The 576,716-nt window shown below is 39.5% G+C and overlaps 1 protein-coding gene across 5 annotated transcripts; it reads left to right on the top strand.

The window, feature by feature from the left end:
* The first annotated feature begins 166,581 nt into the window (after nt 1-166,581).
* Nucleotides 166,582-406,745, top strand: MCTP2 (multiple C2 and transmembrane domain containing 2). Of its 5 annotated transcripts, none has more exons than XM_058542373.1 (24): nt 166,590-166,686; nt 215,611-215,659; nt 222,211-222,747; nt 236,107-236,169; nt 237,378-237,486; nt 258,183-258,325; nt 259,113-259,189; nt 259,729-259,840; nt 263,652-263,687; nt 275,565-275,729; nt 277,892-278,022; nt 287,807-287,993; nt 290,299-290,392; nt 303,740-303,842; nt 305,220-305,322; nt 321,243-321,344; nt 323,721-323,795; nt 325,672-325,791; nt 367,347-367,469; nt 370,191-370,232; nt 382,770-382,879; nt 395,741-395,850; nt 401,563-401,660; nt 403,839-406,745. In XM_058542373.1, exons 3-24 carry the CDS (start codon nt 222,280-222,282, stop codon nt 403,905-403,907), a joined length of 2,640 nt encoding a protein of 879 aa, XP_058398356.1. In that variant the 5' UTR covers nt 166,590-166,686; nt 215,611-215,659; nt 222,211-222,279; the 3' UTR covers nt 403,908-406,745. The 5 variants fall into 5 exon arrangements, with proteins under 5 accessions (XP_058398353.1, XP_058398357.1, XP_058398356.1 ...); XM_058542371.1 differs by lacking the exon at nt 166,590-166,686 and adding an exon at nt 212,784-212,955; XM_058542370.1 differs by lacking the exon at nt 215,611-215,659 and having other exon boundaries at nt 166,582-166,686.
* Nucleotides 406,746-576,716: the final 169,971 nt, after the last annotated feature.

Raw genomic sequence — 576,716 nt, 5'->3', positions numbered from 1 at the left:
TATAGTGCAAAGCAGCCATAGACAATACAAAAATAAATAGGCATTATTGTGTTCCAATAAAGTTTTATTTACAAAAATAAATGGTGGGCCAGGCTTGGTTCATGAGCTGCAGTTTGCCAACTCCTGATGTACTGGCTGCAAAGCTTAATGTTTAACAGCAAAAAATGTTCTGTCTTCCATTTATTGAAATCCTCTGAGAGTTACCATGTCAACATACAGATTTATCTCTGACCCCATTGACTGACTAGTTTGAGCAGAGAGAAAACCTGACACATACTGACCCCTGTCACTTGGTCACTGACTCCAAATGAATTATAATATGGTAATTCTTGGTCTCCAAGAATAACTCATTGGATATTTGGAATAAATCACTTTACATAATCATAGAACATATAGGTGGAAGAGTAATGTTTCAAATAGTCCCAGTCTTGCAACCTCTGTTACTCAATTACTTACCCATTAAACTGGGGGATTGGACATATTCAGTTATCAATAAAGTCTCTTCCAGTTCTAGACTTCTAGAATTCATTGTAAAATTTAGTACTGGCAATTCCTAGAGAAGATGAGTTCATTCATTCACTCAACAAATATTTATTACACAATTATAATGGCTCGGCATTGTTCTTGTCTATGAACATAACAGTCACAGAATAAAACTAAATATATTTTTGATCTCATGAAGCTTACATTCCAGTAGAGAAGAGAAAGAAAGGAAGGAAGGAAGGGGGAAAGGAAGGAAGGAAGGAAGGAAGGAAGGAAGGAAGGAAGGAAGGAAGGAAGGAAGGAAGGAGGGAAGGAAGGAAGGAAGGGGGAAGGAAGGAAGGAAGGGGGAAGGAAGGAAGGAAGGGGGGAAGGAAGGAAGGAAGGGGGGAAGGAAGGAAAGGGAAAGAGAAGAAGAAAATTAGATAGCAATAAGTGCTATGCAGAAAATTAAAATAGGATGAGTAAAGCCTGAAAAAGCCTGTTTAAGGAGGTTACGTTTAAACCTCCATATATAAATAACAAAGAGGATTTATTTAAGGTTCAAGTGATGATAAGGAAGAAGGCCATTACAGGCAAGGGGATCAGCTAACACAGACAGGAGCTGGACATGTTCAAGAAACAGAAAATGGGACATCAGCAACATGGTGGAATGAGCTGTTCCATTTGTCTCTCCTGCTTTGAACTACAACTAAATGGACATTCATTGATCAGCAGAGGATACCCACACAGCACATCAAGATGCCTGAGAGACCCCTGCAGCTATACATCTGCAGGTGGATGGACTACCCCCTGAGGAGGTGGTGGAGATAGGTGAGCACCCTCTGGCCCCCAGGCAGCCCAGCACATGCCTGCAACTGCTTTCCTGGCTGGAGCACACATGGCACCACTGCAGCCCCGAGGGTGGGAGCTTGCCTCAGCACAACTGTGGAAACAGGTGACAGTAGCCCTGAGCCCCCGTGAGATTACTTCCTCATCTGGCGGGAGGGTCCTCAGGGCCATGCAGCCCACAGAGAGTGTCTCAGGCTTGGATCCAGAGGGGAAGCGCTGTCCATCAAGCACGAAGGCTGATGCAACCTAGGAGAGGAGGGCAGCTGAGCTGTGGCCCAGGGCGAACAAGCTCCTGGCTGCGGTGAACACTCATAGCACTCCTGCAGCCCCAAAGGCGGGATGTGCAACTTGGCGGGACTGTGGGAGCAGGCAGCAGCAGCCCTGAACACCCATGTGAGCACTCTCTCACCCGGTGGGAGAGTCCACAATCCCATCGCAGTCCCAGGGAGTGGCTCTGGCTTGGTCTCAGAGTGGAGGTTCCACCCACAAAGTACAACGGCTGGTGTGACCTAGGAGCAGATGGATTTGCAGCTCCAAATCCAGGCAAATGGAAAGAGCTCCCAGCTGCTGTGAACACCCATAAATACTGCTGTGGCCCCAAAGAGGGGAGCACAACTCAGCAGGACTGTGGGAGCTGGTGGCAGCAGCCATGAGTCCCCACATGACTGCTTTCCCATTCAGTGGGAGACCCCACAGAGCTGCTGCAATCCCAAGGAGTAGCCCAAGCTCGGGCAGGCACAGCTGACAGGTATCATGGTGGCAGGTTCAGATTACACAACTCATGCCCTCCCCCCCAGCGGCAGCAGGTGGAACCTGCAACCAGTTATTATCACTATGCGCCAGCACAAATCTACTCCATCAAATGGTATAAAGAAATATATTAATACTCCAGACCAGAAGGAAAAAGACAAACATGCAGAAATCAGTCCTGAAGGCACAGAAATATACAATCTAAATGACAGAGAATTCAAAACAGCTGTCATAAAAAAAACTCAATGAGTTACAAGAGAATTCTGAAAGACAGTTCAATGAAATCATGAACCAAATTACTGAACAGAGGGAATGCTTCACAAAAGAGATCAAAACTATAAAGAAAACCCAATAAGAATTGTTGGAGATGAAAAACACAATAGATGAGATAAAGAAAAATCTGGGGTCCTTAAATAACAGAGCTGACAATATGGAGGATAGAATCAGCGATCTAGAGGATAGGAACACAGAAATACTTCAGGGGGAGGAGGAGAGAGAATTTAGACTAAAAAGAACTGAAGAAATTCTCCAAGAAATATACAACTCAATTAGGAAATGCAACATAAGGATTATAGGTATTCCAGAGGGAGAAGAGAGGGAAAAGGGAGCAGAAAGCTTGTTCAGAGAAATAATAGCTGAGAACTTCCCAAGTCTGGAGAAGGAGCTGGAATTACATGTAAAAGAAGCCAACAGAACTCCTAATTACATCAATGCAAAAAGACCTTTTCCAAGGCATCTATTAAGAAAGCTGGCGAAAGTCAATGACAAAGAAAAAATATTGAGGGCAGCAAGGCAGAAGAAAATAACCTACAAAGGAACTCCTATCAGGCTTTTAGTGGATTTCTCAGCTGAAACCTTACAGGCTAGGAGAGAATGATATATTCAAAATTCTGAAAGACAAAAACTTTCAGTCAAGAATACTCTATCCAGCAAAAATATCCTTCAGGTATGGTGGAGAAATAAAAACTTTCTCAGATAAACAAGAGCTGAGGGAGTTCATTACCACAAGACCACCCTACAAGATTTGATCAAGAAGGTCCTCATACCTGAAAAAAAAAAAAGAAGAAGAAAGAGTTTACAAAGTCTTGGGCAAGGAGATAAATAGGCAGACAAAATCAGAAAATTGCAACTTTCTTTCAGAACAGATTAGCAAACACTTAATTATAACTCTAAAGATAAAGGGAAGGAAAACATCAAAATTAAATATAATCACTTCATTTTAACCACAAATTCACAACACATAATGGATTAAGTTGTGGCAACAACAACTTAGAAGGGGAAGAGGAAAGGAATGAAATCTGCTTAGGCTATCAGGGAATGGACTATCTCATCTATGAGACCTTTTATACAAATCACATGATAATCACTAGATAAAAAATTAGAACAAAGACACAAATGATAAATAAAGAGAAAACCATCATAGAGAGCCACCAAACTGAATTTGCAGTCCCAAAAACATGGGACGAGAAACAAGGGAAATACATAACAACTGAAAAACAAGTGATAAAACAGCAGCATTAAGCCCTCAAATATTAATAATCACTCTAAATGTAAATGGATTGAATTCCCCAATCAAAAGACACAGAGTGGCCGGATGCACTAAAAAACAAGAGCTAACAATTTGCTGCCTCCAGGAAACATATCTCAGCTCTAAAGACAAACACAGGTTTAGAATGAAGGGATGGAAGATGATACTCCAAGCTAATGGCAAACAAAAGAAAGTAGGTGTTGCCATACTTATATCAGACAAAGTAGACTTCAAGATTAAATAAACAATGATAGACAAAGACAGGCAGTATACAATGATAAAAGGGACACCCCACCAAGAGGATATACCCCTTATAAATATATATGCACCTAACACAAGAACACCAAAGTACATAAAGCAACTATTAATTGACCTAAAAGGAGATGTTAACAGCAACACAGTAATAGTAGGGGGTCTTAACACCCCAATGTCATCAATGGATAGATCAACCAGACAGAAAGTCAAGAAGGAAATAGCGGAACAGACACTTTTCCAAGGAAGATATATGGATGGCCAACAGGCACTTGAAAAGATGTTCAACATCACTAATTATCAGGGAAGTGCAAATCAAAACTACAATGAGATATCACCTTACCCCTATTAGAATGGCTATAATTACCAGGACAAAAAACAAGTGTTGGAGAGGATCTGGAGAAAAGGGAACCCTCATGCATTGCTGGTGGGAATGCAAATGGTACAGCCACTACGGAAACAGTATGGAGATTTCTCAATAAACTAAAAATTGAAGTACCATATGACCCCGCTATCCCACTACCAGGCATTTATCCAAAGAACTTGAAGTCAACAATTCAAAGAGACTTATGCATCCATATGCTCATTGCAGCATTATTCACAATAGCTAAGACTTGGAAGCAACACAAGTGCCCATCAACTGATGAATGGATAAAGAAGAGGTGGTATATATATACAAATGGAATACTACTCAGCCATATAAAAAGACAAAGTCATCCCATTCACAACAACATGCATAGAATTTCAGGGTATTATGTTGAGATAAGCCAGACAGAGAGAGACAAACACCATATGATTTCACTCATATGTGGAAGATAAACAAATACATGGACAAAGAAAATAGATTAGTGGTTACCAGAGGGGAAGGGGGTAGGGGGTGGACATAAGGGGTAAAGGGGCACATATATATGGTTACTGGCAAATAATGATGTACAACTGAAATTTCACAATGTTATAAACTATTATGACACAAATAAAAAAGAAAAGAAACAGAAAATGGTCCTAAGTAAATGTGAAATGTGGCGTAGGGGGTAGGACAAGAGTGGTGGCTGGAAATGTAGGTGAAAACCAGATGATACAGAGTCTTGTAATCCATGGTAGAGAGTTTAGACTCTATTTTAAATCCAACAAGAATTCACTGGAGAGTTTGAAGCAGGGAGAGTATTGGGTGGATAGAGGGACAAATTATTGAGATATGAAAAAAAATATTTTCAAAATGTTTTACATTTTTTAATGTGTTTGCTACAGTACAGATATTATTTTAGAAGGGAGTGTTGCCTTAAGAAAAAAAAAATAGTAAATGGCATTGGCCTAATGAGCAGGCATTGAGGAATCTGATAACAGAGAGATAATAGGTAGAGATTCATGCTATGCATTGTGAAACATTTGGTAAAAAGGCCTAATGACCCTTTAGCTCTCGGCAGTTGGTTGTAAAAAATTAGAATGTTAGTATGTATTGGTTACTATTGGTTGCATTTAGTAAAGTATTACAAGGAAGAGATGAGCTCAGGCAAGAATTGGCTATTTGCAAGCAGAGGCCAACATATTTAGAGAGAACTGAGAGATCATGGACCTTTCAGGGCTGGATGATCCATGTGACCTGAAATGTGGTTGACAGGTGCCCTCCAGACCTGATCAAGATGTTTGCACAACAGCTAGAGATCCTAGATTTTGAACTGTGCTTTGTGTGTGAGGACAAGAAGGAAATGGATATTTTCTGGCCAAGAAGATGGAATGTGCCAGAAACTAGGTAGTTTTCTCTTCATTCCTAGACTCTCTTGCAGTTTGGTGTGAAATTTCGTCATGAAATATCATGATAAGTGATGTGTGTCACCTCTAGAACTGTCCAAAGAAATCTTCCATACATGACCCCCCATGCTCTTTTTTCTTCTGCCTCCTTAATATGGATAGGCATGGTGATCTCAAAAACAATATGTTCAAGAGGGTAGTACGATAAGACTTGGGACTCGGGTCCCTGAAACACCACCTGGAGAAGAGCCACTGCTGATCAGGAACACCTGTTTTTAACTCTAAATAAATGAGAAATACATTTCTATTGTGTTTGAGCCATTATGGGGTTTTTACAGCATTACCTTAGCTAAAATTTCTTTAACTAACATATGGGATGAAGAGCAGGTTTGGGAAAGGGGAAGGCAAAATCGAGACGTCTTTTTGCCTTATCATGTTACATTCGAGATGCCTATGGACAGCAGGATGCCTTGTAAGCACTTGGAATGTATAAGTCTGGGATTCCAGGGAGAGGTCGGGGTGGAAATTTGGAAGTCATTGGAACCTAGATGATATTTAAAGCCGTGGGGCCCAGCTTATAGTTAAGAGAAGGAGGCCTAAGGCTGATCCAGAAGCAGTCAGCATTCAGGAGTCAGAAAAAAAGAAAGAAGCCAGAGGAAAATTCCAGGAAACACCAACCAGTGAGGGAAGAGGAGAGCTGGGAGTGAGTGATGTTGCCAAAGGTGAATCTCGCTTAAATACAAATTCATGTCCAGGATTCTAAAATACACATCACCCCAGGGGTCTTTTTGAGAGGCAAAACTTTGTAACCCCTGTGGTAGAATGTCAAAGTTTAAAATAAACTGCAAAGGAAACCACCAGCTCAGTAGACCGCACACCTGTGTTTTCTGAAGTCCTTCTCTCAAGGGAATAGTGAGTCAGAACATTTGAATCCAAAGCTTCATGTTGCAATCCCCTGAGTACCAGTGGGGCTACATAAACAACCATTTCCTGCAACCTCAGACCATGCATTCAGTTCTCACCTCATTCTTGTCACCCACACACGCTGACAGGTTTCCTCCCACTACATGGTTTAAAATGAGCCATACAAAAAAAAAGTAGGTGAGCAGGAGAAATTAGCAAAAGTCTTCACCATGCGAATTTCACAGGCAAAATACCCAATCACATATTTGCAAATATGTGATTTGCAACAGGAGTAAAATAATCATTCTTATATTCTCCTCACATTCAAAGGATGCTGCTGAAGAAAGGTTACTTCTGAAAATAAGGACCCCGAAGCTCAGACCAGAGCAAGGAAACACAGAGGAAATTCCTCGGTTATTCCAACTTGGGTTTTGGGTCATTCTCCCATGAAGTGTCTAGGCAAAGATTTATTCTTTGTTGGAGAAAAAAATGTTTCCTTGAAGGGAGATGAGTCTTTAACTTTTTATTTTACTTTTTGAAGGATTAGTCTAAGGAGCTGTAGCAAAGAGACTTCAAATTTCACGTACTAAATAAAACAGAAGGTCATTTTTTTCTCTCACTCTCACAAAAGGGTCTAGAGGGGAGTGATTTAGAGCTGATGAGGTGATTCTTTTATCCTCAACATGTGGCGTACATATCAAAATCCAAGATGACTCTCTCCATTTCTTCACCGAAGAGAAGGGAGAAAGAGAGGAAGTGGAGAACTAGCAGTATCCTTAAAGGAAATAACACGAAATTATACCCATCACTTCTGCTCATATTCCATTGGCAAGAACTTAGTCACATACCTAGCTGCAAGAGAGGCTGTGAAATGAGCCCAGAAAACCCAGTGCCCTGATTAGTGGTGCATAATTTGTAGCAGAAGGGTTCTATTCTAAAAGCAAGATCAGGAGAATGGATTCTGGAGGGAAATTAGCAGCATGTTCCATAATGTTCAAAACAAGAACTGATATTCACAGTCACAAATTGGACCACAAGATGGGACTGCCCTTTTGGACTTCCATTCACCCAACCTCAGGCTCTAGGCCACCATCTTCTGACTTCTGTTCCCCTTTCAGTCTGCCCATGGTATTCTTTTAAAATTGACTTCAATGGTATAAATAAATCTAGGAAACCTCATGATTGGTATTAACCTTGAACTTCCCTGCATCTTAGGGTTATAGTGGAAACAAAAATAGAATTTTCTATATGTGAGAAACTCTGTTCAAGGCGTGGGAATATTTGTGGGAGTTGATCTGAATAGCAGAACAAAGTCCAATTTTTAGAAAAGAAACTTATGCTTCAGTTTTCTTTCATTTCCCCCTTCCAAAGCTCTGGGAGAAACCATAACAATGTGTTTACATGGTTATATAATTGTTTGACTATACCAACATGAGAAAATTTAATTTTAGTTGTTTAAGACTATCATGTCTCTTCGGTTGGCAAGCTTCCAAGATGGTTCCCAACTATCTTAGTCAGCTCTGGCTGCTATAACAAAATACAATAGACTGGGTGGCTTAAACAACAGACATTTATTTCTCACAGTTCTGGAGGCTGGGAAGCCAGGGTCAGGATGCCAGCCAGATTTGGTTCCTGGTGAAGGCCCTCTTCCTGGCTTGTACATGGCTACTTTCTCACATGAGAGAGAGAAAGACAACTGGTCTCTCTTCCTCTTCCTATAAGGACACTTATAAGTTATCATGGGCCACACACAAGTTATCATGGGCCAGACACTCATGACTTCATCTAAACCTATTCACTTCTTAATGGCCCCACCTCCTAATACCATCCCAGTGGAGGTTAGAACTTCAACATAGGAATGCCCAAACATTTAGTCCATAATATCAAAGATCCTTATCTCTTGGTATTTATGTCCCATGTGTTCTTTTTCATAATAATGAGTCTACCTTTGTGTCCATAAGTGAATGTGTGTGACTTCTGAGAGTAAGTCATTCAAAACATTGCCACTTCTATCTTGTCCTCTTGGATTGCTCACTCAGGGGAAAACCAGCTGCCATGTTATAAGAACACTCAAGCAGCACTATTTAGAGACACATGTGTAGAGAAACCAACCAGTTGGCACCAAATTGCCCCCCATGTAAATGAGCCAACATGGAAGTCAATCCTCCAGCCCTAGTCAAACCATCAGATAATTCTAGCTCTTCAGCTCTTAAGTCTTCCAGCTGAGGCACTGACATCATGGAGCAGAGATAAGCCATCCCTGCTCTGCCTTGTCCGAATTTCTGACCCACAGAGACCAGGACATAATAAATGATTACTTTTGTTTCAAGCCACTAAGTTTTGGGGGTGATTCATTTTGCAGCAACAGATAACATCTTTCCAGTCGGTTTCTTCTCCATTACATTTCTATTTGTGTTGGGTGGCATTGGATTGGACATGGACATTTGGGAGATCTGGCTAAGGGATATTTAAGTTGAAAATACTTGTAATTTTGAATTATTGGGGAACATTTATGGGGTTTTCAGTCAATATTGTGTATAGATGTGTTATTTCTAGCTATCTCAGCCTAAGAATGGTTCCCAAGATTTCCCCATCACCCATTATAACAACTCTTATAGTATCAAGACATAAAGGTGAAGTGCCAGCAGCTACGTCACAATGGTAACATGTACTCTGGGACCTGATAGAATATGGGCCATGCAGGAGAAGCAAATGTGAAATACACAGAGCCAGAAGCTGCTTTGTGGAAAACTTTCTCACTCAAACAACACGCAAAATTCTAAGTGGAAGATTTTTTTCTCACTAATGCCCAATCAAAATTGGCAGATTTTCTACTGTCAGAAATACATGTAATAATGGAACATATATGATTATAGACACACATCATATTTCTCTTTTTAATTGGAGTTACACAAAATAGAATTTAACAAAATTCTTTTATTTAGACTGTACTATCCTGTAGTAGTACAAACAAAGAATATATCTACATGGGAAATCACGTTTTTTACAACCCATTCTAAGGAATAAAAAAAGAAATTACTCATGTAGAGGAAAAAATGAATTTTCTTTCAAATATATTTATTAAAGTAATATAGCAAAATCATTGACATACGAAGAAGTGATGAAAGAATATACAGCCAAAAAATAAAGGGAAAAGGCTTTAGAGAGGTTTGTTAGGTTTTGTTTTGTTTTGTTTTGTTTTTTGCTGAGGAAGATTCACCCTGAGCTAACATCTGTTGCCAATCTTCCTCCATTTTGTATGTGGGTCACTGCCACAGCATGGGCACCAACAAGTGGTGTAGGTCCACACCCAGGAACTGAACCTGGGCCGCCAAAGCAGAGCATGCTGAACTTAACCATTAGGCCACGGGGCCAGCCCTGTTTTTTTTTTTTAAGGGGTATATTTATTATGATGACACAGAAAAAAATCATATTCAAAGTACAATCCTCTAACACCCTGACATATATACATGTGCACATTGTACATAAATTTATATTATCAATATAAAATACATCATTAACATTTTTGAGGACGACAAATACAAACCAATAAATATTGCAATTACAAAATATCTACTTACTTTAAGTGCTGGTGAATAAGATGACAGTAAAATAAAGAGGCCAAAGCAGACCAGAAAACCAACCACATAGCTTCAGGTTACAGACTTGAGTTTGTTTGGGGGACGTATCCTTCAGACTAACTAAAATGGAAATACAACATACCAAAATTTATGGGATGCAGCAAAAGCAGTTCTAAGAGGGAAGTTCATAGTAATAAATACCTACCTCAAGAAATAAGAAAAATCTTAAACAATCTCACTTTACACCTCAAAGAAATAGAAAAATAAGAATAAATAAAACCTAGAGTAAAAGGAAGAAATAAAAGAGATCAGAGAAGAATTAAATGAAATAGGTACTAAAAAGACAATAGAAAAGATTATTGAAACTAAGAGCTGGTTCTTTGAAAAGATAAACATTATTGACAAACATATAGCTAGACTCACCAAGAAAAAAAGAGAGAGGACTCAAAAATAAATTCAGAAATGAAAAAGGAGGTGTTACAACTGATACCACAGAAATATGAAAGATAATAAGAGACTATCATGAAAAATTATACAACAAATTTGACAACCTAAGAAGTGGATAAAATCCTAGAAACATGTAACCTACCAAGACTGAATCTTGAAGAAATAGAAAATCTGATGGACCATTTACTAGTAAGGAAATGGATTCAGTAATCAAAATCCTCCCAACAAACAAAAGTTCAGGACTAGAAGCCTTCACTGGTGAATTCTATGAAACATTCAAAGAAGAATTAATACTAGGGGCTGGCCCAGTGGTGTAGTGGTTAAGTTCATGTGTTCTGCTTTTGTGGCCTGGGGTTTGCTGGTTCAGATCCTTGGTACATACCTACTCACCACTCATCAAGCCATGCTGAGGTGGTGTCCCACATAGAAGAACTAGAAGGACCTACAACTAGGATCTACAACTATGTACTGGGGCTTTGGGGAAACACACACAAAAAAAAGGAAGATTAGCAATAGATGTTAGCTCAGGGCCAAGCTTCCTCAAAAAAATAAATAAATAAAAATAAAAGAATCAAATTTCAATTAAAAAAAAACCCACAAGCATGTATTGTGAGAAATAATCAAATGTTAGGTTTGTAAGATATAATGGTGGGTCTATATTAAAAAAAAAAAAGAATTCATACCAATCCTTCTTAAACTCTTCCAAAAGATAGAAGAACGAATGCTTTCAAACTCATTTTACAAGGCCAGCATTACCCTGATACCAAAACCAGACAAAGATGCCACAAGAAAAGAAAATTACAGGCCAATATCCCTGATGAACATATGTGCAAAAATCCTCAACAAAATATTAGCAAACTGAATTCAACAATACATGAAAAGGATTATACACCATGATCAAGTGGGATTTTTTTCCAGGGATGCAAGGATGGTTCAACATATGCAAATCAATCAATGTGATACACTACTTTAACAAAATGAAGGATAAAAATCATATGATTATCTAATAAATGCAGATAAAGCATTTGAAAAAATTCAACATCCACTTATGATAAAAATTCTCAACAAAGTAGGTATACAGGGAATGTACCTCAATGTAATAAAGGCCATATATGACAAGCCCACAGCTAACTTATACTCAATGGTGAAAAGCTGAAAGCTTTTCCTTTAACAACAGAAACAAGTCAAGGATCCCTACTCTCACTACTTTTATTCAACATAGTATTGGAAGTCCTAGCCAGAGCAATTAATCAAGAAAATAAATAAAAGACATTCTAATTGGAAAGGAATAAGTTAAAACTGCCACTATTTGCAGATGACATGATAGTCTATATAGAAAACTCTAAAGACTCCATCAAAAAATCATTTGAGGGGCCGGCCCGGTGGCGCAAGTGGTTAAGTGCGTGCGCTCTGCTGCGGCGGCCCGGGGTTCGCTGGTTCGGATCCCGGGTGCGCACCAACGCACTGCTTGGCAAGCCATGCTGTGGCGGCGTCCCATACAAAGTGGAGGAAGATAGGCACAGATGTTAGCCCAGGGCCGTCTTCCTCAGCAAAAAAAGAGGAGGATTGGCGGATGTTAGCACAGGGCTGATCTCCTCACAAAAAAAAAAAATCATTTGAACTAATACACAAATTCAGTAAGGTTGCAGGATACAAAATCAGTATACAAAAATCCCTTGCATTTTTATGCACTAATAATGAGCTGTCAGAATGAGAAATTTTTAAAATGTCCCATTTACAATTGCATCAAAAAGAATAAAATATCTAGGAATAAATTTAACCAAGGAGATGAAAGACCTTACACTAAAAACTACAAGATTTTAATGAAAGAAATTGAAGAAGACAAATAAATGGAAATATACTCCATGCTCATGGATTGGAAGAATTAATACTGTTAAAATGCCCTTACTACCCAAGGCAATCTACAGATTCAATGCAGTCGCTATCAAAATTCCAATGGCATTTTCCACAGACATAGAACAAACAATTCTAAAATTTGTATAAAACCATGGAAGACCCCAAATAGCCAAACCAATATTGAAAAAGAGGAACAAAGCTGGAAGCATCGTGCTCCCTGATTTCAAACTATATGACAAAGCTATAGTAGATCAAAACAGAATGGTTTTTGCATAAAAACGGACACATAGACCAATGCAACAGATTAGAAAGCCCAGAAATAAACCCACAAATATATAGTCAATTAATTTATGACACAAGAGCCAAGAATATACAATTAGGAAAGGACAGTATCTTCAATAAATGGTGTTGAGAAAACTTGACAGCCACACGCAAAAGAATGAAACTTGACCACTATCTTATACCATACACAAAAATTAACTCGAAATGGATTAAAGACTTGAACATAAGAACTGAAACCATAACACTCCTAGAAGAAAACATAGTAAGCTTCTTGACATAGGTCTTGGCAATAATTTTTTGAATCTGACACCAAGAGCAAAGGCAACAAAAGCAAAAATAAGCAAGTGGGCTGACATCAAACTAAAAAGCTTCTGCACAGCAAAGGAAACCATCAACAAAATCAAAAAGCAACCTACGGAATGAGAAAAAATATTTGCAAATCATACATCTGATAAGGGGTTAATATCCAAAATCGATAAAGAACTCATACAACTCAATAGCAAAAAATAAAAAATCTGATTAAAAAATGGGTAGAAGATCTGAAGACATATTTTTCTACGGAAGACATGCAGACAGCCTACAGGTACATGAAAAGATGCTCAACATCATTAATCATCAAGAAAATGCAAATCAAAACCACAATGAGATATCACCTCACATATGTTAGACTGGCTATTATCAAAAAGACAAGAAATAACAAGTGTTGGTGAGGATATGGAGAAAAGGGAACACTTGTGCATTGTTGGTGGGAATTTAAACTGGTGTAGGGAGTATGGAAAACATTATGGAGGTTCTTTAAAAAATTAAAAATAGAACTACCATATGATCCAGCAATTCCACTTCTGAGTATTTATCCAAAGAAAACAAAAACACCAATTCAAAGAGACATACACACTCCTATGTTTATAGCAGCATTACTTACAATAGCCAAGATATGGAAACAACCTAAGTGTCCAAATGAACAAAGGAATTGTGGTATATATATACAATGGAATATTATTCAGCCATAAAAAAGAATGAAATCTTGCTATTTGTGACAACATGGATAGACCTCAGGGCATTATGCTAAGCGAAATAAGTCAGGCAGAGAAAGACAAATACCGTGTGATCTCGCTTATATGTGGAGTTAAAAAAAAACGAAAACAAAAAACAAGCTCATAGATACAGAGAACAGATTGGCGGTGCCAGAGGAGGAGTAGAGTGGAGGAAGAAATGAGTGAAGGGAGTCAAAAGGTTCAAACTTTCAGTTATAAAATAAATAAGTCATGAGGATGTAATATACAGCACGGCAACTATAGTTAATAATACTGTATTGCATATTTGAAAGCTGGCAAGAAAGTAAATCTTAAAAGTTCTCATCACAAGAAAAAAAATTTTATAATTATGTATGGTGACGGATGTTAACTAGACTTATCAAGGTGATCTTTGGCAATGTATGTATACAACTGGAACTAATATAATGTTATATGTCAATTATACCTCAATAAAAAAAGTAATATAATAAAATCATTGTCATTTGAAGAAGTGATGAAAGAATATGTAGCCAAAAATAAAGGGAAAAGGTTTTAGGTTTGTTAGTCAGCTAATTAACACTGTATTGTGTTATAGTCTCAGATTTTATGATGCTATGGTATTTGCCAATTCTTTGTAACATTTTCTCTTCCTAAATAAATATTTACTCACTGGCCTAATTTTGCATTCATGATTTTATACTCTTCTTAAGAAGTGTCCCCAAGATTGCATAAGTTTCAGACCCCGCAAAACCGGAATCCTTCCCTGCCTAATAATCTTTGCTCTTAGACTTCCACCAACATGAATGCCTGTCCATACATTTCATCATTCGTCGTTGAGCCCCATGCATACCATCATGGTGAGGAGCCTTCCAGACTTCATCACCAGGATGAAGCAGTCCTTGCTCCGGACCACAGCAGTCGGCATCTTCCACCCTTCATCTGTTGTTGACATGCTTGTCTCTCCCTCCCAGTGGCACGCTTCCAGAGGGCAGTCAGGGACTTTCTTATTTATTTTTAAATTACACACAGCTTCAACGGTCTGGTACCAAGTAGGTGCTTATTTATATATGTTCAATATCACGGCTCCCACACTAGAACCTGAGACTTCACAGAGCACTCGAAACACTTATTTTATTCTGTGTTTTAATCTACTTTAAACCCAAATCCTCAATCTTTGCTAAATTGCATTTATGGATTGACTTTTCTTCCCAACTGGTTGACTTAAAACCTCAAGTGCCTATGTATGGTAGGTAGAATATCGGCCCCTGAAAGTTGTCCATGTCCCAGTGCTTGCAGCCTGTGAATATGATCCCTTACATGACAAAGAGGATTTAATGTTACAAATGGAATTAAGATTGCTAATTAGCTGACCTTAATATAGAGAGATTATCCTGGATTATCCAAGTAGGCCCAAGGTAATCAAAGTGTCCTTTTAAGTGGAAGAGAGAATCAGCAGAAAGAACCAGGGAGATGGCAGCATGAAAAAGGATGTGGCCCAGCATTGCTGGCCTGGAAGATGGAGGAATGAGGCCATGAGTCAAGGAATGAAGGCAGTTTCTTAAAGCTGGAAAGGCAAGGAAACAGATTCTCCCCTGGAGCCTCCAGAGGCAACACAGCCCTGCTGACACCTTAAATTGAGCCTAGGGAGACCCATTTTGAACTTCTACATCCAGAACTATAAGGTAATAAATTCATATTTTCTTAAGCCACTAAAATTGTGGTAATTTGTTACATCAGCAATAGGAAATTTATACAATATGGAAAGCCCATGTAGGTGGTATAAGCCCTTATTCAACTATAAATCGTACCTAGACAGTACCTCAGAGTATGGCATTTATTGGAATCAATTTTGAAAGTATGTTTAGAAACTTGTATGAGGTAAATAACTCTAGTTTGCAGCCAATGTTCCCTTTGGGAGAAGCCTGGCCTTGCTAATATTAATCCAGGAGGCTTGGAATCCAGCCAGATCTCCTCAGGAGTTTAGCTGAGATCAATTAGAGGAAATAGCTCCAAGGGTTATAATATTTAGCTAAATAACCTAAATAACCCAGGGCTCATGTGTCACCTTGCATTTTGTAAGCTTTCAGTTGTTGATAGTGCCTTGGATTTGGTTATTGAATATTTACACTCCAAGGAAGGCAAAACACCAAGAAAAATAAATAAATTCTTCTAAGTTTGACATATTTGCTATTAATGAATGAAAATAGATGGTAGAAGGTATGCACACTGACAAATTCTCTTCCAAAAGTCAAAAATCTTATTTATTTAAGAATGAGTCATTATATCAATATGTTCTTGAACGATTTCTACTCTTGGGACATTTTTGTCTGTCCATGCCATTCAAAGAAATGGTAGATAAGTTAACATAGCTGTAAAAAAAAGGAATTTTTAGCTATTGACAGGATGAATTCAGGAAGATTTTCCTTACACTTGAGTGGGTTGCCCTTGTTCTTTCTTCAATCTCCTTTAAGGATTTTAACAAAAATAACAAGAAAAAGACCTAATATGACTTGCATTTAAGGGAGATCACTTGCAAATGAAAGATGTATCAGAAGAGATGAGACTAAAAGCAAGGAGAAAGTTCAAAGGTTATTGTAAAAACAGCTCCCATATCTTTCAAGTTGGGATATCCATGCATGGGCATACTTGGCCACTTGGGAGAAAGACAGAACTATTCCTAGTCACATTGACACCATGTGTATCATGGATATTGTTTTTCATTTTATTAGACTTCAAGCTTTTTAGGGATAATAAGCCACATTTGTCCACATTTCTATTTCATATGGCAAAATCATGCTAATGTGAGCAATAATAATAATAATCTTGGTTTTCTCTTAAAATGGTTAGTGTTTCCAGATTTGTGTCAACTTACATGTTAATGGGGACCGTCATTTCAACGCTTCGATTGCTGATCCGGAAATCCAAATTAAATTGGCATCTAGAAAGGGAAAGAATATGGGGGAAGAAAAGGAAAAGAAAAAAAGTTTTTTAAAGATTTTATTCAATTCTTCAGTCTTCCCAAACCCTTTGGTTTTCCCACCTCTCACTTGGACAGTTAATAATATTTGACATTTATAGAGCTGCTTTCCAAACAAAGACCCAGAAGGCTTAATGCACCATGGTAAGAGGCAGAAGGGAAATCAGCTCACACGCCAGGTGCATGACGCCACCTTTGATGTAGAATGTAGCAGCTGGGCCACAGCTGGTGGGTAATTAGCACCGGACAATGGCCCAGAACAGGAAGTGAAAAGGAATCCTGGGTCCAGTTGAAACTTCAAGGGCAGCAGGAGGCAGCAGCGTGAGATGACACACTGGAATGTTGCTGGGATATTAATCATACAAAACATTCAGACTTCTTTCTCAAGGGCAGAGGGAGATATTTTCTGGCTTGGCTTAAGTGATCCTCCGTGGTCAGGAACTGGGTCTTCAGAATCAGCCCTGACCAGTCAGAAGAGTGGCTTGAAGACATGGGAGCACCATGCCCAGGAACGGCACAAATAAGAAGCAGAGACGCCTCGGCCATGGGGGCTACTGTTGTGGGTGGCGGAGACAAAAAAGACGAACTTTCTTCCCACTGTACCTCAGGGGGCAGTTTTGTATCTAAGAACGAGGACAAGAACCGTTGCTTTTCACTTGAGGGATTAAAACAACGTGGTCGATTCCAAATATTTTAAAGATTACTTTCCTGGAGAGTTTGTTTCATGCCTGGAGGATTGAAACACTGATTCCAATCTGTTCGCTTTTGACATTTTTAGTGCATCTCCTCAAATTACATCCAGGCAGTAAAATAAATGGGGATGAAGTCTCCACGGCTCCCTGGGTTTTTCTTTGGCTGTTGCTGTTCTTAGAAAAAGGTTTGGAGAAGATAAAAGGGGAAAATACACCTCTGGTTCATTTGGACCTGCCGAGCCCTTTTGGCTGGTTTGAAGTTAATAGTAATGTGGTAAAATCGCTACAGATGTGACTGACACACGTGAAGCCAACAAAAATGCTGTGAGTCATCGACTCTGAAACGAACGATTGCCGGAAGCTCAAGCTCAGCTCGGGGATCTCTTCTTGCAGAGAGCAAAAGGGTTTCAGCGTGCCTGCAAACACCAATTAATCAATAATGTGTCATGAAGTGCCATGTTAAGAAGGATTCTGAGACCACAGTCAATAGACTCCGATGGAAAGAACAGTCTGGGGTGGGAGTGACACATACAGCATGCATTTGCAAGCTTGGTAGGAGTATAAGGGGGAGACAAGCACAGCTAAGGGTCATTTTCCTGAGAGATGTTATAGGCAGTTTTCTGATTTTAAAAGAAAAGACTTCCTATAATGTGACTCCAGTGTGTGCCAAGTTTTCCTGGGACCTCTGTAGTCAGTCCCTTAGATGAAGGCTCTACAGGGCCTCCTTGTGCCCAATCACATTCTGTGTAGCAGTCAGTACCTCAGGCATCAGGGATTCTATGAGGCAACACAACCTGGATTTGTCAGCAACGCAGGTTCCTTGAATAATTTTTTTTTTATAATTTTATTTATTTATTTTTCCCCCCAAAGCCCCAGTAGATAGTTGTATGTCATAGCTGAACATCCTTCTAGTTGCTGTATGTGGGACGCGGCCTCAGCACGGCCAGAGAAGCGGTGCATCGGTGCGCGCCCGGGATCCGAACCCAGGCTGCCAGCAGCGGAGCGCGCGCACTTAACCGCCAAGCCACGGGGCCGGCCCTAAATAATTTTTATTACACATTTTCTTTGTGCCAGGAAATGTTCTGGGAATTTTCTAAACATCAGCATTTGTACTCTCTCCACATCATGCCCCAGGAGGTAGACGATTTTACATTCATTTTATAGATGAGGAATCTGAGACTTCCTGAGGTTAACATCAAGCACGCGGCAGAGGGGGAATTCCAATCCAAGTCTCTCTGGTTTCAAATATAATTATAACAGCTAACATTTACATATGTTGTCATTTAATGCTTGTAACAGTCCTACCATTATCTTCATTTTACGGATGACAGAATCGAGATCCCCAAAAGACTAACTAACTTATCTAACTTGCTATGGCTACTGCATGGCAAAGCTAGGATTCTCACTTAGGCAGGCCTACTCCACAGCTCTGTTCTTAACAGCCATCGTATGCTTGGAAAGCCCGAGACCTTCCACTACCGCATACTGTCTCTCACTTAAGGGATGATGATCACTTGATGCATGGAAAGGTCTTTTTAATAAATTGACTGAAAACTCTTGAGATATATTGCAATACACACATAAAGAAGACCAGTGTAGCCATATTAGCAAACAAGGGGGCGGGTACTAGAAGAGGACATTGAGAGGGATACAGGGAGCAGATCATGTAGGATCATGTAGACCGTGGGAAGGACAAGTGTGAACAGAAACCTTCTCTCTGGGAAACAGATTTGAGGGTTGAAACTGGCTGGGAGAGAATTCCATTTACCAGAAGACAAAGAGAACTGGAGGTTTCTTTTGTGTGTTCACCGTGTCCTGTCTACTTGGCTACATCCAGTGGGTCGGACTAGATGTGCAGATTGGAGAAGGGATGTGGGAAGGAGGAGCAAGGAGATTCGATTTAGTATGGAGCTGAGAAGTTCATGAAAAAGGCTTAAATCCTAGGATTCTAGACTCTAGAATTAACAGACCTATAATTTGGTTATCTGCCCACAAAAAAATCATCATCCACAAGGACAGGAAAAATTGAGAAAGAAAAAAATGGGAACTTATGATATGTTAATAGAAATGGCCTGTTTGGCTAGATAAGCTGAGAGAAAGGGCATTGCCTTCTTTCTTTAAATTAGAGGAAGCAGACCAGTTTTCTCAGGCTACAGTCCTCAGATCCCTTGCATCAGAATCACCTGGGGTGGGGGAGGGCTTCTTAAAATGTAGAATCCTGGGCCTTTGCTTAGTCCCACTGAATCAAAATAACCCAGGCAGGGGCCCTCCCTGTCCCGCGGGATGCCTCTGTACTCTTGGGGCTGCTTATGTTGAAGGTAGGGCTTATGTTTTCAAGCTCTGAGATCAGGATGCATTGAGTTCCAGTGTGTGGTTTTACCACTTCCTAAGTGACCTTGGAAAATGACTTCTACTACTCTAGTCATCACTGGTAGTTATCTCCCTTGGAGTTTCTTGATTTTTGCTATGCTTCTACGCATTAGAATCACCGAGATTTTTTTTTAAATACAGATGCCTGGATTTCTGCACTTCATTCTGAGATGTGGGCTGTGGCCTGGAATATCTGTATTTTATAAAAAACTCCTTTACTGCCTCTGGTCTATGGCCATTAGCACATAAGAATCATTAGCAGTAGTGAGATGACAAATGTAAAACAATGAGCATGATGCTCAAATACGTTAACCAGTACTGGTATTGCTATTATTCCATTGTCGTTGTGATTTGGCCATTTCTTATAGGCAGAGCCCAGGGGCTTCCAGCCAATCAAGAAGCTCGAATGAGAACAATTTTAAACAAAGCTCCCATGGTAAACCTAAGATATGAATTGGAAAAAAACAAGTTTTTCTTCAAAAAAGTTTTTTCTTGTAGGGTGAAACCTGGTTTAGTATCGAGCATAGAGGGAACCAATGTGAAACACAATCTCTGAGGATGCAGGCTTGAAAGGGAACTTGCTACTTGGAGCAACAGAAGAAGAATGTTTATGCTTGTGATTATGCAATTACTACACAGAAGGTGACTTCAGTAGTGGGAACTGAGTGCTTGTGATTTATCTCAATTGTGTATTGGACCGGAGTGGAGACTAACGGCACTCTTAAATCCTCCGCCGTTGGCAGGGTGTGGGAAGTTACCAAGACAGAAGCAGGGAAAGTATAGAAAGAGCCTTCCCACGATCACAGACGTTGGAGGACAAATTTATCCTCTTTAGATCCCTGGGTTATGGCTCAGAAATGCTCCCCAGTAGAGGTTTGGGAATATAATTTGTGGAAACGTGTATCAGAGCTGATGCGGAAGGTTTGATACAGACATGAGCGGCAGACCCATTTGCTAGTATATCATTTACCTTGTTTATTTCCCTAAGAATGGCATAACTGTCCAAAGCCTTAACCCCAAAGAAGACTCTCAAAGTGGGAATGGCAACCTGTTCCCCTAATCCAATACAATGCTGATGGGAAGACAGTGGCTAATGTTCAGTGAGTACCAGATTGTCTGGCAGGAACTGTATTAATGGCTCTGCTTTCTATCATTTTTTAATCTATCTACAAATTCTGCAAGGTGTTGTATATTATAACCTTTTAGTGAATGAGAAATTTATGCTTAGAGTTAAGTAATTTGGTGAATATTACATAGAATAGTAAACAGAGCCAGAATTTGAACCAAAATTATTCAGACTCCAAAACTCATGCTCATTTAATAACAACACATTGGTTCCAGTCTAAAATTAAGACCGGCTAATGCAGCTACGGAAGGAATAGAAGAGGCAAATTGATTAAGACTGGGTGGCTTATTCTCTGCGTCAACTCTGGCAGCTGCATATGAAAAAATATTAAAAGTAGAAAAGCACACGATCACACATCTTCTTCGCAAGCCTGCACAAAAGAGTAATGTTAGGCCACCCTGAGTCACAGGAGGGATTAAATGTAATTCCCCTTTCCATGGATTTGAGAGAAGGAAAATGAGAGGGAAATGTTGTTTGAGTAAAAACAGGAAAACAAATTAAGTATTTGTATATAAACAAAGATAATTAAATTAATAGTTTATCATTTTGAATGTCTATAATATCTCAGGTATATACTCTAAATACGTTACCTCCTTTAATCATTACAACAACCTTATGAGGTTGTTAAAATCTGTTTTATAGGTAGGAAAATGTGGCTCAGAGAGTTTAAATGACCTGCTCAAGAGCAGCACTGGTAAATGACTGAGTCGGAATTTGATCCCAAGTCTAACTCCAAAATCAAAGATTTCTCCTATTGATTACACCAGATGCCTTCTCTGCCATTGTAAGTATTCAATAAATATTCAACGAACAGAAATAAATTCAGTAGTGCAGTTTTATCAATAAGACTTCAATTCAGGCAAATAAATGCCTAAGTGGATCCCATTTCATAATGGCCAATGCAATTTGAAAAGTATTTATTTAGACTCACTGTGTGCCCCCATAAATACTTTCACAGCACAAGGAACTCAAAGATGAGCAGGCATAGCCCTTGCGTTAATAAGTTTATTATGTTGTGTAGGGCGTGAAACCAGTATACAGATTACTATACGATGAAAGAGAGGTTCCACTGAGTGCTGCAGAGATTCAAAGCACGGAGTGAGCAAAGCCAGTAGAGTCAGGAAGGTTTTCATGAGGGTGGTGGGCTGGGTTTGAAGAGGAACTACCTGTGGTAGACTGCATTATTGCTCGAAAATACCATTCGCCCTCTCTGAGGGTGGATATACTTCCCGGCCCCAGTGACCTCAGGCTTGGTTGTGTGACTTGCTTAGCCAATGAGACGTGAGTGGAAGTCTTGAGTGTCACTTTGAAGTAATGGCTTTAAGGGCCAGCACATGGTTCGCCATCTTTCCTTTTCCATCTGTTGGCGATCTTCCAGATAGATGCTGTTGTGTTAGCCTGGGCCTGGGAGTGAAAGCAATATGGACTGGAGCTTCAGCTGATCTACAATGAGTGAGTAATACAACTTAGGATAAATTTCAGGGTCATTTGTTATTGCCGCACAACCTAGGCTGTCCTGCCTAATGCCCTTCAAGTAGAAGGATACACATTGACGTGAACAGAAAAGACATTGACGTGGGAGAAGCAAACCTCTCAAAGTGGTGATTATGAAATATCCAGTTTTCTCAACTCTGGCTACGCCTTAAAATCTCCTGGGGAACTAGAGAAAGACATTAATGCCGGAGCCCATCCACAGATCAATGAAGTCAATATTTAGTGTAAATCCTAGATAGGTATATTTTTTAAAACTCTCCAGGTTCTTCTATTGTGCATCCAAGATATAGTGAAATCCCTTTATATTTATAATGAGGAAACTAAATTTCAGAGAGAAAGGACATTAGTGACGGACAGTGGTGAGGTCATAGCCCCTGTCCTCTGGGGGTCAAACTTAGTGTTCTTGCCAGAATAAATGCTAATTAAAATTAGAATAATTCTATCTTGGCTTTAGAAAAACTGACATAGCCTAGATTCAAATACTGACTAGAAATTTACTGACTGTATATCTGGCAAATCGCTTAACTTTTCTGAGCCTTGCATTTTTTTACCCTTAAAATGGGGATGCTGGTAAGTGCCTCATTGCATTGTTGTGAGTATTTAACGAGATAATGTATATTTGGAGGGATGGTGGAGTAGAGGTCAGGCATGAGGGTTCTGAATCCAAGCCATCAGGTTTCAATGCCCACACTGAAACTTTCCCTATAACGGACCTATCTTTTAATATCAATGTGGCTTAGTTGCTACAACTATAAAATGGGTTTAATATAGCCACTTCTCTTTTAAGGTTGTTTTGAAGATTATACGTAGAGCTGATGTGTTGCAGAATCCAAAGGCACAACCATATTGTCATCTATGCATGTGGTGCTCCCTGAAGTTGTACATGCAGATGCCCTGTATATTAATTCTTTCATATAGGGAATTTAGAAGTGTACCTCGCACACAGTAGGTGCTCGTTAAGAGTACGTTATTATTATGGTGTCTAGCATACTGACTGGAACATGGCAAGTCCTCAATATGTACTTGTTGAATGAAAGAGCGAAGAAATAAATAGAGTGCATCATTAATGCAATTAGTAAACCAGTTTTGATAAAGGGAAATGTTCTTAGGAAATAAGCTAGAAATTAGACTAATGGATCTTGGATGCAAACTAAATATCTTGGATTTTATTTTCTAGGTAATGGGGAGGCGCTGAATATCTCTCCACAGGGGAGTAACATACTCGAGGTGATTTTAAGGTTGATTAAGGGGCAGTGATTTATAGAATGAGGTGAAAAAGGAAGACAGTCAGAACACTACATAAATAATCCAGCTAGACGGCATGTGAAGAGATGGCAAGGAAGGGATTAGCATGAAGACAGGACAAGACATGAGATGGCAGGCGTCTCCGAGGAAACTGGGATAAATCACCTTCTAAATGTACACCAAGAACTCTGGATCTTGGCCCCAGCTCTGCCCTTGACTCATTCTGTGCCCTCAGAATATGAGGGAAACAAGACCCCTCTCAGGTACTCTACTCTTTAACAGCAAAAATGACGTCATTGAGGTTGTTGCTCCCTAGGATCACTCCAGCTCAGAATTCCATCTGAGAAATTCAGTACAAGCGGAGGCGGTCAAGAACTCGTTGGGAACCTGGCTGTGGGCTATTCCACGTGCCATTCTAGTCATGAAGCCTGTGCGGGAAACTGAATGGGAAGATTATTCTATTATCTTATTTTCTAGGGAATTATGTCTGCCTTCCCATATTAATTTAAAGATAGGTGTGTGAGGGGGATGGGGAGGCATTTTCATTGAGCTCAATTGTTTTTGCTCCTTGCTCTCATTACTTGACGTCTTCAGGGCAAGGTCAAGCAAGCTAACCATTCTGGATTCATTCTCCTCCCCCCCGTGTCTCCTACTAATGCAACTGAGGAAACAGACTCCAGCAAACACACACGCACACACACACACTCACATACACACTCAAATACACTCACTCATACATACTCACACACATTCACACTCACTCACTCATGCAATTCACACTCACATACTCTTAGGCACACATACACAAACACACCTGCCCCACATACATGCTCACACATACACACAATCACATGCTCACTCATGCACACACAAGTTGATTCACTCCAATACACACACATTTCCTCATGGATGCACACTCAGTCACCCACCTTCACGCACTCACACACACACAATCACACATATATGTGCTCACTCACACACATTCTCACTCACATATGAAAACACACTCTCGAACATACCCACACACAGACTTCTATTCTTGAAGGTGGACCTGAGGAGTATGGAATTTTCCAGCAGAAGATTGTTGAACACGCCTGTTGCTCTGGCCCAGGGCGGGCACAGACCACATCATCAGCTGTGCTGCTGCTCCTCGGCTCCAGGAGCCTTGAAGCAACATCACACTGCTGGAAGTAAGATTCGGAGATCTGAAAGCAGCTAGGTAAGCCTCAAATTTTGGATTTAACGTGGTCACCAGTACCACTGGGAGGGCTGTCCAAAGCCAAAGCTCCCTTCCTGATTCCCTGCTTCAGTCTTCATAGGCACAAGGGCTGGCCTCCTGAGGGGATATGCTGCCAGGAAGGTGATTAAAACCAGCTTCTCTAATTGAAAAATAACTGCCCTACCTTTCTTTCCAAATATGTTTGTAAATTTCTTGTAATTAAATTTCCCCCTTAAAGAAAGGCTGCTGGCTTGCTCCTAAGAAAGAAAATCAGTGGCGTGAGGCCAGCCACTTCCAGACCGTTCAGCTCTGATAAGGCCTGAGCTCCCTGCTGTCCAGTCAGGTGAGGGCACAGTGTTGAGGCGATGGTGGCCCAAGTCCTCTGCCACTTCATCTCTTAGGAACCCAACACACCTAGTCTGGGGGAACCGTCTGGCAGAATCACACCAGAACTGCCGGAATGGGCAGTGTGGTGAAGCGGAAAACGTGCTGCTTCTGGAATCAGGGGCTCTGCCTTGGAGGCCAGGCTCTGCCACTTACATTTGTTTATTATTATTATTATATTCATGTATTTATTCACAGCTGAACTCCAGTCCCAAAGAATCTGAGGTCTCTATATATAAACAGGTTAAATAGAAGAAAAAAAAAAGACAACTCAAAGAAAGGAGAAAGCAAATATGCTAAGCATCAGGGCTAATAAAGTTGCAGTAACTGCCCACTAATTGTTGCACTGGTCTTCCTGGCAGCCTGAGGGAAAAGGGAAACATGATGAGCTGCATGACCACTTAATCAGAGACAGGGACTCTGAATCCCAAGGAAAGATGCTTTTTGTAGGTTTTTTTCCAAGCATAAATTCTTTTTTTTGTTTTTTTGGGTTTTTTTTGTGTGTGTGTGTGAGGAAGATTAGCCCTGAGCTAACATCTGTGCCCAACTTCCTCCACTTTTTATGGGACGCTGCCACAGCATGGCTTGACAAGCAGTGCATTGGTTCGTGCCCGGGATCTGAACAGAGCACACGCGCTTAACCGCTATGCCACTGGGCTGGCCCCGCGAGCATAAATTCTTAAAAGATCAGACCTGAAATGTTTTCTACAGGATATTGATAAACATATTGGACAAATCCCTCAATACTGATTTTTATGCCATCCATTACTGTGCTGCGCAAATGCTGGAATGCTTTTGTTTGCTCTCTTGTCAAAAGAGGCTGACAACACCACACCCAGGTCAGCTGTAAATATTAAATGAGATAGTACTTAAGATAGCACTTTATCTACAGTAAATACACAATTACAAGTATGAAGTGAGCATTAATTCATACTTGGTGAGTGACTTAAAGATGAGGAAGGATTCAGAGCTCTATTGAGCCTCAGACTTCCTTCCTCCCTCTCCCAGGTGGGGCAGCCTGCCTGTCCGGTCAGGACTGAGTCCGTTTGGGAGACATATGGCTTCCGGGCACGGAGCGGCGGATGCTTAAAAGGCAGAGCTGACTCTTCAATGGCTAAGCCCCTGTATAAATTTGACTTCGGGCCTTTACCCCAACCAAGAAGCTGTTGAGGCTATTTTGCAAGCCAGTCAGCCTGTGCATCTCATAGTTTTATTGGAATTAACAGTAATGTATTTTTAGAGGCTGAAAAAGGAGCTAGAGTGGCCCCGAGCACAGCATCTTGCAGCTGGAAGCCTTTCTGGTACATTCTCCGGCCCCTTCAGTTTTCACCTGCCTGCTCCTCAGCCCGGTAATTGCCTATAAGGTTTCACCCGCAGCAAATTGCCGGGCTCTCGCACCACACCCTACAGAGAGGGCTCTGGCTAGGATCTAAACCAAGTTCAGCTGGTAATTGCACTACAAATTGCTGCAAGTGTTGAGCCTCCTGGGGACTGACTTAATAGCGCCACCACCCCGCCCCTCTCGGGCTAGTCAGAATCCGCTTGATAGGCAGCTGGAAGGCACAGGGCTACGTGGTGGGTGTTAAAAAAGTAGTTCATACTTGTTATTTGGAAATCTGTGATTCATGCTCATAAACGGGTGTGTGTGTGAGGGAGAGACAGAGGCGGTGAATGGCTCTGCTTTTACTTGCAGGTCTGGAGGATGCAGGAAAGCATAGCTCCCCACCCCCAAAGAGATCCACCGTTGCAGCCATTGTGAGTGCAGTCCCTGACTCATTGGCCTTGCATGATTTACTAAGCCGCGTCCTAGGCATTGTCTAGAGCTTTGCCTGAGCAGCAAAAGTTAGCACTCGGACGTCATCTTGGCCTTGAATTTTAAGTAGCAAAACAGGGCCACGTAAATTCCAGCTCAGCAAAGTGGCCTTCTGGTTCTGAAAGACAGCCTCCCTATTCCGGACCTGCAATCTGGAACGCTCAGGGATTCCATCCCAGAGGGAAAGGAGTAATATCCTCGATTTAAGGATTAACGTACTATTAAAATAGCTACCTTGAAAAGCTGTGGTTACAACGTGACTTCAGTGTCAGACAGCCACGCGTCGGGTCCCTGGCTCCTCAGCTGTGCTAACTCACTGTGTGGCTTTTGGCCACTTAGCTAACCCCCCAAGCCTCATTTTCTTTCTCTGTAACGGGAATTATAATAACCTCCTCACAAGGTTATCATAAAAATTTAGTGGCGTCATTTTTTTTTTTTTTTAGTCTGGCTTGTATAGACACTCAATAAGTGGCAGCTACTTAATGAGCATCCATGAAGTTTATGTATCGTCCAAACAGCATCTCAAACACCCTCATTTATTTTTTCCAGCAATTGCCTTCAACTCTGCTCTTCTGCATCTCTGTTTTCAAAGCCTCAGTGCCTTATGGGTTCGACCATAGAACTTCCATTTACCTCGAGTTATTGGTACAGTGTCATCACAGTATGTAACGTTCCATCCTGTCCTGTTTAAAGCTGCAGTCTCCTACCCTCCTTGCCTATCTGGCTTGCCTCTCTTGCAGTGAGGAAGACATATGGTCTGCTATTTCCATCAGCTTCCCCTCCCTCTTCAGGGCCTAGCAGCTCTCAGAGGGGAGAGCTGTTCTCCTGAGAACTTCCTCACACAGTGCTGACATCACGGTGGCTCTGCAATTTTCCGCAGCTAAATAAGCACCCAGCCAGGGGATACCTAGTTCCCTATTCTTTCAGACACCTCCAGTCTTTAATCCTCACTTGACTTGGGATGGAGAGATCCCACTTCCCCCACGAAAACTATACTAGATTCCCGGGATCCCCAAAACTTTGGATTCCAGAGGTTTCCTGCCCATAGTCTGCTTATACAGACTGTTGTGGGAGAGGGTGGTAGTTGGGGGCAGCAGGCCCAATGGGCCCTCTGCCAGGAGTCTGTGGTCCACCTACAGCATGCGTTCTCAAATCATAGTGTTACCGAACCAAGTGGGCTTGCCTCCCAGTGAGTTAAATAAGACTCTACAGCAGTGGAAGTTGTCTCACAAAGTAAAGTGTATTTGCAGCAAATAGGACACCATGAGGAATCGTTTCCAAAGTCATGGCGTCGCTGAACAAAGGAAGGCAGGAACTTTTATTTCGGTTGAGGAGTGAATATTCAAAAGGGAGAGGCAGGTATTCGCTTGCACAGGCTCAGTTGGAGAATATGCTTCCACTAACGAGGCCTATGCTCCTCCTGGAGAGATCTTTTCATTAAAAATAAGGCAAAGGTCATGGGTGTAGCTTTTATGGTGAGGCTTGGTCAGTTTCACAATGGTTGGTGGTTACATCTTCCTTGAGTTTCTCACTTGGTCAGTTTCAGGATGGTTGGTGGTTACATCTCCTTAACATACAAAGGAAAAGAAATAACTTGGAAAAAACAGTTATTTGCTTCCAAACCCACCTTTGAGTTTCTCGAGTTGCCTAGTTGGTGACAATAGCATGTATCCTCTGGAGGGCTCATGAAAACACAGGTCACTGGGCCCCACCCCCAGAGTTTCTGATGCAGTTAATCTGGGGTAGAGTCTGAGAATTTGCGTTTCCAACAAGTTCTCAGGTGAGGCTGATGCTGATGGTACCAGGACTCACTTTGAGAACCACTGTTCCAGAGAACGTGAATTGCTTGTTGTGATGATGAAAATATTGAATTTTGAAGACGTTGAATTATTTGTCCAGAGTTAAACAACTAATAAGCAGGATGGCAAAGTCTATGTTCAGATTTGCTTGACTCAAAATCCCTGACCTTTCTACTCTAATGCGTGTTTTCATGGATGAAGGGAGATTCCAGCAGGAGGCAAAATGTAACTCATTTTTTCAGGCTGCAGAGACTTAAGCCGAATGAATAAGAATCCTTCCTCAGGCCGTGTGACCTTGCCACAATTGACTGATCAGGGGTGGCACCTGACCAAGTTGGGAAACTCCTGTTTCTTCTTTGGGAATTTTGTAGACTAGAATGGAGAGAGAGAGACCTCTTTTGTGCCTGGACTGAAACATGGAAAATTCAGGAACTCATGGCCACCCTTTTCTGTCCTGTGGATCTATGCGCAGAGGACTCGTGTGCAGCTAGAGAAGCATGACCTGGTAATGTGGGCATAAGGCACAAAACAATGCAAGGCCCCCTGAGCTCCAGTCCTGGCTCGAGTCCATGGGCCTGGCAGCCTCTCTGCTCTTTGTTTCTATGAAATGGCCTAATGACCTTCCAGTAACCTCTTTCTCCCACAAAGCCCTCATTGTGCCTTCACTCTTTCTCCTAACCTGCCTTGAAGTAGGTTTCCTGCTACTTGCAACCAATAGCTTCTATATGATATATACTGTGCACATATTCGACACCTCTTTGTAGATTGGCATTCTGTTTGAAGGATCCATAACCTCATAGCAAGATTATAATGACCATTTTTGGCAGGAAGGATCATGGTAGCCATGATGTTATATGCTAACACCTCCGTTTTTATTTATTTTTGGCCTCCCATCCTTGGAAGAAGTGATGAGCATATGTAAGTATGTATATGGGGGAGGCAGGGAGGACTCACCAGTATTGTGACACAGACACAGTCCACACTTAGGTCTGTGCTCTTGGCAGAGCCTGGCCCTGCTTGCTGCCAGGCCCCCTGAATCTCAGTCTGCCAGATGGTGCTTCCCCTCCATGTACCCTAGATGGCTGGGCACATAACACTCTGCCCTTGGGAATCCTCCCTGGGTTTGCAAGCATAGCAGCATGAGGAGAGTCTGTTTCCCTATACTCCCAAAGTGAGTTTCTCCCCAAGAAAGGCCAAAATAACACCATCAATCAACCAGGCTTGTTGTTCTTTTTTAAAAGCTCACGATGGCGGAGTTAGGATTAGCGCTGGGTTACTGCCCCATGCAGAGCCACCCACATAGTGTTCATTAGGCCCCCTGGCTGCTCAGGAAGCCATGACTCAGCTGGGGAAGCCAACTGAGTGGTGAGGTCTTTTAAGGGTAATTTAGCTCCATTTAGAAGCCCTGATTTATTCTTTTTCCTCCCCCAGATAATGGACACTGTACCTAAGTGTTCCTGGGCTGGTGACAGGCCTGTGGGCACCCTGAGATTCCTCCACCCCCCCTCTCAGGCTGTGTCCCGAAACATCTTTGCACATAGCTTCTGAACTCAGCTGTCAGAATGCCCGTTACCCTTCCTTGATTACCCTCCAGTCCTGCTCACACAGCCCATGAGGAGAACCAGGAATATTGGAGTCTAAACAGAAGCAGGTCAAGTTCAGCTTGGAGGAGGGGAATGGGCTGGAATAACTGCCTCGCACAGAGCAGTAGATATGATGCAATGCATCGTGAGTTTCTGAGTGTGTTGTGGGGGGAGTGAAGTTAATCAGATGGAGCTGAGCCCGGCCGCCATGTATGACTGTGCAGGCTCTGTCTTGCACAACTCCAGGGGGCACCCTTCACATAGACAGTGGTATGAATGACACCCTCCAGGTTATACAATGTGCCACTTCTGATCTATCTACTTCAACCAAATTTATTCCTATGTCCCTGCTGAAAAGAAAGTAAAAGTTTTAAAAGAAATGATTAATCACAAGAGTTTCCATTTTATAATAACCCAACAAGCCAATAAGGCACAGGTGGGCCAGCATTACTGAAAGAGTCAACAGTGCGCTGGAGCCCACTTAAACTGCTTGCAAGAGCCAGTTCTTAGTGTTTCTACCCACCTATGTGTTCAGTGATTTCACATTGGTAGGTTGAAATTAGCCATGGTGGATTATTTACAGAAACTGGCAGAGACTGTAAGTCACCTTACTGCCCCATTTGAGAGCCAGTTGTTTCGCATTTAACAGCACACCACTGGGCATTAGCCACCTCTCGCCCTAGGTTCTCAATTTCTATCAGGAAAATGTCATTATTTTCCTATTATCCCCCTTAAAAGGAATCTTTGCTTGGTACACCCCATAAAAGCTGCCCTGGTCATACCCTAGCCTCACCTGATACCCAGCCTATGGCATCTTTGATCCTTAGTTGACAAGTGGCTAAACCAGCCACTTAAATTCTCTGTCCACATTAAACACATTATCACCAAGTAACATTTGACAGATAGGCTATATTCTAGAAATGTTTTCAGGGGAGTGGTTATTGCATAATCGTTTAAGCTTTTATAATTGGCTGAAACTTTGTAAACCTGAAAAAGTTTATCCATAAAGATTTCAACTTAGCCTTTATAAAATTTGCTAATTCTATAAAAAGGAAAGTATGTCACTTGTGTTTTGGAAAAACTAGAGTCACTGATTCTGGTAATATTTGATCCACATTAGCTCTAAAAGTGTACTTTGAGTTTTTTCTTCTTAAAGTAAGATCTCTTTTTATTTGATATATAAGAATTCCCCCAGAGGCATCCATAGAAGGAGGCTCTTATTCCTGCTGCTGGATTTAGATGTTACGTTTGTCTCAGTTTAGTGTCAATGTGGTAAGCCATAATTACATTAGTAATAAGCATTTACAAAGCACTTTGCAAGTATTAATGAGTTAATTTAAATTCACTACTTGCCTTTAAGATGCTTTAAAAAAGAAGGAGGCAGTTTAAAATTTTTCTTCACATCAAGGATGGGGGAAAAAAGGCATTTCCAATGACCTGTACCAAGTTCACTCATCAGTTAGTCATAAATGTGTATAGTTCCCAGAATAAAGAGGAAAATTTCCAGGGCAATATATTTTGTCAAACTTTTATCCCCCACTTACAAACATTTTTAAGTTAGGTTATAAAATATTATTTAAAATGGTTAATATGATTCAGACAATATAGTCAACTGGATGTTTCCCCATGCCAAAATAATCATTTAATTTGTTGAACGTACCATTTGCCAGGCACTGTGCTACAGAATTCACATGCATTCCTTCATTTCGTTCCTATGGGGGTGTTGGAGGGCAGTAAGGGCTGAGTTCACAGATGAGGGTGTTGAGTCTCAGAGAGGTGAGTAACCACTCCACATCCCAAAGGTAGCAAGTGGCCATCTTCAGTACTTGTGCTATTTCCATAATACATGATTATGCCGTTTATATAAATCATATCATGACCCCATGCAACTAGAAAATTATATATGGTACTACGTCAATATAATCACTATGTCGAAGAGGAACAGAAAAATATTCTTCTTGATATCAAAAGCAAGATGAACTTTGGTCTTTGGGGAGTACCTAATATTTTGCTTGAGAAACTAGAAAATTCCGGTTCTTTCTTAGTTTGTAGACATCTATTGGCTGCCTTTTCTAGTAGTTGTCTTCAAGAATGAGCAACAAAAGAACAGTCGAGCACACAACATGGCTCCAATTCTATAGGAGCTCCCTGGGGAAGAACGGCTTTGGCCTAGGAGGGCTTACTGAAGAAAAAAGAAACACGTTCTTTGCGAAACAGTAATCATTGGAACTCTTCAAGTATCTGGAAATATAACAAACACTGCAATCAATGAAAATGTGTTTGGATTCAGCTGTCAAACTCGCTGAAGATGAAAAAAATTGTATGTCTTCAGCAATAACAATATCTGAATCATACAGTGCACATCTGTCAGACATTCTTTCCCAAATGACCCGGCTAATCCAAGTACATCTCTGCTTACAAGTACAAAGCAAAGCCAAGTAAAAAGGCCATTAGGAAAAGAGAATAATTTTGCTGTCAAAAAATTCATACTGATGCAAATCTCTTGGATTCAAGGCACAGAGTAATGAAAGTGAGATTCTACTTCTACTACCTTTAAAGGGCTTATGAAACGTGCAGGACCTCTCAGGATTTGATGCTGCGAAAGTTGCTTTCAAAGGTTAGTGAGTGTTAGACACTCCTAAGGGGTCTCGCCGGGATTGCAGGTGGCCCATGGTGGCAGGGATTTAGTATCAGATAGTCTCAGATTCCTTTTCTGGTTTACTTCAAATACCTCCGGTTTCTGTTTTATGTAAAATTTTTATCTGTTTGTAAATGTACAAAATTAAGAAATAACATGCATGGGGAAGAGTAGAGAATTATAAAATGTTAGAGCAAGAGAGACTTTTTCAGCCAATCTAGTTTTGTCCCCTCCATCCAAGCACAAGGAGATTGAGATTGAGGTTCAGGGATGGGCCCAGGTTACAGGTGGCAATAGAACTAGCTGTCCCCCATTGGGGGAATCAGCCTCTGTGCCTTGCCTCTAACAAATAAAACACTGTACATCAGAAATTGACCAAAATTATAAAAATGCATTAAAAAAGAACCTTTGATAGTGGTTGCTAAAGAATCATGCTGAATAGGCAAAGGTGGCAAAAGTAGAGTTTATTTTTTCTTCTTTTTAAACTTTCTTGTGATACTCATAAGGTGTGTGTTACCCATTTACCTAACACTGAGGAGAAAAGGTTAAAATTCAGAGTAATTTACTAACAGTTGAGCTACGATGTCCAGGGTGCATCTACAATTCAGTTTGATTCTCAGAATAGGACTGAAGCTCAAGTTGTAACAGACATGAAATCTAACAAAGAGTAAGTTCAACTGGAAAAATCTATACTATAATAAACAACATCTTTAAATGTAGTTATACTTCTAAATTTAATATACCGAATATAATAAGAAAAGCAAATTTCACAACCTCATGTTTCTAACTAGAAAACAACATTTTCTAACATTTTCGTCATGTTTTTCACACTTCCCGAGATTGAAAATACAGATTTTCTTGGTCCCGATGACTTGAACATTTCCGCATGTTTTAGGTCCTTAATGGAAAGCGTGGAGGTGAATCTTTATAGTGGAAAACACAGCAGCATGGGTGTGGCACATCTTTATAGATAATTTGCCCTGCTGCACGTTTAAACTGAGAGTTCTATAAAAATTGGTCACATAAGGGGCTCCTGGCTAAAAATAAAGTGCAAATATGTGTCTTACAGATATAGTGAAGCTGAGAGAGTTATGTAGCTAAAAGAGAACGTGTCCATCCTAAGACCTCAAAACAATGACTATGACAGTGCATTTTTCTCTCGTACACCTTTCACCAAATGCCCGTTGACATTGATGGTGAATGAGAGAGCCATAAATCTGTTCTGTTCTCGCTCTACAACTAATAATGTATCTGTTTATTTTTCAACAAACTTTCTCATAAAGATCCGATACAGAGAGATGAAATTACTGAGGGTGAATTCTGACAATTCTACATTCTTATCTTCTGTTGCATAAACTCAGATCATTGAAACATTTGAAGTAAGTGTGTTTTTTCCTTAAGGTAAGAATCTGGAGCTGGCAGCCCAGAGCAAAACCCTGAACTCCACGTACCTCAAAGACCTTGTGTTCCTTCCATATATTCTGAATTTTATTGCTGTCGCATTAACCCTTAGGTGTGAAGTTTGTAACGACAGACTGGGCATGAATCATTCAGCTTATGAGGACAAAAGGTCTGTGTCCACACGAGGGGCTAACCGTGGGGTTGTGCCCCACCCCCAGTCCCCTCCAGAATACGCCACATGCATGTCCCAGTTCTGGCGCGAGATGCTCATTACAGGGCCGTGAGCAATCTTACCAGCTGTTGGAGCACCCTCTAAAAGCTCTGAGGATTGGAAGTGGGCCTAACCTGTGCCTTGCACCTCTGGCAGCTTTTGCCCATGAGATTTGGGGAAGCAGATTCAAACTTTCTAGGACTGCTTTTTAATATTATATCAACTTTGCCAATAGAGGGAAGACTGCAAACAGTGCCCAACCCCCAAAAAACCTTGTTAGGAAGGTACCTTGATGCTCCAGGGTATAAAACAGTGCATTGCTGTGCCAATGAAAATTGCTTACATTTAGATAGTGCTTTGGGTTTGCAGAGCACTTTTTCATTAGTTGGGTGATTTGATGCTCCCTGTGAGGACCACACTGGGGAACCCCTCTGAGGCTTTCTTCCTCTGCATCCCCTACCCCTCATCCACAGCTCTAGGTGGTCCTTGGTGCTGAGCCACCCCACTTCAGTCTAGCTTGACCCTCCTCACCTGATCTGGTTCTCAGCAACACGCTGAATCCTGATGATTGTTTTGGATTCTCTTGAGTTTTTGCCCTTGGTTCCTGTCTCAGATGGGGCTCTCCAGGCCCAGACATGTAGACAGAGCCAGGTGTGAGAAGGGTTGACTGGAGAATGACAGCTGTGAAAGGAAAAAGGCAGAAGCAGGCCTGGGCAGTGGGCACTGTCATTGCACGTTGCAGATCTGCCAGCCCCCTCTTGGGGCATCTCCAAGCAAGGAGTACCCACTCTAGGGGGTCTGTGTGAGGTGAAAATGGCCAGCCCCGCACACTACTGCTTGCTCACTCATTGGCTTGGAGCCACCAAAGAAGGGTCTGCCCTTGGCTACACCCCTGCCTTGCTCTGTAACTGGCCGGGGGCCACCCTGAGAATAGCAAGATGTCAGCTGTCAGGTAACCACACTCCTCACAGCTGGGCAGCCTGAGTAGGATTTGGGCCTCACACCTGCATGTCTGCCTCAGCTCCCAGCCTCTTGATAAGTGCTCTCTTTCTACAAGGTCACGTTTCACCAAGATTTGACAGAATCGTGCAGTTAAACGCAAATACTGAGGTAGGCAGGTCAGGTTTTAGGTAACTGCATCTTTCCAAAAAAAAAATTAAAGATCAATAAGATGAAGTGACATGCCCCCAAACCATATAACTGGTAGGGGACAGAAGCAGGGTAAAACAAGATAGAGCAGCAGAATGAGGACACCCTTGCCTTTATAAAGCAGTATTTGCTAATTTTGATTAAAGCTGTTGACAATGTGCCTGCATGATATACAGCATGTCATTTACTCCTCACAGTCACAGCCAGACAATATTGTACTCTCCATTTTACTGATGAGAAAATTGAGTCATAGAGAGGTTAAGAGATTTGTCCTAAAGCACACAGGCCCTGGTGGCAGAAGTGGGATTCGAACCCAGGTGTGACTCCAACACTTGCATTCTCTACTGTCGTGCTCTCCTATCTCACCATGGCCATCTTGGCAGCAGAATCATGCATTTCAAATGGATGTGCTCAGTGGTTCTGATATTATTTCCAAAGTACATTCTTTTGGCTTCTGTCAAGTGTAATATTTTGAGGGATAACAATTCAGGAAACTGTTTACATACAATGAACACTAAATGAAGGAAAATGGCCATTTGCTGTCTTTAGAAAGATAGTTCAGTTAAACACACCTCGAGATTCCGGAGAAGGCACACTTTCACATTTTCCTAGAAATCAAAGGAAAATGATGAAAATAAGAAAAACGTCAGAGATTTTTTAAGCACAAAACACTGCTTGTCATGTGATTATGCCAGTTTCCTAGAACATATTATACTGAAACAATAACAAAATACTGTTAGCTCTAAATAAATTGGATTTTCCTCAACTTTTGCAACCAAGATTGATTTCTTAAACTGAAAGCTTGATATAACTGAGACTTTAATCAATACGTATTGATTGAACATTAACAATTCCTCAACAGTGTTATTTTTCACATCAACCAGAAAACACATCAACAACCATCAAATTTATTAATATCTTTTAAAAATAATCTACATAAGGTATTAAGGCAAAATGATTGAGTGATAGTACAAAGGTGCTGAGCCCATGTCAGCCACTTTCACAACAGGGTCTATATTTTCTTCAAGGTTTTCACAGAAAAACCAGCAACAAAAAAAAGGAGGCTTTGCCAAGCATTTCTAAGAAGTCAACTCAAACTGTGGAAAATAGTGTGGACGTATTAGGGATTCATTGTATTAGCCTGATCAGAAAATTAAAAACCAGAAAGGAGTAACTATTGTGGGGAAATGTAAATTATAGCATTATCAAAAAGGAATATCACTGTATATTTTTAATTAAGTCTAAAACACAGACTATATTACATCTCATAAGATTTTAAAGTATTAAGTTTGTGTTTTAGAGTACAAGAAATAATTTTGACTGTTTAAAATTAAAAGAATTCACTTTTTTTTGTTTTTTCTAACTTTATAATAAAAAGTATTTATTTCTAAAAGTAAGAATTCACAAATTCCCTTCAGGGATCATTTCTATCCACACATTTAATTCCCTTTAATTTGGTGGGGCTAGACGATAATGAAAACAGCCCTTCCTCCCAAAAAAGGCAAAAATTGGCAGGAAGACCACACAACAAAACTATAGTAATGCCCAACAATATCAAGATGCTAATAACGCAAAAAATTTAACCATGCCAAAGTTACTAGAAAATTGTCTCTCGGGTGGATACATAGGTACCCCATTGTCTCTAAGACGACCCCAGCATGTATTCCTTTTTATTTTAGGCACCATTCTAATAAACTGAGTCATCTGATTCCTACTTCATAACACACATCCTGCCCACTCCCCTGCTGTCAAAGCCTTTGGTCCCTCCCTGAGCACTTGACAATGTAGAGCTGGGTTTAACTATCACTCTGTGCTGTGCAGTGGTTTGTGGACCCATTAAGGCTTGGGTTTATGTCTGATTTATCTCTACATCACCCTCACATAACTCCATCTCTTGCATGCATGGATTAGCTGGTGTTCGATGAGTATTTGCTAAGTGAGTGAGCGATGAGAGAGTAAATGAAGCTCCTACCGACTGAGGGAAGGAGAACATGAGGTCATCAGTGTGGTGAAAAGGTAAGAGAGGGGGAAACCACTGAGAGCACACACAGAAACTCCCAACAGGGGCGTGAGGGAGACAGTGTGGGGTTGGCAGCTCCAGCACTCGCCATCCACATGTTCTGAGACAAGTCACAAACTTCATAACTCACTCATAGTCCCAACACATCAAGATAATTTAGCATTTTGGTCTTTCTCCTTCTAGTCCCTTGTTCCTTCTTTGTCTCTTATCTTTTTATAATCACCCAAACCAGGGTATGATGTACCCAAACGCTTTTTTTACCCAGCAGTGTATATTTTGAACATCTTTTTCCATTATTACATAATCTTCTATATCACTATTTTTGTGTGTGTGTGTGTGTGAGGAAGATCAGCCCTGAGCTAACATCTGATGCCAATCCTCCTCTTTTTTCCTGAGGAAGACTGGCCCAGAGCTAACATCCATGCCCATCTTCCTCTACTTTATATGGGACGCTGCCACAGCATGGCTTGACAAGCAGTGCATCAGGGTGCGCCTGGGGTCCGAACCAGCGAACCCCATGCAGCCACAGCAGAGCGCACACACTTAACCGCTTGCGCCACCAGGCCGGCCCCTATATCACTATTTTTTTAAGGACGCATTCCATCACATTGTTGTGATACAATTTAGTTAACTAAATAACTTCCTGTTTGGGGACACTGTTTTAGGCCATTTTTAATTTTCAACTATTATAAATAAAGCTGAGAGAACTACTTTTTAGGTGTTATTGTTATTTTCCACCATCATTGGTTGAGTCCATTTAGTGTAAGGTGGATAAACAAAGCCACTGAAGGCATCCCTGTTATATGGTTAGTATAAAGCTCCCTCACATAATAACAACCTGAAGCCAACAACAAAAAGTTATTACATTTATTTGAGTTACTCGTTCTTTCCTCCTTTGCTGGGCACTGGAGATCCAAAGATGAATTGTTTGGTTGATCCTCACATTGCACTCCATTGTCAATAGAAGGAAAGTATACACTTCAAAGACTTTTCTACTTAAAAATATTAAAATGAAGAAAATCACATGTTCTACAATCCTGGGAGGACAAAAGGAGACATCATGGCGTCCACGAGCATTCAACATGGACGGTAAGAGGCGGTACTGGAGTTAGCAGAAATAACCATGACCTAACGCTATGGAGAGTTAAAATACTGAGCAGTCTATCTTGAATGAATTGTACCTCTCACTGCAGTTTGGTTTGCCTTTTCGTTACATCTAGTTAAAAAAGATTATTCAGTCTTTTCACACTGGACTTCCCAGAATCAGATTATCTTAACTCCCTGCACGGTAAAACCTGAGTTTTATTCCCCCCACCCCATGACTGTTAACCCTCTTCACTTTCATCTTTTAGAAATAATTATAGATATTTATTTGCATATAAATAATGGTTGAAAGGAATCTTTCAGGCACTCTGCATGTTTTCTGTAAAAAGAGCCTTTTTTTAAAGTTCAACAGAACGAAGAGCCAATCTGTGTTCATCAGACATACATTGTTGTATTCAGGAATTCATCTCTAAATGAAATCAAGGTTTGTGGTACCTAATATAGACGGTGAGGATAAAAACAATAGCAGGTATCACATGACTCATTCACTTGGAGACATCTTTCTCCTTGCTTTTAATGCTGCAAGGGGCTAGGATTGCATTCTTTTCCAGATCCCATCTAGGAGTTATAGGAGAGGCCATATCCTTGAAAGGAGACTGTGAGAACTTGGAAATCTGCTTCATGTACATTTCTAGAATACTAATGTTTGATATGGACAATAGATGTTCCCTCAAATTCAGATAAAGGGCTATGCAAACAGAGCTTCAATACAAGTCTGGGACTATCTCCTACCATAACCCCATCAGATTACCATTTTGGAGGATCTTTTATGTAGACTTGCTGGACCTCTGAAAACCAAAGATACTAAGACAACCAAAAAATATGAAACTTTATTTAAAAATCTTAATGAAGTACTATGAATATTTAAAGTATCATGGGAAGCCTTGGAGGACATCAAACAGGCAGTGGTATGCTGGTAAATGTTTAAAAATTGGCTTTTAAGGAAAAAAAATATTTGTATCATTTGTCAATTTCCATGGTGTAAATGCTGCCACCATGGTGGATTTCAGACTACCAATGTGAAGTCACTGGAGGTGGAGTTACTAAGAGATATGCACATTAGCTCTCATGAGTCAGTGCCAGTAAGTGTAGCACACCATGGCAACAAGAAAGGAAAAGGCCTTAGGTATATTCTTAAAGGATCACTATCACCGCAGGATGGAGACTAGACTTTAAGGAAGCAAGCGTGGACACAGGGAGGCCAGGTAGACAGTGAGCTCTCATCATAGTACAGGAAATAAATAAATGTGGCTCACACTAGGGTGGTAACACTAGAGAGTAATAAATGAAACCCTTACATAGTGTTTCTAAGGACCTGGCCCTATTCTCAATCCTTTACATATTAACTCATTTAATCCTCACAGCATCCTTATAAATACTTTTATGCCCATTATATAAATGAGGACACTGAAACGCAGAGAAGTTCAGGAACTTGCTCAATGCTAGAAACAATAAAGGGGATTCAATTTCAAGTAATTTGGTTGACTATGCCATACCGCCTTTCAGGTGAGAAGTGGTCAGATTCAAGATGGATTCTAAAGATTTTTCTAACAGATTGGGTAAATATTTGGTACTTAAGTTTAGTTTTTATTGCAATTGTATATTTACATAGCCATGGTTTCCATTTTCAGAATAATGCACTAGACTATGGGTGGATGTACTTTAATAAGTGAATAAGTTTGGGATAGGGGTAATATGCATAGTATATTTCCTAATATATGAACAAAATAGTTATTCTTTCCTACTTAATATTCTAGAAACAAGTAGCTATGTTTTCAATTTTTCTTAATCCCACATAGGTAGCACTAAACCACCCAAATTCAGAATATCAAATAACAGTACATATTTGAATCCTTCTCATTTAGAATTTCTGAAAATGACCTCGATCACTTTTCTCAAACTTTATTGTGGTACAAATCATATGGAACTATTGTTAAAATGCAGTTTCTGACTCTGTAGGTTGGGGAGACAGGACTTCTGGAACGGCTGAGTGAGGACCTCAAAAAATTCTCTCTTCCAAAAAGCAATGATAAAACTGGACAAAGTTGTCAAACATTACATTAAAGACTCCAGAAATTGACCAAAGGGCATACAACAAATTGAGAAGCACTTATTTATGAAAATTTACTGTGTATTGGTAAGAATAGTGGAAATATGTGGCATTTTAGCTAAGGTTCGTCCCTTCCCTGTCCGCTACCCACCAGCTTTATGGAACAGAAATTCCGTCCAGGCAGGCAGGACAGATCGTTGATAGATCACAGTAGACCGGATGTTTACTCCCTGCCAAAAAGGACCGGCGTATTTGGAGCAGAGAATGAAAAACGCTATAGTTTAAAACAGTAAAGATACCAACAGTAAACAATCAGGGAAGGATAACATGAAGCTGAAGTCCGTACTAGTTAATCAATAAAACAGCACAACAGCCAGAATTGTAACAGAGAGATTCAGGGAGATGAGAAAGCCAAAGACAGCCTTGCTAAGATTCCGTTTATATCCGGTATCTGGAAGGAGAAACCAGAGAAGGCCCTAGTGAGCTATTCATCCCTTATCCTGAACATGAGGTCTTGCAACTGCAGAAAGTATAAACCAAGGCACACTTGTAAACTCCCTGAACTTTGAAAACATTCCGGAAGATGACCTCAATTAGCCCCACCTCCTATTACCCACACCCGGGAGCAGTCCCCTCCCTGGAGTGTGGGCAGGCTCTGTGAATTGCTTCTAAGAAATAGAATATGACAAAAGCAACAGAATGTCACTTCCTTGATTATGTTACATCACATTGTAATGTCTATCTTGCTACTAAACTCTTTCATGATGGCTTTGATGAGGCAAGCTGCTATGTTGTGCATTGCCCCATGTGACAAAGGACTCAGGGCAGCCTCCAGCTTACAGTCAGTGAGAAACTGACACCCACAGTACAATAATCCACAAATCACTGAATTTTGCCTATAACCACATCAAATTCAATGTGCATCTTTCCCCAGTAGAGCCTTGAGATGAGACCACAGCCCTAGCCAACATCTTGATGGCATCCTTATGAGTCTCGAAGCAGAAATGCCTAAACTCCTGACCCACAGAATCTGAGATAATAAATGTGTGTTGTTGGGGTTTTTTGGTGAGGAAGATTGTCCCTGAGCTGACACCTGTGCCAATCTGCCTCTATTTTGCATGTGGGACACCACCACAGCACGGTTTGATGAGCGGTGTATAGGTCCACGCCCAGGGTCTGAACCCACAAACCCCAGGCCCCTGAAGCGGAACACGTGAACTTAGCCACTACGTCACCAGGATGGCCCCTAAATGTGTGTTTTTTTAAGCTGCTTAAGTTTGTGGTGATGTTGTTACACAGCAATAGATAACTAATGTACCAAGCCACAAACAAATCCAACAGCAAAACGTGGAAGACTTAGTGGCTGCAGGCGTTAGGGCACAGCCTCTGTCCAATCACTGGCTGACCACTAAGCTATGCTGATGCAGGGGCCACTCCTAAACAGCCAGTCTTGAAAATAAAAGCTAGAATAAAAAATTGATTAGAGACATCAGAGGCCACATACTGCAGGCAAACAGACTCCACAGCGTTAGTGCAGGCAAGTCTTAAAAGAAAGAAACAAACAACAATGAGCCCCAGCAAGTTGGGAGGGGGGATCAAAATCCAGGGTTGCTGCAATTAATTATATTAAATGTCCAGTTTTCAACAACAAAAAATTTACATGATAGTCAGAGAAACAGGAAATTGTGACCCATCTGAGAACATCCAAATGTTCAACTTGTCAGACAAATATTTCAAAGCAGCTATTATGTTTAAAGAACTAAAAGGAAATCATCCTTAAAGAATTAAAGAAAAGTAAGATGACAATGACTCATCAAATAGAGAATATCAATAAAGAGATAGAACATCATTAAGAAAAAAAAAACAAATGAAAATTCTGGAGTCAAAAAGTAAAATAATTGAAAGAAAAATTCACCAAAGGGTCTCAACAGCAGTTTTGAGACCCCAGGAGAAATAACTGGCAAACTTGAAAATAGATCAATAGAAATTATCCAACCTGAAGAGCAGAAAGTAAAAAGAAGAGAAAGAAAAAAGAATGATTCAGTAATCTAGTGTGAGGCTCAAGAGTCAACATTTCTAACAAGCTCCCAGATGAGACCAATGCTACTGGCCCATGGACTACTCTTTGTGTAGGCAGGCTCTAAATTCAATTTACCCTTAAACTATCTCTTTAAAAAAAAAAAATGAGCAAATTAATAATGCAAAAATGTGAAAGGAAAGATATATAAATTCTTAAGGAGTTCAAACTATTTTCAAATATTTTAAGAGCATCCATGTATATTCTAACAATAGTATGGACGTTAAATTTTTCAACAGTTTCTTAAAACGTATTTAGTGGTTAAAGGGACAAACAGAGTCCATTCTCCCAAAAGAGTAAATTTCTCTTTCAATACATTTATAATTGACATCTTGACTAATTCAGCCTGACATCCCCATCTTTTCTGAACAACTGGTGTCTTATTGAGCTTCTAATTTGATTCATTTTGGCTTCTTCCTCTTGTAAGGTAAATTAATCAGTCTCATTGAGATAACAGTGATCAAAATTCAATGACACATGCAAATAAGCATGCAGCACCAGCCAGAGTCATAAATATAATGGATCATTACTCATAAACAAGAGCTCATTTAGTCACTTTGACCAATGCCATGTGCCGACTTGGACTTGTCTAACGCAGAGAGGCAGAAGGCAAGCGTGAAGGAGGTCACCTTCAAAAATTACTATCTGCAGTTTGCCTGCCAAGAAATAAACTCACTGAAAATTTACTAACTCCATCCTTCTGAATTATTACCTATTCTTCTACTAATGCCCAAAGCATCAGCCCCAAGACTCTCAGATCAATAGTTCAATTGTATAGATTATAAAGTATTTTGTGTATTCTTTTTATGGTCAACATTTTATTTCTAAGATTGAAGGTAGAGTAACTTCAACTTAGAAGAGATTTGGCCTTTGAATCAGAAACATTTGTTCAAAATTGTTGTGCATAAGATTTGACATATCGAATATCTCTTAGAATGGCTTGCCTTTTGCTGTAGGAGATTATGAAGAATATATTAACATGGTTTCTTCCTGCCTTCAAAAGGCCTTGGTGACGAATCTATGCACAACCAAGGAGGGCCTTGGCCTCTCCTCCTTTAATAACTCATTATGTTAAAAAATTTCCAGCTAAAATTGTATGGGACCAAAAGGAATATAGAATAACATGAAAATAGAGAGTGATTTCTGCCCCTTGTCATTAAGTCTGTTTGAAAGTTTGTGGAATGGAAAGGAATAAAATTTCATGTCTATGGCCGGCCCGGTGGCATAGCGGTTAAGTGCACGCACTCTGCTTCAGTCGCCCGGGGTTCACAGGTTCGGATCCGGGCACACACCAACACACCGCTTGTCAAGCCATGCTGTGGCAGTGTCCCATATAAAGTAGAGGAAGACGGGCACGGATGTTAGCCCAGGGCCAATCTTCCTCAGCAAAAAGAGGAGGATTGGCATCGGATGCTAGCTCAGGGCTGATCTTCCTCACAAAAAAAAAAAAATTTCATGTCTATAATTGTGAAAATAAAAGAAAACTAACATTCCCTAATACTCTAGGTAGGCATTTTAACATTATATTTCTTCTGTGTCATCAAGATAATGAACTATCCTACCTATTTCAGAACTTGATGAAGATCAAAGGCAATAATAGATAGAAAGGTGCTTTGTAAATTCTAACCGTGCACGTCAAGAATATTATTGTTAGGGCATGGTACAATATAAACAGGGAAATCCAAAGAGAAAAACTTAAGTCATTCTTGATAATTCAAGGTGAGTGTGTGCAAACCAATCTTAGAATGGAAAGCAGAGGATTTCTGCCCTCTCTTCAAAGTTGCTATTTTTTCAATATTCTAATTGATTAAAATAAATTACTTACATTTAGTTTGGTTTAAGGCATATTTTAAATATATATGCAACACACCAGCTAAAGATAAAAATTGGTTATATTTTAATGCAATGAATGTTATAAAGACGCTCAGAAAATAGATAGGCGTAGGTGAAGTGAGCCAAAATTTAGTTCTAAGAATTTTCACTAAATAACATAAAATTATAAGTAATCATTACTATGATTCACAGGATCTCTATGACAAAAATAAACTAGAGGTTCAAGAAAAATAACTATTCCTGAAATTGAGATAGAGAGGCATCTCTTATATGAGTCATCTACAGAAGATACTATGAGCAATGTCTTCAAAAATATCCTTACAGTAAATCCAACAAAAGTTTTTCATAGGGATATTTTCTACAATGTCCGTCAAATACAAAAACACAATACTTTAAAAGCAATTCTTTTTTTTTTAAGGGGAAGAGTGATGGGCAGGAAATGAGGAGGAAGGGGAGATGACCAAAACACTGTATCCATAAACAGATTTCTGTTCAGACAGATTTAATCCAGGTATGTATGTTAGAAGGTCAAAGTCAATGATTCTTAATTGAGATGTATATCAAAACTGCCCTAAGAGATCCAAACTCTATATGTTTAGGACCCAAAGCAGAGGTTCTGTTTGAATAAGTCTACAGTGGAGGTTTGACAAGGCACACCACAGGATTCCAATTCACATACACAGATAAGGACCACTGACCGGGAGGATTGAATGAACTGTCTATTCTTCAATCTCAAACAATGTTTAGATAAGTATTTAGCAGCAAAAAGTTCAAAATCACATAATAGAAGAATATTTACATGATGTTCTAGATAGCTCTGTTTTTATGCTTCTAGATAACCCCAGCCGGTGACATGACCTGGGAGGCTGACCTCTATGGACTGACTCAACTTTGATTTACCATTGAATTTGCCAATGGGGAGCACTAGCTGGTGACTGGAGGGGGCAAGGAGAATGAAGACTAGGCATTTATTCACTTTGCTTTCTGAATTGCATGGACTTGCTGCAACTCGTGACCATGCAGCTCTCCCTAGGCATTTATTCACTTTGCTTTCTGAACTGCATGGGCTTGCTGCAACTCGTGACCATGCAGCTCTCCCTTGGGCACACTTTCTCTCTCCCCACATCCCATGACTGCATGCCCCACTTGCACTTTACATCCAGAGGGGTAATGGCTTTCAGGTGGTACCTGCTCTAGGTTGCTGCTCTATCTTTTGATGTTTCCCTACACCTTGCTGGTATCTTCACAAGGAGTCTCTTTATTAAGCTCTCTGAAAATTATCCAATATGAATGTGCCATCTGTTTTCTGTGGGACCTGAGTAAAATCCCAGAGAAGTCTCATACCCTAACCTTTGTCAGATTAATGATATTTCTAGAGTTTAGATATATAAGCCACAAAAGATCAGGGTGAAAAAAAATGGAGTTTTTTAGGCATGTATAGTCTAGAATACGGTGTATAAAATATTATAAAATCTATATGAGATTTAAAGTATATGTATCTCAAAAATGTTTATTGAACATAAATAAATCATATAAATTAACCAAAGAACGTATTAAAGAGCTGTCACCATTTTCATTAATTGATATTTCTGAAAATATAAAGATAACATATTGCATAAATCTTAAATATTTAGCTATATAAACAATTTAATATAAAAATAGCAATTTTCAGTCAGAAGATCTGAATTTATAAAATGAACACATTGTCTTAATATGACCAATGGATCACTCTGCAATTAAAAAAAAAATCCTCATTGATGTACAGCTAATGTGGCCATTTCTTCTACAGAAACCCAGGAAATAAATGATCTCTTTTGAAAAGTTTTCCCAGAAACATCTGTTGTTTTTGCTATATTTTTGTTTTGTAACACAAAATTTATGAAATGTTCAGAACATAAAGTAGCCCTAAATCTCCCAGTTCATATCACAATGATTAAGAGATTTGGGCGTCACAGACTAGGCTGTTGGATTCCACCACCGTCATTCTTCCTCTGTATAAATGGTTGTAATATTTAGATTCCCAGCTAAGTAATCTTCTGTTCCTACAGGGTAGCTCTTTTGTTGTGAGTTAAATTTATGAGCTTGAAGAGTCAACCGAGTAATATTTATATTCCAGTCATTTCTATTAAACATTCAACAAAGACATTAGCCAGAACTAACCAGAACCAGTACTGGTACATAGCATCAAATGTCAAGTCTACCATTTCTCGTAAGTACAACTAAGAAGTTCATTGGGCTGAATCCAGTAAGGACTGCACCCAAAGACTCTCACTCTAGAATCTGTGGGAGACATTTTCAGCTCAGTTTAATGAGGCCTATTTAGAAGGGCCCGGTCTTGATCACTGGTCTCTTTTCCCTCCAGCGTCTTATTTATCGCTTACTTGTGGTACCCTAAAAAAGCAAAAATGAAGACTGAAAATTTTCATCCCAGAGCTGTTTCGTTACCACTGAATTAACTGAATAAAATTCTTGTTTCCCATTATTTTTATGCTGGGAAAGCATCTAGGCCCCTTTTGACGAGCCAGGCTTTCTTCCTTGAGTTTGTTTCTTCTGAATCTTCTGAGTTTGTTTTTATTGAGTCTTGTGGGCTTCATGATAGCATCCACTGAGTGTGTTTCACCATATGCATGGCTTTATGTAATCTATTCATATGGAATTTGAGGGCTCTCAACCTGATTGCTGACACTCAGAGTACAGAGAGCACACTCCCCATTTGGTGTAGAACAGCCAGCACCATAGGAACAGGAACGGCAATATATACTCCAGTAGCCATCCCCAGAAGGAGACAAGGTTTTTTCTCAATTACCCACAACACCTTAAAGAGCTCCTTTCCCAGTGTGATCAGAGAATCAGGCCATCATGCCCCTGAAAACATGACACTTTGACCAAGACAGAAACCAGCAATTACAGCTTTCCAAGAATGCACATCTACATATTGATCACACACACACTTCAAACAGGAAAAATATATATTATGTATACACACACATTCAACACTTTTGCTACTTGCAATATCAACTTGGAACTGTGTGATAGGATCCTTGCAAATGATATAAGTCAATTCGCGAAAGGAGTTTTGTCGGGGGCAAATCAAAGGGAGCAGAGGGATAGAAAATTGGGGAGCAGAGGGAACTTTCAACCTTGGCGGAATGAACATGGAGTGTCATTTTTACACCTTGGCTAAGGCCGTGAAGTGTACCTCTCTGGGAGCTGTTACCCCTAGAGGTGGAGGAAAGAAAAGAGTAGAGAGGCCACATAAGGGTATGAGAGGTGAGAACTGTGGAGGAGGGGGCTTCTCCAAGACAGAGTCCCCAGGTCCAGAAGCAGCCCCTATGGAGGATTCACCTCCCATGGGTGGGGAAGTAGAAGCATGTGCCATAGATGGAGGAGCTGCCTCCTAATTTGAACCTGGAATTCTAAGAGTTCCTCAAGTCCCGTCATGATTCAGGATCCCAGTGCGGGGTGAGCCACACTGCCTTTAGCTACAGCAGTGTTTAGCCAGGAAGAGTCACCATGACCATACTGGACCAGGGAAAGACTGCAGTTTGATATTCTACATGCCATGTGTGTGTCTGTCTGTCTGTGTGTCTGTGTGTGTTTGTGTATGTGGGGGTTTGTGTGTGTCTCTGTGTTTATTTGTGTGTTTGTGTGTGTTTGTGTGTATGTCTGTGTGTGGGGGGTATGTTTGTGTGTGTGTGTCTGTGTGTGTATCTCTGTGTGTTCGTGTGTGCCCGTGTGTGTCTGTGTGTGTGTTTGTGCATATACACACACACACAACACAGACTGTGAATGGAAAGGTTGTCGCAGAATAACTGTGGATATCGTTTGCTCCCTGATGCTAGTAGTCAAGGATAACGTCTCTCCCTTTTATTTTGAATTCACTTGTTCAGGGAATGTTTGAGTACCTAACACTGCAGCAGGCACATCGTGGTGTGGTTTCCTCTCCCTGGCGGGCCTGCACCAGAGCCCGCAGTTCAGAGCCGGGGTCAGAGGCGCAAGGGATGAGGGAGGCGCCTACGGTGCATACTTGAAGGAGGCGCTCACTTGCTCTCAGGGGTGCAAGTGCTGCTGCCTCACTTGCCTCCCCCTAGTCCCACCCTGATTAGTTAGCATTTCCCAAGTGAACAGTAGCCCTTCAAGGGGCTCCAAGAAAAAAACAGTGGGTTATCTCAGCAAATAAATTTAAGAAATCTTGCATAATTTATATACTGTTAAGAAACTTACTTGGTAAAGCTGCCTATTAAAAACTTTAAGAAGTCCAGCAATAAAATAAATCTGCTTAACTTTGTCTAAGCCAGCATTTTCCAAACTTTTTGCATACTTTTTTTTTTTTGCAAGGAATTTGTGTTGACATCCTGTAAGTACACTCTGGAAAGTGTTAGGTTTGGGTTAGGTTAATGTGGCCAAGGAACCTTCAAACAGATGCCTCCTAGAACCTAATTGTTCTGCTGTTAACCATGAATAATTTCCCACTTCAACCTCTTAAGAAATAATAGAAAGGAAAACTTTTCCTCACACAGTCTGAGGTCAGAAGCCACAACCTCCTAGATGCCTCCACACCACCATGATTAGCAGCTTTCTTCAACTCTCGTTGTAGGCATCTGCATGTAATTAACATTCACTCCCACCGGGTCCCAGCAATGCTGAACAACTCCAAGTCTAACCTAAACTCGGTCCTCAAACTTGTTATGATCAGCATTTTTATCCACTACAAAATAAAGAAGCTGACTTCATGTTTAGAAAACTTGAAAATGACATGGAGTGGGGAGAAATGAAAAAGCTAATTCATCTGATGGTTGGTTATACCATTAGATGCAAGAATAGCTGAATCTAATGGATGAAATGTAACCATAATAAACACAAAGTTGTGCAACTGGTTCCAAAACAAACAAACCAACTAACCTGCAAAACAAACAGGACAAGATTAGAAGCAGCGTGTTAAAGATTCAGGGAGACCTCAGTGTGGCTCAAAATAAGGGAGCGTGTCTAAAATTATACGGAAAAGACACAGTAAGGAGATTGAGAATCCCCCACCAGTAGAGTGACGTAAACAAAATATTGTGATCTGAGGCAAACAGCATAATGCAAGTGGTGCTAATTGAAGTAGATCTTAAAGGGTAAACTATAACAAGAAAGAAAGGTGGTTCAACATTACACATGGCCAAGGAATTGGGGGGCAGTGCCCGGCAGAAGATCAGCCTTGGCAGAGCTCCTGTGATCATCACTGTACACGAACAGATTTTGGAAAAGGGAGAATCAAGAAGAAAAACTAGCTAATCAAAAAAGTGCTATGATTGCAGAGAGTGTTCGAGGGGCAGTGCCCTTACTCAGCTTACCTGCATATCTGATTTCCCTTAGCAGGCATACATGCAAGGGGCTGGAAGCAAAGGGAGAACTCTTCATGGGATGCCCTGTGTGTAAACTGCAGAGGACTCATTGTGAATCATGTACCGAAAGAGCCTTTTTCTGGAACTGTCCTGGAACTTCCTGCTGAAATCCCATGTCCCATGGCTATGAATCAAACCTAAAGGCCCCAGCAGAGAGCATTGTTTTGTGGCGAATTCTCCTCCCTGACACTAGAAGCATTGTCAGTCCTGGGCGCATGCACCCAGATGCTGAATACCAGGTGCGGAGCTCAGCCAAGGTGGTAAAAAGAGGTGGAATTGCACAAAGAGAGAGAAAAGGTTGCACTGCACAAGCTCAATGACTTCTAAGAAGAAAAGGCAGGCTCTTGTTCTCTGTTGCCGGCAAGTCTAGAACAGGAGAAAATGGAGTTCAGTGACAGCAGAAGAGATTGAGTGAAGCCAAGGAAAGATTTCTTCACTTTAAAACGTGTTTGATGCTGTCCCAGTCTCCTTAGACAATAACCATGAGGTTATCTGGATGACATGGCAGACTCTGGCTAGGGATTAAATTTCTTGGAGGTCGCACATTCCTTCTGCATTGTTTTTGACACGCTAGTACTCTAGCTCCAGTGCTCTCGTAAAGTAGGTAACTCTAACATAATCCACTCTCTTTCAAGAGACTTCTAGAGATGACAGTGTGTTCCCTTAAATCATAGGAGACATGCTTAAACCATTCCTTGTCTGGAAGGAGAGGGATAAATTCAATCATAACTGTTTCTATTCCTTTCCAAATGATTCCATAAAATCACGCATAGGAGATTTTAACCAGGAGGTGCGAGGGAGAGAAGCCATAAATCAGAAGCCCAATGTATCCACAAGGGTCGTGAATAACCTCAGCTTCATCCTCAGAAATGCCTGGAATTCAACAGCACTCTGTGTATGTGTGTGTGTGTGAATGGTGGAGGGGAGTAAGAGAGATAGTGGGAGCTTTTACAACCACATCCCTCAAAATTCTAATCCACCCCCCTTGTAGAGGGGTAGGCATAGGGTGGAGAAGAAAGGACTGGACCTCCTTGGTAAGCATCGATGCACATATTGAGAGGTGATCCTGATAGAACAGTGTTATAACTGGAAGCAGAAAAGATGTACTTGTAGAACGGTGGCCCTGTGGAGCATTGTCAGCTGCCTAGGAGTTAAGGGCAGCTGAGGCAATTGAGACCTAGTGAGAATCTCAGAGGATCTAGTCTCAACAGGAGAGTCTGAAGTTCCAGGAGACCTATGTGGCTAATGTGTGCAACCCTTAAAGAATCCTATTGCCGTCCTTTTTCCAGGAACACTCCATCTCTCAGATACAAAAGAAGGTGGAGGTGCCATGGAGAAGCAAGCAAAATGTTCCTCAGTGGACTTTGTCAGGGCTAGTTTGGTGACCTAAACTGTACCCTGCGGTGTTTCCCAGGCTAACAACATCTATTGAGCTTCCGTTTTGCAGAAGGAGATTGCAGGGAGGTTTTACAAAACATACAACTGTAACGCTCTTCTTGCCAAAAAGAATGGACAATTCTTTGGGGGAGAAAATTCACATATACACTGAATAGAATTAGTACCATATATAAAAAGTAAATACCTTTTCTTTCTATGGAACATCCTGGCTTATGCAAAAGATGTAGTTTGAGGCATCTGTGGCCATGTCCTAATATTACCTGCAATCTTACATTTTCTTTCCGTTTTTTAATTGTTCATGGCTCCCAAGAGAGCCCCAGGGAGACAGAAAAAATGATAATGTGCTCTTGCTCAAAAATGGATTTGAAAGGTTAGAAGAGATTCCCAAACTAATGATCATCTGTATGATTTTGCTGTTGGGTTCAAGAGCCTGAATTATTGCCTGTTCTCGAAACTGTGGCTGAAGTGTTTATTAGTCTGGGCCGGTGCGGGTGCCCTGACTAAGATGTTTCTTGAATGCCAAGGAGCACAGTCGCCTGTGCACAATCCAATCTTCGCTCATTATTCCTAGAAGATCCTCGCAATCACCTCAAGAGCCTTTGTTTTTCTCAGCCTGGCAGCTCTGATTTCCTTGTGCTCTCAAGAGCCAGATCTCCTGAGATAAACCTCCTGCCCATGGGTGAAAAGATGGGGTCTGCGCAAGCCGTGAGTCATGTTGATAAAAGTGCATGTCCCAGTTTGAGCAGACCAGACGAAGGCAGTGAAATAGAAAGGCATCCAGGCTCCTCCTCTGAATACCAAACAGCCCATCAGAGAGGATAAAAGGCAAATGAAGTCCACAGGATTTATGGCGGAGGTGCTCAGGAGAATAGGCAAACAGAAGAGCCTTCTCATTCAGGGCAGCAATAGTGGCAGCGACATTGGGGTCCGCCACGAAAGGCTGAAGACCCAGAACACACACTGCTAAGATGGGAAAACATGGGAGAGACACGTCTTTATGAGCAAAAAGGGCTTTAAAAGAATTAAATCTGAAGACACGAGAATACGAGAATGAGGGTTTAGTGGAGTGGTGGGGAAAGGAGAGAGAAACCATAGACACATTCCGTAGAAATGAAGTTAAGGACATCAATGTGGGTATGAAGGGAGAGGAATAGACTCCTAATTTTCAATTCCAAACAGAAAATTCTGGAAATATTACCAGGCACTTGACATAGATCAATTTCTAGCATGGTTTGAAACCTAAGGCATTAGAAAAAGTTTGAAAATGTAATTTCTCCACAGAATCATGTCATCTGTGACCTATTTGAGGCTTGAACTTTGCTCTGTGTGTGTGTGTGTGTGTGTGTGTGTGACTCATTTAGAAAACATTCTTTAGGAAAAGCATCATTTTGCAAAGCATTTATCACACAGCTAACCCCACAACACCTGATTATGAATCAGAATTCCTGCTTTAGACCCTCACTCTCATCAACAATAGTGAAAGGTCTGGGATTTTATTCTACTTGCCAGTGAACGAGTTAGGCTGGCACAGTTTCGCGGATGCTGATGGAAAACACAAGACTCCTGAGTCGGAGAGAAAAGACTTGATTGCTCAGAGCGCAGCAAGCGCATGAGCATCGGCATGTTTGTGTCAGTTTCCCTTGGCCCCCCCGAGTCCCCCAGGGCAACGCAGATGAGGCTGAATGGCTGCATGCACACGAGGTGTGTTGTGTTACAGGAAAGGAGCCCTGAGCTGAGTAAGGATGTGTGTCCTCTTCTCCAGAGGGAGATACTATCTCTCTTCCAAGGCTATTTGCTGAACAAACATCCTTGAAATGACAGTACCAAATGAAGACAGTCAACGTTTCTTCTCACAAGATGTGCAGAACTTCAGGAGACCCGTGGAGACTCGTCTCCCAACACCTCTAATCCTCTGACTTTACAGAAGTCTCTTCCCCTCTCTGGATCTCATATTTTCATATTTTTAAATAAAAGGGTTAAACTAGATCAAGTCTAAGGTCACTTCATGACAATGAAATTAAGATGATTATTTCTTTCTTATATTTTTTTAGAACAGTTTTATAAAGATTCTGCTCTTCAAGGTCTTATAATCTCAGAAGGTCATGCCTACTTCCAAATGATCATGGCTAGTTGATATTTTAAACACACACAGACACACACAGAGTATCCACACCTCAGCAAGAATGATGTTTCATTTCTAATTTTTTTGAGAAAGCCTGGTGGAAAGGAAGCTTATATTAGAATGAAAAACTATCTGTGATGACAGCATGTATCTTGTTCCTTTTCCTACCATCTCAGATTAATTGGCAATGTATTTTCCTTCATCCAAAAATGTGTAACATAGTATGTGAGTTTATCTTGGCTGATTTCCTTTTTGTCTTTTCTCCTCACCCTCGTGAACTTGTTCTGGGAGTGAAATAATTTGTTAAAATAAGATCTTTGCAAAAAGAGTCCTGCTGACCTCCACAAAAGAAGCCAGGTCATTAGGCAAAGACCTATTGCATCTCTACAAGTTCCCTTGGTAACTTGCCAGTGTCAACCACAAAGTGCTCATGAGGGTAGCAGCTCTCTGATACTTCCAAGCTAGGGGACCACGCTATCCTGCTGACAGTGGGCTCACAAAGGTCACATTCTATGTCTGGATTCTCACCACAAAGTCAAAAGTGCCACTGTCCCAGCTTCCCGATACCATAGAACTCTTATCAGGGTTTGAAAGTTCCATAGAAATCATCAATATCTGCCAGAACTTTCCTCAAGTAGAGATTAGCAGAAGATTGTCTAGAGGCAGGCCCTGGAGCATCTCAATATTGGGGACCACCAGCACAACTTTGTCCACCCAATTCTTGAGCTGGGCTCAGATGCAGCAGCCAGTGAGGCCTGGATTTCATCATACTGCTCTAGCTTAATATTGGCACGGCTGGGTTGTGCCTTGGACATATTTATGCTCCCCACCCCCCACCCCAAACAATTTCCACCTCCCCTCTTTTCCACTGTGTTTATTCTACTTTTATAACAAGGTTGCCGCCTCCTCATCAACACAATGGTTATCATCATCTGTCTCTTAGTATGTCTCTGCCAGAGCTGACACATATGGTCATGCAGATTTTGAACTTTATAACTCAGCAGGGCACCATCAGATAAACCTCTGCCCAAAGTTGTGCAGTGTCCAATTTACACAACCATACATGGAGGCCTCACTGGCATTTGCTAATCACTTTACATGCTGTTGCTCATGTAACCTCACAACAGCCCTATAAACCAGGTGCTATTATCTAGATTCTCACAGGAGAACACTAAGCGCAGAGAGGTTCAATTGCCCAAGGATTCATAGCTACTAGATGACCAAATTAGGATGTATATTTTGACAACTAGATGTGAGGTTATCAAATTTTTTAAAAGCTAAATGAACCTTTGTTCGAGTGAAGCATGAGCAGAAACACAACTGAAACAGATCAAAGTCGAGCAGCTTCTCCTAGATCAGTCCCTTCTTCTCTCCCAGCCCCAGGCCATCCCATGGAAGCCCTTCAAAGATTCCCGAGGGTTCTTAAAGGATCTTTAGTGGCTGGCTTTTTCCTGGGCTAGACTGAGGAATCCACCGGAACCCCAGTAAGGTTACCTATTACAGTGGCCGCCTGCATGGCTCCTGATAGCCTCCTCTCTATGCAGTCTAGAACTTTCCTCCTTTTCCCTACAATCAGGCTTTCCCATCTCCCAGGTACTGGCTGCACTGTACTCAACAGGCTCTCACCACTTGTTGAGTTCACTGAAGCCAAGATAAATCCACTTCCCTGTCCTCCCCAGCATCAGATCAGCCTGAATGAGACTGAATTCCCCAAACCCCTTTGAACATGGACACCTGGATTGCAGCCTACTTTCCAGCCCTGGATAGGAGCTTGGGAGGATACAGGTCCCCCTAACCGCAGGCATTTTGGAACCTGTGCCATCTCCTCTTGCTGAGGCCTAAACATGTCTCTAGACCTAAAGCAGGGCCATCGTGTATGGTACCAAGCTCCTCACTAAGAGGAGGCCTCTTTACTAATTCATGGAAGTTAACGGTGAAGTTGGTGTCAGCCCCTCTGGAGAAGGAAATAAAGCATGGAAACTCTTTCCCCTTCACTTGGCCACCTCCTAACAACCCGTACTCCGAATAATCCTCTAGTATAGCGCTTCCCTGACCCTCCAGGGTGGGCCGCGTGCCCCGTCATGGACCCTTGCCTCCTCTCATCATAGCACTTAACTCTGTCTTGTGGTTCTCTGCTTATTTATGCCTCCCCAGCTAGACTCTCAGGTCCATAAGGAAAGGGACTTTATCTGACTGTTCAGTACTCTACCCAAACCCCTTGCACTGCACCTAACATCTAGTAAGTGTTGAATAAATGAATTACTGTGAATTTTTGATTTACAACATACTAGTTTATGGCTTATGTCTCCAGTGTCAGTATTAATAACTACATATTTAGGCGAGGTTTATTTTTAATTTTTAAACCTGTGTTAAATTTGGAAAGATCACTTTAATTCTTAAAGATGTGACTAATATTTGGTTCTTCACTATCAGGAATCATGATAAAAATGGGTGTGAGTTCATTTAACCCTTTAAAGCAAAGAATCGACCACCTGGTTGATAGAGACCACCTGGTCTCTATCTGGTTGTAATCTTGAATTTGTTAACCCCTTAAACAGACTGTCATAATCCTTTAATAAGTCTTTTTAATTTGCTTCAAAGATTGTGTTCTATTGGACTTTTTTTATCCTTTTTCTTTTTTTCCAGTTTTATTGAGAAATAATTGACATACGTCACTGTATGAGTTTAAGGCATACAGTATGGTGGTTTGCTTTGCATATATTGCGAAATCATCCATTTTTTTAAATTATTTAAAATTTGATGTAAACATAAAGTTTATGCTTCATTTAACCCAAACCATCAACAATCAACATTTCCTTTATTAAAAAACAAATCTGATAGCAAGGATTCGTTTTTATTATCATCTAAGAGGTTATTTTTACTTTAAAAATACTGAATTTGAAACTGCAAAATGGAAAATAGCTTTAAATTTGGCAACGTGTGCCCTTGGCTTAATAGCCCATAATTCTATTTATCCCAAATAAGTTTTGAAATTCCCTGAACCAAAGCCCTAGCTGTCTTCCCTCTGAATGAGACCAGGGTGTCGAGTTTGAGTCTCGGATTTCAGGCTTTGTTGTTGCAGAATAACCACAGGTGACGGAGGTCCAGCCTTTGATCTGTCCCAGTCTCAGACACCAAGAGAGGGAAACATTTGAGTAGAGCGTTCTGTCCACTTTGACTTCCCCCTGACAAACTCGTTCTCACATTATTTCCAGAGACAAATATTTTGAAAGTGAAGAACACAAGAGGTTGCTAAATATTAGCTTTCAAAGGCCTGGAGTCACGTGATATTTGCTTGGGTGACCTCTTCTTCAAGCCTATATAAAGAATCGTGTTTACTCTTGAACACTCTTCAGGGCCAAGGAGCTGCTGGGTAAAGAAATATGCAGAAAAGAATGTAAACATGGTTGAGACTTGCTGGGTTCTGTGGATGCAGGAATCTCTGCTTGGTTTAGGCAAAATAGAAAAACTGAGAAGGAGAAAATGAGAAACACATACGATTTTAAAGGCAAAAATGAAGTCTTACACGAAATTCAAGAGTGAAAAGAACGAATAGCTTTCTTGGCCCAGATTTTCTGCAAGGACTGAGATGATTGCTCACTACAGTGTAAGAGCATAACATTTTCTAGTGGTCTAAAACAACCAGGAATTATCAAATTTACCTTAGTCTACAAGCACGAAATGATAGGCCTAGTGAATCAGAGTTTTAGTCTCATTTAAGTCAACTCAAGCATAATTTGTAAACTGTCAGCATTTTAAGTTGACCATTCAGCCCCTTTCCCTGAAATATTTCTGGGTAAAGTTAAACTTCAAGAGCTTTCAGTAAGTGAATTTTCTCAGATTACTTCAATTAACACTACTAATGTTAAATGCTTATGAACTTTTACCTTAATCTTTCCAAGATGGTGTGTACATTTTGCTGCCTTCCTTATACATAGCATTTGGAACGTAAATTTAACTTTCTATGACAATTTAAGTCCAAATTGGCATTGTTCTCTCGAAGGCAATATATTAAGATATTAAACAGAGTCCAGGCTCAATGGCTTATCTGCTGTGACAGTCTACAAATTATTTAATTTCTCTGATCATCTACTTCCTTCTTAGTAAAATGAGAAATACGCTTACTTGCCTGACTCTGTAAAGGTTTGTGAGGACAGTGAGGTATAGATTGTGAAAGGAATTTACCAACAAGAAAGTACTGTACAAATATGAAAGTAAGGGTATGGGGAGGAGTGATCAGATTGAAAACCTTATTCAAGATAAAATTTTCACAAAATTTTCAACTATTTTTCAACTTTTATTACTCTGTTTAGGTTTTATTTTCTTGATCAAGTTATGTTAATTTTGTTTATATTTTCAGAAACAATCACGCACTTAAAATTTTTTTTAAATATTAGAGTTGACCAGTATGTTATCACAATGTTTAAAAACTAATCTGCATGCCATTACACTTTTTCTCGTTTGTCAGTACATATATTTGAGTTTTCTTGCTTTTATCATAATTTTTTCAAAGAACCACTAACCTAATAAGAATAATTCATTTAATCTGCAAAAGATTTCTGTGAGGTAGGAACTATTTTTATCCCCATATTATTATACAGAAGTACTTGTGATGAATACATAGTTCATTTAGTTTCATTCTATCAAAATAACAATGAAAACATTCAACAATGGGCTTTATCCTCTTAGTGTATCTCATTCCTGTTATTTTCTAAGTAACATTGATACAAATTTATTTCAAGTACATGTGTTGTTGACGTCCAGCATACCTACGAGGAAGTGCAGAAGGTGAACACCTCCGTGTTGGTTAGCCTCCAAGGAGGCCTCAACGTTCTTTGCCTCCTGATATTCACACCCTCCATATTGAATTATGCCTGACCTGGGTCACCAATACAATACTTCGGAAGGGGCATTGTGTGACTTGCAAGGCTGGATTGTAAAAGATTTGCATTTCTACCATGGCCTCTTGAATCTCTTGCTCTGGGGGATGTCAGCAGAAATCTATGAGGACACTCAAGCAGCCTTACGTAGAGGACAAAATGCACCAGCACCAACTCGCCAGCCCTGTGAGTGCCCCACCTTGGGAATGAATCCCTTCGCCATGACCAAGCCTTCAGGTGATTCTAGATGTCAATCTTTAAGCCTTCAAGCTAAGACCCCAGATATCATGGAGCTGAAACACATTACCCCTCTGTGCCCTCTCTGAATTCCTGATCCACAGAAACTATGAGTTAAAAAATTATTATTGTTGTCTTAAGCCACTAAGTTTTGTGGAGAATTATTATACACAATAACCAATACATATCCACGTAGTTGTAACCCAAACCAAGATATAGACCATTAATTTCCCCACCAAGCCTCTCTCGTGCTCCCCTTACTCCTACCCCACCCACTATCTTGATTTCTGACATTAATTAGTTTTGCCAGCTTTTGAACTTCATTTTAAAGAATTCTACAGTACATATGTTTTGGGCCTGGATTTTTTTATTGAACATTATGTTTGTGAGGTCATCCAAGTTTTTGCAGGTGGATGTAGTTAATTTGTTTTCACTAATGTGTAGTATGCATGGTATATACCAATATTTAATTATTCTACTGTTGATAGATATTTGAATTATTTCCAGTTTGGGGCTATTATGAATATTGATGTTGTAAATTTCTTAGACATGTCATTTGGTGCATATATGATGCATTTCTATAGGGAATATACATGGGAGTAGAAGTGCTGGGTCACAGGATATGCATATGTTCAATTTTAGAAGGTGCTGATTTCCACTCCCAACAGAAGGGAACAAGAGTTTTCATTGCTCCACATTTTTGCAAATATGTGGCACTAATGGTCTTTCAATTTTAACTCTTCTAGTGTATTCGTAGTGCTGTTTTCCCTGTGGTTTTATTTCATTTTGGGATTGAATTTTCTTATACATCTTTATTAGCCATACGGATATTCTCTTTTGAGAAGTGCCTATTCAAGTTTCTTGTACTTTTTTTCTGTTGGTTCCTCTGTCTTTTTCTTATTACTTAGTAATAATCCCTTAAACAATCTGGCCATGAATCCCACTTATTTCATGACCCCTGTTTCCTCCTCTCTTGCTTTCTTTTGGATTAATTATTATTTATTTTGTCACTCTCCCCTCTGTTGGCTTTTCTTCCTATTATTTTAGTGTTAAAACTAGTAGATACAATGTACATTCTTGACTTATTATTATAGTCTAATATAAAATGAGTACTTTCTCTACTCATTAGACAACTTAAGTGAACTATAATTATGGAACAAAAGAACAAAATTTTAAGTGTTGAGAATGTAAAATAATATACTTCATAGACACAGGGAGGTGGCATAGGTGAAAACAGATGGGAAAAAATAATCATGTGTTAATTTCTTCATATTTCATAACAGAATCAATAAGTTCAGTCTACAGGCAATAAAGTAAGAAACTGAGATTTAGATGTTATTTTTTAATTATAAAGGTAACCATTAAAAGAACAGCAATGCACCTTTGTCTTTCATTTTTTGCTTTCCAGATCTGAACTGCTTTGTACGTGTAAAGAATGCTCCACCTTATTCATCCTATTGGAGAGAAGAGACTTTCCAGCTGTAAAGGATGCAAGTCAATATTTACTTTTCCCCTTGCAATTTGGGTACAGGCCCATGGTTTAGGCTATGCCAACAGATGCTTCCTTGCTATACTTCAATACAAGAGCTAATGACCCAGGAGAAAGAAGTAGGGAAGCTCTCTCTTTCTCTCTTTCTGGGGACAGGATGGGGTGGGGTGAACAGCAATGCTGGCAATGATTTCCTCAGCAGAATTAATTCTTCAGGTGTAGTTTGGCGCATTTTTATTAGTTGTTTAACCTTGAACCTCATTTCCCAGCTTTATTAATGAATATATAGCTACTCAATATTCTTTGCAATTTAGATTAAAAATATTTGTTAAATTACTAAATAAAAGTGTACTGAACACTTTTTAAAATCCTTCAGATCTTATCTACAATTAAAACTAGAATATTTAAATTATACGAGACATAGGTGAATTGAAATGAATGAGAAATGTTAAAAACATAACAATAAGCAGACATTCTAGGTAAAGGCTTAAAAAAAATAAAAAGAAAAGAAAGGATCCCAATTTATTATCAGATGAAGAAAAGTAAACAATAAAAGTATACTTTACAATGATAAATTACATAATACATAATGCAAATATATTGAGCATAAATCTTTATGTACCGAGTTACAAAACATCACAACACCTAACGCAGAGTCTACAGGACAGAAATAAAAGGAGAAATAAACAGGAAAAGCAATGGCTATAGAGGATGTAAACAACAAAACAATTAAGTAGTACAGAACAAACAGAAAATATATCTTTTTTCTACATATCAATGAAAAATTTATAAAAATTGACTATATTAGGCAATAAAAATTCTAAAAAGGTAGAACCACAGAACAAAGTATCTAAGTAATAGATAACTGTAACAAAAGTTTTAAAAACCTAACATTATTTTGAACCAGTAACTTTAAAACTTAGGCTTTATCTTAGGTAATTAAAAAATAAGAATATTAAACCTCAAATTCCAAAATATTATGAAAATAAAAATGACAACACCTAAATATGGCTAAAGCTGTGTAGAGAGGCGAATTTATATTAAACATTTACAGTACTAAATAAGAAAATAAAAAAGTAAATGAACTCAAGAACTAAATATCCAACTCAATAAGAAAAAGATAAAAATTAATATAAGGAAAGCAGAAGGAAAAAGTTAATAAGGATAAAGAGTAAGTAATGAGTTAGAAATTAAAAAAAAAAACTGATGAATCAATCCCACAGCTGGTTCTATCTTTGGAACTAGATCAACCACTGACAAATCTAATTTGGAAAAGAATATCTACATACACATATATTCAGTGTTATGCAAAAAGAAAGAAGTAACCCAAATAAACATAGACATGTATACAGATATAACACACAAATATAAACATAGATACACAAGTTTTAAATATCTATATACATTTATTAAAATTGACTCAAGAAGAGGCAGAGATCCAAGCTGCATCTCTCGACCCTGGCCACATATTAGAATTATGCGAGTGGAAGGAGGGTTGGGTTTAAAACAAAACTAAATGAGAAATTTGTCAAAGAGCTTCATCCTAAAAAGCACCGGGCCCAATGACATACATTCCTTTCATGTTATCACATAAAAGACTATGTTGATACTATTTTAAATGTTCCACAGAAAAATGAAAAAACACTCAAAATCATTTTCTGTAAGAGCAGCATAATAATAAAACCAAATCTTAGAAAGTCTGCATAAAAAGTGAAGAAAACAAAACCACAGGCCAATGCCACATCTTACAAAAGAGAATTGCATAGAACATTATAAGAAAAATATGCTACAATGAAGTCAAGTTTGTACCAAGGTGCAAGGATAGATCCTTAAAAGGAAATCTATTAAAGTAATTAACCATATTGTAAGATCAAAAACAGTCAAAATATCTCAATAGACGTCAAGATTTTATTTTCCTAAGAGCTGATGTCCAGCCATGATTTAAAATAAAATCATTTTTTAAATAGAAATAGGTGAATATTTCGTCAACATGTTAAAAATATTACACATACTAACCAAAGCCAGCTGTTGGAGCAATTGTGAAAAACCAGAAAAATTTCCATTAAAGACAGAAACGAGATGAGGATATCATCTGTCATTACCCGAAAATGATAGGGCTACAATAGGAACACAGGTTTGCTCTAACATGGATGGCGACTTCCAAGAAGAAGAATCCAGTCAATATATCAATCAATTCATCAAATAATATTATTGTGTGAAAAAGTGGATTACAAACCAGTATTGTCCGTTTTTGGTAAAACACACTATGAATACTCAGATTTGCATATTTATCTCCTATTCATATGTTTTGATATGCATAGGAAAAGTCTGTAACAGCACACAACGCTGTTCCTATGATGCAGGGGGAGGGGAGCACCGTGAGGGGACATTAATTTGCTACTTTTTATGGCTTATAAAGCATTTACATAATGTTTAAGGCCCCCCCCCACTTCCTGCTCCCAAAGGGCATGTATTACTTTCATAATCAGGAACAATAACAAATCAATTTCCAATATGGACAATTAAATGCGTCACCTAGAAATATTATGGCAATTATCATTTATGAAAATATTTCTATGGCCCAAGTAGAAGCATGATTTCCCGGCCAATAAAGCCAAAGAAATAATCTAAGGGAGCCGTTTTAACATTATTTAAAAATTCAAATAGTGAATACTTCTTTGGGGGATGCTCTTGGAAGAAAATAACACTTTCATAGAAATCTGCATTCTCTTTCAGTGACAAGTGTCTATTAAATGTGCTTTTTCACGGGAGAAAGCCCAAGTGAAATGTTGTGGCGGCCGTGGCCCCCGTCCCTGTCTGACCCCTCCCGCCTGGCTTCTGCTCTTCGGGACTCTTCCAGGGGCGCGGGAGCTGCTGGCTGGCTGGTGAACATTGAATTTGCCTCATGATTGTGTTTGGTTTGTCCTGCTGTAAATTATTTGAATTAGTTGCCGATATTGGAAAATTGGGAAAATCCACATTAAAAAAATCCAGATCGTCTTGAAAACCTGGAGGCTCTGGTGGGGCTGAGCCCCCAGTCCTGCCTGGGAGCAGCCGGACCCGGCTGAGAGCTCCGGCCTGCTTTACCTCCAGTTCCTCGGTCCCCCGCATGTGGCTTCACCCTGGGGAATGGATTTTGCCGCACGCCGTGCCTTACAAATCCTTCAAAACCTTACAAAACCTTTCAAAGCCTGCTTCTAGCCTTCACCTTCATGCGCTAATGATTGATGAAGATGTATCCTACCCATGGAGATTTTCCATTTTATGAAAAAGCCAAGCTATAAAGAAATTCTGCCCACATTCCAGGTACTAATCCGTCAAGAGATGTACTGTTTTACCTGAAACAGCGCAAATCACAGAGTCGATGCAGCCTCTTAAACAATCATCTTTGGCATCCTGAGAAGGTAACGCTTGCTTTTAAATCGACTACAAGGCTTTCCAACTGTGAAAACAATCTAAGCCTGATTTCCAGCCTTTGGTTATCTCAGAACACCGTGCAATCGGAACACCGTGCAATGCTGCCACCTTGTGGCCGTGTCCGTGAAGCATCCCCAACATCATTTCGCGAGGTCATGTTGCCATCTGCTGGGCCACCCTGAGACTGCATGACGTGTATAAAAGCTCAGAGGCCCGGAATGGAAATAAACTGCTGAAATACCCATCAAATTGTGCATGTGTGACTGCTAACGGTGGCTAATAATCTGTGGAAAGTTCCAACATTGCCAGTTCAATGTCAGTGATGTCATTTGTTTCTTGGTGCTAGAAACAAATGCAGATTTTTACCCCAGGAATTTGAGAACTAGGTATCTTCAAGAATAAGAGAAAACATTCATGCATCTGAGATGGTTTGGATTAGTGATTTCCAAATGTTTTCTGCTGGCTGCTTTAGAATCGACTGCAGAGCTTGTTAGAAATCTGTGTCTTGGATTCTACCTCAGAAATACCTGGAGTCTGTATTTTTACGAGTTCCCCCAGTGATTTGGTGAGCACCCTGGGTGCCATGAAACTCTTGGTGACATGCCAGCCAGTGGCCCCAGATTGCATTAATTCACTCATTCAGAATTTATTGAGTGTGTAGGTGCAGTGTACTGAGCTAGGTTTAATTTCAAAATAAGGAGCCCTCCCTGCTTCAGGATGAGCACTGTTAAATGGGGAACTGCACACATGCAGTTAAAATCAGTAAGGCAATTTAGTTCCTGGAAGAAGGTCCAAATTATAGCAGAAAGGAAAACAAGGGATCCCCATAGGTTTTCTCCAGTTAGAACAAAGTGGCTTTCCAGGTTCTTGCCAGCAGACCTGTGGGAATGGAGGGCAGATACCATCCTAGGTAAAGAAAATGAATGCACAAGGTGCAGAGGCTTAACGAGCACATTATCTCTGAGAATCTATAAGGACTACATGATGCCTGAACTGTAGCATTTTCAGCAAGGGGGCAAGAACTGAAACTGCCTGAGGGAGCAAGACTCACGTCAACAGACCTGTAGACCCTGCAAACGAATGGACATTTCACAGGAGTAGACTCCAGGGAGCCACAGGACATTTGCACAGGGAGAGACAGGATCCAACTTGTGTTTGGAAAGAGTGCTTGGGAAGAGTGTGACGGTGGATTAGAGAAGGCTGCTGCGGAGGAAAGAGCATAGGCAAAAACACCACTATGAGAGCTCAGCCGACAGATGATGAGGACCTGACAGTGGGATTGGAGGAGGGGCGGAGATGAAGACATTCCGGAGCTGGACAAGCGGGAGCAGGAGTGACTAGATGTGGAAGGTTAGGCAGAGGGAAGAAACTAAGATAATTCTCTGGATTATTTATCCCTCCTCTGAGTAAATGGAGGTATAATTCCTCAAAGAAGAAAATAAAGGGAGGTGAGCTGAGTCTGGATAGGAATAGGGTTTTGAGATGCTCACATGGCAGTGTTGCAGCACCAGTGTAGGACTATCTAGTAGTTAGTCTGGAATTTAAAAAGAGGGCCAAGCTAGAAGTTACCCTGGTGTGGGCGGTAGATCCAGCCATGGGTATTACGTAGAGTGCAAAGAGAAGGGAGGTGAGGAAGGGGCGGGGAAGATGGGCATTGAATGAGTCGGCCAAAGGAGCAGGCAAAGGGGCTGGAGAATGACAAGCCAGAGCAGTAAAAAGTGAAACAGAAGTGACAGGGAGGGAAGAGGGCTTCAGAGAAGCGGAGTGGTCGACAGTGTGAAATGCTTCGAGTGGTCCACTGGGATGAGGAGGTGTTTGTCAGACTGCAGTGGGAATCGCACCAGCTTAGCAAGAGTGAGAGTGGCAGAATGAATAAGATGAAGGGAGATGGGCACCGAACTGAGACTTCCATGTGACTAAACTGACAGCTGATATTTAGAGTTCAGCCCTCACCCCTGCCTTTGGCTCTGTTGTCTACTCCAGCCTTCCTGGAGAAGAGGAGACAAGCTCAGAAGGGCAAGGGAGGCGAACAGAGAAGAGGTAAAGTGGGCAGCCAAAGCAGAATGGCTTACGGAAAGGGCAAAAAGTGCAAGAGTCCATGACTTGAACTACTTTTTTCTGTGAAATAGATGCCAGGAGCGCAACTGTCTACTCAGCGTGGATGGGGGTGAGAGGTGAAAGTTTGAAGGTAGTTGCTCAAGGGATCTGAAAAGGAACAAGCCAATGGTCATGAGTTTTTAGCCTATCAATCTGCACAGTTGTGATTTGCACAGTGGTGCTCAGGAACCTAAGAATTTTTCTAGGAGATGGGGACTCAACAAAATGGAAAGAGCCCTACTCGGCACTGTAATCTTGGTCCTCACCCAGCTACTAAGAATCTTCAAGACCTTGGCCTTCGTTTCATCACCTGCAAAGTGAAGGTCTGGAACCAAATGCTTTCTTGGCTTCCGGTCAGCTCTAGCAGAATCTATACCTGTAATTGCTCAAAGTCTCACGGGCAGTCAGTATCACCCCAGTTGTCTTCCTTCTCCCCAAGAAAATAGCAGTTCTATACAAGACATAGATCACCCTAATTAATGATCACAACTTTTGAGATAGTTACTAATGTGATCCCATTTTATAGATGAGGAAACCAAGGCTGAGAGAGGTTAAGAAAATCTCCCAAGTATACATGGCTAATAAATGGTAGAGCAAGGTTTTGAACACAGATAATCTGATTTCAGAGGACGGATTCTCAGCCTTTGGTCTACATTATTTCCCTCTAAAGATGAATGAAGAAGCTGAAGGAAACATCCAGAAGATCCTTTAAGAATTTCAGAATTTCAGCCAGTTTGAAAGTTATTCTTCCACTCAATCCTATACCTCAAGTCTTGGTCTCAAAGCAGGTCTGAGCTGAGGTCCCCACATCTCTTAAGAATTAAGCCAGAGGAATTCAGTGAATGATTTGGTTCTTTCACTAAATTAACACAAACTCCGCACATCTGTCATCATATTTGGATTCTTATAGTTGGAAATATAATAAGGGGCTCATATCTGCTCTGTCACTAATTATAATATTTCTTGTTATATTTACTTTCTGGGCTGTGACTATGGTTTCCTTAATAGACAAATTGAGCTGTATAATTCTTAGTTTCTTGGTATATTTTCCTTCTCTGCTTTGCCCCACTTGGAGGAGTGACCAAGGAAAGACATAGGCATTCAGAAAGACTTCTTGGCATCATTTATGATAAAACCTGCGGCTCTCAAGCAAAAGGCTTCCCAACTCCTCCAGATCATAGCGCATCATTGACCGAACAACCGTTTTACCTAACCAAGTAATATTTCTTTCTGCAAATGGAATTATCAGAGACCAACTGTTCCTTCTGTCTGAAACTTTGCCCACTCCATCTTTGCCTATAGAAAATTGTTGCATCCTTTTAGGTTCATCTCAAATGCCAACTTCTAGATTAAGTCTTTGCTGACACTCAGAACCAATTGAGTCTTCTCCTCTGTTGAGCACCTGTCTCACTTACTTGTAAACATCCATTATGATGTTTATCACTCTTTCTGTCTGTGTCTTCTTTCTATTTATGAACAGGGTTTCGTTTTCACAGAAGCATGAGGCCCAGTTGGGACATTATCAGTCTGCAGGCTGGCTGCCAAGCTGTCTTCCAAGTCCATCTCCCATTCCTGCACACTCAGCTAGATCAGTACATTCTAGAATCTGGTCCTCAGCCTCAGAGGCCTGGGAATTCAATTTTCTAAGTACTCCAGAGCATATAGACCTTAGGGAGGCTTTCTCATACTAATTAATTTCACCAGGTTTTAAAAAGTGCACAGAATGGCAAGTTATTAATTTATAATATGTAGTATACTGGCATGCTCAGATATCGGTATGGTGAGAAGTTTGTATGAATTGAGGAGAGGGATGAGAAGTGTTAGTTATATGAACAAAAATAATTACTAGCATCAGCCTCTGCTGCTCAAATGGATCCATCTCCACTATGGGGCTTTATCTGTCAGAGGCAGAGAAGACCTTTCTGTGGGCAGTGCCATTGAACTTCATATCTGTGCTGGTCATCTTTCTTCTGTCCGTGCATTCTTTTCCCAAACAAAAGATGATACAATTGATTAGGGATTCACTTTCTGTATTATTATCTGTCCCTTTACCACCATATAATACTGAGACAGTGTCAAATGTTCTCAAACTCTTCAGCCCCATGATAATTAACCATCTCTTGGTTTCCTCCCAAAGCTTGTGTGAATCCAGTCCACTGTGTGAGGATTTTACTAGCATGACTCTCAGAAGGAGCCAAAAGGTGTGGTCTGCAAATTATAAATTTCCCTGGAGGACACAGTGTCTTTTTCCTTTTTAGGTTCCTACCACAGTGCCTGGTTCAGAGTAAGCTCTCAGTAAATATTTGAATTGACTTGAATTTGTCCATTCAGCTGTTTATTTCACTCGTGAGGTAAACTTGGCAGAAACTGCAAGAATTTGAAGAATGTTGGTGCTGCTACTAATTGTCACTATGCTAAAAATAAGTTTAATTTGTCATTTAGTTTGCTATCTCCAAAAATAATGATAACTGTCAAAATTTTCAAATGAGGAAAGAAATTACAGTGATTTCATTAGGTAAGTTACACCATTATTGAATCAGTAATTTTAAGACAGTGGTTCTCAAAGTGTGGTCCCCAGAACAGAGCAGCAGTATCACCTGGGAACTTGTTAGAAATGTAAAGCCTTAGGCCCCTCCTCAGACCTATTGAATTAGAAATTCTGGGGGCAGAGCTCAGCAATCTGTATTTTACTAGCCCTCTGGGTGATTTAGATGCATTCACATTGGAGAACCACTGTCCCAGTGTATTCATAGCCTCATACATGATTTCAATGGCTCTCAACTGCGGATAAGCAGACACCTTATATCTCATGCAGACTGAGCCTGATAGCATACCAGATGATAAGCAACCTTCAATAAGGTAGCCCCTATGATATGCCAGCTAGTTGGCCTGTATTTAGCATAATGCTGGATGCAAGGGTCACATTAAATCAAAACAACATTTGGTTGATATTGTAAATAAAGAAAGCCCTGATAGTCACATACTAGAAGTATCTCCAGCCAAAACAACATTTGAGTGATTAAGTCATTAAGAGCAAACCTGTTTGCCAGTTATAAATAATAGTTATTACAACATTAGAAAAGAGGAGAAAAGGCAAAAAATTACCAAAGTGTCATAATGAGGTTAGTTATCCCAGGGATGGAGAATGGAATCCATTTGTGGTTGGGCCTGGGCAGGACAATTAAGAAAGCATACTCTGGGCATCAGACTTTGCGTAGCCTTGCCAGATTGCCACCGTGCAGTGCAGACAGGGGTAGAATTGAGTAGCCTAGCCACATCCCTGTAACGCTTTTCAGATGCCCTCTGCTGCCTCTTTGGGTGACATTTTATAGCCCTCTGTGGTTAGAAGTAGCAAAAAGAATATCTTCTGGGTCAAATGAAGCCCAGGGAACATTGCCTTAATCCTGGAGTGAACATACAATTACTGTTTGTGCAGGGTAGCCCTGTTTCGAATGTTGTCCTTGTGTAGTTATAAATGCTCCTTTTCCTTTCAAAATATTCCAGTTTTGACAATAAACTATGCAGTCACTGTAACAATTACTCAAGTGTTCTTCTTCTTCCTCCTCCTCCTCCTCCTTCTTTGCTCTCTCTCTCTCTCTCACTTTCTTCCTCCTTCTCTCTCTCCATATTTCCTGCCATCACTAAGGAGATTTACCAAACTTTCTTCTCGTGTCCTTGAAATCCAGCTACTAAGAAGCCTGGAGTATTGCACAATGATCGCAGCACTCCAGGGTGTCATTCATATAGACGTGGTGCGAATGGTGCCATTGGAATTGTGCAGTTCACAATCTGCACAGATATATGTGGTACCGTGCTAAGAAGAGTCCCTAGGATGAGATCTTAAACTCCAGGCTGGGTCATCTGTCCAATCCCTGAATCTCTAAATGATTTTCTTTCCCCAGGCTGATAAAGGCTGGGGCTATGTAAAGACTTAAAATTCTTGAAATTGGAATTTTATGTGTAAAATTAATCAGAACCTTGCCCCATATTCATTTCCCCACCTCATGCTTGCTTGTTCCATTCCTCAATCTAATTTTTTGACTTCTAGCCCTTTGATTGAAGATCAAGTTCACCTTTGGCATCTCCATCCTCTGCAAGATACAATCTGTTTTTCACCTTTTTGTTCCATTGCAGTCTGCGTGTTCACTGCCCTGTGCAAATCCAGGTGGTCTCCTAGAAAATGAATGGAGACTAGAACATGATGAACCTAGGAAATCCACTAATCCAGAGACCATTCTCTGCCCCCAGGAGATCAGATATGCCCACACTTCATGATCTTGGAAAAGATTAACTCAGCTCAATTTCTCTGGAATAATCTATTGTAGTTTAGGATTCTTTAGAAAGTCCCTGGAACTGACATGGCTACTGTCCAGAGAGCAGAACAGAGGAGCTCCAAGAACAGCTAAGCCTCTGCAAGACTTAGAACACAGGCCATCCAAATACCCCAAATAGCTCAGTGGGAAGAGCCCTGAAATAGGAGTTACGGGATCTGGGGAGATCTAAGGAAGCACCTCTGAAGAGTACAGCTCAATAGCCCCCAACCCAGTAGCCCTGTTTTACAGTCCCCCACTGGGGCCACACACAGACCCCTGGGAGTGGCTAGCATACACATTGCACTATAGGCACAGGACAAACTCTTCTGGATGACATTGCCGTGGAGAATGTCCCCATTGACTTGCCCAGGTCTCGCACTGGGCCTGTCTCCTCCTTAGCAAGAGGGCGTTTACCTGCTCCATTCTGTGTTCAGCCTTATTAGGAGTGCTGGCTTATGTCTCTCCCTATCCTCTATGGCCTCCCTGTAAAGCAAGAGTCTAGGATAGTCCCATGCGCTCCTAACAGGGCAGGCCCTTCTACCTCCACTCTCCTGAGCTTGAACCCAGTAGACATCCTACAGAACTGACTCATCCTTGCAGCTCTCACCAACCCCGCTGAAAACACTTCTGCCAAGATCACCTCCTGATTGGGGAGTCAAAGGATTCTTTTCCATTTATACCACACTTACTTTTGTTTTGTTCACTTTTATTTCCTCAATTTTAAAAATTACATACTATATTTACATACAAAGAATTGTAAGTATTTTTACACATGCATAGATGAGTATGTATCAGTCCATACCCACTACAGAGGGGTTACAAAACAATTCCAATACCCCAGAGAATTCCCTTGTTCTACCTCCTTGTATTCAATTCTCTGTTCTTATATTTCTTCCCTTTTCCAGATTGTCATATAAATGGAATCAAACCATGTGTTAGTTTCTGAAACTATCTTCTTTCACTCCGCACAGTGGTTCTCAATCAGGGACATTTAGCAATGTCTTGAGACATTTTTAGTTGTTATAACTGGGGAGGGGAGGCTGTTACCGCCATCTAGTGAGTAGAAGGCCGAGATGCGATTAAAGAGCCAATGCACAGGACAGCCCCCAAACAAATTATCCAGCCCCAAAGGTCAACAGCCCCACTGCTGAGAAGCCTGGACTCAGCACAATGCATTTGAGATTCATTCATATGTTGCGCGTATTAATGCTTCATTCTTTTTTATTGCTGAGTGGTATTTCATTATGTGGATATAACGCACATTGTTCATCCTCTTACCCCCTGAAAGACATTTGAGTTGTTTCCAGGTATGGGCAGTTATGAATAATGCTGCTACAAGCATTATGTTTTGAATGAATATAAGTTTCATTTCTCTGGGATACGTACCAAGAAGTGGGACATCTGGGTCACATGGTAAGAGTATGTTAACTTTTTAGAAGCTGCCAATGGTTTTCTAGAGTGGCTGTACCATTTTGCATTTCCATCAGCAATGTTTGTGAGTTCCTGTTGCTCTGCATTCTCAGCAGCACTTTTACTGTACTTCGTTTTATGCCAGCATTTGACAGTGCAGATTAAGAAATAGAACATTACCACACCCCGGGTCTCTCCTTGGGGCCCCTTTCTATTACCACCCACTACCCAAAGGTAAACACCATCCTAACATCTAATAGCAGAGATTCAATTTAAATATTTAAACTTTATATAATTCAAATCATAAAATACAAACTCTTCTGTGTCTGGCTTCTATCTCTCAATATTTTGTTGGTGAGACTCATCCATATTGTGCATAGTTGTAATCATTAATACTATTGTTACATAGTACCTTTTATGTGACTATACCATATATTAATTTTAAATTCTATTCTTAATGAACATTTGCTTTTCTTTTCATTGAGGCTTAATTTTTGTTCAACAAAATGCACTCACTCTAACTGCATAGTTCAGTGAGTTATGAGAAATATATATACTTGTGTGAACACCAACACTCTCAAAATGTAGGACGTTTCATCACACCAAAAGTATTCCCTTGTTCACCTTGCCTTTCTTCCTCTCAGACACTCCAAGGCCCAGATGCACAGTGATCTGATTTCCATCACAATGACTTAGCTTGGTCTTTTCTAGAATTTCATGTAAATGGAAACATACAGTGTGTGCCCTTTTTTGTCTGACTTTTCTAGTTCAGCATACTAGAAGTTCATCTATGTTGTTTAATGTATCAGTACTCTGTGCTATTTTATTATTGAATCACATTCCAGCATATGACTTTACCATAATTTTTTTATCTATTCACTTGTTGTTGGACATCTTTCATATTCCAGCTTTGGGTTATTTTGAATAAAGCTGCTATGAAAATTCACATATAAGTCTGTATGTGGACATGCACTTTCATTTCCTTGGGTAAATAAATAGGTATAATATGGCTGGGTCATATGTTATGTCTCTATTTAACTTTATGTGCCAAAGTGATTTCCAAATTGGTTGCACAATTGTGCATTCCTAGTAGTGATAAATAAGAGTTCTAGTTGCTTCAATGTCCTCACCAACAATTTCTGTCAAGGTTTTCTTTTGTTTTGTTTTTAATTTTAGCCATTCTAGTTGGTGCATAGTAGTATCTAATTGTGATTTTAGTTTGCTGGATGGAGTGTTTCATATGTGTCAAATTAGTCAAGTCTTCTTTATGGTCATTGAGTTCTGTCTGCTTGTTCTATTAATTACTGAGAAAGGATTGTTAAAATCTCCAACATGGTTGTAGACATGTCTGTTTCTCCTTTCTGTTATATAAGGTTTACTGCACATATTTTGAAGCTCTGGTATTAGGCACTTACACATTTAGGATTATTATGTTCTCTTGATATCTTGACTCCTTTATCATCACATAACGTCTCTCTTTATTCCTGGTCGTAATCTTTTTTCTGAAGTCTTCATCTGATATTAATATAGCCACTTCAACTTTCTTTTTACACCATTCTTGCTCATTTTATATTAATTCAGCATGCATGCAACAAATATTAGTTGAGTCCTTGACTCTGCATCAGAATCCTCTGCACCTCTTCTAGGCATGGGGATAATATTACTGAACAAAACAAAGACTTTTACCCTATAGAACTTACATCATACGAGGAAAGATAAGCAATAAACAATCCTCACAATAAGTAAGTAAATATTATGTTAGAAGGTGATTAGGACTATGGAAAATAAAGTCAAAGAGGGTAAACGGATTGAGAACACAGCTATGGGGAGTGGGGGAGGTAGTTGTTATGTTTCAACTTTTTAAAAAAGAAATGGCAGGGTAGTCCTTCCTAAGAAGATGATATTTGAGAAAAGATTCCAAGGAAATGAGAAGATTAGCCATGGGGATTTTGGTGATGAGCCTTCTAGGCAGAGGAAACTGCCAGTGCAAAGGCCCTCTGGCAGGAATGCTCAACTTTCTTCTGATTAGTGTTTGCATCATATACATATTATTGCATTCCTCCACTTTTAACTATGTCTGTATTTACATAAAAGTGCATTTATTTTAGAAAGCATATATTTAAGTCTTGCTTTTTAATTCAGTCTGGCAATCTGTATCTTTTATTTGGAATATTTAAACTATTTTCATTTAATGTAATTATTTAGTGGTTGGGTTGAAGCTGCCATCTTGCTACTTGCTTCATATTTGTTATACTTCTTCTTTGTATCTTTTCTATTCTTTTTTCTCATATATCCCTTTGAATTAATGTACCAGAGGAGAAATGATCTCATCAGGGCAAAACAGTAAGAATTCCACTAATTCAGAGCCACCACTGCTGCCTGGTCATATTGGGCTTCTCATGCTAGTAGACTAGGCAAAGGAAGGAGTTAGTATACTGGTGGGGTACTTGCTCTTGAGCATCATGTGGAATGTGGTTGCTTCTACATATTACAGGAAGGGAGGAATGCATTTAAAACTCAAGACATCAACTGGACCATCTGTTGGGACTTCTGTACCAGGTTTGACTATGAAAAAGCAATTACCACAACTGCAGCCTGGTAAGAGCATGGTACCAGGGCCTAAGACCTCTCAAGTATAAGGGTCTGGGTCATCCCACCAGACAAGCCACCTAGATCAGCAGAATTAGTAATAGTGAGTAGCATCTAGAACAGTTAGTAGAAGATGGAGTTCAGTGATGATTGTAAGTTATGGTCTCCTGATCAACTAGAGCAATGGGAGCTATAGCTAATCCCACAAACTCTCCTATTGTAAGGTGGTGTCTTTTTCCAAACATCTTTAAGAAGCCATAACAGGATGGAGTGTAATTAATGTGAGATGTAAGTGCCTCAGACTGGAGTAGGGAGTGGACTGCATGGACACTGTCCATACTCCATCTAGATCCTTGAGATTCCCTTTTATCATTATGTGCACCCTTCCCCTGACTTTGGAACTCTTTTGTTTCCAACAGTCCATTCTTGCAATTCTCTTGAGAAAACTACCTTCAGGCTACTGGAGTCCCTTTGCCCAATAATCAGAGAGCTAAAGCCAGGGAGTTTATATCCCCAAAGCAACTCTAAGATAATAACTGATTAGTGTGGGAGTTTGGGAGCCCAGTTCTTTCCTCAACTTGGAGTAAACACCATGGCATAATTTCCACACCTGAGTATCCCTGCATGATCAAGTTGAGGCTAGAGTTTTGTCTGAAAGATACACTTGCTTGATTTCTATCCCTTCCTGCTTTCTTTACTTTCCTGCTCCTAGGAGCACTAAATCAGTGGTGTCCTTAAGCCAGCTCATACCAGCAACTCAGATGAGCCAATTGTTAAATTTTCAGGAATTTTGTAAGCTGGTTGTAAAACACAAACATAATTAAAAATCTTGAAGACTATGCACATGTCCAGGGCTGGACACATGCTCAGAAAAGACCTGAGGAGACTCTAAGCTTTCAACTTTGGCTGACATTTAGGCTTCATTAAAGCAGAAAGTAAAGGGTAAGGTAGAGTTGTAAATGGCCTGGCTAAGCATTATTCAGTGTCCCAAAACAGAGCCAATCTGTGAAGACCAGGAAAGTATAATTTTTTGCTTGTTTTTTTTTCCTTTCCGGTGGTTGGGGGCGGGGGGGAGGCACTCCATGTTTTTAAGGAAATCTCTGTCAAATCACTACTAGCTCACCACTAAGAGACTTCAGTGACAACACATTACAAAGAATCCAGTCCACAAAAATAGTTTAGAAAAGTCATTAAACAAACAACTACAATCCACAACATGCAGCAACAATAAAACCTGGGGAAGGGGGAGAATCTGGTTTCCAGAATTACCATATTATGATATTTAAAATGTCTAGACTTCAACAAAAATGTACAAGGTGTGCAAAGAAATAACAAAGTATGACCCATTTACAAGGAAACAATATTAATAGAAACTATCCCCAAGGAAGGCCAGATATTGGACTTACTAGGTAGAGGCTTTAAATCAGCTGTCTTAAATATGCTCAAAGAGCTAAAGGAAATCATGAACAAAGAATTAAAGGAAACCAGGAGAAATATGTCTCACCAAGTATAGAGTATCAATAAAGAGATAGAAAGTACTAAAAGAAATCAAACAGAAATTGTGGCGCTGAAAAATACATTAACTAAAACAAAAAACTCACTAGAGGAGCTCACCAGTATATTTAAGAAGGCAAAAGAAAGAATCAGCAAGGGCCAGCCCCGTGGCTTAGCAGTTAAGTGCGCACACTCCGCTACCGGCGGCCAGGGTTCGGATCCCAGGCGCGCACCGACGCACTGCTTCTCTGACCATGCTGAGGCCACGTCCCACACACAGCAACTAGAAGGATGTGCAACTATGACATACAAGTATCTACTGGGGCTTTAGGGAAAAAAAAAAAAGGAGGAGGATTGGCAATAGATGTTAGCTCAGAGCCGGTCTTCCTCAGCAAAAAGAGGAGGATTAGCATGGATGTTAGCTCAGGGCTGATCTTCCTCACAAAAAAAAAAAAGAATCAGCAAACTTGAAGATAGAACAATTGAAATTATCAAGTCTGAGGAGCAGAAAAGAAAAAGAATGAAGAGAAGTGACCAGGCCTAAGAGACCTGTGGGACACCATCAAGTGTACCAACATATACACAAAGGGAGTCTATGTCTATACAAAGTAGAGTTTTTGTATACATTGAAATTAAGTTGGTATTAATTCAAACTAAATTGTTATAAATTTAAAATGTTAATTGTAACACTCAGGGAAAGCACTAGGAAAATAACTAAAATATATACAGAAAAGGAAATGAGAAAGGAATCAAAAAGGAACAATAGAAAAAATCAGTTAAACACAAAAGAAAAGAGTAATGGAGAAAATGAGGAACAAGAAAGATATAAGACATAAAGAAAGCAAATAACAAAATGGCAGAAGTAAGTTCTTTCTTATCACTAACTACTTTAAATGTAAGTAGATTAAATTTACCAATTAAAAGGCAGAGATTGGCAGAAAGGATTCAACAAAAACATAATCTAACTGTATGTTGTTTACAAGAGACTCCCTTCAGATCCAAAGACACAAATAGATTGAAAGTGAAAAAATTTAAAAAGATATTCTATGCAAAAATTAATCAAAAGAGAGCTGGAGTAGCTATATTAATATCAGAAAAATTAGACTTTGTCAACAGTAGTTACAAGAAACTACAAAGAACATTATGTATTGACAAAAGGGTTGATCCATCAAGAATATATAATAATTATAAACATACATACACTTTTCAACAGAGCCTCCAGATATATGAAACAATTTTGGATCTTCCAATCCATGAACATGGAATGTCTCTCATTTGTTTAGATCTTGATTTCTTTCATCAGAGTATTTTAGTTTTCCACATGTAGAGCCTGTATATATTTAGTTAGGTTCATATGTAAGAATTTCAATTTTTGGTGTTACTGTAAATGATATTTCTTAAAATTTCAAATTCTAATTGTTCTCTGCTGCCCTATAGGAAAACAACTGACTTGTATATTAACCTTGTATCTTATGACTTTACTATACTTACTTATTACTTCCAAAAGTTCTTTTTGTAGATACTTTGAGATTTTATACATAAACTGTCATGTCACCTATGAATAAAGAGTTTATTTGTTCCTTCTCAATTATATATATTTTTTTCTTGTCTTATCACACTAGATGGGACTTCTAGTACAATGCGTAATAAGAGTGGTGAGAGAGGGCCATCTTTGCATTGGTCCCAAATTTAGGGGGGAAGCATCCAGTTTCTCAACATTTAGTGTAATATTGGCTGCAGGGTTTTTATAGATGGTCTTCTTAAGGTTGAGGGTGTTCCCCTCTATTTCTAGTTTGCTTAGAATTTTTACCAAGAATAGGTATTGGATTTTTGTCAAATGCTTTTTCTACATCAATTGACATGACCATAGGATTTTTCTTCTTTAGGCTGTTAATATGATGGATTACATTCATTGGTTTTTGATTGTGGAACTAGTCTTTCATACTTGAAATAAATCCCACTTGGTTGTGTGATACAATTATTTTTATACATTGTTGGATTGGATTTGATTTTCTAATGATTAGTTTAGGGTTTTGCATCCATGCTCATGAGACTTATCAGTCTGTAGTTTTCATTTCTTGTAATGTTTATCCAGGTTTATTAGTAAGGTTCCTCCCCCCCATTTCTGTTCGGGAAATTTCTTTTGACCTATCTTCAAACTCATTGATTATTTCCTCACCTGCATCCAGTCTACTAGTGAGCCCTTCAAAGGCATTTGTCATTTCTGTAGCAATGTTTTTGATCTTTAGCATTTCCTTTTGATTCTTTTTTAGAGTTTTAATCTCTCTGTTCACATTACACATCTGTTCTTGCATGTTGTTTACTTTTTCCACTGGAGCCCTTAACATATTAATCATCATTATTTTAAACTCTGTATCTTTGAATTCCAACATCTATGGCAAATATGAGTGCAGTTCTGATGCTTGCTTTGTCTTTTTTTTTTTTTTTTGTGAGGAAGATCAGCCCAGAGCTAACATCCTTGCTAATCCTCCTCATTTTGCTGAGGAAGACTAGCTCTGAGCTAACATCTATTGCCAATCCTCCTCCTTTTTTTTTTCCCCAAAGCCCCAGTAGATAGTTGTACGTCATAGCTGCATATGCTTCTAGTTGCTGTATGTGGGACGCGGCCTCAGCATGGCCGGAGAAGCGATGCGTCGGTGCGCGCCCGGGATCCGAACCCCGGGCCATCAGTAGCGGAGCACGCGCACTTAACCACTACGCCACAGGGCAGGCCCTTGTTTTGTCTTTAAAGTCTATGTTTTTACTTGTCTCATAATTTTTTGTTGAAAGCAGGACATTTTGTATCAGGAATATAAACTGAGATAAATAGGCTTTTAGTGAGAGGATTTATTTTAATCTGGCTAGGAGTTGAGCTGTGTTTTATATTTGCTGTGAGTGTAGGTATCAGAGATTGTACATACCTCTATTACAATTGTTTTTTTCTCCTCTGTTGACTTTGGGCTCCCCTAAGGACCCCTGTTCAGAGAGAGTCTGCATCTTGTAGCTATTTCAGCTGTAAGCCACCGTTATTATACTGAAGTCCTGTTGATGTGCTGGCAAGGTGTGGGTGAGGAGAAGCATTTTATAACCTTATGATTATTTTTCAGTCTTTTAGTGGACCTGTTTCTTCAGGCTGTGGTGTTCACAAGTGTTTCTTCAGAGGTATAGTTTCCCCCCTTCCCCTTCCACACACCCTTGGCGAGACAGAAAGATAAGAGGGAGTTCCAATGGGAGAAATTCTTTTCTCTGTCCGAGGTAAGGCGAGGCTCTGATAAAGTTTTTCCCCTGGAAAATAGGGCCTTGTTACGGAGTACTCTCTGCACATATTTCACAATGATTACTCTTCCTCTTTTCCTGCCAGAGCCACATAGGGGACTTTCATGGCTTCTCACTGTGACAATCTGGTGGGGTTCCTGAAGGTAAACTTTAGGGTTTCCTCCAAGACTGTAGCCTCCAGGAGTTCTTCCCTCTCACACTAGTCCACACTCAGCCTCCAGAAGTTCATCAAAATTATCATTTAAGTGTTCCTACCAGTTTATGGCTTCAGCAGCTTCTGTTCCAGGTAAGGATATCTCAGCTATGACTCTCTGAATTTACCTTTCTCCCTGGTTTTTGGGGTGGCATTTTGTCCTTTGGCCTTCGTTTTCTGATGAGTCCAAGAAAGGTCATTGATTTTGGGTTTGTTTGGCTATTTCTGTGGTAGGAATAGGAGTGACATCTTCCAAGCTCTTTACGTTCAGAGCCGAAACCAGAATTAGTGATTTTACTTTCATTCAGTTCAAAACACTTTCTAGGAGTGACAACAGCAACATGGTGGAACGAGCTGTTCCCTTTGTCTCTCCCCCCTTCGAACTACAACTAAATAGACATTAACTGATCAGCAGAGGATAGCCACACAGCACATCAGGATGCCTGAGAGACCCACACAGCTATATATCTGAAGGTGGATGGACTACTCCTGGTGAGGTGGTGGAGACAGGTGAGCACTCTCTGGCCCCCAGGCAGCACAGTACATGCATACAACTGCTTTCCCAGCTGGAGAGCTCATAGCACTGCTGTGGGCCCAAGGGTGGGATCACACCTTGGCACAACTGTGGAAACTGGTAATGGCAGCCGTGAGCCCTTGACTGATAGCTTCTCCCTCTGGTGGGAGAGCCTGCAGGGCCTTGCAGTCCACAAGAAGTGGCTCAGGCTTGGACCCAGTGGGGAGGCCCTGTCCACCACGCAAAATGGCTGGTGTGACACAGGAGCAGATGGCAGTGGAGCTGCACACCAGGGGGAACAAGCTCCTGGCTGCCTTGATCACCCATCATACTGCTGTGGCCCAGAAGAAGGGATCGCATCTCAGTGGGACTGTGGGAGGAGGCAGCAGCAGCCCTGAACCCCTGCATGACGGCTCTCTGGACCAGTGGGAGAGCCCACAGTCCCACTGTGGTCCCAGGGAGTGGTTCTGCCTTGGACCCAGTAGGGAGGCCCTGCCCACCAAGCACAACAGCTGGTGAGACCTAGGAGCAGAGGGTGGCAGATCTGCACGCCCGGGCGAACACGCCACTGGCTGCCATGAACACTTGTAGTACTGCTGAAGCCCTGAAGGGGGGAGCACATATTGGTGGGACTGTGGGAGCATGTGGCAGCAGCCCTGAGACCCTGTCTGATTGCTTTCCCACTTAGTGAGAGAGCCCACAGGGCCACTGCAGTCCCAAGGAGTGGCCCAGGCTCAGACAGGCACAGCTGACAGGGATGATGGTGGGCTCAGATTACACAGTTCCTGCCCCCCTCAATGGTGGCATGTGGAACCTGCGACCAGATACTATCACTATGTGATGGCAGAAATCCACCCCATCAAATAGTATGAAGAGATATATTAATACTCCAGACCAGAAGGAAAAATACATCACCCAGAAATCAACCTGAAGTCATGGAAATCTACAATCTAAATGACAAAGAATTCAAAATAGCTATCATTTAAAAAATCAACGAATTATAAGAGAACTCAGAAAGACAGTTCAATGAAATTAGGAACAAAATTAATGAACAGAGGGAATTCTTCACAAAAGAGATTGAAATTATTAAGAAAAACCAACCAGAAATGCTGAGGATGAAAAACACGATGGATGAGATAAAGAAAAATCTGTAGTCCTTAAATTAGTCCAATGATATTATGGAGGATTGAACTAGTGATCTAGAGGATAGGAATACAGAAATGCTTCAGATGGAGGAAGAGAGAGAATTAAGACTAAAAAGAGGGGCCGGCCCAGTGGCGCAAGTGGTTAAGTGTGCGCGCTCCACTGCGGCGGCCTGGGGTTTGCCGGTTTGGATCCTGGGTGCGCTCCAATGCACCACTTGGCAAGCCATGCTGTGGCAGCATCCCATATAGAGTAAAGGAAGATGGGCACAGATGTTAGCCCAGGGCCAGTCTTCCTCAGCAAAAGAAAAAAGAAGAAGAGGGTTGGCAGATGTCAGCTCAGGGCTGATCTTCCTCACAAAAAAAAAAAAGACTAAAAAGAAATTCTCCAAGAAATATCTTACTCAATTAGGAAATGCAACATAAAGATTATAGGAATTCCAGAGGAAGAAGTCAGGGAGAAAGGAGCAGAGAGCTCGTTCAAAGAAATAATAGCTGAGAACTTCCCAAACTTGGAGAAGGAGATGTAAATGAAGCCAATAGAACTCCTGATTACATCAATGTAAAAAGACCTTCTCCAAGGCCTATATTAGTAAAGCTGGCAAACATCAATGATAAAGAAAAAATATTAAGGGCAGCAAGGCAGAAGAAAATAACCTACAAAGGAACCCCTATCAGGCTTTCAGCAGATTTCTCAGCAGAAACCTTACAGGCTAGGAGAGAGTGGAATGATACTTTCAAAAATATGAAAGACAAAAACCTTCAGCCAAGCACACTCTATCCAGTGAAAATATCCTTTAGATATGATGGATAAATAAAAACTTTCCCAGATAAACAAAAGCAGAGAGAGTTCATCACCACAAGACCCCCCCCCAAGATACGATCAAGAAAGCCCTCATTCCTGACAAAAAGAAGAAAAAAGAGTTTAAAAAGCCTTGAGCAAGGAGATAAATAGGCAGACAAAATCAGAAAATTGCAATTCTCCAACAGAACAGATTAGCAAACACTTAATTATAACTCTAAAGATAAAGGGAAGAAAAACATAAAAAATAAATATAATCACTTCATTTTAACCACAAGTTCACAACACAAAATGGAATAAATTGTGACAACAACAACTTAGAAGGGAAAGAGGAACGGGATGGAAACTGATTAGACTAAGAGAATACGGGGCTATAAGAAAATGGACTATCTCATCTACAAGATCTTTTATACAAACGTCACAGTAACCATTAAGCAAAAAATCAGAACAGAGACACAAATGATGAATAAAGAGAAAACTGAGAAAATCATCATAGAGAGCCACCAAACTGAACTGGCAGTCTGAAATACACGGGATGAGAAATAAGGGAAATACAGAACAACTGGAAAACAAGTGATAAAAAAGCAGAATTAAGCCCTCAGATATCAATAATCACTCTAAATGTAAATGGATTGAATTCTCCAATCAAAAGACCCAGAGTAGGGGCCAGCCTGGTTGCATAGCAGTTAAGTTCATGTGCTCCGCTTCGGTGGCCTGGGGTTGGCAGGTTCAGATCCTGGGTGAGGACCGAAGCACCACTTGTCAAGCCATGCTGTCATGGCATCCCATATAAAGTAGAGGAAGATGGGCATGGATGTTATCCCAGGTCCAATCTTCTTTAGCAAAAAGAGGAGGATTGGCAATGGATGTTAGCTCAGGGCTAATCTGCCTCACAGAAAGAAAAAAAAGGACATAGAATGGCTGGATAGATTGAAAAACAAGACCCAACAATATGCTGCCTTCAGGACACACATCTCAGCTCTAAAGACAAAAGCAGGCTTAGAGTGAAAGGATGGAAGATGATACTTCAAGCTAATGGCAAATAAAAGAAAGCAGATTTAGCCATACTTATAACAAGGCAGACTTCAAGATAAAAAAAGAAACAATGAGAGACAAAGAGGAGCAGTATATAATGATAAAAGGGACACTCCACCAAGAGGACATAACACATATAAATATATATGCACCTAACACAGGAGCACCAAAGTACATAAAGCAACTATTAATTGACCTAAAAGGAGACATTAACTGCAGCACAATAACAGTAGGGGACCTTAACACCCTACTTCCATCAATGGATAGATCAACCAGACAGAAAGTCAACAAGGAAATAGTGTAACTAAATGAAAAACTAGACCAGATGGACTTAATAGATATATGTAGAACACTCCATCCAAAGTCAGCAGAATACATATTCTTCTCAAGTGCACATGGAACAGTCTCAAGGATAGACCATATTTTGGGAAACAAGGAAAGCCTCAATAAATTTAAGAAGATTGAAATCATATCAAGCATCTTTTCTGACCATAAAGCTATGAAACTAGAAATCAACTACAAGAAAAAAGTTGGGAAAGTGACAAAGATGTGGAGACTAAACAACATGCTACCGAACATCAAATGGATCATTGAAAAAATTAAAGGAGAAATGAAAGAATATCTGGAGACAAGTGAAAATGAAAACACATCATACCAACTCATATGGGATGCAGCAAAAGTGGTACTAAGAGGGAAATTGATAGCAATACAGCCCCACCTTAACAAACAAGAAAAATCTCAAATAAGCAATCTTAAACTACACCTAACAGAACTAGAAAAAGAAGAAAAAACAAAGCCCAAAGTCAGCAGAAGGAGGGAAATAATAAAAATTAAAGCAGAAATAAATGAAATTGAAACAATAAAAAAAAAAACAGTAGAAAGGATCAATGAAACTAAGAGCTGGTTCTTTGAGAAGACCAACAAAATTGACAAACCCTCAGGCAGACTCACTAAGGAAAAAAGAGAGAAGGTCAAATTAATAAAATTAGAAATGAAAGAGGAAAATTACAACAAATACTACAGAAATGCAAAGGATTATAAGAGAATATTATGAAAAACTATATGCCAACAAATTGGACAATCTAGGAGAAATGGATAAATTCTTAGACTCAAACAACCTCCCAAAAAATGAAAGTCCAGGACCAGATGACTTCTCCGGAGAATTCTACCAAACATTCAAAGAAGATTTGGTACCTGTCCTCCTCAAACTATTCCAAAATATTGAAGAAGACAGAACACTTCCTAACACATTTTACGAGGCCAACATCACCCTGATCCCAAAGCGAGACAAGGACAATACAAAGAAGGAAAACTACAGGCCAATATCGCTGATGAACATAGATGTAAAAATTCTCAATAAAATATTGGTAAACTGAATATAGCAATACATCAAAAGGATCATACACCCTGATCAAGTAGGATTTTTACCAGGGACACAGGGATGGTTCAGCATCCACAAATCAATCAATGTGATACACCACATTAACAAAATATGGAATAAAAACCACATGGTCATCTCAATAGGTGCTGAGAAAGCATTTGACAAGATCCAACATCCATTTATGATAAAAACTCTCAACAAAATGGGTATAGAAGGAAAGTACCTCAACATAATAAGGCCATGTATGACAAACCCACAGCCAACATCATACTCAATGGGGAAAAACTGAAAGCCATCCCTCTGAGAACAGGAACAAGACAAAGGTGCCCACTCTTGGCATTCTTATTCAACATAGTACTGGGGGTTTTGGCCAGAGCAATTAAGCAAGAAAAAGAAATAAAAGGTATCCAAATTGGCAAGGAAAAAGTAAAACTCTCGTTGTTTGCAGACGACATGATTTTATACAGAGAAAACTCTAAAGAATCCATTGGAAAACTATTAGAAATAATCAACAACTACAGCTAAGGTGCAGGGTACAAAACCAACTTACAAAAATCAGTTGCATTTCTATACTCTGATAATGAACTAACAGAAAGAGAACTCAAGAATACAATCCCATTTACAATCGCAATGAAAAGAATAAAATATCTAGGAATAAATTTAACCAAGGAGGTGAAATACCTATACAATGAAAACTCTCAGACACTATTGAAAGAAATCAATGATGACATAAAGAAATGGAAAGATATCCCATGCACATGGATTGGAAGAATAAACATAGTTAAAATTTCCATACTGCCTAAAGCAATCTACAGTTTCAATGCAATCCCAATCAGACTCCCAATGACATTCTTCATAGAAATAGAACAAAGAATTCTAAAATTCATATAGGGCAGCAAAAGACCCTGAATAGCTAAAGCAATCCTGAGAAAAAAGAACAAAGCTGGAGACATCACAATCCCTGACTTCAAAATATACTACAAAGCTGTAGTAATCAAAACAGCATGGTACTAGTACGAAAACAGACACACAGATCAATGGAACAGAATTGAAAGCCCAGAAATAAAACCACGCATATACAGACAGCTCATGTCGGACAAACGAGCTAAGAACATACAATGGAGAAAGGAAACTCTCTTCAATAAATGATGTTGGGAAAACTGGACAGCCACATGCAAAAGAATGAAGGTAGACCATTATCTTTCACCATACACGAAAAGTAACTCAAAATGAATTAAAAACTTGAAGGTAAGATGTGAAACCATAAAACTCCTAGAAGAAAATATAGGCAGTACACTCTTTGACATTGGTTTTAGAAGGATCTTTTCAAATACCATGTCTCCTCAGACAAGGGATACGAAAGAAAAAATAAACAAATGGGACTTCATCAGACTAAAGAGCTTTTGCACAGCAAAGGACACCAGGAACAAAAAGAAAAGACAACACGCCAACTGGGAGAAAATATTTGCAAATCATATATCTGACAAGGGGTTAATCTCCAAAATATATATAGAACTCATACATCTCAAAAACAACAACAACAACAAAAAACCTGATCAAAAAATGGGCAGAGAATATGAACGTTTTTCCAAAGAAGATATGTGGATGGCCTGTATCCATATGAAAAGATGTTCAACATCATTAACTATGAGGGAAATGCACATCAAAACTACAATGAGATAACACTTCACTCCCATCAGAATGGCTATAATTAACAAGACAGGAAACAACATGTGTTGGAGAGGATGTGGAGAGAGGGGAACTCTCATACACTGCTGTTGGGAGTGCAAACTAGTGAAGCCACTATGGAAAAAAGTATGGACATTCCTAAAAAACTAAAAATCAAAATACCATACCAGCCAGCTATTCCACTACTGGGTATTTATCTAAAGCACTTGAAATCAACAATTCAGAGAGACTTATGCACCCCTATGTGCATTGCAGCATTATTCAGTATAGCCGAGAAGTGGAAGCAATCCAAGTGCCCATTGACTGATGAATGGATAAAGATGTGGTAAATATATACAAATGGAATACTACTCACCCATAAAAAAGACAAAATCGTCCCATTTGCAACTACATGGATGGAACTTGAGGGTATTAGGTTAAGAGAGATAAGCCAGATAGAGAACGACAAGCACTGTATGATTTCACTCATATGTGGAAGATAAACAAATACATGGACAAAAAAAAATAAAATAGTGTTTACCAGAGGGGGAAGGGGTTGGAGGTGGGCATAAAGGGTAAAGGGGCACATACATATGGTGACTGAAAAATAATAATGTACAACTGAAATTCCACAATGTTATAAACTATTATGACCTCAATAAAAAATATATATATATATCTTTTCACATATGTAAAATATTTCACAATAGAAAATAAGAAAGTAAAAAAAATACTTTCTAAATTCTCTTTAATTTTTCCTTTGTTCCATAGTTTATGTAAAAGTATGTCATTTAGTTTCTAAATACGTGAGGCTCTTTTAGACATTTTTCTGTAAGTAATTTCTGATTAAATTCCAGTCAAATAATGTACTTTGTACATCTTGACCCCTTTTAAATACATTGAGATTTTTTTTATTGCATAGAATGTGATATGTCTTGGTGAGCGGCTCACGCACACTTGGAAAGAATGTGAATTCTGCTGTTCTTTGGAATGTTTTATAAATCAGGCCACTTAGGTCAGGTTGGTTGACAGTATTAATCTTCTACAGCCTTACTGATTTTCTGTCTACTTGTCCTATCAAATAGAGAGAGAGAGAGAGACAAACAGTTAACTAATTGTGGAATTACCTATTTCTCCTTTCAGTTCTATCAGTTTTTACTTCATGCATTTCAAACCTCCATTATTAAGTGCGTGAATATTTAGTATTGTTATACCTTCTTGATGAATTGACCTGTTCATCAGTATGAAATGACTTTCTTTATCCCTGGTAATATCTTTGCTCTGAAATCTAGTTCGTGTTGTGTTAACACAGCCATTTCAGCAGTTCCTGATTAGGCTTAGCAGGGACTATTTTTTTCCATAATTTTAACCTATTTGTGTCTTTATAAAAGTGTGTTTCTTATAGGTAACATACTGTTATTGCTCTTTTTTGCAATCTGACAATTTCTGGCCTGTATTTGAGGTATTTAGGCATTTTGCATGGAATGTGATTATTGATATGGTAGGCAGAAATCTACCACCATGCTTTTTTTTTTCTTTTTGAGGAAGATTGGCCCTGAGCAAACATCTGTTGCCAATCCTCCTCCTTTTTTCCTTTTTTCTCTCCAAAGCCCCAGTACATAGTTGTATATCCTAGTTGTAGATCCTTCTAGTTCCTTTGTGTGGGCTGCCGCCTCAGCATGGTTTGATGAGTGCTGTGTAGGTCCGCGCCTAGGATCCGAACTGGCAAACCCCGGGCCGCCAAAGCGGAACGGAACGCGTGAACTTAACCGCTACACCACCGAGCTGGCCCCTCTACCATCTTGCTTTTTGTTTTCTAATTATTTGTTTTCTAATTATTTGTTTCCTTTTCCCTCTTTTTCTGCTTTCTTTTGAACTAGTTGAATATTTTTTATGATTCAATTTTATTTCCTTTTTTGTATTGTTACCTATAACTTTTTGCTTTGTTATTTTAGTGGTTGTTTTAGGATTTATAGTACACAATTTTATTTAGTCACGGTCTTACTTCAAGTGATATTACACCCCTTCATGTATAGTGTAAGAAACTTACAACAGTATATTTCCATTTTCCCCCTCTTAGCCCTTTTGTTATTATTCTTATACATTATACTTCTATATATGTTATAAACTTCCACACTATGTTGGTATTATTTTGTTTAAGCAGTCCGTTACCTTTTAAAAGATTGAAATATTTTTTAAGTCCTAAATATTTATGCTTATTATCTTATCTGATTCAAGCTAAAATATAACAAAGCATCATAGACAGGGTAGCTTATAAACAATAGAAATTTATTTCTCACAGTTCTGAAGGCTGTAAGTTTGAGATCAGGGTACCAGCATGGTTGGGTTCTGGTGAAGGCCCTCTTCTGGGTTGCAGATGGTTGACTTCTCTTGTACCCTCACATGGCAGAAAAAGAGCAAGCTAGCTCTGGGGCCTCTTCTTATAAGCGCATTAATACCATTCATAAGAGTTCCATCCTCATGACCTAATCATGTCCCAAAGGTCCCACCTCCAAATACCATCATATTGGGGATTAGATCTCAACTTGTGAATTTTGGGGAGAGAACACCAACATTAAGTCCATAATATTCAGGCCAAATTTCTGATGTTCTTTATTTATTTTTGTAGGTTGATATTTCTCTCTCATATATTTTTTCCTTCTGCCTGAAGAACGTCCTTTAACATTTCTCATAGTGCAGGTCTTCTGGTGATGAAATTTTTCAGTTTTGTTGATGCCCCATTATGTTTCTATTAGATAGTGCCTTGTCCCATGTCTTTTATGTTTTTTCTTTGCATTTCATCTTTTTTGCTTTCTGTATCTCAATCTTTATATTTTGCATTGACTTGTCTTCCAGTTCACTGATAATCTGTTCTGCTCTAACCTTCTGCTAAACCCATAAATCAATTTCTTACTGTCAGATATAGTATTTTTCAGTTCTAGAACTTCAATTTACAGATTCCTATTCTTGAGAAATTCCCTATCTTTATATCCATTTTTAAAAACATTTTATTCATGGTTATTTTAACTCAATTATCTGGATTTCCTGTGGGTCTGCTTCTCCAGTCTTTAAAAAAATATTTTTTTGGTCTGTTAGTCCTGTGTTTTAATTCTGCTAGTGATTTTTAACAGACGCCTGACATTGTGGATGACACGGTGCAGAGGCTATGGATGATGTCATCTTCCTCCAACTAGGGGTAGGTTTTCTTCCAAGGAACAGACAGAGATGGCAGATCCCTGTAATTTATTGATGTTTGATTTTAGAATTTGGGGTTGGTGTATTTCAGTTTTGAGATTAGTCCTAAACCATGGCTCTGTCTTCTAAGGTGTGGTCTTTATTCCTAGTTTGTGGCCTTTATTCCTAGTTCATGGCCCCTTTGGAATCTCAGCTGAAAGCCTGGGCTATAGCCTAAAGCCCCTCTCTTTTGTCAGGATTTGAACTCCAGCCACAGTCCCCACAGCAACACCGCTGCTGGAATCTCTGCTGTTCTATTTGGCCTCCCAGATGCTGTAGTCTGCTGGACTCTTGGACTCTTGGACTCTTGTCCTGTCATATTTAGGTTAGGTATCAACCAATGACTTGATGTGAATTAGAAAGAAATTCTGGGAGCTTCTCTGTACTTCCTTATTCTCCAGGATCTTGCCCCTGAAACCCCACCTAGTGCGTCAGCTAGGAATTCTGACTTCTATATCTTTATTCCAGTAAGACAACCACTTTCTACTTGGCCTCTGTTTTCCTCCACAGAAAACTGGAAAATGTCTTCATGGAAAAAGCCAAGGTAAATGTGAATTTTCTCGTGTGCTTCTCTCTTCTCAGGGATCACAGTCCTACAAGTCTCGCCTTTGTTAGTTTCTCTTCCATGAGTTCCAAGGGCTGTTTCATATGTCGTTGTCAGTGGGAGGTTTGGTCCTCTTCAGATTCATCCATCTGTCCAGAACCAGACATCTGCAATGCTCATTATGTTTTATCTGGCAATTTGAAGTATCCTGTATTGGAAACTGCTTCTTTGAAATTCTAGTTTGCCGTATTTCCCCCCAAAGACCTCAATTTGTAATAAACCATGGTACTTTAAGAGACCCATTTATAAAAAATGAACATAAAAATCATCCTTTCTTCTTAAATTTCAAAGCTATGTTTAATGTCCACTGCCCAGTACTTGATCTATTAGGTGACTTAGAGTCACACATGTTTTCATTTAATAACTTACACTTTTTAAGAAGTCAGAATAAAAACACAATAGTGTCATGTGGTATAGTGAAACATATGAGATGAGAGTCAAACAGGATCGAGCGGAGCTATAGTTTCCTCATTTGTAAAACTTTTAGTTAACTTCTTTAGCAATAGTTTCTTCATTTGTAAAATGGAAATAATAATTACTCTCTTTCTGAGTTGTTCTTATGGTACATGCACTAGGATGTCTATAGTAGCGTTGTCCAGAGGGACAAAAATTTTAAAACAGAGTAGATGTCTTTCAATAGGACAATGGCTGAATAAATCATGGAATAACCACACCATAAACTAGTACATAGCCATTAAGAAGAGTAGCTATGCCACTTAATGTTTTTGAGGTATTAAATGAGATAAGCAAGATGCAGATATGTGAATACAATTTTTACAATCTGTAAATGTGTGTCCACATATGTATATATTCCATTGAGGAAAATCGTGGAGGGGCATATATTATGTTAACAGGGTTCTCTGGACAAGGGAAGGTGGGAGGGGTAGGTGAAGGAAGGCTGACATGGAAGAAAGAGAAGAAGGGGGGGAAACAAGAAAAAAACAGGGCAAAAAAGGATTTATTTCAAGAAACGCACTATGCAATGAAAACTTTTATACATTTTTATCGTTTTATTTATATTGGCTTACAGAAGTAGATTAATTTTTTAAGTGCTGACTTTTCAATCTTAGATTTATAGTATAAATTTAGTGCAAATGTATATAAGTTCTTTAATGAAACACCTGAGTTGTGAAAGGCAGTTAGAGATGAATGGAGTAGATCCTTAACTTGAAGACTGATAACTTGTGAGGGCTAAGTATCACATTAAGTTACAAAACCAGTCTTGATGCATGCGCCAACATGTACTAGCAGGCCCAGTAGACTTACTGGCTTTTAGTTCTAATATTCTTAATATTCATTTTAGTTCTAATGTTGTCTATATAAATTTTGATAATAGAAAGGCTGATAATTAAGGCCAGCTATCTCTTTATAATGTATCCCTCTTTGTAATTTATTCCTTGGTTCCAAATAATACGGTTGGCAAGAGATTTTCAAAGAGTGCAGCTTAGTGTGTGGACAGAGGTATAAATTTAGCTTAATCTCTAAATTGTACTTCCCTGAAATCATACTAACACGCTCTTACTTGCCTAAATCTTTCCAGTTCTTCCACCCCCACAATTTTTTATAAGTCTCAAGTAGTTGTTTGGATAAATCATATTCACAAAAGAACATATCTACCATTGAACTTTTGGAATTTCTAAATTGCCAGTCAGTCAACAATTTTGTGTAAAAGATCAGCTGTGACTAGAAAGTGATGCTCACCCCTGGAGGCCAGGCCAGCAGCACTATCCTGCCAGTCTTGCAGGCCAATAGAACAGCACACACCTTACACACCTAATCCATACTACATCTATTTATACTACTTACAAATGTTGGTGGGGACCTAAGTCCATGCTGAGATTTCCTAAATGCATTTGGCGTTTGACTCTAAAGATTTTGTCTGATGTGCTAAAAAGGTAAAGATGTGTGGCATAAATGATATGTGAACTGTTAATGAAACTGATTAATCACAATTGCTAACAATTATTGAACACTTATTATGCATCAGTTGCTCTTGGTTAAAAGCCTTGTTCAAGCCCTGTTAAAAAACTTAACTCTCAAAAGCATCCAAGGAAGTAGGAACCATTATCATTCGTATTTTACAGATGGGGAAACTGAGGCATGGGCAAATTAGATAAGTTACTAAAATGGTCCCTATCTGTTTAATCTGTATGCAGAAAATATCATATGAAAAAACTGGACTAGAATCAGATGAAAGAGGAGTGAAAATTGGTGGAAGAAACATCAACAATCTAAGATATGCAGATGACACCATCTTGCTGGCAGAAAGCAGCAATAACTTGAAACTACTTCTGACGAAAATGAAACAAGGAAGTGCCAAAGCAGGACTGCATTTGAACATTGAAAAGACAAAAATCATAACTACAGAACTACACAACTTTAACGTAGACAAGGAAGACACTGAAATTGCTAAAGATTTTGTTTACCTTGGTTCGGTCATCAATTTAAATGGAGACTGCAGCCAAGAAATCAAGAGAAGACTGAAACTTGGACTGGCAGCAATGGAAGGATTAGGAAAGATCACCAAGTGTAAAGGAGTGTTATTAGAGACCAAGGCCAAGATTATGTACACCCTGTGTATTCCCAATTACTACGTACGAGTGTGAAAGCTGGGCAGTGATGAAGGCTGACAGGAAAAAAAATTGATTCATTTGAAATATGGTGTTGGAGGAGAGCTCCATGGATACCCTGGACTGCCAGAAAGACGGGCAAGTGGGTCCTAGAGCAACTTAAGCCTGAGTTATCGCTGGAGGCAAAAATGATAAAACAGAGGCTGTCCGACTTTAAACACATCATGAGAAGTCAGGATTCTTTGGAAAAGACAATAATGCTGGAAAAAATAGAAGACAGCAGGAAAAGAGGAAGACTAAATATGAGAAGGATTGACTCCATAAAGGAAGCCATAGGCATGAGTCTACAGGAGCTGAGTAGGGCTGTTGAGGACAGGACATGTGGACATCATTCACTCTTGGGTTGCCAGGAGTCGGAGTTGACTTGACAGCGTGTAACAATAAACCATTAGTAGATGGCAGAGCTAAGAGTCAAACTGAGTTACTTGACATCCACATGTCTTCCTCTCAACTATCTTATGTCTGCTTAAACATGGAGCAACATACAGTGTGCACTATTTTCGTCTTCTGCCCCAGAATTAGGCCCTCATTTTCTTATGCAGTGGCCAGCAAATGGAGAGTCTCAGCTTCTGTGGTAACAAGTCAACAATTTAGGGATGAGATAGAGATTTGAAGGTCCGTGTGTCATGGGAGTACTGGTTGTATAATTGCCTCGCTCCCATCACTCCCTTCTGTAAAGAGAGCTTTGGGCTAAAGGGTGGAAGGTTCAGTGAAGGCAGACAAAGGAGACAGAGGAAGAAAGACTCTCAGGAGAGTAGGGAGCTCTGCAGGTTGCTCTCACTCCCTGGCAGAGCAGGGACAGGACAGAAGTAAGGATGAGCACCTGGGAACTTAGCTGTGTTGACAATGAGAGAGATCAATGTGCTGTGTTCCAGACAAAGTATGAGAGCAGAAGTCTCTGAGACGCTAAGAGTGCCCCCAGGAATGTGGGAACACTTAAAGTGGCAGGTTGAGGCATAACATACAGGTGCTAGCATGGACCCTAGAAGGCTTACCCCAACACCCCGTAGATCTTGTTGAGATCTCTTGGCCCAGAGAGTTCCAAGAATATCTTTCCCTGGAACCTAAAGAGCTGGCAGCAAGGGGCTGGCCTGCTTATGAGAGATGCCCGTGACAAGAACTAAGTGATTCTCTTTTCCCTGCCCTGCTTCTGGGAGTCAGGAGGGGAAGAGAGGAAATGCCTGAGATGGAATTTTGAGCCAGACTGTGATGGATTTAATAACCCTGAATTAACCCAAATCACTACCTGTAATAGAGAAAATTTGGAATGTCACAAAGGAAGCAATCTGAATCACCACTGTAAGCCTAAGTGGAGAACATCCCTGCTATAGTGTTAATATCTCTCGTTTCTCCCCCACCTTTCCTATCGTAAGACTCCTTAATTATAGCACCTGTATTCTTCCAACCCTTTAATACCAATTGCTGAACTCAAATAATTTTAGGTATATTTACTACAAAATTAGGAAAGAATTCAGTAAGGTCCCTTCCCGGTACTACATTCTTGGAGCCTGGGAGATTTTTTAAAAATGCATGTATGTGTGTTTGTTTGTGTATGTGAGGGTGAAGGGAGAATCATATAATCTATTGCTTCTAGAAATTTCCTCTGACTATATGACCTGTATGAAATATTTTTCAATCTCAGATCCAGGAAAAACATATTATTTAAGAAACTGATACACTTCTTCTTAATAAGCAAGAGCTTAAATCATGTGAAATATTTGAAAAAGGGACCCTCAATCAAGAAAAATTGGGGGAACCAGCGTCCTAGACCCTGCTAGACACTAACACTCCTGGGGAATGTCTGTAATGTATATTATATTCTACAAGATGCTGATAGTGTTTTGATTTGAGTAGTTGAGTGCTCCGGAAGGAGTCGACCAAACAATGCCACAAGCTATAAACCATAGTTCCTATGGACATCAATGTACAAAAAGGTTCTAATGAACTACTCTGCTCAATGAGCCAACCTATTTCATGCCAATTCATTGATCTTTGTGACATGATACAATTTAGGCCAGTCTGATTTTGGCTGTAAGCTTAAGAGTAAATAAATGGTAACAGACTGAGTTGTTAAAAGTGAAAGACTTGCTTAGATAGACCTCAACTAACAACTATTTTTTAAGCAGGACTTCCAACTTCCAAAGAGCTTAGTTTGGACAGCAATGATGAAATATATAGCATCTTCCCCCTAAGGAAGGTATTGTGGTAAATCTGGAAACAATGTTAAGAACGAAATGGTAAGGAATGAAGATGAAACCATTGGAACTTGGCAGGGAAAAGATATAACCACTAACAATTTAAAGGCTGGTCCTTAAAGGATGCAAGAGACTCTGTTATAGATATTGTACAGGGAAGATTTGTAAAAATAAACAATAGATCAGAAAGACTTATGCAAATGAAAAGCACTAATATGTAAGAAACTACGGTAAAAAAAAAAATGTCTTTATGAGGATAACAAATTTCAAGTCTTTTCCACTATGGACATTGGGCTCAAGACGGTCAAGCAGATCATAGTTTTTATTTTATTCCTGTTTTATACCTAAATAGAGTCTTCTTCTGTTCCCCCTAAAGAAAAAAAAAGATAGAGCAGGCTCTCATATCATCTATAATGTCATATATCTGCTCTATTGGTGCTACTGATCCAACATAAACTGGCACATTTCAGGTGGATGGGAAATATTACCAATAATATATACATAACACCCAGGACGGCACAAAACCGTGAATGCATATGTCCCTTTGTACGAGTTTCCTCTTCTCTCGTAACTTCCTTGTTAGAAGTTCACTGAGAGGGAGTGTACGTCGTTAAACGTGCACTTGAGTGCATTTTGCCTGAGGTAGGCAGTCATTAAAATGTGCAAAGTAAAGAGATAAGCACTAGGCACCTCGAGTAACAGCAAGAGGGGGAGCATCCTGGGGACAATTAGGAAGGAGTTTGAAAAGAGAAGAATGTCACTGTGGCTGCCATCTTGTCCCAAATTATACCTCCTGATTCAGCCCAGTGTTTGACAGAATAGTGGACAATTTTTGAGATGCTGTATTGAAGCCTCCATCTTTAAAAAATGTGTGTGGTGTCAGTATCAATCGCCTTTCTTTAACTGGTGTAGGGACAAGGAGAAATAGCCTACTAGTCTAATTGCACAATTACATTTTAGTACAAGTCACCAAATTTGACAAAGATCAATGCTTTACAGTATTATAGGTTTTGTTAACAGATGAGAAAAATGCCTTTATCTGTAAATCTTAGGCAGGAAGCAGTGATATATTCTTATTTTGTAACTTTTATTTCCTCATAGAATTGGTTACCGACTGTACTCAGTTTGTGTATCAAATTCAGTCAGTAAAAATTCATTGATCGCCCCTTACTATTTGACAGACTCTAGTGTAAGGACTTCAGCTAAATCCTCACCAACCCCTGCCTGCTTGATACTTTTCTCCTATCCATCTTTTCAACTTCATCTGAAGTGACGCATTATAAGCAGACATATTTATCTTCCAGCTAATCCCAAATGGATGGCATAAAGACCTTGACACCAATTTTAAGCTTTTCTTTTTTTCCTCATCTAATCATTTATTGCAGAAGAAAAATAGCACTACAAAAATGGGTTTTTTACTGAATGCTCAATAAATCCTAGATGCATTTCTCTTATTCTCTGTCCCACTGCTAACATGCCTCTATCAAGATTAATATTAAATTCAACCCAAGGCTGAGCACCAGATCCGAGCAATGACAAATTCCTCTCCATTTCTCCACAGATATTTTACTTTTTCTGCCACGTTGTGAATTTCAAGCTTGCCCTCGAAATAGACACAGTGGGAAAACACTGCTACCACTGGCTATAAGTCAACCTATTTGAACTCGGATTGACACGCTGCTACAACTGGACTTTTTGGTGTGTTGTTTGATCTTTCATCCCGCTGAATTTTTTTTGACTTTTTGCAAAATTTAGGTCATTCATAGTTGAAGTCTTGTCTAGTGTCTTGAGAGAAGAACAAAGAATGATATGAATTGTTTTAGCAAGGTTGTCCCCAAATTTTGGATTTTATCGGTAAAATATATATATATATTTTTTTTTAAATAGAGGATTAAAATAAGATGCATATTCAAATTGTCTTAAGTACAGACATACACTTACATAAAAACTCTCTATCATCAGGGCCAGCCCGCTGGCGTAGCGGTTAAGTTCGCGAGCTCTGCTTAGGCAGCCTGGGGTTCGCAGGTTTGGATCCTGGCTGCGGACTGATGCACCACTTGTCAAGCCATGCTGTGGTAGCGTCCCAAATAAAGTAGAGGAAGATGGGCATGGATGTTAGCTCAGGGCCAATCTTCCTCAGCAAAAAGAGGAGGATTGGCATCAGATGTTAGCTCAGGGCTTATCTTCCTCACAAAACAAAACAAAACAAAGAAAACCCCCTCTACCATCTACTAATTTCAGGATAAAAGTCTCAGAAAAAAAGACAATTTTAAAAAATGAGTAGTTAGCTTTACGTAAACATTTCTTTCCTGTCATTTTGTTGTGGATTCATTCTGAACATACAACAGTCTGCAGCTCCACTCTTCAGAACAATGGCATCAGGCGAAGAAATAGAGCCCTCCTCTGTCCACACAGTTCTGAGGCAGGACTGGACTCTGGACTCCGATCCCAGCACCTTCTTTGTTAAATAAATGACAATTCTATGAACTTGACTTTTGGGCAAGAGGAATCATTTTCTCTTCAGAAACTCACCAGTTCATTTACATTGAAAGATCATCGTAGAGATGAAAGGAGATTGTGAGGGACCCCAACTGGGCAGACTTGGTGGGTCATTTACCTTAGTTATTATTAGTTATTTAGACCAACTTTGATATAGTTCCCACTTAACTGATATGTAGAAATTGGAGATGAAGACAGTGTTCAATTAAATTCTGATCCTTGCCATCTGAGCTGCATAGAATTATTGTGGACATTTTTTTTAAATAATTTTATTTATTTATGTTTCCCCCAAAGCCCCAGTAGATAGTTGTATGTCATAGTTGCACATCCTTCTAGTTGCTGTATGTGGGACGCGGCCTCAGCATGGCCAGAGAAGCGGTGCATCAGTGCGTCAGTGCGCGCCCGGGATCCGAACCCGGGCCGCCAGCAGCAGAGCACGCGCACTTAACCGCTAAGCCACGGGGCCGGCCCTATTGTGGACATTTTAATTTATATGTGTTTTAATAAATGAACCACGAAATTAAAACACTGAATCACAGAGAAGCCCATTACAAAAAGCAATCTGCCTATTCCTGGTACAAACATCCCATCCATCTATCTGTATTTGCACTTTGCTTTTGCAAAAATTATTTTCCTGCATTTTAACGTTTGTTCTTGGAATCCTCACCATGACCTTGGTTTAGAAGACAAAGTTCAGATGATGAAAGGAGGCTTCCTGTATGATTTTATACTTGGAATATTTGGCTAGGCAAAAGGCCGCCTCAAGAAAATCATTGTAACAAGGTGAAAACATTTTATTCAAACTGAATGAATTCTGTGAACACCTGCTGAATGTGAGGCACTGCGGGGACAACTTCCTTCTTTTTGGAGAAAAGAAGTTTGGAGAAAACAGTTCTGCTCTGTTTGGAGAAAACAGTTTCCCTCGTTCTTTGTCTTTTTATTTGAGATACTGTCTCAAATTCTCCCTCACTCAAGAGCTCTGAGTTTTGGATTTGGGTTGCTTTACCTTTTGTTTCAGTTCTTCTCCATTGGATTTCCCTGAGGTTCTCTGGGTGAGGCCTGAAGCCACATGTGGTCTCCTGAGCCGTCAGGTGATAGCCCTGAGAGACTTTCCCTGACTGTGTGGAGTCTAGAAAGACTACAACCGGCAGGTGTGCATTTGGGTATCTGGGAAGTAGGGATTTAATCACTGAGTTTTTGTAGATTCTTTAATTGATTAGAATATGCAGCCCACATTAGACCTTCTAAAAAATGGCCAGATGTTGCATATGTTAATTTATGTTGGAGATAGAGAGGGAAACTTCCAGTGACTTCAGATGCCTGAGAGGCCATGAAAATGCACTATGTGGTGGGGATGTCATGTAAGACAATAAAGGATGGGAGGTCTCGGTGTATGCCCATTCCATATCTAAATGGAGTCTTTTGACCCCTAGTTTTTGATCCTGGTTAACTCCAATCTCCCCTCCCATACACACACACACAAACACACACAGACTTATAAATTTTATTCCATTGCCCTTAACATCTTCTAATACACTATATAGTGTATTTAGTTTTGTTGTTTGTTTCTTGAGTCTCTCCCTATCCCTCACCCTCAAAATTAAACTACACAAGAAAGGAGATTTTAGCTTATTTTATTCACTTCTGAATTCTCAGTACCTTCATAAGTGCCTCCCACGTAGCATGCATTCAAATATTTATGAATGGATAGCTCTTAATTCTCTCACCTGTTACTATACGGACAATCAGTTTTTAAAATGAGATCTTGCATTGGTATTTTCAGCTATCAGGGCATTTAGTATCTCATAAGAAAATGCTCAAGTGACGTCAGCATCATGGCGGAGTGAGCTTTCCCGTGAATTCTTCCCCCACAAGATACAACAAAAGTAACAGCCACAGACCAACAACGGAATCCCAGACAGTGAAAAGCTAGAGCGGAGGGATCCACACTGCCGCACATCTGAGAGCGGAACGTGCTGGGCCCCCGGAGGAAGTGGGGAGAGGTAAGGAGAACTCCGCTCCCTCCCCATCAGATCAGCGATCCGGTCCGCGCGGCTCCCAGAGAGGGGGGAGGGGCGGCCCTCGGCGGGAAACTGTAGCTCTTCGGGCTCTCTCAGCCAGTGGGAAACTCCCGCACAGAGGGCTCAGAGGAGCCACAGGGCTACCATCAACATGTGAGCAACCCAGAGAGCGGATAAAGAGGGGCAAACGAGAAGCCTCCCACGTCAGGGACCCAGAGGGCAAAAGAGAGAGCTCCCCCCTCCCCGCAACCCGGAGTCTGCAGCTCGACCAGATCTAGCGGTCCGAGGCAGACCTGAATAAACTGGACTGGACCCGTGGATCGCAGTGGGGAAAACAAAACAAAACAAAACAAAACAAAACTGCAGATCGCAGCAGAAAAACTGGGGCAGAGCGCAGGGGGCTTAGACTACACAGCCCTTTACCACCAGACAGTGGCGGCAGGTGGAAATTGCAACCAGAGACTTCCAGGATGAGGAAAATCAAAACCAACACAGGAACCACAATGCAAAAATATATGAAATCACCAGACCAGAAACAAAATGACAAGCACCCAGAAATCAACCCCGAAGACACAGAAATCCATAAACTAAATGACAGAGATTTCAAAATAGCTATCATAAAAACACTCAACGAAATACGAGACAACACAGACAAACAATTAAATGAGATTAGGAGTTTCTTCACAAAAGAGATTGAAATCATAAAGAAAAACCTATCAGTGCTGATGGAGATGAAGAACACAATGGAGGAGATAAAGGAGAATCTGGAATCTTTAAAGAACAGAGCTGACAATATGGAGGAAAGAATTAGTACTTTAGAGGATAGGAATACAGATATACTCCAGATGGAAGAAGAGAGAGAACTAAGACTAAAAAGAAATGAAGAAAGACTCCGAGAAATATCGGACTCTATTAGAAAATGTAACATAAGAATTATAGGTATTCCTGAGGGAGAGGAGAGGGAAAGAGGAACAGAGAGCCTATTCAAGGAAATAATAGCTGAAAATTTCCCAAATCTGGGGAAGGAGCAGGAAATACCAGTAAGCGAAGCCAACAGGACGCCTATATATATTAACAGACAAAGGCCTTCACCACGACACCTAGTGGTAAGGCTAGCCAGGGTCAACGACAAAGAAACAATATTAAGGGCAGCTAGACAAAAACAAAAAATAACGTACAAAGGAACTCCCATCAGGCTCTCAGCGGATTTCTCAACAGAAACTTTTCAGGCTAGAAGAGACTGGAATGATATATTCAAAATACTAAAAGACAAAAACTTTCAGCCAAGAATACTCTATCCAGCAAAAATATCCTTCAAATATGATGGAGAAATAGTAACTCTCCCAGATAAACAAAAGCTAAGGGAGTTCATGGCCACGAGACCGCCACTACAAGAAATACTCAAGAAGGCCCTCAGGCCTGAAAACAAGAAGAGAAAGGGAACACAAAGCTTGGAGTAAGGAGAAAAGTAGGTAGACAAAATCAGAGAAATAGTAGATCTTTACCGGAATAGGTTAGCAACCACTTAAATACTAAACTCAAAGATCAAAGGAAGAAATTCACCAAAAATAAATTTAACCTCATCACTGTAAACACACAGCCACAACACAAGATAGAATAAGGTATAACAAGAGCAACTTAGAAGGGGAAGAGGAAAGTGACTGAATTGACTTAGTATAAGGAAATAGGAGGCTATCAGATAATGGACTATCTCATACAGAAGATTTTTCGCCCAAACCTCAAGGTAACCACTAACCAAATAATCAAATTAAAACCACATATGATAAACAAAGAGAAAACTAGAAGAATCATAAGACAGAACAACCAAACTGAATTGGCAGTCCAAAACAAATGGGACAAGAAACAAAGGAAATGCAAAAGAACCAGAAAATAAGTGACAAAACAGCAACATTCAACCCTCATATTTCAATAATTACCCTAAATGTAAATGGATTGAACTCTCCAATCAAAAGATACGGAGTGGCAGGATGGATTAAAAAGCAAGACCCAACAATATGCTGCCTTCAGGAAACACATCTTAGCACTAAAGACAAGCACAGGCTCAGAGTGAAAGGATGGAAGACAATACTCCAAGCTAATGGCAAACAAAAGAAAGCAGGTGTTGCCATACTCATATCAGACAAAGTAGACTTCAAGATAAAACAGGTTAAGAAAGACAAAGAAGGGAAATATATAATGATAAAAGGGACACTCCATCAAGAAGACATATCACTTATAAATATATATGCACCCAACATAGGAGCACCAATGTACATAAAACAACTATTAACAAACCTAAAAGGAGAAATCAACAACAGCACAATAATAGTAGGGGATCTTAACACCCCACTTACAGCAATGGATAGATCATCCAGACAAAAAGTTAATAAAGAAATATTAGACTTAAATGAAAAACTGGACGAGATGGACCTAGTAGACATATACAGAGCACTCCACCCAAAAACAGCTGACTACACATTCTTCTCAAGCGCGCATGGAACATTCTCTAGGATAGACCATATGTTGGGAAACAAAGCAAGCCTCAATAAATTTAAGAAGATTGAAATCATAACAAGCATCTTTTCAGACCATAAGGTTATGAAACTGGAAATGAACCAGGAAAAAAAAACTGGGAAAGTGACAAAAATGTGGAGATTAAACAACATGCTACTGAACAACCAATGGATCATTGATGAAATTAAAGGAGAAATCAAAAACTATCTGGAAACAAACGAAAATGATAACATGCCATATCAAACCATATGGGACGCAGCAAAAGCGGTCCTGAGAGGGAAACTCATAGCGATACAAGCCCACCTTAACAAACAAGAAAAAGCCCTAATAGGCAACCTTAAATTACACCTAACAGAACTAGAAAAAGAAGAACAAACAAAGCCCAAAGCCAGCAGAAGGAGAGAAATAATAAAAATCAGAGCAGAAATAAATGATATTGAGACCAAAAAAACAGTAGAAAGGATTAATGAAACAAAGAGTTGGTTCTTCGAGAAGATAAACAAAATAGACAAACCCTTAGCCAGGCTAACTAAGAAAAAAAGAGAAAAGGCTCAAGTAAATAAAATTAGAAATGAAAGAGGAGAAATTACAACGGATACCATGGAAATACAGAGGATTATAAGAGAATACTATGAGAAATTATATGCCAACAAATTGGACAATCTAGAAGAAATGGATAAATTCTTAGACTTATACAACCTCCCAAAATTGAACCAAGAAGAAATGGAGAATCTGAATAGACCAATCACAAGTAAAGAGATTGAAATAGTAATCAAAAACCTCCCAAAAAATAAAAGTCCAGGACCAGATGGCTTCTCCAGTGAATTTTACCAAACATTCAAAGAAGATTTAATACCCATCCTCCTCAAACTATTCCAAAAAATAGAGGAAGATGGAACACTTCCTGAATCATTCTATGAGGCCAACATCACCCTGATACCAAAACCAGACAAAGACAATACAAAGAAAGAAAATTACAGGCCAATATCGCTGATGAACATTGATGCAAAAATCCTCAACAAAATATTGGCAAACCAAATACAACAATATATTAAAAAGATCATACACCATGATCAAGTGGGATTTATACCAGAGACGCAGGGATGGTTCAACATCCGCAAATCAATCAACGTGATACATCACATCAACAAAACAAAGAATAAAAACCACATGATCGTCTCAATAGACTCAGAGAAGGCATTTGACAAGATACAACATCCATTTATGATAAAAACTCTCAATAAAATGGGAATAGAAGGAAAGTACCTCAACATAATAAAGGCCATATATGACAAACCCACAGCTAACATCATACTCAACGGGGAAAGACTGAAAGCCATTCCTCTGAGAACAGGAACGAGGCAGGGCTGCCCACTCTCACCACTCCTGTTCAACATAGTACTGGAGGTTTTGGCCAGAGCAATTAGGCAAGAAAAAGGAATAAAAGGAATCCAAATAGGTAACGAAGAAGTGAAACTCTCACTATTTGCAGATGACATGATTGTATATATAGAAAACCCTAAAGAATCTGTTGGAAAACTATTAGAAACAATCAACAACTACAGCAAAGTTGCAGGGTAAAAAATCAATCTACAAAAATCAGTTGCATTTCTATATGCTAATAATGAACTAACAGAAAGAGAGCTCAAAAAGATAATACCATTTACAATTGCATCAAAAAGAATAAAATACCTAGGAATAAATCTTACCAAGGAGGTGAAGGACCTATACAATGAGAACTACAAGACATTATTGAGGAAAATCTACGATGACATAAAGAAATGGAAAGATATCCCATGCACGTGGATTGGAAGAATAAACATAGTTAAAATGTCTATATTACCTAAAGCAATCTACAGATTCAATGCAATCCCAATCAGAATCCCAATGACATTCTTCACAGAAATAGAAAAAAGAATACTAAAATTTATATGGGGCAACAAAAGACCCCGAATAGCTAAAGAAATCCTAAAGAAAAAGAACAAAGCAGGAGGCATCACAATTCCTGACTTCAAAACATACTACAAAGCAATAGTAATCAAAACAGCATGGTACTGGTACAAAAACAGACACACAGATCAATGGAACAGAATTGAAAGCCCAGAAATAAAACCACACATATACGGACAGCTAATTTTCGACAAAGGTGCTAAGGACATGCAATGGAGAAAGGAAAGTCTCTTCAATAAATGGTGTTGGGAAAACTGGACAGCCACATGCAAAAGAATGAAAGTGGACCATGTGCTATCGCCATTCACAAAAATTAACTCAAAATGGATCAAAGACCTGAAGGTGAGACCTGAAACTATAAAACTCATAGAAGAAAATATAGGCAACACACTATTTGGCATTGGGTTTAAAGGAATCTTTTCGGATGACATGCCTACCCAGACTAGGGAAACTAAAGAAAAAATAAACAAGTGGGACTTTATCAGACTAAAGAGCTTTTATAAGACAAATGAAACCAGAATCAAGATGAACAAACAACCAACCAGCTGGGAGAGAATATTTGCAAAACATACATCTGACAAGGGGTTGATCTCCATAATATATAAAGAACTCACACAATTGAACAACAAAAAAACAAACAACCCGATCAAAAAATGGGCAGAGGAAATGAACAGACACTTCTCCAAGGAAGATATACAGATGGCCAATAGGCACATGAAAAGATGCTCAACATCACTAATCATCAGGGAAATGCAAATCAAAACAACACTAAGATACCACCTCACGCCCGTTAGAATGGCTATAATCACCAAGACAAAAAACAACAAATGTTGGAGAGGATGTGGAGAAACAGGAACCCTCATACACAGCTGGTGGGAATGCAAATTGGTGCAGCCTCTATGGAAAACGGTATGGAGATTCCTCAAAGAATTAAAAATAGAGATGCCCTATGATCCAGCCATCCCACTACTGGGAATCTATCCAACGCACCTGAAATCAACAATCCAAAGAGGCTTATGCACCCCTATGTTCATTGCAGCATTATTCACCATAGCCAAGAAGTGGAAGCAACCTAAGTGTCCCTCGACTGACGATTGGATTAAGAAAATGTGGTATATATATACAATGGAATACTACTCAGCCATAAAAAAAGACAAAATCGTCCCATTTGCAACAACATGGATGGGCCTGGAGCGTATTATGTTAAGTGAAATAAGCCAGAAAGAGAAAGACAAACACTGTATGATCTCACTCATATGTGGAATATAAACCAACACATGGACAGAGAAAACTGGACTGTGGTTACCCGGGAAGTGGGGGTGGGGGGTGGGCACAAGGGGTGAAGGGAGTCATATATGGGGTGATGGACAAACAAAAATGTACAACCCAAAATTTCACAATGTTAGAAACCATTAAAATATCAATAAAAAAAAAAAAAGAAAATGCTCAGGTGAGAAATCAAGACAAATATGGCACACATCTGGAGGAGAGCTCCCACCTAGCACCGCGGTGATGCAAACATCAGTAATTGTGTTCTTCCCACTGAGATCTGTTCTCATCTCTCCACACCAGGCAGCTCATATAAACGACCAGATTTGGCAACAGGAAGAAACATTTTTGCCATTCCTAAATTGAGGTACCTTTAGTATTGCATATAAGCTGAATACTCTATTGGTGTACAGTGTATTTTTAATTAAGATATTTTGTATTCTAGACATGGCTTGACACTACCGTATGGGCCAATTCCTTAAAATACTTGAGACCCACAAGTATCCAATCGACAAAAGACTGTGAAAACAGATGCAAAACAGACTTGCAGAAATAGTAACGTAATTCTCAGGAATAGCCTCAGTAAGCAGCCCATGAGAAAGGAGTGCTGCTCACCTGGTCTGCTCCCTTGGGTACCAGCATCTAGGTTATAATGATGAGTCACCTCTCTCTGACCCAGCTCCACCTGCAGCAGATATCCAACTGTGGGCCTTTGGATCCTCCCAGACAATAAATGTGTTAATTTGGCCAACAAAGCGTTGGCCTCATAACAGTCATGTTAACTTTTAAAAATCTACAGAATTCACACCAAAATCTGGGTTACTGACAGCTCTCGAAAAATTAGGAGATCTGGCAGATGTGGGCAGGCATTCCCACAATTTCTTCAGTGATAAATGTTGTCAAATTCATCCTGCCTGGGCCACTAACAAATCCTTTTTTTTTCTTTGACCATTTTGCTTCATTCATTGATATCACCTGCCTGGTCTATATTTTCGAGTATAATGGTGGATCTATTAGTAATTCCTGCTGAGGTTCCAATAATATACTTATTAAATTACTTATACATAAAGCAGTTTATTAATTACTTATAAAGACTAAGTCGTGATGTGCTGAGGACAGAATGGTTGAACAAACTATTAACTTGCAGCATGAATTATCTAGACACCAACCTCTACACAGCAGACAGTAGGGTCCAAGGGTAAGGATCTATGCATTTTCTTCATTGAGGAATTGCTGCCACATCCCTGTGGGGAGGTGGTATCTCAGCTCAGAATCTGTGACTCCTCTTTTACTTTTTTTTCAGATGATTCTCATCTGGGCCCCGCACTTGCCACAACCCATGCTGCCTGCTTTGAAACGCTCGTTTACTTTCATCAGGGCAATTGATACTAAATTGTGACAGCAGGATAGGAGTCTACAAACACAGCAAAAGGTTCATACCTCAGCACAGAGATCACTGCAGCTGCATCTCCATGGATCTCACTCTCTGTGTTGAATTGCACTTAATGTAGGAGGTCCTGCCTTCCGCAGTAAAATTTTCGAAGATGTGTGATGCAGGTCCTTGTCATTCTGGAAAAGGGTCTTTTTGCTTGCATTCTCTTGGCCTTGGATCTCATTCTGTGTCACTCTAGCTATACCAAGGCCATGGACAAAATCAGTTTCCAGGCTGAGAGTACCCCAAAACATACAGAAATAAAAGATTTTATGATAATTTATAACTCACAAGTAAATTTTTATACCCTTTTCCAGCTCCCATAAGATGTTGCTGTCCACCCATATCAGGCATACACCCGTATGTGTAGGCTGCACTTAGTTATCTGAAAGAACGTGCTGCAAAGAACTCACCTCCTACGCGTGTCCCAGCTGGATGCTAGAACACTGGTATCCCCAGTGTGGTGGTGCGGCCCACACATGCCTCGTCTCTCAGAGCCCTTCTGAATTCACGAGGCAGATGCTTCTGGGTGGGAAGGAGCCAGAGGGAGCAAGAGGAGAAGTAGGCAGTCTGCGATTTGATTCTTATGCCTAGGAAACCAGAATTTTGTAATCACCAGAAAGGGAGGACCATGCAGGCAGAAAACAGAACTCCAAATGAGTTTTAAAAGGGTGAAAGTCACCACTTAACCCAGGCAGATTTTTGACCCAGAGCCGTGCAAGGTAAATGGAATTCTATTTCCCAGGGACCTTTCAAGCCAGGACTGCTAAGAACGTTGACTTGCTTTTGCAATTTGAACATTAGAAGTTTACATCAAGATGACAATTTACTATTTGGTAACTTTCTCTAAATTTCTAAGACTGAGGGGATTCGTAGACAACTTGAGAATTTAACCACTGAGACTTTTCTTTCTCCTTCATCTTAATACTTGTGAACCCAAACAATTCAGATTTCAAAAATATAGATAAAAGACATTGTCTTTAAAATACATCCAGAGTATAGGCTGAGGCCTTGGGAAATACAAAAATGAGTAAGCTATAATTCTACATTTAAAAAACATATCGTCTTAATATCAAAAAAGTATTTGCGTGTAAAGATTTTATTGTTGGTTTGGGAGGAGTGGGAAGATATGGCAGAAATAAAACAGAATTGTCCGGTGAGTGTCAAAGTCACTAACAATTTCGGGGGGGTGGTAGGGAGCGGGGCAGTTCTTATAACTGATTTAATTTTTGCCCTGGCCATCAAAGCATAACGAACTCACTCTTTTTAAAAAGAACCACGGTTTTCCTTACCTCTGTGTCTTTGTACTGTGGTGGATTCTCATAAACAAACATCTATTTATGTTTCAGGCCTCGCTACACACCCACCCCCTGGGGCTCCTCCCGACTTCTGCCGCCCCGTTCACACACACATCTCCCCCAGAGCCTGACTCCTTCTCTGCTCGTCGCAGACCACACATGGGAGGACAGTGACCCATGTGGGAGGGCACATGTGGCAGAACAATGGCTAATTCCACTCTCCATTGGCCGACCAGGACAGTCCCTGACACACATGCTCAGTAGAGGTTGGACCCATGAATGCACAACACCACGGCCTTTAGTCAGATGGCACTTACAAGTACGTGACAGGGAAATTGTCCTCAACTTAGTAAGCCTCTGCTTCCTCTCATGCGAAAAGAAAATACAAGAGCACTGCACTCCACTGAGTCCTTGCTAAGCACCCAATCCGGTTCCTTGACATTTGTCAGGCATTCTTAAAAGTAGAAAGAAAATATAACAAACTAGCCAGCTTAGTTGAATTCAGATATTTTACAAGATCTGCTTTAAATCTGCAGTTCCCAAATGGTGTGCCACAAGGAATCACAGGGGCACCATGGGATACTGTAAATTTTCAAGGGACACACAGCGTCATCAGTCAGATACCTCATAACTAGTACTATTAAACTATCTGGATTCTAAATGCTTAATAAAGAGACCTTTAGACATTTCTTTCAGCCTCGGGTGCCTGACAAAATACCTGAGACAAGAAAACTGAGAAAATTGGGAACCTCTGCATTAGATTTTTTTAAATAAAACTTGACAATTACAGCTGTAGCCTCTGTGAATCTGTACCCCTCTCTTGCTGTTACAAGGAACTACAATTCTGAAATTCGATATTTGGCTTTTTCATTAATACTTTTATACTCCCATTAAATATTTTCTTCTATATGTATATATATTGTTTTTGTATGTTTTATGCTTTATATAAATAGTATCAGGTACATTATCTTTCCTGAATTTGTGTTTTGTCCACCATGCACTGATACACACTCTCTTAATTGCTATCACTTTATAATAAATATCAATATCGGTAGGGTGAGTCCCCCTACCTTGTACTAACTCAAAATTATGTTGGCTCTTTTTTGCCTTATGTTTTCCACGTAAATTTTATAAAGAGCATTTCAAGTTCTATCAAATACTCTGATAGGATTTTGGTTAGAATTGTGTGGAATTTACATATTACTCTGAAAATAATTGACATCTTTATAAAAGCATGTCTTCCAGCCAAGAACTTGCTTCATTCTTTCTCTGCATCATTCAATAAAACTTTTTTTTCCCTCCATAGAAGTCTAGTATGACATTTGTTAGAGTAATTTATGTTTTTTTGCTATTGTACTGAACTCAGCGAGAGTTTCTTTGTCTTATTCCTGACTTGAAAATGAATGGCTGTACATTTCACTATTAGGTATAAGGTTTTTCTGTAGGGTTGAATTAGATAATCTTTATAAGTTAAGGTTGGTGCCTTCTACACTTAGTGTGTGTGTGTGTGTGTGTGTGTGTGTGTAAATCTCGAAAGGATATTGGATTTTAACAAATGCTAGTTTTGTGTACCTTTGGGTATATATGGATAACGTCTTTTCCTTTAACTAATGTGTGGATTGCATTCACAGTTGTTTTTTCTCATGTTAAATTATCCATGAATTCTCATGATAAATCCACCTTGATTATAATGGCTTTAAAAGTAATAATGTGATAGCTTCTGTTTTTTAACGTTTATTTAGGATTTCTGAGTTTATATTAATGAGACAGACTGCATAATAAATTGTTTTGTGTTGTTCTTTTTTAGTTTGGTGTCCAAGTTATTACTAGCTTCAGAAAATGAGTTAAGAAGCCTTCCTTCTTTTCTTATACTAGCTGAAATATTATGTATAAGGTGAGAATAATTTATTTCTTGATTTTTTTGCAAGAATGAGCTGCTAAAACATCTGGCCCAGCTGTCAATTTGGAGGATAGGCTTTTATTTACTGACTTAAAAATTTTTTAATGGTTAAAGGTCAATTCTGAATCTATTTCTTCTTGCATCACATTTTTGCTAAGTTATGTATATAACCATAAAATTGGATAAATATAACCAGAAATAGATCTTTTCTAGAAAATGATGCATTTACCTCAATTTTTAATTAATTGGTATAAAAATCATTCATAGTTTTCTCTTACTTTTATCTGCAATGTGTCTCTAATTGTGTCCTCTCTTTAGTTCCTAATATTGTTTACTCATGCCTTTTCTTTCTTTTATTGCTTAATTGCATTAGAAGTTTCCATTTTATTAATTAATGCAAATAAGAAGCAGCTTTGATTTTTGAATGATTATCTTTGTGTTCTGTTTTATTAATTTGTGCTCATATTTGTTTTCTTCTTTCTGACTTCTTTGGGTACAGTATCCTGATTAACTATTTTTCTTGAGGTGGACACAGCTCATTCATTCTTTCTTTTCCACTGTGAACACTTAAGACTCTAGCTTTAGGTGCATTCTCACAACTTTTGATATGAGATATTTCCATTATTGTCCAATTCTAAATAATTGCTTAATTTCCATGATGAATTCTTTGATTCATGAGTTATTTAGATGTGTGTTTCATGTTTCCATGTGAATGGATTCTTTTGGTTATTCTGTTATCATTTTCTAATTTATTGTTATCAGACTTTGGGGTCTGTATGATATTAATGCTGTATTAACTGCTGAAATTTGCTTTCTGGCCCAATACATATGCTTAAAAGAAACATCCACTCTTCATATCCTCTGTCATGTTTTTTCTAATGGTTTGTGCATTCTCTTCTTATCAATTTTAAGATCTCTTTGTATAGTTTAAATATTAACACTCTCTCTGCTATCTGGGTTGCAGACATATTTTTCCAAATTTATTATTCTTTATCGACTTTATTGAAGTCATCTTTTACCATACAAATGTTTTTATTTAATATTTATGAAGTGAAATTTGCTTATCTTTTCTTTCAATGCTTATAGGATTCCATATTGCTTAAGAAGGACTCCACCACCAGAAATGTACACATAGACTCCTATACATTCTAATAGAAATATTATACATTTTCTCCAGAATAAGATCCAGATTTGAGGAAGAAATTTCACATACTTTCATATAATTTTATATATTTAAAGATTTCTTGACAAAAAATGCAAAATTAGATACAAAATTAGATACACAAAATTAGATACAAAAGTGAATATTTATTTAGAATGTGAAAAGAAATCACAACAGAATAAAAATTTTAGTATGTTGACAAATACCTCAAACAACCCCCAAATCCAGAAAGATGGCGTAATATTTTTTACTAAATGACTGCTTGACCCATTTCTATAGTGCTTTTATTTTCCTACATATTTTGGTTTTATATTCTTTGATCATGTCTCTATATAATTGCAATTTTATGTTTCCCATAGAGAGAATTTTTAAAAAGTTTGTCTTTCCTTTAGCAGAGTTGATCAAAAATTGTTTTATTATTGATAGTTGGGATATGTAAACCACATGAATTCAGACATAGAGACACTCACTGTATGAGCACTCTGTGATTGTGCCTTTCAAACAGGAAATCTAAAAAATCGCATTTCGCTCAATTCCTAGCAACAAGGGTGCATTTATAATCGTATACACTGTATTCTCAAGTCAATTCTTATGAGGGGAGAACTTCCCTCTTGACTAGATATCAATGAGAATTTCATCTTCTACCATCAATTATATATGTTTGATGATTCGAAGAAGTTTCCACACATTGACTTCTGGTGCCGTACATTCCAAACCTTGTTTCTCCTCCACGACCCTTGTACTTCTGGTACCAGGCCCAGAAGGACATGATCAGACTGTGATACAAGCCATGGTCCTGTACCTTGGGCAGAGAATGTTGAGTGGGTCAGCGTGGTGGGCAGTGCTAGCTTCCGGGTTTGACACTGGGATAGGTATCAATAACTTAACACGAAATGTTAAAAAAACCACAGACAAATACCCGACAAAACATAAACTAAATGTGTCTCTTATTCAAGCTCCCCAATGCTGGATCCCATAAGCATCTGTGTTTTTTCCACTGCCACCTGATAAGAGAGATATAGGACGAAAAGGAGAGTAGAAAGGAGGGTGACCAACTTGTCCCCGGTTGTCAGGGACTTTGCTGATTTCAACACTGAAATTCTCACGTCCTGGGAGCTCTCAGTCCTGGGAGAACGGAAAAGGCTGATTGCTCTAGGAGAGAAGAGATAGTGGTTTTAGCTGTTGGTGGTTGAACTAATTTTGCTCAGCAAATTTTTGAAAACTTATGACCCTATGGACACAACTGCTGGGGCCTTCCTAGGGCGTTAGAAGTGGCCCATGCAAATGAGGGGCTTACGTTTAAGCAAGAGGCTGAAGAGTTAAGTTCCAATAGCTTCCCAGTAAATCTGCTGGGTTTTTAATTTGAGCCTTCAAGTCTTTAATTTATCTGAAATTTATTTTCGACTTGCATTCTTTATGTTTCTCCTGGTCTTCCTCCCTCTGCTGTTGCCCTCCCCAGATGGTGTGTTATGACTTTATGTCAGCGTTCTGTGACTCAGGTGCCACCTTTGGAGTCCCCGCGTGGCAAGGGCTCTGCGAGTGATGGGAGATGGTGCGGTCTCTCCCCCTGGGGCTAGTAGAGTAGAAGCAGAAAAGTTGTCCCCCTCCCGCGGAGGCTCCTGGAGTAAGCCTCTCTGCTCCTGAGAAGTCCCAGCTCAGGGAACCACAGGGCCCACTGCTCCCTCAGCAGCTGCTTAGCGTCTGGGTGTCAGGGAGCACGGACTCCTTGTCTATGCTGCTCAGGGGTCCCCAGGTGGTCCTCAGCAGTCCACTTATTCCCAGAATCTGCTGCTTTCCTCATCTTTGCTGCAGAAATCTCTGAGGTTCATTTCCAGAAAGTCACACGGTCCTTGAAAAAGGAAGGCCTCGAGCAATTTTGTTTTGGTTTGTTTTTCTGCTACATGTCAAACAGATAACAAGGCTCACCTGCGCCTAACTGTTGCCTTTTGCCCTGGGCGCATATATGCGTGTATGTGTGTGTATGTATATATATATACACACACATATATTTGTGTGTATATAAAATACATATACATAAATACATATGTATGTGTATGTACATATGTATTTAATACATAAATATAAAATATTGTGATACCAGACAAACATATAAAATATATGTGTGAACAAAATTGGATCAATAAATGACATGATACTGGACAATAGAAATCATTACCTAAACATTACATTATTTACATATAATTACACTGCCTTCTTCAACAAAGGATTTGTGTAGCTTGCCTTAACATTAGCTCATATTTAAGAATATTTATCTAATCAAATACAAACAAAAGATGGATGTTTCTCAAACAAAAAAAACACCTGTCTCACCATTGTCTCTAGCACATTTCTGTTTGTTAAATGCCAGCGGGATAGCTGTGGATGCCTGAGGAGCCCTCATCAGTTCTGAGATCTGAAACGTACAGGGGAGAGGTCGGTGTGGGTCCCCTCGGACTTGCCTTCAGGTTTTGCTTCAAATATTGGATATTATAAACTTTACTAGAGATGTTGAGAGTGGCGGTGTCATTCACACTTGCCATACTCAGGAGAGGCTGAAACAAACTCAAATGCCAGTGTATTCACTTGAACTGGATGCTGTATCCGGCAATATGACCAGCATTGGTCACCTGCCGCGTGTTGATGGACAGGTCTGCTCAGGACACCTCATTACAACTTAGAATGTTCCAGGGGAGCAAAGATCATAGAATGATTGATGGGGCATTTCAAACAAGCATGGAGCAGGGGAGAGGGCACAGGCATTAAGGCAGCATGAAGCCAGTCACATCCAGGTTCCAATTTGGGCTCCAATACTTAGGAGTTGTGCCCTCCTACAGGGACCTCACTCACCTCTATTTCCTCTTCTGTACAGTGGGGATGATAAATGGGGTTGTTCTGAAGAATAAACGCTCTAGCTTGTCCCAAATATTATCTCACTTCACCTTCACAACCGTCCTGCAAGGTCAGGACCATTAGCCTGGTTTTACGGATGAGCGGGGAGAGGCGCAGAGGGTGATGTGCTCTTGTCATGATCCCAGTGAGAGGCTGCACTGGAATTCAGTGCCAGGTCTCTGACGGCCCAGCCTTCCTCTAGGTCTTCCCACGACACAGCGGACCTCTCCACTGAAGCACGTGGAGTAGGAGGCCATCTAGGGTAATTTCATTTTTACTGCACGTGCCTGCATTTCAGACAGTAAAAGAACATCATAATTTGCCCCTGTCATAAACACCTACGGAAAACGTGCTGTGACACCACATTTCCCCCTCCTGATATCATAGCAGATTTGGTCAGGGCAGTATATTAAATACATTTTCCCGCTATTTCTAGAATTTCATTATCATAGCAAGTGAAACAACAGAGCCACACAAGATCTGAGAGACCTGCTAGATACCCCTCAAAAGCTCATGAGGTGCTTAGTTAAAATTTGTGTAACTTTTTATACACGTGAAGAAAACATTCAGAGAGATATAAATAAATCACTAAATCTGAACCTAAATGAGGTGAAAAGGAACCCCAGAGTTCGTTAAATAATTATCACCATCTCTCCCCACTCACCAGTCCACCCTTGCGTATTATGGAACCTAAGGAAGCCTCAAAACGTTAGCCATTTTGGCCACCAAAATCTGATATTGCTAGAAAGTATATGTCTGTACATTCTTTTTAAGTATAAAAATTAGGATGTTGTGCCCTATTGGCAGCACATGGGACTTGTCATTTAAAACCTGGGCTAGGATATGACCTTCACTATGTACAGACTGTCTAACCTTGGACCAGTTACTTCTCTTCTTTGGGGTCTAGATTCTCATTTATAAATGGACCAAATGGTTCTGTCTAACCAGGCTGTTCTGGAGCATAAATAAATTAGCAAGTGTTAACATATTTAATACACAAGTAGTGTAAACATTTGTCCTCTGTACAAAAATACCTGTGGGGGAGGGTGGATATGGATGCAGGTGTGGTTTCTGCTTGGGGTGGGGAAAAGCAGTGAGGCAGGACTGTCTCATGGGAAAAAACACAGGCATTGATGTCACGTCAATCTGGATTCGAACCATGACTTTATCACATACTGGCAAGATTCTTAATCTATCTGGGACCAAGGTAAAAAATGAGCTTAATAGCTACATAAGAGAGTTGTGAATATAAAATTGAATAACGGCCAAGAAGAGGGGCAGATTGACAGAAAGAGGCAGGGCCTGGGCAGGGGGAGCAGTTGAAGATCCCCGTCTTCCCTGCCTCAGCTCCCCATCCCAACAGAATCCCCAGAAATGCAATGATGCTCCTGGGAAGAGCAAGCAAGCAGCAGCCACCATGAAAAGCTTTGATTTGTTCCCCTCCCAGTGGCTGCTTCTCTCTCCTTGCGACTTGTGCTAAGAACTTGAACTCTACAATTTCCCGTCATTTCAGAAAGAAGGGATATTAGGGAGTTCAAGGGGCAGCCACTTGGCAAACATGAAAGCCTGCTCCGAGACGTCTTTATAAGCTCTGTCCCCATCGGGGTGCTCCTCAGAGCTGCCCCCCTGCAGAGCTAACTGAGGCTTCAAAACCAGGCTGCTTATGTCCCGTGGCAGCAATTAGAGAAGCTGCCCTTCACCACAGGCCTTTATTTGATCCTGTGATTGCGAGGGAGAGCTACAAACAGCATCCAGCGGGTAGCGATCGCATTACCTGTTATCATTGTCATTTTCGATTTCATTTATGTTCAGCTGCCTTAAATACTGGAAAGCAGTTTTACTTAAAAGGCTGAGCTCTGCACTTCCGTGTTTATCAGAATAAAGTAGAAATCAGGCTGGGTAGTTTTAAGGGCACAAGGAAAAACACAGTTCGGTGACAGGAGGTTTGGAATTATAGTGGGCAAAGATAACTGGGTTCTCTTAAGACTTGAAACATCCAAATAGATGCGTTTAAAATAAATGCCCTCGTAGACTCCAGCTGAACTCTCGGGCCTTTTGTTATCAACATAAGGCAGGCCGCTCAGCGGTAGTTCTCATAAATTCCAAGGATTAAACTGCACAGATTGCATTTGGGTTTCAATAGCACATTCTGAGGATGAAGAGTGTTTTTGTCTGAATGCTTTTCACTTGGGTAGTAGCAGGAGCAGCTATCAGTTTTTGAGACTTCAATTTGAAAATGATAATCCTTATTTATTGAATACTTTAATGTGCTAGATAGGAATTGTTCAAGGATTTTATATGTAATTTCAGGTCACTCTCACAAAACCATATGATACATTATATTAAGGATGAAGAAATCAAGACTTACAGAGTTAATTAACGTGCCAAAAATCAAATAACTAGTAAATAACGGAGATCCAGAATTTAAGAAAAAAAGAATATTAGAGATTCGAGGTGACAACAGATCTTTCACACTCAAAAAACCATGTCTTTTCCATCGGGCCACCCCCCTGATATATGCAAAATAACTATTGCCGTATTTCTCCAAGTCTAAGGTGACATCAGTTATAAGATTCTCCCTCGTGTATCACAAAAGAAAAAGAAATCTGCCAATTAAAGTGACAGACCGTCAATTCCAAGACACATTCTGATTTCAGAGATGTAAAAATGTAGGGGGAAAAAGTACCTTTTAAGAGTCATGAAAAATAGCCATTTAAAAGCTAGTCTGAAGTGTAAAGAACAAAGAAGTGCTGTGATGGCCCAGCTCGAGAGCAAACTGATGATCTGCAAGGCACATTCTGGTTACTTCTTGCTTTCTCGAAAGCTGAGGATACAATTCAGGCGGAGACCATGCGACATGGTCGCTGTTTCAGGACGTCCACCTGCAGGTGGCAGTGCCAGCACTGCATATGGCCTCTGGCCTTCACGGGGACCTGGTTTCAGACCAGAGGCAGACGGAGAAAGCTGTTTTCACGGCTTTAGTTTTCATTCGCAGCTTCTGTGCTGGTTCAAACCTCAGTGTCGGTTTGTCTCATTTTCCTCCTCCCTTTTTCTCCTGTCTGGTGTCGTCTCTCTTCACATTAACTCTTTTTCTCCCCACATTCCCCAAGTCCAAAACAGATTGACTTGGAATGGAAACAAATGCGTTCATCTTTTCCCTAGAAAATCAAATCAGAAGCTCAGGAGTTAGTTAAAGATAAGGAAGCTGGTATTTTCATTATTCTGTTATTCTATGATGTTCTAGTGTCTTGATTATGTCTCTCTGGAGAATATTCTAGATGTAATCTCAAGATAAAGATGATTCTATCTAGAAAATATTTCTCAGGTAGGTCTTCCTACCGCTTGATGTAGCTGGTGATCAAATCTATTCATATCACTTTGCTCCTAGAACCTTCAAATACCTCCCCAGGGCCCATAGGATGAAGTCTGAGCAGGAGAACCTGATTCCAGAGTACTTCTCCCACCTCCTTACATACCACCTATGCCAGGCCCCAGCTACCTGAGAACACCTGTGAACACATACTGTGTCCATTCCCAGCTCCAGGCCTCTCCCTGACATGTTCTTCCCCCTATTCTCTGCCCATGAAACACGCTCATTCTGGAAAAATAAGTTCAGGTTCCATAATGAAGCCTTTTCTCATTTAAACCTCATTGCGCTCCACATACAGTCCTTAGCAGCTCTGTGCGCATGTGTCCGTTGATATGCTAGTCACGTCATTAGCTATCAATGTGGCAATCCTTCTCCTTCTGTCTTATTTATATCTATATCCCCAGCATTTAGCACAGGGCTGGGGTTATAGTAGATTCTCAGTTGATATTCATTGAATGAATAATTGAATGCCTCTTTTCTAAAATGGACTAGAACTGATATTCCCTAGAGAGGTTACTTTTAACTTTTGCACATTAAAATCACCTGGAAAGCTTTTAAAGCTTCTGATGTTGAGACTCCACCCCAGAACAGTGAAATCAGAATTCTGGGGTGGGGCCCAGCCATCAGTATCTTTAAAGCTCCCCGGGGGATCTCAAGGTGCAACCGAAGTTGAGACTCACCACCATGGCAGTGGTTCTCAAAGTGCAGTCCTACGACCAGCAGTATCAACATTGCCATCATTTTATTTGAAAGGAAAATTCCTGAGACCCACCTCAAGCTACAGAATCAGAAATGGGGGAGGAGGGTTACAACAATCTGTATTTTAACAAGCCCTTCTGGTGGTGCAAACTGAAGTTTGAGAAGCCCTCTCTTGGAGGTTTACTTTAAATAGATCTGTATAGCTGTGTGTGGACGAATCCCTCCCTCCCTTTTTTCTGATTTGATTTCTGGCCCCTATTTCTTCCATGTGGCCGTGCTTACAGACAAACAACAAACTCATTTTAGTTGAATATTTTTTTTCTAATCCAATTTGGTCTTATGATCAACATCACTTTATAGTAAAATAGCTTGAGAAGATATTTTATGTTTTTTCAATCCTTAAAACAACCAGTATTATTCTCCAGGCTATTTTTGAAATTATGGAATAAAAACGGACAAAAACTAGCACGCATGGATCTTTTCCCATGTACCAGACATTATGCTAAGTGCTTAATTATCTCACCACAACTCTAAGAGGTGAGTGCGCTGTGACATTCATTCTGCAGATGAGGAAAGGAAGCCTGGAGAAAGATACGATGAGTCTGAGGGGGAACAGCAGAGATTTGAGCCCAGATCTGTCCTAACATCAGATTGTTCTCTGGGTTTTCATGGTCCCCCATTTTGTATTTTGCTCATAATCATGCAGCTCTAGAATGAAGGAAATCTGATGTGCTCAAGAATTCCTGGCTAGTTCCCGAACATAGGTTGTCACTCTGAGCACATTAAGTACGAGTGCTGTTTCCTGCCCATTTGGAGTGGTGTACACTTAGTGGCTTTCCTTTCTTCTCGGACTTTGAAAGGGGGCACAGTTTCAATGCACACAGGGTTGGAGAGGCAGTTTTCTTCCAAAATGCTTATATCCTCTTAAACTCTCACCCTTTGTTCTAACCCTGTGCTCTGAACTCTTGGAGTCATTACTAACATGGCTCCCTTTTGAATCCATGAATATTAATAAAGTGGTACCAGACACTGCGCTAGGCTCTCAAGGGAACAGCAGTGAAAAAGACATACAAGTCCCCTGCTTGCAGACCTTTAAAAAGGACCACATATATAATAAACAAATCAATGAAGAAGGTAAGTTTAGGTGTTATGATTGTGTCGTCCAGGGCAACATGATAGCAGGTGCTGGGGAAGGCCTCTTTGAGCTAAACTGTATATTTCGTGTGTCTGTGCATTTCTCTTAAGGGAACTCTTGAACGGTAAGATCTTTGTACCTATGTTTTTCTATTAAGAGTTAGTTCTTGGGGCCGGCCTGGTGGCACAGTGGTTAAGTGCGCACGCTCCGCTTCGACAGCCCGGGTTCACAGGTTTGGACCCCGGGCGCGCACAGACGCACCACTTGTCAAGCCATGCTGTGGCAGCGTCCCATATAAACTAGAGGAAGATGGGCACGGATGTTAGCCCAGGGCCAGTCTTCCTTAGCAAAAAAGAGGAGGATTGGCATCAGATGTTAGCTCAGGGTTGATCTTCCTCACAAAAAAACAAACAAAAAAAGAGTTAGTTCTTAGCTGTATTGGGGAATTAGTGTGGATGCTATTGATTTGGAAATACACAAAACATTAGTAGGTTTGGAAGAGTTGGCCTATCATAAGAAAGGTTCTATTTCTTTTTTTTTAGTTTTATAATTTTTTTAAAATTATTTTATTGAGGTCGTATGGGCTTACAACATTGTATAAATTTCAGGTGAACATCGCTATATTTCAGTTTCTGTACCTCTGTTCCCCACCAGCAGTCAAGTTTTTATCTGTCACCATACATATGGGCCCCTTTACCTCTTTCACCCTCCCCCCACCCTCTTCTCCTCTGGTTACCACTAATCTGTTTTCCTTATCCATGTCTTTGTTTGTTTATCTTCCACAAATAAGTGAGATCATACAGTATTTGTCTTTCTCTGTCTGACTCACTTCACTCAGCATAATACTCTCAAGGTCCATCCATGTTGTCACAAATGGAACAATTTTGCCTTTTTTATGGCTGAGTAATATTCCATTGTGTGTGTGTGGGGGTGTGTGTATACTACATCTTTTTTTTTAATTTTTTGTTTATTGCAGTAACATTGGTTTATAACATTGTATAAATTTCAGGTGTACATTATTATACTTCTATTTCTGCATAGATTACATCATGTTCTCATGTTCACCACCCAAATACTAATTACAACCCATCACCACACACATGTATACCACATCTTCTTTATCCATTCATCCATCGATGAGCATTTGGGTTGCTTCCACATCTTGGCTATCATAAACAATGTTGCAATGAACATAGGGGTGCATATATCTTTTTGAATTATTGATTTCATGTTCTTCAGGTAAATACCCAGGAGTAGAATCATAGCTGGATCATATGGTATTTCTATTTTTAATTTTTTGGGGGGCAATTTCCATAGTGTTTTCTACAGTGGCTGCACCAGTTTGCATTCCAATAGCAGTGTATGAGGGTTCCCTTTTCTCCACATCCTTCTCCAACACTTGTTATTTCTCATCTTGTTAATTATAGCTGTTCTGATGGGTGTGAGGTGATATCTCATTGTAGTTTTGATTTGCATTTCCCTAATAATTAGTGATATTGAACATCTTTTCTTGTGCCTATTGGCCATCTGTAGATCTTCTTTGGAAAAATGTCTGTTCATATCCTCTGTCCATTTTTTGATCAGATTGGTTGTTTTTTTTATTGTTGAGTTATATGAGTTTTTCACATATTTTGGAAATTAACCCTTTGTCAGATATATGATTTGCAAATATTTTCCCCCAGTTGGTGGGTTGTCTTTTCATTTTGTTCCTGGTTTCCTTTGCCTTGCAGAAGCTTTTTAGTCTGATGTAATCCCCATTGTTAACTTTTTCTTTTGTTTCCCTTGCCTGAGTAGACATGGTATTCAAAAAGTACTGCTAAGACTGACATCAAAGAGTGTACTTCCTATATTTTCTTCTGGGAGTTTTATAGTTTCAGGTCTTACCTTCAAGTCTTTAATCCATTTTGAGTTAATTTTTACATATGGTATAAGATAATGGTCTACTTCCATTCTTTTGCATGTGGCTGTCCAGTTTTCCAAACACTATTTATCGAAGAGAATCTCCTTTCTCCATTGTATGTTCTTAGCTCCTTTGTCAAAAATTAGCTGTCTGTATATGTGTGGTTTTATTTCTGGGCTTTCAATTCTGTTCCATTGATCTGTGTGTCTGTTTTTGTGCCACTACCATGCTGTTTTGATTACTATAGCTTTGTAGTATATTTTGAAGTCAGGGATTTTGATGTCTCCAGCTTAATTCTTTTTTCTCAGGATTGCTTTAGCTATTTGGGGTCTTTTGTTGTTCCATATAGATTTTAGGATTCTTTGTTCTATTTCCATGGAGAATGTCATTGGGATTCTGATTGGGATTGCATTGCATCTGTAGATTGCTTTAGGTAATATGGACGTTTGAACTATATGTGTTCTTCCAATCCATGAACATGGACTATCTTTCCATTTCTTTATGTCTTCTTCAATTTCTTCAATAATGTCTTAATGGTTTTCAGTGTATAGGTCTTTCACCTCTTTGGTTAAATTTATTCCTAGGAATTTTATTCTTTTTGTTGCAGTTGTAAATGGGATTGTATTCTTGACTTCTCTTGCAGATGTGCAGGCCAGTATGAGCATCCATGCCCTGGATTGCTGCTGCTGGGGGAGGGGGAGGGGGCTGCTCCCCTGCTGCACTGCCTCCTGGGAGTCCAGTCTCCATCCACTTTCAGCTGTATAGATGCCTGGATCTCTTATGCAACCTGTTGTACAGTGTGGGGAATCCTCTTTTGGTCAATGGATGCCTGATTTGTTGTAACTTAGAGGGGAGAGCCAAAGGGAACAACTCACTCTGCCATGATGCAGACGTCCAGGTTCTATTTCTAAAACAATACACCTCAATCATAAAACCTCTTTCTTTGAGTAACAGCCAGCAAACATGTCTTCAGCAATTACATCAGTCAGAGGAGAAATTTCCATGAGGCTTCTGTGGGCCATAAAAAGTCTGGTACAGCCTGCTAAATGTAAGTCGTTTCCAGTGAAAGGCACGCGCGTGAAGAAGCAGCGGACTGAGAGACACAGGTGCACAGCAAACCATCAGGCACACTCTGGGCCCCAGCCTGCTCAGGGATGCTTTACATGTGAGGGCAATCTTAAACCTTAAATCCAAGCTGTGAAGTAAAGTAAGACACTGGAGAGAGACTTTCTGTTTCTGACTATGTGACCTAGGTTATTCAAACACACACTCTAGTTGCAAACAGATGAAAAAAAGCCAAAGAAAGTATTTTTTTAAGTCTTTAAAACATGAGAGAGCTTACCAAGACAGTGAGGAATTATTAAGCCAATAGGACCCAGAAACTACCTATGCAGATATATACATAAACTTGGAAGATATTTTTGCCCTAACGGTATTTTTTAACCCAGGAAACTTTGAGCTTTCCTTTTGATAGTCTAATAGGGTAAGGGGATAGACAGGAAAGGGCTGGAAAGGTCTCTTTTTAGGGTAATGGAATTGTTCTAAAACGAGATCATAGTGATGGTTGTGTAATTCTTTATATATGTTAAAATTCATTGAATTGTACACTTAAAGTGGATGAATTTTATGGTATGCAAACTATATCTCAATAAAGGTATTGGGGGAAAAAAAACAAAACCTCAGTAGCTAGGTCTAACACCAATAGGACACAAGTAAGTTTCAGAAAAATTTTAGCAAATAGAGGATTTAAAAGAACACAGAGAGATAAAAATAAGGAAATACAAAAGGATGGATAAAAGACATAGAACATAGTATAAAAAGATCAGTATATTCGTGATATGAGTCTCATATAGAACAGAAAGTGAAAAGGGGTAGAGACAATATGTGAAGAGAAAATGGCTGAGAATGTTCCAGAACCGATGACAGATTCCAATATACAGATGCAAGAAGACCCATGAATCCCAAACAGGATAAATAAAAAAGAAATCCACATTTAGACACATTATAATAATACTGGAGAAAACCAAAGATGAAGAGAAAATCTTAAAAGCAGCTAGAGAAAAAATAAAGATTACCTTCAAAAGAACAAGTAGACTGAGAACTCATTAACAGCAGCAGTAGAAACCAGAAGACAATAGAATAATATTTTCAGTACATTTTAAGAAAATGTCTAACAAAGTAAAATTATATACCCAGAAAAATATCTTTCATGAATACTTACTTGGGGAGATGTATTGGATCTTCTGCATGTTCAGTTTTTGCTTGGAAAATTCAAAGTATCAAAATCTGAGGCCAGGAAATAAATTGTTATTATTTAGAAAAAATCACGAGGAAAATAATCATGATATTTCATTATGCACTGATAGATCTGACATCCAATTTTTCCAAGAACAGTCCAGTCTAAAGAATTAAATAGCCAATAAGTTGTAATATTTTAATTGCAAAAACAAACACACATAGCAAACTATTCTGCTACGTATATCTTCCATTTCCCAGATGCAACACTTTGATGCAATCCCTGACACAGGAAATTTCGCCTTTATTCCCTGACATAAGAGATTTGGCATGTGGGAGCCTAACAAAGTTTTATCCATGTAAATGTTTAATAAGGGCACATTACATTCCAGGCAAAAGATTACTTGTAGTCTTTACAGATCATTGATTCAAGGTAGTTCATGTTTATCTCCGTTAGTGGTGCTGACTCTAAGTGAGTACATAGATTTGAAAAAGTAAGAGACAATGAAGAATAAATTAAAAAGGTAGTGTAAAAGAGGTAGAGACTAGGGTAGAAAGAAAACTACGTGGATTTAAAAGGCTGAAATAAAGGAGGTAATCAAGGGAGAACCATAGAAGAGAAGAGCTTGAGCTGAACCTTGAAGTTAGGTAGGACTTAGATCATTGGTAAGGACTATGAATCACATGCCAGAGAGGGGAATGTTGGAATAAAGGCATGGAGGTAGGGATGGATGCATGGTGATGGCTAAGGAATAATGAAATATCTCTTCTACCTGCCTGTCCAACAGATATATTTTTTAAGGATAATTAGTACAATGCTTCAGTAAATGAAAAACCATTTTAAAATAGAATTACAAATTAACACACAGAGAAGCTCAGAAGACAATGAGATGAGACTATAAAAAGATGGGGTTTTAAGTGTTGGTGGACAAAGACATTGAGTCACTCTAATGGTCACAGTTGAGAATATGCTTTCAAAAGTGTTCCCTATAGTACTAATTGTCCAAATGCATTTTTATAGTCCCCCTCGAAAGTTCTTCACAACTCTTATTCTGTTTCTTTCCTATTTTTCTGTCTTTTATGCTCCCATTCAGGAAGGTCAATTACAAAATATCCTAAGAAGGAGAGGCTCTTAGGGATGTACTTCTGGGAAGATCAATCTCTATAAACTTTCCTTCAAACAATCATTAACTCTAATTTTCAATTGTCAAATCATTCTTAGTCAAATCCAATTTCGTACCTCAAAAAGAGTAAACGAGATCAAAGAATAAATCGAAACCTGAGGAGGGAGAGCAGGAAGTTCATTGAAGAAGGTGAGGTTTGGTCCACAAAAAAATCTTTAGAACTAATAAACAAATTCAGCAAAGTTTCAGGATACGAAATCAGCACACAAAAATCAGTTGCATTTCTATGCATTTAGAACAATTTAAACATTGTCACATATAAGAATGTTATATGAACAATATAACATTTTGAACAATTCAAAAAGGAAATTAAGAAAACAGTCCCATTTATACTAGCACCAAAAAGAATAAAATATTTAGGAATACACTTAACCAAGCAGGCAAAAGCCTTATACACTGATGTGATATTGTGATTTATAATAAGAAATATATATTTGGTCTTTGTCCCATTTCTGGAACAGAGTTCCTAAAACCCTTAGAATTTCCTAAGTGATGAGAGCAAGGAAGGCGTCTTTCGTTATGTTAATGAGGTGACTTTTGGACCATGCCTAAGGATGGAGGCTGGTTGCCAGGAGAACCAACCATGTGATTAAAGAGTTGGAACTTTGAGTCCTATCACTGGCCTCCAGAGAGTGGAGAGGGACTGGAAATTGCATTCAATCACTAATGGTCAGTGGTTTAATCCATCATGCCTAAGTAATGAATCCTCCATAAAAACCGAAGAGGATGGGGTTGAGAGAGCTTCTAGGTTGATGAATACATGGAGGTGCTGGGAGAATGATGTGCCTGGAGGTGGCATGGAAGCTCTGTGCCCTTGCCCCATTCCTTGCCCTATGCATCTCTTCCATGTGGCTGTTCCTGAGTTATATTCTTTTATAATATACCAGTAATCTAGTAAGTAAAATGTTTCTCTGAGTTCTGTGAGTCACTCTAGCACATTAATTGAACCCAAGGAGTGAGTCATTGTAATCTCTGATCTATAGCTGGTAGGTCAGAAGCATGGGTGATAACCTCATCTTGTGACTGATATCTGCAGTGGTGGAGTTGGGGGAGAGCACCCTTGTGGGACGGATCCCTTAATCTGTGGAATCTGATGCTATCTCCAGGTAGCTAGTGTCAGAACTGAGTTGAATTGTAGGACACCCAGCTGGTATCCAGACAATTGCTTGTTGCTGTGGGGACTCCCCCCTCATTGGTACTAGAAATTGGTTCTAGAAAATGGAACTGAAAATTATAAAACATAGCTGAAAGAAGAAACTAAAGAAGACACAAATAAATGGTCTTCTTTATCTGAAGATATGTCTTCAGATATATCTTGCTCAGACATAGCAAGACATATCTTGCTATGTCTGAGCAAGACATCCCATGCTCATGGATTGGAAGACTTACTACCGTTAAGATGTCCATACTACTCAAAGTGATCTACAGTTCAATGCAATCCCTGTGACACTTTTTGCAGAAATAGAAAAACACCATTCATACGGAATTGGGGTCACGGGACCCCAAATAGCCAAAACAATCTTGAAAAAGAAGACCAAATTTGAAGGCCTCACACTTCCTGATTGAAATATATTACAAAGATATAGTAATCAAAATAGTGTGGTACTGGCATAAAGACAGACACGTAGACCAATGGAACAGAATAGAGAGCCTAGAAATAAACCTTTGCATATATGGTCTTTGCATATCAGATTTTCAACGAGGGTGCCAAGATCACACAATAGGGAAAGGACAGTTTCTTCAACAAATGGTTCTGGGAAAACTGGATATCCACATGCAAAAGAATGAGGTTGGACCCTTACTTTATACTATATACAAAAATTAACTCAAAATGGATCAAAGATCTAAACCTATAAAACTCCTAGAAGAAAATATAGGGGGAAAGCTTCATGAAATTAGATTTGGTAATGATTTAATGGATATGACACCCAAAGCACAGGCAAAAACAGCAAAAATAGACAAATGGGACTACAACAAACTTAAGAACTTTTATGCATCAAAGGAAATAATCAACAGAGTGAAAAGGCAACCTACAGAATGGAAGAAAATATTTGCGTATGATTGATAAGGACTTAATATCCAGACTATATAAAGAACTCCTACAACTTAACAACAGAAATAACCCAATTTAACAATGGGCAAAGGACTTGAATAAACATTTCTCCAAAGGAGATACACAAATGGCTAAAAAGCATATGAAAAGATGCCCAATATTACTAATCGTTAGAGAAGTGGAAATCAAAACCATAGTGAGATATCACCTTATACCCATTTGTATGGCCACTATCAAAAAAACAGAAAATAATAAGTGTTGACGAGGATGTGGAGAAATTGGGTCCCTTGTGCACTATTGGTAGGAATGTAAAATAATGCAGCTGCTGTGGAAAACAGTATGGAGATTCATCAAAAAAATTAAAAATAGAATTCCCATATGATTCAGGAATCCCACTTCTGAGTATATATCCAAAAGAATTGAAATCAGGATCTCAAAGGGGTATCTGCACTTCTATGTTCATAGCAGCGCTATTCACAAGATCCAGCAGGAGAAAGCAACCCAAATGTCTATCAATGGATGAATGGATAAATAAAATGTGGTGTATATATATAATTTAATATTATTCAGCCTGAAAAAAAGAAAAAATCCTGTCACATGCTACAGTATGGATGAACCTTGAGGACATTATGCTAAGCGAAATAAGCCAATCACAAAAAGAAAAATATTGTATGATTCCACTTATGTGAAATATCTAAAATAGTCAAACGCATAGAAACAAAAACTAGAATTGTGGTTGCCTGGGGCTGAGAGGTACGGGAAATGGGGAGTTGTCCAGTGGGTATAGATCTCAGATTTTCAATATTAAAATTCCTAGAGATCTATTGTTCAACTGTGTGAATTTAATTAACGACATTGAACTGTAAACTTAAAAATAGTAAAGATGTAAATTTTGTATTATTTTTTTTACCATAATTTAAAAAATAAAAATAAAGAAAAGAAATGTGAGGCTTGGGATTTGAGTGGTAGGGAGTTAAAACTTAGCTCTGTCTTTGACAAATGACTTCACCTTTCTGTGTTTCGGTTTTCTTACTTATTGAGGGAATTGATCTAAATAATCTTTACGGGTTCTTTCCAGTTCTAAAATCCAATTGCATTGTAGTCATAAAGAGAATATCCTAGCCATTCACTCTGAATAAGACAAAGTCCTTTATAATAAAAACTTTTGAACTCCTTATCTTCCAAAAAATCCCTCTACTATACCTATTCAATACTATCAGAGAGAAAATCAATTCACACTTGATGCTTAGTGATCAGCATTTCAATAAGTAACTCATGCAACTAACATGATGATAATTTTAAAAAGGACAGTGTTTACCTTAAGCTAGAGGAGTACCTAATTATTAAATATTCATTATGTGTTTGATTATTAATCCTTATTGTGTGTGTGCAAGAAAAATTAGAACAAAGTCATTAAAAGCAAAAGATAATTATTTTGGAAATGGTCCTAATGTCAGGTGAAGATGGTCTGAATGAAGGAAGTGATAGAGGGATGGAAAGGAAGGGATAGAGACGAGAAAGGCTGAAGATGAAACTTAATGGGCGTTCAAAATATAAAAGTATCAAAGGTGTTCCTGAAGCTTCAGTACAGAGGGGTTGCGGTAACAATGTTATAGTCAATATTTGTAGAGAAGATGGTGCCTACGTTGAAATCCACAGGACAGAGATCAGGTCCAGAAATAAAGAGACATCTCAATGAGACTGAATGGCTTCTTTCAAATAGAGTGTTTTAAGAGGGAGAAGAGCAAGCAGCCTTGGGCTGAGCCTTGGGGCATGGCTGTGGTTCGCCGAAGTCGTTAAAATTGGAACAGGCGCCTTAGATGTTATACAGTTTAATGAATGAGGAAGTTTATAAATAAGGAAGAGGCCCAGAGACAAGTGTAAACAGAAAGGAAGAGGAAGTGATGAAGACAGAAGAAAGAGGCCAAAGAGGAAGAGGGTTGGCCAAAAAAGTGCCCTGTACCAGAAGGCAGAGGAAAATGCTGGCCGGGAGGTATTGGTTAGTGGTGTCCTTGCTGTAGACATGTATGGGAAGGAGGACACTCAGTGTGGGAAAATTCCAGAAAAGGCAGGAAGGGAAAGATTTCTAGGCCCAGATGGGAGAATTAGCCTTGGAACTGTAGGAGGAAAAGACGAGAGAACGAGTATAGAAAGAAAGTTTATTAGTTGGAATTGATTGCTACAAGCAACGACAACAGAATTTAGCTAACTCAAGCAAAAAGGAATTTATTTGGCAGTCTTTGGGGCAACTATCAAAATTCACAGGAAGACCAGATAACCAGACTTAGAAAAAGGGCTGAACCAAGGGAGATGGGGCCCAAAAAAGACAGGCAAGTTCAAACCATGGGATGAACTTAGGTTAGGCCACAACTGGCACTGCTGCCAGTGGACACTCAAACTGAGAACACAGCTGTCATCTTGCTATAGCTATTGTCAGCTCAAAGCTGTGAAACCCCCAACTGTTCTCCCAAGACTTGAAAGCCTGGTGGCAATTGGCTAGACCCTATTTGTTAAACTTCTGTCACCTGCCCAATGCCCCACTGCCATGACTTCCAAGAGTACCCAACTCTTCCGCTTTGGCAGTCAGAGCCTAGGCATACTTGGTTTCCTACCAGGACCAGTGCAGAAATTCCCTCAAAGAGTAAGGCTCCCACAGTCATGAGTAGGCAAAATAAGAGACACATGTCCGCCACATCCCACCTTGCCATTTCCCAGAACTGCACTTCAAAAACAAAGCAAAACAAAACACACAATGCAAAAGGCTTCTACCTTACATAAAACCAACTCACTCTGTACAACTGAAAATATTCTACTCTGCAAACCAAGCAAGTAAAATCTTTCCGCTTCATTCAAGCTCCAGCCCCAAGACCTCTGACTGACATCTATTTTTTTCTTATTTCTGTAGCTATCTTATTCTGATATATTACAAACCACAAAATAATTACAAAGTAAGACTCCAATGCACACGCAGTTTCGGTGGAAAGAGACAAAAAATAAGGAAGTTGGTTAAAACATTTGCACAATATGATAAGGACGGAAATTCTGGGTAATAGCTCTACTCATCTTCTCTGCATCAGGTCTCATGGTTTTGGGTAATATTGATGGCTTATCTACACCACAGTCCACTCCACACCTACTTTGCCTTCTGCCCACACTTTGACAGTTGGTGGTGCTGAATCAGTGGGGTGACCCAAAATGTCATACATGAGTATTTCAGCCCTCAGTGGTCCTACATGTATAGGGTTATAATAGTCTTCCAACTGTTTTTCATTTTCTGTTTCTTTTTAAAAAATCCTACAGTTATATATTGGACAAGAACAGAGATGAGACTACCTGATAGTATATCAACCCTACAAACATTACAAAATGATGCCCTTCACCACATTGTAAGATTTTAATTCTCTTCAGCCAGCCTATTCCTGATTTCTTCATGGGGGCTTATGTAATATGAAATTATGAAAAAGATAGCTATATCCCTACAAGGTAATGCAAGTCCCTACTCAAATCCTCTACAAATGTTCCCAACTGTTTTATTATCAAAATAAATATTTTTAAACAAAAGATGGCTTAAGAACAAATCAAAATACCTCCATAACCTGAAACCAAATTCCAGCTTTAACTATGTAAATAATGAGTAATATTTTCTTCTCTTTGATTAAACCATTTTCCATTCAAAGTAGAACAAGAAATAAATCACACTTGAAATTCTTATTCCACATACAACTGTTACAGGCTGAATTCATATGTTGAAGTCCTAACTCTCAGTAACTCAGGATGTGACTATACGTGGAATAGGGCCTTTAAAGAGGTGATGAAGTTAAAATGAGGCAATTGGGATGGGCCTAATCCAACAGAACTGCTGTCCTTTTAAGAAGAGGAGATTACAACACAGCCACACACAGAGGGAAGACCACGTGGGGACTCAGGGAGAAGACAGCTATTTGCAAACCAAGGAGAGATGCCTGGGAATAAACCAAACCTGCAGCCACCTTGGTTTTGGACTTCCAGCCTCCAGAACTGTGAGAAAATAAAATTTTGTTGTTTAAGCCACCCAGTCTGTGGTGCTTTGTTATGGCAGCCCTACTAAACTAATACAGTAAACAATTCAAAGGAACCAACAAAGCTACTAGTAAAGAAAAAAATGTGTGATTTACCATCTGCTTCTCATATATGTTTTAAATATCTTTCATGTATCATAAGTGTATAAATTTTATAATTCCTGGTAGAAAAGCATACTTGACAATTCTTATGGCAAATCAATTGTAAAATGTTTCTGCTGTGTTGGGGCAGGCAGTAAAGATCATCTTGAACGTCCCCCAACTTACTTGTTGAGAAGACCCGATGTTTGCTGGTTGTATTATTGTGAGTTTCACTGAGTCATCTGGGTTGTTTTTCTTTCAGAAAAGGCTTTATTAGTTTAAAAGGCATTAGGCTAGACTTCCAAATTTAAATGACCATTTACTGATGAGATTCATAAGTGTCTTAGGTCAACTGCCCCCAAATCAGACTCTCAGACAAGGAGCATTGTACAGAGATTTATGATTAATGTAATCTCGGGGGAAAACGTGCGAGTGGGGAAAGCAGGAAAAGGAAGGGGAAGAAGCCAAACTGGAGCGTGATTTCAGACAAAGTTTTACAGAGAATTGCTTCAGGGGATCTCTGGAGTGTAATTTGCGCCTCAGCGCTGTCCTGACCCAAGGCAAGAGGCATAGAACTTTCAAACTCCCAAATCCATCAGTCACTGGCTTAGAGGAAAGGAAATTCCCAGATCCTGCCAAGGACGGTCCTTTGAAAAAAGAGTTGTAGGTGCTGGCTTTTAGGAGCAAAATCTCCTGAAGTTTAGAGGCACCCAAAATACAATAACAGGGACCCAAGGAGACCTGGTGGGAGTAGCAACATTATACCCGTTGGATTATTCTTTTACTCCTACTTATCTGTAAGCTTCTGGACCATAACCTGGAAGGTCACCATAACTCCTGCAGCCTGCATTGCTTCAGGAACTTCAGCATCACTAAGATTTTTATTGAGCCCAGATACTCCTATCATTTACCATGCATGCCCCCTCCTATTCCAGGAATTCCTTCAGGAAAATTACCACGCTTTCACTCTCCAGCAAAACCAACTGGAGGGAGCTCACTGAGCTATAGAAAGTCATTTTTATTCTTTCTCCCTGGGCCCTCTCACCTTCTCCTCAAGCCTTCTTCACTCTTTCCATCCTTCCTTTGATCTCTTTCTCTCATCACATTTTCCATTCGTACTCTTTGATGTTCTACAGTTTTCTGGGCTCTTGGTTGAATTTCTTTCAGCCTTGGGCTGGCACCCTTACTATAATCCAGCTTAACAAGAACAATAATCCTCACAATCCAAACAGGAACAATATCATGGACTGCTTTTTTCCAGTGTCTCAAGAGAATGTATGCTTTCTCCTGCTGCTGTCAGCTGGGCTGAATTAAGATTTATTTTCATGTCTCTGTCACAGTCTGGGATAGGAGTATCTAGCTTTTGCAACTTGAAGAAGTCCTTTGCTCTCTTGACCTGTACATTGACTAATCGAGAATTCGGCTTAATATGGTGTGGTGGAAGCAGGCATACAAGAAGTGTGAGTCATGTGCTGATACAACTTGTCTGTGCCTTCGGGGCCTGCTCAGGCCTGATCTTTATATATTACTTTCATGTGATAATATTTTGCTAAATGGAATAGACACACAGATCATATTGAGTAACTCAGGGCATTTGGTCACCTGGTTTCCCATAACCAGGAGTTCAGTTTTTATCAAGGCCCAATAGCAAATGAAAAGCTCTATAAGGAATAATTTCTTGCTGAAGAATAGCTTTACTAAACCCCAGTGGTGTGAGATTCTCCTACTGGGGTTTGTCACAGTCTTATACAGTATCTTGATCTCCCTCCAAAACCTTAAGTACCGTTCACTGGATCTGCTTAAACTTCAATCTGGACTGTCTAGGGAAACTTTTTTTGTTCTGGGCCCCGTTCACATTGGGAAGTTGTACTAGTTTCCTAGGGCTGTTGTAACAAGTTACCACAAACTTGGTGGCTTACAACAACAGGAATTTGTTCTCTCACAGTTCTGGAGGCCAAAAGTCATAAATGAAAGTGTCAGCAGGTTTGAGTCCTACTGGAGGCTCTGAGGAAGAATCCATGCCATGCCTCTCTCTTGGTTTCTGGTGGCTGTGACAGTCCTTGGCATTTCTTGGTGTGTAGATGTATTACTCCAAACTCTGCTTCTGTCTTCACATTGCCTTCCCCTCTGTGTCTGCTTAGATCCTTCCCTTTTCTCATAAGAACATTTGCCATTGGATTTAGGGCACATGTCCTTATAAGGATGGTCTAAATCCGGGATGATCTCATCTCAAGATCCTTGACTTAATTACATCTGCAAAGACCCTTTTTTCAAATAAGTCACATTGAAAGTCTCATCGGAGGGTGGGGGGAGGACACTTAGACTCACAGTCTTCTGAAGGGTCCATGTGTCTCCATTCCAGTCTGGCAGTCCCACATGGAAAAAAAGGAACAATTTTATTTCAGTTGAAATATTTAGCAATTTTCAGGAGTACTTTTGCTGGTTGTTTTTTTTTGTTGTATGATCCTTAAACTGCAGGAGATAAAATATTCTTTTAATATGGTTAAGTTCCTGGGTTGTAGTATATACTGTGCACCAAAACTTCAGAAATGTAAACTTATCATTCCTTCTCTTTCTTCAAGCTGTCCAGTAGTATTAGAGGAAGCAGCCTCAGTCTATCTTTCTTGAAAATTCCATACCCAACAAACTTTGTAATGGTAGAGACACCGTGACCCCAAAACTGGCCCTCAGTGGACACTTTTTTCCATGTGATCACATGCAATAATTTAATTCATTATTTCGTTAGTAGCTAAGTAATTGTTTAAATGTGGCTTCCAGAATCCTATTAATACAACAGGGAATTTCATTATCTTCAGCCCCAACTAAGCCAAATAGACAATCCCAAACCGCCAGTGCTATCCCATCCCCTACCATGTCCCTTGGTTTTTCTCTACTTCTCAGAATCCATTCCCATACATATTCCTCAAATTCAGTCTCTTACTCCAAGTGGTGATGAGGAGGCTGCTGCTGCTCTGAGACCCTCATCCTCTCAGCTTCAAGCCAAGTAGTAAGAGAAAGGTTATCTTTCATAAGAATCCAGCAAAATTCTCAATGTTTCTCGTTGTTTCCCTGGGGCACATGCCCAAACCCTAACCTGTCACCATGGCCAGTGCAATATTCTGCAATGATTGACCGGGCTGGACCCATTCCTAACTTTTGGGAGGGTCCAGGGCAAGATTATAAATAGAGGCCCATATAACATATGTTGAAATATTCTAAAATTAAAAATCAAATTATCTACTAAATAAAATATGTTCTACCCTCTCACCTTAATAATAATTCTTAATAATAACCTAGGAGGAAGCTTTGCATTTAGAATTCTCAGAATCCTTGGAGTCCTACTCTGGAGTATAGCATCATAGAGAGGGAGCTCAAAGCCTCACCAATTCTCTTTCCTTTCCTGGCTCTGGCTTGCAGCATGAGGGGCCATGCATGCATATGTATGTCCACTCTGGCCTGCACTTCCATGCTAAGTCTTCATTCCCACCAACAGCCACCTCTTACCCTCCCCTTGAGCCTCAGTATGAGCACACCAGCTGCGTGGTCTACCTTCAGAAGGGGGAAGAGATTTCCACGTGTCTTGGAAGCAGGTGGGGATGTTTAGGTGTGTAATTTGGGGATCCTGGATACCTAGATCTGGAACATGGACTAAAACGGGACGTGTGACGTCTAGTTGGGCACATCTGCTTAGCCTTGTGGATTCTCCACACTGTGGAGATAGTTATGATGCAGGAAGACCAAAGCAGGCCCCTGTAAGCACAGGGTCCAGGGTAGGGCCCTACTTGCCCAGATCTAGGGGTTGTGCTGAGCAAAGTGTAAGTGACTTGTTCCCCCCATAGCCAGGGATGGAATCAATACCATTGATAGACAGGGCCTGAGAGTGTATGAATGCAGGTCTAGGAGTGGTCTCCCAGAAAGAAATTAGAGACCGTCTTTTGATGTGGTGTAAATGGATCTTGGTGGCCAAGAAACAGCAAATGCCAACTGCACACTTAACATCCAAAATTCTTCGAAGGTAGACATTTTTTTCCATCTCCCACTTTGTTGCTTTTCTATGTCTATGGCAGGTTTGTTTGGCTCCCTTCCACCTTAGCTTTCTCTCTGCTTTCTTCATTAGCTTACGGCCTTTCCTCTGCCCTAGTGATTGCGGGCTCTGACCCAGGTAGAGATTCCATTGAGCTTTCTCATGGTGCATAATACCAGTCACACCATAGCCTCTTATGTGGATAATTGCAGCTGCCTCCTAACAGGTCTAGTTCCATGAATCCAGTTTTGTTCCCTTACCCCTACACCCTACACCCTGCCCTTCATCGTTGCTGCCATTCTGTAGTTGGACATTTTCCATTCTGTAGTCAGAGCAATACTTCAAAAAAAAAAAAAAGAAAACCTTTAAAACCCAAATGATGCACCTACTAGTAACACCCCCAGCCCTCAGGAAAACACTGCCCTCAATCTGGTTTATAAAGCCCGCATGGTGTGGGCCAGGGTGGCCTCTCCTCATTCACATCTCTCCACTCCACCCCCTGGTCCCTTCTTCTCCAGATGCAAGGGATTTCTTTTAGTGCTTTAAACACTTTGTCTCTCTCTCCTTCTTCTTTTCTTGTGTCTCTCTCATCTCCATATCTTCACGAAGGCTTTTCCCTCTCTCAAGCCCCTTACGCCTCTCTTTTCTCTCTCTTTACTTAAATTAATATTAATTATCCTTTAGCTTTTAACATAACAGTTACTATCTCTGTGATGCCTTCCCTGACTAACCAAGACAGGGTCAATTTCCCTGGTTGTAGAGTCCCACAAGAGGATGCAGCATCATCACGGGTCAAACCAATTGTATAATGATATATTTCCTAAATTAGGTAAATTCACAAAGAATGTCACCTTTGATCCTCACCACACCTCTGTGAGGTTCTTGGTTTTATCACTGTTTGGAAGATGAGGACACTGAGGCCCCAGGCTTGAGGGACTTGTCCAAGGCCACATGGGTAGGGATAGGAAGTGTCAGCAGACTCCTGGGGCTCACTCCAACATGGAGCAATAATAATTAGATCAAGAATGACAATTGTATTAGAACTTCACTTGCATCTCGTAAGATGTCCAGGTACCTCGCCAACACTCAGTTTGTAGCTTTGTCTAAAGATGGGACCAACTGTGGGAGGAAGTGGGCAATCCCTGTAAGGAAACAGATGTAGGAAAGGAAAATTGGATCTGGTTCCTGTCCCTTGTATGTGCAAAATATGGGGGGATTTACAGAATACGCTTATAAATTATAACTTTATGCTGAAAGATATAAGCTTAGCCAAAGCAATTTTAAGGGGAGAGTGGTGATTCTTATCAGATTTGGTGTGTTCTATGTCTCAGAACTTGATTGTAAACTACAAATTGAACCCACCCAATAGTCTACGGTAACCAGCCTTCCTGGTTTGTCTTGGAATGAGGGGTTTCATGGGACACAGGGTTTTCAGTGCTAAACCTGGGGCAGTCCTCAGCAAAATGGGATGAGTAGGTCACCCTACCTAATACAGACACCCATGTATATACCAAGGTTTAGCAAATGACCTGCTCCCTCTTTTTGTAAATAAAGTTTTATTGGAACACAGCCATGCCCATTCATTTATGTATTGTCTATGGCTAACTTCACACTACACTGGCAGAATTCACTAGTTGTGAGAGAGACTATAAGGCTTGCAAAGCTGCATATATTTACTATCTGGCCCTCTACAGAAAAGTTTGCTGATCTATATATCACCTGGAGGAGATTTTGAAGAAGAGTTGTGCAAAGATGGCTAAAAGATTCATCGAGGATGACCAAACTCATGTTCTGAATTAAAAACCATGCATCTTTCACTATATGATTGACAACCATCAAATGGCTTTATATGGTGAAGTTATGACACAAATATCCATTTACTGCTTAATAAGAAGGTAATGATAACCCTTAACCAGAAGAACCAAGAGAATATTTGCTGTTTTATTCTATCTAAAATTCTCTTTTTTGTCTAAGTTCTCTTTGCCCTGGGATTTAGCTTCCTCATATCAGGATAATTTGTAGAACTGTAAAAACTCTCAGTGCTCAAAACTGTAAGTATTGAGGGTTTAACCTACGTATTTCTAAGGATAACTGCATCTCATAGCTGTTTTTTTGTGATGCTGGCTCCCTGCTTTGTATATCAAAATGGCCTCTAGACTTGGACCTTGGTTCAAAACGTAGCTCTACCACTGACTGTCATGTGGTCTTGGGTAGGGTTCAAACCCTTTGGACTTCCATTTTTCTCATCTCTTCAATGCAGATACTAGTAGTACTTATCTGATATGTTACTATGATACATTAAAAGAATTAATGTTTTCAAAGTACTAATCACTGGGATGTACACGGTAAACATTCAGAACATTTAACCTGATGTTATTAACCTCAGCATTATTAATAACTCCTCACATTGTTACTTGGCTGATTATTCTGGACTTTCACTTCCTGCTTAGTGTCTGAATTAGTCATGGTTTCCAGAGAAGTAGAACTCATAGGATATATAGCCAGATAAATGGATTTGTCATTTGCAAGCTGGAGACCCAGGAAAGCCAGTGGTGTAGTTCAAAGGCCTAAGAGTCAGCGGTGCAGATTTCACTCTGGGTCTCAAGATCTGAGAACCAGGAGCTCTAAGGGCCTGAGAAGATAGATGTCCCAGCTCAGCAGTCAGGCAGACAGCAAATTCCAACTTCCTCCATCTTTTTGTTCTATTCAGGCCCTCAATGGATTGGATGGTGCTTACTCACATTGGGGAGGACCATCTGCTTTCCTCAGTTCACCAACTCAAATGCTAATCTCTTCTGGAAACACCTCATAGACACACTCAGAAATAATGTTTAATCAGATTCTGGGCATCCTGTGGCCAGTCAAGTGCACACATAAAATTAACCATCACAGTGTCCAAACTAAAACACATAACCTACTGGAGAGAAAAGTGATCATCCCTGGCCTTACTGGTCTTTCTAAGGAGCACTTGCTCAGAGATAATAGCATTTAACGTCTTGGGAGCCACTCTGTGGGCTGCACATACACAGGGGTCCCGTGCAGTATCCCGCCTCATTCATCTCAGCAACTCATTGAGAAAGGTGGAACGGGCCCTTCTTCTCTGATGTTACCCAACCACAGAGTTGCTCAGAGAGGTAAGTGCCCACCCTGTGTTACAAAGTTACTAAGCAGTGTTGCTAGCATCCAAGTCTTCCTCTTTTTCTCCAAGTCTAGTGTTTTTTAGCTCTACTGTATTGCTTCCTGTGTCTTTTGGGATAATCCCTAGTGCAGCCATTAAACAAAAAGAATTATGCAGTTTTAAATACTGAAATATTGCCCAAAACATCCTTACTAAGGACAAAATAATTCACTCTCGGAAAAAGAAAGATGAAATCAGATTTATTTAGAGAGAACTTGCTGGCTCCTAGAACACTGTCTCTGGCATTATTCTCTCAGACACTCTGAAATCTCATAGAGATTAGAGGACACTTTAAGATAAGCACAAGCCTCAGAGCATGGGGATAGGGAAACCCTAAGAACGCTGCCACAGATACTGACTTTGGTAATAGTCCTTTACGGAGAATATTTAACTGACAAAATAGCGCCCCCCCCCCCGCCTCCCTTTCTTCAGATGCCTTTTAGGAAACATATTTTGACCCACAAAGTTTGTTTGGGGTAATTTCAAACAACCCCATTTTGTTGTCAGTGGGAACTGAGGCTCCGTGAAGCTAAGTGACATGCCCAATGTCACACCACAAGGAAGTGAAGTTCATTGATGGGACCTAGATCTCTTGATTCTTAGTTCAGTGGTCCTCCTTCTGTGAGCCTTTCCCATATAGCCCTTGTTATCTTTTTCTACCAGCTACAAATGACCTTGCAAGTGTACTTCCTCAGAGAGCTATGAGCTTGGGACATTCAGTACATGCCACGTGGAAGTCAATCGAATCTGCAGCCCACCTCTCTGCAGCCTAGTCTTGGCCTTGTTTGAGACCTGAGTTGTACCTTCCATTCTGACTTCCTTATTTTCCTTCTCTCCTCTGTGACTTCGTTTCTTTTACTATAAGTGGGATTGATAAAGTTTGCCTTTGTGTGCACTCAGGAAATTATTTAGTACAATACAAGGTCACTTGTGTGAAAGGGAGTCAACATATGGTAGTGAGTACATGGTAAAGGAACAAAAGCCCAGGGAGGGAACACAAAAGCACATTTTCTGCTGCCAACTAGCAGCACTCACTGAGGGAAGCAAATAGTTTGTGTGTAATTCTGTCAATAAGCCTGAGGCACACACTGGTGAAAATCCTAGAAGTGAATATGCGAGCTATGGAGACAGAACTAAGGAAAGAAAATCGAGAAATGAGCTCTGTGCAGAGCAGTCACTTCCTGTGGTGTTGTGATTAGGGCTCAGGCATCCAGCCAGATGAACTTGGGGTGAGATCCAGTCTCCAACCCTTGTGAAATATTTGACCTTGGTCACATTGCATAACCTCTTTAAACCTCAGTTTATTTTCAACAAAATAAGGAATAATAAAAATATGCACTTTGCTGAGTTATTGTGGAGGTTGCACACAGCATCTAATGCTGGGCATGAGAACCTAAGAAATGTTAGTTGTTGTTATTATGATGATTATTATTACTAGCACCTTCATCTTCATCATCCTGGCTTAAGGTATCACCATTTATCCCCCTGGAAAGGATCAATAGTTAATGAAAACATCCCAACTAGTTATATACACAAACTATTTATATTTTATTATATGTATGTTTGTGGACACAGTTACAGAATCGTCTATCCAAAATCGCAGGTCACATGTGTTTTAGAATTCAGAACTTTTGAGACTTTAGACAAGTTATGCAGTGCATATAGCATATGCTCATAACCATCCCAGCAAGTTCTGGAGTAGCACCCTATAATCAATCACATTCACTTTTGTGTCGGAGGTTCCCAAGACCTCTTCCAGGTCTGGTGATTTGCTAGGAGGACTCACAGGACTCAGCATATAGTCGTGCTGATGGCTATGATTTATTACAACAAAAGGATACAAAGCAAAATCAGCAAAGATAAAAGGCTCAAGGGGCAGAGTCCAGAGGAAACAGGCATAAGCTTCCTAGCGTCCTCTCCCAATGGAGTCACACAGGATGCACGTAATTTCTTCAGCTACAAATTGTGACAACACACGTGAAATGTTGTCTGCCACAGAAGCTCATTAGAGACTCAGTGCCCAGGGTTTTTATTGGTGACTCGACACATAAATACCCACTGCCTAGCACATACCAAACTTCAAGACTCCCAGAAGGAAAAACAGGTTTCAGCATAAACCACATTGTTTCTATGAACAGTTTAGGCACAGTGAGCCGCTCCTAAGGGTTAGGGAACGGTAGCAATGCTCCCGAGATCCAAGTTCACAGATGTCAGCCTGGGGCCAACCGCACAAGCAGGCCTTTCCTAGGATAGCAGTCTCAGGCCTGCTATGTTAACCCTTCCCACACAGCTTTCCGCAGCAAAATATATGAATAATTACACTAAGAGGGATAAAGATGAGTAATTACACAAAAAGGGACAAAGAATGTAACTAGCCTCATGCCACTTCAGCTCAGGCTTTGCCACTAAATCAACTCAGATCAGGCTGGGTATTACTATAAAGTATGTCATGAAAATCTTCTGATTTTCAGAGCTTCTTGGGTTTTGGAATTACAGGTAAAGGGTTACAGCTCTATCACGTTCTCTCTCTCTCTCTCTCTCCTCTTTCTTTCTTCCTTCTTTCCTTAGCTTTGCTCAGTTTTATTATTAGGTAAAATTAATAACAATAGCACAAAAGTCAGGAGATAAGAAATGGAAGTGTGTTATTATAGGTTTTATACCACATATAAAGCAGTATGACATCACTTGATGGTAGTGTGATCAGTTCAAGACAAACCCTAAAGCAATGACTAAAATAACAACACAAGTAGTAAAGCTGATGAGCAAAAGGAGACAAAAGGATTCGCAAAAAATATATTTAATTAATTCCCAAGAAGTTAGAAAAAGAGAGAAAGGGAACAAAGAACAGATGAGACTGATAAAAACAAATAGCAAGATAATAGATCTAAACCTAATCCTATCAATAATCACATGAAATGTAAATAGCTCAAATATCCCAATTAAAAAGCAAAATGTCAGACTGGATAAAAAAGCAAGACCTACCTATATGCTGCCTAGGAGAAATAAACTTTATAAAGATGTAAATAGATTAACAATAAAAGGATGGAAAAGATATACTATGTTAGCACAAAAAAAAAGGAGTGGTTGTATTAATATTCCACAAAGTAAATTTCAAAGAATATTAGTGGTGATAAATAAGATAATTTCATGATGACAAAAATGTCACTCAAGAGGACAAAGCACTCCAAAATGTTTATGCACCTAACAGAGCTTTAAAATTCACCAATCAAAACCTGCTGAAACTGTAAGAAGAAAGATAGATTCAGGAATATATTCAGAGATTTTTATACCCCTCCCTCAATAATTGATAGAATAAGCAGACATCGAATCAACAAGAATATAGGAAAGTTGAACAAATTACCAACAAACTTCACTTATTTTACATGTATAGAACAATCCACTCCAAAACATCAGAAAACACATTCTTTTCAACCACACATGAAACATTGATAAAGATAGAATTTGGGTCATAAAACAAGTCTCAATAAATTTTAAAAGATTCAAATCATGCTAAGTATGTTCTATGATAAATTTTGTATTAAATTAGAATTCCAGATTTGGAAAGGAAGGGATGACATGAAATTTTTATTTTCCTCTCTTGACCAAGCACTGCAGAATGGGTGTTGACCTTTCTAATTCTTTTCTATCTTTGGTAGGATCTTCTGAAAGTGTAGGTAAAAAGCCTTTAATATTAAAAAGGCTTATAATTCAAAAGATTTCTTGTTGTCCAGGAACATGAATTCCTTGGGTAGGCATCCAGGATGTATCTGCAAAAGACATTGCATGGGAAGGCCTGAAGCTGGCAGAGCCTGATTATAGAGTCCAGCAAAGTGAGCCCTACTGCCTGTCCCAGCTGCTTCTGCTAAATTCATTTTCTGGCCGTCAGCGTTTATGTGAGTAACCTGTATACTCTTAGAGATTAGACTGGAATGCTCTCTGTAAATTTTGTAGGAAAAGGGAAATTAAAACAGGCAGATGGGACCAGATTTTAAGAAGGGAATTTTCTGTTGGATTTTTATTTTAAGTCTAAATTTTTGTTCTTTTATCTTGTTAGGGAGTCCCTAAATCTATCTCTTATATATTTTCTTTCCTTTTCTTCTTAAGTGTTGGACAATTGTACTTCCAATATCCTGATTTTTACAAAATCTGCAAATGTCCGAAGGCAAATAGGAAGGAGTCTGAGTGGACTTTGATTTTTATTCTAATTTCTGTCTTTTCATCTTTAAGAGAGTCTTAATGGCTAGCTGTTACACCAATAAGAGAGCTCTCTAAAAAAGTTTTTCCAATTTTGAAGTTTTTCCAATTCAAAGGACTCACCATCTGGCCGTTGATAAGTAGGATAGCGACTCAAACCAATAAGCCTTTTTATGGCTTAACCATGGACACAAGAGGTGTCCCCAAAGGAGAGTGTAAAGGAAACAGCTCTCCTAAAATCCAAAAAGTTCACTCTCAAAATAGTGTAAGAAAGCAAAGGCTTTCATTGCGCAGGCGGTAATAGTGGTGTAGTGAAAATGGTCTCTGGTCTCCCAGAATGTGGGACACCTCCAGTCACAAACCGGCTAATCTGTGACACCAGGCAAGCACTAGTGGAATGAGGTTTTTCCAACACTAACAAGCAACGAAGGTTGAGATAACAAAGGCCCCTTACGGACTGGGACCCTTATGACAAACTTCCCTGAGAGCTGGCACAGTCAGACAAAGAGTGTCTCAGAACACCAGTCTATTTGACAGGCCACCAGATGCACCCCGGTAAACACAACCTCTGGATTGGTGGAGGTGAGAGAGGATTTTCTCAGTGGACAAAATGCCAAGCTCTCAAAACAGATAACAAGATGGAAGCGAAAACCTCATACTGTGAGTTGGCTCAAACGGGGAAACCATTGTCAAATAAGAAAATATGAAGACTTTTTTATGTTGTTTCTGTGTAAGTATATGTTATAAGAGTTCCAGAAATTATGTGAAATTCCTGGAAGTCTAATATGTTCTGATATGAAATGTTGTCTGTCAACAAAATTGAGCCTCATGCTAAATATCAGGAAAGCGCTTTAGCTGACTTTCATGCAAAGGCAGCAACAACAGAATCTGTAAAAGTTATGACACATGCGGATGAAGTCCGTTCTGCTTCTGGAAAAAAAAAAAAATTTAATCCTCGTTGTCAGACTTTTGCCATCCTGATGTCCTTGTAACATGGCAACAGTCTGCTCCTGAATCAGAGAAATTGAGATGGGTAAACAATGGTTGCAAATTAAACAGTCGGGGCTATGGGAAACCCAAGATGGCCGCTTGGTTCTTCCAAGCTCCCTGGCAAAGCCCATTGTTCAGTTGTTACATTCCTTCACCTGCTATAGGGAAAACTATTTCTTTCTCAACAGGGCCCAGAACTCCCTCCTTTGGGTCCTTTGAACACCTGCAGCTGGACTTCATTCAACTGCCACTTAGTGTGGGTTATCAATATGTTCTTGTTATTGTGTGTATGTTTTCTGAAAGTTTGAAGCCCTCCCTTGCCACAAAGCTGATGCCCTCACAATGGCAAAAAAACTGTTCGAAAATGTGTTTCTCACTTGGGGTATACATTCTACAATCTCCAGTGATCAAGGCACCCACTTCACTGGACAAATCATATTAGCCTTAACGAAAACTTTGCAAACTTTTTGGAATTATCACTGTTCCTCTCACCCTCAATCATCAGACAAAGTTGAGAGACCTAATGGAAAAACTGTATTCAAGCAGAACGAGAATAAATTACATAGGACTGAATGAACTGATAAATATGATTAAAATTTTTATGAATTTTTGTCTGAAATATTACTTTTTTTTAATCATTTGTTTTCCAGATAAAAGGAAATTTTTCCCCCTAAGTCAACTATGACTACAGCAAATGGTAAGCAGAATTGAAACATTTATATTTTTCTGCCACCTGATCCCTCCAGAATTCAGAAATTTAGTGATCATTCTTATTTTCAGGGTAACATATTTATTTGCCTAAGTTCAATAAGAATCTGTTCTCCTTGTAGCAGGACACAATTGGAAACTGGTTATATTACCAAGGCTTTGACTGGAATGTCATATTTGAGAGAGAATGTGCATACACTCAGATATGATCAGCCAGCTTTAAGGAACCAAGATTGACTGTATGGTGCCAATTAAGCCCCTTGGAAATATTGGTCTGGTACCTTGCTTATGGGGTTCCCAGCAGCCTTACGAGGTGAGTAAGGAAGGTCCCTTCCTGTTAGGTACAGGAACCTCAGGATATCTTTGGAACCTCAAGAAGAGAGGAATTCATCCAACTCTATAGGTATTGGAGGCAAGTCTGATGGCAAGTCCTTGTTTTAGTTTCCTGGCCTCAAGATGCCTTTAAAATTTCAATCTGGAGATTCCTTATGAAAGTTTCCAGCAAAGGAGATTTAAGAGTCTTTATGATCAATTGCTATTCTTGCTGTACTTATGAAAATAACAGGCTAAGTTTCTGGAAACTATATTTATTTTACAAACAAATTAGTTTTGCTCTGATTATCTTTGATAGAAATGGAGATGATTTTAGAGACAAAAAAATGTGTTTCAATAGAAACTATAATACACCTTTGTTGATATTAGATTCTAGTGCTGTACATTGTCTGTAAACTGGACTAGATCCTGATTTCCTCTAGTTTCCTCCAACACCTGGCTACAACCTTCTAAACTAACATATCCAATTTTATGCCAATTTTTGATTTGGAATCATTGAGAACTAAAACTGCTCTTTTTCCTGAAGTCCTGCAAACTGAAGCTGAACAACTTGATATAAATTTCAGAGAAATCACCAAAACAGCTTATGTATGGACAATATTTATACCTGTATGGGCCACTCAGAAAGATCATCAGAGACATGCAAACTGCAGACTAGGAAAATCTGTCGGATCGCCACTGCCTGCCCTCACTCCATCTGAAAATACTTCCACTTGGACGTCTAGAAATCTCCTCAACTGACTGCTTTTGGAACTCAGAAACTGGAATAATACTCTACTCCAATCATTAACCATTGTTTTTCTTTTGCTTCCATAGAAATGCCTTTTATTGAATACCTGATTGCTTGCACCACAGGCCTAATGTTGGAAGCCTACCTGGATCACTGCCTCCTGAAATTGGACACAACTGTTTAATTGGACTGATCTATTCTCTAACTAGAGAGACTGGTTCAATGAGATGGAACAATCTACCAACCCAACTTCTGGAATGTGGAACTTCTCATGAAGTTTCAAATGCAGGACCAAAGCAGTTCAGAACAGGCCTGCCCAAATGTGTCACTTTGGCATGTGGAGTATTCTGAGCTAAAGGCACTCAAGACCCTGTGGGCTCAAGAAACTTCTACCTCTCCCTTGAAGAATTTAAATTGAGGGCCTTGCCCATGATAAGAATTATTGCCAGAAAAAAAAATTTTATGACCTATTGGTATGGCAGGGTAAACCTCTAATTAGTGAACATCTGCTCTTCTTATCATCCTATAAATTACCCTCCTCCCCTCTGAAGCCCCAGGTTCCTATCCCATTCCTTGGCTCAAGATGGCATAAATACCTCACTTTACCTTTCTGTCTCTGAACCTCTCATGTATGTGGAGTCTCTGATTCTTTCATGTATGTGGGATTCCCATACATATGAAATTAATTAAAGTTTATTTTCTCCTATTAATCTGCCTCATGTCAATTTAATCTTAGACCAGCCAGAGAAACCTAGAAAGTAGAGGAAAATTTCTTCCTCCCCTACATGGGTCACAGAGGAAGAAATAAGAGAGACTCAATGAAGCACAAATAGGACTTCATGCACTGTTGCTGGCTTGAATTTGGACGGGGGTATGCGGCAAGGAATGTGGGGAGATTCTAGGAGATGAGAGTGGCCCCTGTCAACTAGCAAGGGAACAGAGACCTCTGTCCTACAACTGCAAGGAACTGAATCCTATCAACAAGAATAAACTTGGAAGTAGAGTTTTCCCTGAGCCTCTAAATGAGATCCCAGTCCAGCCAGTACCTTGTTTTCAGCCTTGTGATATGCTGAGCAGAGTATCAAGCCATGTCACGATGGAATTCTGAGCTAATAAATTGGTGTTGTTTGAGCCACTAAGAATGCTGTTATTTGTTAGGTAGCAATAGAAAACTAATATACTTCCCAACTCATTCTATGAGGACAGCATTACCCTAATAGTAAAACCAGACAAAGGCATTACAAAAGAAGGTAACAGACTAATATCTCTCACAATCAGTGATGCAAAAATTCTAAACAAAACCTTAGCAAAGTGAATCTGACAATGCATAAAAAGGATAATATACCATGACCAAGAGGGTTTATTCAGCTACGCAGGATTGCTCTAACGTATGAAAACCAATGAACATACTTAGCCATGTTAAATTAAAAAGGAAAAAACAGAATAATTTCAATAGATGCAGAAAAAGCATTTGACAAAATTCAAAATCCATTCTTGACTTAAGAAACTTTCAGCAAACTAGAAATAGAAGGAAACTTTTTCAACCTGATTCTCTATAGCTAACATATGTAACAGTGAAAGACTAAACGCTGCTCCCTTGAGATTAGGAATAGTAAAGGTGTCTGCTCTAACAACCTATATTCAACATTGAACTGGAGGTTCTTTTCAGTGCAATAAGACCAGAAGAAAAATAAAATGTACCCAATTTGAAGAAAAATTGTCTTTATTCCTGGATGACATGATCGTCTATGTAAAAAATGTAATTGACTCTACCAAAAAAGCTACTAGAACTAATAAGTGAGATTAGCATGGGTGTGGAATGCAAGATAAAAGCACAAAAATCAAATATATTTATATATACTGGCAAAAAAAATCAGAAATTAAAATTTAAAAAACAATAACATCCACAATAGTATTCAAAAATGAAATATTTAGGGATAAATCCGACCAAAGACGTATAAGATCTGTATTATGAAAACTATAAAATATTGCTGAGAGAAATTAAAGAAGACCTAAAAATTGGAGATATACTTCCTTGTTCATGTATTGGAAGACTCAATACTTTTAAACTATTGCTCTCCCCAAATTGATAAATAGATTGAAGACAATCCCAATCAAAATTTCAGCATACTTCTTTGTAAGAAATGACAAGCTGATTCTAAAGTTCATATGCAAATGTAAAGAACCTAGAAGATCTAAAACAACTTTGGAAAAGAAGAACAAATTTGGAGCACTAATGCCACCTGATTTTAAGACTTATTGTAAGTTACAGAAATCAAGAGACTGTGGTATTAGTGTCAAGCAAACAAATAGATTAATGGAACAGAATAAAGAGTGCAGAAATAGATACATGGACACATACATGCACGATTAATTTTTGACAAAACTGTAAAAGCAATTCAGGGGAGAAAGGATAATCTGAAAAAACTGGATATACATATGCAAAATAAAAACAAAAAAGAACTCTGATCCTTAACACATACAAAAAATTAAGACAAAATTGATCATGGATCTAAATCTAAAACCTAAAACTATAAAGCTTTGAGAAGGAAACATACAAGAAAATCTTTGTGACCTTGGATTAGGCAAAGAGTTTTATTAGATACAATATCAAAGCATGATTAGGAGCAAATAAAATTTTTAAAAATTTGACTTAAAATTTAAAAATGTCTGCTCTTCAAACAACACTGTTGAGTGACTAAAAATACAAGCCATAGACCAGGAGAATATTTGCAAAACCTAGATCTGATGAAGGACTTGAATCCAGAATATGTAAAGAATTCCAAAAACTCAGCAATAAGAAACATCACAATTTAAAAAATGGGCAAAAAATTTGATCCAACACTTTAGTATAGTAGATATATGGATGCCAAATTAGTACATGCAAGCATCACAAGTCATTAAGGAAATGCAAATTAAAGCCACAAGGAGATACCACTACATACCTATTAGAAAGGCTAAAATTAGAAACCATAACAAGTGCTAGCAAGTAGGTGGGGATGTTGGAACTCTCATATACTGCTATTGGGAATGTAAAATGGTTCATCCACTTTGGAAAATAGTTAGCAGTTACTTTAAAAATTAAATATATATGTACCATATGATCCATCTATTCTACTCCTAGTTGTTTACTCAAGAGAAAAGAAAGCATATGTTCTTTCAAATACTTGTACACAAATGTTCACAGCAGCTTTATTTGTAACTCCCATAAGTTAGAAAGAACCCAAATGTCCATCACCAGGTGAATGGATAAACAAATTATGGTATATCCGTACAATGCAAACAATGACCTATTGATATACACTACCACATGGATAAATCTTGAAATAATTATCCTGAGAGCAAGAAGTCAGATAAAAATAGAGTGCATTCTGTATGACTCTGTTATATAAAGTCTAAAAAATGCAAATTAATCTATAGTCATAGATGCAAAGGGGCACATGAAACTTAAGGGGGAGATGTATATATTTACTGCCTTCATTGTGGTGATGGTTCCATGGTTGTATAAATAAGTCAAAACTTATTACTTATTAAACTTAATTGTACACCTTACTATGTATACTTTATTATAGGTAAACTATACCTCAATTTATTTATTTATTTATTTAGTTAGTTAGTTAGTTAGTTAGTTATTTTGGTGAGGAAGATTAGCCCTGAGCTAACATCTGTTGCCAATCTTCCTCTTTTTGCTGAGGAAGATTGGCCCTGGGTTAACATCTGTGCTCATCTTCCTCCACTTTATACGTGGGATGCCTGCCACAGCATGGCTTGATAAGCAGCGCATAGGTCCGTGCCCAGGATCCGAACGCATGAACCCTGGGCCACAGAAGTGGAGAGTGCAAATCCAACCACTATGCCACCAAGCCACTCCCTCAATATGTTTTTTCATATGTTTGTGAGGAAGATCAGCCCTGAGCTAACATCCGTGCCAATGCTCCTCTTTTTTTTTTTGCTGAGGAAGACCAGCGCTTGGCTAACATCCGCGCCTATCTTCCTCTACTTTATATGGGACGCCGCCACAGCATGGCCTGACAAGCAGTGCATCGGTGCGCACCCAGGATCCGAACCCAGGCCGCCAGCAGCGCAGCTCGCACACTTAACCACTACGCCATGGGGCCGGCCCCACCCTCAATATTTTTTTAAAGTAACAGTTACAACAAATTCTAGTGTAGGATCCATTTCTAACAATAACATATTTAATAAACTTAAACTCACTGAAATTGATTTTAAATGTTGCAACATTCTATGAAAGAGTGTTTTGTGAAAGAATGTTTTACAACACTCTGTGAAAAACTAATTCTTTCTGAATTAGTCTCTCTAATTGAAACAGAATTCAACCAGTCAATAGGCTTGCTAAAATTTTTTGATTTTTAAGATTTGGTTAAATGGTTCTATCTGTGCAAGTCTTCCTACTCTCCAATTAAGATGGCAAACACAAAAAATCAAAAGCCCTTCTGTAGATACCACTGGGAAATGTGTCCTTTAGTGAAACTGTCATTCCTGGCAGCAAATCCTTGTCATTAGTATATCCATGGGTCCCACATTCCCCCGAGCTTTCACCTGTGAGAAGCTGGAGTAGGAGACAGCAGCCTCATGTCAAACTTACTTTATTTATTCACGCATATTCCTTTAATATGGGCATTCAGTCTCTTTTAGTATTTCTCCTAAAAGGAGGTAGGCATAACCTATTTTAAACCACCCACAAAATAAGCAAATAAAAAAATATTTTCACTTTCCTTTGTTCCTTGTCTTCTCCCAAACTCACCTAAAAACAAGAATTCTGTTTGAAACTGTTTTAATTTTGAAACTTACATAGTCCCTTTATGTCATTGCAATGGAGCTGTGCATTTGCCCAGGAAATGCTCTCACACTTTACAAGGCTTGCTTTAGGAGGGGCAAGGCACGACTTAGCAGAGCCTCTTTGCAGATTACTGGAAGTCCAAGTGTTCCTCCCATTCTGGTTTGTGTGGTGATAAATGAGGCACCATTTAATTGGGCTGGTGGTTTTTCTTGTGCTTTCCTGTTTGGAGAAGGATATTGACAGCAGAGGATGCCAGGTCACTGACTCATGGACAGTGGAAACTGCCAGAGTGCAGAGCAGGGGACCACACCCACCTTCTAACCTTCATGCTCTTCATTTTTTTTCCAAAAAAACTAGACCCCGGTCTAGTCAATAAAACAACAGACCAACCCAGATTGGAGAGCATTCTGCAGTACTCCTGGCCAGGTCATGAATGACAAGAAAACTCACAGACCAGAGGAGACTGGGGAGACATGACAGCCAAATGTAATGTGGCACCCTGGACTGGATCCTGGGATAGAAAGAGCCCATTGATGGAAAAACTGATGAAATGTAGGGGCCAGTTCTGTGGCGTAGTGGTTAAGTTCAGCTTGCTCCGCTTCGGCTCCCCAAGTTCACAGGTTCAGATCCTGGGCGCAGACCTACACCACTTATCAAGCCATGCTGTGCTGGCGACCCACATACAAAATAAAGGAAGATTGGCACAGATGTTAGCTCAGGGCTAATCTTCCTCAAGCAAAAAAAAAAGAGGAAGATTGACAACAGATGTTAGCTCAAGGCAAAACTTCCTCAGCAAAAAAAAAAAAAAAAAAAAAGGATGAAATCTAAATAAAGTCTGGAGTTTAGTTGATAGTAAATACCAAAGTCAGTTTTTCAATTGTGACAAATGTACCATAGTGTTTAAGTCATTACCAATAGGGGAACCTGGATGAAGGGTGTACAGGAACTCCGTGTACCATCTTTACAACTTTTCTGTAAATCTAAAATTACTCTAAAACAGAAAGGTAATTAAAAAATAATTCTGAGAAAGATGTTTGTACCTTGTTGAAACTTAAGTGCCTACAAAGAAAATTTATAGCTGACAAGGATGATGAGTGAATAAATGAAATAAAGTTATCTAAGCAGATGATGTGTTTAAATCTTTGCCTCTTTGCTCTGAATTCCATTGTTTCCTTCAAAAAAAAAAAATTGGAAAGTCTGGTGAAACTAACAAGTAATTTAAGTTAAAAAAAAAAAGTCTTCAGAAAAATGTAAGCCCCCATATCTACGGGACAAAAAGGACTGCACAAGGGAAGAGGTAACATTGTATATATTTTTTTGTACTCCCCTTGTGCAAACACACATCCAATGTAACACACGGCATGCAATCGCTGTTTACACATCTGTCCCCTCCATTATACCCTGGTTTCCTTGTGAAGCATTATCCTATAGGTTGAAAAGTAGTTTTTAGAATCATTAGATATAAATATAAATAAATCCCACCTTTCCAATTTACTAGTAGAGACTCTGAACATTTCTCTAAGCCATGTTTTAGTTATAAAATTAGGTACTACTAATTAATCTTCCGAAGTGGCTAGAAGGATTTCATAGTGTTTAGCACTGCGCCAACACATAAGTACTCAATAAATGTTAATGTCTTTTTTCATTAAGGTGTAGAGAAAAATATGTGCTTCCATGAAAAACTATGCATTATCTATAGAAAATCCTTCCAGATTATCCAATTTTAGCCTTTCATTGCCCTTGAACTATTTTATAACTCAGTAAATTTTAGATAATTAATAGCAATGCAAAATAATTCTTGTGCATAGTTATGCAAATTAACTCTGTCCAGTAGAGGAACAACTACTCCCACCACTGGAAAAGGTGGTTTTACATCTATTTACAAGTTCATTTCAATATTCTTTTATTCCATTGTTGGAGGAGGTCATTGAGAGGATGTGACCCCTGGTTGACCCTCAAGCTGAACCCTGGGCAATCAGAGGCTCCTCACTCCCTCCCCTGCCCTTGGAATGTAAGCTCTGCCCACCATTCCCATAGCGGGAGCCAGTTTTCAAGGATGTAGCCTTGAGATAGCAGGTATTGTTGAGACCATCTGGGCTGAATATGTGACTGAGACCAGTTAAGGCCTCTATATAAACTTTTAAGATCACAGTGTACAGGTGCCGAGATCTACTTATCTTGCAGCCACCCAAGACAAGCCTCATATGTAAGTTCCCTCATTTATTAAATTCGCCACCTACGAATCTGGAGTGGTCTGCCTCTTTCTTGGGTCTCTCCTTGCCCTCCCTGTACGGGGTCCAGTTTGCGAACCAACATCCATACAAGTTTGTGTTTTTTGGGCTTCCCCTTTTGAACTGGTTGTAACATTTTAGCAGAGTGTCCTCATTAATAATGAGTTAAATAAAATCTCTGACACATTCATTTTACATCAGTATGGTAGCCACGATTTCTCCATTATTGGAAAGTTATCCTCTAATAAGGACATGCATATTATTTTATTCATCTTTGCATTCCCAGTGCCTACTCTGATATAAGATGTGCACTTAATGGTCATCAAATAGAATTGACACTGGATTTCAAATATATGGGCAGTTAGAAGGAAGATCTGAGATGAAATTCAACAAAGACATTGGGCTACCTATTGAAGATCTTTTTTTTTTTTTTTTTGTGAGGAAGATCAGCCCTGAGCTAACAATTGTGCTAACCCTCCTCTTTTTGCTGAGGAAGACCGGCTCTGAGCTAACATCTATTGCCAATCCTCCTCCTTTTTTTTCCCCAAAGCCCCAGTAGATAGTTGTAGGTCATAGTTGCACATCCTTCTAGTTGCTGTATGTGGGATGCGGCCTCAGCGTGGCTGGAGAAGCGGTGCGTAGGTGCGTGCCTGGGATCCGAACCCGGGTCGCCAGTAGCGGAGCGCGCTCACTTAACCGCTAAGCCACGGAGCGACCCTGAAGATCTTAATAGAGCTGCAGAGAAGGACAAAATTTCCAGTGTGAGGCAACTGTGGCCTTATCAATTAAGGCCCAGAACTGAGCCAGTCTTTGCTCAGGAGGAAATGCGGCTACTTCACGGCCACACAGCCAGAAGCAATCTTTACCATTTAAAGGATGCTGAGGGGGCTGTAGTGGAGGTGGATTATCACAAGCAGTAGTAATCCTTAATGCACACCTGCTAGCCCCCCCAAATAGTCAAAGAGCTCATGCTATCCCCAAAGGCTTATGTGAAATGCTTAAGACCACAGATTTTAGATTTGGACCAATCTAGGTTCAAATTCCAGCATGTACTGGCTACATGACTGTGGAACTGGGGAGGGTGACTCGCGTGGAAACTTGCATGGTCTAGCACACAATATCTATCAATGAAAGTAACCCTTACATTATAGTTACTGGAGAACTGAGGTAAAATTGTAACAGGTCAAAAAGCCCAAGGAAATTCAAAAGAGAAGACAAGATAGAGTATAGTTATTTCATTTGAATTAATATTGTAAAATTGTCTTTATTAATCACCATTACAGTTTAACGATCATTCAGCCCCCTGCCCTCCTTTTACTACTGGAAAGCTAAAGCCATTAGGGGTGGTTGAGGGGCTGTCCCGAAGTGGCATGGTGAGTGCATGTCAGAGGTGGTGTCAGAACTTAGTCTTCCAATCTCCAGATATAGAGCTCTTTCTGAAACTGCACCAGCTCCTTGTCCCAGATGCATGGCAGCGGAGCTGCTTTCTGCTTCAGACAGCCCATCAGAGCGCTTTAAAGAAAAGGATAAAAAATGTGATGCAACGCAGAGTGCAGGAGGCTCTGGGTGCCATTATCAGTGCACTTGAGAGCAGCGTTCTCGACAGGAGGTCCCTAAAATTTTGTACAAGGCCACCGACTTTAAGGGCTTTAGGTAGGTGACCTCTTGGCTCTTTGTCTATTAGGCCAACTAGTTTTATAAAATGTATTAACTAAGCAATGATACTAGATCATCATGTTCAACAAAATGGGTGAAAAATGCTCACCCAGTTCATTCTAGGATTAAGACTGCAATTTTTTCATAAAATTATGGGGAAAAAGAATCTGACATCTGAATACTTGTTAGCTCACAAAAGGCCTTCCCTGGAGAGGGAGCAGAATAACTATTCACTTTTCTTTTGTTCTTTTTGTGACCTTGCTCTTAAGTGTGTGTGTGTGTGTGTGTGTGTAAGTGTGTGTATCAAGCTTCTCTGTTCAACAGTATGGTAGGTATTTGGAGAATAAAATAGAAGGGAAAGACATCTAATTTCTATGACCTAAAAATCTAATAAATAAACAAATATGTCCAAAAAAAGTCTTGTTCAAAAATGTTGATAGCACCTTTATTTGTAATAGCCCCAAACTGGAAATAGCCAGGAGTCCATCAATAGGATGGATAAACAGACTGTGACATATTCTTATAACAGAAAATTACTCAGCAACAGAAGGACAAACCACTGATACACGTGGGAGAATGGATGAATCTCAAAAACTATGAGAAGAGAAAAAAACCTTTACGCAAGAGTACAGATATATTATCCCATTTATTTGAAGTTCTAGAATAGGCAAAATTAATCTGCAATGAAGACAATGTCAGAACTGAGTTACCGTGTATGTGTTTGTGTGAGTGTGTGTGCATGTGTGTGCATATGGATTTGTGTACATATGTGTGCATAGAGGGGTAGATATTGACTAAGGAGGGACATGGAAGTAATTTTGGAAGGTGAAGATAATGTCCTATATCTTGGTTACACAGATGTACCTATTAATCAAAACTCAGTGAATTGAAACTTAAGATTTATACTATTGAATTTATATAGGGTTTGTATCAAAGGAAAAAAATTCTAGTTAAAGTAAAGAGAACTCTAGTTAAGGGGGCCAGCCTGGTGGTGCAGCAGTTAAGTGCGTGCGCTCTGCCTGGGCAGCCCAGGGTTCACAGGTTCAGATCCTGAGTGCTCACTGATGCACCGCTTGTCAAGCCATGCTGTTGCAGCATCCCATATAAAGTAGAGGAAGACGGGCACACGTGTTAGCCCAGGGCCAATCTTCCTCAGCAAAAAGAGGAGGATGGGCAATAGATGTTAGCTCAGGGCTAGTCTTTCTCACACACACACACAAAAAAGAACTCTAGTTAAAAGTACAGATGGGGGGCCGGCCCGGTGGTGCAAGCGGTTAAGTGCGCGCGCTCCGCTGCGGTGGCCCAGGGTTCGCTGGTTCGGATCTCAGGCGCGCACCGACGCACTGCTTGGTAAGCCATGCTGTGGCGGCGTCCCATATAAAGTGGAGGAAGATGGGCACGGATGTTAGCCCAGGGCCATCTTCCTCAGCAAAAAAAAAAAAAAAAAAAAAAGAGGAGGATTGGCGGATGTTAGCTCAGGGCTGATCTCCTCACCAAAAAAAAAAAAAAAAAAGTACAGATGGGAGGATGTGTAAGAAAGTTTCCAGTTTATTTTGAAATGTGTCCAAAATTAAACAGATTGGTTGATGGGCAGAGGCATAGATGTATAGATATATAACAAAATGTGTAGTGGAATCTAGGTGGTGGATATACAGGTTTTCGTGGTAAGTCTCACAAGTTTGTTGTATGTTTGAAATTTTTCCTAATAAAATGTTGAAAAAGTACCCAATGAATTTGAGGAAAAAAGAATTACATGGAATGAGCTTTATCGTCATCATCATTATCGTCACTATTACATCCATCATTCATTGAGAATCTGCTTTCGTTCAGATATATTCAAAATATTCATTACCATTACACTAATCTTCTGATGTAGATAGTATTTTCAACTCACATATAAGGGAAATGAATTTGCTCAAAGTCACTAGCTGATAAGTGGCCAAGCTGAGCTTATATTCTACACCAGGTTTGTTCTACTTGTTTATTTGCTTTTATTCTCATTATGACCATCCTACTTCCCCAATGTGGGTCAAAAACAACTAAAATATAGTACAACGTTCTACAGACTCAAGTTTAAAATTTTGTTGTTCAGATTATAGGATACATTGGGTAAGCAGAAAAAGGAATGATCGACTTGAGCAATAATTCCATGGAACTGTATGGATAAATTAGGAAGGAGAGCTAATTTGAAATGGGAATTTGCATGACTGGCATTGTTTGTGCTGCAAATGGCTCTAGAAGTGGCAAAGTCTAATTGTATACCAGGAACTACTGGACTGGGTTTGGGATGGACGAACCACTGTCGGTCAAAGACAGCTTGCATGTACTGGAGTTACTCATCTGAGTACAGTAACAGAGAGGCTGCCACCTTTACAAGAACCTTTTAATGATGTATTTGTACCTTTGTTCAGCTTACAAACAACAGATGCATAAGGGTGCTTTAGATCATGAGTCATATCTTTGATTGTTTGCCAATTACCTTGGAAGGCAAAGTTGCTAAGTGACTTCATGCTTGGTGGCTTCATTTCCAAATTACTTTAGGTTATATTACTCTAGAATGCAATGAGATCTTGTCCAAGTGCCTTGAGGAAAAATCAGCTTATTCTCAGTATATTTCAAAGAGAATGAGAAGCAGTGTCCTGACCTAAAAACTATGCTTGGTATCATTGAGACCCGGAAATTTGTCTGGTTGGTGTTAAAAAGACTGCCAATATTCAGAGTGGTGAGTCCTGTGTGAATCTTAGATATCATTGTTACTTGTGCAAAGATACTATTTAATACTGAGGCAAAGACTGATAAAATATGAATGCTAAATCCACAAAGGCTTACACTTAAAGAAAGTAGACTATTTAGACTATTTCTCATAAGATGGCATAGGCTGTTTAAGATACTGCTTCCTTGCTTTTGGCTGGAATTGGATCAACTCAGTGAATCAACACTGATGATGTCATAGCCATCAGCTCTCTGACTGGGTATTGATGATATTATCAGAGGGCTGGACATGTTTATCAGAGCTACTGGTCAGATATTTATTGTAAACAAATTGAAAATAATAATATTAATATAGTGAACCTCTGCAGTGAAAATACTAAGAACCTTTGATCTGGGTCCAATCTCTTGAGGAAATTGCCTGAAAAATGACACTATAATTTGACGAAGAGTTAAGTTATGAACTCAGATATCCTAACTCCTAGTGTATTTCTCTATGATTTTTAAAATTTTAGTCAAGTCTCTTCTCTCATATAGAATAAATGTCATACAGGTCACTAAGAGGCTAAGATAGAGTCAAGTATCCATAGGATTAGACTTCAGCTTCTGGCCATGATAAAATAAAAGAGATTAGATTTACCCTCCCACAACTAAAAAAAAAAAAACACAACCAAAATATACAAAACAATGGTTATCAGGCATTAGACAGCAGATAGTACTTTGATCCCTGAGACAAAGGACATAAATGAGGCAAGCCCTATGAGTGACCCAGCTTACTGTCTGGAGAGTTTTCAGGCCTCAGACTAGGGATGGGGACACCAGGCAGAGCCCGATGGCTTCTCTAATTTGAGGAGCGATTAGGGAGGCCAAGGTGGCCATAATTTGTGGAGGGGAGTACACAGAGGAATGATCTAGAGAGAAAGAGAAAGAGAGGAGAGACATAGAAATCTACAAAGGATTCCCCTCAAGTGTTAGTTGAACACTGGTTAGCCCATGTATATTAGGAAACAAGGGAACTGCCAAAATTGGGGAAAAACCATCAGTAGGAGCAGGTGGAACAATCCCCGAGGTTCATACAGGGCCAGGAATAGTTCAAGTTCCCATAAGACTTTGGAAAGATCTCCTAATACATAGGGTAGAATCCTCAGAAGGTGGAACCCCAGACCAGAGACTGTTCTGGATCTACTCAACAAAGCTTAAAAACAAGCCTTGAGAGAATCAAACTATTTCCAAGTAACTTATCTGCCTTCCAGAAAAAAGCCCCCAGATACTTAAAGGAATAATAATTTAAAAGAATCAGCTGTCAACAACATATAATTCACATTGCATTACATTTAATCAAGATTTACTTAGGCATGCAGAGAAGCAGGAAAAAAGGCCCATAACAAGCAGAAAAAATTATCAACAGGAAAAAATCCAGAAATGAAACAAATGCTGAGAATTAGTAGACAAGGATGATAAAATAGTATTATCAATATACTCTCTACATTCACTGAAGTAGTGGAAAGCATGGGCATGATAAGAAAAATAAAAAATATACAAAAGACCAAAGTCAAAATTCTGAGAATGAAAAATAAAATGCCTGTGATGAAAAATATATTGGATAGGATTAATAGCAGATAAGACATTGCAGAAGGAAAAAAGTAATTAACCTGACCACATAGAAATAGAAACTAGGGGCTGGCCCAGTGGCATAGTGGTTAAGTTCGCACACTCTGCTTTGGTGGCCTGGGATTTGGCGGTCGGATCCTGGGCGTGGACCTAGGCACCGCTCATCAAGCCATGCTGTGGTGGCATCCCACATACAAAACAGAGGAAGATGGGCACAGATTTAGCTCAGGGACAGTTTTCCTCAGGCAAAAAGAGAAGGATTGGCAACAGATGTTGTTAGCTCAGGGTCAATCCTTCTCACGAAAAAAAGAAAAAAAACAAAGAATAGAAATTATCCAAAATGAAACACACAGAGAAAAGCAGCCCAAGGAGGGAACAAAATGAGCAGAGCATTTGTGAGCTGTGGAACTACATTAAGTGGCCTAACATGTATGTAACTGGCATCCAGAAAAGAAAAAAGGGAGGGTCATAAATAATATTTGAAGAAGTGATGGCTGCAAAATTTTTCATTAAATCCAAATTTGATGAAAACTATAAACTCACAAGTTCAAGAAGCTCAACAAACCCTAAGTAGATCCTGCATCAGACATTTATTGCATGCTTGGAGTGCTAATTAGGTGTGATAGGCAGCCTGTAAACTCTTAATCTGGGGCCTCTGGTTTTCCTGCCCTTGTGTAAACCCCTCCCCCTGCACATGTGATGCATTTACTGATTTGTGTCTAACAAATAGAATACAGCAGAAATGATGAGATATCATTTCCAAGATTAGGTTATAAAAAAACGGTGGCTTCTATCTTGGACTCTCTCTTTCTCCCTGTCTCTGATTACCAGTTGACATAACTTGGAGACACACAAGCAGCCCATGTGGTGAGGAATTATGGTTCGCCAGCAACCGTGTGAGTGAGTTTGAAGCAGATTCTCCAGCCCCAGTCGAGCCTTGAGATGACTATGGCCCTGGCAGATGGCTTGACTACAACCTCATGAGAGATTCTAAGCCAGAAGCTCCCATCTAAGCCACACCAGGATTCCTGTCCCACAGAAACACTGAGATAATAAATATTTGTTGCTTTAAGCCATGACTTTTTGGGTAATTTGTACACATCAATAGATAACTAATACGTTGGGTATATGTATGAATCTGAAACCAAAAAGCTTATATTCTACAGACTGTCCTTGCACAGAGTAGGTATTCCAGAAATATTTGGGAAACGAATGTTTGAAAGATACGACAGGTACCAAAAATAACTATTTTATAAAGATAAAAGCAATTGCTCTTGATTGAAGCATTTTAAGATTGGTAAGAGTATCGCTAGCCAGCCCTTGTGGTCTAGTGGTTAAGGTTCAGCACTCTCACGGCTGCAGCCTGGGTTCGTTTCCCACTCAGGGAACCACATCACCTGTCTGTCAGTTGTTACACTGTGGTGGCTACGTGTTGCTGTGATGCTGAAAGCTATGCCACCGGTATTTCAAACACCAGCAAGGTCACCCATGGTGGACAGGTTTAAGTGGAGCTTCCAGACTAAGAAAGACTAGGAAGAAGGACCTGGTCACCCACTTCTGAAAAAATTGGCCATGAAGACCCTGTGAATAACATTGATTAGCACCAGAAGATGAGAGGATGGCACAAAAAGACCAGGCAGGGTTCCACCCTGCTGTACACAGAGTTGCTAGGAGTCAGAATTGATTGGATGGCACTAACAGCAAAAGGGTATTGCTATGGGGGTTCTTGGAAGAGAAGGATTGCTTCTGGGTGAGAAATGAGGGAATTCTTTGGGGTGGAGGCAGTATTTTATGCAGGCTTTGAGGGGGACAGAATTTGGCTACATTTTGCTGACAATGAGTCTAGGCACTCCCAGTGAAAGAAGCAGTAGGGCGGTGGGAGAGATGGGAGATCAAGTTGTGTGTATAGGAAACCGTGAGCAACATGTAGTGTGAGAAAACATGAAAGAAGACATTGATGGAAGAAAAGATACTTTTCACGCACAGATAATTGCAACTTCTGTCTTCAGCTCATATTATATAGATACTGCATATTAACACAAAACATTAATTCTTGCAAATAACTCTTTTATTTAACATTATACTCTTCTTAGTAACAATGAGCATTTGCATCTACCAGAGTTGAATTTACAGGGATGAGCTAATGAGTTTTCTTATTCTCGGAGAATAATAGTCAGATAAAGCCCAATGGTAGCCTGCTAATCTCTTCACTAAGCAGAGCATTGCTGTATTTCAAAAAGCTGCGATGACAGCTACACCTTGAAAGAGCTGTGATCACAAAGAAGAAAAATCCATTTTCTTGTCTGACTTACATCACAGCTACACGCAGTATGAACTTTGATTATACTGGGCCCATTTGACTTACTATCTTATTTATCTTGGCACTGTCTGATCTTCTTGTGCTGATGGTTTATAGTTTTTCCTTGCCAATTTAAATTCCAGCTTGCTTACCCACACTGCTCATTGATCACTTGCTTTTTCATTTTTAATTTCCGCCCTTTAGATGTGCAGTCACACTTTTCATGGGGCTGCTAATTCTGTCCTTTATTCTCCTGCCACCTTTCATCATTAAGTGACCATGGAAGTTTCCAGCTTGTTGGGGACACAGCCTCCTCGAGCACACTTTGCTAAAATGTGCACTTTGGAACTAGACAAAACATGAGCAGGCCACAGGACAATGTCTTCACAAGCATTTTAAAAGCTGGCCCTCTGAGCCTACTCCTTCTGACTCTACTTCCAGCTCCCAGAGAAATATTCTTTCATTTAACAAAATTGGAATTCACGTAATATACTAAAATACAGTTTGTTCAGTGAAATAACATTATATTGGGACTTTGTTTTCAAGAGAAGTGATTAATTTTCATTGCTGGAGAAGAAAGATAGAGTCTGTCAGAAATGAGGCATTAGAGACACAAAACTTAACAAAGGTACAGAATGTTTTAATCTCTGCACGAGCATGTAACTTTTTATGGAATTCCTGAGCACATTTTACCAGTGAATGTGTATAGTGAAGCATACTCAGTTTGAAATATAAGGCTGGGATTTTCAAATGAGAGTTACCGAAGCAGAACCACATTTTGCAAATTCATGAAGTAGGGCTCTATTTCACCAAACACCATCAGAAGTAAGGAGACAGGTCATAACTCACACTCAGGGTGGGTGCAAAGGTCGTTGTAAAAAGTTCAAAACTACAACCAAATATGTCTGACATTGAGAGAAGAGACTAAGAAACTCTCTTCCCTTTAAATGGTCTAAAACATATTTTGTGTTTGAGTGAATAGGGTTTTATTCTTCCCATTCTTTTTTTTTTTTTTTTATTCTTCCCATTCTTCATTTTAAAATCGTCCTACTAGGAAGCTCAAACTAAGCAAAATTATTTTTCTAAAGAATAATCCCTTTAAAGGCTGTGTAATTTTTCAATATAGTTAGGTGTTTCCCAATAGGGAAAAAAGAAAAGATTTAGCACCAGTATACTGGAAATTAAGAAATTCATTTAGTTTTTGTTTTTTTTGTGTGTGAGGAAGATTAGTCCTGAGCTAACATCCCATGCCAATCCTCCTCTTTTTGCTGAGGAAGATTAGCCCTGGGCTAACATCTGTGCCCATCTTCCTCTACTTTAGAAAGGACGCTGCCACAGCATGGCTTGATAAGCGGTGCACCTGTCCGCACCTGGATCCGAACCTGCGAACCCCAGGCCACCGAAGCGGAGCACGAAAACTTAACCGTTACATCACTGGGCCAGCCCCTAAATTCATTTATTTTTTTTTTTTTAAGATTTTTTATTTATTTATTTTTTCCCCTCAAAGCCCCAGTAGATAGTTGTATGTCATAGCTGCACATCCTTCTAGTTGCTGTATGGAGGATGCCGCCTCAGCATGGCCGGAGAAGCGGTGCGTCTGTGCCCGCCCGGGTTCCTAACTGGGGCCGCCAGCAGTGGAGCGTGCGCACCTAACCGCTAAGCCACGAGGCCGGCCCTCATTTAGTTTTAAAGTCAAATTTCTTACTATTTTCTTCCCTGTTTTGGGTCCAGATTTTCTCAGGAAGTGGCAACAATAGTCATTATAAAGATGTACCTAAAAAATTAGTAAAGCAGGTAATTGTATACCAAGCCAGCTTGAAAATATTGTTATTATGTGCTTAATAAGACCCCATGTATTTCTTGACTACTTTTCAATCCATTAATTAGCGATTCTTTACTTTCTTTCTAGGTTATCATTACAGCCAGTAATTGGAGGCTGGATGAATTAAAACTTATTCAAATTATATGTCCCAGACAGTCACTAAGATAGACTGGAGACTTCAATTCCAAAATTTGTTAATATCCTCAGCCAAAAGTGTAGTTATTATTTCTCCCTATGTATCTGTATTTTAATTTTCTGATTAAATTAGTAAGCGATTAGGGGAGTGTTGCTAGATGGGTCTGGCTTCATTCCTCAAACTGATCTTCTGCTGGTTGAGTGTGTGCTCATCCTTGGGTGTGAGCCAGGTGTCAGCCATGAGCATCTCCTTGCTCAGCACCTGGGGCTGCATGGCGTCCCTTCTCCTGCTAATTCTCTTGTATATTTTCTACCGGGTCTCCTGTACATGACTCTCCACTTTTCTCACTGGGCCCTGCAGGTGCTGCTGTCAGAGACTCTTCCCTCTGACATTCTGTGGTGCTTATTTGTTTACATGTCTTTTTCCTCACCAAAATGGGAGTCCTTGCAGGGCAGAAGCTATCATATCTTATTTATCTTATGTCCACAGTGTTTACCATAGAGTTTGACACATTGTTGATCAGGGGACACAACTGACTACCTGGCTTCTGGCCACCTGCATTATGTGGCCAGCACAGAGTTAACAACAATTGAGTTTGAGTGCCTTTAGGTGGGAGTGCCCTCTCCAGTTTGCGACAGTCTCTATTTTCCTGTATGTGGCCATAGTCACACGTTTATTTCACCAGCCTGGCCCCTGTAGGCATCCTAGTTGATGGCCCTAGTTGTAGCTGCTCGGTGTGTGTTATATGGATGAATGTGTCAAAGAATGTACATCTTATTGCATGGAAAATTGATCATTATCCTAATATTCTGGTTTTAAAAATTCCTTTAGTTTCATCTCAGACTTAGGACAGTAAAGATAGAAAAAGATAACTCTACTGTATGATGTACAAAAAAGCCGTCTGAATATCTGACAGAGATAGGCCACTCTGAGCATTCTAGTAGTCAAATTAGAGAGGAAAACAAATTCAGTTGTGTCATTTATAGAACTCAGAGGATGCAAACAAACCAGTTGCTGTGGGAAAGCCTAGGTTTGCATTCCTGAGATGATTGACAACTTCTACCTTGGATCATCTAAAAACAGGCACTGGAATTTTAAAAACAATGACCTTGACCAACATTCCAAGTGCGAATTCAACAACCCATTTCTCAAGGCTGCTCCTAAGATGCCCTCAATACAGCCAGTGGCAACACACTGGAGCACAATCCAGCAAAAGCTATTCTACATGGGGCCACAGCAATGCTGTGCAGTATGACATGCTCTCCTTGTCTGGTTTAATCTGGGGGAAGGTTTAAGCAATAGCTAAATGGATGGAATACAGATCACAGACATAAAAATGTTAGTGCTGAGGGAATACCCTTGAGCAAGGTTAAGCTTCACCTGAAAAAGCAAATTTGGGTCTGCTGTACCCATCTGATGAATGAGTGGACTAAGGCTCTTAAGATTTACCCACCATGTGTCTATTTTAACTTTTTAAAAGCAGCTATTACTAGATGCTTAACTTGGCCGTAGAAATTCTCACCCATAAAGCTATAATATCCATAAAACTATAAGTTTGAGCAACTCACTATCTATAAACATTTCCAGCTAACTAGCTTATGTTAAATATATGTGTAGGTATTTGAAATAACTTGCTACATAGGATTATTCTTAATAAGACAAGTAAATTCTAGTGCTGGTTTCCAAAGAAATGTTTTATAACAAGTTTTCTTTCTGAGTAATTGGAAAGTAAGATTCCTTTTCTGTTAGAGAGCGCTCTTTTGTTCAAGAAACTGACACCCTACCGACCACCTGCAGAAAAACACATAGTAAGTTAAGTGGCCCAGCCAGCACTGGAGTGAGTCACTAAATTTGGTCTCTCCACACCTGCCACTATAAAAAGGGGATATGCTTTCCATAATCTGTCATGGCAATTACAGGATAGAAAACACCTAACTGAGCAAATATAATAACAAAGACTAATTGTGCTAACAATAAAAGGAACACCATTTTCTCAATGCCATGTAACAAAGGGCATACGCTTCCTTATAGCACACACTAAACATATGCCACCTGGACAGATGTCTAAATGTTGCCTTAACCACGACATTAGTTTCACCTCGTGGTAGGTCTAGATCTATGTGTTTAGTATCTCAATTGTTTTTCTACTTCAGCTTTTATTGGCCCAGAAATGACAAGAAGCACCAATGAAGGAAAATGTGAGGGATGCTAGGTGCCAAGCCCTTATATCACTGTTAGCAGATCTCAGAAACCTTTCTCTTGGGCATTCAAGGGACTTGTACTCCCAAGACTAGCCTTGAGTCCTCCAACTAGAGCCAGACTGGACTGACCGCATGGCCAGCTCTGGCGGGATGACATAAGGAGGCCTGTTGAGATTCCCTGGGAGCAGAGAAGAGCCGAACTTTCGCTCCTGTGCATTTATAAACAGTCTTCTCTCTTTTAAAGAAAACTCCTTTAACCTCATGGCCAGAGATTCTAGGTGACTACAGCCATTGTAACTCATCCTGTTTAAATCACTCTGGCTCATTCAAACAGGCAGAGTGCCATTGCTAAGATACTTCCACTGCAGTGCTTTTGACTGTTATGACATGCAGCATCAGCTGTGACAGCAAAGGAGCACATGGGACCCGCAGAAGACACATCTGCCACTGAATACTTAAAAGAACAGGTGAAATTATCAGATTGCCATGCAACCAAGCATATGTTGTCTAAGACGTAAAAGCAATTGACAGTATTCCAATAAAAGAGTGGAGAGTGAGAAATCTCCACCTCAATTATCATATTGACAATAGAGTTGTGTCTTCAGAGGCCAAATACCCTGTTGCTCATATGAATTAAGAAGGCAAGACAGAGAAGGTAGCCCATTATAACTGCAGATTTTATTTTTAAAAAAGTAACAATTATGATATCATTGACAGTGCCTAATGGCTTGGTTCAAAACCTCTTTAAATCAAGAAATTCAATGTAACCATAGTGTACTGAAAATTTATCAGCCACCTAGATGAGTCCAACTGCTGTCCTACGTACTGCGTTTGGTTATGCAGTGAAGCTGAACTGGTTAAAGCAAACACTCCTTCCCCGGGTGGAATATATTAGAAAGAGGCAGGTAACATGTTTGAACAATTAAAAAAAAAAACACGACTCAAGGAAACCGGACAGAGGAGCATGTTGTGGTGAAAGAGAGGAGGTATGACCTTAGATTTCTGTATCTTTAGATGTTTCACTTTCTATAGTTTAATGATTGAAAAATGCTGTTAGTCATTTGCAACTTGCGGTTGGACTGCCGGAACCACAGAACAGGAACTCCATTGTGGCAGGAGTTAGAAGCAAAAAGCTTTTCGTGTGGGTTCACTTACTATTTTAATTCACTTGTATTGTCAGTCGGCTTTAAAGGTAAGGCTGCTACTTCTCTTCCCTACTGCTCTTTCTCTTTTATACTTTTCCTGAATTCCCTCTGCTCTCAAGGGCATCGGATGTAGCCTGCAGGGAGAGCACAGTGCAAAGAGCCCAGACTTGCCATGGGCCTCAGGTTCTCTGACTCTGCTACTAACTTGACTCATACCTTCAGGCTGGTCCTTTCACAGTTCTGAAGCTAATCTTTCTCATCTTAAACTAGGGATATTATGAACTGTCTCACAGGTTTCTGAAAATTAAATGTGATCATGTGTTACATGCCTAGCGCAGAAACTGGTGACCAGTTACGTTCATCACTGGCAGCTATTATTATACTTTTCACGATGACGGTAGTACTGCTTTCTATCATGTCCTCAAGTTCTCACATGTTCTACATTTTCTTCTTCCGGGCCCGCTCCATTTCCTACTGTACTGTTATTATCATTAGCTGACCTTTACTAAGTGCTTCTCAAGGTCCAGGACACTGTGGGAAGTACTGTATGAAAATCATCTAATTATTTCTCAAAATCTATGCAATAGCTATGATTTTAATCTCAGTTTATTGAAGGGAAAGTTGAAATTCAGAGGCATTAGGCGAACGCGCCGGTTTACACAATTAGTCGCCGAGCCAAGATTTGATTCGAGGTCTTTCTGACTCCAGAGCTGACCTCTTAACCCCCAATTACCCCCATTAATCTCCTCTCCACCTCACAGACCGCCCACTCGCATAAAAACCTATACAATACCGGGCCTGTCCCACACCCAATTTAGCGTGTTTCTATAACTCTCTTGTATCTAATTTCAAAACTGCTGTTTCATGGGGGTGGTGGGGTGTGCGTGTGAGTCCCTGACCTCCTGGAAGGCAGGGATGGTGTCCTGTGTATCTCCTCCTGAGCCACCCGACGCTTGGCAGGGCACAGACTAGGCGCCCAGAGGACGCGGGCTCGGTAACAGACAGGAAAAGAAACTGACCAGGCAGAGATAAAGAGTCAATAAAGTGCAAGAGGATTATAGAGGGAGGAGGAAGCCAAAGAGCGCAAGGGAAAGGAACAAAAGGCAAATATTTACTGAACACTTAGCACCCGTCATCGCACCTAGGATGGATCTTGAAGGGTCTGTTGTACTGGGGCAGCTCGCTGGGCTCGTAGGTCGGCTAATCTATATAGATGAGGAACTAAGGCTCAGGAAACAGAGCTCTGTGCATCTGAGTGGCCGACTTCCAGCCACATTTGCGCACAGGTGGCCCGGGTTTGAGGGGTTGCCTGGCTCTGGTACCTCTTGCCAGGGTCAGGGTGGTAAAAACAGAGGCTGCGCTCTTCCCACTGATCCTTTAGGAACCTACGGGAGCAAGGGTGCACTCCTCGGAGTAGCAGCGACGACAAGTGACTAAGCAATTTTAAGTTTGCAAGCCACACTTGTCCTCTTTCCTTACTCTGAACTAAAATGCGAGTAGACTCAACTCTCCTAGTCACTGCCAAGCTTTTTAAACTCATCTTCTTTTTCCTGTGAGACAACCCAGACGAATGAGTTACAAGTAACCTCTTCCTCTTCCCCCAGCCGGTGCCCAGAACCGGGCGGCGGCGCTTTCTCGCAACAGCCGGCAAAGCCACCGGCGGCCGCGCCCGCGCTTCGGTCGGGGGCGGCTCAAAGGTGACGCGCGGCCGCCTCCTCCCCTTGAAGGCGGGGCTCGCGTGCCGGGCTGGGGAAGTCGGGCGGCCCTCGGCGAGGCCCCCTCCCCTGCCGCCTCCCGGCTGCTCCCTGCGCGTGCGAGCGGCGGCCACGGCGACAGCAGGTCCTGCGCAGGTGAGGGGCGCGCGCCGGCCCCCTCTGCAGCCCCCGGGACGCAGCCTCGGACAGGTGAGGGCGGTGCCAGGCTCACCTGGCAGCGCACGCGGGCGGGGCATCGGGGTCGCCGCGTGCTCTTTCCTGCGGGTGTGTCTGATCTCAACAGAAGTGGGGAGATGGGGAACCCGAGGCACCGGGATGGGAATTCAGGGGAGCTCCTACCCCGGAGCTGCTGGTTCAGGGGTCAGAAAGGTGTTCTGAGGCCAGGAGGCAGAAATACGAGGCGTTGACCGGTGGAGAGCGCCTTGGGGGAGGGCAGCCTGCCCCAGGATTTCTACGCATTTTAAAGGACAGGCATTCGTCTCCCCTGGGCGCCCTGGAGTTAGTCAGTCACCGCCACCGCCGGGACTCTTTCTGCAGGTCAGTCCCTGACTTCTGTGGGATTTGATGCGCTCCCTTCGTGGAGACCTGGAGATTCAACTTTGGTTCCTTGCGCAGACATTTGTTCAGCCGCACGAGAGCAGGAAGCCTTAGGATAATTGTGTACAGAGTGTCTTGTCACATGAAAAAAAAAAAAAATACGGTGATGGTGGTGGTGAACCTGAGAGGCGATTGCTTCCGCAATTAGTTCCTCAGCCCACTGTCCATTTGTTAAGCAAATTGTGCGCTGAGGGCTTGTAAATGTGGTTGGGTTTCTGTAAGCTAGATAAGGACGTGTTGAACGAAGTTCTTTGCGATGTCTGAGGGTTTCAGCCGCGTCCAGGTGCTTACGTGAGTGTGCTCTGGAAGTTACATCTTCAGAGGCCACTTATAGTTACCAGTTTCTCCGTGAACCTTGGGACTTGAGAAAACCTGTTTCACCGACACACTGAATCGCAAACAGGTCTATGAATTATGATTGCCCTTAGCATTCCTTTTTCACTTGGGTCAGCAGCATTTCAATTTCACAGATATTTGTAGTACGCCTGTTCGAGGGGAACCTCTGGAGGGCCAGGCTGGCGTGCTGTTGGGTAGCACAGGTGTTGATAGAAAGGGGAACTTCAGAGCACTCGTTGCTCACAGATGGATGTACAGAAAGAGACCAAGGGCACATTGTGCCTTTGTCTCCGCGGCTCCTCTTTGATCTCTGGTAATAAACATTTAAATACAGGGAGAATGTAAATCTTTGAAGAGTGTCTTGTCATTAGCCTGTGCTGACATCCAAAGTGACAAGGGTTATCAAAACCACCCTTAAAATAAAGTTATTAAGAATCGCCTCTGTGCCAAGCACCAGGCTGGGCAGTTAGTCGCATAAAATATGCAAAGTAGATAGTACTTTCCCCGTACTGATGAGAAACCGAGGCAGGAGGAATCCAGCAATTGGTTTAAGGGGACTGGTGGACCTGGGAATTGAATGTGGACATTTCTAAGTGCAGAAGCCATGCTTTTTCACTATTCCATGCTGCTGTGAGACAGATAGTGTAAATTGGCAGATTTAATGGAATAAGAATTCAAATTTATATTCATGAAACAATCCATGTCCTGGCAGTCAAAGTAACTGTCATGAATAAAATGAACGCTGTTTTCATTCTACTCGTGTGGTTAAACTATGACCAATCTAGGACAAGAGGATGAGCAGGTATTTTTAAAATGTAAAATTTGTGTCTTCCTTAGTGTATTTTTCAGGACCTAATATATCCAAGTCGGGCAAATTACTAAAACTTTATATGTATTCCTTGTATATTACACATTGAAGTAACAGCTGATTTTCATACTATTCATGTATTTTAACATATTTCAACTTCATTTCTTTGCATAGCTTCCAGGTGAATAGAGCCCGCTGTTGTCACCCAGAAAGGACTTTGTGTGTATAAATCTAAAATCATACAGGAATATATCTAATATTTATTTTAAAAGATATATCTATTTTTCCTTAAATCTATCTCTAGAAGTGTAGAATCCTACAATACACTTATTTGGGAAGGAATCCTAAAATTCCTAATTTAGCCTTTGCGTAAATGATCCATAACAACTCAACTGACAGTTTCCTTAAGTGCATGTAAACCACAAAAGTGATTTTCAAATTAAAATTATTATACCGTATAAGATGAGAATGAAAATAGTAGTTAGAATTTTAAATAATATTTCCTGACATGGAGAGCATTTGCTTTCTTAAAAGTTTCCTTATGATTGTTGGTAATTACACAGAAAAATGGAGAGGTTTCATATTTAAATTACCTTAAGGTGTTGAAGAAAGGCTTTTTGCCTGTGTTGGGAGGATCAGGTAGGATATTCTGCCTGGATAGTGCTTGGCATAATTTCTTTTTTCTCTGTCTTCACTTAACAGTGAAATTGACAGCCACCTTGAACTCCTCTCTAGGAGCATTTGAGATCCTACCTAGAACATGTTTATAAAAGTGTGCTTGGCTTGGTTAAGATGCTGTAATGCAGGGGCAGAGTGGGTGATGAATTAGAGAAATTCCCAGAAAAGCGTAAGGGCCGAGGAGAAGAGTATGCACCAGGTGTGAAATGGGCAGATCCAGATTTTGTGAGACCTGAAAGGTAAACTATTTGGGGATCCTCTTTAAGAAAAATAATACAAAATTAGTGATGAAAGTGAATGTTTATTTAGAATGGAAAAAGAAATTACAACCATATGTTGGAGATTTCTGTCTCTTTCTGCTGAGCTCTTTTTGGGCAGTTTACCAGAAATGCTTACATAAAAATGCTTCCTGATTACAACCCTCTCCCTGAGAACACTCAGCATCTCCCAGCGATGTGTAGCACTCGTAGGGGCCTATGCCAGCGAGAGGCCGGAAGCTGAAGCTCCATTGCCTTCACAGAGAGAGAGGGCGAGTTGTGGTTGGAGGCAAAGGACTCTTGGTCCACTGAGCGGAGAAGAGGCTGTTGGCTGGGGTGGGAGGAATCATGGGCTCATCGGGCACTCGGGGCACTTCATGTCCCATGAACATTCTGAGAAAAAGGTCCTTGGTCTCTAAGACCTTCTAGTTTGGTTGGTTCTCCAGGGATGCCTTTGGCCATGGGCCCTCCCAGTTTTCATTCTATCATCACCATTTATTGAGAGTTTTCTATGTCCCAGGCACTGAGTAAGGCAAGGTCCTGATTGCCAAGGAGCTCCTAGTCTCCTGGAGCTGATTTCATTGATGACAGTATGGTGTTGCAGATTCTGGCGTGGAGGCCTGGAGGGCTCCTGATGCTTGAGATGAGTTTGGAATTTTTGGTGGAGTTATGAAGATGAAGGAGTCCAGGAAGAGCATACTATGTGTGTAGAAGGCCATAGAAAGCCCTGGGTGTTTGGGTCCATACACTCTCCTCCACTGATGAAGTGAGGCCCCCTTAGTCAGTGTTTCTCAGCATGTCTTTCCAGAGCAGCAGAACCCACATATCTGAGATTAACTTGTTAGAAATGCACATTCTCAGGTTCTACTCCAGCCCCCTGAATCAGAAGCTCTGTGTGTGGAGCATAGCCATCTGTGTTTTAAGAAGCCTTCCCGATGATTCTGGTGCATGCTAAACTTGGAGAACCACTGCTGTTAGTATTTCAGAGGACTGGTAAGGGATAGAATCCTCTGTGGAGATGGAAGGAGGGGAATGAGATTAATACTAATGCTAATATATTAATATTGTAATATAATTATAGTTTATATTTCTGTCACCAACACAGAGCCCTCAGATTGTGCCAGGCATTCTGCTAAGAAATATTAACTCTTATAATCATTAATACAACCCCACGAGGCAGGGCTATTATCACCTCCATTTAAATGTGAGAAAACTGAGGCGCAGAGAGGTAAGTGTATTGTCCCAGGTCACACAACTGGAAAGCCATTCAGCCAGGATTCGAGCGCAGGCAGTCTGCTTCCAGCACCTTCCCTCTCATCCTGCCTGGGAGAGTTTTCATGGATGTGATTGTTGTGTGTTGGCATTGTGGGAGAGGTCTGGAAGGCAGGCCTGAGACTGCTTGGAATGGCCCTGTTTAACAACTATAGTCATTTGCTGACCACTTGGGGTTAACAAATTTTTCTTTAGGGACTAATTACTGGATTAGAGAGTAAGGATGTTCTTGTCATTTTCTGCTCGTGCAAATTGTTAAAGTTTCATAAGCGAATGGACATGATTGCATATACATGATTGCATAACACGGAAATGCCTCTTTCCTCAGCTTGATTATGGGCTCACATGGATTTCCCCAGTGGGTGACTGTGGAAGGTGGCCTTGTTTCAGAATGCTGGGATTTATCTGGATATTAGCACGGGGCTTCTCTTCTAAAGGCCAACGCCTTCTCCAGGCCATAGAGGACTTGAAGATGATGGTGTGTTTGTCCATTATGTCCTGGAAGGTATCTAGAAGAGCTGTGCTCTGCATTTTTACAGTTTTTTTTTTTTCCCAGGAAACAATTGTTCTCCACAGTTCTATACACTTTATCACAGAATAGCTCCGTCGGGTCAGGCAGCCTGAGTAAGAATAAAAAGCCATAGATATGAGTACATGTGTGAGTGTGTAGAATGGTGGTTTGCCTTTGGGTGTGAACCTTAGGTTACTGAGTCTTCATTTCTTCAGAGACAAATGTTTAGACAAACATTAATTTGAGCTTCTGGCAGGCAGCAGAATTTAATTCTGGGAGTATTAGCTGTCTCATCCATGCATTCATTCATTCATATGGCGATTTGTTGTCTGCCTAGTTGTGCTAAGTGTTAAAATACAGTGGTGATCAGACAGACATGATCCCCACAGACGACTAGGGAGAACTTGCTCTGCAATGTTATGGGTGAATGGAGTTAGATGCCCTAATTCTGTCAGTGAGTCAGTGGGCGAGGGGGTAAGAAGTTATGCTAGTTCAGGAGTGAGGTTATAGGGCTTGGCTTGAGGCAATAGGGAAGCAGGGGTGTGGGGGGATTTGACTGATATCTAGGTAATTACAGAGACGACCAGGTGAGTGTGGGTGAGGGGCGAGAGGGAGTGTTGGGGCTGATGTTTGTGCGTTGGGCTCCTGAGTTGGTGCCAGTAACAGAAGTGAGGACTAGAGAGAAGACTGTTTTCAGAGGATAATAATGAATTCCGTGGACATTGTGAGTTTGAAATGTCTGGATGGCTCCAAGGCAGAGGTTTTGGGTGGACAGTTGGATAGGATAAGGGTCTGCAGTCCGGGAAAGAGGTCTGCAATACAGAGGTTTGAAAGAACTGGTCTTTAGGTGGCCATTGAATAATCGTCTAATTGTCAACTGATTGAATAATGCAGCTGATATAACAACTGAATCATTCAATGGATTGCTTAATATCAATAATTTTGTCGTGCTGTCTCCTAAGGAGATTGGGTCAGTGAGAAGCATGTCAGGAAAGAAATGTGCACTTTTCTCCTGGCTAGGCAGGAGAGGATCGGATTCCAGTTCCTTTGATGTGAAAGGTGAAAAGGGTTTACTTCCGCTCATTCTTTTGAGGGTGGAGAGGAATTCTCCACTCCCTTGGCCTTTAACATGTTTGGTAGCCTGAGCTCTGGCCCCAGCAAGGAGGTGCTCAAGGCGGAGGAGCAAACAAGAGCAGGCTGGAGCAGGGGTGTGACAAGGGGAATATTGAAAGCTGGTTTTCAGAATTGGAGCCCATGTAATTGTCACAAGGTAAAATGCTTACTGTCTTACTGTCGATTCTCTTAATTTGTTATTTTCCGTTATTAAAAACACTCACATCGTTTATGTACTGTATCATGTTTATGGTAAATGAATCGTAAATATCATGCAGCAAGACCAGTGTTATTTTGTAGCTACTGCTATACAAATGTTACAAGATCATTTTTTTTCTAGAAAATGTAGGTTTTCTTAGGTGCTCAGAGTTAAGCTGAAAGCTTGCTTAAGATGTGTTGAAAAGTAGCTGAGGGGCCCGCCCTATGGTGTAGTGGTTAAGTTCAGTGCACTCTGCTTTGGTGGCCAGGGTTTATGGGTTCAGATGTGCAAACCCATACCACTCATCAGTCATGCTGTGGCAGCGACCCACATGCAAAATAGAGGAAGATGGGCACAGATGTTAGCTCAGGGCCAATCTTCCTCAAGCCAAAAAAGAGGAAGATTGGCAACAGATGTTAGCTCAGGGCCAATCTTCCTTAGCAAAAAATAAATTTTTTAAAAAGTAGCTGAAATAGATATGTGTTCTTTTATCCAAAAGCTGTTAATTGAGCATGTATTATGCGTGCTATGTGCTAGAGTTTCCCTTGTGAATAAAACAGGTAGCTCCCTGTCCCTTTAGAGCTTAAGCTTAGAGCAGAAGTCAGACAGCTTAACAAGCGAGCACAGTCAAGTGTGCTGTTTGCTAAGGCTGAGGCATTGGGGGCTGTGGGAGCAAGTGGTGAAGGGAAGCCTCCAGAGGCAGGGCTGCCTGTGCTTAGCAGGAAGGAGCAGAAGGAGTTAGCCAGTAGTGGGCAGAGCGTCCTGTGGGCAGGGGCATCAGCATGGAGCAAGGTTTGGAAAGAACAGAGAGATTTTTTTGAGAAATTGATGGATGCTTTTGAGGAACTGAAAGTTTAGGATAATCTGCTTCAACTTTGAAGTTAAAAGTCACCTAATAAACTAGAATATTCATGAGAGATCTGTGAACTGATCAGGAAAACTGAAAAAGAAAGTATTAAACGTATCTGTGTGACTGTGACCCATGTTCAGTTCTAAGAGGCAACCAAGGTGACAATGCAAAAAAACCAAAGCAAAACAAAAATAATGATTGTGTTATATTTTTTGGTGGTGGGGGGGGACTATTTTTAGCGTTATGAAAGATGTTGGGGTTTAGTCTGAGACCTTAGGTAGCATATCAGAAAAGAATATTGTATTACCTGAACCACAATAACCACTGTTATTGCTGTAATAGTCTTGCCTAATGTAAAAGATTTCATATATATATAATTAGCTTAGTTTTCTAGGTTTGTGGTCTGGAAATGACCTTTGGGGTCAGCTCTCCCACCTCCTGATGTCCCCTCATGAACAAGCCGGGGCCGGGAGGTGCTGCAGGCTTGCCTAGCCTTGTGTGGTCAGTCAATAAGAAAGTCTGTCGGGTAAAATGTCTGTCGCTCTTTGTCCTCAGTGACACGCTTCACTTGCACGTTTCTTGTCTGTTGCTGGAACAGGCCCTGTAATGAACTATCTCCATCTTCTCTTGAGTCTTTATCTCTACAGAGCTCCGTCCCCCTTCTTCCTTATTTCCTCCTTGGTGTGTGGCGTGCACTTTCTTCCTACAGAGTTTAGTGTTTTGAACTTTGTAGGAACCCTTGGCAGAAGTTACCTTCAGCATTTTAGGCCTGTCTAAAGAGGTAGAATTTCTCTGACTTTCCTGTCATTCTCTTAAATCTCACGTGAGCTGGCGCAGAGACACTTATCCTTAGCCAGGAATGAGAAGGAAGGTTCTCAGGAAGTTTCCTGTGTTAACATTGAACCAGAAGACACGGCAGAACTGAGAAGGTACATGATGAATTGTTTTTAAATAGCGTGAACCATTATGTGACCAAAACAAAGTTTGAACATGTAGGCGTGGCCCTGGTTGTTAATCACAGATGGATATTCAGTTCTTTATTAACTCCTTCTTGTCCAACTTTCAATCTTGTGTCAATTTCTAGCTTTATCACCATGAGCTCAAGATCCTAAATCACTAATTTATTGCTTAGTTTTGGGTTCAGTTGGCAATAGGTGCCTTTTTGTTTAGTGTTTGTTTCCTTTAGCGGAAGAAGTTTTTTGCCTTTCCTAGTTTATAGGACATACAGACTCAGCTGCTCTAGATTTCGGTTCGTGTGCCAGCTACCTGACACTGCTGAGCTTCTACTAGGTGGCAGCATCTTCTTATACTCACTCTGATCCTCTCAGGAGCCCTGCTAGGTAGGGGTCATCCCCATTTTGTAGAAGACAACGCTAAGACTCAGGGAAGCCATGTGAATTGTGCGGGGTTACCCCGTTGGATGGAATTTTACTTTTTTCCCCTACTATTCGATTCCAAGGCAGTGCTATTTCAGTCATTCCACTCTGCCTGGCTTCCCTGGAAAGGTGTTTAACCACAAGACTAGAGAATCTCCAAGACCCATTCCAATTAAGATTCCAGGAATTTCTCTGCATCCTGGGGTTGGAAGCAGCTGCTCACCGCATTCCCAGGGTGAAGGCAGAGTTGAAACCCTTCACCGCAGAGGCTGCTTTAAAAAGCTACAGCGATGAAGCCTGGAATCCTGCTAACCCTGTTCTTAAGATGGATTCAACATGGTCTTGATAAATATATCACTTTAGAGCAATTTCCTGCCAGAAGATTGTGAATACACGAACCTAGATGTTCTGGAAAGGTCTCTCTCCTTCATCTGACCCAAGTGATACCTTAAACACATGATTGTTATAACAGATTTGTGGAGCAAAGCAAGCAGTCTCTTATAGCGAAACATCATGCTTAATGCCTGGATTTTCACAGGAGAACTACCTCACAGGGTTTATATTTTTAAATTGATGTCAGCTTTTAAATACATGCAGATGTTGACATTTCAAAACCCAGATAAAATTCCTGTGGTGCTATTGATAGGATCTAGATACTTTTTTGTTATTTATTTATTTTTTCATTTATTTATAAGCATTAGGTCCATTTATCACATGAGGTCTTTTAAGGGTCCACAGTATACAACTGAGGTTAATATTCTAGTTGATGTGGTCTTGGAGAAGCTGGAGTTACTTCTGCTGAATGTTCTGCTTATCCCCATGGGGGCTTCTGAGACACCACCCAGGAGCCCTCTTTTAGTCTGGACATAGAGCCTGTGGCCTCTTAGGACATGATAGCAGATAGGGAAGTGGGAGGATGTAACTAAAGCTCCCTAGCACCCTGCAATCTGATGGCCCGTGCACAGCCTCCTGTGCCTTTGAGTAGAACGCTCATCAGTGTTGTCGGCATTCTTTCTAGTAGGAAGTCAGTCATTTTACTATATGCAGTGAATGATTAGTTGGGTTTTTTTGGTTAAACTATTTTTTACAGTAAATTTTGCTGATCAATTCTGACTGTCTTGTCAGTGTGGTTTTGATAGTTTCTCTGGTTTGTAGTGATATCCTGAATCTGGCTGGTTCAAACACCAGCACCTGCCAAGGAAATGTTTTTTCCTGCTAGTGGCTGTGGGTCAGAGCTAACTGACTTAGTACTTATAGAGAATTGATTTTATTGTTGCTTTTGACATTATGTGATAAATCATAGTATGAAATAGTATAGAGCAAACCCCTCTTACATACACACACATATTTACACTGTGTTGATACCTGAATATATTTTTTTTTCTGGAAATGAGCACTAGAAACTTACTAGTGGTTCCTTCCTGGAGTTGGGTTAGTCTGGGCTGAGTCACTTTTCATCACGTGCCTCTCTGCACAATTACAATTTCCTGAAGGCACACCTTGAAAAAATATTGCCAGGGTTAATTGGATGGTGAGATAGCAGGCCTTTTTTTGAAGTCTCTAAAATGTCATTTAAAAAAAGTCATCCTTGGATATGAGAATGTTAAAAATATTTTGAATTAGTTTAACATTTTAAAAAGTCTTTGGTATTTATTATCAGATTTTGTCAGCCAGGCATCATCTCTGTTTGAAATTAGAAGAACTAGCACTGCAGAGCATGATGGCTGAAATGATTAAGGAGAGGAAAGTTACAAGTTATTCTGTCCACCCAACAAGCCTTCTTGGAGGCCACCTCTGATGAGGTAGGCATAGGATGGGACCGCTTAAGAAACTTCCACCCAGTAAGCCAGCTGTGGAGGCCCACGCCATGACTCCCTTAACCCACCAGGACCCACTTACTGGGAAGAGCCAGGGTTTTGGATTCAGACAAACCTGGGCTCAAACATCCACTCTACCATTTGTAGGACTTCAATGTCTCCAAAGCTTGGGTTTCTCAGTTATAAAATGGAGGTGAAAATACTTACCTTGGGATGCTGTGAAGATGAGTAATAATCCCTGTAGAGTGCCTTGCTTATAATAGGTACTTCATAAATTCCTATTATTCAAGGAAAAGAGGGAGTCCCGCTACTTGGTAATAAGTAAGCCTGCAGAGGTTTGCATAAGTGAGTGCCCACAAGGTTATGGCAACTTTTCCCCCGAGATCAGATACCTCTGCACTGCTGATGTTTTGTTCTACATTTTCTCCTAACCAGAAAAAAAGTAAGAAAGGGTAGGAAAGAAAGCATGAGTAGGAGCTAGTACTAAATTACACTATTTCAAAAAGCAACTGGAGATACATTGTAGGGAGCAATAAAAATGATCTAATGCAGACTGTTTTCCCCAACTTGAGGCTATTCTTTTTAGAGATGAGACACTACCGTCCTTTTTTTTTAACTTTACATTTTTACTTTCACTTTTAAGGTGTTTTCCCCTTTTGCATGTTTAAGTCTTGAGGTCAGAAAGCAGATATTGGACATGCACACATCCTATTGATTGTGCTGGATTTAGCATTTTCTTGATGATTACAGTATAATTTTCTGAAAGCCCAGCCACTCCTGGGGGAAGCCTGACAATGTTTCCTAAATATATATGGATGAAAGAATACCGAGGAAGGCTGTCTTTGAAAGGTGACACCTAATCAGTGGTGGTGTTGGGTTCACATGCCTACATTTCTGATTGCCAAAAAGGAAAAAAAAAAGAAAAAAAGGATTGATTAGCTATGATTTCCTGTTTAAATCAGGCAGTATAGAAAATGGAAGTGGTTCCTAGTTTCAAAAGCTTGTCTCCTTGGAGAGTCAAGATCCATCTTCATGAAAAGATGATTAGTGGTACCCTCTTGGGAGCAGAGAGGCTGTTAAAGGCCGGTAAGATCTGTTTAGGCTGAGGGGGGAGGGAAAATGTGAATTGAGTCTGGAATGATGAGGAGGAAGTGACCCTCAAAGTCTTGTAGAGGTTGCCAAGGAGAGATTGGCACTGTTTGTCCCTGTTCCTCTCACTGTGTGTGGCCTCCTGGAACTTTGCTGAAGGCCTGTTTGCAATGCTGCACATTTTAGGACTGGATACTGTGAAGCAGGAAATTAGGTGACAGAGACTGAGGGGCAAGGTTGCATGAAGATCAAGAACATGGAGTTGGGGTGCTGGGCCTGAATCTTGGCTCTGCTAGATATTATCCGTGTGACACTGAGCAAGTTACTAAAGCTTTCTGTGCCTTACTTTACCCATCAGTGAAATAAGGCTTTAATGGTACCTACCTTATAGGTTTATGAGGATTAAATGACAATATACCTACAGCTCTTGGTACACCATGCCTGACGCATCTCACGCCACATGTAAGGAGTAGCTGCTGCTACTGTTGTTTTAACGTTGATGGTAGGGAGGCTCATTTTAGCGTTAATGAATTGTAATGCATCACGTTTGCCTATCTTGATAGAACCTAATGATTGCTTCCTATTTAAAAACTCATTTGCAGTATTTTAGCTCAGTGGGAAGATTTGTTCAGATATTTCTGATCACTCCAAGCCTTTTCCTAGCTGACGTTCTATAAAATGAATCGCAAAGTGCATGGGATGAGAGACTGTAGAAAATTGAGAAAGTTCATTTGTGAATTATCAAGTTAAGCTGTTATATGATAGTGTCCACTTCATCGGGCTGACACTGGCATTGATGGAATCAGAGTGTGGGGAAAAATCGATATAACCTTTTTAAAAGATGGATTGTTTTAATATTGATAATAGTGTTCTTTACCTTTTCATTTGACAGATGCTGCTGTAATGGAATGCCTGATTAATGCTAATATGTGCTGACTACATTCTGATAGTAACTCCTTTGGGTATTTTGAGACAAAAAGTTCTATGATCTGGGCAAATGTCACTTTAATGCATCACTAACAGGTTTAGAAGTACATTCTTCAAATAAACCATATTTCACATGAGTGTAGGAAATATTCGTTAATCTATATTTTAAAAATCTTTCTTAACTCACAGGCAAAGGAAGTCTTGGTGTGTATGTGTGATTCATTTTAATTCATTAACCGCAGTGTTCCTCATTTGATTCAGACATTTGGATCAGTTCAGAGGTAATCAAATGCACATAAATCAGTTCCTCATGAATGTGTCTTGGAGGCCTCACCTGTTGCCTTTTCTTGGTCCTGATGTGCTGGGGGACACCAGCTATCTCCAGGATCCTCAGGATTAAAAAGCATCTCAGTTTACTGAAATCCAAATGCTGATGGGAAGAGAGAAAAGGGGGCTGGGTTTGTAGACTTCTGCCGTCATGTCCTCTCCTAGGATCCTTCAGTTCTTGGTTGATAGTTTCAGAGATCAGTTATGTGAGCTTCATCCTGTGGTGAAGTTCAAGGGCTTCATTGTCAACTTGTTGACTGTGATTTTGTAAAGGTGATAAGAGGAGTAGCCTGTTCCATTATGAAATGATTGAGGAAAACCAGAGGAGAGGCACAGCGTGATAAAACATGCTTCATCCTTACCATGGTTACGCCCAGGCCTCTAGTGAGGCTGTGTCAGGACTGGTGGCCAGTACTGATTTAATGCTCTGTATCTGGTGCATGAAGCTGCTCACACGCCTTACCACAGAGCAATAAATATATTACCCAACATTATTTAACAATTAAACATTTATTGAAAAGCTTAATAATTGTGAGGCTTTTGAGGTTGATGGGATATGCAGGCTGGTCTCTAGGCAGGCTTGGAGCTCTGGTAATCAGCCATGGTAGTAGTAGAAGGAATTGCCCTCTGAATTCATTCATTCATGCGTGTATTCATTCATTCCATCAAAACTTATTTGCTATGTTCCAGCTCTTGTTTTAAGTGCTGAAGATGCAGATGGGGACTGGGCAAATACAGTCTCATCTCCTTAGAGGACTTAATTATTGTAGGGGCTGGGAGGTGGATTGGGGAGACCAAGTAAACAAGCTAATGAGATAATTTTGATTATGAAGGCATGATGAATGTCAGGTGTGACAAGAGATTGTGGTGCAGAAGTGCAACTTCATACTAGAGGGTCGGGGTCAGGTCAGGCTTGCTAAAGAGGTGATGCTGGGTCTGAGACCTGAAAAGAGCCTGGGGAGAATAGATTGTAACCAACTGCCTCAAACCAAAAAAACGAAATCCCTAAACTTCACCCCAGATGTTGGCTGCACCCACTTTCTCCTTGTTCTGGGGGTGCTGATTCTCCTTCATCCAGTCATTACTGTTAGACCTGGTAAGCCTGAACATCCTGGAAGTGATGGCCTCTCCCAGGCGAGGTCTTCATTGTGGGGCTGTGAGCCTTCCTCCTTGGGCACAACCCAAGTCGACTGAACCTTTGCACCTAACATGAGCTCCTTCTGTGTTTACTTTCCGGTTACACTGACTGGTTAGGTGAGCCTAGAGCCTGCTTTAATTTTCCTTTCATGCATAAAACACATGTAATTTCACCTGATGCTTTTAGCTTTCTGTAAATGACACACCGGCCTTTCATAGTCTCACACTATCAAGATGCTGCCCACTTGTGTCGAGACACCTGCTGGAAATTAGGGCTTCCTCTTCTTTCAGTCTGAATCTTTTCAACTATGGATTATTTTTACCCTCTTTCTATCACTTATGGAGTTTGAATTATTTTGTGTGTTAATGGAAAATGAATAAAAGCAGCCAGTGAGGCTTTGCGAAGGTGCAAGCATCTGAATCAAGTACCTTCATGCTCCATCAGTGGAAACGCGCCCTGCAGTGTAGACCCTGCCACGGTGGCTGGAGCAGGTTCTTTGTATTTCATGTTGATTCACTCGAAGTACAGAACAGTACAGTTTGGCTCCCTCAGAATAGAAACAAGTGATAATATAGAATTATAACTTTATAGGAAAACAGAAATTATCAAATAAAATATTAAACCCAAATGTAGATGCTTTTTAAGCCCTTGTGTAGCTAGATACTTATACAGGATGTTCTCCCTCTGGAAGCTTCTGTTCTGCACAGAGACAATTAACATGAAAATATTTTTTTGTAAATACATAGGAATTATAGTAACCTAACAATAAAACAGGTTAAATAGATGTCTTTTGTGATTCCCTGACACGTCTGTACCACGTGAATGAAGGGACTACATTTATTTTTAAGAATTTATTTTTAGAATATTAAATTCTAAAACTGTATACATGGACTTTTCTATCTTGGCTGTTGGACAAGAACTCATTAGCTATGTCATGTTTTGAGTTGCTAAGGTCCCTCGAGTTGATGGTTTTAAGGAACGCCATAGGATACACTTGGTCCCTTGGCAGGATCTATATTTCTGATGTTATTTGCCACAGAGGTGGCAAATAACTGGCATAGAGCCACTGCTCCCCTTCCAACCCAGGGCAGACATGCTGATGATATCATGTTTCCCGCTGAGCCTCAGAATCCTTTGCAATAATAGCTCTTCAGGCAGCTGCCATCAATTGAGCTGAGCTGGCCATCAGAAATCTAGTTGTCATCCAAGATTATTTTGAATTAAACTTTCCTTTCTGCTGGGGAAAGCACACACAAACGCACACATACACAAAATATCACTTCACACAGTACTTTTATTTTTACGTGTGTTTATTACACAAACAGCATTATGTCAATACCAGAGGAAATAAAAATAAAAAATTTGGAAAAAAAGCAAATATTTCTGCCTTGAGAAAACTAGCCATTAAACGTTTTTCCATGTTTCCTTCCAGTCTAGTCCATACTTAAACATCATTTTACAGAGCTGTAAACATAATTTAGTTATAATTTTGTAGTTTTTGTGTTTTCCATTTAAGATTATATCAGAAATCATTTTCCAGGTGGCTACATAGCATCAGAGAATTAAGTTTAAATGGCTGCATTAATGAAAATTAGTGGTTCATATTTCTGTTCATGATGTATATGTATTTCTACAAATTCATCACTGAAATAGTGTGTTTTATGCTAAATTTCCTAGGCTTGTAGTGTATTTATATTTTACATTAACCTCATTGTCACCTTGTGCAAACTGTGCAAGGCATTCTATTCCTCACCTGCAATCATGGAGTTATTTAAAATTTCAGGTGGTGTGTATGTATTGGGAGTTAGTATAGAAGCCTATGAACCATGTATTTTTGTGTGCATTTTCTTTAAAAAACCCTAAATCGAAAAACACATTAAGGCAGATCGCTGGGGTCTCCAGAGAACTAACACCATGGAATAACCTTGAAAACAAAATTATCTAAGTGAGCTTATACCTTACTGTGGGGACTGAGAGTTGTGTCAGGGTCTTTGTATGTCAATTTTATATAATGATGTGAGCTCTGCAGGGAGAAATCACTCAGAGAACCATAATAACATTAAGAAAAAAGTGGCCTGAAAAATATATTAATATTTTGATTTTTATGCTTATTTATAGAATTCAATATGAAGGGACTAAGAGAGCAAAATCGACAGCATAGCCCAACAATTTTAGTACAAAAATGATCTGTTCTGGGAAAAAAAACTATCTCTGTTATGTTATTAAATGTGAGTATTTATAGAGTGAGAGGCAGCAGAAAATGTGCTCATAGTCAAGTTTTAGCAAATATCTTATTCAAATGGGAAGCAATATGTTGATATTTATAAATTGACATAAGCAGCATGACTGTGGAAAATGATTTGAAAAGAGTGGCCTTTGGGTGGCTTTTGTTTGATAGACAGTATATAAAAATGTGCAAATTTTACATAAATGTTTGGGCTGGGAGCATCTCTTGAAAAATCAGGGCAGCCCTTGGCCACAGTGAGGAGGACCTTTGCTCCAGGGAGCCCTGTGCTCTCTCTGGCTTGCCTCAGCCTCCACTGCAACTCATCTGACTTCAGCCTGCACATGCTTTGCTTCTTCTCTGGTGCCCATGGTCACCTGAGGTTTTGACTCGACTATAGTAACATATGTCTTATTTTACCTAATACATCCTCTTAAAAGGTATCACTTTGTAGATCCATATACTCACTCCAACTTGGCTTAAAAGTCAATTTTACAACTTATTTTTTAAATTAAAAAAATGGAGTAAAATACACATCTCATAAAATTTACCATCTGAACCATTTCTAAGTGTCCAATTCAGTGGTATTTAAGTACAAGCACATTTTAGTGTACCACCATCCATCTCCAGAACTTTTTCATTTTGAAAACTGAAACTCTGTGCCCATTAGACACTAACTCGTCATCCCCCTCCCCCAGCCCCTGGCAACCACCATTCTACTTTCTGTCTCTATGAATTTGAAGACTCGAGGTACCTCACGTAAGTGGAATCATACAGTATTTGTCCTTTTGTGACTGCCTTATTTCACTTAATATAATGTCCTCAAAGTTTATCTATGTTGTAGTCTGTGTCAGACTGTCCTTCCTTATATGGTGGAATAATGTTCCATTATATGTATATACCACATTTTGCTTATCCGTTTATTTGTTAGTGGACACTTGGGTTGCTTTCGTCTGTTGGCTATTATGAAAAATGCTGCTATGCACCTCGGTGTACAAATACCTCTTCGAGCACCTGCTTTCCCTTCTTTTGGGTATATATCTAGAAGTAGAATTGCTGGAACAAATGGTAATTCTACGTTAAATTTTTTTTTTTTTTTTTTTTTTTTTTTTTGTGAGGAGATCAGCCCTGAGCTAACATCCGCCAATCCTCCTCTTTTTTTGCTGAAGAAGACGGCCCTGGGCTAACATCTGTGCCTATCTTCCTCCACTTTATATGGGACGCCGCCACAGCATGGCTTACCAAGCAGTGCGTCGGTGCGCGCCCGGGATCCGAACCAGCGAACCCCGGGCTGCCGCAGCAGAGTGCGCGCACTTAACCGCTTGCGCCACCGGGCCGGCCCCCCTACGTTAAATTTTTTGAGGAAGGAGTATCCTGTTTTCTATAGAGGCTGTACCATTTTAGATTCCCACCAGCAGTGTACAAGGATTCCAATTTCTGTAGATTCTCACCAACACTTATTATTTTCTGTTTTTTTTTGGTTTTTATTTTTTAATAATAATAGCCATCCTAAAGGGTGTGAAGAGGTATTTTATTGTGGTTTTGATTTGCATTTTCCTAATGATTAATGATGTTGAGTATAAGTTCTTTTTAAAAAGTTTACTGCAGGTATAAGACACAACCTTTAAATTGTCATTGAAAGAAAATTACCTGGAGAGTCAAAAGATCTGGATTCTAGCCATGTCTTTATACTAATTAGTCATTTGACCTTTAGTTCCATTTAACAAACATTAATTAGGCCTCTGCCAAGTGCTGATCACTGCACTGCAATGCCACAGAGAGGAGAAAAATAAACCACAGTGTTTCCATTCATGCCTCTGGTTTATAGTTTTCTTGTCTCTGAAAGGAAACAGCTTAAATCTTTTCTAATTCTAAAGTTTTTAACCTGTAATCTAAGGTTGTAAGTGTAAACCAGTGTCTCTTCAGATGAGGCAGGATTCTGTGCCATCAAAATAAGACATGAAAACTATAATGTAGAGGGGAAAAGGCAATTGTGAGATTTTTTGAGGGGTCTGTGATTAAAATCTGAATCTTATAATATTCACAACTTCCACTTAGTTTGATTTTATATGTTTTTATTCATGAGTTTGATTTTTTTAATTTAACCTATCTTAATCAAATGATACTATTTATTGTATCTTCACTGTCATAGGATTATGGAGTATCTCTTTTCTCTTTACAGCAAAGCTTCTTGAAAGGGTGTCTCTTGTCATATCTTACTTTCCTAGCTTGCTGCATTCTGGCTTCTGTGTCCCCGAAATCTCTATTTGCCCTCCCAATAGCCAAAAAAAATGGATGCACCTCAACCTTCATCAGCTGACTTCTCTGGAGTATTTGAAATGGTTGTTCACTCCCTCTTTGAAACTTCTTCCTCTTTCAAGCTTCCTTGATCCTACTCTCTTTTCTTCCCTGGCTGCCCTGTGTCTCCCTGGCCAGTCCTCTTTAGTTTTCATTATGAGTTCTCTTTTCTCTGTGCTGCCAGTAAACGTCCATGATCCCTATGGTTCTGTCCCCAATTCTATTGTCTTTTCACTTTGCACACTTGCGTGGGAAGGGGAGAGGTTCCTATCTTCCTGATTTCTTTCTTTTTTTTTTTTTTGAGGAAGATCAGCCCTGAGCTAACATCCATGCCAATCCTCCTCTTTTTGCTGAGGAAGACCGGCCCTAGGCTAACATCTATTGCCAATCCTCCTCCTTTTTTTCCCCTTTTTCTCCCCAAAGCCCCAGTAGATAGTTGTATGTCATAGTTGCACATCCTTCTGGTTGCTGTATGTGGGACACCGCCTCAGCATGGCCAGACAAGCAGTGCGTCAGTGCGTGCCAGGGATCCGAACCCGGGCCGCCAGTAGCGGAGTGCGTGCACTTAACCGATAAGCCACGGGCCGGCCCCTATCTTCCTCATTTCTATCCCAGACCTTGTTCCTAAACTCTAATCCTGAATATGCAATTGGGCTATAGTCTGTCTCAACTTTGACAATTTATCAGTCCTTCCAACTGAACACATTCAACATGGAATTCATCTTGCCTTCTATAAATAGCTCTTGCTCTTTTTCCTTGTGTTCATGGTAGTTCCACTGGATTCCCTGCTGCCGGTCTAGAACCCTTAGATATCTACCTTTGCCTCACCCTTACCCTACCAACACATATAATCAATAGATTACATAATTCAGCTTCTCAATCAATCGCCTCATCACCATTCTAATTACTATTTCCTTAGTCTAGGCCCTTGTCATGATGGGTTGATGCATCTCCTACGTGCTCTGTTAGCATCCCATTCCTAACACCTCATAGGTTACACTGCATTGTATTGGGATTGCTTTGTTATCATTCTCTCCGACTGAATTCTGAGCACCTCAGGAGAATGAATGGTGTATATTTCATTACCTTTATTACCATTGCATTCCAGTTTTTTTTTTTAACTCATATAAAACATGAGCAGTAGGATAGTTCCTTGTTTTACCATGTCACAGATCTAATTCCACTGCAGTATTCATACAATTGTAACCAGTAAAGTCCAAAGACGGAAAGATAAAGTTTTCTCATCAGCTTAAAAAGAAAACGAAAAACAGGTGTTGTTATATAGCTCACTGGTGGCTTGAAACCAACATCTGTTTTTAACATGGCTCTTTATGCTCTGGAGGACACTGTTTACTTTCACCTTCAATGACTCAAATTTCAAACTGTGTAAATCAAGGTTGCACATGCGTGGACAAAGAGCATGGGGCAGCAGTGGGTGACATGATAGAAAGCTTTGAATACCTTGATGGTGGAGTGGTGGAGTGGACAGCAAATATTTTCTTTGTAGCATTTAGATGTTCCTTTCTAATTGCCTCTGTTTATTATTGCTACTTATTCATAGGATATATAAATCCCATCACTTTTTAATTAGCCTTTATAATTTTCTGTACTGTTTCCCACTCTAATGCACTAATAGTTATAATGTTGTCTACAGTGTCTTTTTGGGTTTTTTAATTCTTATTTTAGAATGATGACTGATTTACCCTGAAGAGAGATTTGGCAATCTCCGGTTAGGGATGGTAAGGTAGCCTAAAGTATAAGAACAGATTTTGTGACAGATTTTTAGAGAGAAACTGGTTGAAATCCTGACACTGCCATATATTAACTGACAAGTTGCTTAATATTTCTAACCCTTGATTTCTTCTCGTGTTTAATTAGAGTAATTTTACCCATCTCTGTTATGGTTGTGAGGATTCAGAAAACTCTTAGACAAAACATGTTCAGTACACTGCTTGCCCATAGTCACCACACAATAAAAGGTCACTAATTATTATCCTTAAACTGATTACTTAGATTAAACTAGATTTGGAAATTTGGTAAATGGACCCAATGAATGTTTTCTTGAAGTAATTATTTCATATGTGGATGAAATTGAGATCAACATGATGCAGCTAAATGTTAAGAAAACATAGATTTTACATTCTGATAAATACTAAGTTATAGACATATTTGTTAGTGAATGAATTAAATTGTCATACTTGTCCTTAAGAGAGTAAACATTAATTTGTCATTGACCACAACCTTAGATGACCAATAACTCTTTATAGTCGTGTGTTGCTTAATGACGGGGTTATGTTCTGAGAAATGCGTTGTTAGGCGATTTTGTTGTGCCGACATCATAGAGTATACTTACGCAAACCTCAATGGTATAGCCTACTTCACACCTAGGCTATATGATTCTGATCTTATGGGACCACTGCCATATACGTGGCCCATTGTTGACCGAGATGTCCTTATGCGGTGCATGACTGTATTTAGAAACTAAAGACTTTACCAGAGAGAATTTTCAAACTCTGTTGCATTGCTTATAATTTAAACAATGTTACTGTATTATTTCTCTAAAGCTTGAAGTTTTCAGAGGAGTTTAATCTGGAATTTTTATAAAAGATGAGTTATACTTGGGAAAGGTCAATGAATGTGATGCTAGGTTTGGCAAAGCTGGGATTTATGGAAACACAGCTTTTTAGAAGTCTCCTTGGGAGATTAGACATGTTCTGCCTCCTTTTTCTAAAGACAGTGTTCAGTAGATAACATTGAATAATATTTAAAAAATAGTCCCTAACGTTTTGATCTTAAAGCTATACACTAATTTTCCTGGTGAGATGATCAGTCTAGTCAGGACTGTTACAGAAATGATTTCAAATATATCTTTAGGGAAGACTGCTAAGTTTCAGCTGTGGTCAGCCAGGTACTTTGGAGAACTAAGAGAGAAATAGGACTAGATCTTTTTAGATTTGTTACTGTTTCTAGTAGAGAGAAGATTTTCTTCTGTATAACTGAAATCTTCAGTATTAGCAACCATTTAGATATAGATGGCTAGAAAGTTAACTTAATTTTTTTTTAGCAGTTCTACTTTTGTCCATAGCACTTATCACCATCTGACATAATGAATATTTTCATAACTATTTCTTTTATTTGTACCTATTTTCCCTGAATAGTGATAAATCCCAGTTAGATAAAGACCTCTAAGAAGGAAGAGTGTACCCTATGGGGAATCCTGGGGTATTGGGAGGAGGGAGTAGAGGAGGGCTCTGGGCTTATGTTGGGTGGTGTTAAGGAAGAACCAGGGGAAGCCAGGACCACCTCTGTACTGAGGGCTATCCTGAAGCCAGGGTGGCTTAACGATTGAGTATCCCAATAATCTTTGCTCAGGAGTCAGGAGGAATAAAGCAGGGTTGGGAGAACCGGTATGAAATAAATAATCACTCAACAGTAGGGGGTTATTATTTCATTTAGCAGCTATGGCATGATCGTAATCTTACAGGAAATGTTTTCTATTGACCTTACCCTCTCTGTTAGTACATCACAGTGTGATTTTTAGCAAGGATGACTTTTATTTTCTCAAATGTCCCATGAAGACTTTTTCTTTACAGCCACATTCCAGTGTCCAGAACACTTCTTGATGTACAGTAGGAATAAAATACACATACCCATCCTGTTGGATGAATAACAACTTTTATTGATGATAACCTTGTCCTTCAACTGTACCCCTACACAATAGGGGGCTCTTTTTAGAAAGGAATGAAAGTCCTAATAAACACTTTCAAAATTTGCATGGCATTGTTTAGATTGAGAGGCTATGATAATGTCACTAGTGAATATCAGGAAGGCAGACTTTCTCAGGGATTAGTGTCTTTTCTGTGAGTGTGGTTCTCAGCAAAGTAAAGGATTTTTTTGAAGGGAAGTGTAACTTTCTTATGTTCTTATTTCCTGCATGGATGGACCAGCCAGTGCATAATGACAGATGTGGTGTAGGGCTTGGTATTTCCAGCAGTGCTGTAGATCCACTTTATTGAAATCTGAATAACCAGAAAGCTAAAAACAAAAAAGCAAATAGCAAATCAAAGAACCTTTGATCCTTTACTCTTAGCTAGTGTTACTCTTCTGACTCTTGCTTTGTGTAGGGTAGATTCTCCCAGCAGCCAGGGTGATCCTTCAAATGGACAATAGATCAGAGCCATCCTCTGACCAATCTTCACCTCCCCTAGCCCTCCCTACTGCCAGGACTTCCCTGCTCACTTAAAATAAAATCTAAAGTCTTTGTTGGCTCTAGCTCCTTCTCTGATGTCATCTCTTCCTACTGTCCACTAATCATCCAGGTCTGGCTATATTGACCTCTTTGCTATTCCTAGGATACAGGGTGCATGCTTCTGGCTTTGAGGCTTTGCATGGACTCTTCCCTCTGTCTGGAATCCTCTTCCCCAAATAGCCAGTGGGCACTTAAAGGTATCTGCTCATACGTTACCTCCTCCTCTGTGAAATGGCTCCATCTCCCCCCTCCATGCGTATATATCCCCCCTGGAACACAAGCTTCGAGAGAACAAGTCCCTTGTCTGATTTGGCCACTGAATTGATACATGTATAAGAGGTCAAGGCAGACTTGTAAAGCTGATCCTGGGAGTCCATTCAAAAGAGGAACTTTCACCATATATTATAGATCAGACAAATTCAACCTTATCTCCCATACATTTTGCGTCTGTCACAGTGGTACATATTCACTACAATGACCTGGGAGCATTACAAAGAAAAGTCATTTTGTTTTTGGAAACATCATCATTTAAAGAATATTTATAGTCATTTCTGCATATTGACCTTTCATTGTGCTCCAGTCTCATGAGGGTTTCTAATCCCTGTGTGTTATTAATGATATCCCAGCTAAATCAAGCCTTTACTTAACCAGATTTCTCTAACCCTGCTTTATGGTAAATAGATTTATTTTAATGTTTGAGTTTGAATTTCGCCTCTACTTATGAGTGACTCCTCTCTCAAAGGAGATGCAAATCTTTTTTTTCCTACCTGTGGCTCATCACATGGGTCCACAGAAAGGCATCTGTGTGTACTTTTGAAAATGCAAATTATATGAATGGGCCGGAGGAAGCAAAGGGAAGCAGTGCACAATGTAGTTTGTAAATGTTAGAGTCAACCTAAGACAAATGAGATCATTTGTGAAATTAATGCTTAATGAATTCCCCAAAACCCGCTTTAGCAGAGCTGACAGCAGTATTTACCAAAAACACTAAGTCACACTTGCAATTTTTAAAAACAAGCATCTTGCCTATTTAAGCATCTTGTCTGGTTTGTATTATGTTCATTACCTGATACTTCTTTCTGAAAGAACAGACACAGTTCTAAAAATAGTCATTGCCTAAAGGGGAAGAACAAATTCTTTTCTTAGTATTGCAGTTTTTTTTTTTCCCCAGCAGATTAGAGGGTTTAATTGTTCAGTTGCTCTAGAAACGTTCTCCCCATGAAACGTTCATCATGCATCCTATCAGCAGATACTTTTTGAGCGGGCACACCCAATGTAAGTTTATGTATTTACTTATAAATTATGTACATGTACTGTGATACTGATATTACATATATTATTAAACATACACAAAAAGATTAAAAGGACACATTAGATCAGTCTGAATGGAAGCTCCAGTCTTTTCTTTGCACACCCCATGGCTATCCTGGAGCCTCCCTAGGGCGTGCTCAGTCCACTCTGGGGACTCCCTCCTGCAGCCTAGAGCACGTCATGGATTTGCAGGATCTCAATAAAAATGCACCATGAAAAGGTGCCCAAACCCTGCACAGGGAGGCTGGCAGGAGAATAATTTGCTAAAGGTCCTGAAAGAAACTCACTGAAGTCTTAATTCTTCATCTTCAGCGATAACGTGTTAAGGTGCATAGCCCGGTGCCCGGTGCGGGCGCTGGTCAGGAAGCGGAAGTTGATGCTCCACGTCTATTTCTGGGGCTGTTCTTCTACTGCAGCTGTTACCGCTGCTTCATAAATCTCTTCTCTGAAATTTCGAATTTCAAAAACTTCTGAAAATGGAAAGTTGTTTTTTTTTTTAACTTCTTTGGTAGGAAACTCTGACCTGAACTCTTTTTTTTTTTTTTTTTTTGTGAGGAAGATCAGCCCTGAGCTAACATCCATGCTAATCCTCCTCTTTTTGCTGAGGAAGACTGGCTCTGAGCTAACATCCATGCCCATCCTCCTCCTTTTTTTTTTTTCCCCCAAAGTCCCAGTAGATAGTTGTATGTCATAGTTGCACATCCTTCTGGTTGCTGTATGTGGGACATGGCCTCAGCATGGCCGGAGAAGCAGTGCGTTGGTGGGCGCCTGGGATCCGAACCCGGGCCGCCAGTAGCAGAGCGCACACTTAACCGCTAAGCCACCGGGCGGCCCTGACCTGAACTCTTATGAAGCTGTTTGGTCTATTTATCCTATGTAGTGTGAATCTTTATTTTTTTATTTATTTTTTAAATTTTTTAACATTTTTTTAACTTTATTTATTTATTTTGCCCCTCAAAGCCCCAGTAGATAGTTGTATGTCATAGTTGCACATCCTTCTAGTTGCTGTATGTGGGACTCGGCCTCAGCATGGCCTGAGAAGCGGTGCGTGGGTGCATGCCCGGGATCCGAACCCCGGGCCGCCAGCAGCCGAGCGTGTGCACTTTACCGCTAAGCCACGGGGCCGGCTCTAGTGTGAATCTTGATGTGTTTGGTTATGGGGTGCTGACTCAAACACCAGTTAGGTTGTTATGTGATATATAACACTTCCTTTCTGAAATCTTAAATTCTGAATTCCAAAACAAACCTGGCCCAAGATTTTCATATAAGGAAAAGTAGAGCTCTGCTGTTACTACTTCTGCTCTGAAGCCTGAATTGCCCTGTTGTTTAAATTCTTGTGTCAGACTAATTTTGTAAAGGACACTGCCTTTTGGGGGTCATGATTACTTGTGAAGACTTTCTTGAATCTCTGCTGTAGAAAAGAGTGTTCCTGCCCTGATTTGGTCACTTGTACCACTGTTGTCATTTATACCTTGACTATGATAGGATGGAACAACAGATGACTCTAGTCTAACTCTTGTGCGCTTTGATGCCCTCCTCACTGCCAGATAATGGCCCTTTCCAGATTCCATACATTTGGTGAGAGGCCTTCTGACCTCTCTGTTGTTTATCTTTCTTTTTTTTTTTATTGTGGTAGCATTGGTTTATAATGTTGTATGAATTTCAGGTGTACATCATTATACTTCTATTTCTGCATAGATTCCATCATGTTCACCACCCGAATACTAATTACTGTTTATCTTTCTTAACCTCTCTCTTGCCCTTTCGCTAGTCACCAGCTAGGTCATTTGCTTTATCTCAGGAATATACGAAAAGACTCTACTCCCACCTCTAACACTGTTCTCCTTCTGTGAGTCCAGCTTCCGCCCTCATCATCTCTGTTTTCTTACTCACAGAACCTTGACGTCCTCTTCCTGCGGATTCTGGTCACTGGGCATCTCAGTGGAGATAGTAAGTCTGTGCAAGATTCCTTCGCAACTCAGAATCCAATGGGACTTCCTCTAGTGTGGTGTATTTAATTCCAGAATGCTCCACCATCTCTTCGTCATCTCTTCACCAGGCTGTCTACCCCCTGGGACCAGGCCCACTCAGCGTCCTTGCTGTTCAGGTGTTGGCGTCCTCTCTTGATCATAGGATGCATCCCTCGCTGACAGGCTGCCATGCTTCCCAGAGTGACAGTTTTAAGCCTTCTTTTGCTTCTGACCTCTCATCTGCCCTCATCTCCCACCACAGGTGAAATGGCTGGGCATACAGGGTGTGGCCAGATAGTAAATGGGGTTTCAAATTCCACGTTAAGGATTTTGAATTTTTTCCTGTAGGTAGTGCAGGGTCCTTCGAGGGGATTCCATCTCTACTTTGGCAAGACCATTGCTCTGGCGGTGTGGAAGAGAGATTATAAAGGAGAGAGGGTTGAGAAAAGAGTCAGAGGCTTAGAGTAAGCGCTCAGCTACCCTTAATACCCTTTATTTCATGCTCATTTCATTCTCCTTTCAAAATATTAATGTAATTGACTACTTTACCACTTGATTAGTGAAGCGGCCTGGCAGAGTGGAAAGCACATGGACTCTGAGCTGGGCAGCTGCGGGTTTTAATGACAACTGTGCCATCAAAAATCAGCTGGTGACCCAGGGCAAATTACTTAATTTTTTTTCTGTAAAGTAGAAATTTTTATGATTACTCATAATCCTTGCAGGATTTTTGTATTATATAAATTAAATTTGTAACATGTAACTGAGTACCAGGAACATAGTACGTGTTCCATAAAGGTTGCTGTTTATTCTCCCCACGCCCACAATGAGATATTTGCAGTGAGGTCTGACTTTGTGAAATCATACATATGAAGGTGATTCTTTTGATATTCCAAATAGTGTCTCTATTAATGGGTAGAGATAATAGTGGTTTGATCATGTTAATAAAAGAAATAGTTTTTTAACCATATACCAGGCTATCAAATAAAATCCCTTCTTGGCTGGTATTTATGTCTTTTTGGAATGAATTCATGCCACAGTTTAATGATAAACTTAAGTGTTTCCCATTATACATAACTTTGGAACATCCCTTTTAAACCAGTGTGGTCTCTGTGAGATTGCATTACTTTGTTGATTAGGAAATGATATTTATTTCAGGACTTTTGAAAAACATTATAATTTCTTATATATGTCAATTAATCTAATTAGACAAATATTTAATTACTTTTGGGAAACTAATAAGTCAATATTTTATTTCCTTCCCCTCTAACTATTGTCATTATACATTTTATTCCAGCAATATAATCTACTGTATTTTTTTATTCAGGATAATTTAGCTTATTTTAAAAGATAAAAAATAAATTATACTTAAAGGGTTTTTAGTTGAAGTCGCATAAAATATTACAGTGTTATGAAGTACCAGTAAATGAAACTTTATAATTTCTTGTTGTGTGATTATCATTAAATTCATTATTTCATGATGTCCTTTAATATGTGTAATATTTGCTAACTGAGCTTCATTTGAAAAGAATTGTTTGAAATTTGCACTTTCCATTTGTCCATCTCGTGTGTATATATATGTCTTTCCTAGGCTGTCTTTTAGCAAGTTATTACATGAACTGTTTCTTTTGAGAGATGACTAGAAATTGCTGGAAACATATTGGCCTAGCATCATTTATCAATATCAATGGTCTATAAACTTGCTGTTTTAACTTTAATTGTGAAAGAAAATTCAACAATGACTGCAAGATTTATAGAAGTCGTAGCTACAGTGTTTATATGTTCCATTTAGTATGCATTTAAAATATATATTGCTTCTCAAAGCATATTTTAAAAGGTTTGTACTGTATTACTTTAGTTGCAGAATGAATTGGGCATATAACTCCTCTATGGAAAAAAAATCTAGATTATTATTTCTTCTTTATAGTGAGAAATAGACTTATGTCTTTGTGACCATAAACCTGTTTATTATGCAGGATGGGATTCTGGATTTTTGGCTGAATACTGACTGGACAAAATGCCTATCAAAAGAGATATAGAGTTCATTTTCCTTATTCATGGTGGTTATGTTCTATAATGTCACCAACAACACTGAATTAGCGAATACTGCCCCATTGCGTCTATGGGAAATACAGAGTTAGGTTCCTGTGAGCGTCTGGTCGACTTTTTGTCAACCTATTAATTCATAACTTTTTTTTATGTGTGTTTCTGTGTAAAGACACCTTATCTTATATATATCATTGATTCATTAACATCGAACTCTCAACCAGCAGCTCTATAACTCACGCCTCAACGAAGCTTATCTAACACACGCATTTTCTCCATAAGGCACATCACAGCCTTCTTGTGCTTAGGAGCATTAGACAGCACTTCAGCACTACACTCGGGGGCCATTTAAATAGTAAAATCACCAAGAAGAAGCAAAACAATGTGAAAGAGTGGCACTACATAGACCTGAAAAATGATGCTTGTTTAGAGCATAAGAGCTGAAACAAGAAGGCAGAGCATCGACTTGTTCAACCTCAGCTTGGACTATGCACATCGGGCCGCTCAAATTTTTTGCTATTCTGTGACTGTCTGTGAGTGTACACGAATATGCTGCCAGGGTTGCAAATAAATTTTCGTGAGCAGGCAAATTCATAAATACAGGATTTGTGAATAATGAGGATCGACTATAGTTAGAATCAAGTAATTTTGAGGCCATGTACGCCTTGAGTTGCTAGTTGAGCAGTTAAACCATTCCTTCCCAAGAGCTGGATCTGATAGAAGTGAGAGTAGATCTAAGCTCTCCTCCTGGAAGGACTGGATCTCTACCTGGTGCTAATGCTTGAGACCTCCTAGATGTTTCTCACCTCTTCTGGGTCACAGTCCTTGCATCCACTTGCACAAGTGAATCACCTTTACCTCCTCTCTCTCATCCTGCGGTTAGCTTACCCATCCTGTCATAGTTCCTATATTGGGAGATATTATAGTGTAGTGATTAAGAAAGCAGGTTGTGGATTCAGGTGGCCTCGGTTCAAATCCTGGCTTTACTACTTACTATCTGCCTGCCCTTGGGCAGGCTATTCAGCTTCTTTGCACATTGTTTTCATTTATTTATTTTTTTTAAATTTTTTGTTTATTGCAGTAACATTGGTTTATAACGTAAACATTTCAGGTGTACATCATTGTACTTCTATTTCTGCATGGACTATATCATGTTCACCGCCAAAATACTAATTACAACCCATCACCACACACATGTACCAAATTATCCCTTTCACCCTCCTCCCTCCCCCCTTTCCCTCTGCTAACCACCAATCCAATCTCTGTCTCTATGTGTTTGTTTATTGTTGTTATTATCTACAACTTAATGAAGGAAACCATACGGTATTTGACCTTCTCCCTCTGACTTATTTCACTTTGCATTATACCCTCAATGTCCATCCACGTTGTCACAAATGCCTGGATTTCATCGTTTCTTATGGCTGAGTAGTATTCCATTGTGTGTATATACCACATCTTCTTTATCCATTCGTCCCTTGATGGGCACTTAGGTTGCTTTCAAGTCTTGGCTATCGTGAATAAGGCTGCAATGAACACAGGGGTGCATGTACCTTTGCAAATTGGTGTTTTCAAGTTTTTTGGATAAATACCCAACAGTGGAATAGCTGGATCATATGGTAGTTCTATCGTTGATTTTTTGAGGAATCTCCATACTGTTTTCCATAGTGGCTGCACCAGTTTGCACTCCCATCAGCAGTGTATGAGAGTTCCCTTCTCTCCACATCCTCTCCAACACATGTTGTTTCCTGTCTTGTTAACTATAGCCATTCTGACGGGCGTGAGGTGATATCTCATTGTAGTTTTGATTTGCATTTCCCTGATAGTTAGTGATTTTGAACATCTTTTCATGTGTCTGTTGGCCATCTGTATATCTTCTTTGGAGAAATGTCTGTTCAGGTCTTTTGCCCATTTTTGAATTGGGTTGGTAGTTTTTTTGTTGTTGAGATGCATGAGTTCTTTATATATTTTGGAGATTAAGCCCTTATCAGAAGTATGGTTTGCAAATATCTTCTCCCAATTGTTAGGTTGTCTTTTCGTTTGGTTGATGGTTTCCTTTGCTGTGCAGAAGCTTTTTAGTTTGATGTAGTCCCATTTGTTTATTTTTTCTATTGTTTCTCTTGCCCGGTCAGATGTGGTGTTTGAAAAGATGTTGCTAAGACCGATGTCGAAGAGCGTACTGCCTATGTTTTCTTCTAGAACTTTCACAGTTTCAGGTCTTACATTCAAGTCTTTAATCCATTTGGAGTTAATTTTTGTGTATGGTGTAAGGTAAGGATCTACATTCATTTTTTTGCATGTGGCTATCCAGTTTTCCCAACACCATTTGTTGAAGAGACTTTCTTTTCCCCATTGTATGTTCTTGGCTCCTTTGTCAAAGATTAGCTGTCCATAGATGTGTGGGTTTATTTCTGGGCTTTCGATTCTATTCCATTGATCTGTGTGTCTGTTTTTGTGCCAGTACCATGCTGTTTTGGTTACTATAGCTTTGTAGTATATTTTGAAATCAGGGAGTGTGATACCTCCAGCTTTGTTCTTTTTTATCAGGATTCCTTTAGCTATTCGGGGTCTTTTGTTGTTCCATATAAATTTTAGGATTCTTTGTTCTATTTCTGTGAAAAATGTTGTTGGAACTTTGATAGGGATTGCATTGAATCTATAGATGGCTTTAGGAAGTATGGACATCTTAACTATGTTAATTCTTCCAATCCAAGAGCACGGAATATCTTTCCATTTCTTTGTGTCTTCTTCAATTTCTTTCAGAAATGTTTTATAGTTTTCGGTGTACAGATCTTTCACCTCTTTGGTTAAGTTTATTCCTAGGTATTTTATTCTTTTTGTTGCAATTGTAAATGGGATGGTATTCTTAATTTCTCTTTCTGCTACTTCGTTGTTAGTGTACAGAAATGCAACTGATTTTTGTATGTTGATTTTGTATCCTGCAACTTTACCATATTCGTTTATTACTTCTAAAAGTTTTCTGGTGGATTCTTTAGGGTTTTCTATATATAAAATCATGTCATCTGCAAATAGTGACAGTTTCACTTCTTCCTTTCCAATTTGGATCCCTTTTATTTCTTTCTCTTGCCTGATTGCTCTGGCTAGGACTTCCAATACTATGTTAAATAGGAGTGGTGCCAGTGGGCATCCTTGTCTGGTTCCTGTTCTTAGAGGGATAGCTTTCAGTTTTTCACCATTGAGGATGATATTAGCTGTGGGTTTCTCATATATGGTCTTTATTATGTTGAGGTACTTTCCTTCTATACCCATTTTATTCAGAGTTTTTATCATAAATGGATGCTGGATCTTGTCAAATGCTTTCTCTGCATCTATTGAGATGATCATGTGATTTTTGTTCTTCATTTTATTAATGTGGTGTATTACGTTGATTGATTTGCGAATGTTAAACCATCCCTGCATCCCTGGAATAAATCCCACTTGATCATGGTGTATAATCTTTTTAACGTATTGTTGTATGCGATTTGCTAGTATTTTGTTGAGGATTTTCACATCGATGTTCATCAGTGATATTGGCCTGTAATTTTCTTTTTTTTGTGTTGTCCTTGTCTGGTTTTGGTATCAGGGTAATGTCAGCTTCGTAGAATGAGTTAGGCAGCTTCCCCCCCTCCTCAATTTTTTGGAAGAGTTTGAGAAGGATAGGTATTAAGTCTTCTTTGAATGTTTGGTAGAATTCACCAGGGAAGCCATCTGGTCCTGGACTTTTATTTTTGGGGAGGTTTTTGATTGCTGTTTCGATCTCCATACTGGTGATTGGTCTATTCAAATTCTCTACTTCTTCTTGATCCAGTTTTGGAAGGTTGTATGATTCTAAGAATTTATCCATTTCTTCCAGATTGTCGAATTGGTTGGCATATAGCTTTTCATAGTATTCTCTTATAATCTTTTGTATTTCTGAGGTGTCTGTTGTAACCTCTCCTCTTTCATTTCTGATTTTACTTATTTGTGCCTTCTCTCTTTTTTTCTTGGTGAGTCTAGCTAAAGGTTTGTCTATTTTGTTGATCTTTTCAAAGAACCAGCTCTTGGTTTTATTAATTTTTTCTATTGTTTTTTTGGTCTCTATTTCATTAATTTCTGCTCTGATTTTTATTATTTCCCTTCTTCTACTGATTTTGGGCTTTGTTTGTTCTTCTTTTTCCAGTTCCTTTAGGTGCATTGTTAGATTGTTTATTTGAGATTTTTCTTGTTTGTTGAGATAGGCCTGTATCGCTATAAACTTCCCTCTTAGAACCGCTTTTGCTGTATCCCATAAATTCTGGCATGTCGTATTTTCATTTTCATTTATCTCCAGGTATTTTTTGATTTCTTCTTTGATTTCTTCGTTAACCCAGTCGTTGTTCAGTAGCATTTTGTTTAATCTCCATGTATTTGTGGCTTTTCTGATTTTCTTCCTATAGTTGATTTCTAGTTTCATACCGTTGCGGTCAGAAAAGATGCTTGGTATTATTTCAATCTTCTTAAATTTATGGAGACTTGTTTTGTGGCCTAATATGTGATCAATCCTGGAGAATGTTCCACGTGCATTTGAAAAGAACGTGTATTCTTCGGTTTTTGGATGGAATGCTCTGTATATATCTACTAGGTCCATCTGTTCTAGTGTGTCGTTTAAGGCCAATGTTTCCTTATTGATCTTCTGTTTGGATGATCTATCCGTTGGTGTAAGTGGAGTGTTAAAGTCCCCCACTATTATTGTGTTACTGTCTATTTCTGTTTTTATGTCTGTTAATAATTGCTTTATATATTTAGGTGCACCTACATTGGGTGCATAGATATTTACAAGTGTTATATCCTCTTGTTGGATTGTTCCCTTGATCATTATGTAATGCCCTTCTTTGTCTCTTTTTACAGTTTTTGTTTTAAAGTCTATTTTGTCTGATATGAGTATTGCTACCCCCGCTTTCTTTTCATTGCCATTTGCGTGTAGTATCTTTTTCCATCCCTTCACTTTCAGTTTGTGAGTGTCTTTAGGTCTGAAGTGTGTCTCTTGTATGCAGCATATATATGGGTCTTGTTTTTTTATCCAGTCAGCCACCCTATGCCTTTTAATTGGAGCATTTAGTCCATTGACGTTTAAAGTAGCTATTGATAAGTATGTACTTACTGCCATTTTTTAACTTTTTTTTTTTCTCAGTGTTTTAGTAGTCCTCTGTTCCTTACTTCTTCTATACAGAATTGATGGTCACTTTAGTTTGACCTCTGTCTGAAAGCTGTACTCTTTAACTCCCCTCCTCCCTCCTTTTATGTTTTTGATATCATATCTAACCTCTTTCTTGAGCATTTGTATCCATTACGTTCTAATCGTGGAAATAGATAATTTTTCCTATTTGTGGTCTTCTCTTTTCCCCTTAAATCAGTCCCTTTAACATTTCTTGTAACACTGGTTTCTTGGTGACAAACTCCTTTAATTTTTGCTTATCTGGGAAAATTTTGATCTCTCCTTCCATTTTGAACGATAACCTTGCTGGGTAGAGTATTCTTGGCTGTAAGTTTTTTCCTTTTAGCACTTTAAATATATCGTGCCATTCTCTTCTAGCCTGTAAGGTTTCTGCTGAGAAGTCAGCTGATAGCCTTATGGGGTTTCCTTTATACGTAACTTGACATTCTCTTGCGGCTTTTAGGATTCTCTCTTTATCTTTAATTCTGGACATTTTGATTATGATGTGTCTTGGTGTGGGCCTCTTTGGGTTTATCTTGTTTGGGGCTCTCTGTGCCTCCTGTACCCGGATGTCTGTTTCCTTCCTTAGGTTAGGGAAGTTTTCATCTATTATTTCTTGAAATAGATTCTCTGCCCCCTTGTCTCGCTCTTCTCCTTCCGGGACACCTATAACACGGATGTTAGTGCGCTTGATGTTGTCCCAGAGGTCCCTTAGACTGTTTTTCACTCTTTTTAATTCTTTTCTCTTTTACCTGTTCACCTTGGGTAATTTCTTCTAGTCTTTCTTCCAGCTCACAGATCCGTTCTTCTGTATCCTCTACTCTGCTTTTGAGTCCCTCTAATGAATTTTTCATTTCCAGTATTGTATTCTTCATTTCTGATTGGTTCTTTTTTATATCTTCCATTTCTTTGTTGACATTCTCACTGAGTTCATCTATTCTTCTCCCCAGATCAGTGAGCATCCTTAACACTCTTAGTTTGAACTCTCTGTCGGGTAGGTTGCTCATTTCTGTTTCACTTAGTTCCTTTTCTGGGGTTTTGTCCTGTTCCCTTACTTGGAATGTATTCTTTTGTCTCCTCATTTTGCCTCTTTCCCTGTGCTTGTGTCTATGTATTAGGTAGGTCAGCTACATCTCCTGCTCTTGGATAGGTGACCTTATGTAAGTGATGCCTTAGGAGGCTTCCAGTGTGCTTCCCTCAGTTCTCAATGTTCCAGGGGTGGCCCCTATGTGGGCTACGTGTGTCCTTCTATTGTGGCCTGTTAGCTCTCCCTATAGGCGCCCAGGGAGGCTGAGTTATGCTCCTGGCCAGCTGTTGTAATGCTCAGCTGCTTGTAGTTGTTGTGGGCCCTTCAGTCTCTTTATCAGGTGTGGGGAGCCCCAGCACAGTTGGCTGTAAGTTCTAATACCACATTTGTGTTGCAGTATTTCTTTTAAGTGAGTAGGCCCCCAGTGTGGCAGGTTGTTAGGCTCAGGGCTTACAATTGCTGTAAACCTCTAGCCTATTAGGTCTCTTGTCAGCTCTCTGAGGATTGCAGCTGGGTGGGGCTGCCCTCAGGCACAGGAGCACCCAATTGTTTCAGGCTTTGGAAGGTGGGGCAAACCTCCTATGTGGGTCTTTGAGAAGCACAAGTCTTCTGCAGCTGACAAGCCCTGTTGCCCACAGGTCCACACACACAGTCAATACAGTCCTGCCCCGTGTGAGCGCCCCGACCTCCCCAAGCGGACCCAGTCTCTCCACGGTGGGAGCCCCACACACTCCACCACCACCCCACACTCTCCACCCGCTCCTTGTGCACACCCTGCCCCGCTCAAGTCAGCTCATTTGCCAGGCTGCAGAGAATCCAGTCGCCAATCTATGCAGGCCCACACGTTGCCTGAGGGCTTGTTGTTGGGTGGGGCCAGTCTCTAGGGTGGGCTGCCTGCCCTGGCTGAGCTGGATTAAATCGGTGCTCTAGCGGGTGGAGCAGACCCTGGGCTAGCAGGTCTCAGGGAGAACTCCAATGGCGTCTGTGTCAGCACGCCCACACCAGGCCACAACAATGGCCGCCGCCAATGTCCCAGTCCCTGGAGAGGTCTCACCCCCTCACCGAGATGCACTCAGGGCCTATTAGGTGAGTCTCTTGTCACCGAAGCACTGTGCACCTTTTTTTCTGGTGATTTTAGGATGCTTTCTGGAACGGGTGAGTTTGTGCGCGGGCCCTTTAAGAGCCAGTTTTAGTTTCTTTGTGGACCGGGTTTTCTGGGGGTGCTACCCAATGCTTTAGTAGCAGGCACAGTCAGATATTATGCCACTGGTGTCGATTGTGCTGGGTCCACAGTATGCCCACAGCGGGGGCGCTCCCCGGCTCAGGGCCCCGCGCCTCCAGGGAGGCTGCGTACCTGTGAGCTGCTCCCGGCGGCCGTGAAGCTGGCGGCTTGTGAAGGCGGCGTTTTTCCTCTCCAGAAGGGAGTCTCTGCCTCTTCTACCCCAGTTAGGATTGTCCGCTGTTGCAGGAGTTCCTCTTATCCAGTTTTCAGTTCTGTCTCAGGGGTAATTTTTCCACGAGTCGTTGTAAATTGGCTGTGTCCACGGGAGGAGGTGAGTTCAGAGTCTGCTTACGCCGCCATCTTGACTCCGCCTCCCTGCACATTGTTTTCTGATCTATACAATGGATGTAATAACATTGCCTACCTTGTCCTGTTAGCAATTGATGAGAGCATATGTATTTAAGATGTGTCAGGCATTTAAGACAGCTGTTGGCTCATTAGCCCTCAAATGTAAGCTATTAACCCACTCAGTTATCCACACCCAACTTTCCTTCTTATTTTTCTTAAGGATTTCATTATACACCACCTTCAAAAAAACCTTCAAAAAAAGTTAAGGAAAAGAATTAAGGTGAAAGGTACTCAAGTATAAAAAGGTAAAGCTGAGGTGATGTGAGGACAAACTATGAGGTTTGGGAGAGAGAAACTCTCAGTTTGGCCCTGAGTTCTGACCAGTTCCAAAAAAGAAAGGCCTGATTCTCATTATCTTTTAGATAAAAACAGTTGTTCCAAAAGTGCACAGCTATTTCTGGAACTGAATAATTTCTTTCTTGATTCTTCATAGGCACCTTGATATTCAGATACCTGTTAGGCTGATTTGTAGTATGTTTGTGTGCACGTGTGCCTCTCATTCACCTTGGAATCTTGGAGGTTGAGTGTTACCTCATTGAACTTCTGATCTCCAGGTCTAGCCTCCAGATAGTAACTCTGCGGAGAAACCCCTGCTTCTGATGATTGATTGCCAAGACACTTGTCTCTACAAAAGCCATGTGTTTGCTTTTCCTTCAGTTTTATCATACACATAACTCTAGTGCAGAAAAAAGGCATTGAGCGTTCCATAAATATGGTGAAGGCGTAAGAGGCACGTGAAGGAACTGAGTCCAGTGTGACGTGTATAAGAGGCCACATGGACTTGGGAGGCATTGTGGCTGGGCCCTAAAGGCGTGGTCTCCATGCTTTTGATTCACGCTCTTCTATTATTAAATATTTTAAAATACACACTCCTGTGTATGCATTTATTTACCTGTAGATTGCATATACATAGTTCAAAACTAATATAGTATGTACATTATGATTTGCATTAAAAAAGACGTTGAAAAGGAGGGATAACTGTTCTAAAAGTAGATTGTGGTGATGGTTGCAAAACCCCCCAAATTTACTAAATATTATTCAATTACATACTTAAAATGGGTAAATTTTATGTTATATAAATTATGCCTTAATAAAGAAATTTTAAAAAGAATGAGATGAAATTAGCAGTATATAAACATTTTAAAACCTAAGTTTAAAAAACCCTTTACTCTCATGCAATTTATTAATAATTAAATACTCATTTTTACTAAGAGCAATGTGATTAAATGTGTCATCAACATTTTTTTTTTTTTTTTTGTGAGGAGATCAGCCCTGTGCTAACATCCGCCAATCCTCCTCTTTTTTTTGCTGAGGAAGACGGCCCTGGGCTAACATCTGTGCCCATCTTCCTCCACTTTATATGGGACGCCGCCACAGCATGGCTTGCCAAGCAGTGCGTGGGTGCGCGCCCAGGATCCGAACCAGCGAACCGGGGCCGCCACAGCGGAGCGCGCCCACCTAACTGCCTGCACCACCGGGCCGGCCCCGTCATCAACATTTTTTATTACCTAATTGTTTGATTAAAAAAAGGCTCATTCTAAGAGTATGATTACCACTCTTTAATACTTTTGCCTGTGTTTCATTATTAGCATTATCTTTAGTCCATAGCTTCTTTGCAAGAATCTTTTTCAGTAAATTAGATACCCTGTTTAAATCTCTTTAGCCAGGCATGCAGGGGCATATGCCCACGTGCACACCCACACACCCACACTCGCTCAATATGCAGTGCCTGGAGGCTCCTGAGAGCATGTGGCCTGTGATGTCTGTACTGCGAAACTTCCGTTCTTCCCGCAAAGCAGCTCAAAATAGCTTGTGATTGGCTGATATGTGGATTAGGTGAGGGGACCACATGCTCTTCCCCTTCCTGGCTTTATCAGCACCTTTCGCTATGGGCATTATGTGTGTATATGTTTTGGTTTGTTTGTGTTTTCATTGTTATAATTTCTTCTCTGACTCCTCCTCCAGGAAGTACGCTCCCTGAGTCCAGGGACTATGTTTTGTTCATTGTGGCATTTCCGGCGCTTTGACCAATTCTTGGCACAGATTCTTGGCTCAATAAATATTGTCAAATGAGCAAGTCAATCTGTGTATTAAGTTTTAGCGACAATGAATTTTTCTCAATTTTAAAATAAAGAAAAATATACGTAGAAGTTTTCTTATTCCTGCCCACACTGAGGGACTCACACCCAACTTTGGAGACCACTGCCTGGAGATGGGTGGGTCATGAAAAGCAGAGAATGAGGTACTTTACTGCCATAAAGGTGTGGAGGCGAGCAGCAAAGGCACAGAGCCAGGAGAGAATGTGCTTCATTGAGAGACCAGACTCCCCCTTCTGGCATCTGACATTTGAGTCAGACCCACCTTACCAGTCTCTCCTTATAAAGGGAAGGAATGAAAAAGTTTAATCAGAAATTGAAATAGGTAAATGTAATACCTTATTCAGAACACTGTAAGGCAGTTTTGAAATATTGTGTAAAAGGGGCTGCTGGTGATGTTTGAAGGATTTGTAAGATGTGACGAGACGCGTTGCGACATAGGACTCCTCCACATTGGCAGGACTAGCAACGACCGGGAAGTACTCAGATGAATTGCATCATGTCAATTTGTTTTGAAGAACTGCTTTGTAACTTGACTGAAACCAGTCGGTTCAGTTTTCTTTTTCTTTTATTTTTTTAAGATCAGGTTTATTGAGGTATAATTTACATAAAATAAAATATACCCTTTTTAGGTATAGTTATCTGAGTTGTGAGACATAGACATTCATGTAACCACCACCACAATCATGATATCGGAGGTTTCTGTCACCCTTCCTGAAGTTGCCTTGTCCCCTTTTGTAGTTAATTCTCTCCCCTTCCCCTGGCGACCACTGATCTTGTTTATGTCCACATAGTTTTCACTTTTCCAGAATGCCATAAAAATGGTATTATACAGTATGTTGTCTTTTTGGTTTGGCTCCTTTCACATAGCATAGTGCTTTTATGTTCATCCATGTTGTTTTATGTATTAGAACTTCATTTCCTTTTATTGCTAACTAGTATTCCATTGCACAGATGTACCATATTTTTAAAGTCCAATCATTAGTTAGTGGAAAGTTGGGTTGTTTTTAAATTTTTGACAATTTGAATAAAGTTTCCGTAAACATTCATCTACAGGTTTTTGCGTGGACATCTGTTTTAATTTCTCTTGAATAAACACCTATAAGTGGGTCATATGGTAAGTGTATGTTTAATTGTGTTAGAAACTGTCAAACTGTTTTCCTAAGTGTCTGTACCAGTTTGCATTCTTACCAGCAATATGTGAGAGTTCCACTTGCTCTGCATTCTTGTCTGCACTTTGTGTTGTCAGTTTCTTGTTTTTGCTTGTTTGTTTTTAGCCATTCTAGAAGATAGTTGGTTTAGTTTTGAGTGAAATGGTATGGATATAGTCTTACTTTCATTTTCCTCTTTTTTTTTTTTGCTGGGAAAGATTCGCTCTAACGTCTGTTGCCAATCTTCCTCTCTTTTTCTTTTTCTCCCCAAAGCCCCAGTACATAGTTGTAGATTCTAGTTGTAAGTCCTTCTAGTTCTTCTATGTGAGCTGTGGCCACAGCATTGCTACTGATAGACGAGTAGCGTGGTTCGGTGCCCAGGAACCAAACCGGGCTGCCAAAGTGGAGCATGCCGAACTTTAACCGCTAGGCCATCAGGGCTGGCTCTTATTTTCCTCTTTTTAATTCTTTAACTTGGTGTTATCACTTCTCTTTTCCTTGAGGAAGTCTCCCCACCTTGATTTTCCACTTCACTGGCTCCTTTTGTATATACTATAGGATTAACACCTCATTAAAGACCGTCAACAGTTCTATTTCTGCGTATTTGTAGTATATGTTACACACTGCCTTGTTCTCCACTGAATTCTTAACATTAGATTATAAACTTCTGGTGGGCAGGTTTTGTGCCATTCTGATAAGAACCAGAAGGCACTCAGGTGATACTTCTATATTGATTGATTTTTAGGGGATGAGAAAGAGTAGAGTCAGCCCTGAGAAAATTATTTGTTTTTAAAGACTCTTTTTTTAAATTGTTTTGTATATGAAATGTTGTTGGCAGTTTTTTAGGACTTAAGAGAAACATTTTTGCCAGATTTCGAGTTCTGAATCGGGGATCAATTGGCAGAACACTGTTATTAATGTTATTGCTTAAGATATTAGTATGAGGACTTTTTAATTACTCCAACTACGTTACTGTGTCTTCTTCCCTTAGGATCAAATGCTGTTTCTAAAGTGCCCATTGAAATGTTTCCTGTTGAAGCAATTAGGCTTGCTTGGGCTTGGTTTCAATTTCTGCCAATTTTCAAGCTTTCTTCAAATTCAACTGTAAGCATAATTAATGTTTTGACAGATGATAATATAGATTTATCCCTACAACTTTGGTTATCTTGAGTCATATCTTTTTAATGATTACATTATAAAAATTTGGGCTTGGTTTCAAATTCTGCTAATTTTCAAGCTCTGATCAAATTCAATTGTAAGCATAATTAATATCTTTAGATAATAATATAGATTTATCACTCCAACTTTGAGTTTCTTGAGTCCTGTCTTCTCAGTGACTGCCTTATAAAGACTTATTGAAATCTGATGTCTCAGGATTAATTTTCAGTGTTTCCTATGTAAGCACTCCTCTGTGGATAGAGCAGCTTTTATAAGGATGAAATTTATCAGGCTCACATGTAGATGATTATGCATTGCTATAGGCTGTTTTATAGTATTTCATGTTAGTTTTTCCTCCAAGCATATATATATATTTTTTGCAGGGAAAGTTTTGCCCTGAGCTAACATCTGTTGCCAATCTTCCTCTTTTTTTTTTTCCCTCACCAAAGCCCCAGTACATAGTTGTATATTCTAGTTGTAAGTCCTTCTAGTTCTTCCGTGTGAGCTGCTGCCACAGCATGGCTACTGATAGACCAGTGGTGTGGTTCTGCACCCAGGAGCCAAACCTGGGACTGCCAAAGCAGAGCGCGCCAAACTTTAACCACTAGGCCATCAGGGCTGGCTCTCTTCCGTCACTTTTAATGGAGGAAAGTGTGATACTTTTATTTTTAGTATCTGTCTTAGAGACTGCCTTAAGGGTATAATTGTGTGATTGTCTTTGAGTATATATTTTCAAATTGGTTGCAAATCTCTAGAGGTCATCAATAAAATTATCCATAGCACGTTAGAATTATTGAGTTTTCTTGTCTGCTCAGAGGCGGTATAATTGCTAGACAATAGGTATTTGCTGCTTCTGTTGGTATAGGCATGGGCTGGGGTAATGCTTTGAAAGATTATGTTATAAGAGAAACTACTGGCTTAATGTTTTGGAAGTAGGGGAATGGTAAACTGTGTGAGATGCTTATTTAAAAGATGGGTATTTGCATGTAAAATTTCCTTCTTGCTTTTGACAGGTACAACCGTTTCTCTGAAAGATTTTGCTTTCTATTCTGAAAATTTGTATTGATTTGGTGGCTTCCAGATATACACAATTTGTTAAATATGCTGTTTCATGCCAGAGTAGGAAGCCATGTATAAGGTTTCCTTTGCTCTAAATTAATGTTTGTCTTTAAGCTAGAAATTAATATCTGCTCTTCATACTATCCTTCTGCCAGTAAAGTCCTAAAGATACTTCAGGTGTTCTGTTTCTGCAGGTAATTCCTAGAAAAAGAAACCTTTAAATGTGATCAAATGTTAGGCAGGACATTTGCGGTTTATCAGTTGTTTTCTAATGTAGGATCCGGTTAAGAGAACTGTGTGTGGTTTAATATGGGACCATTAAGCTCAATTATGAGAAGAAGTGAATTACCTTCTCTTACATTGGGTGTATATTGTTAAGAATATGAAATTGTTTATTGGACAATGCTTGATTTTCAAAACTTGTGTCTGTAGCCACATGGCAAATAATATTCTGATAAGGGAATCAGGAATGTGTGTGTGTGTGTGAGTGAGTGTGTTGGCAAGTGGTGGGAGCAGTTCAGTCAACAAGTAATTATTGATCACTGTAGCCAGAGAAGCATGTGCCTTTAGCATGAGTATTACATCTATTTACCTCTAACCATAATCAAGTGTTCTCAACTTGACCTACAGCCCCCTTCTCCTTCAGCCTAATTTTTTGAAAGTCATCTAATCTGTTGCCTCCATTTCTTCCTTTCCCACTCCCTTCTACATCTACTCTAGTCGGATTTTCTTCCCCCTCACACCACCAAAACAAGTCATGCCAAGATTACCAGTAATCTCTATTGGACCACATGGATGCTTTCAGGACAGATGTTAACTAATCTGCATGCAGCACTTGATGCCCTTGACCACTTCTTCTATAAAACACCTTCCTTTGTCTTCTCTGTTTTGGGTTCTGTTTATCGTAAGGTGACAACACACTTTTTCCCCATCTCTTGCTATATCTTTTTAGTCTCCTTTGCAAGTTTATCTTGCTCTAACAGACTGTTAAGTGCTGGAGTTCCTTAAGGCTCCTCTCATCTTTCCATTTTCTACTCTTCTTGGCAATCTCATGCATTGCTATGCCCCCAGTTATCATCTGAATGCCAGTCTCTCCAAAGTCTATCTCTAGACCTGACCTCTCTCTTGGCTCCACAGTCATGTGCTCAGATGCCAACTTGGCTTCTCCAGCTGAACTTCTTAAACACAAAGAAGCCACGATTGAGTTCAGAATATTCCTTCAAAATCTGGACTACTGAGTGAACGGCCCTGGTACTCTTTAATTGGGCTGGACTCAATCCCCTCTCTCTCATCCCCTTTACTGCGTCCCATCAACTCAACATCATTACTATTTCTCAATACCTGTGCTCTTTGCTTTATTGATAGAACAAGAAGACAAAAGAATCAGAAGAATGTATATCTAAACAACACAGTCAGCCAGCTCCAACTAATTGGCATGTATAGAACCCAAGAACTGCAGAATTGACCATAAGCTGGGCCATAAAGAAAGCCCCCAGTTGCAGAGGAAAGAAAACATATGGATTTTATTTCTGACTTAATCCTTAGGAATTAAGCTAGAAGTTTAACATAAAGATAACTAGACAATCCCTTTTTTTTTTAGCAATTAAGCACTATACCACTAAAAATACCTATGTGTCATAGAAGAACTTAGGGTGGAAATTAGGAAGTATTTTGAATTGAATGGTAATTAAAATATGACATATCAAAACTTGTGGATGCAACTAACTCAGTGCTTAGAGGGAAATTTATAGGATTAAATGAATATATAAGAAAAGAATAGTCTGAAAATCAATATCTAATTTTTCAAGTTAAGAATTTACAAAAAGAATAACAAATCATAGAGGGTATAGAAAGAAGGAAAGAGTGAAAATAAGGACAGAAATCAATAAAGTCAACAAAGGAAAAGTTAGCTTTAGAAAAGATTAGTAAATAATCTATATTTACTGTAAATATAGATTGTATATAATATAAATATAATATATAAATACAAATAATAAATAAATATTTATTTATTATCAGAAAAACAAGAGATAAAGTATATTGTCAATATACTGTTACATATTGAATGGGAAGTCATGGTCAGTGCAGAAAGGAAAAAGAAATAGTTATTTTAGAAAAGATGAAACAAAATTGTCATCATTTGGAAATAATTTAGTGGTCTACATTGAAAGCCAGAATTAATTATAATTTACAGATAAGTTATTAGAGTCAATAAATGACCTCAACAGTGTGGTTGGAATTAGAATCCATGTATAAAAGTCAATTGTTGTCGTATATACTAGCAACTCGCAATGAAAATATAATAAAAATATCAATAACTACAAAACTATGAGGTAGCTAGGAATTAATTTAGCAAAATAGGGGGAAGACGCCTGTTATGAACATTTTAAAAATGTAATTGATGGTTATTAAAGACTCTTTAAAGTTACCATATGATTCAGTGATCTTGCTCCTTGATATTTACCCAAATGAGTTAAAAACTAATGTCTGCACAAAAAACCTGCACATGGATGTTTACAGAAGCTTTATTCATAACTGTCAAAAATCAGAAGTAACCAAGATGTTCTTCAACAGGTGAATGGATAAACAAACCATGGTATATCCATACAATAGAATATTATTCAGCGATAAAAATAAATGAGCTATCTATCAAGCCACGAAAAGGCATGGAGGAAACTTAAATGCATATTACTAAGTGAAAGAAGCCAGTCTGAAAAAGCTCTGTAATGGGTTTCCAATTACATGACATTCTGGAAAAGGCAAAACTATAGAGACAGTTAAAGGGTCAGTAGTTGGTAGGAGTTCAGGGGGAGGGGAAGGAGGAATGAATAGGTGGAGCACAGGGGATTTTTAGGACAGTGAAACTAGTCTGTACGCTACTGTAATAATGGATGCATGATATCTACTTTTGTCCAAACTCGAGGATTATGTAACACAAAGAGTGAACCCTAAGATAAATTATGGTCTTTAGTTAATAATAATATATCAGTAACAGTTCATCAGTTATAACAAATATACCACATTAACGCGAGATGTTAATAATTGGGGAAATTGTGGGATATACGGGAACTTTTTGTATTTTTGCACAATTACTCTGTATATCTAAAACTGCTCTAAGAATAAAGCCTATTACAAAAAAAAAGGTATACAGAAAGTAACCATATTTGTGGCTAGGAAGATAACAGTATCATGAAGCTGTCCTCAGATTAATTTGGAAAGCAATTGCCAATCAAAATGTCCATGCTTTTTTTATTTATTTTTTTGTGAAGAAGATCAGCCCTGAGCTAACATCTGATGCCAATCCTCCTCTTTTTTTTTTTTTCCTGAGGAAGACTGGCCCTGGGCTGACATCCATGCCTATCTTCCTCTACTTTATATGGGACGCCGCCACAGCATGGCTCGACAAGCAGTGCATTGGTGTGCGCCCGGGATCTGATACGGCGAACCCCGGGCCACGGCAGCGGAGCGCGCGCACTTAACCCCTTGTACCACTGGGCTGGCCCCTCTATGCTTTTATTTGGGGGTGAGAGTATTAGACAAGTAAATGGATTCTAAAATTTACATGGAAGGGCAAAGAAAAAAAGAAACCAATCTGCAGGACCACAGTAAGGTGGGGGCCTTACCCAACTACATATCAAGACTTACTACAAACCTGTAGGAATTAACAGTTATGTGGTATTGGCACAGGTATAGATAACCAGGTACAGACCTTATATATGGAAATTATATACCTGATAGAGATGGCCTTGTAGGTCATTGGGAGGGTAGGGTGGGTCTTATCAATAATAGATGTTTTGACGTTTGATTATCCATGTGAATAAAAAATAACACTTCCTTTCCACCTCAACCCATGAGCAAACAATTCAGGATAGAATGAAGATTGTGAAACGCAAAACTTGAGAGCTTTTCCAAGAAAAACATATGAAAATATATTTGTGACCTCTAGGATTTTTAAACCATACCCACTGCATATATGACACACACAAAAATTACAGCATGTAAAAAACATATATTGATAAATTCAGCTCACCAAAATTTTTTGTAAATGTGAATCTTGGCATCATATAAAGTAAAAAAAAAAAAGATATTAGGTGAAGAGACTTGCAACAGAAATTAGTGAGAAAGCATTATTACTAGAATTTTTAAAGTGCTGTTTCAAATAAAAAAGAAAAAAACCCCAAAGCTATCATCCCAATAGAATAATGGGTGTCCTTTCACAATTTCAGATTTGCAAATATTAAAAAATCTTGCAATACATGTTGCACAATAGGAACTCGTTGGCTGATATTGGGTGTATTAATTAATATACCTACTTTGGATAACAATTTGGGAAATACCTAGCTAGTCAAGTTTAGGATACGTAAAACTTTGAGATATGGTGTTTCTCGATGGGACCTCACTTGTAATTTGGGCAGGATAAGTCTCTCTTCTGGGGTTTCATAGCCCTGATTCACACCCACTACACGTGAGTTATGGCCCCCCTACCATGTCATTAAAATTACCAAACCTTCTTCAAACATTTCGAATCACTTCTAGGGGGCCACTCCATGGCTGATTGAAAGACTCCGGGAGAAACTAACATATGTATCAGAAGACAAGTCTAAGAATCTTCTTTAAAGCTCTGTTTATCTCTGTTTGTAGTAGTAAAATAAGGTAAGCATCTTAAATATCTATCTGCAGGGAAATTAGTAAATTATAGCATCTTCTGACAGTGGAATATTATACAGCTGTTCAAATGACTTTAATAAAGCTACATTTATCAATTTGTGGATAAAGTTCTTGAAGGAAATGTTGATTGAAAAGCATGGGGTAATATAGCACTTATATAAAACTTATAGTAAATAAAGTTTGTAATTATGAAAAATAGTGCTATGTTTTTATATCCCTGCATAACATCTAATAAAATACCTGAATACAGTTTTAGAATATTGGTTACTTCTGGCAGGGCATGATGGGGAAGTCATCAGAAAGACGCACACAGGAAGTATAATTGTAGTTAGGTTTTTATTTCATAAGATATGTCACAGGCCGGCCCCATGGCTTAGCGGTTAAGTGTGCGCGCTCCGCTGCTGGCGGCCCAGGTTCAGATCCCGGGCGTGCACCGACGCACCACTTCTCCGGCCATGCTGAGTCCACGTCCCACATACAGCAACTGGAAGGATGTGCAGCTATGACATACAACTATCTACTGGGGCTTTGGGGGAAAAAATAAATAAATAAATAAAATTATTAAAAAAAAAAAATATGTAAAGGAAGAAAGGCAGCAAGTGGAAACATCAGCAGCTGAAGTAGAAGGAATGCCAAAAAAAAAAAAAAAAGATATGTCGCCAGTATCTCTGTTACATAATTTTCTATACATATTCGTATGGCTAAAAATTATTTTTTTAAGTAAGAAAATTAAGTGTGAAACAGCAACAAGAGTAGATGTAGGAATACATAACCAAGGCTGGTAATGTTTGAATGGAGCTAATAAGTTCAGAGATTGGAAAAGGATTATGAACTGACATATATGAAGAATGTTGGAGTGAAATAAAAAAATCAATCAGTAAAAAAAAAGATCAATAGAGTAAACAGTTTAGATCAAGAAAAATCAGAAAAGATTAGAGAAGACCTCAGGGTAGGAGAAATAATATTTAAACCTACTTATTTAGTATTTATTTAATACTTGCAAAGCCGTTTGATGGATGGATATGATCTCAATGGATCCTAACAAAGAATATGGCAATAAAACAAGAGACATAAAATGAGAAGCGAAGTCTATGGTACATGACATGGTGGTGAGCTACTTCTTATCTTTTTAAATTGACTTAATTTCTTTAGGTACAATTAAAGTAAAAAGCGGGATGCTGAAGAAGTTTGCATTTATGATCTCTGAGAGTCAGTGTTCATACTCTTGTACTGGCTATAGAGAATTAGAAAGCTGCCAGAAATTACGAGTACCTGGAAATCATTGTATCCACCTCCCTTTCCTGCCCCCAGTTTTCATGGGATAAATTCCAAAATTATAGAATGGTTATTTAGGCCATCCATCCCTGCCAGACCTCTAGACGGAGATAGTTCGATTAAAGAGAAATGGTAGACAGCATTGGGAAGGATAGAGGCCCGCATGGTTTGTATTCCCTGGTAAGACTGAGATGTCCTGCAGGGACAGGCTGGCTCAGCTTTTGCTGCAAGAGCCCCACCTTCCCCCAGAAAGTTGGGTTATTCCTTCTTAGCTGTTGGGTTTCTGGTTCCTCTGACATGTTTCTGGATGGGCAGATGCTGCTTACAGTTAAGCATGGCCCAAAGAAGATTTGATTGACTGTTTCTCATCTCATTTTCTTTGATTAACTGTTTCTCACCTCGTTTTCTTTCCACTGGCCTTGCAGACCCATCAATTAATCATTTCTTTAAGTTAATTTAATATAATTAATTTAATATATAATATAATATATATATATTATATATATAATATATATATAATATATATATATAATATATAATATAATATAATTAATTTAAATAAGTTAAGTTAAGAATTAATCAATTCTTTAAGTTGAGCTGCCTTTCTTTTCTTGCTTGTATGTTTAAAATTTTAGTGCTGTAGTGAGATTTCACTTTTCCTTTTCTTCTTTTTTTAAAAAAAATCTGGTTTGTTTTCTTTCAGTTGCTCTTGGTAAGGAATGAATCAGAATAATTTAGATTACTTTTTCCACATCTGTCCATTTTGACAACTTAGGCTAAAGCATTGAAGTGCCAATTAACATTTCCGTGTCGAGGTCCCTAAGACCACCCCAAGGTTCGGTGACTCTCTAGGAGGAATCACAGGGCTCAGTACTGTGTCATATTCACAGCTATGATTACTACAAGAAAGAATACAAAACAAATCAGCAAAGGGAAAAGTGCATAGGGGCAGTCTGGAGGAAACCAGGCGTGAGCTTCCAGAGTCCTCTCCTGGTAGAGCCGCACAGGACATGCTTGATTCCTCCAGCAACCAGATGTGACAACACTTGGAAAATGTCCACCAGGGAAGCTCATTAGAGAGATTTTTGTATTGGGTTTTGATTGTGAGCTGATCACGTAGGCACCCTCTGCCTAGCGTGTATTAAAATTCCAGACTCTTAGAAGGAAAGTGAGTATTGAACATAAACCAAATTGTTTGAATATACAGTGTAGGCCCAATAAGCTGCTCTTGTCAGTTAGGGTGGTGGGAAACCTTCCAAAATTCAAGTTCCCGGATACGAGCCAAGGAATAACCTTGCAAGCTGGCCTTTTAAAAGATAGCAAGGTCAAACCTACAGATTATGCTTTTCTGCACAATTTCTTTATTTTTTTGTAGAATGCAATGTTAACTCAGTCAGGGCTCATTTAAAAATCATGTATACCTTTTGTAAAACTGATTCTGGTCATTTTGGGGCAAGATAGTTACTGTGGATATCTTGTCAGAGATGGAATTAAAGAGAAAGTACAAGTATCTGAATGCTTTAGCAACCCTAGCCCTCTCTCTCCATTCTTCCAATCCTCTCCAAGCACAGAGTATGAATTAGGAGTGATGATAAAGAGGTAAGCAGTTCTTGGACGTCTTTCTGTGGATGGGATTCTTGAGAGACTAGTAGTGGGGCAGAGTATGGTATTAGCCAGAAGAGACAGGAACCACTTCTCTATTAATACATTTTGTTTCTTTCCAAGAACATATGTAGTGGGATTGAAAAATGTATTCAGTCCTTTTGGTTGATCTTAATTTTGGAGGGGTTTCTGTCCCCATGATATATTTTTTGATAGTAAGTCTAGCATATGGAATGATCTCTCCTCTCTCAATTGGATTGTAAATTTAGTAGCAAGTTGAATGATAGATTGAGAAGCTGTATTTTAGAAGAAAAAAGCCAAATTTAGTTTACAAGCGGAGACATTGTCTGTGCCTTACATGGAACTGATATGGGGAGACCTTTCCACTAAGGATAGTCTCCTTTCGATAGGAAGGAGGGTTGTTTCTGCTACAAGCACAATTAAATATACTCAGGTGTACAGATTCTTATCCCAGTTCTATCAGAATGCTGAATAATCCTTCTGTAGAATTTCATTTGCCTTCATCTTTTCCCATAAGCTGAGCATATACCATGAGATTTTCACTTTTATTGAATTTAGTTTTGATTTTTCTTTTTTTCCCTCCATTTTAACAGGATGTGAAATTTTCTTTCTACTGATGAGAAATAACGGTTAACTAAAAAGATATCTCAGTAATGACACATTCTGACTAGTTTTAACTACTTGCTGCTGTATCATTTGAATTCTGTTTAGAATGTGAAAACAAACACTTTTCATCACATTTACGCTAAAGGAGAATTTTGAGAAGCACAATTTGAGTCAGTGTGACTGAAGAACTCTAATATGCAGGGTAATAACTTATGCTGTTGTCATTCTCACCTCCTTCCTTCCTTGTGTTTCCTGTTCAGAGTTTGTGGTCCAGCTTCAATCAGAAACTTTTGGGCTGGCATTTAAAAGGTTTGTTGTTCTTTTTCCATTTGGCCAATTGCTAGTAGCCATCTGGGGAGGATGTCTGGGTTAAAACCATAATAAATGAAACTTCCATTAAGCTCCTTGGCTTGGGGCCATTTCCTGTAAAGACCTTGTCCTGCCTTTGGTGGTTTGAAGAAGCAGAATGCTTATTTTTGTTCAATAAATGAAAGCTCAAGTTTAGTAGGTAGAGTAGCATAGGTATGTTGTTTTGTGAAGAGATTCTGCTTCTAGTGCTGATGGTGTGTAGAGCATGGGCTACATTTTAACTTGTAGCCTTTTGGATGTTTATGATAATGACCTATGAACTTATGGTAGAAGATGGAACAAATATGTTTGTTTGTTTTTAAATATCCTTTGAGATAAGGAAAACTGAATATATTTTAATAGAGAGTTGGATTTAGCTCACCAGCCTTTTCTTCAAACCTAACTGATCCTTGGAATTATTCTTTCTTTAAGTTTCCTTTATTCTAGAGATTGCATTGTTGATTGGAAGGATGATATTTTCAAGCATCAAAGAGACCACAGTCCAACAGTGTATTAGCTTTACACACACCTTTAAGAACTCTTTTTTTTTTTATGAGCACATATTTTTATGTTTAGATGTTTGTAGTTCTGTATGCCTGGTTCTGTACTACTTGCACATTTGGGGAAATTATGGTCAGAATGCTTTTGCAAAGCTTGTTAAAAGAGCTCTGGTTCCAGGTAAAATGGAATAAAACCACTCTAACCTTTTTTTCTCACTAAACACAATATGAAACCTGGATAATATGCCTAGTGAAGCTAATCGAGGTCTCTGAAAAGTTAATATCAGTGTATAGTTTATAGAAGAACACCAGAATTGAAATACCGCTAAACCAGAGACAAGTTTCCCACTTTTTTCCCCTCTGCTAATCCTCCAGCCTGAATTCAATACAGTCCAAAATCCAGAAGTCAGTATTGGACACAGACAGAGATCCAAGAGACACCATCTTGTTCTGGCTCAAGGAATGGAAATGTGAAGCCCTAAAGCTCAGAGAAGGGAGAAATCCCCCATCATTTTGGCTCCTTTTTCTCTGTTTTGTTATGCCCCCAGCTCCCTGGCAATCTGGTGGCAAAGGCAGTAGCAGCAAACGCAGCTGGCAACGAGAAACAGCAGGAGCCAAAACAGTGAATTAGGGGAACCTTTTTTCTATTTGGTGAAGCTGCAGTTCTTAGTGGCAGGGTTAAACCATTTCTTTCTTTCTTTCTTTTTTTTGTAAACTCGCTCAATCCTCCCATTACTCTGGTATGCTCATAGCAGTGGATTGTTTCTGATTGGAGGATTGAAAAGGGGAGTTCTAGGGTACAAGAAAGTATCAGGGGAGACAGCTGAGAAGGAGGGGCTTGGGAAATGATTACATAAAGGCGTGAATTCCTGAACTCATCACAACCTGCACATGTGTGGATCTGATCCTTGTTAGCATACCAACAACTCTGGAATGGAGTTAATGAATAGAATTCCACCCAAGTCCCAGACTGACCTCTACATGGTGTGCACCCAGGGCAAATCTGAATGGCCCTTTATAGCTTTTGAAAACGGAACTGACATTGGAACCCCAGCCCACAGGCGGTGGGTTGGAATTTATGGCCGGAAGCTTACCAATTCAAGTGCCTGATAAAACAATAATATCAACATTCTCCCTAGATTTACATAAGGCACAAAATTTTATAAGAACAAGATGTTTAGGATACCATTTATATTGGCATATGAAGAACTACAAAAATCTCAAATCATGTGGAAAAAGACAATCAATGGGTGACAATGGAAATATGACTTCAAAGCAGCTATTATAAAAATGCTAAAATGAATTATCATGAATCCTGAAATAAAAGTTATGATAGGAAGTATCAGGAAAGAAATAGGAGATATGAAGTAGAACCAAATGGAAATTTTAGAAATGAAAAATACAATAGGCTTTCTACCTCGCCCCCCCAAAAAAAACAAAAAACCTCACTCTATTGATTTAATAATAGAGTGGAGATGACAGAGGAATCAGTAAACCTGAAAAGACATCAATAGAAATTATCCAATGTGAACAAAGGGGAGGAAAAAGATTGAAAAATATTGCACAGAGACCTTGGGACTGTTGGACAATAGCAAAAGGCATAATGTTTGTATCTCTGGAGTCCAAGAAGGAAAGGAGAGAAAGAGTGTGGCTAAAAAAGTATTCCAAGAAATAATGGCTGCAAACTTGCCAAGTTTGGCAAAAGACATAAACCTATAGATTCAAGAAGCTAAGCTAACTCTAAACAAGATAAACCCAAAGAAATATACACCCAGACATATCATAATGGCTGAAAACTAACGACAAAGACAAAATCTTGAAAGCAGTCAGAGAAAAGTGACACCTTGTCTATAGGAGAATAGTGATTCAAATGACTAAGATTTCTTATCAGAAACCATGGAGGCGGGAAGGAAATGGTATGCTATTTTTAAAGTGCTGTAAGAAAAGTGTAGAATTTATTATCCAGAACAAATATCCTTGAAGGTGAAATGAAGACATTTTGAGATGAGGGAAAACCAAGAGAATTTGGAGTTAACAGACCTACTATAAAATAACTAGTTAAGGAAATTCCATAGACAGATGAGAAATGATACCAGAAGGAAATTTGGAATATCAATAATGGAGGAAATGGTAAATATAATAGACTATTCTTCTTTTCTTGAATTATTTAAAATATGGTTCATGATTGAAATCAAAGTAAAACATTGTCCGATGGGAATTTTCAGTGTGTTTAGATGTAGTATATAAGACAACTTATAAAGGGAGAGAATGAGGGGACCTATATGATGTTATGGTAGGCAGAATAATCTCCTCCCTGTTTCCCACAGATATCTACATCCTAATCCTGAGACCCTGTGAATATGTTACATTAAATGGCAAAAAGGACTTTGCAGATGGGATTAAGACTGTAGACCTTGGGATAGAGAGAGATCCTTTATTGTCCTGGCAGGCCAAGTCAAATCACATGAGTCCTTAAAAGTGGAAGAGGGAGGCAGAAGAAAGGATCAGAGGGATGCAGTGTTGAGAAGGACTTTCCTGGCTGTTGTTGGCTTTCAAGATGAAGAAGAGGGCCAAGAAATGTGGGCAGCCTCTAGAAGTTGCAAAAGGTCCTCAGATGGCAGCTAGCAAAAAAATGGGAACCTCTTTGTCTGGAATGACCAAGAAACATATTGTCTTCTAGATCTTCCAGGAAAGGATGCAGCCTTGTCAATACCTTGATTTCATCCTGATGAGATGTGTCTTGGACTTCTGACCTCCAGAATTGGAAGATAATAAATTTATCATATTAAGCCACTAAGTTTGTGGTTTTTTGTTATGGCAGCAGTAGAAAACAAATGCATGTGGTATGGTTTCTCTATTCCAGTTGAAGTGCTAAATTATTGATTCTAAGTAGAGTGTGAAAGGTTAACTATGCCTGTTGTAACCCCTAGAGCAACCACTAAAAATATATACAAAGAGATATAGTCAAAATTACAATTGATAAATTAAAATGAAACACTAAAAAAAAAAGTTCACATAACCCTTAAGAATGCAGGAAAGGGGAAACAAATAAAATGGCAGACCTAGATACAAACATATCAATTATTACATTAAATGTCAACTAAAAGATAGAGATTGTCAGATTGGGTTTAAACAGTAAGAAGATGTAACAGTTGTAAACATGTATAGAAATGACAACAGACCTTCAAAATAAAGAAACAAAAACTGAAATAACTGAAAGGAGAACTAGGCAAATTCACAATTATAGTTAAAAAATCTAACACTACTCTCTAAGTAATACAAGCAGTAGACATCGAAAATCAGCAAGAATGTAGAAGAATTGAACCATCGACTAGCTAGATCTAATAGATATTTACGTAACACTCCATTAAGTGCTAATTGAAAATATTTCTAAATGAATATAAAAACAATCCTTTTTAGTGTATTTGCAAGTTAAGCTATGAGATGTGAATTAAATAATGTATTTGTGTCTTGCTAATGTGAAATACAAGTTCATATTTAGAATAACATTTTTAAAAGCAGCAAAAGTTGTAAAATATTTTAAAATTTAAAGCCAGAATGACCCAATATAAAATAATTGAAATAATAATAATTTAAAAGCTAGCTAACATTATATTAAAAATTTACTCTGTGCCAAACGCTATTCTAAGCACTTTATATGGACTAATTCATTCAGTCCTCACAGGATCCCTATGAGGTAGTTGTGGTTAAACTCATCTGTAAAATGGAAAGAATAATGAAATATAGAGCTCTTAAGTAAATTGACTAAGATATCCAAATTGGGGATTATGACAACAATATCAATAATAAAAAATAGCTTTTCTTGACTGAACACTTCCTCTGCGTTGGACACTGTGCCTTACACTTTTTCTCATTTTGTTTGTAAACTAGGTATTATAATCCCCATTGGATAGTTGAGAAAATTGAGGCTTAGTGTGATGACTTGCCCCTGTTGGTACATCTAAGTAGAGTGTAGCAAAGCAGAAATCCAACCCATGGAGACTGTCTGTAGAACCTAAGGTCTTCATCTCTGTACTGCCTACTGAAGATACTGAGTTCATCCTGGGAACTGAGAATGGTTCATCCTTGGATGCTTGTGGTCATCAGGCAAGGGGCATAGAGTCACATAGTCCTGACCTTCAAAAGGCATTGACTTCCCAATGACTATCCTGTCCTGGAGTGAGATAGGGCTGGGTAAAAATGCTTAGATCCTTGATTTTAGAAAATGTGTTTTGTTGTGGCTTGTGACCTCTTCTATCCTCAGCCAAATGTGACAACCTAAGTACAGGCCATGTTGCAGTGACCTGACCACACAGTTCTTTTTCGTATTGCAAGGGTTGATTATGAGGCACTTGACACTTAGAATGAGAGTTATTGCTCCAAATTTGATTTTGATTTGTTCCCTAATGAGTCCAACCTGTTGTATCTCAAATTACCTTTTTTCCTGCACTGCATTTACCATACTCTGTTATTACGTATTTATTTGTGAAGTATTCCTTTTAGTCACATCAGCTGTTTGTGGGTGATACATTCTTGCAATCTTACATTCTCAAGCTGAAGCTCTGAAGCTTGCTTTTCCTAATATTTCCATTTTAGAAGTTTTGTGAGTTCTTCTGACCTGGTACATTGCGATATGGACAGACTTCTCACTTTTATAAATGTTTTTCTCTCTAGGCACCTTTATTTTAATATAAATTTTAAGGATATTCGTTGGGATCCTAGTTGATATAAGCCTGTGTTTGTCCTTCAAAATGCACCCTTAACTCTGGAAAGGAAGATGCTAAGTTTAAAGCAAGGACTGGCAAACTGCAGTCTGCTGCCCGGTTTTGTAAATAAGGTTTTATTGGAACATGGTCAGACTCTTTTATTTGGGTGTTGTCTATGTCTCCTTTGGTGCCACAACAGCAGGATTGAGGAGTTGTGACACACCATCCAGCCCACAAAGTCTAAAATATTTAGTAATTGGCCTCATCTGGAAACTGCCTGCCCCTGGTTTAGAGACATAGAAAAGCACCCACTTGATGATACAGGTTAAACATGCTATTATTTTTCTAGTAAATGTCTCTAGCTCTGCTTTCCCTGGAGAAGAAATAAGAAAGTAGTTTTCTTTTTCTTTTTAAAATTTTTTCCACCACACTTTATTGAGGTATAGTCGAAAAATAAAAATTATATATATTTAAGGTATACAACATGATGATTTAATATATGTATACATTGTGAAATGATTAGCACAATCAAGTTAATTAACACATCTATTACCTCACATAGTTACTATATTTTTGTGTGTGCGGTGAGAACGTGTAAGAGCTGCTCTCTTAGCAAATTTCAAGTATGCATGGCTATTATAAAAAAGACAAGATATAACAAGTGTTAGTGAGGATGTGGAGAAAAGGGAACCCTTGTACACTGTTGGTGGGAATGTAAATTGGTACAGCCATTGTGGAAAACAGTATGGAGGTTCCTCAAAAAATTAAAACAAGAACCACCATGTGAGAACTAGCGATCTTGCTTCTGGGTATATCCAAAGGAAATGAAATCAGTATTTTGAAGGGATATCTTCACTCCCTTGTTCACTCCAGCATCATTCACAGTAGCCAAGATATGGAGACAACCTAAGTGACCGTTGAGGGATGAATGGATAAAGAAAATGTTATATATATATATATACATATATGTAATGGAATATTATTTAGCCATAAAAAGAAGGACATCCTGCCATTTGCAACAACATGGATGAACCCGTGGGACATTATGCTGAGTGAAATAAGCCAGACACAGAAAGCAGTCTTCTTCTGAAGCATTTTTTTGTGTGTGTCAACCTCATAGTTTCATTCATTGCTTTAACTTTTCTATAACTACTCTGATAAAAATCTTAAAAATTCAGTTCCTTAAAAATGCTTTTCCTGATATTTGTAGACATTACCAATCAAATGTTTCAATCTCATTCACTTTGAAGTCCCCTAACACCACTGAGAAGTTTCATGTTCTCTCTCCCTTTATTCTGTTTTCTAGGGGTCACTGAAGTTGTTTTAGTAGAGACACACTCTTTTGCGGAGTGACTTCTTGTGTCTTCATGCGGCCATGGATCTGGATAAACCATCTGTCTGGGGCTCCTTAAAACAGCGGACCAGGCCTTTGCTAATCAACTTGAGCAAGAAGAAGGTGAAAAAGAACGCAAACAAACCCCTAGACTTAAGGGCGAGGCATCACCTGGATCGCCGCCTCAGCCTCTCGGTCCCTGACCTCCTGGAGGCTGAGGCCTTGGCCCCCGAGGGTCGGCCTTACTCTGGGCCCCAGTCCTCCTATACCTCAGTGCCCAGCAGCCTGTCAACTGCAGGGATCTCTCCCAAGACCAGCGGTAGCTCCTTGAAACAGTCTGAAGAAGAATTGGATTGGAGCCAGGAAGAAGCTAGCCACCTCCACGTGGTGGAAACGGACTCCGAGGAGACCTACGCCTCTCTCACCAAGGACAGGAGGGCTTCCAGCAATGGCATCTTTGATCTGCTCCAGAACACTCCCCTCGGAGAGGATGCACCGGAAGAGCCGGAGGTGAGACCAGGGCTGGACACTTTCCTGAGTTTTTCTTTTCTTTTTTTCTTCTTTTTAAGTGCATTCAGTGCCCTTGGAAAATTTGGTTAGGAGTTATTTTTGTGGTTAGCTTGAATGGAGAGAATGTCATTTACAAGAATTTAAATTAAGGTAATATTGATTGCACCCAGTGTTCCCATTAGATTTAGAGTTGACCTCTATGTATTTTAAAACTATACAAAACTATACAAACTAGGACACTTAAAGGCATTAAAAGCCCTATTGGATGAGTTCTCCTTTTTCCATCTCTGGACAAAGAAATTAACAGCATAACTTTTCCTCTAACTTTTTGCTTAAATGTGTATCTATCTCTCTGTCTCTGTATCTTTCTCTCTACACCATTGCCCAGTCCTACCATAGAGAAAAATGCACATTAATATTCCTAAGAAATGTGTGAATGTATTTCTCCCTTTGACTGCCAGAGAGGTTGAGCTTCCTTATACATGTGCGTGAACACTTACTTGTGGGCAACTTCACTTGAATTCTCTAAAAAAAAACCAAAAAGCCAAAAAGTAAAGGAAACAAATGCCTGTCAATTCAGTGATTTACACAAAGCTTTCGTATTTCAGTAAGATCAAACAGCCAAACATAATTATGAGGCAAATCTTATATTTCTAGGAAGAGTTTAATTTAAATTCAATCACTAGATTATTAAATCATGATTTGGATGATCAATTTAATCAGATTTTTTTCAATTCCTCCATTAATGACACTGAAGTAGGTCACAATATTGAGGTAAGGGGTTAATTTTTCTATATTCCAGGTTAGTGTTATAATTGCATAGAAAACTGGTTATTCAATTGGGATTTTTGGTTTTAATTTTAGAATCAAAGCCTATTAATTATGCCGTACATTTGAGTTTCGTTGGGGAATGGGATTGTGCATGTTCGGAGGATGTTGTGGTCATATTCTTTAAATTACTTTACTATTTTTTTCATTCCCGTTAACATTCATGAAATCCTTTTCATAATAATTGTATGATTTTTACTGTTTATAAAGTTGAAATGTGTTTTCACTCATCAAAATATAAATTAAGTGAATTATTGAACTAGTTCAGTATGAAGGAGGTGACGTTGAATTATATACTGAGGTTGTCTTTATCTGCTTGTTACTTATTAACTGACTGGAAACAAATGGGTGGGCTTCTTTGGCTTTGATATGCCAATAATTTCAAATCAGAAGAATTTTTTTTTAAAGTTAGTGCTGTGAAACTATTTTAGCATTTCAGTAGACTTTGCTGAATATAAAAATTTGAATGCCTTCTCTAACTCAGGCACCATAAGGGTTACTCCTGGAATTAGAGATGGATAAGAAAGTGACCCTGCCCTGAGTTAGGATCTACGGGGAGGCAGCTTTGTGGAGCACTAATTGTAGCATAAGAGGCAAACAGATATCAGGACTGTCCGTGCAAACCTTCAGGCCGTGTCTCCTGGGAGCTCAGTGGATGGAGGAGATCAGTGTGTGGGGACCAGGGGCATGTCATGTGTGAGGCAATGTCCAAGCTAGCACAGAGGATAAGCAGGATTTGACAGGTGAGGAAATGTGGTGAACACGGGCCTGAAGTGTGGATGGGGGCAGTGAGGGGTGGTGAGTGCTTTGCTCTGCCTGGAGCAGAGGCTTGGGGGGCTTCCTGGTGTGAGGTATGTCTGGAAGGGTGGGCTGTGCTGAGAGGCTGGTCAGCGATAGCACATGGATGGTTGGCAGATGGAGGGTTGGTAGTGGTTATTTTCTCTTCTCTGGGCTAAATGCAGAAAAGCCTGGAATACACGGTCCTTTCAGAATAGGTTATTCTGGGTAATTTGGTTTTCTCTTTTAGCTCAACTATTTTTAAAAAAAACTTTCTTTCTCGAAAGACAATCTTTTGCTTCTCTTTTCCTGCCCTGGGAAGTACAAGATAGGACTGAGACTGATTCTTTCTTCCATGGCCACTTGAGTGCCATTTATCTGCTTGGTGGCCTGTTTGCAGGGGATGGAGGGACTGGGCTATAGCTAATCAGACCTGTAGATCACTTGTGGTCAAGTGCATTGTTCTGCCTACCCCCTCCTTCCTCTCCTCCTCCTCCTCCCTCTACTCCCCCTGTATTTGGTGGGCCCCTCCCATCCTTCCTCTACTCCCCCTGTATTGGGTGGGCCCCTCCCATCCTCCCTCTACTCTCCCTGTATTGGGTGGGCTCCTCCTACTCCCTGAGGATCTAATTTTTCACATGGTACAGAAGTTAGCACTCCCTTACTATCTTTTCCACTAGGCTGTGTTAATTTGGGGACTGGGTGTGGCTGGGGGAGTCATGTCTAATTTGTCTTTGTTTTCTCAGCGCCTAGCTTGGTGCGTGGTACAAAGCATATGCTCAGTCAATATTTATTTAGTACAGAAATCAATGATAGAAATGTGTGTATTCAGGTTAAAAGATTTTTGCTAGTGATTTTATTGTGAGTTCTCTTTAGTCTATCATTTAACTGAGGTCAGCATTTTTTTTTGAAAGAAACACATCATACTATAAATTAATTCTCTTTTTATATCGTATTAACTGAAAATAGAGATTTACGCAGGTGCAGACTTTTCAGCCCAAGTCTGATACTGATTTTAAATCTGAATGTGTTATCTCTGCCTTTTTTTCAATGAAGATGGAAGTCCTGGCTGAATTCATGTTATCTGTGAGTTTTGGAGTTGGTTAATGCAGATTTCCAGCATAGTTCATCTCCTTTCTTCCTAATGAATAGTGAGCAGCTTTCTATCACTTTCATGGAATAGGGGGAGAAACGAGGAGGAAGGAAGGAGTTGGCATGTGACAAGCCTGGTGTATAACAAGGACAATTAGATGATTGCCAGATATCCTTGGTGTGACTTATTTTGTTTGTAGCTTTCCAGAGAGGGTAAAGCAAGGAACATCCGTGGTCTGAGGCACCCGTTGGGGTTTGCCTCACCTGTTTTATGTCCAGTGCTGACTTGGCTCCCGGGTGAGCTGCAGCAGTGGGATAGGACCCCAAATCTTGTTATTGTCTAAATGTTCTACAGTCACTTTCCAGTCCTGCCAGTGTCAGCAAAGGAAGTGAAGTGTTGGCTTACAGTTATGAGGAAATGGAATGATGAAGCAAAGAAGAAAATTAAGGATGAGGGAAGAAGAAAAAGGAACGTGAGAATGTAGAGGCCAGGTAGAGCCTGGAATAGTCTCAATGCACGTGCTCAAATGAGCCGTAACACCAAAATGGGAGAAAGTGGGTTCAGAATAAAGGATACATTGGTGGAAGAGGATTCTCCAGACTCTTGAGCCCTGGATTCATATCACACTGGATCTCCCATAGGAACCCGATCTCAACTTGACTTGACAGAATTCACTGTCTCCCTGAACTGCCCTCACACATACAGACCATCATTTCTTGGCAACATTGCCATTATTCACCTAGTTGCTCAAGGAAAAACCTGTGAATAATGTTAGACTGTTTTACTTTCCTTGCTTTTCACAGCCTGTGCAATCTTCATTTATCCATCTCATATCTCTCTCCTCCTCCCTTATCTACTTCATTCTTCTCTTACTGAAATCCCCTCATCCTTCAAGGCCCGCCTGAAATCTTCCTTTTCCGTGGTGCTTTTCCTGACTCTACAATTAGTATACGCACCCTGGCTTCGTTTGCACAGTATGCCACTTTTACTATTATTGAGCACTAACCTCATTCTGCTTTCTGTAGAAATCTGTAGAGAGAAAGGGATTAGAACAGGTAGAGGAGGGAGAGAGGGGAGGGCAAATGGGTACTGGGCAAGGGTGTGACTGGGTAAGACCCTGAGAAGGTAACCAGACTCCAAGACCTATATACACTGTCCAGTGGCCATCTGCCCTGTGGGTTGCTCATGATAACCAAATGATAATGAGACTAGCAACAAATGGCAATCACAACTAATTTTCAATGAGAATAAAATACTGTGTAGACTCTAAGGTTCATTTTGATATAAACAGCTCATTCTTCCATTGTTGTTAAGTTACTTTGGAAGTCGACTCATAATCAACACCTGCTTCATTAACTTCTTAGGAGAAAGGACTATTTTGTAACTTATTACACTTGAAATACTTGCAGAATGTATGTTAGGTACATTTCCTCCCCGAAGTCAGCCTATGTGAGAAGTCACACAGAATCAAGAGATTGCTTGGTGAATATGAATCATGGTGAGAACAGATAGGTTCCACACTGAATGGCATCTGGCATGCCATCCATCTCAGAATAGGGATTGAGCTGCAAATGAGAACGGGCCATACTCATACTTTATTTGCTAGGGCCTCCTACATCCATCTCCACATGCCAGCCTGCCTAGCTCATGAAGCCAGGATTCTTAAAGTCCTGTGGCATAGGTTCTTTCTTCCATCTATAGCATTCAACTCCAAACTTTTACCTAGGCTTCCTTGTATGACCTCTTCCTTTTTGTGGTTGACACATTATTTTATTAGTTGTATTACCGCTTTCAATCAGGCTAATATATTATCATGGTTGCCCGGCCACCAGGTTATCTCCTTTAGGTGACTTTGGTTACCTGGCCTCTGATGGATGAAAGGAGGTCTTAAAGTTTCATTTTCATTGCTCTCATCACTAAGACTTGGGACTTAGGAGGTGGTAAGTGCACGTTACGTTACTGCCAAACACCACCGTCACCTTGTACGGTCATCTGTTGCTTAACGATGGGGATACTTTCTGAGAAATGCATTGTTAGATGATTTCGTCGTTGTGAGGACATCATTGAGTGTACTTACACAAACCTAGATGGTTTAGCCTACTACGCACGTAGGCTATATGGTACTAATCATATGGGACCACCATCACGTATGTGGTCTGTAGTTGACTGAAACATTGTTATGTGGCGCGTGACGGTATTTAGTTAGTTGTTTAGAAGTCAGCCTCTCTTGTTAGATTGGGAGCTCCTGAAGAGTAGAGATGGTGTCTTCTTTTTCTTCTGCCAGCCTTTCTGCAAACCTTGCTTATGTGAAATATATTGATTCATTTGTCTCTGTAGTTGACTTGCAAGCCACAGACCACTGCTAGGTGCTGTGGGGGCCCTAAGAAATTCAGTTGGGTTGGGAAAGGTGATGATACGTGGAGGCCCTGTGTGGGTAGGGTGAGCTCTAAAGGAGTTCCCAAGTGTCAAGTTAAATGTGCAGAAGGTAAGTTAAGGAAACTCAGAAGGAGAGTAGCTTATTTTTTTTTCTTTCCTTCTTACCTTGCCTTTTCTTCTTACTCTCTCCCCAGTCAGCATCCCTCCAGTAGTTATTTTACAAGGTACTCTCTCATACCTTGTAAAATCAGTTAAGTATTTAGTCAATACAGACAGCTGCCTCTGGTTCCTGTCCCCAGCATTGATGACGGAATTGAGATTAGACCCAGATACTGGAAAAAATGACCAATAATACTAGGCAGTGTCTAGTCAGTGCTAGACAACTGGTTGAGGTGAGAGGAGAGCGGTCGCTCTGAGTAGGTGGTCAGGAAAAGCTTGAGAGGGTGTATTTTGACGATAAGGCTCAGATAGGTGGAGAGTAAAGCTGAGCAGTTAGGTTTCATGTCCATGAGGGTAGAAAAACAGAAAAACAGAAAAACAGCTCAGTACCTGGCAGTCCCAAATACCTCACAAGGACTCACTGCCATGATTATGGTTGTATCTATTGGTGTTATTATAATTATTTTTATCATTACGTTTTTCAGAGTGAAATAGCGGACTGAGAAGGTTTAATGATTTACCTAATGTCATCCAGCTAGTAAGAGTCAGAGCCAAGATCTAAATCCAGGACTGGCTAAATCCAAAACCTGTGCACAAAACTGTGTGTACAATAAGAGTTTGGAAATGCAATCCTGCATCTTGAGAGAACTCAGAGCTGGTGGTTTAAAAAGTTGGTCATCAAAGGAAGACTTATTTTTCTGTGTCCACTGTGCCCTTTTTTTTTTTAATTTAATTAATTTATTTTTTTTCCCCAAAGCCCCAGTAGATAGTTGTATGTCATAGTTGCACATCCTTCAAGTTGCTGTATGTGGGACGCGGCCTCAGCATGGCTGGAGAAGTGGTGAGTTGGTGCGCGCCCGGGATCCAAACTTGGGCCACCAGCGGCGGAGTGCGTGCACTTAACCACTAAGCCACGGGGCCGGCACTGTGTCCTTTTAATTGCAGGGATAATTACAGTGATCGAATGGGCTTATTGTCATGGTCAGTAACTAATAATCCTGAATGGAAGGATTATTACTCCCCCATCACCCATGAAATCTCAGAATGGGGTACGTGCTTCCCTGACATTTCATTTGGCAGTTGGAGTTTTAAACAACTAGCTTTGGTGCTTGCTTGTGTGGATGAGTTAAGTAGTTTCGAGAAGTACCCTACTGGGATGTTTCCAGAAACTCTGCTTGGCAACCACAGAGCTTCAGTTTAGTGACCACAGAGAAGCCAAATGACAACCACAGAGGAGAGAAAACAACCTACAGTTTGCAAAATGAGACAAGTGCATCAGTTTCTTTTCACTTCAGTTATTTGTTCTTTACTATTTTTGTTTTATCTTAAAAATCATTACTCAATATCCCGGTGTTAGCAAGACAGGCATGTCAGCCATGTCCGAGAGCCCTTCATGGACTTAGCCTCTTTTTTATTCTTCCCTCCCTCCTTCCCCATCTGTTTCCCACCGACTGTGTGCTGGTCCTGTTCTAGGCGCTAGGAACCCAGCAGTCAGGAAAACAGACAACAATCTATTTCCTCAGGGAGATCCTATTCTGAACCGTGGCAGGCTACAGATGTCTTCAGAAAGCAATCAAGTTAATGGAGGAAAATAAAGCAGACAAGGCACTCGGGATTGCTGGGGTGGGGGCGTTACAGTTTTGAACAGAGTGGTCGGGAAAGACCTCTTCTGAGATGATGACATTTACGCAAAGACCTAGAGGAGGCAAGGAAGCAAGTCGTGTGCGTGTCTGGAGAAAAAGCACTTTTGAAGGAGAAAACAGTAAGCATAAAGGCTCTCGGGTGGCAGGAGTGTGCCTGGTGTGTTTCAAGAAGGGAAGAAGCAGTGTGGCCGGAGAGGAGGGGATGATGGTAGAAGATGTCAGAGTGACTTCTGAGGTGGCATCATGCGGGCTTTCCCATCCTGCCAGGCAACTCTGCTAGACAACAACTCCCCGGGCACTGAATGAGCAGGATACAAAGGAACCCTGTGGGCTCAATGCTGTGTCTCTGACAGGCGGGGCAGGATGGACAGTAGCTTACAGGTGGTGCTACTGTAGACACTGCACATAACAGTAAGTAGAAGCTTTGCCTTGGAAGAGAGCTGTGGAGGAAGTGTGCCCAGGCTGATGAGCTGTGTATGGAAGGGCAGGTGGCACTGTCCTGAGGCTTCATCAGCCAGACGTCTAACTGTGTCACGATAACAGTGTCACCAGGGAAAGGATGGTCGGGATGGAGGGAGGGACTTGGGTTACTGACCACTTTCATTGAATTTTTTTCTCCAGTCTTCCCAAACACATCTGCTATCTTAATAATAATAATAATAACAATACTAATAATAGAATAGCAACACCAATCTAATACCACTTACCGAGAGGTTATATGTAAGGAAGTCTGCTGAGTGCAATATACATGATATCTCATTGGACCGCATCTATTTGGTTCACTCTGTGTATAGATAGCCTAGGACAGTGTCTGGCCCAGAGAAGGTGCTCAGTAGATATCCTTTGAATGAATAAATTTTTCTTCTAACAACCCACAAGGTAAGTATCTTTTTTTGCCCCTTTTAGTGATGTTCCTGTGTCCTGAATTTTAAGTAAATTTTTCAAGGACCCAAAGTTAGGAAGTAGCAGAGGTGGGATTCAAATCCAGGTCTTTCTGACTGCAGAGCTTCATCTGTCACTGTGCAGAGCTGCCTCTCAGTATGTCAGGCGAGGTGTTCTGTTTTTCGATTCTTCTGGTTCTGGGTACAGTGAGAAGAGTGGAGTATTCAGGATACGCAGGTGAAGGCCTGACTCTCTTGCTTCCCTTTGGCAACCATTTAGCCTCTTAGCTCTGGCTTCTTTATGTGTAAATTGATGATATTAATGACTAATGACTTTGATGCAATGTAAGAAGTTAGTAGGAGTGTGTATTGTAAATTATATAGGCTAAGCCAGTTAAGTGCGCGCGTTCCGCTACTGGTGGCCCGGGTTTGGATCCCGGGCACGCACCGATGCACCGCTTGTCTGGCCGTGCTGAGGCGGCATCCCACATACTGCAACTAGCAGGATGTGCAACTACGACATACAACTATCTACTGGGGCTTTGGGGCAAAAAAGGAGGAGGATTGGGAATAGCTGTTAGCTCAGGGCCGGTCTTCCTCAGCAAAAAAAGAGGAGGATTGGCGTGGATGTTAGCTCAGGGCTGATCTTCCTCACAAAAACAAAACAAAACAAAAAAAATTATAAAGGCTAAGCAAACGTAAAGGGGACCATTATTCTTTTAAACTATCTACTGGTAATAAGCATGAAAAAACATTTATGGAAGATCAGTGGACAAATATCACTGAATATGGAAAGAAAGGTTTTAGAGAATTATATCAGGGGTTGACAAACTTTTTCTGTAAAGGACCAGGTAATAAATATGTTCAGCTTTGTGGACCATAAGGTCTCTGTTCCAACTACTCAACCCTGGTATTGTAGCATGAGATCAGCCATAGACAGTATATAAATGAGTAGGTGGGGCTGTATTTCAAAGTTTAAACTTTATAAAAATAAGTGGTGGGCTGTAATTTGCTGACCACTGCTTTACACCATCATGTGATTGAGTAGGGTATATGTACACATGCACATGAACATACATACACATGACTTATATTTTGTATATTAGATAGTATTCCAGGGTAATCACTTTTAGAGAACATTCTTAGGGGTGGGGGAAAACTAAATATGTATATCTTGATTGTATGATCAATAACCTTCCAAAAAGTTGTGTAAAGACTGAATATGAGTAGACTCAGCCATCTGGTCGACCTGAGTTTTTCTGAACAGACATTCCAATTTTGACCTCTAATTGCCATGTGGGTTTTGATTCTATCACTGCATCCAGGCATGGCTTCATGGTCTGTCTAGCCATGTGATCCCCTTTGCTCATTTTGCTACTTCCTTGCCCTGTAGGTATTTGTGTTTGTGACTACTGTTGTCCAAAGTCTTCATATTCTCAATAACCTAGATGTGGGCTAAGTAATGAAGCACATATGTATTATGTGTATCATTTGCTATATACATATATATATATATATATATTTTTTTTTTTTTGTGAGGAAGATTGTCGCTGAGCTAACATCCTTGCCACTTTTCCTCTGTTTTATACGTGGGATGCTGCCGCAGCATGGCTTGATGAGTGATACGTATGTCTGTGCCTGGCATCTGAACCCGCGAACCCTGGGCCGCCGAAGCAGAGCACCAAACTTAAGCTCTATGCCACTGGGCCGGCCCCTATACTCATATATTTTAATAGAGTATTTTTCAAAGACTATGTTAGTGATCTTCTCAGCCAACTTTTTACTCTTATTTAGCTCTCCTTGGTGTGGGTTTATGTATCCTTCCACTGAAGTTTAAACAGCCAGTGATTGCTTAGATTGTTTATAATTTGGCTTCCTGTGTGTACTTCATGGTGAGATCCTTCAGACAACCATGGAGGTGGTATTTGTATAAGATCACATTTAGTGTACACAAAAGGAAAATGTTGTTTATTCACGTCAGTATCTGGCTCTTAAGATCCTTGGTAACTAGAGATTTTCTTTTTTAAATAATCATCTCATCTATCCTAATATCTTCCCATATCCTATTGAAATTTAATAAATTTGCATTCTTGCAGATGGAGATTCTCATCTAAAGTGAATGCAAAGTATATATTACCTTCCTATAAACTTTGGTTTACCAAGGTAGTATGGAAATATCAGTGCAAATTTGCTGTCATTAAAAGACACACACACACACACACACAAACCACTTATCTGAAAGGTAGCAGTGAGAATTGTGTGAGAGATGACTAACCTCATACTAATTTTCATGCCCAGATGTTAATGCTGTATTTCTGAATGTTTGTATGTAATTAGATGGCTTTCTTATATTAAGACTTTTAATCATTGTTAATATTCAAATTATTTGCCCTTTCCTGAGTATGTTCTTGGAGATAATTGGTTTGAAATAGTTAAAACCAATGCTTAGTGGGTAAACAGACTGGACATCTACACAATGGAATACTATTCAGCGATAAAAAGGAATGAACTCTTGATACAGACAACAACTTGGATAAATTTCAAAGGCATTGGGCTGAGTGAAAGATGCCAGTGTCAAAAGATTTCATACCGTATGATTCCATTTATATGATATTCTGGAAAAGATGAAACTGTATGATGAAAACAGATCAGTGGTTGCCAAGGGTGGGGGATGATTTGACCACAGTGGGACAGCATAAAGGAGTTTTTGGGGTGAGGTGATAGAACTGTTCTGTGTCCTGATTGTGGTGGTGGTTACACAAATATATACATGTGTTAAAAATCATAGCACTGAAAGCACATGCAGAAAGTCAGTTTGACCGTGTGTTATTTTTTTTAAGTAAAATTAAAAAACTCAGAGCGCTTGATTATGCTTGTAGAGAACATCAAAAAAATTTTTCTAATGGTTGCGGGATACCAGCACTTCCTGATGATGAAAACATTAATTGTGCTCTTTTTAATGAAAAACTCATTGATGTAGTTACTAGGTTTACGAAGAAGGTGAAAATAACGCAAGTTTTATCAGTGACTAGTACCTTCAGCTCTATGCAGAGTGTAGGGAAATACTCAAAGTTATGTGTCCCCCAGCGGCTGTAACTCGGTCCTCCTGTGCCCGTGTAGCGTTTCTCCTCTTCTTTATGGTGATCACTTTCCTGCCTTGGTGTGTATATATGGTGTGTGACAGTTACGGTGGCTGTGGGAACCGTAACTTTAAGTTCTGTGACTTTGCTTTGAGTAAAACCAGCCATAATATTGAATAATGTCATCCTTCACATTTAATTTCCATGTTGTTGTAAGTGGAAGACATTGCATATTTGAATAAAAGCTCTGTGTTCATTTTTGATAGCGTGTAATTGATGGTGGTTATGTGGACTAATTTTGTCACTTAATTAACGTTATCCTTAAGTCCAGTGAGGCCAACTCGGGAGGATGTGTATGGTGTGCCAGTCTGAGGGGTGGTGCTTTCTAAGCACCCATCTGTCCACTCTTTTATTTGACAGAGGAAGATACTTGACCACCATGATCCTTGGCTAGTAACTGTGCACTTTACAGAGAAATTCTGATCCCAGCACAGGTAGTTTTGTGGAATTGCCTTCAAACAGAATTGGTTAAGTGGAGCATTGATTCATTTCATGAAACTGGAGGCACTACGGTGGGATGTTCAGGCTGCAGAGGATCAGACAGCAGATGTTACCTGCTGGCTCTGCATGTGAAGGCATGGTTGGACTTTTTTGGTTTTATAAATCAGGCAGAAGAGGAATTGGTAAGCTTCTAGGAAATAATAGTGTGCAGTGTAAAAGGCATGAAGAGAAATCTTTTGAAATTGGGAGAGTTGAATAAGGTTCTGATTGTTGTCATAAAGTACTCTTTAGACGGTCCCGTCCAACTCACCTGGATGTCTTTCTATTTTTAACAAAAGAGGAGGCACCAAGAACCAGAGTGGGCGTGTTTAGGAAAGGCCCTGCTGCTGCCTCTTGCCTTGTCTGCTAACAGGTAAAGCATGGAGAGGACTCTTGTCCTGGCTGGGCAGTGGTGGCACTTCCAGGGCCAATGGGCTCTAGTGACTGAGGTCCTGGGACTCTTACAGAAAGGTTCAAGTATCTGAAATCACCCTTGATCCTGTGTGAATCAATCTCAAGTGAAGGAATATTCACAGTCAGGGGACCTTAGACCTGGTGTGGTGGAGAAAGAGGCAGATGTGAGAACCACAGATGCGAAGAACAGGAGGGCCTCCATTCCTGCTGGTGAGGGCTTGTGTGGCTCCAAGCTGTCTTGTGATCAGGGCTCACTTCTGCCCAGTTGCAGCATTTCTTGATGTCACTGCAGGCAGAGGAGGTGGACCAGAGCGCCCCTGTTTGTTTGCCGCCGTCACCATCCATCTTGAGGTCTGAAGAATTGCCTTCCTGCTCTGGAACCTGGGTTCTGTTACTGCCTGAAGTTCCACTTGAGAGAAAGAGAGAGAGAGAGAGAAAGAGAGAGAGAGAGAGAGAGAGAGAGAGAGAGAGAGTGAGTGTCTTGGAAGGCAGGCCACCATCCAGGCAGGATCTCTGAAGTGTGCCAGGACTTCCCTGATGGTTGCTGTGGATGAGAAGGACCAATGACCACAGTGCCTCTGCTTCCCACCTCCACCCCCAATGGTTCATGGTCATCTAAGCAATCTCTGCAGGCTGTTGCCTACCTCTAAATTTGCCCATAACTTTGGAGTTAGCCAGCCTTCTTTGGAGGGAGAAATCCATTGTTTTTTACACAAGAAATCAGCCATGGCTAATATGTCAAGCAGATAGGAACATATCCAAAATGCTGGAGGCCGTTTGCTCATTTCCCTTCCATCTCTGCCTTTCCATGCAGGCAGCCATCCTCACATCTAGCCCAGAGACCTTCATAAAGTCCCAGAGCTCCTCCAGATTCCTCATTTTTGCAAATAAAACCTGCCACAATGGAGATGTCTACTGTCTCCCACACTGACTGCTGTATGATGCATACTCCATTGCCCTGTGGAATCACTTCCTGGGTATCTGAGGCATATGTAAATGAGGAAACATAGACGCTTCCCATTCTGAGGTCATTTGTTCAGAATTTGCATTTCCTGGTTTTTGGTTGGTACGTGTACAGTTGCTAGACTCGTGGAGGGCTGGCTTGAGGAACGTCTTTCAGCACACATTTTGACATGTTTCCTCCCTGCCTGACAAGCTCGCCTGCCTCTCTGGTTCCTGAGCTGCCGTTTGCCCTTGAAGGCTGGGGGCCAGGCAGACCCACCCTGGGAGGGACCTCACGGGAAGGCCCTGATGCTCCCACTTCCTTCACCAGGAACAAAGCTGCTCTCATGTTAAACCCTGGATGAACTAGGGATGCAGGAGCGGCCCAACAGGAGAGCCAAATGGGCCTTTTCCATGCTCTGATCAATGACTGAGAAGACAGAGGCCGCAGCCAGATAGAATCCTTGTATTGCCAAGACTTGCCACGCACACAGAAAGGCAGCCCGCACGTTTGAAACTAAGTATGCAGATGACAGATTCAAAGGGAAAGACCTGATAAAGGATATCCTTGCAAGTTGGTTTTCTTTTGATTTTTTAAAGCAGAGTTTTTTTCTTTTTATTTACAGAAGCTCTGTGGAAGTGTGGATCTAAATGCTTCTCTGACATCCCAACAGTTTGAAGAGCAATCTGTGAGTGACAGTTCTTAAAAACAAACACTAAAGTAAATATTGTAATATTTCTTATCAGATGTTTGGATCTGTGTTTCTTTGCCTCTTTCATTTCTAAAGAATGCTGAACCGTATCCACCAACAAAGACAGGCCTTGTGAATTATAGCTGGACAAGAGGAATTCAGTGTCTGTTGATTTGTCAGAGTGGGATAGATTCTTCTAAAAATACAGAGCAGCTATGAAATTGAGTGAGATAATACAGGAGACAAAGTCATTTTGAAGTGCTTTGAAACGTGGACAGGGAAACTTTCAAAAGAAGGCTGTGGAGGGTGACTTAGCTACGGGATCGATTAAGTGAATGTCAAATAAGTGAACGATAAATTATTTTATCTGTCCTTTCTCTTTGGAAAGACAAAAATTTGAACTGGTGCAAAACTGTAGTTCAAAACTTCACTTGGATTCATTTAATAAATATTCAAAAATAGACAAGTTTGGCGGCATGCCCATAGGAGTTGATGCATTCCTAGAGAGGGAAGTGAACTGCATTAGGGGGAGGTGAGACTGTGAGGGTGAGAGTAGGGGACACCAATAGGGGGAGCCAGAAAATGAAAGAAAAATATGCAGAAGGTGGGAGAACGCTGCATAGAGACAAAGTGAGGCACCTATGGACACAGGGGAGGGGCATGTGTGGGATGGACATGCAGGCTCAGTGGCTGAGCAGCTGAGTGGTTGTGAGCTGAAATTTTTTTCTTCCAGGCAGAGGAGGTGTACCCGAGTTGATAGAGGTTGGTGGGAAGGTGAGAAGAGATAAGGGAGACATTATATCTGAGTTTGGAAATGTAGACACGTGTCGTGGGAGCTAACCCCACAGCTGCACTTCTGCACGCTATTTCCTCTCTCGGTGCTCCACCGTGAGTTACAGCATAAAGAATCCTGCAGGAAATGAAAGAGTTATATTTATACCACTTATCTAATTCTTCTTGAAAAGTTAATATTGCGAAGATATCATCATGATGGCCACTGAATGCTGATAGAATCCCACTGGGGAGAACTAGAGAGAACATGTTAACAGAGCAGTGTAACCAAGTCATCAGAGGGAGTGGGAGTGGGAGATGACACTGAAGATTTGCCATTGTAGTGAGCATTTGTTTTTCCTTAAATTAAGAAGTGTTTCTGAAGCTCAGTTCCTTGGGCCCAAGACAACTGACTTACTTCTCCATCTGTGCAGACCCTCGGGGAAGCTGGCGATGGCTTGAGTAACCTGCCTAGCCCTTTTGCCTACCTCCTCACCATACACCTGAAGGAAGGCCGGAACCTGGTCATCCGAGATCGCTGTGGTAAGGCCTGGCTCTGATAAGCTGTTTGTAGTCTGCAAACCTTTCTCTCTCCCCTTGTATCCACGTTGTTAGTCTTTTCTATCTCAGCATGGTTTATGGAGCTCAAATCTAAGCCTCTCCAGGTATCAAGGCATTTGCGGCAGATTATTTAGACATGCTGAATCTTACTGTCTTTTTCTATTATTAAATTAATAATAATCATCAGCATCCTCATCACGTAATACACATAGATGGAAATGCCCTTTGAACCACGCTCCTTCCTGCCCTGAAATCCCACTGGGCTCCCCTCCCTCGGGATAACATCTGTTCCCTGTATGTGATTGATTTGTTCACCTTTTCCACCTGTTTCTGTGTATTTACACACACACACATACACACACACACACACGTATACACATACTTATATATATTTAAACTAAAATGATATTGTAATGTCCATATTATTCAGCAATAAGCTTTTTTAACTTCACAATATGTGTTCAAGATTGACCATGCTTTTCCATGTAAATATATCTTTCTTTTAAATACCATACAATATTCCATAGTATGAAGTGTTATTTATCTGTTTCTCTCCTGATGATAGCTGTTTTCCTCCTCCTTTCTCAGCAATATAAATGATGCCACAATGAACATCCTGTGTATGCCTTTGTATATAGATAAGGATGTATCTTAGAAAAAAATAGCGTGTCTTTAAGAGCAGACAGTGGAGCCAGACTGCCTGAGCTCAAATCGCGGCTTCTCCATTTATTGGTGTTTGATTTAAGAAATGCTCCTTGACCCTCTGTGCCTTAGATTCCTTATCTGTAAAACGAGGATAGTAATATTAACCTACCTTATAGGCTCTTGGAAGGATATATAGTAACTTATATAAAGGGCTTAAAAAGTACATCTGGTTTCTAGCACTTAATAAAAGTTAATTGTTTTTAGCAGCTGGGACAGAACTCAGAAATGCAAGTATAGGCTCCAGGAGATGCACGGTTTTAAATTTGAAAAATGCTGGCAAATTGCTCTCCAAAATGGACAAAGTCTGCTCTCTCCTACACTGTGTTTATGTGTTCCCCATCTTGTCACTGTTGAATATTTACTTCCATCACTCTTCTGAGTTTTCAACAGTCTCGTGGGTCAGGTGTCGACTGTGCTCCCTGGATTACGATCACGATGAACGTGGTCATTTGTATGTCCTCTTCTGTGAATTTCTCTCTGTATCCTTTGCCCAGTTTTCAATTGAGTTTTTTCTTCTAAATTTTTGTAATTCTTTATAATTTTCAGCATTAACATTTGTTCATTATATGTTGCAAATACTTTTCTCCTAGTCGGTTGCTTATCCCTCATTTTTATGGCCTCTTTTGTCCTTCAGAGGTTTTACTTTTCATTATAGGCAAACATATCTGTTTTTCCTTTGTGGTCTTTTTTCATTTATTTTGTTTAGTAGGCAGGACCATTTTATTCTAAAGAATTTTGTGTCTTTCTTCAGGTCTTGGCCAATTTCTCCTGCTGCTGCCTCTCTACTCTGTTTTGAAACACCTGTGAAACGAAGGGTGGGCCTCCTAGACGCTTTTGTCTGTGTTCTGTGTCTCTTAGCTTTTCTTTCTCATTCTTCCCATGACTTTTTCCTTTTGGGAAGAATTCTCAGCTTGGTCTTCCAGCTTAGTCATTTTCTTTCAGCTTACCATTGGGCCATTGCGTTCACCTATTGACTTGTCATTGCTTTCATTTTTATAACTGCCTATTATTGTTTCATGAATGAGATGATGCCGTCCTGTTTTTGAGAGTATTAGGTATACATTTAAAATCCGTTGCATGCTTGATCCTTTGGATATCAGTTTGTTGTGTTTGCTGCTCATCTTTTTATTTGTGTGACCCTGTTCCACCGTATCTGGATGCTATTTTTGCTTATTGCATCTTGCCTTCTCTGAGAGTGAGGAGGGTTGGGATGAGCAGCTGGACCGGGTGAGCCTGTAGTTCAGGCTGGCTCCTTCCCATTCCTCCTAGTCATCACCAGCTCCTGGTTATCACCTGCCACCTAAAGCCTTCCTCTCTGGATTACTGCTCATGCTCACTGTTCCTGCTTGCAGTCAAGTGCCCTTGCTGGTCATTGCTTGACACAAGGGGGAGAGGACAGTTCTGGCCCACCCAGCTGCTCTGCATATGCTGTGCCAACCAGCCACAGCCACAGCTCAGGCCATTTTCTGCTTCCCGTATCTGCTGCCTCCAAGCTTGTAGCATTCCTGATTCACCTGCCACACACCCTCCCATCCTCCCATCCCACCTCTGCCCCTGAAACCTTTTTTGCTGTGACTCTCTACTGTTCATGTTTTGGGCTATGGATCCTTCCATCAATCTGATCTCACCTGACTTCCATCTTTCAGGGCTATATAAAATATGCCCACTTTTTTAAAGAAAACAAAATTAGTATCTCTCTCTGTCTCTCTGTGTATCTTTTTGTATTTTCTCAGTTGTAGGATTTCAAAGTAGTGAAAAAAATCTCCTTTTCTACCTATTGGTAAATAGTGTTTTCTTTCAAAATCATAATTTCTTATCTATCAATTGTGAAACTTCTTTTGTTCTGTCTTTGTGTGCTATTGTTATAAATGTATGCATTTTAATAGATGTATTTCTTATGGCTTTTAATGATTCGGGGCAGATAGCATTTCACACCTGAAATAACATCTAAGGGACATGATCATAAACTAGTGTAAAGTTTCCTCCTACGAATATCCTGACTCTTTCTCTGAACCTGCCTGGTGTCCATGGGTGCTTCTGTCAAATAATGATCACCATCAAGCTTGTTTTTTGAAAACTTATCTAGAGATTAGAAGTCTGTTCTGTGGAGAAGGTATTTAACTTTACTAGGAAGAAAGTGTTCTAAACCTTTAAGAAACGTGCTCTGTTTTAAGTTTTTGGAAACCTCCAATAGTATGTAACTTTGGAGATGTGCACAGGCCCTGGACCTCTTCTACGGGCCAGCTGCCCCTTTTCCAGTTTTCCCATCTTTTCTGCTTCTTTCTCCTTATTGATGTGAGTTATCTGGTGACACCACCCTTGATATGTCATCCTGATACACTTACAGCAGATTCCTAGTAGATGGTCAGTAAACTTAGCAGATGATGAAGAAGCCATGTATATAGTAGAAAATGACTGAAACAATGGGGTTTATGTGTGTTTGCTGTGTGTCTCGCTGTTTTAGGGCCCAAGGAGAGACTGTAGTCTGTGCTCTAATCCCAGCCATTGTCACGTCTGTCTGCATAGTTTCATCACAATTAAAACATCACATGACAATTTGGCTTTATCTTGTGTAAACCTAATGTTATCGAAGTATAAATACCTAATAAGGAGTCTAGGTTATAAACTGTGCTGTTCCAGCACCTATGTCATTTATAACCAGTGGTAACTGTTCTTGTCTGTCTTCTTATATTTATTGGAAACATTAATCATTATTTATTAAGCAAATAGCCCCCTCCCAGCCAGTTCTTTTTCTATACTTGGGGGTGTGGCATGCCTCCCTATACTGTGACTATATTAATTTCTGCTTAATTTTCACAAATATTAAGTTAGTGACCAGAATATGTTCCGGAGCCCACTCCGGAAGCACTCAAATGTCCACTGTTGATGTAGGCAGGGATCATAACTCTTGGCTCATGTGCTCCCACACCTGCCTCCTTTGCCTGGACTGACCTTACTTATCAATATAGCTGTATGTTCTCTGGAACCCAACACAATCTCAGAATTTTATCCAACACAGTTTTTTGGACCAGTAGTTCTCAAACTTGAGTGAGCATCACAACAACCTGGAGGGCATATGAAAATACACATTGTCCCCATGCAGGGTTTCTGATTCAGCAGGTCTAGGGTGGGATCCAAAAATTTGCATTTCTAACAAATTCCCAGGTGATGCCAATGCTTTTGGTCTAGGAACCACACTGTGAGAACCGTTGTCCTAGGCAGCTACTGTCTACTAGTGGGCGCTGGCATTTGAAAAGAAACATATGCTTCTCCTGGTAGGTGAAGTTTACCTCTCTCTTAGCCACATTTTCTTTTCCCAGGGCTATACCTCATTATGTATTTGCTTTCCAGTATTGGTCTCAAACTTTACTTAATTTGTTTTCTCTGAACATAATTTTATTTGATACTAGCCCAATTAACATAATTTGGTACAAAGAACTATGTGATATGCTGAAGTAATAAATATGAAAGAATTTTTGAATTATCTATAAATTTACAGTATTTATTCTATATAACGTGTTCTCCAATTCTGTAGATATCAGATTGATAGCTGACTGTTGCAACACTAAATATCCTTCAATATCTATTCAAATGGTACTCCTCCTTTGTAGTCTTGTATGTTTTTCACAGACACAGGCTCCCTCTCATCTCAGTCCTGTAAAAAATTTACCTCTATAAAATATACACTTTTATCCTTAATTGGATAAGTGACTGATCCTTCCTGTTAAGGTATTAGCACTATATTAGCTGGGAGACTATTTTATTCATCTTTGTGCACCCTACTGTGCAATACTGGTGGTTTGCACATAGAATGCTTTTAATAAATTTTAGTTCTTCATTAAGGATATCCAACTTAATTGCAAGACTTAAAGAAAAGGAGTATTAAAGGCTGTAGTAAGAGGGAAAACATCTTCCCAGAAGGGAACAGAGTTCATTTACTCACTCCTTTCCTCAGCAAGCATGATTGAGTCCCTTCAAAGAGACGAGCACTGCACTGGTTCTCAACTGGGACCTGGTGATTCAAGTCAGGAAAAGGACTTACGAGATTTTAGAGATGCAGGATATCATGCAGATCACCTGCTTCAACCACTGACTTAACAGAATCTTCAATTCAGGAGATTGAAGTACAGACACTAAATGACTTGATCAAGGTCTCGTGGGGAGGCAGAGGTTGGGGCAGGACTCGGGGCCCACTAGGTGGCTCCATGGAACAGAGAGAGGATTTGGACAGTACAGTCTAGTTTTCTCAGCTTGGGTCTTCTTATGGAAGCTTACTCAACCTCTCTGAAATTTAATTTACCCATCCGTAAAATGGGCATGACGTAACTTGCCCTATACTGTGGTTATAAGAGTTGAAAAAAAGAAAGTATATATTGCATAGTGCCATACATATAGCAACTAGTCAATAACTGATAATGTGTTATTAGAGTTATTAATGAATAATAATAATGAAAATATCCCATGTCCCTGACTCCCAGTACAGAGCTTGTCTGTGTCAACATCCCCATCGTGACCTGAGCAGTCAGTCCTTGGCTTGGGTCAATTTGTCAGGACCCCTGTGCCCTCTCTCTATGCTCCATCTTCAGCATAGGAGTTTGTTTATGTTTTATTTTTCCTTATATATTGAATCATGTATTTAATGTTTCGTTCTAAAATATAATAGATCAGATTGATCAAATAGTGATTTTCAGTTATGACAGGGAGGCCTTCAAAGGGTTGTTGATGTGTGTTGTTGCATCCTTGACTATAGAGGAGCTGCTCCAAGATAGTTAAGTCAATTGCACGGTCTCATTTTTGAATTTTTAGGGAGAAATAACATTTTTGATGAGTCATTCTCTGCTAAGGAAAGAGTTCGATATTTTCTTTGGGTTGTTACGTAATCATTACTGCTTATGTAACTCTCCCTCTAGAACATGGGTTGGCAAACTTTTTCAGTTCAGGGCCAGAAAATAAGTATTTTAGGATTTATGGGCCATAAGGGCTTACTTACAACTACTCAACTCTGCTGGAGGAGGGCCAGACAGCCATAGATAGTGTGTAAACTAATGGACACCACCGGGTTCCAATACAACTTGATTTACAGTTGTCTTGGGCTGGATTTGACCAGGGGCCAGTTTGCCCACCTTGGTCTAGAATATTATGATCTGATTTTGGATTTTTGCTCTAAGAAACTGCTTTTTAGAGTTGGCAAAGTAAAAATTGTATTTAAAATAAAGGAGGTATAATCTAATCAGGAAGTGATCTCTTGATCACTTGACATGATCACATGAATTGACACTCATGCTTTCAAATTAAATCTAGGAAGCATTTCAGGAATATGATATAAAATAATGCAGAAAAATCTGGAAAGATTGGGTAGAGAACTCATGTTATTCTGTATTTTCACAGGCAGTAAAGGGAAGAGTCATGGTATCCCTCTCAGGAAAAGACATTTTTGACACACCTCAGGAAAGGTGTGAAGAGGGGCTTAGAGGGTTTATGATTTAGGATTGGAACTTCTGGTCACTTGGCCATCCAGGAACACATGGGGAGGCGCCTCTCGGAAACCAGGGCACCCCCTCTCTGTCACCACAACATCAGGACAAGGGACTTCCTTGGTGTAAAAAGGGCTGTGAACATTTTATCTAGATCTCTCACTTCTCTGCCTCAAACACAGGGCTGGTTTGTTAAACAGACTATCAAGATGGGATTTTGAGATTTTCTGGGGGTTTTGGTGAAGTTCGTTAAACCACAAAGCTGTTGATTGTTCTTTGGGCAGAACCAGGAGGGAGCTCTGGCTTCAGAACAATGCATAGGGTATGCAGTGGTGTCGGGAAAGTAGTGTGTAGTTGTCACCCAGGGCACCTCAGGGTGTTTAGTTGTCAACATCTCTATCCTTTGTATGGAATATGTGTGTGTGTGTGTATACACTGAATAGACCCAGCAAAACCTACAGATCATTAAAAAGAACAAAGTTAGTGAGGGACTAAGTAATAACTCACTGTCATGAACATGCCTATCCATCCATACGTCACTGTGGATAGAAGGATCATATTATGGGAGGCTGAGAAGTTTTAATTAGGTCGTTCTAGAAGCGTGGCCACATTTAGAAGGTTGCTTCTTACAGGTCATTTTCCAGTTCTTCAAGAATTTCCTTCCACTCTGTGGCGTGTCATCCTTCAGCCTTTACTGGACTCAATCCAGTATTGGGGAGCCCAGTACTAATGAAGCAGCCCCGTGTTTTTGCTGGGCAACTTGGGTTGCGATAGTGGTCTTTCTAAGGATGAGCCTCACTCGAATGCTGTGAAATGTCCAGGCATTGCCTTGAGCTCGCCTTCTTGAGTGATCTATAGGAGAAAAATCACAGCCCTCCTCCTCTCTCTGCTCTGTCCTGGTTACTGCCTGTTGCCCGTCTGCAGATCTCTCTTAGTCTCTGTCTAACCCTTCCCCCTTCCCTGTGTTGGAGGAGGTCATCGACAGGACACGACCGGCACTTGACCCTCCAGCTGGACCTGGGTCATCAGAGGCTCCTCACCCCCTCCCCTTGTCCTTGGAATGTACGCTCTGCCCACTGTTCCCACAGTGGGAGCCGTGTTCAAGGACGCAGCCTTGAGAGAGCAATGTGTTGTTGACACCATCTGGACACTTTACATGATGGAACCCAGTTAAGGCCTCTATATCAACTTTTAAGATTCTGGCGGGCAGCTGCAGAGATCTACTTGTCTTGTGGCAGCCCAAGACAAGCTTCCTATGTAAGTTCTCTTGCTTATGAAACCTGCCACCACCCAGTCTGGAGTGGCTGCCCCTTTCTTGGATCTCTCCTTGCCCTCTGTGTATGGGAGCCCATTTCAGATTTCACCCGGGAAGCTCCCAAGGTTTTGAACCAACACCCTGTCATCTTATTTTCCTTTGCTCTATCTTTCTATTCCCCTCTTCTTCCTCCAGATTCTTCCTTTTACTCCTTTGTAGTCCCCATTTCCTTCTCATTTTGTTTTCTGGAAGGTTCTACAAGGTGTAAAGTTTTTGGCCAAACAAGACACATGCCTGTTTTAAGTTCTTGATCTGAGCCATTGTCTAGTACCTCTTGAGGGTCTCAAAATTTGACATTGATAAAGCAGAGCAATATGATATGACCCATCAGTTTTAAGTCCAACGGCTTCATAATTGGGTTGACGCATAGAGAAAGTTGAACCTTGGCTCAATATCCCATGGAAGGGAATGTGATGTGGCCGAGAAGCTATTTCGATGTCTTAGAGCTGGTAGTGCTCATGCCGGCAGCCCTGTTTCCTAGGCCTGCCCTGAGCACCAACTTTGTGACATGAGCAGGTCTCTTGTCCTGGGAAAAATGCTCTGCTCCAACCCCCTTAAATCCTACAACATTAATTCCTGGAAAACAACAGCCCTCGCATTAAAACCCTGTTATAACGTGTGTCCTGCTGTGGACTGGAAGAATACTGTGTTGCTGCTGCCCTCTGGTGGCCAGTTTTCAGTATTGCAAAAGGGAAAGAAAAGCCCTCTGAAGCTCCCTGTAACAGTACTAAGGCCATAAAAATCACTGGCTGTAGGCCTGAAGGTTGAGGGTTGATGGTCTTTTTGATGTGAGTTTTAGCTGGTGAAAATTCATGACATCTTCATCCAGCAAACTGCTCTCTATTCCCCACACAGGTAGATGGCTGTTCTTTGTTTTCAGAGCAGGGACAGCTTCATTTGCACATTGCATTCATACGAATGCATTTCGTAAGTCATTTTCCTATTTGAAAGGAATAGTTTAGACAAAAGATTTAAAGATCTCCCACTAGTGTGAAAATTCGGCTATGTAATAGGTGTTTCGTAAATTATGGAACTGCTACCCAAATGTTCAAATGTCTGGACCTCTGATTTCAGTCCTATTTTCCTTTTACTGATTTTTAAAAAATCAGATCACTACAATATATTCAATACAAAAGTCCAGGCAGCAATGACCTAGTGTGATGCCTTCATCCACGCCGGGTTTTCCCATGTTGGTCACCATGAAATCTAAGGGGCATTTTCTGAGTCAAAGTTAATATGGGGAAAATAAAACCATCAATCCACCATAGAGTCCTTATTCAAATAATGCACCTTTAAAACCCAGTCTCTCTTTCATTTCTGCTGTCTCACAAACAGAAAGTAGGAACTGGTCTCGGAAAACACCCTTAACAACCACTCTTTGCTCCCATGGGGGGAAGGTGAGGGGACAAAATCTATCTCAAAAAGAGAGAAAAGCAAAAGATGTGCAAAAGGTGCAACAGATTCTGAAGAAACTGGGAAGAAAGGGCATTATAAAACCAGCGGAAATGCCATAAAGTCCTTCCCTTTCCCAGAGGGAAAACGCAAAAATAAAACCCAAACAAGGAATAACTAAAACCAGACACAGCAATAATAATAGGTCCTGTTTACGGTAAATTCCTAGGTTACCCCCCCCACACACATGTCCCCAAACGTGCCCACACGTCCCCACAGGCACAGGCATAGGTTAATCCTCACAGTCACTGCCGGGTGATGTCCCAACAGTGTTCTAACCCAGGTGGTTTGCAGCTGGAGTCCACAACTCTTACCACCGTCCAGGGCTCCCAGCACTTCACAGCATGCACAAAGGAAAAGGATGGTTTTGTTGGGCACAGCAGGATAAATGGGAGGGACCACTGAGAGGCTGGCCCCATCCCAGCAGAGCTGCCCCGAGGCTGAGAGGATGAACACTTCAGAGTGCCCCATTCAGAGCACACCTGTTGGGAAGCTCTACGCTGCTCCTCATACACAACACAGAGTTCTAGAAACACCCATGTGTCCCTCGGTTACAACAAGGAGAAGTGTTTCTCTCTTAGTCTAATACAAAAGTATCCTTTCTTTTTAAAGAAGAAATATCATAAAAATTGTACAATCATAAAAATTTTATTTTGAGAAGAAATTAAAAGCTGCAGAGGGCATCATTCATCATTCTCTGTTTCATCAATGTTCCAGATCAGGTGCATTCAGCATTTTTATTATTGGTAATAATGCCGCAGCAAACATTCTTGTGCCTAAATCTGTGTGTACAACTTTCATTTTCATGTCTTTGCAAGTCATTTATTGGAATGAGTTGGATGTTTTCTGTCACACGATCTGAGCATTTCAAGACTCTCATCGCAGAATTGCCAGCTCACTCTTGAGAAAGACTTCTCTGTTGCACTCACCCACCCATAGCGGATAAGTGGTCCACTTCCGTTTCTCACCTACTCTGGGTATAGATTATCTGGGTTAATTTGATAGAGAAAAAGTATTATCTTGTTTTTGTTTTAATCTGTACTAAGAAATTTGGACCCTTAGATATGTCTGGAGGTGAGATATTTGCTTCTCCTTTGTCCAGAGCCTATTCCGTCCTTCGCTGTTGCTCATTCTTCTTGTTCTTGGATATGTTCACATATATTTTTCTAATTTGTCATTTGCCTTTTAATTTTGTTTTTAAAGTTTTTGTTGCAAAAATCTTTTCAAGTGTTACAATCCTGTTCTGGATGGTTTCTTCCTTTGTTTTTGTACCTCGAAAGGCCTTTTCTCTCTTGAGAGAGGTACACATTGACCTATATTGCTTCCCTTTTCTGTCTGGTTTTACATTTTTCATTTCTCTCTTTGACTGTCTCACTTTTATTTTGATTACTGACCTGGAGTAGGAACTTAGTTTTACTTTTTGAAAAAAATGGCTATTTAATTAGCTAGGACTAAATACTATATTCCTTTTCCTAATGATTAGATTGCCACTTTTTAAATTCTGTATTGAAATGCAATACCTATTTGGGTCTGCTTCCTGGATTTCTGCTGTGTTCTTTTATTCAAGTGCCAGCACCACACTGTATGTTTTACTGTATGGAAAGGTCACAATCGGTACTTTTTATTTTGCAAAAATTGGGGTTTGCTTCACATTGGAGTACCTTCTCTGAACTCCAGATGGCATGAGATTATTGGTATGCTTGTGTGGGAACCACAGGAGCAGATTTGGCCAGTGTATCAGAAAGACTAGCACTCAAGAGCGAACTTGAAACTTTCAAAGATGCGAACACTCATCCTGAAACACGGGTAGCCATTGGTTTTCCTGCACTTGTTGGGTTTCACCGAGGTCCCACGGCAAGCAACTGGAGCTGAGTTTTGAAAGCTGTTTCTGTTGATTCTTTTCCCACTTTGATACAGTTATCTTCAGTCCCCCATGTTTGTCCTAATAGCCTTTAATGCCTTTAATGTATTTCCACAAGTGAGCTCTTTTCTCTGGAGATTTTTGTGGTAGGTTTTGTTTTGATACTCTATGCATCTTCATGGATTGATTAGAAGGTCTTGATGCTCTCCTGCTTTATAGAGTCAGTCACCTGTTCTTTCAGTGGGATTGTACCCAATCCTATGAAGTACCCTGGAGCAGAATTCGCATGTTTCCTATCTCTGCTGCAGGTAACAGATTGCCTTACACTCAACTGAAGATCATTGACTTGAATTTAATTAAGCATGTCTTCCATTTGGTTGAATGGGACATCTCTATAGCAGGTGGTTTTATCATGTGTTCATTTCTATACCAATATAATACGTGCAGCATTGTATGCTGTGTTTCCAGTAGTTCTTTGTGCTTACTTTGTTTCATTGCCTGTGATGTCAATGTGATGTGTTCTGCTTGAGGGTCTGTGCATGTTTTACCCAGAGAGTGAGATAAACAGAGGGTGTATCTGTGTATTTCTATATGTCCGTGATTTCCTCGTGGCTTTATTTTGATTTCAGCTGTAGCACTGGGCATTTGGTTCTATCATGCCATCACACCTCAAATATTCTTGTGCTGAATTTGAGGCAGGGAGCATGGCATGTAATGGTGAAGGGTATTAGTCTAGAGGCTATCACCATGTATCAAATTACATCCAATCTTAGTAACCCAAAACAACTATATGTTCTTAAATTCTGGGGGTGTGAATTTGGACAAGGCACAAGTGGCCTGTCTTGCAACACATTGTCTGAGGCCTCAGCTGGGAAGACTCAGAGGCTGGGCTATTGGGACTGATCATTTGAAGACTTGAAGGCCTGTTTACCTCCATGTTGGGTGCCTGGGATGGGATGACTGGAAGGCAAGGACTGTTCCCCAAAGGAAGCCATTCATGCAGCGTGGCTTCCTCACAGCATGGTGGCCTCAGAGTTGTCACACTTCTTATGTGGCAGCTCAGGGCTCCAGGAATGAAGGTCCAGAGCACAAGGCAGGAGCTGTGTCACCTTTTATGGCACAGCCTTGGAAAGAACACTGCATCACTCCCACCACACTGCATTGATGGGAGCGGTTGCCCCGATTCAAGGGGATGGGATGGGTACCCTGCTTATGGATGAAAGGAGTATCAAAAGTTGGGGGGTTATGTTTTAAAATTGCTCTAGTTCTGAAGGCTTTACAGTGAAATGGATCTGTATCTGAGGCTTGGCTCTGGGAATGCACTAACTTTCCTCATCCTTCAAACAGCAATATAAATAGTGCTTATCCCTTATAGTTTTTGGAGGATTAAATGAGATCACACCCATTGTTAGTGTTATTACTAAACTTCAGTCCTTTTCTCTCTTTTCCATAAAGGCTGGTGTCCGTTTCATTAGACTTAGATTTATGCTTAAACAATATCTTGGGCTTGGAACATTTTTCGTATTTTTTTAATGGAAGGGAGAATGTTAAAGTATTAATAATGCGTGTACTTTGCAACGTGGGTTTCTGGAACACCGAGAGCCGACATATGTATAGATCTGGTAGTTTTCACCATTTACAGAGACTCTGGCTAGTGTCTCTGTGCAGTAGCTCTCTGGCTTCCTCTTGCCTTATTTCTTTTCCTCCTATCTCCTTCTAGTCTCTTTGTACTGCTGCATCCCAGCCATTGCCTCTCCTCTCCTTCTTCTTGTCATGTTGTTATGTCTTCTTCTGACTTAACCTGGATCTTTCGTTTCTGTTGGTACAGGGACAGCCATACATGATGTCTCTAAGCAGAAGTTCACACCCCTGTGTGCTTCTAATCACCTGATCAAGAATAGGGGTGCACACCTCTTCTCTTAATGACCACTTCACCAAAAGCCAATGTGTTCAATAATCTATTCACCAAATGGCTTACTTATTGAATTTATCAATATATCGACAATGTTTTTCTTTCATCTGTTTATAAATTTATAGCTATTTATTTTTAGAAAGTTATTGGATGAGACCACTTAAAAACAACTTTGGAGGTCTCTGGGTCATATTAGTTAACTGGTTATGAAGACAAAACAAAAACAGAATTTTAAATAATATTTAATTTGTCTCAGGCCACAAAGAAGGTAGAAGGTATGGACATGTCATAGCCTAGGCTGCAAAGCCTGAAAAGGGGATGGGTAAGGACAGAAAAACAGAGGATATTAGGAGGAAGACGGGTGGGGAGAGGCCTGAGAGTAGGGGACGATAGGTTAGTCTGGGGGTGGGGTGGGTGGGGCTGAAGGAAGTTTAAGGAGGCCCCAGGAGGACCTCCCTCCTCACAGCTCCCTATGTCCCATTATTTATTCCATATGAAGTTTATAAATAGTTCAAATAGTTCAAATTAACAAGTTTGGGTAAAATTGCTAACTTTACATCATTGATCCCACTGTAGATTAAATTGGCCATTGGAAATTCTTTCAGAATTTGGATTTTGGTAAGTTGCTTGGAGCTGTTACATCTCAGAGTCTACTTGTGGGCAGGCCTTGCCCAAGGGGCCATTGGGGTGTTATATGCGGTTGGGCTCCCTTAGAGGAGGGAAGTCAATCATACTCAGGGGAAAAGTTCTGGAATAGTTCAACCAGGATGTGCTAAATGGCAAAACACAGACAGACAGCAAAGCTGGTAGAATGTTAAGGAGGAAACTGTTCTTTTATGGTTGGTAATAAAAGAACAGCTCCAAGAAGCATGCAGCTGCCATATGCAGTTGGATGGGCCAGGGTGAACCTGGGAATGTGCATGTTCCCTTCCTTTCATTTTAGTGGATAAAACCTGGCTTGGAATTCTGCTAGGCTTGAACCTACTGCTATCTTAAGTGATATAAATTTTGCTCAGCAAAGGAAAAGTAGTTTTTTCTTTCCCATGTGGCTGTGGAAAAATGCCCTCTGAATTTCCATAATGCCCATTGTGGTTTCTGAAGCAGTCAGTTAGGAATGCAGCACTGGGGCACAACTTGATCTGAAAATCTCAGTTTAACTGCTAGAGGGCAGCAGCAGCTGTGCAAAAATCTTCCGTAGCATTTTTTCTGAAAATCAGATCTGGCTCTTTTATTTTAGCCAGCCTCAAAGAAAGTCTGAACTGGTGGACCCCATAAAAAACAGCTCAGGTTTAGTTCTTTTTCGGGCAAAAAGAAGAGATTCCGAATATGTGTGTATATTGAGAAGATTCTAAATGTATGTATATAAAGAGAATGAATAGTCACTTACTAGTCTTAAGCCAGAAGATAAGAATAAAGTCAAATTTATACCTTTCATATGTTTCCAAATACTGTTTATGCAGGATGCATTCATCTATATGCAGATCAATTTCCCTACAGACGCGGTAAATAATTGTTGACTTGAATCTGAACTATTAAGATCTGCCGACAAAAATTATCAGATATTACAAAATGTAAACTTGTAAAATGGAGATAGTTTCCTTTCATGAGCAAACAACTACTCTGAGAAATGCATTTAATTAGGAAACTTTTCTAGCTTAAGATGACTTTTCTTTTGGAGAGACTGTATGGTTAAAGTTTTTAACTTAGCAAATGAGTTTTGCTGATAGTAAATAAGTGGGTTTTGCCTGCAAATACTGCTTTTGCTTTCAGTGCAGTGGATTTTTAGTTCAAATTAGGAGTGATGTTTTTTAAACTATATTATGTAGTAAGTTTTCATATATATGCACAAATATACACATTGATGACCATTAAACTGATTAGTAAAAGTATATTTATAGGTATGGAAGGAGCCCGGTGTGTTATTGACTGAAGACAGCAGGTAAAAAATACAATATGAAGGCTGATTCCTTCTTGTGAAAAGTGTGTGTGTTTGTGTGTAAGGTCTAAGTACATATCAACATATTAAGCTTTTCTAGATGGTGGTAATTTTCTTTCTTTTTCTTCTTTTTTTTTTAAGTGCATCTTGACTTTCTACTTTTTCTACTATGGCTATGAGTTGTTATATTAGAAAAAGCAAAGAGAAGTTGTTTGTAATTAAAGCTTCATTCCGGACTTCTTTTATTTGCGTATTAGAGTGGTTCTTGAGCCAGGCAACATGATATTGTCTATTCTATTGACTACTTCTGTTGCTACTGGCCATTTTTTCCATAATACTCTCAATGTGGTAGCAGCCCTTCAAGATGATAAATAAAATGCCAAGAAGAGAACAAAATCTTCAAATAATATGGTTCTTGATGACTCTCCTGATGATAGATTTAAGTTGTCGTATGTCCTCCTCACTGAGCTGCCTGTTATTTGCATCAGACTATATCTGTGAAGTGCTTTGAAATCCTCCGTGAATAACCCTAGGACTGTAGGTAGGGTGGTAGTCAGTACTCATGAATACTTAGTGGTTATACTAACTATACTTAGTTTTTATACGTCCCTTTCCTTCCAGGACAGCTCAGATTGTTTCATGAAAAATTTCTCAAACCACATGGATCCTGGTGGGAAGTGTATGAGATAAGGAGTTTTCGATTCAATTTATGAAGAGAGAAGGTGATATAAATTTCACACCTTTAGAGATGGCAATAGAAGGGACCTTACAGAGATAAATTATCAGTATGTGTTGTCTTGGACAGCTAAAATTAAGTAAGTGAATATTTAGTGCTACATATATTGTTATACACTCTCCCCCTTTTAACTTAATTAAGTAGTAATACTAAAAATAGTAGCACTAACTTTGGGACTCGCTCAGTAAATGGCTGGAGTCTGCTATCACTGAAGTATATTGGTTCATTCAGTTCTCAACATAATCCTATGAGGTTGGTATTTTTCGATCTTACAAGTAAAGACAGTAAGGCATAAGGAAATGAGTAAGTTACCCAAGGTGACAGAGTTACTAAAAGGAAGGCCTGGGATTTAAATCCAATATGCACATCTTACTTTAAAGTTTATTCATTCATTTATCACATATTTATAATACCTCTACCATACGTATTAGGCAATCCTGGGAATAAATATTACCTTCCAGAGCTTTGATTTGGAGGAGTTTAATATTATATTCATAGGTGGTCCAAATAAAATGTTTTCTATATTTAAATAATTTTATAAAATACAGAGTAGAAAAGTTTTAAACTGTTTTTATTGTTGTCATTGTTTGTCTTTGATGCAGTTCTTGGCAAAGTTTAATATTTTGTTCTATATTGTGAAGTTCCAAGTAAGGAAAGAGTAAACAGTTTTTCCCAATTGTTTGATGACATAACGCTTTTAGTCCTTGGAGCATCTCTCGAGATGAGTGTTCCACGGATGAGTGAGTGCTTTGTGAAAACCTGGATCGGTACCTCTTATGGTGTGGGTGCAGCTTTCTCCTCATTCCTCAATGCCCTGGTGCTGTATTATCTCAACTACCAGGTTTTATTTTTTTTGCTTTAGCCTGTTTCTTCTTCCTTCTAAATTATAAGCTGCTGCCAGATTTATATTTCTAAAGCTTGGCTCTGATCATTTTACTCTCCTGCTCATAAGTAAACCTGAATTTCCTTCCCTCCTCACACTAAAATAATTCCAGATGGACCAAAGGCTTAAGTGTAAAAAATGAAAAACTACAAAATCAGTGGAAGGAAACATAGCTGAACTAATTTAAAATCTTATAGTGAGAAAATTTCTTCTAAGCAAAATGTTAAACTACAAAGCCATAAATAAAACTTTGGTAAATTTGACTAAATAAAAATGAAAATAACTTATTGCAAGATATAATGTGTTTAAACAAATTAGGACAAGATTTATAGCCAATGGCTGATTTCCATAATTAAGGATTCATTCAAATCCATAAGCAGATGACAAACCATGAGCCCATAGAAAAATGGGCAAATGATATGAACAAGAATTTCCCTAACAAAGAAATACAAATGTAGGTCACTAAAATATGAAAGACCCTAAGCTTTACTCAAAACGTTAAAGATAGAGAAAACTGGAGATACCATTTTTTCACTAGCTATTGGTTTAGAATAAAGGTTTATAACATCTAATGTTGGTGAGCATGTAAAAAAATAAATACAAAACATATATTCTTCATGGGAGTGTAAATTTGACAAACTTTGGAACAATAATTTGACACTGTCAGAACCCGAAAAGGTACATATACATTTGCCCAGTAGTTCCAATGTTAAAAATTTCTTTTGAATCTGTAATCACTTATGAACTCCAAGATAGTCATACAAGGATGCTTATCCTAGTATTGTTTGTACTAGTAAAACAAAATTGGAAGCGACATAAATGTCCATTATTTGGTAACTAGTTACATAAATTAAGATGCGATAACACAATGAAAATTTAAGCAATTGAAAAAAAATTAAAACCTGCTGAATCTGTATTGCTTGTATGAACAGAACTCCAAGGTATGTGATTTGTGAAAACATAAAGTCCAGTGCAAATAATATGATTACCTTCGAGTTAAAAACAATTCTTGTATTTTTTCCTGTAAAACACCCAGGAAACTGGTATATTTGAGGAATGGGAATGAGGAACAGTTGAGGGTAGAGATTTTACTTTTCATTTCATACCTTTCAGAGTTGTGTGCATGTCTTACATTTGTTAAAACATAAAAATGAGAGAGAACAGGAAAAACAAAACCACCCTATATTTCTTACGGAACAAAACTAAAATCATTTTGTTATTTTAGGGGACTTCAGCCTCAGACTCAAAAACCTGCCTTTTAAACTTTATTTCTCATTATATTTTTTTCCCCTTAATTTCTGGATAAATTGAAATGCTTGCTTGGCACTACACAAATCGAGTCATTTTAGTCTCCTTCCCCTCTCACCGGCAGTGCCAATTCCTCCTAATGAATGACCTCAGTCCTTCTCTGCATATTAAGATCCACCCATATTTCAATTCCCATCTCCTTTATTTCAGCCTCCACCAGTGCTCCAGCTAGAGCTAATCTCTCCTGCCTGTGAATTAGCATAACCCCCAAGTTCAATTCTATTTTGACACTTACCTCTTGGACCTTGCCTTATGTTTACTGTGTGCCTGCTGCCCGCCAGGTGCTGAAGAAAAGGATCTGGGATCGATTTTCTTTGGTAACACCCCACGGTGCCTAACACTGAGCCATGCACCGAAGTGACCCGTAAGTGTTTGTGGCATGTGAGCGATCTTAGCAGGCCTGACAGGTACAGACCAAGGGAGACTTGACAGTCCATAGAGTCATTGAGTATGAGCAGAAATAAGAACTGGCACACATGTTGTCGGGAGTGTAAATTGGTGCAACATTTTTGGAGGACCAGTGAGTGGCTGTTCATCTCTCTCGGCATACACAGGACCACAGCGTATTTTGAATGGAGCAGGAAACTCCAGCCGTTGATGCTTAATGCCTTGATATTCTAAATTTGAGGTTGTGTGACTCCATGGGGTCTTGCATGGAACTGGTGGCAGCCCCAGGATGAAGGCAGCCCCAGGATGGAAGAACCGTCTCTGGCCTCCTAGCTTCATTCCCCTCCCGAAGTACCACCCTACCTCTTTATTCCAAAGAGCCTCATTGTTTATGAAACTCTCAGTGAAAAAGGTTAAAGTCCACCCATTCAGGTGTCATCTCGTCATTTGTATAATCTGAGAGTTGCATTCCTGAGCAGCCGACCCCTTTTCAGAACCTGCCTAGTTGAGATGTCACTTCCCTGACAGTGAGACACTTAGGCTCGGAGAGAAAAATCACAGTGTGCTCCCCGCTTTCTCAGGTTTTCCCTAACAATTAACGCTGCACTAACTTGACACCCTCTTTCCTTGTTTGGCTTTGTAAACCCTGGTCCCTTTTTCTATTAATTCCAGACATTAATATTTTCTTTCACACAACTGCCGCCGTTCACCCGTGAAACAGTTTGAACATTATGTAGCTGTCAAGATGCCTGGGGATTACCCAGTACGCTTTGCCTGTGAGAAAGTGACACCACCGAGGCCGAGTTTTGAGATGTTTATTTTGAGAGTACGCTGACAAGCATGAAGGCCTGATCCCAGAGTGGCGATTTCATTTAATTAAAGCCCTCTTTTTATTATAGTTTTTCGCCTACTTTTTTTATATATATATATCAGAATGATTGTTCAAGTCTGACTTGCAAGAGGTGTTCTCTTGTACTATAAAAGGGGGGGGGTGGATTGCTCACTCGCTAGTGAGTATTGCACTGAATGGCTGCGAATGCATTCATTTCTACTATCCTGCTCGGAACTGCAGCTCCACGTGGTTGTGTGCGCGCGCGTGTGTGTGTGTGTGTGTGTGTGTGTGTGTGCGTCCACGTTTAAAATCAAGACTGCTGGGCTTCTGCCCCTGTGTTGCCAAACTTAAAATGTGAGAGTTGAAGACATATGTATGCATATTTTTAGTTTAATTTCTTTATTTTAAAGTTAGTAGCCTCACAGTACTGGGAGGCTAACTTACCAAAATTATATACCTTGGTTCATCTATTAAGACTTTTAAATGATGTATGTTATCTTGCTCTATAGTGATGTTACTTTCAGCTAAAATAGTTGGGAAATGTATTGCATCCATTTTCAGTAATTTTTAATACTGCAACTAAATGGAAACAAAATCAGGAAAAAAAATTGAAGTAATTAATGATGAGTATTAACAATTTGGTAAATGTTTGTGACAGAGTAGCCTAGTTAATTTCTGATGTGATATTCTTAGACTATATGGGCTTGTCTTTAATATCAGGAATTCATGTCAATACATATGTGGGGGCCTATGCTGGGCACCGTCCAAGACACCTGGGATATATTAGTGAACAAAACAGACTGTTGGTCTTTGTGCACTTATTCATAGTTCTAAGTTCCACAATTAATTGTAATGTCATAGCTGCCTATATGAGATCTTTTTCTTTCCTTCTGGCATCATCAGCTGACCTTCATTTATCCCCTCATTGATCATTCATTCGTCTGTGCCTTCTTTATTCATCCTTCACTCCGTATTAATGCACAAGTATGTCCCAAGTGTGATCACACTTGCATGCGTGTAAAACACATGCACAACGCATAATTCGTATATTACGTTTATGAGCTTGTTTTTTCTCATTGATCTGAAAAGTCTGAAGGAGCGTCCGTCATCAGCCCTTCTTTCTGCTTTGGATATAGCGGCTGGAGGGACATTATTCATTCTTTTTGGCGTCTGTTTTGAAGCTCCCCAGGAGAATCTGGGCGGGTCAGGGGTGTCGCCCCAAGGCCAGCTGAGGGCCTGGCTGATGCCGAGTTCAGCTGGCCGGGGGAAACAATGTCCGATGCTTTGCTGCAGGTGCCGGAGGCAGCGAAGAATGGCAACTTTGTCGATTTAATCTCTATGCCCCCAGTTCCAGTCTTAGCTCTGTCACCCCATCTTTTGAGCTAGTGGTTCCAGAGATTGATTTATTTATTATGATAATATTCTAAAGTACAGGGTTCTGTTGAGTCAGCCATCTGGCCAAATGTTGGAACGCAGTTTCTTTCTCTTTTCACTGACTCACTGCCATTCTTAGGAGGGGCAGACTTCTCCCCAGGACTCCTGACACTGTTGGCTGGTGCCGGTGGATTTTATTTCTTGAATTTTTGTGGTATAGTGATGACGTACCCACAATGAAACAAAACAGAAACAGCTCAAGGAGCCCATTTATATTCTACCACTAAAAGCAAAGAAGAATCAGTCATTTACCCCAAATTGTTTCATTTCTCTCCTCTCCACCTCTGGGGCCTTCAGTCTCTGCATAGGGAGACGTTTGTTCTGAGTGTGCTCAGTGAAATGCTTTGAGCCTTAGGGAGTGTGGAAAGAATCTTTACTTAATGGAGACACTAGGCTTTTACATATATTTTTAAAACCTGTCTTGCTCTCTTTTTCTTTTAAAGGCACAAGCGATCCCTATGTGAAATTTAAGCTGAATGGGAAGACACTGTACAAAAGTAAAGTCATATATAAGAACTTGAATCCAGTTTGGGATGAAATAGTTGTATTACCAATACAAAGCCTTGACCAAAAGCTACGTGTGAAGGTAATCACAGGTGGCTTTCACATCTGCTCTTTTATTAAAAACATTTATTTCTCTGCAATCTTTGCCCTCTTAGAAGTCAGCTTCCCAAAAATTCTTTTATTATTCTTAAGCACTGGGTTAAAATATTAGTATGGAAGGAATTGTTTTTACCCTTTGTTGAAACTGTATGTTTTTTCCTCAGATCAATGATATATACTCTACAAAAAAATCAGACTTAAAATAATATCTCCATTGACTGTATTTAAACTTACTGAATGTGAAAGAATTATTACTGCTAGTGCCGTGGCGACGAGTACTACGGCCTTTCTCATTAGGAATAACTTTATACTTAATAGAGCTTTAAGCTACCGGTTGTAAGTATCAATTGCTCTAACATCTGGGTTAAAACTGCATGAGTTGAGTGCAGGATGGGATTGCTATAGAATATTTAGCAAATTTCTATTTAATTGGCAGATCTGCTCACCGTGAAAAATACTAAATTTTAATGAGAGACCGTTTAAACTACAGAGAGTGGTCCATTGTGCATAACATTTTAATGCATGTGAATACTGCCTTAAAAGTATTTTGTGGTGTTGTTTTGGCTGTGGTAGGCAAAATGGGCAAGTTTGAATAATTTTGTTCTCCCCATTGGCGTGGCTAAATTCTTCTTTTACTGTACTGTACAAATTATTTTTAGATCTAGAAGACTGAATTCAAAATTCTCAGCCTATTGCATTCATTAATAATTTGATAAACTCACCTGGTTTACCGTATTAATGTGTGTTACTTCCCTCCTCCCTCTTTGTAGGTATATGATCGAGATTTAACTACATCTGATTTTATGGGTTCTGCATTTGTCATTCTCAGTGATCTTGAGCTTAACAGGTATTGTGTTTTTACCTTCCAATTGTTCTTAGTGAATTTTAGAGGGAATTCAAGATAATGTTAAATGGTATTTGTGTATATCAAATAACAGAAAAACAAATCTGAGTAAAGGAAAGAGGGCATTAAAATGTAAGTTTTTCTATGATTTTTGCTTTTTAGCTCCCACATGTATTCGAGTTGACTAATATGGAAGATATTAAATCTTCCATGTGTTCTAAAAGGTGTATTGAATTTTATACTTTCAATTGTTAATATTCAGGTTCATTAACCTACCTAACTTAAAATTAAAACAAGTATTTACATTTTATTTGGGCCATAGGGGAGAAGAATCAGTTAACCAACTGTTGAATTAGGCAATACCCAACACTTTCTCTACCCTGAAGATGGTTGGTTTATTTTCACTGAATTTGGTGTTTTTTTAACTTGTGTCTGACGCTTATTCGGAGGTCGGAGACTTTTACCATAAACTCCTGATGCATTATAAGACTCTATAGTACTGCCAATAAGTGCTAACCTTTTTTGTTGCTTTTTGCTTGTAGAACGACTGAACACATTTTAAAATTGGAAGATCCAAACAGTTTAGAAGATGACATGGGAGTGATTGTGTTAAATTTGAACCTAGTAGTAAAACAGGGTGATTTCAAGAGACATGTAAGTGTGGGCTTTTTGTTCTTTTGTAAATCCTTCACTGCAATTGTGCTTTGGTTACTGGACTCCCAGATGACTGATAGTTTTGTAATTATTTTTTGGAGGAAACAAATAGTTTTATAGAAACTTAAAGTACCTATCTGTGGTTGTATAATCCTTTCTTTTGGAACTCTGGAAAGAAAATCCATTAAGGCATTATCTCTGTTTTGGCTAGGAATGTGGATAGTATTGCTTTTATTAAAATGTATATACTGCTTATGGTTTGCTTGTAACATTATCTGAAATATACTTTTACTAGGTGTTAAGTTTTCCATTTGCTATTTTCTTAGGTACTAGATGATTTAGGCATTATTCAATTATGAAAAGCAGTTCCCAGGATTTAATTATTGCATTGTATATTATTAAGGTGATCATGTATACATTTGCAGCATTTCGGTTTCTTCTTCTTTTTTTTTAAGCTACCAATCTATTGAAAGTACTTTTGGGAAGATATAGATTTTAATATTCTCTGATCTATTACATGGAAATTTCTAGTTAATGCACTACTTGTTGAAGATGTCTATAACATCAAAAAAGCATTGGATTTTGTGAGGATATGATAGGGACTGTGTTCTTATGAGCAAATACGTGAATATAAATCATAATCTTATTTTATATTTAGGGATTATGCCTTATAATTCCAAGAATTAAAATAAGAACAAAAGTATCTTTGATTATGTTATTTGAAAGGTATTCTTAAAGCCAACTAAAATACCTACTTAGAAAAGGACTAAGATGTTAGAATTTAAGCATGTTTAGAATCTGGTATGAAAATCTGAAGCCTGTTTATAATTAGGCTTCCAATAATACTTCTTGAATTGAGTCAGTGGGGTTGATGAGAATATTCTTGATGTTGACATCACCTTTTCTTTTAGTTGTAATTTATTTTCATGATGAAAATCATGACCAAGTTACTGGTAAACTCACAGAAAATAGCTTCAAGAAGTGGGAAAACTGCACAATGACTTTTCAGTTGCCAGAGGGTCAACTAAATTGTTGCTATTTTTAATTTGAATTCTTTACTTATGAGCATTTACTTGACAATAACTGGAAAAAAACTCCATTTATTAATTTTTTAAGAAGTGGGACTGTTAAAACTTGAGACCTCAATAAAGCGGGTATTTTGATGTTAAAATGTCTTGAATTGGTGTTGAAAATAAACTTTTTTTTCCTCTCCAACTTAGTGAAGGAGGGATTTTCCTTGGCTTCTCTTAGTCTCGACAGTATTGCAGTATCAATACGCACAGTAGGTAACCAGTTCCTTGAGCCGATGCCAGGTTAAAATAACATGCACTGTAAATAAGTATCATTTGCCACATGGTTGAGGGATTGCCAGCTGACATGTTCTGAAAATTTCTTACGTATTTAAGTGAGGTTTATAAAGTTGGATAATTTCCTCATGAAAACAGCTGCATATCTAAGCTGCATACTAGCTGCATATTTATTCCCCTTGTGAATTTTTCTGTAGTATATTGGATTGTGTTTGGCAGTAACATTGGCACTTAAAATATATTTAAATATTGCCAAAATTTGGAGTTTTCAAGTAATGCTGTTTTAGTTAAAATTTATTTCAAATTGCAGAGCAATTAATACTAGAAGCAGCTTAAGTTTGTTTTTATAAAACATGACAGAGAATATCTTTTCCGAGTCCTAAGAGTAGCTGTGTGTGCTGTCTCATTTTCTTTGTTCTTTGCTTGTCTGGCGGAGGTCTAGTGGACAATATATTTATTTTATATATGTTTTATGGAGTATTATAATATAGAAAAACCTGCCTGCTCTCATTTGTTCTGACTGGTAGTTGTATTTTTCTGTTTATATACTTGATCAAAGTGTACCTGAGCGAGGAATAATGTATCCTGGGTCATGTGTGGTTCTTCAACTTAGGGTGCATATCAGGGGCCCTGCGGATAGAGTAGATATCAGAAAGCGTTTGTTCTTTTCATTGAGTTTAAGTTAATATTTAAAGACATCCTTATGTTGGGTTTTTAAATAGGAATAATTAACACGCACCACTGGGAAGACAGTCGATAATTTGATTGGGAATAATGTGTTTATAAATTTCCATTTTAATTTAAAGTCTGGTGGAGAGATTTCAGTTTGAAGTCTCAGTTTTGTACGCAGATTTCTTCGCAAAATGTCCGTGAATTGACCGTCTCGTCCAGAGATGTGAGTGTATATGGGCATGGTACAGTTAGAAGGTCAGGGACTGGCTGGAGGGCTGACAAACCTGCCATCTGTTTCCTTTTCTTGGCAAAAATAGGATTGTGGTTAGAATTATGGGCTCTGTCATCAGACTGCCTGGGTTCGAATCCCAGCTGCACTACTTTCTAGTTTTGAGAAGTTACATTATCAGGTCAAATTCACAGAATTACTTAACCTCTCTCAGCTACAATTTCCTCATGTGTGAAATGGGGATAAAAAAGAGTATTTTACAGGATTGTGAAGATTGAAATTATCAACTATAGTGCTTGTCATGGGGTAGGCACTCGATATATGGTAGCTCTTAGTATTGTAGTAAGCAGACGGAAATATTCATTTTCCATTAATTTCCTTATCTATTTTGTTTACCTTTTATGATTGTTATAAAAATAAAATGAGTTACGTGTCAAAGGGCCCTAAAAAGCCATGTGTACCTATAAGATGGTAATTAATTTGAGTGGTTGTTTTGGGTGAAAATATTTATCAATATGTTGTTGAGAAAATACAAAAAGAACTGATATTAATACTCAGATTGTGATATCTGTAACTCTGTCCTGTGCTAAATGTTAAACTCACAATTTCACCAAGGGAAGTGTTTTTAGTGAAGAATATTTTCAAGTAATTTCTGTACCAATGTTTCCAGTTGCTGGTCACTGAATTGTAAGTGGATTTCCTGCAAAGACTGTTTATTTTCTGTTTTATAATTTGTTGGGAAGACATATTGGCAAAGTGGATAGGTCATTTGCCTAAAGGTATTTTTTCCTTAAGTATAATAGTAAATGTGGTCTGCTCGATTAGATTCATAATTGAATCATCATCTTCCAAATTTGTCCAAGTTTTAACGTCCAGTTAGCTGGTTAACCAGCCAAAGTACAGCTTCGCAGTACTGGACGGTGACAGGAGTAATGAGAGGATTTTGCTAGGAGAGAATTTTAATTGTAGACGAATTTCAGCAGCCTTAGCATGACAAATGAGAGATCAAAAGAGAACAGCAGTGAAGTTACTTGCTGTTCAGAAACTTTTTTCTTCCCTTGCTCAGTGCCGTATTAGCCTATTTTTCTTAATTGTGCAGGAATGACTCAGATTTTTTTTCCTATTATTTTGAATATTGAGATTTAATCAGTGGAGGTAAATGGAGTTATTTTTCTAGTATCTAAAACTATGGAAACCTAAACATGAACTAACATTGTCCTTAAATTTCTTAAACATTTTCTTAATCCTTTCTGAATATTTCAAGTAGGAGAAATCTGCCTTTTCACTTTGCTTTTAGAGGTAAAATTATAGTGTTTTAAGGCAATTAACAGCATAAATGTACTTCTAAGGACTGAGCAATATTTATATGTCCTTGTGTTTTCATTATTGAATACTGTGAGAAAACGATGTAACACAACCACAGAAATGTGATTTTTCTAACTATTTTCTTGCTCAAACATGATTTCTCTGTAACCTCAGAACTTGGGTGTTAGTTGTTTGAATGTAGTCTGTACCATCTAACTAATATAATAATTATATCATTAACGATTCTATTTTTCTTTCATTTTGCTCCTTTTCACCATTCAACGGACACAATCCTTAGCGTTGGTCAAATCGGAAGCGTTTAAGTGCCAGCAAGGTAAATATAGCTGTTTTCTTTTCTTTACATCGTTTACTAAAAAGTTCCCCTTTGTAGCAAACACAGATATGTACATGATTGATATTATCCAACCTTTGCATCTAACAACCTCCTTTTCCTCTTACTGCTGTTATGAATAGGAAGGAAACAACCTCCCTTTTAAAATTTCATTTAATAAGGGCACAGCCAGATGTTTGAACTTATACTTGGTTTGGTGGTGACATTTTATATGTACTGGCCACATTAGAATGTTACACTTCATTAAGCTTGGATTATTTGGAGTGTAGTGCAGTTAGATTTAGTCCTTTAGGAAGTTATTTACCATTAGATGGAAACTAGCTTTGGTGTTATAGGGGCAATAAAAAGAGTAATTGAGAGGAATATACGGTGTATTTTATAAATCTCTTTTATATTACTTTTATTTTACCATTTATTACTTTTTTGGTGAGTTAGTTAAAAGATTTCTTCATGAAATACTGTTGATTTTTTACATTGTTAGTATCTTTTTAAGCAATTGTGCACTGTTTTCCAGTTTGTAAAAAGTAGAGGAGTACCAAGGTAGGAATGCATTATTAATTTATCCGGTTATTAAATTAGCACATTGTAAACTAAGTAGCTAAATGTCAGAATTAGTGTAAAAATAAAGCAAACAAAACCAAAAGAATATTTTTAACTTAATTAAGCAGCTCTGCTACTTTTTAAAGAGAAATGACCAACGCGGAGGTGACCGTGATGTGTGTGTGGATGGAGGGGAGGATTCGTTGACAATCTCTGTATGTGCATTTATTTACACACACACATATGTGCACAAATATATGCCAGCTCTAATTTCTAACTTCATGATACTTCAGTTGTTTACTTCTCTGTAAAATAAGGAGATTGAAACCAAGATTTTGTCAGCGTATAAGAGCGTGTGTGTATGTTTGAAAGAGAGAGAGAACAAGATTCGTAACCTGACTAGCCCTAAGGCGTTTTGGAAGAAAGGCAGACTTTCCAAACCTTGCTTTTTAAAATACAAAGGAATCAAAGTTCTGACTCTTACTAAAATGTATATCCTTTGCATTTTGAACACTTTAAAAATGACCACGATAAGTTGTCTTATTATCCTACCAGTTCACTTGGTTTCCAAGACTCTGGTTCTTTTTAGAAATAAAATTGAGAGACAATAAATAAAATGTGAGGCTGTCTCAAAAATTCCTCCAACTTTTGTCTTATTCCTTTATAGTCACTAGAGGGTAGAAGAACATCATTTCTTGCCACAGAAGGGAGCCCAGCTCTCAGTCTCCCATATTAAGAGTTTCTGTAACCGTCTGAAGCAGTAAAGTTTCCCAGCATGCTTTGGTGAAACCTGACAAAGCAGTATTTTCTCGTTTATTGATTCTGCTGCTGCACTAAAACACTGGTACTGTACATCAATAACCATCTTTAGTTAGGGAGCTCCGGCCTGTGGAAGAGCGCTGGCAGTTTGTGGAAGAACATAAAGGCTAGAAAGAAAAATTGTGAGCTTGGGGAATATTGGAGTCCAGGGAGGACAGGCAAGGTTATAGAAGAATGGCCAAAGGCATGAAGAGGGAGAGAAAAAATGTTGACGGCCTGGATAAAGATATCAAAAATATGAAAGGAACAGAGGATCCTGGAGAGCAGTATTTATATCTATATTGTGGAGTTGTGTCTTACTGCTAAGCTGCTGTCTTCTTTTTTCCCTATCATGGTAGTTTCTAGAATTTTGACTTAAGTGCACTGGGCTCAGAGACTTAATAAATGCCCAAACCTAGTACCTATGTTTAATCAAACCTTACATGAATAGAGCTCATTGAAAGCTATTTGTGATCTTATATGAGAGATGCAGTTTATATATTGTTGAATAATTTCAATTGTTGGGTTGACTTTTTGCTAGGGTTCGCAGGTTTGGAGAGAAAAGTGAGAGAGTTTCTAATATGGCTTATGGAAATGAGTCACGTGGAAAATCTATAGACGCTGTGATTAACCCTCTGTAAAAGTAGTTAAAATACCCTGATCAACCTATCTTGGTATTTTTAAACCATAAGCTTCTTTTTTAGGATTTCCATATTATATTTAAAAGTTAGGTAACAGAAGTTTGACATAAAGAAGATTACTTAGCTATGAGTGTCTAAAATTTTACTGGTCCTAAGAAAAGTATTACCTATAAGATGTCATTGACTTTTTCACCTCAATCTCATTGTTATAGTAACTTAACTTTGTTTAGATAATTGCTTCTTAAACCCATACCTTTATAATTTTGCATCATTCAAAGGGGTCTAGAATGGCACAGTCTTTGTGGACCTTCTTCTAAAGTGCTTCCTTACTATACTGACCTGGATTTTAATACAGTAAATATGTAGAGATTGCCTTTAAAAATAGATTTTGGTTTCATCCAAAAGCTTTTGTTTACCTTCTGATGAGCATTTTAAAATGAGCATTGAGAATTTAATTGAGTAGGGCCTGAATCAGATAGTTCTTTTTGGATACTTATTATACATAATCTTTGCTGTAAACAGATCTATTTCCAAACCTTCCTTCTGCCTTTCTAATGTATGTAATAGTTATAGAGATAGAAAATTAACAGAATTACTTCTCTTATATCAAATAGTCTAATGGGAAAAAAACGCAGTGATAAAACCTGGAATTGATGAATCACTGATTGTATTCAGAAATTCTGTGTGCGCACACACACACCCCTACTTTCATTTGTGTCTGTACAGGTCCTCTGGTTGACCACAGTACCCCTTTAGTTATGGATTTCCCTTACTTTAGATGAATTTGCAGTGAGATAAGTGTATATTCTTACATCACCCTCATGTGACCCACTGTTTCATGCATTTATATGTCAGTGATCTAAGGTGAGACACATCGCATACTAGTGTGATATTTTTTTCTGTATGGAATTAGTTGACTAGTGGTGCCAATTTTTTGCCTATTTGGCCTCGTATTATTTTTTCTGTGTTCCTCTCTGTTATTACAGGGGCTGATCACTGCAGGATACATTTTCTAGGTCCCCCTCTCAGGTGGCCTCCAGCTGGCTTTATACCATGAGTGGACTTGGCAGGACACTACAGGGCAGGACAAGGGAGAAGCCAGGCTGTTTCTCCCCTCTCCTTCGCTCCCATGGTGTCTCAGACACGCACTGCATTTTGCATCTTCCATTAGTCCGCCCTGCTGTGGTTTCAGCTTCTGTCAGGTGATCCTGACCCCAGTATTTACTGTTTTTGTCTCTGTAGCCCAGGGGTTGTCGAACTTCACCTGAGGGCAAAATCCAGCTCTTTGTCTGTTTTTGCAAATAAAGCTTTATTGGAACATAGCCACACACATTCGTGTATAAATTGTCTCTGGCTGACAGTGGCAGAGTAGAGTAGTTGGAACAGAGACCTTATGGGCCACAGTCCTAAATACTGTCTGGACCTTTACATGAGAAGTTTGCTGTCCTCTACTCTAGCCTAAGAGTTTTAGCAGCTTCATACTCTTGCTTTCCTTAGGTTTTTCTCTGTATTCTCTGTTTGGTCTCTCAGCAATTCCCTCACCTGTGAAACCAGTTGTCTGCATTATAGATCCCTCTGTTTTCAATACCTGGAATGGTTTTCTTTTCCTGGTGGATTCTGAAACAAAATATAGAGGCTAAGCCCTTGCTTTTGGCTCTTTTTTTTTTGTGTGTGAGGAAGATCGGCCCTGAGCTAACATCTTCCTCCACTTTATATGGGACGCTGCCACAGCATGGCCGGAGAAGCAGTGCATTGGTGCGCGCCCGGGATCCGAACCCGGGCCGTCAGCAGCGGAGCGTGAGCACTTAACTGCTACGCCACGGGGCCGGCCCTGCTTTTGGCTCTTTTTGATAGTTTCTTTAGTGGCATTCTTTGTAAGAATCATGAATTACATGGTGAGGGCTGTGCATGTATTTAGGTCATGCCCTTCCTTGTCTTCTTTCTCCTTTTCCACTTTCTCTTTTTTCCTCCTGCTCTGTCTGTCCCTCTGTTTCTATCTCCCTGACATCTAGGACATACAGCAGGCAGTCAGCCTCTCAGAAAGGCGGAATCGGGAGCAATGTTTTCCTTAGGTTGGCCTTGAACCCCGAGAGCTGTCCTATTGTGTGGACCAGCCCCTCCTTGCTCTGCTTGTTTTTCCACTTTGGCTTTTTGAAGTCTGCAGACCCCAGACTCATGGCACAGCAGCCCGTGTGACAGGGTATTGGTTGGGTGTTGTGAATATTTGGTGGGGCGTGCTATCTTGCTGTGGCATGATGTGGCACCTCTTTCAGTTCTGAGCCCTCCGATATCCTCCCGTCCTGGGGTGACCGACTCTGGGTTAGCTGCCTGACCAGATGAGTGGAATCTGAGAAGTCTTGGCCAATGTTATTACAGTTCTCCTTTTGCCTTTGACTCGGTCCTACAGGTTGACGATATCAATTTTGCTTCTGAACACTGGTTCACTTAAGACCTCAGTGCAGGGTGAAGCACTTGGCAGACAGTCCTGTTTAGAGGCTTTATGATTTTGCTAAGGGCTCGGACTCTGGTGGCTCGCAAAGCATGGTTTTAGCATGCTTAGTTTCTGGCAGGTGTCTTGCCACAAGGCTAGTTTAATGTGGGGGAACTTAAATTGTAAGAGGACAGTCAGAGAAGTGGGAAGGAAGCTCTTGCTCTCTCTCTCTCTCTCTCTACCTGTCTGTCATGACCTGCTCTGTGACCAGAGCCCAGGGGAGAACCAGGAGGAAGTTTAGACGATTGTTTTGTCTAGCTGTATAGTTTTGGGTTGAGAAAGAGCTGTTCAAACTGGCACGGACGCCTCTCTTCCTACTTGATCGGTCGGTGCCCTGTGTCACTGCACCTCTTTCTCTATTAGAACTCACATCCCTCGCTTCTGTGTAGGCCCAGGAAGTAGTACAAGCAAAAGCCTTTTGCCAGAAGTGTGGTCCATTTTCAACCAAAGGGAGAGTATTGTGCCTGCCACACTCTCCCAATCAATAGAGTACTTTTTGTTTGTTTTGTTCTTTTTCATTTTCATACATTCTTAACTGAACTCATATGCCCACCCATAGTAACACTTTTTAGCTTTTTATTTTCTTGGTTAAACTCAAAGGATTGGAAAATTGCATACCCAAAACAGCTGTATATATCTATATATCTATATGCCTATCTATCTCTCTCTGTTTATGTATCTCATTTAATCTACCTAATTTATTTGTCTGTCTATATATCTGTCTGTATCTATCTATATATCTAATCTAATCTATCTCATTTATTTGTCTGTCTGTCTATATGTCTGTCTGTATCTGCCTGTCTATCTATTGATCTGTCTAGAAATGGCACTGCACGGGCCCACTGCTGAAAATCCTAACCCCAATGCTTCTGCTGCCTTGTTATGAAGTCTAGGTCAGCGTTACCCTGGGCAAAATGACCTCTGGAGGCTTCCCTCATTTCTTGGGGCCTCAGTCATGCTCAGGGAAGGCCATGAGTTTATTGGAACTCTCAAACCTGAGTTTTCATCAAATCGCTCCTATCAGTGATATTAGAACAGTTTTGGCCAAAAACCTCTCACTGAGCACCTACTATATTGGCAGGAATACTGTCCTGGGAATTTGAAGATGGATAAGACTTGGCCGTTAGAACTGATGAGTTAGTAGGAGAGATGAGAGTACAGAGGTGGGGATGTTCAGAAGGTACAGTTAGACCCTTGTCCTCGCCTTGCAGGTGGGTGAGGTGTTTGAGTGCTGGGGACAGAGAAAGCTTTCAGAGAAAGAAGACCGGAATGAATCCTACCAAATGAGAAGGAGGAGGAAGTGAATTAGTATAAGATAATGTGCATGGTCAGCACTCCAACCTATTTATTATTGGGATCCAAACAATTTGGTTTTCAAAATGGATCCCCTGGATGAGCAGCATGAGCATCACCTGGAAATTGTTAGAAATGCAAATTCTTGGCCCCCATTTCAGACCTCTTGAATCAGAAACTCTGGGGATGGGGCCCAGCAATCTTTTAGCAAGGCTTCCAGGTGATTCTGACACCCATTCATGTTTGAGTCCACTGGTGTGGACTCTAGGGTATGATGTGGGATGCTGGGAGGGGTGTGAGATGAAGCTAGAGAGGGAAGAAGGGCAGGCCTTGTAGGCCAGTAGCCAGTGCTGCTAAATCTCAGGTAAGGCTGGGATTGGGGTGAGGCAAGCGAGGTGCCCAGAGTGCAAAACATCAGAAGACACTCAGCCTCAGGGGCCAGCCCTGCCCTTGCAGAAGCCTGAGAGTGAGTGCCTCACTGGCCTGTGTAGTTGCAGTCCTGGACAGGGTGTCCTTCAAGTGTGGGTTTTTTTTTTTTTTTTGGTGAGGAAGACTGTCCCTGAGCTAGCCTCTGTGCCAGTCTTCCTCTATTTTGTATGTGGGACACCACCACAGCATGGCTTGATGAGTGGTGTAGGTCTGTGCCCAGGATCCAAACCTGTGAACCTGGGCCGTTGAAGCACAGGGCGCCGAACGTAACCACTACGCTGCCGGGCTGGCCCTGCTCTTGGAGTATTTGAAGTGAAAGAGAGACACAGAAATATGGGACACACAAGTGAAGGCCAGTAGGATGACACAATGAATCAAGAAATACTAGATGAAGAATATTATTGTATATGAGCACAACATTTAACTGTGAGCTTCCAGAAGTCAAGGTGTAAGAGCAAATCCTGTTGAATCACATGGCATCACATGGCATTCATTTTTTTTCTTTTATTTTTTAAAATAGTAGTAAGTAGTAAATGCATTAGAAGTATTTCTCTTCCCTGGGTCCTAAACCCTGAGAGTCATTGGGTATTTATAGACTTTATGAATTTTTAAAAAATTTTCTCTTAATCTAATTTTTATTTTTAATAAAGTCCAAAATTGAACGATGATATCTCCACATAATCAAAACATTCAAATTTAATATAAAATTTTTATAGCTAATGTCTTTGTACACACAGGTCATTCACATCCTTGGGGCTGTGATATAGTTTTTGTCTACAAATATAAATCTCATCTTCCATGTCCATGTCCATGTGGGAAATTTAAAAGGCTTTCTTTCTATCCTTATGCAAGGATTTCTGTGTAGTTCCAGGAGGATTTATGCCTCAGGATTCCCTTCAGATGATATAAGGAGCTGCTGAGAGGAGCTTTTCTGGGAGCATGTTGCATGAATGTATGGATCTTCTCATGTCATGCTATAAAAGCTGTTGACAATGAGCAGTAGTTTTACATGTTGAAAAAGCTTGAAAGGAATATTTCAGGGAAACCTTTTATAGACCGAATGTTCTCCCTTAGCTTTTCTTAGTGGTGCCAACATAGTTTGGAATCTTGCTTTACTATTTATTTTGCCTACAGAGTTAGTGTTTTTTTCATGCATTTGTTTCCATTGACTGCCTACTTTCTCACAATGACTTAGGAAAAATAATTAATGAGAGTCAAAATAAGATGCATTGGCAACATTGGAATACATATTTTTATACTTCTGTAACTGAGATGATATAAAAAGTATCTGAGGACCTAGTAGGTATGCCCTGCTAGAAAAATCTGGTGAAAAACTTTTTTCACTTCCCGTCTTTTTAATTTTCATCCTTTTTTATTTTTTGGTATTTTGTACACCCAGGGGAGTACTTTGAATAATTACCCCATGGCATTGGTCAGCATAGTCAGTTCTGGACTGTGGCACAGCTAAATATAACATTACTTTTGATGACCGCAGGCTGCGGCCCCAGCTCTTGGACTCCATGCCTTCTTTTCAGGATCTTTCTTTACTCCTGACCTTTCTGCCGCTCTTCCTGGCTTGGGACAGATAAGAGGCACTGAGCTGACATGTCCATCATCCCTGGGTTTTCCTTTGCAGCCACGCCAAGGAAACGGGATACTGGAGTCCACATCGCTGTCTTCCCAGCATGCCACTTGGCCAAAATCCTCAAATAATGCATGTTGCCAAGCTGTATTCCATTTTATGTGTCCCAGGAATGATAATCTCTTCACTGTTTTGAGAGTCTTTTACTAGATCAAAAACTCTTGAGAATTCTCCACCTGTTGGAAGTGAGCAGGAGTTCCACAGCTTATGCTTTGAATCTCTCTCCCTTTCTTCCCTTCCTTCCTTGTCTGTGGGATTTTCAAGACGCAGAAGTAAATTAGTGTTTTTGAAGCTGTTTCATTTTTATGAAAGTCAATATGTTTCTAAGTTAAATATCACACCTTGTTTTCTCTAGCAATAACTCACTTGTGGGTTTTAGGTGGAAGTCAGTCTTTCTGTTTAGAAGAATGGGTGTGGATTTGGTGGGCTGAGGGTAAGGAAGAGAGAGCCTATGAATGAATCAACAGAGAAATAGTAAAAGGTTCTGACCCTTTGGGAGGAAGGAGAAAAATAACAAAACCCTGATGTACTATATTTTATCCATTATGTCTGCTGAGAGATTAGGGTCAAGACCCAGAAACTTTGCTCTCTCTCCCAGTGTTTGTTTCAGCTCAGGTGGGGTGGCCTTCTCCTTTGATGGGTCATTTCCTTCTCTCCTTTCACATTCCAAGCTGCATTAAGATGACAAATTTCACTTATAGGCTCAGGCACAGACATGAAAACCTGAGCTATTGAGCTAACAGAGTGAGTGCAGAGGAGTCGATTTATTGTAGGGAGAAAGGGAGTGTTCAAAGAGGACAAAAGATTTTGAGAGCCCAGCTCTGCATCAGAAGACACGCAGGATGGCCCAGATGCTGCCCCAAACCACAGACTCTGCTCTTAAGCCTCATCACAAGTCTCAAGGCTGGAAGAGAAATGTTAAAGTAATTAGGAAACTTCTTTAAAGCACATACACATACCCCAGAATCTGTTGCTCGCAGGTGAAACTTTATTTGGACATAACCTTATAGTGGATTTTGCAGAAATATTTAGGATGAAATAAGTGGAATAAAGGTCTTCTGTTCTTTTCTATCTGTGAACTCTGCAATAAATACTTCTCTTTTCCTACCCTCCCTTTAGTAAGGAAAAAAGAAATCTTGAACAGCAAAGAGCGGGTCCATCACATCAAACATGACTGCGTTAAATACTAAAATGTTCAAAGTCCGACTGTGATAGATAAAGGCTTTGATGGAAAGTGGATATTTCCCAGGGACATTACAAGCAATAATCCAGATGTTGTGGTGTAATGCAACGAGTGTCCGTGGATAGATCAGGAGCTCCAGCCAAGCCTCGCCTGATGTAGGCCTTCGCTTCGCCCTCCCATGCTGTTCCGCCATATGGAACCTATCTCTAGGCCCCCTTAATAACCAGCTTTGGATTCCATTTTCACAGAGCTCATAGAGCTAAGTGGGGCTGTTTTATGGACAAGTTAGATAGAAGCCTTTCCAAGATAAACATCCAATTTGAAATTAGGACATACCAAGCCGCAAAATTATTTTAGGGCATATTTCATGGAAGCACTGCCATTTTTCTTAGGCAATTGCCAGACTGTAGGATGCCCTTTGATCCCTTGTGGACATTACTCCCTTCTTTATAAAGAGGATTTTGAAATAGTTGCAGTGTTTAGGGAGGAATATATCTGTCGGAACTTTGAAGCATGGCCATGGGACAGGTCATGCTTTAGCTTGTTGGTTGGCAAGTCAAACTTTAAGGAGAAAAAAATAAAAAAGGAAATTGCAGCAGGATGTATGAATCAAAATCTCATTTTCTTTTTAAAGAAAGAAGTTTTCAGCCCGTATACTTAATAAGCTATAAAATGTATTGTGTATCTACATCTTTATGCACACATATAAACACATAAACATATATATTTATGTGTCTGTTTATCTATAAATTGTGATGGTGTGTGTTGTTTTTAACAAATATAAAATTGCTTAACTTTATTTCGTAAACCTTCATTATTGAATGTATTCTATCCACAACCCAACTGTAAATAGAAGCTAAGAAAGAATTGTTCATGTTCTCCAGAGGAGAGGTGTTTTTTTTTTTTTTTAAATTAATTCTTTTCCCATCTGCTTTCCCTGTTCTGTCTCAGCATCTCCAAAATCCCTGTGTGTGAGTGTGTGTGTGTGTGTGTGTGTGTGTGTGTGTGTGCATTTCAAGAGAAAAGTAACACAAATATGAAGTTTGAGAGTATAGATTTCCTTAAGTGTATTTTGCTTAAGGTACAGTCAACCCTAAAATGATCAGCCGAATGCTTGGTGTGGCATTGTTGCGTCATTTATTAAGAGTGGTGGAGCGACGTGTGTTGGGTGAGGTAAGCTGGTATATAATTAATATGGTACTGACACACCATTTGTTGTGATAAATTGTGACTGGTGTCCGAGCAAATTGGTGTCTAAATGATCTCAAAGATATATTGAGCAGATGACAGGAATGAATATATAGTGTTAGAAATTCATTGCTTTGCTATGATACTCAACGCCATTTACATTCTTCAGTCCATTTATTTCTACTTTCAAATAAAGCAGTCCATGCTTGTGCCATTTCACTTACTGAATGGAGAACATAAATGAACTCCACCAACTAAATGCAGTGTGTGGATCATGTGGGGATCCTCACTCAGATAAACTAACCATAAAAAGACATTGTTGAAACCTTCAGGGAAACATGAATGTGTGCTGGGTATTTAACAGTATTAGGGAATTATGGTTACTTTTGTTGAGTGTGATCATGGCATGGTGCTTATGTAAAAACAAATATGTATTTTGCTTTCACATATTTCAGCCAGAAAAAAATAGTGAAGGGATAGATGAAATAAAATTGGCAAAATATTGAATCTGGTGAATAAGTACATGGAGAATTATTATACTATTCTATCATTGTGTATGTTTGAAAATTTACATAATGGAAATTAAAAATAAGATGTGCTTGTCCTCAGGCCCGCCCCGTGGCTTAGTGGTTAAGTGCGTGCGCTCCGCTACTGGCGGCCTGGGTTCGGATCCCGGGCGCGCGCTGAGGCCGCGTCCCACATACAGCAACTAGAAGGATGTGCAACTATGACATACAACTATCTACTGAGGCTTTGGGGGAAAAAAAAAAAAAAAGGAGGAGGATTGGCAATAGATGTTAGCTCAAAGCTGGTCTTCCTCAGCAAAAAGAGAAGGATTAGCACGGATGTTAGCTCAGGGCTGATGTCCCTCACAAAAAAAAAAAAAAAAAAAAAAAAGATGTGCCTGTCCTCTTTATAATTTAATAATAGGAGATGTTGGCCTTTGTCTATATTCTGTTTAAGATGTGTGTGAGTGTGCGTGAGTAATATGATTTAGAAAAGGAAAAAAAATAAGTTAACAGTTACTGAACCCCTACTGGGTTTCAGGCACTGTGCTATGTACTTTGTACATCCTTCCCCTCCCCCCAGATCTGCAAAGCTCATTTGACTGGCTAGCTGATTATAAGGCTGTATCTGGAGTTGTGAATCTCACTGTGGTGCTGGGCGTTTCAGTAGGAGCCCAAGGAATAAAGGGAAGTGGGGGCAGATTCAAGTGTGAAGGATAATGCAAACCAAAATTCAAAACCATTATTTTTAAATGCCCAGAGGTATTTTGTTTCCCTGCAAAGCAATGCCTTATTCTTATATCTCTGTTTCCCAGAATGCCTTTCTTCCTTTCCCACTATTAAAATAGCCAAGGCCCAGTTGAAGGATTCCTACCAAAGAGCGTGTCTGGGTGGGAGTACAGGCCAGTGCCAAATGCAAGTGTTGCTCATATCCATCCTTCGCTATATTGTTACACGTCCAATGCTTAGGAAGGAAATCGGGTAACTGTGATTGCAGGTTTGCAAAACCAATGAAGAATAATAATGCTTTCACCAGGCAGAGAGTGCTATTTATAACCAAATATTGAAAGCTGGAATTCCTGGGATCACCAAATTCACACTCAAGAATTATCAGCAAGTTGATATGTCATCTTTATTTTTTGTATTAGTCCTCTCTGATACGCAACCTACGGCTCTCAGAGTCCTTGAAAAAGAACCAACTCTGGAACGGGATTATAAGTATAACTTTGTTGGAAGGGAAGAATGTCTCAGGAGGAAGCATGACAGAGATGTTTGTCCAGTTAAAACTGGGAGATCAGAGGTATAAAAGTAAGGTAAGTTCTGTCAATTCCTTAAGGAGAAAAATATCTTTAAGAATGAAAAAAACTGAAACAATGTTTTCTCACTCTATGTTTCACAAAAATAAAAGTAATTTATTTTTAATCCTCCTGATTATATTAGGAGCATCCCAGAAAACAAAATAATTGTATAGATGTAGTCAATTAATATGGGCATTTGATTGCTTAGTATAATTTATTTTAGTATAGTAACTAGAGCTAGAGAAAACATTAAAATAGATTTGAATGCATAATTTATTTTCATTTTGAAAATAAGCAAACGATGTTTCACACAATGCGGGAAAAGGATAACTAAATGTTTTCAAAATCCTACAAAAATAAAGTAACATATTATATTTGGATTAAAATATTTGAGATAACTAAAATATTTTAAAAATTATTTACTCTTTGCTTTCTCTTGTTAGTATTAACACCAAAAATAGACATCTAGTGCTACTGGTTTTTTTGCTGTGATTTTTAAGAAATAAACTATCAAAAGTATTAAAAGTGGTTTGTTTTGAACAAAAGTAATGGAATTTTTAGCTGTCTTTAAAAATCAATCATCTTACTCTGCTGATCCAAATTCCATTTAATTTTTAGTCTTAGAAATTTGGTGTGGTTTTTATTTCAAAAACCATAGTCTCCAAACCATGGTAATTAATTAGTTTTACATAACTGTCAGACAAGAATATTTCCTATGTTTTAGGATTGAGGGAACTAGGGTACTTAAAAGTTAAGTCACTTGTCAAAAGCCACACAGAAAAAACAAACAATGGAAGATTTTGAAAATAGACCTGAGGATATTTGCAGCTCAGGCTTTTCAGAGTAGAGAATATAACAGATGCAGACAACTTGGAAAATGCTTTAGAGAGATAAGAAGTTGTCTCTGCGGCACAGTTTTCAGTGCAGAATCAAATATTAACATCATTTACTCCAGCACAATGAGTAGAGAATCGACGCTCACATCGAAGAATCGTTTATAAGAAATGTGAAAAACTGAGGGCGACTTACGGCAGAAATACGCAGATAATTATTTTAACCAGGTAGTTCAGGCTGTGCTTCACAGCGAGTGTATCCAAGGTAACCACATCTCTCCACTAAGATTCCTTTAGCCAGCCAGGGTCAGGCTAAGGATTTATAGAAAAATTATTCATCACTAAGCGCACTTAGCGTTTTGGACTAAGGTGAAGTATAGAATTAGGCCAATATCTCCTACATTCCCCTTTGGGGAGTATTGCATTTAATTTGTGGTCTAATAGGTTTTTTTTTTTCTTTGTGGTTTCTAAATTCTGTGATTTGTTAGAGTAAGCCCAATGTGACAAACAGCTTAAGTGATGTTACGTGAGGTGGGCCACAGCTGAGGTCTGAGTGGTCCCTTTTCCCGTGCAGGAGTGATTGGCGCCAGGATTTCATAGTTGAGGCTGTGCCCTTCGAGCCTGATACTCAGTGGCCAGCATTTTTGCTCACTTTTTATTCACAAATTGAATCTCTGCATAAATAAAACAAAAATGAAAGTCTTGCCAATGAATCAAACACATAAGCAGTTTGAAATCACTTTTGGAGAACACAGAAACACTTGTGGATGTTTCAAACCATGCTTATTAATTTTTAAGTTCGGCTGCAGTGAGATTTCCTAGTCTTTCTGTCACTCTAGTGCCTGGATTCAGTAAACTCAGATTTAAAAATAGGCAGCAATGTACAAGTTATGGGTTTCTCATGTAATGCATCTGACAGATGTTAATTAAGACCCCAAACTGTTAATTTATATAGTTCTTAAGCCAGCACTGAATGGGTGTGCCAATAAAAATGTTACTTGCATTTGATTAACTAATAGTAATAACTTCTGTAAGAGAGAACAACTGTAAAATGTCTATTGAGATATGTCATATATAAATATAATTTACGGTTTCTTGTGGGGTAATGGTATTCTTTCTAACTTGGTGGATAAATGATTGAATCTGGCCGTGAGCTAAAGGACTAGTGATGTTTTGCAATTCACGAAACCTCGAAGTCTCTTTCATTCCAAAAAGGAAAGTTGAACTTTGTAAGGGAGAGGCACATCGTGATCTCCTGCAGTGTAGAAATGAAATGAATGTGTAGCTGCTGTAGCAATGAATGGCATTTTAAGAAAATAAATATTATAACTGCATGTTTTCTAGACACTGTGTAAGAGTGCAAATCCGCAGTGGCGGGAACAGTTTGACTTTCACTACTTCTCTGACAGGATGGGCATTTTGGACATTGAAGTGTGGGGAAAGGACAGCAAAAAGCACGAGGAGTGTCTGGGCACGTGAGTCTGCTCTGCTTTCTAAACTGGGGGCTGCGGGGGGGTGGTACTATGCAGAGCTTGTCTCTGCCTGAGGCTGGGCTGAGAGACTGTCTTTACCTGTCTGGGCTTGGAGTAAAACCTCATGTCCCCACCCCAGGGAGCCATACAGAAGCTGAACCCTAATCTTTTTTTTTTTAATTGGTAAATGTCATTTAGTTTTGATCAAAACAGAGGAAAACAGTATGCATCAGGAATTCTCTGAGAAAGATAATGTACCACCTCAGACTCTTTGGGAAATGTTTATATAAATTTCCGATATACCCTATACTTTTGGTTTTGGTACTTAGTGAAATACCATCTAATTTAGTAAGAATATAAAGCTAGGTGTCCCAAAATGATGGAGAATTTTCAGTGTCCTTGATGAACTTTGTGGCAAACCGTAATGACATCTATTAAGGCCAGATCTGTTTTCTTTCGTTTCTTTACTTTGGACCTTCGCAGCTTAATTGAGGGACTCACCCATACATAACGAACAGTACTGTGAGTGTTATGGCTTCCTTATAGGGCTGTTGTAAGAATAGAGTTACATGAGATTATGCTGGCCCATAGTGAGCGTGAGGGAAATGCATATATCATCTCTGATCTTTCGAATAGCCCTGAAAGTTAGCAGCATGTTTCTCATTGTATAGATGAGGACATGGAGTGCAAGAGGTTTACAAACGACTTGGCCATGGACTTCAGAGCAGCGAGTGCTGGGTCAAAATTCTGTGTTTTCAAAGACCAAGTTCTTTCTGCCTTTTGTTCATCCCATACACATACAATTTTTATACAAACCTTAAATTTAGAACATAAGTGTTTAAATGACCCTCAACAGCTGTTTGTCGTCTTTTTCAAACCAAGTTCTCTGGAACCCTGGGGTCAGGGAGGTGCCTTGGGGTCACTCCTTGGAGAATGGGGGGGTCTCCTAAAACCTCTCCCCTGGGGCCAGAGCATCTCAGCTGTGCTCTCTCTTGGGGTTCCATTTGAGGGGAGAGTTTATTGCTGAAAACTAAAGATTGAAAACGCTCATCTGGTATAAAACCCCTTCATTTTACAGAGGAGGAAATGTAGAGGCCCAGGGAGGTGACGTGTTTTTCATCAGCAAGGAATTTAGAGGCAGAAATGGGATGAGACCCAGCTAACCCAATACCTCGTGCAGTGCTTTTTCTACGTAAAATACTTAGCACAGTGTCTGGCGCGGTGTTAGCTCTTCTTGCTGGCATCACCCTTCCCACGTCAGTGGCTCATCCTGAGATAGGTGGGTGGAGAGTTTGGTACTCATGGAACATTCCTCCAGTGTTTCTCAACAGAGGGACCCTGTTGCATGGGACTGTCTGGGATGTTGCAGGATGTTTAGCAAACGTGGCTCTCACCCCCCTGATGCCAGTAACTTTCCCCAATGTTTGCGTGGAAAATAAACACACATACACACACAGCACATCCACATTCCATCACGCATGTCCAGACACCCCTGAGTAGAGCAGCACTGCCACCAGTTAAAACCTCAGCACTCTATCCTCCATGTGTCATAGCTCTGGTTGTATTGCTTTGCATGGCCCCCTCATCCCCAACTCTATGGCTATCTAGCAAGTAGCAGTCATTGCTTCGTTGGCAATCTCCCAGGCTAGATTTGTGCTTTCCGAGAGCAAACTAGGTCATGCCACACTCTCCAGCTCAAGCAGGAGGCCTTCCTGTGGTCAAGCGTTTCACAGATATCGCCTGTCAGATACTAGTCTGGTCTTGTCTCTCCCTCCTCCACCTACACAGGGTGACTGAGACACCTCAGACACTTCTCATTGCCTCCGACACTTGTCACCACTGTGCCATACCAGTGCCCTGCCCACACCCATGGTGGGAGGATCAGACACTTTGTGCTAGCCCGTGGAGCAAGGATAAGTTATATTAATGTGCAAATGCAGAGAACTCTGTGTCCCAGAGCATTATCTGAATGGTGGGAACTAGAGCCTCCGGTGATGAATGGCCGACCTGTTCTTTTAGTAGGTGCAAAGCATAATGCCCTTTCATTCCACATGTCATGGTGCTGTCATGCGGCCTTCACATAATAGGAAACGCTTTTCCAAATGAGTAGTGTTTCTTTACAGACACAAAAAATAATTTAAGCTGTCCCTTTTATTCCATGTTTTGTCATTTTGGTATTCATTTATTATTTTAGCTATTTCCTGTTTGTGACTTAGACATATACCTGCCCCAGTGGCCATTCTGTCCTTCCTCTGCATGGATTTAAAGGATTTTTTTGGTATCCTTTTCCTTTTTCCTCTCCTGAGGTACAAAAGATAACAAAAGTATGTCTTGGGAGCTGGCTACACGGCATTACCCTGCAAAGAACTTCCAGGTTGGGGGAAACCTACGCTAAAAAATACGGTGCTTCTCAGAGTTAAAGGAGAGATTGTGTTGGCACATGTATGTCACAGCCCTGTTACTTACTGTTCCTTCTCATTTTAAAGTTTTCACTTATTTCTTTCTCATTTCATTTTCCTTGTTGTTGCAGTTCTAAGGCTCAGTTATTTATCTCCCAGCTGTAGGAAAATACCTTAATGCAGTAGGAGGCTCTTGACGCTGTGAGTGAGTCATAACTGTTTCCTAAGGCCTGTCTCCTATCTTGTTTTTGGATAACACCTTGATGCTGGTAATTTACAGCTCTACTTGGCTTCTCTGAGGAAATTCTCAGAGAATGAGAGAAGAAACACCAGCCTTTGAGTTGCACATTCCGGGGTCGCTGGTAACCACACCGTTTGCTCGCTGTGTGACCTTGGGCAGTAAATTTGCTGGTGAAATCTGGCTCTCTATCTGTGTTATGGGGTCACTGGCCAACTTGCAGGGTCATCATGACTGTCAGCAACAATGTCTATTTGATACTTAGGTCTTTTTTAGCACTCAAATAGTAGACATTATGACTATTAATTTTGAGATTTTTATGTATAGTAATTATATATCCCTACAACATTTGCAACTAAAATTATGCAATTTAAGTAATGAACCATGACTAGTCAAATTCAGCATAGTTTTGCTTGTTCAAAACAGTATAGACATTTTTTGTAGAAGTGAGCAGTGTATATCTTTGAGGATATAGTGGAAGGACGTTCATTGACTCGAAGGATTGAGTGGTGTAGATTAGCTTGAACGATGCTGGGTTTTGTAGCTGTAGACAAAAAGCTGGAGTAGTGATCGGTTATGTTAAGAGAAATCACGTTGTCATTGGTGGGTTGCTAGCTTGGTGATGGTTAAAATATGGCCCTGCCTGGCAGCCAGCCTCCTCCAGGCTCCCCTGAGTCAGGTGGAGCTTTCTGAAGTCCCCTTGTGTCGTGGTCCATCTGTGAGCTTCCACTGAGCCACAGGGAACTCCCGAGGAAGATGAGCTGGTGGGAGGAAGGTGCTCGAGCAGATCCAATGCCCCCTGAAGCCTGGTGCCCACCAACTTAAGTGTTTATTCATGGGCAAGGGAAAAAAAAAAACAGTTTCTGATCCTGGAGTCGATCAATGGTCCAGAGACAGTGAACTTTTAGAGGGAGTAAGAAATAAAGCTAAGTTTAACCTGCTCCAACTTTTAAACAAAATGGCAAGCATATAAATATAGGTTATCCCATTGTAAACCTGTGCCATTTCAAAATAATCATATCATTTTCTTAAAATATATTTTACATTTCAGAGTGATTCTAGAGATTAACTTATAGAATATTCTAGACTTAACTTAGTTTGAAGAAGTTAAGAACGAGAGTCCACAAGCCTGTTTTAACTGGGCTGCCTCAGAGTCAGTCCTCTATCCCGTGTGGTGGCTCTGACATTCAACCAGTTTATTAGTGCAGTGGAGAATCAGGGCTGGGAAATTCCTCTGGACAAATTGCACCCCATGTCGTTGATCTGCTTTTACAGCCGGGCTTGACACATTCGCCGTTTTCTTCCTGTTCACCCCCTTCCTTAGCCTCTGAGATTTACAGCTTTTAAGACTATAGCACTCTTTTCTGCCCCTTGCATTTAAGTTAAAAGCTGACCAGTCTGTAATATAAAACATAGAATTATGGTAATGAATAAGAGGTTAAAAGCTATCATGGCAAGTGAAACTTGAGCAGGTTTGGCTGACTGATATGGTAAAATTATGTGTTGAATTAAAACATTAAAATGCTGTGGGATTAATGGAGAAAGACAAGAACAGGAGGTCAGAAACAATGCTAAATCAGCACATTAACTGCCTGTGGGCTGGAGAGGAGAGCTTTAATATATGCCTGTTGCAGAGGGGAAAAAAAAATAGAGTCCTTGTTTTCTTCAGGTGAATAGAACCATGGACTTTTCAATCTGGGAGGCACCTAGTAAATATATTTATTTTCATTCCTTTCTTATACAGGAGAGAGAGTAGAGACTGCAAAGGATTTAGTGAATTAACATAAAAAAGAGCCTTTATAATTTGGATGTTTTGCCTTTGAGTTTCATTATGCCACTGGCATTCTTTTGTTTGTTTGATCATTTTGTTCAACAAATCAGAGCACATTGTGTATCAGACAGCCTGCAAAGTGCTGAGGATTCAGTGGAGAATGATACAGATGTGGATCCTTTCCTCAGGCACTCATAAATTTTGAGCTACTGCAAGTCAGCAGGCAGTGGCTTGGGAGTGGAAGGGGCTGCTTCCTGGAAGAATAGAGGTCTAAGCTCAGACCTGTAAGAGGGGTGGTAGTTAGCCTGACAAGGAGATTGCAGGAGAACTCTCCACGAAGATAGCGCAACATAGGCAAAGGGCTAGAGAGGAGGAAGACCACGGTCTCTCTGAGAAATTTGAAAGGAGTGAAAAGAGTGGGTGGTGACATGAGGTGAGACTAGAGAGGAGAGCAGGAGTGAGGTCACAAAGCCATAGGGTTCCATCTCCTGCAAATGAGCCATGGCAGCTCCTCTCCAGGCACAAAGGCATGAGTGACTCTGCTATTTTGTTTCCATGATATAAAGCCTGTTATCGCAGTGGAGCTCTTATTGACCGAATATTCTAAGATCCAACTTGGGAATGAGAATTTCCCAGTCACCTAAGGGCCAGTGTGTAGCACCTTCTGAATCATTGTCCACACATTGTCACTCTCCTGCATGTGAGGTCCCACACGATGCCATGGGAACAGCCCTAATACAGTAATGCCCGTTAATCACATTTCTTGCATAGATGCTCTGGGCGTGTGTTTTCACAGTTTCTATCAGATAGAAGAGCAATTCTATAAATTTTATTGCTTTCTCAGTTTTTATTAACTAACATTGTTGGAAATGTTGGCCAGAGTTTCTTGGGCTATGGTTGAGTTAAAAGTTATTTTTTAAAAATTATTCTTAGGTCATTATCTCTGATATCTTTATCAGTGTGTTTGTATTGTCAGCAACTAACCTTGAAAATTTTTTAAATACTTCCATTGGTGTAATTCACCACAGCTAAATTATTAGCATTTCTTTAGGTTAGGGGTCAGCAAACTAGGGCCCACGGGCCAAATCCTGATGGCTGCCTGTTTTTGAATAAAGTTTTATTGAAAAACAGCTGGGTTCATTTGTTTACATAGTCTATTACTGCTTTGATGCTACAAGGGGAAAATTGAGTAGTTGCAACAGAGACTATATGGCCCATAAACTAAAAATATTTACTTTTTTACCCTTTGTAGAAAAAATGGTCTAAGTGCCTATCATTTATTAATGTTGGTGTGATTTTTAATGATAATTGAAAAATTCATTATGGGAGCCTTTTAAACCACATATCTAAAACTTAGTTTATTTTTCAAGGAAAATTGGCATCCACACTAGTAAGCTAAGTTTACATAAATGCTCATAAAAGGTTTCCAGTTGTGTAGTTTGAGAAGAAATTAGGGGATACAAAATGGAGGGGAAAAGAATACCTAACACCACCTGTAACATTCTGGAGTCAGACAGTGAGTGAGCAGTGTTTATGGGAACGTGAAAGAAGGGAGGAGGAGCGGGTATTTTCTTTGCCCGGGAAGCTGGCTGGATCTCTTCTCCTCGGCCTTCTCAGGGGCTAGTCCTATACTCCACCCTTAGCAGGTAACTAAACAGGTAAAAGAAAACCTTGGAAAAGACAACAGATGCTGTAATGCTTCAGTAGCGACTAGAAAGAATTAAGAGACCAACCAAATTATTTAGTATTTTCTTTGGGTAGAATCTGGTACACTATAGGAAATGGAAAAAGAAGCCCAGATTCTCCTTTCAAGATTATGCCTTTGATGAATATATTTCAGAATGTTTTTGTCTTACAGAGTTTAGAATACTTAACTTTACTTGAACCTAAAAAAAGCCTTTTTGTTCACGTGATACTTACCTCTCTTCAGAAGGTTCTATGAGTATTGCAATAAAAGTATCTGAAATTCTGAAAAAGTCTTTTTTAAAAAAAAATTTCTGATGCCAGCCCAGTGACGTAGTGGTTAAGTTCTCGTGCTCCACTTCAGCGGCCCAGGGTTCGCGGGTTCAGATCCCAGGTGTGGACCTACATACTGCTCATCAAGCCATGGTGTGCTGGCATCCCACATACAAAACGGAGGAAGATTGGCACAGATGTTATCTCAGGGACAATCTTCCTCAAGCAAAAAGAGGAAAGACTGGCAACAGATGTTAGCTCAGGGATAATCTTCCTCACCAAAAAGAAAAAAATTTTCTTATACTTCTTTTGCTGATAATACAGTAATCCCCTTCCTAGTTTGAGGTTAACGCAAATAATTCTTCCAGCCTCTGGCTGACCTTTAGACATGAGGATGAGCTGGAGCAATGTGGACAGGTCTTGAAATAGAGGAAAATGGGAGGCCTAGAGGAGAAGGTTCTGTATGAAGTTCGTTTCTTCTTACTCCCATCTTTCCTCCTTTCCTCCGGAATGTGGGAATAAATAGAGAAGAGATGCAGAGACCAGGTCAGTTGTAGAGAGTTTATAGAAAGTCATCTTTAGAGGGGAGCTAGTTGTTAACACTGGGGAGAGAGTACCTTTAAATTAGTTCTTAAGACTTAAGACATCAATTCACATGATGGGCAGGGACCCTAAGAGGCTGGGTCATAACCCATGTGCAAAAGGATCAAGTTTTAATTTTGGTTGATATGATGCTGATATATTAATTTAATTTGTTTTTTCAAGTTACTAAGAAAATGAAAGTAAGTATTTGGCTGAATTCACTCATTAGTTAGCTGAGAATGTAGAATCCATTAGATTGTGCTGAAATCCCCAATCTGTGGTTTATGGGGCTCTTTTATCTAAAATATGCAGGGCCATTTTCATGCAGGTGTTCTTTCTTCATTATCCTAATAATATTTAAAAATAAGATACGTGCAAAAATTTCACAGTAGGTGGAAATGACTGAAAAGTTTGTGAAAATGTATAATTTCTGAGAAGAAACCCAATATTTACTTTGCATTTCATCTGGTATGTGATTCAACGTTTGTTTAAAATAATAAACTGCTGTGTTCAAGTAAGTTGTGCCTTTAGGAGAGTTTGCAAAGTTTTGTAAATAGGCTCATATTGCTCACAGTCTTTTTAGATGACTTCTTAGAATTAGTCAGGTCTATTTTGAACTATCCCAGAAAAATTTTATTATTGCCTAATTCTGCATCATTTTGATTCCCAAACATTATTTGTTCTCAGAGCTCTTTTCTTTAAATAACTTTTAGTTGTTCAAAAAATGAATAAAACCACCATCACAACAAAAAGGTAAACTTTTAAAGGACAAAAATAAATTGCCGGAGCCGGCCTGGTGGCACAAGCGGTTAAGTTCGCACGCTCTGCTGCAGCGGCCCGGGGTTCCCCGGTTTGGATCCTGGGTGCGCACTGACGTACCGCTTGTCGAGCCATGCTGTGGCGGCATCCCATGTAAAGTAGAGGAAGATGGGCATGGATGTTAGCCCAGGGCCAGTCTTCCTCAGCAAAAAAAGAGGAGGATTGGCAGATGTTAGCTCAGGGCTGATCTTCCTCACACACAAAAAAGTAAAGAAATAATAAATTGCCATTATTAATGTTAAAATAAATGTGCCATAAATAGATTATTGGTAATTTGGACTAATGAAAGTGACCACCGGAGAATATTCTGACACATTGGAATCATTCATCTTCTCATAAAAAAGAGCTCCATTAAATGAAAGTGTATACAACAGTGTAAAATAATGCTTAGTATTCTAAGCAAATGTACAACTGCCATGTTGGTTAAGAAGTCGTGGGTACTTAGTTTTGTAGAAATGAGGTAAAGCATTTGACTTCCCTTTTTTTCAAGCAAAAGTAATTCCCCATTTACATACTTGCTTATTAAATAAAAATATTTAGTAACCCTTCTTTTCACAGTAGTAAATTTTAACTTTAAAATTTTCTTCTTTGCTACAGAAAAAGAATTGTTTTGATTCAAATCATAGAGGATTATTGAAAAAGATATTTTTTTGTAATGTGTCTTCAGTAGAAATACTTGTAAAAGCTTTAATTGCCACTTTTTCTGGTAGCTGGGATCACTTTTGGTAATTAGAAAATAAATACCCACATAAATTCAATTTTATAGGTACATCAGTATTAAAATTTTTTTATTCTGTAATAAAAACTGGTATAGACTTTTAGTAATAGTGCTATTTTTCTTTTTAATTGGGAAGGGATTGCAAGCTTTCTTTAAAATTTATTAAAACTTTTTACATATCCATGTGTCTCAAAATTGTCATTGCTTTATATATTAGGGAAGTTCACCTATTTCTAATTCTCTGCAAACATACAAAGTCCATTGAAGATTTAGGGTAAGAATCTATCCTTGTCGCACATTATGAAAGTCAGTGCTTCCATCCTTTTATACAGTCTTGAATATTCATCTTATTCAATAACTATGGAGGGCAAATGAGAATAACACACAAACGCACACACACACACATATCACATCTGGGAACTACCACTGCCTTCCCTCCCTCTCTCTACTTGGACCCTGCCTCCTTTACTCACCTGTGCATAAATATAGCAGGTGTGGTCCAGGCAAACCCAGAGTTTTCAGTGTTAAAGCACATAAATGGCTTAGCACCTCAGCCCCCCTTTTTGGTGTTTGCTTCTGTATTTAAATGTGTTTGAGATTTTCAACATCACCAGAACATTGGCTGTTAAGAGGTGGAAAACATGCAATTTATAGCAGATGGGTACAGCCTTTCCTGGCAGTGCTGCTGAAATGGGATCAATCAACAGCACTTCATGCTCCATTTGTCCAAAAGAAATCCACCTGGGGAAACCCTGTGGAACTGGGCCTATTAGGAAAACACCTTAACATGTTTCTTAAATAAAAACTCGCCAGTTGGCATTAATCTGGAGGAAAATGGTTTCTCCATTAACCCTCTCCTTGCATTTCTCTTGTCTTTTCTCCTTTTTTCTGAACCATGACCCTTTCTTCTCTTTCCTGGTGAAAGACACAGCACAGAGAAGCCGTACAAAGCCCTCATCCGTAACGCCTAAACTTTGAAACTTTTTTCCTGCCTATTTCTTGATCTCGTCTTTCTGCAGACCTTATTCGGCGAAGATCCGACTCTTCTTTTTTCCTTTGGCATTCCCTCCCTGCCTCCTTCTCTTTGATTTTCTTTACCTCTTCCTATCCTTAATCTCAGAGTGCGTTAGGTTGGGAGTCAGTATTATGAGCCAAGGGGCACCTGCTACCTTCACTGCTCAGTAAACCCAGGCCCAGACAGAGTGCGGTTTCGGGGACGAGGAAATAAAAATCAGGTGCTTTGGGGGTTCCAAAGTGGCCGTGAGTTAATCACTTTTCTTTCTCATTTCCTGCAACTTTTCCAGGTGTAAAGTGGATATCGCGGCGCTCCCTCTGAAGCAAGCCAACTGCTTGGAGCTGCCGCTGGAGAGCTGCCTGGGGGCTCTGCTGATGTTGATCACACTCACTCCCTGTGCGGGGGTCTCCGTCTCCGATCTGTGTGTGTGCCCCTTGGCAGACCCCAGCGAAAGAAAGCAGATTGAGCAGCGATACGTGAGTGCTTTGCCTATTACGCTGCTCCCACCTCCCCTCGCCACCACTTTTAAGTTAAAACAAAGTCTATGATTGAAACACTGCATAAAAAGAGATCTTTGTTCAAAGTTTAATGGTATATCTCATAAAACAAGACATCAGACCTAGAGGTTAATGCATTAGTGAGAAGGTGAAGGTAGATTATAGTTTGCCTTGCTATATTAAAAGCCAAAGAAGGTATTTTGAATTTTTAGCTTTTAGGAACTCTGGGGAAAATTGAAATCCTCAAGGAGGCGAGCTACTGTTGAGATGTCTGCATATGTAAATAGGAATTTTAACATATGTTCACAAAAATAGCATTTTTTTTTTTTACCAACCATTAATATTTGCAATGTTATACTTTTCCAGAACCTCTTAGGATCAAGTGAGAAAATGCTTGTGTCTTACAAAGCAAAGCCTAACTCTAGGCAGACACAGAGACTGTTGTTCTGTCCACCCTGGATAATAACACCAGTTTGTGATTTTTGCCTAAGTAGTCACAGTGTGCTTAAAAGTCCACTCAGCATTTTTAAATCAGATGGCTTTGTCCTCTTCATTTATTTTTTTGTACTTTGGCTTTACAGGTGTCTTTATTTGAATTCTGTTTTTATCCCATCTTGTTTGTAAATCAATACATTTATTTTATTGCCACACACGAAAGGCATGTTTTAGGAAAGTGGCATGAAAATGAGGCAAAGATGAACCCCTATTTAATGAGAATGTTATTCTCAGCATAAACTTTAGTGCCTCCAAAATCCTTCACTGTGCAGGTGTATCGATTAATTGAATAATTCTGTATCTTTGGGAGTAGGAAACTTAGCCACACATTTATTGTCAACACAGATTTTGCATGCGAGGTTGGCACATTCTAAAGAAGTTTCAACAAATTCCACCATTCATATTCTCTGTGATGACTTTAGTTAGCAAATGAAAATGTGACGGTGAAAAATTAAGCTTTTTCCCAAACTTTCCCATGGATAAATTGCAAAATTTACCAAAGTCATGAGGAATGTCATGTATTTATAAGGTGACATTAGATAAGATCGTAATGATTACTTTGAATAATGCCTCAGGATTTGAGGAGTACTAATTGAAGAGAGGTTTGAAGAGGCTAACAAAATGGAAATATCAAGTGTTTTTTTCAGCTAGTGACCTGGCTAGCGTGTGAGAGGGAAGGAAGGCTGTGTTACAAGACACAAGTTCCAGCCCCCTTGATTTGTTTTTTAGGTTGTAATAATAGATAATCTTCAAAGGCATTCCCACCTCTACGTTGTAGAAGTGTTTTATTTCAAATGTTTTCATCTTAGCTTAAATACTAGTTTTTTTTTTTTTATGTTGAAAATACAGAGCTGAAACAATTTTCAAAAATTCTTAGCAATGGTGCATATTAGGTTAGGCAAACCTTAACTGTTATTAAGCTTTTGTTTTTCTCTCCTGAAATGCCTAAATAATAAGGATTTTACTATCCTTCCATAAATCTCTAGGGTCGGCTTATCATAGATTTTTAGTGATCTAATGATGGCGGAAATACCATATCCAAAGGTTTGAAAGCAACATCTTTTTCACCAGAAGCGTTCTGGAGGCATGCGAAGAGAGTTTATCTGCTTATCTCTTTCATGCACAATTTCTGAAGGATGCAGTGTGTATAGATATCTAAATATTGCTATACATGCATAAGAATTATCAGTGGATATATTCAAGCTTTGGCTGATGCAAACTAAAAATTAAAGTAAATATAAATACCAGGTGATACTAGATGCTCAATCTCTAATTTAATGAGCTGGCTAAAACATGGACCAGAAAATTCACTCTATTTCCATCCCTCCTCTCTTTCTAGTGGTAATAAGTATCTATGAAGGGTCCAAGTTTAGTCCTCTGGTATCCATAAAGTTTGCACTAACTAGGTCGGAATTATGTTGCCTTTTGGGTGGTTTAAAAGTCTCATTAAAGAGAAAGAAGGGGAAAGAGAATGAATGTAGTTCCATACACATTTTCCCAGTGGGATATCTGTGCTATCACCAGGGGGCGATGTTAAAAGTAGATTGCATGTGCTTTGTAATTTGTTTATTTTGAAGCTGTAGTTAATTAATTCTCAGTCACTTCTAATCTGGTTGCTGTAAATGCCTAACTGTCCTGTTGACTGATATAATGCCTTTTGGAACTTTTCTAAGCATTACATGAGAAAAGTGAGGATAAATCTAGAATGTATTTCCTGTAGGGCTTGATGGTATTAAATAGTATATTAGAACACTATTTTCATTTGTGATCTACTTTTCTTCCCCTCCAGTGCTTACAGAACTCCCTGAAAGATATGAAGGACATCGGCATTTTACAAGTGAAAGTTTTAAAGGCAGTCGATCTCTTAGCAGCCGATTTCTCAGGTATAAAACATTTTCATTTTTAAATCATTTTTGCTTTTATATATTTCCTGCTTTGAAATGATCTTTTGGCAAAGCAAAATGTTTTCATAAGTAGAAGCGTGTATGCAGCGATCGTGGTCTTTCCAATAGAGTAACAGAAGAAAAAAAGATGCAGACAAGCAGTTTTTTCATTTAATGAACATTTTTCACAAAATTGTTTTCAAATAATTTTACTATGATTAGATAATGTACTAGACGATTGGCTTTCAAAGATATTGGTGGTTAATTAGTGTCACAACTTCTTTACTTTTAAATTAATTTGTTGATAAAGCTTTTCTACAGTACCTCAAAGGACAGATTCGACTCCTTGCCTTCGCTCACTCTCAGTGCTCTGTGCTGACAGTGTTTCATTCTTCATAGTATAGACCACGTGATTCCTAAATCTGAGCGTGAGAGCCGACCTGGCTGGCACTTCTCTGTAACAGTAACCGAAGTCTTGGCCATGGACCACTTTGCAGTTGACGCTGTCTTATACAAAATTCTCTTGGTGCTTCACTAACTTGAACAAAGCATGTCTGCTTTGTCCTGAATTATGCTCGACTGTGACGAGAGGAATCCAGACATTCCAATGTCTGATCGGACGGCGAATCTCCACTTACTGCCAAATTACTCCCTTTTACTGACTAACAATATAGACACTTGCATGACGTGCTATTTACCAAGTAAATTGATGGATACAAAGAATATTATACAGCATAGTTCTGTCTGTTGACACAGTATGGCATGTCAGTTTTTTAATCTCATACTTTTAGAATGTGGTCTTCTCTTTCTTCCACATAGAAACAAGTACACTATATTTGTGTAACTTCTGAACTTCTAAACTTTGGAAAAGAGAATTTTGATTTTAAGCACTTTATATTACAAAAATGATAGAAAAATATAAACTTAGTTTAAAAAAGAGGAGTTCTCCTCACCCTCCCTCAAAAAATGAACAGATAGAGATCACTACACTGTAAGCCCCTGAAATAAGGTGATCTCTGTCTTAAGGAAAAGGCCAGTGAAAAGATCCAAAAATGTTTTTTTGGCCAATATGAATATATAAATTCATCTCAGGGTTGTGAGGAAGATCAGCCCTGAGCTAACATCCACACCAATCCTCCTCTTTTTGCTGAGGAAGACTGGCCCTGGGCTAACATCTGTGCCCACCTTCCTCCACTTTATGTGGGATGGACACAGCATGGCCTGACAAGTGGGGCGTCGAAGCGTGCCCGGGATCCGAACCCGGGCTGCCAGCAGCAGAGTGCACACACTTAACCACTATGCCACAGGGCCGGCCCCTCTTAATGATTACTTCTAATGATTACTTCTAATATTCATTAATTTAGTTGTAAATGTTTATAGTCTCATATTGATTTAGAAATTTTCCTTTTAAAACTTATAGTTTATGAAAATACTTAATTCAAACATTTAATGTATGCCTTTGACATGAGTAATTTTGTTGTCACTCAAGTGCATTTAGAGTTATCTACCAGTTTTCCAGAGCAAATATTTTTACTTCCATCTAAGTGTTTAGATTCAGCACTTTTTGAATCTATGATTGCTGATGTTTCAGGAGATGTTGTCTCAAGCCCCAAGAACCCATTTATGGCTTCGAGCAGTATTTTCGAAAATTCTTTCTGTAGTTGTATATTTTGTGATCTCCAGGCACTAATTGCAATGCATTAAAAGTTTCTTTAAAGGCTTATTTACGACTGCATCCATTTGTGGAAACACTTTTTTAAAACCTAGTTTTTTTACCCATTCTATCAGGTGACTTTCATAAAGCCCCCAAACTAGTTTTTATGGAGGTTGTTTCAGGCCAATGTATCTTCTCCAAAGAGTGATTTGACTGTTAAAGTAAAGTGAATAGGAGAGGAACCTGAAAAATGGGAGTCTTGGTAAAGACCACAATATAAGCAAAACCCTCTTTTCAGAAGAGTGATTTTGGGGGAAAATGTTGGTGTCATTTTCTTTATATTCAAGATATTCAGTAGATAGTTTTGGCATGGGTGAAGGTGAGTACCAAAGGATTCTGGTAACGAAAAGCAGTGGTTAGAAATCAAATAATGCTGTGTGCTTTGACTAAATGCCCTGGTGTTTTACTATCTCTGTATTATTTATGAGAAAATTATCACTCTTCTGAATTGAAGCAAAGATCCTTGTCATTAGCTAAACATGTCTTTAGACCGTATTGATATTTATTTTTAGAATCAAATTTCACAGTCTATGTTCTTTATAGGTTGGCAGGCTCCTATGTGAATCCTCCAGTCTGTTCCCAACAGGAATATTGCTTTAGGGCAACAAAGCGGACCTAATCCAGAGAATAGTAACTTTTCTAAGTGAAAAAAGAAATGGATTCAGATGGCGGTGAGGTAGCAGCAGGGGTGTAGTTAATACCTCCAAGAGGTTTGTGATCATATCCTATGGGGGAATCACACATTATTGTTGTTGTTACCAGTTCACTTGATACAGTAAACAGCGCCAACGTCACTTGATCGTGGATCGCAAGAGCTACCCGTAATTGCCAGTACCAGGACATTTAAGAAATAAGTAACTATTTATACCCCATGCCCAGCATTTTCCAGTCAGCCTTGCTGTATAAATGAGTGTTCCAGTGCAGTTGCTCAAGGAACAGAATATTCACTCCTGCAAATAAAAAAGAAATACATTTACTCTGAATAACCAGGGGCATTCTCAAAGAACGGTGGACTTTTTAGACAGAGTGCGAAAGGGAACTTTCCAACCTTCCTACTTTTCTTTCATTATAGATTTTTCGTTTTTGTTTTGTGGTAATTGATTGTTTCTTAAAAACAATACCAAATAACCATAATAACTGATGCTTCAAGTTTGTTTCACCTAGGATTCAGGGAACCTGGTAAGGCGAAGTCCATGAGGGCAGGTCTTGGCAGTGGTCCAAGTGGAGGTCACGGTTACAGTTTGCAGTATGCAGGGGCCTCATGTCCTAGAGGAGGAATGGATGCACTTGGTGAGCCCTGTTGTCAGTGGTTTGCCTATTTTAAAGTTATCTATATCTTTGCAAGTAACAATTAGAAAAAGAAAATCAGTCAACTGTGCTCCTGTGGTCAGCGTAGAAAGGATATTCCTCATTAGTGGTTCTTGAAATTATGATTATATAGTCATAAGATATTAAACTTTGGAAAAATTAAATCCTCATTACTTTCCTAGTATTTTAGGACATTGGAATAATATATGTATGTATTATATACATAATATATATATATACTATATATATACACATATACTATGGTGAATTTCTTTTCCATTAAAAATTTTAAAATATGTATTTTATATAAAGAAAAATTAATGTATCCTTTCAAATATGTTAAAAGATATTAATAACCTAAATCTACATATATTGCCAATAGGAAGATATTTGCAGAAGATAAAGGCTCCAATGCTCTAATGTAAAAAAAGATATTTATTGTTTTTTCAATTAATTCATTATTTTATAAATATGCTTTTTATTGTGTGAATGAATCTATTCAGTATTAATAAATTTATATATAGCTTGGCATTTTTTATGTCTGACATTTGTATATAAGTGAGAAGACTTTTTGTTTTAAAGAATCCGAAGTAATCTGTCTTCTCATGTAGCCCATCCCTCTAAAAGTGGTGAAAGATATTTTAATGTTCTCTACAGCCAATATTAGATGTAGATAGCCTTAAGCAGTTATTCTAATAGAAGAGCCTGTCAGATATTTTTATTAAAGAGTTCGTCTCATAAACACCTTATGCCCAACGTAAGCTAAAATTTTTAAGTAATAGGTTATCCAGTCTGATGTCGTTACTTCTGTGGTAAACCAGGCCATAGCCTTGATTCACGAAACAGATGATAAATCGTGCTTGGAGACTCAAGGTGAGCAAAGCTGTTTGTAATGTTGAATGAGACCAACATACTTCACTTAACTGCAGCTAGTCCTCAAACTCAGCTGTTTTGAGAACAAAGTGACCTGCGTTCTAATGATTAAGAGAGAGAGAGAAACGTTTTGTTCAGGACGAAGCTGAGAAATGGGCAGTGCAACAGGCTCTCTCTCCACAGTAGAAGCTCAGAGAGAAGGGTGCTGCATCTTCTGCTGTGCCCAGGGGCACGTCAGATTCATGAAGTGACAGTGCTGGAAAAGAAAAAACAAAAACAGCGGAGTTTTATTTCATAGACTATGAAAAGATAATAAAGTAGACAATAGATAAATAGAAAATTGTTCGAGAACTGAAATATTTTCTGGTCCAAATTGTATTTCAGCAGAAATGACAACACTTACCTTACCCGTTGAGAGATCAACCAGTGAAGACTAGGAAACTGTTTACTGCAGTTCAGCGCATGTACGGAGAATTGTTCTGGGTAGCCTTATTATAACTGATGGAATATTGTGAGGAGGCTGCTGGAATTGTAACATGTCGGAGTGACTTCGGCATATCATTGCTGAAACCATTATGGTCACCGTTTGCCTAACGCACCTGCCAGAATCCAACACCTGGGCAATGACTCTTCTCTTATATTCTTAGAATCAAAATGTGGGTTTCGTACATCTTCCTCCCTGTTCAGTAAGCTTTCTCTTTATTAATTTTGTTCTTTAAAATAATTCTTATATATTGACACCCTTTCCCCTGAGGAATCTTCCAGTGGCAAGACTGGTTATTCTGTAGTCTCCTTCTGCTTTATTCCTCCATCCTCTTACCACTACCAAGATGCTCCTACCCATTAAGAATTCTGGCATAAAATAGAGGAGATAGAAACTTAGGAGAGTTTTCTTTACTTCACCACGCCAACAGTAGCAAGAGCAAGCAAAACAGTGTTGCAAGCCGTCCTCTGTGTGGGATGATAGTAAGTAATATAACAACATAATGTAGTATACGTTTCAATATCCCTTCTTTTTGCAGCATGATCCTGTTTAATTTTTCATGTTCCTATCATTGTAGTAATCTGTATGTCATGATGAGAAGCTGGGGGATTATCAGGAGGCAATGAAGCAACAAAACTAGAAATACCATCTTTACTCACAACTTGGAGTTACTTTTTCTTGAGGGATTTTTCTTTCGTCCTTGTAACTTTTTGGCACTTTTTTGCCATACAAATCCCACTCATCAAATGCAAAAAGTTTCCCAATGTATCTAGATCTTGACTTCTTGGCAGTAAGGTTGTCACTGGGACCCTTTGTCTGTTTCCAATGTTAACAAGACAACTACCAAGTTAATATAATCTTAAAATATCTTTCAGAGGAATGGAAAAGACAATGTTTTCAAACAAGAAAAAAATGTGGGTTATTGTGAAGTAGGCTTGTTTGATAAATAAGCATGTTAGGAAGCAAAACAGTGCCTGATCCAGGAGAACAAAGATACGTTTAATTCTCTAACTCCCTGCTTCTCTCCAGGGAGCCCAGTATAGCTTCCCAACTGCTTTTTAAGTTTGTTTTGACTTAAAGTCAACTTGGTGGTAGATCTAGTGATCTTCCAGAAATAATCGCTGAGCACCTACTGTAGATCAGACACACCCCTAGGAAGCTTATGATCACTTCATTCTTCCTGCTCTGCTGCAGAATGCCAGTAGAGGGCGGTGTGTACCATTGAAGTGGATGAGGACCTTGTTCAAAATCAGTTGGCATTTGCAGTTTGCTGGTTCCTTGGCAGTGCCATTAGGAGGAGCTCTTGGTCTGTTCCACACACATAGTTGATTCCCATGACTGTAATGAAGGTCTCCATTCTTTCATTAAGCACAAGAACCCATTGCAAGTGACTGTAACTCATGCCTTAAGTAAATCAATGTTCAGTTCAAAGATTTATTCACTGAAGATGAAAATTAGACGTTATTTTTTTGCTCTTTGTTTTTATGCTAGTTGCCTCTCATTTTAATCCCTATATATTATGGTACAGAAGATGTATAGAAACAGAGACCCATGTGTAAATCTTGGTTCTACCACATACTGGCCTTGGGTCCACTCTATAAGCCTCCATTTCCTCATGGGTATTTTGAGGGTTAAATTAAAACCTAAATGAACACGCCTGACACATATTACATGTTCAATAAATGCTATTTCCATTCTTTATTAAATTTATTTTATTAGAGAATAGTTGATATGGGGAATTTCACAGGTTATTGTCTTGATATTTTGTTCTTAATTTCCCTGATTTTAGATAAAGTTGGAAATACCAGCATTGCTAATCACTTTTAGCTTTTCAACCACTTTTAGAAATCTATAATTACTATACTGTATGTTTTTTTCTTTTTGTTTCTGTTTCTATTGCCTGATAAAAGTGAAGAAAAAAATATGCTTTATGGTAGGAAAATTCTCACACTTAAACCAGTTTAGTGCTTGCATTCTCATTCTGATAATCTGGATAGTAGTTTTATCAATGTAAAATACTTTTGTGGGCTCATCAATTTTTTTGTTATACATAAAAGTACTATTCTGAGAAACTGTTGACCAAAATCTGACATTTTGATCTCATGTTACAGAGTAGAAATATTTCAGCCATATGCTGTAATACTGACTTTTGAGGAGCTGCTGTAAATTATAACACTGACCCTGAGTTTTTTGTTTTTGTTTGTTTGAAACATAAAACTACTTGTATCAGAAGAGAAATAGTCCTATAGTTATTGTTCCCTGGAAATTTTAAATCACGTGTCCATTTTCTGGTTTGTTTTCATTGTCTGTTTTTTCTGAAACTGTATCCATAGCAATACCTTTCCTCTTAAAGATGCCCTATTTTCAAAGGATGACTGTAATTGCCATTTCTAGAAAGCTGAGCAGTCATGATTGAATGCTTTTAATTTTCATGAGAACCTGATGGATAGCTGAGCCCAAATCAAGACCAACTTTTTAAAAACACATCAAAAACTATATAAATCTGTCTTTGGCAGGCCATCTGCTTTAACAGTCTGCCAAAGAACATGGTCTCTAGTCAATGTAAAATTTGGGAGTATATAGAAGATTTAGCAGTTTGTAACTTACTGGCACCTTGAGAGTGAATGAATTCAGTCCATTTGTGTTGTTCTATGAATTAACAAAGGAATCACTTCAATCTTACTGGTCGACTTCTTAGTAATAAGTTAATTTGTTCAGCATACGTACCTCCTCTGTGTGAGAGCCTGTGGTAGGCCCTGGTGACGTGGGGAATGGAATTGGTCCCTGCCCTCACATGAAGTGACTAAACCAGTAGCATCTTGCTAAGGTCAAGAACAGAGTGCCAAGGCTCATTAAAGGGACACCTGACTGGTTTTCCTGCAGAAAGTGGTGTTTTAGCTGAGATGTCAGGGATGACAGCAGACATGAAGGAAAAGCATTTTAAAATGAGGGAACAGCATGTTCCAAAGCTTGCAGGGCTTTTCCAAGGTCTGGAAGGGAGCAAGTGAGAATAGAGAACAGAGCAAGGGGGCCCTGAGGGGAGAGGAAGCCAGTGTCTTAGGTGGGACTGGATTATATAGGAACAGAGGGGCCAGGCGAAGAAATTAGGGGACTATTTAAGTAGGGGAGTGATATGACTGATATGAACTTATAAAAATTTATGCTGGTGGCTGTGAGGAGCAGGGGTGTTGAGGGGGCAAGAGTGAGAAAGGGGAGATGTGAGGCAAATTCAGTGGATGATGGTGTTTATGGAACTTGAGTGGTGACTGGGGAATGAAGTTTGAAGAAGGAAAAATTATTATGTCACTAGTTCTTGGTCTATGTGCTAGAATATTAGAACATCAGAAATTTAGTTACATAACAGATTAGCAAACTTAAGTCCTTCTCTTCCTTTGCTGGCCTCTCAGGCCTAATGTAGACCTGTCTGCTCATTGCTCTGGACGTCTGCCACAGCCAAATGAGCAGGGCCCCACCTGTGTGGCCATAGAGGCCATTGTTTGGATTAGAGAAGCTTGCAACCTGATCGGGAAGGCAGGACATACTTGAAAATTTAGGCCCAGGGTGAATAGAGATCAATGTCGCTTCTTCTTTTAAAATCTATCTCAGCTCCTAGCTCAGTGCTTTCCACATTGTAGGGAATCATAAAGTATTTGTTGAACAAAGGAACATCATACAGTGAGGCATTATAATACCCAAACTAATGACCACAGGAGTCAGGGGCAGGGGGTGGGGGCTCCCTGGAGCCTAAGGTTGTAGAGAAAGTTCCATGAAGATGATGCATCTTGAACTAGGCCTTGGAGGTTAGTTGGCCTTTGTATTTTTGGAAAGAAGGTGTTTGGGGGAGCAGGGAGAGCCATTCCACATGCAGAGTAGGAAGCATGACTGATCCCCATACCTCTGTGTGCTGGTTAGAGTTGGGGGATAGACATGCCAGCCTTGATAAAGGGTTTGAGAATAGAGGATAGATCAGGATGGATTGTGTGGGATAAGTTGTCAGAGAACACAGATTTTCAGAATGAGCATTAGAGTTGGCTCCAGTATATGATAGTAAGGTTTATAAGCAAATGGTTGGAAATAAGGCATGAAGGGAGAGTTTCTGGAAGTCTAGTCTGGCATGGCCCTGTTGGTCCCTCACCTTCCCAGCCTGTCTGAGCTGTCAGGCTCCACACTTACCTTCAGTAATTATCTTCTAGAAATCCTTCTTCTAATCCTGCCCCTTGTATTGACAGTCTCTGGTGGCTCCTAGCTGCTGGATGAGTAAAAAGAAATGAAATCAAATGATGAAAAGTACTGGTCATGGCCTTTAAGGCTTCAAGCCAGTCTCTGCATTTATCCACCCATATCTTATATTTCCTGGTTGCCACTATTTAGCTGTGTATATCTCTGTGTGTGTGTCTGTTTTTCTGTCTGTCTGTCTATCTTGTTAATAAATTTAAGGCTCTGATCTGTCCCTGTCTCCTCAAGGAGGACCTACCCATTTCTGCTAGCCAAATCGACCCCTTCTTAAACCTTGTTTAAGATTCACCTCCACTATGAAATCTTTCTGGACTTTAACCAACCAAATTAAATTTGTGTGAACTTTAGTTTCCTCATCTGCAAATGGCACAAGCATTCCTCACCTCAGAGAGTTGATGTGAGGATTAAATGAGAACCTGCATAAAGCATGGTTTCTTGCCCAGAGTCAGAAGACCATGGCTCCCTCCAGCCAACATCCATCACTGGGAGCTAGGAATTTCCCTGCTGCCCTGTCTCACTGGGCCATGGCACTCTTGACGGGGGGTGGTAGGGGGCATGCATACGTATGTGCCTGCATTGGGCCCCTTAAATTAAGTTTGTTGGTGCTGTTGAGTTGATTCTGATTCCTAGCGACCCTGGGTACAGCAGAACAGAACCCTACCCGGTATTTTTGCATCATCCTCTCAGCTTCCAGTGCTGTATCAAACAATGCTCCTCTGCTATTCATGGGGTTTTCATGGCTAGTTTTGTCAGAAGTGGGTGGCCAGGTCCTTCTTCCTAGTCTGTCTTAGTCTGGAAGCTCTGCTGAAACCTGTCCACCATGGGTGACCCTGCTGGTATTTGAAATATCAGTGGCATAGCTTTCAGCATCACAGCAACACACAGCCACCACAGTATGACAACTGACAGAAAGGTGGTGTGGTTCCCTGACTGAGAAACAAGCCCAGGCCGTGGCGGTGAGAGCGCCAAATCAGAATCTTAACCATTAGACCACCAGGGCTGGCTCTTAAATGAAATACAGGGCTAAATGTGGAACAGAATTGTACAAGTGTGGAATGTAAGAGAAGTAAGGAAAATATACAGCTGAAGATCAGAAATGAGAGCAATGCAGCTGCTGGCAGGGAGTGTGAGGAAAGTTTTCGTTGAAAAGGTGACATTTGCTGAAAAGTAGAGATTATTATGAGAGTTCCTTGAAGGTAATGACTTGGTGGTCTGTGTACATCAGGGTCTGGTTCAGTGCCAGGAGCAGGGTTGGTACTTAATAAATATTTGTCAGATGAATGTGATGTGACCTCTAAAATACATTTATTACTTGTCATTCAACTTCTGTAACTGATATGAAGGTAAAATTATTTAAATGAGAAACCTCTACTTGGCACTCAAGGTATATAAATGAATTTTAAAGTGGTGTTGAAAAATAGCAAAGACTATCGAGTGCAAGGTGCTGTAACACCACCATGAAACTAATCGCCAGTGGTGGAACTGTGTCAAGGTGACATGGCATCTGGATGTAGAAGAGGTCATCTAGATGTTTTACCTGTAAAAATAGGGGAGCAAAAAGAAACAGTGCTGACCCGAGCATATATATGTCAGTTGGCCTGGTGCTGTTTGCTCGGTACCATTGGGGAACATTTGGACATTTCATTTATTATGGGAGATCATTTTTATCACAAGTAAAAATATTCATTATTTAAATTTTATTGAAACTCCCCATATAATCTGCAACCTTTTAAGGGAAAGAAATCAATCCATAAAGCATACATAAATTACTCTGTAAATGTTTCAATATCTTTGTTTCTCCTTCCCCCCTCTGCCTGTTTATACTGTAAATATTAATAAATGCAGCATTTTAATGAGCTTTGACGGAATTATCTTCAGAGAGTTGGTGCAGTGTGTTCCTTGGAGACACACAACTGAAGTTCCCAGTTTCTGGAAGGAAGTCTGTTGCTCATTAGCCGGAACAGCTAAGAGTGTGCTGGTTCAAGAGAGAGGGGGCCACGGCTCGAGCCCACCTCTGTCTGCGCAGGCCCGCCGCATCTCTGCCCTGCTGTGGAGTAACCCCAGGGCTTTCATTAAGAGTGTCAGACGACTTCCCCGGAGCGAGTGCTGATGGGCTGTCATGTTGCTGTCTCTGGAGGAGCGGTGCTGGCACCTCCTAACAGTCTGACAACCGGTTAGGTAGCTGTTTCCGTGTGAGTCGAGGAATCGAGCGTCGTCTACCTGAGCATTAAGCCAAGAGCACATGTTCTCTCTCATGGTCACGGGTTTTGAAGAGGCAATGTGTTCCTCCCCACCCAGCCCCTACCCTGTCCCCGGCAAAATGCGTTCCCAGAGTAAACCTGTCTTTAATAAGCAAGACTTTTGGCGGATGCAGAGGGGGTTTTGTGTTGGTTTGATTTTGGCTGCCCAGCATCTGGAACCCTTTCTAGGTTGGGAGGTTTCACATTGTATGTTTTGGAGAAGGGGTCACAGCCCACTGTCATTCATGGAAGCTGAAAAGCCAGTACAGACAGTGGCGGACTTACAATGGTTTGACTTTTGACTTTTCAACTTTACAATGGAGTGAAAGTGATACACATTCAGTAGACACCGTACTTCGAATTTCGAATTTTGATCTTTTCCCGGGCTAGCGATATGTGGTATGATCCTTTCTCGTGATGCTGGGCGGTGGCAGCCAGCCGCAGCTCCCAGTCAGCCACGCAATCGTAAGGCTAAACAACCGATACACCTACAACCATTCTGTACCAGACAACCATTCTGTTTTTCACTATCAGTACAGTGTTCAAGAAATTACATGAGATGTTCAACGCATGTTATCAAATAGGCTTTGTGTTAGGTGGCTTTGCCCAGCTGTAGGCTCATGTAAGTGTTCTGAGCATGTTTACGGTAGGTGAGGCTAAGCTATGCTGTTCCGTAGGTTAAGTATGTTAAACGCGTTGTTGACTTAGATATTTTCAACTTATGATGGCTTTATCAGGCTATAGCCCCATTGTAAGTTGAGGAAGAGCTGTTCTTCCTTTCCGAGCCCTGGCATTAGGGCATGAGTGCTTGGCTAGGCAGGAGCAATCAGGTGCTTCTGCTGAGGCCTTTACATCGACATCAAGTGAAGCAACGAAGCAGGAGTGGAGAATTCACAGTAGAGGCAGCCACACTCAGGGCCCAGGGACGGGAGTGCCTGGGGGCCAGGTTTCCTGGGAAGCAGAGGGCACACCAGGCTTTCCTGGGGTGAGATATTAACTGAGATTCTTGTGCCTAACTATTCCTAACATGCTTTGGTTTCTAGTGATTTTCAAGCCTGATTTTCCAATCTTTGCAATGATTCTGAGAGCTGTTTGATATTATTTTTAAAAATTCCTTTTCTACTAAATTTAGGCAAGGACCATTTCCACTGTTTATAACTGACAACCCAACTCATTCATTTATGTCCATGGCTTGATCATTGTTTCTAGGCCACTGAGATAATAGCATTTACTTAAAAGCTTTGGCCAGGCACCCAAGTGTCCAGGCCACTAGTCAGTTGAATGGAATCTCCTGTTTAATACTGAAACATGCATCTGCTCTTCTTCTCTTCTTTCCTTGAAATATAATCCTCATGCAGGCTCCTGTATGTGTCAGCCTCTCTATTGATGTGCAGCACCTCAGAACTCCTGGTTATTAAGTGAATTAGATGTAAGTTCAGTGACCTGAATGGTAGGCCAGTAGGTCAAGAGGCCTGAGCACTCGTTGCATTAGGCCCTGGCCTGGGATTCCTTGGCCATTTGTTGGAGGAGCATCTGTCCTTATGCCCCCAATTAATTTAGTGTGTGCTGCTTTGTAAAGTGCCAGTGTGCTGCAGAGGCAGGCGATGTGTTCATGTCGTATGGACATTATAGAACCATTTATTCTTTCCCTGACAGTTCCAATTCTAGATCCCTCTGCCAAGCCCAACAATAGGGGAGAGAATTTTTGCATAGTGGTGTCTGTCCAGCTTTAGATTTTTGATTTTTTAACCTTGTTTTTTCCATTTTTCTTTTGGAAGATGTGTGAGGTAGGGTGGAAAAGGAAGAGGTGAGATGGGAGAAGTTAAGAGTTAAGCTTCATTTTTTCTTTCTTTTCAGATAAAAACTTTGAACTTACTTTATGGAATTATACTTTTGCATGTTTATGAGCACCAAAAATGTAGCATATATGTTCTCATAAAGTGCTATATATATAGGATCATATGCGTTAGTGGCCACTCACCCCAGAGCAGTGTTTTAACTCCGAAATAGCCGTATTGACAGTTTCTTGCTTCTCTCACAGCCGTGTAGAGCCTGTAAGTTACCATCGGCTTCCAGTTACAGGAGCGTGATTATCTATATTGACTCAAAGAGAGTTTAGGAAGGAAACAGAGATGAGCTTCTGTTTTAAAACAAAACCCAGAAGTGGACTCTCTCACATGCCAAATTGACACCTGCTCCTATGAAACCTGGTGGTCATTGGCTCTCAAAGCTGCATCTGGTATGGTCCCAATCTGTTAAGTGTGCTGAAATTTCAGCACTCGTAGGCCCTGTCCATCTCCCACATTCCCGCATAGCACTTCCACAGGGCTTGCTGGAAGGAGAGGTTCACCTTAGCCCTTTCAGCAAGCACAATTTTATTGTTATAGAAGTGCCTGGCTTTTGTTTACTTTGCCTCTGTCGCTTTAGAGATTCTTTTGTCTCTAACCAGGGAGATTCATTTGTCTCTGACCAATGTCTGTGTTCTCTTCCAGGAAAGAGTGATCCTTTTTGTTTGTTGGAGTTAGGCAATGACCGACTTCAGACACATACCATTTACAAAAACCTCAACCCCGAGTGGAACAAAGTTTTTACATTGTAAGTGCTTTAGCTTCTGAAATACCAAGGAGTGGCTTTAACTTAGAGACCAATTATCTCTGATATGTTTGGGGCAGGCTGTGGCCCTTGAGTGGAACTTTCTGTCCATTTTTATGTGCAAAGAGTGAATTTTATTGTTTTTTCCTTCTGAAAGCCTTTTATCCTTTCATTTTATAGAGTATGGTGTTAATAGCAGAAGAGACCATTCAGAACTGCAAGGGAGTGTTATAGGAGGCATCTGTAAAGTAAATCTTTTAGTGACTAAATTAATCTGTGAGTAGGTAGAAGCTTCCGTATATCCAGACTAGTTCATTCCTGGGTTAAAGAAAATTACAAATGGAGACCTGTCTTAAATTCAAGGAGCTTGTATGTTACAAGATTATTTTAATGTCTGAGGGCGTGTATTCTGCCAGAGTCTTTTGGAAAATACAGATTATCTGTGATTTCTCGAAGACTACCAAAGGCTTTTTGTATTTGAGCCTATCTGAATGACCTCCCCACAGCGATGCCCTGCCCCCTATTTCTAATTCAAGCATTTAGGAATCTGGATATATTTTCTAGTTTGTTTTAAATTCCGAAGCACCTGACCCTCAAGAGGAGGCATCTGTTGAATTTGGGTGAAATGGTGGCACATTGCCTTCACAATGCTGAAGAAATGCTCTGTCTGTGCTCATAACTGAAAGAATAAAGTTTGTTTTGAATGGAGTTGATGGTATAGTGGAAAGTTCTCAAGGATCTATGAGCAGTGGATTAACTCTGCTAAGCAAGTTTGCAAATTGCCATATGCAAGAGTCTCTTGATTGCCCAACACACTGCCAATGACCGTGGCTCCATTTTTCATTGTTGCTGATGTCTGGCTTCTGGTCAACATAAAAATATTTCTCACTATGCATGGGATTTTTATTATTTTGTGTTTCAACCGTAGGAAATTTTCTGTGAATCTCAGGAAACAGTGATTTTGACCACTTTTTTTTAAAAAAGGGGAATTCTTCATTAATTTAAAGTAAAGAAAATCTTATTTTTGCTCTTCTTATTTGGAAGCTACTTTAAATCACTGTCCTCTTACGCTCCTCATTCTGTCTCCCATTCTCTTTCTTCATCCTGTTTCTTGAAGAGTCCTACCCTTGAGTACACATATACATGGAAAATGTCATAGTAAAAATGTTGGCTTTTTTTCATGTGGATGTCTGAATCTTCTATGATGGAAGGTTTGGGAATACAGTCAGTTTGATTTAATTTTTGCAATTTAATTAAATGGTAGTTTTATGCTCTAAGGAGATACAGACTTAATTAGTGAAACCATGTTTTCAGATCTTTGTGGAACAGACTTCACTTGTGTGTTTTTGTATATAATGCGTGGTGTGTTTCTTGTTTCAGTCCTATTAAAGATATCCACGATGTTTTGGAAGTGACAGTGTTTGATGAAGATGGAGATAAACCCCCTGATTTTCTTGGAAAAGTTGCCATTCCCCTGCTGTCTGTAAGTTGCCTTTGTTAATAAACAATTTGTTAGTCATTTTACAGTTGACAAGTTTCTATAGTCTAGAGTTGCTTTATCTTTGTCAATCTGGGGGAAAAAATACTCCCAGCTATAGCAGGAGACAACTATTTTATTCCTATTCTTATCTAGTATTTTCAGATAAAAAGCAACTTGATTTTCTCTGTGTCAGTTGAATATTTATTTAACCAACCAAAAGATTTTGACTCGTCTTGCAATTCACTCTCAATCTTTCCATCTTAAGATGGGAGTTGCTCTTTGGTTTCAAGGAATACACTTCTATAACTGATGTGAAACACATACATGTATCAGTTCTACTAAAGACTGTTTTTGCAAAATTTCTATTTGTCTTTTTGTAGTCATGTTTGCTTTCAGTCTCAAAAAATGCTTTGTGGAAGAAAACAGAGAGCCTCTTTTGGAGAAAGAAGGCTGTTTCTGGTAGTTCAGTTAAAAGATAACATCCTAGAGTAAGCTAAGAGCTGAATGAAAAAATGCCCTATAAAATTCGGAGGAGAAAGCACCAAATAATACCTTTACATGGGTAAAGGAGGGAAGCTGGGCTCTGAATTCACCTATTAATCGGACATTAACGCTTGTACCAAATGTATTCTAGAAGAGAGAATTTCAGTCTTTTATCCTACCATCAATACAATTTGTTGTAGAGTCATTATGGCTTTATCAATCAATAAGGCTTTATTTATTTCTTCCCAAAGACTTATTTTTCCAAAGCTATTAGTGTGTTTTTGTGACTGGAGCAGACTGTAATTTAGCCATGAGATTAGACTTGCTCACATGATGTTTACAGAGGGGGAAACACTGCACCTCTCAGTATCTCCTCAGTGTTTGATCACTTGGTTAATTTCTCCCCAAGTTCTCATATCCCTGATGTTACTCGAAGAGAGTGCAGGAGCAACTGCTCCCTCATAGAGCCAGTTCCTGCCAAAGGCCCTGAGCCATCAGCAGCAGGCCACGCTGACTCTCCAAGAGGAGATAGTAATTTGGGATTTCCCTCCTTTTTTTTTATTACAACTTTGTCAGTTATTCCTGAAAGAATATATATTTCTGATATTTCTCTTCTTGTTTTTATAGGTAAATCCTTATTAGCATATCTTATTCCTTGCTGGGTGAACACTATTTGTGTCTTTTTTAACCTCCCTCTGTTTGGCATATAAAAGTTTTGGATATTTGATCTTTCTGTAATACACCAAGTTGACCGACCCACTTTCTTCCCTCTGTCCCTGCCTCCCTTGTAATGTACGTTATCTGTGTGCTGTTCAGTTCGATCTAAGAAATTATCTCCAGCTAAATCAGGTTTAGGGCTTGTCAACCTGAGCACTGTTGACATTTTGGGATGGATCATTCTCTGTTGTAGGGCCTGTCTTGTGCATTACAGGATGTTTAGCAGCATCCCACTGGATGCCACTGGCACCCATCCACCATCACTGTGTGACAATCCGAGACTTCTGCAGACGTTGCCAAATGTTCTGAGGGGCAAAACCACTCCAGTGGAGAACCACTGACCTAAATTAATACAGTTTTCAAACTATATCCTTCAAAATACAAAGTGGAATGATATGTGAAAGACTTCTTTTAAATGCAAGTAGCCCCAACCCCCTTAACTTTTCTCAGGTCACTGATAAGCTGCCCCACAATCTATGCATTCATTTCTTTGATAAATGTTTATTAAGTGTCCGGGTTGTGCCAGGCCTTGTTTTAGGTGATAATGCTCTGACAGTGACTGCAGTGAAGCTCCAACTTATATTTTGGTTGCAGGAGGTAATAAACAAACAGCAAAAAAGAAGCAATAGACAGTATCTCAGGTGGTGAAAGGTGCTGTGTAGAAAGTAAGGGGAAGGGGGCTTTAAGAATATGTGTGTGTGGAAGGGGTACAGTTTCCCATGAGCTGGCCAGGGAGGGCCTCACTGAAAAGGGGCATTTGAGTGAGAACTTAAGGAGATGAGGGAGAAAGCCATGTGGATATCTGGAGAAACTCTTCCAGGCAGGAAATCTTCGAGTTCCAAGGCTCTAAGGCAAGAGCTTGACTGTCAAATTCCAGAAAGAGCAGGGAAGACAGTGTGGATGGGACGGAGTGAGCCTGGTGGAGAAGAGCAGATGTGGAACAAGAAAGGACACAGGGGTGGAGTGGCTGGGAGAGGACTGATGAAACTTTTAAAGACTTTGGCTCTTTCTTAGTGGTGATGGGAAACCACAGGGAGGTTTCAAGCCAGGAAGTGCTTGGTTTGGTTTACGCTCTTTGTTTCTAATGTAAAAGGGCTGTGGCGGGCCGGCCCCGTGGCTTAGCGGTTAAGTGCGTGCGCTCCGCTGCTGGCGGCCGGGGTTCGGATCCCGGGCACGCACCGATGCACCACTGCTGAGACTGCGTCCCACATACAGCAACTAGATGGATGTGCAGTTATGACATACAACTATCTACTGGGGCTTTGGGGGGAAAAATAAATAAATAAAATCTTTAAAAAAAAAAAAAAAAGGGCTGTGGCACATCCAGACATAACCCCAGATCTGAAAGGTTTCTACTGTGTAAAGGCAGCATGGCCTGAGACACATTATTACACCATGCAAATGGTATAGGGACTGTAGGGGCCCAGGAATGTTTTGCTGAATAAGATGCTTCAGCAGCTGTTTTTTGGTGTGGCTGTTTCAATTCAGATCCATCTCCGCTTCTTTGACTAATAAAGTGGGAAGGTGATCAGGTCTTACAGGGGATCTGTGTGGCTCTTCCTCTCATTCGGTGGTCCACTTGCAACATGCGTTCTCCAAATGAATTGATTCCCTACCTAGAGTGTAAATATGATAGAAAAAAAAAAAAAAGCCATAACCCTCAGTATCTATAACAAGCAAATTTTAAGTTGTTCATTATTTCATTAATCATTTTATTTTCCAAATAATTCTAACTTGTGATTTAGAGGGTATGTTTTAAAATTTATTTATTTAGATCTAGGTTTTTTCCTTATTTAATATCTGTTGAGTAATGCTTAGCTAGCAAGCCCTGTGCTGTGCACTTATCATACGTTAAATCATTAATTCTCTGACAACCTAAAGAGGCATGCTTTCAGTATTGTGACCATTTACAAATGAGGAAACTGAGGCACAGAAAAGATGCTGTAGCTGGTAAGTAATAGAGGCTGGATTTGAATTAGGCATACTCATGTGAGAGCCTGAGCTCCTAAGAGGATGTTATACTGCCATAGTGAGTGCCTATTAAGTAAATATCATGCCCAAAGCAATAACCAAGATCTGTTTTGTGCAACCACTGGGCTCAGTGCAAAAGTGTGGGTGGGCAGGTGGGACTCAGAGTCGAAGACATGCATATCCTGGGTGATGCCTGTGGAATGAACACATAAGACCTGAAATATTGAGGAACAAGAAAATGTGAAGTGGGAGGGATCGAATTAACTTTAGGAAGACTTTGGGAAATGGAAAGTCCGAGCTGGCCAGGAAGGAGTAGGGTGTTGATAGTGGCTGGTGGGTGAGGGGAAGAATGAAGATCATTCCAAGCAGAAGGTAAAGCTTGAACACAGAAGCAGAAGTCATGCTCTGGAAACAGAGAGAGGCCTTGGTTCCTAGGGCTCAGGGTGAGCAGGGAGGCTGGAGAGGGAGACTGAGTGCAGCTTATGAAGGGCTGAGGGAGGTTGGGGTTGATTCTTTTAACAGGGAGTATGGACGGCCTGGGGATGGAGATCTCAGAGCAGTTGACTAGGAAGAAAGTTTTGACTCCAGTGTGAAGCAAATTAGAGAGGAAGAAGACTCTTACTGGAGGAATTGGTTGAAACTCCAGAAATAAGCATCAAAGAGAAAACTCTTAGGGCCGGCCCTGTGGCTTGGTGGTTGAGTGCGTGCGCTGCGATGCTGGTGGCCCGGGTTCGGATCCCGAGTGCGCATCGAGGCACCGCTTCTCCGTTCATCCTGAGGCCGAGTCCCACATACAGCAACTAGAAGGATGTGCAGCTACGACACACAACTATCCACTGGGGCCTTGGGGGGAAAAAATAAAATAAATAAAATCTTTAAAAAAAAAAAAAAAAAGAGAAAACTCTTAGATTTTGTGTTCTGTGCTTCTGAGAGGAAGGATCTATTTCTCTGCTTTTTTTTTTTTTTTTTTTTTTTTTTTTTTGTGAGGAGATCAGCCCTGAGCTAACATCCATGCCAATCCTCCTCTTTTTTTGCTGAGGAAGACGGCCCTGGGCTAACATCTGTGCCCATCTTCCTCCACTTTATATGGGACGCCGCCACAGCATGGCTTACCAAGCAGTGCGTCGGTGCGCGCCCGGGATCCGAACCAGCGAACCCCGGGCCGCCGCAGCGGAGCGCGCGCACTTAACCGCTTGCGCCACCGGGCCGGCCCCTATTTCTCTGCTTTTTTAAAAAGGAGAGAGAATCATAAAAATGGATTCGTTGGTACTTCGCTATTATCTCTATAGGATCTGGAACAGTAATCGATAATACCTTATATTATATTTAAAAACAAAAATTGTATTTCTTGGAGAAGCATGTGAATAATTTTTGTGAGAGTACATTTTCTTTAATCAAGTCATAAACTAAAACTTGATTTACACCTTCCGAGAAAATGCAAACTACATTTTAAAATGTCTAAGTATAAAGTATCGAACATACTTCAACTTCTAATCTCTCTCAAAATGGTAATGTACTAAGTGCATTTCACTCTGTTAAATAAAGAGCCTGTTCTGAATTCACTATATCTTTTAATCAGGATGAATGTGCTGGCTGACTATTGGCTCGTTTAAAATCCATATTCTAAAACCAGCATATCTATTAATGGTGGTGAATTGTTCAAAGCATATACGTATGCTTAGATATACATCAGAATTGAAGGAATCCAGGCCAACGAGTCATCCCTCTGTATATCTCATTTCTGGTCAACTTTTAAAAAAATAGTTATTTAAAAAAATGATTATATAGCTATACAAAGCTTTTTACTCATGAGTAAAAACAATAGAAAATTGTGATTCGAATGCATTATAATCTGAAGACTTCTAATATTTGCTCATTTCCACATTACTCCAAAAATCTTCTAATCAATAACATAGTAAATATGCATTGGAAAGCAATAAGCATATTTTAGAGTTTTAAAACATTCCAGCATAGACACTATCACCTAATAATTATCTGATTCAATAGATTTATTTAACATTTCTCTCCTCAATTAAGTGATCCTAATTTTCTCCTGAAAATCAGTCTGGTTTCTTCTCATCTGGGTCATTCCTTTTATTCAGACATATGTTCACACTCTCAGAATTATCTAATGGACCAATTTCGGAAGACTTTGAAAATCAGCTTTCTGTAAAGTAGGAAAAGCATATATTTATTGTTATATCTAAGAAGAAATCATTTACAGTTTGATGAGGTCCTACATTTTGAGACAAATTGGAGTCCTCTTGCGTGAGCCATGCCAACACGTGCAAGTGGGTCTGTAATCAGAGGCACAGGCCTTTACGTAGCCTCAGCATTCTCTGTGAATCCATGTGCACAATAACTAGCTGCACCAATAACAGCTTCACTTAATTAGTTTTATGGGACAAATTTTCTATAATTGCTTGTACCAAATAAATGTCCAGGCAAATCTTCATTTGCATTTCCAATTAACTATTTGCCCAAGTTTCACTTATGATGAGCTTTGCACGTTGTAATGGGCACACATACACAATCATATTTTTTTAGGTTAATGCTGAAATTTTGTCCATTAAATAATATTTATAGTTTACATTAATATCTATGGTTGTATAACCCCATAAAAATTTTAGCAGGACTAAAATGGTGATTTTTGAAAACATTCAGCTCTCCTCCCCACCCAATCCTGATCCAATATGTTCATTGAAATAAATAAAGGATGACAAAGTAAGGCATCTTTTTCTGTCGGCCCTGGAAACTAGGAAAGGGTGCCTTTATCATGCTGGAATTATCGTGAACCACATGTAGTGTGGAAGGTGGATGATTGGTTAGGACACACAGGCTAAGGGAGAAAGAAGCACTAGTGGGATTCCTGTAGTGACCTGTAACAAGAAGATGGCAAGCATAAATCCGAGCATATCATGCATGATCCTAAATGTTGAATGGGTTCAACTCTTCTGTTAAATGGAAAAACCTCTTACAAGGAGTCAGAGAGTAAAGTCTAACTGCTGCTTCTTTGAGACACCTCAATACGGAAATGGATGAGCAAAAGTATAATGCACAAATGTAAATAAATGGAAGTCAGAAATAGAGAAGGTTATTTTGTGGGTTAAAAAACAATTATCAGTCCAGTTATAATAGACTTGAACCTTTATGTGAATAATTTCCTGTAGCAATGTAAATATATATAATATTTGGAATATCAGAAAAAATTAGAATCACAAAATAATAATATAATCTATCCAGCTTTAAAAATATCAAAAACAAAAAATAAGGTTGTGAAGTGATGTTTCTTGAAGGCCCGAACGTTGCAAGTCCACGTCGCGGACAGTGGACGCTAACAGTGACAGTCCGTGCACACCATCCACAACTGCTACGTTTCTGGGGATGAGACCCTGGAATCTCCTTTTCTTAGCAAGGTCTCAGATGAATTTTAGGCATGCTAAAGTGGAGGTTCTCAAACTTCAGAGATTAAGCAATAAATTTGGTGTACTGTATGTGTGTGTATGCACCCACATAAACATATAAAATATTCTGTTCAAATACCCATTTAACATGTTTAAGTATTGATCACATTGTGGGTCCAAAATGTCTCAGTAGATTTCACAAAGGCAGAAACTGTATTGTGGTCACAATGCTATGCAAATAGAAATTAATAACAAAAATGAAAAAGTATCAAAACACTTGGTGGAAAAAAAATCTCTAGTAGCTAATGTAGATACCAAAAGTGCAATTTTAGGCTTCTTAGAAATTAACAATGAAACACTATGTAAAAACTATGGATACGGGCCAGAAGTATTATTCAGAGGAAATTCTTACCTTGAATGATTTTATAATTAAACAACAAAGGTTGAAAATCAATTAAGCTTCTCATCAAAATGAACTAAAATAAATAAAATAAAACTAAGGAAATTAGAAAAGAATTGATGAAGATAAAAAAAAGAGCGATAGTGTAGAAAATATATGAAGAATGTATTTGATAAATCCAAGTTTTAGTTTCCACAAAAACCAATGAAACAGGCAAGCCATTTACAAGGCTAATAAAAAAAAGAAAAACATATGCTATTAAGAGTGAGGATCAACAAGAAATATAGGGATCGCTATGAAGAGAACAACTAAATTTTACTGAGGAGTATGAGAGAAAACTTGAATAAATATAGGGATAGCCCTTGGGAGAACCTGAGTATTGTAAAGGTGTAAAATCTCCCTAAGTTAACTATAAATATAATACATCTCCCCATTTGGAGAAATTAATGTGTAAAAATAGCAAGGAAAATTATCTTAAAAAATATAGAGGAACTTGAATATCAGGTATTGAATACACTGTTTAGTGAAAATAATTAATTATGGGCTGGCCCCGTGGCTTAGTGGTTAAGTGTGCGCGCTCCGCTACTGGCGGCCCGGGTTCGGATCCCAGGCGCGCACCGACGCACCGCTTCTCCGGCCATGCTGAGGCCGCGTCCCACATACAGCAACTAGAAGGATGTGCAACTATGACATACAACTATCTACTGGGGCTTTGGGGAAAAAAAAAGGAGGAGGATTGGCAATAAATGTTAGCTCAGAGCCGGTCTTCCTCAGCAAAAAGAGGAGGATTAGCACGGATGTTAGCTCAGGGCTGATCTTCCTCAAAAAAAAAAAATAATAAAATAAAATAATTAATTATGAAAATATCAGAAAAAGTTATCAACTCATTCCACCCTTTTCTCCCTGCCTCCTGCCTACCTGCAAGTAAGAAAATAACAGATTCAAATCATGTAATGAACAAGTTTTTTGAAACCTAAAGGCACAGACAGTTCTTACATTATTGAAATTTATTAAGAACATACAGAAAGTGGAAAATTTATGAATTTATTTCCTGAGACTAGCATAATTCTAATATCAAAAACACAGATTTAATAAAAAGGAAATTATATACCTTTCATAGAATACCAGTAAGACTCAACATATTAAGAAGTCTAATTGTATAATTTATATCATTGAGATATTAAAGGAGACAAAAAACTTGACAATCTCAATAGATGTGGAAGGGGCACTTGGTAAAATTTAACATAGATTCTTGATGATGAAAAAATAGTCTAATAAGTCAGTAATTGATGAACACTGCCTTACCATGATGAACAATATCCGTGAGAAGTATCACCAGCATCAGACATTCCTGGAACACCAAAGATATTCTTTCTGTTTCCTCATCTTTAAAATAAAGATAACAATAGTTTCTACTGCTAGGATTGTTCCAAGAATTTATTAAGTTTATGTGCTTATGAATTAACTGTTAAAAATTAAGTCTTTAATGTCAGATCCAGTGAATGCAAAAATATAAGAAAAAATAAGTTATATTTTAATGAAGGGAACATATTATTTGCAGGTACTGTCTGATAACATCAGATGTTATCTATAAAGAAAATTAGTAGATGACATATTGGAATAAAAAAAGGTCAGTAAAGTACAAACGAGATCAAAATTAAGAAAAAAAAAAAAATCAATGGCCATACCCAAAAGGAAAACATTTAAACAACCTAAAAATAGCATCAAAGAGTATAACAGCAGGAAACAAAAACGATTATAATGCTTAAAACCTGCGTGAGGAAGTTTGAGAACTGCACTGAAGGACATGAACAAAGACTAAATACTTGGAGATCATTTAATATATAATACACTTGAAACATGAAGTCACTGAGGAAAGGGTGAACTAAGTGATCGCTATGTAAGTGATGCTGGGAAAATGGGCTGCTTTTCCATCAGGGGAAAATGTGTCAGTGTGTTACACCAAACACAACAGCTATTTCAAGTTGGATTAAAGGTCAAGCACTTGAAACAAACTCCATAATTAAAACTAGTAAAATAACAGGGAAATCCTATATAAGCAAACTGAAAAACGGGAACGATAAAGGAAAGAAACCTTAAGATGTCAATATGGCGAAAACAAAAATCGCCATCGTGAATTAAAAGACAAAGCATAGACTGGTGAAAAATACTTGCAGCATAAAAACGAATGGGTAATATCACTAACATAAAAGGTTGTTTCTTTTTAATCAGTAAGGAAAAGACAAGTCAACGTAGCAGGAAAGTTAATTCAAAGAGGTAGAAATTTGAGTAGCTAACAAGCATGTGACTGGCTCATGCTTTATTCAGCCATGATTGTGGCTGTTAAAAGAGTGCAGAAGAGGGAGCCAGACCACCTGGGTTGGCACCGGTCTTCTCCCCTAACAGGCTGTGTGATTTTTGACAAGTTCCTTAACCTCTCTGTCTCCATTTTCTCCTTGATGAAATGAAGATAATTCTCATAATACCTTCATTGGTGGTCTGTGGTGAGGACTGAGATGGTTTGGTAAATGTGAAGTGATTACAGTAGCACACAGTAAGCTCTTATAGTGTAAGCCACCATCTTCACCACCCTTGTTTTAGTAACTTAAGTGATCAAATTAGTTTAAGGAATCAGATTAACAAATATAGTAAAGATTTTTCATCGGCAGTGATAATTAGGTATAGAAAAAAGGGCTCTTAAATGCTGTTGGAGGAAGCATGACTTGCTATAAGCTTTGTAGAAGGCGCCTTGATAAAATGGATTAAAATTTAATATACACATATCTTTGAATATTTATATTCTGGGTGGCTCTTCTAGAGAGGAAACTGGGACTCGGAGATATGCAGTAATTACCCATGGTCACACAGATGCTAAATGCCAGAAATGGGAATTGAAACCAAGTCTGTCTGGCTTCACAGCCCTACCATGGCCCACTGTTGTTAAACATATGAAAGATAATGTTCATTCTCATCAGTTATCAAAAAGCACATACTACAACAACTTGAAGCCATTTTATTCCTATGAAATTTATGTTTATTAAATAAAAATGCCTACGGTTGGCAAAATTGCAAAGAAATGGACAGGCTTGTTCACTGAGGCTAGGAGTATAAACTAAGACAGCATTTAGGAGGGAAAATTGGCAATACTTGCCAAAACCATAAATCTAGGCATATCCTATGACTCAGCAATTCCACCTTGAGGAATTTATTTCTCAGAATGTATCATGGATGCACAAAGACATCTGTGTATAAAATCATCACAATTGTTAAAAATTGGAAACAATCTTAGTGAGTTACAATGGAGGACTGGTAAAGTTAATTATAGAATATTCGTAAACAACCGTTCGAAATTATGTAGAAGAATCTATTATTACATTAGGGAATGTTTCCCATACTTTTATTTTTTTAATTTAAAAAGACAAGTGATTAAAAAGTATATAAATTAGAATAAAACTAAAAATAGATGTTATTTAACAAGCAATTTCTATGTACTTGTCACTGTTCTTACTCCTTTTTGTTATTTCACAACAACCTCTGAGATATGTATCATTTTGTATTAGCATTTTACAGATTAGGAGACTGAAGAACAGAGAAGTTATGTAACATATCCGGAGTTATCCAGCACTTCTGGGGCAAAGCCAGATTTTAAAATCAGTTTATCTGCCTCTAGAGTCTCAAATTTTATCCAATACACTATGATCCTATTTTTATAAGATAAATAAATACAAATGTACATTAAAAACTAAAAATGTGTTTATTTGTTGAAGAATATAATGTTGTAAAAATTGTATTTTTTCTTTTTTTTAAACCATTTTTGTAAATTTTACACAATTCTTACAATTAATATATGTTACTTTTGAAGATAGCTTATATTTTAGAGAGAGGACTTGATAAGAAATGCTGGATACACCAAGGTTTTCTGCCATTTCTGAAGTTCAGAGGTGGGTTTTGGATTCGGACAGCGAATGGGATGGATTGCCTGGGAAGGGAGAAGAGGTGAGGTTTAAGTGGAGAGGGTCTGAGGTAATGAACTCAGTGCTGCCTCTACTGGCTGGTGGTTGACTGTATCAGGGCAAACAATGACTTTATGGGCATTTTAATCTCTCGTGCTGTTTGTAACTCATGCCATTGGAAACAGGCCTAATTCCAAGTGGTAACATGAATGTGAATCACTACCAAGTAAAGTATATTTATTTTCCTCTTGCCCAGCCAGGTGTCTGTGCTCATCATAATTTATTGGAGAGTCACTTTGTGTGTGCATCAGCTAATACCAACTGGTGTATTGTGGTGTTGTCACACTGTTTTCCCTTCTGTGTAGAATGAAAAGCATCTGATAGAGTAATACTTATTTACACCTAAATATTCTCCATTTTCTTATGTGAAGGTCAAACAATGAGGGAATCAATATGACTCTTTAGCTTGGATTTTGATCTTAAATGTGTATGTTTCCTCCCTAGACCAACTGATGGTTTTATTCCTTCCTGTTGATTCTGATTAACTTTGCTATTGAATCAGTTAGTAGCTTGTTACATCGAAGAATTTTATAGTGAAGTGTAATAATGATAATTCTTTAAAAAGAGTTCCAGATGAGAAAAATATTTTTTTCTCTGTTCTTGCATACCAACCTCTGTTATATGCTGATTATAAAATAGTTTAGTTTTCTGATATAATAAATATAATATTTCTTTGACTCATCAATTAATTTTATAGCCCAACTTTTAAGAAATTCTTTATAGGGCCAGCCCCAGTGGCCTAGGGGTTAAGTCCAGCACGTTCCACTTTGGCAGCCAGGTTCATTCCCCGGCGTGGACCTATGCCACTCATCTGTCAGTGGCCATGCTGTGGTGATGGCTCACATACAAAAAGAGGAAGATTGGCAGTGGAGGTTAGCTGCAGGTGGATATTCCTCGGCAAAAAAAAAGTTCTTCATATTTATTATGCTTAAAGCTTATTTAGGCTAATTTAAAATTCTATTATATAGAAAAAAATTAAATAGTTTAAACATGATTTAAGGTCAGATTAAAATTCAAATCAGACTATCTTCTCTGTAATTTGTCCTCTAGCTCCAAGATCCTGAATCGCTACTCAAAAACAGACTTCCTGTTCTTTTTCATTCTCTGGCTACTTTAACCAGGAATTAACTCTTAGCCTGCTCTTGGTAAAAGCTTTCTGATATATCCTATTGTTTCTGAAAATAATGTAAGGGGACACATTTCCCTGATTGTTTAAGTTGTATTCCTAATTAGGTTAAATGTGTATTACCGTCCTGCAGAGATGCCGTCCCCAAATTATTGGTTAATATCTGCACTCTTCACCTATGAAAAGGCCAGTATGTATGCAAAGATACGTGATAAGTCAATTTGAAGAGTTTTCTTGTAACACTAAATTTAAAGACATTATTATTATTATTTTTAAATTATTTTATTAAGGTTATATTGCCTTATAACTGTAAATTTAAGGTGTACATCACTATATGTCAGTTTCTCTGTAGACTACATCGTGTTCACCACCAATAGTCCAGTTTTGGTCCTTCACCATACATATATGCCCCTTTACCTCTTTCGCCCTCCCCCACCCTCTTCCCCTCTGGTAACCACCAACCTGTTCTCCTTATCTATGTATTTATCTTCCACATATGAGTGAAATCATATAGTATTTGTCTTTCTCGGTCTGATTTTGGTGTGTGTGTGTGTGAGGAAGATTAGCCCTGAGCTAACATCTGTTGCCAATCCTCCTCTTTTTGCGGAGGAAGATTGGCCCTGGGCTAATATCCGTGCCCATCTTCCTCTACTTTATATGGGATGCCGTCACAGCATGGCTCGATAAGCGGTGCATCTGTCTGTGCCCAGGATCTGAACCCATGAACCCTGGGCCGCCGAAGCAGAGCATGTAAAGTTAACTGCTATGCCACTGGGCCAGCCCATCTGATTTATTTTGCTTAGCGTAATACCCTCAAGGTCCATCCATGTTGTCACAAATGGCACAATTTTGTCCTTTTTTATGGCCGAGTAGTATTTCATTGTATATATATACCACATCTTTATCCATTCATCAGTTGATGGGCATTTGGGTTGCTTCCCTGAAAAACATTATCTATTATTTTATCCAATGACCCTATATTTGGGTGAAATGGAATCCTTGCAGATGTCAGCCTAAGAAGACTCTCCAAATGAACTTAGAGACCTCCTTTTGTCATAAATTGAAAAGTATATCATTCCTTTTTGCCCTGACTGACAGAGATCTCAAAATTAAACTTGGGTGTTAATTGGAGTGACTATCTCATACCTAGAGACGAAAGCATGTATAGATTCTCTGCTCTGAATTTTCTTTTGGCTCTGCTTTAATTGTCCTATTTAATAGAGGTTTTAAAATTATAAACTGCTAGAAATAATTTTCAGAGTTCTAAGTATAAATAATAAACATAGTTCTCGACAGCAAAAATATATGTTTAGTTGTCATTTCCTATTATATAAATGCTCTCATATAGGAGTTTAGCAAGTTGGGATGTTACAGAACTTTTTATCCTGTATTCTTGTGTTGGGAAGTTCAATTATATAAAGACCGTGATAAAGGAAAATATTTAAAAAATAGTCTCTTAGGTTACTATTTCAGTTTAATTATGACACTAAGTATTTTTAATCCAAACATGTCCCAAATATAAAGAAATGTAAAGTAGAATACTTCCTTTTTCCCTTACTCTTTACCTTTTCCCAAAAGATATTCCTTATAGCAGACAGACTGAAAAAGAGGAATTAACCAAATATTCATCAATAGGAGAATTAATAAATTGTGGTTTATTCATATTTTGAATATTATATAGCAGTTTAAAAAAATGAGGCAAATCTATATACTAATACAAATTATCAAATCATATTGATAGACACAAAATGAAGTTGCAAAATACATATACTTTGACACTTAGGCAAAAAATTTAAAATACGTTTTTCAAGGACATATTTATGAATATAAATGCTCAATAAAAATTTAGGAAGGATACATGCCAAATTTATATCTAGTTTCCATCTAGGGTAAGGAATTGTGATATTTATGGCAGTTCAAAGGGGCTTTAGTTTTCTTATGGAATTTTTCAAACTTTTTACAAATTTTTAAACTTGTAATTTATACATTTTAAGATAATATTATATTAAAGTGCCAAACATGAATAGGCTTAGTTATACCTCTACCTTTTAAAAACTACTACAGTGTCCGTAGGGTGATTCTGTCTTTTGCTGACACAACGCTAGGACATTGAGAAAGAGGAAACGATCATTTACCAAATCAAAAAAAAAAAAAAAATTCTTTTATTATAAAATATTTCTTTTTATACTGATACCTCTTGTTCTTCTGCTGACCTTCCCTAACCCTTAAGAAATCATGGAAATTTTAAGATAACAGCACAAAGACTGGGTTGAAGCAAATCTAAATTGGACCAAAGTCAGCTTGGCAAATTGTCATGCTGTTTTTGTATTTATTTCTTTCAACTTTAACACCCACAATTTATTAAGTGAGACTGTGGATAAAAGAGGAAGCTCAGAATCCTGTTTGGACACCGTTTAGGAAGGAAACCAGGTCTTTATGGGGCACCCCCTTCCTCTTAGCCACTGGCCAGGAAAACCATCTTTCTGTTTAGAACCTATTCAATCTGAGAGAGGTGGGGTGACTTTGGGAAGGAAGGTGACCTCTCCCTTGTAAAGTGGAATGGCTCTGTTTCCCCTCGTGACTTATTCAACTCATTTCCACCACTGTTTATAAGAACACTTGTGCTGAATGCTTGTAGTGACAGCAATAGTCATTTAAAATATGACTCAAATTTCATGGCCTCAAATTTCCTATGTTATTTCAAATCTTGGATCATTACAATCCCAAAAGGAGCTTTTGGTCAGCTCAAGTTTTGCTGATGCCCATTAGGAGTTAACAGCCATGCTTCTTATAAGCCAGAAGTTTAATCAATACATATACTGTGTATACTAAAGGCATTGCTGCTATCAAATCTGAAAAGAATATGCCTTAATGGGAGTCAGTTGTTTCCGAATGACACGGGAGATGTTTTTCTTAGATGCCTTACTTGCTGGGGTCCACCGGTAGATTAGTGTATGGAAGTGGCGGGAGATGCTGGCTGAGAGAGGGTGTCAGAGCAACGTGTGCATTTTGAAGGTTTGTCAGCCCTTTGTGCTTTTTGAATGTTTTTGCATTTTGACCTCAAGTTTAGCTACACTGATTTATTTAATTTGCATTGCTCTGTGGCTGTGAAACACTGGTCATTTTATTAAAATTGGTTCCTTTATTCATTTCTTGAAATATTTTAATAACGTGTTTATTTTAGAATAATTTTAGATTTATAGAAAAGTTGCAAAGCTAATACAGAGTTCCCATATAGCCTTCACCTAGTTTCCCGTAATGTTACAACTTAGATTGCCATGATACATTTATCAAAACTGACAAACTGGCATTGTACATTACTGTTAACTAAACTCTGGTCTTAATTTGGATTTCACCAGTTTTTCCATTAATGTCCTTTTTCTGTTCCAGGATCCAACGCAAGGTACAACATTGCATTTAGTCATCTTATCTCCTTAGTCTTCTGATTTATGACAGTTTCCAAGTCTTTCCTTTTTCTCATGACCTTGGCAGTCTTGAGGAGTACTGGCCAGGAATTTTGTAGGATATTCATCATTTTTTAATAAATAAAAATGTATAAACTCTGAGATTTTTGAGGGAAAGCCCCTATAGACTTAGTAATAATTTGTACCACTAATTTTCCATTAATACACCAGTTTCAGCCTGGTTGTTACTTTATCTTCTTATCAGTTACAACAGCACTCTAGAATTAAAAGTTGATTTATGATGGATTTAATATTTGCTTCATCTCTGTGTACATGCTCCGCTTTGCCAGTTCATCCAGTTTAAACCCCACAGAAAGTTTGTATTTTGTCTATTGTTTGTGACAGATTCGAGATGGACAACCAAATTGTTATGTATTGAAGAATAAAGATTTAGAACAAGCTTTTAAAGGAGTTATTTACTTGGAGATGGACCTCATATATAATCCGGTAAGTCTGTCTAGGCCATACCTCCCAGCTTCTCTACACCTAGAGGAAAAGGTGACCAGCCTGGAGAGGCTCAAATCAACGTAAAATGTTTCAGAATTCTTGCAGCTACAGAGAAAGAGAACTGTGTTTTAAAACAGCCATAAAATCAGTGCTGGACACTCCAGTTTTCAACTGCTATTAATCCTGTTGGGCCAGTAGAATTGATGGTGTGTAATTCTCAATAAATCTAAATGTCAAGGAGAAAAATAAAAGAGAAAATTAGTTTTTTAGCTTTATTCCCAATAATCTTCTTCCCAGGCAATAGTTGACTGTTGGACAGAGAGATTTTCAAGCCTCTGTCATATTATTTAATTATTATAGTTGGTGTCTTGCCATCCAACACTATCAAGACAAGTAGTTACTCAACTGGAAACTGCAGTTAAAGGAGGAATTTTTTTTAAGTGTATCTTAAATCTTTAGTTTAATGTAAAATATGTAAATATACATTTGTTTGCCCATCTTTAGGTATGGGCCTGAAATTTTTTTCTTAGCATGGATTTATTATTTTTAGTTCTACAACATGTTCCTTGCATAAATATACCTATGACATCTATGGTAATTTCTAGTTTCAGTTTCTTTGAAGTAGAGATGTACTTTAAAGATACTGGAAGAACAGTCAATATAGAATTCTTACAGATCGTTTTTCCATATAATCATTACCTCAATAACAGTATCTTTTTAGTGACCTACCTTTATCAAGGATTTCTAGAGCAACATAAATTTCAGCTCTTTTGGTCAGTGCTTATATTTCAATGATTTGTATAATAATTAATTAAAATATAGAATTACAATCATGCGTAAACTGTCATAGACAGATTTGGGAATTAGCACAATTGATTCTTGCTGGGCATACGATTTGACTCTTGTGAGCAGAGATTCCTAGGCATGCAGGAAAGTGGCCTATTTAGCTGTGAGCATTCATATGCCGTGGTGTCAGCAGTAGATTCTAGAAGGGGTAGGGAGAGCACAGTTTAATCCAGGGAGTGGTGTAAATGAATGTAGAGTAATGGAGCTTTGCAGTAATTATAAGAATGGCTGCAATTTTTTAGCCACCTACAATGTGCCAGGCTCTGACGTTATTTCGTTTATTGTGAATAAACCTGGTAAATAGGTATCATTAATGCCATTTTGTGATGAGCAAATGGAATTAAACAGGAGAGCTGATTTGCTAATAAATGAATGAGTCAGGAAAGAGATCCAGAGCTTTCTGACTCTGCAATTATTCCTATGCTACACTGCTTCTTGTTTAGTGTCTTTAAGAAACTATTCATAGGGCCGGCCCGTGGCTTAGCGGTTAAGTGCGCGCGGTCCACTGCTGGAGGCCCGGGTTCGGATCCCGGGCGCGCACCGACGCGCTGCTTCTCCGGCCATGCTGAGGCCGCGTCCCACATACACAGAAACTAGAAGGATGTGCAGCTATGACATACAACTTTCTACTGGGGCTTTGGGGGAAAAAAATAAATAAATAAAATTATTAAAAAAAAAAAAGAAACTATTCATAAAATCGATGGCAGCGGAATTTTCTGTTTTATTCCCAGTAATGCTAGAACTCTGGCACAGTCTCCAGTATGGAGAGCTGTTGTTATTCCTCTTCTTCCCTATTTCTTTCCCTTTCTCTTCAAGGAAATCATATGTGCATGTTGCACCACAGATCACCCTTTATCTCCTATTTTCTATTGGCAAGCACTTTTTACATAGACTCTGCACACAGGTAAAACCTGAGTTATCGGGGGGGAGTCTTAAATAGAAAATATGTTAGTTAAGTGATTTTGCAGTCTTCCACGATGTGGAGGAGAAGGACTTGAATTCTATTCTTTGAGGTTTTCCTTAGTGTGGTGATTTGGACAAACCTCTAAATCCCTCGGAGCCTCAGTTTATTCCCTATAAAATGGGGCTAACATGACTCATCTACTTATGTTTCTGGATCATTGAGAGGAAATGAAATTCTCTGTGGAAGATGTTTTTGTAAGCTGGAACTTGATTTTCACATGCAAGGTATTTTTGGTGAAAGTTGTCCAAAACCTTAATGTGAGACTCTGAATTGAGAACTTCATGAACCCAGTCTCTACAGTGGTTTAAAATACCTCCATTGATTTGCAAAGTGGACACAGCTCTCTGGCATCTCTGGATCCAGTGTGACCCCCCGAGTGACTCTCATGAAATGAGATCCCCAGAAACACATACAGGGCCCAGGGGTATCCACCATTTCCCTGCTCCCTGCCAAAGGCCTTAGGGTCAGAAGGTATTGGTTTCCATGTTCTTCCAGTCATCAAGAAGAAAAAGGGAAGAATGAAGTCCATATAAATGCTACTCTCTTTAACAATGATGTCTTTCTAGATCAAAGCAAGTATTAGGACCTTTACTCCTAGAGAAAAGCGCTTTGTTGAAGATAGCCGCAAGCTGTCCAAAAAGGTAGGTCTGTACAGTAAACTGGCTTGTTGGTACACTCAGCACCCAGCACCCCAAGTACTTATTTATCATTACTTGTTTGTATCTCTCCCTCTCTCTCTTCCCTCCCTATCTCTTCACTCCTTTCTGCTTGTCTCCCCTTCTTTCCCAAAACAAGGACTTCAGTCATCTCAATAAGAAGGGAAAGACTTAAAACATATCTATTGGATGAAGCAGAGGTGTCAGCGCTTTGTTAATCTCCTGAATCATTCTATAAACAAACATTCCTAGCGTCAAACCTGCGTAAACATTCTCCTGAATTTACGTGTCCTGACTACCTTGCTTTAATCACAGCCATTTTGGTCTCAGCCCTTCTAAGTTCCAAGGGCATATTCTGCCCATGGAGTCCATAAGGGAATTAACCCAGTGGATCTTCAGAGACTTTTAGCTTTGGATTCACCCACAGCTGCTCCTACCACTTTTGTATTGTCTAAATTGGGGATGTGTTGGCATTTTACCTCGTGTTGAATTCCCTCTCTCTCCCTCTACCTGTTGCCCTTAATTCCTCTCTCATCAGTTCAACAAAAAGTGAAGATCAGGGCTCAGTAGGGGAAGTTTCACATTTTTTTAACATGACTTTTACCATTCTTTTCAGAGTCCCTCCCTATCCTCTTCAGACACCGTCCAGGATCTCACTCTGTAGCTATTGTGCCTCTTCAGTTGTGTAACAAAGAACAAAGTGTCCCTTTTTAAAGTGGTTATTACTTCCACCACTTCCTGTGTGGGGAGCAGCTGTGCATTACATAAAGCGGTTAAATATAAAGGCAGCTCCTCATCCTTTAGTTTCCCATGAACTTCTGGGCGCACTTGGGAAAGACCTTAAACGTCTTCTGAAGGGAGCATCCCAAATGTTTAGTTTCTGTCTGCCATAACATTGAGTGTAATATTTATTTTGTGTAATCTGAGTAAATGTCTTATTTTTTTATTATTATTATTGACTTTTGCTCTGTTTACTTGAAAGTTAAAACCTGAGTTGAAGTAGGTGGGGTCGCTGCTTTTCAAACACAGTGAAATGAATCTGCCTACAACTGGGAGAAAAGACATTTCCTTTGCCAAACACACCTCCAGGAGGGTGGGGTGGGCTCCGATAGCACCAGGGCATTTGGGGCTGAGATCTGGGGGTATGTCAGGATCCTCCCCATGTGCCTCTCACCACTAAGTGTCCCCCATGTGCCTCTCACCACTAAGTGTCCCCAAATTTTCACAAAGTTGAGACTTGTACTTATGATGCAAATACTTAAAAGCACTTACTGTGTGGCAGGCACTTTTCTAAGCCCTTAATTCTCGCCACAATCTGCAAGGTAAGTACTAATATCAACCCCATTGTATAAGAGAGAGATTAAGAAACGAATCCAAGGTGGTGGGAGAACCGGATTCCTTTTCTAGGACTATACTTACAGACTTTTTCTCCAGGACTAGATGAGCTAAAACACTTGCATATTTCTACTATAAATCTATCCATCTCCTTCCACGCTAAACGACACAGACACTCATTCCCATTCTCTCTGTCTCTCTCTCAAACATACTCACACACACACACAAATTCACACACATGAAATGCTTGGGTACTGTAGCTTTAACCAGCTTAGTTTTGTGCTGAACGTTATTGAAACAGGCTATCCTCCATCAAAAGAGCTATAAAATGCATTGGATTTTCTTTTCCTCTATGGATGATCGTATTTTAAAAAGAATTTCAGAAGAAGTATTAGGATTTTTCTTTTCTATTATTATTTTAATTGGCAGCTATACAAAATATAATTTAAATGACCACGTTGCCTGATCTAGAGCATATTTGGAGCCCTTAAATCTAGTTCACTGTTTTCCATTTTTTTTCAATCAGATCTTATCAAGAGATGTAGACCGTGTGAAAAGAATCACCATGGCAATATGGAATACAATACAGTTCCTTAAAAGCTGCTTCCAGTGGGAATCCACACTGAGAAGTGCAATAGCATTTGTGGTAAGCTTCCTTTTTTACGTCCAAATTATTTGCTTCTGAGTCCCGAATCCAAATGCAGATGGGTTTATTTTACTGACGTAAAACAGAATGCTAACACATTCAACATAGCTGAAGTTTACACCTGTAAGGAAACTTTAAGACATAAATGTATACATTCATCTTTCTAAAATATACTACAGCATAGGTGATTATGTAGGAGATGTCTTTTTAAGACCATACCTAAGTCAGATTTACCCTTAAATTGCCTAAATCTTACTCATATACTATCTCTTGGTAAGTTTAAGAGAGCCAATAGTATATATGTGGTGGTTATTATAGCCTTGTTTGTATAATCCCTACGTTGTGTATATTTCTCTCTTTCTATACCAGTAAATACCAGGTTTTTTTGAAAAATCACAGGACTAAATTGCTCTAATTTATGTTTTAAGTAAATCATTCACAAACTTTGATATAAAAAAACATGTATTCATATCAAACCACTTGAGACATAACTGATCACTACACATTATACTCAACACCGCAGAGGAGACCCGCCAATGTATGTGAAATGCACTCTACTTCTCTCTGATAACATTGGCCCGTCCTTATGAGCGTAATAACATCACGGAATCTCAGAGCTGCAAGAGATCTTACCATCACCTAAGTCAACCACTGAGAGTCCAAGAATCTTGTAAGGAGATGAAAGTTGGCACAGCGCCCTCACTTTACATCTCTGTGCATTCTCCTTCATTGGTAAAGGGACTTGTCCTTGGTCAGACTGGTAGTGTCAGACATGAGAGGAGAAACCAAGTCTCTCAACTGCCAATCTTGTACATTTTGTGTTTTGCCATTAATTTCTGTACGTGAATGGTCTGAGTCATGATCCTCAGTAAGTCATGATCCTGGTTCTTCTGTCTCCTGTTTTCTGTTGTCAGTGCTCTCTCCTACCTCACAGCCTCATTAAAAAAAAAAAAAATTAGCTCAAGGTGTCAGTGGGTTCAAAGTCACTCCTACCTTTATTATGCAAGCAACTATATCAGCTCCATAAGAGGCTTTTTCTTTGCCAGGGGAGAACATTTTATTTGGTCTAGTTAATTTTAGTTTTTCATTGCTTCAGGATGTAGAGGACCTGTGAAGGCGACAGCCTTGATCTGTAATATATTTTTTCTTTGGTCTGAAGTTGCCAAAACAATTGGCCTTAACCAAGACATGAAGGAGGATTTCATTAATCCATATCTGTTTTTGTCTTGGCATTTATTCATCCACTCCCCTTTCTCATGTTCTCCTCAGCTTGAGGGCTTCATGTGTTGACTTCCTCTTCAGTCTCCCCACCTCCACTTCCCACCTGAATTCTCTTTAAAAACTTTCCATGAAATGTTCTATGATTCTGGGCAGAAGAAGAAAGCCAACACGATTGGTGGCTTCTTCCAGTCAGCACCCCAGCCAGCCCCTTCAAGGAGGAGAGGATTTCCTTTTTCTTGAGCTTAGTTTCTGGCACTGTGATTTTTAGAAAAACAGAGATCTGTTGCACTGGGTTATGTAGGGGAATGACAGAAATGATTAATGGGCAGCCGGCTTGATCTGAAGAAAGATTAGAACAAATGAATAGAAATAAGTTGTCAAATAGAGGGGACTTCTAAACGGGAAGGAAGCCTTGGCAGTGGGGTCACATCTGCACTGTCTGTGCCCTGAGTATGTCCTCTCTGTGAGGGCCACACCGCAGAGCCCTCTGTCAGACTGGCGGACGCAGGCTGCCATATCGTCCTTTCAAATCTCTAAGGCCCACAGAATGGAAGATAAATGTGATGCTCTTACTGCTGGTTCGCTGAAGTGTGATTTTGCAAGGATACGTGGGTTTATGAGACTGTGGAAGCCCCACTGTGTGTTTGTTGGGGGCCATTTTCCTTTGGACATCTTTGAAAAAAGGCAGAGTCAATTAGGAAGGATACATGCATAAACTCTCTCTCTGGGTTTTCCTGAAGGTTCTGGAATAAAGAGTGCTCACTTAAACACATTAAGTTTTCAGTTTTAATTTGAGACTCTACGTTTGAAATTTTATCTCACATTCACTTTGATCAGCCATGGTGGATCTCAGAGATACTGCAGATACAGAGAGGTGGGTGTCTCCCCTCCCTAAGCTGATGAAGTATAATTTTATTAGAGAATATTTTTGTTACTCTATCATGAAGTTCATTCCAAAGCTATTTCTGCTCTTAAAGCAAGAACATATAAAGAAAATGCACTTTTAGGATAAAATAAAAAATATATCTGTCTCCCTTATTTTGTTTAAATAAGATTATAGGCAGCCAAGCCTTCATTTTTTTTTAAAACATTTTGTTTTCATGGATGTTGCCTACAGACTTACGTTAGCTGCCTGTAGAGTACTGATAGGGGATCCACACTTGGAGGCTGCCCTTGGCTGTAGTGCTGTGCCCCTGACTCTCTGAGACTCCATTGAGAGTTGTCTTTCTGCAAAGTGTTGGATCCTCAGGTTCCCTGGGCCAGAGAGAGAGAGGAAGGGAGGCTGTGACGCTGAAGCCTGGCTCCTTCTCTTCCTTGCTCCACTATCGAGAGTGCTGTATTTCTCATTGGTGAGATGTTCTCCTGTGATCTGCTGAGGACAGAATGCTGCTCCTGGTCTTTATTCATCAATGTTATGATTTGTTCATGCTTCATCCACTTAACTTGCCATGACGGGGGCAGAACAGTTTCGTGGTGGCCTGAAGCAAGGTCTTAAGTCAAGGATTTATTAAACAATGGGACTACATTTGAAGGCCTTTCTATTTTAGAAATTAGTGTAAGTGATATTTGAGAGTTCACTGCCTGGGTGTGAAAAGAACCATTTTGGCTGAACCAGTCCCCAGTGGGGCTTTTCCTTCCCCTAGAGGTACAGAAAGTGACACTAGCACACAAGCTAAGGGCAGAACTATAGGAACTTTTTTCTCACTTCTGTTTTGTCAGATAATATAAAATAGCCTGTTAACATGATGTTAATATCTCTATTTTCAGATGATACAAAGCATGAACGTTATAGAATCATGTTTAGTGTATTCTGGCTGTTAATTTTAAGACTTTATGAAAGCAAACCATACATTTTCTAAGGATTCCTATGGATGTGTATATGAATACATCATGTCTTGTTGAAAGCAGGAGTTAAAGAAAAGCTGCCTATTAAGATCTAGGTCCATGTGGTGTCTGGTCAGAAGTGGGTACAGTTTTTCCTTTTTTCACTCAAAAAGTCATATTCTCAATTTTCCCACTTGAAAGACAAATTACTATGAGATGACAATTTATTGACAGAGGCCAAATGTAACTAAAATATCATGCCTAGAAGAAGCCTTATATTATATTATGTTTCCCTCTGAATGGATTTGTAAATATACGTGCTATTTTATAGACATGCACGTGGTCATTCCCAGATGCAGACCTTGAACTCCAGGAATAATGAATAGCTCACGTTGTTCTAGCGCTTACTGTGTCAGGCACAGTCCTAGGCATTTTACAAATATTAACTCATTTGGTTCTCACAGCAACCTGCTGATTTAGGTGCCAGTTATTACCTTCTTTTTACAAATGAGAAAAATGAGTCCATAGAGGTTAAATAAAGTGTCAGAACTCATATGGTTTTAAGAGACACAGCTGGGATTTAAACCCCAACTATCAGGCTTTAGAGTCCATGTGTTTAACCACCGGACATATGGCCCCTTATTGATGCCCAGGATGTAGGATTATGGTCCTTGTATTTAGATAGACGATAATGACTCTGGGGACAACCATATTGGTCATTTCAGATATATATTTAGATGTTACGAATTGGAGTTAAGCCTGTTTCAAGATGCTTTAGTGGAAAGAAACCCTCGTTATATGGGTGGGAATAATTCTCAGTCACAGTTATCATATTTGCAAGAGATGGAGCCAAAATTCAAGAAGCAAAAAAGGTAGAAATGTCTGTAATCTCTTTGGGGAACAGCCCGGACCCTGGGAATCACATGCATATGATATCTTTGGAATCCAGCTTGATGGTCTGGAAAACCTCAGTGCCTGGCTCCAGGCTGAGCCACAAATTGGAGTCTGAGTTATTTTTTCCCCACTTTTGGGAGAAGCTCTTAGATGATGTAGAAGGGGTTTCAAGGGGACTGTGAAGGCTGAAAACAACTAAATGGAGGGGCCATGGAAGGAATCTATACTTTTCATATTCTCTTCAAGAATTCCAGGTTGTCCAAAATAAGAGGAGTAGAGAAGAATAACTATCTACGTTAATACATTCCTTCAAAATGTCTTGAAACAGTTCCTATCAGAGAGAGAGGCCCATATTTCTAGTGTATGTGGGGGGCTGCTCTATCGTATATCCCCGTGTCTCAGTGCAAATGCATTATTTGGTGATAGTTAAGATGAATTGAATTTGTTCTCAAAAGATAATTTCACATTGTGACATTTGTATTGTAGAACCAATCATATGTATGGATTTTTTTGTTTGTTTTGTTTTTCGTTTGGGTACTTATATTTTACAAACCCCAGTATTGTCTTTAAAAAAAACCTAGGGTTATTTTATGGTATAAATGCATTAATTTTTTCATATGACACAAAAGCATTTACTTGACAGGTGGCATCATCAGAAGATTATTTTAAACAGCAAAGGTCTCCTCATGCTGTAAAAAAGGATTGCATTTATGTAGTTTCATTTTTCCACCAATCTTCCAGGCACACACCTATTGCATCAAGGGAGACAAGTCTGTGGGGCATTGATGGATTCCTTATTTTATTAAATTTTTGCTTGGACGTTTGATGCTAAAAAGTAATCTAAATCTACCATATATCACTGGGTATCTTCATAAAGCTATGATTTTAACATCTGTGACTTTTTTCCTGAATTTTTTGAGTATAGGAAAAGGAAGAATTTATTCTTCAAGGTTGACAGGGCCTGCAATATGATACATAATTTAAGGCATCAATCAACCCCGCCCCCAATAAGGTTAAAAATAACAATTCTCCACTGTTTTAATGATATCCCACATTGAACATATACAGCATTCTTAGCTTTTGGAGATCCTAAAATTTTGAGAAATATAAAATGATTTCACATTGAACTTAAAAACACAGCAGCAATAACAGAACCGACCCTTCCAACACACAGGCATGTGTGTGCGTACAGACGCACACACACACACAAAGAAGCAGAGGGCTTTTGAGAAACAGAAAGTTTTTTGTTGAACATTTTGTGAGAACAGTTTAATAAAAATTTCATATGAGACCTTGAGGATTGCATCTGTCCATGGTCCCCTCTGTGGCCCGAAGAACATTCAGCTTGAATTGACTTTGGTACAAATAACAACTACAATGGAAATTTTATTTTCAGATTGGACTATTAAAATTGTGCTGGCCAAATGTCTTTTTGATGCTTTAGCTGTTTATATGTCAACTGTGTCTAAAAGATTTACTTTTCCTTTAAATTCTATCACCAATTTATTCACAACTAAATGCACCTGCATTTGATTACACTTTTGGTGCCTATTTCCACATCCACCAGAAGTCACAACTGGATGTGCAGAATAGATACCACTGCCTATTCAGTAGGTGTTTCTGCAGTTGGAGCTCAAAGATTAACGATATTTCCATAAAGCTGAAAAAAAATCCACAGTTGCAATAACTATTTTGTCGGAAGGAGAAGATTTTTTTTAGATATCTTAAATGCATTCATATGTACTTATATGCAAAATGTATAAATATATTATATAAAATACTTAAACTATTTGACAGTTTATTTGTGTTATTTAACATTTATAAGATGATTTGCCAAATCTTCCTTTTCACAGAGGACTACATAATATACTTTCAGAAATATTTCAAAGTTTTTATCCAGCATTTTTTTCATAAGGACAATCCATCATTACACATTGTGATTGTAATTTTTTACAACATAATTGCACCTTCTATTGACAACTTCTCAGGCATTAACTAATTATGCCGCTTAATAAAATTACAGTAATTGCATTAAAAGATTATCTGTTGAAAATTTAAAAGGACACTCAACTATTTTAGCATATTTTCATGTTTATATTTTGAACTTTATAATTGAATTGTGCTTCCAGACAGAATCATAGCTACACTGACTGAAATCAGTTGGTATGTTGGAGCATCCCGATTTTGACTAGTAAGCATCAGATCTTTATTTTTTTCATCCTAGAACAGCACACATTGCCGGTCTTCACACGGCCCTGTTAGATAATAAGTGACTGGTTAACTCCTCCGTCTGTGTTGTGGGTCCAGCCCCAATATGAGAACGCTCTGTCACCGCCCACTACCTCCCTGAGCTCTCTGTTGGGGCGCCCTTGCAAGGACACCTGTTCTGCCTTCTGTGAGTTTTCTGGTTAGGAGCCATTGTCTTTTGCAGATTCCAGTGGATTCAGTCTAGTTCACGCTACTGTCCAAAGATACCCTACTGTTAATTTGAACTTGATCCTGATTTTAAGATCTTAAATCTCAGAGAAAGAAAAGACTCTAGACATGATGTCACTTCTTGACCCAGCCAATGCTTGAGTGCCTTCTTCAAGCTTGTCCCTGATTCTCTCTCTCCCCCTTTCTACAACCACTGTTCATCCAGTGTCTCATGCACTGTTAGATATTGAGATACGAAGAGGATATTTTCATGTTAAGTAGTCATGAGTCCATGTGTCTCCCTCTCCTCTTTTCCTGTCTCCCTTTCTCTTTCCTCTCTCCCTCTCTCTTTCCTCCTTCTCACCCGACCTAGCCCCTCCTCCCAGCCTCTCCCTGTACCTTGACACCCCCCTACTTTCTCTCCCACAACTTCCCTCCAGTGTCCTCCTCGCATATGTAAAACCAAAGTGGTAACCTTTTAGTTATTAAAGCACACCAGAAGAAAAATTAAATTTGCCCTTTGGAGATCAAATAAGGTAATATTTTTAAAATGTGAAATGAGCTACAAATGAGGGTAGGAATTCTTATCTGATTCAACTATTGGTAGGTGATGGTGTTGCTCTTCTAACTCAAAGAAAGGGCACGTGCACTCGCGCGCGCGCGCGCGCACACACACACACAGAGTTGCTGTTTCATTGCAAAGGGTGTTTTATATGAGAACCTGTTCACTGATAGGGTAGAAATTCAAACTATTGTATTATATGCCATGTAATTGCCGTTCAAGAGTCAACTCTTTCTAGGGCCCATAAATGCGCACGGAACCACCAAATGCCAAAGCATGCATCTTAAGGCTGTGCTAGTAGTCTTCATGTTTGACCTAGTAAATTAAATTCTTTACATCAAAAATAGGAGGGGGCCGGCCCCGTGGCTTAGCGGTTAAGTGCGTGCGCTCCGCTGCTGGCGGCCGGGGTTCGGATCCCAGGCGTGCACCAACGCACCGCTTCTCCGGCCATGCTGAGGCCACGTGCCACATACAGCAACTAGAAGGATGTGCAACTATGACATACAACTATCTCCTGGGGCTTTGGGGGGAAAAAAAATAAATAAATAAATTAAAAAAATAGGAGGGATTTTATTTTGGTGACCTAATACTTCAGGTTAATGTCATACACTAAAAAATTATTCAGTGTAACATAGCCATTTGATTGAAGGATTGTTTTAGGACATTGTGAGCTGCAGAATGGCAAAGGCTCAGACTTTTGTCTTTGTGTATATTCTTTTTTTTTTTTTGTGAGGAAGATAAGCCCTGAGCTAACATCCATGCTAATCCTCCTCTTTTTGCTGAGGAAGACCGGCTCTGAGCCAACATCTATTGCCCAAAGCCCCAGTAGACAGTTGTATGTCATAGTTGCACATCCTTCTAGTTGCTGTATGTGGGATGCGGCCTCAGCATGGCCGGAGAAGCGGTGCGTCGGTGTGCACCCGGGATCCGAACCTGGGCCGCCAGTAGTGGAGCACACGCACTCAACCGCTAAGCCACGGGGCCGGCTGCTTTGTGTATATTCTTACTGCTTACAGTAGTGTTGAGTAGACAGCAAGCATCTAATCAATGCTTCCTGAAGAGTGCTGGAACTAATGCAAACCATCTGTTCCCAGATAACGGCTTTCTTTTTCTTTTTTTTTTTTTAATTTTATTTCTTTCTTTCTTTTTCCCCAAAGCCTCAGTAAAATGTTGTATGTCATAGTTGCACATCCTTCTAGTTGCTGTATGTGGGATGTGGCCTCAGCATGGCCGGAGAAGCGGTGACGGCTTTCTTTTTATTTCAACTCCTCCTCTGACCATAACAGCTTATGGCCCTATCAGAGACAACGAAGTTGCTAGGTTCCAGAGACAACCTAGCAACTTCGTCATCATCTTGTCTGATGTGCAGTTTCATAGATTTCTCTTGACCCTGCCCCTCCAGGGGAGGTGGTGCTCATTTGCAGCAAAATGGCCAAATGGCAGCCAGCGGTAGAACGCAGGAGGAGGGAGGAGCTGGCAAATTTCTAACGTGTATCAACAGCCCCTGAATCTGGGGGGATTTTATTGTTGATTCTTATGGAGCTGAGTGATTTTTTTCCCCTCTCCATCTGTTTCTATATCTGACACCTAGATGTGCAGACATTTTGTATGATGCAAAAATGGAAAAGAATATTTAGAAATAAAAGAGAGGGAGGGAGGGAGGGAGGGAGGGAGATATCGAGTGCGGATGTGTGTGGAAACAGTTGTAACCAATTCCCTGCTTCTGTTTTGACCTGTTGAAGAACTGTGCTCAGCACTTATATTTCTGGCTAATTCGATATTGCCTTTTTTGTGGTCCGAGTATTGTCATTTGTTTCTAAGCTGTCATTTTTATTAGTCTCACTGCTGATCTTTAGTGCTCCCCATCAGGAGGCGTGTGTTCTCCTTGTCTGGCTGTGCTTGGCAAGCCGGTGGGACGGCCCTTTTACGGCTGTGCGATGCTGGCGCACTTGCTGGGGTAGCCTGTAATTAGACCCACCACAGGTGACAGTTACAAGAGAACCTGGTAATCATTCTAGCTGCCTGATCTGATGTTTATGGAGAGAAACCTTCTTTGTGGTCTGGTTAGGGTTTACTGGGCTGGGTTGTCCTCTTGCCATTTGATTTATGGTTTAGAAAGGTGTGTTTTGCTTCCTCTCCTCCTATCTTCGGATTGTGTAAATAACAGAGCTGATTTTGGGAGGAAGATTTTCATTGGCCTGATATTCTAGCTGTCACTTCTATAAAAAAAGATACCAATACAATTAAATCGAAATTCGATTCAGTATGTCATCATCTGAGTCATGTTCCTGCAGGGTGTTTATTGACTGTTTTAATCTCATTGAGATTTTCTTATAACTCAAATCCATATTCTTTTTGGCCCTTTAAAATGACTTTTCTGTTTCTGCCCAAGCTTTCAAAAGTTTTTGTTTCAACTCATTCTAGGGATGCTTCATTTTGTCAAGGAAACAAACAAAAAAAAGAGAAAGAAATGCACGTCTTAGCTCAATTGATGTTGAAACAAGACCCCCATGGCTCCTGTTTTAAGTCTGGAAAAGCATGGAGCCATAGAATGTTAAATCAGAGGGACTTGCATGTTCATCCATAGGGGAAGAAACTGCAGGCTTCTGTAAAGTGACGTTCCCAAGGCCTTGCAGCTAGTTAGAACAGAGGATTTTCAGCCCCTATACCATCTTTACAGTGTGTGACTTTTGTGGTCATGAACTTTGCAATTATGGTTTTAGTTCATGAGTATGAACTGCATCTACACAGTATCCATGGATTATGTTATTAAAAAATAAAAAAACACTTTTCCCCCTCAAGTCTTACATTTAGAAAATATTTTATAAGTCTGTAGAGTTGCTGCTCAGAGGGGTAATATGCTCTGGATAACCAAAAATCCGTATTGTTACTTAATGTGCGTTTGGCTAAGCCTTCGCTTACTGCAGATGAATCTTCTTCATCAAGGCTTTATGGTGATAGTGATGATGATGAGGAAGATGATAACATGACGATGATGATGATCTGTGTTTTTGTGTTCTGGAGGTGTTTTAAGTTTTTACTTTTGCTCTTAAAACTTGTTCTGACTTTATTGGTCTACAATAACACTTTTAGTGAGATACTGTTTTACATTTGTCTTCTGTTTAAAGAACAACAGAATCCTAAGTATGAATTTGTTGATAGCAACATTTCTTCTGCTCTGGTATAAGCCAGGTACATGCACTTATAAACTTTTTTTGTAAATTATTCCATGACAAAAGCTGCTTTCCCTAGAAAGCATTGACATCCTCACATTTTTTGTAAGGAAATTTCTATAGGCTAATTTCCCTTCAGAATTCTACTGTGCAAAATAGGAAAATATGATGTGTGCTTAGCTGTTAAAAAATTAGCTGCCTGTAGCCTCAGTCAACTACACCTTTTTCAATAAATTTAATTTTGCATGTCATTGGTGATTTTTAAGTTTTTAATAAGGTATATGTTTTCAAAAGAAAAATAATTGATTTCCTGGCAATTTAGTACACACATACACAAAAGGGGGGACCAGGAGGAGGAAGAAGGGAAGAAAGGAGAAGAGAAGAAAAAGAATAGCAAGTAGCCTGACCATTGCTCTAGTTAATTTAAAGATAGTCCTGCAGGTGGCGATAGAAACTCATAAATGACAGAAATCCCAAGGTACATTTCTGTGGACTGCTTCTTGGGGATTTTAATTTCAGCAACTTATTTTTAATTTGATACAATCATCTACAAGCAGAAATCATTATATTAGTAAAAGAAAAAAATCAAATTTTCATGTTGTGTAATCTCCTCTGTTTTTATAATAATTTTATCAGATATTCCATGGTGTGTTTATCTTTATGCACGAAGGATAAGATCCAGATTATTGCTGCGTTGGTGCAGATTTCATATGGCAAATTTTAAGTCTGTTTTTCTTTCTTTTACCTTTCTTAACCTACAGCTAAAATTTGATGGCTATGCCATTGATTAGATTTATAAAGTCCTTTGCTCTTGAGTATTAATTTGCTTAGGCATAATGCTGTGTGGGAATGTGTACGCAGACATACCTTGAAATCACAGAATCAAATCAGTTGCTTCCAGAGGGGGTTTCCTTCCTTAGCTAATTGTTGAAGGTTAGTTTTAATCTGAGCGAGGTCACAAATTTCTTGAAAGCTAATTTTACCCAGGGATAAAAATAAAAATACAACATAAACAATTTTTTAAAAAACATTAGAAAACGCATAATGGATATAATATTTTTAAAATTATTTTCATTATTTCATTTTGCATATTGGGCATTTTCAAACCAAACTTAAAGCATTCAGTGGATCTTCCTTTTCTGCTAGTTAAGGTTCAAAAGTTCTTAAATTGCTTTTTGTGAATATATATTTTCGTTTGCCATTTTTTCTTCAGTTTGGGTTTGAAAATGCTAACTATAAAGTGATTTGCTTAGACATAAAGCTAATTTTCAGCTCTCCTCTTGTAGTCTCATTTAAAAAAAACCTTTCAGTGCACATTTTTAAGGGGAAACTGCCTTGATTCTAAGAAAATGTAATTGTTTTGGTTTAAATGCTTTAGGCTCTAGATGTTGAGTGTCAACAGACAACTGTGATAGTCTTGAGAAAATTATGTGAATTTCAGTCTTTGTCTCTCTTCTAAACGTTTCTCTAAGTCTTGTGGTGAAGTTCAAAACCAATAAGGTCTTGTATACCATACCCTTGGATTCAGAATTTCTTGTAATAAAAGAGGGAGAGAAAGGAGAAAAGAAACCTTCTAGCCTTCTTATATTCTGTTTCAATTGCTATTCCAATTACTCATGAGGGAGAAGAGCGGAAAGCAAGTCAGACCCTTGGAAAACCTATTTTGCTGCCTTCATATAAAGAATATTCAGTTCTCTGCTCTGTTAGCAGCTGACCAAAATCTAATCCATTAAAAAATATATCGTGGTAAGCAGTTCTTGAAAATGTTTATAATAAATGGTAACAGCCAAGCTTCCACTGTGAGATTAGCAGTTGGAACAGGATGTGTTCATCAGGAAATAGGTTATTGCCTTGCCAGTGTGTCCTGGCTTGTAACCTGCAGAATAGACGAAGGCTTAAAAGCTTGCGGGCGCAAGGAGTTTATTTGATTTCCCCCTTTGCTTTCTTTTGCATATTACAGTGTTGTTGATCACACACGATGTTGTTTCTCAATGAATCTATTATGAAGTGCATTTTGTAGACAAAAAGCATGGAATGTTTTGGAGGTCGCCACCGCCCCGCCATGTCCCATGCTCATCAAATGACCTATGCCTATTAATGTAACTAATTCACTTTTACAGAATGGACTTTGTAGCTTTAAAAAATAATAAGAGAACTGTGAAAGACTATTTTCCAGAAGTGTGGACTCACCCTCACCCCCATCTTAAAGAAATACTGCTGAGGATTATGGTGATTTTCCTGCTTTTTGCTTGATTGCAGTCCAGTCTCAGAGCTAGTGGACAGCAGTGCTCATGAATAATGCCTTCTGTGTGGATGATACCTATAGTAACCCACGGAGTGACTAAGAGATCAAATACACTGGCTAAAAAGCCTTAGGGAAGCATTATGTGTCTGAGGTCTGATCTATTGTCTGGGAGGTCGGAGAGTGTTAATGCACTCTGCAAAGATTACACTCCCTCTCTAATTGCTCCGACACTTCCTTAAAGGATTTAAACAGTCAGGAAAGGTGATGCTCCTTGTCAATTTTTGTCTTCTGCCTACAGTTGAAGTTTATCTGTCTTTCCACTGAGACCACTAGATCAAGTAACCTAGCAAGTGTCAAAGGCGTAAACTCGGAATTAAGAGTGAAAGCAATGAGGGATGTTATTTACAGCTCCATTATTACTTGCTCTTTAAATGCTTTGCATTCCATTTCTGGTGTTTACGTTGTGAAAACGACGGCATATCTGTGTTCAAGAGGGGAGCAGAAAAGAGTCCCAGGCTTCACTTGGACTTTTGATCAGTTTTGTTTTCATAATCTTTTCTCAATGCCATAAGGCCCAGTGTGGCATTTTGCATTTAGGTTACTTAAGTTGAAGATGTGGAGAATGGTGAACTTTAGTATCTCCTCTGTACTACCTCCCCCACCAACACACATACACACGCACTCACACACACACACACACACACACACACACACCCTTCTGAAATGTTCATCCTGAATTACGCATATACAAGACCGCCCCACACATAGGACCTGATAACTTTGTTCAGACTATGATTGTAAATTTCAAATGTCGTGCAAACATACTTTTAAAAAGTTCTCCTCTCTACATTAGAGAATTCTTACTCAATCCTGTGTGTCCAGGAGCTGATATTAGTAATTTTATCAGACTCTGTATCTCTTATGTTGCTTTGATTATAACTCAGTATTTTCTAAATGACACTGAAAAGCTTAAAGGAAGGTTTTACCGCTGCTTCTAGGATGGTTTGTTGTTAGTGCCCTTGAATTGATTCCAACTCCTAGGGACACTGTTTATGACAGAGTGAAACCCCACCTGGTTTTTCTGCATCATCTTCTCACCTTTCGGTGCTATATCAGACTGCCATTCATAGGGTTTTTGTAGCCAATTTTTTTTTTTTTTTTTGGAAGTGAGAGGCCAGGTTCTTCTTCCTAGTCTATCTAGTCTGTAAGCTCCACTGAAACCTGTCCACCATGGGTGACCCTGCTGGTATTTGAAATACCGGTGGCTTAGCTTTCAGCATCACAGCAACACGCAGCTGCCACAGTGCGACAACCCATGGAGGGGTGGTTGTCTCGTGTGGTTCCCTGACCAGGAAACAAACCCGGACCTCGGAGGTAAGAGCACCGACTCTTAACCACTAGACCACCAGGGCTGGCTTCCACAATGGTAGTTGAGGAAATGTTGGAGATCTGTATGTCTGAGAGAGCACATTGAACTCCTCAAATTCATAGTCTATACTGCTGTAGGAGTGAGGAGAGCAAGCTTGCATTTTGCCTGAGTATTTTCTACCCACAGTTGCATCCTTGAGAGGTAAGAATTCCTCTTAGATCAGTTCAAATTGCTAATATATGTGGCCTAGAGACTGCAATATATTTCAGTAGCTTCCAAAAGAGACTTGGGAGGATTCCCTGTAATTCAAGATGATAGTCTGAATGATGGGTGGAGGGGATTTTTTTTAAGAGATCCTTGTTTGTCCCCTGGGATTTTCACACCTTTGGGCTGATGGCACTGTATTATACTCATACTGTATAAAGCTGTCAGTGTATTCATTATATGTGTCTCCCGAAGACTCTGAGCAGATGACGAGAACAATTGCTAGAGGGGAAGAAACACATTCGAATCAACATCTTCAGAAGAAAATTTCTCTAGTGTCTCCTGTTCCTGCTCCTACGTGGACTGTCCCTCGCACTTTTTCTCATTGCATGTTCTCTCACACTGTTGGTAGATTACACTGAATGTTTCATCTGTATATAAAAATTAAAAATTCAAACAAAAATCTGGCCCACATGAAGAACAGGCCCTTTGGGCATATGGTTCATTATGCATATTCGTTTAATTACTAAAACACTTGGGATGGCTTTCCTGCCCTTGGTTTCAACTTGCAAAGTTGGATCTTTTCTATTGCACAGAAAATGTAGCACAGAATTCTGTTCTGAAGGAGAAAAAAAGAAAAGGAAAAAAAAAGGAGCCTTTGAAGAAATTATTGGAATTCACCAAAAGGAGGTATGATTCTCAGTATGAAGCCGACAGAAGTAGGAATTTCTCTCCTTCTCTTTTCCCGTTTTTTTCTTCTCTTTCTCCCTCCCATTTCTACCACTCCCCCTGAAGGCTAGTTTCACTGTGGTTAGTTTATATGAATGTGAGCAGAGAGGAATGTGAGACTAAGGATTTAGGTTTCAGTACATTCCCTCTGAGCGACTCAAGTCTCACGATGAAGCTGTTTCAGTTTTATTGGTTAGAAGGGAGCGCTATGAAAGTGTGACTTTAATTGATTTTTCAGGGCAAACAGGTGGTGATGGTTTAGACATGGCCTTGCCTCAGTGCCACTCCTAATTTGAGGCCACACATATAATAGCTTTATTAAAATAAACAATGTCCTGGCTTTGCTTTTACCTGAACATCTGCCTCTTGGTTTGGAAAGAGCCTTTTAAAATATTTTCATTCTGTTCTTAAATGGATCAGATCCTAAAAAAAGCTGAGGAAGACTTTATTTTCTATTTATGTCATCAAACATATTATTTTTTGTTTAAAATGAAAGACATTAACATTCAAACAGCATCTTTAGATAGGATCATTGTTTCAGGAATTTTTGTTGTTCTTTTAGGCACGTTTATTTACATGATACAACAGATTTTGAACATAACAGGCCAAAAATGGAATGCTGGGTTTTGATTTGAACTTTTATTTTGGTGAGCAAAAGATTGTTATAGTGAGTGCGTGTATGGGTATGTGTGTGTGTGTGTTTCTGTGCATGCATGTACACGCTTAAAGAACATATTTTGGATTTCTTCCTGGTTTATAGTGATGTCTCAGCATTGTAGGAAAGCTTCTTGGATTCCTCCTGATCAAAATAAATTCAGGACTCGGAAGAGCATTTTTAAGCGAAAGGAAGATCCAGACTTTGGCATTGTTTTTGTTTTTAGTGGCAAGTATGTGTGGCTCTGATACAAGCACAATTTTTGTTTTTGATTAAGCAAATAGGTAGTCTATCTGAGTAACGGGAGACCATCCAAGACATTTCTTGATATGATTCCTAAAGGAATTGTACTTTACTATAAATAGCATCGCTCCCTAATCACTATTGGTGGGTTCCTGATTTAAGGCACCTTGGTCTGTTTTAAGCACACTGGATATGTGCAGAGCTGTTGCAGGCTTAATGTGAACGTATGGCGACCCTCCTTCTTTTAGTGCCAGAAATAAAGCTACAAGTGGAGTAACTTAATACAGTGAACTGCTTCCCTTGATCACTGCACTAATGCTAATTAGATACACTCGCTTTATTACTCAGAGCGTTTTTTCTGTATCCATTCTGATCTAATCTTTCTATGAACATGATGGAGTAAGTCGTAAGTGTTAAGTTTAAGCTTTTAGTCACAATTGCAGCCTAATGTTCATGTGACCAAAGTCAGAGAACACATCTAGAGAATGCTTTGCCCACTTAGAGTACAATTAGAGCCCCCTCGGACTTCTACCACGGAGGGTGCCCACCATTACGCCTCTGAAGTGAGTGAGACACTTATCGGTACATTTAGTGAAATTTTTTCTTGACCTCTTCAGGATACCCAGCTTTATGGGGAATAAATAAATGTGTGAGGATTTTCCTCCCTTCCTTTAATCAGAGCCAAGAATTTACTGATGGCTTTGAAAGATGTATTTACCAAAATCAGACTTTCAACTGCTCAATTACCAGCTTCTGCAAAAATACATAATGAGAAATTTGTTGTCTGATTGTAGGAATCTAGACCTGAAATTATAATCATTCTAGGGGGAAAAAGGCAATAGTCACAGCACATTAGATGCTTTCTTTCATTTAGTTTAGTGCTTTTCTACTTTTTAAACTAGTTCTGCCTTTATGAATGGTATGGGGACTTTTATTGGGCCATAGGTGATTGTTTGACTTTTTTCCCCTTATATAAAATCATCAAGAAATGTGAAGTATAGGGAGGCCAGTAGCATGATACATACATTAAAGCGATGGCATTTTAATAAATGCTTCATATTTAAAAGAGCGAAAAGATTATGTATTTAGTAAGAAACATATGTATAAATACAAGTTACAAGCATTTTTTTTCTGTTTTTAAAAAATCTCATAATACATTCAAAAGGGGAAAAGAAAAGTCAACAAAAACTCCATGTCTGGAAGAATACAGTCTAAAGGTTTCAATTTATATTTAATGTTAGGATTATATGGACTTTTTATGTATAGACTTCCTCTAAAATCAGAATGGAATTAGCTATGTTCTTCATAGAAATGCTCAGTCTAGTGTTATTGTGAAATTGGCAGTTTGAAAATTATATACATTGTTTATTCAGTCATAGAGGATGATAAAAGTGAGAAACACACCATCCAGGTGTCTTTCTGCAAAAGTCTTGGGAATAAATTACGAGTTGGGGTCATTCCCACACAAAACTAGAACTAGTCATTAGAGTTTTGCCTCTGAGGACAAGGCAAGACACCCAGTTTGTTTTTCCCCCATTGAACTGACCAGATCATTCTATGTCATGTAGGAATAGTCAAAGACAATGCCAAGTAAACACCAGAAATGGTGTATTTCAATGCTCAAGAAAATAGACAGTTAATGAATGTGGATTCGACAAACTTTCTATATCTATGATGGCAACCAGAGCGTGACTTAGAGGCACAGGTTGAAATATGAAGGTTTTATTAGAGGACAGGAGAGAAAGGTGAGGGTCAGGGCAGGAAGGGCATTTCAGTTCTGGGCCCATTTGGAGTAGAGGTTTGCCAAAGCCTTTCTTCCATGATTGGTGTCTACTTTCCCCTTACCTCTTTCTAGGTAGAGACTAGACCAGGAAGAACAAATCCCTTCCTAGACTCACTGGTTCCTTCCAAAGGTGTAGAATTGGTTTTCTGGTCAGTCTAGATAGCCTTTCATAATTTCCCTAGGTGTATTCACCCCTTTTACATTATAACACTTTATTAGTTTTCTATTGCTACTGTAACAAATGACGACACATGTAAGTGGCTTAAGATAACACAAATTTATTACCTTATAGTTCTGGAGGTGAGGAGTCTACCACAGGTCTCACTGGGCTAAAATCCAGGTGTCGCAAGGGCTGCGTTCCATGCTGGTGGCTCTAGGGGAGAATCTGTTTCCTTCCTTTTTCCAGCTTCTAGAGGCTGCCCACATTCCTTGGCTCATGGCCTCTTCCTCCATTTCAAATCCAGCAAGGGTATGTTGTTGAGTCCTCACATGGCATCGCTCTGACCTTGCTTCTGCCCTCACATCTTTTCCTGACTTTCTTCTTCTGCCTGTCTTCCACTTTTAAGGACCCGTGTGATTACAGTGGACTCAATCAGGTGATCTGTGTTAGAAAGTTGATTAACAACCTTGACTCCATCTGTACCTTTAATTCCCCTTTGCAGTGTAACATATTCAAAGGTTCTGAGGAATAGGGTGTGGACATCTTTAGGGTTCCATTATTCCTCTTACCACAACTAGGCCCCTCGTTACTGTCTTCCATTCATGTTGCTTTCTGGTGGATAAGGATTTCTGAAGCAAATGCTATTCCCTTGCGTAGGAAGTAATTTAGTGAGAGGCATAAATTTGGAAGGAAGAGGTTACATACTACGAACATTTTAATGGAGAGTAGCTGGGAGGAGTACAATTACAAATATACAGAAGTCAGATCTTATCAGCAACTTGAAAGGTTTTTGCTATTTGGTTTGCTCCATCTGCCTCCCCTATGGCTGCTACTATATGGCTGGAGGGCAGGAGGCCTAGGAGGAAGCTGTGTGCCTGTCCACACAGTAGATCTTGGGTATGAGATCCCCAGTGGGGAGGGGAATGGATGCGCTAGTTCCAGAGGCAAACCAGAAGGGGTAAGGAGACTAGGAGTGTCTTGAAAGATTGTCCAGAACTCAGAAGTAACTCCTGGTGATTGGATGAGTGTAACTGGGAATAAAATCCAGTGTTTCTCCACATGACTCCCCACAGTTAATCAAAATCCAAGCCATGTTTAAAGAGCCAACAAAAGCCCATAGTCTCTGTAACATGTCCCTTAACTTGCCAGACAAAAGCGACCTTGCCCTTTCTCCTGGGCTACTGTAGTTTCTTCTAAAAACTTTTTTCAGTTTCTCATTTCCTTACCCCATTCCCATACTTTGCTACCAGAATTATCTAGATAGATTTCTGATCCTATCATTTCTCTGTTTAAAAATTCGTGAATGACTTCCCATTTAGTTGAGGATTACATCTTCAACTTACTACCATGACATACAGGCCTTTCCATGTATGGCCCCCGCTTAGTTTCCCAACCTCCTCCTCAGCCCGTCCCTCCAGGATCCAGCCATTGGACATTCTGCCATCTCCAAGCATGCGAGGCTTTTAAAAATTTTTACCACTGCCATGTCTTTTGCTTGTACGTCGTTTCTCCTGCTAACTTGTTGGTCTAATCTAAGCCCTGCTACTGCCTGGCATTGAGCCTAATACAAAATATTAACTGAGTAAATGTCTTCTCATTGAACCGATGAATGGCCTGAGAGCTTTTCTACAGAAAAAGTGAAGTAGAGACCAACAAACCTTATCTTCCAAGTGGTTTTCTTCATGCGTCTATCACGTCCTTTGACTTGGACCCAGTCGTTCATCTGCTTCAAGGTGCATGGTGATGACTCTTCGTTTTCATCACTGCGTTCAGGCCTCTCAACAGTCCTGAGGCAGATGTTACTGTTCTCATTTTACAGATGAAAACATGTTACATAATGTTTCCAAGATCACACAGCTAGTGTAGGGAGAGCCATGATTTAGGTCCAATCAAAATAAATATATCCTGGGCTGGCCCCGTGGCTTAGTGGTTAAGTGCACACGCTCCGCTCCTGGCAGCCCGGGTTGGGATCCCGGGCGGGCACCGACGCACCGCTTCTCTGGGCATGCTGAGGCCGCGTCCCACATGCAGCAACTAGAAGGATGTGCAACTATGATGTACAGCTATCTGCTGGGGCTTTGGGGAAAAAAAGGAGGAGGATTGGCAATAGATGTTGGCTCAGAGCTGGTCTTCTTCAGCAAAAAGAGGAGAGTTAGCATGAATGTTAGCTCAGGGCTGATCTTCCTCACACACACACACACACAAAATAATAATAATAAAGTTAACAATATATCATTTAAAAAAAAAAAAAACAAAGATAAATATATCCTAAGCGCCATTGAATAAATGCTTAAGTTAGAAAATGTAATTGCTTCAGAACTATTAGAAATAACAGAACAGGAAAAAGTACAACATAATAGTTAAAGAGCACTCGGCTCCATATTCAGACTCACCAAAAATTAAATTATTAACAATTTCATTTCCTCATTTAAAAAATATTATTTTGATTACTTTGGAATCATATATAATGATGTACCCTGATTCTTTTTACTTACAACCGTATTTAAATAAGGCATGATGAGGAACTCAAATTCAGGAATGTGTGTGCGAGAGAGAGAGAATTTATACTGGTAGCTGCAGGCTGATGGAAACTGTCTTACTCCTTTTTTTTTAAATACCAGCAGCACAATGCCCCATGCATAGTAAACACTCCATGAGTGTTGGTTGAATGGGTGTTTGAATTGTTTCATCAGTTCAGCAGTTTTAGTTGATTTGAAACCTGTGATATATTTGACCACCTTGGCTTTCTGGGCATTGATGTAGAATATAGAATGGAAGTAAGCCATTCACCAGAACTTTCCGCTGCTCACTCTTTCTGAGACACACACAACTGTCCACACTGGGGATGCTGCACTGTGCTGGGCGGGGGGTGGGGTGGGTCGGTATTTGGAATTCATGCATCTGGAGTATCTCAAGCCCTGTCCTCTCACATTTGTATGATCGAAAGCCAGAGTTTGGATTCTGATTTAGGGCTTCCCGGTCTGCCCTCCAGAACATTATGAGCTGTCTTGTGTTGTGACATTACCCAACTGCAGTGCTGGGTAACAGGTTATTGAAATGTGTAGGGTTCAATTAGACTTTTATTTTAATGCTCATTTTCACTCCTGTTTCCATTCAACAAATGTTTGATTATCTGTTACATACAAGACGTTATCCTATGTTTTACAAGAAATACAGAGATAAATTACATATGCTTCACATTTCAAAGAGCAAAACAATTCTGGTAAGGGAAATAGACTTGAATGAAATGGCCATGATACCAGGCAAAATCTATGTGCCTGATATTTTATAGTACCGATTACAGGGCAGTATGAAACACCAGGTAAAATAATGACTTTTCCAACCAGGAGAACCAGTGAGGGAGGAAAAAAACACATTCCTGGAGACACTTGGATTAAGGTACTGAGAAGGAAAACAAAGGCAGTTTTTAAGAACAGCAAATTTATGTGCCTGGAATTGAGGAAACATAGTAGGAGACAAAGAGTCTGAAAGAATTGTAAATATAAATTTAGGCTGTATTTTGATTTGATGGGCCTTGAATAGCAAACTAAGAGTTTTAGACTTTGTCTGTAGAGAGTAGGCAAACATAAAAGCCTTTGAGCAAGAGAGCACCATGATGAGTACTAAGCTTTGAGTGATTACTTTGGCCCTGATGTGAATAGATAGAAAGTAGAGAAAAGTATTACAAGTACTATATGAGTTAGAAGTGTGGAAATGTAATCTGAGGTTGTAAACTGGCAAACAATGGGGACCATATTTAATCCACTCAGTGTGTGTATGTGTGTCTGGGAGGGGAGGAGACAAAAAAAACTATTCTAAAGTAATTGAATTATTCCCATATTTTAAAAAATGGAAGAGTTCACCTCATGAACATTTTTAAAAACCTTTTATTTTGAAATAGGTTAAGACTCACAGCAAATTAAAAAGTAGTGTGAAGAGTTCCCATGTACCTTTCAGCCAGCTTCTCCCAATGATAATATCTTACATAACTGTCAAAACCAGGAAACTGACGTTAGTACAATTCTATTAACTCAGGTGCAGATTTGATTCAGATTTCACCAGTTCTTACATGCACTCTTTGTTGTTTGTGTTGTTAGTGTTGTGTAGTTCACATATCAGGTAAACATCACCACAGTCGTGATATAGAACTGTTCCATCATCACCAAGAAACTCATTCGTATTACCTGTTAATGTTCACATACACCCCCAATCCTGACCCTGGCAACCACTTACCTATTCTCCATCACTGTAATTCTGCCACTTTGAGAATATAATATTAAAGGACTTGAATCCTGTATTATTTAACCCTTTGAGATGATGTACTTTTTTTCACTTAGCATAATGGCCTTCAGATCCATCCAAGTTGCATACATCAGTAGTTTATTCTCATCATGAACTTTTGAAAAATCAGACTATTGGGTAATGTCAGACCTAATTTCACATGACAGCAGTCAGCTGAAGTTGAGTAGGGAGTGGACCCTTTGAAGAAGGGATATAATCTGAGCTTAGCCTGGTCCCCACCACTCCCTATAGTCTTACACCTGGGCTTCCTCTACTTCTTTACATTTTACCTTGACCTCTGTGGGTATTTGGGTTTGTAACCCTTGGCAGTGGCTAACATTCCAAAACTGATGTAAAATGAGCAATGTTTCACAGGCTAATATATGTGATATGGGAAAAGAAATTGTATCCCATCCTCAGATAAGTTGGAGAAACAATGTATTAAGTAGTAGGACTTGACAAGAGTTTTTAAAACATTTCTGTGTGCCCTATCGTGTTTATACAGTGTCTGTAAATTTATTAGACCACAGATTTTTTTTTTTTTTTTTTTAACATTTGCGATGACAGAGGAATTCGTCCAGGTGTGGGGGAGAGGTCCAGGAGGTCAAGGAGGTTGGGGCTGTTAGGAAGAATGGCAGCTGCTCTTTTTGCCCAAGTCTGTCCACAGAGAAAGCAGGGGAACCACAGTGAGAACTGCTGCTCAGAACCTCAACATCTCCCGCAATTTTGTAACCATCATAGTTTGGTTGGTGTGTGTGTGTGTGTGGTTTTGGTTGGCGTCTTGTCTCCTTTTCTTCTTTATTCCCCATCCTGGCCTTCCTCACTTTCAAAACCGGCTCTTTGTCCTTCATAGCTGTACACCAAGAGAAGTGGGTGCGTGGGAGTCCTCGGTTTTGTGGCATTTGAAAGCATTCCTAGGTCACTGAAAAATCATACCCGTTGTTTCTAGTGGTACGTTACCTTCTGTAGAAAAAATTCTTTTATTATTAAATATATTGTGTATACAAGGGAGTTTGTAAAACTGTGTTTGCACATATACGAACAATTTAAAGAATAACAGTGAGAAACACTTGTATATACCTACCCCCAACTTAAAAATGGAAAATTCCTCTTGTTGAGAAGTCCCTGCTCTGCTTCTTTATGATTGAATCCTTCTTCTTCCCCCATCCCCAGAAGTAATGATGCCGCTGAATGTTGTGTCATTCACTCAGTACCCACTGTGGTTTTGCCACCTTTCTATCTCTCTCTAAACAATCTAATTCAATTCTGTCCGTTTTTTGAAGATTTTATAAAAGGAATCATGTAGTACTTTTCTTATTCCATGACTTGCAAATTAATTCCCTCAATATTATTTTTGACGTTCATCCGTGTGGTTCATCTTCATTCTGTACGATATTTAATTTTATGAGTAAATTAGTTTATTTATCCATTCTACTCTAGATAGACGTTTGGATTGATTCTGGGTTTGTTCTATTTGGCTATTTTGGAAAGCATGCTTGTAAACCTTGTTATAACCTCGTCTGGGGGACATGTGCAAGAGTTTAGAGCAATGGCTCCCAGTGTGTGGTGCCTGGACAATAGCAGCAGCAGCACCTAGGAACTTTGTAGAAATGTAATTTCTCAGATCCCACCCCAAATCTGCTGAACCAGAAACTCGGGGTGGGGCCCAGCAATCTTGTTTAAACCAGTCCTGCAGGTGTTTTTCATGCATGTTGGAGTGTGAGACCTGCTGTTCTCGGGTTTGTACTTGGGAATGGAATTGCTGGATTATCTGATAAACATGTTTTGCTTAATCAGTTAATGCCGACCATTTCCCAAGTGATTGAACCATCAGCATCAAATGGAAGGTATCACTGTTCTGCATCTTAAAAAACTCTTGGCGTTGTCTGACTTCTTAATATTGTCAATCTGATGTGTGAAGTAGTACCTTGGTGTAGTTTTAATTTGCATTTTTCTCCTTACTAATAAGATTCATATGTTTCGGGGTCTTTGCACTCCTCTGTCTTTGTCCTACCTTTGCCTAATTTTCTTTTATTTCATACCTTTTTGTTAATTTGTAGAAGTGTTTTATATAAACCAGACACAAATTCTTTGTAATGGAAATATCTTCTCCAAGTCTGTGGCTTATTTTTTCACTCTATTATCGTTTGATGAACAAAATTCTTATGTTTAATGTCACATTTATCAGTTATTCTCCCTATGGTTTGTGCATTTCATGTCATGTTTAAGGAATCCTTTCCTATCCCGAAGTCATAAAGATATTCTTGAAAATTTTTTTTTATGATTTTGCCTTTTACATTAAGTTTTTTAATCTACTTGTGATTTGATTTCATTTTTGTGTTCTGGGTATCCAATTGACCTAGTACCATTTCTTGAATATTCTACCTTTTTCCCAGTGATCTGCAATCCCCATGCAGCTATAAATGAGGTTTCCATATACAGGTAGGCTTATCCATTGGTGTCTTATCTATATCTGTACTAATATTATACAGACATCATTTGGGTTTAGCATTTTTCTTCTCACTTTATTTTTTACCTTCAAGAATGCATTGCCTAGGGCCGGCCCTGTGGTTTAGCGGTTAAGTGCTCGCGCTCTGCTGCTGGCGGCCCGGGTTCGGATCCCGGCGCACACCAATGCACCGCTTCTCCAGCCATGCTGAGGCTGCGTCCCACATACAGCAACTAGAAGGATGTGCAGCTATGACATACAACTATCTACTGGGGCTTTGGGGGAAAAAATAAATAAATAAAATTATAAAAAAAAAAAAAAGAATGCATTGCCTATTCTTGGCTTCTTGCTTCTCCACATAGCAGTTAGAATTGAGTTGTGTTCCACAAAAAAACAGAACAACGCAAAACCAAGATTGAAAATAATTCAGACTCAAAATTATTGAGTTAACTGTCAAAATCAAGACATTAGAAAAAGAACCAAAGAATTAAGCCAAATTAATTAGAAGTAAAAATAAGAGCAAAATCAATGAAGTAGAATACATGTGTAAAATAAAAAAGAATAACAAGGTTAAAAGTTGTCTCTTTGAAAAACTAATAAAACTGATTATTCTTTTCTGAGAATTTTCAATGTCCTAAGAGTAAAGACGCAAATAGACAACATCAGGCGTTAGAAAGGGAAATTAGATGAATCAGACATTAAACATAAGTGTATTATGAAATTTTATGCTGAAAATGTTGAAACGTGTGAAATAGATCAAGCTTGTAGAACAACGTATCAAAGGGACTGGAAAAAAATGAGAACCGGGATGGTCCTAAACGCATTAAATAATTGAATCAGTAGTTTAATGTCTTCCCAGAAAGCAAAACGTTAAGGCCTAGGCAACTTTAGAGGCAAGTTTTACCAAACATTCAATGAGCAGATGAATCCTATCTTATGTAAGTTCTTTTCTAATTGTCTTCTGGCTGTTATCTTTTCTGTTGAAAAATCAGTTGTCAGTTTGATTATTGTTCATTGGGAGGAAATGTGGTTTTTTGGCCCAGTGTCTGCCTTTGAACTTTGTTTTGGTCATCAGTTATATGCAGTTTTACTGTGAGGTGCCTGCATGCAGTTTTCTTTCTCTTTCTCCTATTTGAAGTTCTTTATATTTGTAACTTCACATCTTTTATAAATTTGGGGAAATTCTCATCCAATATCACTTATAGTTTTTTCCCTATTCTCTCTTTCCTCTCTCCTTCTGGACTCCAAATTTTTACGTATAAATTAAACCTTTCTCAGAGTGCCATATATCTGTTTTACTATTTCTTACCATATTTGTCTGTGCTTACTTACCATATTTATCTGTGCTTAAAATATAGACATTTTCTGCTAATACTTCAAATTGTGCATCCTCTCTTTTTCTGTTCTGCTATAACGATTTTAAAATTCATATCTGCTAACTCTAACATCTAAATCACCTGTTTGTTCCAGTTGTCTTATTTTTCTGTTGATTTTTGGTCATTGATTTGTATCCTGACCATGCCTGGTTATTTTTTATTAAATGCTGGATAAGATTTATTAAGACATTTTAGAGGGTATGGACTATGTTATCTTCCACCAGAGAGGATAGAGAGGGGGCAGTAGGGTCTAGCAAGTCAGTATGATCCAGTTGGGGGTTGAAATGACCCAAGATAGGATTTCAAGCATTTTGAGGATTGTTTCTAGTTTATCCCTATGCATAGTGCATAGCCCTTCAGGAGTCTCAACAAAAGCCTGCAGTGTTTACTAAAGCTCTTTTTTTTAAATAGTCCTTCATCTTCAATTTTTGTCTCTCGACTCAGGAAGATTGCCAAAAGCTTTTAGTTGCCAATTTCTGCTTGGTCTCAACCTTTCATCCTAAGCATGCATGTCTTGGAATGAGTAAATTTCTCAAGGAGATATGCGTGCGGTGTTGGGCTTGAATCTGTGCATTCCTTTCGCCCCTCAAGTCATGGCTGCCATAGTTTCCCTCTACTCCGATTTTTACCTCCATAGATTATGAAGATTGAAGCAAGCTCTCAGCTGCTACTTTGTGCTCAGTCACTATGCCCTACTCATTGAATTGGCGAAAAATCAAACAGACCCTGAAGGAGATAAAGCAGTAGCAAGCTGAGGCTCCCCTCACTGCATGTGTCTTCCCTCCTTGATCTTGTCCCCTTGGTCCTGGATGCCTCAGTTCGTTTGTTTGTGTTTATTATCCAGTTTTGCTTCTTGGGTTTTTGTTTGTTTGTTTTTTGTGGCTTGCTTGGTTTTTTTGCAGGAAGATTGAGATAAAAGCTTCTGCTTTATCCTAAAAAGCTGAAGTTTACATTTCTACTTAATATACGGACTTAACAACAAGGGTGTCTTACAATGATTTAAATCAAGCCACACCTCTCCCAATTTATGCGCTTTTGCTGTGCCCTATTTTAGTTCTAGATTGTCTCGTTACACGTAAATTAGACCTTTTTTTGTCAATCAATGTTTATTTATATTGGTATACACATTTACCCTGGCTTCTGAGCACGTGTGTTCTTACATTCAGGCTTTATACCAGGGACAGTTTTCCTTTTCCTTAAAATAAATCTTTTGTATATACTTTCATGAGGGTCTTTTGATGACAAGCACTATTGGCTCATGTTTTGTCTGAAAATGTCTTTACTCTTCTTTAAAGACAATTGCTAGATACAAGGTTCTGAATTGAAGAAATGAAAGCATATAAATGTTAAGTTCTTGTACCATTTTCTTGCTCCCTTGTTGCACTGAGATATAAAGTCACTCAAATTGCTTTTTCTTTGTAGTTGAACTATCTTTTCTCTCTAGCTGCTTTTAAATGTTTCTTTTTTCCCCAAGTGTTTTCAGTTCTCCTATGATATTTTTAGGCCTAAATTTTTCTTTATTTATCCTGATAAGGATTTTCAGGGGCTTCCTATGTTGGTATCAATTCTGGAAAATTCTCAGATTCATCTTCGTATATTGCTTCTTCCCCTTTCTCTCATTAGCATTTTGCCCCATCCTGAACATCTGTCAGACATATGTTAGACCTTCTCATTTCTGTCTTCCATGTCTCTTACCTTTCTTATATATCTATATCTGTCTCTCTTATCTACATTCTGAGTGATTTCTTTGGAATTATTTCTCAGTTCACTAATTTTCTCTTCAGCTACTTTTAGTCTGTGGATTAATACACCAATTGTGTTTAAATTTCATCCTCTCTGCTTTGTATTATTCCTCACCAATAATCCAGCTCAGATTCCATGGCCAACTTTAAAATAATTTCCTTACCTCTCTACCTTCGTCATTATACTCACCTAAATCTCAGGTAAGCATGGCTATAGAAAAACCCATTTAGTGCCTCTCCACAGTTCTATTACATTTCTATAATCCATTCTCCTTTCCTGTCTTCCAGACTATTTCATAACTTCTCTTCTTTGTTCAACCACTAATACCTTCTCCCCATCCTCACTCACTCACTTAATGACCATGGTTGACACAAGTGTCTTCTACTGATATTCAGCCCCCACCATGTCTATCCCCCTACCAACGTCTGTGCCTGTGTCCTCTGCTTTCCTTCCTGTGACTATGAATGAACTAAGTTATTGCTAAGACCAACCCTCCACTTTTGCATTGGATCCCACCCCTGCCCAATGATTCAAGAATATTGCTCCAACTCTTCTTTCTTCTGTCTTCTATATCAGTTTTTTTTTCTCTCTCTCCTGAGTCATTGCTACATCTCTTCCAGCTTCCACCCTGTTTCTTTGCTCTTCTTTATAGCAAACTGTTTCATAGAGTTTTTACTACTCACTGTCTACAGTTCTTCTCCTGTTCTCTCTTAAACTCCCTCTTATCTGATTTTTGTCTTATCACTCCACCAAACTGCTCATGTCAAGTCATCAGTGACCAGTTTTCAGTCATCTTACTTAGAAATGTGTTGTTGCCCTCTTCTTTAAAATTCTTTGTTTATCTGGTTCCCAGGACACCACAATCTCCTAGTGTGTACCTTTTTCTCTGGCTGCTCCTCAGTCTTCTTTTCTGATTTCTTCTAATCTTCTCAAACTCTAAATTTGTGCTTTTCTGAAGATCAGTTCTATGCCATTTCTCTCTACAGTTACTTCCTCACTAAAATTATCCATTCTGATACCTTTAAATACTATCTGGATGCTGATAATACACAAATTTATATCTCTAGCCCTAGCTTCTAACGTGAGCTCCAAACTATATATCCAATACCTACTATATGTCTCCACAGGGACATCTAAGAGATGCCTCAGACTCCTCTTCTCCCAACCTGCTCTTCCTACAGACTTTATCTCCATTAAAGGACAAATCTAGTCTTTCAACTTTTTAAGCCCCACACCTTAGTATTATCTTTATGATTCCATTTTTACCTTCTCATCCAAACTGTCTGCAAATCCTCTTGGTCCTACTTTCTAAATAGAGTTACATGACCACTTCTCACTAATTCCACTGCCATCACCATGGTTCTAAGCTGCAATTAACCATAACCTGGATCATCACACTAGCTTTGTAAATGAAACCTGTGCTTCTGTCCTTGTCTCTTTGTGATGTGTTCTTATGCACCAGAATGAACTCTCTCTAATAGGAGTCAGATCCTGTCACTCTTCTGCTCACAACCTTCTAACAGCTTCACAGCTCCCTTAGAATAAACATCAAAGACCTTACAGCCCTGATCCAGGCCCTTTATGTCTGGCTCCTGTTCCTTTTTCACTTCTTCTCTTTCTAGTCATCTTGCTCACTCTGCCTAAGCCACAGAGGGTTCTTGCTATTCCTTGAACACACCAGGCATACTCCCACTTCTGGACTTTTGGATTTGCTGTTCATTCTGACTGGAAACACTATCACCTAGATTTCCACGCTTCCTCCAAGGACTTTGCTTGTGTGTTGCCCTCTCAGCAGGGCCTTCCCTGATGACCCTACTTATAATTGCAGCCTCAGTCCCATTGCCTGGGATTCCCTTCCTTTCATCCCTGTTTGTTTTTATCCTTATGGAAGTTTTACCATCTGATATATAATGTATAGTTATTTATTTTCTCTGTCTCATCCCTAATCCCAAAATACAATGTAAGCTTCATGAAGGCTGTTTTTTTTGTTTGTTTTGTTTTGTTCCCTCTTGTGTCTGAGTCAATGTGGTTCATAGTAGATGTTTAACAAATAAGTGCTGAGGGAAACATGAACAGTGAATTTATGCGTGAAGTAAAGTAGTGACACAAAGATGGGCTTAGTGTGTAGTGCCCAGGGATAGGACTGGGGGGGACACGTCAGAGATGAGAAAATACTCAAGCAGTGGAGGCAGTAGCTTTCTACATGAGAGAAGAGTATGTTCAAAAGCACAGAATTCCAAACACCATTTTATGACTTAGGGTATGCAAATGGTACAGCATGATTAGGAATCTAGGATGTTGTCTTAGGAAATACAGTCAAGTCTGAGCCAGTTCAGAGGAGGTCTTAAATGTTAACCTACGAGGTCTAAATGTCATAATGTAGGCCAGGAAACAATGGAAAATTTTAGTCGGGTGAATGGCGTGATGAGAACTGGAGGTGTTTTTTTGGTTTTCTGTTATTTTGTTTTGGTATGGTGGTAGCTAAGACACTTTTTTTTTTTCTTTTAACAACAGTAAAAGCAGTTAACGTTTTCCTGAGAAGGGGCAACTTACTGATTTGTTATCTTAGAAATGAATGTGTACTTGGTCAAATTAAAAACAAATTGTTATATTGCTCTCTTTTTGTGTAACCCTGGAGTTTTTTGGAATAGAAGTAGTATAGCTTTGTCTCATCTTTACCCAATATCATTATAAAATGATCATATGTATGTTAATCTCTCCCCAAATTACACCCTGTACTTACAGGATGGTCATTCATAAAGATTGCATGATTATTTCAAGAGACATTCTTTTCAAATATGCAGATTTAATCTTTCCTGTAACAAATTAACTGATTTACACAATATTCTGAAGGAAGTGTACATGTGAGTGTATGTATTTTGCCCTTTCTCATTATTCGTTGTCACAAGGACCACTTCAGTGGTTTTTCACAGAAAGCTAGGCCCCTCTTCAGTTTTTTTCAGATCAAACTCCTTACAACCTCCTTGAGTATTTGTTCAAAGTCATCGAACTTTGAAGCAACAGTGCCTTAACCAAAATAAATCAGCTAGCCCTTCCTTTGTGTTTCTTCGGATGTTGCTTCTTGATACGATTTTAACCTGGGGGTCTAGTAAGGTTGGAGTTTGGGCTGGTGGCAAGGAAGGTGGATGTTGGGTGGATTTTCATGTTTTTCTTCCAAAATATCTCTTCCATTTTTGCTATTACTTTAAGCTTTAACTGTATTTATGAACTGAATTTTGACCTCTTTATTCTCTTTCTTAAAACCCAGTGTTTGGTTTGGGGTGTAGGAATGGGTGATTTATAGCAAAAAGTAGATTTTTCAGCTAATGATGGAAGTTAAGTAAAAGTTGATATATAAATTTCTCAATAATTTTCTACCACAAGTGAACATTTAATTTTTTTTTTGCGTGCTTAATATATTATGCCATCTTAAGTCATCTTATGTCGTTCTACTACAAAGTAGAATAGCGATTCAAGATCACCTAGTTAATCTGACCAATGGTGGGTCAAAATCATATTCTGTAAATAATGGTCATATTGACTGGATACCCAAATCTCTGTGGCATGCCTAGCTGTTTATGAAATACAAACAAAAAATAACCTATGATTTTTTATGAGCACCCCTACCAAAATATTTGTATTCAAATGAGGATCTTGGTTTTATTGTTCAATTTCTTTTAAATATTACTTTCTTGGACAATATGTAGGTCAAAATGGTGAACTCTAATCTTTATAATCATACTTCGTACGTTGTTTTGTTTGTTTTAACAAATGCAGTGTTTTGGCTATTTCCTTGTCTTGAATCCACTCTCAAATTACAGGAGGACAGAATCTTAAGGTAATTTTAAATGAGGAGATCCCAAAGTATTTGGGGAAATAATCATGTCATTGTACTTGGTGTCCCAAGTTAACTACTTTGAAGTAAGGGCATCTCTTTCGATGTGTAGAAGATATTTAATGGTTGATTGGTTGGTCAATTACTTAGTTAATTATTTATAGACCACTTTATAATGAAACCGGGCAGACTTAGTCTAATTTGTTCTTTAAAACTCTTTGTGACATAAGATAACATCCTTCTCATGTCATACCTAAAGAAAGAATACCTAGAGGATTTGTTCAAGTGTCTATGACAACTCTGGCTAAGTTCTTCAATCACAGCTAATTTGGAACCACTGACTCCCTAAGGTATTTCTATCTTTAGGATTTTCCCCAGAGAAGCACAAAATCTCTTTATGAATCACTTTTTCTCGGCAGAGATTTGGCATATTTCTTATATCTATTTTTATAAAAATTACGGTAAACAAATTTTGGGGCAGAAAGTGAAAAAATGTTTCTAGTTGAAGATTTGAGTTAAAGATTTCTTAAAGTTACATTTTTTAGGGAAGGGATCATATCAGGTCACCTTTGCATCTGCATCTTGGAACATAGGAGGGAAAGCCACATGACAGGTTCAGAAGCTTTCTTTGGTGTCAGAGAAATCAAGCTTCAAGCATTGGTTCTGACATTTTATAGGTGGTGTTCTGTTTTATTTCTGAATATGGTTCCAAGGTACGGATATATTATAGTCAATTGCTGGGTAGACATTTGGGCTGTTGCCAGTTTTGTTGTTATTTGGAATAAAGCTGCTGTGCTATGAACATTGGCTCACAGATCTTTTCATGGGACATATGTTAAATATTTAGGAGTAGAAAAGCTGTGAATTATGGTAGGCATGTGCTCAACTTTTTGAGAAAGTGCTGTGTGGTTTTCCAAATTGGTGGTATCTTTTTGTATTCCTACCAGGAGTGTATGAGCGCTCCAGTTGTTCTACTTCCTGTCAACACTTTATCTTGTCAGTTTTTAAAATTTTAGCCTTTCTAATACTTGTTAGTGCTATTTCATGGTAGTTTTTCTTTTCCTAGTGAACAATCATGTTGGATATCTTTCCATGTGCGTTTAGGTATTCATATAGATTTTTTTTTGCATGAAGGGTCTGGTCAAATCTTGTACCTATTTTTATTGAGTTGTCTTCTTGCTAAGTTGTAAGAATTCTTTATATATTCTGGATATAATTTCTCTTTCAGTATATGTATAGAAAGTATTTTCTCCCATTTTGTGACGTTTTTTCATTTCTTAATATTTTCTTCCAAAGAGCAAAAGAAGAATACTTTTGATAAAGTCTGTTTTTTCTATTCTTTACATTATTCTGTATACTTTTTGTGTCCTAAGAAATCTTTGACCATTCCAAGATGACAAAGGTTTTTTTTCTATGTTTTCTCTAGAGGTTTTAAATTTTTAGCCTTTACCTTTATGTATATGATCCATCTAGAGTTAATTTTTATATATGGGAAGCCATAAGGGTTAGTGATTATTTTTTTCCTTACATGTATCCAATTGTTCCAGTGCCATTTGTTGAAAAGACTCTAATTTCTCCCATTGAATTACCTTGGCAACTTTCTTAAAAATCAATTAACTGCCTATAGGTGGATCTATTTCTAGACTCTATCTTCTGTTCCATTGATCTATGTCTATCTTTTCACCAACACCACACTGTCTTCATTACTATAGCTTTATAATAAGTTGTGAAATCAGGTGATTTCACAAAGTGAAAGCTTTATTTGCTAAAATTGCTCTGACTGTCCTATGTCATTTGCATTTCCATGTAATATTTAGAATCAGCTTGTCAATTTCTACAAAATTGAGATTGCTTACATCTATAGATCAATTGTGGAGAATTGCCGTCTTAGCAATATTGAATCTTCCAATCCATGAACTAGTGGCATATCTGTCCACTTATTTAGATATTCTAGAATGTTCCTCAGCAATGTTTTATAATTTACAGTGAAGAGATGTTGCTCAGGTTTTGTGCATTTTATTCACATATATTTTATGGATTTTGCTGCTACTATAAATGGAAATTTTAATTTTTCATTTTCCAATTTTTTGCTGCTAGTAGATAAAAATAGAATTGATTTTTTTTTTTTTTTTTTTTTTTTTTTTGTGAGGAGATCAGCCCTGAGCTAACATCCGCCAATCCTCCTCTTTTTTGTTTTTTGCTGAGGAAGACGGCCCTGGGCCAACATCGGTGCCCATCCTCCTCCACCTTACATGGGACGCCGCCACAGCATGGCTCACCAAGCAGTGCGTCGGTGCGCGCCCGGGATCCGAACCAGCGAACCCTGGGCTGCCGCAGCAGAGCGCGCGCACTTAACCGCTTGCGCCACCGGGCCGGCCCCTAGAATTGATTTTTTAAACATAACTTTATATGCTGTTACTTTGCTGGATTTAGTTGTTATTTCTAGGATTATCTTTATAGATTCTTGAGGATTTTCTACATAGAAAATCATGTCATCTATAAAAAGAGACAGTTTTACTTTTCTCGTTTCTGATACTCATGCCTTTTATTTCTTTTACTTTGTTGAAATGGCTAGAACATTCAGTCCAATACTGAATAGAAGTAGTGAGAGCAGATATCCTTGCCTTATTCCTAATTTTAGAAGGAAATCATGCAGTTTTCTCTGTCATAGAATCATTTTGTCTGTTCTAGAACTTCACATAAATAGAATCATACAGTATGTGCTCTTTTGTATAAGGCTTCTTTCACTCAGTGTTTTTGAGATTTATTCATATGATTGCATGCCCAAGTGTCTTTCTTAGCACATACAGATGTTTTAAACTTCTTTTCTTTTTTTTTTGTGAGGAAGATTATCCCTGAGCTAACATCTGTGCCAGTCTTCCTCTATTTTGTATGTGGGATGCCACCAAGGCATGGCTTGATGAGCAATGTGTAGGTCCATGCCTGGGATCCAAACTCACGGACCCCTGGCCGCCAAAGCAGAGCGCATGAATTTAACCACTACACCACCTGGCCAGGCCTCTTTAATTAACCTTTTAGGGCATAATTTACATATAATAAACCACTGCCAATTATGATCAAATATGATAACTATAAGATTTTTGTAGGTGTCCTTTATCAGATTGAAGAAATTCCTTCTATTCATTATTTGTGTTGAATTTTTTCATCAAATTCTTTTTCCACATCTATTGAAATAATCATATGTTTTTTTCTCCTTTATTTTGTCAATATTGTGAATTGCATTGATTGATTTTTGAAAGTGAAACCAAATCTTGCATTCTTGGAACATACTCTACTTGATCATGCTATAGTATATATTTTTCATATATTTCTTGATTTGATTTGCTATTATTTTCTTAAGGGTTTTTGTATCCTTGTTCATATTGGATATTTGTCTGTAGTTTATTTCGTTGTAATGGGTTTGTCAGGTTTTGTTATCAAGGTAATGCTGGCTTCATAAATTATTTGTGAAGTGTCCCCTCCAATATAATATTCTTTCTTCTTTAAATTTTTGCTAGAATTCAACAGTGAAACCATTGAGGCCTGAATATTCTAGGTGGGGGCATTTTTGCTAATAAATTCAATTGATCTGTTACATTTTTTTAAGTTGTATTTTTAAATAACTTTTCTCTTTGTTTAAATTGTCATTGTTTTCCTCAAAGTTGTTCATTTTATTCTCATCTCTGCCTTTATGCTTATAGCATTTATTCTATTAACATTTAATGTAATTATTGATATTATTGTCTTTGGGTTGCCATTTTATTATTTTCCATTTGTCTACTATATTTCTTTTTCCTCTATTTCCCTTTTCTTACCTTTTAGAATTCCATTTTAATTTATCTCTTGATTTTTATCTATTCTTCCCTGCATTATTCTTTAAGTGGTTGCTCTAGAGATATGCATGTGTGCAAGTGTGTGCATATCTGTGTAATCATCCCTTCAATTTTCACAGTCAATTTAGGATTAATATTGTATCACTTCACCTAAAACACAGAAACATTGTAACTCTTCTAAGTCTGTTTGCCCACCTGTCCCTACCCTCCTTTATATTTTAATTTTCATATGTATTACATCTAAATACATTATAAATCCCACAAAGATAATATTACAAGAATTGCTTTAAACAGTTATATGGTTTCTAAAGAAAATAAAAGAAAAAAATAATCTTTTATATTGACCTATGTGTCTACCTTTCTGATGCTCTTCATTTCTTCCTGAAGTTTCAGTTTCCATCTGGTATCATTTCCTCTCATTTTCTAAAGAACTCCTGTAGCATTTATTGATGTACAGATATGCTGGTGAAAAATTCTTTTAATTTTCTTTTATCTAAATCTTTATTTCACCTTCGTTCTGGAAAGATGTTTTCTCTGGATATAGAATTCTGGATTGACAGTTTTTGGTTTGGTTTTTGTTATTTTTTACAATTAACTCTTTAAAATTGCTGTCACACACTCCTTGCTCCATGGTGTCTGATGAGAAATCCATGGCCATTCAAATTGCTGTACTCACATGCGTAGTGTGTCCTTTTCCTCTAGTTGCTTTCAAAGTTTTCTTGTTATCTTTGTTTTTCAGAAGCGTGATTACGATATACATGCCTAAGCCTGGTTTTCTTTAAATTTATTCCATTTGAGTTTCTCTGGGAATGTCCAGCCAGTGATTCTTGACGTGTTTTCTTATCTTCTTCTCTCTTTCTTTTTCTGAGATTCCAAATACCTATGTTAGAACTTTTGCAATTATCAAATGGGCCTCAGGCATTCTATTCATATTTTCCAATCTTTTTTCTCTCTTTCAGATAAAATGATTTCTTTTGCTATATCTTTTATGTTGATTGACTTTTTAAAAATTCTACTATTGAGCGTATCTACTGAATTTTTAAAATATTTCAGACATTGTGCTTTTTAGTTGGGCAATTTTCCATTTTATTCTTTTTTATATTTTCTGCTTATATTTACTAATTTATCTTTCATTATGAGTTTATTTTCCTTCACCTCATTGAGCATATTTTTAATAGATGGTTTAAAGTTCTTGTTGGTAATTCGACATATAGTTCATCTTGGCGTTGGCATCTGTTGATGGCCTCTTTGAAAATGGATTCCGTTTTCCTGACTCTGTATGTCCAGTGATTTTGAATTGTGTCTTAGACATTAGGAATGTTATATGGTGGAGACTCTAGATTCTGCTACATTCTTTCAAATAAGGTTGATTTTGTTTTTTTTGTTTTAAGAAGGCATTTAACTTGGTTAGACTCAAACTGCACATTCTGTCACAACTCCTGTGGGTAGCAGCTTTGATCACAGTTCAGACATTGAGTTAGCTCCACATGTATGCCACAGATTGTAGCAGAGTTCACATACCAAATTTGGGGTTTTCCTTTGCTTACTCTCTCCTTCCAGTGTACCTCTGTCCTCTCTGGTGGCCCTGGTTGTCCCCAACTCCTTTATCTGTTTCCTCCATTCAGACAGATGGCAAATTTCTCTATTGGTGTCACCAACTGTACCACCCCTGTACCTGCAGCTACTCTTAGGTCAAAGATGCAAAAATGTTAAAGTGACCCCATGCAGATCTGATTTCTTCTTCCAAGATTCCAGCTCCCTTGAAAAGTTTTAATAGCTTTGAGTGGTTCAGAGTCTCAGATAGTTGGTCTTTTTTTTAGTTTTGCCCAAGGTTTCTATTTGTTTTTCCTGGAAGATATGTTTGTTAGGAAATTAATCTTTTACTATAGAAGTGGGAATTATGCATTGATTTGAAAAATATTTCTAAAGGCACTACTGTCTCACTCTAAAAGAGTTTTGGGTCTTTTGAATGTGATATTTAAAGATGGCTCAATCTTTGTTGAAAACGCTTTCTGGGATTACTTAACTATACCTGATAGAGGCAAATGTTATGGCAAATGAAGGGTTTAACTAACAGCCATCCCTCTAATATTGATTGCTGTATAAGTAATTTTATCAAAGACATTTTATAAATAGCTTTGTGATGAAGAAAATAAGTTAAAAATATGCTCTTCTTAATTTTTCTCAATAGTATTATGTCAGCCTCTTTGTACTTGAAGTAATATTTAGCAATTTAAAAGAACAATAAAATCTCACTTATCCAGTACATAGACATTTAGAAACAACCACCATTTAGAATACAGTTAAAACCCCTAATCCTAAAAGAAGTTTAAGAACAGGAAAAGGGAACAATTAGGAAAATTTCTGGCTTTACATAGTAGAGAAATTACTGTACTATTTTCTCTACTTTTTTCTGTGTTCATAATAAAACAAAAAAGTAAAAGAGGGGCCAGCCCTGGTGGCCTAGTGGTTAATTTTGGTGCACTCTGCTTCAGTGGCCCAAGTTCGGTTCCTGGGTGCAGACCTACACCTCTGTGCTGGCGGCCCACACACTAAAAAAATAAAGGAAAATTGGCACGGATGTTAGCTCAGGGCAAATCTTCCTCAGCAAGTAAGAAAAAAAAGAGCAAAAGAGAAAGGAAGCTTTAAGAAGATAGAAAATTATAGGAAAAGATGTATTATGAACTAATAAATAAAAGAAAGTTGATAAAGCACAACTAGATTAACAGACTGGAAGAAGTCAACAACATAATCTGCATTGATTCAAAAAGTATTTCAAAAATTCTATACTTACTCATAAAACATTTGTGTGTAGGTTTAACACTAACAGAAAATATAAGTAGCATATAGATTGAAAGGCAAAAGGAAAAATTATCGTGATTTGCAGTTTATATGATTTTCCACATCAGATCTCCAAAAGGATATATTTGAAATCTCCTACAACTGAGAGACCTCAGAAATAATGTGAGCAACATATAAAAATCAGTATTCCTGTACCCAGCAGTAACCAATTAAAGTATGTAAATTTTGAAATGACCCCATTCATAATAGTATCAAAACTCTAAGTTACTTAGAAAAATATTAGTAAAACATATGCCAAATCAGTATGGTGAAAGTAATAAAATGTTTTGAGTTAATAAAAGAAATCCTGAATATATGGAGGAATAAATAATCCTTTTGATTTGAAAGGTCAATATCAGATTATCAAATCTCTCCAAATTAATATATACATTCAAGGCTATCCCAATCAAAATTTCACCAAGAATTTTATGGAACTTTGCAAATTGATTCTAAAATACATGTGGAAGGATAAAGGACAAGAACTATCCAACATAATTTTGAAAGTGAAGTAATAGAGACTTGCCCACTCGGATATCATCTGGTTACTAAACTACAGTTTTAAAATGTGGTCTGGGTAAAAGAATAGAAATATGTATATCAATGGAGGAATAAACAGCAGACACTCCTGAGGGAACTTGGTATGTGACAGAGATGTCAGTGTACATCAGTGAGAAAAGTAGGGATCGGTGCAGTAATCTAATTGTAAACATTGGCTCTCTGTAAGGAAAATGTTCAAATTGTATGCTTTTTTCAAATATAAACCCAAAAGCATTTAAGACAAAATAAGGAACACACATACATATATGCACACATACACGCAATTATCTTTTGGAAGAAAACACAAAGAAACAGCTTTATCATCTCAGGGTGGAATATGATTCCTTAAGTAGAACATCGAACATTAAAGGCACAAATCCTAAGGTTGAAGATTAATATAGCTGACTACATTAAAAAATAAAATCACTGTTTCAACCTAAGTTTTCAGTGACAAGGGAATATATGGGAAAAATTGCAGAGCATTTGTTTGAATGGGGTACCATATATCAGTTAAAATGAATATACTTGATTTATACATACACCATCGATAGATCTATAAAACATAATATTGAATAAAACATTTTTAGGACGATATGAACACTTTGATGCAGTTTATATTATTTCTAATATAAACCTTAGGTGTCCCCAGGTGTCAAGTATTCACACCGATTTTAGGACATGGTTACCTCTGGGAATAGGAAGAGTAGGACCAAGGACGTTTGACGCTGGGAACCAACTATCTGAAATGTTTAATTTTTTTTTTTTTTTTTTTTTTTTTTGTGAGGAGATCAGCCCTGTGCTAACATCCGCCAATCCTCCTCTTTTTTTGCTGAGGAAGACGGCCCTGGGCTAACATCTGTGCCCATCTTCCTCCACTTTATATGGGACGCCGCCACAGCATGGCTTACCAAGCAGTGCGTCGGTGCGCGCCCGGGATCCGAACCAGCGAACCCCGGGCCGCCGCAGCGGAGCGCGCGCACTTAACCGCTTGCGCCACCGGGCCGGCCCCCTGAAATGTTTAATTTTTAAAAAAGAAAGAATAATACATAAATCAGAAAGATAGATTATGGCATGTTAACAAGTCTTTATGCTCAGGGAGTGCATGGGCATTTGTTAAATTAGTCTATGTATTTTTTTCATTCTTGGGATATTTAGTAATGTAATATAAAAATATCACCAGAGGCATGGAGAAAGAAAGAATAGACTGTAAAATTTTATATGGTGCCAAAATAATCCTGATACCAAAACCTGAAAATAACACAAAAAGGAAGCGACAGATAAATGTAACTCATGGGTGTCTGTGCAAAACATCTTCAGGTGTCAGCAAATAGAATACAGCAGTGCATTAAAAGACTACTACACGTCACTGAAGAAGGAGTTTCTCCCAGAAATATGAGGTCACTTCAATATTAGGAAATTATAAATACCGTACACCATATTAATGTTCTAAAATGAGAAGGAAAAACCCTCCTTATTTCAGAAGATAGTGAAAGAGCAATTGATCAGCCACCATTATTCCTGATTTTAAAAATAATAATAGGTAAATCCTTGTTGAAACTGATGGAAGTATTCTTGTTTAAAAAATGTTTTCACTAAGTTTGGATCAGAAACAAAAGAGGATTTATAAAATATTTAAAAGATATAAAGAATAATTAATCAAAACACTTGTATGTGAACTTTCTAGTTTTAATATGGTTTATATAGCTCAAACTACAAGCCAATGGCAGGCTTAATGTTAGAAAAATGGACACTAGAAACATTTTCATGAAGTTCAGGAATTAGACAATGATATCCCTCTCAACAGTTTTATTTAACATTCTTTGTTAGTAATAATGAAATTAAATATGAAAAGAGTAAGTTATGGATATTAGAAAAGAGGAAACAGAAGCAATTCTTTATTTGTAGATTATGTGACTGTATTCTTAGAAACTCCAAAAGAATGAAATGAAAATCTATTTGAAACAATAAGAAAATTCAGTAAAGTTACTAATTTAAAAAAATACATGCAAATTATTAGCTTTTAGAGGCAATTACCTGTTTGAAAAATATAATGGAAGAAATAATTAAATTTACAATAACAACCGAAAAAATAAGCAAGAAACATATAATATCTACAAAAAGAAAACTTTAAAATGGTAGAAAAAGTTTTTAGTAACAGGTAAAACAATACTGCTTTTGGAAAGGAAGATTCAATATTTAAGATGCAGAATTTGCCTCTTCTAAGTTGATATGTTACAAGAGTGACTTTGTGGAGCACTTACTAGCTGACAGTTGATAACCACAAATTATCTTATTTCAGCTTCTGCACTACATGTGAGTTCAAAAAGAAAGTGAGGCTCAAGTTGCAAAGTAATTTGCCCAAAATGTCACTCCTGCCTCGTGTTATCATTAGCATATGTTCTTTTCTTATTTGTCCTATGAATTAGTGTGTTCCTTGGAGGTAGGGCCATGTCTTATTTGCATGTATGTCCCCAGTGACCATTATAGCATAGGCACTTGGATTCAAACCCAAGCTCTCTCTTGTCCTTCTGCAGTAGGAGTCTCAGATTCAGAGACATAGAAATCGGGCAGGTACGCGCATACCTTGTCTGGTGTAGGAAGTTCTAGCCCATCATTTTCTTGTGGCCATCTGGCCTCAAAATTGGAAGATTGTAAGATTTTTAAAGAGACTTTGGAAACCTAAATTTTTACCTAAAATATTTGGATTTTTCAACATTGGCAGCCAATTTAAAAAGTAATCATTCCCTCCAGTTCAGATAAACCTCACTGTTGGCAAAATTTGGCCTGTGGCCTCCGTCTTCATGACCTTGGATTTTTCCATACTACTTTACATAAATTCTGGTACACTAAATCCAGGAACAAAAAACTGAATAGGGTTGATAGGGTAATGGGGTTTCCAGATATGGGGCTACTATATCTGTCTATTCCAGAGTGTGACTGCCCAACTCATTTCTCTATCTTCCTCATTCTACTACCAATTCTAAAACTTCGTTAATCATCGTTTGTGTGTGTGTGTGTGTGTGTGTGTGTGTGTGTGCATGTGCGTGCGTGTGCTTTAACCTGTTTGGAATGATATAGAAAGAGTCCTGGGTTTAATCTCCTTACGTCAATGAGTAGGAATTTAAGATTGCTCCCATACTGTTTTTTCAAGCAGTCATTTGGTCTTATTTGTCTTCCGATCAGGTATTTCTGGTCACTGTCTGGAATTTTGAACTGTACATGATCCCTCTGGCATTATTGCTGCTGTTTGTCTACAACTTCATCAGACCCATGAAAGGGAAGGTTGGCACCATCCAGGACAGCCAGGTGAGCAAAGATGCCAATAATTCTGACATTTGACTAGAGAAAAATGTGTTAACAACAATAAACCACCACCACTGCCAAATCATGGCCCAGGTCCATTGCATTTGAGACTTGAGGAGCAACGCTGCACATGTATCCAAGTTACGGGGGAGATCTCTTCTCAGGTGTAATCTGGAGACTTCCTTCCATGGCATCTCATGTTCCCGAGTCTTGGCCTACATTCTTAGCATGAGGAGAGCCCTCTGGTTCTTGGTCCTCATTTCTGTGCCAGCAGCACATGGCTGTGTGCCCAGTGGTTCTCTGTCGGGTTCCTGTGAATAACATTCTTAACCACTAGAGAAAAGCCTTTGGTGGCTCTCTGATCCCCTTGGGGGCACACAGAGCATCTGGGAGGCTGCCTCAGCCCTCTCCATGGAGTCACCCCATACAATGTTCTCCCCTGACCTGAAGGCTCAGGGGATTCTTGGAGGTTTGCCAACTCCCAGGACAATCGGGGGGCAGGCGGGCATGGGCCCTTCTATTCTCAAGTGCCCAAGTTTTTCTTGTAATTCTCAAACTCCCCGTAGTATTGAAGGAAGCACAGGCAAGGCCTCTTCTCAGAGACATCCCCCAGTGTCTACCGACCTTACAACTTTTCCGACTTTCCTTCTCCTACTCCTCTTATCCCAGCCCTCAGGATCTTTTTCTGCTCCAGGTGAGAAGGAACTTGTATTTATAAGCTTGCTTTATCAATATTGGCATACCAGATTTAAGAACCAAGTTTTTAAAACAAAAATCCAAGGTCTCGAGACTTGCTAACATCCTTTCTAGAAAGATCACCTTCACGTTGAGTTTGTCAAGACTCAGAAGCTGACCATCTTCACCTGTTTTTCCTTATAATGTTCTCGTAAAAAAAAAAATCATCTCTGAAATAATGGATGTTTCTGGTCTCATTTGGGATAGAAGGGAAGTGGGGAAAAGAAGTGTTGTGGCAGGAAGTAAAACCTCAGACAAATTCACAATTCTGTTCTGTTTTGTTTTTGATTGTTGGGTGCAATAGACATGGGCGTATATCAATAGTGAGGGGCCTGAAGATGCTCGAACCAACTAATAAATAAATAACTTTAAAGTACAGATTCATTTAAGAACTAAGATTCACAGAGGTACAGAGGAGGGAAACTTTTACAGAGAAACATCGGTTATAAAAAATGCTGTCAACTAACATTTTTACAATTTTAATCAGATTTTATTTTTCCCGCTATATATACACGATGTTTATAGCATGCATATATGTGCATGTGTATATGTATATGTGTACGTATTTGTATGCAGGTGTATACAGATGTATGTGTCGGTACATAACTATACTTATGTGTATATGCATATAAATATGTATGTGTGTGCATAAAACCTTCTTAATTTACAGAACATTTTCAAATTCATTACCTAATTCAATCTTGATAACACAAGCCTGAAAGAAGCAAGAACTACTATTTTCATTTTATGCTTGATGAAACTAAGATTCGGAGTGGCAGAGTGGTTTACCCAAAGTCACACAGCAAAACAGTGCTGGAACAATGTCTCAAGCTAAAGACTCTGTCTTAAGCTGAAGACTTCTAACTCCTAATTACATTTTTTTCCTGCCATTGTATGTTTTCATTGTATTCATTTTTGTTCATTTGCTTTCATGAAACATGTGTGCTGCCAATGGTGCATAGGTTATTTCTCCAGGATCAGTGAGTCTCACACAGACTGCTAGTTGAAGCTCATGGGAATTCTGGGAGGTAATGCGGTACCAGCCCTGGAGAAATGACCTCATGACTGCTCCATGGTTTTATGGAGTATAGCAGAGTACTCTCTGGATACTTCAGAGTTACTCCCTTTTAAGAGCATGGTATTGACCATTCTTATTACTATTGGAACAATGGCATCTAAACAGCATGCCTGACCTTTGCAAGGTTAAGAAGAAAGGTAAGTGTTCAAGCTGAAAATAGTCCCTGGTTTTGTAATACCCAGCATTATTTCCAAGCTAGCGAACCCATTTGATTTGTGTACTAGCATGTGTTAGCTTTTCAACATTGCAGTGGTATGATTAAAATTTACCTGTTAAATAGCCAAGATTTCTAAATGCATTGGAACAAACCTATTTGCAGCACAGCTGGTGCTGGGGCCCCTGAACTAAAGCCAGGCGCCCTTTAGTCCAGATCAGAGCCTAGAGTTTCCTTCCCTCACCTGCCCCCCCTCCAAGCCCGAAGCCCAAGGAAAACAACAATACCATATAGAAACCTGTAACTTATTCTTGAGATTGATTACATTCAGACGAATGCATTTTCTACTGTCTAATGTTTCAGTAATGGCCCAAAGGGAAAGAGCAGGCATTATAACAATGAGCCTCGCACAAACAGAGTGTGGTGTTCTCAGCCTTAACAGAGCAGTTGCTTCATTTGTCAGCACAGGAACAAAACTGTTTACAGAAAGTACAACTTGGCAATGCATTTTTAAAGCTGGATGCCTTCAAAGGGCACTTGCCTAATAGCTTTATTTATAGTTCACAGTTTTATGTAGATTATGCATATTGTTTATAGTCTTGCCACAGTGTCCCTGAACTTTGAAAGTATTATTTTTTAAGAGGTCATAATACTAGTTTAAATTATGTAGGGAAACTTTAAAAGTGTATATAAGTTTAATTTGCATTGGGTAATTTTGGTTGATGTTTTATTAACAAATTTCGGGTTTTCCTTTCAGGAGAGCACAGACGTAGATGATGAGGAGGATGGCGACGACAAGGTGGGTGTGTTCATGGAAGAGAGTGTTGATGTTCTCAGCAGATAAGCGTTCTTCCAGGTTGAGTCAAACTCTATTATTTTTTAGTACTATAGAGTGACCAGTTTAGTAATTTTGTTGTAATTTATAAAGGATATCCCTTTTTAAGATTTTTTTAAAATAAGGATGAAAAGGGATAAAATATAAGGAATAATTGAAATGTTATGAAAAGCGTACCTATAGGAGTCCTGTCATTTGATGCAAGCGAACGTGAGCCTTCCCCTTGGTGTATGAAAGGTAGATGAAAGGCAGCCTAGGAAGTCACAAGTAAATCAAGTAGAATTGCTGTTCCTTGAGGTTCGTGTCTGCACTCTGTGGGGTGGTCACCCACTTCAGAGCCTGTCACTTTCCCAGCTGTTGCTGGCAACGTTTTCAGCTATATGTCTGTGTACATCTGTCCTTTTTCTTCTCCTGGGAGAATCTCTCAAATCTGCTGCTTTTGTTGTCATTATGCTTTCAGACAAACCTTCTGGAATAAAATGAAAAAAGTGAAATGTCAAATGAGATGCTACTAGCTTAATGGACTTCCAGTCTCCCAGAACCTGTGGGTTTCTGGGGCTTCTGATGGTAGTTGTAGAGAAGGCTCGCAGGAGAGGAGAAGGTCAAAAGGGGAAATCTTAAGAATAACTATCCAATATAAAATGCCCAGGAAATAAAGACAAATTCAAAAATACTGGCTCCATGACACAAGCAGCCTTAAAATGATTTGAGTAGGCCAGATGGTTTTGCCCATTTGAAACAAATTGGGTGGATTACAAAGTAAATCTTATTTGTTGTGTTAAGACGATCGTTAATAGCAAAATAACAAAATAAAGTATAATATTATTTTAAAGGGAATCAACTTTTTTCAGAATAAAGTTCACTCAGATGTGACCTTATTCTCGATAAATTGATGTGAGTGTCTTCTGAGTGATATAACTACTTGAATATTGAAAATAGTCATAGCCAAGCTAAAGTGCACGTTGGGATGTTTTATCAAAGGAAACTCAAGTATTAAGGAAATTATTTTAAACCTATACTAGGCAAAATTCTAAATTTAATAACCAAGTCTTGGAAGTGAAGAAGATTCTGTTTGGCTAAGCCTGTTTAAATGAGCCACCTGTGGAAGAGGGCATCATCGCCTTTTATGGATAATTGTGACCATGTGTCTTTGGCCCATCTGATAAAGGAAAGCATCCAACCAGAATGCAGTGAATGAAAAAGTGGTGTTCAGTAACTGGCAGGCAACAAATTTAGGCCGTGAAGTCTAGACCAGGGGTTGTCACGGTCTAACCTTGCACTGAGGTGCCTCAGGGGCTGTCTGGGGGCCTAGGGGTGTGGAGTCGAGCCATTTGGGCTGTGCACCAAGCCTTTCGGGGCAAGGATGACTGAGTTGGAACTATAGCATCCACATGGATGAGCCTCGGAGCTGTTAAAATCATCCAAGCATGGCCTTCCACACAACAGTTGTGTCAACCGGTCCCACGCTGAGGGCTTTGGCACTGGGACTCTCTGGTTTCCTCCAGGGCAATTTCATTCTTGAGATGTTTTGATTGTAGTATTTTCACAGTATTTAATAGCTGTAGCATGGCCATATTTGTTTTGCTTCCTCAATTTCATATTTCTATGAAATCTTCTAGAGGAATAAGTCTAAAATGAAATTTTGGTTTGTATTTATGCCTCTTCTGCCTAACACAGCCCTTCTACTGTTAGAGGAGACTGGCCAATTTTGCAGTCCTTGTCCGTATCTTTTCACTGTAACCTCTCTAAGAGATGTGTAAACTAGATGGATTTTCAACATGAAGACTTCCTGAGCGCACATCCACATGTATATTACAACTCATCATTTCTTCTCCATGGATAGCAGCCTCCACAACTGAGATGTGCTCGTCATCGACCTGCACACACAGTCCTTGGGCCACTCCCCTCCTTAGCGTGCTGTAGCAAAGGGCTTACCCACAGAGCCCTTCTGGCTTCTGTTGCGTGTTAGACATGACAGACTGTGCTTCTGGGAACTGTAACACACCCAGTGAGAGATGAGCTGTTTACAAATTATAAACACACAGCCGTTTCCTTCCAAACCAGAAGAGGAGAGGAACTCCTTTCTACCCAAACTATCCATCTTGAAAGTGACACTCCTTAATTGCCAGCGCACCTTCCCACCAAATACCATCACGGACAACTGTGGAAGATGAAAGCGTGCCGGGGCCCCTTGGCACAACTTCCTCAGGAGATGGACGCACTCCCATATTCTGCCTGTCTCCGATGCACAGACCAGGACACGGTCTGGGGTCTGTCATACTTTTATTGTCTGGAATAGAGATTGTTGTAAAATGACGTCACTGAAGTCTCATTGCTTCTCACTGTTAAAAGTCCATAGTAGTGACCTGTATTAGACACCAAATTAGACTCCACAATTTTGTCTTTTTGTGGACTTTCAGTTATAACATAGAACTTTCAGGTAACTAGTTTTTTAGCTTTTAGAAAACTAACTATACAAACTAAATTTTGAAGAGAGGAAATCTTTCTTTCTCATAGCTGATGGCCCAGGCAAGAAATTGCTTGTTCCCGGTATAGTTTGCTGGGGACTTCGGAACAAACAGATAATGACTAAGTTCAGCCAACAGCAATCAGCTGACATTTCCTATTTGTATTAGATTCCTTATGTGGAATTCTTCTCTTTGGACCATATTTGTACGGATGGATTACAATGAAAATTGCATTAATTTTCTGCACAGTAAAGGTCAGTAATTGAAGCATGAACCAAGAAACTATTGTGTAAAATGCTGTATCCCATACTTAGGAAAGGTCATGCAGAGCAATAATATCTTGTTTTCATTGTGGAAGGTATAAATACTTGCATTAGACTTTCTTTCTTCTTCCAGCCCAACAATCACTTACAGAGAATATTTCAGCATTTACTATTAACATCAGGAAGAAAGAATCATAAGGGCGAGTAATAAAAAAAAAAAAACCCTGCCTATTGCTATCATAAAGAAACTGCACTGTGACGCCTGCATTGTGGGTTGGTTTGTTTTTAACTTGGCTGTCAGAAATAAGACTGGAATGATCTGTTCTTTTAGGATTATCTGTGAGTTCACAATTGCCTAACAGTGTGTATGAGGAAACAAGTCACCCTTTTCTGTCCATTATGGCTCAAAAACAGATATGGATGTTTTCTTTTAAGACAAGAAGCATCTAATACATCTTTGTTGATCGATTGTGGAAACTTTTATAATGAAAGGATGCATGAATATTATATCTATACCTTTTCACAAATTAGGACGTCATCATTAAAATTTAAGTACATTTTAAACCATCAAATTCAGTGATTAAAATTATTTCCATCCTCCAAACCTGAGTCCACTCCTTACTTCCCAGGCAGAGCCTTCTTGGAGAAGCAGGTGGCATATGTATTCTTGCTACAAATGAACCTGCATAGTCCTTTGGACGAGGTGGTGGGTCCATCATGCCTCATTCTGTGTGTTTTCTTGTTTCAGAGAGAAACAATGATCTATAGTATCTCAACCAGGGAAGACTGTCGTTCTTGGAGGAAGTTTTGTTACAGTCTCATAGTGAGAGTAGTTTTGCTTATGGTTCCCTTGTGCTTTCTTAAGAATTCTGAAACACAGCCAATTAGTTTGATTAGTGAATTTTTAACTATTGACTAAGCAGTGGTGCTTTAAAATGATAAAGTGTGATATTGTTAAGAAAATACAAAGTCAGATAATATCTTTGAAAGGTTAACAATAGCAGAATACACACACACACGTTTTCAGGGCGTATACAATCTATATAGACGGCATATGGTAGAGGACCTGCTTATGGATAATTTTCAGGGAAGTAAAGTAAATGGTTGTTCTGATTTAACTCCTTTTAATTTGATTTAATATGATTTTTAGTGATGAAGTGATTTAATGGCTAACATTTGTATCATACCATCTTACTTCCAAGACTTTAATATTAAAATGGATTCCAGCCAATTCTTAATTATCAGTTTATGCGTGTTTTAAATGAGAAGGGATCGGCTTCCCTATTTTCTGTAGTCCTTTCTCTGACACATCGACTGGCTCAGTTTTTCCTTTTAAAAATCAAACCTCCATTCTTAAAAATGTTTGGGTTTGGGCCAGCCTGGTGGCATAGCGGTTAAGTGCGCATGATCCACTGTGGCGGCCCAACGTTTGCAGGTTCGGATCCCGGGCAGGCACCGATGCACCACTTGTCAAGCCATGCTGTGGCGGTGTCCTATATAAGTAGAGGAAGATGGGCACAGATGTTAGCCCAGGGCCAGTCTTTCTCAGCAAAAAAGAGGATGATTGGCAACAGATGTTAGCTCAGGGCTAATCGTCCTCATGAAAAAAAAAAAAAAGTTTGGGCTTCATTACCTTTAGAAGTAATCCAGAAATGTTACTAATCTGACCTTTTGAAGCATTATTCATCCTATTACTATCAAGCTCACTAATATTCCTTGTACTTGTGGATTTTCTTCCTGATTTCTACTGTAAGGATTATATTTAGTATGTTACTCCCAAATATTGTGAAATATGATATACCAGACCATAAATTAGATGGATTATCTATCCTTTTCTTAGCTAATGTCTGTGTCTAACACAACACAGTCAGAGGCTCTGATTTTATAGACTGTACAGCATCTGGATATTTAATTTCCAATTGCCTAAAATTTTTACATCATGCTAATGTAGAATTCATTGGACACTGCATTTCAATTATCCGCAAGTCATTGTTTTTGTGAAGAGAGTAGCTGTTCCTCTCGTCTTTCCTGATGAAATCTCCTCAGCTTCAGCGTGGTTTGCTCGAAGTCCCAATTATCCAGTGAGATTACAAGATAATTGATAGAAAGGTGGGGACACCACTTTTTTCCTCAAGAGAAAAGTAATAATTTCAAGTAAGTGATAAATAACACAAAAGTAATAATTTAAAACAAGACCATTTGAGTAAGAATTATTTAAATAATTAGACATAAATAATTAGACCATTTTGAGTAAGAATTATTTAAATAATTAGCCTTAATATTTGTAGAGTGTTTACAATTTTCAGGATGTTTTTATATGCTTTAGCTCATTTAATACTCAAAATAAACCATTAAATTTGATCTTATTTTCCCCATCTACAAATGAACAAACCCAGGTTAAGAGAAGTGAAATAACACATTTCCCAGCCAGGATAATAGCAAGGCTCAAATCCAGCTCTTTTGATCTAAATCCTGTTTATTTTTGACCATACCACATTGCTAAAAAGGAAACGTCGTTAATTTATTGGTCTATTTTTATGCGTTATTATTGACAACATTTATGGAGTGTTTTCTCTATATTAAAGCCTCATGGGTAAAAGATTGTAACTATAAACAAGGTGTTCAAAGTCATTAATCAGAGTGAGTTTGATTGCTGCTTTCATCAAAGTTTGACACTATGTTGGGCAGTAAAGATGAAGTGCCTGGGTGAGTCAGGGTGGCTAAAGGAGGTGATGTTTGAGCTGAGTCTTAAGGTAATAAGAATTACTTGCTACATTGTATGATCACATAAATTATTTTGTCTTCTACCCTCCTCCTCCTCCACTTTAAAGAAACCTCAAGGACACACACAGCTAAATCAGCAACTGCAGCTTATTGTGTGTTTACCTACAGTAGTTCCAGTTATAGAAAACCATTAGCCTTGTTTGCCTTGTGGTGGCATGGCATCTGTCAATGGGCTCTCAGAAACATAATGAAATCAATCTTCTCCAGGTCTAAATTCCAAATAATTTTTTTAACTGTTCCCAATTTTTCAATTTTGCTTTATCAACATCTTCCTCTTGACGTTGTTGTTCATTCTTTTTACTTTATTAGCCCTCTCCTTTGATACCAGGTGAGACTCCTGTTGCAAGCCAAAGAACCATGTTGATAAATACCAGTCAGTGTGGAATTGGTTTATGTAGTGAACAGATAGTTAGAGCAGTTTAAAACCACTTAGAAATGATGTTGATTCACAATCCAGTCTGTTTTATATTCATTTTCCGAAGCAAAAGTACTACTTGAGAAGGAAGTAATCTGCTGAAAGAGCACAGATTTTTTTCCCCTCATTTTAATAGCATGTGCCATGGAGTTGACTGTGTGTGTGTGTCTCCACGCACATACAACGCATCTCATGGGAAGAAGCCCTCAAGACAGTTCCCAGTGCGTTAAGCCTGGATTCCCAAAGAACAATGTTTAATCTCGTATATCAGAAATATTGCTGCTGCTTCTTTGTTATGACAGATGCTGAGAGTTTTTTTTTTTCATGCTAAATGCCACTCAATCTATTTCTGATGTTTATAATTCTTCAAGTTTTCAAATTGTAGGCTTTTAATATTCAGTGGGATGAAACAGACCAAACATACTCCCGTTTAAAGTTTAAAGTCATATTTTTGCATCTTTCCTCTAGTGGCCGAAATTACTGGGAATGTCTTGACATAGAAATTTTGCATTGATCCCTCTTGGGAATCCTGTGCATCTTGTGACAAATATTACTCAATTTTTAAGCATGTCAAAAGGGTATTTCCTGACATGGTCAATTTTCAGGACTATCTGGTTTTGCTTAGGTAATTAATAGAGAAATGAGAATTTTTTCCTAAATCAGAACATGTGGGAAAGATTTAAAGTAACATACTGATTATATAATTAATTCTTAGTTGTAAATTCATTTTGATGGTGTTAATTTTCTCCCAGAGGCTCAAAGCTCGTTTTATTGCACCTATGGTGCTATACTCATTGGAGACATGGGGAAGGCAACAGGCCTTGAAGAAGGAAAGATTCACTTCCTGATTTATTTTTTTTGTTTTTGTTTTTAAAGAAAAAACAACCATGTTATAACACAGGCACATTATTTGTTCTTAATTCAACTGCCTACAAAACTTAGCCAAAAGACTCCATTTTGTTGACATTTTTTAAACAAATAGGCAATGAAAAAATGGTAATCTTGCATTCATCTTTATATAATAATATGCATTTTTAAGTTATAGAGTTATAGTTTGTCATTATTTTTCTTACAATTATTAATACAATTAAAATTACATTATTTTTTTAATATTCTTTCTGTAAAATGTATAAAAAAAACAAAAGGAACCTTATGAAATTTGAATTCTGGATCTGGAAAGTTCCATGCTGTCATATCTTCTATTATGTGGTGATACATGCCTGCTCATAAAGTAGACCCTGATTCATGTAAATTTTACTTATGCCTCTGTGTTTTTTTAAGTTTGTAACGAGAGGTAAAATCCGTTCTTTTTCAAATGTAGGCATCTAAAAATATGTGTTTAGCCACAATTATCTGGTTCATTAGTTTAATCACACCAGTGGCTATCCCTATTTTTATCGCACATTTCCCTCTATAAATTGGAAGCCTCATACATTAAGGAAAAATATAAGCACATGTGATAGCAGTTCTTTCTTTCTGAATGAATCACTGTTGCTCTCCCTGGGCAATTTGGTAGCAGCAGCAGATGTATGTTGTGTTTGCTAAACTGTGTTCTCACCACGTTCCCTGGTTCCATCTGAAATGTGTAAATAAAGCCAGCATGATGCAGATAGCACTGCCAGATGATCTTTCGTACAATGCAGGGCAACATGAGTAGACTTGTCCTGGAAGATCATTGCTTTTGAAACTTAAATTAACCCCAGTATTCTTTAAACTAGACAAGAGGTTATTTGTTCTTTTGTCTCTTTGCATTCTTGAAGGGAGGGGACTTATGTTTAGTTTATGAAGCACCTGGAGTGTACCAAGTGCTTTACGTATGATATAATATTTAATTTTCTAAACACTCCCATCAGGGTAAGGATTATGAGCTCCCTTTTCCAGATGCAAAATTGGGACTCAGAAAGCGTAAAGTGCTTGCCATGATCACAAAGCCAGTAGATGCCAAAACCAGTGTTGAACTTACTTCTCTCTAACTCCATAGCCTGTTATTAACAAAATGTGTAGGCCTGTGAAATTGGTACATCTTAGGGTTTCTCTCCCCTAACTTTTCATCTGTTGATTTAAACCCTGGGTATTACAGCTCTTAAATAAGAATGAATATATTTTATTATATGTAAATTATTGTATGTATTTTATGCAAATTATAACTAAATAAAGTTTGTTAAAATGTTTAGCAAGAAAAGTAATAAATAAATCAGAATAGAAAGAACTGTTTTCCTTCAAATATTTTCAAAAGGCATGATTTAACATACATTCTCATGAATATTGGGCAAAATAATGCTGGAAAGGAACAGTAGATAGAATATGTAACTGAACAAAGTTTCTCAAAATTATACATTATATAGTAAGTAGAGAATGAGAACAGAGACCCATAGACACCAAAGAAGCAAATGGCAAAAAGAACAAATAAGAGCTGAATGCCTACCTTGTGAAATGTCCACTAGAAACGTAAGGGGCTTCTTGTAATGCTGAAGGCGCTTGCTCTGGAGTTAATAGTCCTGGACTGGAATTCTCTGCCACTTATGGTATGTGAACATAGACAAATGTGAACATGTCACTTAACCTCTTCAGACCTCGGTTTCTTATAAATAGAAATGCTAATACCAAAGGCTGTGGAACATGTCCATTGGTATATTGGTGGATATGATCAAGAGAAAAGACCCATGAAATCAGTGGTATATTCTTTTTAAAGAGATGAATTTTGCAGTGCAGAGAGTGAAAAGAACATTTGCTACTAGAATGATGAAAAGAATAGAGGTGTAATGCAAATTGAGAGAACAAAGACAAGAGACAGTATGGACTGGCGTTCTGAGGGAAAGGCTTAAGAAAGCCCAGGAGCTTGAGACAGACCTTTCGAAAGGTCATGCTGTTAGAGTTATGAGGCCTGGAATCTTCTCTCAAACTCGAAGCACTTTTTCCCAGGTTGATGTAAATAATCCTTTGACACCATTATAAGCCTGATACCCTGCTCTTTCCTTGCATCCATTCACTTCTCCATCAACACTCACTGTGTCAGCACTGAGGATGCACCCACCACAGTTGTTGGTGCTGAGAACACAGGGTCCGGTAAGGCAGTCTGGTCTTATCTGTTGATCCACTGGTTCAAGCAGAGCAGAGCAGAGTGGATCAGGAGGGTTATGGGAGATATTAATGAAACAGCTGAGCTATGAAAGTATAAATATTTTCTTGTAGCATAGAAGATACCATGCCTTGCTAAACGCACAGAGATATTGCCCAAAGGCTGTCGAAGCCATTCAGAGAACAGATACGACATTTACCACTAATCATGAAGGAACGTGCTCTCAGGTGAACATCATCAGTCTGATTTTAGGAATGTTGGAACCTTTGAAGAGCTCTCAGTCAACTTCAACACTTCCCAAAGCTATCACACTCTTGTGAAAAAAGAAATCTTTTAAATTTTGTTGCATTTTGGTCTTAATCGGTTGGAAATTTTTAATCAAAATCTTCAATGACTGAAGTGCTAAGTAACTTCATCTTTGGAAGCTTTTAGTGAATGGAAGTAAATTAAAAAAGAGCTGGCAAAAAAGACATTGCATTATTTTCCTTCACAAAAGCCAGGAATATTCAGCACAAAGTAAACTATGAGGTCAAATGCTGTGAGTGATTCAATGTTTAAATGTTGAAGTTACACTTTGGATTATCTCAATTTGTGGAAAAAAAATCTTTTGATTTTTAATAAGAGAAATATATATTCTACTCAGGAAGGGAGGGAAATTGAGAAGCTTTTTATTTTTCAGCATAAATTCTGTGAAACATTCAAAAGAATCATAGAGACAACTTTTCTGAAGTCTTGTCTTGAAAAAATGCTTGACAGAGAAAGTTCACATGAATGGATATAAAATATAGTGCCTTTGAAAATATTTGGACTGGAATATATACAGATTTCAATATGTAAAAAATAGAATTGAGAATATTCTCCATGTGCCACATTGTTGTTGTGAGTTTTCAAGGTACCTCAGTGTCTGTATTTGATATTATGTAAATTTTTAATACTTTGTATTTTAATGTTTTGTATTATATAAATATTTTATATTATGAGTGATCAATATTATGGTCTTTGGTAGAGTCAATTAAAGGTATTGCTTTAATGACCATTAAGTACAGCTCTGCGATGATTGAGGACAATTTTATGAAAAATTATAAATGAAAAGATGACATTAAAAAGTATATTCTTCTGATAAGTAACTCCGACATGGGATTATAAACAGAAATAACTAGGAAACCAATTAAATATATGAATATGTAGTATGAATAATCATTCTTAATGTATCATTTTAAAAATTCAGACAATATAAACAAATTTCTTTTGTTTTAATGCTTATAAAATATATTTTTTATTTTGAAGCACTTATGAAAATAAAAATAAAATGAAATAATTTTATAGATACACTAATATAATAAAACCCAGTTGTCAGCTGATAACTATTTCAAAAATTATATAATTTCAATTACTTTTACTCTTAAAAGTGTACAGATATGGTCAATAAATTATCTTGTTACTCTAGATACAGTGAGATTCTTTAGCCTAGTTTTTGAATATGGACTACATAAACTAAAACATCAAATTCATGAAAAAGTAAAAGGATGTTGTGAAAATCGTTTATTATTTTGGTGTACTAACTCATACTTTCTTCACAACTAGAACCTCAGCATTTGGGTGTTTCATAGGGAAAAAAAAAATCAGTCAACTGAAACAGGAAATTTTTATGAAGTTGAGCCACATGGAAATTTGAGTCATTTTCCAAGAAATTGTTTTGACCTAAACTCTACACTGCTGAAAAGAGGAAACCACTTTTGCCCTTTGGGTCAAATACCCCGGTGCTTTCAAATCCTCCTTTATAAACATGAATACTCATGTGGCAGACAGAGATGGGTTTTCACCATTGTGCCCGTTAATAGATGTTGGTGGATTACTGCACATGAATTGGGTCGCTCTGGCAGCGTATCGAATTTTTAATGCAAACTGCTTGAAGAATTAGTAAGAGAGTAAAGGAAATAAAGAATTTAAAATTAGGGTGAAAAAGTAAAAATGTCCTGCAAGTTTGACATTACAAGAGGAAACAATGGGTCTGACTTCTCCCTCTGTACAGAACAGTTGGATGAAGGAGTGCAGGTGGTAAGAAATTATTCAGATCATCCCTGTACCCTTTATAAAGGTGGAGTGGCAGTGGACCATTCTAACCTCGGCTCCTTTCTTTGGTCTGTTTCAGCCAAGTAGCTTCATAAACGAGGCAGATGCAAGAAAGGAAATTTGAGCTTTTTTTTGACATTTTTGCCATATGAGTGCTTTTACCGATAATCACTCTGGGGTGGTGCGTTCTCCTTTGCTCCATCCATGGGTTCAGTGTGATGGAGCAGAGAATACAAGATGAGGATGAAATATTTTTTTTATCTTTTGCTGCACAGAAGATTATTATAGAAATGGTCTATTAAATTTAGAAGCTTTTGCTCGATAATTTAGTACAGTTTGATCCCAAGTAAAGTTCTAGATAGAAAAAAAAGGTTTTGTTGGTTATTTGAGGTTTTAGGTTTTATATATTAGATGTAGTGACTACAGAGACCCAGCCAGGCAGGAGCTGAGATGACATTAGCTAAATCCTAGTTACAATAGAGTTCATAAGTGAGCCAGAATATGGTATCAGACTATAAGAAATTGTGTAAAAGTGCCACTCTGTAGGAAATCTTCTTTTCTCCAACAGTTGAGTCATTCCTGAATTACTTTTATAACCAGCAGCTATCTAACATGGTAAAATACATTTAAGGTTTCCTATAAGCGAAGTAAGGATAGTATTCTTAGAAACCTGAATTTCATTTCACATGAAGAACTGGAGACTGAGGAAGATGGACTTGATTTTGCTTCCAATTCCATGAATGAAAAAATCAATCAATTGTTGAGCATCTGCCCAGGGAGTACCCTGGGTAGGATGCAGTCCCCAGCAGTGTACTATCTGTTGACCTTGTGGCCTGTCTCCAGCTGCTTACTCTGTTTCTGAGGTGATTGCCAAAGGATGAATGAAATGTTCATCAGGCCTGCAGTGGGTTTAAAATGTGACTAGAAATGCAGCAGAGTTTGACTAAGAAGCCACAGTACTTGGAAACATATTGTCTGGATATCCAACATGCCATGTTGTTACCTGCTGGAAGCATTTCTGAAGGACTGTGATAGGAGAGGGGTAAGGTGAGCTGGCAGATAACCTTGTGAAGATGAAGAGGAAATCAGGGTCAGCAATGGAAGGGACTGCAGAGTTCTCTGACAAAAGCAGCAGCCTCCACAGAGAAATGAAGCTCTTGGTTGTGTGGGGCTTCCGTTCATCACCTCATGATATTGAAGTAGCACCTGAGACTCACACACTATATGAGTGGTTGCTTCTGAATGGGTGGGCAGGGATTTTTTGGAGTCAGTAAATATTTAAGTTGTAAAAAATGCAGTTCATCTCTTGGAGTCACTCTGTTCATAATAACTGTGTTATTATAACATGGTATAATAATTTCTGTAGTAGGACAATACAAATGAAGTAACTGAGTTAAATCTTGCTTTTGTGTTTCTTAGGAATCCGAGAAAAAGGGGTTAATTGAAAGAATCTATATGGTACAGGATATTGTTTCAACTGTTCAAAACATCTTGGAGGAAATAGCTTCTTTTGGAGAAAGAATTAAAAAGTAAGTTCTACTTATGTTATGGTGTTTGAAATAGAGCTGCCATCCACAAGAACAGTGAGAGTGCGGGAGTGGGGAGGGTGGGATGAGAAAATGCAAGAAAAAAAACAAAAGCAATAGTATTGGGCAAACCCTGTTAACTTTGATTGGTTTGTTCTTTGGGCTTGTCAGCTTCACGCTTGGGCAATGCCTCAGAACTGGGGTGACCATGTGGCCCAGTTTATACCAATTGTCCCAACATAATTATTAATAGTGTTCCCTTTCACTCTCAAAAATACCCTAGATTGGGTGAGAAACTAGATTAAAAAATTAAAGTGTCCTATTCAGAAATAAAAAGGGAAGCAAATATGCTCTAAAGGAACATTTTCCATCTGAACCACAGAACACAGTAAGTGCCTTGAGTGAATTTTTTTCTCAGTTCTCCAAAGAATGGTACATAACTAGTAGCAGCATAGATTCAAAGATGTGAAGTTAATTCATCACATACATGGATGCCTTAGGACAGAAGTCAACAAACTTTCCCTGTAAAGGGCCAGAGAGTAAATATTTTCAGCTTTCTGGGCTATGGGGTCTCTGTCACAACTACTCAACTCTGTTGTTTAAGTGTAAAAGCAGTCATAGTTGATATGTAAATGAATGGGTGTGATATGTGTTCCAATGAAACTTTATTTACCAAAACAGGTGGCAGGCTAGATTTCACTCAAATCCAACCCATAGCTTGCTACTCCCTACCGTAGAGCATAAAGGCCGAATTCTCTAATGGAGTCCCAGTTGAGAAAGACTCTTCTATGATTCATGTTTGTTTGTTTTGTTTTATACATCATGAACTCTGCATAGGTTGGTCTTCGTTTGATACCAATGAGCAGAGCAATTTTTAATTTTTTCCCTTTGAATTGTAAACTTATTTCTTTCCCACTTTAAATACAGAATTGTATCAGCTATGTTGTTCTTTCTAAAGATTATTAATATTTTTTTCTTATCTTACTGGTCAATCTAGTTTCTTTAAGTAAAGAAGATAATATTTAGAAATTGCATAGGTAAAGAAGAGATTAAAGTTAGTGCCAAACGCCAAGTGAAAGTTTTGTCTATTAAAGTGAAGGGAAATCAATAAATGATAATTAATATCAGGAAATATAAATAGTTAATATGGAACTTTCTTTGGATACTGATCTCCTTTCTCAGTTCTTTATCAAATGAAATCGCCCTTGAATACCCATTTATTATTGGAATAGTAAACATGTTTGTTCTGTTTAAAAAAATAGTTTAAAACCATCTTTAAACAAATTTGGTGAGTTTTTACTGATTTATACATTATTATTCCCATTATCAATGTCTTTTTTCTTTTAAAGGTTTCTTTCTTTCTTTCTTTCTTTTTTTTTTTTTTGAGGAAGATTGGCCCTGAGCTAACATCTGTTGCCAATCTTCCTCCTTTTTTCCTTTTTTCTCCCCAAAGCCCTGGTAGATAGTTGTATGTCATAGTTGTACATCCTTCTAGTTGCTCTATGTGGGACGCCACCTCAGCATGGCTTGATGAGCGGTGCATAGGTCCGCGCCCAGGATCTGAACTGTGAACCCCGGGCCGCCGTAGTGGAGCATGTGAACTTAACCGCTACGCCACCGGGCCGGCCCCCTCCCATTATCAATGTCTTAAGAAAAGTTAAAGAGCAGCGGGATTTTTGCATATACATGTATTGATGCCTATCTGCTCTATTCCTCTAGATTTCATATAAATTGACAAATGATTCCTGAATTTACCCTCAAAATTGTTTAACAAAAATGTAAATGACAATAGAAAATATTGAAGTGATGAAGAGGGCATTATAATTCAATGATCAGTTATTGAGTTTCAGGCACTGACTTGGTCTACGAATGAGAGATGCACCCATGACAATGATAATAGCAATATCAGCTGATGTCACCTCCCAGCCAGACACTGCTGTAAGCCTTTTACACATAGTAACTTCCTTAAGGAGTTACTTAAAGGAATTGGATTAAATGATTCCAGCAACCCCATGGAGTAAGGATTGTTAGTATCCCCATTTTACAGATGAGAAAACTGAAGCACAGAGTGATGATTAAATATGTAGCCCAAAGTTGCACAACTAGTAAGCCATGGAGCTTGGATTTGAACCTGCCCTCCTCACTACTACACTGTAATGTCATTTTCCTCCAGGGACCTATTTTCCAATGAGGGAGAAGAACAGTAATAAGACAGTTAGAATTCAGTAGCATTGATTCTAGATAGAGGTAAGACAGGATGCTGGGGGAGGTCTGACCAGTCCAGAAAGGGATGTAGGAGAGAGACAGACAGAGGAAAATTCTGAAAAAGCTATAACTTATCAACTTCTCTGAGAATGGGAAGAGATAGTGGGCATAGAATTGATAAATGGGGGCTTCAGTAGGTGGGAGCCCTTGTGCCAACGCTCAAAGCCCAAGACTGTGCTAGATACAGGGAGATGTAGGGGATTAGATTGTCTGTGCTATAGAGGATGGTAGCGGAAACACTTGGAGATGAGGCAGATCATGCAGGGCCTTGAGTGGTTGGAAAAAATCAGTGAAAAACGTTGAGTGAGGGATGTCCTGCAGCAAGGAGGATAAGAGGATGTGGTATGGGGGCAAGACTGAGGAAAGAAGGCCATGTTGTTTGGTAAAACTGTCTCCGTGTGTGATCGTCTCTAATAGATAAATGTGGCTGTTGTGCAGTTGATAATGGTAAAGGAAATGTGTCTTATGAGAGAAGAGGGCAGAGTGATTTAAACAGGCCCCCAACCCTGCAGTGCTTTTGAGGGGCGGCTGTGCTCAGCACAGCTGTGGTAGCCATGTCTGAGACGTATTTTCAGCCATGAACAGAGTACTGTTCTGCCCAGCTGCGACACAGGAAGGCTCATACGGCTCCACTCCTATTAATTCTTTGGCCATTCATTATTACAGTGACCTTACAGTTCCTGCTGGGCATTCAAGTGGGATGTCATGTGTAACTCTGCTGGAATTCCATTGTAATTCAGTGCTTAAGGACCAGGAAAACTTCTACCCAGCTTTTGGCAACTAGCAAATAAATAGGCTTACATAAAACTCTCAGAGGAAGGCTTCCCAGTTGCTGACCGGGAGGACCCCAACAGTATTGCATTTACAGAATAAACTGTATTTTCTTTTTTCTACTCTTTTCTAACTTTTCTGATGACCTTCTCTAATATTATAGAGATTTCAAATGTACATGTATATCAGGCTAAAACATTTACTCAACATGTAGCCTTTACATCATCTCAGGCAGCAGGCGGGATGGGTCAGAAGAGTGATGTATGTTACACATCCTGTCGTTATGGGGTGGTGGCTCCAGTACTTGTGTCCTTGAGTGGTTAGGGAAATCTCCACGGAGGACATAATGAGATAAAGGTAGACCTAGGACAGGGAAGTCATTCCTGCAAATGTTCCAGAGTAAGGCACAGAAGGCACATTTGTCAGAAGTAGAACTTTCTGGCTAGGCAGTGATGTTGAGAAACACTAAGCAATGAAGATGAGAAAGCACGTTACGTGCAGTTTGAATCACGGTCAGGACATGGGGAATGATAGATTGATGCATCTTGGGTTTAATCTGGGAGTGACATGTTGAAAGGGACAAAGAATGGAGGCAGAAAGACCAAGGAGAGGGCCAGAGGCCAGGTGTGAGGAGAGAGTTCACAAGCTAGTGTGAAAGCCGTGCACGTGTGAAAGAAAGCATCATGTGGGGTACATTACAAAAGAACAATCTACAGGGTTGTATGACCAGTCATACCTGTTTCCATGGGTAGAAGAGTCAGAGCACTTCATTTGTCCAAACCTAAGAAAGGAGGAAAAGAACGATTCCGTTGACACAAAGTCAACTTGTGGGGCAGTCCATTGGGGGAGGAACTAGAGGATGGAGCCGCACCCATCTTACTGGATGTGGTCACAATCATTTTTGTTTAGCGTTTTGAAAATTTGAAAATTATATTCTTAAGAGATGTTATTGAACCCAAATAGTTGAATGATTGAAGGGAATTCATTGAATTGTTTTCATTCATTGAAAGTCTTGGCTCATTTTTTCATTACTGCCCAAATTAGGGATTCACTTCTTAGGATTTAGGGAACTTCCAACTCAGGAAAACTGGGGAGGTCTATGAAAATATTTAACAAAGTATTTGATTTCAAGATCGAAAGCTTTGATTTACCAAGGTTCCTCAACCTTGGGTGTTCTGTGGAAGACCAGATATTACGAGATACTCCATGATAAATGGGAAGAGGGTCTAGTAAGTTTTTGAGTGTTAGAGGGATTACTATACAGTATCTTCGAATTAAATTCTCAGTCTTGTACACAGGAATAGCCAATGGATTAAATGAGTGAAATACACCTTCTTACATTTTCTAAAGTGCCTACTGTAAAGGCAGTGAGTGTGGGCTCTGGAGCCAACTTTCTCAATTCGGATCCCAGTTCTGCCCCTTATACTGGGAGTAAATGATTTGGGGCCAATTATTTAACTTTATGACTCAGAGTCCTCATCTGTAGAATGGGAATAATAGTAATTCTTACTTCATAAGAAGTAAGAATTTTTGAAAGAATTAAATGAATGAGTGCATATAAAAGAGTCTAGACCAGTGGGTGGCATGTAGTAATCACTTAAAAATATTAACTATTGTGAATATTATTTTTGGTAAATTGCCTTGACTTTCTTCCTCTGTCTTAAATTTTTTAAAAAGCAGTAAATACCCGCCTCTTCTTTTTTAAACATTTTACCACTAAAATTGTGAGTTGCTTAGAGAATAATTCATGAGTCAACTGACTTGGCAGTTGAGAGAGAAAATCTGACAGGCTGTTTGCAACAGCGTACACATCTCCATTTCTAGCATCTGACACATAAATACACATGACACATCACACACTTGTACACACACAAACAACTGTTGAGATCTATGTAAAGATTGCTTTAATTGGAAAAGAATTGACATCTTGATAAAATTTAAGTTTTCTAATATATGAGTGTAGTATATTCCTCCATTTAGTTTACCTCAATATTAGTTTAGAGTTTTATGTATAGAAATTGGACACGTTTTTGTGAAATGTAGTCCTAAGTACTTGATTTGTTTCATGCTATTTGAAATGTTATCTTTTATTCAGATTTTATTTTCTACCTGTTTGTTACTGGGATATAGAAGTAAAATTCATTTTCCTACATTAACTTTGTATTTATTAACCTTGGTAAAGTTAGTTATCTTACTTTTATCTGAAGATGATTATTGTGGGTTTTCTATTTCATAAACATATCATCTAGGAATAATTTTTTCTTCCTTATTTTTCAGTGTTTATACATTTTACTTTTGTTTTCTTGCCTTATATTACTGGCCAGTGGCTCCAGTACAATGTTGGACAGAACTGGTGTTGGTGAACGTTCTCTCCTCATACATGATCTCAGACAGAAAGCGTTCAGCATTTCACCCTTAAGAATGATGTTTGCTGTAGGTTTTTGTAAAGATGCTTTATTAGATTAAGAAAGTTCCCTTTTATTGCTAGTTTGCTAAGAGTTTTTATCATGAATGGGAGTTGAGTTTTGTCAAACTTTCTTTCTGAATACATTGAGATTATCATATATTTTTTTCTCCTTTATTTTTGTTAGTGTGATGTAGTATTGTGATTGATTTTCAAATGTTAAGCCAAATTTCCATTTCTGGAATAAACCCAACTTTGCTGTATTATACAATACCTTTATATATTGCTGGATTTTATTTACTGTTTTTTTTCCTTAAGATTTTTGCAGCTATGATCTTGAGATTTGATTTATAATTTTCTGTTCTTGAAAATTCCTTATGGAGAAAAGGTTATTCTAGACTCACACTCTCTCTTTATTGTTCTCTGAAACAGTTTGTGTAAGGCTGGTGTCATTACTTCCTTTAAGATTTGATAGAATTTGCTGGTGAAGCATCTGAACCTGGGTTTTCTTTGGGGGAACATTTTAATTAAATATTCAGTTTCTGTAATATATATAGATCTATTTAGCCATTCTATTTCTTCTTATATCTGTTTCTATAAGTTGTCATTTTCTAGGAGTTTGTCCATTTCATTTAAATTTTCTACTTTTTGATATAAAGTTGTTGATAAAATTCTCTTACTATCTTTAATGACAGTAAAATCTGTAGCGTTGTCCACTTTTTTATGCTTTATATTAATTGAGTTTTCCCTTCTCTTCTTTTTTTTTTTTTTTTTTTTGGTGTGTGTGTTAGGAAGATCAGCCCTGAGCTAACATCCATGCTAATCCTCCTCTTTTTGCTGAGGAAGACCGGCTCTGAGCTAACATCTATTGCCAATCCTCCTCCTTTTTTTTCCCCAAAGCCCCAGTAGATAGTTGTATGTCATAGTTGCACAGCCTTCTACTTGCTGTATGTGGGACGCGGCCTCAGCATGGCCGGAGAAGCGGTGCGTCGGTGTGTGCCCAGGATCTGAATCCAGGCCGCCAGTAGTGGAGCGCTCGCACTTAACCAGTAAGCCATGGGGCCGGCCTCCCTTCTCTCTTCTTGACAGGGATTTATCAATTATATTTGTCTTTAGAAAGACCCAGCATTTACTTTTGTTAATCTTCTCTGTTGCCTGCTTTCTTTTTCGTTATTTACTCCTCTTATCTTTATTACTTTCTTCCTTCTACTTTCTCTGAGATTAATTTACTATCCTTTGTCTAACTCTAAGATGGATGAGCAGATTGTTTATTTTCAATCTTTCTACTTTCCTACCATAAGCATTTAAAGCTTTACAATTTCCTATAAGCACAACTTTAGCTACATGCCAAACATTTTGGCATTGATATTTTCATTATCATTCAAATTTAGTAAAAACATTTTTCTAATTTCTATTTTGATTTCTTCCTTGGCCAAGTATATTGCTTAATTTCCAAGTATATGAAGATTTTCTAGTTATCTTTTTGTTCCTGATTTCTAACTTAATTGCTTTATGGTCAGAATATATTGACCTAGCCAATGGCCTACTTTTGTAAATTTTCTAAATGAGCTTGAGAAGAAGGTTATTGAATGTATTGTTCTATATATATTCATTGGTTTAATTTGTTGATTGTGTTCAAATCTTTTATATTCATACAGATTTTCATTTTTGGTTGGCTTTTTCTATCAGTTACTTAGAGATGTGTGTTAAAACCTTCCTATGACTGTGAATTTGTCTATTTCTCCTTGTAGTTTGGTCAGCTTTTGCTTTCTATATTCTGAAGCTAAGTTATTTGGTTTGTAGATGTTAAAATTATTATACTTTCTTGGTGAATTGGATCTATAATCAATAGAAATTGGCCTATTTATCTCTACATGATAAATAAATAATAAAATTTTGCCTTAATGTCTTGCTTGACTAATATTAGTATGGCTATACCATCTGCCTTTTGTTGGTTTCTTCATAATACATCCTTTTCTGTCGTTTTCTATCAACCTGTCTATGTTTTAGATATCTCTCTTGTTTCTGACAGTCATTATCTTTTAATTGTAGCAGTAGTCCATTAAAATTTAATGTGGTTGCTGATATATTTAGATTTAAATCTGTGGTTTTTATTAAGCATCTTCTTTGTTCTTGCTCTATTTTTTTTTCTTATGTTCTATATTTTCCTCTATATGTAAGGCCCCTTTTGCCATTCTTTTAGTTGTTACGCTAGAATTTACAGCATGACTCACCACTGTCTAATATTAATTACTACTTTTATTGTCTTCCCAGTCACTGCGAGGACCTTCTTAATCTATGTTTTGTTCCTCTTCTCTCTCTTTTTTTTTTTTTTGGTGAGGAAGATCAGCCCTGAGCTAACATCTGCCAAGCCTCCTCATTTTGCTGAGAAGACTGGCCCTGGGCTAACATCTGTGCCCATCTTCCTCTACTTTATATGGGATGCCGCCACAGCATGGCTTGACAAGCCATGCGTCGGTGCGCACCGGGATCTGAACCTGCGAACCCCGGGCCGCTGCAGCGGAGCGTGCGCACTTAGCCGCTATGCCACTGGCTCGGCCCATGTGTCTCTTCTCTTTGATATCTTCTCTCTTTCTTCTTTGTGATGCCTTCTAAGTACTTTTTTTGGACTAGCTTACACTGCCCTAATTTCTCTGCTATTTTAAATCCTGTTTAATACATGCATTGAGGTTTTAACTTCAGTCATTGTAGTTTTTATTTTTGAAACTTCTACTTGCTTTGTTTTCAAATCTTCTTGGTCATTTTCATGGTCTCTTGATCATATTTTCAAACCTCTATTTTGTGACTTTTAACATATTAAACATTATTGTTTCATATATTGTATTTGTTTTCAGTATCTGAAGTCTTTTGTTTCGGATTTTGGTGTTACTTCTGCTGGCTCTTACTCGTGATGCTGTGTGTCCTTCTGTGTTTTGCAGTTTTAATATGATCTCATGTTCCTTGGAGTCTTTGTGGAGAGTACAGATATCTGAGTTGAGAGTGCATGTCCCTAGAGAGGATTACTGCTTGAGTCACCTCAGGGTAGTACCAACCTGGGATCTCTTTTTATTAAATTTTATGCTGAGGCTTTTCAGACTACACAGGTAGCGTAAACTCAGATGATAAATTCCCCTACCAGGCACCAGGATCATGACAGGCAGAGTTCTTTGCATCTGCTTGTGTATAGTGCATTCAGCCTTATTTCTTTTTTTTCTTTCTCTTTCTCTGTCTTTCTCGCTCAATTCATCCTTACTCTGAGTATGTAAGTTTTATGCAGTGCTCTCCTATTAGAGTCTTCTCTTGGGGGGGCCTTAGGCTTTACCTTCTACCTCTCCTGCAGATAATGGACAGAAGTTCAAAATTTCAGTATTTGGCAGAAATTATTAGAGTGAAAATTGACTTTGGATCTTAGTAACTCCCACAGTTCTTGAAATATATTTTATTTTACACTCTGTTTCCTTACTTTCATGTCAGCCTAGTGGTGGCTTTCTCTCTCTCTCTTATTTTTTTTAAAAAAAAGAAGGTTTTTTGGGAGCCAGCCCGGTAGTGTAGTGGTTAAGTTTGCGCACTCAGCTTCGGCGGCCCGGGGTGCTCAGGTTTGGATCCCAGGCCAACGCACTGCTTGTCGAGCCATGCTGTGGTAGCGTCCCATATAACATGGAGGAAGATGGGCAGGGATGTTAGCCCAGGGCCAATCTTCCTCAGCAAAAAAGAGGAGGATTGGCAACAGGTGTTAGCTCAGGGCTGATCTTCCTCACAAAAAAGAAAAAAAAAGAAGGTTTTAAAAATTGTTTATCTAGTATTTAACTTTTTTTAAAGGCAGGTGGTATTGCTAGAAAAAGAATCATACTGTATTTTTTTTTGTAAAAAGTAATTCCAAGCATTTTTCCATAACTTTTATCTTCACAATGCTAATTGATATAATTAGCTTTCTTTTCATATTTATGTCACTTTTGTGCAATAACAACAAAATGAGGCTAGCTAACACTTACTGAATAATTACTATGTCCCAGATATTGTTTTTAAAGGTTTTATATGTATTAACTCATTTAATCCCCTCAGCATCTTTATAAAGTAGATACAATTATTATTCCCATTTTACAGATGGGAAACCTAAAGAACAGAGAAGTTGGGTAAATTACTGATGCTAATAAAAGAGGGAAGGAACAAGAACTATTTTTAAATTGTAAGCTATTAGATTAATAAATAATTATTCTTATGCTAGAGTGAAAAAAAACGTTGTTTTTCTTGCTACCTAGCTATGGATTTGTATTAAGAATCTGTCACTCACTATGTCTCTGCTTTAGAAAAAAAAAAAAAAAAAGGGCACAAAATGGGATATTTGTTTTTACTTATTTATTTTAGTTTTAATTTATTTATTTTATGTTCTTGTTTTTATTTTTATTATAAGTGTATTATAGATCCATTATAAAAGTAATCAAACAGAAAGCCTCCTTTTATTCTCTGTAGCTCCCCCTTTCCTTCCTGTCCCCACATCATATGGAACCACCGTTAACGGTTTGGAGTACGTCCTTCGGAGGTTTTTTCAATAGAAAAACCTATATGTGTGCTGTTTGTACCTGTGTAAGTTTAGTAATAATTATATATACATACACACACCTATTAATTCCTGCAGTTTAGTTTTTCACTGTGTCTAGCTTTGAGCCTCTGTGTTGAGGGCAGAGGTATTTGTGTGGGTGTCCTTGTAATATTCTCATTGTTTTCTGAAGCTGTATTATGTTGCAGAGCGTTTCCACTTAGATTTTCCCCTTTATTTAGATATTTATTTTATTTATTGTCCTATTAATGATACTGAGACTATTTCCTTTTTTACTTACTACAAACCATCCTGCAGCAGACATTCATGCCCCATCCCTGTGTCCTTGCGTAAGGATCTCTGTGGGTTAAATTTCTTGCCGTGGCATGCCTGGGGCAATTGTTGAGCCGGTATAACATTTCCAGAAATGTTGTGAAGTTGCCCACTAAACAGTTCTACCATGGAAGAGAGAAGTCAGGAATGGGCCTACCTATATGTAGAAATTGAGAATAACAAAGAAAACAGTATGATAAAAGAGTGGTGAAAATACTGGTTATTCAAATTTATGATGTCAAGTCATTGGGCTGGGGGAAGTCTTTTATAAGCACTACCAAATCTAGAAATTGACAAGGAAAAACATTGATAAATTGGGTCATGTAAAATATATAATTTTTCTATTTAAAAAAATTATAAACTAGATTAAAAAAAAGAAAGCAACAAACTGGAAAAATGTTTGTAACAAATATGACAAAGGACTGATTTCTTTAGTATCCAAGAAAATATTTTATTGGAGGGAAAAGTCAAGGAAAACAGCTCAAGGGAAAATAGACAAATAGTAACTTTGCATTTTTTTGAGTTTTTATAATGTGCCGGAAACAGAGCTAACCATTTTAAATGCAAATTCTTATTTAATTGTAGCAAAACTCTATGCTATAGGTATTATTATTATTCCCATTTTATAGAGAGGAAATTATTGCTCAGATTGATTAAATCACTGTCTTGTAGTTACTCAGCTTATTAGAGATAGAGCCTGAACTCAAACCCATGCCAGTTTGCTTATAAATCGGTTTTCTTGAGCACTTTTCTTATTTCCTTCCCCTGGCAAGGAAATAAGCTGGAAATCACCAAGAAACAAATAGAAATGACCAGCAAGCATATTAAAATGTGTTCAAATTTGCTTATAATTTAAAGAAGTGAGAAATTAAATATACACACATACACATATAATATTGTAAATAATAATATATACTATATATTATATATAATGTATATAATAATATATACTATATATTATATATAATGTATATAATACATAATATTGTATCTCTCCATAAGCAAAGATTAAAATTATTAATTACAGTCTTTAACAAGAGGGTGTGGTATAACTGGATTTCTCTTATACTGTTGATAGAATTGTGACTATTTACACAAATTAGACAATCTCTCTCAGCCTCAATTTGCTCATCTGTAAAATGGGGATAATCCTTACCTGGAAGAATTATTGTGAGCATTACAGTCTAGATATATGGAAAATATTAGCACAATGGCACATATTAAGTGCCCAATAACTACTATATAGCCAGCCCTGGTGGTCTAGTGGTTAAGATTCAGGGCTCTCACTGGAGGCTCAGGTTCGTTTCCTGGTGAGGGAACCATACCATCTTTCTGTTGGTTGTCATACTGTGGTGGCTGTGTGTTGCTGTGATGCTGAAAGCTATGCCACCAGTATTTCAAATACCAGCAGGGTCACCCATGGTGGACAGGTTTCAGTGGACCTTCCAGACTAAGACTAGGAAGAAGGACCTGGCCACCCACTTCCAAAAAAAATTGGCCATGAAAACCCTATGACTAGTGGAGGAGCATTGTCTGATATAGCGCTGGAAGGTGAGAGGATGGCACAGAAAGACCAGGCAGGGTTCTGCTCTGCTGTACCCAGGGTCGCTAGAAGTCAGAATTGACTCTAGGGCACTAAAACAAACTGCTATATGCTACTGTCCCAAGAGCCCCCAGCATCCTCTCCCCCAAAAAAGACAACCAAATCTTTTATCTTTTTGTATTCCTAGCACAAGGCAAAGGGTCAATAGACAAATATATAAGTGAAGATGAAAGTCAGGAAGTCAAAATTCTCTAGGTACTCATAGGCTCTCATCAGAGCATTGGATTTGCAAATCATTTTCTAGGACTGTGCAAGAATTTCGACAGTGTATTCAGTTCCACAGCCCATATTCTATATCTTCGTTTCCACACGAGTCAAAGCAGGCAATAGATACAATGAAAGGATCCAGGGACCTTGTGAAAATAATATGTAGTAACATCACGTACATTATCTATGGGTTGGTGGTGTCATGGTTTATAGTCAAATGCTCCCAGCCTATTTCAGGGCTCTGTTAGCCTCCTGGGGTAAATAAGTCTGGAAATTCTAAAGACAAGTTATTAGAAAACACAAAAGCCCTGAAGCACTGTAACAATATCCTCCCTTTCCTAAATGTTTACTGGCAACCATGTATCAATCGAGAGAGAAATACTGACTTTGAAATGACCTAACTAACCTTTAGTTTTGAAGATCTCCATGCACAGAGCCATCGTGACAATATTGCAGTTTTTAATCACTTTTGAGAGCCTAGTCTTCTCTTATGAACTATTGGTTCCAGAAAGGCGAAGTCACCAAGATTCTGACAAGTGGAATGGCATTCAGTCTTGTGACTTTCTCCTCAAGAATGTTTTTCCAGTGCCCGATCAGTTTGGCATGCTTTTATCTGCAGATTTTTAAAGAAACTTTTCCAACAGACCTTTTCCATTTGTCTAACTAAGAAATAAACATGGCAAAATGAATACATAGCTGTTCTCGAGCATCAGAGAAAATGACATTTGTGTGGTTTGTCTACAGCACATTTAACTGGACGGTCCCGTTCCTTTCCTTCCTGGCCTGTTTGATACTGGCAGCAGCTACGATCACTTTGTATTTCTTTCCACTTCGATACATCATTTTAATCTGGGGTAAGTTTGGCACTATCCTTTTGCTAACAGGCAATTCCAGGTAAGAACCAATTACTCATTTTTAAAGTGCGACTATAAACTTTAAATGTGCTCTTGTTGGCAATTAAACATGAGATGAAGGAAAGCATTTTGGGAACAAAAACTTCTAGGACCTCCCTGAAAAGACCAGTTGCATGAACAATCAACATAGATATTTATAGGCCTCTTGCATAGTTGCAATCAAATAAAAATGTGATTGTGCATGCAATTTCCCTTTGGGCTTTCATAGCCATAAATACTCTTGAATAATGTATTGCTGTGGCCCAGTAACTTTCAGGAAACATTGTTATTTAAACAGTGAGCAAACACCTGCATCTTGCCCTTTATATTATGTAAAAGTAGATCTGGCCGCTGCCAGGTTGCTCCTGACACTTCAGCTCTCCTGGAGGAGAAAAATAATCTAACCCAATACTTAAATCCAGCAGCATTGGAGGGGAAGGGGAGGGGCACTCGGTGACTACCTAACCAGTGTCTGAAAGGAGAGGAAGTTGCTATTTACTGGGGGAAATGGTGTGCCTATGTAAAGTTTAGCTGTTTTAAAAAAGTAGAAACAAAAATGACCAACTCGAAATAAATTCCATGACTTGATTTACTACTCAAGCTAGCAACTGGAAAAAATACAAGCAGCCTTGTGAATATTTGTGTCTGTTGCTGGGTGGGCTCTGGGTTGATATAAGGAAAGTTCATTGCAGTAAATTAATTGTTGGAGAAGCAGTCAACCCTTCTCCATAAGAGTCTGTCAGTCCTGGTTTCCATTACTTGGCTCCCGTGACTACTGCTGAGTTCTCAACCGTAGTCACTGGTAGGGATCTTCAGATGTTAAGATGTTCAGAGAAGTTGCAAATGTAAGGGACTGTGTTGAGATGCATACATCTTTAAGCAAGAGCTGAAAGCCTGCAAATGCCAGATAAAAGCTTCAACCTTTCTAAAAAAACTAAATGTAGACCTTTTCAAAGAGAATCCACAAAGGTAGAATCCTGCTGCCAAGAAAAGCCAAACCTAGACATTCATAAATGGGAAAAGGCATGGGGAGAATAGAATAACTCATAAAATTTCAGAGGTAGAATGATTTTGAGAGAACATAATCCATTCATTTTCTATTTTGTCCAGGATGCAAAAATCCTGTATACAGAGGTCTCTCTTCTTTGTAGCAAGCCCAAGAAAAGAAAAAGTTATTCTGACTCCCTCTTCAGGGATCTGTTTTAATCCTTGATGACCCTCACTCTTGGGGAAAGTCTTCTTATATTCATGCTCAGTTTTGTTTGTTTCTCTGCTTTGTTTTGCAACAATTCTAGCACAGAATTTTTTTCCATATTTGACCTTTAGGAGAGCATGGGGCTCTTCAGGGGCCCATTGATTAAGAAGAAATATTTTGTATAAGTATTTCCCTGAATACCTTATATACTGAATGTTATCTGTATAGACTGAATAATTTTATTCTCTCTTGTTTTTCCTAAGTATTAGTTTCCAAATCCATTTACTGATCACATTTAAAACACAGATCTTAAAACTGTTGTCTGACCCTAACCTGAACATGCTTCAAAATTGCAATCATTTGTGTGTTGTTCATTTTTAAGTTTATGTAAGTTGATGGCATGGTCAGCTTGTTAAATACTATTGCCCCATGATTTCTTCACCATTCTGGTGCATGCTTGATTTGCTTTTCTGCATCTTTCCCTCCATAAAGAAGACTAAACTGTATTTCCTCCTTTGATTGTCAATTTTGGGATTCAAAGTTTTTTTTCTATTTACCCCAAATACCTTTGACTTCTCATCTTAGCCTCCAAGATCTTGGCAGCTTTCCAACACCAACTTTTTGCATCTACTTAATGAGACATTGCTCTATTTGTTGTTCAGCTTATGGATGAAATTATTCAAGAGCATGGAGTTTATTACGCGCTCCTGGGCTGACAGTAAGCCTTTGAGCTTATCCTGTGAACCCTGCCATGCCATCATGAAATATATTCTGCAATTCTATTAAGACATTCTTTTCCAAGATAAGTTAGTTACTAGCCAGCACAGAACCAGGACACGCCTCAGCACATCTCTTTTATGATTGTATCCTTGGCAGAGACTTTCTCATGTAGAAGAAGATAACTTTACATGTCTTAAACTTCTAGTGTTCCTTTTAACTTGATTAAGGATCAGAAGACTATTTCTTATTCTAAGTTACTTATTCATTTTCATTGAGTCCTAAAAGTGGTGAATAAGCCCCTAAATTTTTTGGTTCAATGTTTTTAACCCTTTGGAACAAAATTATTTAACTATATCTCTTATATTTCCACATTCTATACACTCAATATTTTATATAAATGTTTATTAAATATCAGAATTATTTAACGTAAGTCTATGAAAACAGATTAATTTCATAATGGCCGTGGGGAATATTCCTTGACTCACCCACTTCATTGCAAGGTTTGAAGGATGTGACGCTTTCTTTCCTCTTAACCCTATAATTCCTGACACAGCTACATAGAGGTAATAGATCTTTAATGAGTACTTGACAAATGCTTTCTGAGTGGGTGAGTCTTCAAGCTTAATACCTGTGATCTACATAGATGGCATTTTTTTGAGCCCACCACCTCTCTTGTGTGGGAGTATTAATTTTTGAAAACTGAGTGAAAAGTGGTTTAAGAGGAGTATCTAGAATTTTCTTTAAGAAAGTGTGTCTACTGAATTTTGGTTTCTTAGTTGATGTACGTATTTCTAGACAGCAAGGCATATCTTAGGACTAGATCCCATGTGGGTTTTCTGTCCCTTTTGAGAGGTTTCCCATATTCCTTCCATTCTGTTCTTTGTCATGGCTGCTTAATTGTAGTTTTTCAGTTCTGATCTGAGCCACTTCTGTTTTTCTAAGGTAGATATGAACTCCCCATGCTAGATTTTGAGCTTCTTGAAAGAAGGCATTACAACTTATTTAACCTTGTGTCTCCATTTGGTAGCACAATATCTCTTCTTACATGGAAGATGCTCAGTGTTTGATAGATGAGCAAGCAAGGACCCTCTGCCCCACCTCACCCACCTCCACCAATGCATTGCAGGCAGGGCTACATGCCAGTCACTCAAATAAGTATCTGAAAAAGAGAGTTATAATTCTGTTTCAAGTGGTGTTTCTCCGGTGGCCATATATGGAAAGCAACCATGCAATTGTTCCTCTCTCTGACTTTCTCCAAGTGGTTTTTTAAACTTGAGAGCTCCTTTCAATCCACTGATCTATTCAATCTCTGATCTGAGACCATGAAATCAGTGTCTCTCCTAAATGTTATCTCTTGGTATTTGAATCCCATTTAATTTTTTTTTCTTTTGCTACAAAAATAAATAAAAATTCACAGCAGACATTCCCTCTATCTGTATTGCTTAAGTTAAAAAATCTAAAAGTATGTCTAGCATGCTACTGGATAAGCCACAACTTCCAAATTTGGGTGTGTGATCACATGCCTAATAGTATATAGACTCTTCCATCACTGCTGCCTTTGTTTTCCTGGCTTACTGACATCTGCAGTAATGATGGGAGCCCCCTTCATTGTTGAGGAATTTCAGATTGCAGAATCCTCTTGGCTGTGTTGTCCAGTGTGATTCTCCCATCAACCTCGGAAACTATATAGGACAAGTCTTTATTATTCAGATTTTCATATAAGAAATTTGAGGCTTAGGAAGGTTAAGTGATTTGTCTGAAACCACACAGCTAATACATGGTGAAGCCAGAACTGGGGCCATAAACCTTGTTCCTTACCCCTCGGCCCCTTAAAGATGACCAAGGATTACACGATCCCCTCTTGACACATGATTTCACACAGTAGATAATACAGTGGAATTACTGACATTTGAGCCTGTGACCCTTTAAAGAAGAATAAGGTGTGCCTCTGAAGTGTGGAATCTGAGTGCCTTATAATTTTTATTCTAACGAAGTTTTTCTAATATAGACAGTCTCTATTCATTGTGGACTACTTCTGCCCTTATTGGTGCATTTGAGCTACTGTGCAGGTTTATAATCTTCTCAGTGACTAAGAATGCAGTGTTTTGATCAGCTGTGATATTATCCCTGCCTTGCTGTTCATTGTAAAGACTCCAGATGCGCACACTATATATAATTAACAATAGAAGATATATCTTTTCTCAATATGTCTTTGTCTCCCTTCGTCATTTTGCCTCATCTGTTTTCTTTTGCCAAAAATCCCATGCTACAATTAAATGTCTTTAGAATAATACAGTGAGAGTATTTTAGTTTAAAGGAACGCTGGGGGAAATTTTAGCTGGAAACATGAAGCTTGCTGTGGGGGTAGAGGGAAAAAAGACATAGTGCAGCTTTGACTGGAGAGAAAGGGGATCACTTGCAAGAAGTCTTCCTCAGCCCAACCAGCACGCTGCCATTGACTTGTGAACAATGGCTGGCTCCCGTTTGCAAAGCAAATGTAAATCTGACCCTCTCTAAAGAAAAGACTGGAGGATGGTATTGTGTCAGGTATAATGCCATGCAGGATATCTCATCCTTAGATGAAAGCAAAATAATATTTAATGAAAGAAGAAAAACATCAAACCTTTTATGTGTTGGGGACCGTTGAACGGTTAAATGTTACCTTGACTTCGGAGTGGGAGCCAGTCAAGGTACACCTAAGGTGAGAATTCACTGGGCATCGTTGGGATTGACAAGGCGTTCAGATATGATCCTTGTTAAACAAGCATTCTGTGGCAAAACTTCAGAAGGCCACCTAGTCTTTCTGCTTCTAATACTCAGCATGATAAAGGGTTGACATTTGGTGAAAACACCACAGTTTATGAGCTCTGGATCCAGGCACCGCAGCTCCAAGGGGCAGAGGAGGAGACAAAAGGTGGTTGAGAGGAGCTCCCCTCTGAAGAGGAACCATGTGCAGAACTTGTCCTGGACACGCCCGTGAGCACAAGGCACAGCCACCAAAGAAGGATTCTCTACAGCATATTGACATGTTACATGTTGAACCCCCTTCTAATTATCACTGCCCCTGTCCTAAATTAGCACAGACTCCATTGCTTAGACAAACCCATGCACTAGTGTTGCGGTCCATAAATTAAGTTAGCAACCATAGTATGATAATTTTCCAATAATAACTTTTCACAGTTTCCTGCAGCATCAGAGTACAATCAACATGTCAAGTTCTGTTCTGCAGTGAGAGAAGAGAAACCTGTGAAAATGAGTTGGAAGGGGGGAGATAGATTTCTGCAGTTTCTTTTTAACAACAAAAAAACAACTCCCGCCCTCCACCTCCCACTGCTACATTTGGTCCAGGGGCCCCAAGCAGAGACTTGTTTGGGCTAACGAAGGCCTTTTCCCATCTGGGACATGTGTTTCCCAAGCAGAGGAGGCTGTTAATCAGCATAGTCCAAAAAAACCAATGAGCTCCACAGTTTTAGTGTGTGTTTCTGCCACCCTGCTGCTGGGATTGTAATGGGATTTTCACAGCTGAAGCAGGCAGAGCCTGTCTCCGACAATCCCCTCTTCCTTCCTTCAAGAAAAGGCATTTGTGAATGATTCCACATGACAGCAACATGTGCCTGACTTGAGGTCTAGCAATTGTTTTCACACTAATTTTTACTTGTGAATGCACCGCTCCACCTAGTCAGGTGAGTTTTTAAAGATAGATAGACAGACAGATAGACAGACAGACAAAGAGATCTCTCGGTGTTTCTATTTTTCAGGCATAAATAAATTTACTAAGAAGCTTCGAAATCCCTATGCCATCGACAATAATGAGCTACTAGACTTCCTCTCCAGGGTACCGTCTGATGTTCAAAAGGTATGTAATGAACAGTCACCACCAACAGGGGCCCCGACACAGAAGTCTGGCTAGCCCCAGAGCCAGAGGAGCACAAGGCTCTGCTTGTGTGAGTAATTGAGATAACGAATCAGAAAATCCTTAAAGAGGTCTGGCTTGCAGGGAGGTGGCAAGAAAACCTTTGTCCAAAGCATGAGATGATTGGGGAGAATTATCCTGAAAAAGAGCTGCTTAAGAATGATCTGGAACTCATAATGCGTGGCTATAGTCCTGTGTTTTTTGTCCTTTTTTGATTGCTTGCCACTCCAAAGAGGATAAGATGGGCTCAGTGAGTGGGAGAGTGGGAGGTCCAAAGCTGGGGGAGGCTTGCTTCTTTTCCTCCTCTTCCGGATGGCAGGCATTTTATGGGAAGGAGGGGACAAGAGGATTATTCCTTTTATTCTTGTTTGCTCCGATTATCTCCTAGGCCTCCCTTCTGCCCCTTTCCCTATAAAGACTTAGGGATACTGAGGGCAAAGCCCCACTTACTCTCATACACATAGAGGCAAAGACCGCATGAAATAATTTGAGATCAATCAGAAGTATTATTCACAGGTAATGGTCAATTAGTCCAGCAGCGTTCTGTTTCTGTGGATACATAGAGATTAACCAAGGCAACAATACCAGAAAGTCCTGTAGGTAGCCCAGTCTGGGACCCTGCGGATCAGGCTGCTGTACATCCAGAGAAAAGAGGGCAGGCAACGATTTCTCTAATGGAGAATAGAGATCATAGAATAGGTAGATGGAGAAACCATGGCATGAAATATCATCACAATGATCAAAGACACAATCCTTTATTATCTGAGAGAATCACAAATCAAATCTTGATTTTCATCTTTGGGCCACTGTAATACAGTTGGTTCCCCAGCAGCTCTGGGTGGATTGCAGAGACGTAGTGCTGAAAGGCCCTCGAGTTTCTTTCCCCTTCATTCCAAGTTCTAGACATTAAAGTAGACTACAAGATGCTATTTTCCTTTAACCTTCATTTTATGATATGATTATCTATTAGAATGCATTCTATAAATATGAAGTTATTCATTAACATTTGCATACATGATTATAAAATAGTAACCTGGCCCTGTTGGTTTTGCATTGAAGATTGACAAGTATGTCATCCCCTGCTCCCCTAGGGGACTTGCACAAAACACTCTAAGGAAAGCATACTTTTTTTCACATACCTGCTTTTGACCAAGTATAGCTCAACTTATGTGATGGGGCATGATGTCCTTGGGGAGTTGGGCACAAATGCTCACAATAGTGAGCACATGTGGTCTGTAATACAATACTTTAAATAAAGCCACTCCAACATCAGCCTATCAAAGTCCACACACCAAAGCAATACGATTGCAACGTACCATCACTTGCGTGGCAATGTGAGTTCATGCCTGCGTTCCTAAAGAATGGAAATTTCCATCAAGCCCCCCACGGATTATCTGTGCACAGTTCAGACACCAGCCCTCAGTGCCGTCGTCCAGTTGGAGTTGGCATGAATACAGAGGGCCACAACAAAAGAGCTTTCGAAGAAGATATACAGTATGCTAGTAAGATCCTCCATGAATCGCCAAGAGCACTTTCTAATAATACAACAGACAGTTTGCCACTGGGGACCCCCCGAGTGCTCATATTTATCACAGATGTTTTAGCCATTACACTGTAAATGAAATTCATTTTTAAGAGAAATCTATATAAGTCTGGGGCCAGTATCAATTTCAACATTTTTCCCTCTCTGGCAAAATAAATGTATATAATTTGCAGAGACTTTTTTCCCCAAGATTTTAGATATTTTTAAGTGACTAATTCTTAGTAAGTTGCTGTATCATATACTAAGATAAACATTCCCAAGAGGCAGTTATTAAGCTCACTTATGGTGGAAAACAGGCACGCACAAAACTAAAATCATCTAGCAGTGCCCAGAGCAGGTAGAAACCCATGCATCTCATTAGAAAAATCTGCTTTTAATATTTTGGTTTCAAGAAATGATGCATGACTTCTCAAATCCTTCCTGCAATTAATCCCTCCATGTTCCTGTGTTTAGAAAATGATTCATTACCTTTGAACCTTTCCTCCCTTGCCTTGGTTCGTCCTTGGGGAGCCATTAACACACACTGTGGGGAGCTAGGGTTACCTAACCGCCAGCGTCACGTCTGTTTGTTTTCACAGGTGCAGTACGCGGAATTGAAACTCTGCAGCAGCCAAAGCCCCCTTCGGAAGAAGCGCAGCGCGCTCTAGGACACACAACGACTTGCGACACCAGCACCGGATCCTGTGTTTGGTTGATTAGACCAATACTGTCGCTCTTTCACTGGTACCCGTGGTGTCATTCCGAAACGCGTCTGTGTGCAGCCCTCTCACATTTGCCTCCCTTCTTCACGCGCCAAGATGCACACACGCGCGTGCGCACATCCGCATGCATGGGCGCCCTAGTGGCGTACCGGTTCAGCCCAGCAGAAGGAAACAGCCCAGAGACTATGAAAGACTTCCATCCCTTCTCAAATAGGAGACAAAGCAGGGCTGCTGTGGGTCTGAACACCCTCCTTGAGAAGGGCCAGGAGACCACTTGGATTCGAGAGTGACTTTGAACTTGTTTTCACACCTCCAACAGATTCTCATTAAGATTCAGTGCTTTCCACACTCCTTTCAGATTTTTGTTCGTGCGAGTCAGTTTTTCCTCTGAGTTAACAAGCCTTTGATAGCCATCATCTACCCAAATAATGTATATTATAAATAGATTTTTTAAATAGCTACCAAGTTTAGCCCAGATTGAGAATCTTTCAGCTGTGATTACTGGAGACCTATATGTAAAATTTCAGTAAACGCCTCGCTGCTGGATCCAGTCTACATCACGGTCCGCTGCTGGTAATGGATGCCCCAGGAAGGTCCAAAGGGATCCCTCATCCGAAAAGTCAAGTTTTCATGAAAGTTTTTGGTTGCCTTAAAACGCCGTTTCTTCTGACTTCACTTTTTGCTTATTTCCAGAATAAAATGTCAATATTACAGCTTCAGGAAGGAGGAGAAGGGATGGATGAATGAACTTGGAGAGTATGTAGAAAGATAAAGAAGAGGAGCAAAGGATGAGTAAATGTGACTGCTTACCTGATTGTCGCAATCAGTTCATTTGCCTGCCTTTGTGAGCAGAAGGTAAAAGTATTTTAGCAGTCCAAATTGATCTTTTGTTCCTCTCCTGAGCAAAATAAGCTACACATAATAAAAATATATCTCAGAACCCTATTCCTAGGAAAGGACCACCTCAGAGTCTTCCTTTGAGAGTATCTGATTCCTGTGGACCGCACCATTTCACAGTAACCCCCCGAGAATAAAAATTCTAATTTGGTGCATATATAAAATGTATGCAAGCATCTTTCTGTCCAAAGGATATTTAAGTTGTAAAGACTGTATTTTGTTGACACATACTTTGTATGTGCAGTTTTATATATAATATATATATATGTATTGTAAAGAAAAGTTGAGGTAAAAAGACCTGATTTAATAGCGGGTTTTACTATGTTTTTTTTTTTCCTCTCTAGGTTGTAATTTAATAATCTTCAAACAAAATGTTTATGAAAAATGCCAAAGATTCTAAACCTTATCATCCCGTGTCTGTTTTTCTTCATATTATATCTTCCTGGGTTGCTTTCTGGCTGAGCCAGATTTCTGCATGATTTGATTTACTTCAAGTTAATGAAGCTGGCTGGAAAAGAGCCTTGCAGAAATTATAAAAGCTCCAGTAAATCTCTTAGTTGTACATACAATAGATACCCAAGAACCTCTTTTGTTAAACCAGTTACTCAATCTTCTGTGTAAACAATGCGTCATTGTCTCACTCCCAACTATCATCTAGTTTATCATAGTCTGTCATTTTGTAACGACCTAAGTCAGACATTTTTAAACAGACATGTGAGATCTGATCAGTCATTTGAATGAAAACTTTCAGCAGCAAAATAACCCCTTATGTATTTAAAAGTGGAACCAATACTTTCTTGTTGTTCTTTTGCTATAGAATTTCAAAATGAAATAATCTGCCCAACAAGAAGGCATCATTAGTTAGACTTATTCCCTCTGTAGCCTGACTGAAATTCTCAGTGTGAAGTTTAGGACACGAGCAGCAGCTGGGATGCAGGAGCAGGACCAGACCAACCTTTAATAAACTATATATGGAAAACAATTGTTAATTGATTAAGTAGACATCGGACGTTAAAAATGAATGTTGTAAGTGAAATGTGAAGATTTATACAAGTACTCAGAAACTTGTTTCAATATTCCAGAATGCTTCAGATAAAATATATGCATTATGGATTCACGTGTGATAATTAAAGATAATTTAGTAGGAATGTTGAAGTTTTGCCAAGCTCTCCTGGTTCTCTTCTGAAATCTCACATGCCCAATTCCAGCCCTGCCTGGATGTCTCACAGGCATCTATACTTCAACAGGTCAGATACTCAGCATTATCTCTCCCTCCGTGTGTTCAGGATTCCTAGCCCCATAGTCTCCTTCTAGCTTCCTTATTTCCCTTATTGGCACTGGTATCTTCCCTGGGCATCCCCTTTTTTGTTCCTCATGCTTTTTTCCCTGTCTCCCAACCCATAAAATCTGGTAGTTCCAGCATTGCCGTGTTGTCTTGTCCGTTTCTATCTTATCCATTTTGGATTGCCACCACCCAAGTTGAGGCCTCTGTAACCTATCACAAGTCATGGCAATGGTGCAAATTACATTATGCCAGGTTAGTACTCATTCGGACTATTCTTTTCACTTGGAACACTTTCTCCCCAGTTTCTGTCTAAATAAATTCTACGCTTTAAAAGTTTCAAAAGTCTCCTGCCCCACGTGGGCTTTCTTAGTTCCTTGGCAGGATGAAATCCCACCCTTCTCTTTTTCACCCCCACATCTAATGTATCTTTCTGGCATCTGCCATAGCTCATAGTTACCAGAGGCCTTGACTCCCAGTGTCCTCCACTGGATAGCACATCCTATCTGGCACCTAATAGACGCTCTGTAAATACACGTTTAACTGACTGAGTCATAGATGTCTTTTCTTTCTCTGCCCTTTCATGTGTGACTCTCGGAACAGAGGGCTGAGCTGGATAGATTAGTGTGGTCTACCCTAGGAAATAGTTTCTTGCATTAAATGCAAAGCTTATATTGTGTGGTATTATTTATAAGTTCTGGCCATGTTAATTATAAACTTTAAAATTAAATAATGTCTTATACTTGGAGAAGTTCTTACCTACACATCAAAGGAAAATATAATATTTGTGGGTGGTAAAACAATTTTTGATTCTTGTCGTTTATCATTTAATAAACATATATTGAACACTGATGATCTAGCTGAACAAAACAGACTACATTCTCTTGATAGAGCCAGACATTAAACAGATAGTTTTGAGCAGTGGCATGACATTCTCAGATTCAAGTTTTAAAAAGAGCATTCTGGCTGCTGTGGGTAGACTAGCAGCTATGAATGTTCAGAGAAGAGCCAATTGTAGTACTCCTGACAAATTGATGGTAGGCTGGACTTTCAAATAGTGGCACTGGAAAAAGAAAATAATAGAATGAAATTCACAGATATTTAGGGAATAAAGTGAGCAAGACTTAACAGTTGCTTAACTCGTAGGATGAGGGAGAGAGTAGAGTCAAGGATGCCTCTCGGTCTTCTCATCTCCAGGTCTAGGAAGATGGTGTTGCCTTTTGCTGAGGGAGAGAATTACAGGATCAACCATGGGAAGAACTGCATGAGCCAAGTTTTAGATGATATTGAATTGGAGGTGCCTGAGAAGCCTCTAAATGAGAATGTCAAAGAGTAACTGAATATATGGATATGGAGCGTAGAGAAGAAATACACCATACTTGTGAGAGAGACATTTAAGGGCCAACTGATTGCAGCTGCATGTTTCAAGAGATTGAACTCAAAGTCATATAGATAAGGATGAGTCAGCTAATATTGTAAATAGAGATAGAATTAGGAGAAAGTAGTAAACATGAACTCGCATAGAATTTGATGATAGAGTGTGTTTCAAGAAAGCAGGTGTGGTCAATAGTGCTAAATGCTGAGATCACATAAGTTAAGGACAAGGATAATGAACTTTAATGACATGGCAATTTTGGGGGACCTTGGCAGCGAGTCATTTCAGTGGAGTGGTAGGAATAGAAACCAGATTTGGCTTGAGAAATGAGTGAATGTAGGAAAATGGAGACTCTGCATGGACGTATCTCGTGAAAAGTTCCACTGGAAGGAGAAGGCAGAGAGAGAGCAGTGACTAGGAATGAAAGAAGGTGTACAGGATGAGTTTAGAAAGGAATAAAAATAGATGTGTCATGAACTCAGTGTACACCTATCAGCTACAAGAAATTCTTCATGAATATGAGATGAAGTTATCTATATTCGTTATATAAAACTATGCTCTGTCAAAACCCACCTCACTTTTATGTCGTATTAATCTAACTTATGGCAATGGAATGCTTGAAAAATTGAAATAGAATATTCTCTGAAAATATTATGAGTAGTCAATTGATAATTGAATGAAAATTGAAGGGTGACTTCTGAAGAATGGCTTAAAGCTTGTTACCTCTTTATATAGGTGTCTTTGTATAAAGCCTGCTGTTCTCTTCTGGCATTTTAATGTAATGATTTACGTGGGGAATATGGACAGTCAAGCACATAAGAATAGTTAACATTTTATATGACTTATCAAATGCCAGGTGCTTTCTAAGTGCTTTAGATATAATATCTCATTTAATAATTTTAAAAAACTATGAAATTCCTCTAGTTATGGGAAAAAAAACCCCACCAATCTTATACAAACTCTCCAAGAAAATAGCAAAATGATAACACTTTTCTACACATTTTATGAGGCCAGTATAATCCTCATTCCAAAACTCAATAAGGTGATACAAGATGGAAAATTACTTATGAAAATCTCTTATGAATATAGATGCAAAATTATAAAAGATATATATACCTCTACACTGAAAACAATAAGAAGAAGAAGATAAATTAAGGGATTCATGGATTAGAAGATTTAATATATTAAGATGTCAATAGATCGAATGTAAACATAGTAAAAATTATGTTTTTTTGTGAAATTAATCAACTGATTCTAAAATGTATATGGAAATGCCAGAGTCCAAGAATAGCCACAGCCATCTTGCAGATGATGAACACTAGCAGATATCGAGATGTATTGTAAAGCTATTGTAACTAAGACAATGTGGTAATTGGCACAAGGATAGATAGGTAGATAAAGAGGCAGAAAAGATCAGAAGCAGATGCACACTTATTTGGTAACCTGTGACCTAATTTATGTCAAAGGTGACATATTTGAAGTGCGTAGGGAAAAGACTTTTTTGAAAAATGATGCTGGGTCATTTTAGTATCCACGCGGATAAAATGAACGTTGACTCCTTCCTTATACTATTCACAAAAATCAATTCCATAAGAACTGCAGATCCAAAACTAAAAGGCAAAATAAAGATTTCAGAAAAAGACAGGAAAATGTCTTCATATCTATGTGATAAATGAAGATTTCTTAAGCTGGGAACAAGATGCTAATCATAAAGTGAAAATATTGATAAATTGGAGGTCATTAAAATTAATCTTTTCCTCAAAAAATATGGTTAAGAGAGTGAAAGGATAAGCCACGAAGTGGAGGAAGATATGTAATCTCTCTATATAATCAGACAAAGGATTCTTATCCAGAACACATAAAGATTTTCTACAGTGAAAAGGCAGAAAACCCAGTAGAAAAGCAGACAAGAGATGAACACTTTATAAATGAGCCTATCCAAATAAATGGCCAGCAAACATATAAAAAGGTTCTCAACATCATTAATTATCAGGTAAATGCACATTTAAACCACAAAACAATACTACACATAGCGAGAATAGCTAAAATGGAAAAGTCAATATCAAGTGTTGTCAAGGTTATGGGAAAAAAAATTCTCATACACTGTTGATGGATGGGAATGTAAATTGGTACAACCACTTTGGAAAACTGTTTGGCAGTATCTATTAATGCTGACTGTATGCATACCCTGTGACCCTTCCCCCAGTTTCACTCCTAACTATATCCAACAGATGTGTGCATATGTTCAATAAAAGACATGCCCAAGAATGTCATAGCAGCACTACTTACATAATTCCAAAAATGGAAACTATATATCCATCAATATCTGAGTTGATCCATAAGTTGTGACTCTGCAATGGAATACTATACAGAAAGGAAATGACAAACTAATGTTAAATGTGACAACGTGGATAAATTTCATAATATTGAACAAAAGAAACAAGACAAACACAGATAGAGATAATGTATGATTTCATTTATGTGAAAATCAAAGACAGGGAAAACACCATCTGTGGTGTTAGAAGTCAGGAGGCTGTGGATGGAGTGACTAGAAGGGGCTGTAAGTGGGCTTCTGGGATGATGTTAATGTTCTGTTTTGGTCTGGACGCTAGTCACATGAACCTGTTCACTTTGTGAAATTCATTGAGCTGTAAACTTATGACTTGTGTAATTTTCTGCATGTTTACTAAAAAAAAGAAAAGAAAAACTAGGAGGCATGACAATTTTTTCCCTAGTTGACAATTAAAGAAACTAAGGCCAATCACTGTTAGGTCTTTTAAACATGAAAAGAGAGAACCAATTCAAATAAACATTTAAAATTGTGTAAGAGTTGGGAGTCATTTTAAACAATAAATCCAAAGCAGACAGTTCCTACATAATCTTATTGCATTTGAATATTCAATTTCATCTTAAGATAAATTAGTCATCAGCTTTAAAATATCTTTATTATCAGGAGTACTAAAAATGATTTCCCCTAACTGATCCCTAATGAAGCGTTAAAAAGTTGCTCTACACAAGCAAACTGGCCCATAGAACCTCAGGATCTGAAGTGTTCCAGAAAGTTTTAACTTTTTACAGGTTACATTATGTTCATTGAGCCTGGCATTCTGAGACTACGTATCTCACATGAATAATCCATTTTTTTTCTTTTCACTCATGAAAGCTTGTAGAGCAAAAGGTGAAGAACTTTTTTGGTTTCTGAGGAAGGCTATGTGTCTTCTCCTGGGAAGAAATAGAGATAGATAGATGGATGGATAGATAGATAGATAGATAGATAGATAGATAGATAGATAGATAGATAGATAGATGATGGATGGATTAGATGATAGGGAGAAAGATAGATGATAGATAGATAATAGATAGATGGATTAGATAATGATGGGGGGGAAAATATGTATATACACACAGACATCTTATATATTGTTGAGGAGGAAAATTTTACCTTCTTAGGTTCAGTAGTTGGAGGACTGCAAATTAAACTTAACTGACAGATTAGCAAGAGAAAAAACAGATTTTAATCATGTATGTACATAAGGGAGTTCACAAAGAAATGTGACTCAAAGTGGGCAGTTAGAATTTGGGGCTTATACACATACAGGTGAAGAGAAGGAAGAGAAGGACTCTAAACAGGAAGACAAATGCCTTCTCAGAAGGGGGAGAAGGGAGAAATGGCACATGGGAAAACAAATGTCTTGCAGGAAAAATGGGCCCATAGGAGAATAGAAGGGAGATATGATGGTTTTGTGGCCGTGTCTCCTTAGGGGTGGTACAGTCTCATTGTCTCTGGTGGTAAGAGTTAACTTTCCCAGGTTGTTCTTGGGGAAGGGATTGAAAACTATTGGGTCCTTTTGGGCGGCTCTGCTTTTAGTTAGATAAAGGAGTTCAGGAAAAAAAAATTCCTTTATCTGTTGATTCACAAATGCCTTCAGCTCAAAATAATTTTTATGCCATGGTGGCATATTCTGGACTCCTTCAATGTGTGTATGTATACACATACATACACACATATATTCATAAGTTTTTGTGAAATTTCTTGTATCTTAAAAAGTTGATCTGTAGACTCCAATTAAGAACCCAAGAACCTGTGTTTTCAGGGGAAACATTGCAAGTTTGCCTCTTACTGCATTTGAAACCTCAGGGTGGAGAATATGTTTTCCTAGGGGCCCAGCGTCAGTGGCCTGCTCAATGCCAGAATTCAACTCATTCGTGATTTAATCCAGCTTTTCTCTGGGAAATATTTTATCAGGCTAGTCTTTACAGCTGGGAAATCCTGAGATTTCAGTTTGTTTTCCATTCCTTCAGTTTATTACGATAATACATACAAGCTTCTCTTCTCTATGTATTTTCATTATTAGATCAAAACAACTGGTTGGAAAAGTAAAAACACATGAAATCATTTGTTTAACTGCATAATAAATAGCTGACATAACTGATTTAGTATGCATCTACCAGAGAAATTATGATCTACACGGTGGTAAATGCTCGCCATGATTTTGTTATTGTTTTTGTATTTTTACCCCCAAAAGGCCTACGCAAGCTGGAAAAGGGTTCCAGCGAAGAAAAGTTCACAGAGACAAGTGGCACATTCCTTGCACAGTTGAAGGAGGCAGCAGATTGTTTTTTTCGAAGTGAGGCATGAATCACCTGCATTTGATGTGTCCTGCATGCGGGGCTGAGCCCTGGGAGAAACTGGAGGTTACTGGAGGGGAATCTAATATAACACGTGAGAGAGAGAGTCTCTGACTTTGAGAAAGGGTGGCACAGCAATGGCCAGGCCAGGTTCTCTGGTCATGAGGGAGCCATAATTCCGGGTAGAGCTGCGCTTACTAGGGGGCAGACACAGGCATGTGTTGTCTCAGACTCTGAAGGTTTTGTCCTTGACTATGTTTATTCTGACTCCCAGGGGCAGCAACTTTTCCTCCAGGGTATTTAAAAGTGCTACTTAGCGTATAACTCTGGTTAGAGAAAAACTCCTTTATCATATAAGAATAATATTTCTTCTCTTTCGTATTGTCTATACTATATATATATTCCATTTAAAAATTACCTGTAATGTTCAAACTATATATTCTTCTCTCTTCCAAATTATTAACAAAGATACTAAAATAGGTCAGCACGTGACCTTGATTTCTTCAGCTTACTAACCAGACACCTCTCGTTAACTAGATCCAGTAGCATTTGTCACTATCACCACCTTAAAAAATATAAGTGGTTTTCAACCTACCAATCTGTATTTTTTTCAGCAAATTAAACTTAAAACTGAAGCTTTGTGAGATTGCACTGAATCTTCAACTACTTATTTTAATAGCAAATATCTTATGATTATTTCTAGATAACCATCCCCCACTCACTATTCTCACATTTAAGTTTCATAATTTATAGCGGTATATTTGCTTATAAAACTCTGGGACCGATTACACTCATACCAGTAGCTACTATTTGTTGATAGTCATTTACATTCAAGGCACTTTGAAATCATAGTTTTAGTCAATTACTAAGATATTTTGCATAATTAACACGGTCTGTCTGGGCTTAAGGTTTTGATCTGTGCTCCAATTCTTGATTTTACATGAACCACTTCAAAAGAGTCATGGTTGGGGGGTGAGGAGGGTGATTACTCTGGGCTCTGGGCAATTTTAGAACTATTGACTTGTGAGTGATGAGGTTTCCCGACGGTTCTTTCCCTTGCTTCTTATAAATGTTTCCTTGGTCAAGCTGTCCATTTCTATTGAGCATTCATATTGGCTGTTCCTGTGAAAGATTTCCAAATGAACAGTGTCTCATTCATTTTGATAATTAATGCCCCCTTTTCTCCTAACTCTTAGTTTTTAGCCTAGATTTCAATTATTGATAGTCCTGTGGGAGTATGCATGAATGCAATTCACATGTGGTCCTAAAACTTCCCATTAGTTTTAAACTTGAGTCGTTTCAAACTTCTCTCCCAATGTCCTAATAATCTAAAAAATGGCTACCTTATTTGATCCATGTTTCACCCACGTTGTCTCTTTTACAGCTGTCCATTCTCTAATTCAGAGGCAACAAAAATTTTACGTCCTCAAATAGGCAATTTAGAAGGAGAGAAAACTCAGAGGACTGGTTGACCGCAAATGTGGACTATATTGAAATGAAAACCACTTCTCCTTTCTCCAAATGCATTGCTGGCTTGAGCTGGGAGAGCTCAATGACCTGGAGCTGGATAAATAGAAGTTCAAGTCCAAGATTTGGTACTATGGTACTGATTTACTGTGTGTCTTTGGGCAACACATTCTCCTGGAGCCCCAATTTCTTTATTTCTAGAATAGAAATAATTGAATCCAAATTATGGGGGGTTTGAATAAAGAGTATAAATGCTCAGCACTATGTCAGGCACATACTGTTTGCTTTTATTGAATTAGGGTATACATACAGAAAAGTGGATATATTATAAGTGTGCAGCCCGATGAATTTTCACTAATTGAATATTCTCATGAAACCAGCACCTAGATCAAGAAACTTAACATTACCAGCACCCCAGAAGCCTCTCCTGTGCCCCTTTCCACTGCTACTACCCCTCAAGAGGACATCCAGGGTCTCTCAAAACTTGGCACTATTTGCATTTTGGGCAAGATAATTCTTTATTGTGGAGCAACGGTACACATAACCCTATAGGGATGTTTAGCAGCATCCCTGGCCTCTACCAACGAGATCCCAGTAGTACCTCCTCCAAGCCTGACAAGATATGACAATCAAAAATGTCTGCAGATATTGGCAAATGTTCCTGGGTGGGGGTGGGAGGAGGCAGAGTCTCCCCCATTTGAGAACTGCGGGTAGATACTCTTCTTTATATTACCAAGACCTAAGGCTGGAGGGACACCTCCTATGTGAGCTGTCACCTGTTCTCTGTCTTCCCTCGTCTGTGGTAATACAATAGCAATAACTGCAGTTGAGAGAACTTCTGAGTACAAACTACTATCCAGTAGGTTCTCAGTGCTTTGGAGTTCTGAAATCCAGGTCATGCCCGGGCCTGGGCCTCCAAATGTCTTTCTTCTCTTCCCATTTCTCCCTGGCATCTGTCACCCCTGCTAGTGGAAATGGAAGTTGGTTCAACCACTTTGGAAAACTGTTAGCAGTATTTATTAAGTATTTATTAAGCTGAACATGCACATACCTGATAACTCTCTCAGTTTGTTTCAAGTATTTATTTAATAATTTATATCCAGCCTTTCACAAAAGAGATTTGAAGTAACTTGAAATCCATGACATTAATATATTAATGAAACTGTGCTTTCAGTGGAGAATTACAGCTGAAAATAAGATAAATTATTTCCTTGATTTGTACTACAAGCAAGCTGAGGAGTTCAGGATTAGTATTAGTTGTTTTGTAATAAACATCCTTATTTATAATTTGAATCAGATTCTGAATAAATCCACATATTTGATTGTTGATATGTCTCTGAAATCACTTTTTAGCTGTCATGCTTCCACTCAGTATTTTTTTCTTGCAATTTATTTGCTGAAGAAACTAGTTTTTGGTCCTGTAGAGCTTCTGACCATCTGAATTTAGATGACTGCATCCCCATGGTGTCATTTAACATGTTCATCTGTCCTCTCTGTTCCCTGTAAATGGTAGTTGGAAAGAGATGTTCTCAGATGCAGGTTTGTAGTTAAGTGACTGATGATTAGCTTCTTTGACTGTAGTGTAAGTGCCTGACATTAAGGTTTTGGTTGCTGAGGTATCCATTACAAAGACACCCATCTCAAATAAACACATTGCCAGCTACACAACTAGATAAAGAGCCAGGCTGCTCCACCAATGAAGCTCCGCTTTCAGAAAGTCCTGGGTGACCTAGATAACTGACTATATGAGTGACCCTGCTTTCCCTTTTCTGTGCTTTAATTCCACCCTTATGTTTTAAATTCACCAATAAAGAGTGAACCTGAGAAACCTTAAGCATCCCACCCTCAACCCCAGTAAAGGCAGAACTGCAGGTCCATACTCTCTCTCTCTGTGACCTCGCTGTGTGGCCCAGGATGTCGTGTACCCTCCAGGATCTGTGAGTAATAAACCTTGTTTTTTCAAAGTTCCCTGATGGTTGTTGCTGAGATGCATCTTGCAATCGTAATAAGAACCACAAGGGCCAGTCCAGCCATCACGTTGGCTCTGGTTGGGGAAATGTCTGTGGAGACTCACTGTAGGCCAAGGTGAGTGCCCCCAGGCATTCCTAGCTGACAGCATCACTAGTGATAGGTTGAGAGCAACAGAAAACACAGTCTGATACTTTTTGACACTATTTCATAGTGCTAGTATACTCTGCCATTAAGAGGAATATAATGTTAGCAATTATTGAAGTCTAGATCCATTATTCATTAGGACGGCAATGTAGGAACATTTTAAATCTAGTACTTCTCCTGTATTCATTAGCTTACTCTTCAAAAAAGAGAATGCCTCATTCTACTACTTGATTACCTAATAGTAAAATTTTTATAGGAAATTCAGGATTCTTTCTCTCTTTTTTTTTTTACCAATTTTTAAAATAACGATTTATACACTAACATCTAATGATAATCAATTAGATTTTTTTATCTCTTTGTGAACCAATGGATTTAAACATTTTTATGTGTTTCAAATTATTGCCATTGTTATCCTTGTATACAAATTGTCCCATCTTTGGTTAATGGAAGTCTCTTCAAGTTGACTTCTAATTCCTCTTGACATGATCTTAGTAGTTTTGATAGTTTCCTTGATATTTAACATAAGGAGATGTTCCAAAATCATCTTTCACTGATCTTACTGTGGACTTGGAATAAGTCATTTCTCCCAAGAACCCTGGTTCTTTTTTATGGGAAGTTATATTTTGAGACCACAATCTGGGTGTATTAGTCAGGATTCTCCAAGGAAAAAGAACCAATAGGATTTGTGTGTGTGTGTACACATACATAAAAAGATTTATTGTAAGGACTTGGCCCACATAATTATGGAGGTTGGTAGGTCTCAAATCTGCAAGGTGAGCCAGCAAGCTAGAGACCCAGGAGAACTGAGTATGTAGTTCCGGTCCAAAGCCTGACAGGGTCAAAACCCAGGAAGAGCTGATGTTTCACTTCCAGTTTGAAGGCAGGAACAAAGCCAATGTCCCAGTTTAAAGGCAATGAGGCAGGAAGGGTCCTCTCTTACTCAGGGAGGGTGAGACTTTTTCTTCTATTCAGATCTTCAACTGACTAAATGAGGCCCACCCACATTGGGGAGGCATCTGCTTTACGCAGTCTAAAAACTTAAATGTTAGTCTCATCCCAAAACATCCTCAGAGAAACACCCAGAATAATGTTTGATCAAATATCTGGACACTCTGTGGCCCAGTCAGTTGACACGTAACATTAACCATCACACTGGGTACTAGGAGGGCTCAGTACAACTGAGTTTCTCCTTGTCTCTAGCCCTTTTCAATTCACAGAACTGAGAAATATTTTTTAAATAAAATACACCATAAATTCATGTTGATACTGCCAACGACAGAGTTTTTACTTAAATTCTTTAATCGTACTTCTGTGTCTTATTTCTCCTATGTGGAGAATCCCAGTTTTCAATGATACTTCTAATGATATAATTATAATATTACATAATTAATCATGCTCTTTATTCCAAAACACAGTCACAGTGATCTCAGAATAACAATATCAGCACTACGACCAATAGCATTATTACAGAAAACTGTTCACTTCTTTATTTATGTAGATTTTTTGCAGTTCTTCAAATTATTATCTTTAAACTCTTAGAATACTTCCTCTCTGGTGATTATACCACCAATTACCTACATGTGTAGGTTCATTTGTTTTATTTTATTTATTTTTATTTTTAGGGATTACTTTTTAAATTTTGATTTGGGGCCAGCCCCGTGGCTTCGCAGTTAAGTGCTCGCGCTCTGCTACTGGCGGCCCGGGTTTGGATCCCGGGCGAGCACCGACGCACCGCTTCTCCGGCCATGCTGAGGCCGCATCGCACATACAGCAACTAGAAGGATGTGCAGCTATGACATACAACTATCTACTGGGGCTTTGGGGAAAAAAATATATAATAAAAAAAATACATGCAAAATGCTTTCGAAAAAAAAATTTTTTGATTTGGTTTTATAATAGGTAAAATAGTCAATCTCCTCCAAAGGCAAATCTACAACACAAAGTGTTATCAAAGAAGTCTGGCTTCGACTGCTGTCTCCCCTACCTTATTTTGTCCTCCCCCATAAGTAACCTTTTATTTTTTTTCAATTCTATAACTGCTCCTGCTGTCTTCCTGGCTTGATTTCTTAATTTTTTGACATAAGCACACACATATGTTTCTCCCCTTCCTTCTTAGAGGACTGGTAGTCTACTAAAACACTTTTATCCACTTGTCTCCTCAACAGCACATTCTGGAGAACACCTCATGGAAGTGTATAAAGATGGTCCCCATTCTGTTGTCCAGGTGTGGATTTCACAAGTGATAGATACTTGGTTCTTTCCATCTATTGCGTTTACAAATGACTGCAATCAATTGTTTTGCACAACCATCTTTTTTATAATTTTACCAATGGTTCCTTTGAATAGATTGCTAGATGTTGGTTTTCTTGGTCAAAAGGTAAACATATATGTAGTTTTGCTAGATATTGCTAAATTCTCCTGTACAGAGCTTGTACAATTTTGCATTCTTACCAGAGATATTTGAGAACGCCTGTTTCCCCCAGTCTCACCAACCCAGTAGGCTGACAAACTTTTGGATTTTTCCAGTCTGATAGGTGAGAAATTGTATTTTAGTGTGCTTTTGGTTTTCATTTCTCTTATTGTGAGAAATGCTTTTCATATGTTGAACATCCATTTGCATTTTTTTTTCTGTGAATTGTCTGATCATTTCTCTAACTCATTTTCTTATGGGGATTTTGGTATTTTTAAATACTTTTAGAAACTAATTCTATAGGAATATTAACCCTTCGTCTGTGATCTAAGTTGCAAATATTTTTCCAAGTTTGTTATTTTTTAAACTCTAATTATGGTGTCTTTTGCAAAAAAAAAAAAATTATTGTTTCTACTTTTTAGAAAATCATTTTATTAATATTTTTTCATATTACTCCTGGATTTTGATTCTTCGTTAAAGAAGTTTTCCTCATTCACAGATCATAGAAGTCACTCGTGGTTTTTGTTTTTTTGATTCTTTTGTTTTGTTTTTTAATTGTTGATTGATTTTGACTTATACATTTAAATCTCTTCTTGATTTTCTTCTGGCGTGAGTGTTGCTATCAAAAAGCCTGGTGTCCGTCTGACTTTCTGTTACTTCCAGGGACTGAGAAGTCTAGTAGTTTGACTAGAAAACAATGTCTCAGCATTGGGTTGATCTTTCTAGTCCAGTTGTCCCAAAGGGTATGTCCTTTCAAAATGTATTTTCAAGTCAACACAGATTCAGCTGAGTATACCCCAGGAGTAGAATTGCTGAGTCATAGGGTATGCATAAATTCAAGCTTCAGCAGATGCTCTCAGTTTTCCAAAGCGGTTGTACTTGTTTGCATTTCAAACAGCACCGTGTGAGATGTTCTGGTGGCCCCACATCCTCTCTGACACTTGATATTTCCATCCATTTTATTATAATTGTTCAGATGTGCGTGCAATAGAATCTCATTGTGGTTTTAATTTGTATTTCCCTGATGGCTAAAGAACTCAGGCACGTTTTCGTGTTTCCTGGCCGTTTAGATATTCTTTTTTGTTCAATGTCTATTCAACTCTTTTGCCATTTTTTACAGTGAACTGTCCTTTTTTTAAAATTATGTTTTTATGCAATTATTTAAACTAAAGCAGAAAAAACAGTTCACTCATTTCTCCCACCCTCTAGAATCCCCCATTCCTCACCTCTGGCAACCACCAGTTGGTTTCTCTGTATCTATGAGTTTGTTTTATAGAATTCCACCTGGAAGAGAAATCATATGGTATTTGTCTTTCTTTGTCTGACTTATTTCACTTAGCATAACGCCCTCTAGGTCCATCCATGTTGTCACAAATGGCAAGGTTTCATTCTTTTTTATGGCCAAATAATATTCCATTGTATGTATATACTGCAATTTCTTTATCCATTCATCTATCAATGGACAGTTATTTTGTTTCCATATCTTGGCTATTGTAAATAATGCTGCAATGAACATGCAGGTGCATATATCTTTTTGATTTAGTGTTTTTGTTTTCTTCAGATAAGTACTCAGCAGTAGGATTGCTGGATCATATGGTGGTTCTACTTTTATTTTGTTTTTTGGTGAGGAAGATCAGACCTGAGCTAACATCTGATGCCAATCCTCCTCTTTTTTTTTTATTTTTTTTTTGCTGAGGAAGATTGGCCCTGGGCTAACATCTGTGCCCATCTTCCTCTACTTTATATGGGATGCCGCCACAGCATGGCTCGACAAGCACTGAATCAGTGCATGCTCCGGATCCGAATCTGCAAACCCCAGGCCACTGAAGCGGAGCACGTGCACTTAACCTCTGCGCCACCGGGCCAGCCCCTGGTAGTTCTACTTTTAATGTTTTGAGGAACCTCCATACTGTTTTCCATAGTGGCTGCACCAATTTACATTCCTAAGAACAGTGCACAAGTGTTTCCTTTTCTCCATGTCCTCGCCAATACTTACTATTTCTTGTCTTTTTGATGATAGCCATTCTAATAGGTATGAAGTGATATCTCATTTCGGTTTTGATTTGCATTTCCCTGATGATTAATGATGTTGAGTATCTTTTCAGGGACCTGTTGGCTGTCTGTATGTCTTCTTTGGAAAAATGTCTATTGAGAGCTGCCCATTTTTAAATCCAATTGTTTGGTTTTTTGTTATTGAGTTGTATGAGTTCTTTATATATTTTGGATATTAGCCCATTATCAGATATGTGATTTGCAAATATTTTGTCCCATTTGGTAGCTTGCCTTTTCATTTTGTTGATGGTTTCCTTTACTGTGCAGAAGCTTTTTAGTTTGATGTGGTCCCACTTGTTTATTTTTGCTTTTGTTGCTTTTGCTTTTGGTGTCAGATTCAAAAAATCATCACCAAGATCTAGGTCAAGGAGCTAACTGCCTATGTTTTCTTTTAGGAATTTTATGGTTTCAGATTTTACATTCAAGAGTTTGATGCATTTTGAGTTAATTTGTGTGTATGATGTAAGACAATGGTTTAGTTCCATTCTTTTGCATTTGGCTGTCCAGTTTTCCCAACACGATTTTTTGAAGAGACTGTCCTTTCTCCATTGTATGTTCTTGGCTCCTTTGTGGTAAATTAATTGACCATAGATGTGTGAGTTTGTTTCTGGGCTTTCTATTCTGTTCCGCTGATCTGTGTGTCTATTTTTACGCCAATACCTGGGAGGAAGCTTTGATCTATTGGTTTTAACTTGTGTTGTATATGAGTTTTTAGTTATCCTATCATAGCTTCTCTGCTTGTTTTTATGAAATGATTTGGGAAGATTTTACATATATAATCCTGCCTTCATCATCTTCCCTGAATTTCTCTCGCTATAAGTACTATTATTTTCATCTTACAGAGGGGGAACCAAATGCTTAAAGAATCTTGGTCAAAGCCAGATAATGGTAATGGGTAGAACAGGACTCAAGCCTAACTCTATGAACTCTAACACTTTTAATACTGTTTTACTTCTACTATTCTATAGCCTATTTATATTTATTTTTATCTCACTTAAAAAAATTCTCCTCCTGGCATGTTTTATAACGTACATAGTACCTTACTAGTCTTGTATAAGTATATAATATAAATAAATAAAACTACAGTTATTGGGGAGTGGCTGTTCAAAATACTTTAACTGCTCAGTATTCATAGTTTTAAAAAAGTGTAAAAGATCTAGTAACTTAATCACTGTGCATTAAATTATGTAAAGTCAGGAAGTTGAGTACTTGTTATAATAAAAGAAAATAAGAATCCTAGAAGATAATGATTCATTTTCATCTTCTTTATAATAGCCAGTTGTTATAATATGAGGGAAGACAATGAAAATACAGGAGAAATTATGAACAACTGCTTTCATGTTGTGGATTCTGATGCTGTAGATATCCAAATTTCATATGCAAGAGAAAATACAAATTACTGAAGTTTCATATCACATTAGTTGAATTGGAAAAACAACAACTATTTAGAGAGAGAAAAATTTAATGGAAATTGGCTAAACACTGCACACCAGACTATTTTTCTCCCTTCCTTCGCCATTGGTTAAAAGTATAACAAAGAGAAGTACGGTGAGAATGTCTGGAAGTATAAGGTCTCCTAGAATCATTAAAACTAAAAGATTGATAAGCAGAAATATTCAGTTAAGTTTAATATTGATGCAGTGTCTCCTCTTTAGGTCAAAAACGATAGGATGCGTTACAGAGGGTCCTATTGTATTGGTTTCTATGGCTGCTGTAACAAATTACCACAAATTGAAGAGGTTACAACAGTACAAGTGTATCTTACAGTTCTGAGCTCAGAAGTCCAAAGTGATCTCACTTGGCTAAAATCAAGGGGTCAACATGGCTACATTCCTTCTGGAGGCTCTAGGGGAGAATTTTTTCCTTGACTTTTCTCGCTTCTAGACACCACTCCCATACCTTGGCTCCTGGCCCCCTTCCTTCATCTTCAAAGCCAGCAATGTTGAGCAGAATCCTTCTCATCTGCCATCTCTCTGGTTATCTTTTCCAATTCCTTCTTTCATTTTTAAGGATGCTTATGATTATATTGGCCCCACCTGGATAATCCAGGATAATCTTCCTATTTTCAGGTCAATGGTGAACAACATTAATTCCAACATTAAAATCTTCTTTGCCATGTAGCCTAACATATTCACAGGTTCTGGAGATTAGAATGTAGCCATCAGGGGGGGCCATTAATCTGTCTGCAACACACACGAGGATTTTCTCATCTAAATTGACCAGTTTTGGCAGGAGCACATTTCTATCTTTTTTCCTTAGGAGATTCTGTCATCCGTATTTATTTTCAAAGAATAATTTTTAATATTTGTATGAGTCATATCCATACATTCACATGTGCATGTGCAAGAACACATACAAACATAGACACATTCCTAATTTATTCACAACATGACTGAAAAACAATAGTATGTGAAAAAACACATCTTATTTGTAATTGGAAAATGTCCTTACTAAAGGCTCAAATGCAGCATGAGATGATATAAAGAATATCAAACTAGGAATCGGAAAATCCATGTTCTTGACCTAAATCTGCCCTTTTATAAATTTTAATGTAAGACATTATTAGTAACAATACTTAAAAGAGCTGTGTAGACAGTCATGGGCATTTATTTATCTCAAAAGTATTCTCCATCATTAAAATTCCATTAAGGAGCCTCACGACCAATTAATGGTCAGCTCCAGAGGTGAAGGATGGAAGGAGGATAATTCTAGAGTAAATTTAACAGAGAAGGAAAAGCTTTTATATAGTAAGTCTGGGATAGAAGGCTCAGCTCGGTTATTGGAATAAAAGCCAGGCTCCAAAACTTGGATTCTTGATGTCTTCATTGTACTAACTGTTGAAACATTGGGTATAAAATTTCGATACACCCTACCTCAGTTTCTCCACTAAAGTAATAAGATAAAATATTTAGGAACAGAACGCTCAACACTGGCATAGTACATAGAATGCTTGCATTTTTGAAGTACTTGGCATTAGATTAGTCTATTTTGTTCTATAGCAATACTGCCTCAATGTTCAATGAAAGTGGACATTGAAATTGATCGTTAGATACAGTTTAGGCTTATATTTCTCTAATTCTCAGTTTAAATTACCCGTGTTATACTTGTTTCCTATCATTTCAGAAAATCACAAGTTGGCAATCATAATTACATAATTCTTTTTGAACAAGCTGTCAAAAATAGAGACTGGAAACTAAAAATTTAAGTTCTTTAAATTGATTGGTTTGGAGAATTTTCTCCCTGGATTTGGGCCATGATTGGATTGAAGTAATTGATCACCATAATAGTATCCTTAAATTTTAACCATAAAGTTGCATTACTTTTAACTCACACCGGGAAATTATTATGTCAGATCTAGAAACCGTAAAGCTAGAAATTGTATAATAATAGAAATAACCAATTAAGCTGTGATTTGCAGAGGCAGGTTTGAATCTTTGCTCAAACCTAAAAACAACGACAACTAGTGGCGTTTCTTTTCTTTATGAATCTGTTTTCTATTAATATCACTCAGCTGTATAGAACTCGGTCTGCCAAAGAGATATTAGTTGAGCACATTTGAAAATGCACATATGCTTTTCAGCAAGTAAACAACAGGTCAGGCTAATGAGAAGCGTTCGCTGGAGGAATTCATCACATTTTAATAGGTTTGTCATGTTGACATGAAAGGCTGCGTTAGTCATCATTTGCCACAAAGGTGAGTCCCCGAAGTGGACGGCAGTTTTGCATTTTCATACTTGATGAATGAAAGCTCATCTACTCCTGCCACCTACTATCGTTTAGGACGTAAATTTATCTGGGCTCAGTTTTGTAGAGAATTTTTTATTGCTTGACCAAGAGAAAATTTAACTTCTTAGCTATGTAAACTTAAGTCAATCTCACTGTGCCTTGGTTTTCTGATTTGTCAAATGGGGATTTTGTATGGATAGAATCTAGCAATTTCATGCAGATAAAAGGAGAGATGAGAGAAGGAGAGAGAGAAAGAGAGAGAGTGAGTCCAGGTGTTTAAGCACTTTGGAAAAGTGCAAGATATTTTTATCATTAATGGAAATAATACATGTTTATGCTAATTTAGGATAATCTATGTTGTTTAATATATAGATTTCTAAATTGTGAAGTAATTCCAGGTTATATATGAATGTTCTTGTTCCTTAATCTTTTAAACCACGTGCCTTTATTTCTTGTTCTGTTAACTTGAGTCAGTCTTTCAGCTCCTCCATATTTGAGATCAGAGCACTGGCCCACGTGTTTTCCAGGCCTCATCTCCCTCCTCCCTCTCCCTCACACCAGGGGTATCCCTTCCTCACTCTTTTGGGTCACATCTACATGTTCCTAAGCCACATGTTCTCCTCTTTCTTGATTTTCTCTCTGATTATTCTGAAGTACATCTAGAAACACCTTTCTAAGAAAGAATATATAGAAAGTGAAGTATTTGAGCCATTACTGTCTGCAAATGGATTTATTTAGCACTCACACTTGTCTGTAGTTCACAGGTCAGAGCTCAGTGCTAATTTCACAATAATTTTCCCTTGAACTCTGAAGGTGTTGCATCTAGGGGCTGACAAGAGGTTGGCTGCCAATCTGATTCTGCTTTGTTAGTATCTTTTTTCCTTTCTCATTGCTTTTTAAAGAGTTTTCTCTTTATCTTTTCTTGAAATTTCACAAGGATTTATCTAGATCTATGTCATTTTTCAATTCGTTCCTGTTGGCACTCTAGCTGAAATGAATGAACTCTTTCAAGCTAAACCTAATTATCCAGTTCAGGCCTAGAAAATTGTTGGCTATTATTTATGGAGTAGTTTCCTTTCTTCATTTTCTCTTCTTTCCTGGGACAACTACAGACAGAAGATGCCTTTGAATAATCTTTTATCTCTTTTTCTTTTCTCTCATTTTTTCTTTTTTGTTCTACACTCTAGGAAACGTCTTTGCCTTTCTTTTTCAATCTTTCAATTACCAATCATATTTTTAATTTCTTAGTTATTTTTTCCATAGCAGTCTGTTCCTTTTTACTCTCTTCTCAAATCTGAAGACGGAGTGTTTCTTTCCCTTTTTTTTTCTTTTTGATCTGTCTTCCTGAATCATCTGTTTCTTCTGTGTCAGTTCTTCTTTCTTGTTGCTTGTTTTCTTCACGGGCTGGGGAGCCATTGCTGATTCTTCTGGTCTTGGAATGAAGACTGGATTGACTGTTCCAGGCAAGAGCTGCAGGTTTCCCCTGCTAATGAGTAAGGGGGTCCCTTTCCTGATAAGCCTGTCATTAGAAGGAGATCTGTCAGTCTGGGAAGAGTGTGCCCACTGGCCGCATGTGCTTTAGATCAAGTAGACAAAGAATCAGTTCCTGGTTTTGAGTCCTCCCAAATGCCAGGATAAGGAAGGCTTTGATCCGGGATTGCCAGCACCACACTATAAACGTAAATATTACTAATAGCTAAACAGTTCTAAGTATTTTAAACATAATAATTATTTAATCCTCAAAACAACTATGTGAAGTAGTACTCTTATTATTCCCCACTTTACAGATGAGGAAACCGAGGCACAGATGGTTAAGGAAATCTTTAAAGGTCACACAGTTAGTAAGAAACAGAGCTGGGCTTTGAATCCAGCCAGTCTGGCTCTGCAGTCTGTGCCCTTGACTGTTGCATATTCTGCCTTAACTATCTTCAGAAAGTTCATTCATATTCTTGAAAGAAGAGACCTGCAGTTTTATGGACTGAGGCCACCCTGGCTGTGTCCCTTTGTATAAACTTCCTGTGAATCTCCCTCTTCCCAGACCCTCTTCTCATTCTTGCCCTTTTTAGACCTTGCCAACTCCAAGTGAGCTTTTGGGAAGTCACCAGGGACAAAGTAACTGGTTCTCCACTCCACTGGTATGGATAACTCCACTGGTGTGGATGACTCCACTGGTGTGGATGACTCTGCTGGTGTCGTCTCCTATTTGGCACTGCCTCTCCCCTTGATGCCATCATGTTCTATTCATCTTCACACTTCTCCATGGCTCTTATCTGGAATGAATCTTCCTCCACTCTCTTAACTTGTGGATTTATTCTGTTTTGTGCTATGCTCTCATTTTATTGTCTTCTCATGACAGAAGGGCCATTCTACCATGTTCAGTTAACCAGATTTTATAGAACCCAAATTAAACACAATTTTTGACCCTTCCTTCCATATTTATCTGCTCAAATGTTTTAAAACAATCTGTGTCAACTAATACTATGACATTATCTTTCCAAACGAGTAATTAGCTTTGATTAATCCAACTTAGATTAGTAATGAAGACTAGAATATATTTTATTGTTTTCCATTTGCCTAGACTTAAGTATGTGCTTTGACATATATAAAAGCCTAGGATAATAACACATCTGAAGACACTTGAAATTTTATTCTGAAAGAGTCTTATTGTGAAAATGTGTTCAATTTCCACTAGTTCCTTCCCTAACTTTTGAAAACTGGCTATGGACTTGAGCGTTGAGTGAGTCTTGAGGATCTAAGACAAAAGAAATTCTCTGCCTTTTGAAACTTCATAATTTTGTGAAAAAACTTAATTCTAGGTCTATTTCTCAGGTTTTAGAAACAAGTTCTACTAATATAATAAATATGAGTATTTTAAAATTTAAACTTCCTTATTGTTACCAAAAATGAACCAATGGAGTCAGTTCTTAGACATTTTAGGTCACTGAATATTATTTTTTCCTGTGACAGAAGAGGATCAGTGGAATTTTAGCCAGAAACTTTACTGAAAATCAATGCCACTTCTTTGCATTTATCACTGCCAGTCTTGCTCTGCATATATTTTTAGTATTCGCCATGCATTGTTAACGGTGATTGTCATGTAATTAAATCACTGCTCATCACGAGAACCTGTTTTTATGCTGAGATAAGCATCAGAAGCCTGCTGCAGGACCCTCAGATCAATAAAGATGTTCCCAGTAGGATTACAAAGAGGCCGGGGTTGAGCAGGGCACCAGAATTAATTAGGAATGATTTCTCTTTTTCTTTCTACTTTCAATACATTTTTAATTGTTTTTCCATTTTCAATGGACTCTACCCCTCTCTCTCTGTCTCTTTTTTTTTAATTCTACACTGATTCTCAAACACTTCTGTCCAGAGATTTGTAGAAACTGAGCTCTTAATCTCTTCCACTTTTTCAGTCATAACCCCAAACTGCAACTTAGTTTAGTGATCCCAGGGTTCCATCATTTTTAAAGAAACTTTGGGACTAGAGGCAACCATCCAATTTCAGAAAGCTATTTGAATATTAAACCCAAGCTTTGAACTGCAGGTGGATTTCTTGTTTTGGTTGGCATGCTCTTGACAAAATGTGACATCCAGGTTTTAGAAGTATCAGTGCATTCTAAAATGAAATGAAATGAAATCCAAATCAAATGTGAATTTTAAAAAAAGAAAACCTCTTGGTCTTCAAGCAACTGTGTAACATCCTCCTGGCAGGTGATATGTGAAAGAACCAGGAACACAGGGCTCGGTTTCTAGACTGCAAAAGTTATACTCTAAGTAAGGGGTGTGTCCCTGTGTAGATGGGGATGCTGTAACAATAAGTGCTCCTATATTTCTAACTTCAAGGATTATTAAAATTCCTGGCTACAGAAATGGAGACCAGAAATTAGTGAGGCACAGCTGCAAGAGGTGATGTTGGTGGGGAAAGGGAGGTAATGGTATTCAACAAGTAAAAGGTGATGGGAATATTTCCAGGAATTGAGAAACAGATTTCACATAAGGGAAGAAAAGAAGGAAATAATCAAATATTCCAAAACACAAAAGAGAAACTCATCTATTAATGGTTACCCGAAATGACCTCATGGTAAGATTCTATTATCAGGGCCCGCCCCGTGGCTTAGCGGTTGAGTGCGCGCGCTCCGCTACTGGCGGCCCGGGTTGGGCTCCCAGGTGTGCACCTACGCACCGCTTCTCCGGCCATGCTGAGGCCACATCCCACATACAGCAACCAGAAGGATGTGCAACTATGACATACAACTATCTACTGGGGCTTTGGGGGGAAAAGAAAGGAGGAGGATTGGCAATAGATGTTAGCTCAGAGCCGGTCTTCCTCAGCAAAAAGAGGAGAATTAGCATGGATGTCAGCTCACAGCTGATCTTCCTCACACACACACAAAAAAGATTCTATTATCAGGTGTACATGGTCACAGCTGGGTCTTGATGGAGCAATATAGTGAGAGGATGACAACTTTGATGCTTTTTGCATCCACTCATCTTCAGTAATTAAATCATGCATTCATTCTTTCAATCAACACACACTTACTGAGTGCCTACTCTTAGAGTTTGATGGCATTTAAGGGGGCTATAATACCCTCCTTTTCCAGCTGAGTTCAGAAACAACTAAGAGATAGACGCAGGGGTCAACAAATGGAGATGAAAATACATCTTTATTACTGCCGTTGGACAATGAGGACAAGTGGGCTTCCTAATATGAACCCCAGAATCAAATAGATGTATCCAGCCAGACACAGAGAACGTTAGATACCAGAGGCCTCCCCGACAGGGTCATAGCCTGCTCCTGTGAGACTGGAGGCAGAAAGGAGCAGAGCAAAATGTCCACTCTCTGCAGACCTGTGGATTCCCAAGAGAAAGAGAGGGAATGGGTCTGAGTGGGCTTGCTACTTCCTCCTCCCTGGGGAGGTGTGTTGATGGAGGCACTGGAGGGAGGTCGGGAGTGTTAATCTAACATAGCTGTCTTCGTGGCAGTCTCTCTAGCAGTGGCCGAGGCAAAGGGCCCTTCCTATTAAGAGTGACTCTATGGACTAGGAGAAACACACATAGAGATTCCTGCCAGGCAAGAACTGGATGTAGTCCTTGCCTTTGAGGCGCTTACAGTCCAATATGGGAAAGACAGCAATAAACAAACGGTAAAAACACACCGTTTTTTCTTCTCCAGCAAGTGGAGCATGTTGGACTACTAAGGAAGTAGCTGGTCCCAACCTCCCTGTCTACTCCCTTATAACAATACTCTCCCAGAAATATGGTCGACTCCACTCCAATAGCACTACTCTGCAATTTGAAATATACACACCTGACTTGATGTGGAATCGCCTTTTCTCCTCTTTTTCTCCCTGTGGCAATCTTTCATTTTTCAGTGTTTTTCTCACATCGCATCTTTTTAAGAAACATTTTTTGATTTCCACAACTATGCATAACCTTTCCTACTTTTATACCATTTTGTATACCGCTTTGTTCCTTTCTGACGGCAGTCGTATCCCTCCATATTATATCATAAGAGTGCATTTGCTCATCTCTTCTCTTTTGCTTTTTTGTGAGGAAGATTAGTTCTGAGCTAACATCCATGCCCATCTTTCTCTACTTTATATGGGATGCCACCACACCATGGCTTGACAAGCAGTGTGTCGGTCTGTGCCTGGGATCGAACCTGTGAACCCCAGGCAACTGAAGCAGAGCACGTGAACTTAACCGTTATGCCACCAGGCCGGCCCCGCTCATTCCTTCTTGAATTGTGGCATCTTCATCTCTAAATGTCTCCTAATGTCTAACTCAGAGGCTTTGCAGGTGGACATGCAGTGTGAGTGTTAAGTTAAATGGAAGGTGGGCATTGCCTAGATTTATTTCATTCATGGATGTTCATTCATTCAGTTAGTCAGTCAACACTTATGAGAGTCTATGTGCCAGGTCTTGTTGCTAGGTGTTAGGAAAACAAAAAGCAAGTACAATGTAGTTCTGCCTTTTAAATAGGAAAATTGAAAATAATACCCAGTACTTCACAATCTTACCTCCTGCTGACATTTAGTATTAAATTTCTTGGTGTTAAGGGAATAATGACACCCTCCATGGCAACCCAAGTCCAGGGCAACCCACTGGAGAGAAGATACTCCCAGGGCTCCTCTCCTTTTATGACTGGGCAGGCTCTTACTGGCTTCTCACCTCTCTCTCTGTGTGCTCAGATCTCCCCGTATTCGGATAAGGAGGTATATAATGATATGGCCAGAGCAACTTTCCTAAAAACCCTATAGCAGCCTCATCTCTCCATGCAAAACTGCAAGTGCCGTTTACCATTTGAAGGAATTTAAATCTAGAAGGTGGCAGATCTGTTGTCAAAGGGAATTCAAGTTTCTGAAAAGTTCCAAGGGAATACGGAATTTCATTATTTGCTCTACAGTCTTCACACCATCCCTTTGTAGGCTCAATTTTCTCTACATTTTGTATTTTTCATAAAACAAAACATTTTCCCTTCATAGTAGAGGCTCCGAGTGACCTTCGAGCTGTTTATTGGCTCTCTGGGTGTATTAAACCTCCAAGCTGTGCAGCGGGATTTCTAAAGGACACAGGCCTCAAACCTGCCAACCTATCAATTTAGAGGGGAGAAAAAAATAAAAGTGTGCCTCTCACATGCTCGAGATTGTATTTGTAACTAACCTTCAGCACAGACTGCGTTGTTCACTAGGAGAAACCTGTTCCTGCAGAGTTTAGATCAACTGTCCCTCTCCCCTCCCCATCTTAGACCTTTCCAATGCGTGGTTTTGTCCCTCAAGATGGAATTGCTTCTTCTCTTTCCGCAAGCTCCTTTTCTCTCCCAGGACCATGATATAATGTCTGAAGCAAGCCACTCTAGCCCACAAGTCCCTGAGCGTGGTTTGGGAGGTGACTTTCAGTGTAATGAGGTCTCGCTGCCACTAGGGCCCAAAAACAAATTACGAGACTGAGTATATTTTTGGCAACTTCCCAACTCCACATCTGACGCTTTCCACAGTCAATCAGTTATTGGTTTTTGTTTGTTTGTTTATAATGATTTGTGGTTTTTAAATTCTAATGAAGTGAAAAATACCCTCCCAAGTTTTTTCTTCTGCCTGTGGAGTGTTTCTCTCTCTTCAGCATAGGCAAGTCACCCAACCAGGAGTGGAGTCTTTCCTAGGTTTCACACATAGGCATTGGAGAGAGCTATGAGATTTTTATCTCTGTTTGCTAGGGTGGAAGGAGCTATTGGCAACTATCTTGTCTGCCAAGTGGACAAAATCAGTCTGCAGAATAAAAATCCAATAGAGACAACTGTGAGATGTGAGCTCTTGGATCCACCTGGGATTGAAGCAAGAATCATCCCCAGAAATCCCAGTTAACTGATCCAATAATTTCCCTTTTTGAGTAATTTACATTGTGTTGGGATTCTGTCACTACCACATGAATCTTGACTAGTGCATTTGATAAAGAAGTGCTTTCTGCTACTAATTTGCAGATCTCTGATTACATATAAGACTGAGCATTAATTCATGTTTGCTGGATATTTCTATTCTCTTTTTAATTGTTTCTTCATGATCTTTCCCCGTCTTTGACAATTTCCTTTTTGTTTTGTAATAAGTTTTTATGTATTTAGAGTGTTAATGCCTTTTCTGTCATATATGTAGCAAATATTTTTTCCCGGATTGTCATTTGTTTTTTTGACTTTGCTAGGTTTTCTTGGCAAACAAACATTTTTCTTATGTGTTCTGCCTTTGGCATCATGCTTAAAAATAAAATTTAAAAATCAATAACATTCTCCTGTGTTGGGAATAACTATTCAGAAAAGGAGATAGAAAATAAGATATCTTTTAAAATAGCAACAAAAGCCATAAAGTGACTAGGGTTTAACCTAACAAAGAACGACAAGCATGTATGGAAAAAATCCTGAAAGAATTAAAGGATATAAAAAAAAATTTGATTAAATGAAGAAATGTACTGTATTTTTTGATGGGAAAACTTAATAATGAACTTATTAGTCAATATTCATTGAGCGATTACAAAAGGGTAGGTGCTTTCTAAAGGGCTTCCCACATATTAGCATTTAAACAGCTCATTAACCCTAAGTAGTAATATTGTCAAGAATATTAGAGTGGGTGCTTGGTGGGGTTGGAGAGTATAAAGTCAGAGAAGTAAAATGACGACTGAGGAGAAAATCAAAGAGAAAGACAAGAGTGCACGTTGTACAGACCAATGGATGATAGTGAGCCATGAACTGAGGAAGATGTTTATATTGTGTTTGCTCCTGAGGTCTAAAAGCAAAGATGGGGGCTGGCCCCGTGGCTTAGCGGTTAAGTGGGCGCTCTGCTGCTGGCGGCCCGGGTTCAGACCCCGGGCGCGCACTGGCGCACTGCTTCTCCGGCCATACTGAGGCCGTGTCACACATACAGCAACTAGAAGGATGTGCAACTATGACATACAACTATCTACTGGGGCTTTGGGGAGAAAAAAGGAGGAGGATTGGCAATAGATGTTAGCTCAGAGCTGGTCTTCCTCAGCAAAAAGAGGAGGATTAGCATGGATGTTAGCTCAGGGCTGATCTTCCTCACAAAAAAAAAAAAAAAGTAAAAGCAAAGATAGGACAAAGTGAAGTACAAGAAAATAAAAATAGAAACCTCTATTATCTTCTAGTACTTTGAATGTTTTGTTTCTATTTGGTGTAACTTGTGAGAGAGGTACTGACTGTATATATTTTATGGATAATCCCTTCTTTCCCACTATTTTAAAATGCCAAGTTTATTTTATAATAATATATATGGATCTGCTTCTGTTTTTCTTTGTGATTGTTCTGTTCCAATGATCAGTCTGTTTTTGCCTACACCAGTGAAAAACTTTAAATTATATCAGCTTTATCTAGGTCTTCTGACTTCCCATTCAATCAATCACCGATTCTCATTAATATTACCTTCTAAATATTTGTCAAATCCTCCCACTTTCCATTTTCAGTGCCTCATCCTGGTTAATTACCCTATCATCTTTCTCCTGAAATACTGCCTAGCCCACCATTTAGTCTCCCTATGTGCATCCTTATCCATTCCAAATCATTCTCCACACAATTGAAAAAAATAGACTACTTACACTGTTAATTTTGTCATCACTTCCCTGCTCAGAACATCTAGGGAGATTTTCACTGCACTCAAATAAAATCTATTCCATTTTACATGGTCTGTATGTGGCCCCCAATTACTTCTCTCTCCATTTCTGCACCATGTCTTTCTCTGGAGTTCTGTATTTTGTCCACACTGGACTCTTATTGCTTTCTGACTGTACAAAGATCTTCCCTTTGTAGGGCCTTCAAACCTGTTTTCCTTATACTGGGAACTCTTTTGCCCTTTCCATTCTTGACCCAGATGAAATGCTACTCCTCATATAGATCAGTGTTTCTGGCTGTAGGTGTGCTGCATACCAGGCCAGTGACACCATTTATCTGTCAAAGTGAGTGGTGTCCTCTAATCTGGGCAGAGAACAACTGTACTACCAGACGCTGCTTCTCCACAAACTGTAGCTTTCTTTAAAAACACTTATTACATATTTACAATATTTGTGTCATTATTTTTTTTACTGTCTCTTTCTTCCACTACACTGTAAGCTCCTTGAAGGCAGGAACAATGTCTATTTTATCCCCACCTTCCCCAAGCAAAATGCACACAGTAGGTCCTCAAGTATTTACTTAATGAAATGCTCAACATGTGGTTGGTCACATTGTCCCCTGTTACTCTTCATTTTAAAGAGTCCCAGGCTATCTACCCCATCTTATTCTTCTACATAAACTTTTGGAAGACTTTTTTCATGCTCTAAAATATCCTACTGGAATTTCATTACATTCATAAATTATATGGGGATGATTTGTGATCTTCACAATATTAATCTCTCAATATGTGAACAGGACATATAATAATATTGTATAATTTTATTCATAGAAGCGCTACACATTTCCTGTAAGGATTATTCCCACTTTATTGTGTATTTATGGTTGCAACTAGGTGTTGCCTTTTTTGGAGGGGAGTGATCTTTTTATTTTCTTATTCTATTTTCAAAGTAGACATATTTCTAATACAGGAAATGATTTGTATTTTATATATAGTTTTTAATTTTTTTTTTATGAGGAAGACTGGCTCTGAGCTAACATCCATTGCCTGTCTTCCTCTTTTTGCTGAGGAAGATTAGCCCTGAGCTAACATCTGTGCCCATCTTCCTCTATTTTGTATGTGGGACGCCAGCAGAGCATGGCTTGATGAGCAATGCATAGGTCCGCGACCGGGATCCAAACCTGAGAAGCCTGGGCATGTGAACTTAACCACTATACCACCAGGCCAGCCCCTATATATAGTTTTTAAACAGCAAGTGCCTTTAATTCAATTATTTGTTTTAATAATTTCAGTAGATCTTACGGAATTTTCCAGGTAGGTAGTCATATGATCTACAGACAACCTTGTCTTTATCCTTTTCATTATTAGAGCTATTATTCCATTTTTATTTTTAATTTCATCAGTTATTATTTACACAATAATTTTAAATAGTAATAGTTAAATGAGGTGGCTTCATCATGTTTCTAAACCTTCAGAGAATTTAGTTATTCATCATTAAGCATGATGCAGTTACTACTCTGGTATAGATTTATTTTTGTGTTAAAAAGGAATTTTTATCCTCTTTTACAAAAACTTTTTATATAAAAAACAATATTCAATTTTATCGAATGTATTTGAATCCCTAGTGTGATGCATCATAAGGAAACACAGTTGTGAGACCTCGAATTTGAACACCCTGATGGGCGGGCGCTTTTTCCACCTTTGATAATCTGTGGTCTCATGGACCACACAAAACTCCAGGAAGTAGGTATTGACTTCATTGGCTTTTCAAGGCCTACAAGCAAGTTTACTGGGTGCTTCGCCATACGCTGGTCTTTTCATTGTAATTTTTCTTTGATTCTGCTACAGTTCAGGAAGGGGCTCTTCCTTAGATGTTCATTTTCCAAATAAGATAGTTGAAGAGAAAATAGTGTTATAAGTCTCACATATAAGATTATTAACTCTGAGATGCAAATGTATCTTCCAATTTGCTTAGTCCTCTAAGCCATTGCAAAATTAAATATGAATGTTTCTGTGAAAAGTGATTTTGCTGATATGTTACCCTTTATTAATCAGCTTCTGTGGGTCAAAAACTTATTCAGCAAATTATTTAGAGAGTGATAGCTCCTTGATCGTTTTTGTTATGGGGAACTGAATCTCTTTTCTCTCTTATTATGAAAAGAGTTTTGATTGTGTGTGTGTGTTTGTGTGTATACACACATTTTGAAATAGAAAATGAAACATAAAAGCCACCCTGTAAGGCAGCAAGACTCCCTTGTCCTTAGGTGCTAAATTAAGTAGCAAGAAGTATAAGCAGACAACGCCTGCCATTTTCTATGGCTGTATTGACCCAACACTCTTTCCTTCTCCTCTCTGAGAAGCTGGCAATGTTCTCCTCCTCATCCTTGGGCATCTGTCATCCCAGCGGCCACCACGAAATCATTCCTCACTTTCACAGAACTGATTTCTGTTTATGGAGCAGCTGGCAGGAGCATTCCAAGGCCAGGCACTCCCTGAGAAGCAAGCCTGCTTCCCTCCGCTGTCAGGGGCTATTAGAAATAACACCATCCTCTGAGGAAGTCAGAATAGCAACAGGAAAATAAGTAAAACCTATTATAAAACAGTTGTCCAAGAACTTGGGCCTGGCACAGGGTAGAGATCGATACGCTGTGAAGGTTAAATCTATTTTCACACTGTGTTCTATTTCACAGTTTAATGGTGTTTTAATGTGTCTGTCACTGAGCTCCTTCGTGTTATGCAGGTAGAGACTTTACAAAGGAGAAAGAACCCGGCTTTTCAAGCTTCGCTGTAACATCTTATTACCAGCTGTGATCTGACAGCTTCTTTTCCCTTCCAGAACAATGGCAGGTCTGGCTTTTCCTCTCAACCCCTCTGGCCCACCTCTTCCATTCTCTTTCTTGTTCCTAATTTTGCAGGAGGCAAAGTTGGGACCCTCTGAGTGACTCTTCAATATCTCTCTGGAGAGCTCTCCAGGATAGATACCTGTATCAAAGCGGAAAGTTCCTAAGATATTCCTGACCTTCCACCCTGTATCCTGAATTGGCACCCTTCATTTTGCTGATGTCCCCAGCTGGTCCCGGGCCATCCCACTGTCCTCCCTCTTCTGCCGGGGCCCTTTGCTCAGTCTCCAACTTCGTCTCTATCTCCACACCGGAGCATATCTGAGTCAGGGGTCTTGCCATTACTTTCCCAAGATTTTGTGAGAAAACCTGATTATTTATTTATTTTTACCCCAAAAGAGATTTTTGCTTTTATCTTTATATATATTAAGCCGTATATTAATATAGCAATTGTATTAGTTTCTCAGGGATGCCACCATGAATTACCACAAACTTGGTGGCTTAAAACAACAGAAATGTATTCCCTCACAGTTCTGGAGGCCAGAAGTCTGAAATCAAGGCTGGCAGGGCCATGCTGTCTCTCTGAGGCTCCAGGGGAGAATCTGTTCCATACCTTTCCCTTAACGTCTGCTGTGCACTCCTTGGCTGTCCTTGGCTTGTAGACACCTCACTCCAATCTCTGCCTCTGTCATCACATAGCATTCTCTGAATGTGTCTCTGTCTCTGTGTCTCTTCTCTTCTTATGGGGACACCAATCATATTGTATTAATGGCCCACCCTACTCCACTATGACCTCATCTTGACTAACTGTGTTTGCAATGGCCCTATTTCCAAAACGTGGTCACATTCTGAGATTCTCGGAAGGAGACAAATTTGGAGGAACATTGTCTCTGATGGTTAATTTTATGTGTCAAATTGACTGGGCTGTGGTGTCCACATATGTGGCCAACTAGTATTCTGAATGTTTCTGTGAGAGTTCTTGGATGAGATTAACATTTATTTTTATTTATTATTATTATTATTATTATTAATTATTTTATGAGGTCATATTGGCTTATAACATTGTGTAAATTTCAGGTTTACATTATTATATATCAGTTTCTGTGTAGACTGCACTGAGTTCACCACCAATAGTCTACACTTAATTTAGTGGACTTTGAATAAAGCTGATTGCCCTCTGTAATGTGAGTGGGCCTCTTCCACAGTTGAACACCTAAATAGAACAAAAGACTGACCTACTCTGAGCAAGAGAGAATTCTGCCAGCTGCCTGCCTTCAGACTTAAACTGAAACATTGGCTCTTCCTAGGTGTCCAGACTGCCAGTCCACCCTGCAGATTTTGAACTTGACAGCATCTATAATTGCATGAGCCAATTCCTTAAATCTCTCTCTCTCTATATATATCCTATAAATATATCTCCTAATGGTTCTGTTTCTCTGGAGAACCCTGACTAATACGCTGTTTAACCCAGTACAACCATGTGGATGAAATATATAGGAAATATTCCATGGAAGAACACATATTATTTATTTATTATTGATAATGGAGAGATAACATTTAGGCACTCAGATTTCTGGAGATTAATGGATCCAGCACCCTCCTGCTTGTCATGATTTCTGAATGACTGGCTTTTCAGTGGAATTCAAATTATTGGGGGGGTGGGAGTCACTATAACTAGGTATGGCTTATAGTAGATGTTTTCAAATTATGGTCTTTGGACTCCTTGGGGGTTCGCAGAGTCAAAATTATTGTCATAATGATACTAAAATGTTTTTTGCCTATTTCACTGTGTTGACATTTACACTGATGGAACAAAAGTGACAATGGGCAAAACTAATGAGCCTTAGCATGAATCAATGCAATGCCACGAAACATTTTTTCTTTACCACCAGGCACTTGCAAAGAAATGCAAGCCAGTTTCGCTTAAGAATGTCATTGAGAAAGCAAAGAAATTATTAATTTTATTAATTCTGACATTATTGTTGTGGTAAAATGGGAAAATTCACATGAAGCACCTCTGTTTCATATCAAAGTGTGATGGTTATTTTGAGGAAAAGCACTTGCATGATTATTTGAGTAACTAGCTGAACTAGCCACTCTTTTCATGGAATACTATGTTTACTTGAGAGAATAATGGATAAAGCATGATTATTCAGGCTTGGGGTTTTGGCATACATTTTTTTGAGAGTGAACTAAGTGAGCCTGTCACTTAAAGGTAAATAACTGACAGTATTTGTTGAAAATGATAAAATGTAAACTTTCAAGAGAAAATTAGAATTTTAGAGAACTTGCCCATGTCATTGTCAGCTTAACAGCACTCTGATGAGATTTGTTGTGATACTGATGAACATTATTTTTTGTTATTTTATGTAAAACATGCCAAGATTTAGAATGTTTGTCTAACTCAGTGAATCATTTTCCAAATGGCCAAAGCAAGGTGTTACAAAATCATGCAGGGATAATAGATCCATTCAAACTAAAAGACAAACTAATGGATTTTGATGCTCATTCATATAGTTTAAGACTCCACATTGCAACACACCTTGCAAAAAAAACTATCACTTGTCAACTTTTGGTGTAATATGATAAAAGAATACCTACAATTATCAAACAGGCTATTAAAATACTTTTTCCTTTTTAAACTGCATATCTAGTTAAGACCAGATTTTCTTCATATACTTGAACCAAAACAATATATTGTAATAGACTAAATACAGATACAGATAAGAGACTCTGGCTGTCTTCTGTTAAGCCAGACTTGAAAGAGATCTCCAAAGATTGTAAAACAATACTACTCTTCTGACTAATTATTTATCTTCATCAAACATGCCATTTATTTTAACATGTGGTACATTTATTATTATCTTAAATAAATTAATAAATAACTACTTCATAAAATTCTCTGTTTTAATTTCCAATACAGTAAATATTGATAGATATAACTCACGTAAACAAAAGCTCTTTGGAGTTCTCAGTAATTTTTAAGAGTGTAAATTTTGGTCTTGAAACTGAAAATTTCATCTAGAACCACTGCTTTAGACAATGGTAAGGAGTTTGGATTTTACTCAAAGTGCAGTGAGAAGCCATTCAAGAATTTTAAATAGAAGACTGCCTTGGTTTGCACCAGATTGTTATTACTAGAGATGTTGAGAGATGATACAATTCAGTGCGTGTTTTGGAGATAGAACCAACAGGACTTGCAGATGGATTGTATGGGGAAGTAAAGGATGGAAAGAGAGGATTGAAATTGACTCCCATGTAGAGTTGTTAGGTTTAGTGTATTATTTAGGGTTCAACGAGAGAAGCAGAATCAGTAGAAGATTTATATTAAGCAATTTATTGCAAAGAATAGGCTTACACAATTGTGATGTTTGGCTAGGAAAGTCTAAAATCCATAGGATAGGCCATGAGGAAGAGCAGGTTGGCACTCTTGGCAAGAGCTGAAGCTCTGCTGAACAGGCAGAATTTCTTCTTCTCTCAGGGAAACCTCAGCTCTGCTTTCTAAGGCCTTTCAAATAATTTAATCAGGCCACAAAGACTATCTATGACATCTGGAAGATCGATTATCCAGGATAATCTCCCTTACTTCAAGTCAACTGATTATAGACTTTAATCACATCTACAAAATACTTTCACAGCAACACAAGGTTAGTGTGTGAATGAGTAACTGAGGACTGTTGCCTAATCAAATTGACACATTAAAAAGATGATCACAGTCCACCACTTGTCAACCTGGCACCCATACACATCTATTTAAACCATACTTAATCTCCAAAAAAGAGAATAACAAAGTTATACTTTCACCTAACATGATATAACTATCCTCCCTACAATGAAAAAAAAAAAAAAAAGCTAATTCTTTCCCCAGAAGAGAATGTAAAGTACTTGGGGTACGTATAATCACTATTTTCTTTCGATATCCTGTAACTTAAATATTGTAATATAAAATTAATTATCTTTAGTACATCTTATATTAGATGATAAAAAGATAAGGGAGGAGAGAAAACAAAAATATTTGACTAATATACATGCAAATATACTCATAACAAAATAAAGAAGAAATACTTATCACTATTAAGCACCTCACTTCTGCAACTGGTCACATGGTCACAGATGGTATTTATAACTACCTTCTTCCACTGCCCATTCTATATTCCCTCTGCCCTCAGCAAGCACCTCAACTGGTCGTGGTTCTTTGCCTAGTGAGCTAACCCAAACATTCATTCCTGAAAAATCTGGGCTATTAGCAATCCTGCCTGATTTGGTTGTTGTAGTTTTCCATTGACTTTCATCACAGAACGTGATAGTACTAAGAGATAACCCTAACGGATCTCTTGTATTCCAGACATACTCTTCTTCTACCTATTGCGTAGTAGCAGCTCAGTTTACACTTGTTAATCAGGATCAATCACTCTAGCCAGTACATGAACCTCCTTATTTGTCTGTTGATTCAGAGGCATGAATTGCCCAAAGTGGCTGGGTGGCAGGTTGATGTATTGGACTGCTTCCATCATGGATGGGATAACACTTTATTCTTACTGGAAATAGATGCTTACTCTGGATATGGATTTGCCTTCCCTGCATGCAGCACTCCTACCAAACTACCATCTGTGGATTTGCAGAATACACATTGCCCTACGTTTTACTTGGCAACCTTGCTCCTGGGATTATGACCCAAGTAATAGTCGCTTACTGAGATGGCAAAAACTAAGAGAGTAATACTTTGAGGTTGGTTGGATAAATGAGTTGCATACTACTTGGAGAGGTCAGTGCTGAAGTTTTCAGTGCTGAAAATTTGCAAATCATCAATACGTAGAGGGTATTTGAACCATGGATGGGATGATAGAAGAGAAAGAGAAGACAATAGGGAGACTCCCGCGGTTAGAGGGAGATGTAACTTAGAGGAAAGAACCAAACAAAGAGAGTAGGGAGGAGTGGCCATTGATGTGGGAGGGGAAAAAAAATGTATATGTTTGAAGAGTACATGAATTAAAATATTTTGAATTTCGTGGTGTTTTACAAAGACGACCATGCCTTCTGCTGGTTTGCCATGTAAACTAATGTGGGAATCATGGTGGAAAATTTCATGCTACCAACCAAATATTTATTGATTTCTACTTCAAAGAAAGAAGAGAACAATGAAAGCTTAGGATAACTCATTCATTCATTCAATAAGAGTTTATTCAGAAAAACATATGTAAGTGACTTTAAGCGTTGAGAATATAAAATTTAATAAAATTTGCTTCCTGACCTCAAGTAATTAAGGAAAGTTTGGATAAAAATGTAGGACCTGAATTCACTGTTTAATTTTAATGGGGATACAGGAGAAGACTGAGAAATGCTTGAGAATGACAGATTAAACATCTTATCACGGGGTTTAATGATGCTCACTAAATGTGAATTTGGAAGAATCAAGGGAAAAAATGACCAGTTAACTCTTGAGATATTCTGAAACATTATCATTGCTCCTAGAATTGAGGCATTTTTTATCACCATTTTGCACTTTCCCAATGAGGTTGTGAACCAGCTGCCTACTGAGCAAAAATATTACCATCCAATTAATATTTTGGAAGCAGTGACAGACTATTCTAACCTCTTGGCTCAGCAGTCTGTTCTGAGAGTCTGATCATACAGGAGGTGGGATAAACGTGAGGCCAGTCAGTTCATCGGGTCCCCACCACAAAGACCAGAGGCCACTTACTGAAGCCTGTGAACCACAGAAGGCTGCAGCAGGAGATTTTGCATTTGAATTATGAATATTTAAATAGGCCTATTAAATCTGTGTCCATGGGGAGCAAAAATGCATTTGCTTTTAAAACAATTAAAAATATAAGGGACATGTGGAATAGTCACTATACACATAAAATTTGGAATCAGAAGACGCAGAGCAACTCCCCTCCAGCGCTTCCCAGCTATGTGGCGTGGGGAAATGAAGTTGGCCTCAATAAGTTTTATCCAAACCCCTGCTTCCTCACTTATTCATTTAGTCAGGAAACTGTTAAGAGCATGGTCTCTGGGCCACACTGTCTAGATTTGAATCCTGGCTCTGTCACTTGCTAGCTGTTTGTTCCTGTTACTTAGCCTCTCTGTGCCTCAGTTTACCCATCCATGAGTGAGGATAATACCAGTAACTCTGTGTATGGCTAGTTGTGAGATTAAATGAGTTAATTTCTGTAATGTATTTAGAAGAGTGTCAGGGACATAATAGGCACAAAATGAATGTCAAGTTTGACATTATACACTATGTCATTAGTTTGTACTAGAAACTGCTTAGTGATCCAATGAACTCATGAGCAAGATGGACGCAGTCTTTGCCTGCATAGAGACAATTAAACACACTATAACCAAGGAAGTGTTATGAGAGTTTTTTATGGAAACTGCAATGTTAAAGACGCCCCTAAGTTAATGTTGAGGGTTCAGGGAAGGATTTCAAAGAGAAGTGAAGTTTAAGGTGAGACATAACAGGTGAGTAGGAATTAGCCAGGGACAAAGAAGGGAAGAATATTACTCATAGAGATAAAGAATATATGAATATGGGTGGAAAGGATGGAAAGGATGGAGGATGGAAAGAGAGAAAGAAAAAGAGAGAGAGAGAAAGAGAGAAAGTTCAGAATGTCTCCTATTAGCTGTAATAGAGGAAGGCTCAGAATGAGGCTTGAAAAGCCAGGTCACAATTGACCTTGGAAACCAGATTAAGGAGTTTGGACCTTATATTACAGGCACTGGAGAGCCCAGGAGGGGATGATGCTATTTCCATTTTAGAGCACCACTCTGGACTGATGAGGATTAATGGGAAATGTGACCTGGTGGGGACAAGCAAAAGGAGGGTCACCAGTAAGGTGGTTGTTGCAGCAAGCCAGTCAAGAGATGATAGTGTCTTGAGCAATGATGATTCAGAGAAGAAGATATATTTGAAACATTTTTAAGAAATAGAAGCAAGGATTTGGTGATTGACTGGCTGTGGGAAATAAAGAAGAGAAAGTTCAAGTCTGGCTCCAGATCAATGGCTTGTACAATAGGTGCATGGTGATGACTTTCACTAACATAGGGGACATCAGAGGTAGGCTAGGTTTGGGGTGGAGGGGATGAGAAAAGAAAATGAGTTTAATTTTTGATCTATTGAATGAGGGTTTTAAGGTCAACAACCAACTAGAGCTCTCCAATGGGCAAGATAATGTCTGGGCTGGAGACATAAGGGATCCATTCACATAGAGATGAGGTCCCTGATGAATAAAGCAGAGAACCAGATAAGAAGACGGCCTCCCTGGTGGGGAACCCTGGAGAACACCATCCCTTCAGGGATGGCCCTAGGAAGAAGATTTTGCAGAGAAATTGAGGTATCATAACAGAGAGGTAGGGAGAAAAGTGAGAGTGTTAAGTGTCACAAAAGTCAAGAGTTGAAAGTGTTTCTTAAAGTGGGGGGGAGGGGTAGTCAAGAATGAAGGAGTCTGCAAGAAATGTAGTAGGATAAGGGTTCTATGACAGGAGGTCATTGACAACTATGAGTAGGGCAGTAGTAGTGAAGTGATGAGAGTGGAAGCCAGGGAGCTGAGGAGTGAGTGAGAATGAGAATATAGAGTTAGCAAGTGTGGCCAACTTTTTCAAGGACGTTAAGAGGGCAAGTTGAGAGATAGAAGCACCCTGCAGGAGGAGTGAGAGCAAGGATGAATATTTTAAAAATATAGGATGAGTCTTAAGAGTGTTTTAGTACCATAGAGGGGGCCAGAAGAGAGGGCGAGGTAAATATTCCCAAGATAGGAGGAGGTGATAAAGTCCTGAGAACAGTTGCAGAGATGACTCTTCCACTGATCAGGAAGAAGGAGGAGAGGGTGGGGGGGGGTGCAGGTACCAAGTTGAAACAGACAAGCTGTCTCCTTTGGAGGATCTATCTTGTCCAGTGTATATTGATTTGCCTCAAAGTCAGCTTTTGGCTTATAGACCAATTATTTTAATGTGCATATGAATCAATTAAAAGTCTTGTTAAAATGTAGATTCTGACTCAAGAGGTCTGGTTTGGGGCCTGAGATTCTGCATTTCTGATGAGCTCACAGTGGATGACAAGGCTGCTGTATGCAGACATTCTGAATAGCCCTATAGTAGGTTCTAGAGTACTTCATTGTAGCATATGGCTGCAGAATTTTGCATCATGCTCCTGCTCCCAGCCTCTCACTCTTGAGTCCTGTCTCCGCTACAGAAGCAGATTTCTATCACGGTATGACTCTTCCTGCAGTGGGATTCCAAAATATATTCATGGTTTAGGGTATTTTCTTTCATTAGCTCAGCCACAATTTAGGAGTGCTCATCTTTGGTTGCATATTACCATCACTTGAACAGCTATGAAAATCCTGATGCCCAGGCTTCATTCTAGACCAGTTAAATCAGAATCTTAATAAATATGTATGTCCTGATAACTTAGTAGCCATAACAAACAGTAATATATATTTTGAAAGAAAAAATGAATATTTGTATTTGATTCTTAAATAATCCTAATCACTTACTAGTGGGATGTATGTGCCTGTTGGACACTGCACAGATTCTCAAATCTTGAAATCAGGTTGGACACCATCACCGTCATTAACTGGTTCACTCTGATTATACATAGTACTTGCTTTTTATCACAACTGCTGAAAATCCAACTTGGCAAAATTATGACATCATTGAAAGGGACATGGCTCAAATTAATTTTGAAACAGTGAACTATCTTGACCAGAAGGTTGCAAAGTGTCCAACTAGCTGTTGAGTATTGCTGTGTTTTCCTTGAAATTTTGAAATATCCCATGGTGCCCTGTGCATTTACTGACAACCCCCACTCTCCCACCCAGGGCACATCAGCACGTGATTTGGGAACTGTGAATTTAGGTTCAATAAATATAATATAATATTTTCTGTCAAATGTAAAGTTTCTGAATTCTTACTCATAATTTCTTTAGTTATTTTATCATAGACCAATAACAAACACTTCTTGAACCAGCACCAATCCAGGGACCACACTTTGAGTAGCACTGATCTGGGGTCTCCTCCGTGATCCCATTTCCTGACACTCTTCGTTATGCTTCAGACACAGAGTTCTTCCTCATGTTCTTAGAATACATCAAGCTCAGTGATGCTCTAGTCCTTTTCCACTTGTTTTATCTTCTGCCAAAGAAATGCTTGTCCTGAGAGATTCACATGGTTGGCTTCTTCCCATCATTCAGTTCTTAGTTCAAAGACCATCTCTGCATATAGGTTTTCCCCGATGACTCAATTTGAATTACCAACACCCCTAGTTATTCTCTGTAATATTACCCTCATTCATTTTTTCTCACATCAGTTACTACTATTTAACACAATCTTGCTCATTTATTAGTTTGCATATTTAATATTTTACATCACACCAGTAGCATAAATACCCATAAGAGCAGGGACCTTATCTGCTTTGTTCAGCGTTATAGCCCAGCATCTTACACTTGCCTCACATTAGCAAGCACTGTACAAATAATTGTTGGACGAATGAAAAAACTCTAAATCAGAATCCTTGCTATACTTAAGTCTACAATGGACAAGTGGTAGTAGGTGCCAAAGGTATTAGAAAAAATAAATAAGGGGGCTGGCCCCATAGCATGGTGGTTAAGTTCGGCATGCTCTGCTTCAGCGGCCTGGGTTTGTGGGTTTGGATCCCGGGTGAGGACCTATACCGCTTGTTGGCCATGCTGTGGCAGCGGCCCACATACAAAATAGTGGAAGGTTGACACAGATGTTAGCTCAGGGCTAATCTTTCTCAGCAAAAAAAAAAAAAAAAAAGAAATAAGGGAGCAAAACTTAAAAATAAGAAAATCCTATCCAATATCATAATCCTTTCTGTAAATTAGTAAAAAAAAAAATAAAAAAAAAGATTATATTTGATTTTAACAGCATTATTGACCATCTGGGGAAACAGGAGTGGCCTGTGGGAACAGAGCTAAGGGCCACTGAGATGGTAGATTCCTCACAGCACATTCTTTGTGTGATGTCCACTTGCTTTTTTCTTGCCTCAGTTTTCTGGCTCGCTAAAAACAGAGATCACGCATTACACTTCTTTTTATATATCTCATAAGGTTTGTCATTTTTCTTAGATCATTGGGCTGCTATAACAAAATATTCTAAACTGGGTGGCTTAATAACAACAAATATCTATTTCTTATAGTTCTGGAGGCTGGAAAGACCAAGATCAAGACACCAGCAGATTCGGCGTCTGGTGAGGGCCCACTTCCTCTCTCATAGACAGAGTCTTTTACTGTGTCCTCACATAGCAGAAGACAGAGGAATCTCTTTGGGGTCTCTTTTTTAAGGTCAATAATCCCACTCATGAGGGCTCCACCTTCATGACTGAATCACCTCCCAAAGGCCTCCCCTCCTAATACCATTACCTTGGAGGTTAGATTTCAACATATGAATTTGAGGATGGGGAAAGGGAGATGCAAAATATTCAATCTATAGCACCATTTCTTTTAACACAAAAGTTATATACCGATAATCCATTTATATTTTGGTAACCATAATTATTTCCCTATATTTCATAGTTCTTAATTAACCTCCATGGGAAAAAAACAAAACAAAACAATACAGGAGGGTAAGAGGGCAAATATGATTTTATGATTCTGGCATCACCATAGACCTCTTTGGAGTGTTATATCTATGACCTCAAAAGCTGGCTGGGAGAGCTAATGGTGGAAGAAACCAACTCAATCTGTTACAATTACCTCAGAGTTGCGTGGGGTGATGTCTCTTCAGGCAAATCGCTTAGTAAGGAATTCGGAGTATATGAAGGCTGAGAAGGCAGCGTGGTCATTATCCGGGACTAGCTTCACTGTCTTGGGCTCAGTCCTCTGGGAAGCACACCCTGAGACAAGGATCAAGTGGTTTCCCAAGAAGCAACAGTACAGTAATGGGGAAGTGAGACAGAGAACGGAGAGGAAGGAAACCAATGAGGTACTTTTATGAGCAAGTTACTGCTGCAAACACCTGAAACTCTATCTTGCTGGAGAAATTTGGCAGATGAGTAAGGAAACTGGGGTGTTTATACTCTAATTCCCATTCCTCCTTGACTGGAAACTACTTCCAGTGGGTGTTAAATTCCCAGAACTTAGCCTGCCTCAAGTGTAGGTCAAGAGAAAGCCCTTGGGAAAAGTCTTGGGTATAGATGCTTGGGGTAGGGCATCGTTGGCATATCCCATAATAGATTGGACTGAGGGGTGTGGAGGGAGCATAATGGTATCTGCTCCATCTCTGCTGTCAATATTGGATCCAGACTTAGACGGAGTGAGCAACATACACTCAGGTAAAGTCAGGCATAGCCGTCCGCTACACAACTGTGCAGTAGGATAATCTTTATGTTGTATCAGGAGTCAATATTTCTCTCATTGTAAATTTCCAGTTCTCTTGAAACTACTGCGACACATTTATTAGATTGCTTCCTCTCTCTATCTCTTTTCCCTGTCTTTGGAATTTTTTTTAACATTTTTTTCTCTTTTCCAGATAGAAAATATATCCAGTTTAAAAGAAGAACATTTTAGTGACAAACACACATGTCTTAGCTTACTGAGATACTGAGATGCTTATAGGGCTAGATGGGATTTGGAATTTGTGCAGTTAGAATTATAAAGAGAACTTTTTGTTGGTTATGGGAACAAATCTATTTTCTCATCTGAGAAGTATATAATCAAGTTGAATTTAGTATCGCTCCTCCTCCTTTTTTTTTTTTATAAATTTGATTTTGTTTTACATCTTCTGCCCTGTTTCCCTTTTAAGACTACTGGCAAGGGACGAGCAGAAGTAGCTGCTGTTTAATAGTAGGAGCTTAAATGGAAAATGGATTCCATCACATGGTTAATGTCCACAAAACTGCAATTTGCTTTGTGAGAAATACAATATGGGCTGAAAATTGAAGATGGTCAAAAATTATAATTATGAATGCTATTTTTAAAACTCTGGGACAATTAGATATGATGAAATGTGAATGTTCTCTGGTGTATTATAAGCCTCAAAATATTGGCATTGAGGCATTAGCAAAATATTAGCATAAGGCTTGAAAATGTTTTCTAGGGACAATATTTTATCCAGAAATACAAACTAATTGACCAGTTAATTATCACTGTCCAAATTCTCTTAGCCCTTCTGCAGCAAAGGCAGTGTTAGCACAAGAGTTAGAGAAAAATTTGAAAAAGAAAAGAATTTGATGTTGACATTAATAGTGTCCCTTTTGCTAAAAGCCTATCAAGCCAATATTGTTGAAATCAACTGGTGTGCTTATCAGGGACAGTTCAATTCAGTTCTCGCATGTGCCCTCGGTCAAGAGAGGGATTAGAGACCTGGGGAGGCAGATCCAGCTTTGCTTTGTTAACTTGCTCTGTTCTTTCGGAAATGAACTTGAAGGTCAGTGGTAAGTAAACAGTTATCTTTGCCTAAACACTAAACTTTGGCTAAGGAGTTGATAACTCAAGGCTTGAGGCAGGAAGAGCCTCTTCCCATTCATGGTTTTAGAGAAATTGTTTAGTATGATACTTCAACAATGTATTTGCATGTGGCCTGAGTAATAACCTGTCTTATAAACCTGTCTTTTTTGCACCTTTCCATGGAAGCAAGAAGCCATAGTGGCCTACAGACACTGGGAACATGGTTCCCTGTCTGTCTCTAATGTTAGATGCCTGTCCAACCTAAGGAACAATCATGTGATTAAGTCTAGGACTAGAGAAAACAGACTAACTTGTTAATACTTATAGGTACTAGGCAAATTTCTATATCTGTAGGAAGTAGTTATTATTAATGAGATTATTTGCTTTTAGCATAAGATGGCACAGGCTTTGCTCCCTGAGACTTGATTTCCCTATATCAAGTCGACCAGACACCTTGCTTTCTGTGGAATTCACCCACCCACCAAATATTACTGAGTTTTCCTTTTTGTCAGAGTCTGGTGTAGGCTCTAGAGCTCTATAGAGAATGGTTCCTTCCTTCATGGATTTTATGTCTAGCTTTAGAGGGAAACAAGGAAACATGAAAATGATATGGGTGTGATGAGCTAGAGGGAGAAAAGAAGGAAAGAAGACAGGAAGGAGGAAGGAAGGAAGGAAGGAAGGAAGGAAGGAAGGAAATGTAAATGCTTTAGACTCAGAGCACTTACTCTCTAAAGTATCACTTCACCTCTATTCAGGGTCACCTCCCGTGGGCTAGGGCAGATCAAGGATCTGAAGAGCCCTCTGACATGGAGCCAGCAGACCCTCATCCACGTCTTGGCTCCTTTCTCCTCAAACTAACAGGAAGTCAGGTCCAAACCCCCAGTGTTTCAACTCAACTTTCTTCTGTTGTGAAACCGCCTTAACCTTACTACTTGCTTTCCAATTCTCACTTCCCTCAGTAATAATTATTACCCAGTAATAACTAATCAATATATTAAGGGCTTGCAAACTTTTGTTGTTCAACATAAGAGCAAGACTATCAAAGTGCCTTGGTACCATCGAAGCAGAATCTAGTGGCGACCTTTCAAAGATACTTTTAGGAGTAGTCCTAAAATGGGGTGTCAACCACATATTTTTGTTCATCCAAGAAAATCCCTCAATAGAACATTCTCAAGCATTAAATTATAGGCATTTTCTTTTATCCCTGTAGGATTGGTATCAACCAATATAAATCATTAGTTATTAAACTATGGAGTGGCTCCAGGTGAAAAGAACATTTGTCACGAAAGATGCAGGGAATATAGCAGACAATAAGAGAGACCTGGTCCTTCTATCATGGAGCCCATGTTTTGATAAGGAAGATAGACATAGTAGAAAAACTTCATTAAAAACCAACTATAGTGCTACTAGGGAGAAACACCAAGATTTGTAGAAAATTCCAAATGACAATCTGAGACACCAGCAACGCAATATTTTGCATCCAGCTGACAAATATTGCCTTCTGTTGCTTTAACTTACTGCCTCTGGAATCATAGGGTACTTGTGATGTCTGTCTTCGAGGATCTTTGAATTCTTCTTGATAAAAAACCAATTATTATTCTTTTCCCTTCTGATATCAAAGATCGGGATAATCATTAATAGATTATGGAAGTAGGAGAAAGACATGAGAAATTTGTGCTCCTTAAAGTTCATTATCCCAGTAAAACCTTCAAGTGACCCTAGTATTTTGATGAGTCGAGGCTGTGATTTCTGTCCCCACAAAAGGGTCTGCTCTCAGTGGATTCTGGCCCAGGAGAATCCTCAATTCTAATTACAATGCTTTGCAAGCCCACTTATCTGATGGGAGCATACAGCAGATAGCAAGCAATGAGGCACCAGCACTCTGAAATGAACCCTTTGTCTTAAAGTCCAGTCTTTTACCTCCTCCCTGGTTAAACTCCGATTGCCTAGAGCACAAAAGAAGCCTGGACAATCCTATTCTCTAGCAGATGCTACAGTGGCACTTGCTCAAATCGCTTCTTCTCCCCAGTCTATTCTGCTAAACGCAGAAGGGAAACCACTCCAAAGAGTGACCCGCTGAGCCATTATGTTGACGGGGCCACATTTGCCCAGATTAACAGCATTTTTGTTTTTGCAGTCATCCAGTAGTTTATTGACACTTGTTCATTTGACAATAAACAGGCAAACAACACATTTTAAACATTGCAATTTGAAAATATTCTGATTATACTGCAAGATTTTTTTCCCCCAGAATAGTAGTTTCTTTGAGGACAGAGGGCTTATGGAATTTTTATATGGCTTTATTTTAAAGAAAATTATAGAAGTATAATGACGTGGAATTAGTGTGAATGGCTAAAAAGCAGAGGGTTTCAGTGCTGGAAAGAATCTTGTGGATTATGTGTTTTTACACCAATTTTTCTGAAGAGAATATTAAGGGACAGAAAGATCGAGTTGCTCAAGGTCATACAGACCATTAATGGGTTATTTGAGACAAGAACCTCAGACTTTCCATTTTATTCTGACAATGCAATACTCTGCATAAGCATTGAGTTTAAAAAGCAAAACAAACAAAAACACAGCATTGAATTGTTAAATAAACATTGGATACATGCTCAGTAATCACTCCATTTTGACAAGCAATGAGATGCAATAAACACTAAATGTAAAGGAGTTAAAAATATTTAGGGAAAAAATTAGGAAGTTTGAAGAATCTCACAAACATAGTAATAGTCAGTAAAGAATCCAAACCAAAAAGGGCACATGCTGTATAACCACTTTGGGGAAGGGGTGCCTGGAAAGGGATTAAGGGTGCTGGTCAAGTTCTGTTTCTTGATGTGAGTGCTGGGTACATGTCTGTGTTCACCATGTGAAAAAGCATCAAACTGTTCACATATGGTATAGGTCTTTTCCAATATCTCAGTTAAAAGTTTACATACTTATTTTTTTCCTTAGCAGATTAGCCTTCCCTGAATTTCAAAAGTAACGTGGCTGAGTCTTCATTAGTATTTTTCAAACTTTACTCCAAGGACATGGGAAGAAGTAGTATTAGAAAAACCTTGGAAAATCAGATTAATGGCCTTGATTCAGAGGTTTCTCCAGATCCTATCACATACCATTTGACTCTCTTGCTGGTTTTTATCTAAAAAGGAGATAAGAAGACATTTACCTCCTTGAAGACTAGGAGCAGCGTGAGAGGGCTGTTGAAGTCTTTCCATTAGAATGGATGATAGTGTAGTGGTAAATAAACATGACCATCTTAGAGCAAGCAGAACCCCTCACTCATCTCAGCCCTATGTGTCTGTAGAAGCACTAATACTAACTCATCTGTTCTATAATTTGCCCACAGTTCTCTAAACGCCTTCAAAAATCACTCTACTTTTGTCGGAAGCAAATGTAAACATCTTTAATCACCACATACCATGCAATCTTTCATTTAATTATTCAAAGATTAATCATTAGTTTGGACTTCTCTTTAGCATTTTTGTCAAAGCCATTATCTAAAGATGAGGAAGTGGGTTTTGGTTAGGAGCTGTGGCAGTTTTAAAACATGGCTGCAAAATTCCTGGACATTTCCTTCCCATTGAGAAGTTCTGTCTCTTGTTCCATCCCTTGAATGTGCCCTTAGACTGACAGTTCTGAGGCTGAGTCATAAAGGGCGATATGGCTTCTGCTTTGTTGGAAGGCTTGGACTTAGAGTCCTGAGCTGCCATGTAGGAAGACTAACTACCCTGAGACCCTGAGACCGCCATGCTGTGAGGAGGCCAAACCACATGGAGAGACCATGAGGAGGTACTTCAGTCTTTGAGTCATTCCAGCCCAAACACCAGACAATATAAGTGAGAGTGCCTTCAGATTCCAGCCCTAGCCAATATGTCACCCTCCTCTACCCCAGCCTTCAAGCCAGCCCAGCTAAGGCCCCAGACATTGAGGAACAAGGTATCCCCACTGTGCCCTCACTGAATTCCTGGCTGACAAAATCCCTGTGCATAATAAAATGGTCATTTTAAGCCAGTAAGTTTTGGGATAGTTTATTATGCAGCAAGAGCAAGCAGAACAGGAACTTGAAAAAATCTAAAAGTTTTATGAAGTTTAGCCAATGTCATTCCCTGGAGAGACTAGACTCTCTTTGGATGTGCAAGGCGGAGCCATGGCTACTTGAGGGGTGGAATGGAGAGGTCTCTGGGGTTGATATCAGAGAGATATGGGTCCTGATGCCACGCATGGCTGTTTTCTCTGAGTGTTAGTTGTGCCATTTGCCCGGTAGAGGAATTCCAGTGTCTTCCCTGACATAGTCACAGAGTTGTTTTAAGAATCATAACAATGCACATGAAAACATTATCTTCCTAACAAAACATATGAAACAAAGCATATGAAAACATTATCTTCCTAAATTCTAAACTGTTAGAGGAGTAGTAGCTATTCTTAAGAGTCATGTTTTCTCTTTGGTGAAAATGATTTCATGCTGATCCTATTGACAGTTGCTTGTCTTCCTGCCTAATTAATATTGTGAGAGGCCACAAGCATATCTAGAATGACTGGGCCGTTGAGAAGAGCCATCATATTGGCCATTGAAATATAACACATTGCTCATGATCCATTTTGAACCTAGTTCTTGTGACAATATAGGAGCTGGGAAATGAGCACTAGTTCTAGTTAGAGGAAGTAGCAGGCTGAGTGTCAGAAGAACAGAGTGATCTGCATTTGTGGCTGAGGCATATCTCCCCTACTACATTTTTTTCACTTTAAGGGGAATAATATATGAAAAATACTAAAAAGGAAATGGTTTTTCATCGTTATTAGATCCTATATCTTCTGTCACAAACATTTTAAAACCAGGAGATTTGAGCTATCCAAGCTAAAAGGGAGAAGTCTCCTTCACTGAAAATAAAGGCATCCCTAAGCTCTCCTGACCATGGAAGACTTCATCCTCAAATCTAGCCCCTAAGGAAGAAGTATTAACAATATCATTACCTCATTTGGTTCTGCTGTAAAATGGGTATAACATTCCTCATCAGGAACACTTTAATATAAATATTTGGAGTTCATGGTGCAGGGAAAGTATTAGGCAATTGCTCTAATGCTGTAGAAGCTTCAGCAGGGATGGGGGCTAATTTCAATGATGTATAAGGGAAATAATTCTGAATATCAGATAAAATTTGCTCTTGTACATTCCTGTTTTTTTTTTCTCCAAACAGTATTGTATTTCATATGTCGTGTTGAAATCTCCTCCCTACATGAATGCTGGATTACGTCCCCCACTCTGTATATCTTAACAAGCTCCTTGGTGCAGCTGGAATTAATGCTTCCTGTCATTTTAAATAATGTGACATTGAAATACAATTTTTTAATGTGCTGGCATTTAACATGCCACAATATTTCAGTTACTTTACATTCATTTGGGTGCTCTAGTGTTATTACAGCTGTTATGAAATTCTGACAAAGAGGTGCATTTCTTTCTTCTGTTCCACCATAATTGCTTTTTGCCGCATCTCTGAACCGTAACCATGGCGATCTGCAACATTCATCAGAGGACCTCTTGTTATTTCCCTCGAGTGCGTAAAAAACAAAGTGGTATAAATACTTGGAGAAGTTTTAAAAAGGCAGCTTTTGCTTTCTTCTCTTCCCTTCCCTTTCCCTTCCCTTCCCTTCCTTCCTTCCTTCCTTCCTTCCTTCCTTCCTTCCTTCCTTCCTTCCTTCCTTCCTTCCTTCCTCCCTCCCTCCTTCCCTCCCTCCCTTCTTTTCTCTCTCTCTCTCTTTCTTTACTTCTCTCTTTCTTTCCTTCTTCCTTTCTCTCTCTTCTCTTTTTCATGTTTTTCTTTTTTAAGTTTCCAGATATGGAGGGTCTATTGAAGAAAAATTTAGTGGCATGGCTTGAGGTTTTTAATTAATTAATTTATTTTTAACGAGACGTTCTTTATACAGGGCCCTTCTGTGGAAAGCACAGAGAGAAAATGAGAACTTAAGTCAATGCCTTCAGGAAGAAGGAACTGCTGTCATCGAGAATGAAAAAAGGAAATGAAAGGTTTAGTCTTTTCTAAATTTGACTTGTTACAAACAAGTCCTTGTCTGAGCTACTTAATGTGGAATATCATTACCATATTGGAACCATTTTGTTGATGTTTTGACTTGTTCTTCATTTTGGGGGCTGAGGGTGGAATTACCATGTCCTGGTTGCACTTTATTTGATTTTTTTTTTTTAAATAAGGTTATTACTCTTTTTTTTTTATTTTTTTTAAATTTTTTGTTTATTGCAGTAACATTGGTTTACAACATTGTAAAAATTTCAGGTGTACATCACTACACCTCCACTTCTGCACAGCTTACATCATGTTCACCACCAAAACACCAACTACAACCCATCACCACACACATGTACCGAACCATCCCCTTCACCCCCCTCCCCCCCACCCCGCCGGCAACCACCAATCCAATCTCTGTCCCTATGTGTTTGTTTATTGTTGTTATTATCTACTACTTAATGAAGGAAATCATACGGTATTTGACCTTCTCCCTCTGACTTATTTCACTTTGCATTATACCCTCAATGTCCATCCATGTTGTCACAAATGCCTGGATTTCATCGTTTCTTATGGCTGAGTAGTATTCCATTGTGTATATATACCACATCTTCTTTATCCATTCGTCCCTTGATGGGCACTTAGGTTGCTTCCAAGTCTTGGCTATTGTGAATAACGCTGCAATGAACACAGGGGTGCATGTACCTTTACAAATTGGTGTTTTCAAGTTCTTTGGATAAATACCCAACAGTGGAATAGCTGGATCATATGGTAGTTCTAACCTTGATTTTTTGAGGAATCTCCATACAGTTTTCCATAGTGGCGGTACCAGTTTGCACTCCCACCAGCAGTGTATGAGAGTTCCCTTCTCTCCACATCCTCTCCAACACATGTTATTTCCTGTTTTGTTAATTATAGCCATTCTGACGGATTTCTCCAAAGAAGATAAACAGATGGCCAACAGACACATGAAAAGACGTTCAAAATCACTAACTATCAGGGAAATGCAAATCAAAACTACAATGAGATATCACCTCACGCCCATCAGAATGGTTGCACTTTAAATTGCTGTCTTTCTGGCAATTTGGGAGGATGTTGGGAGGTCAACCCTGTCTCATTTATCTGTGCTCTTCCCATCTCTTCTTTAGTCCTTCCATTCAGGCTTATCAGGTATGACTTGAGGTTTCAGGGAAAGTTGGTACAGAATTTCCATTAGCTATCCTCTGTGAACAGGTAGTACAGATAAACTGGAGGGGTCCTGTTATAGTGCTATGCCAACACCAGCAATAAACCTGATAGTCAGCCCTACCTGAAGCATCAGTTAATTCCCAATGGTGCTGCTATTTCAGTGATTTGAAGGTAAGGAGATGTGGCCTCTTCTTAATTTTACTGGACTGTTAATCATAGATTTTCCTAGAACTGACTTCAAAAAATTTACCTCACATTTTTTTAAATCATGTTTTCTCCTTTTGGACACCTAAAACTATTAAATACCTAGCATTTTCTTTTTCTTTTCTTTTTTTTTCTTGCTGAGGAAGATTCACCCCGAGCTAAGATCCATGTCAATCTTCCTCTATTTTTTGGTATGTGGGCCACCAGCACAGCACGGCTGCTAAGAGAGCAGTGTAGGTCCATGCCTGGGAACTGAACCCAGGCTGCCAAAGCAGAGCACACTGAGCTTAACCACTAGACAACCAGGGCTGGCCCGGCATTTTCTATTAAGTAGAAAATTTACGAGAAGGAATCTAGTTCTCCGTGCTCCCTAAAGTCAATGGAATTTTTTCCACCAAGTCTTTTGTATTCTACTGTTTAACCATTGTGTATATTGTGATAGATCTCTTCTTGGGTTCTTATGGCAAGATATATCAATAACAGTAATATAATTTTTTTTTCATTTTGAACATTTTAATAATTTCTTTAAAATTTGAAATATCTTTTTGAGTAGAATACATTCTCTTTTGTAAAAATGAAAGCACTAGAGAAATACATAAGCTAAGAAGTGGTAAAAAACTCCTATTTCTCACCTACCTCCCAACTTTTATTCCTGTCGGTAGTAAAATTTGGTATGTAATCTCCTCCACTGTTCCCTGTGCTTTACTTGCATATTTCTCCACCTGTACAAATAGGTTGGATATATTTTTGGTGTGTTTCTTGGCTATGTTTCTGATTTTCCTGCTCTCTTACAGTTTAGTAGTTGTAAACATTGGTTTCTCGATATTCCTTACATATTGAGGGTACCACCTTTTGCCTGTTATACATCCACGGAAAACATTTTCCTACCACATTGTTCATTTAATCTGGATCAGTGCTTGTCTTCCCAGATGTCAGTAACACTTCAGGAGGGAAACGGGTCTATGTGACAGACTATTCAGGATCTCTGGGACCCCCAGTGCAGCAACCAGTAGGACAACCCAAAACAAGAAACAAAACCCATCCCGCGTGTTTCCAGATGCATCCTAGGGGAAGGACAGCTCCAGTTGAGGACCACTGATGTCCTGGTCAGAGTTATCCACTATGTTCTCCTATCACGTTAAAGCTGTTTCTGTAGTTTCTCGTACCTGATGGTACAATTTGGTGCCTTTGTCTGTTCCACTTGGTGTCTTTGTCTGTTCTTCTTGGTCAGACTGCCCAAGGTTTCTCACTGTTACAGGTCTTTCCAGACAGCCAGCCCTTGACTCCATTGCTCAGGTCTATGTTGTTGTTCCTGCCTGGTGAATTCTCACTTCATTCTGCTGTCATTGGTTTTACTGTGGTGTTGTTTTGGCTCTTGGAGAGAAGTGCTCAGCTTCTTCGTGTACAGTTGATATTCCCTGATACCTGCAGTGGAGGCTGTGTCCCTTCTTCTGTCCCCTTGTCCCCACGCCATGGATTTGCCTCATGCTGCTCTCATTGCTGTTCATTTCTAAAGAGTTTCTCCTGTCTGTCTGGATTCCCTCTTTAACCTGAGAGATTTAGAAGGCTGTGGACAGATTTTCAAGTGGATAGGTTGGGGGAGGGGAGCCAATATTTTGTGATTAATTTTTACTTTTATTGCTTTAAGTTCCAGTAATATGGTCACTTATAGATTTCTGCTTTTTGGACTCTTTAGAGATTTCATTGTGGCTTAGCACAGAGTCCATTGTGGTGACTGTTTCATTGTGGTTTGGGGAGAATGTTCGCTCTCCACTAGATGCTTACGTTGTTATCCCTGGGGCTGAGAGTAATATAATTTTAAGGCACAATCATTGCAAAAACAACTAACTATGAATAAGGAGTATCATGGAATGGTTTGGACCAAAACTTCATCCTCTGTGAAAGGAAATTATTTTTATGGAAATTCAACATCACTTTGGCATTGTCTACTAAAACGTTTTGGGTTTGAATTGTGGTCTTATTATGTTCACCTCTCCCCTGAAACTTTCCGCCATCCCAACGAACTAATTCTGTTGGCTCACAGTGATAAACCAAAAGCATCAATACTTACAGTAATTGTGATGGCCACGATCTGCTGTCCTTTCACGGAGTTTACGTAGCCAAGAGTACCATCTGCTGTGCTCTGAAACCCATTGCCCTGTTTGCACCCAGACCACATTTCCCAGGAGCTACTCCCAGCCAGTGATTGAGCATGCATAAAGTTAACATTCTACAAATAACTCGTCTTTATATACCACTGTATAATTTGCAAAGTATCTCATTTTCTTACCTGGGTATCTCATTATCTTCAACAATAAGTCAATAAGTTAGGCAAGAAAGTCCTTATTTTCCTTATTTTGCAGATTAGGTCTCTGGAGCTCTGAAGTTACATGACTTAACACTCCAGTATCTTATTCCAAGTCTCCTAGACCTAACTCTTCTTCCAGATGAGCAAAACTTTATTTATTCATCCATATATTTATCTAACAAATATTTGATGAATATCCACTCTGTTAAGTGATGGGAGTAAATCACTAAACAGAGATCTGATGCCGAGGTGATTCACTCAACCTAAGATGGTGGGGGTGTGTGGTGTATCCTGAGAGTAGAGGACGCAGAATATTATGTGAGACAGTATTTTGAGATGCCAAACGCAATTTGAGTGGTTGGATGGTCCATTCCTATCTCTTGCTTCTCTCCATTCTACTCTTAAGCAGAATCAGATAAAAGAGTCTCCATTCAGAGTTGAGTCATAAACAGACAGGCCTATTTACATGCTACAAAAATAGAAGGAAATTTATATGGAAAGCCAAAAGGGCTTAAAACTGCATTTCAGAAGGAGAATTACCTGAGGAAATAGGAAAAACAAAACTGATACACAATAAAAACATGAAAGCAAACTGGAACAACCCAGGAAAAACGTTAAACATAATAATAAAGCCAATACACATACATTAGAAGTAACAACAAGCGGAATAGATGCTTCTGAAAATGGAAGCCAAACTTGAACTAGAATAGGCAAAATCTGAAAAAAAGAAAGAAAAGTAAAAATAATTGTCTTGTGGGTTCAAGGAAGCTTTGAGTAGCAGGTAGACTCGGGAATATCTGTAACACCAGACTGCAGTGCCAGGAATCTTTCCCCGTCCTCCGCTCTGCTTCTCTGCGTGTTAGATTTATACTGCCCCACCACAGGCTTGCTTTCTTCCAGTGGCCTTTGAAAGCTCCATATTCTACATTGTAAAAATTTCCACGAACAAATAGGGAACGATTTAGTTTCTCAGTTTCAGTTAGAAAAATTCCAATGAAGGATTCTGAATGGCCCACTTCTTGATTGATTAACTATAGTCAGAGGAGGGCAGGGCCAGCGACTAGTAGAGGGTGCCAGACAGATCACCCTAAAGACACCCACTACAGAATAGCCATTGGGGAAAAATGTCAGGTCCTGACAGGGTGCCACCATCAAAATAAATTCTGGTTGAATAAAATAAAATGTAAAGAAAATCTGTAAAAATTAAACAAGAAAGAAGAGAGAGTTTTAAAAAATATCTATCTCCAGATGGAGAGAGATAATCTAAAAACAGAAATAAAAATAGAAAAATATCAATTGTGTTGACCACATATGTTTTCATGCTCTGTTTGAAAAATATAATTAAAAACACTAAAAGGTAAATATAAAACACAAGAAATATTTTGCAGCAGTTAATACATAGAGTTGATACCTATAATAATATGTAAATCAATTTTTTAAATTAATGCAGAAAACACTAAACTATTATGGAAAAAACGTGGGCCAGGGACATGAGAAGATAATATACAGAAAAAATATATGTATTCAAAAACCCCATTGTAAATTTATCAACTTCATTACTAATCTAAAAAATGCAAAGTAGAACAATTAAATGTCATTTTTGTTTATCAAAATGGTGGAGACTTAAAAGAAAACACTCAATGCTGGTGAAACTTTGGTGAGCTAGGCTCACTCAAAGAAAGTGTAAAGCAAAATTAATATAACTTTTATGAAGGCGACATGGTAGCACGTGTGCAATCTTTATAATATCTGTATCATTTGGTTATATAGTTTCATTTTGAGAAATCTACCTTAAGAAATTAAGCAGAAATGTGAGTAAGATTTTTATAGAAGAATGTTCATTGCAGTACAGGTAAGTGAACAAAACAAAAAACAACCTAATTGTTTGAAAATAAAGTATTAGTTCTGTCTTCAGTCCTCTTACCATTTCAATTAGATTTCAAGGTTCACTATTTCAATGGGTTTTACCATAATCTTGAACTCTCTGGCTCTCTGGATTTTCATCATTCCCGTGTCTGACAAATCTCTGACTCTAGATGATCCTGTCAACCACTTTCTAGTTAGTTCCATGTCACTGTTGTAATTTGAGTCATGTTGGATACCAGTCTGTTTTAAGAACCTCTGAAATTGGCTTCTAATTTACCCTCCTGCCTCCACTTATGTTCCTGCCCATTCTCTTCAGTACACTCAGAATGATCTTTCTGAAACGCGGACCTGCTCATCCTTATCTCCAACCCTTCTCACACGCTGCCTTCGGCAGCTTAAAACACTTCAAGAATAAAAAGAAATTATTAGCAAGGTCCACAATCCCCAGCTGGTGTGAACCCCACCTACCTCACCTTCTCTCTCATCATTTACTCTTAGCCCTTGGGTTTCAGTTACATTGTCCTTCTTACAGTTCCTTAGATATACCAAGATCTCTTTTGTCAATTGGCTTTGTACATGCTGTTTCCTCTGCCTGGAACAGTTTTCCCACTCTGCTCCATCTTTTTTTTTTTTTTTCACCCATTTCACTTTGCTCCTTCAGATCTCAGTTTAATAATCTTTTTCTCGTTCCCTGACTTCCCTGACCAAGTCAATTCTTCCATCATACACTTTCATATTCCAACGTAACTTTACTACATGATATCTCTTAGTTATAATGTATATTTGTATGCTTGAGTCGGTGATTAATGTACACCTCCTTCACTACTGTTTAGTGAGGATCTTTAGGTATAAGATCCATGTGTGCACCCATTTCCCCCACATCCCCATCCCCTGCCTCTGGCAAACACCAATCTATTCTGTTTCTATGAGTTTGTTGTTTTAAATTCCACATATAAGTGAGATCATACAGTACTTGTCTTTCTCTGTCTCACTTATTTCACTTAGCATAATGTCCTCAAGGTTCGTCGAAATGGCAGGATTTCTTTCTTTTGAGGATCTAATGTACAGCATGGTGACTACAGTTAACAATACTATATTGTGTACTTGAAAGTTGCTAAGAGGGGCTGGCCCGTGGCTTAGCGGTTAAGTGCACGCGCTCTGCTACCGGTGGCCCGGGTTCGGATCCCGGGCGCGCACCAACGCACCGCTTGTCTGGCCATGCTGAGGCGGCATCCCACATATAGCAACTAGAAGGATGTGCAACTATGACATACAACATCTACTGGGGCTTTGGGGAGAAAAAGGGAAAAAAAAAAAAAGGAAGAGGAGGATTGACAATAGATGTTAGCTCATGACCAGTCTTCCTCAACAAAAAGAGGAGGATTAGCATGGATGTTAGCTCAGGGCTGATCTTCCTCACAAAAAAAAAAAAAAAGAAAGAAAGTTGCTATGAGAGTAAATCTCAAAAGTTCTCATCACAAGAAAAAATTTGTAACCATGTGAGGTGATGGATGTTAACTAAACTTATTGTGGTAATCATTTTGCAGTATATACATATATCAAATCATTATGTTGTAGATCTTTAATATATACAATGTTATATATCAATTATATCTCAATAAAAGTGCAAAAAAATCCATGTATGCAGACAGTATGCAAATCTAGGTTTGCATACAGCTTTGCAAATTGTTGTATTCCCAGGATCTAGCTCACCTCCTGGCACATAGTAGTACTCAATACATACTCATTGAGAATGAGAGATGAAATGATGCTATATCCTTAAAAGGAAATATCATGCACCACTAACATTGAAGAATTTTTAAAAACATGGAAAAATTTTAATACAAATACACAAAGTATTTTAATACAAATAGACAAAACATTTTAATACAAAATCACAAAACTGCATATCGAGTATGATCACATTTTTATACAGTTATATAACTATGTATAAAAAATTGCTTCAAGTTGGTTATACCTGACATACCTCTGGATTTTCCACATGGTGTGCTTTTTACTTGTTTCTCATTATCTTGTACTTTGAAAAATTTCTACAATGAGTTTATAGGACTTTTATTTTCAGGAAAAAAAAAATTTTAAACCATGTGGCCTATAGCTACCTCAATTTAGAGGATTACTCATTGCAATAATTGGTCACCTCTTCAACATCCTCTGTCTTGATTGTGGAACTTGGTAAATGGATTTCTCCTCTTGGCCCACGTGAGACCCCCAGAGAATCATCTGGGCTTAGCTGCCTGATCTGCGGGCTGGGAATCCAGTGTGAGTCTTCATATGATGATTAGAGCAACTTGGCCCTGAAGTGTCTTGATTGGTTTGGTCCTCCCATCCTCATCGGGAGTATTGGTCCATGTTGCTCACAGCCTCAGGGTCTTTGGATCATGTAAGCAAGGTAGGCCGACTACGTCTTAAAACTTTGGGTGACCTTTCAGAATGGCTGTCTTGGAAAAGCAAATGGCAAATTCTAAGCAGTGAATTAAAAAACATATGTATATGTAGATGATAGAAATATAGATAGACAGACAGACAGACAGATAGATAAAGAGGTAGATTCTTGTCCTCTAGGATTTCAAATCTTGTTTTTATTGAAATGAGAAAAGAAGTAGACCTCGACAGTGTTCCTTGTGGTATCTCACTGCAATTATTGGAATCCTCAAGGGCGGAATGATGAAAAATAAGCATTAAAGAGATCATGAAAGTAAAGAGATATCTGAACTTATCAAAATAAAGTCTCTTTATTTATTTATCTCCCTCCCACTAGGGAGGGAGCCACCACCTTTAGAGTGAAGTGCAGCTCATACCTCTCCAGTTGGAACTGGGCATTGAGGAAGCTGGTGGACATCTCCACTGGGCACATCACTGCTGCCTCTTTCTTCTGCATTCTCTCCATGTTCGCTGGCCCTTACTGGTGTATTGGAGCCCCCAAGATGCCAGCTACACTGTTTATGCTGCAGAGTGTGGAAGAATGATTCTCAAACTCTTTCAACTTTGATTTATAGCTTCATTCCCCCTCCCCCTGCCGTGCTATGACTTATGAAGTCCAGTGGAAGTTGGGCTGGACCAGGAGACCAATCTTTGTGACCCGTATCATGCTGAATTTTGACTCAACCTCTCCATTAAGGGCTAAGGTTGTGTGGCTCATCATCTTGCGTATTAGTTTTATATTACTGCGTAACAAATTACTACAACCTTAGCAGTTTATAACAACCCACGTTTATTATTCCGCAGTTTCCATGGGTCAAGAGTCCAGGCATAGCTTAGCTGGGTCCACTGCTCAGGGTCTTAAAGAGCTGCCATTAAGCTGTAAACTGACCATTCTCTTCTTGAGGCCAGACTGGGGATGAATCTACTCCCAAGATTATTCATGTTATGGGCAGAACTCATTTTCTTGTGGCTGAGAGCTCCATCTTCTTACTGGCTATTGTCTGGAGGCTGTTTCAGATTCTACAGGCTGCGCACAGTTCCCTGCCACATGGCCCTCTCCACGGGCTGTTCATAACATGGCTGTTTGCTTCTTCAAGGCCAGCAGGAGGATCTCTCCCTCTAGTCTTCTCTGATGAAGTCTTATGTCATGTAACTAATCATGGGCATGACATTCATGACTTTTATCGTGTTCTGCTGGTTAGAAGCAAGACACATGTCTGCTCACACTCAGGGGAGGGGATCATTCAAGGTTGTGACTCACTAGGCGGGAGGCCATCACAGGGTATGTCCACTACATCCTGGTTCCCTCTCCCACCAGATGACTTCTTCCTGAGACTTCCTTGTTCCCTTGTGTTCTGAGTCTTCTAGAAGACTAGGCCTACAAGTTTGTTGGACATGTCTATATATGCCTTATTCCCTCACTCCCTCATCCATGCAATTTGCAAGAACTTTAAACTCTACCTTTAAAATGCGTCTATTCCTACTACTTGCCAACATCTCTACCTCAACCCTCTTACTCCAAGTGCGATCAGTTTTGTCTGCATCACTGCCACACTAACTGGTCTCCATACTCCCAGTCTCCTACAGCCATTTCCCACACTGCAAACAGAGTAATCCTTTAAAAGCCATCAATCAGATTACGTTGTTCCCCTGTCTTAAATTCTCTGGTGGCTTCCCATTGTACTGAAATCCAAACTCCACACCACACTCTGCAAGGCTTTACTTACTCAGGGCTCTGCTCTAACTCTGATCTCACTTTCTCCTCCCCCAGGAATGTGACGTCCACAAAGGCTGGGACTTTATCTTATTCTCTGTTGGATCTTTAGTGCCTAGAATAGCACCTGGAAGATTTAAGAAATCCTTAAATCTTGTGGATGCTTCTTAGGCTCGAGTTGAGAATCTCTTATATCAAAAATGGAAAAATGAATGTTCTAAGTTCAAAGAACAAAACAACATTGTAACAGTTGGCTTCAGGCTATAGTAAGAACTAACCTGAGCTGAGAGGGCCAGCTGACAACTGACAAAGGATGTCACTAGGCCCTGGAGCCACCAGCTAATGTGATGCTCCTGTAACTGTCCCTGAGTTGAGACATCTCTGAGACTTTAGTTCATGATATGGACCAGTGTAGAAACTTGCCTTCTTCTACCAACTCTAAATCCCAGTCCCTATGGGTCAAGGATGGAAAGTCAGTGGCTACAGGATGGGAACCTAATTTCCTTGGATTCAGCCCCTGTACAAGTATATGCATGGAGTTTTCTACATGAGGTTTCCAGCCTCTGATACTAGCCAAAAAGCCAGAGCCTAAGAGTTTCTGACTTTAGCTCTTAGTCTGAGATTTTAAATCTAAAACCTAATTTGGGTTTCCAACCTCTTTGTGTTGCACCAAATTTAGGAATAAGTCCTTCCAGAAGGAAACAATTCTCCTCCTCTATGCCCACGGTAGACACTGCTAATAAATCAAGGTACTTTTCTCCCCTAAATAATCTCCAGCGCCACTTCTCAAGCCATCTCAAAAATGTCTCAGGTAGCAGTGGGTTGGTATTCAGGATGAAAACCATTTAGCATCCTTACTTTAGGGAACAGGAAACCTCACCTCGAAAGGATTAACTCTGTTCTTATTTCATATCCTAAGGAAAGATGGTTAGATTTCTTCTTCACAATTTTAAATCCTCGGGGTCCAGCTTGCTTCCTCAGTAAAACTAACCCACTAGACAAAGGATGGCGAACGCATTCAATCTAAGTCGCAAATTCTAATCAGCTATTACTGGCTACTGGAGGGTAGTCGAAGAGTAATAAGGTCATGGCTGGGCTCAGGGAGAAAGTGTGTTTTGGTCAAGGATGAAAGCTGCTATGAATTTCTCATACTTCTCCCCGTTCTTTTTCTCAAACAACCTCCATTTAGATGAGGCTGACAACACCATGCTTGACAGTTCCCTGGGCTCATGGCCCAGGGTCTCTCTGAATTTACTGACTTCTTGTTTCTCAGACACGAGAGAGACAGCTTGTGAAACTTAATTCTGCCCTTTTACAGAACACAATCTCATTTCCTGGCCCAGACAACTTTGAAACCCATACAGGACACCTAGTGTTTTATTTTAATTTAATTTCCCCTTCTTTTGTTTTGGCAACACAAAGTAGAAGATCAGGGGCATAGAGTGAGACATAAACCATTGAAAGCTGCCCTCGCTCTTCCTTTCACAGTACACTGGGAGACACCATGTGGTGTGAGATATTCATTTGCAGGTATAGAGTCTGTAAAATTGTATTCTAAAATTAAAAAATTTTAATTAGAAGGCAGCATCTGTGAACCTTTTGCTGGAAGCCACTGTCTTTTTCTGATAAATTATCCCAGCTCTGTGGCCCCTTATCCCCCTTCCCACCATGTCAGAGATTGTAAAATCAGCCTTCCCTCTCGTTGTAATACTCCTGTAACAGTCAGATGGAGATTTCTCTGCTTAATATTTAACAAGCTACCAATGCCTCCTGGAAAACTTAGAAAAATATTTAATTTAGAGCCACTTCTTTCTTCATAGATTCTCTTGGCTGCCCTCTTTGCCTCTCAATCTTTTATTTCCAGAAACTGCGTGAGTCGAAGCTGGATATGGGCTTCTGATGAGTGCGTCAGCTTTTTGCTCCCTACCCGATGCCATCCTCTACTGTTTGAAACAACATAATCGACCCCAGCAGCCAATTTGTGGAGCCACAGGTAAAGAATTTCTCATTTCAAGTGGGAGCTATTTTATCATGTGCAAAAAAAAAAAAAAAAGAAATCCTGCCTAGCATTGATGGTCTTATGTTCCCTTTGTCTAAGCTGAGTTGGGCAGGAGTTGGACAGGGCAAGCTGTGAGGCAGCACCACAGCCAGTAGTGCCGGTGGGCCAGAGGTATCTGTGGAAGTTGAGGGTCTGAGAAATCAGGGTTCACGGCCAGGAGGTTAGTTGAGGATGGAGGGCTAATAAGTGCCGGTGGGCTGTCAGGGTCTAGGACCTAGTGGTGTGTTGAAGCAGAAAGAAGCAGATGGGGAGCTGGATATGAAGACCAGTTCAGTCTGAGCCCACGAAATGAATGCAGAGGAAAAAGAAGAGGTGGGCACTGAGCTTCTAGTTTTGAGGGCCAGGAGTTAGAGAGGATAAACGAGCAGAGATGAAAGACACAGAACTGGACTAGGAGAAACCTACAGAACAAGGAGTAGAAAGTATAGATTAGAAAGACTGGGCTGTAGAGCTTTGCAAACATTACTAAGTAGGTGTTGAATTGTGTCACCCTAAAAGATGTTGAGGTCCTAACGCTCAGTACTTGGGAATATGACCTTATTTGGAAACAGGGTCTTTGCAGATGATCCAGTTAAGATGAGGTCATTAGTGTGGGCCCTTAATCCAATAAGGGTCCTTATAAAAGGGGAAAATTTGGACATAGACACACGTACATAGGCAGAAGGCCACGTGAAGATGAAGGCAGAGATTGAGGTGATGCATCTACAAACCAAAGCATGCCAAAAATTGCCAGCAAACCATCAGAAGCTAGGAGAGAAGAATAGAATAGATTGTCCCCTAGAGCCCTAAGAAGGAACGAAGCATATTGACACCTTGATCTCGGGCTTCCATCCTCCAGGAGCGTGAGACAATGAATTTCTGTTGTTTGAGCCATCCAGTTTGTGGGACTATGCTACAGCAGCCCTAGCAAAATAATACAGTAGGTATCACACCCTCGAGGCAGATATGGCTAGTCTCCAAGTATCCAGTCTCCATTCTTCCTTAGTAAAAGAATCTTGACTTTTAACTGGTTACATTGCCACCTGAAATAATGCCTATATTTCCCAGGTTTTTTTTCAGTTGGCTGTGCCAATAAAGTATGCTGTGATGAGCTGTGGGGAGCTTTGAAAAGTTTCTTAAAGGCAAATGAGAAAACAAAAACACTAATTCAAAAAGATATCTGCACCAGCATGTTCATTGCAGCATTATTTACAATAGCCAAGTTATGGAGACAAACTAGATGTCCACTGATAGATGAATGGATAAGAAAAATGTGTATGTATGCACAATGGAATATTATTCAGCCATAAAAAGAATGAAATCTTGCCATTTGCAACAACACGGATGGACCTTGAGAGCATTATGCTAAGTGAAATAAGTCAGACAGAAAAAGATAAATACCCCGTGAACTCACGTATACGTGGAACCTAAAAACAAAACAAACAAAAAAACACGAGCTCATGGATATAGATAACAGACTGGTGGTTGCCTGAGGGGGGGTAGGCAAAACAGGTGAAGGGGGTCAAAAGGTGCAAATTTCCAGACTTACATGAATAAGTCATGAGGATGTAACATACAGCATGGTGATGATAGTAATACCGTATTGTACATTTAAAGTAGCTAGGAGAGTGGATCTTGAAGGTTCTCATCATGAGAAAAACATTTTTTGTAACTGTGTATGGTGACAGATGTTAACTGAATGCTGTGGTGATCATATTGCAATATATGCAAATATTGAACCATTACTTTGTACACTTGAAACTAATGTAATGTTATATGTCAATCATACCTCAGTTAAAAAAAAAGAAAGTGAGCAGTGAGAGTTTTCTTTTCTCTTGTTTTTAGTCTACTCTGCTTCCTAATTCTTCTGGCATTCAATTCACCCATGAAGGCTGTAGCCCCAGGAGCCGTGGAAGCCAGTGCTAGAATGGTGGGGCAGAAAGGTGGAAGGATCTGGGTTCTCTGCTGCTCATGGAGCTGCCATATCAACCCTATACTGCCTTCCTCCATTATTCTTTGATATGAGAGAGAAATAAAGCTCTATCTAATTTAAGAATGGCTCTTTGGAGCTTACTGTGATAAAACACGCAACCTAATCAATACATAGCAGTTGTACATATGAGAAGACGTGGATTCAGGGAGGTGACGTGACTCACCCATGACCTTATAGCCTTAGTGCTGGGCAGAAGCCTAAATCAAAGTTCATGTTTTCTTTCATACTTCGGTCTTTATCAAAGTGTGGTCCATGGACCCCTGTTCAGAATCACTGAGAGTGCTGGTTAAAAACACCAATTCGCATGTGTACTGAGTCCGTCTGAATTTCAATCTCTGGAATTGGAGCCTGGCAATCTACATTGTAATCAGCAACTAGGTTGACTCCTAAGCACACTGAAGATTAAGAACCTCTGCCAATTCGAGCCACTTCATACTCAGGTACTGAATCTGGAAAGCAGATTCAGAGATCTAGAGTCAACAGTATCATAATTCCCCAATCGTGGTTTTATAGTCTACTGGCCTGAGAACGCTTTTGGAGTGAACTCTTCAGTAGGGAGTGAACAGGAAGCAGAGCCATTGGTCACATTTGCCTCAGTAGTGGATGGCGGGTTGGAGGACTCCTGCATTTCCTCAGGAATGCAGGATGGAGCAGAGTAAAATAGTAGGTAAAGCAGTTACTGAGTATTCTTCCACACTCCGCAGACATCAGGGTCTGAGGTGGATGTGAGTCATCCTTGCTCCCTATGCTGCTTTTACCCACGTGATTGTTCTCCTTTCTTTCTTTCAAAACCTCAGATTCTTTGAGGCTCCATCTGCTTGTCTATAGTTCTCACTCTTCCTCTCCGTCTCAAACATTTACTATCTTCCTTGTCACTCCTCCTTAGTCACTGAATACTTCGGCAACTGGTCTACATCTGCATTTGCATCTCAACTCTTTCCCATTAACCAATGAAAATTCTGGCCTCTCATCCTTGACTTTATCTTTTCTAATGATGTCCTCATCCTCCCCACCTCAGCTACCCACTTCCATTCTCACACCCTGAACCTTATTAGCAGAAACTGCACCATTTCTGAAATCGCCAATCAAAACAGCTAATTCTCCCATGGTAACCATTTACTCTCCAAGCTCCTCTGCTCAAGTACCTCTGTTACAATACTTCATCAAACCTGGAGTTTCAGTCTTAATCCCTCCCCATTCTCTCTACTAATTAAACTCTCCTTTATTCAATTTGTGTGCTTCCAGCTTAAGTGCCTGCTCCATTGTGGTGAGTACTGTCTTGCGAATATACGTATCTCCCTTGCCTCTTTGTCCATTCAGCATGAGCAGAATCCCAATCCAGAGTGAACCCAATCACTTGCATTCTCCATCTCACATCCTTCGTAAAATTTAAGCCCTACTGGGAGAAAAAAATCACACAATTAGGCAGATTAGAATCATTATGAATTCATAATCTTTTAATCACCTGCCTCAGCTGGGCTCTCATTAAAGTCTAGCAAACATTCCCTTTCTCTCAACAGCTCGTACCTCCCTGCCTTATCAAAGGAAGACCCATCTGCTTGTGCACTGGCTCCCAGGGAGCACACTACCTTATTACTCCCTTTCTACCCAACATCTTAATCATCTTCCTCACTTCTGTATCCTCCCCGTCAGTATATGGGCTTGCTTGATACTCTCTCGTTTTTGAGAAACAAAAACAGGCATGAAAGCTAGAACCTTGCCTTGGACCCCACATCAGTCCAGCTATCACCATGTCACTTCATTTTCACCTTCACGGCCATGTTTCTGAAGAGCTTTTTATACATGCTACCTCCACATTAACACCTCCCAAGTGCTTTGTAATTTGCTGAAGTCTGCTTCTACCTCTGCTACTGCACCAAACCTGCTCTTACTAAAGTCAGTGGTGCTCTCCCCATTCTTGGATCCAATCATAAGAGAACACAACAGTCTTCATTCTAGGTTGGCTATTGGTTATTGTGGCTCTGTTTCATGTCTCACTCCAGGGTCCAGGGTGATAGGCTGCCCCTATCTGGATTGTGCCCTCGGACATAAAATTCTCATGGCAGAAGGAAAAATGTAAGAGCCAATTGAGCAAAGGCTCTTATATCTCCTATTGGGATATGGCATAAGTCTGCTCACTTTGCATTGTCCAAATTAAGTCACATGCATGGCCAGGCCCAACATCAATGGGGTGAGACTGTACCCCTCTCAAGGGTGGGGCAGGTAGTACAACGCTAGGCACATAGTAATAGGCAAGAATGTATAATTCTTCTACAGGGAAAGGGTGGGCAAATATGTGAGGACATTGCTGCAATCTGCCACAATGATTTGAAGCTCTTGACTCTTCCCTGTTCTCTTATTTCATCAAGTGTTACTCATCTCTGTATCTTCTTGAACCTCAAGTCAAGGCATTCAAACATAGTAATTTGCTAATTTCTACCCACTTGGTTGTTTGCTCTTTCCATCTTGCAGGTTAACTTCCTCTATGCTTTCCCTCCACCAGTCCTATTGTTTTTGGGCATTGAGGAATAAAGGGGAAGAGAAAAAATTTGTTGAGTGAGTCCACTGTGTGGCTAGAATTTTGTGGCGCCTCACAGCTATAGCTTCTCTTCCATCTCTCATTGACTTCATAGTGCATATGTTAGAGTGGCTATCAAAATAACCTCCAACCTTCTCTTTCTCTGTGTCTCTCCCACTGTGAAGGTCTTCATTTCAGTGGATAAACAGATCTTTGGCTATATGAAGATGTTTCAAGCGATATGATTTGAGTTCCATCAATTGTCTTTCTTGCTATCTTAAAATATTAATTCATATTCCTTCTCTTACTTTCCTTTGTCCTTCATAGATCAAGAAGTGTTCCTGTCTCTGGACACATCAAATTCTTCTCCTTTTGTGCTCACTTGTGACAATATTATAACCTTATTGTATTTCATTTAACGCTGTTTACTGAGAATGCCTTAATGACTGGTATATGGAAAATACAAATAAATAATGTGACTTTATTTTCCCAAAGACAACTGGGGTTACATATATGTCAAATAGAACATAATAGATAGGGATTTATTCCTCCATTAGCTTTTTAGGTTTACTTTTCTTTCAGAGTAATTTAAATTGAAATGGAAGACAAATCCTTATTTGATTGTTAGGCAATTCAGTGCTATTTATTTTGTGTAAGTTGGTGTGCGAGCTAAGTGCACTGTTGTTAAAAGGCTATTTAATGTCACATAGAGGGCCTATTAATTTTTTCGATAAATTGTCAGCATGTCCAGCCAATTGCATAAATTTAATAGGGAGAGTCCGTTCTTCTAAAAGTCTGTCTCCATACTTTGTGGTAATGGCGCTATAGTTTATGTGCTGTTAGACATATGAAGGCATTGCCTTTGTTATCAAAAGTCTGGAGATAAATTTCAAAGTAAGCATATGGTTCTGTTAGAAGAGGGTCAAAAGAATGGCACAAATTTTGTAGTGTAGCTTATAGTCAATAGGCAGAGCATGGTGCGGATTTAAAAAATTTTTTTCTTAATGATTTGCTTTGTATTAATAATGAAAAGTATAATCATGGACAGTGAATTTCAACATCTTATTAGTAAGGAAGCAGACTTATTTAGGCTTGAAACAGGACCTTATACATAGGCATTACTTTCTTACTTGATCTGAAAGACTAGAACTCACATAGTTTTCATTTTCTTGCCTACAATTGTCATATAATGCTAACTAATTAATGCTTATTCCTTGGATAGATGAATTGCCTTTTGAGAACAGAGAGAATGGGGAGGGCAGGGACAAGATTACCATAAATTTCAAATATAATCATATATTTACAAGTGAGTAGTTTTCTTTTTCATATAAATTATTGACGACTAATGTAAGGTAGAATATAAGGTCTATACAATCAGAAGTCTTATCTGTTTGGCTTGTTATTATTTCCCTAGAACCTAGAATAATGCCTAGCACATAGTACAGTCAATAAATATTTGTTAAATAAATGGATAAAGGTATGATAAAGAAATACAAATAGCACTTGTGGTTTTAAAATGGCTGAGTAAAGAGAATATCTTCCTTTTGTTTCTTTCTAAATGTCAAAACACTCACTCAGAAGAATGAGTGTTTCCTCTGCCACATAGCAGAGGAAAATTTTGACAAAATACGTTGTTAAGAAATAACGATAACAATAATAGTAATAATGAACTTGTGAATAATAAGTAATAATCAAATTGTGGTCTTTAATTTTTAAAAAAGCATATTAAAGGGCTGGTCTCGTGCCCCAGTGGTTAAGTTTGGCACTTTCTACTTCTGCAGCCCAGATTCAGTTCCCGGGCGTGGACGTACACCACTTGTTGGTGGCCATGCTGTGGTGGCAACCCACATAAAAAATAGAGGAAGATTGGCTCAGGGTGAATCTTCCTCAGAAAAATAAGTAAATAAATAAATAATAAAAAGCATATTAAGAAAGGATAAAAGTGTTCAGAGAAGTTATAGCAGGGCAACAGAAAGAGGTAAAACTTTGAGCTGACAAACCCTGGAGGTGGCATGAAGAAAGGAAAATAAAATCATTACAAAAATGAGGACCACATTGCCAAGAACAGAAAGGAAAAAGGGCTGTGTTGAAAATACAACAAGAAATATGGGGACAGATTGAAATAAACAAGCAAAATAGAAGAGAAATGAACAGAGTCAAAAGGACTAGAGAAAAAATAAGAATAAACAAAGAATGAAAGAAGAAGATCCAGCCCATGTATTACTGGTGTTTCCAAAAAAGAAAGCTGAATTAATGGAACTAATAAAAATTGTCTAAACAAATAATTTTTAAAAATCCGTAAGTAAAATACTTTAAATTATAGATTTAAGAAATACTCAGTGCCCAGGAAAAAAAATTACCACAGAAGAATCCAGCAATAAGACTTAGACTATAAAGTTACTGTATTTCAAGGATAAAGAAATATCCTTTGGAAACCCAGATAAAAATGTCCAATCTCTAAAAAGAAGAAAAAGTCAAAACTGGCCTAAGGGTTCTTGTTCTCTTTCTGTCTCTCTCTCTCTCCCCACAACCCTTATATTGCATATATACCAGAGATTGTATGTATATATATATAATCATCATATATGTGTGTGTGTGTGTACATATATTTTTATGTATATGTGTATATATATTTATGATACAAGAGCTTGGAGTGGTGGTTATGGTATCGTCAAGGAAAAAAAAAGATGATCCAAGAATTTTATACCCAGCCAAAATACTATCACCATATAAATGCAAGAGATAACACTTTTAAATATGCAAGAACTCAAGAAAAGAAGTTCTCATAAGCCAGTCTTTAAAAAAATTCTAGAGTTTAATGTAGAAAAAATAAAAAGAATTTCTATGACAAATTTTAAAAGAAAATAATGAAGGAGAATTAGCCATACTAGACACAACATTTATTATAAAAAAAATCATAACAATTAGGACAGTGTGGAGGATAGACAATCCTGCAATAGCTCAAATGCATATAGGAATTTATGTATAATGAAAGATATATTAGTGAGCAAAAAATGAATTACTGAATAATGGGTGGATGCTGATCTGGGTTAAAGGGAAAAAGTTGGATCTGTATGTCACACTTTATACAAAAATAAATTCTAGACTCATAAAAGTTTTAAAAGGAAATATTGAAACCCTAAAATACTATAAACACTATGGGAGAATTTGTTTAGTTATTTATTTTTTTTGAGGAAGATTGAGCTAACATCTGTTGCCAATCCTCCTCTTTTTTGATGAGGAAGATTGGCCATGGGCTAACATCTGTGCCCATCTTCCTCTACTTTATATGGGACACCGCCACAGCGTGGCTTGACAAGTGGTGCGTAGGTCAGTGCCTAGGATCTGAACCTGTGAACCCTGGGGAGGCCGAAGCAGAGTGAGAGAACTTAACTGCTATGCCACCGGGCCAGCCCTGAGAATTTATTTTTATGATAGTATAACAGGGAAGATTTTTCTAAAAATGATAAAATCCCAGAAGTCAGAAAAAGTAGATAAATTTAAAAAGATAAAAGTCAAAAATTGCAACAGAACAATAAATAAAAGGCCAGAAAGTAAAAATCAAATCACAAAATTGGAAAATATATATTTGCAACTCATGCTCTCCTTAGCATATTAAGTGCTCCTAGCAATTGATAGCGAAAGACTAAGAATCTACAGGTAAAAGGGCAGGAATTAGACAACTAACAGAAAAAGAAATGCATATGGCCATTATACCTCTGAAGAGCTGCTCAAACAATAACTCCTATCATAAGAGGAATCTAAGTTAAAACAATGGCAAAACTATTATTATGCATAAGATTGGCAAAGATCAAAAAGTTTGAGGTCAAGAAGAAGATCAAGTTAAATACATACTCTCATACTTTGCTAATGGAAATAAAAATTGGCATATCTCTAAGGGAACTCAGCAAAGTCTATTAAATTTTATATTTAGACATACTCCTTGACCAGGGAATTTTACTTCTAGGAATTTGTGCTACTAACAAAAGCCCACAGGAAATTATATATGTACAAAGATATTTATGGAAGCAATGGTTTAATAGTAAAGTTTGTAAAAATCCTAAATGTCCATAAAGAGAGGACTATAAATAAATGATGACACATTCATATAATTGAATACTAGTCAAGAAAAGGAAAAAGAAAAGAAAAAGACAATTCTTTATTAAGTGATATGGAAGAAGCTCCAAGAGATATCGTTAAATGAAAAAAGAGAGGAGTTGGAAAATGTATAAAGTATACTGTCATTTGGTTTATTTTTTTTCTTTTTAAGGAACATCTATATACGGATGTACGTTCAGAGAATGAGGGGACCGGGAAAGGGTGTGAGAATAACTTAGATTTCTTTGATTCGATCTTGTAGTTCTGAAATAGTTATTTAAGAAACATATCTGGATGCATTTAGATTCTCTTCTAATTCATCTACAAAGGTTTAGATCATAACTCTTCTTTTTGATTAGTGATTTCAAATGAAAGCATTTAATTCCAACTCTGGTGGCAAATCTATATTTAGACATGTTTACTATAATCTGTGGCTGCTTTCACGCTACAACGGCAGAGCAAATGGTGGCAACGAGGCCATATGGGCCTCAAAGCCTACAACACTTACTGGATGGCCTTTTGCAGATAGTTTGCTGACCTCTGCTCTAGATCATTCCAAGTCTATAATAATTGCATAGCTTCACTGTAGCTGGAGACACCTGTTTTTCTGAGTACCAGCCACATACTTAGCCTCTTTCTGAGGGCAACTCTCTCATAGCCTGGTTCTTTTCATCTTCTGCTGAAATAAATAACCCTTGGGAAGGAAGGCATTCCAGGGGACAAGAAGAGGAAGGCACAGAGTTTATGGGCTGGTCTCTGGAGGCTGACTGCTTGGGTGTCATCGTGATTCTACCACCTCTGAGCTGAATGACCTTGCACAAATTAGATAACCTTTCTGTGCTTCAATTTCCTCACCTGCAGAAGAGACGAATAAAGTATACACTTTAAAAACTTGTTATGAAATTCAAATGAGATCTTACACATAAAACACTTAGCTCACTGGCACATAGTAATGATCACTTAATGTTACTTATTATTGTTGTTCTTCCGTCACCAATAACCATGTTATTTACTATACGGCTACAACATCTTGTCTTTGGGCCAAAGAGAAGCCCTTAATCCAAGAGCAAGTAGGTCCAATCTATGGACTATAAGAAGTTGAAGTGGCCAGGAACAAAGTTGGCACAGTTTGTCTGTCCAGTGTGGCTGATACTTGGGGAGAATACATATATCCCAGTTTACCCAGGATAGTCCTGATGTACGCACGCTTTCGGTATAATTGTTAATAGCTCTCCTTTTCATTCTTAGAGAGTTCCAATTTGGACAATAAACTATATAGTCACTGTATTCCTACTGAGTGGTGACTATCTAAAGCAGATAGCTTCAGGAAGTGAGTAGATATTGAGAGTAGAAGTGAGAGAACCACAAAAATATCAATAAGCAAAGGCTCCTAGACAGCCAAAGACTCCACGGGTAAGCAGGCCTTGTGAGAAGCCCTGTGATGGAGAGAACAGTGAAGACAGGAGAGATTCTGCCATGATATCTGAATCTCACTTCTGAGATAAAACTTGTGTTACATATGTGGCTGTGGTTTGACACAGAGCAACAAAATGAGGCTTGTCAAATCCAAGGAGGGAGAATGGGAATTGCAAGGCTATGGGTTGCTCTGAGGTCGAAGTTTCCTGGAGTTAATGAGGACCTGAGGGGACCTAGACTGGGGGTGGGCTAATTAAAGTAACTCACAAGGATGGTGGCTGTTTGTATGAGGGTTGTTGGGACTCCTGGGGCGGGGCTCTCCCTACTTAGTGAACCTATATCTTTTGTCGAAGTGTAATTCTAAAACACCTTTGACTATAAATGAGCCAATTTGATAACAGCTTTTTTGGGGAGCCAAGGGGGTGTGGGCAGATGTGGAGAAACAAATGGTTAAAAACAAAAGCAAAAATCAGAGACAAAAACCGTGAAGTGTACTCATCCATTATAAGATTAGTCCTGATTTCAGAAATGTTGAACTACAAAAATGTGTGTGACTTGGATTTATAGAAATATGGTCTTAGGACAGAAGTAATATGGCTCAGAAACCTTAGGCAGGCTTTTTGGAGGAGGGCTCTGGTGTGAGACTCAAGGCTTTGCCCAGGCTGGGGTGATCTGAAAGGATGGGCCCAGTTGCAAGGACTGGTTCCCAGGACCCAGCTGGACAGGCCAGTGTCTACTAATGTACAGTAATCCCAATCATCAGGTAGATGCAGCATTAGTGGGTCCACCAGGGCAGGTCCAGCAAGGGTGACCCAGATAGTGGTCACTCACAACATCTGCCACATTCAGCATGACCCTTGGAACCAGGCTGAGGCTCAGGAGGTGAACCTTGTCCTTCAAGGATGAGCGTAAGAAAGGATGAGAACCTATCTATCTCATTTTCTTGTGACCTTTGGCAAAGAAAGGGCTAGAGTGACATTGAATTTTTAAAGTGAATTACAATATCAGATCACATTAAGCTATAGGAAGCCATGGAAAAATCTCAAACTTATGATGAGCTGGGAACAACCTCTGGCAAAAAATTTTGTACAGCGAACCTTCTAGATTGTTCCATATAGCTTAATGAAGAGCTTCCTTTGGGACCAGAAAGACACGTGCCCTGCCACTCAGGGGTTACTTTTCTACAAGGTCAAAGGAAGAAGAGAAAGAAGAAGAAGGAGGAGGAAGAGGAGAGGCGAGAGGGATGGAAGGAGGAGGAAAGAAGGAAGAAAGGAAAAAAAAGAAAATGACATTGAATTATATAAAAAATTCAATACCACAATACCACTTGCAATAAAGTTAAATTGATGCATATTGTATCACTCAGGGTTACATCAGAGAAATAGAAACAGTATAATGTATACATATATAAGGAGATTTATTGCAAAAAATTGGTTTATACTATTGTCAGGGCTGGCTAGGCTAGTCCAAAATCCAAAGGGCAGAGTCAGGGAGGGCAGGCCGGAAACTGCAGCAGGAGCTGACTGCAATCCACAGGCTGGTTTCTTCTTCCTCAGGAAGGAAGTTCTGTTCTGAAGGCCTTTCAACTGATTGGATCAGGCCACTCACATTATCCATGAGAAACTCCTTTACATAAAGTCAATTGATTGTAGATATTAACCACATCTACAAAATACCTTCACAGCAACATCTAGATAAGTGTTTGAATAGCTAAGAATATGGCCTAGGCATGTTGACACGTGAAACTGACCATTACATATCTAATGATCTCTATATTTACACCTGTTGTACTTAAAAATTAGAAATAAGTGCTTCTCAAGTATGACTTGATCTACTATTCTTGTACAGAGTCAAATCAAACTTTTACAATTTTAATACATTGTGTTGAAAGGAAAAGAACAGGGTTAGGCATTTTTCTAGACCATGGGTATTCCACAATCCCCAATAGTTACCCATTGTTTCCAAAAGAGTCCAACCTAGTCCCAACCTACCATTCCCAATCCTTCTTCCTTTACTCCACTCCTCCTCTTTTTAACTGCTCTGACCTTTTATCATTGTTTCTCGAGGGTGCTACATTCTCCCATGACATGTCTGGTGCATGCCATTGCGTCAGCCTAGAATGGAGGGGAAAATACCCAAATGAATGAGTGAGAGAGCAAGAGGGTGAGAGAGAAGGAGTAGATGAACAAAAGCACAGCCATGCAAGGCGTCATAGCCAGAGGCTCCATTACCTCTGAGAAGAGCACATGAACGCCATAGTCCTCAGGCTGGCGCAATCATGCTGACTCTCCTAGTCATTTATCCCAAGCCAGGACTCTAGCTCCTAGCGCTCTACACAGCGTGCTCTTCCCCAGACCTGCACAACGCCTGCTTGGGACCCAAGTCTTCTGCACAGTCCATGGGAAGGGTCAGTGTTAGGGCTCCTGGATGCAGAAAAGGTACAAGACCCCAAAGTTTGGTTGGTTAAGTAGAAAATGGGAAGCAGTGGCAGCCTTTATAGAAAGTTTTTCTCTAGAGAAAGTAGTGGAGAGTTGAGTTAGTCTTACTACGGGATCTGTGGTCTGAGTGTAGAAAGTGCTGGGGACATCCTCGGAGCTCTCTGTCCCCAAGCTGTAGGGAGGCCTGCCCCAAGCTTCCTCTTTGTGGGTTGGGGAGTTATTTATTTATGTTTTATTTATTTATTTTCTATTGAAGTAACACTGGTTTACATTATACAGATTTCAGGTGTACATCACTATATTTTGATTTCTGTATCTACTACATCGTGTTCACCACCAAAAGTCTAGTTTCTATCCTTCATTGTACAAATGGTCCCCGTGCCCCCTTTGGCCCTCCCCTCAACCAGGGGAGTTATTTATGGCAGGAGAAACAGTCCCTCCTTTCCTCTGTCAGAAGTCAAATAGAGCTGAATATTTTTACTCTTGGGGCTAGAGTTTGGACAAGATTAGTTAAGATGTTTGAAATAGAATTAACTAGGATTCAGAATTAAGCGATCTCAATTAGAGGTTAATTATTCAAGTGATTAAATGACATTAAATATCAGTTTTATTAGATGTCTGATTATAGGAGAAGGGTCATGAACGGGAGACAATAAGTCTTTTGGCCAGGGCCAAAGATAAACTGTTTCCAATGGAAATTAAGTGAGACCCACCTAACTGACCCTTATGTCTGTGGTCATTAGAAATTCCCCTGGGGCAGCTTTTCTGATAGGTTGAGGCCATCCTCAGCTTAAGGAACACCTTACAGATAAGGAAACCAGAACTTTACAGTTCTGGTCATTGGGCAGCTTTTCTGCAGAAACCCAGTGTGACTCAGCTGGGACAAGGTCAAATTTTGTTCCTTATCCATTAAGGAGATTACTGTGTGCTGCCAATGGATCATCCTCAAGCAGTAGAAAACATGGGTGCACTAGATAATGAACTCAAAGGTAAGAACTTTCTAGTTACCTCCTTATCCCTGGTGAACAAGACAGTACTTGACTATTTTAATTAAGAGGCCATTAAGCATAATGATTAAGAGCCAGCTGCAGGAGTTCATATCCCAGCCTGGCCACCTGCTAGCTGCATACCTGGGTCTCCATGCCTCGGCTTCCTCATCCCTAGAAAGGATCTGATAATGGTACCTCCTCTCTGGCATGTTGTATGGAATAAATGAGTAAGAATTGCCACATTTTATATTTCTAAAATAAACTCACTCTTAATCCAAGCCCACACACACATGGATGTGAGATATCCGAATGTATGCTAGCTTAGGGTATCTCCCCTTTTAGGATGGCACGAGAAAAATGTGGGGGAGGGCTGGTTAAACCATGGAAAGGATCTTGTGACTAGTGGCTGACCTTGTCACAACTGCTGAGATGCTCATTGTTCAAGTCCATTTTTAGGCCTATTGCTCTTCCTTCCAAGCCAATATTAGTGTGTTCCCCCTATCCATTTCAGGTCACCCCATCTGAAGTCATGACGCTGGTCCAGCCTCTGGAGCTCGATTTGAGCTCTCTCAGGTAGAAGACTAAGAGGAGTAACTGAAGGAACTGTTTTTAATGAAATATTTGGGAAGACTTTGGGCAAGGGCTATGGCTTGAAGCTAGTAGAATTGTTTGGGGGGAGATTTGGGGGCAGAAGTCAAGCTGCTTTGAGACAAAATAGTTGGTGCCCAGTGAGAAGTTATTCCCCATCTCTGCTCAGAGTGCAGTGATGTTTGGGAACCAAGGACTGGATGCTGCCAGAGCATCTGGCATCCCGTGTCGAGCTCCCATGATGAGCAGTAATAACCAGGCTGTTGCCTTGTGGACAGCAGGTGTGGACAGGTGGGAGAGGAGTGGGGAGCAGGCCTAGGGTGGTATGGAGACTGCAGGACGCAGAACGGTTTCCTTAAACCACTCCCGGAAATGACGTGAAGGCACGTGGACAGATATTAATTTTTAGCAGTCAGACCTGCAGGGGCTCCAATGCCATAATGAGGTCATTAAAAGTAAATGAGATAGAATTTTATATTGAACCAAATGCTTACTCAAAAGGGGCCGTGGAATAAAAATATTTTCAGATATTAAAAGGAGGATATAAAACTTCATTTTATGCACAGCCAGGTAAGATTTCGGTAGAATATCCGTCTTTACATTTACAAATGAGTCCATGTTTCAGGCTGACAAAATGGTACACCATCTCAAGATTTGATGCCAGTTACTCCCTAGTCCAAAGCTGGGTTCTAGATCACCTAAGCTGGATTTCTAAAGGAGGCGGTGAGCACTGACTTGAGGACTGTAACTGGCATCCACCCTTTGTTTATAAAAGAGGTTGGAGAGGCCCGGAGAGGAGAAGATTGAGCTGGCGAGCATGGAGCACGGTCTGGCTGTTCCGGGAGTCTCAGGCTGGGTAAAGGGTCAAGTGCTCCTAGAGAATTTGACACGCACGCCTGGAACCTGTGCCGCCTGATTCAACTGAAAGAAAAATCTCGAGGGCGAGTCTGGCCTTGGCAGCTAGGGCAGCAAAGTGGAGAACTTTGGGAGAACATCTTCAGTGTGGGCCACGTGTAAGTGAGTCAGTGGGGAGGTGGCCAGGGCAGGTGGGGGACAGGAATGTCATCAGTCAGGGGCTGGGAGTGAACCTCCAAATGTCTGGTGGAAGATAGGCAGTCAGTCTACAACCTGTGGGTGAGGGAACCCAGCTACTACCAGAGAGAGAGGTGTCTGAAAGTGCCAGGAAAAGAGATCACCACCAACTGCCTCAGTTGGATAGAAGAGACCAAAACTAAAATGGCGGCCATCAGGTAAAACCTTTCTTGTCTCTTGTTTCTTGTCCCTCCTTGCTCACTACTCTGATCCCGATAATAAAAAAAAACCAACTGTTGGAATCAGAAAACTTATCAAGCAAGGAAGAGAGAGCAGGAGCCAGCACATGTACAGAGAGAAGAAGCCAACCGACCACACACCAACTTCTTGGCTGCAAGCTGGTTGGTGGAGTGGGGAAAATAACGTTTTTTTAATTGCACCGTGGAAGTCCTTTACTTAGTGGTTAGTCACAGCCACCCACAGCCACATCCCTTATGCCCATTTGCTTCAGCCCCTACCTCACATTCCTTTTCTCTATCTTGCCCAGTTTCCCAAACTTACAATGGGGATGTCCTGGTTACTCTGCTTAACTCTCTCTGCCGCACATACATGCACTCCTGTAGTCCTCCTGACTCTGAGGCACAATCCTAAACCCCAGCTCACTTGGCTGGGGCCCTGAGATCCCACCTAGCAATTAGTAGCTCCCTTCCTAGGAAATTGGATGATTCTGTAACATAGCCCAGCTCCTGGCTAGGGTTCAACTAAGGTGAAGCTTCCCCCTTCCGCCTCCTCCTGCTCGTCTTGTTTCTCTTCCTCCTCCTTCCTAGCCCTATAGTACTGCTAACCTTTCATATGTCCTGTCTGAGCCTCTCCATCATGACAGTTGAAAATACAAATGGTTTTTGGTTATTCTTGTTTGGGAATTTCTTTTAAAGCCCATGCTATGGAATAATTTTCCTTTTTTTCTTTTTCTCTTTCTCTCTCTCTTTCTAGAAAAAAATCGTGCCCATTATATAGGCAATACCTGTTTAGAATGCATCACATATTTCTGGTTGCATAACTAAAGTCCCTTTGGTAGCTCCATCCATTCCATTACCATCAATTCCATTTCACTTAGAAGGAACAACCTAGAGTGAAGCAATAGTTTAGTTGACAGAATAGATGCTGCATTCAGTTGGATATGAAGTTAAGATGGGAGAGAAACAGACAAAAATACTCACTTAAAATTTGAATTTAAAAATACACGTTTTTATAATAATAAAAAGGGAAACTATAATTATTGTGCATTCCAGTTGAGTTGCAAAGGTGTGGGTGGTCAGAATCTTTTAATATCCTTGTCTCTTTGGTCACCCTGACAGTGAAATTATTAGGAAGTATGATGAGAACATGCTTTATAGTCAAGAAGATGAATTTCTCAAGAAGTAGACTAATGTTGAGGTTAAATTAATTTACTGAAATCTGGAATAAACACTTTCTTAATTTCCTTATGATTAGTCCTGGCCTCTGTGTGTGTTTTTTATATTGTTATTTCTATCCTCCCTAAGTCATCTGTTTGGTAGTAGAGATGTTTTTGTTCCTCATAATTATTTTTTTTTACTTAAAGAAATTTTGAGATTGTCTTTGGTTCTTTACTTGTTTTATCTCCTTATAAATATTCAAATTATGGACACTGGGTTAAAGGATTTTCTATTAGTTAATATATGAGATTGCCAATATATGATTCTTAACTTATAAAAAAGGCAATTCCATGCAGTTCAACATAATATATAGGTCTTGAGGTCAGTTACTGGCCAAAAGGCGAGATTAAACCATTGCTTTTGTGGACAACAACCACTTATTTCTTGATTCCCAGAGATTCCCTCTATGGTTTAATGCTTTAGTAACAGTTTGAATTCAATGTCATTAATAAAATATAAACACTCCAAGCAGTGGACATAACAGAGGATCGAGAACATGACTGATATAGTGGAAAAAATAACATTCAAAACAACCAGTTGAACATCTTAAGACTGAATTGGGCTGACTACATACTTGGTAAGACCACTCATGTTGAAACCATCAAGAGGATGAAAAGCCAACTCATTCAAAAGCAGTCTGTTCAGTGGTTAGCAATAAATCCACTTATTATGGCTGTGAAATTGGTTGAGATGAGCACTGATACTCCTCATTGTGGGAACTCTGACAGAAAAAGGACATATTTGCTGGGGTAGCTAGAGATTCTCATTACTCCCATATCATTATCACTAGGGGAAATTGGAAAAATATTAACTTGGAGTTTCCCATTATCCTACTTTTTGGGAACAATTGTGTGTACTAAAACCCTGACATTGTCGCTGTTGGTACTAACACATAGCCTTATTGCTGAGAAAGGTGGAATTCAAAGAACCAGGTAATCCGGAAGGATGTAGAACTTGGCTAACAATGGCCACCTTCCTCAGGTCCACGGACAAATCCTATCTGTTAGTGCTCTGAGAGCAGCGGGAAATGGATTCAGAGTTGTAATTGAGGGTTAGTTCACTGTGAACAGCAAACAAGGTGAATGGGTCTCAGATAATCAAGAATCTTTGGAATTGCAGAAGCCAACTTTCCAAACTGGAGTTAAAGCAAAGGCAATCAAAAGCAATTAATGAGAAAATAGAATGGGAAAGTATATATCAGTCAGGGTTCAATCAGAGGAGTAGACCACTCAGATAGAGAGATAAATAGATACAGACATATAGCTATAGACACATTACAGTGATTTGACCCTACACAGCTGTAGTCTCTGTAAGGCTGTAGTCTTCATGTCTGCTGCTGGAGCTTGAAGACCAGGAGCAGGAAGAGAAGGCAGGAAGAGAAGATGGACAGGTGTATGTAAGGCAGAGGAGAACAAAACCAAGCAGAACCCACAAGCACGAGCTGGAGTCCTCGAGGATGGACTAAAACCTGTGTTAGTTCTTGTTGCCTCTACCTTGTATGGGTGTTGATGTGGGCATCTGGAGGAAGCTGGGTCCTTCATCATAGAGCTAAACGCATACCCAGCCTAGGAGTCACAGAAGCTCTAGGAGGATCCAGGAGAAAGGTGAACTCGTTGTGGGACTGCCTCATGCCAGATGAGGAGAGTAAGCAGTCAGCAACAATGTGTGTGAGCTACAGAATGGCTGCTGCTTCACTTCTGCCCTCCAAACCTTGCACAAGAAACTCTCTTGTGGCCCACCCTAAAAGGAAACATCAAGTAATGAAATTTTGCGAAAAATGATTCAGCCCAGGCAAATTGACACATTACAAAGCCATCACAGAAAGAACTATAAAGAATTTTGGGGGAGCCTGATATCCATGTATTTCCCAAATTTTATCTGCTAGGATCCATGTCCTGCCTATAAAGTGCTGGCCACTGGACCCAGCTAGGAGGAGAAAGAGCGAAAGGTCAGGGCCTGGCTGGCCCGCTGCATTCCCAGAAACATGGTGTTTTACATTGCTCTGAGACACAAGCCACGAAGGAAGTCAGTAAACTCAAGGCTAGCGGAATGGGCAGAACATCAGATTTGTTGCTAAGAGACAAATGTGTAAGGGTGGGCTCCTTATTCAAGAAACAGGATTCAGCAAGATTTTGGCATTAGTCATTAGAACACAGAGACCCCGGAAATCAAGCTGAGGCAGGGTGCTTCTGGAGAGAGTCCAAGCCTGGCAGATTGGGACCTGTGATTGCCCCATTTCTGAAGCAATCTCCCAGTCTTGGTAACTTAGCTAAACAAAAGTGGCTGCTAAAGGGCGTTAGCCACCAAAAGGGGACTGATGCCTCTCACGGTTCTCAGGTGTGGCCATAGAGGGAGATGGGTGAGTGGGATCCTCCGGTGATCTAGGTGTAACCGATTGCCTGATAAAGGACCCCATCTGCAGGCCTGGGAGTAAGCCTTTGCAAACTCTCACCAATAGTACTGTCCTATGCACAAATGATTATGGGATGCTACTTCCTCTTCTCCAAACTGGGATTTTATTTGTAGTTATCCCTGATTACTAGACTGGAGGCCAGCACATGTGGACCCAAAAAGAATACATATCACCCAGAGAGCCTGGACTTTGAGCAAGATGAAGTACATAGACGTGCCTTTGTGAACTCTCCTTTTAGAAAGGAGGTGAGTAGGTTGCAGTTGTTCATATCAAGCAATACAATTATTTTAAATAAATATAAAGTAAAATGGCAGGTACATGGATGCTGCGTTGCCATGGGTGAAATGTATTGTTTTTGTCTGCTCAATATCCCTTCCTTTCTGGGAGAATTGACTCTTCCCCCATTCTATATGGCTTAATAGGACCTTCAATCACAACACCCCACCCACTTTTAGGTCAAAGCAATGGGCATAGGATCCAAGATATTATCTATCTATCCATTATCTAACATCTATCAATCTATCTATCTATCTATCTATCTATCTATCTATCTATCTATCTTTCTATCTATCTATCTGTCTATGGGTCGATGGATATAGATGAAAGTGCAGGTATGTGTGTGTGTTTACATATATATCAAAAGCAATGTTATCTTTCTGCTAAGTGGTTTACTAAGAGTGTATTTGAGACTCGTCTCTTTGCAATCTGCCTCTGGTCATAAGGAAGAAGCCATCTGTGGTAGGAAAGAATGAGACCAAATCACTATGAGAATCAAAGCTGAGAGATGAAGAAGCCCTGATGATAAAGCTTGAGACTGTGGGTGGAGCTGTGTCTAAATTTGAACTTCCAAGTTACTTGAGGCAACAAATTCCCTTGAACCAGCTCGACTTTGGTTTCTGATACTTGTATCTATGTGGCTCTTGACCAATACCAAGAATCTCTATGTCCTAGTTTTTGCTTACATCGTATGTAATCCCCCAAATAAAGCAGTGAGTATCATTCTTTTCCTTTCCTTTTGAGATAACAGACACATTGAGAGATTAAGTAAAATACCCAAGGTCACATAGCTTGTAAGTGGCTGAGCTAGTACTTGAGTATGACTCGGAAGCACAAGCACATTCCTTGTGTCCCAATAATTTTTTGGTGTTCCAATAAATAAGACACTGCTTAGACACTCAGGCCAAAGAAGCCAGTCACACAAATGAAAAGGAAGCCATGTGTAGGCATTATGCAGAAAAAAAAGAAGAGCATTTGGACATGCTACGAATTTTTTAAAATAGAAAAAAAGTAAATTTATCCAGAATTATGTTAATAAATAGAGGTATATATTAATAGCACCTTATATATGTGGCTTGTTATGTTTTACAGAGCACTAAGATATGCACTGTTTTCTCAATAAGTCATTTTATCAATTCTGGTAAGCTGGCATTATAATCATTGTGATTGCACAGAGGCCATTTCAAAGGCTCAGAGAGGCACGGTTCGTGACCTAATATTTCATAGCTAGAAAGTGATAAAAACAAGACTTGAACCCAAATCTTCTGACTCCAATCCACAGTTCTCCAATTAACAAAAAAATGGCATTCTAATGCAGAGACCATTCTGAGGTTATTTTTAGGTGATATTTTAAACTCTGCTAGGAAATTTAAGTAAAAACTAGTTTTTCTCACCTTTCATATTTCTACCCTTTACTTCCTCTTCTCTGAATCTCACTTGCCCCACAAAACCATTGACCCGATTATGAAGCCCAATAACAATAAATGGATTAATATGTGAATTCTATGTGCCTGACTTAAGTGTATATTAAATAAAACTGCCACCACATGTGGAACTATTGCTGCTCACATTCGTGTCCCTTCTCTCTGTTCTTTTCATAACGTCCTGATACAATTTTTATCGTGTGAGTCCGTTGTGTTAAAATTCACTCTGCTTTGTGTCATATCTCACCCCTCACCCAGTGTGGACCTGAAGCTGAGCTGGGGTGGGATTCTAGCCCAAGGACGGCTCAGGTGAGTGACAGAAGTGTTCTGGGATTTGTGTTTCTGAGAGGCAAGGCCGGGCCAGCTGCAGAGGGATACAGCGCAGGCCCTTGCCAGCAGGCCAAGGACAATGAGCCAACATGTAAACATCTCTGACAGTGAGGCTGGGAGTGGTGGGCAGAGAGAGGAAAAGGAAAAGAAAGCAGCCAAAAGAATGCATGCCACCCGTTCCTGGACAAGAAGCCTGTGGCTTTTGTAGCTTCCCAACTTGGTTTCCATATATCTAACTTGGTTTGTGAGATCATGATGAAAAGAAAAAGGGGAAATGCTCTTACTCAAATGAATAATACACTTCTAAAGCATGTGATTTTGCTTTAAAAATATCTATGAGAAAGAAAGCATTTAACAATGTGCTTTTTCTATAACCCCAAAATTAATATTAGAAAAAATGGTAATGTGCAAATAGTCTGAATTTTAGCATTAATAAAATTAAATGGGAATTTGATTATGCTGTGTTACAGCTACACACAATGTTCTCAAGCATAACTTTTGCAAATCTGTTAATTCCACTGGTGATTAGATATGTGCATTTCAACACATCTTGTTGCCCTTTGAAATCTAGTGCAATCAAGATGTTAGATTGTAAGTTATTTTCTGATTATTAAGATGCATTTCAATCCTCATCTTTAATCAACTGAAGATGCGCAAGATGGCTTTGATATGCACACCGGTATGTGTGCGTGTGTGTGTGTGTTTTGCACACCCCAAATTGATGTACTGTCACTCTCATCTCTTGGGTCTCAGGATGTGCCCTCCAGTATACGTTATTAATAAAGAATCTGTTTTGAGTTTCATTCATTTAAAAATTAGGGGGGGGTTAGAATGGCTCTTTGCATCTCTAAATCCTAGCGGGGAGCCCCACGGCCTGGCCCCTCCTGTCACAGTCTATACGAGAAGGCGGAACTCAGTGAGGCAGAGGGAACACAGCCAGCTGGTAGATAACGCCTGGCTGCCCTCTGACCCTCGGGTTAAACTGCTGTCTGGGCTGCTCAGTCTGGTAAGCCAAGTTCTGGGGAGGGAGAGCTGCCAGTTATCTGTCAGCGCACCAAGGCATGGACTTCATCACAGGGAGGCACAAAGACGAAATCTTCCTAATGGCCTTCTCTTTCAGGGCCCCCTCTGTCTGCAGCTCCGAGGCCACTCCAGTGTACACAGTTTAGGGAGTTTCCAAATTACTGCAGAACTGACGACTTCTCTGGACATTCTGGGGAAAGTAAATGAGGTCACATGTTTATAGAACATTGTATTTCAGGCCTTCATGTGGTTATCTAAGCTCAGAGAATGGTGAGGCATATTCCCCCAAGGTGCTGCTGTCACCATGAAGAACTCTGCAATCCCATGATTTAAGGAAGTGGTGTAGAAAGCCTTTCCCAGGAATCTTAGTCAGGGATGAGCAAAAGGATGGGAAGGAAAGACACAGTTGTTTCATGTGTTAGATGCCACTAGAATACAATACAGAGAAAATAATTTGGCAGAGAGTAACAGAGACAATGAAACAGGGAGAGACACACACACAAAGAGAAGAAGATAGAGAGATAGAGAGAAAGACAGGCAGACAGAGAGAAACAGAGACAGAGAGACTGACAGAGAGACAGAGAGAGACAAAGAGAGAGGAAGACAGAAAGGGAGAGACCCAAGGAGAAAGGGCAAGACAGAGAGAGATACAGAGAGAGAGACATACACACACACACACACACACACACAGCTAGACAGATACAGATACAGATACAAAGACAGACGCAGAGAGAGGTAGAGAGAGACATACACAATGACAGCAAGAGAGAGAAAAAGAGAGGATGACAGGGACACATAGAAAGAGATGCAGAGAAAGATGCGGAAAGATGAGAGAGGGAGCGAGAGAGAGAGAAAGAGAAAGAGAAAGATAGAAAGCGACCCAGAGAAACACATACACACTCAGAGGGAAAGAGACAGAGACACAGAGGGAGGCAGAGAAACAGACACACGGAGAGAGGAGAGCAGAGGAAGAGAGTCAGACTGCCAGACAGACCAGGAGCGACAGAAAGACACAGACGGGGGCTGTAGATCTTGTTCCGGGAAAGAGCTTTTGGGCTGTGAGGTAGAGGGAGGGCATGGCGGTCTGGAAGGCAAGGCCTTAGCCACAGTGTGGTTGGTTAAAAAGGAATGTAACAGGGACGCTACTCTGCTGGAGTCTCCTCCACGGATGGACGTTGAGCACAGACTCGGGGAAGGAGCCAAGGGGTGGCTGAGGCATTTGAGTGAAGCAGAGACGGTAGAGAGAAGAATTCTTCCCGTTGAGCTGAAGAGGCAGACACAAGTGCTGGCTTTTGCTCTCCCATCAGATCTTCCACCCTCCTCCTCAGAGGCCTGCCTTCTCTTTCCTCTCCTTTCCTCATTCCCTCCATCTCTCCGCTTCTGCTTTCCCTTGTCCTTACTTCTGTGAAGGCTACCCTTGCTAGTACTTTCATTATTTGATTGACTCATTCACTCACTCATGCTACAAATATTTATTGAGCACCCATCGTGTTCTAAGCCCCTTTCTAGAAATGGGGCATAAATCAGTGAAATGAACCTAGTTGAGGCTCTCCTTAATTAAGAGTTTTGCTGTCTGGGTCCCCGAGCATCACACATGAGCGTCACCGGGATCAAGTTTCATAGACTGTAGGGGCAGAGAGGTGGAGCCAGAGACTGAGGTATTGAAAGAAGGAGGCCAGGGTGGTGTGTGGAGAGGGGGCGAGTGGTATTTGCAGTGCTGGGCATCAGGTGAGGGAGAGAACCACCTCCCACTTCCAGGCCAGATGGCCGGTATGTTTCATTCAGTCATGTACCGGGCGTTTATTAAGCATGTACTATACACCGGGCCCTGGATCAGATGCTTCAGGTGATTCAGCCTTAGGAAGTCCAACATAGTGGACCTTTAGGTTCTTCCTAAATCTGTTCCCCTCTGCTAATGATGTGCAGGCAAATGTGCAGATGCTGAGGCGATGAGCTGGTAAACTAAGTCAACATCAAACGTTGTTTGCGCGTGACTCGCTGAGGAGTGAGAAGTCCAGGTTCTGATGACCTTGTCCTTTTATCCAAGGACATCTTGCTGTTGAATGTTCTGCTTAAACATCAGAGAAGACTCTGTGATCTCTGCCAGTGTTTGTACAAGTTACACTTCTTACTAAAGTCTGGCCGAATTGCGCAGAAAACCAGCCCCGGGAAACTCCAGTGTGGTCCCTCACTGACGGCTGAGATCAGAGCACTGGGCTGCCTGCCTCCCAGGGCCGCTGAAACACTCTGACAACGGCTCGTCAGAGGATGGGAGTCAAAGTAAGCAAAATAACCCTGTGCTTCCTGGAGACATTGTCTTGTTCACAATCACGTAGCTTTCACTTAAGCTCTGTTTAAACTTGGAGTTAAGTGCTGCCGTGTGGCCTTGACACAGCTCACATTTGGCCTCCTTCTGGAATGTGGAAAATCACAGTTCAGTAGGTGGTGCTGTCTGCCTTCGAGTCAACCTTAGACCAAACCCTGGCCTTGAACTAGTGCAGCCTGAGGGTTGGAGAGATCATCTTGTTATATTGAGAGAAACTCTAAATGCCACTGCAACATAAAAGAACGTGTGCTGTTTTATTAATAAGGTTTTTAGGTACAGACTCAGCCAAATATGACCATTTTCCACATTCTTCTAGAACTATTTCCTTATATCACACAGGCATTTATTTATGTATTCACTTATTCAGGCCGTAAATATATTGAGTTGCTCTTCTGCGCAAGGGAATATGTGGGATTCTTTCTGAGATTCTGTTAAAAGGAACAAAGAAAATATAATTCCTGATACCTAAAGCCTTCAAATGTATTAATAAACTACATTAGTTGAGTACCTACCATATGTTGGATACTAAGTGTTTGATATATATTATTTCCACTCTCTTAAGAATTTTCACTTTCCAGCTGCGCAAATGAGACTTTGAAATACGAAATGACTTGCCCAAGGTCGCACAGCTATTAAGTGGTTAAAATGGAGTTTGAGGCCAAGTCTATGACCTTAAATTCCATTTCCTTTCCCTTGCAATAACATTATAGGGCCAGGACTAGTGTGAGCAAAGGAGATGCCTGGTGCACTCACTCTCTCACCCTGATAAGATGTAAGAGAGATGAAGTAGCACATATCAGTTAAGAGCAGAGACACTGGAGGCTGCTTTGCTGGCTTTGAATCCCAGTGTCACCTTTAAATAGCTGTGCAACCTTGGACAAATGACTTGATCTCACGGTATCTCGGCTTCCTCATCTGTAAAATGGGGATAATAATAGTACAAGGCTCACAGAGTTATGGTGCGAAGTAAATGAAATGATATATATGAAGTAACGCACATATATGAGCATTAGATGTTTTTATTATTATTCTGAAATAATTTACATTAAAAGGCTATATGTGAGAAATCCACTCTGAAGAATGCAACATAAATTGTTTAGGAGTTCAGAGGGGAAAGAGATTATTTCCAACCGAAGTAATTTGGAAGGCTGCATTTGGGTCTTGACAGGATTGAAGGATTTTGACAACTGCAGGTAATAATATTTGTAGCAAAGACACTCTCCCTATTTAGTCCTTACTTTATGCCACGTGTTCTGCTAAATCCCTTGTCTTCATCTTCTCATTTAATCTTTGAAAGAATTCTATGAGGTAAATCCTCTTATTATCACATTGAACTGAGTCAATGCTGTCTCTGCTCAAGATCATCTCCCTGATAAGTAGCAGGACAGAAATTCAATTCATGCTCTTAACCCCTGGGCAGCACCATGGGGTAGAGAGGTATAGGGCACAGAGCGAAGGTGGCCCCACTATGGGCAGACACCATTGGCCTCTTGGGAGCGTAATGAGAAATCCACATTAGCTCCTGTGACCTGCCTGTTGGCAAGTGTAGGAGAAAAGACTTGAGAGCTAGATGGGCCATATCCTGAACTTGAAAAGTCTTCAAGGAAAGGCTAGAAAGTTTGGATATTGCTTGGTATTGAATGAGAGAACAATTGCAACTTGGAGATTTGGAGTAACGAGTATGTTTGCCAGATACATTTATATGATAATTGAGAGAGAGCTTGAATGACCTACAGTTTGGTCAGACTTACATTTTAGAAATGGGCAATTTAGGATTAAATCCTCCTATAATCTTGTATTGTTGAAATTATAGGGTTATTTGTATCTATCCTAGAAGAGGCTGTTTGGAATTTTAGATGAGTTAAGAAAAAAGGTGCTAGAGAAGTGAGGAGTTTTAAAGTGCCAATTGGTTATATTGAATTACCTGCCTGTGGCTCTTCATTTCTGCCTCTTTTCATTAATTCAAATGCATGTACCACCTAGGGAAGCATTTTGGAAATGCAGCCAGACATTCTTTAGTGAGAGAATGGACTAGGACATTTCTATAGAGCCCAAAGAAAATTGCGCTCCGAACATGAAATTTAACTCTAAATGGAGACCTCATTATTATCCAGAAACATCCAAGAACAATGCTTTTTCTTGACTATTTAAATACCTGTGCCTCTCTGTCTTCCAGTATGATACAACAGAGTGTAAGTGATTTCTGTTCTTCACTAATCTCGCCCTATTCCAGGAGCGCTGCTGGTAAATGGCAGGAGACAGGGACCCAGCCTCCTTGTCTGTCAGCAAAGCTGCTGGAGAAAAGAACTCCTAGTTACAGCATTGTGGTTTATTTATTGTTTTAATGAGTCTTTGCTGTGTAACCACAACACCATTATGACCGGGCCACACCACAAGAAAACGAAGTTCCTGTAATCCTCCTCCTCACTCGTCTTTTCATGTTGCTGGAAGTCAGCTCCTCTTGGCGGTGTGCTTCGTGGTCTTCCGGACTTGCCGGCCCTTTGTTCTTATCAGTGATGCCCTCCTGTCTCCCATCCCTCCCTCTCCCGCTTCCTTCTTCCTCCAGCCTGCGAGGCCTCAAGTATCAAGCAGAGAAGGCGAAGGGGAGCATAATGAATAATGTTTCTCGGACCTGAACCATTGTGGAGGGAAATGCTGGCCAGGAAAAGGTGGCAAGCTACTGGAACGACAGGGTCCCCCTTTCTCCTCCTGCCTTTGTCAGTCGTAAATAGAAACTGGTAAATTTCACACGATTTCCCCGAGAGACCACAGTTATTAACACAGTCCCCGATCGTGTACTTAAGAAGAACAGCACTGAGTAAGGAAGTGAATTGGTATGAAATTGGACAGTGGGATTTCATGCACTTTCGGGAAAATTTGATTTAGGAGGAGAAGGTAGAGTGTCCCAAAATAGACAGCAAGGATTCCAGAGTCCCAGGTTTCTGTCACCTTTGCCACATCACCAGGTGGCTTCTGATAACTCCTCCATGTGGTCTTCCTCAGGTAGTCCCACGTGCTCAGCGCTATGTGCGGCAGGTCTAGTCTGGCCACTTGGCTTGGGCAGCTCAGTGCAGTGGTGAAACACACAAACTTTGGAGCTGTATGAACTTGAATTTGAATCCCAATCTCACCATTCTCTGGTGGTGTGTTTTGGGTGCAAGGCTCCTAACTTCTCTGAGCCAATTGGTATAAGAACACCAATCACATTGGATTAGAGCCCACCCTAATGACCTCAGCCATACAACAGGGAGAATAATACCTACGACATAGGAATTTCGTGGTGATTATATCAGGCAACATATGTAAAATATCAGGTAGATATTAGGGTCTTAATTAATAGTCACTGCTCTCCTCCTATTTCTTCTTCTTCTTATTTTACTAATTATTATCATTCCTTTTTTTTTTTTTTTTTTTTTTTTTGTAATTCTGGGAACTCTGGAGCATAAAGGTCAGTTTCTGAGTCCCACTGTGAGGAGGTCTCAGCCAAATGTGATGTTGTTTGGCATGGTCATCTGCACAGAGGACTGGCTTTCCAATGAGAACTTCTCAAATGGATACTGAGATTCCCGCGTGCCGCTAATGGGAAGAGAAGCTGGACGCACAGGGCTGATCTGATTCTTGGACAGTCTCTCAACTCCTAGACTTCCACCAGGCTCCCAATCCTCTTCCCTACCCACACATCATGGCTGAGGGCTCAGAGGATAGGGAGCCAGGTATTTCTTTGAAGTACTATGATTGAGAATCCAGAAGTGAAGCAAATACCATGGATCACGATGGTGCCATTTTGTCTGCTTACTAACTGCTAGGAGTTTTCAAAAAGAAATGCTATGCTAAGAAGGGTAGCTTGAAATCAATTTGAGTCAGAAAAACAAACAAAACATTAAACCTTTATTCATTTTATTTCTTTTAGTAAATATTTATTGTGCACCATCTATGTATTAGGTACTGGTAAAATAGTGGAAAACCAGACAGCCATAACCTCTGCTTCAATATCTGTGGTGGCTTCATTACAGCCAAGAATTTCTTCTGAGATTCCTCTTGATTCCGGGCTGGCTCTGTGACTGACGGCTTTGGCCAATAGTGATGCGGTGTCAGTGTTTTAGTTTCCTGGGGCTGCTGTAACAAAGTACCACAAACTGGTTGGCTTAGATAACAGGCATTTATTCCCTCACAGTTCTGGAGGTTGGAAATCCAATATAAAGTGATGGCTGGTTTGGTTCCTTCTGAGGACTCTGGGAGAGAATCTATTCTACACCTCTCTCCTAGCTTCTGGAGGTTTACTGGCAATCTTTGGCTTATAGATATCCATCACTTCAACCTCTGCCTTTATCTTCACAAGATGTTTTCCCTGTGTGTCTTCACATCATCTTCTCTTTGTTCATGTCTGTGTCTGTGTCCAATTTCCCCTTTTTATAAGAACACCAATCACGTTGGACTAGAGCCCACACTAATGACCTCATCTTAACTTGACTATATTTGCAAAGAGCCTATTTCCAAATAAGGTCACGTTCTGAGGTCTTGGTGGTTAGGACTTCAATATCCCTTTTCTTATGGGACACAGTTCAACCCATAACAGACAGTATTTGGGCCAAGGTCTTAAGAGATTGGCAACTTTTACCTTCTCTCTCGGAACATTGCTTTTGGAAACCAGCTACTGTGTCACAAGGAAACCCAATGGCCTAGTGGAGAGGCCCCTCTGGAGAGGAACTGAGGCCCCCTAGCCAAGATCCCTGACTTGGTTCTCCAGCACCAACTTGCCAATTGTGTGTGAGCCATCGTGGAAGCGGAACTTCCAGACAGACACTCTAGACCCTGCAGTGGAGCTGACACAACTGACCCTGTGGGTAGCTGATATGTATTGTTGCTGATGAGCCTGACCCAAATTGTGTATTTGTGAGCAAAATAAATGACTGGTTTTGTTTTAAGCCTCTAAGTTGCATGGGGATAGCTAACTATAACAATATCCTTGAGAGCAGACATGAAACAAGTGGTTATGTGTGCTAACTGTTAGGAGAAGCAAAAGACCCCAGGGGAGCGTAAACAAGACAGCTAAGGTGGTCTTGTACTGGTCTGTTTTGTTACTAAGTAAATGCTCTTGTCTGTACGGATCAGTTGGAGGTGCTTTCCTAGTTCGACATTTCCGCAGAAGGCCTTTGTTCCTGCCAACCTGACTTTCTGAAATGCATTTAATTTGAAAACACCTTCACTCTCTTTGCATTTGTGTTTCCCTTTTGGGAAGTGGGGCTGGTGGGAAAGCACATCAATGGGAGATGGCAGCGCCCATCCAAAGTGAACGCCATTTACATTCGTCTCCTTCATAATGGCACGGAAAATGGAGCATAAAAACATCCCGTGGAAGGTTAAGTGCTCTGTACTAAATGTGGAGATATGGAGGAGGCAACGAAGCGAGGGGTGGAGTGAACAGGGAGGGGTGAGTTCAGACGCACGTTTTGGGTCTTTTTTTCTCCTTTGCTACTGTTCAAATGAAGCTACGTGATGTAACAATTAATCTGAAAGGGAGACTGCACAGCAGAAGAGCAAGGATGACCTCATTTGACAGGAGTCCCTATCAAATCAGATAATCCAGAGAGGTGGACTACAATCAGCAGACCAGAACCAGGCCATCTTGTCTACTGAGAAAACCCGAGGCAGGGCTGTTTATCTTCCAAGTCTGGGCTGAGGGATGAGTAGAACTGGATGGAGCCAGGTGCCGGCAACCATTTTGATCAACAGCACTGTGGGAGCGCTGTGCCGGGGCCTGGGGTGGATTCACTTCAAGGAACCCAGGTGACCCAGGTTTGGGGAGGACACTGGAACTTACACCTGGGTTCGTTGATTCATTCACTTTGTATATTAAATGCCTTATATGTGTTGTAGGCATTGAGGATGCGGTAGAGAACAAGGACATATTCACGTGACACATTCCTTCTATCAAACGAAGAGGCACAATATACAAGTGACAAACAAACAAATACGTGTGTGTGTGTGTATATATATATTTTTAGATAGTAATAAAGTAATGAAATGGAGTCCTGTCAGTCCTTTTATTCAAAGACCTCTCGTTCAAACCTTGATATTTCCTTATGACTTGCAGAATAAAGTCCCAATGATTTCTCACGGCATTTAAGATCCTGCATAATCTAGTTATTGCCACCTGTCCCAAATTATTTTTCTTTATCCTTCCCTCATTCACCAGGACACCCCCATACGCTTCAGTCTTGTGAGGGGGTTAAGAGTACAATTTCTGGAGTTGGGCTGCCTGGGTTCAAATCTCAGCACTGGCATTCACTAGCTGTGTGACCTTAAGCAAGTTAGTCAACCTTTCTGAGCCTTAGCTTTGACTTCTATAAAATTACTAGAATGGGACTGCTATCTCCCAGGGTGATTGGGAGAATCAGATGAGATCATGGCCTTGACAGAGCAGCAACTCATAGTAAAGCAAGATATGACTTGCTTACAGGTATCAAGGACTATATTATATATGGGTATGTGTGTATACATACATGCATATACACACACACACATATATATATACATAAATACATATAATTTAATCATGACCCCACTCTGAGTCAGGATATATCTATCTTGATGCCACATCGTAAGACTTGAATTGTGCCTGTTTTACTCTCCATGCACAGTCGATAGATGCTGAATAAAATACGCTCAAGTCACTGGTGTGTCTTGCAGTGGATGGTAGATATCCTTAACTAGGAGGAATGCGGTTTCACGGGGCTCAGAATGGATAATTAGGAGACTGTCAGCACGAAGCGCTGAAGAACTGCACACTTTAGCTTTAAGAACTGCAGTTGGGGGCCACATTGTGAGGATCCACGCATGCCCCTTGGCAACATTAGAATTTCCAGACAGAGTGATCTTTCAAGATTTTCTCCCCGTGCAGCCGGTGGTGAGGTGGCCGGGGCTGCTCTAGAAACAGTAGTGAGCCTTTTATCATTTATATATCATTCCAGCAGGGGCAGAAAAAAGGGACAAAATCCTGAAAATAAAAGTTAATTAAAAAATAAAATCAAGAGAAATGTGTCTCCGAGGCCACCTCTGTTACAGAGACCACCTGTCATTAAGCATTTTCCCGTCTATAAACCCGAGATTGGAAGGCGATCAACTCTTCCATTGTGTAATTTTTAATGCCTCCTGTCTGGTCTCTGAGGTAGCTGTTATAGCCAGAGGATGTCGCATAGACATGTACCTTGCGTAGAGAAAAAGTGAGCGTTCTCCCTGCCAGAACTGACATCCACTGGAAGAGGAGCTATCCCTCTGACCCCACCTGGAAAATTCACTCTTGCAATGGTGCTAGTCTGTCCCCTCACTGTGGGTGAATTATTAAGAGAAGAAGGGAAAGTCCTTGGGAGAAGGGAACTAAATGGTGGCTCCTCAGCCACAAAGCATCTTCTAATTCACCTCTCTCCATGTTTCCAGTTCCTCGGTCACTCATTCAGTACGAATTAACGGAGCATCTATTATGTGCCACGCACTGCGGCAGGTACCGAGGTTGAAGTGGTGAAGTCGTCAGAAAAATCTCTGTTCTCGCGACCCAGACATTCTACTGAGGAAAGAGAGAGAATAAATACTGTAACAAATAAGGATGCTGGGTCATTTCAGGCGATGGTAGTGCCGAGAAAAGAAAAGCTGGTGGTGTGGTGCCCAGGGAACGAAGGCTCCCTGAGGAGAGAACAGTTGAGCACTAAGTTGAATGGTGAGAAAGAGTCAACAATGCTACTAGCATCACAGGGAATGGTGTTCCAAGCAGAGGGAACAGCAAGTGTAAAGACTCTGAGTTGGAGGTGGGCTTAGCTTCTTTGAGAATCGGAAAGCTGTCACTATGCTAAGAGAAGGGAATACAGGCAAAGGATGAGCGATCAGGCAATTGAAGGAACCTGGGGACTTCAGGCAATCTGTGAAAAGAGGGAGGATTTGGTCTACGGATTAGGTTTCAAATCTGGGATCAGAACATCCAGGTAAGTCTCATTCTGGCCAACGTGAAAGAAATGTGTAGGAGGTCACGAGTTCATCTGCAGTGAGTGGATTCACTCAGCTGCACTTCCTAGAAAATGAGAAATGATGCTCTACACACCTGCTGCCTCAGTCTCTGCCCAGGTCCCCCGCTCCCCCCTCCCCGCCCCCCTGTTCCTGCCGGCGTGAATGCAACAGTCTCCCATCGAGAGCCTTTCCTTCACTCAGAGCCCCAATATTCCATCCTCCTACTGCTTTGCTGTCACCTTCCTAAAAATCACCCTGATGCCTCCCTCCTGCTCAACATGTCCTTCAGATTTCCACAAGAAGTTCCAACGCCTTAGTTCAGCCCTGAGACTCCCACAGTCTGCCCTCTGCAAGCCCCAAATTCCACACGGCCGTCTACCGCTATCCCACCAGCGCGCATGCTGACACGGGACCTGAACGCCTGGGGGGTCCCCAGCGCCTTCGCTTGGGCTCTTCTCCCCTCCTGGACCGCGCATCCTCTCCCTCAACACCTGGGAGACGCTTTCTCATGCCTCATGTGTCTCTCCAGGCTGCCGTCAGCTCCCCTTGGGAAACCTTCCACGTATCCCAGTCTGATATAAAGATCTTGCCTCTTATGGGAGGAAAACCAGACCAAGTGACGTGTTAGACTGGACAGAAGGTGGAGGGCACGTCAACCTCCCAGGGAAGATTATTCCAGCAGAGAAAATTGCAATGCAAAAGCCTGAATTGGAAATGAACTTGATTGGGTGATTTCCAGTTCGCCTTTCCACTTTCTGAGCGCTGGGCTCCTGGGGGCGGGTGGAGCTGCGGGGGCGGGAGTGCCTATAGCTTACGGAACCTGGGGTCTCCCCTAGTCCCTGTCACACACGTTGCTCAACCCTGTTTCTGAGCTGGTACTTTGAACATCATTGAAATAATTTAGAGGGAAAAAAAAACCCTCCTGTACATTTATTAACTGACAATATTAAAATGATTTCTACTGTAGCTTCTACCATGAGAGTCATAAATAGCATTTAATGTTTATAATCTCGTTTTTGGAAGACTTTAATTTTGTTGTTCCAAGAATGTTTATAAAGTGAGAAGGAACTCCTGGTTGCCTCAGTGAGGGAAGCTATTTCAGAGGGACCTGGAGAGATTTACAACACTCCTTGTTCCTGCCCTAATTAAGGCATTTGTTACTATGTTTTAATAGCTCCAAGATGTCTTGTACTGGCTGTAGCTGGGTTTATAAACAGCTTTTCCTTGAGAGGAGAGGGGAAACCTCCCTTTACAAGTTATAAATTGTAAATTTATATTTACAATGGCGTATCTTCCTCATTTACTGTCCTCAGAGTGCCCAGGGCCTGCCCCAGAACAGCTGAACCCAAAACTCTGGGCTGAGGGGTTCAGCAAGCTGCACGGTGACCCAGCCTGCAGGCCATTGTGATGCCCACTCAAGTGCAAGGACCACCAAGATGAGGGAACAATTTTCACTGAGTCTCCATGGGCCAGGCACTCTGCTGAGTCCTTGCTACTCAAAGTGTGGTCCTCAGACAGGAAGCACGCAGGTCACCAGAGAGCTTGTTAACTGACTCGCCGCACCTGCTGAGACCTGCTGAATCAGGCTATTTCAGATGCACCATCTCATTGAATTCTCAGAGCTAGCCTATGAGATAGGTATGATTATCACCATGGAAATTTTTGTAATATATGTTTTCTGAAATCACTCTTTGCTTTTAATTGTATTTTCTTCTTCAGTTTGGCTATTTCCAGGAGCTCAGAAGCAATTTCCCTGTTCACAGTAAAGCTTAAACTTAACCCCATGTGTTCCACTTGCTGAACAAACTTTTATTGACTTTACTTTTCTCTTTCCCCAAATCTCCTCTGTCATTCTCCCTTCCATCACATTTCCTTGACTATCCTATTTATTAAGTGTCCTATTCAATTACTCCATTCCCATAATTTGGGCATTTAGAGTTGTCTTTTTCCATGATCTCTGGAGTGGGTGGCTTCTAAAACTGCTCTCAGTAATCCCCCCCGTGTAATTGCCTCCCCTCGAGTTTGGCTGGACCTAGTGACTTGCTCTCCGTGAACAGATTATGGCAAAGCTGATGGGATGTCCTTGTGGGATTAGACTATAAATGACTGTGACTTCTGCCTTGCTGACCCTCTCTTCCAGGCTCTTTTTGGGTGGCTCACTCTGATGAGCTGAGCTGGCATGTTGCCAGCTGCCCTATGAAAATGCCCACATATCAAGGGAGTGAATGCAGCCTTCAGCCAACAGCCAGTAAGAAACTGAAGCCCTCAGTGCAAGAACTGGATCCTACCAACAGCCACTGAGTGAGCTTGGAAGCAGATTGACCCCACTGTGGAGCCCAGAGATGACTTTAGCCCTGGCAGATGCTATGATTGCAGCCTGGGAGAGACCCAGAGCCAGGGGACCCAGTTAAGTCACACTGGGATGCCTGACCCGCAGACACTGTGGAATAATAAATGTTGTATAAAGCCACTATGTTTTGGGGTAATGTGATATGCAGTAATTGATAACTAATATAATCTCCCTTCAGTTGAGTTGTCAAGGTCTAGCTTGTCAGACTGGTGGAGGGATTCTGTGCTTGTTCTAAAACTATACAGAAAAATCTGGTGCAGCAAAGTCTGCAAGTATTCACCAAATCTAGTGTGCCTCTTCTTCCTGGGTACAACGTAAACCACAGTTCCCAGTCCACCTTGAATCCAGATGGAGTATAGGTCTGATAAATTGTGCCTGGAAGTGATAAACACCTGGCAGATGCACCCATCCTGGTTCCTAAAACACCACGTTTTAGGAGCTCCCTTCATGCTCTTATCTTTTGCTTGTAAGGTGGTTGAAGGCAGATGACCCAGGAGAAGACGTTAATGAAGACTTAAAAATTAGTGAGCTGACAGAAGGAATCTGGTGTAAGTGACCACTTTGAGGAGAGTCGCCTAGGAAACTGCCACCCAGGAGCATTCTTAGTGGACTTTGTGGAGCAAGAATCAGCCTATGTTGCATTAAGCCCTTAGATGCTGGGGTTGTTTGTTATGCAGCTAACCTAGCCTATCCTGACCAAAACACCCTTCTTATATTTTTTTTGTCTATTTCATTTGCTTTGTACTTCTAAATTTTAATATCAATTATTTTTCAGTGCTTTAAACACACTTGATCTCTGTTATACTTGAGGTAACCTTCATTTACTTGCTTTGCAAGTGTTTATCAGATGCCAGGCACTACGCTTACATTGATAAAAGGGCACACATTTTCTCCTCAAAAAATTCATAATGACTTAGGAAAATAGACACACAAAGAGGCAATTGAATAGAAACATAATAGGGATGTACTCATGGACCTTGTTCAAACACCCTTTACACATCAAGCACTAACCTCTCATTAATCTTTTAACAGCATGAACACTTAAAACCCTCTTTATCACATTAAATATCGACTATGTATGGAGGTAAGAAAGTGTGGCTGTTTTGGATCGCAGTGAATTTGGCTCAAATAGAGGTATTTTGTATGTAGGAGACAAAAAATGAAGTCACAGAAGGAAAACATGCCCAGACATTTGAAATTTATTCAGTAGGCACTAGGGAGCCATTGAAGGCTGTAAGGGGAAGATACAGGGTAAACTTCTATTTTAGAAAGATTTATTAGGCAGAGATATGCATGGTAGCCTAGAAGAGGGAAGGCGCCGTGCATGCAGGAAGACTATGTGGGAGGAACACTGCATAGTAGATTAAGTATGAATCAGCAGAGTCCTGCCTGAGGGCAACAGGAGAGGAAATTAATGGATAGAAGTTAGCTTTGAGAGAAAAATCTATAAATCTGCCTGAGAGAAATTACCCCCACATGATCTGAGAACATTGCTTGGTGTTTAACTTTTTATTTCTTCCATTGGTATTTAGGCGTGCGTGCATGTGTGTGTGTGTTATCATTTTCACTATATAAGATGTGACACTATATCTAGGAAAGTAACTATTTCCAATAACACTATATTGAATTGTGTTTGTTTTTATGTTATACTTTATGTTTAAAACAAACACTCCAACCACATGTGAATTCTCCTTATTATTTAGGGAGAATTAAAAACATATTCTTTATAGTACTTTTTGGTGTGCCGTTACAGGAACAACTCTAGACTATGTAAGAAAAGGCTAAGAGTTGATTGAGAAGTTGAAGGGTTTCTTCAGAGTGAGAGCGGTGTCTGCTCCTGTGAGTCCCATGCCTCACTTCTATGGAGAAGAAGGCATCTTTCCCTTTTACTCAGCCTAATTGGTAGGTACCTTAGGAGAACCATCTGTGCCCACTGATCAGTGTGTATAGGTGTTGGAGGTGGAGACAGATGTTTGACTCAGATGATGCAAGAGGCAGTGGTTAGACTTGCCCTTGGATAGTGTTGGAACTGAGAGACAGGGTGCATTGGAAGGTACCTGTGCTCTGAGGTTGGCTGGGCCCATGAACCTCAGTGCAGTGGGGCTGGCTGCAGACTTTTGTAAGAAAGCAGGATTGTGTCCTTTTGAGAGAGATCCACGCAAGAGGACTACCAGAAGGGTCTTAGGAGTGGAACCATGGAAAACATGGACTGAGCGTGTCTTAAGTGGCCATCTGAAGGAAGCTTTGTTCATATCAAGGGAACTGTACCATAGAGACCCTGACCCGTAGGAGGTGTTCAAAGACCCCCACCCCAAGTGGTCCCGTGAGAAAAAGATTCAGCATCTGGATTGTGCCACACCCAGAAGTCATCAATGCCAGATTTCAACAGTCCCTTCATAGAAGCCTTCTCCTGTACCTCACCTCTTCTCCCTACCATGTGCCCCTCCTGGAAGGTCCTACAGAGCAGAGAATAAGTGATAGAGAAGGTGGCTCAAGAAAGAGGAGAATCTAACCCTGGCTTCTTTTCCTATGCCAGTTCCCCCTTCTAGGGATTGAATTCTGAGGACAGAGGTTTGCAATTGACTAAAAGCTTGGAAGTTAGATATGGCCCTGGGCTAGATATTCTGTTACCCAAAAATGACCAGACAGTTTTACTCACTGAAGTGCCATGACTAGAAAGACTTTGGATTCTGCTCAGGATTTCAGGCAGGTGGGGGAGATTTGGGGTCCCAGAGTGGCTGTGCCAGACTGTGGGGAGAAAGAATCAATTGCTTCTTGTTTGAAACCACTGAGAACTCCAAAAAACCTAAATAACTGCATTTTCTGCCTTCTCTCGGTATAATTTCAGCAATGTTCCTGGCTTGGTCTGACTCAGAAGGAGACTGGTTAGTAAAGATTTTATGAGCACCCCAAATTTAAATTTCCTCCCCGAATTTCATCTCCATCCAGTGCCATGCTGAGCCATTTTGGAGCCAGGGGCAAAATAAAAAATCAGTAGCACTGATCCTGTGTTTATTTAAAATTGTGATATTTTTGTCATCACAAAATTGCATTAATTTGATTCTTTTAAATATTGCATTAAAATTTTACTTATGTTGATCACTGAGTTTTTTGTTGTCTCTTAAATTTCGTGCCCCAGTCAAGTGTCTCATTCACCTCACCCTAGACCCAGCCCTGTCTCCACCCTGCACTCCCCCAATTCAACACCGTTACTACACACTTCCATTCTGCAGAGGAGGAGGACATAGGATAAACCCTCAGGATGAGGAACAGTTTCCCACAAAAACCTTCTGCCCTGTGATCAGAGGTCTCCCACCCCAAACAGGCAATTTCTGGACTCCTTGGTGCCACAGACGATACTGTGAAAATCTGAAGGTTATGTGTTTGCCTGTGGGGAGCATATATCGTTCCCATTTCCTGTCTGAATAGACCACTATTCACGGAGAACTGGAAATGCCCCAGGGTCCCAGTGTGCTCCTGAAATGGAAGTATTCATAACAACCATTATGCACAAATCCAGTCCTTCGAAGCCTTTCTGCCTTGAAGACGCTATCTCCTTATGTTTGGAAGAGGGAGAAACTTGGAAAGGTTTTTTTTTTCTGGTCCCTTCCTTACATAATTTAGTAATTAAGAGCGTGGACTTAGTTAGAAGCGAGGCTTTGATCTCTTGTTCTGCCAGATTCTCATTGTGCAATCTTACTTACTCCAAACCTCAATTTACCCGTCTGTAAAATGGCTCCTCATAGAACACACGTAAGCACGCAAGAGTCTGTGTAGCTCAGCATGGCTGGAAAATATAGTTCAAGGGGAATGAGGTGAGAGATGAATCTACAGAGGCGGGAGGAGCCAGACTGTAAAGTGCCTTTAACGTTATTGAGGGTCCAGTGGGATAATCCATGCACAGCCCTCAGCTGCACACAGAGGACACACACACCAAATGATGGCCACTGTCATTATTACTCTTTCACATGATCAACAATCTTGCTAACACTGAATCTGGGTGAGATTATGCATAGCAGAGACATCTCTTCCTTAGATGTGTCTGTCACTCTTTATTTAGTAATTGTCGCTAGTTGGACTAGATTGGGCAGGTTGGCCTAAAAGTCATGCTGGGTCCTCAGCAAAGCAGAAGGAGGGTAAAAAGGAGGACTTCAGGATTGGGTGGGCAAGGGGGCCACAGTGTGACCTGAGAAGACCAATGTGGGTCTATGGGATGAGGGAAAACACTTGTGATTTGAGTGGGCACTGGGGTTCAAGTCAGACACAGTCATAGCTGTCCAGGCAGTGAAGGATCCTTAGGGTCAGGTGGGCAGGTTGTGAGAGCAAAGCTGGGGTCCAAGAGTGAATGATGGGCTTTGCCAAGGCATGCCAACTCCAACTCACCTGGTTAGGCTGCCAGGCATAGTGTTTTGAGGAGGGTCCTGAAGTCATATCCAGCTCAGTGGGGAAAAGTGTCCTCATTGATTAGTGATGTCACCCCATGACTCCACCAGTTCCTCGAAGTTGAGGTTCTCTAATGTAATATTTCAGACTACTCTTAGAGAGGCCCCAGACAGTGGCTAGGAATAAACAAGGAGGTATCCAACTTCCCTGGAGAAGGGGGCCGCACAGATTTGCAGTAGGAGAATTAGGAGGAGCAGAAAACAGTCCCTTTCCTCTGTACCTTTCCTGCCTGCCACTTAGGAATGGTGTTACCAAGGCCTAAATATACAGAGCCCGACAGACAGGGCTTCAGCCCTGGTGGGCAAACAGGTAATGGAAATCTGCAGTGGTCTTGCAACCGCGTTAGTTTAAACATGACTAGCTGTGAGTCAGAGGGCTCCTCAGGTGCAGAGGTACCCCCCTCAGTCTGTGTTCACAACCGACCCCAACTGCGTCCTCTGGAAGAAAGGAGGCTGCATGGGAAAGAGAGCCGTGCGGGAGGAAGGCCTGAGTGGCCGGAGCAGGATGAGTCTAGGACGTCGAGGCCAAGACCAACTGGCGGTGAAGCAAGGACTCTTTTCACTGCAACGACCCAGTTATACTTAATGTCTGCTCTGTGGACACAAGAGAGGTGAGAACGTGGAGTCACAAATTAGGACGAGGTGCACACTTTCCAAATCTCCTGACCAGGCTGGGAAATGCTTAAAATTTAGGCATAAGTCACTAGTGAAGACATTTTTTTTTTTACTGTATGTTAAACTATTTCAAGCAAAGTCTCTTCTATTTGGGCAACCTGCTTCGATGTCTCAGGAAAAGGGAACTTTTCTGTCTGTCAATTCCAACTCTTGTTATGCAACTTTATCATTCATAGTCTTGCTTTGTTCTTCGCAGCGATAAAGAATAGGCCATTGTCCATATGCACAATGATTGGTGGACTTTGGGCAAGAACACTAACCTCCCTGTTCCTTTGTTCCTTCATCTGTTCTATGGGCTATGGTGATTGTTTGGATAGGGTGGCTGTAAAGATGAATTGAGTTAACACATGTGAAACCCTCCTAACAGTTCTTTCACAACTCGGTAAAAGTTAACCATGACTGTTATTGCTATTATTGATCCATCCTTGAACAAAAAGACAATTACAGAATAGTCTTACAGCTGAAAAGACAGGACCAAAATAAATGGTTGATTCAATCAATTTTGGAAAACAAAAGTCACTAGTGAAAAGTAAAAGCATATTAGCCAAATTGTTATTGGGTCTCATGGAAGGAAAAAACACAATTTAAGGCATTTTTTCTACTTATCTGGATTTCTTGGCCATACAAGCATGGACAAAGCAAACCTATAGATTTATTTTACACATGAAAGTATAAAAGAAAAGCTCAACAGATTTTGTTACCTATTTCCATCATTTATTTATTTATCTATTTAGTCAACAAATGTTTATTTGGATTCTTACTATGTGTCAGGCACTGGTTAGACACACAAGATGGATGGTCTCTTTCATCAAATAGTTTTCAAGTCAGCAGATGAGGCAGCAATAGATAAATCATTAGGTACAAAAAGAAGGTTATATGTATTTGATGAGAAAGATGCCCTTAGGACTCTTGGGGACCCCAGGAGGGAGGGAGAAGTGTTCAGAAAGGACCGCCCAGAAGATAGCAACATCCCGACACACAGACAGGGGAGGAGGTCAGTCATTCCTGGCAGACAGAGTAATGCAAATGCAGACATGGGGACGTGGAAGAATCTGGAGAGCTCAGCCAGCTAGGTCCTTGCTACTCAAAGTAGGGTTGGGACCAGCAACGCCAGTATCACCCGGGAGTTTGGTTAGAAATGCAGCATCACAGTCTCCACTGCACAAGGTAAGATGGACCACAGAGCTGGGAGGGCCCAGATCTTGGAGAACCTTCACATGCAACAGCATTGCTTGGAAAATTGCTGCCGTGAGCTCTGTGAGGGCAGTGACTAGCCTACTTCCTCGAAGTACCTCCTCGTGGCACATTGCACACGGGCACCCATTTGTCTGTCCAAAGAATGCATCCATTTGTCTTGTCCAATGAAGTAAGATCTTTGTCGACTGACCAACCCTGCTTGCTTCACCCCACCTCTCAATCAACTTTATAAAGGCAGAGTCATATTTTGTCTCTTAGAAAAAAGAGAACTGAGTGGTATTTTGTTTATCTTTTAAAATAGCTCAGCACCGTGATGGGAGATAGGCAGAGAAATAGATCCTCATAGTCCTCTGTTGTTCCAGACCACTTGCTGGTGAGTTCTGCCCCCTCCCTCCTCCCAGTCTCCTAGGCAGAGGACCTGGCCCTCCCATCTCAGTGGCAAGCATAGTAAGTACTGGTTATTGTTGGTAATATTGCTAAAGTGCTCAAAGATCATCTGGGGTTACGACAGGTGCAGCCTGACCGTAAGGTAGCGTGCTGCTATTTTAATTATGAAAGGCACAATGAATAAGGGAAGCTCCTGGAAAGAAGAGAAGAAAATTCCAGCCACAGCCCAACAGGTGAATAGGCTTTCTCTAGAGCATGGGGCTTGGGCTTGGGCTTCTCAGGGCCTGTGATCAAAGAGGAGGCCTGGCAGAGTGAGAAGCCATGTGGATCTCTTCTCCTTGACAGTGTGGTCTCACCAACCCATTTCCCTTTGCACCAAGCAGCGGCTGTCTGGAAGAAGACGGTGATTTTAGATAAGTTTGCGTGTCTACATATCTCCTGCTCTCAACAAAATGTTTATGGCTATGAAATTGTACTCAACTCTTGCTTAGAAGGAAGCAGTGATTGGCTCTACGAATCGGCACGTGTTACTCTCCCCGATGCTGTTTGAGGTGATCCGTTTTCCGGGTAACAGACAGGGTGGGTGTGTGTCTGCAAACTCACAGAAGCTCCAGTGATGTGATTCCTTGGAAGGAGATTGTGCTGTTCAGCTCTGTAATTTTTCGATTTTGTTGCACACATGACGTCTCAGAAGAGGAATGTGTCTTTCCTAACAACCATTCTTTTTATATAAAATGGAAGGGATTCGCATTATATCTTCATCTTCTATATCTCAACTAGTAACAATATCAGAACTACTCCCTCCTGACAACTATATTCATTTCTCATTAAAGATATTTCATGTTTTATTCAGGAATTTAAATGAAGCTATCAGAGCCCGGAATGGCATCCGTTCGGTATAATTGTATTTCACTGATGCCAGCCCCAAGAGTTCTAATTAATATATATTTAGCTCCCTGACTGTCTTTAGACCAAACGGTTGAGCGTAGAAGACAGGAAGAAAAAACACATTGAGATTTGAATAGGAAAGTCTTTTTTAAAAGAGAGAATTTTTGGTAATTGTGCATTTCAAGAGCTTTGCTCCTGTATCTATGTCAGAAATTACTTTCAGGCCACTGAGTGCTTTATGAAAAATGGACTGCACGATGATAATTATTTTTATTGATCACACATTCAAGTTATTAATTTTTTAATCCCTTTTCTTTCTCTTTATTTTGGTTGCAAAAATGTTCATGCCCAGGGAATCATGTGCCTTCACAATCCTCCTTAGGTTGCTCTCCCTTCTCCTCCTTCTGCCCTTTTTTCCTCCGACCTCACACTATTAAAAAGAGATATTGTTCCTCTTCGCCAACGTGAAAATGAACTGGAGCCATCTTGGGATTACTTGGCTTCCCTAAACCCATAATATGAAAAGAAGCTAATTGGGTACCAACCTCATTCCTTATGGGGTTTGCCATTCCCCCTAATTCCCTCCAACCACATCCCCATTCTCACTTGCAGGAAATGAGGTTAGGGACATTTCTTGTGCTGGTCTAACATTGCAATTCATAGCACTTGTGTTCACTTAGAAGCCTCAATTCACTCCCGGTCCTGGGATGCTCTGGGATTGTGGTTTATAAATCACTCCTGTGGTGCACTGTATGCAGAGATCAAGACCCCTGTGAGCGCCAGTCATATTGAATTGCACCGGGCAATGGAGTGTCCTTAAGAGTTTACAGTAAGGAAAAACAAAGGCCTTATAAATAGAACCATTCGACTGACACAACATTTACAAGGCACTATTGAAAAGAGAGACGGTGCTATTTTCTTTTGTTCTCAATCTTGGTCTCATTCACTGAAGAGGGTAACTCTTCAAGAGGACATAAATTGGGGTTTAGAAATAGCCTGTACCAAAACTTGAGTTGTTATTTAAACAACTGTTAGGGGTCATTTAGTGGTTTATTAGCCTGCCATAAACCTACCATGAATCTGGTTTACACTACAAAGATTTGTGCTCATCCCTAGTCCTTCATAGCAACGATGTCACTGCCACTTCTCATTGGTATGGGAGAAGCAGCAGGTTCTTCCATTTACTGGATGTGGGTGAGGCAAGCCACTTGGTCCCCATGACCCAATTTCCTCACCTGTGAACCAGGATATAAAAATATGTTAATTTCACTCTGGTATTATTCGACTCACTGTGATAACAACAAAAAGAACAACTTAGTGTATTCAATACTTATCATGTCTGGACATGGTACTCAGTGCTAAACATCCATTTTCACATTCAATAACAAACAAGAATATATTGTAAATTGTCAAAAGTTACATTGTTATACCAATGTGAAGAGTATTTAAAAATCTGTATTGAACCAGGTTAATATTTTTTTCCCTGAAAATCAGACTGGGTGTTCGGTGGGAATGAGCACTTTGAAAGGATTTCTGTGGGAAGGTGTACCCAGTCTATTTCCCTCTCCATCCAAGATAGCATCTTTCTAAGTGAAAGAAATCCTCCCGAAATGGGGGCTGGAGAGTGCAGGAAAGTGCTCAGGCACTCACGCCCAGTTGATTTCCAGATACATTAGCACACAGCCTTATTGACTACCACGTCCATTTGACCAGGCTCCGAGGGGTTTTTATTATCTGAAATGCCTCACTGCGTGGGCATGATGACAGGTGTGTCATGAGGAGAACAATAACCAGAAACAGATGCATGGAATATTCACTAATATGTCAGCAACTACGATGCATGTCAGCGGTGTGCATCCTCACCAGAAAAAAAAAAATAGGAAAAGAAAGAACATTTATTTCCATGGAGCCAATTTCCATGCCAAACTGAGCATCTGTCTGGCTTTTGTGTTTGGTATAAACAGAACTCACACACACTCAAAAATAATGTCAAAAGTTCAAAGGGTGGAGAGTTGAGAATTCTCACGTGGGCAAATAAATGAGGTCTGCGGATTGGCTGGCCTTCACTCGGCTTTACATGAAGTGTCTCCTTGGGGCCGGGGTGATGTGTGGCTTTGATTCTCTGCCCTTGTACTTCCATAACCTGGTTTGGAATGTAGCCCAGTCCTAAGAGATTGGGGGTCACTCTGGCTTGATAGCATAAGGTCAGAAAATAGAATGAAGCTCGGATATCTCAATTGAGATTTGAGTGTATAAAAGTATAAATCAAAAAAGCAAAATCCTTGAAGGGACACCTTGCAGCTGTCGCTACAAATGAAAGGTTTCAAAATAAGTAGATACAAGAATGCTGAGGCTAGTGCAACTAATAATTCCCCTCTAGTCCTACTTGAAGAATAAGAGAGTACAACTGAAGACTGAAAAGTAAAGAATACACATTATTTCAAGCAAGGATGCTGGCCTGAATCTCTTAATAAATTTTCTATCATTTCAGGGACAATATTTAGAGTACTTAAAAAAATAAATTTCCTCTTTCAGGTGTTTTTTGCAGGATGCAAATTAGAAACTCTATGGAGCAACATAAATAAACGTCAGAATTTATGGGATTATTTGTTCTTTGTTCTTGGAAAATCTGAATAATCTCAAAATTGAGTCATTCAGGAAGGAAGGAAAAAAAGTAAATGGATTTTGTCCGCCTTTACTCCTAAATGCCACTGTCTCATTTGGCTCTAGGATATTCACGATTTTATGTTTATTTAAACAGACATGTTTCTAGTTTATGGGCATATTCCAGAATAGAACTGCATGTTGCTCGGAGTGTGATTCTTATGGGCAAACACCTGATACCCTTTAATAAAAGATAAAAGGGAAATGATTCCCTTGCCATTCAAAGACCTTACCGTGCCTTGCTCATAGACACAACCTTGTTACTTGACCTTTCTAACCAGTACAAGTATCTCAGGTAATGAACTCCAGGTATAGTGATTATAAATGACTCTTCCAGCGGTCACTTCAAACCTACTGTAGCAGAACTTGTTTGAATCCAGGAGTGCTCTAAGATTGTGATTACCAAGCAAGAATTAGGAATCCCAGAGGTGTATGTGGTAGGCGTTGAGAATTGCCATTGAACTATGTCAGATTCTCTCTTCACTAAAATATTTTCAAGGCAAAGTTTTCTCAGAACCGTGCTTTAAAGCTGTGACTTACCCCCGTGGTCAAAAAAAGTATTTCGATCTTCAGAACACTCATCTTTAATGCACTTATTTTTCAAGTTGTTTCTTCTTGTTTGGAGGAAGACAGTCGATCATAGTTATATAATTGAATTTCTGTACGTATCAGCTATGTCAACACTTTCCAAAGTGGTTTCTGGACAACACAGATCCCAAAGAATGTTAGTAAATTTTAGGAGACTAAAGAGACTCTGAGTCAAAAAAATTTGAGAAATGCTAAATTAAACATAGTCAAAGAGTTGTATTAAATGTAGAACCTCCCAGAATCTTTACTATGCCAAGTAGCATGTGATTTCTTACTAGAGAAAGCGCAAGTATTTCTTACTTATGCTGTTTCTCCTATTTTTATTTTTAAACCATGAATCTCTTTTTCTGAGACTATCTTTACTGGTGTAATGCTCCAAGTAACTTACTTTATGAAATACGATACTAGGTGCAATGGCATGTATCTCAGGCTACTCGACGAAGAAAAATGCTACTTTTTAAGATGGCTAATGTCAGGAGCAAGTGACACTGAAGCTCGAATTAGCTTAACTGTCCTATGATTCTATCCAAATCAAACTGAAAGTGAAAAAAAAAACCCCACAAACTGTTATGTACTGGAAATGGAAAAGAATAAGAAAAAAGGGGCTTTAAAACATGTTAAGTAACCTCTTCAGCAAACACCCACATATAACTTCATAAATCATTTAAAATGTGACAAGGGAAAAAAAACCTGATAGAATGACTGTCCAAATAATTATAGTGTATTCTTCAACCTTTTCTCATTGAAATCACATTATAATTTTAGTAGTCATCTTCACACAACTAATTGTTGCTATCCAACGAAAGGAAAAAAGCCTTAAAATGTAGTTTCACCAATTCTTGCCATCATAAGTAATCATGGGAAAGAGAGAGTAGAGAATGGGAATTTAAATATTTCCCTCTCGACCCTTCCTTCTCTGGCTCTCCTACATGAGTTTCCCTGCACCCCTCACGTCTGTCTCCCCTCTTCCCTCTGACCTCTTCTGCCTCCCTCCATCTGTGTCTTTGACCCACAGTTTTAGCCTTCTGGCTCATCAAAGAGAAACTAAATGGTCGAAACCAACTGAGAAAGGCCCCTTGAGCTGTGGCAAAGGCTCACGGGTCATATGGGTCCTGCCTGGCCCTGCCATCTAGGGCTGGGACCATGACAGGTAGGTACTCCATCTTCCTTGGCTCCACTTCTTCCTCCATAAGATGCTGCTGTTGGACCCGATGGCGTCTGGAGTCCCCTGGAGTCCTAGGGGCACCTGGTTCTAAGTTTTTTGTTGTTGTTGTTCTCAGTCTCCTACAGGAAGCAAAGCAGAGAAATCTACAGTCTTGAGGCAACTTCAGAGTTATCAATAGTTGGCTAACTATGGTTAGCCTTGCCCTTAAAAGAAATGGCACTTAATCAAAGAGGGGAATATTCAAATCTACCTGTGAGAAATGGGATGACTTTCTGAAGGTGGGCGTTCCTGAATTCTGATCGTTGCCTGGAAGACAGTATGAACTTCTATCCTGGGGCTCCCTCATGGACAGCTCCAAATCAAGCCTCTTGTACTAACCTTTCTCACGACTGTAACTGAGGAATTAGCTGGAATTCCGCTTAGGTTCCTCTGCAGCGAGGGTGTTGAAAGAACTGGGCTTTGCACCATTTTCTCTCACAGGGAAAGGAAATTGCACACTGTGCATGCTCACATCCAGGAGAACAGGTATTAAATCCCTCCTGAAATGGAAGCACTTGAGTCTGATCATTGCTTTTCTCCATGGTTATTGCTTCAACATTACCTCTGTTTACACGTAAGCCCAAGTCAAGGAAAACGAAAACACCTCATTGGAAGTAAAATTGCCTAAGTATTTCAACACAGGCACAATTGGCTTTTGCCTGAATTCAGGCTTGCTTCCCTGTGCTGGCTGGTTACGAGATTCTTCCAGGGAACGTGCTTCAGAGGATGAGAATGAGGCCAGTGGCTGCTGATGTTAAAAGGACGTGGCATCTGCACAAGGCCTGAGAGGGGGCTGGTTGCACAAATTAAAGTCAAACACATCACAGCCCGATTAGCAGACATGGACTTGAGTGTGTTGTCTAGGATTTTTTTTTCCCTCCAAGTAGCAGTGAGGCAATTAAAAAAAAAAAAGGCAACTACATTTGTTTTCTATCATCACTTTTTCTCACTTTTCCTAGTCCTTGTTTCTCATTCTATTTCTCTGGGAACACAAATTACTAGTGAATACAAGAAAAAATTAAATGTAGGTAGCTATTTAATCTCTCTTGGACTTGTTCTGGTCAACGGGAATTTCCCACCAAATGTACCTTGGAAACATAAAGCCACTAAGGAAAAAAAAATGCATACATACTGTGTTGGAACAAAATTGGTTCTCTTACTGCCAAGAATCAGAAAAATAATATGTTGTGTTTTTTTTTAAACAGATTTAGAATTTGACGAAGCCACCTTTTCATACACTAGAGGATTCCTCTCAATGGGTGAATTCATCCATGAAGAGCTTTAATTACTTGATATTTTAAAAGAATTCTTTATCATATTGAGAGAGAGAGAGAAGGAAGCAAAAGTAAGAGAGAAACTTTCGTATGGGAGAAGTCTAAAGCGGTATGTGGGAGGCAGAGAGTTTAAAATGCAATGCCTTTAATGAACAAAATTTTCATTCCCCCAGTAGGGAGCTGTTTTGCAAATGTTTCATGGCCTGCTACCAGGTCAGCGGGGACAATTCCATGAGGCAATACGGTTGTGAGTTGAACTTACAAAACTAGTAATCACTGGTTTAAGCCAAGCCAAAGGACAAATCCACTAAAAATTTGTTGCTTTATTTTTTTCCCCCACATTAATTTGTCTCAGGGAACATGGAGTGAAGGGCTCGCAGATCTGGTACAAGGAGTTACAGCAGACACTCAGAGGAACTGGAGTGGCTTCCTGCACTCCTTCCGGCCTGAAACTTCCTTTGTTCCTGTAATCTCGAAACGGCTGTTTCCTCTGGAATTACAAACCCCAGCTGGCCGAGTCTCTACCTTCTGGATCCTGCTGCACATAATGTACATCAAATCTGAATGTTGATATGAAATGTTCTTCTTTGTCCCATCCTCCTCCCCCGCCATCCCCAACCCCAGCCCTGTATTCACTTTGACCTTCACACGGAGAGCAGTTAGAAAAAAGCGACACAAGCGTTTCAGATTTCAGACCTTCCAAATGGCCAAGTAAATCCTCGCAAATATTTAGAATCTCAGACGTGTAGTGTGGCAACATGGCGAGAAACCTCCTTTGTGGGACAGAAATTGATGGTTGGCATCAACTTCCCAGCTTGCATTTAGAAATCAGTACATTTAAAAAAAATTACTTTATTGAGGTCATATTGGCTTATAACATTGTGTAAATTTCAAGTGTACATTATGGTATATCGTACAATACAGTTTATATTGTATATACGATACAATATAATATCATACAGTTTCTGTATAGATTGCATCAGAAATCAGTACGTTTTAACAAACATTAGTGTATTAGCTACTGTTTGGCAGAAACTGGGATATAACAATGCAGGAGAAGAAATGAACGGTAAGTGGTAGAATTTCCTTAAGAAATTTACAATTTTGATATCTTCATTGAGATATCTTCATTGATATCTTCATTGAGACCTTTGGGGTAAAACATAAGGAAAAGGCTAGTTCCTACTTATGGGAGATTCACTAACAAGTTTGGAGGAAAAGACAAATAGAAAAAATGAAGTAGAGAAAAATGCAAAGCCATATTTGAATCATTGTAAAATAATGGAGCATTTGTCATATGCCTTTGTGTGTTGATGGAACGTGGAATAAGAAAGAGTTTGAAGTGTCTGTGTTTGGGAGAATGGGAGGTAGGAGGGTTGAGTCAAGGAAAGCCCATGGGTGGAGGTATTCTGTCTGAGTGAGTTGGGAAGGAAGTCAAGACACTGGGAGAGGCCGTGAATAAAGACCCAGAGCAGGAGACACAAGCTTTGGATTTGGGATGGACCTTAAAACTCATATGGACTGCTGTCTCATTAACCACAGGGTGCAGGGAATTCCAGAGAAGGATGCACCTTGCTCCAGGTCACAGAGGGCCCAGGAGCAAGCAAGGCTGCAGGCAGAACTAGAGCCCTCTCTCACAACACCATGCTGCCTCTGGCTTTTGCCTCTCTGACGTCTGTGTGGGTGATTCTCATGTGGTGTACTGGTGAAAGGCTTAAACCTCTGAGTCAGAAGAGAGGATGTTTTCAGATCTTAGCTCTGCCACTTAGCCGTATGATCTTAGGCAAGTCTTTCTAAACTCTAAAAGCCTCAGCTTTTCCTACCATAAACTGGAAATAAATTGCATCTTACTCCCTGGGCTATGGTGACGATTAATCCAGGACTTAATCTAATAGCTATAACATTCAATAAACGTTTGCTTTATTATAATAATAACACCAATTATTATTATTAAGGAGCAGGCTATATTTAAGTTGGTAGGAGACTGGCTTAGCTAGAGTCAATATGTTCTCTGAAAAAATGCAAAGCAATTTCATTAGGCAGATAAAGCCATCAAAGTGATTTTAAAGAGCAGTTGATAACAGACAATGCTTAAAGTGTACAAGAGAACTTTTTTGTTACCTTGTTTTATCTTATAAAATCGTCTTTCCAGGGGCTGGCCCAGTGGCGTAGTGGTTAAGTTCGCATGCTCTGCTTTGGCCCGGGGTTCACGGGTTTGGATCCCAGGCTCGGACCTACGCACCGCTCATTAAGCCATGCTGTGGCAGTGTCCCATGTACAAAATAGAGGGAGATGGGCACAGATGTTAGCTCAGGGCTAATCTTCCTCACAAAAATAAATAAATAAATGAATAAATAAATAAAATGTTCTCTCCAAGTGTGACTTTTCTTAATAGTTCTTAAACCAAAATTAATACCTAGTGAATAAATGATGCTTATATGCATTTATTATAATTTATTGAAATGACATATGATTATAGCATATAGTCATTAAGAACATGGACAGTTGAGCCAGACTGCCTGGCATTAGAACCCAGTTCTGCTGCTTAGGAGCTGTGAGACCTTGAGCAAGTTACTTAACCCTGGTGAGCCTCAGTTATCTTACCTGCAAAACGAAGATATGGTTGTGGAGAGGATTGAGTAAGTTTTTATATGCAAACATCTGTGAACAGTTCCTGAAACATGGATGTCAGATAGTATTATTAATAATAATCCTTTTATTACATAAATAATAGTAAATAATAAAAATAATAATAAACTAATACGATATAAAATAGAATAATAATAAAATAATAGTAAATAATAATTAATAATTACTAAACAAATGAACAGTAAATAACAGCAATATCACCAGTAAAATTTTTTTATAGAAAAAGCATAACTAATTTATGAAGTTTTAGACTACTCTTCCTATTATTTACACTGGGGAATACTCTAAATTATTTGTCTTCCAATATCTAGATTTTACTATACCAGGTGACGGCAATCATGGCAACAGGCTCCATGCTTGGGGTGAAATAATCAGCATTATAAAGGTAGAAGTTGAAATTCCAAGCCTGTAAGTACTTCACATTTTATATGGCCTGGAACTACTTTTGCATTTGATTTATGTCAATTATACTTATGGTATCCATTGTGGTTGGGAAGGGAATTTCATTTAAACTCTTGTAAGCTGCATGTAGTTGGGTTGCTCCTTTAGACTTTGCCAAAGCAGTGGGGAAACATCCACGTAAGCCAGTGGTTCTCCAAGTAGCATCCTTGGACCACCAGTGTCAGCATCAGCTGGGAGCTTATCAGAAATGCAAAGTTCTCAGCACCCCCAGACCTGTTGCATGGGGAACTCTGGAGTGGGTCCAGCCACCTCTGCTTTAACAAACTCTCCCGGGAATTCTGAAGCTTGCACATTCTGAGGACCACTGTGGTAAATCAATATAAATATCAGAGCTGGGATAAATCAAGCATTAAACATAATGATTACGATTGCTAATGGACATCGTTGGAGAAGTGCATACATTTTTTCCCCTCCACTCCATTTTCTATTTGTACCTCTCTCTGCTGACACGTTCTTCCTTTTAGATGTGTTAATATTACTAACCAGGCCATGATGAAGTGACTTTCCCCAGAGCCTCAAAGTCATTTCTGTCACCTCCTATTATGTGTTGATTTAATTAGTTAACCCTTGGAAGGCAACCTTATTTTCAACCTCTTAAATTGCACCCCCTGTCCCTAATTTACTCCCCAGACAACTGCCAGTGATTGTAATGCTCATTTTAAGAAGACCACACTCTTATGGGTGTTTGGCAATGATTAGTTTAGTCCCTGGAGTGGTTTAATAGGGAGGACATGTTTACCTAAAAGACATATGCTGGGATCTTGCTGTTTAAAGAGCGTTTGCTACTAGAGAAGCTCTGGATGTCCTGGAAGAGGGAGCGATAGGGAACTAGAGGAATAGGCACAGGAAGTGAACCTGGAAAAAGGTTTCAAAGTGGCACTGGAATTCTGGAACAGGAATGGAATTTAAGGGCCAATGGACATCTGGGGAAATGGCAGTGACAATCAATGCTGGGCAAATTTCATATGTTCTCTACTTTGGTCCATGTAAGTTGAAGGTAGGACCAGACAGATATATTTATCTATCCATCCATCCATCCATCCATCCATCCATCCGTCCATCCGTCCATCCATCCACCCACGCATCCAACAAATATCTATTCAGCATCTGCTCTATGCCAGACACTGGTATAACAGTGGGCAAAGGGAGAAAAAGATCTGCCCTAGTGAGGCTTTTCTTCTAGTGGTGGACATAGATTAAAAAAAAAAAGTGAAATATGTGAAATGTTTAGTGGTGATATTTTTAATGGAGGAAACTAAAGCCGGAAAGGGAAATCAGTGGAGCCTGAGCAGATGGGTCTCAATTTTAAATCAGATGGCCAGGGAAGTTCTCACTGAGAATATGACATTTGGGAAAAGACACTGGGGAAAAGCCTTCCACTGAAAGGGAACAGCAAGTGCAAGTGCCCAGAGGTCAGGGTGTGTCTGGTGTGTTCAAGGTTCAGCAAGAAGTCTAGCGCAGGGAGAGTGGAGTGGTCCAGCGCCAAATGAGGTCAGAGGACAAAAGATGTCCACAGCTTTGAAGACCACTGAGAGGAGCTTTTGTTTTATTCTAAAAGATCCAATGCACACAGTCTGGTGAGCCAACAACTTATCCCTCCCACAGAAGGGTCGATGTTATAAAAATGTTTCTGGGAGCCACTGGATTAACTGGGAAGGATTCTCTGCCAAATGATGAAAAAGCTTACAAAAAGAAGGAAGAGAAAATGGTCAGTGACAAAAAGAAGAAAATGGTGACTCTTGATGGGTGGTGAGAACAGAGCCTAGGGCATGTGTCAATCAGTGAAGAAAACAAGGGTTCCACCATCTTTGCTTCAGTGAAGACTGCTCTCAGACCAGGATGTGGACTCGTAAGGGAGAAACAACCTCAGCAGTTAACTGAACCTTTGAAATATTTCTCCAGTCCTTCCTCTCGTCGCCATTCTCGCTGTCACTGCCGTAGAGCAGATTCATCATCTCTTTTCTGGACCCTCTCACACACTTGGGGATTGTTCGTCCCTCCTTCAGTCTCACTTTCCACCCTGCTAGTCCTCTCCTGTACGGCGTGTTTTCTAAACCACAAATCCAACCGAGGCTCTCTGCTGTTTGAAAGATTTCCCAGCTCTTAGGCCCCAAATGAATGTCAGCATGACATTTATGATCCGTCTCTGCTTCTCATTGCTCCCTCTCCTCCCTGAACAGCACTCTGCTCCCATCACTCAGGACTGCTCCACCTTCCCAGAGAACGGATGAGTTTTGTATACTCCATCTCTTTTTAACCCTCTGGCGCGTTCCTACTTACCTCTCGTTTCACTGGGCGTGTGCTGTCTTTTCTGCGGAGTCTTCCTGACTTCTCCGAGAGGAGTTTCTACTCTCTCGTCTCTTCCTACCTGTTGGTGGGTCCTTCGTTACAGCATATATCCCTTCATGTGAGTTGTATAGATTCATCTGGGCTCTTCCATTCCTCTCCAGGCTTATGGGTCTTTATGGTCTCAATGTTCATACAATGTCGGCATAAAATAGGTGCTCAGTAAATTTTTGTTAAATAAGTAAGTGAATTTGAAAGCATTTGGGCTGCTAGATGAAACGGATACATCACTTACTTATGGGATTTCTCGCCGGTCTGCACATTTCTAGTAATTACTACATATTTACTATCTAATAGTTGAGAATAAATACACATTATATCTTTTCTCTAAACAACATAGCTAAATCAGGTCAGTTTAATGCAATCTATAAATGACAAATTTGCAAAATGCCTCTCTATATAAGCCTAATTTGAGACAACCACTGACATAAACTTAATGAAGTTTAAAAATATAAAGAACTTCACAGTGGCCTGGTTTCCCCATAGGAGAAGTTACTGAATTGCATGTAATAATCTCTATTTTCTTCTAAATGATGAATTTGAGCATCTTGACAATTGTGGAAAAAAAATTGAGACAGGCAGAGCTGGAGTGAGAAAGAATGGGTAATATTGAGTTTCCATGTTTCCGCCAGCCATGGCAAGGCTGGCCCACTGCTGGCTACAGAAGAGATGTTATCTTAATGAGACCTTGAGTAAGATCCTTAAACCACATGGTTGCAACCTAAAGAAAAAAATATAAAAGAAGAAATACAAGTATTCTTATTCATTTATAATTGCGCAAATATTAAAATTTGTTCCCTTTCTATTACTGCCAGTATGACAAAATAAAATACTGTATACTATTTTATTTAAAACATTCCATACCACCTAAAAAATTTAAGATGTAACAAGTATGTCAACTTCGTTTTTTTCTTTATCGTATAGACTATTAACAATTCCAGAGAGAAACTTATAGAAACAACATGAGAGTTTATTGCCGTTAACTCTTTAAGTGAGGTATACATTGTTCTATCTCTGTATAGCTACCAGGAAAGAAAAAACTCATTTTGAAAAAAAAAAATCACACAATTAGTCGCAGGATCTTTACTGAATTACTCTAACCACAGGTTTTTAGTTTAATCTTATCAGCGTCTTCAAACTTGAAATAAAAGTATTGGTATATTATCAGGAATTGTCCTTCTGTTGTTTGCCTTGAAACCCGCCTCTTCCAACACACATTTCTTCTCCAGCAATACCTGTGAGAATCATATTATCATGTTACAGACAAGGAAATGGCAGCCCTAAGAAAGTTTGCAAATTCCACACCACTAAACGGAGGAGCTCAGGTTCAAACCTAGGAAGGCTTGACTTCAAACCTGAGCTCCATCCTCGACTCCAGGTTTGACACATGCATGGCCCATAATCGCAGCCCATCCAACATTCAACAAACTCTGTACAGTTCCTAGTGCGGGCTGGGCATTGAGCCAGGAAGGACACAGCTGTGAGAGCCACAGAGGCCCTCTCCTCTATGGAGATTTTCCCTTGATCCATGGCAGACAGTGTTAATTAATAGTGAGCCTCTTCTCCTAGCCAGGATGCAGTTTCACCATCCTCAGCACAGTGTCACTACCAACCAGCCAGAGAGGGCACTATTGGCCATACCCAGATCATCACAAGGCAAGACGTCAAGGAGGAGCACACTGTCCTCTTCTATTCAGGATAGTACCTGTGGATAATTCACCCCTTGCTTAATTATTCCCTCTGAAATGATAGATTATCCCTCCCACTTCTTCCTTCTCCTTTTCTAGGTGCTGCCCTGAAGCTAGTGTTGAACCCGGTCCCCTTTCTCAGTTGGGCAGGGTCAAAGCAACACAGTGTAGAGTTCAGTCTGGGAAATCACAGTGCCAGCTATACCTGCAGTCACAGAACAGGACGATGACAAGGATGCACAGAGATTTCTGAGTTCCAAGTACCTTTTCAGACACCTACGGGTTAACTAGAGGCTGTGGGTTCACAATGATGCTGCTTTTCAGCTGCTTTGGCCTTGCTCTTACAGAGGCATTGTTAAAAATAGGGCTGACAGGAAATAACACAGATTTGGGAATCCTATAGACCTGGTTTGTGACACGTGTCAGCTCTATTATCTTAGGCAACTTACCTGACTTTCTGAGCCTCATTTTTTATTGGCAAGTGAGGATCATAACCTAATATGCTTTGTTGCTATAAGGGTTGAACGTCATGAAAAATACAATGTTCCTGACACGGTGTATATCCTTGTTCTTGTCTCATCTTCTATAGGGAGAGGAAACTCCCTGGCTGGACCCTTCAGCTAAAGGCACCAATGGGTGTTCTAAGGATCTCAATATAACCCAATTTTCTCATATTTCCATAGTTGCTTAACTTTTCCACAAGTACATACTTCTCTTGGATTACTGGCATTTTGAAAATAGGCTATTCCAAGATCCATTTCTCTTTCCTGTACTTGAAGTTGTCCTAATCCGCACGAAAGTGGTCCTCCATCCTTAGAAATGGCACCGTATCCCACCTTGCCTTTCCAAATATTTATTACCTTGCAGAAGGTTAAATAGTTGAAAAGGTCAGAATCCATTGTCATAGGTGCTGGCATAGTTACAGATATGAAAGGAAGACAGAGAGGGAGATTGCAGTCAATAAATATGAGGCAGAGTGTTTTTCCATAAATTTTGCATTTGACCCTCTCATCAACCCCGTGAAGTAGGTGAAGCCATTAGCATTAAGTATGACTACACATACTAAGCTCTTTCTCCCCCAAATATCTGTGGCTGAAGCAAGATAAAAGTTTATTTCTCACTCATGTAAAAGAATTCAGAAGGGCAGAAAACATGATCACTCCACAGACATCCTTCTATCTTGATATTCCACAATCCTTAGCATATCTCCTTCTAGTTCAATATGGCTGCTTAACCTCCAGTTATCACATCCATATTCTTCTTTTTTTTTTTTTAATTTTATTTATTTTTCCCCCAAAGCCCCAGTAGATAGTTGTATGTCATAGTTGCACATCCTTCTAGTTGCTGTATGTGGGACACGGCCCCAGCATGGCCGGAGAAGCGGTGCGTCAGTGCGCGCCCGAGATCCAAACCCGGGCCGCCAGCAGCGGAGCGCCCGCACTTAACCGCTAAGCCACGGGGCCGGCCCAACACATCCATATTCTAAGCAGAATGAGTAGGGAAAAAATAAAGGCTGTATCCTCTCTCTTTTAAGAGTATTTCCCAGCTGTGTGATCCCTGGCTTCCTTTTAAATCTTTTGCCAGAACTTAGTCTCGTAGTCTCCTCCAGCTACAAGGGAGTCTGAAAGAAATATAGTCTTTTTGCTGGGCAACATGTGCTCAGGAGATGGGGACAAAGGACATTATGAGCAGCTATAAGTGTCTGCTGCAGTAGGTGTCATTGTCCCCCACTTTTCAGAGGAGAGGAAACTGAGGCTTGTTGGGTTTAAATATATTCTGGTTATCTATTGGTTATCTATTGCCAAGTGTATTCTGCTTATCTATCTATTAGTGACTTAAAACAATAAACATTTTATTATGCTCAAGATTTTGTGGGTCAGGAATTTGGTGGGATTCTACACAAATGGTTCCTCAGTGCACCATAATGAGTGGCCTCATCTGAAGCGGCTTGAAGGGAGAGATACAGCTGGGATGACTTGACTGGAACCAAATGTCTGAGGCCTCATTTCTGGCGTTGGATTCCTCAGTTCTTTTCCATATTGGTCCAAGATGGCTTATTCACTCTCTTGCCTGGCATGGCACCTTAGCTGGGATAGCTGGCCAGGCATCTGTCTTTCTCCATGGGGCTTTTCCACAGGGCTCGCTTGGGCTTCCTCACAGCATGGCAGTCTCTGGGAGTCGGATTTCTTCCAATGATGGCTGGCTTTTTCCAGAAAGAGTGTTCCAAGAGACTAAGGCAGAAAGCTCCTTATAACTAGCCTTGGAAGTCACACTTCTGCCACAACTCACTAAGGACAATCCAGATTTAAGAGATGAGTAATTAAACTTCACATCTCATTGAGAGGAGTAGAAAAAGGTTTGCAGCCATATTTAATCTACCACAAAGTGATTGCTTAAGCAAACACAGCTAGGAAGCCAACTGGCCAGACCTTTTCTTTGTACTACATGGGTCCAAGCAGCAGGTCTTGGTACTTTTTAAAGAGTCAATTAAACAAGTTGATTTTTTTTTTGAAGCATGAAAGATTGTAGCTGGCTATAGACCAGCAGGAGGTAGTAAACATTTGTGCCAATGGTATCTTTGTTGAGTGCATAGATAGACTCTAGCCTTCAGTGGAGTGAGCCCTGGGGCTCGTCACTCAGCTCTTTAGACTGAGTCTCCTACTAAGTGTAGCTGATACTATTTTTTTTATCCCCTCCCCCACCCCATCCTCCAACCCCCTTCCAGCTAAATAACTGGGCTGCCGCTCTGCAGTGTCTTTCATATTTGTGAATACTCTCTCAAGTCTGGGAAATCAGATTGTCTCATTTAAATTTAATTTGAATTTCTGTTTGAATAATCAACCTGAGACATCAAAGAGAAGCCAAAAAATGCACTGCAAAATAAATGATCAAATGACTTCTGAAAACATTGCACTTTTATATCTGGAAATATTGGATCAAAACTCCAATTTCTTTTATTGTTAAAACTAAAGAGAGACTTAAAAGAAACTGCTATGTAAGTTTGACACCACATTTAACCAACAGACAAATTGATACAGCCTGGTAGGGTTATTACTTACCATCAATATATGCATCCTCTCTCTAACTCGTAATGAGTCAGATTCTCCCAGTCACTAAGCTTCAACTTGATTTACATTCGTTTTCTTGAAGTCATAAAAATATTATTTTGAGTACAGGTCACAGATGCCTAATTTACAATCTGGGAATAATTAAATGGCCAGTTTATCTGCTCCAAACAGACTGAATTTTGCGTTGAAATGTGGCCTTTGAGAAACTAACTTCTCAAACAAAAATTTTACCTTAAGTATTTGAGCATTTAATTTTTGAAGATCTGAAGCCTCTTCCCTCTATTTTAATATATTTAGAGGTGGACATTAGAAGGCCCAGGGCTATAGTGAATCAGCATTTACTGTGGGTTGTGGTAGGTGCTTGGGAATACACCTGAGAGAAAAATGGCATGTGGTCTGCCTTCAAGGGTGCAAACACACTCTGCCAAGAGGCAGTGAGCAGAACACCTGGCAAATGAAAGAGTGATCAGAGCTTGTCCCATCAAGAATCTGATGGGTGATCAAAAACTTGAATGAGTGATGTCTTGGCTTATCAAGAACTAAAAACCCAAACCAATGGTAGAGAAGTCATGGGTCTTAGAGACAAGAAGCTTCAGCCAAGGGTCATGGTCCAGAGCAAAGATAACCTTTTCCAGCTGGGCTGAGTGGGGATGATTGGCTTGTTTTCTATTGACCACATAGGACTGGGTTGGAAGAATCAATAATGAAGGATTAAAAAATATATTTTAAAGGCGAAGGAAAGGACTGTGGCATTTTAGGGGAAGATCAGCAATCCTCCTGGGTGCCTGGGGAGTTGGCTCTTTTATATTTAAGAAAACCAACTCATGGACCTTTTGCCAGCTCCCAGTCTCCTCTCTCCTGCTAAGGAGTTGAAGGAGAGGGTTCAAATAGAGAAATTGAATTTGTCTGTTTAATAGGATTATAGCGATGTGAAATCTGTCCCTTGACCATACGGTTTGGATTTCAGAACGACTGGAGAGTGGTAAGAGGAGTGACAAAGGGGGGAAATCCTGGTAGGGAGAGTAATCTCCTCAACAAAACAGCAAGGAGTGCTCCGATAGAAAGCGGAGCTAGAGAGACTTCCGGAGAAAGGCAGCTTTGAGAGATCTAATATTCAAGTTTACGTTGATTCCCATGGTGCTCTGTCTTGTGCCCTCACTCTCACCAGGTCACCCAGATAGCCTCGTATTGGTACTGTTTTGAGAGAGTGGGGGAAGGGGCCCTCTCTGTGCTTGGGGCAAGGAAGAGGGAGTCCTCGAGGACAGGACAGCAAGCACGGAAGGGGAGATGCTAGTTACTAACGAGGCTACAGCAGCTAAGCACATTGCCGTGTGGATCACGCAGAGAGACGTGAGCCAAACATCCATCCCACCCCCACTCCCAATACCAGACGTTGACCCTTCAAGCACATGTGTATGTTACTTTGCGAGTGAAAGAGCATTGGGGAGTGGAGCCAGACCCTGCATTTGCATGGATATGAGCTGTCAGGATTTCCACCCTCAGACTACGTGTTTATACATTTCAGAGCAGGCTGCAAAATCCAGGTGAATGCCAGAGCGGGTAACTCAGCTTTCCTCAGAAAGGAAGCGTCTCCAGCTTCTCTCCGGCGGCTCTCACTCTACATTGAAAAGCCCCCCGTTCACTCCCCCTTGGGTGACAGCCTGGTCCCTGCAGCATGCTGTAGGGATTTGTCTGGTCCTCTTTAATAAGTCCAGTAATAGGAGTTTCTACCATTCCTCTTGGGATATACATTTTTTTCTATTTCTATGTTATGAACTCACTGTATGTATTTTGAGAGTTGTTATTTTAATTGAGCAGTCAAGCAACAGAGTATTATCTGTCAACCCTGACTCAATAGAATCTGCGATTCTTCCAAAATTAGAAAAATTTCTGAGTGAAAGAGGCAATGGAGGAAGTGGCAGTGAGTGTGGGAGATCACAAATCCCTGCCTGGCCATGGTCTCATGTATCTCTGACGCTTATTCCCACTAGATTTCAAAAATATTGTGTAAGTATCTCTTCTTTCTAAAGACCAAGAATAATGGAGTATTTTTCTAACTGAAAGGCAGGAATTACAGTTTATCAAATCTATTGATTTTGATATATTCATTCAACATGGCTTTTAACTCTGGACCCTGCCTCTATCCCCTTGGCCTCTGCCTCAGAAAAAATCCTCATCACCCAGCTTCTCCAGCTTCCAATCGTCCACACTGCTGCCAAAGCTGTTTTTCTAAAACACAGATCATGCCACTTCCTTGCTCAAAATGCTGAATGGCCATCTACTGCCCTCCAGAATCTGGCTGCTCCTACCCACCCTCCCTCTCCCCCTTCCACCATTAAGCAGGTTAACCATGTAGAAACTTTCAAGAGTGGACAGCTCATCCTTCTCCAACAATGACTTACTCTTTCGTTCCTCCATGCCTTTTGTACCCCATTTCCCACCCAGCTGTACCTACCACTACTATTTAACTTTCAGTTCCCAGACAAAATCTCACGTCTTCTGTTCTTTTACCAAAAAATTTGCTAAACAAATTATTAATGAATATTTCCTATGAGCTATGCACTGGTATAAATTTTTTTAAGATACTGTCACCATATTAACGGTTATTAAAGGAACATAAAAAATATTCTGTCTTCAAAGACATGCCTTGTAAAAGAGAAAAATGAATAAACAAGTATTTTCCTAAATATTGTATCATTTTTATGATATTGATTTGAGGAAAACAAGCAAAGTCATAATGCCCAGCCTTTAGCATGCAAAAAAATGCAAAGATATGGGGGCTGGCCCAGTGGTGAAGTAATTAAGTTCGCACACTCTGCTTCGATGGCCCAGGGTTCACAGGTTCGGATCCCGGGCGCAGACCTACGCACCACTCATTAAGGCATGCTGTGGCAGGCATCTCACATGTAAAGTAGGGGAAGATGGGCACAGATGTTAGCCCAGGGTAAATCTCCCTCAGCAAAAAGAGGAGGATTGGCAACAGATGTTAGCTCAGGGCTATCTTTCTCACCAAAAAAAAAAAAAAAAAAAGAAAGAAAAGATAAACCCAAAAGGATAAACAAAGCAGAAATACTTAGTTTTCTGAGGTTATAGTTTCACAGTATTTCAATAAATTACATAACTATATTAAACTATAACCTTATTTTATTATTATTTGCTCTATATATTATTATATAATTATTTTAAATTAAGTTTATGCAAAAAATAACTATAGTGGATTGGACTGATGCATTGAAGTTCTATGGTCTTTACATGCCAAATAGCTAGCTAATGTGGAAACATATTATAAAATATTTTGTAAATTATCACAACATTGAATTTTACAGAAAAATATATTCTAAGTCATGGGATATTATTTCAACACAAAAGCTTGATAATGAAATTTTTGAGAAAGCAAGCATTATAATAATGAGCTAATATCAAGGATAAGGAGGTTAACCATGTAGAACATGTTAAGTCAGAAACAATATTGGAATGCAAGGGGCACAGTGAGTACCTGGGAGATCAGAGAGAAGGGGACAAGGCAGAGGGAGGAGGGGCAAAGAGAGGACGGAGATGAGTGTGTCTGTGCAGCAGTTACAGAAGAGAGAAGAGGCTGGGAAGGAAAAAAGAAGACTGCAAAGGCAAGACAGAAAGAGGGGAAAAAGAGAAACAGAATCATCGATTTTAACTTGCATAAAGATCAACTCCTCATTGAGTCTAAGTTGGAACTTTGTGAATATTCAATAAATCTTTTGGACCTTGCTAATAATGTATAATGAACCAGGAAACAATTCTTTTTTGGTTAGTTGGGTAAACCTGAATCCAGATTCTACTTATTAGCTTTCACCATATACATTTTTATAGACACAAGCAAAGTTATATTCCAGAGCAAAAATGAATCAACCCTGTCCACAACCAAAGATGATTCTAGAAATAATTCAAGGTCCTTTAAAGTCTCGGCCATTAACAGTGTATTTGTTACACCTGGCACAAATTTGCGATGTTTTAGAAACATATTAACTCTATCAAATCTGATCTGAACTAATGAAAATGAAAGCAAGAAAAACTAGAATTATAATTAGTAGAGATGATTAAAGAAATTGAAAATGATGAAAAACATGACAAATGCATTGCGCTTGGGATGGATTATTCGGTGGTAAGAATTATTTTTAAGGACAAAAAAGCCTGTCTTACAACATGTAAAAATTAGTAACCAACAAGGCAAATGGAAAAATAATTGATTTAATAGATTATCAGCAACAACAGAAACCACATCTCTAGAGTGTGCAACCAGAGGCTCCACTTCATGTTCGTGTCTATTAGCTTAATATTTACTCACGTGCAGGTTGAGAATTTGTTAAGCCCTCAGTGATTAAGCATGGGAAAAGTGCTGCTGCTAATGCTAGTGCGACAAAACAAAGATTCAAGACCCTTCCCATTGTGTGTTGTATCCAAAGGTGGGGAAGGAGTGAGTGTACAATTTTGAGAAAAACCAGCAAAGTCCCTTTCCCAGGGAATTTATAGAGTAGTAAAGGAGAAAAATAAATATCTAATAAACAAACCAATAAATAAGGAATTGCAAATTAAGAAGTGCCATGAAGGAAATAAACAGGTTGCTGAGATAGAACATAATGAGAGGACCTGTTTGCACCAGGTGGTGAGGAGGTGGTCTCAAGGAGACTGACTGGAGGAGTCAGGTGTGCAAAGACACAGGGGAAGAAGGCCTTTTGAAGAGAGAACAAGGTGTTCTGTTTTTCTAAATTGGAAAGAACTTGGCCTGAGTGAGGGACTAGAAGGTGGGCTAGAGCAGAGAGGTGTGCAGGCAGCATGAAGTATGTGGTCACAGAGGTAGAGAGGGCCAGATGTTGATACATATACCAATGTAAGGAGTGTGAATTTGATTTTGAATGCAATGGAAAGCATGAATTTAATCCTGCTGGGGACGTGATCTAGTTTAATTTTTAAAAGATCATTTTGGCTGCTATGGAAGAATACAATAAAGAAACATGAGTAATCAGTTAGGAGGCTATTGCTGTAGTCCTGTCAAGGAATGCTGGGAGCTGGTACTATGATGGTGGAAGGAGGAGTAGAAATGGATGGATTGAGGATATGGTTTGGAGCAGAATTGATATGATTTTCTAATACGTTAGGTATTATGGTACATTAAGTAGCATTGGAGGGATATATGCTAATAAGGAAGAGGCAGTCATCTAGAATGACCAACAAGTGTTTGCCTTGCTCACCTGAATAGGTGATAGAAAGAACTAAAATAAGGAAGACTAGGATAGAGATAAGGGACAGGTTTCAGGGGGGCTTGAGTAGTTCATTTTTGGCCATGTTGTAGTATAGGTGCTGTGAGACACTCAAATGCAAAGCTAAGTAGGCAACTGAATGTAGAAGGCAGAGGCAGCTGAACTGGATATGTGAATTTGGGTGTTAACGTGCATATGGCACTGAAGTCTTTGGAAATGGATGAGATCATCTACGAACCAAGTACAGAGAAGTAAATGAAGAGAGTTTACTCTAAAGGTCTAAGAAACCTCAGAGGTTTAACAGAAGAGGAGAAGCCCATGAAGGCAACAAAGAAGGGACAATCAGAGAAGTGGAGGAAAATCAGGATGTACTGACAGAGATGTTAAAGGATGACAGAAGGATGGAGAAGTCAATATTTTAAATGTCACTGAGTTTTAGTGAGAAGAGGACAGAAAAGAGTCCACTGATTTTAACAAGTTGGGGATCATTGGGGATGCTAATAAGAGAAAGTTCAGTGGCCTGATGAGTAGAAGACAGACAGAAATGGACTGAAGCATGAATGAAATGAGAGAAATGGGGACAGCTTCTGTAGACAGCTGCAAGAAGTTTCTTGTGACAGACAGAAGAGAAAGGGGACAGGAGCTGGAGGAATCTCTGGGGTCCAGGGAGCATTTTTTAAAGGATGGGAGATACTAGAATATGTTTGTGAGCTGATGGAAATGTTTCACTAAACAGGGAGAGATTGGGATGTGGGAGAGAGGGAGAGCATAACTGGAGAAGCAAGGTTCTCGATGAGACCCCGTGATCAGAGAGGGTCCAGAGCTCAAAAGGGAGAAAGGGAAGGTGGATGCAGACCCAAGTGGATTTGTGATGGCGAGATGAGAGGATAGCCAGTGATGACTTTCATTTATGTGATGGCATGATACAAGATTATCAATTGAGAATAAGGTCAGGTGGGTGGAAAAGCAGCGGGTCTAGCTGTGAGGTAGAGGTGTGATAGAATTATGACAAGTGGAAAAAGTTCACAGAGTAGAGAAACATGAAAGAGGTTCCGGTCAGCATGGGTCACTACTTTTTAAGGTCAGAGTTCATCAATTTATAATGACAACGATCTGCCTTACAGAGTAAGTTTCTGCAAAAACACTTGGCTTCAATGGTACAGGCACAAAGAAAGTGATGGATGTGTACAAAAAATATTGTAACTCTTTCTGGGTGAGCACAATGGAGAGAGAGAAGAGCAAGGGATTTGAGGGTCACTGGAATAGAGTGATCTAATAAGGAGCCATGGGCTCTAAGCTGGCTATGAAGACAAGTGAAAAAAGGAAGGTCTCTACACACCTTGTAGAATGGCCAACGAAACCAAGCATGTGACCATTCCAGGTCTTAGGGAAAATATGGAGAAACTGGAACTCCTGTACATTGTTTGTGGGAATGTAAAACGGAACAACAACATTGCAAAAAGTTTACCAGTTTCTTAAAAAGTTAAACATACATCCACGCCATTCCTCTTCTAGGACTTGTACATGAATGCTCATTGCAACTTTCTTTGTAATTTATCAAGTTATATACTTTAGCTATGTGCTGTTTATTGTATGTCAATTATACTTCATTAAAATAATATTACCATGGTAAAATAAAAAGAGAAAAAAGGAGGGTTCTGATATAGAGCGAGAAAGTGATGAAAGGAATGGTTTAGACATCTCATTGTGGCTTAAAAATTGGTTTCATGGGAATATTTGAGCAAATGAACTCGAAGGACAGAAGTTATGTTTGGAGAATGATGTGCATAAATTCTTTATATTTGAGGTGGAGTCATTTCTGATGATGACAAGGCATGGCATGGGGGTGGAAGTTTAAATTGGAGTGAGAGGAGAATGTCTTTAGGGATGAGGAGGTCTAAGAACTGGGAAGTCTTCATGTACAGCTTGTCTATGTGCACACTAAAGGCATCAGAAATGATGGCAGAGTTGGGGTAGAGAAAGTGCGAGCCAGGAGCTAACAGCTTCAGCGGAGTCACTGGGAGGTTGGTAAATGGTAACAACAAAGAGGATTCAGGAATGGTAAAGCCAGGTGGTACAGACTTCAGAGTAGGGTGTTATGAGCTGGGGTTTTGAGGCATGATGGTGTGAAAATGGCAGTGAGGCTCAAGACGCTCAGAGACCCCCAGATCCAGCATTTGACGGAATCACGCAAGGAGATGATGGAGTGGTTGCTGCTCCCAGAGAGAGGTGTCGCAGAGGGCTCAGAGGAGAGGAGAGGTTTGTGAAAGAGCTGAACAACGCTGGTGAAGCTGACTAATCATCAAAGGTTAGCGTTCTGGCAATTACTAGCCTAAACAAAGATGTGAGGCATGACTACTATTATTTTTTTTATTGCTTTATTTTAAATAGTTTTACCATCTGTGAATGCATTTCTAAACGTTATAATTTAGTTTTGCTTGTTTTTAAATTTTATACAAGTGGAATAATACTGTGTGCATTCTGCTGTTACTTCCTTATTTTACTTAGCTTTTTGTTTTAGAGACACATTCATGTCGATGTGGAGAACTGTAGGTCATTTATTTTTGCTCCTGTTTAGTTTCTGTTGTGTGAATGTGCCCTATTTTACTCATCCATGCCTACTGTTGATGGGCCTTTGTGTTGCTTCCTGATTTTGCTATGACAAACAAGGCTTCTATAAGTATTTCTGGTGCATGTTTCATAATGCAAATATGCAAAAATTTCTGTAGATTACATGCTTATTAATGCTGGAACATAGTGTATATACACGTTCACCTATTTAATTTGATGCCATATTGTTGTCAAAAGTGGTCAGTCCCATTTACGCACTGCTATCCCTTATCTTTATTACAATTGGACTGTCTAATTTTTAATTTTTGCTGTTTTGGTGGGTATAAAAGTGCATCTTGGGATTTTAAATTTCATTCCCCTAATTACCAATGAGGTTTTCATATGTTTATTGGCCAACCAGGTCCTACGTGTCTTCTTACTAGCTGTGAGAACTTGGATGAGTTGCTCAACTTCTTGGATCTTCTTTTATCAATAAAAGGAGGATAACATTATACACCTCCCAAGGTATTGTCTTTTAGAGAGAATTGACTTCCTGCCAATGTCAAAATGACATTTACCTCGTCTACTTTTAGATCTTACTTTGACTAGTAGTGCTCTTGGGGCAGGTTACTGGGGAGAATATGGAAGCACTCAGGGAGACAGCCTGGGAAAAAGTAGAGAGCTATATCAGTTGGTACAAAAAAAAAAAAAAAAAGACCCTCAAGTTCATTGTTCTAGTTAGCGTAACTCTTACAGCTTTAAAAAACAAACTTCAAATTTCAATGGCTTAACAGAATACCATTTATTTATTATTCTTGTGTTCCCAGTCAGGAGGCAGCTTTTCTCCACCTGCTGACGTAGGAAGCCAGGCTCCTTCATGTGGCTCTATTATGCCCTAAGGCCATGGAGTCCCCTGCTCCAGCTGGCAGCAGAGGAGACAGAGAGTCAAGAGGTCCTAATGCCCACTCACTTCATAAAAGTCTATGCCTTGTGGGGTCGGCCCGGCAGCATAATTGTTAAGCTCATACGCTCCACTTTGGTGGCCTGGGGCTCACAGGTTCGGATCCCCGGCGTGGACCCATGCACCACTTATTAAGCCATGCTGTGGCAGGCATCCCACATATAAAATAGAGGAAGATGGGCACAGATGTTAGCCCAGGGCCAATCTTTCTGAGCAAAAAGAGAAGGATTGGCCACAGATGTTAGCTCAGGTCTAATCTTCCTCATCAAAAAAATTAAAAAAAAAAAGTCTATGCCTTGAAATGAAACCTCTCTTCTGATCACATTTCTTCAGTGAAACCTAGTCGCATAGCCACATCTGTATGCAAGGGGACCTCAGAAATGTAGTCCTGGGTTGGGCTGCCACCTGGCCTCAACAACAGCACAATATGGAATGGAAACCACAGTCATACACAGTGTTAACCCATGATACCAACCTCTCCCACCATTGTTAAGACAAACTCAGGTGTCATTGTCATCTCATCCCATACCCACCTTGGCAACATGACGCCTTGTTAATGTTGGTTCTTCTCTTAATGCTCATTTTTATTTTTTCTAGCTTTACTTAAATATAATTGGCATATAATATTGTGTAAGTTTAAGGTATACAACAAGTTGATGTTTGATGAGGAATATTTGCTCCGAGCTAACATCTGTGCCAGTCTTCCTCTACTTTGTATGTGGGTTGCCACCTCAGCATGGCTGATGAGTGGTGTAGGTCCACCTCCAGGATCCGAACCCATGAACCCCAGGCTGCTAAAGTAGAGTGTGCCGAACTTAACCACCACACCACAGGGCCAGCCCCACATTCATATATTTTGAAATGATTACCACTTTTGTTAACATCTCCATCACCTCACATAATTTCCAACTCTTTTTTATGGTGAGAACATTTAAGGTCTACTCTCCTGGCAACTTTCAAGTATAAGATACAGTATTAACTATAATTGTCATCCTGCAGATGATGATCCCCAGAACTTGTTCATCTTATAACTGGAAGTTTGTACTCTTTAACCAACATCTCCCCATTTTCCCTACCCTCCAACCCCTGGTAACCACCATTCTACTCTCTGTTTCTATGAGCTTGGCTTTTTTTATGTTCCACACATTAGTGATATCATACATAGTACTTGTCTTTCTCTGTCTGGCTTATCTCACTTAGCCTAATGCCCTCAAGTTTCATCCACATTGTCACAAATGGCAGGATTTCCTTCTTTCTCGTGGCGGAATATATTCCATTGTATATACATACTATATCTTCTTTATCCATTCATTGATCGATGGGCACCTAGCTTGTTTCCATATTTTGGCTGTTATGAATTATGCTTCAATAAATACGGAAGTACAGATATCTTTTTTTTTGTGTGTGAGGAAGATTGGCTGCGAGCTAGCATCTGCCAGTCCTCCTCTTTTTGCTGAGGAAGACTGGCCCTGGGCTAACATCCATGCCCATCTTCCTCCACTTTATATGGGATGCTGCCACAGCATGGCTTGACAAGTGGTGCATCAGTGCGCGCCCAGGACCCAAGCTCCAGGCAGCCACAGTGGAGCGTGAGCACTTAACTGCCATGCCACTGGGCCAGTCCCCAGATATCTTTTTTTTTTTTTTTTTTTTTTTTTAAAGATTTTATTTATTCATTTTTTCCCCCCAAAGCCCCAGTAGATAGCTGCATGTCATAGGTTCACATCCTTCTAGTTGCTGTACGTGGGACTCGGCCCCGGGTTGGACGGAGAAGTGGTGCCTCGGGGCACGCCTGGGATCCGAACCCGGGCCGCCGGCATCAGAGCGCGTGCACTTAACCGCCAAGCCACGGAGCCGGCCCCCCAGATATCTTTTTGATATCCTGTTTTCATTTCTTTTGCATATATCCCAGAAGTAGGATTGCTGGAAAATATAGTAGTTCTATTTTTAATTTTTTCAGGAAGCTCCATACTGTTTTCCATAGTGGCTGAAACCGTTTACGTTCCTATTAACAATGTACAAGAGTTCCATTTTCTCCACATCCTCGCCTCACTTATGTCTTATTTTCTTAATGACAGCCAGTCTAACAGGTGTGAGGTGACAGCTCATTGTGGTTTTCATTTGCATTTCCAATTAGTGATTTGAACATTTTTTCATGTGTGTTGGCCATTTTGATGTCTTTTTTGGAAAAATATCTATTCAACTTCTCTGCCTATTTTTTAATTAGATTGGATTGTTTTTTCTATGGAATTGTATGAGATCTTTATATATTTTGGATATTAACCTCTTATCAGATATATGATTTGCAAATATTTTATCCCATTCCATAGATTGCCTTTTCACTTTTGTTGATTGTTTCTTTTGCTGTGCAGAAACTTTTTATTTCGACCTAGGCCCGCTTATTAATTTTTGCTTTTATTGTTTGTGGTTTTGTTGTCACATCCAAAAAAATTGTTGCCAAGACCATGCCAAGGAGATTTTTTCCTGTCCTTTCTCCATTGAATATTCTTGGCTCCCTTATCAAACATTAGTTGACCATATATGTGAGAGTTTATTTCTGGGCTCTTGATTCTGTTCCCTTGATCTGTGTGTCTATTTTTATGGCAGTACAACACTGTTTTGATTATTATAGCTTTCTAGTATAGTTTGAAATGAGGAAGTGTGATGCCTCCAAGTTTTGTTCTTTCTTCAGATTGCTTAGATTATTTGGGGTCTCTTATGGTTCCAAACAAATTTTAGAATTGCTTTTCCTATTTCTGTGAATAACGTCATTGGAATTTTGATAGGGTTTGCATTGAGTCTGTAGATGGCTTTGAGTAGTATGGACATTTTAACAATTTTAATTCTTTTAATCCATGAATATGAGATATCTTTTCATTTATGTGCATCTTCTTTAATTTCTTTCATCAAAGTCAAATAGTTTTCAGTGTACAGATCTTTCATCTCTTTGAGTATTTTATTATTTTTAATGCCATTGTGAATGAGATTTTTTTTTTAATTTATTTTTCAAGTGTCTTGTTGTTAGTGTATAGAAATGCAACTGATTTCTGTATGTTGATTTTGCATCCTGCAACTTGACTGAATTCGTTTATTGGTTTTAACAGTTCTTTGGTAGAGTCTTTAGGATTTTTCGATGTATAAGATCAAATCACCTGCAAACAAAAACAATTTTACTTTTTCCTTTCTGATTTGGACCTTTTATTTATTTTTCTTGCTTGATTATTCTGGATAGGACTTCCAGTGCTATGTTGGATAGAAGTGGTGAGTGGGAACCCTTGTCTTTTTCCTCAGACGAAAATTTTTCAACCTGTCACTGTTGAGTACGATTTAGTTTTGTTAGTTGTGGACTTGTCATATTTGGCCTTTATTGCGTTGAGGTATGCTCCTTCTGTATCCAACTTGTTGAACATTTATATTATGAAAGGATATTGTATTTTGTCAAATGCTTTTTCTGCATCTATTGAAATGACCATATGATTTTTGTCTTGTACTCTATTAATGTGGTTTATCACATTTATTGATTTATATATATTGGGCCATCCTTATATCATAGAAACAAATCCCACTTGGTTGTAGTGTATAATCTTTTAAATGTGTTTTTGAGTTCAGTTTGCTGTTTTGTTGAGAATTTCTACATCTTTATTCATCAGGGATATTGGTTTTTAATTTTCTTTTCTTGTAGTGTCCTTATCTGGCTTTGGTATCAGGGTAACGTTGGCCTTATAAAATGAGTTTGGGAGTATTCACTTCTCTTCAATTTTTTGACAGAGTTTGAGATGGATTGGGGTTAATTCTTCCTTAAATGTTTGGTAGAATTCATCCATGAAACCGTCTGGTCCTGGGCTTTTCTTTGTTGGGAGGTTTTCATTTACTGATTCAATCTCCTTACTAGTTATTGTTCTGTTCAGATTTTCTATTTCTTCATGATTCAGTCTTGGAAGTTTGTATCTTCCTGGGAATTTATCCATTTCTTTTAGATTATCCAATTTGTTGGCATATAATTGTTCAGTAGATCAGGTCAGTAGTATCTTATGATCCTTTGTATTTCTCTGGTATTAGTTGTAACATCTCCTCTTTCACTTCTGATTTTATTTAATTGTATATTCTCTCCTTTTTCTTAGTAGTTTAACTAAAGGTTTGTCAATTTTATCTTTTTGAAAAGGTAGCTTTTAGTTTCATTAATCTTTTTTATTCATTTTTTTTGGTTTTTATTTTATTTATTTTTGCTTTGATCTTTGTTATTTCTTTCCTTCTGCTAACTTTAGCCTCAGTTTGTTCTTCTTTTTCTAGTTCCTTAAGATGTAAAGTTAAGTTGTTTATTTGAATTTTTTTTTTTTCTTAACGTGGGTGTTTATCATTATAAACTTCTCTTTGAGAACTGCTTTTGCTGCATCCCATAGGTTTGGGTATGCTGTGTTTCTGTTTTCATTTGCTTCAAGATATTTTTTGATTTCCCTTTTGATTTCTTCTTTGATCCATTGGTTGTTCAAGAGTATGTTGTTTAATTCATCTATTTGTGAATTTTCCAGCTTTCCCCCTATTATTGATTTCTAGTTTCATACCATTGTGGTCAGAAAATATACTTGGTATGATTTCAATCTTCTTACATTTGCTAAGACTTGTTTTGTTACCTATCATATGATGTATCCTGGAGAATGTTCCATGTGTGCTTGAGAGGAATGTGTATTCTGCTGTTGTTGGATGGGATGTTCTATATATGTGTGTTAGATCCATTTGGTCTAAAGTATAGTTGGAGTTTAGTGTTTCTTTATTGACTTTCTGTCTGGATGATTTATCCATTGTTGAAAGTGGGGTATTGAAATTCTCTAATACTATTGTATTGGTGTCTATTTCTCCCTTCAGATCTGTTAACATTTGCTTAATATATGTAGGTGCTCCAATGTTGTGTGCATATATATTTATGATTGTTATATCTTCTTGATGAACTTATCCCTATATCATTATACAATGGTCTTCTTTGTCTCTTCTTATTGTCTTTGGCTTAAAGTCTATTTTGTCTGATATAAGTATAGATACTCCTGCTCTCTTTTGGTTTGCACGTGCTTGGAATATTTGTTTTTCTATTCTTTCACTTTGAACCTACATGTATCCTTAAAGCTGAAGTGAGCCTCTTCTAGGCAGCATACACTTGGGTCTTTTTTTTTTTTTTTTAAGCCATCCAGCTACTCTGGCATGATTATTATTGATCCCTATATTCTCTGGTGGTGGTTCACAAACTTCAACTTTATGATACGGCACTGAAGCCTTCTATAGTGGTCCAGCAGAGGAGAGCATTGTGGAAATCTTGCTCTGCTGCTTGTTTGGTGCAAAGGCCTCCTAATATGCCTCTGAAAGTCCTGAGGTTTGGTGTATGGCCACTCCAGCAAGCCTATGACAGAAAAATGACATAACCTGAAAGCAGGTAGGGTGATTATGAGAAGAGAGAGGGTACCACTGCCTGGGTAAAGACCATCTTATCTGGGGCAAGAGTCTGAGGTCTGGTCAGGGGACCACTATCATGTGCATGCTCTGAGTGGCCTTGATTAGTGGAGCCAGCTGCAACTGCAGTACAGAGGGCAGGCGGGAGAGGTATGGAGGTAAGGACCTGGGAGAGGTGCCCAGCACTGCAGTCTACAGGCTTTAGTGATGTGTGTCCCATCTTCCCCATAGTGTTGGCTGCTGTGTTCTCTGAGCTCTGACATTAGTCTCTACACACCTCTCTTATGGAGTTGCTGCTTTGCCTTGGAATTATTCTTGGGTCCCTCACCCCTATATTGCTCATTTTTCAATGACAAGGACTGTGTAATTTCATCTCTGAGTCTCACCTTTCTCTATATCATCCTTTATTTTATCCTCTATCCCAAACCGAGGTCTTGGCATATGGTGGACCTTAAATAGAAATTTGTAGAGTGGATGAATGAATGAATGAATTATTCACACCAATTTTGAATAAACAGAAGTGACTCTTCTGTGTTTTTTTGACCTGAGTCACCAATTTCTTTTCTGTGGGAACTCTTCCAGAATTCATATTGTTTGAGAATTTTTCCAGTTTAGGAAAGGCAAAATTCAGGACCCCAAAGTTTGTACTTTCTTAGGCTTTCAAGCATAGGAGGCTTATTTTTTTTTCTTTGAACAAGTTCCTTTTGGTATTAGACAGTGCTAGACTACATACTGGCTTTAAAAGGAGAGAGATCACCAAATCCTTTATCATTCAACCGTTAACATTTCTTGACTTATTTGAGAGAGAGTTATAAACATAGCATGAGCAGAATAAAAGGCATCTGTGGAGGTTGGAGCAAATTATCGAAAATGGAAATAGTTAGCAGAAATGCTGATGGAGAAAGATACTCTCGCTGCGTCTGTTAGTGAACGTGTAGGGCAGTGTGCTGCGGGGTGGGCAATTTGCACTAACAGGAGTGCTAATATGATGTATTAAATGTCAGACCGGCATCGCTGCATGTGCGTATCTCTCCTGTGGTACTGCCTGTTTATGCTTATTCAGCCCTTTGAATAATTTAACACATTTCATACTCTAAATTACTCTCAGCAATTTGATGGGGCTTCTGGCAGTTTACTTGAAACGTTCAGTGTTAGGTCAACATAGGGTCCCAGCTTCTGCTAAATAGAAGTACTCTGCCTACTTAGGAAAACATAATTAGTTTTCTCCGTGGATCTCCTGGAGGGTGGGGTGGAAGAGTGGGTGGGGAGGAGGCAGGAGGTAGACATTGCATGTATTCATTTGGTTGTCAATCCAGAAAATGCCAGGGAATCAAGGGTTAAAAATTTAATGGGGCAGGAAGCTGGCCTTCAGGAGAAGGAATAGTTGAAGGGCATGGAAAGCAGTTTGAGTGTGCTGTGCAAATGGGTGTGTATGATAAATAACCCTCATTTAGTCAACACTGACAGCGGCTGAGTCCTCCTTTCAATTTAATTCTTATGTAAAACTGGCATGCCCCAGTGAAGACTGGCCACAGTGGTGTGGTGTAAGCGTTGCGGTGCAGAGGAATTTGTGCAAGTGAAATAGTGAACCGCCACCCGGTTGGGAGCCTCTTCGTTACTTACCGCTACCCTCAGTTTACCTGTGTATAAGCTGCAATGATGATGCAAAGTCCTTGCAATTCTTGATTTTTTTTTCTTCCCTCTCTGAAACCACAATTTCCATGCCTATAAAAAATTAAACTTTGCTCAGAGCTGGAGGCACACAGGTTTCTATAATATTTTGAGTGTGGTTTTAAGACGTATCTATCCCTTTCACCCTTTTTCTCTCTCTTTTCTGTGACATCCAGGATGGAAATGGCACGGAGTTCCATGAGAAGTGAGCATTTTCAATTAAGACTTAAAATCTTACCTTTGATGATGCATCACTTCGAGTGAAACCCCAAGTATTCTAATGACCCCAGCCAGCCAATGGGGCAGCAAAGTGATGACGCAAGAGGACACGGGCTCCGCTCTCTGTTATGTGACAGCGGGACTCTGACCGACTGTACCCTCTGAGTTTGAACTCCTCCGCCACTCTGGATATGCTGAAAAATCTTCTTGGGGATTTGAAGAGTCTTACACACACTGAGACTCCAGAATGAAGTGTTTGCTTATCATCCACTTTTACCCCCTTTGAAATAGTCTGAGCCTGCATTATGACCTTAGGTCAAAACTATTTGGGGCGGTGGAAACTCACGATAAACACATGCTTTTGAAGGTTAGAAGGCCTTCAGTTTAAGAACATCAGATTAACCTTTTACTTAAAAATTTTAAAAAACTCTCTAAAGTGTTAGGCGGACCGAATGTGTGTGCACACGCGTCTAGATGTGTCCCTACTAGTGTGCATGCATTAATCACCCTCAAACACAAAAACAGAAATGTTTGCACACCAAAATATATAGACATCTATTTAAACTGTTTTGTTTAAGAAATTAATGGTATTTTGAATAATTAGCAGACTTAAAAAAAAAACTGTATTTATTATCATTTTACTACAAAAGAAAGCAATATTCCATCCTCTAGCTGAAAGCTTATGTTTTATTTCCAACCAAAAAGTGAAAAATTATATTTTCTTAGAAATAAAGTCACTAAAGAATACTATTTCCAAGGAATAAGGCTCTTAAATAGCCATCACTACATATATTTATTGAATATTGCCAAAATATAAGAACACTTTCTTTACTGGCATGATTACTGTCTTTAACAACTCTGTTTTATGCCCTTCAACAATATATATTTACAATTTCCCCTTTCTGATCAAACAGGTAATTGGATATATATTATTCATTTATTCCATTCTTTTTATTCAGAATGGTAGCCACATTTTTTCTCAATAAACACACCACACCCATTAAAAAGCTAATCTATGTTATAATAGTCATTTTGGGTGTTTTTCTTCCAAAGTGGAAGAAAGCTGCCTTGGTAGGGCTATCATCAAAAAGAACACTTTCAAACTACCCCCTTCTCTAGTTTTCCATAAAACCGTTGTTTAGTGGACACATGGCATGTTTACTAACTGCCTATGCTACAAGGGACCCCCACCCTCAACCCAGGACTGGAAAAATCTAGCAGTGATTGAGCTGAGCTTTTCCTCCTTGGCTGCCAGTAACAGTCTGGTGTAATCAGCAGGGAATTCACAAGTTTGTTGCTGCATATGATGCGCAGTGTTCCAGTGTCTCCAGTCTGTAAGGGTGGCGCATTTGCAAGGTTTATTTTGCAGGGAAACTGAGCATCTGGACCTCAAACACCCAGAGGGCAGAAACACGAAGTCCGAAGATGGTATTTCCCAGTAGCTGTAATCCCACTGAATGCACAGGTATGTTTCGTTTGTAGTATCTGGGTAGCAGGTATTAGTGTCCTCAGCTTTTAGCTCATTCTCTCAGATTATTTTTAACCAAGGGTCAGGTGTCCATTCACTCAGATGTGCAGCTTTTATACCCTTTGCCTGTAAACAATAGATTTTGCATGTGAAAAGAAAGGGCAAATACAATTTGCTATCGATTGTGACTCAGTGGAAAAATGAAGCACACAACCTCTTTTATTTTTCCTGCAGTTTGTTGGTGACTGTTGCTAGGTAATGCCTTTTCCACTAAGCGTCAGGGATCTAATGGGAGGATGTGGAGACTAGGTTTCATTATATAATTAGCCCTTGATGTGTTCTAGACTCTCACACATCTCTGTTCAGGTGAGAGAAAAATGTTTCAGGCCAACCCCTAGGAATAGTTACGGTAGGAACATGCGGTGATCACACAAAATTAAGAAGTAGCCCATTCCTAATAATTCAGCTCCTGGTATTTTACTGTTAATATCAGCTTGAGTTATTTTCTTGAGGATTTGCAGCCAGAATAAGATACAGATGTGTCAGAAATGCCTCAGGTGTGTGGCACCTCATTCAATAAATATCGTTCTTGGAAAGCAGAGATTTCATAGAATATAAACAGAAAATACATAAGCTCAATGCATATAAACATACACATGTGCATTATCCATAAACTAAAAGGTGGTGAAAGCAAGGAAGAATTGGGCAGGGCAACATAATAACGTGCCTGGTATACAAGGAGGACAAAACATGAGAAATAATCTTCTTTGGCTTTCTAGTTAGAAAGGTGTGGGATCAGGATGGGGGACCAGAGGTCTGGACACGGCCAGCTCAGTCACCTCTGCAGGCCCTCCCAGCCTCAGGCATCAGCTTTCTGGGTGTCGAGCAGAGGGCTTAGTCACTCTACAGCTTCCTCGTGCTGGGAAGTCTTGCGACGCCACTTTGGTTTAATTTATGCTCCTTTGCTGCATGATATAAAAAAGCGAATTCTGTCCTCTACAAATGATAGAATGACTGGGAAGTCTGGCCCCGCGGCTTAGCGGTTAAGTGCGCGCGCTCCACTACTGGCGGCCTGGGTTCGGATCCCGGGCGCACACAGACGCACTGCTTCTCCGGCCATGCTGAGGCTGCGTCCCACATACAGCAACTAGAAGGCTGTGCAGCTATGACATACAACTGTCTACTGGGGCTTTGGGGGAAAAAATAAATAAATAAATAAAATTATAAAAAAAAAAAAAAGAAGAATGACTGGGATTCTTGATAACCGTTCCTGCCCAACTATAATCATCATCTTCCATGAAATACAAAGTATGTGATGTGAGGCGGGGATTGCGGGAAGATGTGGCAGGCGAGTTTTGGTAGGAGGAGAGGGAGGAGACGACAGAGATTCTGCAAAAATTGCTTTCACCCTCAAACTTTCCCAACTCTCACTTGTCACTAATCCCAGAGGCTACGGAAAAGGAGAGGGTAAACTTAAGGCCACTTAAAGGAAGAAGAATGATCAGGCTAAGGGGTCATAAACGTATGTGTGGTGGGGCCAAGCAGGCAACGCCAATGGACAAAGTGTGGAGTGAGACAGCAGACAAAATGGGAGCGTAACGGGGAGAGACTCCTCTTCTCCTACAGCTGGAACATCTACCTTGACTGAAAGTGAAACTTCCTCTCACAGGTACCTTTAAAAACATCAAAAGAGCATTTTCCAAGTCCTCTTCCTCACAGAGACTAAAATTTGTTTACTGATCACTCACTCAACATAAGAACCTTCCAGAACCTGACCCAACTGTGGCCCTGTGACTTTTAGGGTCAGGATGGCAGCTCTCAACGCCTTTCAGAGCATCTGGAGTCAGAGACTCCCCCACACCCTGTAGGCCTTTGGGCAAACTGATGATCTGTCTGCAAGAGCTGTCTCCTCCCTGCCTTCCCAAGGACTCCGCCCCGCTCCATCAGCCTAGCTAACATCTGTGCAGTTGTCACATCTCAGCTCAGCTATCACTTTCTCTTCCCCAATCCTTGCTCACCCCAACTCGGGCAAGTGAAGTGCTTCTCTTTGGACTTCTGTGCACCCTGTGTATGCCCCCTCAACACTGGGCCACACTATGGGTTATTGCGTGTATTGTAGTCCGACTGCCACCACTGGACTGACTAAAAGCAAAGTGAGCCAGGGACCCTGTCGGACTTTTCTGTTAAACCTGGCAGCCCCTCTTAATCCCCACTGAGCTGCTTCTCTTCAGATCCTCAGGTCTTTGGCAGACTATTGGAATTGCCTTCTTTCTGGTCTCTCACCGCTTGTTTCTCCCATCTTCTGCACTGACCGGTGTGGTCATTTCATTGTGATTCCTGTTAAACACACACACACACACACACACACACACACACACACACCCATACACCTTGGCTCTGTATTTACTCACAAATCTCTTTACCAGTCAGTCTCATCTTCTGTCTCTATACACTCTATGTACACCCCCTAAGCTCCACCCACCCACACTTCTCTCCATTCAGTGAGTTCTCTGCTCATCTCCCCTCTCTGTTCTCAGACCTCAGTGCCTGGATTGGGCAAGTGAATTAATGAATTGCATACTAGTCCCATCACTCCATTCCGGTCCTTCCCTTTCTGAACTTGTCTCTGTTCACATTCTGGACCATGTGGCAGTTTTTTGGGATTATGGAGGCCATACACCCTGCGTTTCTTCAGTACTAGCTCTCAACTGCCCTGGCTGACCACAGGGTCACCTCACTAAGGAGTTGTCACCTTACTGCCACCGCATGTCACCTCCAGCTCACCTCAGATTCAGAGACTTCATGAGCTCTCCCCCCACCCCGTGGTGCTGATATCGTCAGAAAAAATGAGGGACATAGCACTAACATCTCTCTTGACAGATTTGATTTCTGTGGTGGAATTTTAGGCATGGTGGTGCAGCCTTCTCATCATTCCTGAAATGGGGTGTGTCTCTGGGGGCTGGCATCAAGGTCATTGGCGATCCCCACTCTGGGGGCCATCCATGACCTCAGAACTCCTGGAGGGAGTTTGTGGATGAACCAGGTGCTGTGTGCGCAAAGGAGAAGTGGAGGGGAGTGGTGGCACCCACCACCCTGTGTTTTCTTTAGGGCTGTGCTGAGGGAGTAAGAGGGGAGAAAAGAGGGTTTTCTGTATTTTTACCCCTCTGTAGACTCTCAACATTTCTTCTGACAGGTTTGTAGTACAGCTAATCTTCTAACCCATGGTTGGGAACTTGGTACATGGTGGTTCTTAGTAACAGGATGATTGATATGGTGTTATTTCCCATCTTTTATTTGGTCTAAAGATATTTGTGCTGGTTTGGTGCTCATCTTGTATGATATAAAAGGAAAACAAAATACACTCACATGATAAAGATATTTCAGTCATTAATCTCATTCGGCAAGGATGGGTGAGGTTGTCGAGGTTAACTGAATTTACCTAGACTCCCAAGATCTGAGTAGTGAAATAAGAGTTAGCTGCACAGAGTCGCCAGAATTACTGGCTATGAGCTGTTTCCCACAACAAGCAACAGATCACCAGGGTGAGCTGTTATTGGAGGCCCACTGGCTTCATCTATATTTTCGATGATTTCACCTGGTTCAGAAGTCCTGTGTAAATATTGTTTGTAAGGAGGAATTATTCCACAAGAAGTTATCAAAGCAGGACATTATTTTTGTTCAGCTAACAAGTATGTAAATTCACCTCCTTAAACCACTTAAGGAGAGCAGAGAACATTAGTCAATCTATTCTAGCTAAAGCATAAATTGAGGGAAGAACCAAGATAAAGCTTAGAGGAAATTTACTTGTGCTAAGGAGAACACATTTTTCAGGGTGGAGATAATGTGGGAGAGATGAACCTACAGGGCAAAAGCAGGGAGCCACGGTCTGGGTGGAGGGAATGAAAGCTGGGCCTGATGGGTCAAATTTCTATTTATCAGTGTCCCACCTCACAGCTATACTCAACGGAGTGAATACATATACAACCTCAGGAAAGTCCCAGCCAAGTGGAGCTGCCCCCAGGTAACTTCCACCGTAGAGTGCCCTGGGCAGTGACTTTCAGGCCTTCTCTCCCAGAGGCCCCCTGCTTGACGTTTTCCAGGCCCAGGCACCAGAGCACCAAATAGTTGCTTTTTGATCCCCACATATTTCTCTTTATGCTCTCTATTTTTTAGGGTCTTTGAGTAGAAGGCGTTCTTTTCATAGGCGGGAAAAGAAGTGCTTTAAGGCTTTTTGGAGATCACGTGCCCCTGCCTTTATCCATCCCCTGCTAAAAAGGCTGAACCCGTGCGCTGGCTCTGCCCACTCCCTCCCTCCTACCCCTCTTGGCTTCGCCTGCGGTCCCAGGATGACCGGGTGACACGGTCACAGCCAATGAGGTGGAAGTGGAAGTCCCAGAGGATGGGGTCCCTTCCCAAATATTAAAAGCAATGTCACTTAAGATAAAGCCATTTAATTCTCCATCTTTTCTTCCTCCTCCTTCGTGCCGGGGTAGAGGAGTGAAACCTGGGGATGTAGCAGCCTTCTCGCATTCTGAAGTGTCCAGCATGGTAACAGAGTACTAGTTGCCGAGGTTAGTGGAACAGAGTCATGGAAAGCATCTGTGAGTCTTATATGGTTAGTGAGTGACCCTGTCAGGCCTAGATTGTCCATCCTCAAACTTCTCTGCCGTGTGATAAATACTGCACACCTCTGCATTTCATTTTTCCTGCCATTTTTAGTAGATATTCTTACTCATTTAATCCAATGGTTTTCAAACTTGAGCATGCATCAGAATCACTTGGAGGGCTCGAAAAATTACAGATCTCTGGGCTCTACTCCTGGAGTTTCTGCTTCAGTAGGTCTGGAGCAGGAGTTCAGAATCTGCATTTCTGACAAGTTCGCAGGTGATGTTAAAGCTGCTGATCCAAGGACGACACTGTAAGAACTATTGGCTTCGGCTAATTATTTTGTTCCTTTCCTGAGCCACTGTTCATGGTGATGGCCTGTGTCAAAATCATAAATGGTCAGTGACAGAAGGAACCTTGCAAGGCATGCAGTACAGGGATTTCCAATCTGTGGAACCCTGAGGGCTAGGCCATGTTGAGGGTGGGCAGGAGACCCCGGGGGCTGGGCTTGGCACATCCATCCCCACTTCAGCCAGCTAAGAATCATTTTTATTTGTTTTGTACATTTCACCTGAACTTTGGAAAGTCATTGATTGAATCCAACCCCCTCAACTTACAGGTAAGGAAGGGCTGCCACTGTGCCTTCCTCCTCTGACTGCCGTCTCCTGATACCCAACTTGATTTCTTTCTGCTGCACAACACTGATGGCCCATGGAGGGAGGATTACTGTCTATCCACAGATTATCAGTCTTGGTGGTCAAATTTGTTATGAAAAGACTTAACAACAGTACAGTGATAATTCGATTACACAGAACAGACGTGGAATACTTGAACGTCGTGGATGCCCCAAACTTTACCTCCCATTTGATGGGTAGCTGAGTGTTTAGACAGATAAGTTCGTTAAGATTGAATCTCATTACCCCATTCAGAACAGATCAGGAGCTTTTCTGAGAGCATTGGAAAATGTGACTAGTCATTTTGATTTGGGGGGTACAAATGGGACAGTTTAAAAAATATTGTACTGATTCCTGAAATCATCAATGTGAACCTTAGAGTGGAGGCTCAATTGATTTATTTTTAATTCCAAAGTCATATTGGAAACTTTTCAAGATATAGTGTCATCATTGTGATATTCAAATTATTTAACAGAGGTATAGCATGAAAACTCCGATCAGTATAGATGCAGATCAGCATGACTGTACGGATTGTATAAGCAGAATGTTAACCCTTGTTATACTGGAGAGCAGTGTAATAGATGCAAGGAAACTTAGGTGCCAGTTCTAGAACTGTCACAAGTTTGCTGTGTAACTTTGGAAAATCCACTTTCCCTCTCTGGGCTGCAATTTCTTCACTTGAAAGGAAGGAATTGATTTAGACAACCTAAACTTTCTCAGCTCTAAAGTCTATAATTCTAGAATTTCCTCTAAAGATAATGGAAAATAGGACTGAGTTATGGGGATGAGACTGACATTGAAACCTGGAAAGGCACACTTTCCTGGGGAGTAGGGATCTGGTGTGAAATTCTGAGAATCCCTAGATATGATACCTTTCTGTTTGCACTACAGTATCTTCATCTATGATTCCTCCACCATTCATAAAACTTTCTCCAAGATCTCATTCCACTATTGAAAAAGATGCTAACAGCAAAAAAGGCATCCCATTAGTTAACATTCATAATTATTTCTACTGTTAATCAACAAATCTTAATATGTATTGAAAACCAGCATTTCATAACTATCAAATGTTCTGTTGCCTCTATTCAGCATGTGCTGGGTGAATAAAGAAATTTAAGTAATCTCTAAAACTCTTGCTATTTAAAAGCCAACAACAACAAATCAGAAAGCTATTTATTTATTAAAAATCCCACGTAAATTAAATCCCTCTTTCTTCATTCTCTGTCTGATAAATATTTCTAGGCACCCACCACTGGCACAAAGGCTGATGCAGTGTGTGCAAAAACCTCCAGCAAATATTGACAAATATTTCAAGAACTAAGTATATAAAATCCTAGTCATATCATGTATGCTTCATTAATTTAAATCCAAACCATTAGCTCTGTTAGATCCCTACTTACAGTGGTAGAGAAATATTACCACATATAAATGAACATTTTTCATAGCAAGGGGACATATATTATAGCTGTAATTCATTAAACAACTTCCCTATAATCTAATAACATGAACCCTACTCTCCATCATATATATCCCAACAATCCAAGAGCACTTGGCATTTTGCGAACACGGTGTTTATCATTGAGGTTAACCACAGGATGCAAACTCTAAGGAGGTTTAAGAGCCTGCGCAAGCCCACTGCATCTCTTGCAATACCACATGTGGACTAGACTTTTCTTTTTGGCATTTTTCACTTATAAGATGAAATGTCAACATAGTATTTGTCACACTCATGAATCACGATATTAAATAAGGGTACGGGAATGCTTTAAGATTCCATGGGATCTTAATGCATTTTTGTGTCAGAAAAATTCTAAAGTAAGCAAGAGAGAAGGAAAAGGAATAGTAGGCATTTCGAGATATGATTGAATTCATAACAGGCTGGTTAAAATTGTAGGCTCTTGAACCAGATGATTTGAAATCCAGTTATACCACGTGTTACCTACATAATAGTAGGCAGGTTGATTTTTCTGAGCCTCAATTTCCTCATGTAAAAAATGGGGAAAATAACAGCCCTTACTTAATGGTGACTATGAAGATTAAACGAGATAATACATACAACATATATAGAAGAGTTCCTGGTGTTTAGTAAGTGAACAATAAATGTTGCCTATTATTATTTATTGTTTCAACAAACACTAAAAACACCACTGTGATTAAATAGGTTTTGTGAAATTTTTGAAAGTAAAGAGGTCATTACAGGAATTGAGGACTAAGCTAAAAGCAGTGATAATTAGAAAAGAAAAAAGACAAAATTAAATAGGATAATTGATACACTCCAGAGCTGATGCTGGACACACAATAAGAGATATGCTTCTGCCAAATTGAGTCTAGAATAAAAGCCATAATGCATAATACTTAGATTTTAAAAGAGAGTGCAATTATAACTATGCAGATTAGGAAATTAAGAAAAATCTCATACTCAGTCTCATAAAATGAATAATCATTAGGAAAAATAAAAATGGCCAAAATTGACTCTAGAAAAATGTGTATAAACTTATCCAGGTAATATTTGTTTACCACCCAAGAATAAGGCACTTAGCCCAGATGGTTTATTAGGTGAATTCCAGAAAACCTTCAAAGAGCAGAGAATTCCTGTCCTGTTTAAAATATTTGCGTGAGAAAAATGGAGGATATGTCCTTAAATTCATTTTGTTATATTAGCATAACTTCACAGCTAAAAAAATAACTTTGCATACTTTTCTAGTTCACCATCAACATAGTGCAAATATTCTAAATTAAATACTAACAAGATTAAGTTGAAACCAAGGATGTTTCAGCATCAAGAAAGCTATTAAAAAAATTTATTACATGAATAGGTCAAAGGAGAAAAATATCATTATCACAATGGATTCAGCAATCCATTTGAAGTCCAACATCCTTACCTCATCAAAATTCTCAAAATTATTCTAGAAGAATCCTTTCTTAATATGTTAAAAAAAGTAAGAGACCAAACATTACCGATATTGATGATAACTTGGATGTATTCCCATTAAAGTTAGGGGAAAATATTTTATCATTATTTTGTAACATCTAGAAAAATTATAAAAAGTAAAAGTTATATAAGGATAAACATTTTATATACCAAGGAATAACATAACAACAATTATGCTGAAATTATTTTATGAATTACTTTATATATACTAAATTATTTTAGGACTTGCTTCATACTATGTCCCCCAAATAAATTATGTATGGATTAAAATTTAAGATTATTGGAAAATAGTCTGGTAGTTCCTCAAAAAGTTAAACATAGAGTTAGTATTTGAACCAAGAATTCCATGCGTAGGTGTAAATGCCAAGAGAAGTGAAAACATGTTGACATGAAATCTTGTACATGAATGTTTATTATTATTATTCTGAATAGCCAAAAGGTAGAAATAACCCAAATGCCCATCAAGTGATGAATGTGAAAACAAAATGTGGTATAATCCTACAATGGAATATTGCTCAACCATAAAAGGGATGAAGTACTGATATATGCTACAAAATGGATGAATTTTGACAACATTATGTTAAGTGAAAGAAGCCAGTCACAAAAGACTGCAAATTGTATGATTCCATTTGCATGAAATGTCCAGAATAGGTAAATTTGTAGAACCAGAAAGTACAGTAATGGTTGCCATATACTTCAAGGATGGGGTAGGAAGGGGGTGGTGGGGAGGTGATTGCCAAAGGATATGAGGTTTCTTTTGGGGATAATAAAAATATTGTGAAATTGTTTCTGGTGATGGTTTCACAATTCTGGTAATGCACTAAAAACCATTGAATTGTATATTTTAAATGGGTGAACTGTATGATGTGAATTATATCTCAATAAAATTGTTATAGGCCGGCCCGGTGGCACAAGCGGTTGGGTGCGCGCGCTCCGCTGCGGCGGCCCGGGGTTCGCTGGTTCGGATCCCGGGCGCCCCGGGCGCGCACCGACGCACTGCTTTGGCAGGCCATGCTGTGGCCGCGTCCCATATAAAGTGGAGGAGAATGGGCACGGATGTTAGCCCAGGGCCGTCTTCCTCGGGAAAAAAAGAGGAGGATTGGCGGATGTTAGCACAGGGCTGATCTCCTCACCAAAAAAAAAAAAAAAAAAAAAATTGTTAGAAAATAAAATATAAAACATTTAAGTTTTAAAAGACAAAACAACATCCATGTGGTAGAGAAGAACATTTCAGGCATGACTACAAAGCCAAAATCAACAGGAAAAAAATATATTCATAGCTTCAGATATGCAAAAATTGGTAAGAACTATACTGAAAAAAGAAATACCCTCAATTAACAAAGTTAAAAGACAAATGATAACCTACAAAAGTATTTACAATTTACATGAACAACATGAAGTTAATGTCATTACTGTGTTTGTGACAGTGTGAGGAGTCAATGTTTCATTCAATATTAGTGTATGCAGTTAAGTATGTCCCCTATTGTACTCTTTCTGGGGGATCATTTAGTACTGAGGTATAGTGTAAGACTAGGAGGAAAATCTGTGACATCATATAAACATGGCTTTGAATCCTGGTTCTGCCCTTTGCTGCCTGGGTTACTTTGGTGATTTACCTAATCTGGGCTTCTCTTTTCCTAATAGCAAAATTGGAACACCCTTTTCATGGGGTCATTGTGAGGCTTAAAGTAATGTAAATAAAAAAGCACATTACCTAACACATAGCAACAGATCAACAAAATAGCTGTTTTTATATATATTTTAAATCCATGCCTTTTTTGTGTGTGTGAGGAAGATTAGCCCTGAGCTAACGTCCATTGCCAAGCTTCCTCTTTTTGCTGAGGAAGATTGGCCCTGACTTAACATCTGTGCCCATCTTCCTCTGCTTTATATAGGACGCCGCCACAGCATGGCTGGACAAGCGGTGTGTCGGTCTGTGCCTGGGATCTGAACCTGGGAACCCTGGGCCAGCGGAGTGGAGCGCACGAACTTAACCGCTACACTACTGGGCTGGCCCCTAAATCCATGCCTTTTGACTTGAGAAAGCTTGCTCTGCTACGGGATCTGGGGGAAGAAATATCCTGTGTGAGCGTTCCTGAAGCCTGGGAAACACACAGGTTTGAAATCTAGATTTACCTTCTAACTGCTTTTATTACATATTACTCTGGGCGTTCCAGCCACTGTAATAAAATTAGAAAAGGAAATAAAAATTACAAGGCTTCACAAGAAAGATATTCATATATGATGATTATCAATTTAGAAAATACAAGAGAATCGATATATGAAATATTAGCGGTCAAAAGAGAATTCAGCAAGGTTTCTGGATATGCTGTCAACATAGAAAAGTCAATAGTGCTGATTTTGCATAAGCAACTATTAGAAAATAAAATTGTTTAAAAAGTAACATTTATGATAGCATTAAAAGCCATGAATACCAATATGTAAAAGTAACAAAATATAGACCTAAGACCTTTATGAGGAAAATTATATAATTTATTGAAAAGAAATAGACTACCTAAATAAATAAATGTACCATGTGTATAGATAGGAAGACTCTCTCTGGTAAGGGTGGCAATTCTCCATAAATCAATACAATGTGATTCTATTCAACATACCAGCAGAGTTTTATAAAATTGGACGAGCTGATTCTAAAATATATATGAAAGAATAAAAAGGCAAGAATAATATGAACATTTTGAAGAACTTGTCAAATATCAAGACTCTTTATAAAGCTAGTGAAGTATTATTACAAGGCAGACCATTAGATTGATAAATAGAATACAGAATATGGAACCAATATACTTTTGTATATTGACAATATATCTCACATGTATTAGAACTGGGTATATAGCAAACATGGGATAAATTGGTGAAGAAGGAATGGGGTCTTCCAAGTATGCTGATGGAAATACAAATATGCACAACCTCTATGGAGAGCCAATGGGCCAAGTCAAGTGAAGTTTAAGATGCACACCGCCTTTGACTCAACAGTTCTAATCCAAGGTATCTGTTATAGAGAAACTCTCATATATGTGGTCAGAAACATACACTGAGATATTTTTTAAAAAGCATGATTTCTAATAGCAACTTAACTGTCCATTAATAAAGAAAGGAATAAGCTTTATGAGTTATGATTTATTTATACAATGGAATATTTCAAGCAGAATGGATTTAATGATTTATTATTTTGGAACCTAGTTTATGACACTCTCAAATAAATGAAATATGGAAGACTCAAAGTTTAACAGCAATGATGTACAATTGGTAAAATATGGTTAATTAAATTTTGTTCTCTTTGTGTATGTGTATGCATATTTTCTGATTTTATAGATTGTACAATTATTTTCATAACTTAAAAACAATAAAGCATTTTTCAATACAGGTTTCTTTATATCTGTCATAATTGGTAACTACTGATCTAAGAGAACTATTTCTTCTTGGTGAGAGTAAACTGAGGGAGACAAGAACCTTGCCAAAACAGGGACAACTAGGTGGTAGGCTTTTGTGGAAACCACCTCTCAGCCCAGTTCTATTCCCAGGTCATAGGGTCAACACTGTGATTGAGAATATTCTTTTGTGGAGAATGGCGTTAAGGCTGGCTGGGGTAGGCTGAAAAAATGCACCACCTCCAACCAAGATATCCATGTCAAATTCTTGGTACCTGTAAATATTACCTTATTTGGAAAAAGAGTTTTATCTTTCAAGATTTAGTTAAGGTTCTTGAGAAGAGGTCATCCTGGATTATCTGGATGGGCCCTAAATCTAATGATGAGTGTCCTTATAAGAGATACACAGACTAGAATAGACATGCAGGGGAGAAGCCCATGTGAAGGTGAAGGCAGAGATTGGAGTCATGTGGCTATAAACCATAAGCCAAGGAATATCAGCTGCCCCCAGAACAGGGAAGAGGCAAGTAACAGAATCTACCCTAGAGCCTTTGGAGGGCACGTGGCCGTGCATATCATCTTGATTTCAGACTTATGGCCTCCAGAAGTGAGAGATTATTAATTTCTGTTATAAGCTACCCAGTTTGTGGTAAGTTATTGCGGTAGCCACAGAAACTAATACATTGGTCAACAGGCAGAAACTCAGTTTTAAATATGCACTCAGGGAGTGATGTCTGAGCTCTAAGTGGTGGAGATTAAACCAAAGAGGAAGTGGCTTAGGTCTTTGTCACGCTAGCATTGACTCTTTTGGAAGAAATAAACCAGTGTGGGAATGCCTCGCACAACTGGCTGAAATCACACGAAGAGGCAGGCAATCCCACGAAGCCAGAGCTGGCAGAGAGCAGGCCCCTCTACTGCCAAGCTGAGAGTGCTCCCAACTTCACAAGACCTATGTGCATGCATAGGAATTTCTAGAGAGAAATTACTCTTCCGTAGGAAAATGGTTGTTGATGGACTCTAAAGAATTGGGAAGATGGTGGCCCTTATATTCCTTTGATTTGTAAGACACAACTTTTGTTTACTTTTTTTTTTTTCTTTTTTCACATCTTTCTTCCTATACATTGTGGCCAGAGTGATCAGGAGGCTTCTTGGAGGGAAGTTTTGCCTATTATTCTGAGGGGTGTGTGTGTGTGTGTGTGTGTGTAAGGGGAGTGAGAATTAGTCAAGGGATTTCCAACAATGCAACAACCAGAAATTAGTGCAACAGGTACCAGTCTCAATCCCCAAACCAGGATTTGCCAAATAGAGTACATAGAGTAGATCTATTTATTTTGTGTAAATCAAACTTTATTTCAACCATAAGTTCCCATCCCTCTGGACTGTGAGATATTTAATGTCAGTCATTCTTAAGGGTCCTTCTCTTCTTTTCTCATCTGTGGTACTGGAATAGGGCCAAGTTTCCAGAATCTTCTGTAATGTCACATGTCGGATGTCCATTCATCAGCTATGTGCTCCCACTCTTCTGTTGTTGCCAAGAACTTCCCTGCTCCAGCCTGAACAATCTCTTCAGGTTTGCTGGCTCCGTCATGCTTTTCACATGTTGTTCAGAGTCCCAGGCTCCTGGGTGAGGGTGAGAAATGGACGATCATTCCCCTCTGAAGTATACCCAGCAGCAGGGTGCAGGTTTTCATTCTCCAGAGCCCACAGACCTCTTTTTACTTCCCCAGTCTCTGGAAGCCTCTTTTCAGTAATTAAAATCTTTTCCTCTCTTTGCCTGGAGCTACATCCCCCACCCCTTTATGTCTCAGATACTTAATATAATGTGCTCTGCGGTTTTAGATTTTGGAAAGAAAATGCAGGAATCCTTTCTGCCCCATGTCGCACTTCAGTTAAGACAAAGAAGCCCAGAGCCTGAATGAGGCAAACGAGAGGGGAAAGGTGGGGGAGAAAAGTAAAAACTAAAATATCTTAAAAATTTACCATGTCACATCGTCTCAGCTCCTGTGTGCCAAAATTGACAACAAACATTTGCTAAACAACGTGGACAAAGGGGCCACTGTGGACCTCAACCTCAAACTAATTTCTTTTTTTTTTTTTTTGGTGAGGAAGATCAGCCCTGAGCTAACTTCCATGCTAATCCTCCTCTTTTTGCTGAGGAAGACCAGCTCTGAGCTAACATCTATTGCCAATCCTCCTCCTTTTTTTTTTTTTCCCAAAGCCCCAGTAGATAGTTGTACGTCATAGTTGCACATCCTTCTAGTTGCTGTTCAAAGTAATTTCTGCAGTTACCTTGCAGTGGTCATTCAAACTCAGGGGGAAGATTGGAAGTGAAGATAAAGATTTTCAAAAGACTTAGGAATTTGGTATTAACACTGTAAATTTGAAATACAGATCCAAGTTAACTGCCTTACTTTCCCAGCCTTCTTGGTGTCCTTTCTTAGACACACCCACGTGTGTACCAGTTCATCACCACTAGCCTAGTGGAACTTCGTGTGAGCAGAAAGGCAGTGAAAATGCATTTGTGTGGTGCTGCTCGTCCCCTATTACCAGGACGTTTGTGAATGCCAGGGAGTCTCAATGTAGCTTGTCTTCCACTGATCTGGAGAGAGTTTTCCTCAGGTAAAGTTGCTAGGTCCGTTTAGCTTCCAAGGGGAAAGTATGCTCTGTGACAATGACATTTTTAAAGCTCTGTGCTTAGCAGAACTTGACGACTTCACTCAACACTTACCTCTCATTCAATTACAGTCATGTGCTGCATAATGATGTTTCGACGAACTGTGTATATGACAGTGGTCCCATAAGATTAGTACCATATAGGTACTAATCTTGTACCATCTAGGTTTGTGTAAGTACACTCTATGATGTTTGCATAACAACGAAATCCCCTAAAGACGCAGTTTTTAGAATGTATCTCTTTCGTTAAGCGATGCATGACTGTATATACTCAGTGGTAAAAACCTGAGGGACAATGAGATGTTGCAAATAGGCAAAGAAAATATTCCCTTCTCTGGTCTAGCACACCCGCTCTGCAAGTGCACCTGGATATAATGCTGTAAAAACCCGGAAAGGCATCATTTCAATTCCCTTTACGGGCTTAGGGTGTAGTCACCTAAAAGACCTGGCCAAATGTGACTTTTTGTTCGTCTTTTGCTGAGGATGATTCACCCTGAGCTAACATCTGTTGCCAATCTTCCTTCTTTTGCTTGAGGAAGATGAGCTAACATCTGTGCCAGTCTTCCTCTATTTTGTATGTGGGTCACCACCACAGCATGGCTTGATGAGTGGTGTAGGTCTGCACCTGGAGAACTGAACCCAGGCCATGGAAGCAGAACCTGCCAAACTTAATCACTAGGTCAGGGGGCTGGCCCCACCAAATGTGACATTTTTCATTAGCTAATATCTTCTTGGGGCAACTAGTCTCAGTTTCTTCAACTTTCTTTAACATTCAGGAAAATATTGGGTAGCCTTAATCAAAGATATAGCCTTAACTACTTAACTATTACTTTAGTTAACTACTTAACTAATGTTTTTTTGCTCATATCTTCCAAATTTATGTCTCCAGGTAAAACTTTTCTCATGCGGGTCAGCGGTTTACTTGAAATTTCCAACTGGAGTCAATAAGGCACCTCGGTGCAACATACCGCGAACTTCCCTCATTAGCTAATTTCTCCCCAAGTGGCCCACTCCCCTTGTTTTCTTCAGTTTGGTTAATGCAGCACCATCCACCTAACACTAAAAGCAGAAAATGGGCCACCAACTTCCACTCCAACCCCATTTTTTCTACTCCTTCTTACTAGGTTTGTGTTTAAACCAGAGTATTTTTCCAAAGCTTTTTGTTCAACAGCTTACAATGGGAGTTATATCACATTGCATACACACACACATTTGAAATAAAAATTTCACAAAACAATAATAACCGTTACTTTGTCAGGCATACACTAATGATTTACTATTCTGTTTTGTTCTATTCTACTTCACTTTTATTTTTTAAATGCCTGTTGTGTTCCACTAAATTGATTTCACAATGCACTAATGGGTTGCAACCTGCAGTTTGAAAAACATACCCAAATGGAATCACAGAAAATGAGCTACATAGGAAATACATGTAAAACCTTTGCTAAAATCTGTAGTGCATGGGAGATACTAGATTACTGCTAATTGAACTTTAAATAAAATTTCTTACACCTTGATTTTATTTACGTCATTCATACACTTCCTTGACTGGCCTTCCCCAGTTTTTGAATGTCCATATCCTATGCATATTTCCAGACCCAAATGCTGTCTCTTCCATAAGCCTCCCATTGTTTGCTGACTCGGAAATGGTTGGGAAGTGATTGCTTTCTCATATGAAATTCGTGTGATGTTGCCCTCACCTCTCTGTCCACAGAGTGCTTCCCATAGCCTGAAAGGTTCGTGGGCAGAACTCTGATGGGTTCCTCTGTGTCTCCTTAATAGCTTCTAGTAAAGTGCTTTACGAGAGTCAGTGCTGAAAAGAAAGTATTAATGGGGTTGGAAAACTAATCATATCTGGTTCCAATGGAGCAAAATAAGCCAATATGACTGTTTTGAGCTCGTTTTATCACAGACTCTTAACTCTAAGAGCACTGACTTTTCACATTTGAGTCACACATTATACTAAGTATGAGTAGGATCAGTACAAGTTTATTGCTATTATTGGCAAAATCTCTGGAAGAATTAGAAAGATTCCTCAAAACATTGCCTATAAATTCATTCTTCATGTAAGAGGCCATGCTCAAAGTGAAAAAAATGACAGGAAAAGAGGATATAGCAATAAAGTCAGATAGCTGAGATACATACACGCATATGTGTATGTATAATTATACGTGTGCGCGTGTGTGTGTGTGTGTGTATGTGTGTATAATTTGAGTTCCTCCTCCTTCTATTAGTAACATGTTTATCACACATTGAATACATAATTGAGAGCATGGGTCTTTAAAATTCTTTATTTGCATAGCCTCTAAAATAATTTGAAAAAGCAATGTGCTTTCTCACTCAATACAAATATTGGCATCTAAAACTTTTCATCACGAGTTTAAATAGTTTCAAAAGATAGAATTCTGGCAGATTTTCATAGATAAAATGGTTATGTCACACTTTTAAATACATCCAAGGAAATCTATTTATTTTTTTCTTTTTTGTGAGGAAGATCAGCCCTGACCTAACATCCATGCCAATCCTCTTCTTTTCGCTGAGGAAGACCGGCTCTGAGCTAACATCTATTGCCAATCCTCCTCCTTTTTTTCCCCAAAGCCCCAGTAGATAGTTGCATGTCATAGTTGCACATCCTTCTAGTTGCTGTATATGGGATGCGGCCTCAGCATGGCTGGAGAAGCGGTGGGTCCCTGCACGCCTGGGATCTGAACCCGGGCCGCCAGTAGCCGAGCACGTGCATTTAACCGCTAAGCCACGGGGCCAGCCCCCATCCAAGGAAATCTAAAAACCATAATAATTTGAAGCTCATTAACACACTTTAAAAAAATACGCAAACACACTTTTTTAAAAACATTCAATTTTACATCGTCTTTCTTTTTCCTTCTTGAACTTTCCTTCCTTCCTATTTTTATTCTTTCTCCACAGAGTGTTATCCTAATGTAATATACTTATATATTTGAAAATACTTTATTACTCTATCATATATATCTACAACAAAATATGCATATATGGTGTGTATGCACATGTAAAAGCATTTCAATATGTTTTGTTTTCCATGAACATAACTATTAAAAATATTTTTTCTGGATTAGGATATCATTATGTTATTGTTAGTACCCAATTGATTTATAAGCAACATAAACAGATTACAAATTCTGAAAATTATTAAAGATAAATGAAATTTTATTGGAATTGCATTTCTTGATAAGATAAATCATGCCCAAACTTTTTCTATGCATTAATTAAAGAGAAAGGGGTATGCTGGCAAGAACTAGTCTTTCTGGAAGCCAGCATATTATTTTTTTAAATATGAAGTAGAAATTATTAAACCTTTCATAGGATGAAATAGAATGACAGTTGACTATAATTAATATAAATATTTAATGATATATTTTTAAAAATTAGGTTTTAATAACTCCTTGAATAACACAGAGAATATGAAATATATCACATAAAATTTTTATCTGAGATTTTATCCAGTGTCTCTTGAAAAATTTGGTAGTCCCATAAAATACTCTAGTTACAGTCAAAAGTTTTAGTCACCTATTTACTCTGCTTATGCTGTTTGAAAACTTTCTTTCCAGCTCTTAACTTGCCCTAAGGATAAAAATTAAGCATAGCTGAAGGGAATTGCTTACATTTTGACATGTGAAAAATAAAATGTAATTTTTAGCATTCCATTTTTCTTACTGATTCTCTTTCTACTTTGTTTTCTTGGGTTACTTTGACAATTGCCAAGGAATGAAAGAATCCAAAGCCTTACAGCAGGTTTATGAGTTTATAATTATTAGAGGAGTTTTCCCTTTGCTTGACGCTTAAAGGTTTTCATTCCTCAGGACATTGGACCACACTAAGTTTGGGGATGGTTGAGGTGAATGCCTTTCTTTTATAAAGTAGAAGAGCTAACAGACATTCAAGTGAGTTCTCACGCAAATTAGTTTTCTAAAAGAGGCTACATGGAAGATGAATATCTAGGAAATTGATTTCCTTAAATCTATCCATAATCATATACCCGCTGTAAATCCTTTATGTTCCCCATGAGTTTTCAGGGAATGTGACTTCAAACCAAACAATTCTTCTTGGGGATGAAGAACTGGTTCAGAGTAATTCCTCCTCTACTATTTGAGGGAGTAGGGGACAATTCTGAAAATTTTTATTTATGCCCTAGTTAAATAGCTCTTAACCTAACGTGCTTTCCTAGAGCTCCAAGAAGATCTACGTATAATTATGTTTGTATGTGTGTATGTCTGCTTTTTTGGGGGTATGGGATCACAGCTTTTATCAGATTCCCAAGTAATGTGTGACCCCCAAAATTTAAAAGTCACTGCATTAGTGTTCCCTCCTTGATCCCTGTGGGATCTCTAAAAAGACATAAAAATAAACAAACAAACAAAAAAGAAAGTAAAATGAAAGAGAATAGTGGATCAATGTATCCATATTTATAAATTAAGTGTGTGCTTAGTAGGAGAAGCAAAATATTAAGAGTAAAGTTCCATGATAGAGTCTAAATTTGAAAGTCTTTCCTGAAGGAAGAGGATGCTGGGTTTCACATGGGGAATTTCAACAGGAAGATGCCTTAAAGGATGCATATACCCATAACATTTAAATATTTTTCTTCAAGGCAATAACCTGGCTCTTTCTCTGGAAAATCCCCAAAGGTAGAAGAATTAATAATGATAATGCCAATCGCTATGTTTAATGATCAACTACTATGTTTCATGCACTTCACATACAATACTCCCCTCCCAGACACCTGCTGCTTTTTAAGGAATGGAACAAATACAGTTCAGAGACTCTGAGTATCAAGTTGCCCAAGGTCATATGGCCAACAAGTAGCAGACCTGAGTGTGGAGCCCACATCTGTCTGATTCTCTGCTGTATCCCAGCTTATGTTGGTGGGATGACTAGATTGGACAAAACAGCTGCCATTTCCAGAGATGACAGCCATAAATATTGTTCCAATCTTTCGAATGTCACTTGAAAAAATTGGAAACCTGGACCAAAAGAACCAAGAAGTAACCATGAGTGTCCACCATGACCCACCTTTTCTGAGCAGTGCTGTGCTGTCTCTGTGTACTTATCGTTAAGTTGCACTGTCCTTCCATATTTCCTTGGCTTCTTGTACCTGTCAAGCATCCTCCAAATCAAAGGGGCTTTCTTGCATTGACTCCCTTATTTCAACATGACTGCTGAGTCTCTAAAGAAGATATATTCGACACGAATGAGATTTTTCCTCCTCAGGTCTCTCTCCCACATTGAGTTATGTCTCACATTCATTCCTCCCTCTGCTGCAGTATATTATATCTCCCCAATTTCTCATTTGTTTTTTTAGACATTTCTAACTGGAGTGTCCAGTCTTGTAAGCTTGCCATCTTGTTTGTATTTTACTTGTCTTAAAGCTCTGAGGGATTTTACCTCTTAAAACCTCAGTCCATTGGCTCATGGGAACCCAACAGCATACATGATCAAAGCAATCGGCATTCAAATGATTCTAAAAACTTCCTAACCTTTCCTCTTCTGAAGTTAAAATAATGAGTGAAAATCGGTTAGAAGCAGATGTTTTATTTGCATTTTCATTTGTAGCAGCTTAAACTAGTTTGTCTAGGTCATCCATTTAAATGGGAATTATTCTCAATGAAAGCAAATTTAACTTTGATAAGGTAAGCAATACCCAACACGCTATCTGGTGGGTATTCTCTGACTTTCCAGTTCATGATGTTTTCAGTTTAGAAATTTGGCCCCAAAGTAATTGCTACAACCTGTTTTAAATAGTCCAATTGGATTTTAGTCAAAAAAGCTTTACCTGAGGGACTCTGCCTTTTATTTATTTTTGTGCTGCATGTCACATACTTGGAGATTTAAAATGCTAATCAGGGCCGGCCCCATGGCTTAGCGGTTAAGTGTGTCGCGCTCCGCTACTGGTGGCCGGGGTTTGGATCCCGGGCGCACACCGACGCACCGCTTCTCCAGCCATGCTGAGGCCGCGTCCCACATATAGCAACTAGAAGGATGTGCAACTATGACATACAACTATCTACTGGGGCTTTGGGGAAAAAAAAAAAAAAAAGGAGGAGGATTGGCAATAGATGTTAGCTCAGAGCCAGTCTCCCTCAGCAAAAAAGAGGAGGATTAGCATGGATGTTAGCTCAGGGCTGATCTTCCTCACACACACACACACACACAAAAGTGCTAATCAGAAGCTTTACTATTTACACAGATCATACAGTTGCTGTTTGATACAAGTGTTGAAGGTGTCTTGTGAAACGGGGTACCTCTTATCTAAATGCTCCTTTCCTGGAGGACAGGAGCCGCACCTGATTCATGTTCATTTCCGTTGTACTTAGCCCAATGCCTGATATTTATTAGAGCAGATGTTTATGGGCTGAGTGAACGGATGCAGGTTCCCTTACAGAAACAATAATAATATTCTTGACATACTGTCCACAGGGTATGTCCTTTTCCTGTAACAGAGACTCACATGTACCTGGCTGCTCTCTCCCTCCATGGTATTTCATTGGCTGGCCCAGATTCTGGCTCGTTTTGTTACCGGGAAACAGACATCAGTTGGCTGACAGGTACAGGGACTCTAGTGGCAGATACCTCTCTACTTTTTAAAACTCAGCCTCCCCTCTGGGATAATTGAATCCTCAGAGCTCTGATCTGGACTGGGTAGCTGGAGAGTGTAGCTGGGCATCTGCTGGGCATAGATCAATGGAGGCTGAAGTCTCCATCTTGGTGAAGGGAGACTCAAGAAGCTGAGGAGACCCCTAGCAGCAAGTCCAGGAGAACCAGAGGAGAGGGCAAAAGAAAATTCTCAATGAAGGTTTACCTCAGAGGACCAAAAGGCTGAGCAAGTTGCTTCAGAGGCCAGGCTGGAGACGATCCCAGAAGTGGTAAGATACAGGGAGGCAGCCTTTTATGGTGAGAACTGGGACCTCCAGGGGAGCCAGCTGGGATGATGTTGAGCTGGTGAAGTCGCTCGGAGAGATGAGGGGTGACGCTGAATCTCAGCACTCTGAGTTTCAAAGACATAGTGGGCAAAAGATGAAGAAAACAAAACCAGCAGTAACCGCCACAATCTACCATATGTGCATAATAATTGGAACTCAAAAGTTGTGAGCAATTTCTATTTTTTTAGACTTGGATACAGGAGTTTACCACTGGGGAGATTTCTCTCCTAGAAAAACCACCTATGCGAGCTATTGAGTTTGACAAACACAAAGCCAAACTCTTTTCTTGAGATGAAGACATGAGAGGGAGGGCTTCAAAAAAAAAAAAAAAAAAAAACCTTCAGAGTGGAAAAGGGGAGATTTTCTGCGGCAGAGCCAGGGTCACCCAGAGGCCAAGCAGCTGCTTCTGGAGAAGAATGGGAAGGGCACGGAGGGGCGGGGCAGGCATTGTCTTCCACCTACTCCTCCACTGCATTTGGAGCCCTTTGGTTTAAGGGTGGCGAGAGAAGCCAGCAGCTGTTTGCCTCAGTGACATTTTAAGACTCTGTGTTCTAGAGGAGCTACTTCAGGCCCTGTAAGAAAATATGGTGCAGGGTTGGTGAGAGGATCAGTCACTCTGCCTGGATCCCAAACCTGCCCTGAATCTGCCATCTCAAGAACTCTTTATGAGTGTCCCACTCTTAGCACAAGCACTGGGCTTGGTACTCTTGGTGGCACCATTAGAAGCAGGGGTGATGCTCTTTCAAGCAGCAACTTAGGTAATGGATGGTGACACACAGCACCCATGCAGGAAAAAAAAGAGCATAGTGTGGACCTTGTGAGTGCAGCTGACAGGCACGTGTGAACTCGTGTGAGAGACCCCTTTGGGGAATCCCAGACCTTGTGAAAGGGGCTGAAATGGAAATAATAATAAGAATGCAAGACAATAATACTAACAATAGGATTAAATGGAGTATTGTGTGCAAAGAACTTAGCAGCGTGCTTAAGAAATGTTAGCTGTTATTAATAAACTTGTGCTTCTAAAATGATGTAAACAGAATTTAAGTACTACCGGCAAGTTAAAAGATTCCGCTGAGCGAGTTTGCTAAATAATGTCCTCTTGTCAACATAGCTACTGTCAAAAGTTTACCTGTATTGAAACAGATGCTGAGAAACAAGTTTGTAGTTTGCCAGTAAAAGTTATATGTAATTGTGAGATATAATATTTGAAATAAAAAGTTCAGGTCTTCGGGAATCTACCATAAGTGACCTGAGCAGTCCTCCTGTGCCATTTCTTCCTCCTGTTCTGAACAGCTCACTTACCTGACATCGCTGTCACTCATGGGACCCACCTGAATACTTTTTAGTTAGTGTCCCCAAGTCATCCTTATTCTGCCCTGATTTCAGGGTCAAAGAATGCCTCTGATTCCAATTTTATGAGTCCTTGGTTTCCAAAATAACATTTGTAATTTTGTAGTTAGTAAATTGTTAATCGTCTTACTTCTTCTGGACGTTTTGGTTTACTTCTTCTTTGCTATGATGCTATAGTGAAAACCCATTGTACCTGCATTCTTTTATGTATATTATTCTTGTTATTACTACCACTGCTGCTATGAATATTAAATTCTTTTTTAGAAGGTCAACTCTAGACAAAATGAGACCAAAGTGTGCCTTTGCCTGGGTTCCTTTCTGACTTCTTTCATGCATAACACGGCTTGTGCTGCTGAGACTTTGGACCCACACTTGGAGAGAAGTTCATATGTCTGTACGGCTTTTGAAAGGATGGCAGGAAAGATACCTTTAAGAGGAGAAAAAGAAGGCTAGTGTACAAAATGAAGGTCATACATGTGTACAGTTTTGTTCTGGTGTTTTCTCTTGAAAATCTGTCATGAATATTTCCAAATGTGAGTAGATATTCTTAGATGTCATGGTTTTAATGCTTACATAGTATTCCATGGTATGGATAGACCAGAGATTCTTTTATTATTCTTGATTTTGAAGTTTAATTCACTTGAATTACCATTAGGATTAATGTTTCCCTTTTTTCTGCATTTGGCTTTACTTTTACGACATGGTACGCAAAAATGCAATAATGTATTCAATTAATTGCACAAACACCACTTCACCTACTGGTGGCAATACAGTCATGGGCTGCATAACGACATTTTAGTCAACAATGGACCATGTATATGACAGCCATCCCATAAGAGTGGTACCATATAACCTAGGTGTGTAGTAGGCTATACCGTCTAGGTTTGTGTAAGTACACTCTATGATGTTCACACAATGACGAAATCGCCTAATCATGCATTTCTCAGAACATATCCCTGTTTTGAAGTGACGCAAGACTGTATTGCTGAGATTGAACTGTTAGTTGGGCAAGTATAAATGTATGTTTAAGAGGTTGTATCTGAAAGTCCAAATAGACATAGCAAATATGGCTTAGAGAGCCAATGATTTATGCATGTAAGTGCCCGTTTTTAGAAAGATGCATGCACAAAATTTGGAGAATGCCTGAATGCCGGTAAGAACCAATTAGAGTATGGGAAAAATATGTTAAAAAATCAGACCTGCTTTTCAACAATAAAATCAGTCCCTTGGAATTCTAAATATTACTTCAAATAAATGAACAAACTTAAAATTTTGGGTAAACATTACTTTTGAAAATTAATTTTTACTACCTGGATAAATGTCAAACTGTTTTAGAATTTAAAGCAATAGTGGATACATTCTAGAACATTCAATGCTATATATTACTTTATGTAATTTAAAATAATTTTTTCTTGTTACAAGCTCTCTTGGAATTGAACAACCTTAAGAACATGTAAATCTATTGTTCAACTTTCATACAGCTATTTTTTTAGGAACTAATTTTAAAAGAAAGTAGGGGGTAGATTTTGATGATTCTTTTGATCTGACCGTCATTTCAGCTTTGTAAGTGTACAATAATCTGAAAATAGCTTAAAATATTTTCTTATAGCATTGCTTAATGCTAAGAAGTTAATGCTGAGTAATAGTGGAGCTGGTAATCATCTTTGGTTTGATTCAAAATTGTGTGGAGATGTTGGCTTTTGGCTTGAGATAAATCTTCACTATTTCAGAAAATACTTTCTTCTCTGAGTCAGACTAAAAATTTTTATTAATCAAGGGAGCTATATTTTTTCAGGTATGTGCTTCCTAATAACAGGGTTGCATGGTTTCTGCTTAGTTCTGTTTGAACTTCACTTGGTTTTGATTTCCAGAGTTCTAACTGAACTACCAGGCAGTCAGGCTCAGGCCCTTCGATCTAAGCAGTGTGTAGACTCACTAACAGAAAAACACACTCAAGATATGGCTTTACTCAAGGAGTAAAACCTGGTTCCAAAGGGCTCACTGTGGTGTGCCAACACAGCCCATGCTCCTTGACAGGACCAGACTCTGGACACTACTGATTTCCTTTGTTACTTCAGGTCTTGTCATAAGTCCACTCTTTCCCTCATCCAACAAGAGCCTCTTGAGAGACCCGGTGTGTTCTGTGCAAGAAGGAGAAATGATTAGAGTCAGACAAAACAGTTAGAAGCTCTTTGAGGAGACACTAAAGATTCAAACAGTGTGTTCATTGTTCATTGCTATTCCTGAAATGTGTGGCAGGAATGAAACTGGAAGGAGCTCAGAGAAGTGATGCTCAGGCCAAGGAAAGCCAGTTAGAGGGGCCCTTGAATGAGAGAGAGGCTTTGATAACAGTTCTGGAGAATGGACTCTGTGGGGACATTGGTAGTTTTGGGGCTCCTCAGCACCCAATCGCTTTTCTCATTAGTGCCCTGATACTGCCTTGGTGGACTTTCTCCTTGAGCTTCCTCTTCTCTTGGAAAGCTAATTTCAGACACTTCTTCTCATTGTTGCAACCCACTGCTAGAGCCAAGGGATCTTCTCCCACCTCCCCTTGACCAGGTGCAGCCGGGGTGTCAGCTCATCACTTAAGTCTCACCAAATAGATGTGTGGTCTGTGGGCTCTCACTTAATGCCCAAAGACAGGGGCTGCTGGGCGGTCAGATAGGTTGCAGCCATGGTGGTGGCGTGCAGAACAGATGGTTCTTGTGGTGTGGCTCTGGGCCCTCTGGAGATCCCTGGGTCCCATCTCATTTTCCATGATTAGCTTCCTAGCCCCTCATCATTATGAGAGCCCCTAGCAACCTTTCTCTGGGAGCTCAAGAGAGCCAGAGTAGGATTTTGTTGCTTGCAACCAAACCCTGACTGACACAAACTGGATTTGGATGAGCACAGAGAAGGGAGAAGAGCATTCCAGGTAGAGGAAACAGCATCAGCAAAGGCTTAGAGACAGCGTGGCATCTACCTGGCTCGGTGGAGAGAGAGCAAGGGAAAGGGCCTGGCTGAGGAGGGAGCTAAATGCCGCAGAAAGAAAGGGAAGATGGAACTAAGGTTTATTGATTGACTACTGTGTGCCAGTCACATTTCCATAAATTGTCTTAGTTAATTCTCAAGGGCTTATGAGGCTCAGAAGGTGAAGAAAGATAAAGAGTTTAGGATTTATCTTTAATCCTCAAGAAACCATGGCAGGAATTTCAGGGGCTATAGTGAGACAGTGGGAGAGATTTTTTTAGCCACGGGGACCCTTTATTCCTGTTCCTCAAAGCAGTCTATAGAGCTACTTTCTTGACATGTATGTCTGTTTTACCCATGAAGTGACAGGTAAACCAAACAGCATATGATTTTAATGCCTGGCTGTATAAGCCTATTTATTTAGTATAAACAGACAAATAGCTTTAAGCGCTTTTACCCAGGTATTAAGCACATACATTTGACTGGAGTTTATTTTTACCCCAAGGCAGATAATTTATTACGTCCTGTCTATTGTCTTGAACTGGGTTTCTCAAAAAGAACGTTATGTTCTAAGTTATCTTTTTCACAGATCATCATAAATGATTATAGCACCATTCTCAGAATAATTTTAGGGCAGGATCATTTCCCTTTACAACTAGTAGGAACCCTCGTTCATTTTAGAAATGAGGACAAGGAGGCCACAGACGTGATTTGCCAGTGGTACAGGGATGTTTCCAGTCACAAAACTGGAAAAGGGAAATCAAGAGAGCTAACTTCCAATCCAGTTCTCTCCCCATTCGACCGCATCAAGTTCAATATAGATGTTATGAGTACAGTAAGATTTTATATCTAACCGGGGCTCCTTGGAATCACCTTCTTAGCCTAAATAATCGCAGACTCATATATATCTTCTTCTGAGAACGTAGTTCACAGTAGTCGCAAACATTGGAACAGTAATCATATTTTCATTTTACATAGATCAGGTAACATGAGCCTTGTGCATCATATTATGTCTATGATAATTTCCTATTAAGTATTATCACACTGAAAAAATAGAAAATCCATTTCTCAAATAGCTCACTGTTCCATGGAGGCAACAGGCCCTCCACGATAAGGCCACTGCATACGCAAAGCTCTCAGTTTGTTCTTAATCCTTCTGGAAAGCTGTCCCTAAACAAGTGTCTTCCCAAGACTCGATAGGGTACTCTCCCACTTACTGTCACACTGAACTGAAACCACCTGCAAATTTTTTTTGCCTCTTCCTCTTACCTGGAAACTCCATAGGGCAGGGAGCATGCCTTGTTCAGGACGGTTACTGTGGCATTTAGGACAGTGTATGGCATGTAACAGGATTCAATCAATGCTTCCCACGTGAAGGAACTGAACTTGACGAAACGCCAAAGAAAACTGAACAATCTATAAGAGAATTGAGCATTTGTTCAGTAATTAAAAATGATAGGCTGACTGTAGTAGATATTTTTTTTTTTTTTGAATCTTTCCCAATGTTACTCAAAAGGGAGCCAAGGGTTAAAGAGGATTCTGACTCTTAAGAAGAGAGCTTACTTGGCAGCTGGCAGAGGATTTAGTGCAGAGTCTGCAGTAAACCTAAGGAAAGTTAAGTCCTTCGGATTCCTCCACCTCTGTCCATGGCTCAATATGACAGTAAAGCTGCAACCTGCAAGCTCCGCCTCACCCTAGCTCCCAGGTGAATCCTCATCTGTGGCAGTGAATATTTAAGTGATTCCACTGTCATGCCCTCACCTCACACACAGGCACACAGCATGGTGTGCCGTGTATTTCTTGACGGCTGGACCTTACCTCTTGGGCTGTCACACAACTCTGTCCTCACAGTGCCCTATTTGACCACTGGCTTCCTTTCTCATCCCTGAGACTCAGCTTTCCTCTCTCAGACCTTTGATAGCCCACTTGGACAACGGACATTGCTTTTTTTGTTAGTGGCCTCACATAGTCTTCCCTTACCCCTCCACATTATGAGTCCTGCTGCCTATGATGGGAAAAGTCCTCTTCTAAGGCTGAATCTGCTGATGTACCTACTTCCAAATATCCTTCTTTAAACTTTTGTCACTCTTTGGTTTTCCTAGTCTTTCTCTCAGATTCTAGGACCCAGCTCCTGAACCCAGGCTCACTGGGTGAGGACCAATTATCCCACTGATAGACCTGCCTAAGATTATCCACCTACTTGTCTAATCTTCACTCTGGATTGCCTCCTCATGGCTCTATTGGCCTCCATGGTGGGACATCGCATTTCTACACCCCTCAGTTCCTGTCCTGTCCTCCTGAGTGGGTCTAGTTCTACGCCTTGGTCTTCCCTACCCCACCCCCAACTACATGCCATCCTGCCGTATGTAACTGAGCGTGGTCCACTCAGCCATTCACACAATAATCCTGATATGAGTGGAGTGGAATTCAAGAGAAAAGCTGATATGGGGTATCGTGAGCCATCTTTAAGAAGAATCCTTAAAGGGCCCTATTACAGAAATGTAAATATAATAGAAAATGACCTGGTTTGTCGTGAACTTTCAATGCTTTCTGGCTGGATATCCTCATTTGATCTGTCAGGGCATGGTAATGTTAACTTGCATGTAATACTTCCCCTAAAAGAGGTTAGGAAGCACTGGATTGGAAATGCCTTTTGACCAAATGGGACGTGATGTTGATACGGGTTGTATAACATGTTGTGATGAGAGAGCCCCTAGGAAAACATATGGAAACAAAGAGAAACTAGCTTGCGGCATTAGCACTAGGCTTTCTTTGTGGAAACCAGGAGATGGTATGTGGCAGGGTCTAGACCCTGCCTCCATGAGAGGGGCTCTGAAGGACAGGTTAGCTTAGCTGACCTTTCATGGCTTGTTGGGAAAATACAAGCAAAAAGTTCTACTTTGACTAACAAATTGTGATCATTCTCAAACAATCAGAGCTCTCCTTTAGGGATTAACACATTTCTTTCTGGAATTTCTAGGCCAGCAGGGATTATGTGTGGTTATCACTCCCTCCTCAACACTGGCTATGTGGCCTGGTACAGACTAGGGCCTCGATAGCTATTTGATGAAAGATGAAGGAGTAGATGCTAGCATACACATGTCCATGCACTGTCGCTTTCATAGGACGTTTTTGTGAAGATTTTCGTGTGTGGTTTCTAGTTCCTCAGGCTTTTGCTCAGAAAAATGTTCTGGGTTAGCACAAAGCTCGGTATTTTGCATACACTCCATTCCTATTCAACCAACAGAACCATTCTTCTTCTGAGATTTCACATTAAATTAAAAATGTTCAAATGATGCCATAAAGGAATCGTGTAAGTCAGTATAATTTTTCTTCTTATTGAAGTTTCTCTGGCTTCCCTCTTTGTTAATCCCATGAGCCCTTGATAACTATAATCTCCAATAGCAAAGATTTTTTATGTAATTTTTATGACAGCTCATTGTCAGTGCTCGTTTTTCCAAATTGCTGCAACAATATAGAAAGATTGACGTATTCCCAGTGTTTTGGCCGTGTGTAACAACTCCCTTTGCTTTAAAAATCTTCCCTGGTAAGTCGACCCTCTGTCTTTGACATTGCCAGACCCTTCTTGTTTTTTCCAACTCTCTTGCCTTAGTTACTTTCTCTCCACTGTTCTCAGTTCTCATTACCTTGCTACACATATAAAGATAGTTGGTCTTTTGTCTTCTCTTCTCCAGCAATTTTACAGACTAAACTTGATTACTTGTTCCACTTGCCCCTATTATCTTAATAATAATAATAATATTAGTAACGATAACAAAAGATAACATTTACGGACTGATTACTTCAGTCATTACCATCTCTGTTACCATCTCGGAGCCAAGAATCTCAGTGAAGAAAATGGAGAGGGAAAAAAAAGACCAGCAATGAAATCCCTACCGCACCCCACATTCACTCTCCTGAAGACTTGATTCTTAGCAACACTGTCTTCTTTCCTCTTTCTCCACCCCAACCGTCATCCTCAGTTGCCTTTACCAAGGACTCTACTCTCTCAATTCCTTCCCTCGCTCCCACAGCTTGCATCACCTTGTTGATCTCAAAGCTTCAGGGAAATGAAAAGTAGCCTGTCATCTTGAAAAGAGCTTCTGTCCCTGCTGTGTGGTTTAATTGGACACAGTGCACTTATTTCCTGCCCCTTATTATCTGGTCCCTTGTAGACGTCTAGGTCTGCTGTTTTCTCTCCATTTTTAAAAACTTGGAGTTATATTATTGTGTCTATTGGCACAGATAGCAGAGGGCTTCCTGGATGCCCTTGAATGCCTTTGTGATAGTTCTTGCCTCTTCAAAGTACCATTTCTTAGTGCCCTTGAGTTCAGAGCCCTCATTGGATAGCTTTGGGAACTGAGGCAACCAAAGAGCCATCTCACATCTTCCCGGCGCCCTTCTTCCAATCTACGTGCAGAACCATGTACCCAGAAAGTGTTAATCCACCAGAGTATCATCTACGGTAAATGACCACTTCTTCTTAACAAGATGTATACTTGCAGCCTCTCTGTTCATTTCTATGGTCCCTCTATAGGTGGCACTAAAGAATGTAGCTTTAGGGGTGCATCAGAACCCTCCACAACCATCACTACCTCCAAGCACACAAATAAAATGCCTTCTAAACAACAAGAGTATCCTTGCTGAGCAAATGAAACTTTCAACAAGTCTCGTAGCAGCCCCGAGCCCAGCTCCACACCCAAATACCAGATTGCAGAACCTGACTGCCTCCCTCCCTCTGTGTTGAAATTCTGAAGTCTCAATAGGTCTCTCTTTGCTCTTGAGTGCTAAATGGATCTATGTTTCCTTCCAGGGCACACAGTTGTATTCTGTGATCAGAGAAACAGTCCTCGTTTGGTCTCTCAATATTTACTTATTTTTTCTCATAAGTTCTCGTCATTTCAGATGATGTGCTAGCGGAGATACAGTTCCCATACCATAGTGTTAAATGGAAAAGAAAGAGAATCATCCTTGATGCTGTAGCAGCTCCATGCTGGCTACTCATTTCAGCTGTGTTCCCAAACAGTGCACAGTCAGTGATGGAGGACAGGCACGTGAGTGTGATTCCACAGAGCCAGGCGTGCTAGGGCAGGAACATGCCCAGATGCCAAGGGCGCACCAAGGAGGGGCACTCTGCCTGGATGAGGTAAGAAAAGATAGAGTGCCAGGGTAGGAGTCATCCAAAGGAGTGAGAGGAAAAAGGGGTTTCAAAGGATGGAAACTGAAGGCTGGGTTTGAAGTGGTCTTGAAGGGATTTCAAAGAATGAACAAAGGTTTTTCAGGAAGAGAACGGAGTGAGGGACAAAGAAAGGGATGAGTGGAACAGCGTGGTAGATTTATTAGAAGGGCACCAAGAGGATAGGTTTAGTGGATTAGGCCCTAATGGGGGATTAGGTCAAAGAAGGGAAGCGGGGAAGGGCGGCTGTGGCCTGGGCAGGGTTTTAGCCCATTGCACTTGAGGAGCCACAGGGAGGTTTTAAGGATAGGCCTGAGTTGATTAGATTTGCGTGTTGGACTTCTAAAACAGAGCTCCCAGAGAATCTGAACCTTGCAGTGAGGGTGCCCAGGCAGTGACCAGCCATGAGGGATGTTGAGTTCAAGTAGGGCCAGAGCTGGCTTGATAGGCTTAGGGAGATGAGGGTCTGAGGTTTCATAAGAGGGGAATGCGCTTTCCAACTTGCTTAAGTAAACAATGGGGATTTGTTGACTTTTGTAATTAAAAACTGAGGAAGTCCTCTGTAGATTTAACTGGCAACAGGGATTCAAGTTGCCTCATGGAGGGGTTCTGTTGCACTCTCTTCAATTCTGGGGTACTTCTTTTGGCCCCTTTGTTCCTGAGACAACAAAATCCATCTTAGGAAGTCCTCACAGTCCACGATTGCCACCACGACACCAGCACCTCCACCTCCACCACCTCCGCCTCCATCACCACCACCACCTCCTCCACCACTGCCTTCACCACCACCACAACCTCCACCACCTCACCTCCAACACCACCTCCACCTCCACCACCTCCGCCTCCATCATCACCACGACCACCACCACCACCTCCACCTCCAACACTACCTCCATCTCCACCACCTCCGCCTCCACCACCACCACCACCACCGCCTCCACCTCCACCACAACCTCCACCACCTCACCTCCAACACCACCTCCACCTCCACCACCTCCGCCTCCACCACCACCACCGCCTCCACCACAACCTCTACCACCTCCACCTTCAACACTACCTCCACCTCCACCACCTCTGCCTCCACCACCACCACCACCTCCACCTCCACTGCAACCTCCACCACCTCACCTCCAACACTACCTCCACCTCCACCACCTCCGCCTCCATCACCACCACCACCACCACCACCACTGCCTCCACCACAACCTCCACCACCTCCACCTTCAACAGTACCACCACCTCCACCTCCATCACCACCACCACCACCACCTCCACCACGACCTCCACCACCTCCACCTTCAACAGTACCACCACCTGCATTACCTCCACTTCCTTCTCCACCTCCACCACCATCATAACATCCACCACCAACTCCACCTTCACCTCTCCGTCTACCACAAATATGTTCTGCACTCCAACTGGGTGCCAAGCACTGTTCTAGCTGCTGTGGGTACAGCAATGAACAAAGTGGACAAAAATATCTGCCCTCATAGAACTTACATTCTACAGGATTAGAGCACATTTTCTTGTTATTCCATCAGGGAAGTCACAATGGATTTAAGTGGATCAGGGCAAGTAATTTAAATGGTGATCTGTGTGTCGATTTGGGATCAGAGCAGGCATGACCATTTGGTTCGCATTATCCTCTATCTTTATTGATTCCCCACTTTCTCTGCTTCCCTAGCTCTGGCCCCACTTCCTCACAGCTGTCATTGCTGTGGGAGTTTTCATTGGCAAAAGACAGCTAACAGCTGAGCCTGCAGACTCTACTGTCACAATTCTTTGACCAGCAGAACAGGAGGAAACTATACCTGACAGGACTCCTTCCAAAGGATTCAGCATCAATTCCACCCTAGCGTTCCCCTAGACCAGAAGACCAAATATCCCTGCTGCATCATTAATGTTATATCTAAAGATACTGTTGAGTCTCTCCATTTCTCCCCTGAAGCCCTGGGACCACAATGACTTGGCTTTTCTCCTGGTTCTGGGAGAGGTTTTTCTGTGGGAATAGAAACCAATGACCTTATTAACTTGAAAAAAAAAAGAGATAGAGAGTTTCAGTTCATGTCAGATTTATTACATAAGTGAGTAAGCCATAAAATCTAACGATTTGCAGTCATTTTGTTCAATCTAGTATCTGAGGGGAAAAATTGATATAAAAATTTTCATAACTCTTTAGATTTTTGTCACACAATTAATTAGTATCCTTTGCTCATGGAGATAGTTGGGTACCCAATTTAGTGATATAATTTAATGGAAATGATAAGTGAGTCAGTAAGAATATTTTGATTAGGACTGGGAAGGCATCTTAGGAAGCATCAAATCCAGGTTCCTCCTTTTACAGATGAGTAAACTGAGATAAAGAAGAAATGGTTCCATGACGGAAATGATGATCACAACGTGCAGACCTTGGGAAGAAGCTGACTCCCAGTCCAGTGCTCTTTCATTAATACAATGAAGTGCCTGAGTGGGATTAGCCAAAGGTGACCTTGGGAACCTATTCTGAGTTGCCTGGGCAACAAGCTGGATGAAAACAGCGGCTCTTATTCTCTTAGTTGGACCGGGCTCTTCCCCAGAGCAGGAGAATTGCAATGTCCTTCTGCTCAAGTTCTCCATATGTGCACAGCCTGCATTTCCAGCAAGTGTAAAGTATGGGCAACTTGTAGCCAGCCTGCCTGAGGATGAGCAGCCCATCTCACCCTCCTCAAGGCACTTCTTACCTTTGTCCTATCAAGAGACACACAAGAGGGAAGGGTCCCTCCACTGGAACACAGAACCGCCCGCAGGTCCAGCAGCCTCTCTAGAGGATAATTAGACAATCAGGCGATCTCACTTTCTCTTCTCTTGCTAACCTTGGCCTCTGTAAACTTTGCCCAGTTATGTGTATTCTTAGCTCACTTTCTGTGACATTTTGGAATATGTCCCCAACTCTGGTGCCCGACAGGTGGAGATCCAGCTGAGACCTACCTGGCAAGACACACTTAACCACTGACCTTTAATTTTCTAACTGCAGACTAGAATTATATCTGCTCCTAACTACTTAATCGGTCTCCAGAGAAAAATATGATGAAATCAGCATGTGCTTTACTTATGGGCGAGGTCTTTGAAATGAAAGCATTTTATAATTTTGAGTGTTCAGGTTTCGCTCCTTCATATAAGAAGCTCGCTTGGTGAGAAAGTATCACCTCATTCTCTTGCTAATTCTAGGCTTATCACACATTCAGTGCTCCATAAAGGTTGACTTGAAAGCTTTCATTTAAAACCCAATTCATATGAATTAGTGTACTACTCAAAATGTCAGGCTGCTAATAGGACATACATAGCAACTGGAAATTGAAATAAGTGCATTTTAATAGAGCTCAGAATTAGGATTTCCTCTATCTGTTTGACGTAGTATCACAATTATAATTGAGGGTAAATTTTTTTCTGTTGGCATTTAATGACTCTCTATCCAGAATTATCAATCATCCTGAATTTGTTATACCATTTTTCAGACGTAAAGTGGCAAAAAAAGAAAGAAACTCAAAGCTCGTTAATTATGAGAGTAATATGTAATATTGTATCACCTAATACAGATAAAGGGAAGAAATGGATGGATCTATGATAATTCAATTGATAATTCTTCTACCAAATACCAAGTAAGGTCCCACTTAATTATAGCATTACATGATAGTTATTTTCTTACGCTTTTATTTTATTTGAGAAAGGTTTTATCTCACTTTTTTATATTTAAAATGTGGTCTAATTATTGACAAGCTACTTTGAGAGGTTTCAGTAAACGTGAGTCCCTCCTCCAAACTGAATGCAAGGTTTATGAAAGCTTGGCTCACTTGAATATAAATTTTTCAAAAATTTGTGGAAATTTCAAAGTGATTCTTCTTCCTCACTTTAGCTTTATTTGAATGATTGGGTCTGACATGAAGGTCTCAAACTTAAAATAAAATAGTACACAAGTAGAAAAAGCTGTGTGAAAAATTAGGAAGCATCTCATTCTGGGTCATGGGGAAGTCACGTGTAATTACAATCATGCTCAATTTCTAATATGCAAGTGGAAATTTCTTTATCATTGCAGATTCCCTAGCTGTGATAGAATAATCAACGTCTTCTATAGGTCCCTAAATTCTTTTGGTCTATTACTATTTCTCTTTACATCCAGAAGAGGGCAGTCAGGCTACATGAAACTGAAGCAATTACCACTACCCCAGAAAGTAAGATTTTCAATAAATC

The sequence above is a fragment of the Diceros bicornis genome, chromosome 5, assembly GCF_020826845.1.
Source record: "Diceros bicornis minor isolate mBicDic1 chromosome 5, mDicBic1.mat.cur, whole genome shotgun sequence".
Lineage (NCBI taxonomy): Eukaryota > Metazoa > Chordata > Mammalia > Perissodactyla > Rhinocerotidae > Diceros > Diceros bicornis.
Note: the sequence above shows the minus strand (reverse complement) of the source record. Positions and strands in the feature narration are given on the sequence as shown.

What these genes read in the sequence shown, in the direction of transcription:
- MCTP2 (XM_058542370.1), top strand. Translation starts at nt 222,280, where the DNA reads ATGGATCTGGATAAACCATCTGTCTGGGGCTCCTTAAAACAGCGGACC. An exon ending in AACAGTTTGAAGAGCAATCT is followed by an intron (nt 236,170 to 237,377) that starts GTGAGTGACAGT and finishes CCATCTGTGCAG; the next exon opens with ACCCTCGGGGAAGCTGGCGA. An exon ending in ATACATCATTTTAATCTGGG is followed by an intron (nt 395,851 to 401,562) that starts GTAAGTTTGGCA and finishes TCTATTTTTCAG; the next exon opens with GCATAAATAAATTTACTAAG.